General features: G+C 41.0%; 3 protein-coding genes and 1 pseudogene across 12 annotated transcripts; 3 read left to right on the plus strand and 1 right to left on the minus strand.

Moving 5' to 3' along the window:
* Nucleotides 1–26,131: 26,131 nt before the first annotated feature.
* dlg1b (discs large MAGUK scaffold protein 1b) lies at nucleotides 26,132–413,051 on the plus strand. 7 transcript variants are annotated; one of them, XM_041206085.1, is made up of 26 exons: nucleotides 26,132–26,500; nucleotides 26,794–26,925; nucleotides 40,368–40,531; nucleotides 149,128–149,292; nucleotides 237,471–237,569; nucleotides 243,099–243,152; nucleotides 256,952–257,002; nucleotides 262,576–262,700; nucleotides 271,706–271,875; nucleotides 274,306–274,442; nucleotides 276,522–276,666; nucleotides 296,032–296,167; nucleotides 336,953–337,109; nucleotides 338,552–338,654; nucleotides 357,759–357,873; nucleotides 370,523–370,699; nucleotides 382,113–382,179; nucleotides 387,452–387,551; nucleotides 396,595–396,636; nucleotides 398,754–398,789; nucleotides 401,458–401,508; nucleotides 404,273–404,374; nucleotides 405,727–405,899; nucleotides 406,183–406,292; nucleotides 409,340–409,431; nucleotides 411,215–413,051. In XM_041206085.1, the coding sequence occupies exons 1-26, from the start codon at nucleotides 26,482–26,484 to the stop codon at nucleotides 411,319–411,321; spliced, it is 2,829 nt and encodes a 942-aa protein (XP_041062019.1). In that variant the 5' UTR covers nucleotides 26,132–26,481; the 3' UTR covers nucleotides 411,322–413,051. The 7 variants fall into 7 exon arrangements, with proteins under 7 accessions (XP_041062019.1, XP_041061962.1, XP_041061971.1 ...); XM_041206028.1 differs by lacking the exon at nucleotides 398,754–398,789; XM_041206037.1 differs by lacking the exon at nucleotides 398,754–398,789 and having other exon boundaries at nucleotides 387,455–387,551.
* A 12,027-nt stretch (nucleotides 413,052–425,078) lies between these two features.
* Nucleotides 425,079–483,917, minus strand: meltf (melanotransferrin). Its single transcript, XM_041182746.1, has 16 exons — nucleotides 483,673–483,917; nucleotides 478,659–478,813; nucleotides 467,849–467,948; nucleotides 463,045–463,230; nucleotides 460,228–460,384; nucleotides 457,762–457,829; nucleotides 454,954–455,141; nucleotides 452,395–452,569; nucleotides 449,353–449,504; nucleotides 443,267–443,363; nucleotides 440,711–440,905; nucleotides 439,233–439,389; nucleotides 435,835–435,899; nucleotides 432,975–433,162; nucleotides 428,086–428,275; nucleotides 425,079–427,144 (listed from the first exon to the last, which is right to left on the minus strand). Exons 1-16 carry the CDS (start codon nucleotides 483,749–483,751, stop codon nucleotides 427,080–427,082), a joined length of 2,217 nt encoding a protein of 738 aa, XP_041038680.1. The 5' UTR covers nucleotides 483,752–483,917; the 3' UTR covers nucleotides 425,079–427,079.
* Nucleotides 483,918–518,222: 34,305 nt separating this feature from the next.
* Nucleotides 518,223–528,230, plus strand: LOC121275363 (GPI mannosyltransferase 4-like). Of its 4 annotated transcripts, none has more exons than XM_041182883.1 (4): nucleotides 518,223–518,299; nucleotides 522,960–523,016; nucleotides 523,209–523,350; nucleotides 526,015–528,230. In XM_041182883.1, exons 3-4 carry the CDS (start codon nucleotides 523,224–523,226, stop codon nucleotides 527,640–527,642), a joined length of 1,755 nt encoding a protein of 584 aa, XP_041038817.1. In that variant the 5' UTR covers nucleotides 518,223–518,299; nucleotides 522,960–523,016; nucleotides 523,209–523,223; the 3' UTR covers nucleotides 527,643–528,230. The 4 variants fall into 4 exon arrangements, with proteins under 4 accessions (XP_041038817.1, XP_041038820.1, XP_041038818.1 ...); XM_041182884.1 differs by having other exon boundaries at nucleotides 518,290–518,428; XM_041182886.1 differs by lacking the exon at nucleotides 522,960–523,016 and having other exon boundaries at nucleotides 518,242–518,299.
* Nucleotides 528,231–555,527: 27,297 nt separating this feature from the next.
* On the plus strand, nucleotides 555,528–558,844 carry LOC121287179 (annotated as a pseudogene).
* Nucleotides 558,845–564,574: the final 5,730 nt, after the last annotated feature.

Below are 564,574 nucleotides of genomic sequence, written 5' to 3' on the forward strand. Positions count from 1 at the left end.
AGTCATTGCAACTCAAGAGGAACACATGGGAATGTAGAATTTGGGAATGCAGGCAGGAGTGAGGGAGGCACAGCTGTATCATATATGGCATTCCATCAATGAAGGCCTGTCACTTGTTCACCAGATGTGACCCTCCTAATGAGCCAAAGGTCATCTAGTCATTGACCATGAGCAACTGATTGGTCATTAATATGCCACATCAGAGATTGGAGCACAGAGGTGGATTGGGTCACTCATCTCAATTAAATTTTAGCAACGCATGCAGGGCTCAAGATGTTACATATCTGCGATGCCATCTTGGTCACCCCAATGTGTGCGTTAGTGTCTCAGGGACAAGGCGGCATCAGCCACCATGCAAGTAGGGTAGTAAAACTATGGACCTTTACAGTCTCCAAACGTGTCATCTCCTGAGCTTTGCTTTCTTTCCCCTTGAATCATTAATGTCTTCAGTGTTTCCTTGCAGATAGAGGGCAAAAGCAGATATAGATCCAGGGCTCAATGCTGCCTTTGTCAGGGTCCTAATGCAATAGAGGAGGCAAAGGAGGGAGAAGCGACTCTGCACGCAGCTTCAGCAGGAGGGACATGGTCAAGTGGAGCCACAGCATGAACAGGAGGATCAGGAGGAGAGTCCCAAACAACGGGGGCAACTCGCCAGACCTAGGGTTAATTGTCCAAGAGTCTCCTATTTACAAATGAGCTTGTCCCAAGCTCTGGTACATCATATATGCCACATTCTTTGTGAAGGCCTGACACCACATGGAGTTGGAGGGTATGCCCTGCCAGTGACTTTGAAGGTGACCGCTACGCTCAATTTCGTGGCCTTAGGTTCTTTCCAAGGATAAACAGGTGACCTGTGTGGCATCTGTCAGTCCACAACACATCAATGCCTAAAGGAACTCACAGTTGCCCTTTTACAGGAAGACCCATCATTATGTCAGATTTGCTTTGGAGAAGATAGCCAGGCTACAAGATTCACTGGCTTTGCCGCCGTCTCAGCTTCCCAAAAGTGCAGGGTGCAATAGACTGCATTCGTGTGGCTATATGGGCTCCATGACATCAGGGCCTAATGTTTATAAACCGTATGTACAACTGGTGTGTGATCACCGGAAGCACGTACTGCACATTTGTGCATGGTACCCTGGGAGTTGCCATGACTCCTAAATCCTGAGTCTCTCCCAGGTGCCTGAGATTTTCAAGGGGCCATTATGTCTGCAGGGATGGCTGCTTGGGGATAAGGCGTACCCACTGAAACGCTGGCTGATGACACCAGTGCGTCACCCTCAGAGCCGTTCTGAGGGGAGGTACAACGCTGCTCACAGCTCTACACACTCCATATAGAGCAGGTCATAAGGCTTCCGAAGATGCGTTTCAGTTGCTTGGACTGCTCAGGTCCAATACACTTTCGACAGGGTTTCCCACACCATCAGCAGTGTGTTCCACCCTTCACAATCTGGCTATGCAAAGAGGTGACCCCCTGTCAGAGGATGACCTGGAGAAGCATGAGAGCTCATTGGAGGATGAAAATCCAGAGGCTGAAGAACCTCAGCGGGCTGCTGAATGTCAGTATGAGTGCGATCACACCATGGAGGAAGGGAGACTTGGGAGACGTGCCCATGATACGTTAATTTCTGACAGGTTCCAGTAAGATTAAAGTCAAGAGAGGGAATATGGCCACATCTCTCCTAGCCCTCAATGCTATTTTCTTTCAACTCAGAGGATGACCACCCACTTGCAACGAGAATGAATCCCGCATTCACATTTGGCTCATGAATTGCCAGACCATGATCTTTGCTTTGGTCCATAGGGCCCTGTGAGTGAACTCAGCCTGGGAACTGAGAGCCCATTTAGGAACAAGAGCGATGCAAGAGAAGACTTGAAGCCTTTGCCGCCATCTAATGATGCAAACACTGCTGCAACTGAGATGTGGATATGCCTAGGGATCTCCTTCTCCCGGGTTTGTCTTTTCTTCTGCCGCTACCACTGAGGAGTCACAAATGCAGCTCAATTATCAATGCTAATGAGCTTCCCTCGCTCAATGGTGTTCTTTAAGGAAGAATAGTTAGAAACGCTTACATCACACACTTCCAACAAAGATTTACACACATCTCCCTGACATCACAAGAATGTGAATCTCACAGTGGGACATGATCACTGAGTGGGAGGAAGGCTAAGTCTCAAAATAAGAGAATTCCAAAGTACAAAATCACAACGCCTTCAGTTGACAGGAACATTCACAGAACCATCAAATGTATAAACATAAGTGCAATTTAATTACATGTCTAGCACACCCATGACCTAAAAGTCTCATAAATTTTTTTTAACTTTCCTAACTCTAGAGCTATGCTTGGGTGCAGCCCCGACATCTGCAGCAGAGGTGGAGGCAGCCTGCTGACTGCTTCGTCCTGATGTCTGTGATGACCATGGCGGGCCCCAGCCAGATAAGGGTCACCTGCTCAGGGGCAGAAGCATCCATGGCGGCCTGAGAAGCTGGAGGGGATGTGGTCATAGGTAGAGGGGGCTGCACACCGTTGGAGTGCCCTGAGAGGAGGCCCAGGAGTGTCCGGCTGATACTCATCCTCCCTTGGGTGCCCTGCCCTGACTCCTGCAGGAGATGGTGCATCTAGAGGGGGCTCAAGGTGCCTTGTCCCCATGTTGCCTACATCTTGATGGTGCCCATCTAATGTCTGGCCAAGGAGTGCAAGTCCGAGAGCAAATCCGGCAAGGCCTGCTGGACCACGGTCCCCATGAGGGTTGCCAGCCTTCCCGTGGTGACCTCGAGGCGCTCGCAAGGCAGAGCCATGACATCAGACGGAACGTGGAAGGAGTCCTCCGTCAGTCGCTCTAGTCTGCTGAATGACTGCCGAATCTCTGCCTGATGTTCCGCCGCCTGTCATTGCATCTCCAGCATAGATTTGGTGGCCTTTACCAGAGGCTCATCATCTGACTCAGGCTGAGCAGGTGGCTGGTCTCCAGCAGCCCTCCAACTGCCGGAGACCTGGGCTGTCCCTGCCTCTGACTGCTGCAGGGACGTGTCAGTGAGGCGTTCCCCAGAAAGTGAGCCTGAGCCTAATCTACATCTGTGCCCCACTGATGTGTGTGTGTGTCTGTGAGCTGGTGGAGGCTGCATGTGAGTGCCACAGCGGTTCTTCCGGTGCTTCTTCCTTTGATGAAGTCTGGGGGCTCGCATTGGTGATGCTGGACTGGCTTGTGGGCCTCAATCTGCTGGTGCCTAGAAAATGGAAAATAGAGTTTCAGCTAAGGAGCTAGTAAAGACTACACGTGACTGTGAATGTCAGGATTTGATAAAGTGATGGAGCTGTGATCTGTACCGGGTTAGTGGGAGAGGCCGATCTCCCCTACCCTACAGGAGCGATCCCTGTCCTCCCCAGCCAGCTCGGCTGCAGCCGCCTCAAACCCAGTGAGGGTGATGATGTCAGCCGTCCCTCCGCGGTTCTGTGCTCTCTTGCGCCTGTTGTGCACCAGATTGGCCTGTATGAAGAAGAAAAAAAGGTGTGTGATGAGAAGGGATGAAACAGAGGTTGGGTGAAATGCATGTTCCCTGTGTGTGGTGAGCCCTCCTCAGAAGGGCCAGGGGATGGAGTGTAAGCAACATCACAGATGGAATGGTGGTGATGTGAAAGTCTCGGTGAGGGAATGAGAGTTGATATGTGTCCCCCACTAATGGTCACATCAGACCCCTGAAGAGAGTAGCCATTTAAGTGCATGATGCCATGATGAGAGTTTGATATTGGATAGTGTTGATGGATGACTTACCCTGATGGAGCAGATGAGATCATTCACCCTCTTCCTGCGCTGGGTGGCACCTCAAGCGCAGGTGCCAGCTGCACTGACTTGCTCTGTGACGGTTTCCCGGGCTGGAGAGGTGAGGCTGCTGTGCTTCCTGCAGCCGTTCCTGGGACAGAGCACTTGCCTGTGTGCCTGTTTCCCACTGGTCAAGGCCTGAAGGGGCTGGTGTGTGAAGCAGGGTGCTGCTTTCCTGTTCAGGCTTTTGGCCTTCCTCTTCTGCCTGTCAGACATCGCCGGTGGGCTGGAGAGCGTGAGGTTGTGCCTTGGACTTCTGTTTAAATATAGTGCCTGGACTTTGAAACCTCCAGCTGACATTGGGCAGACAAATCAACTCCCGACCTACCAAGTTATTTGGACCAATATTGCATAATTAATGAGGCTCCAAGCACAGAATTGGGTGAGGGCTGCCGCCATTACAGACAGGCTGGGCGCTGCCAAAACTACCCACCACTGCACTTACTTTCATTGCCGGAAAATTCCGCCCACTGACATAGAAAATTATCCTGTATACATTCCATGAGCTCACCTTCCACATTATCACTGAAAATTTCATTTCCCGGTCTACATGAAGATTAATTTCTACCATAATTACTTATTATCCTTGATACATGCATCTCCAATTTCCTGATTTATACTCTGCCTTACACTACAACCACTGTTAGGGGGCCTATAAACTAATCCCACCAGTGTTTTCTGACCTTTGCTGTTTCTTAGCTCCATGCAAACTGATCCCACTTCTTGACTTTCTAAGCTAAGATCCATTTTCTCTACAGACTTTATCTCATGTTTTTATTCTCAGGGCTAACCCTCCTGCTTTCTTCCTTTCCCCTTCTTCTTAAATATCCTGGGATATTTAGTTCCCAATCTTGGCCACTTTGGGTGAAAGTTAATGTGTGACATGTGGGTCCCAATGGTGGAAGTAGGACTGGGCTCCACTTCCATTTGCACATCAGGAGCTAGCCCACACAATTTACAATTAAAATTTAAAGGGTAGGCTGCAGCCATGTGGGACATGTGCAATCATGAGGCATGGGTGGCAGCAAATGCCAAAATCTGCCGTTAGGTGACTACTCTCTAGGTCTGGACAAGCTACGAAAGAGCCTCCACAAGCAGAGCCGGAAGGGAGCAAACCAGCTCAGGGCAAAATATTCAGATAAGGAAATTTTTTTTCAAGCCAAGCTTTCATCCCTCTTTGGAGCTGTCACACTTCTACCCCCATCATTCCCTCCCTTATGCTTTCTCTCCTGGGACCACCCGCACACCCATCACTCACCCACACCTACAGAGCAATCATCAACTGGAGCCCCCATTACTATGCATCCTCCCCACCAACTTAGTAATATATCTGAAGCTAGTCAACTAGTGACCCACAGTTTAGCAATGCCTCCCTGCAGGTTCTCCTCCAGGCCATCTGGGAATGGTGGGAGATGCACTTCCCCACTAATGGCAATGAAAAACCCTCCCACCTGACCAAGCTGCCTTGGACAGAGATTGCAGGATAGGTGATCGGCCATGGGTCCGCCCAAGACCCTACATCTTGTGCCACAAGTGGGTTAATGACCTCCTTCAATCTCCAGGGCTAGTGATACGGTGGTGTTGAATCAATGGGGCTCTCATGAGCACATTAAGAAATGTACATGTGCAAGTGGAGAGAGAGAGGTCAAGCAGGTGAATGCATGGGCAGCCTCAGTACCACATGGCATGTGAGACCAAACCATGTGACTGACTTGCATGAGAAAGCAATTGGGTACAAATTACAAGTGACCGGTCAGTATGTGGCATGGAGATGGAGGCAGACAAGGGGGTTAGTCTCACTTGACAAACCACTCAATCTCGACTTTCTTATTTAGGAAAAGTAGGCCCATAATGTGAGAGTGAGAGGGCCAAGGTTGATGGAGATGTGTCAGATATAAAGATCCTAACTTTTATTTGTTTGTTCAGATAAGTGCAGAGGGGCTACTGAACAGTCGCTGGAGTCAGCTAATGAACTTTTAACAAAAGCTTAAAACCTTTATTAAACAAGAAAAGATGAACTATATTACACTGCTCCTTAACACACAACTATACCTTTTACAGATATATACAGATTTGTAAGGACAACACAAGTTACAAAGCTATCTTATACTCCAATGTTCACAGTAAGTACACAGTCCATGTAAACCTATATCCTGTGGTCAGACACACCACACTCTGAAACCAAGTGACAGATGCCACCTTAGCCAGATGCAATAGATCCCTCCTCAACTCCCCCAAGAAGCTTGTCCCACCATGAGCCAACTTGTCTCACTGGACTGCGTCTTTCACATGAGGGTTTCCAAATTCCATTCTCCAAGACCTCACCTTGGAAGCTTCTCCCAAACCGATGCTTTCTTTCAAACGTCTTCTGCAAGGATTCACCTCCAGGGTTTCAGACTCTCCTTCTGATGTTCCTCTTCTCTGGATCACCACATGCATTCAAGCTGTCTTCCACACACTTTCTCTTACTGTCAATAGTACTATTGCTTCATATGTCCACAGCAAAGAGTTACAGACCTTCAGTTGTTTCTTTGGTCCTTCTTGCCTCTTGCAAGCTGTTCTTGCTTTAAATCTGCTTTCTGCAGCTTTTGTCTCTTTAAATCTGAAGCTTGGAGCCTTTCTCTCTGCCCCTCACTCTTAACTTCATTAATAAGACCTTTTGCAGGTTCCTGTCCTTCCTTTGACTAGAAGGTCTTCTTGGGACTTTTTCATCTTCCACTCCCCTGGATTTCTGGGTCTTTTCCTTGGCTTGGGGCTGGCTATCTGTCCCTTTCTAGCTCCAATCTCTCTCTGGCAGTTACTTTCACCCAACTTTAGCTTGGAGCTGGCTATCTGCCCCTTCTAGGTGGCTTCTATATGGCAGCTGTTTTCCAAGCCAGCTGAACTCCAACAGCTTCCAAAACAAACTGCTGTCTTTCTTCTTGTGTGTGTGTGTGTCTGTGGGAGGGATCTGTCTCTCTGGACTCCTGTTGATAGGCAACAGTCCAATTCTTCTACTACTGTTTGTTTAACTTCTTAAGTCGTAAACTCTCATTAGAAATGCAAGCAACTTTTGAAAGTGAAACTAAAACTCTATTTGACATTTCTTAACACACAGGTACAGAAATACAGATCAAACTTTAATGCTAAACTCATTCCTAACACCTACAAATACCAATATAACTTGCTTAAACTATTCTATTTTCTAACATCTTAGACATGTAGCTTCAGTGACTTATGGCCAAGTGAGCAGCAGTTCTCCTTAGGAAGAGTCAACACTTGTGATTGTGTGTAACAAAGGTCCGTTTCCCTTTCCCTTACAGGTAATAGAGGATACAGGTTTTAAGCTTGCTCGGAAGGGGGGGCTTTGGTGGAGAGCAGCCAGGCAGAGGTGGGCAATCATCCAGAGCAGGTAATGGTTTGCAGGTAATGGGACGCTGGTCAGTTAGATGCTTCACTCCTGTGACAACCGAATTAAAATCAAGTTGTCTCTGGTGACCCTAGCATGTCTCTTCTTGGGCCTCATATCTTGGAAAGGTGCCACAACATTTGTGGCCTCTTTCTCTGAATCCTCACTGTCATGCTCATCCTCATCAGAGCGCAGTTCCTCCATGTTTTCACCTGGTAATTCCTCTCCTCATTGCAATGCCATGTTGTGCATTGCGTAATATACCATGACAATCTGGGATACCCTTTGTGGAATGTATTGTGACACTCTTCTGTACCAGTCAAGGTAGTGGAAGCACATTTTCAACAACCTAATGGTCTCCTCGATATTTGCCCTGGTCAATGTGCGAGCTGCCTTGCACTGCTCCTCCATGGGCCTGTGAGGATGCTGCACTGGTGTCATGAGCCATGTCCTGTGATGATAGCCCTTGTCACCTGGGATCCAACTGTCCACTTGGGCAGGGGCCTCAAAGAGCTCTGTGAGCTGGGAGTGGCCTACATCCATACAGCAGCTGCAGCTGATGCATGGAAATTACTGAGCCTCCCATGAGTCACACCCAATACTCTTCCCAACCCACAATGGGCTCCACCCACTGAACCTGAACTTCTGCCAGCTGAACTTGTATTTGCAGCTATGTTGTCAGATATGCCCAGTTTAACCTGTGGTTATCAGCCATTACCCTGCACACTCCCTATGTCACACTCAAGCTTCCGCCCATCGCCCTTGCCTCTCCAACATCACCCTGTGTCTCCCCTCAATCACCCTTGAACCTTCCACCATCACCCTTGACCCACTGATGGTGACCATAGATCTTCCAGCTCCCACCCTCGACTCTAACGCCCTCACCCTTGACCTGTGATCTTGAGCCTCCCTCCATCATCCTTGTCCTGAACTCAGGAACCCATGACTCAACATCAGACACCATCGATCTGCCCTCCCTCAAGCTGTACCTGCCCTCCATCAGGCTTGAACTCCCCTCTCAGAATGTAGACCTTCCCTTTGTGGTACGGATTCCTCCCTTAGACAACAAGGACCCAACATCAGACAAGATGGAGACCACCCTAAAGGGCAGGCAATTGTTCCATTGGAACTGCTCCCCGCCCCACCACAAATCCCGACAACATGCCAGATGGCATGAGACCCGACACACTATTGAAATGCCACCAACTTAATCTCTTAAACTCAACTCGCCATCAGAAAGCAGAAATTTTGGCTCCCGCCTAATTAGGTCCCCCCCACCCGCCACGTTTGCTGCTCCTGGAGGCTTGACTAAATTCCACCCTTTCAAACCGTGACTCTGGAGCTATTAGAGCAAATCTATTAATTTCTATCTGTGCTCTTAACATCTAATTTGTTATGAATACTTCACACATTCAGATATACTGTCTTTAGCTTTTTCTAATTTTTCCTGACATCACTTTAGTTACTATTACCCTAATTTTGTCACTCTTTCTCTCCTTTCCCACTCCCCCTGCACCCCCACCCCGCCCCCCCCCCCCCCCCCCCCCCACCCCCCACCCCAACCTTTATTAGTTTAAACTTTAGCTAGAAGTATGCATGCTGGTTGAGAATGATATAAGGTTTTCAAGTTGAATTTTTGTGCCTTCCTTCCTCTTCTTTTTTCGCTCCATGCCCCGCTTACAATTACTTAGGAGATGCATGTGTTTTGACACTGGGCTATGCAAATCAGGAGGTTTCCAGGTTTAATCGCTGCTTGGTTTTGTTAGGTGATTTAATCTGGGGTACTGATTAGAGCTTTACAACTGGCCTTTGTCTTTTCAGAGTATAGCTAAAAAGATGTTGCACATTTCCATTCCTGGTTGTTATTTGGCCAAATTTGCTGAAAATGCTTGTGTGAATGGCAAATGACACTCCCTTATTGTAAAATAACCTGCTCACATGGTCTCCAAGACAAAGCAGTACAAAGTACTTACAGTGCAGAAAGTAGCCTTGGCAGTGTTTTTCCTCCACAAGAGACTACACCTACCCCTCTTTATTTACTTCACTCAACAAGGCCATCTCCAGCCATTTTTGTGTCCCTCACCATCTGCATCCAGTTACTCCCTTCCAACTCCACTTCTTTTTGTGTGCATCCTTGGTAAATATTCTCACCCCAGTCACTAACACCTGCACTTTCAAACAGCTAACTAACTCAACATTGGACTTTTATTCACCATGATAATTCTGCAGCCAAGAAAATGCTTGACCATTCCATCAGCTGCATAATTGATGGCCTTAGTTTCAGCAAAATCTTTAATCATTCTCCCTGATATGACCCCCATTTTCAAATCCCTCTAGTCCAAGAGGACTGAGGCTTACCTGGAGCACTGGCTGCTCCAACAAAGGCAAGAGATGCAGGGACTTCCTTGCCACTACGAATGAAATTATTCATTCAGCTACTGCTTCCCCAACCTCTTCCCTGCCTACCCAGGCTGCACCCTGCCTTAGCCCAGAACTCACAACTTCCTCTCTCGTTTCTTTCCCATCTCCTCTCTCAGTTCATCTCATCCATCAGACCTGCCTCCTGCTTCCTTGAATCCGTTCCCACTAAATTGTTAACCATTTAACTTTAACTTTATGACCCCATGCTAACTACATTGTAAATGATACCTGCTCCTTAGGTACTGACCCCTCTATTTTAAAACTACTGTAAATGAACTCCACCCCCTTCAAAAAGACACCTTTGTCCCCTCTATCCATGTGTTCTACCTTCCTATCTGGAATTTCACTTGATTCTACAAATTATTTTCATGGGTTTGCCTTCCAAATCTGAGCCCATTTTTCCAACTGTTTAAAGCCCTCCAATCAGTTTTCTGACCCTAACACAGCACCGAATTGGCCTTAACCAAAGTCACAAAAGATATGCTCTGTGACTGTGACCACGGTGCATTACCTCTCCCAATGCATTGGCCACTTTGATATACCTATTAAACTCAACCGTACACAATCCTCCTCCATTGTGGGGCTGTATTTGCTTGGTTCCATCCTTACCTGACTGATCAAAGCTTGAGATTCCCTGACAATAGCCTCTATCCAACGTCACCTCACCATCATCTGTGGAGTCCCCCCATGATTTATCACAGGTTCCTTTTCCTTCCTCATTTACATGATGTCATTTGGCAACATCATCAGAACACATTGGGTCAGCTTCCATATAGATGCTGAAGACACCCAGTTCAGCCTCTCCACCACCTCTCTTCAACCTTTCATTGACTTTGTTGTCAGGCAGCTTTTCTGATATCCAGTTAAACATTAGGAAGATTAAAGCTCCTTGTCAATGATTCCATCCTGCTCCGGCCCTGAGCACAGTCTGATTTAACAAGGATGTTTGCAACCTGAGTGTCCTATTCAATGCTGATTTGAGCTTCCCTGTCCTGAGCATCACTCCTCGTTCCATTTTGTTAAAATCATGCACCTTTACCTGAATCTTAGTCCTACTGCTGATGAAATCTTTATCCCAGCCTTTGTCACTCCCAACTGCAACTATTCCAATACTTTCCTGGCCAACTTCCATCCTCCACCCTCTAAATTTACATTCATCCAAAATCTCTGCTGCCCATTTCTGGATATCATCCCAATAACCCATCATCCTCATTGGTAATAACTGAATATTGGCTCTCCCCAACATCTCAAATTCAAACTTTTCATTGTTATATTTAAATGTCTTCATGCTTTTGTCTTTCCCTCTCATTGTAACTTCTCTGGCTCTGTAACAGCCTTAAAACTCTGTTGTTCAGAGTTTGCATCCTATTCTGCATCCTTCCCTCTATTTGCTCTGCTACTGTAAGCTATGTTTTCAGCTGACTAGGCCCCATGCTCTAAAATTTCCTTCCTTTGCCTCTCCATTACCCTTTCCTCTTCCAAGACCATTCTTACAATAACAACAACATCCACCTCTTAAATCAGGTTTTGGGTCACCCTACCTAATAATTCTTTCATTGGCACGATCTAATGGTGAATGATCAGTTAAGCATTTCCAAACAGAAAGAAAATAAATAACTTGCATTTATAGAGCACATTTCATGACCTCAGGGTGTTCCAAAGTGCTCAACTGTCAGTCAAGTACTTTTGAATTACTGGTTTAAATTACAATTGAAATGTAGGAAATGCAGCAGCTAATTTGTAAGCATCCACAAACAGATAATGGTCAAATAATCTGTTTTTGTAGTATTCATTGAGGGGTAAGTATTGGCCAGGATACCGGGGTGAACTCTTTTAATCTTCTTCAAGTTAATGTCATGGGGTCTTTTATGTCACATTCAGAGAGCAGATGGGGCCTCTGTCTGTTGTCTCATTTGAAAGATAGCATCTCTAACATTGCAGCACCCCCTCAGTGGTGCTCTGGAGTGTCAACCTAGATTTTGTATTTATACTTGTGAATACGGCAAAAAACATTTTAGACTACATAAACCCTGTTCTACTCAGTTTAAGGGATGTCCAATGGAATGTGCATATTGATTAATGAACACTAATTGAACACATGGCAGAGGTTAGAAGTATGAGTTTCAAATACATATTAGAAATAAATTAATCCAACAATGAAAAATTAATGAACTATGACCTTATAACAAGTTCCCCAAATGTACCAACAGACTCTTTGTTAGGTCCAAGGAAATTGGAATTTAGATTGCAATCACTGCACTGGTATTATCTTATAATGCATGCTGCAGCAGCTATCTCTTCCTTTTAATAGCAAAACAATGTAAATCTTGCCATATCACTCCATACAGTACCATCTAGTATAACAAATACTTTTGAGGCTCTCTCCTTAATAAAGAAACCACACAAAACACCATCTTTACAGCAATAATGATACTATTTGGTATAAACTATTAATGGCTTGCTTGATCTCTCTTTTATCTAACACACAAGCCTTATCAAACACAGTCTCATTAATGCATTATCTTATTTAAAAAACTACATAATGCACATTCATTATAAAAATCCAATATACTAAACATTTGTTATTATTACCTCACTAATATAATGGTGTGTGTGTTATAGAGAGGTTATTTTATAGGATTTATACAGAACATGCTGATATAATTCACATGCTACATGTTTTACTTACCAATGGAGAAACCATAAAAAATATATACTTTGAGAATGGCATTTTACATTTTGGATCTTCTGTGTTTCTCTAACTCAAGACGCTCCAGTTTCTGTACTTTAGATTACTCTTAGAGGTGAATCTTAACTCTCTATGGTCTTGAAAGTATCTTCACAGGTCTTGATGTCTGGGAGAGATTCTTATTATCAAACTCAACATAATGAACACACAACCTTTCAGTGACTTGCTTGCGCTACTGAATCTATTCTGTTCCCACACCAGACCTTTCTCAAATGGTGAAGAATCACAGTATCATAACTCATTTTAAACTTTAACTATCAAGTGGATTTATTAATAAATAAATGAACAGGAAAATAAATTACCATAATATAATATAATACACATTTGCAGTTACAATACATGTTATAATAATCAACTCTATGAAAGGAAATAAATGAATGAAATTTCTATAATAAAGTAATTACTTTACATTCAACTATGTGGAAATTAAATGGTTTGATTTTTCAACCTGCAGATTCCAAGCCAACTCACCAAATTGAATTGGTAAAGCTGCTTAAATGCCCTCAAAAATGCACCAGGGTTTGGTCAATTTAAATACTTATCAGCTCAATTCAGCCTGATGCACATAACTGAACCAATCATCCAACATGTTTATATTAGAAATGTGTAGTTTAGTTTGCCCTTCAGCATATGTGCCCAGAGATAATTGAACAATACTAGTCAACATTTGCACCCAAACATATGCAACATGGTGCACCTAGGCATAAATGTCAAAATGTATCCATGTGAAAGTATCCTTAAATTTCTTCAATAGCATATCCATTGGTCCTAGTAAAGTATATTATTGATATCGCATAAGGAAATGCATGAATTGGAAGCTGGAAAATTCTAATCAGGATATTTATCGTGACAGGCGTAAGCATAATCTCTCCCATTGTGGTGATACACTTGCATCAAAGTTGATGCAGTGCCCCTGGTGAAGAGGTGGGGTGGAAAGAATCAGACTCAATAGGGTTTGCACAGCATGATTCAAAAGTTCTGCACATTGAAGCTGTGATGCGTGTAGATGTTGTTTTAAGATTGTAGCAGTTATAGGATGCATTGTGAAACATGGTGTTACTGGCTCAGAACCAAATGCTGCTCCATTTTGCTTTTGATGGGTTGGTGTACATTTTTTGGCAGTGAAGATACTGCTTTAACAGTTCACTATATAAGTGTTGTTATTCTTGTTTCATTGGCTGCTTTAACAATTGCCTAATAACTCTGACTCATTTTAGAACAGAAAGTTGTCTTGTAAACAAAACAAAAAGGTAGTTATACAAATCCTACTTTTCCTACATTCTTTCTACCTCATGCATTTTGTATGACCTTCAATTTAACTTACCCAGATTTGTGCAATGCTTTCACATGGCAATTTGGTGTCACAACCAGGAGAGTTTCTACATTCCATTAAGTACAGGGTCTCCCATGAATCTATTTATGGTTTTTAAGGTTTTTACAATAGTATTTTATACAGAGCTGCAGCTGCCACACATTATCATCACCAATACTCAAATCAATAAAACAGAACACCATAGAATATTGGTAAATGATGTGTAATCTACAGACTGATACTGCACCTAGCACAACAGCCATGCTTATCCTATCACACACTGGGTTCCACTTGCTCATCCTTCCACAACTCTTTCTCCGGTACATCGATGATTACTTTGGTGCTGCTTCATGCTCTCGTCAGGACTTGGAAAAATTTATTAATTTTGCTTCCAATCTCCACCCCTCCATCATTTTCACGTGGTCCATCTCTGACACTTCCCTTCCCTTCCTTGACCTTTCTGTCTCAATCTCTGGTGATAGACTGTCCACCAATATCCATTACAAACCCACCGACACCCACAGCTATCTCGACTACAGCTCCTCACACCCCACTTCCTGTAAGGACTCCATCCCATTCTCTCAGTTCCTTCGCCTCCGTCGCATCTGTTCCGATGATGCTACATTCAAAAACAGTTCCTCTGACATGTCCTCCTTCTTTCTTAACCGAGGTTTTCCACCCACGGTCGTTGACAGGGCCCTCAACCGTGTCCGGCCCATCTCCCGCGCATCCGCCCTCACTCCTTCTCCTCCCTCCCAGAAACATGATAGGGTCCCCCTTGTCCTCACTTATCACCCCACCAGCCTCCGCATTCAAAGGATCATCCTCCGCCATTTCTGCCAACTCCAGCATGATGCCACTACCAAACACATCTTCCCTTCACCCCCCTTATCGGCATTCCGTAGGGATCGCTCCCTCCGGGACACCCTGGTCCACTCCTCCATCACCCCCTACTCCTCAACCCCCTCCTATGGCACAACCCCTTGCCCACGCAAAAGATGCAACACCTGCCCCTTCACTTCCTCTCTCCTCACCGTCCAAGGACCCAAACACTCCTTTCAAGTGAAGCAGCATTTCACTTGCATTTCCCCCAACTTAGTCTACTGCATTCGTTGCTCCCAATGTGGTCTCCTCTACATTGGAGAGACCAAACGTAAACTGGGCAACCGCTTTGCAGAACACCTGCGGTCTGTCCGCAAGAATGACCCAAACCTCCCTGTCGCTTGCCATTTTAACACTCCACCCTGCTCTCTTGCCCACATGTCTGTCCTTGGCTTGCTGCATTGTTCCAGTGAAGCCCAACGCAAACTGGAGGAACAACACCTCATCTTCCGACTAGGGACTTTACAGCCTTCCGGACTGAATATTGAATTCAACAACTTTAGGTCGTGAGTCCCCTCCCCCATCCCCACCCCCTTTCTGTTTCCCCCTTCTTTTTTTTCCCAATAAATTATAAAGATTTTCCTTTTCCCACCTATTTCCATTATATAAAATAAAAAAAAACCCACTAGAGCTATACCTTGAGTGCCCTACCATCCATTCTTAATTAGCACATTCGTTTAGATAATATCACCAACTTTAACTTTAACACCTATGTGTTCTATTGTACTATTGTTGTTGACATCTTTTGATGATCTGCTTCTATCACTGCTTGTTTGTCGCTACAACCACACCAACCCCCTCCACCTCTCTGTCTCTCTATCTCTCCGCCCCCCACACACACACCTTAAACCAGCTTATATTTCAGCTCTTTCCTGGACTCGAACTCAAGTTCTGTCGAAGGGTCATGAGGACTCGAAACGTCAACTCTTTTCTTCTCCGCCGATGCTGCCAGACCTGCTGAGTTTTTCCAGGTAATTCTGTTTTTGTTTTGGATTTCCAGCATCCGCAGTTTTTTTGTTTTTATCCACTTGCTCATCATCCTGTTGTACTTGCTGACCTAAGCTGGCTCCCTACCTGCACCCACTCACTCTCCATTCCTCCACCCACAAGATCTTCATTCAAAATCCTTACCCTCACCTATAAATCTCTCCATGGTCTTGCCACATCTTATCTTTGCAATCTCCTCCAGCACCATATTGCCTCCTGAATGTTCTTTAATTCTGGCCTATGCATTCCCTGTCCTTTGCCACCATTGTTAGCATAGAATTCAGCTGCCTTAGTCCTTCTCTTTGAAATTCGTTCTCTAAACTTCTCCTTCTCTGCAACAGTCTTCATTCTTAAAAACCTCTAGAAAAGTACTTGTTCATCCAGTCACACACCCTCTCATCATCTCCTTCCTGACTCAGCAACTGTTTTCATTATACGTATCTGTGAAGTACTTTGAGATCATTTTTACATTAAAAAGCCATAGAAATGCAAAGTGTTGTAGCTTTGCATTAAATAGCAAGACTTGTAGATAAAAATCAAATATGAAACAAATTGTGGGCTATCCTTCGATTCGAGGATGATAATTACTCAGGTCTTAAGTTTCAGCTATAGGTTTTCATGTGACTGAACAGGCTGATTCTCGGTGCACATATCAATGGCACATGAGTCAGGATGTCCCATGAGCTAGTGGGATCTGGAATGCAGGATTTGCTTCCTTTTTTTCCTTCTCTGTCGCTGCTCTGCCTCATTATTAAGACTGACTCAAAATGTGACGCAACTTGATAGACAAGCAGTCACCATTCTGAATGATTGTTGGCAAGCTCCTTCCAGTCATTAATGTCAATGCTGCTGGGCTTCCAGGAGAGTTTCAGAGTGTCTTGAAGAATTTCTTTGTCTTCCCCTGGAATGTTGGTCATTTGAGAGTTGAAAAATCAGGACCTGGCCGGGAGATACTTTTCGACCATCCAGACACAGTGTCCAGTCCATCCATGTTGATTGTGCAGGCATTTTGCCTGAATGCTTGTGGAGCTGGCTTTAAGAAGGACACTAGCATTTGTTCGATGGTCGTCCCATTAAAGTTGTCGCAGAGGCATTGCTGACGGAATTTCTCTAGCACTCTTATGTGTTGCTGATACAGAGTCCAAATCTCACTGCAGTGCAGGAAAGTGGTGACGACAACTGCTCTGTACACCAGGACTTTTCTTGACTTGCATAGATCTTTGTTGTCAAACACTTGCTGCAGTAGTTTGTAGCCAATATGGGCTGGTGCAACTGATCTGCTGTTAGATCTCCTTGCCAATGGTAGCCTTCTGAGAGAGGTTGGGCAGGATCATAGAGAGCGGGCAGAGGTGGCCGGGAAGCCGGCCGCTACCCATGATCGGGGCCGGACCACGATTTCACGCTACTGGGCTAATTAAGGCCCGCCCACAGTGAGTTGCACGTGGCTTAGTGATGCCTATGTGGGGGAGCGAAGGAGAGCGAAACCACAAGTTCGCGCATGCAAAGCTCCCTGTGGCACAGAGCTGCCTCAGGGAGGTGAAGAGCTCTGAAAACTAACAATAAAGATTTTTGAAATAATAAAAAACATGTCCCCTGATGTGACTCTGTCACATGAGCAGGGACATGTTAAATATAAGTGTTAAAAGTTTTAAACTTTTTTTTTAAATGACTGGTCAAAACCTCATCCCGCCTGTGAACTTTTTGCCTGCCTACTAACTGTAAGGTTGGAGAAAAATTTAAATCAATTACACTGTTAATGGCCATAATAGGCCTTTTAATTGTCGACGGGTTCGCTGCTGATTCCTGTGCGCGCCCACCAACCAATAATGCGCAATAAAGTTGGGACGCTTACCCTATGTCATCACATGTCATTTTATGCTCAAGTGCTTTGGGCTGGCACGCACCCGCTCAGCAACAAATTCAGCTCCTGCTTACTGACATTCATTTTGGGTTCTGCCAGGGTCACTCAGCTCCTGACCTCATTATATCTTTGGTCCAAACATGGACAAAAGAACTGAACTCCAGAGGTAAGGTGAGAGTGACCGCCCTTGACATCACGGCAGCATATGGCTGAGTGTGGCATCAAGGAGCCCTAGCAAAACTGGAATCAATGGGAATCAGGGGGAAAACTCTCCACTAGTTGAATTCGTACCTAGCACAAAGGAAGATGGTTGTGATGGTTGGAGGTCAATCATTTCAGTTCCGGAACACCACTGCAGGAGATCCTCAGTGTAATGTCCAATGTCCTTGGCCCAACCATCTGCAGATGTTTCATCAATGACCTTGCTTCCATCATAAAGTCAGAAGTGGGGATGTTCACTGATGATTGCACAGTTCCGCATCATTCGCAACTCCTCAGATACTGAAGCAGTCCATGTCCAAATGCAGCAATACCTGGAAATTATCCAGGCTTGGGCTGACAAGAGGCAAGTAACATTCATACCACACAAGTGCCAGGCAATGAACATCTCCAACAAGAGGCAATCTAACCATCACCTCTTGACATTCAATGGCATTATCATTAATGAATTCCCCGCTATCAACATCCTGGGTATTACTACTGACCAGAAACTGACTAGTTTCTGGACTAGTCATATAAATACTTAGGCTACAAGAGCAGGTCAGAGGCTAGGAATCCTGTGGTGAATAACTCACTTCCTGACTCCCCAAAATGTGTCCTCCATCTAAAGGTCACTAGTCAGGAGTTTGATGAAATACTCTCCACATGCCTGGATAAGTGCAGCTCCAACAATACTCTAGAAGCTCACCACCATCCAGGCCAAAGCAGCCTGCTTAATTGACTCCCTTTCTGCAAAAATTAATTCCCTCCACTACCGATGAACAGTGGCAGCAGGGTGTACCATCTACAAGATTCACTGCAGGAACTCACTAAGGCTCCTTAGGCAGCACCTTCCAAACCCACCACCACTACCATCTAGAAGGACAAGGGCAGCTGACAGCTGGGAACACCACCACCTGGAAGTTCTATTCCAAGCCACTCACCATCCTGATTTGGAAATATATCGCCGTTCCTTCACTGTCACTGGCTCAGAATCCTGGAACTCCCTCCCTAACAGCATAGTGCGTGTCCCTATTCCACACGGAATGCAATAGTTTTAGAAAGCAGCTCACCACCACGTTCTCAAGAGCAAACCGGATAATAATAAATGCTGGCCTCACCAGTGATGCCCACACCTGTAAATGAATCAAGAAGAAAGAATATTTGGTTGACCAGATATGGGTTGATATATGAGTTTTGTTTTGACAAAATTCAAGGACAGACTGAATTTCTTGTATGCAGAATTGAAGTGATCAAGAGTGGCTTGCAAATCTGGTGTAGGGTGTGCAACACTGGAGTCGTTCACAAATTGTAGATCATATATGTCTATAGTGATCAGTTTAGTTTTGGCATGGAGGCGACTTAAAGAGTTTACCATCTAGGTGGTATTTGATACTCATGCTAGAGGGCAGCTGATCTTTCTTGAGGCAAATAGCCACTGTCAGGTACATTGTAAATAGAATGGGGGTTATCAAATAGCATTGCTTGAAACTGGTCCAAGTTTTGAAAGCATCCATTTCAGATCTCCCACTCAAGACCATTGCAGCTGTATCACCATGGAGCAATTGTGGGATTCTGATGAAGTTTCTTGGACACCCAAATCTTTGGAGCACAAATTTCAGAGCCTCTCAATTCACTGCGTCAAATGCTTTGGTCAGGTCGATGAATGCAACAAAGAGTTCCTGGTTTTGTTCTTAACAGTTTACTTGGATTTGTCTGGCAATAAAGACCATGTCAGAGATTCTTCTGGAAGGCCTAAAACCATGCTATGTTTCCAGGAGGATTTCCTCAGTCATGGGAAGTAGGCATTTCAGGTGAATGTGTGTCAGGATTTTCCCTGCTGTTGATAAAAGGGAAATAACTCGATAGTTTCCACAGGGTGATTTATCTCCCCCCTTGAAGATAGTTATAATTATGGCATTCCTGAAGTCAAGATTGGGAGGGGGGAGGATTTCTTTCCTCACCCTGCCAAATCCATATGATGAGTGCATAGAGTCTTGATGTGAGCAAATGTTCACCTGCTTTGAAGACCTCAGCTGGAATACCATCAGGGTTGCAGGCTTTGTTCTTTTTCTTCCAGTTGATTGCTTGTTGCAGCTCTCCCACAAATGGTCGTTCTACCATGGGTTTTACCACAGAGTAATGGCGAATAACCTGGAGAGAATCAACCACCACTGTGGATTCACAGTCAAGGAGTTGTTGAAAATGCTCTTTCCAGCATTGACAACAGCATTGTCATTCTTTAGAAGAGAAAGACCATCCTATGAGCAAAGGAGATTTTGTCCATTTGCTCTTGTTCTATATATGGCCCTGGTGGTTTCAAAAGGTTTTGCATGTCGTGATGGCCAGCATTTTGTTGGATCTCTCAAGCTTTCTCTACCCAATACTTGTACTTTATCTTCTGTATTTGTCTTTAGGCATCAGAGGGTCAGTTAGCTCAGTTGGCTAGACAGCTGATTTGTGATGCCAGGCCACCAACATTGTGGATTCAATTCCTGTACCGGCTGAGGTCATCTATGAAAGCCTTGCCCCTTGCCTGAGGTGTGGTGACACTCAGGTTAAACTCGCCACTAGTTGTCTCTCTCTAATGGTCTTCTGGGACTATGGTGATTTTCATTCAGTGAACTGTTGGAATGTTGCCTTCTTAACCTGCAATCCTGCTCATTTTTGTTTCCGGAGCTCATGTTTTCAGCATCATTTTCATTGAAACAGTCCTAGTGATGGTGATGCTCGGACCCAATTGTCTGGACACAGGAGTCTAGTACAGGTGACTCTATTTGATCCCACTATTCTGGAATGAGTTGGATTTTGCAGATTGGTTGTGAGCTGCACTTGGAATTCCTCTAATCAGTTGGGTTGTTTTAGGGCTGAGACATTGGTCTTCTTTCTCTTGGACTTCTGCACCTTGTGATGATTTGGTGCTAAGTGATATTCATCACCGGTGTGAAACAAATAACGTTTAGCAGAAAGTGGAAACACTGATGAGTTGAGTTTTCATCCACCTTTATTTTAATTATTACAACACTTTAAATCTTTTTGGAATACAGTACATTAAACTTGTCACAATGGACATTAGCTTTTCCTGTAACTGTTTGTTTCCGCATCTCTTGAAATATTTAAAGTTTATGCAAATCAATACATAAAATCCAAAGTTTGTTTCAAACTAAACTTCAGAACACTAAAATTATTGCGATAGCACCTTGTGTAACTTTTTGGAATTTGCACAACATGGAAAATTCCTTACAATATAGTATGCAATTATACTTCAAACAATTAGTTAAATTTAAATTGATGTATATTTTTGGATATTATTAGGTGAATAATAAAACAGCATAGTTGAAGGAACCATAAAGAGCACATATCTCATAAATTTGAGCCAATGGGAAAATCACAGCTTGCCAATTGCATGCTCCAGGTTGGATGCAGCCTTTGTACTGCATAAAATTGCTTACAGAGCTAAGTTTTTAAAGATGCTCAGTGTGCTACCAATTTTTCCAGCCATTTTCACAACTCATTTTTTTCATGAATGGAATACATAATTACCAAGTAGGTTTGTAACTGAAAAGTTTGCAGTATCTGTTAAGAGAAGGGTGAGCAATGTCATAATCAGTCATCCTTGACAAAAGCAGAAAATGTTAGAAACTCTCAGCAAATCCAAACTGAACTCTCTAAGTGTTCCGGCATTTTTTGTTTTTGGTTCAGATTTCCAACATTTGCAGGTGTTTTATTTTGCTTTTTATAATCTTCATTAGGTTATAAGGCATTTGTCAATGATAATTTGGTTCTGCTTGCCGTGATTTGGTTGCTATTTGACTTTCAATGGTGAGTTAGTCACTTTATTCAGGGTGGTAGTATAAAGGATTAACAGATTGGATGAGCTAATGTTTGACATAGATGTTGACGTGCTACTGACATCAGTCAGTCATGAGTCAGACTCCAAAGAGAAAGATTGGAGTCATTCCTAGGAGCAACATGCCTACTCTGCACAAAAACAGAATTACCTGGAAAAACTCAGCAGGTCTGGCAGCATCGGCGGAGAAGAAAAGAGTTGACGTTTCGAGTCCTCATGACCCTTCTCCGCCGATGCTGCCAGACCTGCTGAGTTTTTCCAGGTAATTCTGTTTTTGTTTTGGATTTCCAGCATCCGCAGTTTTTTTGTTTTTATGCCTACTCTGCAACCTGTTTAGATGTAGTACTAATAAACAAGTGTTAAGCAGATACCAGGGTACGTCTACAATCTGTCTAAGAACCAAGTCCCATGCCTAGAGCCCAAGATAGAGGGACCCAATCTCTGGACAGTATAATCATCACCGATGTAAGCAATGCCACTTCTGATGAGATCCACCAGATTATTGACAAGAATGAGAATAGTGGTCTAAATATGATTCTATGGGTCCGTTGTTGTGATCAGAACGCAGATGCGTATTTGTCTTGACCCTATTTGTACTTCTGTCTTTTAAAAAAATTGTCAAGAATTTTGTTTGGCAGCACACCAGATGGATCACAAAAGGTGATGAATCTGGACGTTAAAAACAATGGTCCACAGGGCACAGTCAAGCACCTTGACAAACTATAATTTGAAAACAAGCTAATGCTCACTTAGGTACAACCCATCTACAAAAGCAAAATACTGTGAATACTCCGAAATTAAAACAGAAAATGCTGGAAATACTCAGCAGGTCTGGCAACATTTGTGAAGAGAGAAACGGAGTTAACGTTTCAGGTCGATGGCCATTCGTCAGAACAGATTATAGATATATCCATTTATTAGTGAAGGGAACTGTTGTTCCCTTTAAACCTGCTTTAAGTTTTTTTTTAAGCATACCTCCCACAAATCCTCCAACTTACCCTCTTAAAAGGCAAACTCTTGCGTTTTTATAATGTACAATTATCTCAAGAGCTTTTTAGTTTACTGCTATTTCTGTATTGCACATCATAAATGAAAGTTTTGTGTCAACTCCCGAGCTTTCAGCGGCTATAGTTACCCTCCACTCCCTAACAAATATGCTGCTTCCTCGAATATTCAGGACTTTGGCGTTCTAATTTCATTCCATTTTCATTCAGGGACAGGTGTTGAATTTTCGTGTCTGACTCAGATATCGCGAGACTGGCCTCAAAATAGGAAGGATTTGCTTTTTACAGTCAACCTTGTTAGCATTTGAATGTACAAAGGCAACATCCTCCACTTCTATCGCTCTCGGATCAAGACATGTAAAAGTAACAGCTTCAGTCGCCGTCATCTGGCTGTTAGAAATCTGGCTGTCTCGCCTTGTTCCGTCATTTCCAGCTGTCGGGGGATTGATTTTCAATCCTGTCCAGACTGCAGTGGAAAAAAAAGCGTCTGGTTACAATCCAGAGGGACAGAGCCTGTTACTCCCAGGTGGCCACGGATCCAGGTGCTTAATGTACGTGGAGTAGTAGCGCAAGCCCACCGCCTACAGTCACTGTATTAAAAAAAAACATTCGTATTAGTTTGCAATTCGCTAACAAATGAACGCTTTGTAAGCAAAGTCACAAATTTACAAGCACATATTCAGAGTGAGTCAACAATATTTTTTCTACAGTACAATGCACAGTTCTATTTATTTCAGAGCCATTATTCCTTTGAGTTCCAGTGATTTATTGAGAATTTTAGTTGCCTGAAGCGACTTTATAAAATAATAGGTGAAGGAAATATATCTCGAAGCAACATTTTCTGCTTTTATACTTTATATAGCCTCTCCAAAGATTATTTCATGTCCATTTTCTCGTTGTCGTTTTAGGTCTTTAAAATAATCATTGACATTCGTTTTTGATGGACAGACATTAAAAAATGTAATTGAAATGCCATAAATGATATGTTTTACGATTGAGGTGTTGGGGGTGAAACGGCTTCCAGCTTTCTTCTTTCAAAAAATAATTTACAACAAGGGCAGGGCGTGGGGTGGTGGTGATATTATTTATAGTTAATTGGGAAAATAATGTTGAAAAAATGTTTAAGAAGGAAATGGGAACATAGAATCCTTTTCTAATCTGTTGCATAGTGTGTGATAGGTGGGAACTGCCCAGGGGTAGAGAGGTCGTGTTAGTTACAGAGAGATGGAGCAAGTGACTGAATAAGTTAGGGAGGGAAGGAGTTAACGATTGAGTTGAGAGGTAAAGAGCTAGTGAACAACTGAGTTAGAGAGGGAGTGAGTGGGAGGGAAGGATCGAATGATTGAGTTGAAGAGGGGGGATGGTTTAGATAGGGAGGGAAGCAGTGAGGATTGAGCTAGAGAAGAAAGGAGGGTTTATTTATTTTTATTCATTCACAGAATGCGGGAATCACTTGCTAGGCCAGCACTCATTTCCCATCCCTAATTGCCAGTGTGAAGGTGGTGGTGAGCTGCCTTCTTGAACACTTTAGTCCATATGGTGTAGGTACATGCACTGTGCTGTTAGGAAGAGAGACACAGCGGCAGGGAAGGAACAATGATAAGGTCATAGTTCCAAGTCAGGATGAAGTGTAGTTTGGAGAGGAATTTGCAGGTGTTCCCACACTGCCCTTGTCTTTCTAGGAGGTAGAGGTTACGGGTTTGGAAGGTGCTGTCGAAGAAGCCTTAGTGAGATGTTGCAGTGCATCTTGTATGGTATACAATGCTGCCACTGTGCATCGGTGGTGTAGGGAGTGAATGTTTAAGGTGGTGGATGGGTTGCTGATCAAGTGGGCTGTTTTGTCCTCGATGCTGTTGAGGTTCTTGAGTGTTGATGAAGCTGCACTCATCCAGGCAAATGGAGAGTATTCCATCACACTCCTGACTTGTGCCTTGTAGATGGTGGACAGGACTTTAGGGGGTCAGGAGGTGAGTTACTCATTGCAGGATTCCTAGCCTGTGACCTGCTTTTGTAGCCAAAGTATTTATATGGCTAGTCCAGTTCAGTTTTTGGTCATTGATAATCCCCAGGATGTTGATAGTGGGGGATTCAGTGATGGTAAAGCCATTGAATGTCAAAGGGAGATGGTTAGATTCTCTCTTGTTGGAGATGGTCAGTGCTTGGCACGTGTGTGGTGTGAATGTTGCTCGTCACTTATCGGCCTAAGCCTGAATCTTGTCCAGGTCTTGTTGCATATACACACAAACATCTTCAGTAACTGAGGAGTTGCAAATGGTAAGCATTGTGCAATCATCAGTGAACATCCCTACTTCTGACCTTATGATGGAGGGAAGGTGATGAAGTAGCTGAAGGTGGTTGGTCCTAGGACACTACCCAAAGGACCTCCTGCAGTGATGTCCTGGAACCGTGATGATTGGCCTCCACCAACCACAACAATCTTCCTTTTTGTTAGGTATGAGTCCAACCAGCAGAGAGTTATTCGCCTCGCCCCGCCCCACCCGACCCCACCCCGCCCAGATTCCCATTGACTCCAGCTTTGTCAGGGCTCCTAAATGCCACACCCAGTCAAATGTTGCCTTGATGTCAAGGGCAGTCACTCACACCCCACTTTAAGGGGGTGGGAGTTTATTGAGTGAATGAGTTCGGAAGCGAATAAGTTAGAATGTGAATTAGAGAGGGAGTGAGGGATAGAATAATTGAATTAGAGGGAGGGAAGGATAGAGTGATTGAGTTAGAGGCAGGGAGGAATAGAGTGATTTAGAGTCAGGGAGAGAAGGATAGAGTGATTGAGTTAGAGGGATGGAGCAATAGAGTGATTTAGAGTCAGGGAGAGAAGAATAGAGTGATTGAGTTAGAGGGAAGGAGGAATATAGTGATTTAGAGGCAGGAATAGAAGGATTGAGTTAGAGGGAGGGATAGTGATTTAGAAGCAGTGAAAGCCCTTCTTACTGCTGTGCAACATCACCACGTCCTTCCTTTAAACTTCAGTCCCGCCCCTCCCCAGCCAACTCACTCCTGATTGGCAGGTGGTTGGTCACGTGACGGAGATTCCCGGTCCCGGCCGCCATTTTGGTGGAAAGTTTGGAATTTCTCAGTCAGTCACCGGGAGGAGGAGCGGCAGCGAAAGTTTGTTTTAGTGGGAGCGGGAAGGAGCGGGGCCTCGGCCGGTACAAGGCCCCTCTGGGTACCAGCGGCTTGGATTGGAGAAGGCGGTGGAGGAGGACAAGGAAACAATAACTCCCTGCCAGCGGGGAAAGAGAGAGAGAGCCGGAGACTGAACCCGCCGGAGAGTGAGAGTGAGAGGCAGCCCCGCCTCAGGGCTACAGAGAGAGGGAGGCCGGCCGGCCGCCCGCCGCTCCCTGGATACTGAGCAAGAGAGGGGGCAAAGCTTGGGAGCCCCATCCCGGAGGGAGAGCGGGACACCACCACCCCCCAACCCCACAGGATCCAGCGGGTGACACTGGTTGTGAGCAGAGACTGGGACACTCACCCACAAGGTGAGAGAGAGGGGGGGAAACCCCCTCCCTCCAGAACCGAATAGTCTCCGGGAGTCACCTTGAGAAAGTAGGACACGTCGTGAGCGGACCTGATAACAGGAGCAACTGTCTGATAAGATAATTCAGACTGGGGGGGAGGGGAGGGGAGGAGGGGGGGGGAAGGAAAAGAGTCAGGGATGAGGTCCTGAGGCAAAAAGATCTCAAACCGGTCAGCCCACTTTAGGAGGGAAGGACAGACTAATGTTAAAAAGAAACCCAAATCCTTTTTCCCTAAACCGCCCAAGCTTTTCAAGATAAAGAAATTGCCAGTGATTGCAGCAATTACAAAGCCTTGTCCACATCTCCTTGGGGTAAAGTTGGAATCCTGCTTTCTGACAGACTGTCAGGACTTTTTAGAACGCAGAAGGAAACCGCCCTCAGGATTTTTCCGAGGATAATTTGGAACTGGGAATTACCAACTGTGAACCTTTCTGTGGAGAGTTGTCGGTGGAGCAAACCCGAAGCAAGAGGATGCCCGTTCGAAAGCAAGGTGCGTCTCACAATGTTAACTTTCTTGAACTTGACTTAACCTTAACATGATCGTAAATATTTAATAATGATTCATTTTACTTGAAGTGCCGTAACACGTTTTGCATCTAACACCACTTGAAGTAAACTTTAAAACGATCGGATTTTCGCGATGGAAAATATTTGCATTTTTCCGACCAAGTGGTAAACGCTGGATAAAGTTGAGCTACTTTGTGTCTGCAGGAGTTGGTGTGGGAACGGGCCAAAATGATCGTTAAGTGTGTGATCGTCTTTGCTTCTCTCTCTGCTCCTCAGATGCGCAGCGAGCTCTCAAGCTCCTGGAGAATTACCGAGCCAAGCTCGGCAAGACTGAAGACCGTCAGCTCCGTGCTTCCATCGAGAGAGTTATCAACATATTCCGCAGCAATCTCTTTCAAGCATTAATAGGTACGTACGTAAACCGGTCTGCACGAGTCTTCACTTCTGCACTTGCATTAGTTTGGGGATTAACAGCACGACCAGTCCATGTGAGGTGTTGAAACATCAGTAGGCTGTTCTGATCGTAAGGGCTTTTGAACACATTTCTGAATAGGGGAAAAGGGGTTTGACGTCTTAACGACGCGGGCATCCCGTGGCTTCTCTGGTCCAGTAACAATCCCATTCGCTCCCTATGAACTGACAACCTGTTGCCTAACGATTCTGCTTATGAACCATGGAGAGTGGAGAAAAGCGAACAGTGAAACAAGGCAACTGCAAATATTTAAGAGACCTTATCGAGGCAATTTACTGCACTAACATGAACAACACAAATGCAGCATTTCTAATCAGCTCTGCCTAGTGTTGAATGATCATATTGCAGGTTCACGGATGTCAGCGTGCATGATGCTCTGCGGTTGCCTTCAGGAGCGCTTTTGGGGCGGTTTGTGTGCGGTGAACAGGAAGTATTATGGAGTGAGGGGCGTGATTTATGGATGTAAACAGACTTGGTTATGTGTGGCTTCTCTGCAGTTCACGCTTTGAGTTGGACACATGTTGAGATGTTGCTGTCGTACCGGATCGCCACAATATTAAATTTCAAGGATTTTTCTCTCACCATGGCCCAGCTACCGTTTTTAAGTAGAAATACGGATGTTGGAAGTTGCAATACAATTCTGAATGCCGATTTTGAAAATTGATAAGATCCTTTCCTAATTTCAAACCTCGTTGACATTAGAATGTAATCACCAACTCCCACTCAGGATAGAGTACAGTGCAATTCATTAAAATCCTTTCTCATTGTTTTGGTAGCGAGGAAGAGAAAATTTATATTGGAAAGAAAATCTTAATTTCTTTGCGAGTCAGGTTACAACTGAATACATTGGACATTCAATTACATTGAATGAAAATAATCTTGTGTGCAAATTGTAACTTTTTTATTCATTAAGGGAAGGTGAGCATTGCTGGTAAGGCTGGCATTTATTGCCTAAGCTGCAGTCCATGTTGCAGGTACACCCCCTATACTGAATGACTGTTCGTGCCGATTTCATTGATATGAGGTGCATTTCACTATTTAAATATAAACCCAAAATGTAACATAAAAGGCCAGTAGCTTTGGTCAAAAATAAATCTTTGTTCTCCTCCCAGGTAGGAAACTGCTAATATAAATGACTCTGACAAACTAAAATTGCATTATGTTAAATTGTCACTGTCAACTATACAACTTGTGGTGCTCAACAGTTACTGGAAGGCTTCAAGCATACCAGTGGATGCAAGTGATCTCTCCCTCCAAAGCCACCCAAATACAATAGGAGCACAAAGAGGCAAACAGTTGAAGTGGTATTCCAAGAGCATCATGCATAAACTGGCCCCGTGGATGGTAGACTTATCTGGGCCCAGGAGTAGGCCCTTAAGAAATCCTGACCTGCTTGCCACCACCCTTGCAACAAGGTGGGGTGAAGTTTAAGTAGAAATTGAGCAGCCAACCTTTTAGATAATGATTTTTCTACTTCTTAAAGGCAATGAAATAACACATACGAGTTAGGAGTAGGCCACTTGGCCCTCGAGCTTACTCTGTTATTCAATAAGATTATGGCTGATCTGATTCTAACCTCCAGTCTATGTTTCACCCCCATGCTTATCAAGAATCTGTCTTCCTCTGCCTTAAAAATATTCAAAGAATCTGCTTCTACTGCCTTTTGAAGAGAAGCGTTCCAAAGACACTCAACCCGCAGAGAAAAATATTCTCCTCATCTCTGTCTTAAATGAGCAACCCCTTATTTTTAAACAGTGACCCCTGGTTCTAGACTCTCCGACAGGAGGAAACATCTTCTCCACATCCACACTGTCAAGACCCCTCAGGATCTTAAAGATTTCAATCAAGTCACCTCTTAATCTTCTAAACTCCAGTGGAGACAAGCCTAGCCTGTCCAACCTTTCCTCATAAGATAACTTTCCCATTCCAGGTATTAGTCTAGTAAACCACCTCTGAACTGCTACAAATGCATTTACATCCTTCCATAAATAAAGAGACCAGAACTGCACACACCACTCCAGATGTGATCTCACCAGTGCCCTAGACAATTGAAGCATAACCCCCCCTACTTTTGTAATCAATTCCTGTCACAATAAACGTTAACATTTTGTTAGCTTTCCTAATTACTTGCTGCACCTGCGTACTAACCTTTAGTGATTCACGCACCAGGACATCCAGATCCCTCTGAATCTCAGCTCTACAATCTCTCACCATTTAGATAATATGCTGCTTTTTTATTCTTCCAATATGGACAATTTCACATTTTCCCGCATTATACTCCATTTGCCAAGTGTTTGTCCGCATGTACATTGTCACGTTTTTGTACAATATTTTTCTACATTTGTTTTCACTCCCAGCACCTCATTGTGTGGCCATGGGGTGTGTGCAGGTTGTTTCTCAGTCATTGTTTTCTTAGTTTAGCCTCATATAATATTCATGTATGAAAGGTTTCCAGCAAGTGTCATTTGATAGTAGCCAGGAGTGAGAATCCTTATTGGTTTGTGTTATATGCCTGATTCAAGTTTGCTGAGGATAATTGTGGGATTTTACCACTAACCCAACCAAAATCAGCTAACTTAGTGTAGACCTTTACCACAGAGTGTGTGAGAATAGACACCAGCTGATGGTGACATGAGATAGATGTAAATATGGATATAGATCTTAAAGTGTTTGTCTCATTAGGCTTGATATACAATTTTTTTTTGTAAGGGAGAATGGATTGAAAGTTGGTTGGGCAGCAAAAAAGTCAAGGTTAATGAATGTTGCGTGAATTGACAAAGCTTTAGGAATGGTGTATTGTAAGCCATGGGACTCACTTTTCCAGTTATAATTTAGATGATTAGTATTTGGACATAGGGAATATAGCTTTGAATTTGTTGACTGTACAACAGTAGATGGCTTGGCAAATGGCCAAAGGGATTGTAGAGGGCTACAGGAGGACATAGCAAGGTAAACCAAAAGGAACAGATAGGTGGCAGAAGTAAGTTAATGTGCAGATTTGTGATGCATTCTAGTAAAAAACAAAGAATGGGATTACAAACTTAATACAACAACCTGTATATGAATTGGAGATGTTGAAGTTCAGTTGCAGGTGCATAAGCCATAATAAAGGTAAATACAACTCTGTTATAAACAAGGGTGTACATTGGCAGCAGTGTGTACCATCTACAAGATGCACTGCAGGAACTCATCAAGGTTCCTTAAACAGCACCTTCCAAACCCATGGCTGCTACCATCTAGAAGGACAAAGGCAGCAGACACATGGGTACACCACGACCTGTAAGTTCCCCTCCAAGCCACTCACCATCCTGACTTGGAAATATATTGCTGTTCCTTCACTGTCACCCAGTCAAAATCCGAGAATTCCCTTCCCAACAGCCCTGTGGGTGTACCTACACCATATGGACTGCAGCAGTTCAAGAAGGCAGCTCACCACCATCTTATTAAGGGCAATCAGAATAAATGTTGGCCTAGCAAGTGACGCCCACATCCCATGAATGAATAACAATTAAAAAAACTGGAAATGTGGTATGTTTGGAAATGTTTGTAGGCCAGTTTAATCTTTGGATCTTCAACATGTTAATCATCATGGTTGGTTGATGTCACCAATATGAGAATAATAACATACTAGAAGCGTAATGGAAATGACTATTTAAGAAAAGTAAACTAGAAAGAGGAATTTAGTGACAAAGTCAACTGAATAAAGTTGGTGCCTTGTAGGACAATGTGTTATCTAACTTAAAAATGCAATTTGTAAAATGATTGAAATTGGGAATTTTTAAATGAACCACCTGTTGTAATTGAAGATGACAGATGTATTTTGGTAAATTGCACAGCAGTAACCCACAAAGGTTTCAAGTGATGCGTTTTGATTGCAAAGCTTAAGGTCGGTCCACAGGCCCATTGGTTGGACTGTAGCTTTCAATTTACTGAAGGATATCTGTTGTAATGAAGTTGTGATTTATTTTTTTAACATTCATTCTTACTATTGTGGTGTTGCATTTCCATTTCTGTTTGAATATGCTGCATGACTTAGGACCAGAAGGTATGTTGACTTTTGATGCATTATCAGGTTATTATTTATGGTGCATTAGGAATTTTCAATCTAAATCCAAATGGCAGATGGTGGAATGTATGGTGGGGAACTTCGCCAATGTGTTTTCTTTAATAGTTGGCAAACTTATTGGAAAACCCAGAGAGAATTCCAATGTTGAATTTGATCCTTAGAGCTTAACTGTTTCATTTGTTTTGACTTGGTTTAGCTGCTGTTCTTTTGGGAGGGTGGGGGAGTAAACTTATTTCATGACTGGGGTGTGCAATTTTGTTTATAATGGAATGGTTTCTGTGCTGAATGATTACATTTAAATACAGTACATGTTAAAACTGAGCATGTGCTGTACATTGTTTAATTATCCATGCAGCAATACATTTTTGGTTGGGAAGCAAAAAGCACTTTATATGTCATGGAGCTCTCTGCTACAGTTTATTGAGTTTGAATTATTTGACAACTTCCACATTAGTCTAGGATGTCAAATTTTGTAAAGGTTGGCAGTGCACACTATTCATTTTGAATTATGGGACCTCTTGTAGACTTTTTCTATAAGTAGCATCTCCTTTGTTCTTGCCTTTTCATATATCTGTAATGTGAATGTACTGCTTTGTAGTGAAAAGTGTAGCTATCTGACTCGAGTCTTATAATTGAATTAGACACGATTACTAATTAAACATGGAAAATATGTGTAGTCTTGAAGATGCAATTTAGTCCAAGGCTGCTATTTTCTATAATTGTGACTTTTTAAAAGGAGCCACATTTATACTTAAAGGAAAATTTTGAAGGGCTATGTAGAAGTGGGTGAGTAGGACTAATTGGATAGCTCCTCCTGACAGCTCGAGGCTGAAATAGAATGTTTGTGACTATGGTGTCCTATCTGACCTTGAGCTGAACTCCAACCCCAAATCTTCCCATCACCAATACCGCCCACTTCTAACTCTATCACTGCCTGTCTTTGCTCCTGCCTCAGCTCATCTGATCCCTCTAGATGCAACTATTTCAATGTTTGTTGGTCAGTTATCTATCTTGCATCCTCTCAAGCTGAGTTTCTCCAAAACTTTGCTGTCCATATCCTAACTTGTCCCAAGTCCCATTCACCCATCACCTCTGTCCTCGCTGACCTACTGGGAGAGATGGTGGTGCAGTCGTAATGTCACTGGACTAGTAATCCAGAAGCCCAAACTAATGCTCTGGGAACATGGGTTTAAATCCCAAGTGCAAGATGGAGGAATTTTAAATTCAATTAATAACATCTGTATTTGAAAGCTAGTCTCAATAATGATGACCATGAAACCACCATTGATTGTCATTAAAAACCCATCTCGTTCGCTTTAGAGAAGGAAAATCTGCCATCCTTATCTGGTCTGGCCTACCTGTGATTCTAGATCCACAGCATTGTGGTTGACTCTAACTACCCTCTGAAATGGCCAGAGAGCCAGTCAGTTCAAGGGCAATTAAAGGTGGGCCACAAATGCTGGAATTATCAGCGATTTTCCCATCCCATGAAAAATTTATTTTAAAAACCCTCCTGATCCAACAACACCTCTTGCTTTTAAATTATTGTCCTCATGCTCAAATTTCTCCCCCCACCTCTCTATACAATGTTCTGCAACCTTTTGAAATCAGTGTTCCTCCAGTTCTGGCACATTCTGGATTTTTGGGTGCAGTGGATTGTTTGGCCTCCTGTACTGTAAGATTCACTGGTTCTATTACTCTTGTGCTCAGGACAAATGTGCTGAAAAATCCATGTTGATGTCTCTGCAATCAGATGGCGGGGTGGTAACATAGGATTATTTTTGCTAAATGTTACAGGGTATGCTGTTTCCTTGCACTGTAATCGGATATCACACTGCAGTTGAAATTGCGTGTTCTGATCACGAGCCAGTTGGTGTTGATCACGGCACCTGCTGCTGTGTATTTTTTGGGGAAAAAAGCATCTAAAAGGAATCAACTGTCCTTTGAAATCCATCCATTTATTTAATGCCAATTGGAGTTTCAAGGGTTTCAATACTATTGAATAGATCACTGGAACTTCACTCCGTAGCTTGAAATCTGAGCTACCACCTCCCTCCACCACCACCCCCCTCCCCCACCCCACATTCCTGCTGCAGGATATTTTAATGTGCTAAAATGCACTCAATCTAGTGTTCTATAAAGAGTAATGGCTGTTACATTATTTTCATGATTGTGTGGTGCATAAGTAGAAGTTCATATTATTCATATTGCATAATCTTGAATGTACTTGGGTTTTCCTCCTGCTTTTAAGAACATCTATAAACAAATTCCTAGGAGTGAAAGATATTTTTATCCCATAGTGGACTGGAATATATTTCAAGTTAGTGCACTTACTGTTTTAATTAACTGCTTTGAGAAAAGAGCTGGATGATTTTCCGATTAGGAATGATATTGGATTATATAAGGAAAAGGACAGAGTGAAATCAAATACTGTGGAATTTGGTTTCTTAGGCACTCAGTAAATGGATATGACTTGCTAAGACAAATGAGCTTAGGGTGACTGTTGTGGGATGTAAAGTTAGATGGTTAACCTTGAATTGTGTTCATTATCTTTTGGGTGCAGAAAGGAATTTAGAATTTTTTTTAAAGAAGTTGGGATGCAGTGGATACATACCACACCAGCCAGGCCCCCCCTCCCCAGCTGATCCTGAAACATGTATAACGGTTTAATCCAAGAAAACAAGCATTGCGCCATTGAGGTTATCAGGTAGAGAAAGTTAATTTGGCCCAACAAGGCTCCTAAATTGGGCAGGTGCATCAAATTGTTTTATTTGCAGCTCCAAGTTGTGGACATGTTTTTGTTCATTCTATTTGTATTAATATATTGCTCTTTCATGTTTGCTGGTTGATAGTGAAATAAGAAATTCCATGTTTGTGCTGGACTTGTAGTTCTATTGCTTTCAGTTCTACTGTTCTCTTTGAAGGAGCTTTATAAAATGGAAGTGGAATGAAGAGAAACAGCAATCAGTTAAATACTGAGAATTAGAACATTGTTGGGGTGGGTGGCATGTGGGGGGGAATAATGGACATGAGCTGATAGAAGTGAATGCTACATCAGTGATTTTTTTACTTTTTGGAGTGGGAAGGAAACTTGAATTCCTTTGCAGAATAGTTCAGAAGTTGTGTGTGGGATTTCAATCAAACCAAAACTGTCAAGTGTACAAAAATATCATAAGGATTAAGTGAAGGAAAAATGATTTTTACTTTGGATATGACAAGTTTTGCTTGTAAGTTTGTTCCCTTTAAAAGGGTTAACAAAAACAAAACCCTATCCATGAATTGTTAACTAAATGAATAAATGGGCTTTCTTTTCTAAAGAAACAATCCTGCAGTTAAAATCAAACTGACTTACATACAGTCCAATTATGTTTTTATATCATATCCACTAATGGCATGTTTGGTACTGACAGGTAGGTCTCTACTTCAACACTGTACAGTTAATTAATTTCAGTGGCTGTGGGAGCTGGAAAAAACTGTTATCCCTAGGTTGGAGAATTGAGAAGTTGCCTAAATACTTTTCATCAGCCTCAAGTCTCCTCCTTATTCTACCGAATTGGACAACCTAGACTTTGCTACAACGAATTCCGTTCATCATCCATCCACTCATTTCCTGCAACATTAACTACACGGCTCTTCACTCTGCAAGCTTATTTGTCATCGTGTTTCTTGGTGCACATTATTTATTATAGGCTCCACCGGCATGCCCGTCCACTCCTAAATTTGGTATTGCCTGAAAATTGCAATACTACAGCAAAAGATCCAAATGCCTTTTATCAATGCCCACAGAATTCCAGCAAAACACATTAGCAGTGTGATTGTGTTGTGGAAAACAGTGGTAGAATCGGACAAAGTCAGCATGGATTTATGAAAGCAAAATCATGCTTGACAAATCTACTGGAATTTTTCGAGGATGTAACTAGTAGAGTTGATGAGGGGGAGCCAGTGGATGTGGTTTATTTGGACTTTCAGAAGGCTTTCGACAAAGTCCCACATAAGAGATTGGAGTGTAAAATTAAAGCGCGTGGGATTGGGGATAGTGTATTGTAGTATATAGAAAACTGGTTGACAGACAGGAAACAAAAAGTAGGAATAAACGGGTCTTTGGCATAATGGCAGGCAGTGACTAGTGGGGTACCACAGGGATTGCTGCTGAGACCCCAGTTATTCACAATATATATTAATGATTTAGATGAGGGAATTAAATATAATAAATTTGCTGATGACACAAAGCTGAGTGGGAGGGTGACCTGTGAGGAGGATGCAGAGATGCTTCAGTATGATTTGGACAAGCTGAGTGAGTGGGCAAGTGCATGGCAGATGCAGTATAATGTGGATAAATGTGACGTTATCCATTTTGATAACAAAAACAGGAAGGCAGATTATTATCTGAATGGCTATAAATTGAAAGAGGGGAATGTGCAACGAGACCTGGGTGTCCTTGTACACCAGTCGCTGAAGGTAAGCATGCAGGCGGTAAAGAAGGCAAATGGTATGTTGTCCTTCATAGCCAGAGGATTCGAGTACAGGAACAGGGATGTCTTGCTGCAATTGTACAGGGCCTTGGTGAGACCACACCTGGAATATTGTGTGCAGTTTTGGTCTCCTTATCTGAGGAAGGATGTACTTGCTATAGAGGGAGTGCAGCGAAGGTTTACCCAACTGATTCCTGGGATGGGGGGGACTGACATATGAGCAGAGATTGAGTCTATTAGGATTATATTCGCTGGAGTTCAGAAGAATGAAGGGGGATCTCATAGAAACCTATAAAATTCTAACAGGACTAGACAGGGTAGATGCAGGAAGGATGTTCCCGCTGGTGGGGGAGTCCAGAACCAGGGGTCACAGTCTGAGGATATGGGGTAAACCATTTAGGACTGAGATGAGGAGAAATTTCTTCACCCAAAGAGTGGTGAGCCTGTGGAATTCGTTACCACAAAGTAGTTGAGACCAAAACATTGTGTGCTTTCAAGAAGGAGTTAGATGTAGCTCTTGGGGCAAAAGGGATCAAAGGGGAGAAAGCGGGAGCAGGCTATTGAATTGGATAATCAGCCATGATCATAATGAATGGCAGAACAGGCTTGAAGGGCTGAATGGCCTACTCCTGCTTCTAGTTTCTATGTTTCTACTTGGTGAAAAACACAGCAGAACGATCACAAATTTTGGACACCAAGTTGGACCACATCTGGTGCTAGTGAGGGAACATACTTTAAAGTGTTTTCGCATCCCTCATAGTGTTTCAGCAATGCATTTTTTGTTATTTGTTTTGCCAATGAACTGAAGTCGCAAAGCTAACTTTTTTGGAACCAATTTCAAGAGGATCAGAGGCTGACATGGCCTGCTGGTCTAACTGAGAGAGGAACTGGAGTAGGCTTTGAATTGGCAAACCTGTGTATTACTTGTGATTTGCCATACCAAATGTTTGGTGCCATTGGGCATCCAATGATTCCACACCTGTATTTTTAATATAGCTTTCTCTTTGCTATCCTGTATCAAGGGATTAATGTCTTATATGCTCTTTGTGCACGTGCTGCACTGTAATTCCTTCTGTTAAACTCCACTGCAAGTCCAGTGTACCTCTTCACACTTATACTAGATTATGATGTACCAAAGGACTGAACGTTGAAGTATCATGCTGAAATAGAGTATGTACATTGATTCTCATTTTTCCATGCCCCTCTCCCCATCCCCACCATGGATGCTATTGATTTATTCTATTTCCTGATTTGGAATGAACACTAATATTTCATGTTATTCAACTAGATTTTATTAGGGCTTAAAATTAGCTGACTTGAGCTTGATATCAATTAGAAATGAACACAGCTCTGATGGACTTACAAACTGCAACTAGAAAGTTTGAGCTTTGAAATGCACTATCTGAGGCAGCTATTGTTTTTTGTTCAAGTTGGTTCTTTTCACCATTCAAGAGCACTTGAACAGGAAAAACAAAGTAGAACAAGAAACGAGCTTTTTACTAGTCTATTGACTATTTTATTGTAGCCTTTTGTGTTTCTGCAGAATATAATTACATTATTTACAAGCTCGTCTTTACACATGCTTTGTTTGCAGTTCCTTTAAAAGGAAATTCAAAATCTGGACAGGATTTTAAAAAAATGGTGCTGATTTTTTTTAACCCCCCCACACCCCAGTGTGTCTCTGAAGCTCAATAAGATTTTTTTCTGCATTAATAGCACTGTATGGATGCAATATATATATAAAAACAAAAAACTGCGGATGCTGGAAATCCAAAACAAAAACAGAATTACCTGGAAAAATTCAGCAGGTCTGGCAGCATCGGCGGAGAAGAAAAGAGTTGACGTTTCGAGTCCTCATGACCCTTCATGTTCTGTTGAAGGGTCATGAGGACTCGAAACATCAACTCTTCTTCTCCGCCGACGCTGCCAGACCTGTTGCGTTTTTCCAGGTAATTCTGTTTTTGTTCTGTATAGATGCAAGTTGTTTTAAGATAATTTTTGCAAAGGAGTGGTGAAAGGAAGCTTCCCTTTTCGAAACATCAGTGAAAAGAGCAATGTAATTGAGTATGTAAGTTCAATCTTCCTTGTGATGTGCTTGTCACTTCCTGATGAAAACATTTGCAAACTTAAGACAAGTTTTTGATTAAGTTTTGAGATTCATTTTAATGCAAGTGTTCAAGGAAACTAACTAGTCTATGGCTTTATATTGACAATTTGTAATTACTGAATATAAATCGCCAATGCTTTCCAGGCTGTCAGCCATCTTTCATTGTCCTTCCATAAACTTGAGATCACCTGCCTGAATCCCAACTCATGCCAAGCCCTGTTTACCCATTATCCCTGCGTTCACTGACCTATCCACCAATGCTTCAATTTAAAACTCTCATCATCGCGTTCAGTCCTTCTGTAGTCCCACTTCTGTCGAGCTTTGTCACCTCCAGCTCCAAATCCCTCACAGAACTCTGCATTCCAAGAGCTCAGCCTCTTGTGGGTAACTCAATTTTTGTCCCATCCTTGGCGACTGTGGCTCCAACCATCTTGGTCCTAAGCTCTGGATATCCCTCCCTCAATCTCTTTTCCTTTCAGCTACTTCATAAAACCTAACACTTTGACCAAATTTTACTTCCCTGTTGTATCATTCCCTCTTTTGACTTGGTAGCTGATTATGCTTCGTTATGCATCTTGAAATATTTGAGAGTTCAATTTGCTATATAAATGCCAGTTTTTTTCATCAATACTTGGGCTAAATTGATACTTAAACGTGGAATAAAGTAGTTTAGAACTGTTCCTAAACTTTTCTGTGAGGTAAGCATGCCTCCTTACAACCCTCCTATCTGCTTTTATTCAGAAAGTTACGTGGAATTAAGTGTGTTTAAATGGCCTGTTATGTTGGATGAAAAGGAAGGTTTAAGCATGCAACCATAGCAGTGTTCAGTATTGCATTTACAACACTGTCAGCACCATGCCATGTGTGCAGTATGAAAGGGCAGGAAAGGTGATGCAGAACATCTGGAAGTCACTGAGGTGGAGGCAGGCGAAGGATTTCTGTTTAGTTAAGTCCTGACTGTTGCAGATTTTTCATGGGCTTACAGAGTTGGTGTTTTTCAGTGAGTGTTGGCTGAGTGAATAAAGCAGAAGATGGGAAGAGATTAGGGGTAATTCCAGTATCTAAATATCAAACAAAATGGGCTCCTCTAAGTTTTGGATAAATGAGGACTCGAAACGTCAACTCTTTTCTTCTCTGCCGATGATGCCAGACCTGCTGAGTTTTTCCAGGTAATTCTGCTTTTGTTTTGGATAAATACTGTTACTTTTGGAATTATTCATTCAGAAAATCTAGCCTTTTAAATTAAGCTATTTTCCACGTTAGTAAGTCTAGTACAGTTATTACCTGAAAACGTCAATAGGTGGAAAATCTAGTGCGGGGTTACGAGTTAGTGGGACATTTCTTTTATGTTCCAGAACTTCACCAAATCTAGCTTTACACTTCAGCATAGTGTAGTGGCACTTGAATGCAATGAGGCACTGAGGGAGTTGTTTGTCATATTTTTGATTAAGATATTAGTGTCAAGTCCTGTCCATCTGCGATCACAGGCACTATTTGAACAAGTGTAGGGAATATTCTCTGCATGCTAACCAAAAATTATATCTCAACCAACACATTAAAACAGATTAACTTTCTCATCTCTGTGGGATTTTGCGATGTAATTTGGCTACTGTTAGCTGATGTAAAGATGAGTACACTTAAAAAGTAACTTGTTTGCTGTCAAGTGCTTTGGGAGATCCCAAGGACATAAAAAGTACTGTGTGAATGTAACTTACACTTTCATTTCAATATGGTATGGGACTTTTTGGTAAATAAGATTTCTGAAGTTTCAGCAGTTTCTCAGTTTGGAATGACTTTTTAAAGAAAACCTTTTGACATGGTCAGACTCTGCAGAAGCCTGTTTGAAAGGGTGGGATATACGGGGGAAAAAAATCACTTGGCATGCTGACTTATGATACAAATTTTTGTTGGAGCATTTGTAGAAAGTTCTTCACTTAGATGAGAATAATGAGGGAACTTTGACAAGCATTGTGCAAGGTGGGGGCAGGTAGAAGTCTTCGGGAGTTTTTACTGGTGTTGGGCTTCGAGTGCCTTTTGCTTGAAAGCTTTGTCAATTTTATAGTTACCCTTTTGTTGTTACCACTTTGTCACCAAGAGCTTGAGTAGTTTGTTAGCTTAGTCAATGAGTGGCACCGCACGAAGATTAGTACTTAACTGTGATATGGGAGGGTTGTTGGTTTCCATTGAACCCCACCTCAAAGGCAAGTATTGAAAATTAAAATAAAGCAGCATTAAAGGATCACAGTTATAACATTTTATATTTGGCATTGTGATGCTCAAGACAATTTTACACGACAAGTGCAGAGGTATGGATCTGTTGCTGCATTTCTCCATAAAGACATAGCAATATTCAAATCCTAATAGCTTTACAGTGCCATTGTGTGGTTTTATTGTTAGGATAAAGTATTAGGCTAAGTAAATGCAAAGTGCTGGTCTCAATGGATCAGCACAAAGATGTTGCTCCTCCTGAATCCAGGTACAGTGTTGAGCTTGAATATTGAAGTGTCTTAAGATTTGTTTATTTTAATGGTACAAGTGCTTTTAAAAGAAGATGTTGGTTGTGTCTCAACAATTTAGCTGTGGTTCTTAACTCGTGAAGTTTGGATTATTTCATAATTACTGGAACAAAGATAATGAGTCCATTATTTCGGAAGAGATATAAACTTGGAGATTCCAGCAGTATGTGTATCCTAACTTGGTTGTGGACTCTAGATACATGTTCTTCTTTTCCAGATATTCAGGAATTTTATGAGGTGTCATTGCTGGATAATCAACCGGTTCTTGCTCAAAAGACAACTGGGATTGTTCCAGCAGTCCATAACTGGGATATTTCCAACCTTCCAAGCACAGCTGTTACGTCGGAGCCACTCCCCATCAGCCTTAGCCCTAGTACAGAGGTAAGTGTGTGGTAAGGTAGACTGACCTAATGAAAAGATACGTTAACTAATGCAGTGACAGTTAAAAGTGGTGTTTACAGAATAGAATCTGGTAAATTGTCACATTGTAGTAATTAACTAGTGACCAGTTGATGCAGCTGATTGTGGCGTAAAAGGCTATTCCTTGGATCACCACCTGAAACTTTCAACAGCTGATGTTATCTTGAATAATGTAGCAGTGTTTGTGTACCTGTTTAGCTGATCCTTTTTGACTTCTGCAAATATAATTGATGAGACGAAGACCTGGATGTCAAAACTGCACAACTGATATTTCTGCAGAAATGAGAATGATGCTAGGAATTCTCTTGCACAGCTGTTCTTTCCTAGCCTCACATGAAGAGGTTCCATACATCTTTATTAATGCACATTAACATCTGAGCATGTGCAGTAGTCTTCCTTCAAAAGATAATGTATGGCTCTGTTTGGATGTCTCTTCTGGAAAGGTTCTATTCACAGTATTTGGGTACTTTTTTTCACTATTGATGTAATTTTGTTCTGAATTGTTTCCTCATTTCCAAATTTAATAAAATATAGCCTGCCTTAAATTGGGAGTGAAAACTTGTACAACGTAAGCTTAGCTGAGTCTGGTTGCTCATATGTCTGAATTTCATTTGATTGGTTCCACTCTTCACTATTTAGCACCAGAGAATCATCTGCAAAACTTCTATTTCCACTCTTGCTGTCTTGCCTCTGGGGGTCCCCAAGGATATATCTTTGGTCTCTTTCCCTTCTGTTTGCCATTGCTAACCCTTGGTCATATCATCTGAAAATAGATTTGGTTCCACATTTATGCCAATGATACTCAACTCTATCTCTCCACCATCTCCTTGAGCCCTTCAACTGTCTCTGATATGCCACACTTCTTGCTTGCATCCAATATTGGATGGCAGGTAAAATTTCCTCCAACTAAACATTGGGAAGACTGAAGCCATTGCCTTTGGCCTCCACCATAAACTGCCCTTGTTCACTGTTTCTATTGGCTGTGACTCTCTTGAGCCGAGCAAAGACTCTTTACAATCTTAAGATGAGTTTCCCTGGCCCCACACACACACATGCACCAGCATCAAAACTACCTCCTTTCACCTCAGTAACACCGCTCGACCTCCAACTTTGCTCATCTGCTGCTGAAATCCTCAGCTATGCCTTTGTTACTGCAGACTCGACTATTTCAATGCTCTCCTGGCTGGCCGGCCTCCCATCTTTCACCCTCCATAAACTTATGCTCATCCAAAACTCTGCTGGCTGCAACTCAACTAGGTCCAAATCTCGTTCGCCCATCACCCATGTGCTTGCTGACCTTCACTGGCTCCCTCTTCGACACTGCTTCAATGTTAAAATTCTCATCCATGTTTTCAAATCTCTCCAGTACCTGGCCGCTCATCAGTGCAGCCTCCTTGAGCTCTACTAGTCTTTGGGATCTCTGAGCTCCTTCAATTCTAGCCTAGTCTAGTTCCTTGCACGTCCATAATTTTAAACACTCCACCATTGGCTGCTGTGCTTTCAGCTGTCTTGGCCATAAGCTCTATGATTTTCTCCCTAAACCTCGTCACATCTCCTTCCTCTTTTATGCTGCTTCTTAAAACTCACCTCTTTCATCAAACCTTTGGTCATCTATCCTGATTTCTCCTGTGGCTCTGTGTCAAAAATGTTTTTTTGTTATTCCTCTTGTTAAACACCTTTGGACATTTTGCAATGTTAAATGAGCTATTTAAATGCAAGTTGTTGGCTGTTCTGGACAGTTCCCAATTGATTGCGAAATATATCTGTTGCTCATAACCTGGCACAAATGGCTCCTGTCTTTATAGCCAATGATACTTCTTGAGAAATATAGCAACTGGGTTGGATTCGATTATCTGAACTGAAGTTGCTCTTTTTGTGGATACATTCTGGCCAAGAAAGTGTGAATTTCTAACACAGTAGGCTTTTCAAATTCACTAGATCTCATTTTTTGAACTACTTTAAGGTAAATTTTTAATCCATTCATGGATATGTATCTGTTCATCTAATCCTTCTTGCCTTCTGCCAATGTGATTGACAAGGCAAAGAGCTGGATGTCAGCCTAATTGCCCTTTAAGGTAGTGGTTTGCAGGGCCTTGAACTGTTGCGGTTTGTCGTTGCAGTGTTGATGCAACTGAGTGGCTCATTGGGCCATTTCAGAGGGCAGGTAAGAGTCAACAGCATTGCTGTGGGTCTGAGCTCTTGTATCGGCCCGATCAGGTAAGGACAGCTAAAGTTAAAGAACATTATTGAACCATTTGGGTTTTTGTGACAAACTGTTGGTTTCATGGTCATCATTACTGATACGTTTTAATTAAAATCCATATTTATTTAATTAACAACTTATATTCTCCAGCTGCTGTTGTGGGATATGAATTTGTGTTTCCAGGTCATTCATTCATCAAGGCCTCTACCCAGTAACAACCACTAAGCTACTGCACCTGATCCTTGAAAGTACAAATGCTATTGTCAGAGTCAACCTGAAGTTGGTGGAAATTTGGATTAAATCTGCAGACATTTAAATTCTTGTATACTTGCCTTGACAAATGCTAATTAACCAGAATGCTTTAACAAAGCGTTAGAGCATGCTGATTAGTTTTTGTTATTTTCTGTCTGTTGTCCTTCTTGGGAGATGGCAGGAGAAAAATGGAAATGTACCAGCCCCTTGGTGGGCAGGTCATTTTTGCCACTACCCCTCCCCCAACAAGTTCTGGGTCTGTCACTCTGGAGCTGGTCACTAGTGGCTGAATAAAATCAGTCGTGTGACTTTTCATACCCTGACGCCATAGGAAAGCATATGTGGATGTAAACCTGTATTTTAATATTTTGGAATTGTTAGGGCTGCAACTTTCGTTAAGTTATAGTACATTGGCTAAAACAGATATGGCAATGTTTGAGAGGTATAGATAACATCCTAAGCAGGGAATGACATCTGGACATCTTGTAAATTTTAGGTTGAAATTTTGATGACAATACTTAACACTTGCAATCTTGTGATCCTCAAATCAATTTGCGTTTACAGCATGAACTACTGATGTACAGTTTTGTGGTGCTCTTAATTTATCTGTTACCAGCACTAGAAAACAAGAATGTGTACTCCTAAACTAAGATGATGCATTTTTAAAACATGCCCGTGACATAGGAAAGCTATGCTCGAAGTTGCAATGGCATCATACTATTCTCCTAATCTGATATTTTAATATCACACCTTGTGCGGGACTTCAATTTTAGAGTGAAATCTTTATCTAGCACCAGCAAAGAGCTAATTTGCAATGAATTAGAAAGATTTAAACAGTGTTTTAAATTCTTCTAAAAGAGCAGATATAAATGATGAAAATAATGAACCAAGAAACAATGCAAAGTATAAGTGCCCAATGAGCAAATTTCTGTTTAAATGTTGATTAAGATTTGGCCAGCTTGATAGTATTGAGCAATGAATGTGACAATAAGGACTGGTAACTGAGGAGTAATGCAGGTTAGCAAGATGGGAATTATGCTGCCTATGGACTGTCTTAGCATAGTGAGGCAGTTTGAACCCAGTTTAATAGCTAATGTTATATAGGTTGTCAACACTAAAATAAAGGTTAGTTTCCTTTTGATGGCTTTGGTGTAATACCAAGCTATAAAGACCACATCAAAATGCTCTCAGTCCGTTTTCTGTTCTGTACCGAATTAGTTGATCTCTGGGGCAGAATTTGGGTGCTAAAATCTCACTGGCTGATTTCTTTTTTTGGAAGGTATGATTGGTAGGGGTGGTGTGGTTTAGGGCTGACTGCTATCCAGTGAACTTTGTTGAAGAATGTTTGTGTGAATGTGGGATGAGAACTAGGATTCCACTCTATTTTAATGTCTGTGTGCTCAAATATCCAAACTGACATTTGTTCAAGGTTGTGTATGGAGTGACCAATTGGACAAGGTACTGTTGTGCAACCAAAACACTGCACTGATGCATGATTTAGTGTTATAATGTGCGATGGGGTGGGAAGAAAATGGTGATCATGTATTTAGATCTAATTTATTGAAATTGCCCATATGGGGAAAGGTCAGTGCCATTTAAGTTTTGTAGTTAGACTTGAAAAGGAGCTGTCAAAGAATCTTATGCTCGTGACTTGCTTATGTAAGTGACATTTTTGCTGATGCAAATGATTTAATATGAATAAAATCTGGAGGTGTTTCTTTGCAGTGTTAGATCTGCAGGATGGCATGTGTGGGCAGTGAGGTGTTAAGTATAGCTGTTCTGTGATGATCTGTCTGGTGAATGCCACTCTTGTATTATGAGGAAATGCAATTGTATATTTTTGCTAATATACTTATTTTTAGTTTTATTAGTTTTCCAACCGTGGTTAACCTGTTGGCTGAATCATTGTGGACGGCATTTGTATTGAAGGCATTTATTGGAAAAAGCACAAGAACGTGCTGTCTAATGCTTGAGAACCTTTAGTTATTTTGAGGGGTGTGGGGGGTGGTAATGCTTGTACTGTGCTCATTAATGTTGAATTTGTAGCACAATTGGAATGGAAGAGTACTGTAATATGTAATTTGTAATTAATTTGGGTGGGAAGAACCTTTACTGTTGACACAGCAATCACAGCCACACGTCTTTGTGTTCTGATTTTAAATTTCTGCAAAATAACCTCTGAAAGCTTTGTTGCAAACAGCTCCTCTGCTCCCCCCCACTGCTCCCCAAATCTATATCTACTGTCCTCAATCTGGTAAATTTTGGCCTGTTTCTTCAGATTTATTAACCCATTTCCCTTTTCCACTCAAATGCTGCTTTAAATGGTTTTTACTGCATAAGCCTTTTACTGATTGCTTTGTTGTCTGGGACTTTGCTTTTACACTGATTAATTTATTCTCTTGATTAATGTACCATGCTATCTTTACCAACACCCGAGCCATATCATCACGGGCCTGCAATGGCACAAGTGGCAGTTCAGCAAGTTTACTACCGGATGCAGATTGGTTTGCCATTATGCTGCTGGGTTTGGATTGATGCACAGGGAAGGGAATCTTGAATGCAAGGGCCAAGTGATTAAAGATAACTCTTGTGCTGGGTATGTCATGAAATCTGTTTAATTTTTAGTAATTTGATGAAATATCATTAAACCAAAGATCCCATGTAAAAATAATTTATTCATCAATTTTTTTCAATCTCTCAGCTCTGCAATTTTTTTTTAATTCTGGAGATTCCATTGGCCAGAGAAATTATTTATTTAATTTAAAAATAGAACTATCTGATTTTTTTGTTCAACTGTAAAGCAGTGGACAAACACTTCAAGTTTATGAAGTTGCCTCAATCATAGCCCAAACCCTAGTACAAAGCAAACCACATACTGTTTCGACATTGTTTACATTGACATGCCTTAGAGACTCTTAAATGTCCGCATTGCTTACTTATAGTCCAAAACTTTTCATTGCTGACTTTATTTAATGAGGTCTGCAACGGTTTTTACCGTTAAACTCGAGAAAATTTTCAACAATTCTATGAAAATATTGGAACCATGAACTACGTTTGAAAATGTTCCAATCACAGTAACACAACATTGCATGTATTTTGAAATTAACTTAAATGTTTACTTTCATCTTTTGAAACATTGATACTTCTAAATGTTATACACGTGTAATTCAATTCCTCTGGCTGTGATTCTATTTTGTGTATTGCTGTTTGTAGTAGAATTGGCATCACAGATATGTATTGAATAACTACAAATGTCTGAGATGTTAAACTCTTTCCAAGGCTTATTACCATTTCTGTAGCTGCAAATACAATGTAAATCTTACCCAGTTGGATATTGTATTTCAATGCTCCTTCCTAACATCATGTATGTGGAATGGGTGGGTAAAATAGAATTAAATCTATAGCTTTTTTTTTAGAGAACCAACATGAGTGAGAGTTATCTGAAGTTATACAATTATTCATTCTGGACCCTTCAAACAAAATTAAAAATGTGCTATTCTGTTATGTTTAATGAACCCTTCCTTCAATCCAGAAGAAAGGGAATAGATTTTCCTTTGCTGACTGTAAGGTGAGTGTGGAATGATTCAGGCATTTCTTGTTTGTGGATTGATAGTTCAAATGAGGCACGGGTTGGCAGTCTAAGACAATACAAAATAGATGGCATGGCAAATGTGAAAAAAAGGGTAGGGCATTAGGTGTGATGCTTTTTTTTTAGTTGTGATTAAGGCATATTGTTGTAGCAGAAAATTAACTTCATTCTTCAGGCACCAAGATATCCTAAAGTGGAAATGTGTTCTATTCAACAGCAGAGACATCCCTTTCCATGGATAAAATTCAATTGAATTAGTAATGGAGGAAGAATAGTTAGTCCAAATTGGTTTGCAGTCCTATTCAATGCTTGAAACTATTTGCACAATGAATATGCGAGGAGCAAAGCATTTCTGTTATCAAGGCACGCTCGATTTTCCAAAGCTTGTCCCATCTTGGCCGAATTTGCTGCTTGATGGGGGCAGAAACATTGAGAGGGGCTTGGCTCAAAAATTGACTACGTTCATGAGAGCTGGCTGAAAAGAATGAGCAGACTTCACCCTCCACTTTCATTCATTGCTTGTTTTTAAAGTTTAATGTACCTGTTTGAACTGGAATTACTTAAAAATTAAGGAGTTTGAGAGATTTGAGTATTAGATGCTTTTTGTCCTTAATTTATTTCTCTCCAGGCACTGTTGTGCCATAAGCCATGTTTTCTCTTGCTGGTTGAAAGGAGAGGTAGTTAATTTTCTCCTTTAATTGCAGTACTTTTTACATGTCTCACAGTTTGTTCCAAGTCTTTTTTAACCATCAGAATCGCCACAGGCTGTTGTACAGAGTGTCTCCATTTCATTGCCGTCTGTGATTGCAAATGACCTGGTGATGTTGAACACTGGATCTTCGACACTGAGATCTCCCACTTTCTATACATATGGTGGATTTAGATAGCTGAAGGGAAAAGCTATCCTATTTTTGAATCAGTCCTTGCTGAGTTTCACAGTTGATTGACAAATTTTGCTGTAGTCAGAAATAGAGACTTTTTTAAAATTTAAAATCCAGTTCCTCCAGTGATCACTTAACAGACACCATGCTGTGGTGATTAACTGGTGCAGTTTGTGAGGATGCTTGCTGTTAACTTGCAGGCAGTGTTTGGCAGAGCTCCATTGAGGAGTCCTTCAGAAGTGCCCTTCAGCTGGATGCTGCGGGGTACACAGTGGGAGAGGTAATTTGTCTGCAATTTGTCTGCAATTTCACTGCGGTGTGACTGTTCCAAGGTGGTTGTGCATGTGCAATATAACTGCTGAAAGTTATTTCCAGTTTTTTCCTTTTTCCAGCTCAGCATAAGAAACCTTACAGGATTTTCATTCCCTTGTAACACTTGGTAGTGAAATCTGCAGAGAAATTTAATTTCGATGAAATAGATAAATAACCAAATTACTGAGTGATATTTCTATATTTTGTCACAATTTGATAGCCTCAATAAAAGTAGTCCAAAATGTTTGACCTCAAAATGAGATTGTGATGTTTGCTGAAGTACTACTCGTTCAACTTGCTTCCTTCGCTGCATCCTGGTTTTGGACAGTAGTGGTACATTATGGTGAACTGTGCTCTGTTAAGGTTGAACCAGGATTTTCTTGCTTGGGATGGTTACTACAGTCAATACATTATAAAGTGAAAATCCCAAATATTTGTTCATCAGTAGCATCTTCATTGGTGAGGATGACAGTAAAATTACTTTGCTGACATATGTAGGAGGGATAGACATGAGAACATAAGCCAGTAGTATTTAGATCAAGGACTTCCGATGTCACCTCTGTGGCCTGTTGTGAGCCTAAAATTTGTCATTCCAGTGTATATCCTTGTAATATAAATAAGGCAAGCAATTTGTGGCAAGATTTATTTGTACCCAGTTTCAAAATCACACTTCCACTTCCTCCAGCAGTTTTTCTGTTGAATTTTGTATTGTGACCCAGTTGTGCTGCATGCAATTGGTGTAGACATTTGGGAGAGTTGAGAGTGGGTGATGTTATCTGACTTCTAAATCTACAAAGTTTGTTTTTTGCCCAATTAAAGAATGTTGTTGTGATAGCTAATTGGCAAACATGGCCAAGATATTTTTTATTTGATTAATGTATTAAGTGAGCTGATTTTGTGTGCACAAGAGTGCGATTAGGCCTTTTAGCCCATAGATCCTACTCAGCCATTCAGTTTTCTCTCTCCTTAAGACAGCTCAAAACTTACCTCCTTGGTCAAACATTTGGTCACCTGTCCTAATATTCCCTCCTTTTGGTTCAATGTCAACTTTTATCTTGAGTTTTTTTTCCTCCTGTGAAATACCTTGGGACATTTTACTGTGTTAAGGGTACTATATAAATGCAAATCTTTGTCTGATTTCTGCCTCATTATCTGCAGTGATCTGCTTGTCCTTCAACTGAAGAGTTAGCAAGCATAAAAAGTGATCCCATGAGGAATCTGATATCGTCAGTTTTGATGACATCTGCAAAGTCATGTGAAAATGTGTTAAACATGCTTCTGAGGGGGTCCTTGTGTAGGTGCAGGACAATTGTACATTGATCTTGAAGTCCTGTTTGCATTATCTTCACAGCCACATATTTAAATAGCTATCATTGAGCTTGTCATTGAGAGTGGAATACCATAGCCTGTCAAAAGTTCTACAAATACCAAGCATTACGACTGTAACTTAATAGCTGTGAAATCATTGTGTCACTATAACTTTTATAAGAATATTGTTTACTAAGGTTCAGGTAAACTTGCTGGAGTCTGCTGATGCAACTGTATATGACCTTAACACATTAATTATATCCCTGTTACATTAGTCTAGCTGATATGTAGTGTTTTAGTGCCACTGATGGAAACTGTTACTGGATCACTTTTTTTTGAGGGGGTAGTGCATGGATGTGCATTTTTTTTTCTGTCTTATGTTCTATCATTCTGTTATGATTGAAAATAGCTGATTAGAATAATCCATCAGTTCAGTCAGTAGCGAAGGCATCAGGGTTCGAAAATGGCCTGTAATCTTTTGGCATTGTGCTGTAGTTAAACTTTTGGTTAGCCTGAATTAAGATACAATTTATCTCAGTGGCGCTGGTGTGACTGCTGACTTCCAACTTCCTATGACCTGGGGAGGGAAGTGTGCAGTGAAAGTTAATAGGTGTTCCTGATTTGTTGTCCAGTGAACCTAAGTCTCCTTCCACTTCTCTCTTCCACGCTACTCCATTGAAAACTGCTTGTTTGTCTTGGAATTCTCTGCACATCAATATCTCAGGAGGCTGTGCTTCCCCTGGAGGGAGCTGGACAACTATGCCAGTTTCTGGCTGAAAACTTGCAGTCCAACATTGTCTGTTCCACTCAAGGTCATTACTGCTTTTAATTTATTTGCCAGCAGAGCCTTCCAGGCAAAATATGGAGAGCCATTGCCACATAGGCAGCAGTTTATCATTATGCAAAGGTAACTTTTGTGCCCCCTTCAGGCATACTGCACAGTTTATTTCCTCCCAAAGAACCATGCTTCATGTGTGAGCCTTGGTAATGCATTTTGAGTCTGACCCCATTCTGACCTGATGTTTATGTACACTTTCCAGTAGGAGTCTGACTGCATTGTGATTGAGGGCAGGGGCACTGTCCAGAAAGAAAAACAGAAAATGCTGGAAAAACTCGGCGGGTCTGACAGCATCTGTGCAGACTCTGGGTCATTCGGACTCGAAATGTCAACTCTGTTTTTCTCTGCACAGATGCTGTCAGACCCGCCGCGTTTTTCCAGCATTCTGTTTATCTTTCAAATTTCCAGCATCTGCAGTATTTTGCTTTTATCTCTGGGACACTGTCCATTTCTGCTTTTACTACTATTCTGGCTGAGATCAGCTATTGCTGTAAAGTTTATGGTGTCATTTGCTGGTGAATGTCATGGAAAACCTTAGGGACGCTCATACTTGTGTCTGATATGTAGATGCATGTATGCATGCACACAGGCTTAGCAGTTAGTCACTGGAAATTTTATATTGCAATTTGATTGCTGGAAAATGATTCAAAACTGCATTAAAAAAAAACACATTATTTCCCTTGTGACAACTCAGTACTTATAATTTATTCTGATCTGAGATAGAAATAATGAACAACTTGTGTTGGGAATGAGCCCTTGCGAGCTGACCAGCAGTACTAAAAAACTTCTTCAGAATGTCACATTTTCAGGAGATTCACTGGGAGTAAGTAGAGAACTTAGTAAGCAATAAAGCACTTGACATCATGCTGACCCAATACATTACGTGTGACATGCAGCCAGGTGAGGTGAGAAAGCTAACAACTGACTTTTTTTTAAAGAGCTCAGCAATCCTGGAATTTATGTTCTGCAAGGGTGCTAGTCTGATCTTCATCTCTCCCTTCCCTCTCCACCCCCCCCTTCAAAAGATAAAGGAACGTAAACTGAGCGCATAAAATAAGAATTTGTTAGCATAACTATCCTGAAATAATTAAACCCTGTGGCTGTTTAGCATTTATTACAGACATTTCATTTTGACTGTTTCAGCTATCCTTCTCCTTTTCTGTCCACCTAAGACTCTTGAATCTTCTTAAGCTTGTTACTTTGTTGGAAACAAATGCATGTACAGAGTTATAAAAGCTTAAAAAATGCATTTTAATTTGGTAGAGGCCAGTTAATCTCTATGGGCGGGGATGGGGGGGGAGCAGGGGGGGAAGGTGGGATCATTCAAGCCATTTATTTATGGCATCCAAAGGTTGAATTTCCATCGTGTGACATGTTAATAGGTTTTATATATTTTCAGTTGTTGAGGTTTGAATGCCTGATATTTTCTCTTAAATGGAGCATGCATTTAGTTCTTGTGCGCAACCAGTTCCTTGACAACGTTTTAAGAGTTTTTCTTGCCTTTTACATTTACATCAGCCTGGTTCATTTGTTTTGATATTTTGTATGGAAGGATTATTGAAATGGAGAGTTTAACTTGCAGTTGAAATCCATATGATGATCATAACTATAAACTTCATGACTGCTTGTTTTCACTGGTGCCTATAATTTTGATAAACTTCAAGGAATGTTGAACTAAAATTTTTATACAGAAATAACTAATTGTGACCTGGTTTGATTGACGATTAAAATGTGCATAGCTGTTTCAAGTCTGAGATTTCACAAGACTCTTGTTCAATAAATAATACAAAGTGATAACATTTAGATGACTCCTGTTTTTGTTGTAATGCATTTTTGGGACGAAGGAGTAATACATTTTTTGGAAAATTCCTTGAAACATGTGTGAGTTTGTATATGGAGAATTCAGAATTTGTAAGACATTTTCTGGAATGTTGCACTTCTGGATTGACCAGGATGTAATCAAGTAAGTTGAGAGCATTTACCAATTCTTTTTTGTATATTATAATTAAAAATAGAGTTAATCTGATTGACGTACACTGATCCCTTCTTGCAGTGATGACAGTAATAAGTTGAGACTGCAGGCCCCTGCTGACATTTGTGTCAATTCTCTCACTGTCTTTTGCTCCTGAAGGACAACTCTCTGCTGAATGAAATACTTGATGTTCTTCAGACTTCTGTCCCCACTCAGGTTATACATGTAAGTACAATATACATGTAATATTCTCCATCCTACATGTGGCATTTGTTTTTGGAGTTTTTTTTTCACAAGCACGAAATTCATTCATTTTTAAGATAGTCAAAGAAAACGAACTCGAAACCGAATTGGTTAATTCCAACAATTTGTTGGATCTGCTTATGTTCTTGAAGTGACAGGAAGTTGTTTTTTGCTTGCCAGGGGTGATAGGGAATTCCTGCTGTCTGTTCTGCAGTTGAGTGTGCTGATAAATTGCAGAGAAATTGAATATTTGTAGATTTCTTTTTCACTAGGTATGGGTGAGTTAATGTGAAGTTTGGGCAAATAAAGTAAAGAAATGAATGCAGTAATGTTTAAGCATTGCCTGATTGCAGTATATAAAAGTAGCAGGGACTGAGATAGTTGATAGGAAGGACTTACCTCCCTTAGCAGAGAGGTCAATAACCAGGATACATCAATTTAAAGTAGTTGACAGAGTAGAGGAAATGGATGTGGGTTTCTGGAAATAAATTGCATATTCAATAGGACAATAGAAAAATTACTTTGATGTATCCAGCAGAGCTCTGGACCAAGTGCTAGAAAGTGGGATTAGGCTGGATAGATCTTTTTTTGGCCAGCACAGTTACAGTGGGCTGAATGACCGCCAATGTTTTTGTGTTAATGAACTGGTTGCCCCCAGAGTGTAGTGAACAGTGGTTTCTAGATCGGAATGTTGTTAATAATACAACCACTAATGTAATTATCCAAAACTGCATGCAATATGGAATTTATTTATGTACAAGCAAGAGGGGGACCTGATTGAAATTCTGTTGCTACAAAGGTTTGTCACTTTGGGAAAGAATGCAAACACTTGTACACCGACACACATCCTGTGAAAGAATAAAAGCAAACTATGTTACTGTCTAGGCCAGCATATATTGCCCATCCTGAATTGCCCTTGAGAAGGTAGTGGTGAGCTGCTGCCTTGAACCACTCCAGTCCATGTGGTGTAGGTACACCCACAGTGCTGTTGTGAAGGGAGTTCTAGGATGTTGACCCAGTGACAGTGTAGAAACAGTGTTATATTTCCAAGTCAGGATGGTGTCTGGCTTGGAGGGGAATTTTTTAGGTGGTGGTGTTCTGCATCCGATGCCCTTGACATTCTAGGTGGTAGAGGCTGCGGGTTTGGAAAGTGCTGTTGAAGGAGTCCTGGTGAGTTGCTGCACTGCATCTTGTAAATGGTACACACTGTTGCCACTGTGCGTCGGTGGTGGATGTGGTGCCAATCATGCCAGCTGCTTTGTCCTGAATGATGTCGAGCTCCTTGCTGTTGGAACGGCACTCATCTAGGCAAACGAAAAGTATTCCAGCACACTCCTGACTTGTGCCTTGTAGATGGAGAGCTGTTGAGAAGTCAAGAGATGAGATACTCACCACAGATTTCCCATTTTTCGACCTGCTCTTGTAGCCACAGTATTTATATGGCTGATCCAGTCCAGTTTCTGGTGAATGGTAACCCCCAGCTGCAACCAGTACGGCATTTTCAGTAATGCCATTAGCAAATGGATTGCTGACTCCATGAAGCTGATGCAGTTCTGAGCACTATAGCACTGATTTAACAGTCATGTGCATCTTCCAATTGCTTTGGAAGCTGGACAGATGTCAATTCTAAAACAAAAGGTAAGTTTCTAAATTTCAACAAAATCGTATGGAATTTGAATATTTGTGTTGCATAAGAAACTTGGTGTTTTGAAAGTTCCACTTGGGAAGGAATTCTGTTTCTGCTCATTGCAAATAAACATTGAGTTTCCTGTGGCATATTCTGTGTATAATTAAAACTTTTGTAAATAGTTGTAAAGACTGAAACCTTGACAGTCTGTCAATGTTGCCTGTCACTCAAGACTGGGATAATTCAATTCTTTCTGAAAACTCATTTTTTGGGCCCATTATATAAAATTGGCAGCCCTGCCTCACCTTCGAATCATAACTGCACTATAAAGCCAGTAGATGCAGGTTTGATAAGGAATCGGTGACTTCAGCCTAAAATCTATCTTGTGAAATTAAAGTTGAACTGTTCAGCGTGTCGATCAATTATAAAACCATTGAGCATGTCACCTCTGTAAAGGTTTACTTGCTGTAAATGCAGACAGGCAATTCATGTACCTTCAACTGATTTTTAGACTTGTTGTGAAGGCATGTAATCCAGCCTATGCAGAGTTATTTTGCCCAGATGTAGGAAGTGGATTTCTCCATATTTAATGTGCAAATGTAAATTTAGAAACTACATTGCAGTGGTATTTTGCAACCATAATTTTTGAGATTTGAAACGAGTTGAATGGAAACCACCTTAATTCAGTGCTGTATTTATACTGGCTACTTAAAGCATCCCAGTATGTTGTAATTGGACAATGACCAGTTATTGCATTTTTACGAATGTGCTAACATTTTCCTGCCCTGCGTTTTTATATATTATCTCCATCAATCCTACTCCATAAAGTCATGAAGCTTGAAATATCATGATTGAACAACCCCTAACCCACCAATAGCCATATAATATCTTGGGAGAGGCAAGAACACAGATACAATCCCAAAACCAATTTGGGAAATCCACCCTTCCACGCCACCAGTGATAGTAACTGGCCCTGAAAGCTACATTGGCTGTGCTTATATCGCCTGATATTTCATCTACTATTTTGGAAAATGTGTTCTCCGCCCTGGCCCGGAACTGGTCCGACTTGCCTTTGATGTATTCTGAGTGTCTGTGTTTACTGCACAACCTGGCAATTTGTTCTGTGGATGTACTAGCTTCTGGAAGAAGCAGAAATGCCTAAGATCTAACTTGGTTCTACCCGTGCATGGTTTATATGCATATCACTGCATCTTTCCCAATCTCAGTAGGGGTAAAGGTTAGCCCTTTACTTTTATTCATATATTTAAAGCAAATCACCCCAAAGCCTACACATCTAAGCAATGAATGCACCCAGCTTTTTTTAGGCTTATCTGGTTGAGTAAGATTGTTTGAGTTGGGAATCATTCTTGTGCACCTTCATAATTTTTATGATACCTCCAATCATTCATGATGTGAGTGGACCAAAACTAGCAGAAGTATTCTGAATGTGGTTTTACTAATGCCTTTACTTATAGAACAATAAAATCATGCACTTCTATTTTATATTGAAAGGTCAGCTGACTACACCCAAATAGCCTATTTGTTTTGGCTGTGTCTTCTCGGCATTGGTCATATCTCAAGATTTGTGAACCGCAGTGCTAAGGTCCTTTTTTCTTTTAACTGATTTTAGATCTGTTTCATGTAAAACAAAAATGTGCTTGGTGTTGGTCCTGCACTTATCTATGTTTCATAACTTTTGACAAAGATTAGCTTATTTGTTCAGCACATCAAAATCTCCAAACTGGAGAGGAGAGCAATATGTTGACCTGTTGCTTTGCACTCCCAAGAACCCTATTTATTACTCCCCATTAATGGATAAGCTATCTCTACTGCCAATTTTTTCCAAAGTTATTTTTATCCAATTAGGACCTACTAGGTGGGCGTTTTTTTAATAAAATAACGAAGCTGTTAAATCTGCCGTTTGGCCAAGGATTTAAATTTAGAGACTGTTGTACTTAGTGGCATATAAGGCCATCATTTCTTCCACTGTTTTTAACCAGAAAAAGACATTTGATGCTAATAGGTTTTTCTCCACACTGGCCGCATCTTTTGTGGAAGATTATTCTTTGTCCCCTGTGCTGTTTTCACTGCAGTTGGAATCCAGCCAAGGACGTGCTTTGTGATTCTGCCAAGGGATACTTTGTTGACGTGACTGAATCACTATAACGGTCTGCTTATTGAGTTCAGTCAGCTGACCTGTGAGCTCAATATTCTCATTGGTTGCACAATCTCCAGTGCACTCCCAAGGTTCCCCATAAAGCTGGTGAAATGCATTCAAATTCTTAGGGACTGCACCTTGGCATGGTGGAAGACTGTGTTTTCATTTTCAATAGTGCTCATTAAGTGCTGTGATGGCACGAATATAAGTCCTGGTAGAACTACCGAAGCCAGATAACTCTTGAGGTGGAGACAGACTAAAAGTCCACTGGCCCTCATAGTAGGAGGTTGCAAGTCGGGTTGATAGCCTGTCAGGTAAAATGCCTTCTGTTCTGAAAACAGTGTCCCTTTTGTTAATTTTAAACCAAATGTAATGATATAGCATCAGTTGCTTCACATTTAGATATTAGTGATTGAACCCCATTCTTGGCTAAAATTTGTGCTTCTCTAATAAATCTTTGTACCCAAGTCCTGCTTAGAGTCTGAAATGTACATTGAATATTAAAAGGAAACTTTTGAAATGGTATTAAAGTGAAGTCCCTTGGATTGTATTATTTGTTGGCTCCCTCACAGAAAATTTCCTTAAAACCAAATATTTTTGTGATTGAAGGGGAAATCCATTAGGCTGAGGCAAAACAATAAATCTTGGGGCCATGAAACAGTTGAACTGCTCGTATTGCATTGTGGAGGCAACAATTGATAATTTCTTTGTATTTTATGTTCTGCAATTGACTGTAAATTTTAAGCAGCTATAGAATATAATGTAAATGACATCAATTCTAAATTATTCCTTAGGCTGTTGGCTTGTAGAGATCAGAGCTACTAAATAACCACTGAATGAATTTGGTGCCAGGTGATATTTCAGATGTCCATATCTTTCTTTTCATTCTCCATAATTGACATTGCATGATCTATGCTTGCTAAACTTTTGGAATCTTGTATCAGACTGTTTCCTCTAAGGATTTGCCTTTTTGATAATTGAAAAGGTATAACGAGGTAGAAAAATTGTTGTTATACCGCTTTCAGAGCAGCCAGTTTTTTTTAAAGGAGCAGTGGGTTTCCTGAATAATTAAAGATAAACTCTCCTGGAGTTTCCCTTTTGAGGCAATGCATAGATGAAGAACCAAATAAGTTCCATCATTTTATTGATTCACTGGTATGCCTACTTGGAAAATGAATGGAAGAGAGAAAGCTGCTTCAAAGCAGGTGGAATGATGCCCGATCCTAATTCCTTCCATCCGCAAACACCAGAAATTGTGACGATGTAGGAGTAGCTGAAACATTTAAGTACATTTTTGAAGCAAATTAAATGTATTTAGAAATAATTGGTGAAATCACAATCTTAAAATGAAATACTGCTCCTTTAATAAATTGGCAAATAGTAAAACATTCTCAATTGATTAAAATCTATATAAATATAAGTTGGGGTCGTATCCTTTTCAACTTACCCTCTCTTTTCCTTAGAGAAAATTCCTGTGCAGTGCTCCTTCTGTTATGGAATGATTTGTTTTGATCGTTTGGTCTGAAATGTACTACCATTTGATTAGTTGCCTTGATCAGCATGGCCCGGTTTTGTAATCACTGGATGAGAAGTTGTTGTTTAAAGAAAAGTTTCCCTACATGTCCTTCGCATGCTTGAGTAAGCTTGACCAGCTCATATTAAGAGAAGAAGAATGCAAGAAGAGAAAAGAGCATTAGAAAAAGAAAAACCCTACCTCCCAAGACATTTTAATACCTGATGTTGGAAATATCCACCTGCTCTCTTTCTTTCCTGCACTGTATATGTAGAGTCATTACAACGTAGAAGAAAACCATTCAGTCCATTGAGGCCAAGCTGACTCTCGGCTGAGCTGTCAAGACAGTCCCCTTCTTCCTCAGTCCTGTTTCCCCACCTCAATCCCCATAGCCCTGCAGGCTTAATTCTCCCAAATGACCCTCCAGTTTCCTTTTGAAATCATTGATTGTCTCCGTTTCTAATGCGCCAAGTTATTATCACTTACTGCGTAAAAAAAGTTTTTCTTCACATCCCGCTGCTTCCTTTGTCCAGAACTTTAAATCTGTGACACCTGGTCCTTGTGCAGTCAGCTAATGGAAACAGCTTTACTTTGTCTGCCTTACCTAAACTTGTCATTCTTCTACACGTCTATCTGATCTCCAAGGAGAACAGCCCCAGCTTCTGCAACCCAACAGTGTAGCTAAAATCCTTGATCCCTGGAACTATTCTGGTATATCACATCTGCATTCTGTCAAGGGCCCTCACATCCTTAAAGTGTGGTGACCAGAATTGAATGCAATACTCTAGTAGTTGTGGCCTAACCAAAGCTTTATAAAGATTCAGCATAACTTCCCTGCTTTTGTAATCAATACCTCTGCTTGTGAAGGCCAAGATCTCAATATGCCTTTCTAATTACACTCGGAATATGTTATGCCACCTTCAAAGATCCATACACGTGGTATTCGTGTCCCAATGACTGATTAATTTTACATTTACACCCTGATAGTAATTAAAATGAAAGTCAGTTTAGGTGGGAACTCTGGCCCATTGCCCATACTGTCAGTGTTTGGCAACTGGTTGATCTGGTCCTTGTCATGTATTCAATGAGAGCAGCATTGTTTGTTGCTGCTGCCCATATATTGAGTGCAGCAGACCTAAATACTAAAATCATGAGAACACAGGAAGCAGAGTGCAGAATGGCTTTAAGAGGAAATCAGAACCATTGATAAAATAGCCAGGTCTGCCTGCTCTGCAAAACTGCTTAGATAAAGGGTATCCAAATTATGGTGAGTGGCATGCAGCTATCTTGCCTGTAGATGACTGATTGAAATGTCTTGGCATGTAAAAGTTTGTTTTATTATTGATAACCTTTGTAGACAGTGTTTTCCAGGATTTTTTTAATGCTAGAATTGTGAGATTTGTACAAGACCAGCACTCCTTTCTAAGCGAACAGCTACTCCACAACAGCTAAACTGAATAGTGTGACTGTCTCATGGGTCTGAAAACATTCTCTTTCCTTTCTATGTTTTTCTTGGGCAGGTTGCAGCAGAAGATTTCGGTGGTTCTGATATATAATAGTAGAGGAATGAATGTAAAATGCTCTGTTTTGACTTCAGTTCAACTTCCATCCAGAGAAGAAACAAAGTTGAAGTGGACCCCCCCCCCCCCCCCCCCCCCCCACCCTTGGCCAAATTCAGAGTGGAGAGTTTTAGTTTTACACAAAGTTTGAACCATCTAAAGTATCGATGCATTTTATTTGCCTTTTTTTCTCATAAAGGGTATTCCGCATTCTTCAGATAGATGCAATTGTTGTCAATAGTAAAGCTGGGAAGGAAGGAAGAAACCAATATCACTCTTTGGCTGACTGTGTCCCCCTGTCCGTTACAATATTTCATTCCCTGGCGGGATGTGTTTTTGTATAGGCTGAGCTGGAGAGCAACGTGAAACACCAGTGCATTGGTCTGTCTAAACCGGAAGCTCACTACACAGATAACAACTAATAGTTGTATAGTAATGTCTGGGTGAAACTAAATGGAATTGTGCACACTGGGAACACCATTCTACCAATCTAATAACATGGGAATTGTTATCTTATTATTTCATCTTAGTATCTGGATGATTCTGTTTTTACTGAATTTTATTTCTGCTTGGTGTAATTAATGGTTATCTGGAATCCAGTACTGGGTCAGCAGAAATTTCCTCCAATTAAATATTGGAAGACTGAAGCTATTATATTGGTCTCTGCTGCAAACTGCATTCCCTAGCTAGCAATTGCACCCCTTTTCACTGGCCACTGTTGAGACTGAACCTCACTGATTGCAACGTTGGTGTCATATTTGAACCTAAGATGAGGTTTTGACTGCATATTGGCCCATCACTAAGACAACATATTTCCACCTCTGATTTTTTTGCCCCTGCCTCAGCTTTTCTGTTGAAACCTTCATTCATGCCTTTGTTCCCTCTAGATTCAACCATTCCACTGTGCTCCTGGCTGGCTTCCCACATTCTATCTACCTATATACTTCATGTCATCCAAAACTGTCCGTGCCCTAACTTGCACCAAATCCTGTTCGCAGTTCGCCCCTGTGCTCACTAATCTACACTGGCTTCCCGTCAAGCGACATCTTGATTTTAAAGTTCTCAGCCTTGTGTTCACATTTCTCCATGGCTTCACCCCCGCCTATTTTTATCTCCTCCAGCCCCACAACCCTCTTGAGATATCAGTGGTAATCTAATTCTGGCCTCTTGAGCATTCCTGATTTTAATCGCTGCACCATGAGTAACTGACAGTGCTGCCACCAAAGTCCTAAACTCTGCAATTTCTTCCTTACACCTCTCTGTCTCTATATCTTTTCTCTCCTCTCTCTCCTTTAAGACACTTCTTAAAACCTATCTCTTTGACCATGCTTTTAGTCATCTGCCCAATTACCTCCTTATGTGTCTCGGTGTCAGATTTTGTTTAATGCTTCTGTGAAGGATCTTGGGGCATTTTGTTACGTTAAAGGTGCTTCATAAGTATAAGCTGTTGATCTCTTACAAGGAGTGTTTGCTATGTAACCATTAGGAAATTCTTTTTTGGTTTTGGGAGGAGTGGTGGTGGTGGAGCAGGAGAGTGTTGGTTAGCTGGCTGATTTGAGCCTGAGATTGCTGAATTTCCTTTTTGAACTTGAAATTCAAAAAAAACCTTTTCTTTGGGTCACCGGGCCATTTCTTAACTGTTTATATGCTGGTGACCTGAAATTTTTGCAAATGCTGTTCTGTAATTGGTTACTTTTAGGTGTACAATAATGGCCTCAGGTGATTTGCCCTCCAATATCCTTCTCTTCCCCACAAGATTGTATCCAAAGTGTTAAGCAGTTGAAATTAAACATGACAATTGGCTCTTTAATTTTGATACTTCCTCACAATTTGTTCAATCTTAGTTGTAATGATTTGCAGTTAGACAACGTTTTTAATGTTGAAAAATATTACGGCTGAAGGATCTGCCAACAGAAGTGGGAGTGGACTGGAGGTGATTGGTAGGGTGGAGAACGTTGCAGAGATAAGGTGGGAAAAAGGAGTTTGAGGGTGAGGGTGAAGTTTTCAAATTAGATGTCTTGAGACTTAGGGAATAGGTGTAGATCAATGAGATTGGGAGTGATGACCAAGTGAGGCTTAATATGTGAGAGAGCTTTGGACAATTTGAAGTATGACGATTGTAAGGGCAGTAAGGAAGAATTGAGAAACGAACCTAATAATGGCGAAGGCATGGGTTTTAGCAATTGAAATAAGGTATGAAATGAAGGTGGGTAATGTTGTGAAGGTAAGTCCCCTTGGGAAGGATAGATTTATGGGGTTTGAAGCTCAACTTGTGAATAAATTGGACGTCAAGGTTGCATTTTGCTTGAATGAGCAACTAAGAAGGTGGAAAAGAGTGAATGGCAATAGTTTGGAGTTCTTTGCAAGGGCTGAAAATGACACCACCTCCACAGTTTGTCAGGCAATCTGCCAGAAAAAAAACCTGTTAAAGTTGAGGGATGTTGTGGGGTAATAAAACTCGGAGAAGTTCAGAGGGAGTTTCTAATCCTCGTTGCAGTTTTCTGAATCTGATTCTTTACCATTTTGTTGGCATGAATGATAACTGGAAAGGGAGACTGAGCAAGTAAAAATGGATCCAAGATTCTAGTTAATCCCAATGACATTTCCATTTGTTTTGCTTTGTTCTGTGCACAGTTAAACCCTGTGAACATCACAACTGTTTCTGCCTTATATTCTTTAAAGAAACTAATATGACAAGGCAACAAAATGTTATAATCCAAGGATTTGTTTTTTTGTCTAAAAATATCACTGAGACAGTACTGTCGCTTCACTTGGAGAGCCTCATGTAAATTAACCTTTTCCCTGCAAAACAATTAAGAACTTCAGCCCGTGGACTGGATCTTGACAAGTAATTAAATTACATCCTTGCTGATCCAAGCAGGCTAGTGATAACCTACTACAGATGCACCAGCAATCACATGTAGGAAGAGGATTGAGGAATAAGGAAACTGATTCTTGTAAGTTGCAAGTTTTTTCAGTTTCCCTAAAACCGAAGTGATTTTTCCATTGATTTCCAATGCTTCCGTTTTTGCACTTATTTCAAAACCAAATACTTAAAATGTATGTTTTAAAAGGATAAAATTGTGAGAGCTGTCAAATTCAAGCAATAGAATTATAATGTTAAAGTTGCATTTATACAGTGATTTTCTCTTTGTTGTGAAAAGATGTTAGTATGTTGCGTTCATGCCAACAGTTTGTCTATCTAGGCTAGCAACAAAATTCTTTTATTTTCACATAAAATATTTATCTTTGGGTTCAGACTAGAAAGGTGACCTGTTCAGAACATAAGTGCTTAAGATGTCTAAAGCGGGAATGTTTGTAAAATATACTAACTTTGTTAATAAAGAACTATTTGGGCATTCTCTTATAGAACTTAAGATTTGATACTGAAGTACTGTGCGTACCTTCATTTTTGCCTTGTGTTAGTAAACATGGTCTAAAAGCTTGTATGCTATTTGCTTCTAAAATATAACACTTGTTGTTCAAGAGTATATGAATATTTGTAATATGTGATTTATACTATACATGTCATGTGTAATTATGGAATCAAATGGCTGGTCGATTAAATTACAGGCTTGGATATGGTGCTCCTGAATTGATTTGGTAGTTAGTGGATGTATATTCACTGTTTCAGTTATACAAGTACAGAAATCAAAGAAGGGAATTGTTCAGGTGCCAGCATCACATGTCTTGCGCAATATATTGCGGTATTTTGGTCAAATTTTCTTCTCTCAAAAGTGACGTTAAGTTTTCTGACTAGCAGTCTTCAAATTTCATTCACATCTATTATGCAGAATTTCAAATAGCACCTGGTTAATTTTTCACCATTTCCAAGTATTTGAAGTATTTATATTCCTTGATCTTTTATTACTTACTAAAATTATGGCTAAATGGTTGGGTAGATGACCGACTCTTGGGATTCTGGACCATTTGGAAGCAGCTGAGCATTTTGCAGTGAAATTGGCTTTTTTATTCTCCTATCTCTTATACATCAGTACTTAATGAAACCCTTGTGTATATAGGATGTTATTTATTGCTTCTCTTTGGCCTTGTGTGGAAAGTTTTGCCACATTTGATCATGTCAGAGGTGAATTGTAGATATCTGAAGAAATTTACGCAACCCAATATATTAAAAAATAGAATTTTGCATGAGCACATTGTTTATGGTACCTAATTAGTTTGGGGGCACTGTCTGCAAATGCATCTAGAAGTGGGCTTGCACAAACCAAATCAATACTGGATCCCACCATTCAAATACAGGTAAATTTTAACCAGCTGCTACTTTGTGTTGATGTCTCGGTTTAAGTGACCTGCTTTGTTTGCACTCTTCCTCCCCTCTTCATCCTGTCTCCCACACTACCAATTACTTTTTGTATTGACCTGCAAATTAGTGATGGTTTTTTTCAGTCTGCTCTTTGTAATGAGATCGGTTGCACAGTGGTAGAACGAGGAAGAAACCTTACCTAATTTGTACCTTTCATTTTCATTCCTTCCCAGCACGAGCAGTGATATTGCTGACATCAAGAGATGACTTAGTGAGCAATCAAACTAGCTCTTAAGCGTTACAAGATGATGGTCACTACATGTGTGAGGGAATGGCTTGTAAAAAAAAATCAATATTATGCAACATCTCAATAAGGTCTAAAGTTAGAGATTCTCAATGATAAGGCTCTGTATTCGGTAAGCTTCTTATAATGTCTTGTTTTCTCCTCTCGCCTTATATTTTGTGCAAATCTAAATGAAGCATTATGTACCCATAGTGATTGATGCTGATCAGCTTTTATACCAAAAAGAGTTTATGTATTTGACTTACTTGACTGATGTGAGGGAAAAACCTGAATTCTTATGATGTGCAGTTTGTGTATGCTGTATACCTGAATAAAATATTATTTCTCAAAGGTGTGTCCTTCAGATTACATTTGTTAGTCATATCTGGTGCCTACATTTACTACCTCAAATATTGAACAAGTGGATTTAATATACCGACAAGGTAACCAATGGTGGGTAAGGAAACTTGGATTGTGGCCATCTTGTTAAATCTACAGCTTTTGCTGACATAACTGGTCTTCTAGGCAAAGATCTAAAACTTGATCTATCTTGACTAATTCAGATTTCTGTAGTGTGTTAAGGTTGTTGAATGGGATTCCCTGAGAAACTACGTAACCTGTAACATCTCTGAAGTATCCTCAGTGCACCCAGGGTTCTGCCTTTTGCAGCGCTGTTGTCCTAGATTTATTGCCTGTATTTATAGCTATTGCGTGTTACTGTGTTTTACACTTGTGTCTTAATGAAAAGAACTTGAGAGCCTAAAGTTAGCATATTTATTAAACAGCAAGAGAAAAATGCATGAATGCTTTTTTGAGGTCAGTGTATAAAATCTGTTAAAATCTGTGTCAGTAGCCTGAAATAATTTTTGTGATGTTTGGCTGGAGGTCATATGAGTTAACTAAACTTAACTTCACCCGTCCCCCAAATGAAAAGGAGGTTGTTCAGTACCGTCGTTCTTGTTTTAGTTTTAGTGGAGAAGAGCAACATTACATTGCACATCCCACCCTTGGGCACTTAACTAATACAACATTTTGGTATTCCATTGCACAGCACTATGGAGTGGATAGAAAGTGGTTTTCTGTCTGAGTACCAAGAGGGTTTGATCTTATCTGTTGCTTTTGGGGAATGGTACTGAATAGAAATACTCTGTTTTGATTTCCTATCAGTTATCATCAGAAGCGATTGCTTTTCCCAGGAGGTGGATGCCAGTTACTTATGAGTACTCTGTTGTAGGAAGAAGATACTTAGAATTCTATTGTGCTTCAGGGAAAAAAAACTGGTGCAGCTTCTCAACTTGCAGTGACAGTTACTTCCTTCAGCATTGAAAATAAAGGAGTGAACTTGTCTGATAAGTGATGAGTATCCTGAATTATGTATTCCAGGAAAGAATGGTTCTTTTTAATAAGGATAATTCAGTGTTGGCAAAACAGATTGCAGTTCAGCTTCTTGGGTAATGTATTGAAGCAGCTTTTGATACACTGTTGTTTGAGCAGACCATCCATGTTCTGACAGCATTGTCTAATTGGATTTTAAAAGAAAATCTGCTACATGATTTATTATTGCAGTTCAATTCATTTCTCTTTTGACTTACCATTTCTTTGAATTTTTGGTTGTAAATTTGTCAGCAGTAGTTTTCTTTGACCAGTAGTTTTCTTTGACCAGAAGTACCCACTGCACAAGTCACTGCCTAATTGCAACCAGGTCCAGTAATTCAGCAGTAGTATGGCCTGATTATGCATTTGATCAAAAAAAGTTGTTTTCTTTAATTCATTTTTATAGTCATATCATTAGTTTGCAACAATTCCAAGGCAAGACATAATTGAGGGCTGTAGACAGCTACTAAGTAATCTGCACAGAAATCAATTTTTAATTTTTCCTCATGATACTTAATTTTCTTTGATCAAAAATGTTCTACTTTTTCTCCACAATAATGTTTTATGAATAAATTTGTCACTAAATTTCAGCTTTGTTTTCCAACTCTTGTTCCTTTTATGGACATCCTATACAATATGGAGATAGTGGTATGATGGTAATGTCACTGGACTAGTAATCCACAGACCCAGGCAAATGCTCTGGAGGCATGGCTTCAAATCCCACCATGGCTGCTGGTGGAATTTAAATTCAATTAATAACTCTGGAATTGAAAAGCTTGTTTCGGTAGTGGTGACCCTGGTTGATTGTGTTGAACCAGATGGGTTTCTCTCTTTAGGGATCTTGCCTGAAAAGCCAACATCCCACGAAAGAATTTATTAAAAAAAACCTCCAATAACTATCCAGTATGATAATACTGTTATACAACATGTTAAAAGGAGGTGGATAATTGTCCCATCCCTTACTTATTGGCTCCATATGTTCAAAATATTGTTCTGTGCTTCTCTTTCTCTTTAGTAATCCTTGAACCCTTTTTGACTTGATCTGTTTCTGTAAGTCATTCTTCCTACTTTCGCCTTAAAGGATCTTTTAAAAAGAAATCTCTGCCCATGAATTGATGCAGGAGTTGATACATTTCAGATTTGCTTCACCTGGGGCAGTATCAACACCACATATCCATTCTTCAGGTGCTCCTGCTATGCAATATGAATGAATTATATTACTACTTCGCAGTGTAATCGTGGGGCTGATCTGGGACAAGCTGTCCATCCAATACAAAAATGAATAAATCATTGAAAGTGCTTTCAATGGGCCACCAAAAATACCTATGTTCCATTTATATTCGGTCCAAATAAATGTTTAATCTAAGAAATTAGAACAGTGATAATTTAGTGTTTTGATAGGCCAATTCTTCTTGGCCTGTTTATCTGGTGACAGTAATTCTGTTTATGGAGACGCACAACGTATGGTGCGATTTTTTTTTGGCATGTGGACATAATGACCTCGGTTGTGTTACGGTGTCCTCCTATTGTACCAAATGCTGGGGCGGCCAAACGTTTTGTCTTGATATGCTCCCTGGATATGTATCATGGAACCCTCTGTGCTGGATTTAAAAAGTTTGAATTCCATTGTCAGTTTTTAACAAATGTATTGCTACTAATTGATCACCTCTGCTAAATTAAAATATTATTGTATCATTAAATAAATATAGCATCTCCAAGCTAAATTAAACAAATACTAAATTTTATGTTTAATCAAACATTTTTGCTGTTCCCTGTCTCTAACCTCCTTCCCTTCTCTTCACCCCATCACTTTCTCCCCACAAAGTCCCAGTCGTTGATAGCCAAGTTCCATACTGAATTTGGGAAGGACACTTGAATTAACTTTTCATTTATGGTTCTGGTTACTTGGACCACTATGTTTATCTGTTTGAATTCAGTGGGGCCGACCTTGTTTTCAGCAATGCCTCAGTATTAGTACATGTAGGATTTATTCGCTGAAGCAGCTGCATCATATTGGTAGAGATGCCAAATTGATTGCAGTGGGCAATACAGATGCACAAAAACAAAATACTGCAGATGCTGGAAGTGCAAAACAAAAGCAGAAATTGCTGGAAAAACTCAGGTCTAGCAACATCTGTGGAGAGAGAAATGGCTTTCGAGACTCGAAATATTAACTCTGTTTCTCTCTCCACATGTTGTTAGACCTGCTGAGTTTTTCCAGCATTTTCTGTTTTTGAATAGAGATGGACAAATGAGTTAACTGCAGGCACTTGAGTAGTTAGCACCATGTGGCCTTGAGACTGTAGTTTAGATACCATTGCTTTAGAGGCTCTGAGCTGCACAAACAGAATTTTCAGAAATTCAGTGCTATAATTGGTAAAACTTCATCCATTAATTAGCCTTTTGCTTCATATTGTCTGAGTTTTTTGATTTTATGCTAATAGAATTTTTGACCTGCATTGCTTGGATGAGAGAGTATATCTGATGCCTAATCAGGAAGTTGTAACATTTTATGAACCTTTAAAGCACCTATATGTTACATTAACCCTTTGTTCCATCATCATGGCTTACCTCCTACTCTCTCTTGCAAATGAGAGCCATGAGCAGGAAAGTAAAATAGCTTCATACAGCATGCTTTTGTCCTGTTCTATAGATTTTCAAAGTACAAATGGTTTGCTATCAAATAAATCTTTTGCACCAGTTCATCTTCAATTACATTCAAACATGTTGCACTGTACAGAACTAACTTAATTTTTTTCTAATGGATTCCAACCAAAAGTTTTACATTGGTACTTTGTTAAAAATTCTAGTGTAACAAAGTATAGTTTTCAGTTTGGGGTAATTAATTTTTTGCTTTGAACTTGTTCTTTTATTAATTAATGAAGCTAGCTAGCTATCTTATTTGGAGTTGGAACCAGTTAGTGTGCTGCTAATAGGAGATGCAGCATTTTGACATGCAGCAGCTGCCACGTGTAGACTCAGTGAGCCAATCACTGGCTTTCATCTTTTTAAATAGGTCTGATTTAGGTGCCAGATTTGGATTTTCTCTTTCCTACCCAGTCACAATCTCTAGTTTTAAATCTTACCCCTTGCGTCCCCTTTTAAATCCACATAGACTGTTCCATTGAATAGAAGCTAATTATTTTAGTTAATACTTGCATCCATTTATTACTTAATTCACTCTTCCTATATCCTGGGGTGCTAACTGGGATCGAAGTATGAAGCAGATAAAGACTTCCATTGAGCTGGTTGAAAGACACATAAATCTATACAGTGATACTAAGTGGCTGGACTGAGTGGGTTAATGAAGCAGCAGAGGTGGGAGTTGTGGTTGCTAACCATTGCTGATAACTCGTGTCTCCTCCGCATTTCTCGCTGCTGCTGTATAAATTTAACCCTGTAGATTGGGATAACTACAGCATAAAGTGGATGGGTTTTGAAGCCTTTTATATACTGTGCTGCTAAGGAACGAGTGAACAGATATGCATGTTCTAGCTTTCATTGTCAGTCCACAGCAACAGTATCTGCTACAAGTTTGGTTCTTTTAACCTCCACTGGATCTATATTTCTCATCTTTTCCTAAAATCTTCTGGTATTCCTGTGAGGCCACTAAAAGTTGAAAGGAACAATGGATTGTTGAATTTTTAAAAACAGTAGATATGCTCAAAGGATGGACTGCCTTTGTATTGTAACAACAAAGGTAAGCATTTTTCTGAGTTGTGAACTGAATGTATGTTGAAATAGCGAGTGAAAAACTGTTTCTATTGAAATTACTTGTCTCCTGTGTGCTTTCTTGTGAATGTGGTCAGAAACGTGTTGCACTAGATTTTCAGAGGTTATTGTCTTTATTTTGGCCGATGCTATTTGATTTCCATGTGTAGCAGTAACCCCCCCCCCCCCCCGCCTTTTTAGAACTGCTAAGGCTGCCGTCAACACCTGTCGCCAGCTGTAAATCTTTAGTGACTGGATTGGGAAAACTTGAGCAGGAGCAAATTGGTTCAAATTCCTTGACCATTGGTGTGAATCAGTACAATGTGCAGGAAAGCAACACAATTGGACCTCATTGCCAGTAAAAGTGCATGTTGCATATTCTATTTTAGCTTATCCTTGAATTACTTGACAATTTATGCTTTATGAAATATAGATGTAGTTGCATAATGATTGTTGAATAAATAGGATAGTTTATTAAGCTTTGTTTTCCGTTCTTAAAAGAACCTAACTGCTTATGTTTAGTGAACTGAGTTCATTATATCAACAGCTTTAACTAACGTGTAGCATGGCTATGCTTTTAGAGCTAGAATGCTATTGAAATAAGGTGAGAAGTGGCTGCAAATAATCTGCTTGCATGTGAGGCTGATGCATGATCCTGTGCAAATGAGATTTAAAGCATGTCATGAGCAATTCACTATTGTCATGTGGGTGGAACTGTTTCTTGTCCCCCCCAATGCATGTTGAATAAAGCTGCTTTATATTGCACAACCATGGAAACTGCCCAAAAAAGCTGCCTGGTGATGTATGTTTCCTTCCTTCCGAATAACATTATGCTTTTATTGATATTCATCTAATGTAGTATACTGAAGCTGCTTTTAATCTCAAAATGTATTTTTTGGAAAGAAATCCGCCTTAATTACTGAACAAATATTGCACTTTTAATGTTCATGCAGACTTCTTTCAAATGTTGAATTATGAATGTTGCCACTTAAATTCTATTTCTTATATTTTGTTTTCTGCATTTATAATTTGCATGATTTATGCTTTGGAATTTGTAATATCTAAGGTTATTTTGCCCTGCTTGTTTTACTGCTTGATTGTATTATAGCTGTTATACAGTTTTCCTTTGTTTTCAATGCAACTTAAGCTTGAAGCCTTTATACTACTCTTAATTGTTAGGCCATAATTAACCAAATTGAAGTTAAACTGTTTTTAGTTTTTTTGAATTCAATAATATTTTGTTTGGTCGCGGATGCATTTGAATGGATATTTTCAGGATACTGCATCTGTTGACTTTGTCTTTAATAGAAAAGAAATTCTGGAATAAGGAAAGGCCATCTGACCCATCAAGCTTCTGCTTCTAGTGTTTCAGCTCACCAACATTTCAACTGCATTTTGGACTTCCCTAATATCTGAATCCTGACAGATCATTCCAAATATGTATTGTCCTTTTTGATTCAACAAAATGTTTCTTAATACTTGTTATAAAATATACTTATTTAAGATGGTTCACTTGCTGTCCTGCCTTAAATTAATATTTTGGATCAGCATTGTTTGTCATCTAATACTTCAATGAGCTTGCTAATTAACCACCACCTCTGGACCGTAGAGTTTAATTTTTACAGCTCATCTTTATAGTTAGGATCCTCCGTATTGTTCTTGCTCTTTCCAATGCATTTATGGCCTTCTACATAACAGTACTCAATGTGAAAAGAGACGAGAAAGAATGCAAAAGTGCCTTTGGCTATGGCAGGTGCCATGTTCTGAACTGTCCTTGCACCATCCCTTTTTAATGTAGTAAAGCATCATATGGAGTTTCACAGGAGCATTGTCAAAATTTGGCATTTGGCCATATTGAGATAGGACTGTTGACCAAAAGCTTGGTTAGAAGTAGGAACATCTTAAAGGAGGAGAGGGATAGAGAGACGGAAAGGTTTTGTGAGAGAATTAGAGAGCTTAGGGCCTAGGGACAGCTGGAAATCAGGAATGCTCAAAAGGTAGCGATCTGAGTTGTGGAGTTGCAAGAAGTTGACAGAGAGGGCAAGGTTATGGAGGAATTTGGAAATGGGAATGAGAATTTTTAAATTGATGCATTGCTGGACTGGGAGGCAATGTAGGTCTGCAAGCAGGGGTAGTATATGAACGAGACTTGGTGAAAGTACAGGCAGCTGAGTTTTGGATGAATTCAAGTTCATATAGGGCGAAAGATAGTTCTTTACTTTTTGGATGGTCTCCTAAGGCATACAAAGCGGCGAAAACCTGTGGTGGCCAGAAGATTGGGAATTTTTTAGGAACCAGCAGCAGATGGCTAATAAGAGGGAGAAAATTGATTATGAAAGTAAATTGGCAAAAAATATAATAAAAAATGGCAAGAGCTTCTACGGGAATATAAAAAGAGTTTGGGACCCATGAAGGATGCGACTGGAGAATTGATAACGGGGAACAGAGAAATGGCAGATAACTTAAACCAATGTTTTGCATCGGTCTTAACGTCAGAGGACACTATAAGTATCCCAAAGGTATCAGATAAGCAAGGAGCTAATGGGAAGAAAGACCTTGTAACAATCTCTATCACAAGGGGCAAAGTATTTGACAAACTAAAGGCAGACGAGTCGCCAGGACCTGATGGCCTGCATCCAAGGGTTTTAAAGGAAGTGGCTGCAGAGGTAGTGGAGGCATTGGTCGAAACATTCCAGAACTCGCTGGATTCCTGGAGGGTCCCAGTGGATTGGTAAACTGCTAATGTGACACCCCTGTTCAAGAAGGGAGACGGACAAAAAGCAGGAAACTATAGGCCAATCAGCCTAACATCTGTTGTGAAAATAGGACGTTTAGAAAAGATTAACACAATCAAATGGAGTCAGCATGGTTTTGTGAAAGGGAAATCATGTTTGACAAATTTGCTAGAGTTCTTTGAGGATATAACAAGCAGAGTTGATAAAGGGGAACTGGTAGATGTAGTGTATTTAGATTTCCAGAAGGCATTTGATAAGGTGCCACATAAAAGGTTATCGTACAAGATAAGAGCTCACAGTATTGGGGGTAATGTATTAGCATGGATTGAGGATTGGTTAACATACAAAACAGTCAGGTTTAATGGGTCTTTTTCAGGTTGGAAAGATGTAACTAGTGGAGCACCACAAGGATCAGTCCTAGGGCCTCAATTATTTACTATCTTTTTAATGACTTGGAGGAGGGGGCACAGTGTAATGTATCCAAATTTGCTGCTGATACATGAACAGGTGGGAGGGCATATTGTGATGAGGACATGAATCTGCAAGAGGATATAGACAGGTTGTGAGTGGGCAAAAACTTGGCAGATGGAGTTAATGTAGGAAAATGTGAGGTCATGCACTTTGGTAGGAAAAGCCAAAAGGCAGACTATTATCTAAATGGAGAGAGACTCCAAAAAAGTGCAGCACAGAAGGATCTGGGTGCTTTTGTGCATGAAGCACAAAATGGTGCAAGAAGTAATAAGAAGGCAAATGGAATTTTGGCCTGTATTGCTCTGGGGCTGGAGTTTAAAAATAGGGAAGTCTTGTTACAACTGTACAGGGTGTTGGTGAGGTGGCACCTGGAGTATTGTGTATAGTTTTGGTCCCTGCATTTAAGAGAGGATATACTGGCATTGGAGGCAGTTCAAAAGAGATTCACTAGGCTGATTCCTGGGATGAAGGGGCTGACACATGAAGAACGGCTAAACAGGTTAGGCCTTTGTTCATTGGAGTTTAGAAGAATGAGGGATGATCTTATTGAAACGTGCAAGATTTTGAGGGGGCTTGACAGGGTAGACGTTGAGAAGATGTTTCCACTAGTGGGGGAATCTCGAACGAGGGGACATTGTTACAGAATAAGGGGACACTCATTTAAAACTAAGATGTGAAGGAATTTCTTCTCAGAATAGTGAATGTCTGGAATTCTCTACCCCAGAGAGCTGTGGAGGCTCGATCACAGTATTTAAAGAGGAGGTAGATGGATTTTTGAAATATCGAGGAGTTGAGGGCTATGAGGGGCTTGCATGAAAGAGTAGTTGAGGCCTGGGGCAGATCAGCCATGATCTTATTGAATGGTGGGGCAGGCTTGAGGGGCCAGATGTCATACTCCTGCTATTTCTTATGTTCTTGGAGCATTTGAATAGCCGAATTTAGAGGTAGAGAAAGGCATATGAGTGTTTCAGCAGCAGATGAGTTGAGGCAGGAGCAGAGATGAGAATAGATGCTCTTGGCAATGATGCACAAATGTGGTCAGATGCCCGTCTGAGTCAAATATGGCACCAAGGTTCTGAGCAGTCTGGTTCAGCTTTGGTTGCAAAAGAGGGAGATGGAGTTAGTGGTGAGGGAACAGAGTTTGTGGCAGGAACCAAAGACGATGGTTTGATTCTTACCAGTATTCAGCTGGAGGAAATTTTTGCTCATCCACTAAATGTCGAGCAGGCAGTGGACAGGTTGGTCGAGATGGTGGTAAGGTAGAGCTGGATATTGGTTGCTTACATTTGGGGCCTGACTACTACTTTTTGGATGATGTTGCCAAAGGGCAGCACGTCGATGAAAAACCCAAGATCAAGAATAGATCCCTGGCGGGAGCTTGAAAGGCAATGATAGAGTGGGAAGAGAAATAATTATAGTTGATTCTCTGGCTGCAACTGGATAAATCAGAATGGAGCCAGACCAGGGAAGACCCACCCAGCTGGACAGCCTGGAGTGGCATTGGAGAAGGATGATGAGGTCAACTGTGTCAAAGGCTACAGGCATGTCAAGAAAGATTGAGGGATAGTTTTCTGCAGTCACAGCCACATTGGTTGCCATTTGTGACTTTGATCGGGACAATTTCAGTGTTGTGGCAGGAGCTAAAATCTGATTGTAAAGACTTGCTTTTTGTTGCTGTCCAAATATCAAGTCCAAGTTACTATTCTATACTGAAGTTATGCCCAATAATGTTGACTGGGGAGGTGATGTTAAGGGAAAAGTTTTCATTGTGATTTTAGCAGAAATTAAATATTGGCCGAAAGATCCGATTGTGCTTTTCTTTCTGAAGAAAATCCATTGTTAGAAATGTGCGGAAAAGCTGAAGGTAATGTTATTTATGAAGATATGCTGTTACAATTTAACCTTTCAACCATAGCAACCAGAAATGGGGTAATCGTTCATCATGAAAGGCTTGATGAAACTCATCAGCTCTGATTTAGTTTCACAGGGGAACTGAGCGGTTAATGTTGGGCACTTGTTCAGGTTATCAGAAATACGGAGCTTTTAATTATTAAATGAGTTGAGATTAAACTTAATGGGAGTGAGACAGCAATCCTATTTTATTTTGAATTAAGTTTTGAGATTAAACAAACCACTGAGTGGAAAAAGGCTCTGCTATCAGTTTATGGCAAGTCTGTTGCAGCGATCAAAATAACCGCCCATCTGCCTTTCTGGAATAGTAGAAAAATCTGCTGAAAGAATTGCTTCAAAGCCAAGATTTGTCTTCTATTATTTCTTTGGATGCAGACTTCTGCTCAAAGGATGATTTGTTATAGATTTTCCCCTCACACTTTATTGTCAAGATGTTGCATTTTAGTTACTAGTCATATTTTTTAATGCACCCACACAGCCGTTAACTGTCACGGGTAATATCATGTCAGTTTAATCAAAGTGACTTTTGCTTAAAAGGAATTTGATCATTTTGTTTTCGCAGCTTAACTATGATTTCCGGCTCTAGAGGTTACTTTACCACTGCATAATTTCAGGTTTCATAGCTTCCCAATTGGGCAGAATATAGAAGGCAGAGGGAGAAGAGTTGCGTATTCCATTCATTCACAAAGTTCTCTTTTAAATATCGTTGTAAATTTGTCTTGAAATATTCAGTAATTGCGATCCAAGAAGGAATTGAGCACACGTATGCACGTGGTACGGGTCTATATTCTCTAGAGTTTAGAAGAATAAGAGGTGATCTCATTGAAACATAGACAATTCTTACAGGGCTTGACAGAGTAGATGTAGGTAGGATGTCTCCCCTGGCTTTGGGGAAGGAGGGGGCAGTGGTGGATGGGTGATAGCAGTGTGGTGGGTACATAAAGAACCAGTGGGTACGGCCTCAGAATAAGGGCACACCATTTAGGACTGAGATGAGAAGTAACTTTTTCATTGAAGGTGGTGAATCTTTGGAATTCTCTACTCTGGAGGGCTATGGAGGCTCAGTCATTGAGTATACTCAAGATAGAGATCAAAAGATTTCTAGATATTAAACATGTCAAGGGATATAGGGATAGTATGGAAAGATGGTGGAGAGTAGATGGATAGTCAGGATCTAGTTGAAAGGCGGAGTAGGCTCGACAGGCCGAATGGCCTACTCCTGTTCTTATTTCCGATTTTCCTATGTTAAACACTAATTGCATTCTGCCATTTGGATACCATTTTATCTATTTTGTTGCCTCCACATGAAAGCTATGTCACTGAATTGGACATTGCTTAGCAATAGTGATGGACTCTAAGCCGGTTCACTTTGTTCACCCTGAGAATAAGCTGATATGACTGTTCAGCTTTAAAAGAAGATTGTAATCTATGCAGCACATGCTGATTTTTAAGTAGTAGCAAAGCCACTCCACTTGATGCGGCAGAAATATGCACCACCTGGTGTGGCATTGAGCAATATGTATCCGGAAGGTCTTTGCTGAAGTAGTCCGTTCCACTTGTGATGCAACATTTAGTCTTGATGTCTTTGCACATGGATGGAAAAAAATTATCCAGGGCTCCTGATTGCAATCTGATTTGCCAACTAAGTGTAGGATTGCACTCAACTGATGATCAGCATTGTGAAGTCATCTAACGACATAGTACTGTCTAGGCTAAGAAAGGAAGATGAGCCATACTGGAGGGTTGTTGCTATTGGTGTAGCCAGGAGAAAACCTGGGGTAGAGGGATAAACAAGCAAATTTCCATCCGTTTCTACTTTCTGAAATTTTGGCTGATTATTAAAGAATTCAAATGCTATTGTAGATGACTGCTCTTCAGTGGCAGATGTGATGAACTGTTTTCCCTAATCAAAGTATTTCCCTTCTTCCTCCCTTGGCACAGTAGCACCATTCTCCAGGTTCAGAGAATGCTGGTAATGAGTTGGCTACTGGTAGGTGTGAGTGAATCTAACTGGATAATTCTGCCACCATTGCATGCTACTGTTGGCTAAATTTTGTTTCTATTTGAAGATTCACCTCATCGCTTGTCAAGTGTAAATTATGTTGCATCTTAACAATTCGTACAGCAGAATTATTGGTTTAGCAAATGCACACCTTAGTTTTAATTGGGATAAGCAAATGTTTTCTGGTCCTGATGGGATTTTTATTTCCCGCCACCTGGAAATATTTCGGTCCCTGCTGTTTAAAAAATTTCTTGTATAATAATGCTACTATGACAGAATTTAGCTGAGTACAGGATTATCGAGATTTTTTTGCCCATGGAGACAGATTATTTTAATGTTTTATAACCCCTATCTTTTTTAATTTCTATGGCTTGTTAAGTGGTGCATCGTCACTTTGGCTCAGTTGATGGTCACGCAACTGTGGGTTTGAGCTACAGTCCAGCACAAGCTGACACTCATGTGACAACTTGTGCAGTACATGTAAAAAAAAACCCACCTATATGTTTTACAGAGGGGAAGACATAACTGAAGGGATGAACTTCTAATGTTTTAGGAATGAATGCGCAGTAATTGGTCATATAAGGAAGGTCTGGAAGCTGTGTGCACACAAGATTGGATGGCTTTGAAATCTTCCTGAAGCAACCATTTTCCTGGTACCCTACATGGAGGGGTGTAGATGTGCTTCTACTGCTCAGTCAGTTGGCTTCTGCTATTGTTGTGGAAACTGCTAAATATGGTTGTTTTCACAGCAGAGGTGATGGAACTTAGGTTATTAAAACTACTATGTCACACAGATCTATATCATTGGCAGCCATTCATAAAACGCAAGTTCAGACACAGTTGAGTATCTGAAATACCACACTTAAAACGTTCATGTTTAACTGTGTGCATAACTCGCTTACCCTACTTAACTCTTCCTCTGTCATTGTCCTGGATATCTGTCTGTTTATGTCAGCATTTTATATTGGTTCTCCCCATAGGCCTTACAAAGATAATATCCAGTAAATTTTGTCTTTTGGTCACCGGAAATGCTGTGGAACTCCCTTTGGACTGCTGAAGCATGGGTCAAAAGAAACGCAGTAGCCAATTTTCGCACGGCATGATCTCACAAGTGACAATGACCACATTATCTATTTCAGGTGTTGATTGAGGAATAAATGTTGGCTATGGCACAGGGAGAACTCCCCTACTCTTCAAATGGGATATTTTACTATGATCTCTCACATTTAGGAGCCCAAATTTACAGAAATCGTGATGGCATTGTTATTTATAGTGCAACCGTGCATTGCTATAATCGATCAGAATCCCTGGTTTCTTGAATTAGGCACAAGCAGGCTTCGTCAGCTTGTTTTGTACTTGTAAAATATGGGAACTGGCAAATAATGTAACAATTGTTTTGCATGAGCACTTAGCCAATGAAATGGCACTTTCTTAAATGTAGTAATGTTGCTGCTGTTTAAGCTACAGAACTGGGTATGACCTGTCAGAATGTAGACCATTATGGAATAACCAAATTATAATGTTGGCAAATAGAGGCTCTTCATAAAGTAGTAAATACTTGGATTTATCTACCAAAATAAATAGAGGTAAGTCATTTAAAATGTAATTATTAACCATGATGAATAAACAATGAACTTTGGGCTGAATATTATGCAAAATACTATTGAACTTTAGCATAATCAGCATATGTGAATTTACTGCTTGCAGTGTTACTGCTCAGCTAAGTTGTCCTTAATTCCTGTGACCTCTTGCAGTTGATAATTTTTTCTGGAATTTGCTTTTCCAGCTGTGAGCTAATAAGCTTGAGAATATGGGATGGCATAATTAACATGTGAGCACTGTATGACCTAGTTGACCTGGAAGGCCACAAACTGCTCTCAAATAACTGGAGGTATAAAGAATTTAGGTGGGCAGCTCTTGTAAGGAATGATTGTACATCAAAGGAAATAAGTTGCATTATTTTTACTATCAATTGAATTGATTTATTAATTAATTGAATTCAAATTCCACCAGCTGCCATGTGGGATTCAAACCCTGAAAGAGACTCTTTGAGAGGGATGCATCACCAGTGGCTAAATAAGATAAGAATAGTGTCAAATTGAAAGGAACGCTGTAGTTTGATGAAGGTTAGTGGTAGGTCAGAAGACTGGATGGATTTTAAGAACCAGCAAAGAATGACTTTTTATAAAAAAGGGGGAAAAAGTAGAGAATGAGAGAAAACCTATCTAGCAATCTAAAAACAAACAGTAAGAGTTCCTATAAGTATTTAAATAGAAAAGAGTAATTAAAGTGAATGTCTCTCCTCTAGCGAGAGTGTCTGGGGAATTGTCAAGTGTCATAACCTATATTTTTAATTGGTATGTTTTGAATTGCAGCTCTAAATTCAGGAATAAAACCACCAGTTCTTGAGAGGTTTTTATATCAAACTGAATGAGACATATATTAGCTTGCAACAATTAGTTTACAACACAAACACATGGCTACAAATTACTATCATAACTTTTAACAAATTCCCACTAAGGCAACAATAACTAAAAGACTTAACTAGACACCAGGCAAAGCATTTTCACTTTAAAAATTCAAAATGAGGTTTTCAATTTTTGGTTCCTTTGCAGAAAGTTGTATGTTTACAGGCTTTGATCTGACATTCCTCTGCTTTGCACAAACTCCCTTCTCAGGTTATACCCACCAGGCCCTTTGAACTCTACCTCTTCTAACAATAAAACCTCTTTCATAGTACCAATTTTATTAGTAATGTAAACATTGCTTGGTGTCTCCTAGCTAGGTGCAAGATTTCACTCCCCTTCATGAGTGCTCTGTTCAACAAAATGCAAATGTACTCTTTACTTCTCCGTTTATGTCTTAAAACTGCTATACATCAAAATACCCAGACTAACTGGCTTTAATCAAATTAACATACACAGATTAAACTATATTTTTCTAAAAATTCCATTAACATCATATACATTAATAGCTTCATGACAAAAGTCATAATGGGGTCAGGTAGTTTTGCGAAAGGGAAATAGTGTTTGACTAATTGATTAGAGTTCTTTGAGGAAGTAACAAGCAAGGTTGATAAAGGTGCACCTCCTAGATATGGTGTATGTGGATTTCCAAAGGTGCCCCATCAAAGTTTACTACACAAAATAAGAACGCATGGTGCAGGGGTAACCATGCAGGGATTAGCATGGATAAAGGATTGGGGTTAGCTGAGAGGATACCGAGAGTAGGATAAATGGATTTTTTTCAGTTTGTAACTTGTGGAGTGCCACAAGGATCAGTGCTGGGGCCTCAATTATTTACAAACTACATCAAAAATTTGGATGAAGGGACTGAATGTATGGTAGCTAAATTTACCAATGACACCAAGATAGGTAAGTTGTTGAGAAGGGGTAGAGAGCCTGCAAAGGGATATAGGCTAAGTGAGTGGGCAAAAATTTGGCAGATGTGGGAAAAAGTGAACTTGTCCACTTTGGCATGAAGAATAGAAAAGCAGTATGCTATTTAATGGAGAGAGATTGCAGAACTTGGTGGTACAAAGGGATCTGGGTGCCCTGGCACATGAATCACGACAAGTTAGTATGCAGATATAAAAACAAAAAAAACTGCGGATGCTGGAAATCCAAAACAAAAACAGAATTACCTGCAAAAACTCAGCAGGTCTGGCAACATCGGCGGAGAAGAAAAGAGTTGACGTTTCGAGTCCTCGTGACCTGTCGAAGGGTCATGAGGACTCGAAACATCAACTCTTTTCTTCTCCGCCGATGCTGCCAGACCTGCTGAGTTTTTCCAGGTAATTCTGTTTAAGTTAGTATGCAGGTACAGCAAGTGATCAAGGCAAATAGAATGTTGGATATTATTGCAAGGGGAATGGAATATTAAATTAGGGAACTTTTGCTGCAGCTGTACAGAGCCTTGATGAGAAAGCATCCAGAGTACTTTGTACAGTTTTGGTTTGCTTATTTCAAAAAGGATATATTCGCATTAGAAACAGTTCAGCGAAGGTTCACTCGAGTCATTCCTGGGATGAAGGGCTTATCTTATGAAGAAAAGCTGAACAGGTTGTGCCTATACCCAGGGAGTTTAGAAGAATAAGAGGTGATCTCATTGTAACATAAGATTCTGAGGGGACTAGCAATGGTGGAGAGCGGGAGGATGTTTGCTCTTGTGGGGGAAGAGTAGAACTAGAGGACATGGCTTCAAAATAAGAGTCCTCCCTTTTAAGACTTAGATGAGGAGAATATTTTTCTGAGGGTCCATTAGTCTGTGGAATTCTCTTTCTCCAAAAGCAGTGGAGGATGGGTCATTGAATTTATCCAAGGCAGAGTTAGTTAGCCCAGGGTTATTGGGGACAAGACAGGAAAGTGGAGTTGACACCACAACCAGAACAGCCATGATCTTATTGAATGGCACAGCGGGCTCAAAGGGCCGAATGCCTGCCTTTTGCATGTACCTGTGTACCTGTGTCCTCAGGGTATTAGCTAGGTCTCTGGATTACTAACCCGGTCACATTACCATTATGCCACAATTTTCTCACAAGCGGGTGGTGTCCATGATAGTTCCCAGTAACTTATCTGCAACTGATATTATACTGACAGGCCTGTAGTTTTCTGGTTTTTCCCCCTCTCTTTAGTGGAGAGACGTTTGTTTTTTCCTTCCAAAGTGAAAGGCACTATTGTTGCCTCTTGAATTTCAAATTTAATCTGATATTTCCTCACCTGGTGGTTTCTACCCTAGGATATTTTAAAGGTATCAGACACTGGAGATTTATCCATTAAAAGTAACGTTATTTTCACTACCAGTTAATAAATTTACATTAAATCTAATATGTTTCTCCCCATGACTTTTAGGTTCCTCTGTGCTGCTGATATTTTTTCAACTTCACTTTGTATCTGTTTTTACAGTATTTTAACAGTTCTGCTACCCCCTGTTGCTGAATCCTTAATGGACCCACAACTCCAAATACTAAATATTTTATCTTAAACTGATTCTGTGCAATATTAAAAGTTTCTTTCTGCACTCCTCTTTTTCTTTACTCTTACAAGGGTTTTTCTTTCTTATTCATTCATGGGATGTGGACATCACTGGCTAGGTCAACACTTATTGCCCATCCCTCATTGCCCTTGAGCAGGTGGTGGTGAACTGTTTTCTTGAACTGCTGCAGTCCATGTGGTGTAGGTACACCCACAGTGCTATTAAGGAGGGAGTTCCAGGATTTTGACCCAGCGACAGTGGAGGAACAGTGATATATTTCCAAGCCAGGATGGTGAAGTGGATTGGAGAGGAGCTTCCAGGCAGTGGTGTTCCAATCCATCTGTTGCCCTTTTCCATCTCGATGGTAGTGGTTGTGGATCTGGGAGCTGCTGTCTAAGGAGCCTTGGTGAGTCCTTGCAGTATATCTTTTAGAAGGGACACGCTGCTGCTACTGTGCTTCGGTGGTGGAGAGAGTGAATAAATATGGTGCCAATGAAGTGGGCTGATTTGTGCAGGATGGTGTCAAACTTCTTGAGTGTTGTTGAAGCTGCACTCATCCAGGCAAGTGGAGAATATTTCATCACACTCCTGATTTGTGCCTTATAGATGGTGGGAAGGCTTTAGAGAGTCAGGAGGCAAGTTACTCAATGTAGGATTCCTAGCCTCTGACCTGCTCTTGTAGCCACAGTATTTATAAGGCTAGTCCATTTCAGTTTCTGGTTAATGGTACTCCCCAGGATGTTGATTATGGGGGATTCAATGGTGGTAATGCAATTGAACATCAAGGGGCGATGGTTAGATTCTCTCTTGTTGCAGATGGTCATTGCCCGGCACTTGTGTGGCGTGAATGTTACTTGCCACTTGTCAGCCCAAGCCTGGATATTGTCCAGGTCTTGCTGTATTTGGACATGGACTGCTTCAGTATCTGAGTCACCGCGAATGGTGTTGAACATTGTGCAATCATCAGCAAACATCCCCACTTCTGACCTTATAATGGAAGGAAGGTCATTGATGAAGCATCTGAAGATGGTTGGGCTGAGGACACTACCCTGAGGAACTCCTGCAGTGATATCCACGAACTGAAATTATTATCCTCCAACAACCATCTTCCTTTTTGCAAGGTATGACTCAAATCAGCAAAGAATTCTCCCCCGATTCCCATTGACTGCAGTTTTGCTGGTGCTTCTTGCTGTCACACTCGGCTAAATGATGCCTCAACGTCATGGACGGTCACTCTCAACCTCTGGAGTATGGCTCGTTTGTCCATGTTTGAACCAAGGTTGAAATGAGGTCGGGAGCTTAGTATCCCTGGCGGAACCCAAACTAAGAGTCGGTGAGCACGTTATTGTTAAGCAAGTACCACTCAATAGCATTGTTGATGACCCCCTTCCATCACTTTACTGATCATTTGAGAATAGTGATGGGGCAGTAATTGGCCAGGTTTGGTTTGTCCTGCCTTTTTTTGTACAGGACATACCTGGAACAGGTACTGTTGTACTGGAACAGCTTGGCTAGGGGCATGGTAGGTTCTGAAGCACATGTCCTCAGTACTATGGCTGGAATATTGTCATGGCCTATCATCCTTGCAGTATTCAGTGCCTTTAGCCATTTCTTGATATTACATGGAGTGAATCAAATTGGCTGAAGGATGGCATCTGTGATGCTGGGGACCTCCGGAGGAGGCCGAGATGGTTCGGCACTTTGAGCTGAAGATTGTTGCAAATGCTTCAGCCTTGTCTTTTGCACTAATATGCTGGGCTCCCCCATCATTGAGGATGGGTATATTTGTGGAGCTGCCTCCTCCAGTGAGTTGTTCAATTGTCCGTCACCATTCATGACTGGATGTGGCAGTACTCCAGAGCTTAGAACTGATCAATTGATTGTAGAATCACTTAGCTCTGTCTATCGCTTGCTGCTTATGCTGTTTGGCATGCAAGTAGTCCTGTGCTGTAGCTTCAGGTTGATAACTCATTTTGACGTAAGCCTTTCGCTGCTCCAGGCATGCCCTTCTGTACTCTTCTTTAAGCCAGGGTTGATCTCCCTGGCTTGGTGATAATGGTAGGTTGGGGGATATGCCAGACCATGAGGTGACAGATTGTGGTTGAGTACTATGCTGCTGCTGATGGCCCATAGCATAGATGTCCAGTCTTGAGTTGGTGGATCTGTTCGAAACCTATCCAACTTAGCATGGTGTTAGTGTGCCCCACAACGTGTTGGAGGACAGCACTTCATCTCTACAAGGACTGTGTGATGTCACTTCTACTGATGCTGTCATGGACAGATGTATCTGCGGCAGGCAGGTTGGTGAGGATGAAGTCAAGTATGCTTTTCCTGTTGGTTTCCTCCCCACCTGCCCCAGACACAGTCTAGCAGCTATGCCCCTTTAGGACTCAACCAGCTCGGTCTGTGGTGATGCTATCTACCCAGAGTGCATTCTGCGCCCTTGCCACTTGGTGCTTCCTCCAGGTGGTGTTCAACATGGAGGTGCAGTGATTCATCAGCTGAGGAGGTGGCAGTGTGTGGTAATTAGCAGGAGGTTCCCTTGCCTGTGTTTGACCCGATGCCGTGAGACTTCATGGGGCCTGGAGTTGATGTTGAAGACGCCCAGGGCAACTCCATCCTGACTGTATCCCTCCGTGTTGCCACCTCTGCTGGGCATGTCCTGCTGATGGGGCAGGACATACCCAGGGATGGTGATGGTGGTGTTTGGGACATTATCTGTAAGTTATTTTTCCGTGAGTGTGACTAGTCAAGCAACAGCCTTGACTTGTGCCTTGTAGCTGGTGGGCGAACCTTGAGCAGATAGGTGAGTTATTCACCACAAAATTCACTCTGAACTGCTCTTGTATCCACAGCATTTATATGGCTGGTCCAGTTCAGTTTCTGGCCAGTGGTAACCCCCCCACCCCCAGTATGTTAATAGTAGGGAATTGAATATCAAGGGAGATGGTTAGATTTTTTTCTTGTTAGAGATGGTTATTGCCTGGCATTTAAGTGTCAAGTAACATTCGTGCCACAAATCAGCCTAAGCCTGAATGTTGCTGCATATGGACACCAGCTGCTTTAGTATCTAAGGAGTTGTGGATGAAATTGAACATTGTACAATCATCAGAGAACATCTCCACTTATAATCTTGTGGAGGAAAGTTCATGAAGAAGATGAAGATGGCTGGGCCTAGGACACTACTTTGAGGACCTCCTGCTGCAATCTCTTGGGACTGAGATAATTGGCCCCCAACAAACACAACCAACTGTGTGCTAGGTATGACTCTGACTAGTAGAGAATGATCCCCCCACCCAGTTCCCATTGACCTAAATTTTGCTCGGGCTCCCTTAATGTCACATTCAGTCAAAATGCTGCTTTGATGTCAAGGGCAGTCGCTCTCACCTCACCTCTGGAGTTCAGCTCTTTTGCCCATGTTTGGATGGAGGTAATGAGCTCAAGAGCTGAGTGGCCCTGGCAGACCTCAAATTGAACAGCATTGAGCAGGTTGTTGCTGTGCAAGTTGCACTTCATAGAACTTTGGATGACTTTTCCCATCACTTCGCTGCTGATCGATGGTGGATTGGATGGCAAAAGCAGATGCAGATCCGCAGATGCTGCCAGACCTGCTGAGTTTTTCTAGGTATTTTTATTTTTGTTGTGGATTGGGTGGTAATTGGCTGGATTGGATTTGTTCTGCTTTTTGTGACCAAGACATGGGCAACTTTCCTCATTGACAGGTAAACGCCTGTGTTATAGCTTTGCTGGGGGGCGTGGCTAGTTCTAGGATGTTGTCAGGGTCCATAGCCTTTGCAGCTCTTTCTTGCTATCACGTGGAGTGAATTGAATTAACAGAAGACTGGCTGGGGACCTTGGGAAGAGGCTGAGATGGATCATCCACTTGGAACTTCTGGCTGAAGAGGGTTGCAAATTCTACAGCCTTATCTTTTGCATTGGCCTCCATTCTTAATATAGGGAACATCAGAATGGCAGGGATCCCATTACTTTCTACTTACCCCTTTTTTGTTTTTTTTAATATAACGGTCCCAATCTCTAGGATTTTGCTTGCATTTGTGTAAGCCTTTTCTATTAGTTTCTCACACTCTTAACTTGGTTGCTATGCATGGTTGCTTAACTGCACAAGTGAGGCTTTTTGCCTTTTAGGGGAAGTATTGAGAGATGAAAGGGAATCCAGAGGTAATTTGAGTCCTGAATGTACTTGCAGTTATGTTAACATATCGCACAAAGGCAGCTTAATGTATCAAACACTAGTACATTTCTGTCTTCTCAGCCAACTTAGGCTGGGCTACGTTTTTGCATGACCCGTTCTAGATTTCACTGCATGTATAACTTACAAAAACAATGTGTCTGTAATTACTGATATAATGTAGACAGCTGTCAGCAGTGATATATGTAATATATTGTTTCAAAACGTCAGGATTAACATGGCAAAATTAATGGCTGGACTTCGGAGGATGGATAACTCGGCTTACTGAATGCAAGTTGATTTTCATGGGTGAGTGAATGGGATGGCAGGGTAAAGTGACAAGTGTGTTAGTAGTGAGGGTAGGGGATGGTAGAGAGAAGAGTAAGAAAATTGTATCATCCCTTAGCCAATTTCTCCTTTCACCTCTGTCCCCAGTCAAAAAACAAATAGTTGTGATGCCCAGGCTCACTTTATTTTTTGTGGGAAGATTGATTATACCTTAGACCCTGAAACATAAATAGACATAGTGCAAACCCAGTTTTGCCTAGTACTTATGAGGGTCCAACAACAGAATCCCAATTTTTTGGTCGTTTGTTAGATAACATTAGAACTACAACCAAAGGTAATTAATGAGAACGGATGCTTCTTAATCTTTTGCTGGGAACATAGAGAAAGCTTTGAAGAAATTGCATTAGGATAATGGATTTTTTTTAACGTCAAGTGTACACCATTAAACATGTTTCTTTTTGTGCAAAGGATAATGCTACACTGGAATTTCTGCATAAAGGGGCACTGGGGAGTTGCAATGGCAGTGTAGGTGGGGTGCGAAGCTTTTTTTTGCTGATATTCTGTTTACCTTTATGATTTGAAATGGTCCAGCTGCTGCTACTCTTTTCCTTATATTAAGAATGGGGGTCAGATTGAAATGTTGGAAACTCTTTTGTAATGTTGTCCTAGGGTAGCCACTGAGCTCAAGAATACCGGACATGCCCCTGCCAACCCCTTTGCCTGAGAAAATAATGCATTGTTGCCAAGGCAGAGAAAGGAGAGAGAGAGAACGATGATAGATCTTTTGTCTGAGAGTACAATGAGTTCTTTAGTAGATGATTGCATGCTATCATATTTGTGGAGGGAGAGGTGCCAATGCAAAAACAGTCGGCATTTAGAATAAAGAATAGGAGTTGTCATACAGTTGCTCACCGTAATTGGAGAGCACGCTTTCATGCCACCACGCAACTAAAAGCCGACTACCAGTACCAATGCTACCTCACCACTCAGTCACACAAGTGATTGTGAAAGGTTTGTTTTGACACTACAGAAAAGGGCTATATGGATCCTGTCACTATATTGAAATGGTCTTTTTCTCCACCTTAACCCTGCCAGTCCCTGTCTGGGACTTGGTGATTTTTTTTCTGAGAGTTTATTTCTTCCTTCACCTGTCTATTAGATGGCATATAATGTAAATTCATATTTGGTAATTTTCCATTAGCTGTCTGCTGAATCAGGATTTCCTCCTGGTACCTTTTTATTAACTTTTTTTAAAGCGTTTTCTGCTGAGGCTACTAGGGTGAATTCACACAATGCATCTATTAGTCTAAGGTCAGGAGCTACAGTTCAAGCTTCAGCCAGACAAAAGTTTGTTCACACTCCTGTGAAGGGATAAGGTGATAAAGAAGTCCGTGGAGAGCAGCTACGGTAAATGAATTAAAGCAAAATAGCTTCGAAAGTAACTAGAGTTTGCAATTTTATTCAGCTCAAAACCTCTACTTCCCTAGTTAGGCGGCTCGTGAGGTCACCAATTCCAGCACTGTTCGGGTGTAGACCGCCCCAACTGTACAGATCCCACTTTCCCCAGTACTGGTACCAGTGCCCCACAAACTGGAACCCACTTCTCCCACACTAGTCTTTGAGCTACTCATTCATTTCTCTAGTCTTATTTGTCCTATGCTAATTTGCACGTGGCTCAGGTAATAATCCAAAAATTATTACCTTTGATGTTCTTAATTTGATGCCTAGCTCATTATACTGATAGTGCAGAGCCTCCTTCCTTATCCTGCATATGTTGTTGGTACCTATGTGGACCAAGACCACTGGATCTCTCCAGCCCTGAGCAGATGTCCCGAACCCTGGCATCAGGCAGGCAACAAAGCTGTCTGGACTCTCACTCTTTGCTACAGAGAACAGTGTCAATCCCCCTTACTATACTGTCCCCTACTACCACTACATTCCTTTTTGCTCCGCCCACTTGGATGGCTTCCTGTACCATGGTCAGTTTGCTCATCCACCCTGCAGCTCCCACTGTCATCCAAACAAGCCTGTTGGACAATTGCAGAGGCTCACACTCCTGTCCTCTGGGTACCCCTGCCTGCCTCACTCGCAGTCACACCCCCTGTACCTGGCCTCTGACCAAATCAGAAGACCCTATCCTAAGTGGTGTGACTGTCTCCTGGTATAAAGTACCCAAGTAACTCTCATGTTGCAGAACCTGCAATTCAGCCTCCAAATCAATGACTGAGCTGAATATCCTCAGCCACAAACAATTACTGCAGACGTGTTTGTCCTGGATCGCAATGTTATCCATAAGTTCCCACATGCTGCATCCTTGACATTTCACCTGTCCTGCCATCGTTAATGTGTTTAAAAAAATTACTTAATTATATTAATCACTTATTTAATGTTGCTTTCTTATATACTTGATTAAACTTTACCAATAAATTGTGTACTATTTTAAACCTTAGGAATAGAATAGAATAGAACTTACCCACGTACCAGATACTCACCAAACAGCTAGCTCCTTTCCCTGTAGTAGAGCAAGAACCAATTCCTTTGGGGTGAGAAGGATAGAAAGAGGAAACAAACACCTCCTTCCCCCCTCACCAAACTCCAAGTCTTCACTCAGTTAGTTCAGCTGCACTCCGTTTGCTAAGGCTGCACTGAAGAACCCTGAATTTATTGTAAGCTCGAGGCTATTAAGGTCAACTTTTCAAAATATTACATGTTCTTTTAATGCAGATTTTTTTTTTTGTTTTGATACACTTCCCCTGGCAATACTGCATTGGGAGAAAGAAACTGATTTTTTTTTTTAAACTTTGAAAAGCATTTAATTTACAATTGAATATCCCAAGACCAAGTAAGGATTCACAATTCAAGAATTTGAGTCCTCAATTTGTTAACGCTGTACCTCAACGATGCCTCCTTTTTCATTTTTGAAGTCAAGTTGGTATAAAAGGAGAACAAATAGTTATTTTCACAGTTAATCAAGACTACTGATTTAAAAAGTAGATTTGTAAGTGCCACAGACATAAACTGTAATAATGGCCCAGCATTTTGTTATACTGCCCTTTCTTTCAGAGAGTTAATAAAGTTAGTTCAATAATAAAAACAGAATTACCTGGAAAAACTCAGCAGGTCTGGCAGCATCGGCGGAGAAGAAAAAAGTTGCCGTTTCGAGTCCTCATGACCCTTCAACAGAACAGTTCTGTTGAAGGGTCATGAGGACTCGAAACGTCAACTCTTTTCTTCTCCGCCGATGCTGCCAGACCTGCTGAGTTTTTCCAGGTAATTCTGTTTTTGTTTTGGATTTCCAGCATCCGCAGTTTTTTGTTTTTATTTTTTAGTTCAATAATGCCTGCTTATAGTTAAGCATGTTAGCCTTAGTGCAACTTACAATAGAAAAATGGCAACAAGGATAGAATTTTTTTTTACATTTCATTGAGAAGTTAAGGACTGAAGAATATTGTGACGTGCTTTTTTTTTTTTGGAGCTTCTAAAGGTGATTTTGAAGTTTCAGTGATTTGTAAGATTACTCCATGTCTGCATATTATATTCAGGTATACAGTGAGTCAGTATGGTACGCAATTGGAAAAAACGGCACTGAAGATATATTTGTAGACGGTAGGGATTTCAACCCCAAGAGGACAAGTGTAATTACAAATGTAGGTTAAATAAACATTTGGCTGAAAGTTTAATGAAATAGGACATGAGGATGAAGTAAATGTTTTCCTCACCATGATGGGGCCAGTTGCTTTTGAGGCGGTATCTAACGTTGCCTGCGAGACCCCAGTAATGCTATTACCAAGCTGTACTGGAAATTAATGAGGTTCTGACTCGTATTTTGGTGCGATTAAGAATGTGATTGAATTGAGTTGCATTCCATTCAAGGAAGCATTTGCTGAGTGAGACTGTTATAAATTATATTCTCAAGTTTTAAAAAAGAAATCTTTCATCAGTGTGGGTATGATGCAAACTTAGATATCGATATTATAGGCACGTTTCTAGGAGACCTAAAGAACAGTAAAATCCAGGCCAAGCTTTTGAGGAAAGGCAGCAAGATAATGTGGAAGGAGACCTGTGGTGAGGCCACAGCCATAGAAAGGGCAGAAAGAGGGAATTGAGTTACAAGGGAGTTCTTTCCCTGAGCCGGCAGGGGAAGTCCACCAGATTTTGGTGAGATCCAGGCCACAGCAGCCAAGTTTAGTCTCGGTCAGGAATTTAGATGCTGCCGTTGCCACCACTTCAGTCAAAGTGCCGTGCCTCTGTGAAAGCCTGTCATGTTCAGACAGTATGCAAGAGTAGAGGGAACAGTAATGCTCCAGTTTGTGGTAAAGCTCCAGGTTGCGGCCATGCACCAGGTTGAGGTTGTGGTAGATTGAAAGCTCGTTCAGGAGTCTGGGAGTTCTTGAATATGCATATGATGGATGTGGAAACAGAAGTTGATGATATCAAGCAGATCAAGAGTTGCACTTAGAGAGCAAGTAAACCAGCTGGTAGAGGATGAGGGTAAAAGGACTGAAGATATAATTTCTGCACCCACAGTAGAAATGAAAATCTTGAGATTCACAGCATACTTTCATTACTGATACAGCTGCAGTTGTCTTGTTATTTCAGAAGGAGTACAAGAAGAGTCCCTTAGTTGTATTCTCCCATGTAAAACTGGTGTGAAACTAATTAGTTATTCCAGTGTTAGGTCAAGTTAGTGTTAGGTTGTATTATCGTATTCCACCCTTTTTTTGCCTTTGGTAGTAGTAGGAGGGAACAATTGGGAAGGAATTGGCTTAAGAAAATACTTTTACTGATACCTACTAAAAATAAATTTGAGTACACCTGCCATCAAGGAAGAGTTAAGAGAGAACAAGACGGCCTTTGAGCATGGAGGACCAAATTAAATTAACGCAAGGTCGAAATCAAGATAAAGAACAATGTCCAGCTGACGTTCTGCAAGGCTAGGTCAGTGCTTTATGCACAGTTAGAAGTGATAAATAAAGTGCTGGATAAGATTAGAAAGAACAAGGGCAATTAAGGAAGTGGAGAACAGTGCATGTGTGCACCCATTGTGGTAGTTCAGAAAGCAGATGGGTTCATTTGGATTTGTGGAGATTATTAAATGGTAAATAAGCTGATTGAGAATGGGACTTACCCACTTACTACTGGTGAAGATTTGTTTTCTAACCAATAGGAGTGTGCTGCTGCTTAACTGACATCTTAATTAGAAGTAAAGAGCACAATATAAGGTTGAACGGAATTCTGGATCAACTTCAATAGTATGGTATCAACACGAAAAAGCATAAGTTTGCTTCATGGTGTCAAGTGTAACACACTTGGATCGCCAAATAGATGGTGAAAGCATCCACAAGATGGTACAAGTAAAGCAGGGCAAGATTAAGGGGATTTTGAAATTGGAGACTTGAGAGCAAAGAAGAACTTAGAGCATTCGTGGGGATTGTTAATGTATTATTCTAAGTTTATCTCTGATTTAGTTAATATATTTGCTCCAATGTGTCAACTGCTCAAAGATGGGATAGGTTGGAAGTGGCTTGTGGAGTGTCAGAAAGTATTTGAATAAATCAAGGCACCAACTAACGATCCTGTTTGGACCCACTATGATACCAAAAGCAATTGATAGTGTATGATGCCTCGCCACAGGGGTTAGGTGTAGTGCTTTTTTAAAGTATTCATTCGTGAGATGTAGGTGTTGTTGACTAGGCCAGCATTTGTTGCCCAACCCTAATTGCCCTTGAGAAGGTGGTGGTGAGCTGTTGCTTTGAACTGCTGCAGTCCATGTGGTGTACGTATACCCACAGTGCTGTTAGGGAGGGAGTTCCAGGAGTTTCACTCAGCACTGAAGGAATAGTGATATATTTCCAAGTCAGGATAGTGTGTAGCTTGGAGGAGAACTTCCAGTTGAGGGTGTTTCCATGTATCTGGTACCCTTGTCCTCCTAGATGGTAGCGGTCACGGGTTTGGGAGGTGCTGCCAAAGGAGCCTTGGTCAGTTCCTGCAGTGCATCTTGTAGTTAGTACACACTGCTGCCACTGTGTATCAGTGGTGAAGGGAGTGAATGTTTGTGGAAAGGGTGCCAATCAAGTGGGCTGCTTTGTCCTGAATAGCTTTGAGCTTTGAGTCATGTTGGAGCTGCACTCATCTAGACAAGTGGACAGTATTCCCATCACACTCCTGATTTGTGCCTTGTAGATGATGGCCAGGCTTTGGGGAGTCAGGAGGTGAGTTACTCACCACAGGATTCCTAGCCTATGACCTCTCTAGCCATAGTATTTATATGGCTAGTTCAGTTTCTATTCAATGGTAACCCCCAGGATGTAGTTAGTGAGGGATTTGGTGATGGCAATGCTGTTGAACATCTAGGGGTGACGGTTGGATTATCTCTTGTTGGAGATGGTCATTGCCTGGCACTTGTGTAGCATGATTGTTACTTGCCACTTGTCAGCCCAAGCTTGGATATTGTCCAGATCTTGTTGCATTTGAACATGGACTGCTTCAGTAGCTGAGGAGTCGTGAATGGTGCTGAACACTGCAATCGTCAGTGAACATCCCCACTTCTGATCTTATGGAAGGAAGGTCGTCGATGAAACAACTGAAGATGACTGGGCCTAGGTAATGTCATAATAGTAAGCGGTGTGGAGAAGCCTGTAGTGTATACTTTACAAACGTACATTTCAATGAAGTTTGAACAAAATTACTCAAATTGGACAAGAGGCATTAGTGATCATAGACGGTGTTACTAAGTTCCTAAAATATTTATGCAGTAGGAAGTTCACTTTATTAACTGACCTTGCAATAATATTTGGTTCAAAGAAGGGGGTACCATCCCTAGTGGCAGCATGGCTTCAGAGATGGGTGCTGATTTTGATGATCCATCAGAATGATTTTAAATATCGTAAGTCAGCAAATGCAATATTTTTTCAAGTTTTCCTGTGAATACTGATTTATTTCTAGGCACAGAGTTACCTGTGAGCTACTGTGGATACACAAATGACATGTCAGTGTCTGCCAGACAATTTGGTGAAGAAACTCGCAAGGATGTAGTGGTCAGTAAAGTACTCTATTTTGTCATGATTGGTTAGCCTAAAGAATATGATGAGAAATTGCAGGAGTATTTCATACATAGAAATGAACTGTGTAGATGAAAGCTGTCTCCTATGGGGTTTAAGAGTCATTAACTGCACTGTTTACAGAGAGATTAGAGAGAGGAACTTAGATAGAGGGATAGTCCATATGAAAGCAGTAGCAAGAAGCTATTTGGGTATCCAAAGGCAGATCGAGATATTGAAGAGTTGATGAAAAGTTGTGAAGTTTGTGTCAGGATTAGAAATATCCAACTAAGGTTCCTTTCTATGGTCAAAGAAGAAAAACATGGCACGAGTATATATTGATTTACTTGAAATGGAAGGGAACGTGTACCTTGTTTTGGTTAATAGCTATAACAAACAGATAAATGTTGAGTTTAAATGCAACACTACAGGTTTTGAAAAGATAGTTTTTCAGTTTATGCGTTGCCAGACATGTTTGTGTCAATGTCAGATAATAGCCCACAGATTACACCAGAAGAGTTTGAAACATTCCTAAGGAAGAATGGAGTCAGCACACTAATGCCACCCAGTATCGAATGTTGCTGCAGAAAGAAGTATGCAGACTGGTCTATAAAGAGGCCTTTGCAGAAGTACTTGCTCGGGGACAAGCTAGGTAGTAATTTCCATGGGGGGGTGGTGGTTGGGGGGTGTGGTGTGGTTGTAGGGACAAGCAAGCAGTGATAGGAGCAGATAATCAAAAGATATCACAGACAAAGAAGTGTTGAAGGTGGTGATATTATCTAAACGAATGTGCTAATTAAGAATGGATGGCAGGGCTCTCAAGGTACAGCTCTAGTGGGGGTGGGGTGGAAAGACTAGCAGAGCATAAAAGATTTAAAAATAATGGAAATAGGTGGGAAGAGAAAAATCTATATAAATTATTGGAAAAAACAAAAGGAAGGGGGAAGAAACGGAAAGGGGTTGAGTTTGGAGGAGGGAGTTCAAGATCTAAAGTTGTTGAATTCAATATTCAGTCCAGAAGGCTGTAAAGTGCCTAGTCGGAAGATGAGGTGTTGTTCCTCCAGTTTGCGTTGGGCTTCATTGGAACAATGCAGCAAGCCAAGGACAGACATGTTGGCATGGGGGGTGGGGGGTGGTGGTGGTGCTGGTGGTAAAAGGAAGATGTGTTTGGTGGTGGCATCATGCTGGAGTTGGCGGAAATGGCAGCGGATGATCCTTTGAATGCGGAGGCTGGTGGGGTGATAAGTGAGGACAAGGGGGACCCTATCATGTTTCTGGGAGGGAGGAGAAGGTGTGAGGGCAGATGCGCGGGAGATGGGTCGGACACGGTTGAGGGCCCTGTCAACGACTGTTGGTGGAAAACCTCGGTTAAGGAAGAAGGAGGACATGTCAGAGGAACTATTTTTGAAGGTAGCATCATCAGAACAGATGCGACAGAGGTGAAGGAACTGAGAGAATGGGATGGAGTCCTTACAAGAAGCGGGGTGTGAGGAGCTGTAGTCGAAGTAGCTGTGGGAGTCGGTGGGTTTGTAATGGATATTGGTGGACAGTCTATCACCAGAAATTGAGACAGAGAGGTCAAGGAAGGGAAGTGTCAGAGATGGACCATGTGAAAATGATGGAGGGGTGGAGATTGGAAGCAAAACTAATAAATTTTTCCAAGTCCCAACGAGAGCATGAAGCAGCACCGAAGTTTTCATTGACGTACCGGAGAAAGAGTTGTGGGAGGGAGCTGGAGTAGGACTGGAACAAGGAATGTTCCACATACCCCATAAAGAGACAGGCATAGCTGGGGCCCATGCAGGTACCCATAGCCACACCTTTTGTTTGGAGGAAGTGAGAGGAGTTAAAGGAGAAATTGTTCAGTGTGAGAACAAGTTCAGCCAGACGGAGGAGAGTAGTGGTGGATGGAGATTGTTCGGGCCTCTGTTCGAGGAAGAAGCTAAAGGCCCTCAGACAATCCTGGTGGGGGATGGAGGTGTAGAGGGATTGGACGTCCATGGTGAAGAGGAGGCGGTTGGGGCCAGGGAACTGGAAATTGTTGATGTGACGTAAGGTGTCAGAGGAATCACAGATGTAGGTGGGAAGAGACTGGACAAGGGGAGAGAGAAGGGAGTCAAGATAACAAGAAATGAGTTCCGTGGGGCAGGAACAGGCTGACACGATTGGTCTACCGGGGCAGTTCTGTTTGTGGATTTTGGGTGGGAGGTAGAAGTGGGCCGTCCGAAGTTGGGCGACTATCAGGAAGATCTCCAGAGGAGATGAGGTCAGTGACAGTCCTGGAAAGAATGGCTTGATGTTCAGTGGTGAGGTCATGGTCCAGGGAGAGGTAGGAGGAAGTGTCTGCGAGTTGACGCTCAGCCTCAGCGAGATAGGTCAGTGCGCCAGACAACAGCAGCACCACCCATGTCAGCGGGTCTGATGACAATGTTGGGTTTGGACCTCTCAGGACATCTCCCGTGCATCCGCCCTCCCCTCACGCCTTCTCCTCCCTCCCAGAAACATGATAGGGTCCCCCTTGTCCTCACTTATCACCCCACCCGCATTCAAAGGATCATCCTTCACCATTTCCGCCAACTCCAGCATGATGCCACCACCAAACACATCTTCCCTTCACCCCCCCTCGGCATTCCGTAGGGATCGTTCCCTCCGGGACACCCTGGTCCACTCTTCCATCACCCCCTATTCCTCAACCCCCTCCTATGGCACCTCCCCATGCCCACGCAAAAGATGCAACACCTGCCCTTTCACTTCCTCTCTCCTCACCGTCCAAGGGCCCAAACACTCCTTTCAAGTGAAGCAGCATTTCACTTGCATTTCCCCCAACTTAGTCTACTGCATTCGTTGCTCCCATTGTGGTCATCTCTGCATTGGAGAGACCAAACGTAAACTGGGCGACCGCTTTGCAGAACACCTGCAGTCTGTCTACAAGAAAGACCCAAACCTCCCTGTCGCTTGCCATTATAACACTCCACCCTGCTCTCTTGCCCACATGTCTGTCCTTGGCTTGCTGCATTGTTCCAGTGAAGCCCAACGCAAACTGGAGGAACAGCACCTCATCTTCCGACTAGGCACTTTACAGCCTTCTGGACTGAATATTGAATTCAACAACTTTAGATCTTGAACTCCCTCCTCCATCCCCACCCCCTTTCCGTTTCTTCCCCCTTCCTTTTGTTTTTTCCAATAATTTACATAGATTTTTTTCTCTTCCCACCTATTTCCATTATTTTTAAATGTTGTATGCCCTGCTAGTCTTTCCACCCCACCCCCACTAGAGCTGTACCTTGAGTGCCCTGCCATCCATTCTTAATTAGCACATTCATTTAGATAATATCACCACCTTCAACACTTCTTTGTCTTTGACATCTTTTGACTATCTGCTCCTATCACTGCTTGCTTGTCCCTACAACCACACCATCCCCCCCACTTCTTTCTCCCCACCCCACCCCACCTTAAACCAGCTTATATTTCACCCCTCTCCTAATATTCACTCAGTTCTGTTGAAGGATCATGAGGACTCGAAACGTCAACTCTTTTCTTCTCCGCTGATGCTGCCAGACCTGCTGAGTTTTTCCAGGTAATTCTGTTTTTGTTTTATATATTTTTGGAGTTGTTGTAAAGAGACTGGGTTCATTCACATATTGAATGAAGATTGGAGAGAGATTCCATCAGTGTCAGAAAAGATGATTTGGTTGAAAGAGGAAATCTGACAAAGGGAGAACCTCCTGTAATCCAAATTCCCCCTACAGTTCCAAGTGAAATTCAGAAAGAAACTAAAAGTTTGTGAGTATCTCAGAATCCACTGGTAGGCCAAGGTGAGTCTTCCGTCACAGTCCCAATTTTTAACTAGATCTGGTAGTCAAAGTTCAGGTTTGACACAGTCAGATATGTGAGAGAACAGAGTCAAGCTCATGGCAATAGAAGATACCCAGATAACCAAAGAAGCTAGGTAGGTTAATTGACATTACGCAAGAAGGAAGACAAATTAAGTTATTTTATTTACTTCTTGTCAAATGATATGTTTATTAAATACATCCTGGTGTAAAGGGGAAGAATAATTTCACATGTGAATTATTTTGGAACTATTGGTTATATGTTTTAGTTGTGATCACAGCATCAAGTTGGACAACAACTTGTTAAATTTCAGGTATTGATGCTGGTTTAGCCATATTGTATTCTGGGTAATTAAAATGTAAAGTAGTAGATGCACATAATGTCTCAATTTTTTAAGCAGGGGGTGTAGGATCTTGTAATAACTGAGCATTTTGTTATAATCCTTTCCCTACTTTCCTGTCTGAGAGAGGTGTTAATAAAGTTAATTCAATAGTGGCCACCTGCAGTTGAGCATGTTAGTCTTACTCAGTGCAATACAAAACAAGTCTGTTGATTCAACTTTCCAACAGCAACACCATAAAATCGAAGAGCATTAAATAGCCTTAACTGTTTGTCCTGTAGCTGGATCAATGACCTGACCTTTGAGACAGAGGTCTACAGCACAGAAAAAGGCCCTTCAGCCCATCGAGTCTGCGCCAGTCAAACAAATATCTAACTATTCTAATCCCATTTTCCAGCACAAGGCCTATAGCCTTGAATGCCATGGCATCGCAAGTGCACATCCAAATACTTCTTAAATGTTATGAGGGTTTCTGCCTCCACCACCCTTTCAGGCCTCTGGGTGAAAAAATTCTTCCTCATGCACCCTCTAAACCTCCTGGACCTTACCTTAAATCTATTCCCCCGGTTATTGATTCCTCCACCAAGGGGAAAAATTCCTTCCTGTCTACCCTATCTTTGTCCCTCAATTTTATATGCCTCAATCATGTCCCCTCTCAATCTCCTTTGCTCCAAGGAAAATAATCCCAGCCTATCCAGTCTCTCCTCATAACTAAAGTTCTCCAGCCCAGGCAACATCCTAGTAAATCTCTGCACACTCTCTTTCTAATGCAGTCACATCCTTCCTATAATGCGGATTCCAGAACTCCACGCAAAACTCTAGCTATGGCCAAACCAGTGTTTTATATAGTTCCAGCATAGCCTCCCTGTTCTTAGATTGTATACCTCGTCTAGTAAAGGCAAGTATCCCACATTCCTTCTTAATCACGTTATCTACCTGTTCCGCTACTTTAAGGGACCAGTGGACATGCACACCAAGGTACCTTTGATCCTCGGTACTTCCCAGGGTCCTACCATTCATCTAATATTCCCGTGCCTTGTTTGTCCTGCGCAAGTGCATCACCTCACACTTATCTGAATTAAATTCCATTTGCCACTGATCAGCCTATCTGACCAGCCCATTTATATCCTCTTGTAATCTATGGCTATTCTCCTCACCATTTACCACCCCACCAATTTTTGTGCCATCTGCGCACTTACTGATCAACCCTCCTACATTCAAGTCTAAATCTTTTATATGTACCACAAACAGCAAGAGACCCAGTACTGATCCCTGTGGAACCCCACTGGACACTGGCATCCAGTCACAAAAACACCCCTTGACCATCACCCTCTGCTTCCTGCCACTCGGCCAATTCTGGATCCAAATTGCCTTGGATCCCATGGGCGCTTAACTTCAATATCAGTCTGCCATGCGGGACCTTATCAAAAGCCTTGCTGAAGTCCAAGTAGACTACGTCAAATTCATTGCCCTCATCTATACACCTGGTCACCTCTTCGAAAAATTCAATCAAATTGGTCAGACATGACCTCCCCTTAACAAAACCATGCTGACTGTCCTTGATTAATCCCTGCCTCTCCAAGTGTAGATTAATTCTGTCCATCAGAATTGCTTCCAATAGTTTCCTCACCACTGAGGTTAGACTGGCCTGTAGTTCCCTTCTTGAATAACGGTACCACATTGGCTGTCCTCCTGTCCTATGGCACCTCTCCTGTGGCCAGAGAGGTATTGAAAATTATTGCCAGCGCCCCTGCTATCTCCTCCCTTATCTCATTCAACAGCTTGGGATACATTTCATCCGGGCCTGGAGATTTATCTACTTTTAAACCTGCCAGACCACTTAGAACCTCCTCTCTTTCTATGCCAATTTCTTTAATTATATCACAGTCCTTCTGCCTGATTTCCATACCCACATCATCCCACTCCTTTGTGAACACTGACACAAAGTATTCATTTAGAACCCTACCTATGTCTTCTGTCTCCCCACATAAATTACCACTATGATCCTTAATGGGCCCTACTCTTTCCCTAGTTATCCTCTTACTCTTAATGTATTTGTAAAATAACTTTGGCAGGTAAAATAAAGGAAAATCCTATGTTTTTTCATGCCCCCTCTTTGGTCTCCTAATTTCCTTTTTAAGTGTCCCCCCTACACATCCTATATTCCTCTAGGGCTTCTGCTGTTTTGAACCCTCAGTATCTACCGTAACCCTCCCTTTTTCTCTTTATCCAATCCTGTATATCCCTCGACAACCAGGGTTCCCTGGATTTGTTGGTCCCACCCTTTATCTTGACTGGAATATGTTGGCCCTGTACTCTCCCTATTCCTTTTTGAATGAGTCCCACTTCTCTAATGCAGATTTACCTAAAAGTAGCTGCTTCCAGTCCACTCTGGCCAAATCATATCTGATCTTATTAAAATCTCCTGGATGCATTTTAAGAATTCTGCTACCTCTAAACCTATCATACTGTGATTAACCCAGTTAATGTTGGGGAAGTTGAAATCCCCCACTATTACTACCCTATTATTTTTACACTTCTCTACATATCTGCTCTTCTATTTCTCTCTAACTGTTTGGGGGCCTATAGTACACTTGGAGCAATGTGATTGCTCCCTTTTTGTTTTTCAGTTCTACCCATATGGCTTCATTTGAGGAGCCTTCTGAGATGTCCCCCCACCCCCCGCTTACTGCTGTAATTGATTCCTTGATCAATATTGCGATACCCCCTCCTCTTTTACCTCCTTCCCTGCATTGCCCGAGGATCCTATATCCTGGAATATTGAGCTGCCAATTCCGCCCCTCTCTCAACCATGTCTCTGTAACAGCAGTGACATCATACTTCCATGTGTTAATTTGTGTCCTCAACTCATCTGCCTTATTCGTCAGACCCCTTGCATTAAAATCAATACTATCCAACCTTGCCAAACTCCCATGTGCCTTAACTGGCCTATAATTTCTATGCCTTCCAGCCTCACTTGCTCTCTTCTAATTTTGGCTGTGTACCTCCCCCTGCTGAACCTCCTGTCAGGATCCCACCCCCCTGCCAAATTAGTTTAAACCCTCCCCAACAGCACTAGCAAACCTCCTCGCAAAGATGGTCCCGTTCAGGTGCAACCCGTCTGCCTTGTAGAGGCCCCACCGTCCCCAGAAATCTAAAGCCCTCCCTCCTTCACCATCTCTCCAGCCACGCACTCATATGGACTATCCACCTATTTCTATACTCACTAGCCCGTGGCACGAGAAGTAATACAGAGATTACTACCTTTTGAGGTCCTGTTTTTTAATCTGCTTCCTAGCTCCCTAAATTCTGCTTGCGGGATTTCATCCCTCTTACCTATGTCATTGACACCAACATGTACCACGATGTCTGCCTGTTTGCCCACCCCCTTCAGAATGACCTGTAATGTTCAGTGACATCCCTGACCCTGGTACCAGGGAGACAACATGCCATCCTGGAGTCACCTCTACGGCTGCAGGAATGCCTGTCCGTTCCCCTTACTATCGAGTCTCCTAGCACTATTGCTTCCCCCCCACCCCATCTAGGACTTCCCACATGTTGCAGGCGGTACATAACATGGGACTGAGCTGCCTTGCCATCCCTCTAGTTGGGGGGAAAAACCCTTTTACATAAATACAGTTTAAAAAAAAAACATTAAATTATTTATGTACTTGAAATAAAAACTAGAACCCTTACCTTTCCTTAGCTTAAGCTATTTTAAAGTGGAGAAAAACGCTTACCCACTACTCACCAGTCAGCTTTCACCTTTTTGCTGACATCACTTTATGAAGCACTTGCGCTGGTTCTGATCTCTCTGCTGCTATCTTGTGATGTAACTCTTGTTATTTTCAACAAGAACTGACTGCAGGACATTCTTCCCAGACTGCTTCACTGCAATACTGACTGCAGGACACTCTTCTCAGACTGCTTCACTGTGATCCTGACTGCAGGACACACTGCCCTGCATCTTGTTGATGCAGTTAATGTCTCCAAGAACATCTTGTAAGCAAAGGATGAGAAATATTTTATTTTTCTCAACCAGACCAGCCATACTAATTCCTTAAATGTAATTGGGAAGTAAAAGTCAAAGTTACACTATTTGAATAATTATGGATTGGGGGATCTATAATAGTTTAATGTTGGATTTTGTGACCTTGCGCAATTGGTCACATCAGAATATATCTATAGGATTTCTTTTAAGACAAAAAAATTTTACTACGGTTTTGAGGGTAGTAAATGCATTGTACTTGAAAGCAGCAGAATTATGTCATCATGCAACAACATATGGCAACCATGTACGCTTGTACACTAGCCAAAATGTTGTCTCTTATCCACGAATGCATTTGAATAGTGCGTCCTCTCAACACAACCAATTTACAGGAAGGTTGGCTGTACATATTCAGGGTTTTTCTTCAAATATTAAACTGATCCTTTCCCTGTTCACAACTTGGATTTACAGATTTGCACTTAACTTTGAATAGTACCACTTTTGACAAATTGTGAAATGCTAGTTTACAGTTTACTCTGAAATGGAGATGGCCCAGGGGCAAGCTAGTAGTTTGTGATTCATATAATTCCTATGCTTCCCATGTGATTTTAAGAAAAACCTGTTGAAACCAATGATCAGAAACATCCACACCCAGTCTACTACTGGTTCCATTCCAAAATCTGACCTAGTACACTCAGTTCCTCATTACTGTGTTGCCATGCTGCCATTCCTGTCCACAGATGGCAAAATCCTATCAATCTTCTGACTACCTGCATGTCGCTGGAGCCCCTGCATCTGCAAAATCCTTCCTGGCCCCAACCTGCAATCCGTGTTCTCTCTTTGATTCATCAGGATTACTACCAGCTCCTATGGGCCTCCTTACTTGCTCTTCGGTTGCATTTTCTACCTTCTCCCTCCCAGATTCCACTCCCACTTTCTAATCTCCCCCATTCTTATACCTAGGTTGCTTTCATCTCTAGCGTTTTCTCAGCCTTAAAAAAAAATTGAGAGAATGTTCCTGAGTGAACCAGCAAAGAAGCTTATATATTGCTGTCTTTGTGTGGCTTTTATACAAATGAGAGGAAATGGGGGAAGAAAAACTTCAGAGTCAGGAACTGAGGAATACATGCTATCATCTTGAAGAGTATCGCTGGTCAGAAGGGTGAAAACAAACAGAGCACAAAGGAATTAGAGAATGGGGAAGAGGCAGAGACGATTGTCTCTCGGAGAGGGTTATTGTTTTGTCTCCATGGGATTAACTGTTATATGTTATGTGGTATTATGCTCTTGTCGTTATAAGATAGTGTTTTCTGACTCAAATGTCTGCGCTCAAATTGGTACTTAATAAAATTGTTTGGATGCACACTCCCGAATCTGTACAAAGCTTCATTTACAATTGCTGCAAATTGGCTGCAATTTTCATGTATTTCTTTGATTGCATTTGGTGTCTTGGGCCCAGAGTTTTTGAGGTTTGTTACCTGAATGAGCATTGAGAATGAATCCAAAGTAAATATTGACATCATAATGGATTTTCCCAGTAAATTTTTGCATTGTTAACAAGCATCCCTGAACTGTCTTGAAAATTGTAGCCAATGGGTAGGTAGCTACAGCAGGCCATTTTCAACCTTCAAATGAGAAAGAAAGAACATTTGTATAGTGCTTTTTACGTACTCTTGACCATCACAAAGCGATTCTCAGGAAATTAAATACTTTTGAATTATAGACGATGTTGTTGTGCAGACAAAGGTGAAGGTAAGTTTGTACAAGTGTCCACAGACAGTAAATCTAATAAATGGCCAGTGAATCGATTTTGGTGGTGGTGTACGAGGAATGACTATAGGAGAACTCCTTGCTGCTTTTCAAGTAATACCATAGAATCTGTTGCCATCTACCTGAACAGTTACACCAGATGTGGTTTAATGTCTCATCCAAAAGATAGCATCATTGGCAACACAGCACACCGTCTATACTCCACTGAGGTATCAGCTTAGATTGTGCTCAAGTCCTTGTGTTTTACTTGTGTTTGGAACTACCTATTGTGTGCAGGACTGGGTTCTGATTAAAACTGAAGAAAAATCACTCTTGCTTGAGGATCACTACCAGTTTTTTTATTTTTGTTTTCAATAATAACTTATACCAGTTACTTTGCAGCTAGGATTTTACAAACTAACGGTACTTCCATAACTAGATAACTCTATTGGGTGCTGTGTAATTACTTAATCTTAAACATGACAACTCTTGAACAGTGGAGGAATTACAATATTCAATATTTAGTTCTGACTGAACTTCTTCATTTTGTACATTACATATGGTGGGAAACTATAACTCTTATGTAAATGTAATGAGTAGATATAACTTCTCCCTTGTTCTAACCTTTGTGGCTGCATCAGATCCCAATGAGAATGTACTAATTAGATATTTACGTTAATTATACTCAGTCCTAAAATTCTAAATATACACCCCCAAATCTAGCTAATGTATATAATTAATTCAGCTGTCAATTTTTTTTTTGTTTTGCGACATCATACATTTCTGTTATGTCAGGGTGAATCCAAACTTTTCCAGGGTTGTCAAAGTCAACTATGAGCCTTGATGTGAATTGAAAAGATTAGCAGTGACAGTAATTTAGAGCAATATTTGAAAGCTAGTTTCCTTCATTTTTATGGCATAGTGTACATTATTTGGATTTATACTGCCCTCTGCTGCATTGGCAGGAAATTAGCCAACAGTATTTTAAAGATTACTTTGCACAATTAACATTGTTTGAGTCTTAGTACGAGTGCAGCACTGATTTTTAAATCTCATCTATAAAATACTCTTTCAGAGCATCTTTAATGTGCAAGTCACAAATGCCACCTGTCAACTATATAAATGCTGCTTGACTACACTTGCGTAATATCCATATGGACATTGGGTCGCAGTGAAGTGTAGAAAATGATCTCTGGAAAATTAGATGCTCCAATTGCAGAATAATTAAAAGTATTAAAAAAAAGGACTTGCATTTATGTGGCACCTTTCATGACCACTGGGCATTCCAAAGCACTTTACGGCCAACAAAGTACTGCTAGTAGAACAAATGAGAGAGAATGGTAGATTGACAGTTTTTTTTAGGCATTTTTTTTTTCTTCTATCCAAGCCTACCCATAGCTAATGATTTTGTTGCTTCTATGCTTTTGTTTGCTTTTGAATTTTGATGTTGCCTCCTTGGATAAAGAACTGCAGGTGAGCTTCAGAATGAGAACTATATTGTAAGGAGTTGGGTTTAAGACATACTTGACAGTTTCTGACTGGCATTCCAGGTGCTTTCCAACTCTATATCGTATAGATGGTATCGCATTACCATTTGAGTTCAAGGCTGAGGAAGATTGCAGCTAAGACATGTTGGGAGCCTGATCTGCAGTGTTATATTTTAAGCCTGGAATAAAAAGGGAAATTTAAAATTCAATTTTTTTGTGACATCATTGGTACTTATCTAAGAGCCTATTAGGTCTTCGGATGTCAACAGTCATTTAGTAAAACTATTCTGTTAAATGATGGGGGTGTTTTCTTCTGCTGAAGAAGTTTTGCTGTTTTCAGATATTTAAAAATCTAGCCGCCTTCCCTGACAGCACCATCAAAAATACCTTTGGTGGGGCGGGGGTTGGTCACCGTTGACTGGAAGCTTAACTGTACCGCTCATAGTAACACCATGGCACAGGAGTTAGGTATAGACTGGGTACTTTGCAATGAGTAACTTGGCTCCTGATCATCAAAAGTGCTTTCTGCATCTGCAAAGCTTACCAAAAGCAAAGTATCATTCTCCCAGCGAGCTGGATGGTTACAGCTGCAACAACATTAAGTTTGGTAATATCCAGGACAATGACTTGATCAGTACCCTGCACTGGACCATTCACCTCCTTCATTAGAGCTGGACTGTAAGTACAATCAAATAATGCACTGTAGTATCTGCCAGAACAGTCAGTTCCAGGCCTCATGAGAGTCTTAAACCAGGTATGGATACTAAAGCTGATTGGCAGAGGAGAATCAAGTAGCTGCTATTGACAGTGAGGTAACACTTGACTGAGTGTCACCAAGGAGCTTCACCAAAACTGAAGTCAAGTAGGTTCAGGCGAAAATCTCCCATTTGTTGGAGTCATGAATGATTAAAAGGTAGATGCTAATAGCTGTTGGTTAATGAAGGCAGAAATTCCTTGAGCATCTTCTCAACCCACCTATCCTCATCTTCATTAATAACCTTCCCTCTTCATTAGGTTTGGGGGGGCAAATCTTTTGCTGCTGATACAATAGACTTGGGCAATATCCAGCCTATTGCTGATTAGTGGCAGGTAACATTCACATCATGTAAATTCCAGGTTATCACTGTCTCAAATAAGATCAAGCCCAGCCGCCTTCACTTGATTTTCAACAGAACCACCACTACTGAGATGGCTATCATCAATGTCCTGGGGATTGTCACTGCATAGTACAGAAACTTAAGTGATATCAACACTCTGGCTACACAGATCAAGAAAGAAACTACATTCTCTGATGACTGATGACTGACTCAGCCTTGCCACATAAGGCTCAAGTCAGTGGTCTGGAATACTCACCACTTGCCTGGACAGATAGAACAGCACTCAAAGCTTCATATGATTCAGGATGTAGCAGTTCACTTGATGGGTGCCCCTATCATTGTACTCTGTATCCACCTCATTTTCGCTGGAAGCTGTACTGTAGTGACTTGTCAAGGTTATTTTGACAGCGTTTTCCTCCCTGGCACTTGTACTGATGAAAAGGACAAGAGCAGCAAGGTTGTGAGAACACAATTGTCTCCTGTTGATATTTTAGGTAACTATGGATACCATTAGTACTCATTGTCATTAATTTGATTTCAACAACTCTAATTGCCAGCAATTGTCAGTAACTTAATCTACGTTTTGCGCAGCTGAGACTAACCAATTAAGGCAAAACAGGATTCTGGATAGTAAGTTTTAGAAGGTTAATTGAATAAAAGGTACACTTTGTACAATGGTGTTTACAGCTTCAGCCAGTTGCGCAGTCCATTGACGTGTGAGTCACGTTCACCTCCTTGGGTCTCTTGATTTCAAACCCACTTGCAGAGATTAACACGGGGTTCGTACTCAAGCCTCCAAAATTTGACTCGCAATGAAACCTTATGGGACCTCTCTTTAACTCCTGTACGACCATCATACGCCAGAGTTAGGCCAGTGTTAGCTTAATCATTGGCTCTAGCTGTTGCTAGGTAAATTTGGTTAGCTTTCACTTGTACCTTTCCTCCTGAGACCATTTGGCCTCGGTATCAGGAATGCAATGGGGTTATTCTCACTTTTTTCTTGATTTTGAACAACTCTTTATTCATTAGGCTAGACCAAGCAAGGCCATGGTGTACTACCTCATGGATCATATCAGGCTTCTGGAATGAGTTTTCTTCATTCCTTTCAGCTGAAACTGCATTTTTTCATGAAAGAGAGCATGTGAGAAAACTTAAAACTTATACAATGATTATACATTAAAACTTAAATGGAAACCAAATCTATTATGATTATTATTGATTACATTGAGTTATAAATATTAATGAATCAATCAAGGTTCCTTATTTTTACCATCACCTGTTTCATGACTGGCCACTACCGAATACAGTTTGATTTATACATGTGGTTAACACAGGGTACAAAATGGCTCCTTCAGCCACATGTTTGCATTGAAATGTCTTCCTTGACCTTGTTAATTATTGCAAGTGAATATAGCATAAAAATGGTAAAGTGGAGCTAAAATCTAACTACTAAATATCGACTTACACATGAAGTTCGACTGTCGCCCAATTCTAACTTAGATTTTGACCAGCAGTAAATATCTTGGAATTGCCTGCTTAATGCCATGGTGGGAACACCATCTCAAGCAGGATGAGATCCATTTGCAGCCTTCAGGAAACTTGGCAATTGGCAGTAATTATGGGCTTGCTAGCATTGCCCACATCCTGAAAGCTATGGATTTGTTTGCTTTGTCCCATATTCTTTCTTTCTACCTTTATTAACTGACCTAATGGTTTAGATATGACATTCTTAGTTTCTGTCTCCCAGATCTAGTTTACTGGCTCTTGGGCCTTCTGTTAGTTGGAATAGATACTGGTTTTTAGTACCACTACCTGGGAGATTTTTACAAGTGCACAATCCAGGCATGGAGTTCCTCATATTGGGAGTGCATTTTGGGAAGCTGGGCATGGAGTTCAGTTCACCCAAAGCATTTTGCATATGTTAATGTTAATGAAGAGAAAACCCTGTGACACCTACTGATTTTCACAGTTAAATTCTTGACACACAATGAAATATGCCAGAATTTGTATTCTCATAATCACCCCAAATTTTTAGTGACTCTGTGTAGCTTGGCACAGAAATAGAATTTATACTCAGTAAAACGAAAGTGATTAATTCTTATTTTTTGATTTAGTATTTTCTCTCTTTATTCCCTTGCCCTGCATCGAACTCTGCTAGGAAACAAGTCTGGGGTTGTCTTACTGTACCTGGTCTGTTTTTCATAAAGAGTAAGTTATAACCAAGACCCTGTCCTCATTTCAAACGCAATCGTGTGCAGTTCCTAGTAGCAGTGAGCACACTTGGTTAGTCATCAAGGAGGGAACTGATTTTTGTTTGCTCCCAAATCAAGGGGTGCTAAAGTTGATTGTTATGCACAATGCCAATCTAACCAGAGCCGACTTACTCTACAAAGTGCATGAATTGAGCACAGAATTTTCACTATGTGCTGGATTGTACAGTTAAGTACAGTCACTTGACTAATGGCCATCAGGGAACCAAGTTTTTGAATTTTTGTAGCTTAGAGACAATATAACTAATAAAACTAGTCAGTTGAGTGGCTTTATTACTGTAATGTTTTTCTAAATTGGTGAGTGAGCTGAAAACTTAGCAAACCAGTCAGCCTAGGGTAATGTCTTTTTCGTGACTGGCAGCCTGAGGGTTCAGTGTCGAATTTAGCTAGTTAAAGTAGTAATCTGGAGTTTCGTTTACAGTTTTGTTTTGAGGTTGGTTTGATCAGCTCATGATGTCACCTCCTTTCTGAAATGTGCTGTGTAACTTGTGTAATATTATTTTCATGAGTAAATTGTGGTTATTATGAGTCAATGGAAAAAAAACCTTTAGAAAAATATAACACTGTAGGCTTATAAACAGCACTCTTGCCTCTTGAGTTAAAAGGTTGTGGGTTTCAACCCCAGTCCAAGACTTGAGTATATAATTTGGGTTGGCTCTTCCAGTGCAGCAATCAGGGACTATAATGTTAGAGGTATTATCTAACATTGTGATGGAACAGCTGTCTCTCAGACTAGTTCAAGCAACAACCCGACATAGTCACCCTCATGGAATCATATCTTACAGATACTGCCCCAGACACCACTATCACCATCTCTGGGTATGTCCTGTCCCACTGGCAGGACAGACCCAGCAGAGGTGGCAGCACTGTCAGGACGATATAATAATATTCATAATATTACTGGAATTTATTGTAAAATAGAGTAATAGTGGGATGTACCTGTATGTGTGTGTGTGACTTAATTGGATTAAAGGCAGCTGGTCTGAAGGCTTTGATGTGACCATGGTAGCATAAGGGAAGTTGGTAAAAGGACATTTGTATTTTTAAATAAACCAGACTAGATTGTTGTCAGCAAGGGTGAAATGTGTCACCTAGCCAGGTGAAATTTAGAAACAGTGGGCGGGATTTTCCACACCCAACTGCCTCTGGGATCTTCTGGTCCCGCCGCAAGTCAATGGGCTTCAGGCTGGGGCATCACCTTGCCTGTGATGGGGCCAGAAAATCCCAGCCAGTCTGCTTTTATTTTTCCCAACGATAACTGGTAAAACTTACTGCTATGATAAATGTTTATGATCAGGGAGCTAAAGCCCAAAGACATAGTGAAACAATAGGAATTTGCATTCAAAAGGGGAAAATATGTAGAAAGGAGCAAATGCCGTGTAAGATCAAGCATTTTGAGACCTAACAAGTGTGAAAAGCCTTCAGCATCTAGCCCTCAAGCTGCTGTGTTCAAAGGACTGAAGTTAAGAAAACTCATCCTGAACAAGTCAGATTCAAAGTATCGCGTTTCTTTGTCTGAGTCTTTTAAAATCTGTGCATCTCACTGTTGCCTTACGAAAGTGTAACTCTGAGTTAGATTGATTTGGGGATTTAGAAGTTATAGTAATTTGTGGATATATATCATTTCTCTTAATAAATATTTAATCTAGATTTGTAAAACCTGTAAGACTTGGTCTTATTACTACTGAATTCAAGGCATGCATCTCAAAATTCATACAATCTGAAAAACATGCGGCAGTTGTTTCAAGTTTCCCTTTGGGATTTGAATAACTCGGCATTTACCATCAGCTGTGCCATTAACAGGCACAGTGGCATACAGTCAGGAGTCTTCAGCATCAACTCCAGACCCCACGAAGTCTCATGGCATCAGTTCAAACGTGGGCAAGGAAACCTTCTGCTGATTACCACGTACTGCCCTCTCTCGCTGATGAATCAGTGCTCCTCCATTTTGAGCACTATTTGGAGGAAGCACTGAGGGTGGCAAGGGTGCAGAATGTACTCTGGGTGAGGTATTTCAATGTCCATCACCAAAAGTGGTGCGGTGGCACTGCTACTGACCGAGCTTGCCGAGTCGTCAGGGATGTAGCTGCTAGACTCGGTCCGTGGCAGGTGGTGATGGAGTGAACAAGATGGAAAAATTTACTTGACTCTCATCCTCCCAACCTACCTGCTGCAGATGCATCTATCCATGACAGTATCAGTAGCAGTGACCACTGCACAGCTGCTGTGGAGGTGAAGTCTCGCCTTCATGTTGAGGTTACTCTACATTGTGTTGTGTGGCACTATCACCATGCTAAATGAGTAAGATTTCGAACAGATCCAGCAACTCAAGACTGGGCATCCATGAGGCACTGTGGGTCACCAGCAGCAGCAGAATTGCACTCGAACACAATCTGTAACCTCATGGCCTGGTATATCCCCCACTCTACCCTCACCATCAAGCCAGGGGGTCAACCCTGGTTCAATGAAGAGTGCAGGAGGGCATGCCAGGAGCAGCACAAGGCGTACCTAAAAATGAGTTGTCAACATGGTGAAGCTATAACACAGGAGTGCTTGCATGCCAAACAGCATTAGCAGCCACTGATAGACAGAGCTAAGTGACCCCACAACCAGCTGATCAGATCTAAGCTCTGCAGTCCTGCCACATCCAGTTATGAATGGTGGTGGACAATTAAACAACTCACTGGAGGAGGAGGCTCCGCAAATATCCCCTTCCTCAATGATGGAATCCTGCGATGAGTAACTCACCTTCTGACTCCCCAAAGCCTGTCCACCATCTACAAGGCACAAGTCAGGAGTGTGATGGAATACTCCCCACTTGCCTGGATGAGTGCAGCTTCCATAACACTCAAGAAGCTTGACACTCTCCCAGACAAACCAGCCTGCTTGATTGGCACCCCATCCACTCCCTCCATCACCAACGCACAGCAGCAGTGTGTACTATCTATAAGGTGCACTGCAGGAATTCACCAAGGTTCCTTAGACAGCAGCTTCTAAATCCCCTACCATCTAGAAGGAGAAGGGCAGCAGATAGATGGGAGCACCCACCAACTGGAAGCTCCCCTTCAAGTCACTCAGCATGCTGACTTGGAAATATATCGCCGTCCCTTCACTGTTGCTGTGTCAAAATCCTGGAACCCCCTTCCTAACAGCACTGTGGGTATAGCTACACCACATGGACTGCAGTAGCTCAAGGAGGCAGCTCACCACCATCTTCTCAAAGCCAATAACTGCTGGCCCTGCCAGCGAAGCCCACATCCCATGAATGAATGAAAACTGAGCTCTGTTTGTTAATCTCCATAGGAACTACTATAAAACAATGTCTTAGTATTGTTTGTAAAGGGTGGAGCTCTCAGGGTGACCTGATAATTCAACCAGTACGAGCAAAAGCTGGTTACTCATTCATCTCATTGCTGTTTGTACCCTACAGATGTAATCATATGCCAAGTGTTTTGCGATGTTTGAGGGGTGTGGTGAGATAGTAGCATTGTTTCATCAGCAAGCAATATTTTGAGAGAATACAGTACGCAATGACAGTGGTGTAGACCAGTAACATTTTTATTTTTACTTTTTGGAAATCTGAAGAGAAAACAGGTATTTACTGAAACAATGAAGTTGATAGGTTCGCTGTTTAGAAACAAGAATTTTACTACTCAAAAATCGAAGCACCTGAATGCCACCTTAAGTTGTCAGTCATGTTAAAGAAATTAAAATACAGTGAACAAAGCTACTTCAAATCGGACATCTTAACTTGCTATCTACACCCATTGGACTTATATTTTTAATAAATTCAAGTCAGACACTTATCAGAAATTGGAAGATTAACCATTTGGCCTGAGTGCTGTTTCAAAGATTCATAGGAGTGTTGAAATTTCTTGGGCCTTCTCCTTCGTTCCAGTAAGATTGCCCCTTCAAACCTCCCACGGTTGTAGACTCCCTGTTCATCACAGATACCAGAACTCTCCTGGTTCTCATGTTCTTTATCAGTGGACTCTTGTATCTAGGTTGCCTCCCTGTGCCCTGACTTTACCACTTGTGCTCCTGTTTTAAATGACATTGTGGTGGCAAATACTAGGCTTTTAAGTTCAATCGATCAAGCTCAAGACCATTCTGCATCTCGAGAAGCACTTTTTCCTTGGGAGTGAGCATCAGTTGCAAATTTGATATCGACAGCATTCAAAGAAAAAGCATGCTGACCTTTGCAATCTAGATTTTAATGTGCCTCATGAGCAACTATTGAATTATGCAATGCTTAGACTGGACTGACAAATGTAGAAAACCCGTTCCACACCTCCGATGCTATTTTATATTGTGGTATAGATGCTCAGAATTTGCCCATCTATTCCAGGCTGGGTTCTGGGTTATTTATTCAAACCATTTTGCAGATTTATTTTTCTGTAATCCAACACTTCCTACAATATGAGCAGTGACTGCACTTCAAAATGTACTTGGCTGTAAAAGTGCCTTGGGATGTCCTAAGATCATGAATGACACTAATCACAATGAAACAATGGGACTTTGCATTCAAAACTCTTTCAGGTCTCTTTTTTAAATCTTTTTTCATTTAAACATTGTTATAGACTAAATAACATGTTAAAATATATGCAGTGCAAAGTCCTCTTCTCATGCAGTCCAGATGAAATCACAAACTTGCCTATATGGGCAGCCATGAAGGGTTTGAGGGCATTTACAATGTTGTTTTCTTCCTGAGGATCTCATCTTAGAAAAGTGCTTGTTGATCACCAATGTTACAGGTCCCTACTGTCTGTTGACTACACGTGTGAAGTGTTGCAGGTAGCCTTGTCGTGTCTGTACACTGAGGTTATTGGAGATTACACAGCAGTATCTTGTCAATGAGAGCATTGGAAATTAGTGGATTGTGACTGCTGAGGGCACTGGAAAGGAGCAAATATGCAGTATGGGTGGATTATTCTCTCCATCACTACGACTGCTATTCCGCTTCCAGAACATTGCCTGGCACTGCCCCTACATCAGCCATCTTGCACTAAATCAAACATACATTTATCACTACCAGGCTATTCCATTGCTCTTGCTAGCCTACATCCTTGATTCTCTTAAGTTCAGCTGATGCAAAACCTGCTGCCCATACCCAAGCTTACACCCTGCTTGTTATTCTTACCTGCCTTTGCTGACATATTGGCCCCAAGTCTGCCAGTGCCTGAAAATTTAAATTCTCATGTTTGTAATTGAATTCCTTAATACCTTTTTTACACTCTGTAAATTCCTCCAGCTCTATAAACCTGTTGCCATCTCTCCAATTCTCTTACTGACTTGTGCATCATCTACTCTCCATACCTATCTCTTTCCCATGCTCCACAATTTGCTCATCATTACTGTTTACCACCTTCTCATTGAAAACCCTCCTTAAATCTTTTTCTTTGATCAAGTTTTTGATGAATTTATCTTGCATCATCTACCTTGGTTTCACATCCTTTTCTTTGAACTATATTAGGAAGGTGCTTTATAAATGATGTTTTGAGTGATGGTGCATTTGTATAACTGGTAATAAAGCTGTAGGAGTTGCATACTGTCCATGGTTCTGAACTTATTGATGCATAAATATTTTTACTTGCAGTTCTCAATTCCCCTCTCTTTACCCCTTTCCCCAACCTCCTTTTAAATAATGTATTATTTGTCACCAGCTTAGAAATTAAGCAGCTGAGTTGGTCATAAGGTTTTTGCTGCCAACTCTAATGTGCACGCTCTTTCTGCTGCCAGATGTGCCCTACATTATGCCTCTGGGTCATAACAGGCTTTTGGCAAGGTAAAAACAAAAAAACTGCGGATGCTGGAAATCCAAAACAAAAACAGAATTACCTGGAAAAACTCAGCAGGTCTGGCAGCATCGGCGGAGAAGAAAAGAGTTGACGTTTCGAGTCCTCATGACCCTTCGACAGAACTTCAAGTTCTGTCGAAGGGTCATGAGGACTCGAAACGTCAACTCTTTTCTTCTCCGCCGATGCTGCCAGACCTGCTGAGTTTTTCCAGGTAATTCTGTTTTTGTTTTGGCAAGGTCATTTGTTGTATTGGAAACTTGAGTGATATGTTCCTTTCTAAAATACATACATATATTTCTGCTGTATTCCTATCTTATTTATAATCAGCTGCTTTTTAAAATTCTTTAATGGAGTGTGGGTGTCACTGCCTAGGCCAGCACTTATTGTCCATCCCTAATTGCCCTTGTTCTTGTTCAGAGGACATTCAAGAGTCAACCACATTGCTGTGGCTCTGAAGTCAGATGTAGGCCAGACCAGGTAAGGACAGCAGATTTCCTTCCCTAAAGGGCATTAGAGAACCAGATGGTTTTTTGCGACAATTGGTTTCATGGTCATAATCAGACTTTTAATTCCAGATTTTGGTGAGATATGAACCTGGGTCCCCAGAGCATTACCCTGGGTCTCTGGAATACCTGTCCTGTGACAATACCACTATTCCACTGCCTCCCCATGATGTTTGAGAGAGCAGTTTAGGGTGATATGCCCACATTTAAAAATCAAATCAATTTCTCCTCTTTTCTGTGGTGAATGTGCCTGTTCTCTGTTCACTGGTGCTCAATTAAAACCTCAAGGTAAGAGGCACTTCCCTGAGGGAATGTTCTCTGGGTAAATCTAATAATTGCTTAACTGACCCCTATTGAGAAGCTTTGCCCCATCTGCTGTGTGCAGCCCATTGGTGTCCCAGCTTGCTCCATCATCTTATGTCAAAATGTCTTGCACATGACTGGTGTCTTAAGCATAGTGCTACACACAAATTTCTTCAGGCATGGTTTCAGCTGGTGCAGTACTGCTGCAATTTAACTTCATTGATTTGAAACTTGTGAACCTCCTCTCATTAAATTGTACCTGGTTGTGTTAACGTTATCTGCAGCTTGCTGTGAGAACTGTACAGCATTTGGTACCGAGGAGGAAAGAATTATGAATTTCATGTACATTAAGGCTAGTAACTTTAATTAATATTTGAATAGCAAGATTGCTATTTATTAAGTAGTCAACTGTTCTGTTTAAACTTCAATTTCCCTCCAGAGAAAAATGATGATTTATTTTCTCGATATTCTGTCAAAAGTTTGAGAAGTTACAGCTGGCAGCCGTCTGACTATAATTAAATTTTTCACACGCATACACTTTTGTAATGTACTTCTCTTGTAACGCTTGTCATTGCTATTTCTATCGTACCATTCTACTGCACTAAAGTTTGCTAATATCTACCTTTAGCTCATTCTTCCCACATGACTTGGTTCTAAGTTAGGTTGCGCTGTTGTTTACGAGTCAAATTTTGCAAAATGGAAGTTCAGGAATGAAATACAATTTCATATTAGCTTTCCTGCTTTTAAAATGCCACAAAGGCTGACATTTTAGTGCGATACTCAAGTATTCCATTTGTTGCTGGTGCAGCCTTTCATGAGGCCTTAATGAAGAAATTCATGTGTAGCTAATTCTAGTTTTAAGCTGAAACATGCTGCACATGGATATCCTCAATTTGCACTGCCTCCAGGAGGAATCCATCTTCATAAACTCCCTGCTTAATAATGTAGCTCCATCCCAGAATCTCCATCTCGGACACCAGCCTGTATTTCTCCCTGCATTTATGCAAATGATGCAATCACAGATTTTTGCCCAGCAATTTAAGTCCAATGCAATGCAGTCACCTACATGATGGAGCAGTTTTAGCCTGCAAAGATTTTCCAAACTTTGCAGCTTTATTTCTGTGGTTTGATAGTTTTTCTCTTCACCTTCCGCATGTGCAGGAAGCTTAACCAAAATGTTGCCAGTCTTTGAACCCAAGGCTTTGCAGCCCCACAGATGCCAGGTACACCCTTCTGCTCTCCATGTTTTCAGGGAAGATTCAATCACTTGCATTGACCTCCCAAGATGATGCTGAGCAGAAGTGTGCCCATCAGCAGAGGCAGAAAGACCCAAGAATGAAGCAACATGCTCGGAGACTGTGTGTCCCACTGGTTACTTACGCTCCCTCCCTGTCCCAAAAAATCACTGCTTAGTATGAACAGGCATGTATGTTGTATCAAGACCTGTCAAAAGAGCTATGTATCTAGACACTGCCACAAAGGAATCCATTGACCATCAAAGTAGAATTTTTGGGGATAACCCCAAGTCACAGTCTACTTGCAGGCTGCTTTTTAATCTGTCAAGGTGAAGATTACCATCGATCTGGATCTTTGCAGCTGTGGATCCCTCCAGTCAACCCCTGGTAATTTATACAGCATCAGTCAGGGCATTTTATAAGGATCTGTATTTGCCAGGTGACTGCCTTTTTCTGCAGAGCACCATAACTCCATGAGGCCTGTGACATGTTTGGAGTAAAGGGGATGGCCATTTGCTTCTGTGGAATTGCTGGTTTTCCCAAGAAGCAATTGACCAAACCCACTGGTGCTGAAAGCACAAATTCCAAACCCTGTGCCTTGCAATAACAGGAAGGGCTTCCACTTCTTTAATGTGCAGATTGTCTGTGAAGCTTAGCGATATCTCCTGTATGTGGTGCAAGTTCCTGTCAGTCAAGATTTCAGTGTAATGGCTTTGGAATTGGCATCCAGGACATTCCAGGGCTTTTTGTCTCAATCTTGGCTGGATTTTATTTACATATTAGTGAAATTATTCATTGAGTCAGGGACTGCAAGAAAATGTGCTGTTTGGTAGGGAAATGGAAGCAAAAAGTGCAATGGTTTAGACTGAGTGCAATTCAGATGGATCACTTCATTTCACCTAGTTTATCAGTGTGTTTTGAGCCCACCTGTTCGAAGATTTAGTGCACTGGTCTGCAGTGTGACTGGTTTACTGAAGTGCTTAGGCCTTTGTCCTTCATTCTTCTGCCCCTCCTCTCGTTTCCATTTATACTTTATTGTATTAGCAATAAGCACAACATGACTGACCTGAACTGCTTTATTTGTGAAAATGCTTGCAGATCATTTGATTCAGGGTATTGCATGGAGCAAATAGCAGATTTGCTAATAGGCTGCACTTTTAAAAGAATGCATTAAAGTTTAAAAATAACCATGCCAGACTAAATTTAATAACCACCCTCTGCTTGCTTGTCAGGTTATTGCTTGTGTAATCTGTTCAGCCACGGGAAAATTATGTGGGCGACAGGTCACGTGTGGCAGCTTGCGTTGTCCAGCACAAGTCAGTGTGATTCGATTGGCCAGTTCTGGGATGGTAGTGCTGAGACACGTTTGAGGATGACACAAAGATGACTGGAAAAATTACCCAAGGGTTTGATCAGGCTTACACAGTCACAGCAGTGTCCTTATAATAATAGGACCCCTTAGGTTCAAAAGCTGTGCTGTACAATTCCCACTGTTAATCTCATTGCTATACATGGTTTTCTAGTACCATTCTTTAAAGTCAGTTGAATCTAAACAGCTGTTATTTGTGGGGGTGGATAGTGACATTATTAGATGTTATGTTAACAGCATGAATTGATGTTTTTGTTCAAATATTTCAGAATTTTTTAAAGAAAGTAAAGGAGCCAGGCAAAGTCTTATTATAAATGCACTGTGAGCATCTCAATTTAATCAAAGGTGTAGGTTTTTAAAAATGCACTTTGTGCACGGTAAGATCAATAAAATCAGCCTGCTGCCTTGATTCTGATCATCTGTGGTTTCACCAGATTCTTACAGCTCCAGTGATCTTGACATGAAAGTGCCTTGCAGGGATGCTGTCGGGTTCATGACTGTCAGGGCATGTAATGAGTTTCTCGCTGCAACAAGCTACCCCTCCCCCTCCCCTCTCGTGCAATCCAGCATACCATGCCTTTGTGTCTCTGCTGTACTTCTTATCCTATGGAGGAGATGACATTAGTTGCACTGCAGCAGGTGGAGCTGCTGCAGTGTGTTCAGCTCATCTGACTCTGGCATTCAGACCCCTCCGAGACCCTTTGCCTTGGACAAATTAGTCCCTGGCAGAAGTGGCCCCCTTGGAAATGAAGACAACCAAATGATGGCAGGTTTATTGTGAAATCTTCTTTTTGGAGGGTGTGTCTGTGTCGGAAGGTGGACAAGAGTTGTGTGTGTGTGTGTGTTGGGGGGACATGGGGAGGAGAGAGAGAGAATAAAAGTACTGAGAGGAATACAAGTCCACCCAAGGAGCTGTCAGAAGTGAGGATACCAGAGATGGGGAGTAGATGCTGAAAGAGGCTGTAAGTCGCTGCTTACTGAGCCGTTCAGTCCCTCTGTAATCTGTCATTGATCAGCCTGGAATTAACATGTCTCCTAGCATCAAAAACTTGGATTGTTTCTCTCCAATGCTGTGTCACTGTAAAGTGGCGTGTACCAACAGTACTGTATCACTGATGTTTGGATGTAAGGTGGGTGAAAATGGCATTCCTGCATGTGTATTTTATTTTAAAATACAATGAGAATCAGTGGTGCATGTGTAAGCTTTTCACTGTGCACAAACTGATGTCCATATTAGGACCGTAGATAAAAAGCCATCTCTTTTGAATGGTGCTGACACTGTACTGCAGTTCAATCAATGGGAAATCGGTGCATTCGGCTGTTCAGCTCTAGCACCTACAAACTATTGAATGCAAAGTGGGACACACAAAGCTGCTGCTCATCGTTATGCGAATCCTGTTAAAACAGGCTTTTATCTTGCTTGTTGCTGGTAGAATTTGATGGTCTTTTTAATCTAGTGGCGTGAAATTTAGTTGCCTGAGCATTAGTCTTTTTCATGTTCTCTTCAGGATTTTATTTGTGCAACCTTGTCTACCAGTGATGAGGACATGCAATCTTTGACATTTTATTTTTATTTCCTCTGATGTTTGGATGTTGACTTGATTTTAAAAATGTTGCCAAAGGCAGTCTGGCAATCTAAAATGGTTGGGTTCTTGCAATTCATTCACGGGATCTAGAGCAAAATAGTAGCAAACCCTGAAATTATGAATATTTTGCATACAGTTGCTTTTTTGCAGCTCTATTTGATCACCTGAAAATGCAGCATTTGAAGGCTTGTGTTCCGATGTCATCTAATTAAAACAAGAAGGCAAGTTTATTTAAACAAGAAGGCAAGTTTATTTAAACAAGAAGGCAAGTTTATTTAAACAAGAAGGCAAGTTTATTTAAACAAGACAGTGATTAAATTTATTTTCAGCTATAATCTCATAAGTGTAATAATTATGCATGACTGAGTAATGTTGCAAACGTCGTAGGCATCCATTGATTACACATTGCCCGTTCTCAAAATAATTCATGTTAAATTGTAGGCCATTCAAAATGTCTTGGTTCCAGTACACGATGTTCAAGGAAGTAAAATTAAAATGTTGGTGAAGTTCATTGGCGTGAAAAATCCCTTGTGTTCTAAACCTGCCATTGGCTACTTCAGGCAGGTATCCCTATTAAATCTGATTCCCAGAGGGGAAAAAGTTTCTTTCTCGCTACTTTTTTTTTGTAACTGTCTTATGTAAGATCTTGTGTTGTACAGCAATCCCCCAAATGAGAGGACATGTTCAAAAGTTAATGCTGATGAGACTTTTATTTAAAAAAAAGTCTTCCCTTTTACCCCATCCCTTTACACAGTGGTTTGTGACCATGAACTCAATTTATGAACAATTATAGAGGTGGAGAATAACTTTAGTTCAATATGTTAATGCACCACAAAATGCCTGAGATACTTCGGAGCAGGCAGAATCTACAGTTAGATTAAAAGTCAGCTTGTTAATACGGCCAGAGATAGAAGTACACTACTGATTAAAAATAAACTCACAGTAGGGCTGGTATATCATCAATTTCATGTGTTAAGTCATGACCAATTCTGGAGCCAGTCAGGAAGCTGCTGGAATTGACCAGCCCAGCATCTTGGATAGGCCCAGTACTCATTTAATAACCATATATCTACCATATGACCAGTACTCATTTAATAACCATATATCTACCATATGACCAGTACTCATTTAATAACCATATATCTACCATATGACCAGTACTCATTTAATAACCGTATATCTACCATATGACCAGTACTCATTTAATAACCATATATCTACCATATAACTTGTGTGAATCTTCTCTGCTCTTGTATGGTGTGTGTATTAGCATTTAGCTTTTAAAATTGATAGATCCCAGTTTATCTTTAACAAGATATATTGCAGTTAATAAAACTCCAATCTGCATGTGATAAATGCTGGGATCATTTTTCAACTGCCTGTGGTTGAATTGATGTTAAATACAACTCACTAGTACTTTCCTCTTATGGTTGTTGCTGGCATATGTTTCCATGGCTGTTTGTGGTTCTTTAGTAAACCAGCAAAGTCCTTGATGCATAAGCCGAGAGTCAGGAACAATGAGTGATTTGACAGTAAGGGATAGCACAGCAGAGCTCACTTTCTTTCAAAAAAACTTGTAGTTATACAGCATGTTTTATCACTTTCTCAGTTGTTTAGGCACTTTTCAAATTAGTTACTGTTGTAGGGAAATGCAGTAGCTCCTTTGCATGCAGGAAGGCCTGACAAATAGCAACTATTTTTGGCAGTGTTGGTTGAATGTTAGGTGCAGTTGGTACTACACAGAATTGGAAGCATAGTTCCTGTTAAAACCCCAGGAGGATGGCTTGAACTCATGATCTAACAGAGGTGATGCCTACCAAGCTTAATCAGCTCTGTCCATGTGCTTTTCCAGCAGGTCACCAGATAGCAGCCAGGAATATGTTTTCTTCCCAGTTGATAGTTGCTAAGGCTGGTTGGAATGCCTTTCCCACTTTGCAGATCCAGTTGGTGAGGGGTAATGGGACAGAAAAGACATGAACCATGGGGCCATTTTGGTCTTTGCTGCTCATTATTTCACATTGTAATGCAGTTGCCCATTCAGTAAGAGCCACAGAGGTAAGATTTTTTTTGAGGGAAATGAAAATCAAAACCACCAACTTTTCCTGAAAAGGCAACATTATTCATACTTTCTACTTGCTGTCTTAAGTGAAAGTTAGGAGTGAACAAGAGCTGATTAAAAACAAGTGCACTAAGTGTGGACTAACTAATGACAGTGTTTATGTGATCATTTTTGCAGTATTTTGAATTATGTTCACTTTATATATTCACTAAGATCTGCCAATTTTTGATTAGAGCTTTGTGCCAAGGATTAAATTCCAGTTGAAATGAAAGTAAAGCACCATAGTCCACTTGGCAACATCAGACTTGTTTCACAACAAAGAGCATTTTTAGATTGGCGCAGATAAATCTCTGTGACTCAGACGTTTATAGCATAGGAGGAGGCCATTTGGCCCATCGTGTCTGTGTGGTCAACAAAGATCTGACTGTACTAATCCCAGCGCTTGGCCCATAGTTCTGGAGGCTATGGCAAAACGCAAATGAATCTAAATACTTTTAAATGTTACGAGAGCTTCTGACTCAACCACCCTTTCAGACAGTGGGTTCCAGACTCCCACCATCCTCTGGGTGAAAAAAAGTTTTCCTCAACTCCCCTCTTAACCTTCTATCTCTTAACTTAAATCTATGCCCCCTGGTTATTGACCCCTCTACTAATGGAAAAAGCACCTTCCTGTCCACCCCCTATGCCCCTCATAATCTTATACCCTCTATCAGATCCCCCCCCCTCAACCTTCGTTGCTCCAAGGAAAACAACCCCAGCCTATCCAATCTTTCCTCATAGCTCAGACCCTCCAGCCCAGACAGCATTCTGGTAAATCTCCTCTTTACCCTCTCCATTGCAATCACATCCTTCCTGTGATGATGTGACCAGGACTGCATGCAGTACTCTAATTGTGGCCTAACCAGCATTTTATACGATTCCAGCATTGCCTCCTTGCACTTGTGGCCAATGCCTCGGCTAATAAAGGCAAGTAATCCATATGCCACCTTAACCACCTTATCTACCTGCTCTGCTATCTTCAGGGATCTTTGGAAATGCACACCAAGGTCCTCTGATCTTCAGTACTTTTCAGGGTCTACCATTCATAGTGTAATTCCTTGCCTTGTTAGCCCTTCCCAAGTGCATTATCTCTCACTTTTCCAGGCTGAGTTCCATTTGCCACTGCTCTGCCCATCTGACCAGTCCATTGATATCCTCCTGCAGTTTATGGCTATCCTCCTCACTATTTACCACCCTACCAATTTTAGTGTCATCCGCAAACTTCTTGATCATACCCCCCTACACTTAAGTCCAAATCATTCATGTACACTACAAACAGCAAGGACCCCTGCACAACCACACTGGAAACATCCCTCTACCCTCTGGATCCAAAATTGGCTGAGAGGCAGGAAGCAATGTGCCACTTTGCCTTGGATCCCATGGGCTCTTATGTTCTTGACCAGTCTGCCATGAGGGACCTTATCAAAAGCCTTGCTAAAGCCCATGTTGACCACATCAAATGCATTACCCTCATTAACACTTCTCGTTACTTCCTCAAAAAATTTGATCAAGTTTGTCAAACATGACCTTGCCTTAACAAATCCATGCTGACTATCACTGAATAATCCGGGTCTCTTCAAGTGCAAATATACTCCCTCCGAATTTTTTCGCATAAATACTGCACCACCAAGGTTAAACTTACTAGCCTGTAATTTCCTGGTCTTTCCCTTCCTTTTTTAATAATGGGACAATGTTAGCAGTCCTCTGATAGCTCACCTGTGGCCATAGAGGATTTGAAAATTACTGCCAGTGCTCCTAAAATCTCTTCCCTTGCTTCCCTCAGCAGCCTGGGATACATCTCATTTGCGCCTGCAGATTTATCCACTTTTAAGGCTGTTAAACCTGTTAGTACCTCCTCTTTCTCTGTTAATTTCCTCTAATATTTCACAGTCCTCCATCCTGATGTCTATACCTGTGTCGTCCTTTTCCATTCTGAAGACTGAAAAGTATTCATTGAGGTCTGTACCCGTGTCTTCCAGGTCCACACACACATTACCTCTGTTGTCCCCAATTGGCCTTACTCTTTCCCTACTTATTCTCTTGCTCTTTATATATTTAAAAAAGCTCTTTGGGTTTTCCTTTATTCTACCCACCAATGCTTTCTCATGCACTCTCTTAGCTTTCCTAATTTCCTTTTTAAGTTCTCCTCCCCCCGTGTGCTTTTTATAATCCTCTAGGGACTCTGCTGTTTCAAGCCCTCAGTGCCTGCCATAAGCTTCTCTTTTTTTCTTAATCCTAACATTTATGCCCCTTGACATCCAGGGTTCTCCAGACTTGGTCCCCCCACTTTGTTTTTATGGGAACATATTTGCCCTGTACTCTTGCTATCACCTCCTTGAATTCCTCCCATTGCACTGACACAGTTTTACCTGTAAGTAGGTGCTCCCTGTCCACTTGGGCCAAATCATATCTCATCTTAGTAAAATTAGCCTTTCCCCTGTTTAGAACTTGTATTCCTGGCCCAACCTTATCCTTTTCCATAACTATCCTAAATCTAACTGAGTTCTGGTCATTATCTCCAAAACACTCCCCTACTGATACGGCTTCCACCTGCCCGGGCTTGTTTCCGAGTATTAGGTCCAGAACTGCCCCCTCCCTTTTTAGGCTTTCTACATACTAGCTAAAAAAAAATTATCCTGGATACAATTTTAAGAATTTTGCTCCCTCCCTACCTTGCACAATAAAACTGTCCCGGTGTGCTGCCTCTCTGACAATATCTTTTTTTTTACATGGCTTTAAGGTAGTCATAGTGTATTTAGCTTCTGTTATCAAGGGATCCCCTTGCCTAATGAATTGTTCCCTATAAAGTAAGAAGTTCTGCAGGATCAGTTTGTTGTTTTTTCTTTCCCGCTACACCCCCTTCCCAAAATATTTTTAGTATGATGCAACAGTGCCAGCATGGTATTTGATCATGTTAGTCACTTCATGAAAATTACTGCCGTTGTTTAGTATTTAAAATTTATTTTCGCTGAACAGCTGCCAGCAAGGCAAAAAAATGACTCAACAAGCTGGTCTTTTAGTAGCTCCAGGTGCCTGACTAAATTTTATAACATTATAAATAGGAATATTGTCATCAAGGCATGGTTAATTTGAAAATAGGCAAGAGTTTTCCTTTTATAGTTGTTGTGTTTTGACAGACTGGCCTTCAACTGGAAGATTTTTCTTTCATACTCATTACTGTAAAGGCCATTCAAACCCTATCAGCAGAGCATTAGATTTTCAGTAATGGAATAAGTTCACTTATGTTTTTATTGTGTAGTTTCTGAAATTTTCACTAGTGTTTTGTGCATTATGTTCCATGATTTCATCTGTTTATAATTGGGCCCATTAGTTTATGATTGATTTGAAGTTACTTTCATGTAATGAAAATTGAATTTATGGGATCTCCTAAGATTTCCACTGGGAATTGCATTTTGTCATTGCTTCATTGTTCCATTACAATTTGGGAAACAAAATCTGTGGTTTTGGATCTCAATTGCTGCTTTCAAGTTGTCCGGTTACTCTCGACACTGTAAGAAATATAAAAGCAAAATAACTGCTCTTCCAGTAAATGGATTAAATTAACAGTGCGATGGTCATTAAGTTGTTTGTTTAATTCTTGTCATCAGGATGGCCTTTTTAATGTAGGTTAATGCAATTAGAGGAATTTAAGTTGTGTGCATAGTTATGCTGTAGCTACTGATCTCTGGCTGCTATCTGTGAAATGCATTGACAGATCAACAGATTGGGGCTGGCATGCATGAACTTGGTGTATCCTTGGATATGTGTATTCGGTGTCACAGCCCAGCCTGGGAAGTTCTGAAACACAGCTTCGTACTGGGCTGAAGTAATATTGCACTCAAGTTCATGCCTGTGAGAGATTGCCTCAGTGAAAAAAACTAGAAAATCTTTGGAATTTCTAATTGGGAATCTGGTTCCCTGTAAACAGTAATATTTAAACATTAAGGAGCTATTCTGTAACATGTAAAGCTGCAATGATCTGGCTTTGGGGACATTTGGGTTTAGCAGTTAGCTGAGAAGTTTGAGCTTTGTAGCTCATTGTTGGATCCATCTGCATTATAATTGTAGCTCTTCCCCTATTCCCTTCCTCACCCACTCCACCCCATGCTGCTGCTTTGGAGCATAGCATCTGCAAAGCAAGGTGGAGCATCTATATGCAGCCTTGACCTGTGTACCCACAAATACTGTAATAGGTTACTTTCATGACGCTGAAAAGATTCAAAACCCTGCAACTTAAACTAATTTAGACTATCTGGGTACAGTCTCTGAAATATGCAGTGCAAAAATTTCTCATTTCCCCAGGGTAGTTCGGGGACTTGTTAACTCTAGCTATTTGTCCAGCATGAAACTGTACAAGGCTGTCGCCTTCCTCCAAAGAAGCGACCTTCTCCATTGGTATTTTTGTCCAGGGATATGAAAATTAAACCAATTTCTTTAATCTTAATAGAAAGAATAGACAGTAACATTTAATTGGGATAAAAGTAGGAAATCTAACAAGCCTCGTAGAACTTAGTGTCTCAGCATATAGAATTGGCAATAAAGAACATTAATTCATATTTTATAGGATTGTTGTGTTTTGGAATTGTCATTAATTTAAGGTAAATGGAAGGGGGTCATGTGACCTGTTCTGACGTCTGCCTGACAGCAAGTCTGGGTGGTTTGATTGTTTGAGATTCAGGGTGCCCAGATTCTTTTATTGGGATGAAGATGCAAGGTGTTTGCCTATGGAGACAATGGTCTCCATGCAGTCTGTGTACTACAGCGGATAAACCATAAGTCTCCAAAGCCCCAGAAGTGCTGAGAGTACAGTTGTGCTTTAAACTGTCCATTTAGTTCAAAGATGAAAGAGTAGGGCTCTCAAGGATAGCTAATCAGCATCTCTACCTGGTTAAAAGGCCCATGTGATTCACATTGCCATGGGAATGGGCTTTGAGCAGGGAAGGATTTCGAAGATATTCCTGAAAACTCAGGTACATTTAGTTCGCCACGGCTGAGGAGACAGAGCAGCAAGAGGCCGAAAGTCCTTACAGTTCAGCACAGCGGAATGCAGGTGGAAGCTCGCACTCTGATTGAAAAGACCAAGTTCGTGAAGATTTAAAACAAAGCTGGAAGATTTGCTTAGCTTGCATGAGAGGGACAACCTACAGTAATACACTCACCATGAAAGACAGTTTATGGGGTTAGGAGTTACCAGGCTGAAAAACAAAAACAACAGATGTAAACCCTTTGGAGTTGAGAATTTTGGACTGATTCTGGGAGAATTGAATGTCCACGTAAAGGACAGTATAATGTATATCTGGTGGTTTTTTTGGTTGTTAAAAGTTCTGTAAAAGTATAAGTTGCCTACAAAGTGTTTAGTCAATAGTGCTTTTCGTCTGTTACAGTAAACGTCTTAAAATGTGAAATCTTAATCTTGTCACCTGTTCAGCTATTGAGCTATTAACTAAGTTTGAATTTCTTTTGAAAAGTTATCCATCTCTATGGGGTTGTAACAATATTCAAAATTTATTAATGTTCAATACTTATTCAAAATAGATTCATTTAAAAGAATTTGGATTTGTGGGTTCAGGTGATGGTGAAAACTGAAATTGAGTCTATTATAATGTGCATGCAGACTCTTCAGAATGTTGGAGTTGTGCTTGCCTCAATCTGTAAAAGCTGTTCAGCTGCATGCAGTATTTTTGTGGATCTCTTCCTCCAATGGGGTTTGGATTATGGTTACCTTTAGAAGGATGGGATGAAGCCCCCCTTTCTCTTAGGTTTCTGCTTGTTTGGTATGTTCCTTTTTCAGTTGCTGCTGCTGCCTTGAAAGAAACGCATGCATTTAGTTTGTGCTTTTTGTGATTGCCAGACCTCAAAGTGCTTTACAGCCAATAAAATACTTCTGAAGCGTAGTCACTGTTGAAATGTAGGAAACATTATAATTTATTTTGGTGCTTTTGAATTGTTATGGTTTGTTACGTCCAGAATTGTCATTGGCATTTATAGCCTGAAGCCTTGATTGTCCTTGTGTTGCTCAAAACCTATTCTTGTTAGCTATCAGGATTTTGCTTTTTTTTGTCGTGTATGTACAATATATTGTTAAAATTTTTACTCCCCCTGCAACTAGTGTCTTCTATTCTGTCCTCCAATCCTGATCCTAGGCTCCATCATTGGACCACTGGTAATGCAAGATGTCCTGCCTTAAGTCCCAATACTGAATCCACTTTCCAAATGAATAAATGCTTGAATTCTGTGATGTCTTATCATAGCAAAGCAAAAATTGGACTTCACCTCTTAGTGGATTGTGTCCCAAAAAACATGCCCAGAGTCATTAGAGGTGTGTGAAATGTGTTAGAGATTTGATAAAGGCTTAGAAAACATTCTCAGCAAGACAGCAGGAGTAAATGGTATGTAGGGAAAGAAGGGAGTAGCCCATGCTCAGCCGGGCTCCAAGTTTATGTTCCAATTAACTTTGAATCTTGTAGTGCTGCTGTAACACTGGGATTGATTCCTGTTGATCTGATGGGGGTGAAGGGGCAGCACTTTAAAGGGCATCTCTTTGAATTTGCAGCTCAGTGAAATGATAGCCAGAGGCATCAATGTAATTATTAGCAGATGGTTTGTCGGGCTCACAGCTAGTGTAAAATATAAAATTAACCATTTAACAAAATTACTATGGATATGTCAGAAATTATTTAATGGTGGAAGTATGATGTTGTTCCTTTGCACCTGCTGTGCTTGTCCTTCTAAGTGGTGGAGGTTGAGAATGGGTTCATGCTATATACACATTAGCTGTTTTTCCTTGCATAACAATAATAACAATAACTGTAAAAGTAATTAATTGGTTGTGAAGTGTATCTCAGGACATCCTGAGAGTGTTGGGGCATTCTATAAATGTAAGCTCTTTCGCTTAACTTGAGTTTAGTACTTCAAAATGTAGTATATAACCTTGAATCTCAAAAGTTCTGATTGAAAGATACAAGCAATATCTAAAGGTGGGAAGAACTTGCGTTTATGTATTGCCATTCATGTCTGCAGGGCCAAATTCATTTTGAAAACATAGTCACTGTTGCCTTATAGGTGGTTGCAGCAGATAATTGGCACATAGCAAGGTACCATAAGCAGCAGAGATAAATGATCAGTTAAACCTGTTTTAATGACATAGGTTGAGGGATGAATATTACCTAGGATACTGAGAGCATTACTCCTCCCCAAATAGTGTTAAGGGATCTTTTATATCAAGCTTAATAAGAAGATGGGACCTAATCTGAAGGGCAATCTTCAGTAATGCCAACCTATTTTTTGCTGCAATGAAATCATAAGCACACAACCACCTGACTTGGGGATAAGAGTACTCAAAGTTAAACTGATTAAACTGACACAGTTGTTGATTAATTGCAGCATGTCATCCAGATGCCAACTTAAACCTAGGTACAATCCTTTGTTTTTAAGAATGGGGAAAAGGCACTTTGGTTCTTCTCATATTTCTTTAATAACTACAAAGTTTCAAAGCAAGTTAAGGTTGTGCTGTGTAAAATGCGTCCAAGTAGCCTTTCTTCAAGGTTTAGAACTTGGCATGTGTTAGATCCTAGTCACTAGTTTGGTCGGCCTTATGGATCTGGGTTGCACGTTTGTTTCGGTATGGCCGAGCTGTTACCATAGACAGAGTAGATCAGTAGGTCATTCTTCAGCAGAACACATTCTATTTATTTACAAAGAAACTCAACAGCTACACTTATGTGCTAACAACTCAAACCCTGATTCTACAGACTCTAGCTATAGGCTACTGACTACTGAGGTAGCTCATGCTACTGTGCTTTGGATTCTGAGATCATGTGATCTTCCATTATAACATTCTTAAAGGCATATTACAAAGATTACCACATCCCTTCCCCTTTACTCAAATACATTTTACAGTTACAATTACAATTTTTCTTAAAATATCAAATTATTTACACAGAAGTAATTTACAAATTCAGTCTTTCTGGGGGTTTTCTTATGTGTGTAGAACATTTCAGCTCTACAGCTTCAGATGTTTTGCTAGGAATCTCCTTTTCTGGAGTTGTTTGAACATCTGGTTCTTCAGCGGGCACATGCAAATCTGTTTCCTCAACTCTTGCAAGTAAAGCTGACCCTTCAGACACATCTGTACTCAGTTGAGTTCTTTCAACAGGAGACGTTGATGCAGTCATGAACACCGGAGGGATCATTTCTTGGTTCTTCGTTTCTCTCCTCCTGATATGATCCACATGTCTCCGCATGACTCGGTCTTCCACTTTCACGTGGTAAGAAAGAGATCCAGTCACTGCACTTATTTCGCCTGATAACCACTTAGGTTCTTTACATTCTTTACATATACTGTGTCTCCTACAGTAAACTTCCTGTTATGTCTATGCCAGTCATGTCCAATTTTCTAACTTCCCTGACTCCTTTCCACGCACCCCCCACCCCCCCCCCCCCCCCGCCCGAAATTTGGCATTATCAAGCATAATCTCACCCTAAATCGGCATTACATTAACAATTCTGCAGGTGTGACACCTGTTGTCTTGTGAGGGGTGGTCCTATAATGGAAAAAAAACCGTGCTAGTTTGGTCACTATCGAATTGCCAGTTAATTTCTTCATGCCAGCTTTGAATGTTTGAACCGCTTTCTCGGCCAGTCCATTTGAGGAAGAGTGGTACGCTGAAGTTTTTACATGAGTGATACAGTTGAGGCTGATAACCGAAGAAACTCAGCACTCGTAAATGCCGTGCCATTATCTAATACGACCACTTCTGGTAGTCCGTTAATGGCGAAGCTTTGATGTAACTTGTCAGTTGTAGCAGAAGATGTTGGTGACTTCACCTCATATGTCTGTCCATTTTGAGTGAGCATCAACAATAAGTAGAAACAATGTTCCCATAAAAGGCATGAAGCTATTAATGTACATAATATTATTGGAAAATATTTTTCTTTTTAAATAGAGGTTTAGTCAGTGGGTGTGTCTTAATTGGATTAAAGCCTGCTAGCCTGGGTGCTTTGTGTACTAGGTTTGATATATAAGAGGGAACGTGCATTTGCATTTTTTGTATAGAACATTCAAGAATGTTGGGGTGAAATCTGGCACCTAGTGAGCAGAGACCAAGCAATATGTTTATATTGCTAATAAAATTGGTACTATGAAAGGGGTTTTATTATTAAGAGCTGAAGTTCAAAGAGGTTGGTGATAAAATGAGAATTTACATTCATTGAGTTGTGCTAGGTATAAGAAGACAACCGTTTTGTGAGTAGAACAGAGGCAATATGAGACCAAAAGCAGCTGTAAGCCTCCAACTGTATCCACAGGAACCAAAGTAAAAAGAACCTAATTTTGAATTTGTAAGGTGACAATGCTTTGCTTGGTGTTTGATTAAGTCTATGGGTTGCTGTTGCTTTAATGGAGATTAGCTTGGGAATTTGTTAAATATTTTGATAGTAGTACTTTGTAGCTATGTATCTGTGTTTAATGTGTTGTAACTTAAAATGTTTCATCTAGTTTAATATAAAACCTCTTGAACTGGTGGCCTGATTCCTGAACTTAGAGTTGCATCTCAAACATAAGTTAAAATTGTAGGTTATGACAGTTGTTTAAAGTTTTCCTCTGGGATTTTTAAATAACTCAGCTTTACCAACTGCATCGTTCATAATATCCCACATAGTGAATATGTAATCGCACCCATGGCCTTCCTGGCCACTCCCAAGGATGTAACTGAGCTGTTGAAGGTAATTTTTGCACTTGCTGACTCTATATACAACTTCTCACTCTAAGTTCTCTATTTCTCCATCCATTCCAAGCCACCATAGATAGCTGCGTGCTATGGTCTTCATTCGGGAAATACCTGGGTGTGCATTATGTAGTTCAGTTAACAATGGCTTTCGTCCTTTTGGAGGAACAATCACCCGAGCTCCTCACTATAAGATACCATCCTGGTTGGTTATCTCTCATCTTCTGTGAAAATACAGCTTCATTTTGTCTGATTCCTGCTCTTGTGACCAACCATGAAGAACTTGTTCACGTACTTGCTCCTTTTCAATCAGTCCTGTCACCAGAACATCATCTAAATAAACTACAACGTGGGGCAGTCCTTGCAGTAAACTTTCCATTGTTCTCTGGAATGTGGCACAAGCGAGGATACACTGAAAGGCAAACTGGTATATTGGTACAACCCTCTGAACGTGTTAATTGTGACAAGTTTCGAGGAGGCCTTCTCTAACTCTAATTGTTGATAAGCATGACTCATATCAAGCTTAGTGGAGGAAGTTCCACCTGCCAACTTGGCACACAGGTCTTCAATTTTTGGTATAGGGTGTCTGTTCCATTTAGCCACTTTATTAACTGTCAGTTTGTAGTCTCCACAAATTTGAACACTTTGGTCAGGTTTAAGTACGGGGACTATTGGTGCTGTCCATTCTGAGAACTGCACAGGTTGTATCACTCCCAGTTTCTCATTGTCCAGTTCGTCATCTACCTTTTCCCGCACTGCATAAGGTACTGATCTTCCTTTCATGAATCGGGGGGTAGCCTCTGGATACACATGAATTTTTGCTTGCAGCCCCTGGACCTTTCCAAGTTCTTCTTTGAAGACTGAGGAGTATTTTGGTAATAGCTCTGATAGCACACTGGCTCTCAGTTGGAACATTTCAGCCCAATCCAATTTAATTTTTTTCAGCCAGTTTCGTCCAAGGAGGCTTGGTGTCTCCCCTGCCACCACTATCAAGGGTACTTTTCCTGATTGGCTTCCATACTATACAGTAACCCTGCTAATACCTTTGACTTTGATGTCTTCTCCCGTGTAAGTTTTCAATTTGGCATCTGTTCCTTCCAAATTTAATTTACATTCCCCATAATTCAGGAATTTGAAAGTATGTTCACCTATTACCGTAGTGCAAGCTCCTGTGTCCATCTCTATTCCAGTAGGCTTATCATTCACACTCACTGTTACATAGATTGGTTCTGTTCTTCCTACCTTCAAATTATAAAACAAATAAATATCTGAATCTGTTACTTCAGGTCCTTCAAAGTTGTGGATCCATCCTTGCAATGTCTCATGAGGTGTCCGTTTCAATGACAGTAAAAGCTTGCGATTTTTTAAGAACTTACATCCATTACAAAGTTGTCTGCCACCACCTCTGTTACCATTATTCCATGTTTTCGCTGCTAAGTCATATCTTTTTATTTGTCTGGTAGCAGTGGCTGCTTCCCACTTCTCATCAGAGCAGTGCATTTTCATACCCTTTTTGTATAGGGCTCCATACCCAATGTGTTGGACAGCACCACTTTGCGCTCCCTGTATGGCTTCCAGGTCCCTTACTGGGCTTTCCATGGCCAGTGCTATCTGTAGTGCCTTCTGGAAATCAGATTTGTTTCAGACAGCAACCTCTTCTGAATCGTACCTTCATTTATACCGCACACTAGACAACCTCTAAGCATATAAATTATAGACATACCAAACTCGCAATGTCCTGTTAACTGTTTTAGGCTTGCCACATACCAGGCAACTGTCTCCCTCAAGGCTTTACTTCTTGAGTTAAGTTTGAACCGTTGCATCTTTACCAAGGTCTTTGGCTGGTAATGACTTTTTACGAGGTTCACACAATCATCAAAACTTTTTGAATCTTGGGCACTGGGTGCCGTCAAACTCTGAATCAATCCATAGGTCTTACTTTTGCACGTGGATAAGGGAATCTCTTGTTTCTTTTCCTCCCCCGCAATGTCGTTTGCTTGGGAAAAGAACGGACAGAAATTCTACTTACAATTACCTTGCGAGGCACGGCCTGATTTTGTTTCTCTTGATTTCCCTGCATTCGTCCTTGCTTTATCTTTGCTTTTTCACCTTGTTGTCAGTTTGTTGGATCCTAGTCACTAGTTTGGTTGGACTTATGGATCTGGGCTGTACGCTTGTTTTGGGATGGCCAAGTTGGTAGCATAGACAGAGTAGGTCAGCAGACAGTTCTTAGGTAGAATGCATTCTATTTATTTACAAAGGAACTCAGCAGCTACACTTATGTGCTAACAACTCAAACTCTGTTTCTACAGACTCTAACTATAGGCTACTGACTACTGAGGTAGCTCATGCTACTCTATTGGATACTGAGATCATGTGATCTTCCATTATGACATTCTTCTTAAAGATATATTACACATCAGATTACCACAGCATGCAATGGAATGGCCTTTCTTAGCATATGTCTGAGATCCAGAAACAAGTTGTCAGGTGAACTTGTGACATGCAGGGAAAATTAAGTGAAGCAGATGTGACATGTAGGAAAAATTAAGGGAAGTAGATGCTGCCCTATCAACCTGTCAGAGGACCCTGGGGAGGGAGTGAGCCCTCTTGTAGATGCACTTTCGTCAAAGTTGCTTGCAAGATAAATTAGCAATGGACCTGAATGTCTGTCTGTCTGTCTGTAATGTTGAGGTGGCTGGAACATCAGAAGCTGCCTTGTATAGATCTCTTATCACACAGAAGACTGATGTCAGATATACACTGGACAAGGATTCAGACCCCGGATGCTGTCAGTTGTTTGATCTTAATTGGAATAGGAGAACAAACAATTTTATATCCAGGTTAAGCAGCCGCCATGTCTGTGTTGCAGGGAGGAAAACTATGGTGAACTGTGCACGAGTATTTTATGGTGAGTTGTGCTGCAGGAGATATTTCAAGGCACTGCTGATGATTGAGCAGCCAGCCTACCTGAGTCTCTAATGGAACATGGATTTAATTTGTGACAAATGAATTCTTAGAAGTCTGCTCCAGGTGCCTGTGCAAGCCATTGATCTAATTTGTTCAAGGTTCCTGGATAGACAAAGAAATGATTTCACTCTAGCAGTGCTCCTATATGAAATGGCTCAGCCTTGTCTTCTCCAGTGTGCTCTTAAATTCTCTTCATGGTGATAAATGAGTCTGCTTCGAAAGGAGAGGATGCATTCCACATCAGACAAGCAGCTCACCTTATGTGGTGTTTGCAGCTTAATTTGGGGACTGTTAAAACATGTTGCGTGTTTGTGGAGAATGTTAATTATGTTGCTTGCTGGACACTAGGCATTTTTTCCAGTATACGAATTGGTTTTTGTTAAGAGAGGAGCAGAAGTGACTGTATTTTAACCAATTTCTAATACTGTCCTCATTCCCATCCTAAAAATTGTTGCCCATGTTAACCTGTTCACTTTTAACTAAAGGTTTTGCCTTCCAAAAATCTAAACTTAAATGTTATCAATTGTTACTTTACAAAGTTTCTAAAGCATTTGTTTCTGTGGAGCTGGCTGGAGCTTTAGTGAATCTCACATTTACTGCACCTTTAAGACCAAAAACATCCAATATGTAAGTTCCTATAATTAGGTACAGATATATAGGTACAGATATATTTTCCTATATGTGTTCCATAGTGTAAATCTGCTATGGAAGGGAAGACAAAAGAATGCATATCACCCACCATTTAGAAGAAAAGAATTTTTAATAACTGCCCATGTCCAGCAATGGATAAGTGATCATATACGTTTGTATCCACACTGCTTTTTGTATGTGTTGTATTGTTGGTTACCATGAGAATGTCTATTGTGGCAAATAAGACTGAAGATGTAAAATTGCTAGGTTTCATGATGAATGGTTGCTCTCCCTACAGTGCCAAGGTATGGTTAATTTTAGATTCTAATTGCTGGTTGGGAATGCTGCACATACAGCAACTTTTAGTATTTTTGGTTTAAATGGTCTTGTGTATTTTGCCCCATTGCTTGCCATTTAGTTTCACATCCTGTTGCATTATTCTACAGTAAAATATTGTCAATTCAGTATGTAGGGTGATAATTAGGTACGAGCATTTTAAAAAGGCATAACTGCAGAGAGAATTTGGAGAAGATCCTGAACTGAGGCACCAAACTTTTTAGTTTTATCACTCCCTAAACCAGGAATAGGTTTATATCTGAAAATGCCCTGCAGCCTGTGATAATGTGATTGAGTTCACAGTTTTGATAGTTATCCAATCTTCTACATTTTGTTTTGGTTTAGCCAGGCGTCTGTGTCATGGTAGGCAGCAATAGATATTTACTTTTCTGCAATGTGATTTGAGGTCTGTAGTTTTTCTACACCCCGTCCCCCACACCCCATATTCTTTGCGTTTTGCTTGGACTCTTAATTGAAGATGAAAATTGCTAAAACACCTAGATGTGGAGAAAATAAATAGTAGCCAACGGAAATTTTAATGAGAGATTCTTCAAACCTGAGTTGAGGAAGCGACTGATGTGACGAGTGGAGAACTGCAGTGGATATGGACTTTCAGAAAGCCTTTGACAAGGCACCACACTGGAGTCTGCTGAAAGAGGAAAGAATTAACTTGTATTTGTAGAGTGCCTTTTACAATCTCAGGATGCCCCAAAGTGCTTTATAACCAATTAATGGATATTGGTGGACAGTCTATCCATTACAGCTACCTCGACTACAGCTCCTCACACCCCGCTTCCTGTAAGGACTCCATCCCATTCTCTCAGTTCCTTTGCCTTCGTCACATCTGTTCTGATGATGCTACCTTCAAAAACAGTTCCTCTGACATGTCCTCCTTCCTTAACCGAGGTTTTCCACCAACAGTCGTTGACAGGGCCCTCAACCGTGTCCGGCCCATCTCCCGCGCATCCGCCCTCACGCCTTCTCCTCCCTCCCAGAAACATGATAGGGTCCCCCTTGTCCTCACTTATCACCCCACCAGTCTCCGCATTCAAAGGATCATCCTCCGCCATTTCCGCCAACTCCAGCATGATGCCACCACCAAACACATCTTCCCTTCAGCCCCCCTGTCGGCATTCCGTAGGGATCGTTCCCTCCGGGACACCCTGGTCCACTCCTCCATCACCCCCTACTCCTCAACCCCCACCTATGGCACCTCCCCATGCCCACGCAAAAGATGTAACACCTGCCCCTTCACTTCCTCTCTCCTCACCGTCCAAGGGCCCAAACGCTCCTTTCAAGTGAAGCAGCATTTCACTTGCATTTCCCCCAACTTAGTCTACTGTATTCGTTGCTCCCAATGCGGTCTCCTCTACATTGGAGAGACCAAATGTAAATTGGGCGACCGCTTTGCAGAACACCTGCGGTCTGTCCGCAAGAATGACCCAAACTTCCCTGTCGCTTGCCATTTTAACACTCCACCCTGCTCTCTTGCCCACATGTCTGTCCTTGACCTGCTGCATTGTTCCAGTGAAGCCCAACGCAAACTGGAGGAACAGCACCTCATCTTCCGACTAGGCACTTTACAGCCTTCTGGACTGAATATTGAATTCAACAACTTTAGTTCTTGAGCTCCCTCCTCCATCCCCACCCCCTTTCTGTTTCTTCCCCCTTCCTTTTGTTTTTTTCCAATAATTTATATAGATTTTTCTTTTCCCACCTATTTCCAAGTTTTTTAAAATCTTTTATGCCCCCCCCACCCCCACTAGAGCTGTACCTTGAGTGCCCTACCATCCATTCTTAATTAGCACAATTGTTTAGATAATATCACCAACTTCAACAACTCTGTGTTCTTTTGTCTGTGACATCTTTTGATGATCTGCTCCTATCATGGCTTGCTTATCCCTACAACAACAACACCCCCCCCCCCCCCCCCCCCCCCCCCCCCCCCCCGGCCCCGCCCCGCCATCTTAAACCAGCTTATATTTCACCCCTCTCCTTGTAAAGAAAAATCAGTTCTGTTGAAGGGTCATGAGGACTCGAAACGTCAACTCTTTTCTTCTCCGCCGATGCTGCCAGACCTGCTGAGTTTTTCCAGGTAATTCTGTTTTTGTTTTGGATTTCTAGCATCCGCAGTTTTTTGTTTTATGAAAGCAGATGGGGCCTTGGTTTAACTAATATCTCATAAGTAGGACTGCACCTCTGACAGTGCAACACTCTCTCTGTTCTAGATTTCTGCTAGACCTAGGACCCTGTTCTAGATTTAAGTGGGACTTGAACCCATAACTTCTGACACTGAGGTGGGATTGCTACCAACTGAACCATGGGTGACAAGACGGTTGAGAAAATTAAGTGGCATGGAGTTAGCGGAAGAATAGCAAATTTGATTAAAAGCTGATTAGAAGGGGAAAACGCAGTTGCATGTCAAGGCAGCTTCTCAGAATGGATGGAAGTGGTAGCTGTGTCCCAAAGGGTTTTGTTTTGGAACGGATTCGGTTTTGGAAACATTTCTATTCACTGTGTATTGCATTGATTTGGATGTGAGGAACTGATGTTCGCATTTATAATTTATCCTGAAATAGGCACAGTAAATAACTGAGGACCAAAAAGAAGCTGCAAAGGGATATAATGATGGTGAAAGGGACAAAACCTGACACATGGTATTCAATGTCCCGTAATTGGCTAATTTGTCTTTGCTAATTTTTTTCTGTTTACATATCTATAGAAGTTTTTACAGTCCGTTTTTATGTTTCCTGCTGGTCTACTTTCATATTCCATTTTCCCTTTTATCAGTTTCTTGGTCCTCCTTTGCTGAATTCTAAAATGCTCCTAATACTCAGGCTTACTACTTTTCTTGGCAACTTTATAAGTCTCTTCCTTCTGACCTAATAATATCTTTAACTTCTCTTGTTAGCCACGGTTAGGTCACCTTTCCCGTTGGGTTTTTGTGCCTAAAGGAATGTTTATTTGTTGTAAACCACGTATTGATTCTTTAAATGCTAGCCATTACCTGTCTACTGTCATACATTGGTTTCCCAATCTGCCATAGCCAATTTGTCCCTCATATCTTCATAGTTTCCTTTTGTTTAGGTTAAGACCCTTGTTTCGGACTGAACGACATTACTTACAAACTTAATATAAAATTCTTTCACTTTATGGGCACACTTCCCTAAAAGCACCTTTACAACAGGATTATTAATTGGCCCTTTCTCATTGCACAATAGTAGGCCTAAAATATCCCATTCTCTCGTTGGTTCCTCAACATACTGTTCTAGAAAACCACCTCATGTACATTCTAGGAATTCGTCCTCCACAGCACCAGGGAGGTGATGGTATAGTGGCATTGTCGCTGGACTAATAATCCAGAGACTCAGGCAGATGGCGGAATTTGAATTCAATTTTAAAAAATCTGGAAATAAAAGTCTAACGATGACCATGAAACCATTGTCGAATGTTGTAAAAACTGGAAATAATTTGTCCTTACCTGATCTGTCCTACATGTGATTCCAGACCCACAGCAATGTGGTTGACTCTCCTTGCCCTTGTTCAGAGGGCAGTTTAGGGATGGGTAATAAATGCTGGCCTAGCCAGTGACGCCCACATTCCATGAATGAATTTAAAAAAAAGGTTTATCCAGCCTAAATGTAGATTGAAGTCCTCTATTATTACTGTATTGTCCTTGTTATATACACCTCTAATTTCCTGATCTATACAGTACCCTACAATACCACTGCTGTTTGGTGGCCTATAAACAATTTCGCTTGTTATTTCTTGGCTCTGCCCAAACTGATTCTGTTTTAATCAGTACTAATGTACTGACCTCATCTTTTATTAACAACGCTACTTTTCCTTTTTGCCTGCTCTTAATGTTGAATATCCTTCAATATTCAGTCCTCAGCCTTGGTCACCCTGCAGCCACATCTCCGTAATGGCAATTAGATCATATCAGTTTACTTCTATTTGTGACATCAATACATCTACCTGGTTGCAAATGCTGCGTGGATTCAGATAGAGTGCCTTTTAATTTTACCATAGTTTAACCCTATTTGCCTTTGTTTCTGCTGCCTTCCAATTTCATTGACTACTTTTCTTCCTACCATTACCATCTTTGTTTCTCTCCTATTTTATCTGAATTCCCTTTCAGGTTCCCACCCACTTGGCAAGCTGGCTTAAACCCTCCCCAACAGCACTAGCAAATCTCTCTGCGAGGATATTGTTCCCAGTCTTGCTAAGGTATCACTTGCCCTCCTTATAGAGGTTCTACCTGCTCCAGAATCATTCCAATGCCTCAGAAAATCTAAAGCCCTCCTGCAACATTTCTCTAGCTGCACACTAATTTTCTCTCTTCTCCCCCACTGTTTCTCTGTATTCACTAGCCTGTGGCACTGCGAGTAATCCTGCAGTTACTGTCTTTGAAGTCCTGCTTTTTAATCCCTCTCCTAGCTCTTTCAAATCCGCTTTCAGGACTTCATTCCTCTTTCTACATATGTTGTTGGTACCAATGCAGACCACGACCCCTGGCTGCTCACCCTCGCCCATGTGAATGCCCTGCAGTTGCTCAATGACCACCTTGCCCCTGGCACCTAGGAGACAACATACCATCCTGGAGTCAGCCACAGAAATGCTTGTTTGTTTCCCTAACTATTGAACCTCCTACCACTATTGCTCTACCACTTTTTTTTCCTCCCCTCCTGTGCAGCTGAGCTATCTGTGGTGCCACCAACTTGGCTCTGGCTGCCTTCCCTGAGGAACCATCACCTTCCCCAATATTCAAAGCAGAAAACCAGTTGGCGAGTGAGATGGACTCTGGACTCTTGCAGTATCTGTCTGGACCCCCTAGATTGTCTGGCAGTCACCCATTCCCTTTCTGTCTGCACTTTCTTAACCTACAGTGTGACCATCTCCCTAAATGTGCTATATATGTTGTTCTAGGTTTCGCAGGTGTGTCACAGTGACTCCAGCCATCAGTCAAGCTCCGAAATCTGGAGCTCAAGTTTCTGCAGCTGGTAACACTTCCTGCACATGTGGTCATCTATGCGTACTAGAATGGTTTAATAGAATAACTATGCTAATGAGTGATGTAGACTGTGATGTATCAATGACATCAGCAGTCATGTGTTAGAGATTCTGTACCGCAGACTAAGGCAGCACTCAGGGAAGATGTGCCAACTCAGCCCACTTTGTATATATTGTACGTAGTGTAAATAAACCAGTTTGAAGTAACCTACCTGAGTCAGGCTATTATCCCTCTAGATAAGGTACACCATATCGCAAGCTTAAGAAACAGGGGCCACAGGAAACCTGCAACCTTCACTCTGAAGATCAAGGGCAGCAGGCACATGGGAGCAACACCACCTGCAAGTTGCTCTCCAAATCATGTGCCATCCTGACTTGGAAATACACCACTGTTCCTTCTCTGTCACTGGGTCAAAATCGTGCAACTTCCACCCTAATAGCACTGTGGGTGTGCTTACACCACATGGACTGCAGTGGTTCAACGCAGCGGCTCACCACCACTTTCTCAAGGGCAGTTAGCACCACCCGCCTCCCATGAAGGAATAAATAGAGGTATTGCAGTGTTGTCCAATGCAATAACCACTGGATGTGGTAAATTGGGAAGTTGGATTGGTAAATTAAAAATTAGTAATAGGTGGAGTTGGGTATGTGATCTCAACACTGATATTTGTATAACATATGAATGTGTACTGAATTTGAGAGTTTGGTAAAATAGTAAAACAAAAGCACAATGTGTCATATTTTTAAATTTTTACATGGTCTAATTCCTTGGTTAGTGCTTATTGATTATCTGCTAAAGTGCTGTGCAGTAGAAATAAAATGTTGGGCTCTAGCAGCATCATCAGCTTGACAAGTCAAAGTAACTGTCCAAGGCCAGCAGAACGAACCAAGGCCAACTGTGAATGTCAAGGCAAGGGGAAAAAGCATCCACCTGAGGATAGGGAGGAGGGCCTGTTCAGATGTGGCAAACTGTGAGTCAACATTTTCAGTAAATACTCTGCTAAAGTCAAAGTACTCCTGGCACCTGTGAGACAAAGCTGGAAGTTGCAACAATATGTGCTTGACTGACAAATGCTTGCCATAGTTCCAAACTTTGGTGAAGAGGAAGGACTGCACTGTTTCACATTGAATAGTAATAGATAGCCATAGGCATGGCGCTTTTTATGGATATTGTATGGAAGGCTTATTCTAATAAAATTAGTGCATTTGGCTAAAGCAATGTTGCCATGGCTCATCAGTGATTTTTCTCTTCCCTCCCAACAACCAGTATACAACACTGCCTTATGGAACCTGTATCCAGGTAAAACTCTCAATGCAGAAAACTGCATACAATGGTTGGATCAGTTTCATTTAAATGTATTATATTCTGATTTACTTTCTTTTAATGCAGTGTTGAAACATTTTGCAGGATTATTTCATGCATTTTTGTTGCACATTTATGTTTTAATGGATTGGAGACCGGGGCAGTGGTGGCTGGGGGGTATGTGTGGTGAAGAGGCTCCCTGAACTTGGCATCCAAGGCCCTGAAAATTCTTAATCTAGCTCTGTTGGCACAGCAGTTTGAAACCCCATTTTGCTGTGATAGAGAAGTAAAATATGAGATTGCACGATTATTTTGTCATCGTACTGTGAGTCAATGTAATGATTTCCTGACTGGGAGAAAATTAAGATGGTGAGACATTCTTGGCTATCCTGATGCATGTCTGAGCACAGCTGACATTGGTGTGTGCCTAGGAACAAATCATTCTCTGATCTAGGAGTAGGGTGTGCATTGGTCACACTAAAGGGCTTATAGAGAAAGTTATTAAGGTTAAATTTTAGTGAGATTTGAATGTTTTCAAATACCTTAATTAATACTTTATTGCTGTACTTGTCTATTTTTTAAAAACTTGCATACATGTGTTCACACGTTAAAACTACCAGATCTTCCGGTGCAACACTGAACTTAACCTTCCTGCTAGGGAAGGCATAATAACCAAAGATCTCAATTTGGGATAACCTTTTACTTGGCTAAAGAACCTTAGCAGAAGTGTGACCTGTCACGTGATACTTTGATCACAGTTCCAGGGTGTGCTGCTCGGAATGCTTGAGAGAAAATGGGATCAAGTTCTATTAAAATAAAAGCATAAACTAGCATCAGAGAAATTCTAGTATGGGCTTTACAGCAATTGTTAAATGTTGTTTATGAAACGTTAACCACCATAGTTTTAAAATTTTTTTGCCTCTTTCTCTTGACTGCTACATCTCTTGTCCTTTGCGTTGGTTTCTATCATGCTATGCATTTGTTCTTTCATATAGGTATCATTCAGCAATCTCACCGTTCACTAAGAATTTTGTCAACTGAGTGCTTGACACCCTCTTATACCCAGCATGTATAATTACAGATAAAAATTACTCATTGGTGGAATAAGTATCACACCGAGCATAGGTATTTGTGGAAAAGAAAGCCATGGCTGGTTTGCTGATGGTTTTTTTTGTTCTCTACTTGCTAAATTACTGCCTCAATGCTATTGCATATCAGTTGCATGTAACGATGGCTTGTACAATTTTTTTGTAAGCTTCCAATAAAATAGTGACCTGTTGGATTTGTCCTTATGTTAATATTTTATTAATAAAGAAATTATCTGAATTCTAAACCTGTTCCATGCTCCAAATTAGAAAACTTGGGTTTGAACACCAGCCAAAGTTAGTGCCTCATCAGACTTCTCCTGAGGTAGTGTTGAAATCTATAGCCCTGCTGTCAATGCAGATTTTTGACCAGTTTGTCCTGATTATTACTTTATTCTAACTGGTGAGTCACATTTTTTCTGGTTTCACAAAAACATAAACCAGTTGATCTAACTTGTGGGCACACAGTTGAATTTTGACATTGCAAAATGCACTTCATTTTAAGCATGTTGTCAATAGGAGTGGTTAACAGGTATGATGTGGCTTGTACTTGGATGATTTGTTGTGTTGTGACAGATACAGCTTGTCCACTGAACAGGTTACAGCTGTGTCTGCCAACGCTTCAGATTGAAAAGGTGAAATTTACCACCTATATCAATTTCCAAGTTAAACCATTGCAAACATCCTCTTTGAATTTTTAAATCTGAGGGCTGATGTGGGGATTGAGGACAAGATGTGCTCCCCAGTATTGTTTTTGCCGTGTTAGCTGTTATGCCGTCATTAAATGGAGTTTATTCGTTGTCATGATGTTGTGACAACTAACTCCCAGCCATTTTCTGGATGTAATTGCTGCACCGTGGTTAAACAAAACAAAAATAAGAGGATATTCAATAGATTATAATTCCTTCAGCGCATTGGTTTAGGAAGACAGTTCTAATGGCAAGGCCCTTTGAAATAAATTGTGATTTATTGATTGCTTTGTAAGTATGTTTCTTGAAGGTAAATCACTATTTTGGGAGTTGTGATGACATGAGTGCAGTGTTGCATTTCAAGTGATGATACAGTGACCTCGTTTTGTGTGAAGTTTAGTGTTTAACCTCAAGCATATGGCAGGAAGGAAGTGAATATAATTGATGCCAAAGAGCAAAGAATGACAAATTTTGGAAGTGGCGTTCAACATTTTTTGGCTTTAATTATTTGTGAAATATGATATAATTTTTACAGGCTATTCTTGTTTTTAAGTGTAGTGAAATTTTGCCGCTGAATTTTTGATCTGTTTTTCTTGTGCAGTGCCTTTGCACTAACTAAAATTGGAGGAAGTTGATAGGCATTGGAGTCATGCCAGCCTTTGTGCAGGTTAGCATAAATCTACAGCAATCAAACTTAAGTCGGTGAGAAGTAAACTGACTGTTGATGTGTCAAAGATCTATTGTGAAAGCTCAAGGGAAATCTAGCCTTGCGTGTTTTGGAGAGGGGTGGAGAGTGAATAAAGGAAAACAAAAACAGAATTACCTGGAAAAACTCAGCAGGTCTGGCAGCATCGGCGGAGAAGAAAAGAGTTGACGTTTCGAGTCCTCATGACCCTTCGACAGAACTTGAGTTCGAGTCCAAGAAAGAGTTGAAATATAAGCTGGTTTAAGGTGTGTGTGTGTGGGGGGCGGAGAGATAGAGAGGTGGGGGGGCGGGGGGGTGTGGTTGTAGGGACAAACAAGCAGTGATAGAAGCAGATCATCAAAAGATGTCAACGACAATAGTACAATAGAACACATAGGTGTTAAAATTAAAGTTGGTGATATTATCTAAACGAATGTGCTAATTAAGAATGGATGGTAGGGCACTCAAGGTATAGCTCTAGTGGGGGTTTTTTTTAATATAATGGAAATAGGTGGGAAAAGGAAAATCTTTATAATTTATTGGGAAAAAAAGGAAGGGGGAAACAGAAAGGGGGTGGGGATGGGGGAGGGAGCTTACGACCTAAAGTTGTTGAATTCAATATTCAGTCCGGAAGGCTGTAAAGTCCCTAGTCGGAAGATGAGGTGTTGTTCCTCCAGTTTGCGTTGGGCTTCACTGGAACAATGCAGCAAGCCAAGGACAGACATGTGGGCAAGAGAGCAGGGTGGAGTGTTGAAATGGCAAGCGACAGGGAGGTTTGGGTCATTCTTGCGGACAGACCGCAGGTGTTCTGCAAAGCGGTCACCCAGTTTACGTTTGGTCTCTCCAATGTAGAGGAGACCACATTGGGAGCAACGAATGCAGTAGACTAAGTTGGGGGAAATGCAAGTGAAATGCTGCTTCACTTGAAAGGAGTGTTTGGGTCCTTGGACGGTGAGGAGAGAGGAAGTGAAGGGGCAGGTGTTGCATCTTTTGCGTGGGCATGGGGTGGTGCCGTAGGAGGGGGTTGAGGAGTAGGGGGTGATGGAGGAGTGGACCAGGGTGTCCCGGAGGCCCTTCACTTCCTCTCTCCTCACCGTCCAAGGACCCAAACACTCCTTTCAAGTGAAGCAGCATTTCACTTGCATTTCCCCCAACTTAGTCTACTGCATTCGTTGCTCCCAATGTGGTCTCCTCTACATTGGAGAGACCAAACGTAAACTGGGCGACCGCTTTGCAGAACACCTGCGGTCTGTCCACAAGAATGACCCAAACCTCCCTGTCGCTTGCCATTTCAACACTCCACCCTGCTCTCTTGCCCACATGTCTGTCCTTGGCTTGCTGCATTGTTCCAGTGAAGCCCAACGCAAACTGGAGGAACAACACCTCATCTTCCGACTAGGGACTTTACAGCCTTCCGGACTGAATATTGAATTCAACAACTTTAGGTCGTAAGCTCCCTCCCCCATCCCCACCCCCTTTCTGTTTCCCCCTTCCCTTTTTTTTCCAATAAATTATAAAGATTTTCCTTTTCCCACCTATTTCCATTATATTAAAAAAAAAATTAAAAAAAACCCCACTAGAGCTATACCTTGAGTGCCCTACCATCCATTCTTAACTAGCACATTCGTTTAGATAATATCACCAACTTTAATTTTAACACCTATGTGTTCTATTGTACTATTGTCGTTGACATCTTTTGATGATCTGCTTCTATCACTGCTTGTTTGTCCCTACAACCACACCCCCCTGCCCCCCCACCTCTCTGCCTCTCTATCTCTCCGCCCCCCACACACACACCTTAAACCAGCTTATATTTCAACTCTTTCTTGGACTCGAACTCAAGTTCTGTCGAAGGGTCATGAGGACTCGAAACGTCAACTCTTTTCTTCTCCGCCGATGCTGCCAGACCTGCTGAGTTTTTCCAGGTAATTCTGTTTTTGTTTTGGATTTCCAGCATCCGCAGTTTTTTTGTTTTTATCTCTGTGAATAAAGGAAGTTCATCAAGCAAGCCTGTGACTAACATGGTCACAATGTTGAAGTAGACATGTTCATGTCTCTGAAATGCCTTGATGTTTTTACTGCATTAAAAACACTATATAAATGTAAGTTATTGCATGGCTTAACCTCTTACCCTTCTGTGTGGCTGTGAAATAGTGTGCCAGCTGCATAAAGTGCACTAGAAATAAAACAAGTAATGTTCGCAACCGTTTTGTCAGCATGGATAATGAAGGAAAGCTCATTCAGGTTTGTTTTGCTGTGTGTGCAGTTCAGCTCCTACATTATTGATTATTGTACAACCAGTGTTATCACGAAGCTGCGGAATACAACCCTTCCAAGTTAGGTTTGCGTGTCTGAGGTGAGGGATATTAGTGCTGTGTTTGAAATAGTATCCACTCGTTGCACCCAGGGCCAGTATATCTATGACGCAAATTAGTTTCACTTTAGAATTAATTAAATTTACTTTTAATTGCTCCAAAGTGTGCTTTCCCTGTGCTTCAGCAATTCCCCTACCTCATTTTCTACGCTAGCTTTTGAGGCAGACCACCAATGTAATATTTTATGTATAATTATGGAATGCTTTGCATTGTAAATGACCATCCATTCTCAACTGGATTGACACTCCTAGCTCATTTTCTATAACAGGCAGAGAAGCAACACTTTAATCTCAACAGCATGTGCTGGATTTGAGCACAGTACTCTGCATAAAAGATGGCTGTTATAATGCCCTTTCCTGCCCTTACACCACCCAGTTTCCTCCCATAGGTGTTTGTAATTCTCCAATTGGGGCAATTACCTTTTCCTTTGACTTTTATACTAAATCCTTTGTAATAAAAGGGTTAATTTTCTTGTATCATTGTCCTTGAATTATTCTTAGGCTCCCATGTAGTCTCTTATTTACAGTTTAAAATCATGTAGGTATGGTTTTGTAGCACTAATCTTGCAAAGTGATTTACAGTGAATGTAACTATGCAATCAGGGATAGTTATTGTACTTCCAAAATAGTTTTTGTTAGCCCATGTGTCATTAATCAGTCGCCATTTTGATATTCGTACCAGAGCTATATGTACTAACATATATATTGAGCGTCTTGTAAAGGAATTGCTTGTATTGGCTTGAGTAATGTTACCCTCATTTAAGTGTACTTTGTAAAACTATTTTGGTATAAAATGGGCAACCTATTCCCAAGGTGGATACCTTTTCTGTTCCTCTTGCCCACTAGAGTGCTGTGTAGGCCAGAGCAGGGCCTAGCTGCAGTTGGTGGGAGCATGAGGTGCAATTTATTTAACTCGTCTACCTTCAAAATGGTACCTTTGGCAGGGATTACTGCATGTTTTTGTACATTTGGTAAAATAGCAAGATGAAAAGCTGAGTCTAGAATGTTTTGTGTTTTCCTAGTTAGAGTGATGACTGGTGTTAGGAGTTAAGTAAGATACATTTGTGAGGGTACTTTTATATCTATTGTGAGTACATGTTGCATTTTCTACTAAAATGAGTGCATGTGTTGCCATAACTATGCTTGTGGCTTATCAGCAATTTCTATTAGACTGCATTATCCAGAAGTAAATCTCTTCAAACTGCTTTTTAGGATTTTTGCTATTCTATTGAAGAATGTTAAAATGTAGTTAATCTAGATGGTGGATAGGCAATGGCAAACATTCAAAGAGCGCATGGGTGAACTGAAACAATTTGTTTATTCCTGTCTGGCACAAAAGTAAAACAGGAAAGGTGGCCAAACCATGGCTTGCAAGGGAAATTAGAGATAGTATTAGATACAAGGAAGAGGCATACAAATTGGCCAGAAAAAACAATAGACCTGAGGATTGGGAGGAGTTTAGAATTCAGCAAAGGATAACCAAGGGATTGATTAAGAAGGGGAAAAATAGAGTACAAGCGTAAGCTTGCAGGGACCATAAAAACTGACTAAAAGTTTCTACAGGTACGAGAAGAGAAAAAGATTGGTGAAGAGAAATGTAGGTCCCTTACAGTCAGAAACAGGGGAATTTATAATGGGGAACAAAGAAATGGCTGACCAACTAAATACATACTTTGGTTCTGTCTTCACAAAGGAGGACACAAATAACATACCAGAAATGTTGGGGAAGACAGGATTTAGTGAGAGGGAGGAAACGAAAGAGATCAGTATTAGTAGGAGATAGTGTTGGGGAAATTGATGGGATTGAAGGCCGATAAATCCCCGGGGCCTGATAATCTACATCCCAGAGTACTTAAGGAAGTGGCCCTAGAAATAGTGGATACATTGGTGGTCTCTTCCGAGATTCTATAGACTCTGGAACAGTTCCTACAGATTGGAGGGGAGCTAATGTAACCCCACTATTTAAAAAGGGAGGCAGAGAAAAATCAGGGAATTATAGACCAGTCAGCCTGACATCAGTAGTGAGGAAAATTCTAGAGTCTATTAGAAAAAATTTAATAACTGAGCACATGGAAAACAGTGGCAGAATTGGACAGAGTCAGCATGGATTTATGAAAGGGAAATCATGCTTGACAAATCTACTGGAATTTTTCAAGGATGTAACTAGTAGAGTTGATGAGGGGGAGCCAGTGGATGTGGTTTATTTGGACTTTCAGAAGGTTTTCGACAAAGTCCCACATAAGAGATTGGCGTGTAAAGTTAAAGCGCATGGAATTGGGGGTAGTGTATCGAGATGGATAGAAAACTGGTTGGCAGACAGGAAACAAAGAGTGGCAATAAACGGGTCTTTTACCGAATGGCAGGCTGTGACTAGTGGGGTACTGCAGGGATCAGTGCTGGGACCCCAATTACTCACAATATATATTAATGATTTAGATGAGGGAATTAAATGTAATATCTCCAAATTTGCAGATGACACAAAGTTGGGTGGGAGGGTGAGCTATGAGGAGGATGCAGAGATGCTTCAGTGTGATTTGGACAAGCTGAGTGAGTGGGCAAATGCATGGCAGATGCAGTATAACGTGGATAAATGTGAGGTTATCCATTTTGGTAGCAAATACAGGAAGGCAGATTATTATCTGTGTGGCTATAAATTGGGAGAGGGGAATGTGCAACGAGACCTTGGTGTCCTCGTACACCAGTTGCTGGAGGTAAGCATGCAGGTGCAGCAGGCGGTAAAGAAGGCAACTGGTATGTTGGCTTTCATAGCCAGAGGATTCGAGTACAGGAACAGGGTTTTCTTGCTGCAATTGCACAGGACCTTAGTGAGACCACACCTGGAATTTTGTGTGCAGTTTTGGTCTCCTTATCTGAGGAAGGATATACTTGCTATAAAGCGAGTGCAGCGAAAGTTTACCAGACTGATTCCTGGGATGGCGGGACTGACGTGGGGAAAGATTGAGTCGATTAGGACTATATTGGCTGGAGTTCAGAAGAATGAGGGGGGATCTCATAGAAACCTATAAAATTCTAACAGGACTAGACAGGGTGGATGCAGGAAGGATGTTCCCAATGGTGGGGGACTCCAGAACCAGGGGTCACAGTCTGAGGATATGGGGTTGACCATTTAGGACCGAGATGAGGAGAAATTTCTTCACCCAGAGAGTGGCGAGCCTGTGGAATTCGTTACCACAGAAAATTGTTGAGACCAAAACATTGTATGTTTTCAAGAAGGAGTTAGATATAGTTCTTGGGGCGAAAGGGATCAAATAGTATGAGGAGAAAGCGGGAGCAGGCTATTGAGTTGGATGATCCGCCACGATTATAATGAACGGCAGAGCAGGCTCAAAGGTCCGAATGGCCTACTGCTGCTGCTAGTTCCTATGTTTCTAATGGTTGCAATTGAAAATTTGTAAACTCTCATATACATCTATGATCTGTATAATTTTTACACTTTCAACTTTGAATAATCTCAAAAAATTGAGGGCTCATTTTATGGGTGAGTCGTGTCCCCCTGGTGTGAAAGTCATGGGCTGGGGCGAAAGTCCTGAAGGGAAAGCTTGCTGGCTAATCAAATGGCTGACACATTTCTAGTCCCAGCATCATCACCAGGAGTGGTGGCCACTGGTGGGACTGCAGCCAGTCTTGAAGAAGGTGTGCTGTGATGGAGCACAGACTTTAAGGTAAGTCCATGGTCTCACCGGGACCAGGCTGGCAGGCCCCGGCGAAGACGGTAAGGTGGGTAATGGGGGTTGGGCGGCCCTTGACCTGTCACCATCCTTGACCAGTGAAACCTGCTGGGATGAATGCTTACCCTGCTGTGGGTAAAATCTCTTTGTCATTAATTGGCCACTTGAGGGCCTCAATTGGCCTGTAGGCAGGCTTCCCGATGCCTCGTCTGCTGCTGGTAAAATAGTGCCCGGGGGATGGGTTGACACCAGGATGATGCCCAATTTTATGTCACCATTCCCAATGGACTGTAAAATCAAGCCCTAGGTGTCTGGTGTTACAAATTCACAAAACATTCTTCAGTATTTCATGGGAATAACTGAGGACGACTAAAAGTTTAAAATAACATCACCGTGCAATTAAACTTTTTAATTAAAAAAAGTTAATTGAAAGCTGACTAGAAATTTAATTAACCTTTCATTTACCAGCAAAATGGCGCTTGCTCTGTTCACAAAATTGCACTGAATGTTGAATTGGATAGAATTTGATTGCATCAATAAAAATCCTTTAAGAATGGGTGTAGTTTACAAATTGGGAAGGTACATTCATGATCTGATATATTTTGGAAATTTCTGTGTTTAGTTTTGCAGTTGATATGGTTGCATTTATTGAAATTCTTTCATGTGTGTTAATGTCCCATTTTTCTTCTCTTCTGTTATTATAGAAGTATCGTTACCAAGATGACGATGCATCTCCACAAGAACACAGCTCTCCGCAGATTAGCAATGAGGTGAAAGGTCCAGAGCTTGTGCATGTGTCGGAGAAGAACCTGTCTCAGATTGAGAATATACATGGCTTTGTTTCTCAGTCACATATATCCCCGATGAAGGTAAGAGGCTGATTTCTTTAATCCAGCAATTTGGCAATTGTTGATCAAAGCTAATTGACATTTAACACACTCAACTAATCAGTCTAGCATTTTTTGACTTTCCTGCAGTAAAAGGTGTATTTAGTATAGAATCCTATGTTTTTAATGAACCACTGAAGAGCATTTGCCCTAAGTACAGTTGATTATGGTATTAGATCACCATCTAAAAAAAAAAGCTTAAAGTTTTTAAAAATTGATGCATGGCATAACTGAAAATATTGACATTTAGCAGACTTGGAGGGTTCTGTAGTGCTCATCTTGCTATGGGGGCAAAATAGTTATTGCAGAGTTTTCAGAGCAGGTCATTCTGCTTGAGGTAAAATGACAGGCAGCCTCTTTGCAGCAGATGCAAAGTGAGGCATTGCCATGAATCCATACACTGAGCCATATTTTGAACTAGGCAGGAGAGTCAGTTGCTGGTTTGCTATTGCAAAGGCAACTATTTTCCTTTTAAATCAGTATTGCACAAAATTAGAGCATTAAAAAAAAATATCCTGAACACCTTGACCATATTGTGGCAGGAATTTAGTTGGAACATGATATTTTGCAATGTTGTTTGCAATCAAGTAATCTATTTAGATTCTATCAGGTCAATTTGGTAAAAAATTGGAACTCTGGAGAAAGCTATGAAAATAAGTAGCTTTAAAGTTTTATTTGAGGCAGAAGTGGAAGAATTCCATTGAATCTCAGTTTACAATCTGTTGCCTCTGTAATACAAGTTAATCAACAGTTGAGTTTATAAACCTCTGGCTATGAAACTATGTCTTAGTTTGCTGGTTCACAAATCAGTTTGAACCAAGTTAGAATCATCAGCTGAATTGAGGTACAGCCGAGTTCCTTCTCTTGCCCCTTTTTTAAAGAGGTGGCATAGTTACTTCTTTATAAATTCACTTTTCTAACATCTGTTTTGACAGCCTCTTGAGTCTTTAGATATAAATATTACATGAGATGTCTGTTCAAAGCATCACAAATGCCAAGATGTTAGCTTTGAACATTTTAATGGTTTATATGATGAAGCTTTTAGCTGTTTCTGTCTTGGACACCAAAGACTTCAAAACTAGTCAGGCATTATATTCACAATGTATATTTTATTTTCCTCCTACTCCAATGTTCCTGTAACATGCATTATTTTATGCACGAGTATATAGTTACCTTGCTGCCATTGCCAATTTTAGTTTTTAGCTGGTCAGGTTCTGCTTGAGAGCTACCAATGAATGTTGGTCCACCTGTTTCTCCTCTTCAGACCAGAAGTATCCAATATGACTATTGGATATTTAGTTCATGACAATTTACACATAAGGGCCAGATTTTCAGGTTACACACACAACAGTATGTTTACATTGTTGCACCTTCTCCGAAGTCTTATTACAGACACAGATTTGGTTAATCCTTAACTTTGTGACCCAATTTTTTTTTAGGTTTTGTCCATTTTCAATGAACGTAGTCACTGCAAAAGCAGTAGTTCAGGGCTGTGCTTAATTTTCCATTCTCAATTACAGTTATGGTCAAATCTAACAGCCACCATATCAAATTGCAGTTGAGCCACTTTGCTTCTGAAGGAAATGTGGCTAACTTGTTTGTGACGAATGACCTGCCGCACGTGCACAAGACGACAGTCTCGATGATACTTAAATGTTTAACAATTATCATACTTCTGCTTTTGAATATTAAGTATTATTGAAATATCAGCCAGATTTGTATTCTATCTGTAGAAGCTTAAAGATAGTTTAATTACAATTGTAATTTGAGAATTATCTGGTATATGTTTTGCGAATTAAGTCTTATATTCAAAGCAATATTTAATATAAAGACTTTCAATGCAACATGACCACTTGGCCTTGTATATTGAGGCCTTACATGATATTAAGTGGATGCAACAGCCAGTGTTGATTTGTTTAGAATATGGTTCATTACCTCAGTCTTTAATTTATTTTGTATTTTGTTCCCACTGTTGAAGGGGGAAAGAAACTAACTATTCCTATTAAAGAATGGAAGAAATTGCACTTGTATACCCTCAAGAAATATCAAAATGCTTTGCAGTCTATGAATTTGCTTAGGTTGTGCAAACAAATCTCTGTTTCGTAAAAGTGGCATTGGATGCAAATTTGTACAACAATAGGCTGCATGCTTCAGTTACTGTGGTTGTTTGTACATGCGCTTAGGGAATGTAGGAAAGAAACTTTAATCAATAATTAAATTCATAACAATAAATGCTGTTAGGAATTCAGTTAAAAGAAAAGTCGGCTCCAAAAGATTCCTCCACTGAACAAAGTTTATATTTTAAAAGTTATGAATATGAAATGCCTTTACTGGGCTTGACACCCACAAGAACTAAATTTAATTCAGTGGTAGCATTTTTAACTTGAAGATCCACCATAACACCTTTAACGTAATAAGTAGCTTCACAGGAGCGTTGTAAAAGAAAGTATGACGCAAGCCATAAGAAATAGGTCAGATGACCAAAAGCGTGGCAAAAGAGGTAGAATTTAAGGAGAAAAGCAGGATCGAGAGGTATCCGGAGGTTATTCCAGATGTTAGGGCCTAGTTAACCGAAGACATGGCTATCAAAGATGGAATGATTAAAATCAGTGATGCGCAAGAGGCCAGAATTAAAGGAGCACAGGTGTACAAGTATCTTAGAGGGTTGTGGGGCTGGGGAAGATAAAAGAGGTGGGAAAGAGTGAGGCCGTGGAGGGCTTTGGAGATGGGGATGAGAATTTTAAAATAAAGGCATTGCTTGATGGAGCCAATGTAGGTCAGTGAATGTAGAGGTTATTGGAATTTGATGTGAGTTGAGACTGATGGTCAAGTTATGCCTGTAAAGATAATTGGGCAGCGGATTGTACTTTGAGAAAGCAACATGGAATGATGGACACTACCCTCTCAGAATGGATCCCAGAAAGTCGGATGACTTCTATTTGTGGCTTGTGGACAGAGGCAATATGTCTGAGAAGTTACTTAAATGCAAATGGGTTTTCTAGGTGCAAATTGACTCACCCTCACCATTTCAATGGAAGAGATTTGAAAGAGAGTGGCTACCAGATCTGTTGAACCCATGAAGATGGAATGTCAAATAAAACCTTTTAGTGAGCTAAGCATAACTGGTATGGTGGTGGGATCTCAGTCATCCCCTCCACCCCTGCCATTGTGTGTCAATCACATTGGCTCCAACCCATTCTTTGGATAATAGGAAGTGTTGATACTGTCATCACATGACTGAAACTAGTGAAGAGGCAGTCAATATTAATCCTCAAAGGGAGCTAGCAGGTTTGTCTTGGACCAGCAGCATAGAGGGATTACGCCAAGCAAAGACAACAAGAACTCTGCCTTTAAAAGACAGTCATCTGAGGCAGTGGCAGTGAAAGGAGCTAATTAGTTTGTACCTGCAAGATTATATTTCTTCTCTACAGAAGCTTGGTTGTAATTTTATATGAAAAACCCAGAAACTTCCAAGTTCCGTTTCCTTCAAAGAATATAGAGAATCCTTCAGGCCTGCAAAGCGTTTCACCTTAAAGGACTGGTTAAGAACATATGAGTTGTTTCTTGTTACTCTGTTAGTAATCTAAGCGCAAGTTTCATTTCCAGAACTCATCTTTTCATATGTGTGGGTATTTCGTTGCATTTACTTTTTGGATGTTGTGTAAATAAATATTTATTCTTTTTTCTTTTGATTTAAACTTGCCAGAAGCCTATTTGTGTCTATTCTTTAGTCATTATGATCCTCAGGCAGAATATCAGTGGAGAGGTATGGTCTGGGAAAGCAGTTCAGCAGGCGCACAGTATCAGTGACTAGCACACTTAGAATTTCTCCAAAACTTGTGTCCTAGATGCAGTTGGAGGTTAAACCTTTGCAGTTGAAGGGAACTGCAAGATTTCAACATTAAACTGAGGCCCTAACTGCCTGCTCAGGTGAGTGTAAAAGATCTCATGACATTATTTCAAAGAAAAGCAGGGGGGGATCCATTCCTGGTATCCTGGCCAACACTTACCCCAGCGTCAACATGACAAAAAACAGATTTATCTAGTCATCACTTTGTTTGTGGGAGCTTGCTGTGTGTTACAGTAGTGACTACACTTCAAAAGTGCTTAATTGGCTGTAAAACACTTTGCGACTTCTGGTGGTCGTGAAAGGTGCTATATAAGTACAAGACTTCATTTGTGATGAGCTTGCCTTGTATTTCAGTGATCTGGCTTGATATTGATTTATTTCCTGTGCCTATTTTGTCATGTTCAAGGTTGAATCAGTACCGATAGCTGTCACTTACACATCAGGCTATATTGTACCATAACATTGTTAATGCAACTGCTTACAATCTTGCTGCTCTTGGATGACCAGAACAAATGTTTGCACAAACCAGTACAGAATTATTTGTCAAAAATCCCTAGAATAGATTAGCAAAACCAGAATGATCCAAATTAACTTCAGACTCATCAAACACCATGCTTGACATGTGTTGCTTGTTGATAATGAGTTCACCGTTTTGATATTCGTTACTTTTCAACTTGAAGGGGTCAATATTCATATGTGCTATCACAAATTGGAAATTTTTCACTAGTTTATCATATTGATACTTCTAAAAAGGAAAATCAGCCTTCGGTAGATTAGCTTTTACTCAGCTGAAATATCCTTCTTGGATTAGCGTAATTACCTAACTCTGAGCATTGTGAATTGTGCTCAACAGTGTGAAATCTGGTATCCTGTCTGAGCTAACAAATTTTGTGCCTGGAGCATTGTTTATAAAAAAAGCCTTCAAATAGAAAAGTAACTTGCATAATGTTTTTTAAAAATCAGATTTCTGAAATGTCCTTGTCATCTCAACAATTGTCTTAAGAATTGATGTAACCATTCCAACTAATCAGCTAAATAACCATGTAAATTGTTTATGATCTGTAAACTTGTCAAACCTGACTGCCAAGCTTCAAAGCCATTTTTTTTTGCTTGAAAGGAATTTGGAGTTATTAGTAAGTATTTCAGTTTCAGTGCATGGAGTTTCTTAAGCAGGTGCATTACATATTATAAGTAATAGTAATTTCAAGCATTTCCCTGAAGGAGACAGAAAAAGTATTAATCACGCTAATTGCATATATTGTAAATTATTTTATGGCTAATAGATGTCCCTATCTTCACTTCTATAAACTACATAACGGAAGTAAATTCAATCCAAAGTTTATACTTGGATAAAATAGGGCTAGCTTTTGATATTTTCTGTGTTCCAAATTGATGGGAACATGGCTGAGACTGACTCTAAGTGAATTCTAATGTTCCCACATTTTGATTTTGTTGGAGAAGGCAGAAAATACTGGGAATGCGCAACCAGCGTGAAAGGTGATGAGATGGATTTAGTGATGTACACTCTTGGTCTAAGAAGGAAAGAGAACTTGACATGATTGGAGATGTCAGATGTGATTCTTTTTAAAGAGATGGGGATAAACCAGGAAATTATAAGCTAGTTAGTCTTTCTTTAGTTGCTGACAAACTCTTGGAATCTGTAATATGGAACTATATTAATAAGCACTTAAAGAAACATGAGTTAATTGTTGCCGTTCAACACTGTTTACTAAATAGTAGGATTTGGTTGATGCCTTTGAAGAAAGGGAGGATAGAAAAGGCAGTTCACTGAATGTATTTTTTATGGATTTTAAAAAATGATCTGATAAGTTGCCACCTAAGCAACTTTTGCAGAGGGGGGTGGCACATTAAATTATTTATAATGTGGTCAATGAGAGAACAGAAAGCAAAAGGGTAGGGATCAAAGGAAGTTATTTGGAATGGAAGGTGTGGTGATTGCTTTGCAAGGGTCATGTTGAGACAATTCTTATTTCCATACATGAACAATTGGACTTCAGAATTTAAAAAAAAATTAACATTTGCTGGTGGCACCAAATTGTGGCTGTAGCATTGAACTCTTAAGCCACAGTTGGGACGTTGTATGCAGTTCTTGGCACCCCCTTAATGGGAATGATACGAAAGCAATGGAAAAGCTAGTATAGACTCAGTGGGATGTTGCTAGAGATGAAACCACACCCTTGGGTTAGGCAGAACTTGAGTTGGTCAATGGGCAGGAACAGGAGGGCATGTACGAGTAAGGCAGTTATGGGGAACCAGAATGTAGTGATGGTGGACCCTCAGCCCCGAATTTGTCTTAACAGATACAGTGTGGATGAGGAGAAGGATTGCAGAGTGGCTGATCATGGCACCATGCTGCAGGATGCCATTCAAGTTTTGGCGGGGGGAAGGGGCGCAAAAAGGAATGTGGTAGTGATAGGCAATGTAGCCAGTGGGATAGATAATATTCTCTGCAGCCGTGACCAGGAGCTCCAAAGGTTATGTTGTTTGCTGCCTGCCAGGATTAAGGACATCTCTTGGCTGAAGAGGAGCTTAGAGGGGAAGGGTTCCAGTTATTGTGGTCCATGTGGGAACCAACGACTTAGGTAAAAACAGGAATGATGATCATCTGAAAATCTGAGGCGTTAGGGCCCAAATTAAAATGCAGAGCCTCATAGGAAATTACCTCAGGATTGTTACCTGAGCCACATGCCAATTAGTGTTGGGTCAGGCAAAATTAGGGAATTAAACATGTGGCATGAGTGGTGTGGGAAGACAGGGTTTCAATTCCCAAGGTACTGGCATCATTGGAAAAGGGAGCTATTCCACTAGGACTGGCTTCACTTAAACTGGACAGTATCCTGACCAGTTGTATAACTAGGGCTGTGAAAATTTCTTTAAAATAACGGCGGGAGGATTGGGGTGAAGGGAGATTTAGAAATCCAAAGCATCACGGACAGAGTTTTATGTATTTTATTGTTGTCCGTGATCAAGGTGTTTTAATGTGTAAGACTGGTGTGTTTTCCTACCCTGAGAGTGATTTGTCCCAATTTAAATGATCTCCAGCAGCAAGCTTTTGTGAATTACAAAAGGGGTTATTTATTAGCACACACTTGCCCTGGAGGTTTAAATGCAACTTCTCTTGCTCTCTCCACAATACAGATTAAGACAAACGTATGATTACAATTTGGAATGATTTCAGTCTCTTTCATCACAGGCCTGTAGTTTCTTGGATGAATTTATGTTTTAGCTGGAGTGGAGGTCTTTTAAAAGCTGAGGATGCTCAGTAAGATGCAAGGTTTCTTGTCGTTCAATTGCCAGGAGGTCGGCTCTTAGGGGAACTTGAGGTTGGAACATGTTGGGGGTACAGTCCTTCCCCCACTGTCAAGGTTTGGCTGTTATTTTACCTTGACTTCATGGTTGTCTTGCAGCTGGTTTGATGTCTTAGATGGTATCTATCTTATAACAGCTTCTGCTGTTATATTTTAACAAGCAGGTAGCAGATGTGGCTGCCTTATCCTTGTGACCTATAACAAGTCCTTTTCCAAATTAGGTGATGTCTTAAATCAGTAAACATTCTGTTAATGGTGCATCCCGAACAAAGGGATGTGTGAATTTCACAAGTAGCTGTGATCGTACATATGTAATTAATTATTTGCTTGAGTTTCAGGACTGTCTGGAACTGCATATTGCCAAGTCACATGATATGCAACAGCCATCTTAAGCAGCTTTGATGTTCACTTTTGAAACTATAGCTTTAAAATTTGTAATATCTTCATGCCTGTACTGAGCATGACAAAACAGAAAAGGCAAGGGAATGGAACAGTGTAGTGATGTGGGTAAAGGCAAGCAGAATGGGACAGGTAGGGACAAAGTTTAACAATTGTGTATCAGCAAATAAGGTCAATGTAGGAAGTAGTAGTAAAAAATGATATTAAATGTTCTCTATGTTGTGGAAGGTGCCTGAGCGAATGCGTTTGGAAGAAGATTCCAAAGCAAGTTCTTGGACAGGAGATCGGATTCCCTTGTGTGAAAGCCAGAGTTCAATGAGACAGGTTGACTCTCGGTGTGACAAGCATCTGGTGGGTCGGCGGGGCGGGGGGGGGATGAGATCCACAACATCTGTTTGGGATGGCATCTGTCACTTGCTTTCAGAGTGTGGTGTGCCTATTGGCTTACATGGACCTTGTACTTGCGGAGAGTATGAGATAGCCTTTGTAACTTGTGTTATCCTTGCAAATCTGTATATGCCTGTCAAGATATAGTTGTGGGCGTAGGAGTAATATAATATAGTACATCTTTTCTTGTTTAAACGTTTATTCTTTGTTAAAAGTTCATCAGCTGACTCCTGTGACTGCTCAGTAGCCACCCTCCACGTTTCTAAACAAAAAGCAAAAGTTAGGATCTCTGAAGCTAGGTTCCACCCTGGGATCTAGCTTGTTCAGTGTTAACATCTGGGATCATAATGACCTGCATTGGAAATAGTATGCTGAAGACTTGCCAAATTTTTCATAGGGTTGAGGCAGTTATCCTATGATGAGAAGCTGAGTAAATTGGCCATATATTCTCTTGAGTTTAGAAGATTAAAAGATAGTCTCCTTGAAATCTACAAGATTTTGAAGGTGTTGATAGGATGGGCGCTGAAGAGATTGTTTCTGTTGGTCCAGAAATCTCGGATAAGGGGCCAATCATTTAGGGCTGAGATAAGGAGAAATTATTTCGCACAAAGGCTTGTGAATCCTTGGAATTCTCTACCCCTGAGGATTGTGGATGCCCCATCATTGAATACATTTAAGGCTGGAATAGACAGATTTTTGGTTTCCCAGATAATCCAGAGATATGGGGACAGGACAGGAAAGTGGAGTTGAAGCCCAAGATTAGCCAGGATCCTATTGAATGATGGAGCAGGCTTGACAGGAAATATGGTCGCCTACTGCTATTTCTTGTGTTCCTGTGAAGGATTACATTTATGAAAGGAGAGTTAAGAAGTTGGGACTTTATTTTTTGGAGCTGAGCAAGTTAAAATAGCACCTAATAGATGCATTCAAAGTGATGAAAAGTGTGATGAAGTCAGTAGTGAGATTATTTTCTGTGGCCTGAGAGACTGTAATGAAAGGGCACAAATTAGGATAATTAGAAAAAGGATTCAAGTGGGATGTTGATGGGCGTGTGGAAAATCTATACAGAAACGGTTAGAGCAGAGAATTCTTTGAACATTTGTTGCAGCTGCGTCTACAAATTTGGGTATTTATTTGATCGAACAAGGAAGACTGTTAAAGGGAATAAAAAGCAATTCTAAAAGTAGAATTAGACTAAATGTTTTGAGAGAAACACCAGTGCAGGCTGATGGATGGGATGTCCTGTTTCTGTGCTGTAACATTGTAATTCAATTAGGTGTGCATAATAGATTTGACTTTTGTTAAATAATTGCAATCAAAACTCAGCAGCTGATAAAACATCTGGCTTATGGTGTTTTACCTCCTGTTGATTGTTTTGTGGATTGGAGCAGTCAGCCACTACTTACGTTGTGTCTCCAAAACTACACTGTCAGGTGTGGGGTAGTTTCAAGTGAAAAGATAGTTCTGTTTTCAAAGGAGCTTAGTTTTTTTTACGAGCTTTAACCGTTAATGTTCTCCTATTTGATTTTTGAAGTATTTTATTACAAAACCCCGCTTGCTTTAGAGCAGTCTAGAGAAAGAACATCTGAAAAGCAGACAACACCAACAGCCGAAGGCTGTCTGCCTTTTCTCTCTCAACTAAATTGAACCCTGTCTGTTTATTATGGACAGCAGATGGAGAAATTCTAAAGAAGACTTTAAATTCCAAAGCAGTGTTTCACGGTAGCTGGTGGAATTTAAATCCAATTAATGAAATCTGGACTATAAAGCTAGTCTCAGTAATGGTGACCATGAAACTATCATCGATTTTTCTAACAACCCATCTGGTTCTCTAATGCCCTTTTAGGGAGGGAAATCTGCTGCCCTTAACTGGTCTGGCCTACATATGACTCCAGGCCCACAGCAATGAGGTTGACCCTTAATTGCCCTTTGAAATGTCTGAGCAAGGGCAATTAGGGATGGACAGCAAATGCTGTGCATGTCACTGATGCCCACATCCCATGAAAGAGAAAAAATATCAGAATGTAAACAGTTAATTATATACACTGAATTGGCACATTCATCCTTATAAATTTTAAACATCCCTTTTATGATCAACTGTGGAATGGGGGGTGGGAAGGGAGAGTCCTTGCACTTTTCCTCACTTAATTGTAACACAAGGCAGATGGCTTAAATAAACACACAAAATGCTGGAAAAACTCAGCAGGTCTGACGTTGTCTGTAGAATGAGAAACAGAGTTAATGTATGACCCTTCTTCAGAGCTAGATGCTTTTAACTCTGAAGAAGGGCCATACAGACTCAATGTAAACTCTGTTTCTCTCTCCACAGACACTGTCAGACCTGAATTTTTCCAGCATTTTCTGTTTCTATTTCAGATTTCCAGCATCCTCAGCATTTTGCTTTTATCGCAGATGGCTTAAAGCCTGGTCAAAGAGGGAGGTTTTAAAGAGTGCTTTAAGGGAAAAGAGGGAGGAAGAGAGGTTTAGGGATGGAATTCCAGACCTTGGGTCCAGGTAACTGAAAGCATGGCCACCAAAGATGGAACAATTAAAGCTGGGGAGCTTAAGAAGCCAAAATTAAATGAATGCTGGTATCTTGGAGGGCTGTGAAAGTGGAGGAGTTTAGAGATAGGGAGGGATGTGGCATGGAGAGATTTTAAAACTAGCATGAAAATTTTAAGTTCAGCTGTTGTTTAACTGGGAGCCAATATAGGTTAGCAAGCACGAGTGTGTGAGAATGGGACTTGATGCATGTAAGGCCATAAGCAGAGTTTTAGACATCTCAGCTTAGAGTAATCAAAAGTGCATTAAAATGGTCAAATCTTGAGGTAACAAGGCTGAGGGTTTCAGCAGATGAACTGAGGCGAGGCAGAGTTGGCTGATAAGGAAGCAGAAATAAGTGGTCTTAGTGCATCAAGGATATTTGGTAGGAAGCTCATCTCAGTGTCAAGTGTGGCACCAAGTTTGTGAACAGTCTGGTTCAGCCTCAGACAGTTACCAGGGAGAGTGATGGAGTCAGAGGGAATGTAGTTTATGGCAAGGGCCATGGAGAATGGTTTGGGTTTTCCTGATATTTAATTAGAGGGAACCTTCATTCATCCAGTACTCAATGTCAACAAGCGTTCTGCTAATTTAGCATCAATGGAGGAATTGAGAAGTGGCGGTGAGGTAGAGCTATGTGTCAGCATATATGTGGAAACTTAAGCAATATTGTGGGTGATATTGTCAAGGGGCATCATATAGATGAGAAATGGGAGGTTAAGGGTAAACCCTTGAGCGATACCAGAGGTGACTGTGGGAGCAGAAAAAAAAAAGAAGCCTTTGGAAGTGATTCCCTGGCTATGATTAGATGGATAAGAATAGAATCGGGTGAGTACAGTTCAGCCCAGCTGGATGGCGGTGGATTGGTGTTGCAGGAAGTTGGTATGTCCAAACATGTCAAAGGCTGCAGACAGGTCAAGAAGGATGAGGACTTTGTCACAGTCACATTGGATGTCAGTGGTTTTATGTGGGTTAAAAACTGTTACCCAACTGTCCCAAATAAAGAAAACTAAATGCTGTTGAGTTAATATATGTAGTCATTGAATTAATGATTACATATCCTAGAAAGAAAGCCAAGTTTACAATCAAAGCAGCAGATTGATCCCTTGTTGGATTAATAAATTTTGCCAATGGGTAGATAAGAACCAAAGGACAACCAATTCCCATAAGGTAATATTCCAGCCTGGAGTTGGTCCCTATTGGAAGGGCAAATGAAGAAGCAACATCATGAGATGGGGAAAAGGCACTTGAGGCTGCTACAGCATCTCTGTTACAGAGCAGCACAGGTAGTGACCGTGGAACAGATTATTTTCTATTTCTTGCCAGTGAGAAATTGGGGTGAGGAAACCAAATTACCAAAGAGTAGTAAGTGTGCTTTTTTTTCTGCATGAAGCAATTTTACCTGAAATATTGCTGGTGATACAGGAAGAGAATTTAGGTGTGTCAGATCTCTTATGAAATGTAATTATTTAGTTTCTCTGGGCACAATAAAATTCCACAAATGCATGACACTGCAAGGAATGGGTACTTTAGTCCAGGGGCTTATTTCTGGATTCACAACTCAAGGTAGTGAGTTCAAATCCCAGTTGTGAAACTGAAGTTAATAAATATGGCTAACACCAGATAAAACGACACCCATGAAAGCTGCAGGTTTTATGTTAAAACCCAACTGATTCATTAATGTTCTTCAGGGAATGGAACCTGGAACCTCTGCCTGACCAGGCCTCCATATGACTCTAATCCCTTGCTTCTAGTTAACCGGCCATGCAGCAGCCTGAAAGTTCCCATAAAGGCCACACAAATTGGCTGCTTTAAGTCATTGCGTGTGCACAGCTGTGCAAAAGTATTTGGAGGTTGCATGCTTAAATATAAATCACCTGCACACACCAAAATAAAATTGGAGGGAGCGTTACTAATGAAATAGATTTCGACTCTGATAGTGTGAAATGAGTTACAGCAAGTTGGCAGCCTGTTTTGCATCTGCTATTTCTACTGAAGTCAAAAAACTCTTTAACTAGAAATGGAAATTAAATACTGTGTTGCCAATGATGCTCACATCCAAATAATTTTTATTTAAAAATGAGAGATATATTATGGCAGACACCAAGCTGGTATTAGTGCACATTTGTGCAGGTTGTGGATATTTAAGTTGAGTAAGAAAGTGACTTGGAGGCCATTTTACAGTTACCTGTAAAGCAAATATGGCTTTCTTCCAGTTTAGTGGCAGCACTAGAAAATGTACTTGCATAAAATTAAATAGTTCCACTTAGGTTAATCTTTGAGTTACATTCTCTTTCGTGATTGATCTGTTAGGTTGTGAATCACTACATTGCATGCAATTATGGAAATGTTTTTTCCCAATTCTCTTCCTCATGGCAATGACTTGTTTTCGAGATGGCTCCATGGTTCTAGCAGAAAGACTATTTTTGACACGTGTAGACGGCATTAAGCAACTAAAGACTAACTAGTGGTAGAGTCCGTAGCTGAGCTGAGGCTGTTTTTGCTTTCACCCTTTCCAGGCAACTGGTTATTTAGAAATCAAGAGCGCACACCATGATCCTATTTTATATGATCCTTTACTATATGTCTTAGTTCTGATGAAGGGTCATATGGACTCGAAACGTCAACTGTATCCCCCTCTGCAGATGCTGTCAGACCTGCTGAGTTTTTCCAGGTATTTTCTAGATTTCCAGCATCCGCAGTATTTTGCTTTTATCCTATTTTATAAGCTCCCCAATCTGTCCTAGACAGCAGTACTGATGCAGGTTGCGGCACCTCACTTAATTTCCATCACATGCTGTGTACATGTCAAAAATACTTGTCTATCTAACAGAACCATAATGGAATATGGTCTTGTAGATGCTAGTTATCTTCTGGTGCCTCAGCCAAGCTGCTGTTTTTCATGCCAAAGCACATTGACAAGATATCACAGGATATCATCGGCCAGTGCACCTAAGTCCAATTCTGTTGTCACCAGGTCCTTGCATGCATTTTCAACACGAGTTCTTTTGAGTAAGAAACATTGTATTTGCCATATATACTCGGGTAAAAGTCGAGTTTTTGAGACCACATTTTTCGGGAAAAAGGTGATCGACTTATACAAGAGTAATATTTTTGAGAAGTTGAAACCATTCAGTGACATTTTGCTTTAGTGTCATGGATATAACAGGGCCAGTATACACATTTAGTGTTGGGATTTTTGCTCGAGTGTCTTTTCGCACCAAGGCTGACAGAGTGTGTGACCCAATTGTTACAGTTTTGGAGCAACCTCTCCCACTCCCAAGGCACTGTCCTGCTGATTGACTTGCTCCTGCGTGCCACTTCCCCGCCCCTTGTTCCTGTATGCCCACTCATTGCGAGGATTAGGGAGAAGTGGAATTCGGGTGCTAAGTAGAAAGAGTTGGGATGTTTTAGCCAAAAGTCAGGGGTCAACTTGTACAAGAGAGAGACAATTACTCAACCACACACAGGAGGCCTAGATTTTGTGCGTTAATGCCTGATTGTTCATTATGCTTTCAGCTGTCTTTGGGCTTTTGAACGTCAACCAATCAGATTGAAGAATCCTCACTGAGACATGCAGAGTCTAAGCTAGGAAGTTTAAAGTAGAATATTTAATTAATTGTAAAATAATATATTTGCAGCAAACCAGAGGGAAATAAAGATGGGATTAAGAGATATGAGACAGAGAAAAAGTAATTTTTAAAATCTACAATAGTTATTAGAATCTCAAGGAGTGATACTGCATACTTTTAATTTTCAGTCCCATAGAGATTGTTTGGCTATATTAAGGCTTACCATGCCACTGCAAATTCACTTACATTTGAAGGAACAAGCCCTATCTTTTCCTGGTGTATTTAGTGGGTGAGAATCACAACATCACGCTGTGTCTCTAATTCAATATTGAGTTTCTCCATGAGGTACCAGTATAGCACAGCTTGTGGAGGAGCAGGGCAACATGAATGGCAACTTTCTAATTTCTGCACTTCACTGAACATGTGAATACACTGGATGTTGCTGTCTGCTTTGCACCTTAATGGTTAGCAGTGATGCCTCGCCATTATTCCTGCTACAAAACCCAGATATCTGCTTTGAAGTAATACTTCTCTTTATACCACTGGTTTCTGTAAAATAAAATATTTTGAGATTTTCACAGAATTAAAGCATTACTTGAACAAGATTGTAAAAGGAGGAATTATTCTGCTTACGAACAGGCTTTGTTCCTATGTAAAAAATCATGGCCTTTAATGTCTATCAAGGGATAAAAAATTCTCACTTCTGATCCTGGTCATACTAGCAATAGCCTACTTTGCTAGATTATAATTGGATTGCAGATGGTCAAATGTTTCTACAAGGACATCAAGATATGGCAGAGTTGTTTAAAAATACCCAATCAGTATTTTAAAGTTTTCTACAAACTCTTCCCCATTCCAGTGTCAATAGTTTATTTCTGCAGCCCATACTGAGACATAGTACTTTGAATTCTGCAAAATGGCCATTCTTAAACACCCAATAATTACACTGTTAAACCCAGTTCCTTGGCCCTGATAGCAGAATTGTAGACTCTCAAAAAAAATGGGTTTATAATGCAGTCACGCTCATTCCTGCTGCCCCTCCTCTCCAAGCTGAAACAGATAAAGAGCATCAAGCACAAAGTAACACAGAAAAACAAAATTGTTTTTCTTTTTGAGGATTGTCAATAATTCCTCTCTTTATTCCTGTGTATCCTTTCCTTGGTAGCATTGATCCATATCTCGGTCTTCTCTTTAATTTCGCTATTGGCCAGACTTGACTTAGGCGTGAGCTGAACATGAATGAGCCCACTAATTTGGTTTCCTGACGGATCTTCTAAGAACTTAGGCCTTCTAGTTTTAAAACTTCAGGGCTTTAACGCAGCTGCTGCTTCAGCTCTTTCAATTCTTTCCTATTCTTGGTAATAGTTTCCTGGAGAATCTCATATCATTGCCCCTTCTCAGCTAATTTGTTCCTTAACTTGGCCAAAGGCAGGTTTAACTCTTTTTCCTCTTCATATCTTTTCAGTGGCACAAATTGGGAGTGGATTAAATTTTGCAGCACATGAAGTCCTTCAATAGGTTTTCCTTTTCTTTCCCAAATATGCTGATTTCAGCATTAATGGTGTAACACTTCTACGGGCTTCTCCTGTTGCGTCTTTGCACACTCCATTTTTTCTACAGTAACGCTTCTGGTTTCCAGTTGGGAACTTAGCGAGCCCTCAAGGTTTAGCTCTCCCAGCCAGTTCCTTCCGAGGAGACTCAGTCCCATGCCTGACATTACAAATAGACGTAATTTTGTAGACCGTTTCTCATAATGTACCTTGATTTGGCATATTCCTTTCGGTCTTATTTCTTCACCCATGTATGTTCTCAGTTTCGTGTCAGAAACTTCCAGTCTTAAAGGCTGGGTTTCTGATATGTTCTCCAATTACAGACATTGACACTCCAGTATCAACTTCCATCTTAACAGGTTGTCCATTGACACTAAAGACTACTTGGATCGAATCGGTTCTACCCACTTTCAGGTTATATAATGAATGGATGTCTGATTCTATTTCTTCTGGTTCTTCCTTTATCCCTTTGTCTTTAAAATGCGGCCTCAGCCTATTTCTGCAGTGCCGCCTTAAGTGACCATAGCGGTAGCAGAAAAAGCATTTGACTTGTTTGAATTGTCGATTGCCCACTAGATGCCTGGATGCGTTTCTCTCGTTCATTTTGTGGGTTTTCACTGTGGTACTGCTGTTTTTAACTGATCTGTACATCTGTTTCCTGCCTTTCTGTGGGGTCCAATGTTTTTGCAGGCCTATTCTGCCCTACCAAATGAACAACACCATTTTGTGCATCTCTTATAGCTTCCGAATTTCTAACAGCACTCTCCATGGCTGTGGCTAATTCTAATGCCTTATTGAAGTCTAGATTAACTCCGGCTAGCAACTGCCTTTGAATGGTATCATCTCCAATTCCACGTATTAGTTGGCCTCTCAACATATCACTAATGGACATTCCGAATTCTCAATGTTCAGTTAATGCTTTTAAAATGACAGCATAGTCAGCTATTGTCTCCCCTGGAAGCCAATTACTTGAACTGAACCTGAAGTGCTGCATGGTAACTGAGGGCATGGATCTCAGGTGGTTTTGTACAATTTTTATTAACTCGTTGAAAGTTGGGGGTGTTAGGTGATGTGAGGCTGCAGATCAACCCGTATGTTTTGCTCCTGCGTGTGGACAAAAGAATCACCCTCTTTTCCTCCCCCGTTATGTCATTAGCATTAAAAAAAGTGCGAGATGTTCGACATACTGAGACCATTCTTCTGAAATGGGGTCGAATGGATCGGCAAACCTGAACTGCAGCATCGTGAACAACTGCAATAGGACTGCACTTCCAATGGCTTCCCAGTTAATGACTAATTCCGGTGTTTCGCTTTCTTGACTGCTGTTGATCGATTCGTGTTTTGCCTTCTGCAGAGTTGCTCTCTCTCTGGGGTCTCTTATAATTTTCTGTCCATAGCCATTTTTCTTGCATGCACCTCTTTTAAATGTATTGCCGCTTTAAGAGCAGTCACCTTTTTTTTTCAACTCTGTCTCTGCAGCTGTCAGCTTTTTTGTGCTGGGTTTTGTGCTCTTTTCGAGTTTTGGCGGGACCCCCACAATCGCGATTCTGCAGGGTTTTTTTCTCACATTTAAAACTGCAGCACTGCTTCCTGCTCTGATTGCCGTCTATTATAACAAGTACAGATTCTCTTTCTAATGTTTTTGCTCACCCATTTTGTGGATTCTTGCTCGGGGTGCTATTTTTTGCTATTTTCATCCTTGTTGCCAGTTTTGAGTCTAAGTTCACTAGTTGAGTAAGCTCGAATTGCACACCTTCATACGCACTTGCTGGTTGATGCTCACTATCAACAACAGAGACTGCCATAAGAGCAAACTGTGATTTTTTTTTTTACTGCAACAGAATGCAGAGCACTCAATCCTTGCGTGCTCCCACAACCACCTCCAGCTCTAGACTTAGTTAACCAGTAGCCCACGCTGTACATTGATTTGTTAGTACTGTCACATGGTTAGTCCACTTAAAGGTACACGGTACTCCGCTTTACCACTATTATTAATACATTAAGCAATGAGTATGATCCAGCTTAGTCTAAGTGCCTTTGTTTTTGAACATGTCTGTTTTAATTAGTAAATGGCTACTATTAAAACAGCACCAGATTACCCTGGCAGTAAATCTCAGGCCTTAGTGGTTTTGATTTTCAGCACCATATTTGCACCCAAACACAGCAAAGGAGTTTTAGTGAAGGTAGATGGAGATGTCTGACAGATTTAATAGAAAAAACATTGATAGGGATAGAATATTCTATAGGTGCAATGTTGAATTTGGATTCATGGCATTGTAGCAGTAACTACATTGTGTTTTTACATTTAATGTAAAGCACAACAAGGTGCAAAATAAATTGCATTCTATTTCTGAACCTGTAATTCTTCAGTATGAAAGATAGCACTTTTGTTAAAGTGACCAATGACCAATGATGGAGCAGGTTAAAGCTAAACTCTATTTTCCAAGACAAAAACAAAAAATAGCTGGAAAAACTCAGTAGGCCTGACAGCATCTGCGGAGAGGAACACAGTTAATGTTTCGAGTCCATATGACTCTTCATCAGAAGATGTGCTTTGTGACTTATATTGCTTTCAATGATTCAAGTTGCATGGATGAAATGGGGAGAAGTGCAAAGTGCCTGAGTTCAACTGAAATGATGTTTTATTTGTTCCATTATGAACGTTCAATTCAATTTTCTGTTTGTAGCCAGGGTGTACTTCACAAGAGCTGAGACACAAAATGTACTTTGTCCTCCGTTGAGCATTGTCCTCATTGCAAAATAACATTTCAGTAACTAAGATTCTATCTGGTCCAGTCACTGTTGTTTCTACATTTTGTAGATGGGTCAATGACTTGATGAACACAAATCCAAATGTACTTTGAATTGCATGGTTTTTCACTTAACTCTTCAGCAGTTCCAAATTTATGAGCAAATTTCTGTCCAAAAACTTTCTATTGTTATTTACAGGCTACAGTGAGTGGGAAGGATCAAGCTCAAATCCAGATCAGGTTTTCTCTCTATGATTGAGTTAGTAGCATTTTTTAACCATCATGATAAAGCAAATGGTTAACTGGTAGCATTTGACTAGCAACGTTGTAGTTTGTACTCGTGCATTCTTTCTCACGGCTATTTCAAATTCACCACTAATGCTCAGCTTCAAATGCGAAATATTTATTGTGTGTGGATCCATTACAGTTTTGTGTGTCTGCTTTAACGATAAAGGCAGCCTTTTGTTCTGAGATTTCATGGGTTTTTCATTCTGTGGAGTATATGGAACAGCTGGTGGTGGTGGGATGTACAAATCCTTAATAGCAGGTCTTTCTTTCTTTTGCGACATCTCCGTCGTGCTGACATTGTCCTCATTGCAATAAAGCATTTAAGTAACTAAGTTTCTATCTGGTCCAGTCACTGTTGTTTCTACATTTTGTAGCTGGGCCAATGACTTGATGAACACAAATCCAAATGTACTTTGAATTGCATGGTTTTTCACTTAACTCTTGTTCAGCTAGTCCCAAATTTATGAGCACAAAAGCAAAACTCCTGCTGGAATAAACATTTAAGTTATGCATCCTGAATACTTCCAGAACAGCAGCAACTTATAAAATTGTTGGAACTGACAAATTTGCTATCATAAAGTTCAGTATTCCAATGTTGAAATGTCCCTTTCATCGTCGCTGGACATTTAGCAAGGCAAGAGTCTGTTCTGAGAGCTGGCAGTTGGAGTAACATTAAGCTACATTGTGCCAGGTGAACAGTTGTGCAGTGCAGATGGCGATAGAAATAATTCAGCGACATATCTACCCCTGGGACACGCACCAAAACCAATTTGTTTGCCCCAGATAAATGTGCTGATTCTTTGTGTTCTGAACTCTTGCACGTTATTTTTTTTTTCATCTTTTTTATTGAAAAGCAAAGCAAATGTCTGCTTTTTTTCCCCCCTGTTAATCCATCCACTTCTTGAGTTCTGACTCCTGATTCCATGGCTTTTCATGTTGTGGTGCCTTTAGCAGAAAGCCATTGTGTCATCTGTGGTAGGGAACATGTTCAACCTCTTGGGATCCTGTCCTTGGTTCAAACATCCAGCAGGAGTCGTTGGAAGCAGAGCCTTTTCCTCCCACACATATCCCACCCCCCCACCCCCCCCCAATGTCGTGGAGACGAAGGCCAACAGTGCTTTTATTGTCATTCTAGCTGAAATTGGTTAAGAGCCTATAATGGTGGTATTACTTTCTTTCCAGTAGAAATATTGTCCTTGAAACATAATTTTAACCTACAAGTTTGGCTTTATCTGTTTTTCAGGGTCATGAAGCTGCAATTTTAATAGATAATTCAAATACCAGAAGCTTGTAAATATCAACTATGATGTATTAAAACAGTTGCTTGGTAATACAGAACTTGAATATTGCTGGAAAAAAAAAATTTTGTTGAAGCTTTTCATCTTGCACTTATCAGGATAATTCACAAGAAAATACCGATGTCAAGATAAACAACGTAACATTGTATGAGAAGAGAGTGCTGAATGGTTGGCAAGTGGACTCTGGTAGAGGCGTTGCCAAGGAGAATGCTCCAGTTAACTACTGAGCGTTGTTTGAAATTTGAATTTCAACCAGGCAGCTTGACTCTGGTCAAGACATTGCCCAGGGGAATGAACCAGCGAGTGGTTGTCACTTATATTGTTTAGCTGAAGCAGGCACAAAATGTGTTTTTTTTTATTATTCGTTCATGGGGTATGCCCATCTCCTAACTACCCTTGTTTAGAGATTTTAAGAGTCAACCATGTGGGTCTGGAGTCACACGTCGGCCAGACCAGGTAAGGACGGCAGATTTCCTTCCCTAAAGGACGTTAGTGAACCAGATGAGTTTTTACAAAAATTGGCAATGGTTTCATGGTCATCATTAGACTTCTAATTCCAGATTTTTATTGAATTCAAATTCCACCGTCTGCCCATGGTGGGATTCGAACCTCGGGTCCCCAGAGCATTACCCTGGGTCTCTGGAATACTGATCCAGTGACAATACCACTATGCCCTCTCCCCCTCCCCCTCCTCCCTCTCAACGTGTGTACGTGTTCTTTCTGTCTGGAAAGAACAGGATCCTGTGTATTAGAATTACCTGGAAAAACTCAGCAGGTCTGGCAGCATCGGCGGAGAAGAAAAGAGTTGACGTTTCGAGTCCTCATGACCCTTCGACAGAACTTCGAAGGGTCATGAGGACTCGAAACGTCAACTCTTCTCCGCCGATGCTGCCAGACCTGCTGAGTTTTTCCAGGTAATTCTGTTTTTGTTTTGGATTTCCAGCATCCGCAGTTTTTTTGTTTTTATCCTGTGTATTAGTATGTGCAGCATCCAGTACATGTAAATGCACAACACTGAGAGCCTGACCACCAATTTAAGATCATCAGTCAGTGTAATTTTTAGCACACTGAGGATTCTTTAGCAAATGTTGTCCAATCACAGAATCATATCTAATGCTGGACACTGTTTTGTGTTTTGCTAGCACAGGCTGGTTGGGTACGGTCTACCTTGTCTGTTGCGAACAACAGAAGGGACATGGTGTTTGATGCAATCTGCCAATCTTTGGGACATATGGCCTACATACGTAGCATCACACTGGCATGGAAATTCAAACCCACATTACTCATTTGTGTGATTGGCAGAACGTCTTTTGGCCCGATGGCAGCATTCATTAGTGGCGAATACCACTTGTGTTGCTGCTGCACAGTAATAGCATAAAACAGCTAGCTTCACCTGTTGCTCAAATTTTTGAGTTAGGTTACCCTGGAAGGGCAAGGTGAGGCTGACTGGGAACTTTTCAGGGCTGAAGTGATGGCCTTACGCCCGTTCATGAGTTTGCATGATGCACAGCGTGAAATGATCTGATCAGGGAGCTATTATCCTGCAGGGTGTCTTTGATATGCCTTATTTCATCATCAAGCTTGCAATGGTGAGCAAATGGTTCGGGCCATATTTACAAGATTGGCGATAAGGCCAATCTCAGCGTGTGGAACTGTAAGAATCCCAACGCATGTATTGACCAGTGAAGAAGGTAGACTGTGGTAGAGAATCCCTTGGCAGATTTCTCAACTAGTACATCAAGGAAGGGGAGTTCATTTGACTGCTCCATTTCAAAGGTGAATTTGAGCACTGGATGGAGCCCATAAAGGCAAACCAGGAAATTATTACATGCAGCTGCGTACTTAAATTTAGCAAACTTATCATCCCCATATCGGAAACATGCAAGCGGTAGGAGGTTGTGTTATTCCATCGAAGATACGTTTCTCATGGAACCCAACAAAGATGCTCATGAGAGCTGGGCTGAGAGGGGATCCGATGGTAACGTCATCTATTTGGGCATACATGGTGTCATTAAAGCTGAACTCAGCTGCGTGAGTTGCCGAGTTCATAAGCTCAATGAACACTGATTCACACAATGGTGGCGAGTCAAGGTTGCCATGATACAATGCTGCAGCTTAAAAGTCTATGGCTTAAGTGGAACATTGGTGAATAGGCTAGCGATCTCAAATGAGCACATAGACACAGCATCACTATCGATATGCAAGTCCTTTATGGCCTTTGCAATTGTGAAGGAACCCTTTACCGTGTGACTGGAAAATTTGCTCAAAATCAGTTGTAACAATTCAGCCAACAATTTGGCCAATATGTGTGCGGAACTGATCATGGATAAGCTAGGGCATAATGGACATCACTTTTGTGTGTCTTGGGCAGTCCATACATACACGGACGCAGCGAGCGTGAGGACGAACCTTGTCGTATATATCACGTGGCAGCTCATTGCTCGTACACAAGTCCAGCAAGCTTTTTTTTAGCTTACTTTTGAGCAAGGCTGTCCAATCAGATTGAGCGGCAGGTCCAATGGATACAAATTTGGACTCGTCATTACGAATGGTGTGTGTTTTGTTGATAGTCACCCTTAACATGCGTGATTATCCCGTCCCTTTGTCAGATTTACTGATGTGTATGCCCGGGTTACTCTTAAGGCCTCGCAATGCTGTAAGATCAGATAATTTCACATTTTGTATTGTCCAAACTCATGAACGGGCCCAAGGCGATCACATTTGGCACTGAAAAGTGCCCAGCCTACCTCAGATTACCCTGGAAGGCCAAGGTATCACAAAAATTTGAGCAACAGGTGAAGCTAGCTGTTTCATGCTGCTACCATGCAGTAGCAACACAAGTGGTATTCGCCACTAACAGGATGCTGCTGTCAAGCCAAAAAGACATTCTGCCTATCACACAAATGAGCAATGTGGTATATGAATTTCATTCCCAGTGTGCTGTTAAGTATGTAGGCTGTACATCCCAAAGATTGGCAGATTGTATCAAACAGCATGTCCTTTCTGTTGTTCACAACTGGCAAGGTACAGACCCTACCCAACCAGCTTGTGCTTGCAAAACTCAGAAGGGTGTCCAACTTTAGATGTGATTCTGTGATTGGACAACATTTGCTAAATAATCAATTTAAGATTGTGAGCCCAACTGACAGTGTGGTGCATTTACGTTTACTGAATTAATACATGGGGCTCTATTCTTTGCAGACAGACAGAACATGTAAACACTGTGCACCTGTTTCAGCTAAACAAAATAAGTGACAGCCATTCAATGGTTAATTGCCCGGGGCATTGTCCTGATCAATCAGAATCAAACTGCCTGGTTTAAATTTCAAACAATGCTCGGCAGTTAACTGGTAAATTCTCCATGCCAACATCTCTACCAATCAGAGCCCACTTGCCAACCAATCGGCACTCTTCTCATACAGTATAAATGTTGTTACCCCTTACATTGGCATTTTCTTGTGAATTGTCCTGGTGAATGAACGAAAAACTTTGACAGCGATTTTCAAACTTTTTTATGCAAGGAATGTGAAAATATTGATGCGCACTCCTGGGGGAAGCTTGATGGAACTGCAAGCTACCTGAAGGAAACTATGCTGGCATCGCAGTAATTTTCTTAACATAAAGTAACATAGTGATACTAAGTTGGTGAATACAGTATTCTGACGAATTCACATATCCTTTGGGATCACTTCTTGGATCCCTTGGAATTTGGGGCCATCAGTATGAGAATCTATGAATTAATCAAATCTTAACGAGTGGTATTCAGATGTGATAACCAATAGTAAAAGCTTCCAATATGTAGTGGGGGCCTCCGTTAAGCACTATAATGACGTCAGCAATGACCATTTGTCTTTGTTGTACTATTTTTAATGCACCAGCGATGCATCAGCATGTGCTCTCCTCAGACTTTGTTTTACTCTTGTTTAGTGAAGGTGACATCTCGGGCTGAGGTACTGTCCAGTACTTTGCACTAATAACCAATATTCAAGTGTGACCCCCAGGTAGCACAACACAACTTTACCCAGCCAAATGAAAAAAACTGCTCTGACCAAATATGTGTTGAGAGCACTAGAGTAAGTAATCATGTTTAATAATGTTACTGCTGCAAAGCTGGTTGTGCATTTTTTTTTCAAAGCCATAATGAGAAGCAATAAGAAAGTGCCAGGCAATGACCACCTCCAACAAGAAAGAATTGAATCATCTCCCCTTGACATTCACTGGCATTACCATCAGTGAATCCCCCTCTATCAACATCCGGGGGTCACCATTGACCAGAAATTGAACATGACTAACCATATTAAATACTGTGGCTATTAGAGCAAATGAGAGACTAAGAATCCTGTGATGAGTAACTCACCTTCTAAGTCCCCAAAGCCTGTCATCTGTCTATAAGGCACAAGTTAGGAATTTGTTGGAATACTTTGCACTTGTCTGGATGAGTGCAACTCTAACAACTCGCATGGGGCAGAATCCCCCCCCCCCCGGCCCCTGTCCGGGGGAGGGTGGAGTTGAGTGGGTGCGCGCAGGTGCACCTCGAGTCGGTGCCCGCGATTGGGGGCAGGCCAATTCAAGCCTGCCCAGTGTGATGTCCGCACAGAAGCGCTATGTGGTCCCTTTGCGGACGGGGTGGAGGGAGTGGGGAATTCCCTCAGCAGAGAATGCACTCTTTCACGCATGCAAGAGTGCACTCATCAGCCTGAGGCAAAGTACTGCCTCAGGGAGATCGGCTCTACGATAAAAAATATTAAAAATAGAGAAAAAAAAATTCCCTGACATGTCCCCTCATGTGACACTTTAAAAACACTTTAATTAAATTTTTAAAACCTACATGAAATCTCATCCCGCCCGTGGATGAGGTTTCATGCTTTTTCTAATGCCCACCAGGGTCCTTGGCCTGCCTGCCAACCTTGAGGTTGAATGGGCAGGTCCATTAATTACTTAAATGACACTATCAACGGCCTCAATTGGCCATTGACAGGTCAGTGGACACACAGCTGATTTTGCTGAGCCCCTGCCTACCTGAAAATTTAAATGGGGCGTGGTGATGTCGGGAGTTCCGCCTGACGTCACCGCGCGTCATTTTACACGTCTGCTTGCCGACGGGAAAAAATTCCTGGCCATGAAGCTTGACAGCGTCCAGGACACAGCAGCCTGCTTGATCGGCACCCCTTCCATAAACTGAAGCATTGACTCCCACCACCACCACCGATGCACAGTGGCAGCAGGGTATGCTTCATACCAGATGCGATGCAGCAGCTCGTCAAGGCTTCTTCAGCACCTTCCAAACTTGCGACCACTACCACCTAGAAGGACAAGAGCAGCGGACACATGACTACACCGCCATCTGCAGGTTCCCCTCCAAGCCCCACACCTTCCTGACTTGGGACTATATCGCCATTTCCTTCGCTGTGCTGGATCAGAATTATTGTACTCTCTTCCTAACAGCACTGTGAATGTACCTACATCATGTCGACTGCAGCGGTTCAAGAAGGTGGCTCACCACCACCTTCTCAAGCGCAGCTGGGGATGGACAACACACGCTAGCCTTGCCAGAGACGCCCACATCCCATGAATCAATTTTTTTTAAATCGACTTGAAGTGATACTCATCAAGTTCAAACTGCTTGTGGTGGTGTCTTCTGTTGAATGGTTATGACTTGAATTTTTTATTGATCTAAAAACACTAAATTCCTAGGGAAACCCAGGAACTGGACTTGTCTTGCTGCAGCCTGGCTCTTCCATCAGTAGATGGCAGCCTTATTCACACAATGAGGGGAAACTTACTCAGTTCATACGAACAAGCCTTCAATTCCTTGTATTTATGTATTTGTTTACAGAGATATTGCAGTGCAACTGGCCAGAAATATCTGAATCTAGGCAAGTGGGATAAGCTGAGGCAAAGTTGTCAAACTCATAGACTATTACAGTTCCTTTAAATTAGTCCATGCTCCTTACAGACCTAGGTGAAGTAAGGTTAGGGTATAAGCTCGATGGAAAACTTCTAAAGCGACGTGTGATCTTTGTCACAGATTATTCCACTAATTTTTACTTTTAGCAGTATTGTTGAACTCCTCTAGGGTTGTCAACCCTCCAGGATTTAAACATTATTTTCCTGGAATTAATAGAGAAATATTCAGATAAGGCGAGGTAGCATGTGAGGAGAAAGATGAGATGTACAGTAATTGTTTTTAAGCAATTACAGAGGCAGGGAAAGGTGGTGGAGGCAGGGAGAGCATGAAAGGTCTATAATATGATGAAAAGCAAGGCAAAAGAGGGTGTAAAGGACAAGTAAAGAAACAAGATGGGCTAGAGGAGGTATAAATGGTCGGCACAGAATCATCACCAGCATCTACTGTCTAAAAAAAACTGGGATACTGCTTACTCTGAGAAGTAATTCCAGCATTTTCTGTTTATTATTTCAGAATTCCAGCATACGCAGTTTTTTTTTACTTTAAGCAGTATCCAAGAAGCTAATACTAAAGGAACATTGGTTAAAGTTTATCAGGGCATGAAAGAAGTTATTTTCTTTGAACAGTTTCATGTATTGGTTATATATATTTTTTTAAAATTGGAGTTGGTTGGGATGAGGGGAGAAGCTGATCAGATGATTTGTGACCATTAATTGGATAATGAAAAGCTCATTCACTTTCCAGTTGGTGTGGGAAGGTGATGTGCTGTGAGGATGTCTGTATCAGTTGGCTAATGGTGGTAGCTTGACAGAAGGATTAAGTGACTACCTCCAGGAATATGCCCAACAAGAGTTGGCAACCTTGGCACCAGCTGAGGCAGTTTACTACACACAAATATTGCAGGACACATGTTCTGCCTAGAAAAACATGGTGTGCTAGCTCTGGGTGTAAGGCCTGAGTTTTCCTTTAACTTACTGCAAGGGCGTCGAAAATCTTTTGTGAGTTGATGGGTGGGCAGCACAGAGCCTTGTGGCATTCCATGTAAAATTTAAACGCATGTTCCCATCAAAATGTATATCTAAGACTACCAAGGCTGTAAGAACCTGATTTCATAATTTAGGATTTATCCATTAGCCCATTAAAACAGTATTAATAACAAACTTTTTAGGAGCTCTCGAGTGCAAAGTCAAACAGGGCAACCCACATATAAGTACAAATTAGGCTAAGTTGCCTGATCTTAGATTGTCAATGAGACTCTGCATTCGGCCTAAACTTAAATTCCAATTGCAAAAGACAACTAAATTTCATCTCTCAGCTTCTCATGTATCTTCTATTATATTTTCAAATTCAAAACCATTTCTAAAATGGTGCAAGCCTGCCTGGTGTGCTTGATAAACTAGCCTACTGAGGTTGCAGCAATATCCAAGATCAAAGAGTTATCCTGTTCCCTGGTTGCTGCTGGGAGATGCACACAGTTTGCATATTAACTTGTACCTACAAGGAAGCAATCTTTCTTGATGGTGTGGCTGAGCTGGAGAAAATGCCACAGAGGGACTGCCTTGGGAAAACCCTCTCTGCCTTTGTAGCTCAATGTAGAAAGGGCAGCATTTTCCTCCTTGCAGCAAAGAGAATATAATTTTTGGAACATTATTTAAGCAATGTGTTTTTCTACCGTACAATAGTGCTTAAGGTGCAGAATGAATTTTATGCTACACCTTGGTTAGTTTCTTAGATGAATACTTGAATTAATTTTGAATTTAACGCTTTTGTCAAATCTAGCCCTGATTTCAAGAGCAAAGCACCTTTCCTCGCAGCATTATCTTTTGTTTTTAACTTTGCACTACTCCATGTTTAAAGAGGTTAACACAATTTTGAAATATTGTGTGAATGATATGGAGCTTGGGGAGAATTTTTAATAAGGAGCATGAAACACATTCTGAGAAGCAAGCATTGATTCTGGAGTGATTCAAATTAATCAGCACTTTGTCCAAAGAACCTCTGCACTAGAAATGGCCTACACAATTGTCAGTTTTTATCAGCTAACGTTTTACTGCTTTTGATTTTGACTTTCTTTTAAATAAATCAATGATTTCCCTGTCAAATGATAATTTTTCAGTATTACAATGTTCTACAATATGCGTCATTCTATACATATAATTACTGTTCAGAGATCTGTTATATGAAGACTTACCATAAAAAGGCAATGACATTCATACAAAACTTTTTTTATTCTTTCATAGAATATGGGCATTGCTGGTAATGCCAGCATTTATTGTCCATTCCAAATTGCCCTCCTTGAACTGGGGTAGTCCTTCTGGTATAAGTGCACCACAGGGTTGTTAAGTAGGGTGACCCAGGACCTCAATCCAGGATGACGAAGGAATGGTGATACATTTCCAAGTCAGGATGGTGTGACTTGGAGGAAAACACGCAGAGGGTGCTTCCGTGCGCTTGCAGCTCTTGCTCTGCTAGTTGGTAGAAGCTAGGTTTGGAAGATGCTATAGTGACATGTTAGTTTCTGTAGTTATTGATAACATACCACATACTTTTCTCTGGTAATGACTATTATGACGTGGCACATGATGTATGCCAGGCAGATCAAATCCATGAGAGATGCTTGATCACACGGTCACAAAGATTTTGCAATTTGTATTTTATTTCAAGAGGTATGCCCTGAATTCAATAGTACTACGTCCACCAAGATCCTAGAGATTTTTAGAAAATTAAATAAAACAATTATTAACACAAGATCTCAAGCACATACATAAGTCTACAAATTACTACTATAATAACCCCTAAAATCCTTAATTAATCTGGCTTCCAGTTACACCCTCATTAAGGCAAAAGTTTAAAAAAAAAATAGATTTTAAACAGATTGAGGCAAATCACTGCAATATCCTGGACAGTAGAATTCAAAGTGGCTTTTCTCAGCTTTGGTCTCTGTAGACAGAGCTTAATGTATAAATACTGGAGGCTTTTCACACTTCTCGTAGATCTTGCAATGCCTTCCTCTCTGACTCACAGCCTCTTCTCCTTTTATACATGTTTCTCCCTTTTAATGCAAATTCCATTGTTCCCATATGTCTTTGGAACTTTACTTCTCTCATAGTATTAGCACCATGAAAAGATTTATGTTATCAGTGACCTTTGGGAAAAATAAACACACTGTTGGGGCTAGCTTCTCTGGCTTGGTGTAACACCTCACCATCTCTTTGAAATTCAAGCTCTACCTTGATTTATCTAAAAATGCTAATTCTCCTCACTTCACCTTCTAAAACTTCAGACATGTTTAAGTATCTAGCATTTCAAATCTAGCTTCTTTGATGAATCAAGAGCCTCTAGACCAACTATCTCCAATTCCATTAAATCCCGCCTCCACACACTGCACAGAAACTATTCAAACCCCACTATTAACCTACTTTTACAAAAAAAATCACAATTTTGAGAATTATTATACTTTCATGACAATGACATAAAATTAAATATTTTTAAAACCCTGAGTCTCGATTGGCTCTGGCGAGCCATGTGTTCAATGCACGTGTAAAAATTTGGACATAAAACTGAAAAGGGGGAACCACATGCAGTTCACTACTTACAAAGCTCCAAAATCTGCAGAAATTTGTTTATTGCCTACCTCAAAGGTTGTCATACCCCTTATTGCATTGGTACAAATTCTCCAGGATGCTCCAAGCGTAAGCCTTACACCCTTTGCAAATGTATTCTGTTTCTGAATCAGCCAATCTTTTTCTCTTTTTCATGTTTTAATCATGTGAATCTGGGTTCAGTAATGCCTGAATGAGCCTCCGGTGCAAACGAAAAATGGTTCTATCCATCCCAAGATGTTGAAATAAAACTGCATCAAGCGGTGCTCTTGCCAGTTCATCAAACCCCATCTGCTGGCATGGGCCATACAGTATACTGCTGGAATCTACACTGCAACTGCTGGGAAAGACTTTAAATGCTGTACCAAAATGCAGCTGCTCATTCATAACCTCTGACCATGCCATCAGGAATCATCAATAAGCAGATGCCATCTGTACCACCAGGTTTACTGCAAAGATTGACTAACCAAGTGTCCTGTAATTAGAACAAAAAATGCAGAGTAAAGAAAGGGTGATTGGGAATCGATAAAGTCATTGTATTCAGTCCCTCCCATTTGAATGTTGCTGAATACTTACGATTGATGATGCATGTCACGTAAACCAAAGCCCACCCAAGGATCCATTTAGTAGTAATAGTGTTTTTGTTGGAAGAAGATTCTAGCCTCAACCTGATACTACAGGTGCCTTCTGGTTTACACAACCATAAGTATAATGCAAACACAGAATAAAAAATATATTTAAATACCCTTTTGTGGAGAGGGGTGGGCAACCAGATTCATTAGGGAAACAATGATTAGATAAAATCAGCATCCCAGTCCTCTGGGAGCTGGGTAAACCAAAATAAAACTGCGCAGAAATGGTTTCCATTGACATCCTATTCCTTGAAGGCATCACCCCTCCCCTACAGCCCCCTTCCCCAGCAATGTCCAAAAAAAGGCATCTGTAGGTCTTTAGAAGGTGCTTTCAAGGAGATGTTCTATCCAAGATGATAGGCACTAGGTTTATGACCCATTTTGTGCTCGCTCACTATTGGTGTTCTCCCTTCTGGTCGAGCAGAATCCAGGATAATTGACCTCCTCTTTGGAAGGTGACCTGTTCCATAAGAATGGAGAACTGCTCTCCCCAAAGGCTTTAGCTCTCAACAAATCCACTTATATTCCAACAATAAGAGTCGCATGTCCTTTCACAGAACAGGGGAGGGAAGAACCATTACTAGATCCATAGAAATCTACTTTTTGTCTTATGGTGAAACACCTGACCCTTGTCCTAATGGAATTAATGTAGGCTACATCTGTTTGACTGAAAAGGAATTTGATGTAACTTCTTAAAACAAGAACTTCCATTTCCAGAATGCTGCTTCATAAAGTAAAATATCCCAAAATTGTTAGTGGGAAGAAAAAACATACTCAGAACCATGAACAGAATAGGGTTGAGAGAGAGAGCGACAACATGATTGAAGGAAGAAATTTTTAAAGGTTCTTTGTTGGGAAATGGCACTATGTTTTGGTATTCAATGAATGGAAATTAACTAAAGCACAGGGCCCAAAGGAACCTTTGTGGGTTTTTTACTGCACAATTATATTGATGATTTGTTGAAAATAAACCTTCACCAGTCTGGCTAAGAGCCAAGGGAATTTATCCCAAGCAAGCTAACATGTTTGAATGATGAGCAGCTTTGAACATCAATCTTTCTGTCGGCTTGCTCCTTCAGAATCATGTCTTTCCTTGTGAGAAATGTGGTTACGTTAGCAATGTTTTCCCCATTTATCATTTTTGTGTCTTTGGGGTAAGTTTATACCATGGACTGCTGTAGACTGGTATCTACCAAGGTTACTCTCCATGCTGTTCTTGAGTTATCTAAATGTTATCTGCTAACAAAAGTTGAAATCTATATGAATTATTTATGTAATGATCAACCTTCCTCCTTTTTAAAAGTGGTAGGAGGCAAGTGGTGTCGCTTGGAGTCCAAGTTAACTCCAGAGCAGCATGTCTGATGGTGGCAGACTTAGTTATCTGATTCCTAAGACAAACAGCTCTGTAGCACTCCTGGGGCTATTAACCTGCTAGCCTGTTTTCACTAATGGGATGTACGGGCATCTATCTATCTGTCACAGAAGTTAGAGATTGCTCCCACTGTGCTAAAGCCCAGGGTAAAGGTCCCTGGCTGGACAATCAGTGGGAAGTTTACCGGTGCTTTATGCCAATTAAACAGTATGCAATTTTCATTAACTAAACTCCAGTAGTACCGATGTGTGCACATGGCCCTGACTTTGCTGACCTGAGCCTCAGTTCTCAATTCAAGTCAGAGGGATCTGCCTCGATGAGGAGTAACTGTGCCATTCATATTGTGCAAATAATGTGTAGATTTTTCAATCTACCTAAACTTAGTAATGGGGCTCTGACAGCATCAGATATCCTGCTGATAAAAAGAAGTGGCATAAATTTGAGCAAATCACAGTTAGATTGATTGGAGCTAAACTGTCCTGCATCTGCAGTATGTTTTTGTGATGGGCTGCTATCAGCTCAAGTCTAAACAATAATAATCAAAATTGATAATGGTGACTTTGACCACTCTGACTGCTTAACTGCCTTTGTACTATACTATTGGATTGCTTTGACAAGACTGAAGCCATCTTCTTTGGTCTCCATCACCAGCCCTGCCTATTTTCCACCAGGTCCATGCTTCTCCCTGGCCACTGAGGCTCAATTAGATGTTTGCCCCTTGACATTCTAGTTGAGTCTGAGCTTGGTTTCAGATCCCATATCCTTTCCAGTGCAAAGACAGCTTCATACTCAACTCCAAAACCCTCTTGGCATCTAATTTCCACTCTACATAATTCCAGTGCCTGTAACAAAGAAAGGAAGCACTAGATAGTGCCTTTCATGACTCAGGGCAACCCAAAGCTCTTTTGTACAAGACTACAAGAAATAGGTCATATTGACCTTTTGAACCTACGCTGCCATGCCATAAGATAATGGTTGCTCTTCGACCTCAACTCCACTTCCCCAACAGTCATTAATGCATTTTTTGAAGTGTAGCCACTATTATAAAGTAGAGAATGTGGCAGCCAATCTTCACAAAATCAGGCCCCACAAGCAACAATGTCGGTTTCTGTGGTGTCGGTTAAGGGATTAATGTTGACCAAGAAACCAGGAGGACCCTCTTATTCTTCAAATGGTGCCATGGGATCTTGTAAGTCCACTAGAGAGTGTAGATGGATTTAACATTTCATTTGAAAGTCCTCACCTGCAACAGTGCAGCAGTCCTGATACTCTGGAGTGCCATAAATTATGTGCTCAACTGGAGCTTGAACCTAAGGTGTTCTGATTGAGTGAAAGTGCTGCCATTCAGCCAAGGCTATCATGTACTTGCATGTAAATTTGAAGTGAAAATTGAAGGCAAAGGGGTTCCTGAATACAAGAAAATGTAAGAACCCTATGAGAAACAGCAGCATTTAACAGGTTCAAACTGTTTGTTGGGGCTTAATGCAATCTGTCTCAATATCTGAAATCTAGTGAGTTCAAGTTAGACTACTGTCTGTGCTACACTGAAGCTGTGTGAAATTCCTATTTTTATGTTTAAACTCCCTGCCATGAAGAATATTCTTGCTCCTGAATTATACTGCATCAAATCAGCTTGTCGTAAACTAATATTATCCACAAAGCTGTATTGTGGTTTTGGGATTCACCACTGTATGGCAGCATTGTACAGTTCAAACATGCACATGTTTTTAAACAGTAACTGTTGGAAATTGTATGCATTTTTTTTGGTTGGTAACTGTCCTTTCAAGCAGCAGATTTGTAAAATATCCTGATTGCCTTTACAATTTTTTGTACTTTCATGAGATGTGGGTGTTGCTGGCTAGACCAGCCTTTGTTGCCCATCCATAATTGCCCTTGAGAAAGCGGTGATGAGCTGCTGCCTTGAACAACTGCAGTCCAGGTGCACCCACAGTGCTGTAAGGAAGTTCAAGGACTAACCGTGAAGGAACGGCAATTACAGTTGCAAGTCAGGGTGATGTGTGCCTTGGAGAGAAACTTGCAGATTGTGGTGTCCTTATGCATCTGCTGCCCTTGTCCTTCTAGGTAGTAGAGGTCATGGGTTTGGAAACTGCTGTTGAAGGAGGCTAGATGAGTTGCTGCAGTGCTTCTTGCATATTGTGCACCCTGCTGCCACTGTGCATCGGTGGTGGAGGTAGTGAATGCTTGTTGATGGGATGCCCATCAAGTGGGCTGCTTTGTCCTGGATGGTGTTCAGCCTCTTGCATGTTGTGAAGCTGCACACACCCTGGCAAGTGGGGAGTATTCCATCACACTCCTCACTTGTGCCTTGTAGATGATGGACAGACTTTGGGGAGGCAGGGTGAGAGTTACTTACCACAGAATTCCGAGCATCTGACTGGCTTTTGTAGCCATGGTATTTATATATGGCTGGTCCATTAAGTTTCCTAACCCTCAGGATGTTGTTAGTGGAGAATTTAACAATGGTAATGCTATTGAATGTTAAGGTTAGACTCTTGTTGAAGATGGTCATTGCCTGGTACTTATGTGACATGAATGTTACTTTCCAGTTATCAGCCAAGCCTAAATGTTGTCCAGGTCTTGCTGCATTGTGGACATGGACAATTTCAGTTTCTGAGGAGTTGCGAATGGTGCTGAACATTGTGCAATCATCAGCAAACATCCCCACTTCTGACCTTATGATTTGGTGGTGGGTGTGTGTGGGTGTGTGTGGGTGTGTGTGGGTGTGTGTGGGGGTGGTGGTGGTGGAGAGAAGGTCATTGGTGAAATAGCTGAAGATTGTTGGGCCTAGGAACTGCTGCAGTGATGTTCTGGAACTAAGATGATTGACCTCCAACAACCACAACCATCTTCCTTTATTCTAGGTATGACTCCAGCCAGAGGGGAGTTTTCCCCCTGATGCTCCTTGACTTCAGTTTTGCTCCATGATGCCACACTCTGTCAAATGCTGCCTTGATGTCAAGGGCTCTCAACTCATCTTCATTAAGATTGAAAAAGTGAAATTGGTGTAGCTGTCCTCAATACAGTCTAAAGCTGATGTTTAAATACATCCAGCAAAATAATAAGGTATAGAGGCTATGTTGGGGAAAATGAATCTGCTTGGTGGGAATCTTTTGAATACAATACAAAAAGGAGTCTCTTGTCAACAACAGTTGTTGGCTAGTGACCAGGAACTCTGACGACTTCTGTCCCAAGACTCTGTGCTCAAGACTGCTGAGGCCAGTTAGGTTTGAGTGCAGTATGTGTTAATATAGTGCTTTTAACATATGCTTCAGTGAAGAACCTTGAGATGTCTCAGGAAAAGCAGATGTGAAGTCAAGGGAGGAGAGATTAGGAGGGTTGAGCAAGGAGGTGATTTTTGTGGAAACTCAACTCCTCTCTTTCAAAAGGTAAAAGGGGTTTAGATTTAAAATTCCAGGGAGCAGGACCCAGAAGGCTGAAGGTATGTTCATAAATGATGTACCAAAGTGATGTGAGGGATGCATAGAGACCAGTATCAATGGAAATCAGTTTCTTTGCGATATGAACTGGGAAGGAGGTCTTAAAGGCAAGAAGAGATTGCCAGTTTGAAGTGGGCATTGAGGGGAGGGAGCGGGTTGCAGAATGAGGCTCTTTGAAATGGGTATGGTGGGAAGTTTGAGAGGTTGAATTGAAGGAGTGGGGAAACAGGGAGAATGATGTTAGCATGTACTGAAAGGTGAGGGACTGCCTCTGTGAGCTGACTGGGTGGTTGGAGGAGGTGAAGCTTGTATTAGTTGGGATTGGTCATATGTCTGAAGTGAGGCCTGTAGAGGGGAAGTAACTTCATGGGAAAGCTGCTACTTGGCTGTTGAAAACCCAGATATTTCATCTCATGTTTTCTACAACCAAAAACTCTATATCCTCCCCACTGGCTCCAGCCCCTCCCTGCCTGTTGTCTCCAGTTAAACCAGTCATCTTCAACCCCAAGCTAAGCTGCCAATGACACATCACTGTCAGAAACTCTTGATTTCCAGCTCATTAACATCATTTATTCCCGTCCCTGCCTCAATCTGCCGCTGAAACCCTCATTCATGAGGTGACCACCTCCAAGTAAAGCTTTCCTGGTTATTCCACCTCTGCCTTCTCTGCACTCCATAAACTTCAGTTCATCCAAAACTCTACTGTCCATATTTTATCTCATAACAAGTCCTGCTTGTCCTATCCTTGCTGATCTACATTGGCCTCTGGTTCCGCAATAGTTCACGTATAAAGTTATCCTTGTGCTTGAAACCCTTCCTGACCTTGTCTTTCTCTCTATATATTTCATTTTCCCCAGAGTGCAATTACAGGCATCCTGTCAAAAAATTATGGTATCCCTGTCAACTATGCTGTTCTGTGAACTTGACTCATCAAAGCAAATTCTAACATAAAAGTGCATTTAAAAATAATTCATGGAAAAATAGTTTATAAAAAATCTAGAAAAGTGGCTAAAGACTTACTCTGATGTTAAAACCTACTCAATGTTATTGCATACCTTTATCAGTAATTTTATCAGGCCAGTGGTTATGTTTTGTAATATTGTGACATCAAATCCTGGTGTGATAAAGTCACTTTACTGATCGGCAATGTTTTCATGGTCATCATCAGACTTTTAATTCCAGATTTTCACTGGATTCAAATTTTGCCATCTGCCGTGGTGGGATTAGAACTCCGGTCCCCAGAGCATAACGCTGGGTCTCTGGAATACTAGTCCAGTGAGAATACCACAATGTCACTTCCCCCGACCAGGGTGACCATGAAAGTATCAGCAATTGTTGTAAAAACCCACCTGGTTCACTAATGTCCATTAGGGAAGGAAATCTGCTGTCCTTACCTGGTCTGGCTTACATGTGACTCCAGACCCACAGTAATATGGTTGATTCTTAACTCTTCTCTGAAATGACCTTGCATGTCGCTCAGTTCAAGGGCAATTAGGGATGGGCAACAAATGCTGGCCTTACCAAGAATACCCACGTCCCATGAATGAATAAAGAAAAAAAGGAGTTCTTGTTTAAAATGTTTTAAAACAACCTACCTTAGAAGTGCAATATTTAAATGTCAATGTTGTTTTATCACACTAGCAGTGAATAACACCTTTATGTAAGGCTGCATTGTTGACATGTGATTGGCTACCATGTTGGCATTATCATGTTGATATTCCAAAGCAATCTAATGTCCTTTATATGAAAAGATGTAAGTATGTAGCTGATTGTAAGGGCTTCCCAGCTGCAGCTCTGATTGAGGAGGAAAAATGAATTATTTTTCAGCCAATCTGAACCACTTTCCCATTCGCATTAGATTGAGATAATAACAGCTTTTTCATTCAGTGAGTGACACTGAAAGTAGTAAAAGTACCCATGTCTTCTCTTTATTTTGTATATACATTTCTATAGCTTTTAAAAACATTACTTTTTTTTTACACTTTTTTCATTTGCATAGGACCACTGACATTCAACCAACTTCCTGATTTCAATTCTATTGCTGTAGGAGGTTCTGAACCAAGGCTAAGCTTTTCTCCTCAGTATGGAAAAGTTTTTAATGAGCTGATAGTACACTGCTGAGCAGCTTGATTGAGTGACATTGAAGAAGGGCAGGAAGCAGGCATTTTTACTTTATTACTATCCTCAAATAGGGCAATGATCTTCATGTGTCGGTTAGTTTTCAGTTGGGAACAAGAATAAAAACACCTGGAAAAACTCAGCAGGTCTGGCAGCATCTGCAGAGGGGAATACAGTTAACGTTTCGAATCAGTATGACTCTTCAACAGAACTGAAAAAGTTCTGTTGAAGAGTCATACAGACTCGAAACATTAACTGTGTTCCCCTCTGCAGATGCTGCCAGACCTGCTGAGTTTTTCCAGGTATTTTTATTTTTGTTTTGGATTTCCAGCATCCACAGTTTTTTGCTTTTATCTTAGTTTTCAGCTGGGTGTTGGTTTAACTGGGCCATTTATACTTAATATACATATGGCTGTGGGTTCCCCATATTTACTGGAACTGACTTGTGAACAGACTCTCATTTCATGGGTTTGTGGTGCTAGCCATTCCTTAAACAACTGGCTGTCTCTACTTAAGACTATAATTGATGGAGTGGGTTTGGTATATCTTTTGATGTGGTGCAAATAAAAGTGGCTTTTGGGTGCAGGTGGTCTGTTGGCTATGGTGATGAGAAAATGAGGGAAGAGAATTGCAACTTCCAATATTAAACTTATTTAGGAAACACTTAATTTGAGCCTGGAGTATATGGAGCAAGTTGTCATCATGACAAGTATATACTGAATTTGAATTCATACTTTTCTGGCTCAGTTTGTGACCAAGTCAGAGTCTAGTTGGTCTTGGGCTGAGGTGAGACCTGATTGAAACTAAGGTTACAGAGAGCAGGGGTCTAGAGTATGGAGCCAATGCTGAAAGGGAGTGAGGAACTCTATCGCTGATCAAATCCAGACACTGGCTGCGTTCATTATTGGGAGGGTGTGCTGTGTTAGTCGTCTGAGAACTGAGAACCCCAGGTCTGAAAATGGGCTGAAGCTATTTCCTGGATCTATGACTGCGTTCGGTTAATGAGGCCTGAAGGCCTGGCTTGTGTTGGGATTGCAAGTGTAGAGTTGGTTTGCATATTCTTGGAGTGGAGTGAATAATTACTGAACAGTTTTTGTGTTTTGCACTTCTGCAAAGAGCAGATTTGAAAAGATTTAAAATAATATATGGATAGAAAAAGTTGGCAAATAATGACAAGCAAACTTCAAAGGAAGAGACCAATGATTTCAGTTGCATTTTAAGTTTGGCTGGATACCAAGATTTGACTGTAAAGGATCTTGGGCAGTGAGGGAAAAGAGAGACCTCTTGTGATGTCTGGTTCCTGGTAATCGTGTGACTGGTTGCAGCCAAGTGGTTAGAAGGGACCAATCAAATGTGAGAAAATAGACATTGCTACTGGTCAAGTTGGTGAGCTTGCTGTGTTCAACAAAAATGTGAGATTCCTAGTAGTGCTTTCTTTCTCTCTCTCTCGATGATGATGACTTGTATTCTCAGCCAGCAACTTGGGATCTGATTACTGTTCCCAGCCAGCAGTTTTTTTTACTGAGTATAAACCGAGAAATATTTGTCCTGAGGAAACCATTCAGCTCTTATGACTTGTTCTGAATTTAGTTCCTTTGCAAGGGGCTGATTTAATGCTGTCCTGTTTTACTACTTTTTCCTCCTAACTCATGACTATTAAAATACATTTCAATCAACACATCTCTTCCATTCCCCAATCCTGCCCCCAAATCCCATATTATCTTTTAATTCTTGGTGGGCTCAAAATAAAAAGCATCAAAGTGCTATCTTTTTACCTTCTGCATTCCCGGAAGGGTTAATTCTCCAGTCCTCTCATTACTGCTCCATATTGGTTCATGCATGTTATTTGCTGTCACTGCTGAGTAATTCAAAACAAGATATTTCAACTCCAAGGTGTGACCCTGGTGAAATATGCAGTGTAATGCAGTTATTCCTTTATTGAGAACTTAATAAAACACCCGCTCTTAGCACTACATGATATTGCAGAACCCCTTGTGGCATGCTTGTATCTCAAAATTATATGTTTCTCTAAGGGCTGTTCGGTCAAACTTTGTTCAATGCAACATACTTCTTTAATAGGGAAACTGTTTTTTCTCCCCTCCCTCAAATAACAGGTTTTTCATGTAGCTCCTGACATTTTTAAAATCATTGATTTAATGTATTCGGTTCACAATCAGTCTGAGTGAAAGCTGCTCTGGATATTCTATTTTATTCACTAAACTGGTGGTGTTAAAATGCTGCTGACAGCCAATGGCAAAGTGGATTCTGCAGATGCCCGGGTTTTTAGTAATTAACCTATAGTACTTGGTGGTAAATACAAAGCTTAGCAGTGTTTTTACTTTTTGCCAATGGACAAAACATGAATAATAAAGCAACTTTGTCATGGTCCTTTTTTTTGACCTACCTATATTTATGTTCAGTTTTGTGCAACCAGTTATTCTGAATAAATAGCTCAATGAGTTTACCTAATGGATGCAGAAAAGTGACATCAAGCCTTTTGTGGTGTTTGACAGAGGATTATCTAACGGAAAAGATTAACATGTGTGTTCAAACTGCAATCAGGAATTCTGAGTGGACAGAGTAAGACGGTATTTTCATTTGCAGAGCTGATCATGCATCTCATGGTTGCCTGGCATAAGACACCTCTTGTGACTAAGCAGCCTTCGCATTATTTAGTCAGCATTAGTAAGACTTACTTGCTGAATCACGAATGCCTCTAAGAATCTAGCTTTATTCACTGCCAGAGGATTACCAGACTTGTTGCAGCCCACCACCTCCTCGCCTCCTAACTGCTGCCTTTAAATTGGATTCAGTAGAATTGTAAATTAAATCTGTCTGTAATCACATCAGCTCATTTTGCAAGCGAGCTCTCATCAGACTCTGTGCTTCTAAAGGCAGAAAAACATTAGTAATCTAAAGTGGGCATGGGGTTTTGGCATTAGCTGTGTGGGCCACGATTGCCTCGTGGATATGCAATATAACATAGAATCTGATTTATTGCAAGGAATTGGATCCCCCTCCCTCCCACAAAAAAACTAACCTGTGACTGTGACGCAGCGCAATCTACTTTATCTTCCTAAAGTACCAGCTTTGTCAGATGCTTTGCAATAAAGTGAGATCTAATACAGCAGCACTGTTGAAGAGAAGGTAGAATAAAACAGCAATAGGAAAAGGATGTTTGCATCTGTATGGTATGCCAAAAAGATGGGTCGTCGGTTTATCAAGAATGTACGTAAATCCAGACAACAACATCTTCATCTGTCGGTAAGTTAATTGAAACAAGCAGTAAATGCCTGACCACTTATGTATAGACATCCGAATTAAGAAAGGCATCAAATTACTATCATGAAGGCGGTGTCGTCTTACTGGAAATAAAAGTGCTGTCAGTTAATACTAAAATTTAAAAATCAAAGTATTTTCCTTAGAAGCTTCTAGTTTAAATATTTCTGCAGTGGGTTTATTTGTTTTTTTTCTTGGTCCTTTTATGTCAATGATTTAGTGTTTGTTTTTTTCTAGACTTTTAAAAAAATTCCAGTTAGCAATTTGTCATGTACGCCTGAAGTTGTCGACAGTGAGGCAAAAGCTTGCATGGAATTTGGTTATCAAGTTCATTGAAGATGGGATGCTACTTTGAAGATAGCCTTACCTGTAGAAATGATGAGGAAAATATGAATGGTAGATTATTTACCAGAAAATCAGAGGCATGCACTTGTTACGAAGCTAGTTTATGTTGAGATATTTATTTTCTGTTCTTGAGTACAAATAGGTGCAGGCTATGAAGCTGGATGTATTCTATTGCAAAGAATACATTGCATCTAATTTCAAAATTCATCAACCTTTTATGCAAGAAAGATATGTGTATTTCTGGAGAGGAATCGTAACTGCTTGTGTAATGGTGATGTTGAAATTGAGATCCTTAAGTCTTAACCTGCTTAGTTTTAAAAGTTCATTGTTCACCCAAGCCTCCAGGGTAGTTTGCAAGCTGTATATTTCAAAAGGCCTTCTGCATCTGGACCAATTAAATATGCAGTGTTATAAGTTGCAGCAGTATGCACAGCAAACAGCTTCTTAACAGGCCTTTTGACAGACTATCGGAGGGATGAGTGCTGCAATGGGACGTGCACACAGCAAAAGATCAAGAAACTCTTTGGCTTTCTTGAAGTGGGCAATTTAAGTTGGGGCATGAGGCAAAATATTTGATCATTTTTTTGTAGTGTCGAAATTTCATGTTTCCATTACACTAATTATTTGCACTTTCATGTTGGATTTCCGAGTATGCATTCTACTTTCTGCTAAAGGTCAAATTTGCTGAAACTGAATAATCTATTTTAGAGAGAGATTCATTTGATCTTTCATCAGAGCATTTAATTTTTTTTGAATCAAACAAGGAATGTGTAAATACTAGCCGATTTGCTGTAATTTTATTTGGTGCAGAATTCAATCCAACTGTGGTAGGCCTTGGAATCAACTTTCAAACCTCCGGTTAAGAGTTGTATTGCTTTAACAGGCTAATGGGCTTGCTTGAAATTTGAATGGCAGTGCCATAACTGTAAGCCTGCAATTATACTGCTACTTTTGGATTGTGACCTGAAGTGATTTTGGGTGTGCATCAATGAAAAAGTGACAACATATCACGACTTTAAGCTGTAAGGTGCAGAGGCTATTTCACTCAATGTTTTATTCAACACAGCACCATACATATCCATGTTAAATTCTGATTATATTGTTAAAGCTCAGAGTACATTCAGATGCAATGTCAATTTTTAGGTGCCTCGTATTACGCGCAAGCAGTCAAGCTTGAGATAAGGCTGCACGAAGGCTACGCTACTGTTTTGTCAATATGTTGGAAGTTGGTAGAACTTGGAACCGAGGCTAGAGAACTTTCAACAGATCAGGTCTGCAGTTGTTCTGACTATTTGAAGTCATCCATAACTCTGATGCCAGTGTCCTAATACGTATCCAAGTCCCATCACCATCATCCCTGTGCTCGCTGAATACATTGGTCATGCAACGTCTTGATTTTTAAAATTCTCTTCCGTTTTCAGACACCTCCATGTGTCTTGCCTCTCCCTATCTCTGATCATCTTTGCCCCCATTAACCCTCTGATATTTGCGCTCATCTAATTCTGGCCTTTTGAGGATCTCTGATTTTAATTGCTCCACAATGGGTGGCTGTGCCTTCAGCTGCCAGGGTCCTAAGTTCTGGAATTCTCTCCCTAAACTACTTTGGCTTGCAACTTTGCTTACCTCCTTTAAGATGATGCTTAAAGCCTATCTTTTTGACCAAACTTTTCGTCGTCTCCCCTAATCGTATTTGAGTTAAATTCTGCTTACATAGTCCTCCTATGAAGTGCCTTGGGACATTTTATTAAGCTAAGGATGCTACAAAAATACAGGCTGCTGTTGCATTGGTCTCAGAATTGGTTTGCTTCCGAATTTTCTCTTCTCGATTTGTATGTTAACATGCTGAGGTACGATTCCATGGATACTGTCAGCCTCTGGTATTTTATCTATTTAACATCTATTTGACTATTCACCCAAGTCTGGATAGTGAAAGTCAGTGTGCTATTCTTTTCTTGAGGAATGCAAAGGTACTGGATCCTGACAGCCTGACCTTGGCTCAGTTCATAATTGCATCTGATCATAAAGGTTCTGGGTTTGAAGTCTCTTGCACGAGTTTGAGCTCCTATTCTAAGCTAATGCTCTGCTGCATTCTTGAAGGAATGTGCTGCCTTGGTGATGCCATTTTTTAGGTAAGACATCAAACTAAGATTTTGTTTGTTTCTGTGGACCGAACTCACCCACTGAATTAATTTTTAAAAAAGTAACAAGTTCCATTATAAGCAGCATTCCTTCCTAAACCATTCTCAAGTTTATGATTGGTGATGTTTCTGAAAGTTGTGATAATGTGCTATATAAGTGTAGTCTTAGCTGCATTTATATTAAAAGTGACCAGCTTCACTAACTGACACAAAAATAGCAAGTACCATGGCGAATCTGGCAAATTAATAACCATTTCGAACTGAAGATTATAATTAGCTCAGAGATAAGAACAAAAAAACGGATGCTGGAAATCCAAAACAAAAACAGAATTACCTGGAAAAACTCAGCAGGTCTGGCAGCATCGGCGGAGAAGAAAAGAGTTGACGTTTCGAGTCCTCATGACCTTCAACAGAACTGTTCTGTTGAAGGGTCATGAGGACTCGAAACGTCAACTCTTTTCTTCTCCACCGATGCTGCCAGACCTGCTGAGTTTTTCCAGGTAATTCTGTTTTTGATTATAATTAGCTCCCCTTACCATTCAAGGGATTTACCGTTGCCAAGCCCCCATCATCATTTTGGGAATTACCATTGACCAGAAACTGAATTGGATCAGCCACTGGCAGCATAACACCTGCATGTCAAGAATCTGCACAGTTGACTGGTTTTTTTTTATTCATTCGTTGGGTGTGGGTGTTGTTGCTAGGCCAGCATTTATTGCCCACCCCTAGCTGCCCTTGTGAAGGTGGTGGTGAGCTGCCTTTTTGAACTGCTGCAGTCCATGTGGCGTAGGTACATCCACAGTGCTGTTAGGAAGGGAGTCCCAGGATTTTGACTCAGCAACGGTGAAGGAACGGAGATGTATTTCCAAGTCAGGATGATGTGTGATTTGGAGGGGAACCTCCAGGAGGTGGTGTTCCCATCTATCTGCTGTCCCTGTCCTTCTGGATGGTAGTGGTCATGGGTTTGGCAGGTGCTGTCGAAGGAGCCTTGGTGAATTCCTGTAATGCATCTTGTAGATGGTACACACTGCTGCTACTATGTGTCACTAGTGGAGGGAGTGAATGTTTTTGTATGTGGTGCCATTCAAGTGAGCTGCTTTGTCCTGGACGGTGTCAAGCCTCTTGAGTGTTGTAGGAGTTGCACTCATCCAGGCAAGTGGGGAGTATTCCATCACACTCCTGACTTGTGCTCTGTAGATGGTGGGCAGGCTTTGGGGAGTCAGGAGGTGAGTAACTTGTCGCACGATTCCTAGCCTCTGACCTGCTCTTGTAGCCACAGTATTTATATGGCTAGTCCAGTTCAGTTTCTGGTCAATGGTGACCCCCAGGATATTGATAGTGGGGGATTCAGTGATGGTAATGCCATTGAATATAAAGGGGTGATGGTTGGATTCTCTCTTGTTGAAGATGGTTATTGCCTGATACCTGTGTGGCACAAATGTTACTTGCCACTTCTCAGCCCAAGCCTGGATATTGTCCAAGTCTTACTGCATTTGGACATGGACTGCTTCAGTACCTGAGGAGTCGCGAATGGTGCTGAACATCGTGCAATCATCAGCGAACATACCCACTTCAGACCTTTTGATGGAAGGAAGGTCATTGATGGAGCAGCTGAAGATGGTTGGGCTGAGGACACTACCCTGAGGAGCTCCTTCAGTGACATCCTGGAGCTGAGATAACTGATCTCCAATAACCACAACCATCTCCCTTTGTGCTAGGTATGACTCTAACCAGCACAGTTTCCCCCCTGATTCCCATTGACTGCAGTTTTGCTAGGGATCCTTGATGCCACACTCAGTCAAATGTGGCCTTGATGTCAAGGACAGTCACTCTCACCTCACTTCTGGAGTTCAGCTCTTTTGTCCATGTTTGAACTAGGGCTGCAATGAAGTCAGGAGCTGAGTAGCCCTGGCGGAACCCAAACTGGACGCCAGTGAGCAGGTTATTGCTAAGTAAGTGCAGCTTGATAGCACTGTTGATGACCCCTTGCATTACTTTACTGATGATAGAGAGTAGACTGATGGGGCGGTAATTGGCCATGTTGGATTTGGCCTGCTTTTTGTGTACAGGACATAACTGGGCACAATATCGAAGTAGCATTTAATATTTTTATCCAATAGGATAGTAACCAGGAATGGGACCATTAGCAAAGTTTCTTTTCTCCCCTCAGTTTAGATTCTGCTAAAACCACATGACTCCAGACCTCGTACAGCCTTGCTCCGACCATGGCTACGATAGTCGAATTCCAGCTGTTGAGGTGAGAGTGACTGCCCTTGGATTCAAGGCAGCATTTGACTGGGTGTGACACTAAAGACCACTTGAGAGAAGTCAATGTGGGTTTGGGGAAATCTTTCCAATGGTTGCAGTCATATCAGATGCAAAGGAAAATGACCATGGCTGATAAGTGGCAAGTAGCATTCCTGTGAAGTGATGGCCATTTCCAACAAGAGAGTATAATCACCTCCCATGCTAGTCAATGGCATTACCATTGCCAAGGCCCTCATCAACATCTTGGGGATTATGATTGACCAAAACTGAACCCAACTTGTCACATAAATGCCATGGCTACTAGAGAAAGTTAGAGGCTGGATATTTTATGGTGAGTGATTCACCACCTCTCTCTCCAAAGCCTATCAGCTAAAGGACACAATTCAGCAATGCAATGGCATATTTTCCACTTCCCTGGATGGGTGCAGTTTCAACAACATTCAAGATGATTGACACGATCCAGAAAAAAGCAATCCACTAGCTCGAACATCTATTCCCTCCACCTTGGCATTTTGTGGTTGCATTGTGTACTGTCTACAGGATACACTGCAGCAACAACTTCGACAGCACTTCACAAAGCTTTGACCTCCACCACCTAAAGAAACAAAGGCAGTAGGTGCATGGGAAGACAGTGACTTTCAAGTTCCTCTCCAAGTCACCCACCAGCGTTGTGAGTGCCTTCACCATGTTGGCTGTAGTAATTCAAGAAGAAGGTGCATGCACAATCACCTTCTCAAGGATAGCATGGTTCTCAAGAATAACAAATGCTGGCGTTGCAAGAAGTACCCATATTTGACTTTTTTTTTCTAATTAGCCTTGGGGAGATGAGATCAGTTGCTGACCTGATTGACCTTTACAAAAACAAAAATACCTGGAAAAACTCAGCAGGTCTGACAGCATCTGCGGAGAGGAACACAGTTAACATTTCGAGTCCGTATGACTCTTCAACAGAACTAAGGAAAAATAGAAAAGAGGTGAAATATAAGCGGGTTTAAGGGCGGGTGGGACAGGTAGAGCTGAATAGAGGGCCAGTGATAGGTGGAGATAACCAAAAGATGTTGTAGACAAAAGGACAAAGAGGTATTGAAGCTGGTGATATTACCTAAAGAATATGATAATAAAGGTACAGATAGTCCTAGTGGGGTGGGGGGAAGGGATCGAAATAGGCTAAAAGGCAGAGAAAAAACAATGGATGGACAAACATTTAAAATAATGGACATAGGTGGGAAAAGAGAAATCTGTAGAAATTATTGGAAAAGGGAGGGGGATCAGAAAGGGGATGGGGATGGAGGAGAGAGCTGTAAAGTGCCTGGTTGGAAGATGAGGTGCAGTTCCTCCAGTTTGTGTTGAGCTTCACTGGAACAATGCAACAGGCCAAGGACAGACATGTGGGCATGAGAGCAGGGTGGAGTGTTAAAATGGCAAGCGACAGAGAGGTTTGGGTTATGCTTGCGGACAGACCGAAGGTGTTCCGCAAAGAGGTCACCCAGTCTATGTTTGGTCTCTCCTATGTAGAGGAAACCGCATTGGGAGCAGTGAATGCAGTAGACTAAATTGAGGGAAGTACAAGTGAAATGCTGCTTCACTTGAAAGGAGTGTTTGGGCCCTTGGACGGTGAGGAGAGAGGAAGTAAAGGGGCAGTTGTTGCTTCTTCTGCGGTTGCATGGGAAGTGCTGTGGGACGGGGTTGAGGTGTCGGGGGTGATGGAGGAGTGCGCCAGGGTGTCCCGGAGGGAACGATCCTGGCAGAATGCTGCCGGGGGGGTTGAAGGGCAGATGTGTTTGGTGGTGGCATCATGCTGGAGTTGGTGGAAATGGCGGAGGACGATCCTTTGAATGTAGAGGCTGGTGGGGTTATAAGTGAGGGCAAGGGGGACCCTATCACGGTTCTGGGAGGGAGAGGAAGGTGTGAGGGTGGATGCGCAGGAGATGGGCCGGACATGGTGGGGGGCCCTGTCAACCACCGTGGGTGGAAAACCTCGGTTAAGGAAGAAGGAAGACATGTCAGAGGAACTGTTTTTGAAAGTGGCATCATCAGAACAGATGCGACGGAGGCGAAGAAACTGAGAGAATGGGATGCAATCCTTACAGGAAGCGGTGTGTGAGGAGCTGTAGTCAAGGTAGCTGTGGGAGTCGGTAGGCTTGTAATGAATATTGGTGGACAGTCTATCACCAGAAATTGAGACAGAGAAGGCTAGGAAGGGAAGTGTCAGAGATGGACCATGTGAAAATGATGAAGGGGTGGAAATTGGAAGCAAAATTAATAAATTTTTCCAGGTCCCGATGAGAGCATGAAGCAGCACCGAAGCAATCATCGATGTACCGGAGAAAGAGTTGAGGAAGGGGGCCGGAGTAGGACTGGAACAAGGAATGTTCCACATACCCCATAAAGATACCCCATAATTGGGGCCCATGCAGGTACCTATAGCCACACCTTTTATTTGGAGGAAGTGAGAGGAGTTTAAGGAGAAATTGTTCAGTGTGAGAACAAGTTCAGCCACTTGGAGGAGAGTAGTGGTGGATGGGAATTGTTCAGCCCTCTGTTCGAGGGAGAAACAGAGAGCGATCAGACCATCCCAGTCGGGGGGATAGAGGTTTAGAGGGATTGGATGTCCATGGTGAAGAGGAGGCGGTTGGGGCCAGGGAACTGGAAATTGTTGATGTGATGTAGGGTGTCAGAGGAATCATGGATGTAGATGGGAAGGGACTGGACAAGGGGAGAGAGAATGGAGTCAAGATAGCAAGAAATTAGTTCTGTGGGGCAGAAACAGGCTGACACGATCGGTCTGCCGGGACTGTCCTGTTTGTGGATTTTGGGTAGGAGGTAGAAGCGTACCGTCTGAGGTTGGGAGACTGAGGTTGGAAGGTGTGGAAGGAAGATCTCCAGAGGAGATGAGGTCAGTAACAGTCCTGGGAATAATGGCTTGATGTTCAGTGGTGGGGTCATGGTGCAGTGGGAGGTAGGAGGAAGTGTCTGTGAGTTGACGCTCAGCTTCTGCGAGGTAGAGGTCAGTGCGCCAGACAACAACGGCACCACCCTTGTCAGCAGGTTTGATGACAATGTCAAGGTTGGACCTGAGACAACGGAATGCAGCAAGTTCAGAGAGAGATAGGTTAGAATGGTTGAGAGGAGCAGAGAAATTGAGACGACTAATGTCACGCCGACAGTTCTCAATGAAAAGATCAAGAGAAGGTAAGAATCCAGAGGGAGGGGTCCAGGTGGAGAGAGAATATTGGAGGCTGGTAAAAGGATCCGTTGAACGGGGAGAGGACTCCTGCCCAAAGAAGTGAGCACGGAGACGAAGGCGGCGGAAGAAGAGTTCAGCATCGTGCCGGGCCCAAAATTCATTGAGATGAGGGCGCAATGGTATGAAACTAAGTCCTTTGCTGAGCACTGAACGTTCAGCATCAGAGAGGGGAAGGTCAGGGGTTATGGTGAACACACGGCCGGGGCTAGGATTGGAAGACGGGATGGGGACAGAGGGACAGGCTTTAACCTTGGTTAAAGATTGACCTTTAACTTGGCTACAAACTAGGAATTGAACGTGGGATCTGTTTGATTTTTTTTACATTCAATATCTCCTGCTTGATTGGAAGCACAGTACAGTAAACATGTCTTGGACTATTCAGTGATTTCCTCATGTTGCAATGTTCACCGGTTTTCTAGGTGTCACCTGTTCAAGACTCAGTTGATAGAGTTGCATACATAATCCAGACTGAGACTTGAGTGCAGTAATGAGTGTGTGCTGTACTATTGGAGGTGCTGTCTTTCAGATGTAAAACCAAAGACCCGCCTGTTCTATCAGGCGGACATTAAAAAATACCACATTACCCAAAGAGCAGTCAAGTTCATCTGGTGTCATACCAATATTTTTCCCTTTTAATCAGATTAAACTGATTTTCTGATCATTTATGTCATTGTGGGACCAAGCTGTGTGCAAATTAGTTGACACCTTTCCCAGATGACAGCAGTGACTGTACTTCTGAAATACTTCTTTGGCTGTAAAGCACTTTAAGATGTCTCGAGATCTTGCATAGTGCTATGTAAATGCAAGCTTGTTTTTACATATTTCTTTTAGTCTAGTCAGTTATTGGGATTAGTTTTAAGGTTTTAAAATAGAATTATCCAATTTGACCAGCCTGGGACTTTTTAAGTTTCTAATTCAAGTCTTGGATAGTACAATGTAATATACTTTATCTAACCTGGCGTCTGTAATTCCACTTCTTGGGCAAATCTCTTTGTCCATCATAATGGTGCCTTATTTGCATCTACTGTGTGTAGCAGATGCTTCTGGATCTGATGTAATGCAAAATGCTTGCTACATTGGCTTAGATACCAATGCATGGATAAGATGAAGGTTAAAGCTTTTTCTACATTATTCCATTGAGTTCTTGGATGCAGACTCTCGCAAACAAATTAGAAATAGGTGAAAGCTCCTGCAGTCTTCCAAACAATGCACCTTACCTATTACATTACAATATCCCTGAAAGCACGATTTGGAATTTTGTATTTCTTAGTGAGGCTGACAATTGAATGCCAAACATAGAAGCAATTAAATAGAAAATGCTGGGAGCACTTAACAAACAAGGCAACATTTGCAGGCGAATAGAAGATTAGGTTAATGTTTCAGGTCTTCATCAGAACCGGCAGATGTTGTAGACAAACAGATCAAAGAAAAAGAATGATCTGCAAAGCGATTAGGTGGAGAACAGGAAATGATTAAATGTATATGTGGTCATTTTCCCTTGCTGTGTTTTTCCTCGTAAGCTGTTGATTTGTAACAGCATCCTGTTCTGCTGAAGTGTAACTCTTTCTCTCTACACAGATCCTGCCTGACCATCTGAGTGTTTCCAGCATTATTTTTTTTTGGCATATTTCCAGCAATTTTGACCTTTTTGCTCAAATTAGAGGCAGTTTTGTTCACAGCCAATCGGAGGTTGTTTGAACACAAGCCTAACCTTCAAGGCCGCCTTGGTCATCAATAAGGAAACTTCTTGATTTCAACGTATCAACCCATTGCACCACAATGGGGCAAGATGGAAACTCGGAGCCATGCTTTCCAGAGTGAGTTAAAATGTCAGCATTTGAAGATGATGCAACACCTTGGTGGCTCAACATACTGTGTCAGTAGTAAGGTATGAGTTTGCCCTTCAGATTTACCCTATCATCTGCAAATGCAAGTATGGGGGTGGGTGGGGGGGGTTGCGGGGGTGTGGTTGGCTGTAGAAAATAAGGAAAAGGCTTTTTCAAATTGCTTAACTGATGCTGTCTTTCTTTAATATCTGTTAAAATTTTTCTAATAGTTTTCTACCACATGTTTATGCTATAATTTCCAGACAAATTATTTTTAACCCTTTTTTTTATTGACCGTAACTTCATTGTAACAGTTGCCACTTTGAGCTTATGGGTCCTGCCAAGTTGTGCTGGGCTGATGGAAAATGCTCCAATATTTAGAATATAATCAGATTAGTTATGATTCATCAGCTCCGTTGTTGCCACTAAAAGCAATGTACTGCAACATAGTGTAGTGTAAATCCACAGATGGAGGAGGATTTTTTTTCCCCAAAAAGGAAAGCAAGATCTCTTAGGTTTGATGATTTTGACTGTGATTCAGGATAAGCAAGCATTTAAAATCTAATTTTATCTCTGATTCTAAGTTGCATATTCTACCGGCCTAGTGAAAATCAGAATGTCAGAGATTAATTTATGAGCTGATGGTTACAGACTGCATTGGGAAAGCTTGTGATCAAGCAACCTGTCCACCTTTTAATTTGGCAAATGGTGTTAGGCAGGAACACACCTAAAAATAGAACGGCAGCAAAAACACTTAAAAAGTATTGTGTCTGTTTCAAAAGACATATTGCATTTGAGGAAGCTTCTTTTGATTTACTATGTCACTTCTGTGTTTTGAAAGTTTAAAATCTCCGATGAGGGATAGGGACATTAGAGGCTTCTTAGACTTTGTGACTGGTGGGGCTCAATGATTGACTGGGAGAAAGCTTTGGGCCCGTTCTCTGTATTTTCAGATGTTCAACCAGGTGGATTAGACAAAACGTGGTGAAAAATTGCAAATGGGGAAATTTATACAGCATATAATTTCATGGGAGAACTCCAGAGCTAATGCACATAGAAAAAATAATTGTGCTCTGCTCCTCACTGCTTTAAATTATTTACTATCAAAAAAGTAGACTTTTTTTGAACGTAATGAAGGATTTTTACAAAGGCACACTCTCAATTGAACTGAATTGATTTCAACAGCAAAGATAACAAAAGTAATTGATACTGTTTGTGGAATTTGCAGCGCATCATTTTCTCAAGCAATTTATCATTTTGTAACAAGAATTTGTATGTACATACAGCACCTTTAACGTATTTAAATGTTCCAAGGCCCTCCTTGATAACATTGCTAAACAAAATTTGAGACCAAGCTACATGCGATATCAGAACAGGTGACTGACTAAAAGCTTGATCAAAGAGGTAGGTTTTAAAGAGCATTTTAAAGGAGGAGAAGGCAGAGAGCTTTAGGGAGGGAATTCAAACTTAGAATCGAAGCAGCAGAAGGCATAGCCCCCAATGATGGAGAAATTAAAATGAGTGATGCTCAAGTGGCCAAAATTGGAGGAGCGCAGATATTTTGGGGGGCTGTGTTCGTGGAGGGGATTACAGAGATAGGGAGGGGGGAGGCCATGGAGGGAGTTGAAAGCAAGAATCAGGATTTTAAAATGGAGTTATTGTAAAACCAGGAGCCACCGTTGGTCATCAACCATAAGAGCGATGGGTGAGCTGGTCTTAGTGAGAGTTAGGGCATGGGCAGCAGAATTTTGAATAGCCTCATGTTTATGGGGGATAGAACTTGGAAGGCCAGCCAGGAGAGCAATGGAATAGCCCTTTGGGTTAGTAAAGGAATGGATGAATGTTCTGGCAGCAGATCAGCAAAAGCAGAAGTGGAGACGGGTGATATTACAGAGGTGGGAAATAGATTTTTCAAAACAATATTGCCATATTTAAATCATGCAAACAATGTCAGATGTCAAACCCCAGAAAAGGCTGTGAAACAGATTACTAAACTTTTGAGTCAACCACTGATTGACTTGAGATGCCACTTCCTGGCGGCTTGACTTGGTCTCTGGCAAGTGCATCTAGTGTGTCCATGCTTTCTTTGCATCTTCTACACTTTTTCCTATACCTTTGATCAACCCATAATTGTATAGGATTGCAGGACTGATGCTGCTTTTACAGTAGTCTTAGATTTAATAGTGCTCTGTTTAGAAGTAAACAATCAGCCTCAAACTTCACCTCATACTTGCCAAGTGTTCACTGCTTTTTTGCTTTCTGTGGTTGAAGGTTTGTGATTAGAGGAATTCTTGCAAGGCCAATGGAATATTTCTTCAATTTTTGTACCTATTTCAGTTTCAAACAGTCCATATCAAAATTATCACTGTATTTGAGTTGTTTTCCCCCATCCTCCCACCACTTTCTCCAGCCGTGAATTTTCCATTTCCCAAACTTGACATCCTTGTGAAAGTCAAGTTTCTTCTGAAGACGTTAATCCAACTTAGATTCAAAACCAGCTCCCAAAAATAAAAATGCTTTTAACTGTACCAGCTAACATCATTTCGACTCAATTTTTAAAGGAGGGTGTCAGTTTTAAGTGCATAGTAGAAAATGCCTCATTTCAAATTGCAATACAATAAGGATCCAGCAGGAGTGGATGTGGGCATTTTCTAAATGGATCAGAGAGTAGATATAGGGATTGTTCCCTCAAATTTTGATCTTTGTCTGTCTATCTAGTTTGACACTCAGATGACCAGTTAAAAATGGATCTCACAAAGTATTGCTGAACACATTAGACTTTCTTTGCTCCTCCTTGATGTAATACTTATTGGAGATGACTTTGATCCCTCTTGGGACAAATGCCGCTCAAGCAGTGGTTTGGTATATAGTGATCATGTGTTTCACCCAAATCCATTAAAACTTTGCTTTAAGGACAAGTTTTGCTGCATGATGGGTTGTTCCTGTGAAATATTGATTCAGCCTTGTAAGCTTCTGAAATGGGAATGTTGACTGCATTGTTCATTTCTAAGAATTGGATCATTTCATGCTGTTGATATCCCAGCCCAAGTAGTCCTTCAATATGCTTTGTTTCCGGTGGTTATTCCCTGTTGACCTATCAGTGGAAAAGATTGTCAATATCTGGGCACGAGCACTGTACAAAGAACATAGAGGAAGATGTTTCTTGTGGATTCTGTATATTATACACAGATTATAGACAGAAACATTTTAAAACACTTAAATGAGATTTATTCTTTAGTATCGCAGTGAGGTACAATATTGAATTACAGTCTGTGACAAGTTTGCCACAGTGCTTTTGTTTTGTTTTTCTGAAGATTTTTGCTAAAGTATGGAAGGATTGCTGTCAACTGCAGTCCATTCTCCTCTCTTTCACCTCACCCCCACAACCACCCCTCTCGCAAAGATTGGGCAGTTCCAAGTTTAGTCCAATGTCTGTACATTCTTACCTGTTAATTGATCTTGCATTCTGTCTTTCAAAATAGTTATAAGCCAACAGGGAACAACTGGCTTTAATTCTTCTTTAGCTTCTCTGGAAATTATTGATGGAAAGGAGAAAGCAAAGCTAAGTTAATTAGCACCCTCTGATGTGCTGTGATTTTCAAAGAGCTGGTACTGTGCAAAGCTTTTAAACTCCTTGTATATTCTTCAGTCCTAAGGAACTTCCAGACAAGATTTTCAACTGCTGCAGGTAGCCAGGTTCTGTCTCCTGTACTTCAAGTGATGCTGATGTAATTCTATCTGCAGTTGCTTGTACACACTCCACGCGGCAGCTGGTAGTGGTAGACTCTGCCTGGCAACCACCTGCAGTGCTGCAGAGATGAATTACATCTTCGGCAACAACACGTCGCTTTTGTACTCGCGCCCCAACAGAGGCAATGCCGGTGCCGGGCTGAATTCTGCTGGGCTGAAGCTAAAGCAATGTGCAAAGAGGAGTTCAGCTGACGAGCTGAGCTCGCGAGAGAATGAAGCGGAATCTTCTCGCTGGAGGACAGTACTGGCATTTTTTACCCGCAGACACTACTTTATTGACTGTTTTTCCACAGGTGGCGGTTGTATTCAGGTAAAACTCTGCTAACTGCAATACTCAAATCTATATTTCTAGTAAGATAAGTTAAGGTGCAGTAATTTGGAGTGTTACAATGAGGTGAAGTTAATAAATTCTTCAATTCGTGTTGGGATGGTGTGAAGGAACAGAAAGCAACTGTTAAACCTATTTTTCATTTTTGCCGTGTGTTTATGGAACAAATATATTATCTGTCCTAATAACTTGGTCTGATATAATTCAACTCAGTTTACTGCTGTGATGACGCATACACAGGCTCACGGGGGCTTTGCTATGATCAATGTATTTGAGAGGAACAGCGTTGTTATTCCAATTCTTAATAATCTCTTGTGATGAACTCAATTTTGAAATTGATTTGAAATAGCTTGAACTGTTGCTTGCACTATCCTTCCAAAGCAATGTCTGTCATTGCTGGTGAATTGAATTGCACTCTGTGCTAGAGCAAATGCCCCTGTGGCTTCAGATTGGGTTTCAGTTGACAGTACTTGTATTTCAACACAAAAGACAGAGAATGTACAACATTAAACTTGCGGGTGTGCAGCTTAATGCACTGTGTAATTACGTTTTCTATGTTCCTGTAATTTCCATATTTGGTTTCGATGTATTCAGAATGCAAGTGGTCATTAAAGTTGTAGCTAGATTGTAATAATATCTTGCATCATATTGGTAATATTATACAGATACCCTGCTGCTGTTTTTGACTCTTTGTGCTCTCTTCAAAATTTCTGTGCAACAGTAGCATGCACATAATACCCTTTTAGCAATGAGAGCTGGAGATGACAGCTAGTACAATAGCAGCAGCCGCTTGGCTGAAGGCCTTTTTTTCCTTAGCAAAATTAATGATAAATAATTTAAGTTGCAGTGCCTCCTGGGATAGGTTTGAAGTTAAATGCACAGGTGGTGATTATTGCCCAAACTAAAGGTGCAGTTCCACCACAGCTTTTGACCATCGGGTGCAGTTTGGGTTTTAGCCAGACACAGCCCTATTCACACCCCTTAGCTCCTACTTAACTAGAAAGTTAACAGTCCTGCCTAATAGAGGGTTTGCATTTTCCTGAATGCGGCCATGGGCAGATCTATCTCTCTAAATTTGAGATGTAACTGCGTAGAGGGTGAGGAATGGAGAATCTTTACCTTTAAACGTACTTAAAAATTAAATCAGGTGGCTTTACAAAGTGTTCAGTGGGATCCAGCGGATCTCCTACACACTTTGAAAGCTGGGTTTACCACACCCTGTAATATTTACGTTCTTTATGGTATCAAATCAAAATATTTTGAGACTTCTCTGATTTGCTCCAAGGCTAACACTGGGTTTGTCTCTTGACTCTCACTGTGAATTCAGTGTTGGTGCAAAATGGAAACCGCTTCATACCTACACTAAACTGTGATAGCGTTAAATGTTCCCGAATCATTGAGTGTGCCCTTTATACAATGAGCCAGTGAATTTTTCTTGCTAATTGTTGGTCGAATATCAAAATATACTGATACTATTTTAATTATTGGTGATATGAGCACTATAGATTTTTTAATAGGTACACTTGGATTCTGTAATACTAGCAAGTTCCTGCCACTGATTTGTTACTCAACATCTTTGAACGGTTGATCAAGGAAGATGAGTATTTATATTTGAGCGTGATTATATAAATGTGTATAAATACAAGCATTTCAGCTATCAACAATTCTGTATAGATAAAAGAAGAGTTTTAGTGCAATTTGTTTTTAAAAGCTTCCATTCATTGATAAGAGTACGAGTAGGCCAGCTTGTTGAGGTTCACCTCCGCCTCTACACCCCTTGTCATTCAACATTTCTGCTACAATGTAACATAAATGAAGGAAGTTCAGCTGCAATGACCTAAATACAATTGAGATTGGTGTGGCAATGGCAAAGTTCTAATGCAATTTTCTTTGCTTTAAAAGTGACAATTTTTATACTTTCAGTTGAAAGTGTATGGGTGTCTCTTTGAATTTTGACTTATTAAAGTCCTGTGACTTCCTGACATCAAAGATGGTGTTTCAAGGGAAGTTGTTGCTGATTGGTTTTGGAGTCAAGCTGGCATTCCAGTGCAACCTATAATTGACTGAAATGTTGAATGTGTAAGTTTTACGATGAAATTGTGAACAAAAAGAATCCAGATTTTCCTTTCCACTGGAAAGACCTCTACTATTCTACATTTCAATTGACACCCAATTTTCAGTGTGTGCACCTTGTGCCAATGTGCAGTATTTAAAAAAAAATGTTTGTTCTTTAATTTTAGTGCCCAGTTTCTAGCTAGGTGGGGCATGTTTTTTTTACTCATTCAAGAGATGTGGGTGTCACTGGCTAACCATCTATTGCCCATCCCTAATTGCCCTTGAGAAGGTGGTGGTGAGCTGCCTTCTTGAACAGCTGTAGTCCATGTGGTATAGATACACCCATAGTGCTGTCAGGAAGAGAGTTCTAGGATTTTGACCCAGTGACAGTGAAGGAATGGCGATATATTTCCAAGTCAGGATGTTAAGTGGCTTGGAGGGGAATTTCAAGGTGGTGGTGTTCCCATGTATCTGCTGCCCTTGTCCTTCTAGATAGTAGTGGTTGTGGGTTTGGAAGGTGTTTTCTAAGGAGCCTTGGTCAGTTTTTGCAATGCACCTTGTAGATGGTACACACTGTGCCTCGGTGGTAGTGAATGTTTGTGGTTGGCATATCAATCAAGCGGGCTGCTCTGACCTGGATGATGTTAAGCTTCTTGAGAGTTGTTGGAACTGCACTCATCCAGGCAAGTGGAAAGTATTCCATCACACTCCTGACTTTTGTCTTGTAGATGGTGAACAGGCTTTGGGGATTCGCGAGGTGAATTACTTGCTGCAGGATTCTAGCATCTGACCTGCTCTTGTAGCCACAGTATTTATATGGCTAGTCCAGCTTAGTTTCTGGTCAACAGTAAGTCCCAGGATGTTGTTATTGGAGCATTCAGTGATGCTAATGCCATTGAATATCAAGGGACAATGGTTAGATTCTTGCTTGTTGGAAATGGTTGTTGCTTGGCCCTTGTGTGGCACAAATGCTGCTTGCCACTTGTCAGCCCAAACCTGGATGTTGTCCAGGTCTTGCTGCATTTGAACATGGACTGCTTCCGTATCTGAGGAGCCACGAAGGGTGCTGAGCATCGTGCAATCATCAGTGAGCATCCCCACTTCTGACCTTATGATGGAACGAAGGTCATTGATGAAGCAGCTGAAAATGGTTGGGCCTAGAACGCTACCCTGAGGAATTCCTGCAGTGATTTCTGGAACTGAGATGACTGACTTCCAACAACCACAACCATCTTCCTTTTGTGCTAGGTATGACTCCAACCAGTGGAGTGTTTTCCCCTTGATTCCCATTGACTGCGGTTTTGCTAGGGCTCCTTGATGCCACACTCGGCCAGATGTGGCCTTGATGTCAAGAGCAGTCACTCTCAATCATCTGTAGTGTCTTTGTATATTCTTATCTTTGAAACTGTCCTGTGGTACAAAGGGTGTATTCTCAAAAGCCAAGAAGTACCAATTTACAATAGGCACAGATTACAACTACAGTTCCGTAAATGAGAGCCCTGGTAGTCAGAAGTATGTGTGGGATCAGTGTGGCGAATATCAATGTAAATCCTGGGTTATTTTAACACCCTATGGCATTTTTTAAATATGTAACCCATGACTACTCAGGAGCCAGCCAGACGTGGCGGGAAGCTATAGCTAGCAATCTATAGGAATAGCCCCTAGCAGTCAGATAAATGGCTGGAGGAATGGGGGAGGGGTTGGGACAAGGGTGTAAGGTGAATGTGGTCAAGGAGGGAAATTTGAACCACAAGTTTCCCTGTGGAATCCAGAGGGACCTGGTCCTCCTCACTCCCATTTAAAAATAAACCCCCTTTTACTTTTTTTGGTCCTCTGGGCTTTCAGCTCTACTGTACTTGGTGCTGTTGCTGAGGCCAACATCAGATGCCAAATGTGACTGCCCGGAGTTATGGTCAGGGTCTGAATGATGCCATTAGACCTTGCCTTTTAAATTTTGTAATGCTGCAGGGATTTAAACCCTATTCCTGTCGGGCATCAGGAGTGCTGGGAAAAGGTTAAAATGGGCTGTGATTCTATTATGTAATTTATTCTTGTTTACTGAAAGCCATATTTCACTACTTGGCTTCTGTGCATTCAAGAGGTGAAGGTGAAGCATTACAACATGCAAAACAGTGCCACAAGAGCCACAGTTTAGTTTGTTAATCTTGTTAATCTGACTACCACTAGCTGATAAAATAATCAGAATTCTCACCAAAGGCAATCAAGCCAATTTGTGGTACTTACTCTGCATCTCCTCCCCCCCCCCCCCCCCCCCCCCCCACCACGGTGGACTCGTAGGATATTTTCCCCATTTGATGTAGGTATCACACTCTTCCCATTCCTCATCCTGTTTTTCTATATGATAATCGTAGCAAAGTCCCATTCCATTCCTGGTCAGATGAGCGTATAATAACGGTCTTTTCTCTCTCGAGTATTTTGGGCAATAAGTGTGTTTTCCCCTTTGTGATGGGCAGACAGTGTGCTTTGTATGTTATGAGGATATTGTTTCTGAGACCAGTTTAAGTAGTGAACGTTATAAAGGATAGTTACAACAGTGCCTGGAACAACAAAGTCTGCTTTGAATTCAGTGTAATTGGAGTATTCGAGTGCTCAGCAAGTTTTGACCTTTTTAGGGTTTTTGAATTTTAGAACCCTTTCAATATGCTTGTTAACCAAAGGAGGCAATTTATTCCCAGAATTTATAACAAAATTGTGCAGTAGTTGCCTGGAAATCTAGATACTTAGGTTTATGACTCTGCCTCTGGGATATGATAACCAGATTTAACAATGTAAATGCAGCAAAGCTGTTGCATGGATGCCAGCCCCCCATGAGTTGGATAAAACAAGCACTAATAGGTTTTTTAATGAACCTGTCTCCTGCCTCAGTTTATATCCGTAATCACTTCATAGTCAGTAGCTGTAGCAGCAAGTGAGCAGATTCTTCATTCAGAGTATGAACTAATTATTCATTTTAAGTTGTGGAATCATCTTCCACTTGTTAGATGTCCTCCTTTACTGCACTGGCAAATCAGAGGATTAAAATTTTGTGGAAATTGTAATACTGATGTTCAAATGTGAAACTCTTTTTCTGCCTCTCCACCTCTACCTGATTCATGATTTTTTAACAAAAACCTAGATTATGCAGCTTTCCATTTTGTTTCTCTTTTCTCCCCCTCCACACCTTGCCTTGTAATACAAGTTTCATTAAATTTAACGAGTTCAAGTTCATTGATTCAGGATATTGGCATGAAAGGCAAAGGAATTATATATCCACAAGTAAACGTTTTGAAGCCAAGCATGGTTAAGCAGTCATTTAGAGAGGGTGGTGTGTTGAGGCCTGCAGTCTCTCCTGACTAATGTGTCGATTGCACAAGAACAAAAGGTTCTTACTAAAAGATTTGTTTCACTTGATATTTTAAGGGCTGCAAATGCCGAAATGCTTACACACTTAATTTTTCTCTTCTATTTGAAATAGCTAAGAGTTGCAAGTCCTTCAGTATTTAGCTCAGTTTGTGATGGCTTGGTTTGTGATGCAGCGTGACACCAACAGCGCAAGTTCAATCCCTGTACTGAGGTCAACCTTGCCCCCCCCCCCGCCCTCCTGAGGTGGAGGTGACTTTCAGGTTAAATTCACCACCAGTTGCACCTCTCTAATGAAAGAGCAGCCTATCGTCCCCTGGGACTAGGATGACTTTCATTTTTTAAATCATTTTTTAATCATTTTATCATTATTATGGACAAAATACTCAGCACACACCCAAATACATTTGGGAAGGAGATTGTATGGCAGAATTGAGTTCTGTGCGGATGGAACTACTCCTGACCTTGGGTAGTGAAACATAAAATCAATTAGATTTTCATGAGAATACTAAAATATATCAGAGATACTTTCCGTCATTGCTATGGATTTGCCACTACAACTGTCAGCTGGATAAATGGTCTTGTGATGTGAGTTATTTCTCTTTTAAATTTTGTTAACTCAGCAATAACATCAGAGAGAAAAAGACTAATAAGTATTGGCGGGGGGAGAAAAGGCACAGGTACATTTTTGAGAACTCTGTCCCTGGCTAGCATCTTGGGTTGAAACGTACTGTTGGCAACTTTGGTAGCCTATTCCACCTGAGCCCCCAACTGCACACACGGTGCTACAACAAAGACTTATCACTTTCACCTCCATAACATTGTCCATCTCTGCCCCATCTAAGCTCGTCTAATGAAACCCACACGCCTACCTCTGCCATCTCCAGACGCAAATATTTTAATTCCCTTCTACCCGGTCTCCCATCTTCCACAGTGTAAGCTTAAGCTGATCCAAAATTCTGGTGCCTATATCCTGTCCAACACCATGTCCTACTCACCCATCAGTCCTGCCCTTGCTGACCTACATTGGCTTCGAGTCTCCCTAACCCTCCAATGAAAAATTCTCATACTTGCACTTAAATCTCAATATCTCTCCTCTCCCAATATCCCTAACTTTCTTCAGCACTACAATCACCACAGAACTCTGTTCTTTTGACTGTGCCATCCTTTGCATCCCTTCCCCTTTTCAGTCCATCATTATAGCCACACCTTCAGCCGCTTTAGTGCCACATTCTGGAATTCTCTCCCTAAACCCTGCTGTCTCGCATCTCAGCTTTTAAAACCTTGCTTGAAGTCCCAGTTTTCAGTCTCCCCTCCTAATATCTTCTCTAGCTCAGTGTCATTCTTTGTCAGACGACATCTCTCTGAAGTGCCTTGCTATTTTTCTACTTCAAACACTCTATATAAAGGCATTTTATTGTTGCTGTTTGAATTTGTAGTGTTCAACTTGTGCCCAAGCACTTGTGTAAAATGCATTAAAAATATTTTAAATGTATTAGACCGTGATGGTCTGAGTGTTTTATGAGCTGCAAACCCAATGTTTCACATGATAGAATAGTAAAATCAGCTAATGGAGAGTTAGAGGGTAAACATAAAGTTCTTCCACTTCTGAGACCTGAGATGAATTGGCACTGAGCTGGTTATCTCATTCAAATGAGCCACAAGGGTGGCTGGAGTGGAAAATGGAAATGTCACACTGGTGCAATAGGTGCACTCCTCTGAGATAAAAGTGGTATTGAAGCAGAAAGCTTTAGTCTGTATCTAACCCATTTTATACCTACCTTGAGAATTCTTGATGCTGATCATGAGCACCTGAAATGGAAAATTGTGCCATGTGTTGCTTGTATCATCTGTTGCTTGATTGTGGCATTGGAAATTGAAGGGCCTTAGTTCCTGGGAGGGCAAAAAAGCAATGTGATATTTCTGTCACAATGAAGTAATACACGAGCAATGTAATTACATGAATAAAAATGCTGGAAAAACAGCAGACGAGGAGGTAGTATATGACTTGTGGCCATTGACCTGAAACGTTAACTCAGTTTCTCTTTTTTCACAGATGCTGCCTGACCTGCTGAGTATATCCAGCATTTTTTTTTACCTTTTTTAGATTTCCAGCATCCCCACCAGTTTGCTTTTGTATCAACCTAATGTTTTGAACATTTTCCAATGAAGGCAGTATTTGTGCCAACTCCTTCCTGGAACAATGTGAAACAAATCCCACTGTCACTCTTTTCTCTTGTTTTAAAGCCATTTCCTGGAGTAAAATAATTCCATGTTTTGGCACTGTACTGTGTAAATAACTTCTTTCTAACTACTCTCCTAATCATTTCCTAGTGATGATTTCAGTTTAATAACACCTCCCCTCATTGACTAGTGAAGAAGGTTTTTCACTACTCATCCATCAAAATGCTTCACAATTTAAAAAAAAATCACCATTATACCTTTAAATTCTTATGCTAGATTTCTATATTTATTCTGTTTATAGTAATAGTGAGTATCTCAATTCCCTCATAACTATAATTTCCCATTGTTGGTGTCATCTTGATGAATGTATGCTCTACATGTTCTGTGGTTTTAATATTCTTTCTATAATGGGGTGCCTAAAACTGCTCACAATACCCTTGACTGCAGCCTAACCAATGTTTTGTACAAATTCATTGTAAGCTCTTCACTTCTGTATACTCTGCCCCCACACACAAGACTTTAAATGCAATCAACATTTTTCCTGGCCGCATTTACCAGTGGTTGCACTTTCAGGAAATTAAATATTTTAATCCCATTCCTTATTTTTCCTTCCAAAATGCGGTATTTTCCTCTTCCCCATATTAAATTACACTATTTCTTTTAGTCTTTCCTGGGATGTGGGCGTCACTGGCAAGGCCAGCATTTGTTCCCCATCCCTAAGTGCCCTTGAAGGTGGTGGTGGGCAGCTTTCTTGAACTGCTGCATGGGGTGTAGGCACACTCATAATATCATTGGGAAGGGAGTTCCAGAATTTTGAACCAGTGACAGTGAAGGAGCGGCGATATAGTTCCAAGTCAGGATGGTGTGTGGCTTGGAGGGGAACTTACGGGTAGTGGTGTTCCCATGCACCTGCTGCCCTTGTCTTTCAAGGTGGCAGAGGTTGTGGGTTTGGAAGGTCCTGTCAAAAGAGCCTTGGTGAGTAGATACAGTGCACCTTGTAACTGGTGCACACTGTTGCCACTGTGCACTGTTGGAGAGAGTGAATGTTTAAGATGTTGGATGGGGTGCCAATCAAGTGAGCTGCTTTGTCCTGGATGGTATTGAGCTGCTTGAGTGTTAGAGCTACATTCATCCAGGTAAGTGGAGAATATTCCATCACACTCCTGGCTTCTGCCTTATAGATAATGGACAGGCTTTGGAGATTCAGCAAGTGAGTTACTTGCTGCAGAATTCCTGGCCTCTGTCCTGCTTTTGTAACCATTTTATTTACATGGCTGGTCCTATTCAGTTTCTGTTCAATAGTAATGCCAGGATTTTGATGGTAGGGTTGGTAATGCTGTTGAATGTCAAGGGATATGGTTAGATCGCCTGGCACTTATGGCAACTAACATTCACGCCACATTTATTAGCCCAAGCTTGAATGCAGCCAGATCTTGCTGCAGTATTTATGTGACTGGTCCATTAAGTTTTGTAATCCTCAGGATGTTGATAATAGGAGGATTCAGTGAAGATAATGCTGTTGAATGTTATGGGGAGATGGTTAGATCTTGCTTGTTGGAGATGGGCATTGCCTGGCACATGTATGGTGAGAATGCTACTCACCAATTATCAGTCCCAAGCCTGAATGCCCATTCAGGTGCATTATGGATACACACTGCTTCAGTATCTGAAAAGTCAGGAATGGTACTGAACATTCTGCAATCATCAACGAACATCCACACTTCTGAGATTATGCTAGAGGGAAGGTTATTAATGAAGTAGCAGAAAATGGTTGGGCTTAGGACACTACCCTGAGGAACTCCTGCAGTGATGTCCTGGGGCTGAGATGATTGATCTCCAACAACCACAACCATCTTGCTTTGTGCTAGGCATGACTTCCCCCTGATTGCCATTGACTTCAAGGGCCTCTTGATGTCACTTTCAGTCAAATGCTGTCTTGATGTCAAGGGCAGTCACTCTCAACCCACCTGCCACACATCAGCCCATTCTCTAATAACCTATGCCTGTCTGAAGCCTTTTACCAGCCTCTTCAATATTTACTAAACTCCTTATGTTTGTGGTAAATGTAGATTTGAACTCATGCATGAGAAATGCAAGCACCTTTTTATACAGAGATCAAAAGTGGATCTCACACTCACCCCGGAGTATGCAACTTCCAAACCTCTTCCAGTCTGAGCAGCAGCCATTTACTCCAACTCTCCATTTCCTTGCCACAATGCTAATTTGTCTAATACCACGTACCAGAATATTCTAACAAGCCATCTGAAGGCCAGTAGGGAAATTTGAAATGTTAAAGGCACAAGATTGATGATGCATTGTCTCAGGGACTTGTATTCCTCAAAAAATGTGATTTAAATAAAATATATATTCTTGGCTAACCATTTGTACTTGTATACATCACAATCAATAAAGAAGTAACATTTGAATTTCAAAGCAATGATCAAAGCATAATTTCCCTACAAGTTGCTTCCACAATTGCTCTTCCACCTCTGAACCCTTCTGAGTTTGAGGCCACTTGAGTTTTCAGACCCAGTTCATGCAGCTGATGATATCCTGTCCCAGCCCCTCGGTCCCATAGCGAGAGACACTCTGCCAGACCTCTGTTTATTCTGACCCTCTTCTCCTTTGATGTTGGGCACTCTCCTACCACTCTCCCTTAGTTGATGCTGACAGTCTTCCTCCAGTGCAAAACAATGCTCCAGATTATGCCCTGCACTCTTTTCTTTAATGACATACATTTCCCTCTTCACTGCCACCAGTAACCTTTTATATTACCATCTATTGATCCTTCCTGTGTTGTTGCTACTTTATTGTAATGCATTCATTATTTGCCAAGAACAACATCTTTTACCAGTGTTCCCACCGACTGTATGTAGTGGCATTGTATTGCTGCCTTTACCAGCTGGACTCTTGTGAAATTCTGGCACGTAAACCTGATATGAGGCTGAGCAACAGGTTGTCATGTTTCCACACCTTAAGCTCAGAAGTGTGTCCCATGTGGTGGACTTGGATGTTAGCCACCTTGTGATTTTTATTAGCATTATTTTATACTATTTCTGATTTGGGGTAAGTCCATTCATTGCAGGGCATCCTGGGAAAATTCAATAATGAGTTATATTCCTCAATAATGCCTTGATAAAGGAAATAAAATTGAAAATGCATTACAGAAGAAAATTTAGATAATTTTCTACATTTTTAATTTATATCCCCACAGCTTGTACAATTCAGAGGGTAAAATGCCTGTCACACCACCTGTTCCTGTGCGTTTTAGGCCAGCTGGTGATGACTATGACTATATTAGAGTAGGATAGTTCAAGGTGCCCTGTTGACTTCACTTCTCTCTCTCTCTCTCTCTGTTCAAACTCCTTATCTTCACTTAACTGCCTAACCTTAAAATGTTTACGCTTAACTCTTGGGTGACATGATGCTGCTCCTACTTAATGTAATATTTGTTTAGGAGGTATACTGAGCAAGTGAATAGGTAAAAACAAAAAACTGCGGATGCTGGAAATCCAAAACAAAAACAGAATTACCTGGAAAAACTCAGCAGGTCTGGCAACATCGGCGGAGAAGAAAAGAGTTGACGTTTCGAGTCCTCATGACCCTTCAACAGAACTGTTCTGTTGAAGGGTCATGAGGACTCGAAACGTCAACTCTTTTCTTCTCCGCCGATGCTGCCAGACCTGCTGAGTTTTTCCAGGTAATTCTGTTTTTGAAGTGAATAGGTATCTGTATTTGTTGAAATGAGGGATTTTTAAACTTGTCCTGTAGAGGCCAGCGAATTGTACACCACCTCAGCCTGCTCTCTTCCTCTGCAGAAAATTAGCAGAGAGTGAGGCACCTAGCCACACCAGGCAATGCTTAACAGAGTTGACCACCTTGGCCCAAACCATCATCGCAGGAGATGGAAGGCTGCCACAACCAATCCTGTAATACTGTAAATGGAATTTAGCAGTGATAAATAGTCTTAAGTTGTGATGGGGCTGATTAAATGGGTATGGGCACTTGCATTGAGCTTCAGTGATCAGTTTGTGGAATAATGTTTAGATGCTTATTGTTCTAAATAGAAAACTTTACAATCAGTGTACTGAAATATTTTGTTTTTATGTCAGCGTTTAGTCCTAAATCTGATGTCGTAGTGAGTCCAGTCACTACATTTGACTAAATGTGACTAATTTTTCTACCTTTCCTCTTTTTCAACTCCATCTGATGGTACCGAGAGGCCGAAGATAGTAATCCTACACCATCTGCTGTTGCTTTGCCCCCACCCAAAACAAGCCATGCAAGCAGTTATTAGAAAATTCTTTCCTCTATCCAATCTGTTGCCACTTTTTATGCCTTAAATGCCAATAATATCCATAACATTTTCTATGGTAGTGACTCAGATTTTCCACTTTAGATTTCACTTCCCCAAATAAAGTGAAAAGCATAAAGGAACTGATGAGCAAAATAAACCATTTGTCTAATGTATGCTGAAATGTAATTTTACCCATAACATATTTGAAGGAAGACATTTCAAATGTATACCCCTGCCAGTACAAAGGGAAGAGCATTATTCTTTGTGCAGTTGCTAATACTATTTAAAGTGAAGTTCTACAGGCAGCTGATGCTGAAACATAGCCAGCAAGTGAAGGGGGGAAAAAATCATTAAAAGTTTAGAAACAAAAACAGAATTACCTGGAAAAACTCAGCAGGTCTGGCAGCATCGGCGGAGAAGAAAAGAGTTGACGTTTCGAGTCCTCATGACCCTTCGACAGAACTTGCCTAAGGGTCATGAGGACTCGAAACGTCAACTCTTTTCTTCTCCGCCGATGTTGCCAGACCTGCTGAGTTTTTCCAGGTAATTCTGTTTTTGTTTTGGATTTCCAGCATCCGCAGTTTTTTTGTTTTTATCTCTGTGATTAAAAGTTTAGAGTCCCGCTTCATGTAAATTTCAATTTCTGTTGGCAGAACAGTGACTGCTGTTATCCAGTTTTGAATCAGTATATTAACTTTTTGAAACAAACCTAATTCTAATACAGACGGGAAAAAAAACTATATTGCAAAATGCATGGTTTAATTATGTTCCAAAACAGCGTTGTGTGTCTGTGCAAATGATCTCCAACGTTACTTGATGTTGACCTTTTGTGACCTTTTGTGTGCATTAAGTGTGGCTCCGTGGCGGCACACTTAACCTAAGGTGGTGGTTTGTTGGCTCAAACTCCACTGCAGAATTTGAGTAAATAATGTAAGATGACATTTCAGTGCAGTATTGAGGTATCGCTGCAATGTTGGAGGGTTTTTTTTGGATGAAATGTTGCAACCAAAGCCTTGTCTACCTGTTTGGCTGGATATAAAAGATCCCATGGCACTATTCAAAGAACAGGGTATTCTTCCAAATGACCCAGCCAACACTTATCCAGCACCACCAAAACTGATTAACAGATCACTAATCATGTTGCAGTTTGTGGGACCATGCTGTGCCTAAATTGGCTGCCATCCTTGACAACATAATATTGCATACAATTAATTATGCTGAAAAGAATTCTGTAGATGTAATACTTCCTATATTAATGCCAATTTAGTTTTTCTAACCTGAGGAAATAATACCACTCTGGAGTACAATACAGTTGTAATCAAATTAAAAGAAAAACAAAATGCTGGAAATGTACAGTGCGCCTGAGAGCATCTGTGGAGAGAGAAACCATTTAACACTTCAGGTCATTGATCTTTCATCAGAACAGTTTCTCTTTCACAGACTTTCTCAGGCCTGCTGAGTATTTCCAGCAATTTCTGTTTATATTTCAGATTTTCAGTAACAGCCTTTGTATCACAGGATTGCATAGAATATGCAACACAAACAGGCCATTTGGCCCAAATAATCAGTGCCATGTTTGTGCTCCACTCAAGCCTCCTCTTTCTTTCTTAATTTCTCTTTATTCCCTTCAAATGCTCCACATTCTTACCAAAATAGAAGCAAAATACAGTGGATGCTGGAGATCTGGAATAAAAACAAAGTGCTAGAAAAACTCAGCAAGCCTGGCAGCATTTGTGGAGCAAGAAACAATGTTAACACTTCGAGTCCGATTCATGAATCAACTTCGAAGTGGGCTCTGAAGATGTCATACTGGACTTGAAGCATTAACTGTTCCTCTCTCCACAGATGCTGCCAGACCTGCTGAATTTTTCCAGCATTTTGTTTTTATTTCACGTTCTCACCACTTTTTTGCTAAAGAAGTTTCTTCTGAATTCCCTGTTAGATTTGGTGACTATATTATATTTATGGCCTCTAGTTATGCTGCTCCCCACAAGAGAAAATATTCTCCCTGTATTTGCATGTTGCATCATTTTAAATTCCTCCAGGTCACCCCTCAACCTTTGTTTCAAGAAAAAAGTGACCCAGCCTGTCAATCCCTTCTTGATATGAATACCCATTTCCGGATCACCCTTCTAAATCTTCTCTGTAGCCTCTCCAGTGCCTCCATATGCTTTTTATAATATGGCGACCAGATCTGAGTACAATATTCAAGTGTGGTCTAAGAGATTTAATACTTTTCAATTCTGTCCTTCTAAAAATAAAACCTAGTGCTCGTTTTTTTTCTTGGCCTTTTAAGCCAGTTGGCTTAAGCTATGATTGTCGTTTGTACTTTGAAATCCCTTCATTCCTCTACCCCATCCAGACTTGTACTTGCACCTTTCAAGTAATAAGTGACCTCCCTATTCTTCCTACCAAAATGTACAACCTCTCATTTATTTGCATTGAACTTTATTTGCCAACTATTATTCCAGTCTGCAAGTCTATTCACCTCATATTCAGGTATGCCTGCTGCTGCTCCTGGTATGCTCCCCTGCACGTTTTGTTGAACCAGTGTTGATCCCCCAATTTGATGGTAATGGAAGAGTGGGAGATTGTGTTGAATATACAGTTTTGTTGCTGCTGATGGCCCACAATGCCTCATGGATGCCCAGGTTTATCCCATTTAGTACTATGGTAGTGCCATACAACACGATGTGGTCACTCCTACTGATACTGTTGTGGACAGACGCATCTGTGACAGGTAGTTTGGTGAGTGTAGGAGGGTGTATATAATTGCGATAAAGACTTAGGAGAGAGATGTAGAGTAAAGGGTTAACATCAGAAGCACATGATGCCGATGTAGTGATGATATAACACCATATGATTGAGTAGCAGAGATCTGGAGGAAGGAGAAATTCTAACCTTGCCTAGAGTCCCCAATATGAACATGGTAGTTGTAAATGAAGAGTAATGGTTTTAACAAACTATAGACTCAGCAGCTTACTTAGGGAGAATAGACAAGCTCCAAAGAAAAAAATTAAAATACCTGGAAAAACTCAGCAGGTCTGGCAGCATTTGCGGAGAGGAACACAGTTAACGTTTCGAGTCCATATGACTCTTCAACAGAACTGGAGACCCCCGTCTAGACCCCAAACACACAACGAAACAGTGAGGACAAGGTCAAGTAGGTTTTTCCCTCCAGTTGGTTTCCTCACCGCCTGCCACAGACCCATTCTAGCAGCTATGTCCTTGAGGACTCAACCAGCTCGGTCAGTAATGGTGCTACTGAGCCACTCTTGGTGTTGGACATTGAAGTCCCCCCATCCAGCATATATTCTGGCCCTTGCTACCCTCATCAGTGCTTCTTCCAAGTGGTGTCAACACGGATTCATCAGCTGAGGGGGCACAGTAGGTGGTGATCAGCAAGAGGTTTCCCCTCCCACGTTTGACCTGATGCCAAGAGATTTTACAGGGTCATAGTGTTGTGGACCCCTCGGGAAACTCCCTTCTGACTGTATGCCACTATTTCCTCATAACATTTAAGAAGTATTTGGATGTGCACTTGCGATGCCATGGCATACAAAGCTATTGGCCTAGTGCTGGAAAATGGAATTAGGATAGTTACGCACTTGTTTGACCGGCACAGACTCAATGGGCCGAAGGGCCTTTTCTGTGCTGTAGACCTCTGTGACTCTATTAATGTCTCCCATAATTTGTTGCAGTCCTCTCAGTACTCACTACCAACCGCTCCCCCCGCCCCTCAGTTTGGTGTCATCTGCAAATTGTGTTCCTGATTTTCAGAAGTTTGGTATCATGATCAAGCAGTCTAATTTGATATTACATTGCCTGCTCCTGGATGTGAATTAATATGCTAAATTTGTACAATCCATTGGTTACTCAATCTGTCAGTGATGTTTGGAACCTAAATATCAAACAGCTGTCCAGCACGAGCCATTTAATCTCTCCTGTAATAGACAGTCGGGAAATCACTTCTTCCTTGGAAGGTTGGAGGTACAGTTCACTCTTAACAGTATTTCCAGATATCTTTTTCTTTCTTGTATATATGAGAGCATTCCTTTTTAAAATTCATTAGCCAACCACAGTTGGATCATTGATAATTTTGCTGAGTTTTAAATCTCTCGAGTGACATCTCTGACAAATGTGCATTTTTCTCCCTTTTGAAAGAGGCAACAAATGACTCTGAAATCTTACTTATTGTGACTTCCAGAAAGCATAACCACCTCCCACCTAGCAGCTGTGTGCTTTCTGCAGTCCTGAATCAAACATCGTGAAATGACTGCGCAGAATTCAGAATTAAGTGAAGCCTGGAACCTCTGGGAACCCCAAAATGAAATTTACCCTTAAAATGCTGTATTATCTGTCATGGTTTGGATAACTCTTGTCAATTTGAAAGTTTTCAGCATGACATTTTGGGCAGTATGTTGCTTTCATGGAATGTTCTTAACTAAACATCAGGCCTGGAATTTAAGAACAATTTTTCTTTGCCCCTTGACCTTTTGGGTCATGCACAAATGGGCACGGTCGGGATTTACCGGGAGAATCTGAAGAAATACATCTCGGGAATAAAAATAATCTTTGTAGGTCTTAAGAAAAAGATGGTGTGTGAAGACTTGATTGCTTTTTTCAAATCTGTCACAGATCTAAGCAGTTAAATCAATTTCATCATCTTGGGGCAAAGCCTGCTCATGCATATGTGTGTTTTTATATTTTGGTTAATTTTTATTTTATTGGTTGAAATGCACTTTCTGAACTTGAAAAGACTGGCTTGCTTTTATATAGCACCTTTCACAGCCACATGATATCCCAAAGTTCTTTGAAGTGTAGCCATTGTAATGTAGAAAGTGCAGCAGCCAATTTGTGCACAGCAAGCTCCACAAACCATAATGTGATGACATCCAGATAATCTATTATTGTGATGTTGGCTGAAGGACAGATATTGGCCAGGACACTGGAGATAACTCCCCTGTTGCTCTTCAAAATAGTCCCATGTGATCTTTTGTGTTCACCCGAGAGGAGAGTCAGGGCCCCAAGTTAATATATCATCCAAAAGGCAGCACCTCCAAAAGTGCAGCATTCCCTCAGTACTGCACTAGGATGCAGCTTTGGTTTTAGTGTTCAAATCTTGGAGTGAGACTCAAACCCACAGCCTTCTGACTTGGAAGCAAGAGTGCTACTAACTGAGCCACTGCTGGTACTAAATTGAAACGTTTCCACAAAGCAATCACATGACTCACAGAAAATGATTATGAAATATTACATGTGACCTGTCACATTATATATACATTCATAAAGTATCATAATTTCTTTCACATCCTCAGGATGCCCTAGGTTGCTTTTGAATTTACTTTTGAAGTGCAGTTAGATATTAAGTAGGCAAGCACAATGACCAATTTTCCATGCACAGTGAATTTAATGAATAACCAGATTATCCCATGATGATGATGGTTGAGGAAAGAAGTGGCCAGGTCAGACTGTGAACTCCCTGTTCTTTTAATAGGGCCATGGGATTTTTCTGTCCACTTAAACAGGCAATTGGGACTATCAAATGTGCCATCCAAAAGATGGTGCCTACAGCACTACAGCATTGAAATGCCAGCTGAAATTGTGTCCAAGTCCTGGAGTAGTGCTGCAACCCTCAACTTTCAGGATTAGAGCTGGGAGTATTACTAACTTAGCCAAGCTAATGTTTACTTTGCCGTCTTGCCTCTTTAGGAAAGCCTAAAAAGGCGGTGGTTTTTAATTACAATGAAGATCTAAAGGCTATTTGCATCATTTCAAAACTGGATTGGGCTGATTTTTATTTTATTTTGCCTGTTTGCGTTTTTTAGGCAGGCAATTACAACTTTTAATTAATCACGTCTCTTTTGGATGAATAACAGCCACAAGAATTGATATGAATCTTGTTTTGGATGTCAATGAATAGAGAAGTTAAAATTTTGAATTTCTCTGGAAGAGAGTGATTCATTGTATATATTAGTTTGATGCCTGTAGCAGAAACCATACTGTTATGTTGTATGCTGTAAATCTCAGCAGTAAAACCATACCATATGGAGTAATGCAATAGAGCATTTTTATGATTCACAAGATTAATATAGATTTCAGCATCTTTAGGTGCAAGAAATGGCACACTACAGGATAAGTAGCCATCGTCCATTTAATAAATCATTGTCTCCAAGTTTTGAAACACCCATTCACTTACACAGTGTGTTTTTCAACTAAAGTATTCTGTATATCAAATGCTCTGCTAATAACTGAAGATAAAAATAGATACTGTTATTAGCGTCAGCAATCCTCTGACAAATGGAACCTAGTGGGGTTATGGAATTGATGCAGCCTGATAAGTTATGAAATTTATAATTCAATATATGCTGAAATTTGCCCCAAGCAGTATGAATGATGGTGTTGCAAAAACAATACATGTCGTTTTCACTGGACTTGTGGGTACTGCTTAGCTTCTGCAGATGGTGATGCATATACTAAAACTTAAAGGCAACACTAGAGCACTGATGTGAATTGACCACAAAATGGTGGTTGTTGGTTAGCAGCTATGATTTTTTTTTTCTTGCAAACTATTGAGTTTTGGATCGTAGATTCTCTGGGAAATGTGAAGTCAAGGCCAGGTTTTTCCCCACGGACTGAGAAGATCAAAGAGACTGCTCACCCAGCTGCACTGGTGTAACTGCAGCTGGTTCGGCTAGGTATAACTGAAGAACTTGAGGCAGATTACCTTTGTGTTTCCTTCAACTGTGCTTGGCACAAGATGCAAACCAAACGAAGGAATTTGTTTCAATCTTATCAAAGTGAAATACCGCAGAATCTGGAAATCGGAAATAAAAGCAATGAATGCCTGAAATACTCCGGCTGTCTGGTGCGCTCTCTGCGCCCCCCCCCCCACCGTCGCCTCAGCAGACCTGACAGCATCTGTGTAGTTCCTGCATTTTCTGTTTCGTGGTGTTGGTTGAGGGACAGATGTTGGCCTGGACACTGGGAGAACTCTCTCCTCTTCTTTGAGTAATGTTATAAAATTGTTTACTTACACCCAAACAGAAAAGCAGCATTTCTGGCGAAGCATCAGTAGCTGCATATGCGCTCGACCGTTCGCTAGATTTTGTTCTCAACATATGGCAAAAGTATCACCAACTGAGCCAAATTCTCAATTGGTGAAGTCATGTCCTCAAACCACTTCTATCACTTTTTTTAAAGACAGAGACTGCATCAGTGCAAGTACTTTAGTATACACAGTTTTTTAGGCTGGGCATTGCATGCCTAGTTTGATACATGTATAGCCATGTCTGCATATACCAATATATCACCCATTCCACAAGCTGTCCTTTCAACATTCAGCATAGTTAGAGTAAACATTCAACATAGCAAGTGTTATAATGTATAAAAGTTTTCGGTATGAATTATGTATTTTAGACTGCAGTTCTTAAGCAAAGAAGATATTGTATTTGCCGATATATTCTATAGTCAAACTAAATGCTAAAATCTGAAACAAACATATTAGTTGCTGGAAATACTCAGAAGGTCTGTCAGCACCTATCAAGAGAGCAGAGAAACTGAACAGTTCAGCCAAAGAGCATTCACCTGAAATGTTGTCTACTCAGTTCTCTCTTCCAGATGCTACTAACCTGGGTGCTTCCAGCTTTTTCTGATTGTGTTAATGCTGTAGCATCCATTTCTGATTTACACTTTATAGAACAATTGAACCATTAGTTCCCGAACATAAATGAGTCCACTTTTAAAAGTGTGGATTTTGATTTTTTTTGGAATTGTAAATGGGAGGTTCAGCCATGTAATGCAATTGGGCTTGTGCCACTAGAGGTTCCCACTGAGATCCTTAAATATATTCTAGTGGAATAAAATGGCTGCTGTAACTTGTGAATTGAATCAGTGAGATTGAGTTTCAACCTGTAATCATGGGTTGATAGGGAAATTTTTTATTTCATTTTTAATTAGGCATGGGAGGAGGTTCATGTGAAACAGAAACACCAGCATGGATCTTTTGGGCTGAAAGGCCTGTTTTTCTACTAGTAATACTTTGTAATACAGCGTACTAGGATGCTGACACTCGTACCTACTGAGCATTTCCAGGATAGATGTAATATGTAAGAGCATTAAACTGTCTAATTTTGCAATGTGAGTTTATCTTAGAAGAGGATCACAAGTTTCATCAACGTTCACACCAGATGTGCGTGTAGTCTGAGTTAGATTTCTAATTTGTATTGGATTATGATCCGTTGTGTGCTGTGGACACATGCTCATGAGGGACTCAATTGGAGACTCCAAATTTGGTTAGGATCTTTGTCAGTTCTTGTTTGAGGGACTGTGTGGCCTCTTTCTATGCCGTAAATTTCTGTGATTCCATGTTCATTACCTAAAAACATTAACTCATGACGTAATTTCGTACATGATTGAAGCCATTTTGTTAAGTGGAAATTTTCAGTTGAGCCTAGAGAAGTATGGGCATTATTCGGCTGTTTGGTTATGGGAAGTATTAAAATCAGGCTTAGCTCAGTTCTCTCTTATGTGCACTTTTCAGTAGGTCCCACTAGATAGTAAATATTGTGTAACAGTCACTGATCATTTTTGCTGGTCAGGTAGAGATCTTCAATCACACAAATCTGAGAGCTGATAGGCTGCCATCCTGGAATCAAATGTACAACCTTCTAATCTGAATCCTGTAAAACCATCCAACAATATGTGTACTCATTAGGTAGCTTTATCTTGTTTGGTATGTTTGAAACATTTCTCATCTAAGAGCTTTTTAGTTTTATGGAATTGTGTTTGGAGTGATCAAATTTGAAAAACAATGAAATGGTTTGTTGTAGCTCTAACAATAAAACCTTGCATTTATGTAATACTCTTAACCCCGTAAAACAACCTGAGATGTTTCACAGGAGCCTTATCAAACAAAATTTGACACTGAACCACCTAAGCAGGTAATAGGGCAGGTGATCAAAATCTTCATCAGAAAGATGGGTTTTAAGGACTATCTTGAAGGAGAAAATAGAGGTAGCGAGGCAGAGAAGTTATGGGAGGGAATTCTGGACCTTGGGGTCTAGGCATCTGAAGCCATTGGTAGAGTAATGAAAATCAGAAATTGGTGGAGGGCAGAGATCTTGAGGGTTCTAGGGCTGGAAGAGGTTAGAGATGGGAAGGAGCAAGGCCATAGAAGGATTTGAAAACCAGAATGAGAATTTTCAAATTAAATTGTGGCCGGACTGAGAGCAAATATTGGCCAGTGAGCATATAGATTATAATCTTTAGAATGATCGACCTAAATGGAGTTAATGTATTTGGTGACCGCTTTGGTACCTTCGGAGATGGCGTGCTTGGCCAGTTCCACTGGCAGCATGAGGCGGACGGCGCTCTGGATCTCCCTGGCCGAGATGGTGCAGCACTTGTTGTAGTGAATGAGGTTCAAAGCCTTGGAGGTGATGCGCTTGAAAATGTCGACAATGAAGGAATTCATAACATACAGCCTTGGACGAGATCCTGGTGGAAGGGTGCACCTGAGTCAGCACCCTGTACATGTAAGTGCAATAGCTCTGCTTGCAATATTTTCTCCGCTTCTTAGGTGGCTCCTTGGTGACTTCAGTCAGTAACTGTTTCGACGCTTTGCATTCACTCGTCTTAGACCAACTCATGTACAGGACTTGGTGAAAACTGATATGGGCAGCAGAGTTTTAGATGAAAGTTTATGGAGGGTGCAAGTTGGGGAGTAAACTAGGAGAGAATTGGAATAATACCAAAGGCATATTAGGGTTTCAGCAACAGATGACCTGAAGTGGGCGATGTTACAGAGTTGGAAGTAGATGGTTTTGGTAACTGGGTTTAGCTCTGTTAAGAGTGGTAAAATGTGAGCTCCCTATGCAGCTTGCAAGTCCTAAGTGCGTACTCATTCTGAATCAACTGGAGTGCATGAGGGCCAAATATTTTCCCACAGGGAGGAAACATTGACTTGCTGTGGCATTTTTACATCCTCTATTTCTTATTAAATTGTAATTTGCAGGGATTGGTGTTAGTAAAATGAAATGGTTTAGGACTCTGAGCATTGAAAGATATTGTGCTCTGATTCAATTGGAATCAGCTGTGTTTTTTCCTCTCTAATTGAATATTACATTACTGGATACTTTGAAGACTTCCTCTCATTAAATACTGGCTGTGTGCCACACTTAAATGCGCTGGAAAATGCCAAGCACCTGAGTGTGCATGGAGTGGCAATTAAGTTTCTTTCTTGTTTTTAAAAGGTTTGCATTAAAACTTTGTTTTCTATTTTTCTGCAAAACACTATTGACCAGAAAGTGAAGAATCAATGTCATGAAATTAAGCAAATCACTCGTGACCAAGCAGTGTTGGTGTGATTGAGAACACAATAGCATTGCTTAGTTCACATCAATCCAAAAAAAGATGGCATGCAAAACACATTGCTGTGTCAACTGCAATTAAGTATATTGTCTTGTCTAGTAAGTCATAATATCAGTTGGTATAAAAACAAAAAATCCTGGAAAAACTCAACAGGTCTGGCAGCATCTGTGGAGAGAGAAACCGAGTTAACGTTTCAAGTCCGTATGACTCTACAGAGACAAAGAGAAGTAGAATGTGATGGGATATACTGTTTGAGGGGGTGGAGCAAGATAGAAGGTCAGGGATAGGTGGGAGCTAAGGAGAGATTGACAAAGATGTCATGAGCACAAGACAAAGCGAGTGCTAATGGCAGTGGTAAAGACTAAAGAAGGTGCTGATAGTGGCATGAAGGTAACAGCAGAACTTGTTAATAGCAGAACAAGAGTCAGTACTCTGTGGAAGCACAATATAAAAACAAGTGACAGATGTCCCAATTGTGGGGTGGAGGCAGTTGTTGGGGGATAAAGGATTTTTAAAAATACAAATAATAAAAAAATTAAAATGAAGAACAAAAACAATTTGATTAAAAAAGGGGTAAAGAGGGAGGAGAGAGTTAATTGGTCTGAAAGTCTGGAAAGCTGTAAAGTGCCCAATCGGAAGACAAGGTGCTGTTCAAGTTTGTGTTGGGCTTCACTGGAACATTGCAGCAGGCCAAGGATGGACATGTGGGCATGAGAGCAGGATGGTGTGTTGAAATGGCAAACGACCAGAAGGTCTGGGTCATGCTTGCGTACAGAGCGCAGGTGTTCCACAAAGCAGTTACCCAGTCTGTGTTTAGTCTCTCCAGTGTAGAGGAGACCGCATTGGGAGCAGCAAATACAGTGGGCCAAATTGAAGGAGGTGCAAGTGAAGTGCTGCGTCACCTGAAAAGAGTGTTTGGAGCCTTGGACAGTGAGGAGGGAGGAGGTAAAGGGGCAGGTGTTACACCTACTGTGATTGCGTGGGAAGGGGCTGCTGAGGCGTGGACCAGGGTGTCACGGAGGGAATGGTCCCTATGGAATGTGGATGGGGCAGGGCTGGTGAGGGAAAGATGTGTTTGGTGGTGGCATTGTGCTAGAGTTGGCAGAAATGGTGAAGGATGACCCTTTGAATGCAAAGGCTGGTGGGGTGAAAAGTGAGGTCTTTCAGAAAAGTTTAATACAGGTGAGCTCATTATAGAGTTGTCCAATTAATGAGATGCTGTATTGCAATTTTGCCTGACCGGTATGATTAGGTAAGGAGAAAGATGCCCCATTTCAGTAAACTGAAACTCTTAAAACATAAATAATTTAAAACAGTACACAGTTATTCATGTTTATAGAATGTTATAGAAAGCTTCATGTGAACTGGCAGACACCATACCTCTGTGCTCAAGCAACATCTTGGACTTCTGGAGTAATTGATGAATGTGCATTTCAGGTGTGCTGGGAGTTGGGGAACCAATGGCAAGGGCAGGAGTGACAGCTGAACACTGCGGGATAATATATGGGCAGCATTATTCTGCTGAAGTTGGTCTTGTATAGTGTGGAGTAGGATATAATCAAGAAGATTGTTGTAGTTGAGCCTGGAAGTGACAAGTGAAAATTACTGGGGTGGTAAAGAATGAATTGAAGCAGGCATTAGTATAAAGCACTAACAGCCAGTCATGGTGCTACCACCTTCAAATGAAGGGAAAATCTTGCAATAGGATGTTTAATATGGCTTTCCAGTCAATGGCCTCATTAGATGCCAAATGGGGAAAATGAGAAGCCCCCCACAGCAGATTTTAGTGGACAAGTTGAAGTGAACAGAGAGCCTCAATCACAGTTTGGTCATGCTCATCTCCTAGTTGTGGAGCAGCTGACTGCATTGTCCATGTTCTGTGGAAATTCGTTTGAGTGCTATCCCATTGTCTTCAAGGGAAGATGAAGTCGTAGACCTCTGCTGCTGGGTTAGTAATGAGGTGTCAGTTCTTCGTGCTGCCACAATTCTATTCATCTGGATAGGGTTGATATCACCTGTATGAACATTAGCTGTTATTTCCCCGAATGACCGATGTGATTTTAAGCATTTTCATGGTGAATTTTTCAGTCTTCGTGAATGGGAAGGTTGAAAGTGCTTACAGAGCATGTTGGCATTGAGGTGAATAGCACACAGGGCACGAGGGGACTGCACGAGGAGCCACTTAGTTAACTCGTTGGACTTAATCATCCGTGACACTGTCCTTATGATAGCGTTTAGCTGAACATCCACAACATTTACGTGGCAATTGCAGGACCAGGAGGCAGAGCAGTATTGCACAGCAAAGTAGACTGTTGCAACTGTTCTGGCTGTTCTTCCCCAATCATCCAGCGAATTTCCAGCAGTGATAGGGTTGAAGCTGAACTTCAGGGTTGAGCAGGTCACTCAGATTTTGCACCATTGAGTTCATAATGAGCAAATAGTTGGACAGGATCTAATTGTGGCTAAGGTGTGAAGTTTTTGGCAAGGACTTAAAAGGGTTCATTTTGATCTTACCAGATTCGAGATGGAAGAAGCACTGGTTCACATATGACTTAAGATTGCATATCACAGCAACGGTTACAGAGTTAAAGATGGCGGTTGATATCATTCATGCAGTAAATGAATTCACGCGTAAGGTTAGTGTCGCTGTGAGGCAGCATGTAAATACATATACAGAATGGTCGATGGGACATCAGGCCAGCCAAGATGAGCTTTCAGGTACTGCAAGGAAAGCCATTGCAAGAGTCGGGTATTTTTCTTGCACAGACATCGTATCGAAACATTTCAGTGAAATCAGCAAAGCGTCGTGGTAGAGAGAATGAGCAGAGCACAAGCTTCCCTTTCCCTTCCTTAAGTGTATATTAAATACAGTAGCTTCCTCTATGATTGCCAACCCTCCAGGATTGACCTGGAGTTTCCAGCAATTTAAGATTAATCTCCACCTTGCTGCAAAAAACCAGGGAGAAAAATCATCGAGACGTTATAAACAAATTGCAGTTTGTTTTCATTTTCTTTGAACACGTTTGCTTATTAGTTGTGAAAATACTGGAGATGGGGGAAAAGCAGGCTACTTGATGGTGAGTCAAAAATAGTCAATTTGGTGGTAGCAAAGACTATTCATTTCCTAATTGGCATGAGAATGAATGTGTTGGGTGACCAGTGATAAGAGTGTGTGGGCAGGGGTGGTTGCGTAAAGCAGATTGTAGTGAAACCTCCCAGAATATGTCCAATCCAGAGTTGGCAACCCTACTACCTCATGTTCAGATACGGAGTGAATTAGTAAACCCATCTCCTTTAAGATCTTAAAGGGAGAGAAAGAGAATGCAATACATGTACAATTTTTAAGAAGGCAAGTTGAACAACTGCAAGAGTTGCTGCTGTTCCAATTCAAACTCAGTCTTTTCAGGAGCAGAAGTAATGATTTAAATTATTAAAGATATTGTGCTGGTAGCTGCATATTATTTCGCAAGTGTGAAATTGCTAAAATCACACATATGGCAATTATGCAGTTTTCTTCCATGAATTGAAATGAAGTAGCCTGTTTCTATAGATATCTTCAGTTTTACATCAGAGTTGTTTGTGGGGCTGTGGGCAAATATATCAATGGCTTTCAAAGATCATTTTTCAAGCTGCATCATATTGAATGATAGCTCTGTAATGATGGTATGAATCTTTTTTCATTGTAATGATGCAAGATTTCTTGTGTTATTAGTTCAGTAGCCCTGTCAATGAGCAGAATATGTTTCAGTTTTCTATTTTCATTTTCACTGAGAACCTTGAAAGAAACTGTGAAATTACTATTTTAAAAAAAAGGCTATAAATGGGACATCTGATGGTAGGTCAGACAGTGGTGTTGTCTTAATTCGTAGCTATCTGTTTATTATTCTTTGCTTTTCAGAAATAATTCACTTTTCTGCCATTATTATGGGGAAGATGCTCAGCGGCTAGAGAGCATGTGATGACTATGAAAGGACCTGAATATCACTTTGATGGATACTAGTATTAAGCTTTTTGCTTTAAATAACAGATTACTAAGAAATAAACTGAGCCCACGTTACATTGACTGCTTTTTGATTCCAGTGTTCTCCCACAGTAGCACATCTGCTTCCCTTTGCATGTTGCTGTTATCAGTCATAAAATACTGGAAAATTCTGTAAGCTGCTGGCAGAGTCTGGACCACCTCTTTGGCTGTTTATCCTCTCCTCCTCCTGGCTCATACTGCTTTGAATATTGCATTAGAGTGCGGCTTCTGTAGCCTCTGATTACATCTATGTAGCAAGCAAAATGAGCTGTGGCAGCTCCATGGTGATTAGTGAGGATTGCTGTCAGTTTCTATTCATCTCTGAATTGCCATTCCCAGCTGACTGTCCATTATTTGCGCTCCCCAATGTAGCTCCCAGTGCCTGTTTTAGAGCTGTGATTTTGTGTGTTCTGCAGAATTTTAACAAAATACTATCATTGCTTTAGTGTGACTTTCCACTGAGCTATATCTAACTCAATGTGAATAAGGCAAACAAGGTCAAGGTTCTATGCTTCAGTTTTGGCATATTACCCCTACACAGTGAAGAGGAGAATTTAAATTGTGTATTCAGATTATTGATTGAATTGGATTTTATTGAGATATGTACAACTGAAAAGGACTGTAGCCTATTTCAATACTTTTTTTTCCTCTCCTTTGGGCAGTGTCTGAGACAAAATTGAATAGTTTAATAAATCCCAAGGTTTTCTTGGAAATGTGCTGTTTATAATTAGGGAATTTTCATTTTTAAAAGGGAGTAAAGTACAATGCCAGGTTTAAAACCTCAATTCTGTAGTTGCAGCGCCTTCAATCCTAAGATTTTTTTTTGGGGGAAAGAGGTTGATGGTGATAAGCGCAAGCTGCTTGTGGGATAGTTGCATGTTAAAATGTGTTGAGGAATATCTATGTAAGGTGACCTTTGCCACCTACATAACAAATCTGTGCTGTGCATTGATTATTCATGCCTGGAAAAAGAGGGCCGTGATGTGCAGTGCCCATTGGTGCTCATTAATTGGAGAGAGCTACTGGCGAGAATCAGATTCTGCTTCTTTGCTTTTCCTAGCAGTGCCATCCTCCGATCAATGCCCCGTTAGAATATTTTTATTTAATTTCAGCCTGACCTGGCAATACGCAAAGATTTTTTTTTTCTTCCCAGACTATAGTTTATTTTCTCTCCTCGAGCTGCAAAATGACGACTTACTGTTACAAACACGAGTACTCTTGTGTGCCAGAAGGTTGTGAATTGGGGAGATTAGTTCATTTTTCAAGTAACCCTAGGTTGCAAGTGAATCAGAGGCAGCAATATCTGGAGCCTCAGCAGCAGTATTTGACTACACACAAGTATTACACCTCTGCGACTCTGCCTGTGTCCTCAACTAAGCATAGAAGCAAGTTTACAAACCTGCGTGACAGTGTTAAGAAAAGTCCTACTAAAAGTACTGCCAAAGTGAAAGCGACTAGCGGCTGGTGGTCGGACAGCTCGTGGCCGACGCGTTCTTTTGATAAGGTTAGTTTCTGTGGAAATGTTTGCTGTACGTTCAGTGGTGATGTTAGTACAGTTTTTGTATGTACGCCAGAGTGCACGCTGTGGAATAACATTTATGGCAAAATGCTCTGATCAATGGAGTCAATCAATTCTAATTACTGGAATATGCTTCAGTTTGAGATTGGTGTCTGATACCTGGAAAAGATGTTGAAATCTTCACTTATTCACTTTGCAGTATACCCTTTCGTTGTGTAATTTGCATCAAAGTAATATTTTAATGCTTCATTATTTGGAAAAGTTTTTTTGGCAGTCCTTTTTCACTTACTTTGTCTGACGGCCCTATGCCTATAACTGATAGGGCAGGTGCATGCCCCCCCCCCCCCCCTCCCAAACTACTCCATGCTGCTGCCAGTGTCCTTTTTCCAGCTGTCAGGAAGTACCAAAGATTGCCTATGCTTGACTCTGCCTTTTGATTTTCTCTCATTCCTCTGTTTCCCTTCCCCTCCTCCAACTGGCTCACATATTCCTCCTTTACCGCCTCAGATTGTGAATTCAGTAAAGAACCACCTGAACCCATTAATAAATTTTGCAAATTTTGAAGTAGCTGTGCTGATGCTGGTAACATGTTGGTGAGATGCTTCTCAAGTGTTGCTTTGCTTGTTAACATCCTACAAATGTTGGCATTGTCGCAGAGACCCTGTTTTTCTATTTGCCAAATAACATTATTACCTACCCAAAGGATTTTTTTTTGTTTAACATGCAGAAATAAGACTAGTCAGTAAACACACAAATCTGATTGGACAGAGATCTTATGACCTTGGACCTGCGTGGATTCATTTGTTGATTCCCCAGCGTTCAGTAGTCCAGTTTCAAAACCTATACTGTTGGTCACTCATGAACTGAAGTTGCACTGACTCCGTTGTTGCAACTTCTGATTTTGCATACATGCTTAATAAGTTTCAGGTTTGGGATGCTTTTTATTGTGCACTGTTGTCATCTAAAGCTCGTGGGGACCCAGCAGTATTTTGCTTCAAGCAGATTGTTTTTATGCCAAGTTTAAATATTGTAAAGGATTTAGTGACACAAGCACTTGTTTCAAAATTTAGTCCAGTACTTCGTTTTCCCTGGTTATTAAACAAAGCTGCCGAGTCATACAGGAGGAGTAATGGGCCAGCTCTTCCGATTGCCGGATCGTCAGAGACCGGATGTACCTCCCCCCCACGCCAAAATTCGCTACAGGACGACTCCTCGGAAGACCCAAAACACTGACAACACACAGAGAAAATATCCTAGTCTAACTCTTAGGTAACTATACAACTGATTTCCGCCCCAACTTGCCCATCGACTCCCTGACCTGACTAGCCCCTACTATCCGACTCCTCCAGCCTCACCATCCTATCCCCTTATCCACTTAACTCACCCATCCTACACCTTTACCTACCTACCTACCTCCCTCACCCACCCTATTCACTCACCCTACCCCATTACACTCAAACTGAGAAGCTTTGGGACATTTGAATTCTAGCTAGTGCCATAAAAAGGGGCGTGACTTCTGCAGAGATTCTCTTTGCTGCTCCCTCTGAGGTTTCCTGTGCTGTGAGTCCTGCAGGATCCTCCAACGGAAGATTGCCCAGAAAAATTGAAGGAAAGTGACTGGGTGGTGTATTTTTTTGTCAGGAACAGATGTTTTGACCCTGATTAGAAGATTTGGGCATCAAATTCTTTGCTATTGATTTCCCCTTCTCTTCCCCCTTCACACAGGTGGCCAATGGAAACCCCAGGATAAAATGCTGCTCCAATAATAGGAAATGCCTCTGCTGAGCTTGGTAATTCTAAAACAATTAAAAATTCTACCTAGTTATAGTTTAAAAAAAAAGTCTGTCTTGTTTCTCTTTCTCTCCCTTTGTTCCCAAAAGAGTGAATAGGGCACTCTTGAACTAATCCAGAAGATAAACCACTGTCTGGGGTGGGGGGATGGGGTGGTGGTTGGAGAAATGTGACTATAGGATTTTGTTTTTCAATCAGCGAAATTGATTTTTAAAAGATAGTCATTTGGAAGAGAAAATGAGAGCAGCCATGTCTGTATACTTTGCAGTGCTGAGGTAATTTGACATCGATGCGACCCATTGTAACAAGAGTTGAATGTTTGAATAGAAGGCTTATAGGAAGACTGAAGGTTTATGTAGCTGGATATTTATTAGTATTAACTTCGGATGTTTAGATAGTAGATTTGATTAGACTGTGAAAATGGCATGTTCCAGGATTACCAAGCTCAGCAGAGGCATTTCCTATTATTGGAGCAGCATTTGATCCTGGAATTTCCATTGGCCACCTGCTGACATGATTTCGGATGCATTGTTTTGAGCACAAACTATGGTAGAACCAATATTGCAAAAATCTTGAAACTTAATTTTACCCATCTCATCTTGACTGTTTTATTTCTAGTTAACCCCATGCTGACAAGTCTAATGTTGCTCCTTGATTGAATCTTTATTTCAAGGTCAGGGATAATTCCCCTGCCCATGTGGAGGGATGTATGTGCTTTCTGAAATAAAAACAGAAAATGCTGGAAAAACTCAGCAGGTCTGGCAGCATCTGTGGAGAGAGAAAGAGTTAACGTTTCTGTTATAGTGTGGTCTTGTCATCTATTTGTAATAGAGTTGATCTGCAGACAACTTTCTAAGTGGAATCGTTAGTTTTATTTACAATATACAGCCAGCAGCAACTACACGTGTGCTTTCTCCTCCATCTCTATCTCCGTACTGACTGGAGGTAGCCCGTACTGATAATACACTGGTTTACATAGGTCATGTGATCTTACATCACAGGACTATTCTTAAAGGTACAGTCCAATGTTTAACAAGACTATAATTACTACAGTTTCAAGTCCAATATGATTCTTCTTAGAGTCACGTTGGACTTTAGCTTCGTGAGTTCCAAAGAGTCATATTGAACTCAAAGCATTAACTTTGTTTCTCTCTCCACAGATGTTGCCAGACCACCTGAGTTTTTCCTTCATTTTATTTGTTTTATATCTGATTTCCAGCATCCACAATATTTTGTTTTTATTAAGTATGTGTTTTCTGTCTGTTTCTTAGTGTGAGGTGAGAGGGAGTGGAAGTCTTTATTTCTGTTCACAGAAAACTTTCTGTGAAGTTTTATATACTTTGCTGTTTTATCGTGTCTCAATTGCACGGACTCCAATAGTTGGCCTCGCTTTTCTTTCCAGGAACAAAGTAACTCAAGACTATATTGAGCTACAATAATATTTTAACATTGTTTTTATTTACCGAATGAAGCAGTTACTTACTTTGGATTTTGATGTAGGAGAACTATTCTGATTGATAGAAAGATAAGATGTTTTTTTACTTATTAGAACAATGTTGCCTATTGACTTTTATATATTTAGCTCAGTGGAACCAGTCTTTCGTGTTGCCCTTCTCTTAGCAACTCTGTGACCAGGCACTGTGTACTACCTGGGAGGATATATGGTGTCATGTTCTCTAATGGCCCCACAACTCTCCAGAAAACACACACCATAATTTCAAAGAGAAAAACAGCTCCCCATAAGGGACTTGAGTTATTTTAAATTTTACAAACGTGAACATCTATTGTATTGTACTTGTAGATCTTGTAATGCTATCTAACTAATGGAATGTTTTTCATGTACAGTTGTCATGAAAAGCTTACATTAATTGTATGTATGGTAGCTATATGTCAGATGTCTGAATGAAATAACTGACTTCTGCAACATTCCAGAAGTTAAGTTGGTGAAACAGTTTGGTATCACATACAACTTATTTCTATTGTTTGGAAACTTGCATGCCTGAAACTATTCATACTTTAATTGCTTCTTATTAAATGGATTGAGGCAAATGTTAGAGTTTGCTGGTTGAGAGTCTCCAGGTTTTATGCTCACTCCATCCTTATAAACACATGTATAGCAATGTTATATAATACCTCCTGTTAAATGTTTTATTTGCCTAATATATATATTTTGAAAGATCCTAATTAGTCCAGCATGTTGAGAGAGGCTCTTGGTTGATGCTTTTATCCTAAGACAAGTATAGTCCCCTCCAGGTATATTGGCCATCTGCTCATTTTTGCTTTGTATTGTTCTCCGGCTGTCTCTTTGCTGTAAAATATCTCTTGAATTTAATCAACCTAATCAAATCAGATTATAGTAAGGCTGTTTGATAAAACTATAACTGAAGTCCAAGACAGTTACTTTCAGATAAGGGAGCAGAATATTATGTAGAACCAAAGTACCATATAAATGTAAAAAAAAAAAAATGCATTTTTCCCTATAAAGGATGATCTACAGTAACTTGACAGCAATGGAAGATCTCATAGAATATTTCACATTGCTTCACTTTATACCTCATCTTTACCAGGTTGTAGATTCAAGCTCTTTCCAAATTAACGTATGTAATGTGTAATTGGACACCATTGCAGTATTCAGAGGAACATTGGCTCCTGGTCAACATTCTGACCTCACATATCATACCTAGTGCAAAATGGCTGTCATGCTTACCTACATATTAGTTATCTCACTTTGAAGTAGTTCAACGTATGTAAAGTGTTTTGGAATGCTCCTGAAAGACTTGATAATGCAGTATATAAATGCATTGTGCTTGCTTGCTCAAAGCCACATAACTGCTGATTTCATACGAGGAAAAATATCCAAAGTTGATTGCATTGGGTATTTCATTTGGGAGTAAATATTTTAAAATAATTATTCTATGATATTTGTGCAATCCACTGGTGGCAGTCTCCATGTATTGAGACAATTGCAGCCAATATATTCAAATTCTTCACTTGAGTGCTGCTGTGTTCTGAAATGTTTTGGGAGTGCTAGTTGTTGAACCCACCATGTAACAAACTAAATTAGTGATTGAAATCAAATTGCTGTGGTGACGTATGCTGGTCCTAAAGCTCTTATGTGGATTAGACTTTCTGTTTTTAAGAGGTTCAAGTCGATGTATTTTTAAATCAAATGCCTGACTGATTCACAGTCTAATTTCAAGGGCCACTTTCTGTTTCCCCTTCTTCCCATCTTTCCTTGCATTCCCTCCTTGGCTCCACGGTACTTGCATTACTGACCAGAATGTTAAGTTTGAGGACTCGAGAGACAACAAGAAACACCATAAGGAAGATTCACAAATGGGGACATGTTTCCTGGAATCCAAAGCTAATTGAAAAATTACCACCGAGTAAACAGTAGGACCAGATGGAAGAATTTCTGTTGCCTTGCTGTTAAAGGCAATGCTTAATTATAGAAGCACTGGCCGCATCCGGTCTAAAAGCGCCAGTACTGCATGAACAATGCATATTTGTGAATATTAATGCTGAGATTAAGTATCTTGCTCGACTTCACCACTTTCTACACCTACTTTGGAGTTTACATTGATACCCTCTTTAAATTCTTTATATATTCCAGATAGCATAGTTATTTATAAGGAACGTTATATTTTTCAATGATATTATTCTATTGACATTTCAAGTGTTTAAAATGTCGACTTAATCACTAACCTAATTTAAACTAATTATCTAACCTTTGAAATCGAAGATGCACCAGAGAGAAAATTGTTACCACTGCTGACTGTCCAACAACTTTAAGATGGTTTGATTTTAGTTGTATTTGAAATCTGGTTAGAGTTTTTGGTTACTATGTCAAAAATAAACAGTGCTTTATACTTGCCCACCTTGAATGCAATTAGAGAATCAGCCTCATAAAATCTCATTGCTTTGGACCATCATTTCACTTTGGAATATGGATATATATTTCATTGTTTCAGAAATGTTACTGCATTTGTGCAAAATCTTGCGTATGCACACAGTTATGGGGAAACAATTTATTTGGTTGGGAGAAGTTATAATTTTCTTATGGATGGAGGTAGTAGATATTTGAACTGTGAAGGGAGGGACTGACCATTTTACTTCATATGTTCAATTTGATTTTGGTTGGCACTTCATTTTTTATCATACCCCCTACTCAAAAAAAAGCAAGATCTTGCTGGGTGTTTTCTCATTTTGTTGAGTTTGCCATGAAGCAGTAAGATATTGGAAATGCTTATTGTGTTCAGTTAGATTTGCTTAAATGTTTTGCTCTGCCATTGTGTGTCTTGAAATTTGATCCCTTGCTATTGTTTAGCAGATAGAGGCTACTCCTCCCTCTACTCCTGTAATCCCTGTGATCCCTGTTATGCCAGTCCCTGCTGATGCCAGTGTCTACTCGTCTGACAGTCAACAGGTTTTGTTCCTATTTCTTTTTCTTTTGAATGTTTTGATTTTGTTGCTGTATACTCAATTTATTTTGTGCATTGTTTAATCTTGAATAATGTTATTCTGTAGATGACTGAACACCCGTGGTGTGCAAATAGAACCAAAGAGACATGCATAGAACAGAGAAAGAAATAACTGGAAAAAATCAGGTCTGACAGCATCAGCGGAGAAGAGCAAAGTTGATGTTTCGAGTCCTAATGACTCTTCAACAGAACTAAGTAAAATTAGGAAAGGGGTGAAATATAAGCTGGTTTAAGGGGGGGGGGTGTTTTGTTGGGACAAGCAGCCAGTGATAGGTGGAGATAACCAAAAGCTGTCACAGACAAAAGAACAAAGAGGTGTTGAAGGTGGTGATATTATCTAAAGGAATGTGCTAATTAAGTGTATAAGACAGGACAGATAAGGTACATATAGCTCTAGTGGGGGTGGGGGAATACTAAAAGGTATAAATAAACAATGGTGGAAATACATTTAAAAATAATGGAAATAGGTGGGAAAAGAAAAAATCTATATAAATTATTGGAAAAAACAAAAAGGGAGGGGAAGAAACAGGAAGGGGGTGGGGACGGAGGAGAGAGTTCAACCTTCCGGACTGAATATTGAGTTCAACAATTTTAGATCTTGAACTCTCTCCTCCGTCCCCACCCCCTTCCTGTTTCTTCCCCTTCCTTTTTGTTTTTTCCAATAATTTATATAGATTTTTTCTTTTCCCACCTACTTCCATTATTTTTAAATGTATTTCCACCATTGTTTATTTCTACCTTTTAGTATTCCCCCACCCCAACTAGAGCTATCTGTACCTTATCTGTTCTGTCTTATACTCTTAATTAGCACATTCCTTTAGATAATATCACCACCTTCAACACCTCTTTGTTCTTTTGTCTGTGATAGCTTTTGGTTATCTCCACCTATCACTGGCTGCTTGTCCCAACAAAACCACCTTCCACCCCTTAAACCAGCTTATATTTCACCCCTTTCCTAATTTTACTTATTTCTGTTGAAGGGTCATGAGGACTCGAAACGTCAACTGTACTCTTCTCCGCCGATGCTGCCAGACCTGCTGAGTTTTTCCAGGTGTTTCTGTTTTTGTTTTGGGTTTCCAGCATCTGCAGTTTTTTGTTTTTATATATGCATAGAACAGTGTTTGCATTAATCTGGAGTTACATGATTCACTTTTGCTCCAGAGTGTTTAACTTTCGGGTTGTCTGGCCCCTTGTTCCAATGATTAAATTAAATTGAAAATATTCATGATTTCACGAAATGTGCTTGTCACCCTAAACTTATGACAATCTCAGTTGAAAATCATTTTGCTCTTTGGCTCTGGTTGCCATCATCAGAAATATGATGAGAGGCAAAGGTTTTATAGAAAAAATTAATTTGATCACAGCAATAAGCAAAATTTGGCTCTATTGAATTTTTATTTGAAAATCGATTGAACTCAGTTTGCAAACTAAATCTGTGGGGAAGCAGAAATGTTTGCACAAATCAACTGATGTCACTGAATATAGAGAAGATAAAGATGTGAACAAGAATTTGAAATTCTTGAGCAAATTTGTTGGAATCTAACCAAAAAAGTCATATGCCCATGATGCTGAAGTAGTCTTTTAGAAAGTAGGTATATGCAGATATATTCCAGCATTTCCATGGCCTGTCCGCCTTAGACTTGAGGTAGTTCTAATATAAATGATTTAAGTCAGGGGTGACTTAACTGTGTAGACCCAGAATCAGAAGCAACTCCCATGCCCTGGCAATCTGCCCTTTGGAAGCTCAGACAGTTCAGCTTAATAGCACTAGTGTTTTGAGTTTGCTGGTTTCCCTTGTTTGAATTTCATGGGCCTGGAAGTTTGGAATGGGTTGTTTCTCGCCCTGTTGTGGCATTGGTGGATAGAATATATACCCAACAGCTAGATCTGTTAGCACCAGAAACTTGACATAAATGCAAATTAATAGGAAAACTGGACACCCAGGGCCCCGTGTAACAGACCAACGTGGCCCTTGAGCATAAACGCTTGGATATCCATGATTCAGATGAGCGCCAGGATTCAAATTGTAGAGTTATTGGTGGCACTTTGCATCCTAAAGCAAGTGTAGAGCTATTTTAAAAGGGTAGGTTGCTTACTTTTTCTTTAAGCCTGAAACTTTTAAACTTTTAAATCTTTGACATGTTAATTTTTCTTGAGCACCAAAAGATCACCCCTACCAAAAGCACTGAAATGTTTTAACCACTTACCCGCTTTTTCTTGTTTAAAAATGTAATTTCTTTTGGGGAGAGAAGGACATTTATTGTTGAACCTTTTGTCTTATGCTCATCAGAATCATTCGCAAGAAAATGCCAATGTCAGGGGAAACAGCAATTTTATACTCTTGTGTACTGCGTTGTTGGAAAGTGGACTCTGGTAGAGGCATTGCCATGGAGAATGCACCAGTTAACTGCCAAGCATTGTTTGAAATTTAAACCAGACTCTGGTCAAGGCATTACCCTGGGGAATGAACCAGTGAATGGCTGTCGTTTATTTTGTTTAGCCGAAACAGGTGCAATGTGTGTACATATTCTTTCTGTCTGCAAAGAAGTGGGCCCTGTATAATAATATATCTAGCTTCCAGTACATGCAAATGCACCTCACTGCGAGCCCAACTGACGATCTTAAATTTGTTGTCAGCATAATTCTTAGCACAATGAGGATTATTTAGCTAATATTGTCCAATTGCGGGAGCACATCTAATGTTGGACACTCTTTTGAGTTTTGCAAGCACGGGCTGGTTGGGAATGGTCTGTACCTTGCCGTTGTGAACAGCAGAAGGGAGAGAAATTCTCTGTTTCATTCCCCAGGGCAATGTCTTGACGAATCAGAGTTAAGCTGCCTGGTTTAAATTTCAAATATTGCTTGGCAGTTAACTGTCAGTCACCATCCATTCTCCATGGTAATGTCTCTACCAATCATCGTACACTTTCCATCCAATCAGCACACACCTCTCATGCAGTGTAAATTTGTTGTTTCCCCTGACACTGATATTTTCTTGCGAATTGTCCTGATGAGTACAAGATGAAAAGCTTTGACAAAGACTGCCTCTTTTTCAGAAATACTCAAGTTTTGTACTACCGAACAACTATTAATGTAATTTCTCATGTAGGTGATCATGAAATCAAGCTTGGTTGACAAGTTCCATTTTAATCCTGTTGGTGCTTGACTGCTTTCTTGTCCATGCAAGCAGTATCTGTTTCTGAACACATAATGGAACTCAAAAGCCAGTTTAACAAAACTCTCAACAACTGGAGGTTTTACTTCACTAGTTGGATTGACACAATTTCTTCTGAGTTACAGTATTTGGTTATTTATTTTTATCTGTTCGTAAATATTGATTTTAAAACTTTTTTTGCAGAAATTGGTTTCTAAAAATATCACCATCAAATGAACTCTATGCAGATCTGAAACCGTTATTGCAGTAACTTTTTTTGCAGTATTCTAATGAGTAAATGCATTGGTTATAAATATTATAATTATATTTGGCCCAGATTAATGGAACAAAGAAGTTTTAACTGAATTATTAATGCACAAAAATTCCCATTTCTCAATATGAATGAACAGATATATGAAAATACATTCTTTATATCTTCAAAAGGCTCTATGGGTGAATTATTTATATTGAATTTTTCAACAAGTATGTGTCACTCCAAGGAGTTTTTGTGTTTGTACTGAGTCCACCCCCTCTTGCATGTTGCACAATATTCTCAAATTGAGGGAGCAGGCAGATAATTTATTCCCCAGCCTATGCCTTTTATGATCTCTACACAATTGCATACAGTTGTTTGATGTTTGCTTGCCCTCTTCTCACTCCTACACCCGTCCCTCTAAGGAAGTACTTCACATCCTCTCAATGCTCCCCTTGACAGATTCTGCTCGAATCTAGTTCAAAACCAGTTAGATTAACATCAGCTGTAGACATTTTTTTCAGAATCTTGACCTGTGTAGTTTGAAATAAAAATAGGAGCTGGTACAGAACCCAAAAGGAACAGTTGTCCTTGACAAACCTCTTTGAATTTGCTGAGGAGGTAACAGATGTATTAGATGGGGGAAATATAGTAGATGTAGTGTACCTGGGTGTTAGGAAAACCTTTGACAAAATATGTTTGGGAGATTACCGGACACGATTAAGGGGTAAGGAATTGGGAAGAGTTAGCAAACTGGATTTAAAACAAAACACACGTGGGTTAGAAAGACAAGACATTTGGGAAAGGCAGTTTAGCAGAGTGGTTGGAAGTGGATAATGGTATCCCTGAGTTCAGTTTTAGGGCCAGTTCTGTTCACTGTGCTTTTGATGATTTTGGGTGTAGACCTAGAGGGAGTGGTGTCAAGATTTGCAGATGATGCCAAAAGATAAGAATTTTTTTTAGAAAACCAAAGGAAACTGCAAAAGAATATTAAAATGGGTGAAGAGATTAAACGGTGGCAGAATCCAATGTCAGAAACTGAAGTGATGCGTTTTTGTTAGTATAAGAGCATAATTGCTACCTTGTTTTGTGAGAGACTAGGAGACTTGGGAGTACATTCACAGTATTCAACACAGCATCTTGGGATGATGAGGCTGTTTTTTTTTAAAGAAGCAAATAAAATTTTAGATTCTATCCCTTATAAAGGATATAAAAGTTGAGGTAATGATGAGTCTGTAATTAAAAAAAAACCTTGAGTTAAGCTGTATAGCATGGGAGTCCACAATTATCAAAAGGATACTGAGACTTTAGAGAGGGTGCAGTGCAGATTCACAAAGGATTCTGCTTGGTATGAGGAAATACAAAAACGAAGAAAGATTTAAAAAGTTCTTTTTTTGTTGGAAGAATGCAGGTCATGGGGCAATACAGTTGTTTTTAATATTATGAAAGTAGGGGGCAGAGTTGATAGAAGTAAATTGTTTCCAGTTTTTGAAACGTCAAGAATGAGGATCCATAGATTGACAGGACAGGGGATAGGAGAAATATCGTCTCTCTCAGACATATCAGGCTGTCGGATCCGCTACCAAGATGAAGCAGAAACTGTTAATGTTCAAAGTTAGATTGGATAGATGGATGAAGGAGTAGAGGTTGAAGGGATACAGAAACAAAGATTTGCTCACATGTAGAGCGAACACTGACATGGACCAGTTAGACCAAAAGGTCTGTGTTGTAATTACTGTTTTTAAGTCCATATCCTAACAAGGCACAATGCACTAGTACACCATTGTTATGTTAATTTTGAATAGAATATGGAACTGAGTTCTGATTTAAACAGAAAAGGCTAGAGAGTCACATGGAAGTTTTTATAAACTGATGCACTGTTTAAATAATTTTCCCTGCCAGCAATGGCAGGCCTGTTTACGATTCACATTTATTTTGACCACTTTTGAGTAGGAGAGAATAGTTGAAACCGTTACAATATTGAATTTCAGCTGTAATAAATTGTAATGGTAGGTTATTTGCATATATAACATGTTTTAACTGTGCCCTCTTCGTCTTTCTTTAAAGGCTAATCCACCCCCAGTTGTGGTGAATACAGATAGTTTGGAATCTCAGCCTTATGTAAGTTTTCAATTTTTCATCTCGTGTGAGAAAATTAATATTATAAAATTGGAATTGAAAAATCAAGAGGCCTAAAGCAGCAGACAGGCCAGTGGATATTTTCAGATACAGACTTGTTATTTCTGCATTGCTGTTCCACAAGAAAGGAAACTCTTGGGTAAACTATAAAAATCCATCTCTGGTCCACATTTTCAGTTAAAGTTTACAATTTGTGAAACTAGCAGTTTGATTGCAAAACAGCTGGAAGTCTATGGCTTTGATATTTAATTTCAATACATGTTGATTTAAGGTGTAGATGGGGAAAAGCTTCATTTTATTTGTGCTCATGTTGATGAGCTGTATCTGCCTCTCCAGCCACCAGGTCTTTCCACAGGTGAACGATATCCTCTTGCAGATAAAAAGCCATATCTGATTGCTCCAGCTGCATTAAAATCAGTTTGTGTATTACATTAAAAGTTCAGAAATGATATTTTTTTAAGCAAGATTGGTCATCTGTGAATGAGTGTTTGTTTTTTTTTGCACTTTCCAATCGAAGCTGTGACAAATTTCATAAGCATCTCCCCTCTGACTTGAAGACTCCTTGGAGCTTGCAGTTGCAAAGCAAATTACTTCAGGGAAATTCTTCAATTTTAATTCCTTGGACTACCTGACTTACAATCAGAATATATACTGGCTAATATTTCTTTAGTGAACCTTATTTTTAATTTGTCTAGGGATCTACTGCTCTCAACTCATTCTATGAAAGCTTGAAGAAATGTTTTGGATGATTTAGCATAAAAGAATATTTTAGGAGCCTCTTCTAATTTTCTTTCCATTCTACCCTTTTCAACCACTACCATAAGAATATGCTATATGACACAACTAATAATTTCTGTATTCTATATGGAATAATTTTATTCTTGGTAATCTGTCAGTTATTTTGTGCCATGTATCTTTTCATTCTGTTACTGCCATTTTTATTACTTGCTCTTCTGCATTTAATGTCTTCATAGAAATAAAATGTTTGCGTATATTTAAACAGCATATAGAATTTCATTTTTATAGGGTGGTCATCTAAACGTCTCAATTTAAATTACCATTTAATAGTTGGCTCTTGCTCTCAAATGTATTTGAATGTTAATTTGAAATACTAGCAGCAAAGCTATTCTCTCACATACAGTACTATTGCAGTGTCTACAGGTTTCCCATTTTCCAACAATCATGACCGTCAACGTAAGACATCTGTCCTCATTACACTTGTACTCAGTTGCTTCTTGTTGTAGTCATCTTGGGATGTTTTACTATGTTAAAGATGCTATATAAATGCAAGGTGTTTTACCACACATGTTAAAGAAAACTATCAGCTGTTATATCCTGTGTAATGGGCACACATCCAGCTGTGATTCACTAATGTCAGATATCACTTCCAACTTTAAATGCTGTGCTATATCTTCTATATCTGCTTTCTTAGGTAACCCCAATTGTAATTTATCCGCCAATTCCAGTAACTTAACTTTGGCTGATTTACGAAAGGTAACTAAAGTTATAACTTCAACTCCCAAACAAGTCTGAGCAACTGCCAGAGCCAAATTGCAGTCTCACCACTACAAAAAAACCTCACACCAACTGCTGAATTCTAAATGCTTCTTGTACTCGTAACCTTAAGATTCACCAACTCCAAAAAAAATCAAAGAATTTCAAATATATCCCACAAAGAGCCCCCCAGCAATGATATGACACAGCAGACGGTAAATACCGAGCTTTTCAAATCCCAGAGGGAAACTTGAAACAACTGTCACAACTAATTTTCAATTTGTATAAATTTCGAGATGCGGCCTTGAATTCAGTAGTAATAAAGCCACCAAATCTTATAGGTTTTTATAAAACTAGATTGAACAATAAGAGAAATAATTTTAAATACATAGATCTACACATTACTACTGTGATAACTTCTAAATCCCCCTAATCAATTGAACTACCAGTTACACTTTCATTAAGGCAACAGCAAGACACGTAGATTGCCTGAACAAGTAAGTGGCTTTCCAAGTGAGCTTTCTTAACTTCAGTCCTCTGAAGACAGCAACTTGAGGCATAGGTGCTCAAGGCTTTTTCACACACATGTACGATCTTAAAAATGCCTTCCTTTACACACAGCCCTTGCTCCTCTTTTATACATATCTTCCTCTTTGAATGCAAAAACCCATCATTTCACTGCGTCTTTGGATTTTATCTCCCTGATAATAAAACACTCTTCATAGCACTAAGTTTTACCATTAACCTTTGTGAAAAATAAACACACTGTTCTAAACTTCACCTAGCTAGGTGACACATTTCACCCCTCCTTTGAGAACAATCTAGTCTGGTTTATTTCAAAATGCAAATGTTCCCTTGACACCTATGTTCCTAACCTTCCCCATATTTATCTAAATAACATTCTCTCCTTGCATCAAAGCACCCAGACTAGCTGCTTCTAATTCAGTTAAGTCTCTCTCTCTCTGTGTGTCTCTCTCTCTCTGTGTGTCTCTCTCTCTCTGTGTGTCTCTCTCTCTCTGTGTGTCTCTCTCTCTGTGTGTGTCTCTCTCTCTGTGTGTCTCTCTCTCTCTGTGTCTCTCTCTCTGTGTGTCTCTCTCTCTGTGTGTCTCTCTCTCTGTGTGTCTCTCTCTCTCTCTCTCTGTCTCTCTCTTTCTCTCTGTCTGTCTCTCTCTCTCTGTCTCTCTCTCTCTGTCTCTCTCTCTCTCTCTCTCTCACACACACACTCATGGTCACACTCACACATCCCACTATTACTCTATTTTACAACAAATTCCAATAACATTGAGAATTATTATATCTTCTTGACAGGACAAGTGGCCTACTCCTCTTTTCAATTTAACCCTTGTAGACCAGGAATCATTGTAGCAAATCCTCGATGTACTCTCTCCAAAAGAAAGCTATCCTTAGGATACCCAGAGCTGCTCTCAGGTGTAGTCTAAACAGGACTTTGTATAGCTGAAGCATGACTTATAACCCCTTATATTGATCATTGGCATCCTTCCAATAACGAAAGATGATGGATATGCAGTAAATCAAACCGAATGGGTTCATCTGGTGCACTTTTGCTGGTGATTGAAGAGACCAATTCGTGAAAGGCATGTTCTGCTATAAGTGCCAAATATCAGGTGTCATTGTAGATTGTTTTTGGTGTTGGTACCTGTTACCATGGCGCACTCCAGCCCACATGTGATGTCACCAATCCCCTCTGTTGTCAGCTAGTGTTTCCCAGGTGTGAAAGTCTGTTTCTTAGGGCCTCGTGTCACACTCTCAAGTATCCTTGAAGCAAACCTTTGGGCATCCTACTGTTGTTCTGGCTGCAGCTACCTCACCATACAGAAAATCCTTGGCTGTACTTCCATCTTCCACCCTCCAAATATGGCTGAGATAGTGAAGTCACCTCAGCTTGTTGAGTGCCAACATACTTGGGAGATTTTCCTTTGAGAGGATTGCTATATTCATGATTTTATTCTTCTGTGAGATGCCCCTTGTATTTTAATCCTCTAGATTTAAAGGCTAGCATTCCATTAGCCTTTTCAATTATTTTCTTTCTTTGTTCCTCACGTTTTAATCTGTACCCAGATCCAAAATCTCCTTGGACCTCCACTGTTCCTAGCTTTTCACTAGTTAGAAAATACCTTGTTCTATTCTTGTTAGGTCCAAAGTAGATGACCTTGCACTTGTCTACATTAAAAATTCATTTGCCATGGTTTTGCAGAGTCACTTAATCTATCAATATCTCATTGCGATGTTATGCTTCCTTTAACACTACTAACTATGCCACCCATTTTTGTTGTTGGAATATTTAGCTTTCTGTTCCATCCTAAATATGGTGACTAGTTAAGGCCCCAACACAGATTCTTGTGACACATCACCATTCACGTTCTGCCAATTAGAGTATCTGCCTTTTTTAAATATTCTTTCAGGGGATGCAGGTGTTGCTGGCTAGGCCAACAATTATTAGTCCTTGAGGAGGCGATGGTGAATCACTGCCTTGAACCACTGCAGTCTATGTGGGTGCACCTGGTGGTGTTAGGAATGGAGCTTCAGGATTTGGCACAACAGCAGTGAAGGATCAGTGTTATAGTTCCAAGTCAGGATGCTGTGTGGCTTGGAGGGGAACTTACAGATAATGGTATTCCCATGTGGCAGCTGCCTTTGTCCTTCTAGGTGGTAGAGATCATGGGTTTGGAAGGTGCTGTTGAACGAGGCTTGGTTTGGTGCTGTGGTACATTTTTTGTAAATGGTATGACTGCCACTGTGTTGGTGGTGGAGGGAATGAATGTTTAAGGTGGGGATGAGGTGTTGATCAAGCAGGCTGCTTTGTCTTGAATGGCATTGAGCTTCTTGAGTGTTGTTGGAGCTGCATTCATCTAGGCAAGTGAGAATATTCCATCATTATCATGACTTTGAGCTTTGTATATTATGGTAGATAGGGCTTGGGGACTCAGGAGGTAGGTCACTCATTGCAGCATTCCCAACCTTTGACCTGCTCTTATAGCCAAAGTTGGACCAGTTAAGTTTCTGGTTGGGTAACTCCCAGGGTGTTGATAGTGGAGTATTCAGCAATGATAATGCCCTTGAATGTGAAGGGGAGATGGTTAGATTCTCTCTTGTTATAGGTGGCCATTGTCTGGCACTTGTGTGGCGCAAATGCTACTTGCCACTTAACAGCCCAAGCCTGAATGTTGCCCAAGTCTTGCTGCCTATGGACCTGGACTGCCACAGTATCTGAGGAATTGCCAGTGGTACTGGACACTGGGCACTCATTAGTCAACATCCCCACTTCTGACCTTTTGATGAAGGGAAGGTAATTGATGAAGCAACTGGTGATGGTTGGGCCGAGGACACTACCCTGAGGAACTCCTGCGGCAATGTTCTGCGGCTGAGATGATCGGCTTCCTTTGTGCTAGGTATTATTGCTGTTCTGTCTTTGGCCACTTAACCAATTTCCTCAAGAACAACAATTTGCTTTCAATTCTATGAACTTCACCTTAGTTAACAGTCTCTTATAAGGGATTTTATTAAATGCCTTCTGGAAGTCCATATAGGCAACATCTGTAGACATTTCCCTGTTCAGTACTTTAATCACCTCTTCAAAAAATTCCATCAGATTTGTCCAGCATGACTTTCTTGCAAATCCGTGCTGGCTTTCTATGATCGGCTGAAAACATTCAAGGTGTTCAGTCGCCCCATCCTTAATTATAAAATGAAGCAATTTCTCAACAACAGATGCTAGGCTAACAGCTCTATAAATCCTTGGTTTCCCCTTTTCACCTTTGTTAAATAATGAAGTGACATGAATGTTGGCAGCCTAGTAACTTGAGCAATTTTGCAATTGGCTCCCAAACCGAGTGATTTGAATTAAAATCCCAAGTTATTTGGTTAGTTTTCAGCTCATGTACAAAATGGTGTCAAAAAATGAATAGACAGTACACACCCCACAAATTAGGGTAAAGAAGTAAAACATCTCTTCAGTGGAGAAACCCACAGCCCAACTGCCACTTGCCTGTCTCAAACAGGAGAGTTAATCAGATTGTGCTGCCGTTTTAGTTCTAGACAAACAATGGTGAATGATGCAGGCTGTGTATTTTTTCATGGCTTGATGTAGGTTCCTAGAAATGATTGAGTTCCATTATCCTGCTTTGGCAGAAATTGGATGTATAAAGGTTAGTATGCTTCAAAGATGAAAAAAGGGCTTGGTTGATAGAAGCCACCTTGAGATTTGACTTCTGAGATGAGAGCCAAAGTCCCATGCTGGAATCAGTTAACTGGACTGGTGTAAGACTAGTTGGGGCAAAGGAACAAAGAGATTTCTATGTACAAATTTACCAATCAACAAAAGTTGCACCACAGGTTAACAAGGCCATAAAGCAAACCAAGCACTAGGCTTTATTTCTAGAGGGATAGAATTGAAAAGTGGGGAAGTTATGCTAAACCTGTATCAAATCTTGGTAAGTTGGCCCCAGAGAGGTCCAGAGAAAATTTCGAAGAATGATAAATGAAATGGGTAAACATATCAGGAAAAGATTAACGGACTGTCTCTTTTTTTTAAAAAAAAGGGCTGAGGAGAGACCTGATAGAGGTCTTTAAAATTACGAAAGGTTTTGATAGTGAGGATATAGAGAGAATGTTTCCAGTATTGGGGAAAAGCCTAACTAGAGGCTATCAATATAAGATAGTCACTAAGAAATCCAATAGAGAATTCAGAATTAACGTCTTTACCCAGCGAGTGGTGAGAATGTGGAACTCGCTACCACATGGAGTGACTGAAGCAAATGGTATAGATTCATTTAAGGGGAAACCGAACGAGTATATGAGGGGAAATGGAATCGAGTGTTGGAATGATAAATTTCAATGGTGAAAGATTGGAGGAGGCTTGAATGGAGCATAAACACCTGCAATATCCGGGCCAAATGGCCTGTTTCTGTGCTGTATAGCCTGCATAATTCCATGGTGCATGGAGAAATCTGATCCAGTTCATTCTTTAATAAACTTCTTGATCTTGCCATTAAAACTTCTCCCTGTTTGTTTGTGCCTGCTGTTTGTGCACATTTTACAGATGGGAAGGTGGTGGCATAGTGGTATTGTCACTGGACTAGTATTCCAGAGACCCAGGTTCTGGGGACCTGGTTTTGAATCCCATCATGGAGAATGGTGAAATTAGAATTCAATAAAAAATCTGAAATTAAAAGCCTAATTGAAAGATGATGACTGTGAAATCATTACCATAAAAAAAATCATCTGGCTCACTAATGTCCTGTAGGGAAGGAAATCTGCTGTCCTTATCTGGCTCTCTGAATGGATGGGCAATAAATGCTGGCGAAGCTACCCACATTCTAATAATAAAAAAAAATGACTGTCTTGTTCCAGATATAATTTTATTCATTCTCTATTTTTACTGATTTATTTGATTCCTTCTATATCATGGGTCACCTAAAGAAGTGACCTGTCAGGCTAAGCTTTGAAACAGGCTACAAAGAAATGCTCACAGATTTACAAACATGAGTTTCTTGCAGCTACATAATTTCTCAGACTGGTTGCAACATTTGTGGCCATCGTGAGGGGTTCACTCAGCTGCTGTAAGAAATTAACTTTTATTGAAATTGCAACCAGGTGCCCAGATGGTCACCCACATGGCGATTGGATAACATCACCTTCTCAAGGACAATTAAGGATAGGCAACAATTGCTGGCCTTGCCAATAACATTCTAATTCCATGAAAGAATAAAAAAAATTGGTTTAATGTTTAATAATAATCCTATGAATTGCTCTCTAGACTCTCTAACATAATGGACATTGTAAACAAATAGCTCACTCTTTGCTTAACTTGGCTGCTCTTAAAAAGATTAATGAACAAATAGTTAAAATCCCTCAAAACATTACCCTTCTGCTTTTCCTATTGATCACTTTCTTACCTTGCTCAATCTTGTGTCTGGAAGCCCATAATGTGATGACTGTTGACTTTGGGCCAGCTCCCCAAAACCATTTTAACCCCTTTCTGCTTACCACTATTCTTCCCTTATGACACACTTATGCCCTCTTTTACATATAAATCTACACCTCCTACCTTTCCTTGTGACCCTAGCTATTTGCTTCATATCCTTGTATGCTTTCAACTTTCTTTCTGATCCCACCAACATTGAGATGCCTAAAATATCTAAATCCTTTAGTGCATGCATGTAGTTCCAGCATTTTATTTCTAATACATAAGCATTAATTGAGAATGGAATTATGTTCATGCCTTTTATTGATCACCCTGCAGCTGTGGTGGCAGCTACGGTACCTCCTATCTTGGCTAATTTAAATATCTCCCAAAGACACTCTACTTTCTGACACAACCTTACATCTGCAAGCCAATTCAGATGAACAAATTTTAGCTCCACCCACTGCCTCCCCTTCATTTGCCCTTGGTGCTTTTTATTAAAAGCTTAATGGTTTCTTTTTAGTAAAGCAAAAAAAAGGCTATTAATTTTTAAAACCAACCCCCCCCCCCCCCCCCCCCCCCCCCCCCACCCCCACCACCGCAACCATGGGTTTAAGTTGAATATCTAATAAATTTGGTTTTGTTCTAGAATATTTGCACAAGAAGGCCTATTGCTACCTTCTCAGGATACCTACAGATGGGTAATTAATGCCAGCCTCGCCAGAACTTATTGTTAAAAATTAAGGTTTTCACTCCATAGGGAATGGGGAACAATTTAATTCTTTACCAAGCATCATTGTACAGTTTTGTCAACTGCTGTTCCAGTAAAGTGACATTAATCATACATTGCAACATACTGCAGCAATAAATTTTTATAGTATTTTCTTTGGTCACTGCAGTTTGATAAATATCTCCCTTATGTACTGCATTTACAGGTATGAAATTGCTATGAAATTTTGGGAAGGCAGCCTATCACCACAGCAGCTAGCCTTTTTGAAGTTACTTTTCTCAGAATATAAAATCTTTCATGTTAGTATTATGGTCAGACATTTGGGGAAAATCAATGTAATAACCTTGCCTTATTTATCTTGCCAGTTATTAACATTTTCCTTGTCCCTTTTGAAAATCAAACACTTTTCCCACTGATCTAAAAATGCAAAGTTTATTCACACCCTATCTACTAACCTCACCCTAGCTTTACTTCTCTCCATTTCTAATGCCTTCTTTGATAATTTAAGCCCTGCAATCTCATCGTCTCTAGTTTAATTAAATTAGCCCTCCACACGCGCATGCACATTCTCTCTCTCTCTCCCTCTCTCTTTCTCTCTCTCTCTCACACACACACACACAACACATACATATATGCGTGCGCCTGCTTTACAGTATTCTGCAGTAATATTAGGAAAAATGTGGTAGTTCCTTGACAAATCCTTGAACTGCAATCAAGAGAACTTTTCTAGCCAGCACGTAACAAGCCCAATGAGAGGGGGCACAATTCTAGATTTAGTCTTAGAAAATGAAGCTGGGCAAGTGGATGAAGTAGCAGTGGGAGACCATTTTGGAGATAGTGACCATAGTATAGTTAGATTTAGCATAATTATGGAAAAGGACAGGAGTAAAAGTTCTAAATTGGGAGAAGACAAATTTTACAAAGCTGAGAGGTGAGCTGGAGAGGCCAGATTCAGCTGTTAGAAGGAAAAACTGTCAAATCAGTGGGAGGCATTCAAAGGCAAGATTCTACGGGCATGGTGTAGACATGATGCCTCAAAGAAAAAAGATAGTACTGCCAAACCTAGAGCCCCCTGGTTATCCAGAAGCATACAGGCCAAGATAAAGCAGAAAAAGAAAGTTTATGGCAGTTACAAAAGACTTACTCCTGTGGGCTTTCTACAGTATTATAGAAAGTACAGGGGTGAAGTAAAAATGGAAATCAGGAAAGCAAAGAGAGGATACAAAAAATATTGGCAGGTAAAATCAAAGAAAATCCTAAGATGTTTTACCAGTACATTAAGAGCAAGAGAATAACCATGGAAAAGATGAGGCCTATCAGAGATGTACATGATAACTTGTGGGTTGACGCAGAAGATGTGGGCAGGGTTCTCGATGAGTACTTTGTCTCTGTCTTCATTAAGGGATGAAGCAGACATTCTAGTTAAAGAGGGGGAGTGTGAAATATTAGATACAATAAACATAGTGAGAGAAGTAGTACTGGAGAGACTGGAATCATTAAAGGTGGATAAATCATCAGGGCCAAATGGATTGTATCCCAGGCTGTTGAAGGAAGCCAGAGAGGAAATAGCAGATGCTCTGAGGATCATTTTCCAATCCTCACTAGATACAGGTGAGGTCCCAAAGAATTTGAGGTCTGCGAATGTTGTGTCATTATTTGAAAAGGTTGTGAGGGATCGGCCAGAAAATTATATGCCGGTCAGTCTGATTTCGTTGGTAGTCAAATTATTGGAAACAACTCTTGAGACGGGATAAACTGTCATTTAGCCACGATTGACCAGGGATGGGATACAGGGGAAGATGGCAGGTTGGATCCAAAATTGGCTCAGTGACAGGAAATGAAGGGTAATGGTCGATAGATGTTTTTATGAATGGAAACGGTTTCTAGTGGTGTTCCATAGGGCTCAGTGTTGGGGCCATTGCTGTTTGTTGTATATATTAATAATTTAGGCTTAAATGTGGGAGGGCATGATTGGGAAATTTGCAGATGACACAAATTGGCCATGTAGTTGATAGTGAAGAGGATAGCTGCAGACTCCAGAATGACATCTATGGTTAGGTTCAATGGGCGGAGAAATAGCAAATGGAATTCAATCCAGAAAAATGTGAGGTAATGCATTTGGGGAGGCCAACAAAGCAAGGGAATACTCAATAAACAGGAAGTTATTGAAAGGGGTTGAGGAAGTGAGACCTTGGAGTGCAGGTCCTTAAAGATGGCAGGACAGGTGGACAAGGTGGTCAAGGAAGCATTTGGAATGCTTTCCTTTATTGGGCAAAGTATTGAATACAAAAGCAGGGATGTAAGGATGGAACTATATAAAATGCTGGTTAGGCCACAGCTGGAATTTTGTGTACAGTTCTGGTTACCGCAATACAGGAAGGACATAATTGCTCTGGAGAGAGAGAGTGCGGAGGAGATTTATAAGAATGCCGCCAGGACTTGAAAATTGCAACTATGGGAGATTGGATAGTCTGGGGTTGTTTTCCTTAGAACAGAGGAGGCTAAGGGGTGACCTAATTGAGGTGCACAAAATTGAGGGGCCTAGATAGGGTAAACGGTAAAGACTTGTTTCCCCCTAGCTGAAGGGCCAATTACCAGGGGGCATGGATTTAAGATGATTGGTGGGAGGATTAGAGGGGACGGGAGGAAAAATCTTTTTACCCAGAGGGCGGTGGGTGTCTGGAATTTACCACCTAAGTTGGTAGTTGAGGTTGAAGCACTCGAGTCATTTAAAAGGTATCTGGACCTGCATCTGAATTGCCACAACCTGCAAGGCTATGGTCCAGGTGCTGGAAAGTGGAATTAAAATGAACGCTAGTTTCTTTTTACACTCTGGCTGGCACAGAAATGATGGGCTAAATGGCCTCTTTCTGCACTGTAACCTTTCTATGGTTCAAACTATTTTGGCACAGTGCCCTCTACAGGAGTTCTAGGACCTATGTGAACAGGGGAAGCAACTGTGTATCTCCTTAACCAATCCGAATGAAGCAAAAATAGAGTGTAAATGAAAATATTTAACTCAATGCCAAATTACGTATGGAAATCAAAATAGTGAGGGAATGAAAGATGGAATTGAGAAAACTAAGCGATTTAAAAAGTTTAAAACTTGATTTAGAACCTCTAACAACAACTAAAAACTTAAGAAATGAAAGTGCACACTTGTAAAAGTGAGTTTGCAATCTCAAGGAGTTTGTTTGGCTGAAATCAGCACTTACCACAGCATTACTAGACAAGCCCAAAATTTTTCTAGCACATTTATTGGGTTTACCTCCAGCATGTGCTGCAACTTCACACTATTCCTTGTATTTCAATGTCAGGTCTCTTGGCAAGCTACAGATAATAAAGTTTTTGGAGGACCTTGGCAAATCAGGACAACAGCTTCCTCGTTTCCCCCTTTAACTGTGCATATGTGATTGCCAGAGGTTGCTATCCAATTTACACTTTAAGAATGGTTAACATTGTTAGCCTCACCATTATTTCCACAGCAAAACCCAGCACGGTGTGGTTTTTGTTATCTAGGTTTCTCATCTATAAGTGCGTGATTTACAGCAATGTGAATTCTACTGGGAACATCCCTTTATCTATTTCAGTTTATCTGTATTAATTCATTTGCTTCCTATCCTCCATCCGAAGTACCCCATTCTACCGAGAGAACAGACAGATCTGTTTCTGGAATGTCTCATTGCATGGAAAGGGATGTAAAGCTTTATCTTAATCAGTTTATCTTTTCCCTTCAACATCAGTGAAACTTCCATCCTTATCACCCCGCTTCCTGTGTGATGTGTAAATATATATATATTTTATCTTCTGAGGCATTTCGTTTGAGTAAAGTAAAGAAGTTTCATATTTTCAATATGGCATTTGTAAGATGAGAATGATATAAAGATTAAATGGTATCTCATTATGAACATCTCAACTATCAATCAGATGTACTTTTAAAAATACTTTGGATATTGAGATTCTTCGAGGGGACTACTGTCAAGTAGTGCTGAATAAAGCAAGTGTTTTTGATGTGTTTCACTGTGTTCAGTACACCATACAGAAAATATCAAGTTGAACACTGAAGTGAGGTTCTCCCATCATTTCTGAATGCCTTGAGTGTGCACAACACTGGATTTTGGGTCAGTTGCCATTAGCTCAGGCCAAGTTGCTTCTAAATTCTATTGTTAATTTGTTCTGCTGAATAATTCAGATATGAAAGGACTCATTTAAAGTGGCTCTATAATTCTCACTAGAGCCAGTTTAATGAAATGCTAAACACAGCGCATCACTATTGATTCATTAGATAAATGTGGCTCTCAGTGATGCTTTGTATCTTTGTAGCTGTATGCAATTATTCAACGAATCAAAAATTAGGTTTCTTTACAAAGTGATGTCCCAAGGCTTTAAAATGACCAATATCCTGTTTTATGGCCTATTGAGAAACAGATGTACATTCCCATAATTTCATATGGCGATCACATTCAAGAACAGTCAGAGTAGGAATGTTAGATATGACTGGGAGGGAGAATTCCTACACACTTTCCATTAGGTGATCCTAGCAGAAACTGCAAGTGTTCTACAACTAGTAGCTGTCTTCAAAGCCCCTTCAAAGACCAATTTATCATTTTAGCACCAACTGATGAAATTATGAACCTACCCCTAAAAATAGAGTTGGATGAGATGCTGTTTCCACCTGGTAGATGCAAATCTGCAGCATTCCCACCTAGGACTCTGGAAATTTCTCTGTACTAAAGAAGGAATAGTCATTACTTGAAAACAAGTTTGGCTCAATAAGTTTTTGCTGCCTTTCCATTAGAATGACAAGCCTGTTGTTCTAACTTCGGTAACCTCCCAGCCAACCAGTTTCATGAAATTCTTGTGATTGCTATTTCTCCTTCCTTTTTTGATGAATCTTTCCTCACTCCCTTGGATTCTGCACTCTGCATTTTGTTGGTGTGATACCTATAAGACTGGGCTATCCCTTGACCAATTGTGCTGCCTACAAGTATAAGTTTATTTGCTGTGATCTAATTTGCAGCATTGCCAGCATTAATAACTGTTATATTGTAAATATCATAAAAGAGTGGGTTAACATTTTCCAGGTGGTTACTGCGCATTGCTGTAGTAATATACAGAATGTTTTTTTTTTCTCAACTGCTTTTAATTTAAGTGAAAAGTAATTGGGGCACAATGCAATTTGTCACTTGGCTACATTGTTTTCTGGTGCCATAAAATCTAACATATTCACATTGGTATGAAACTTGCTGTTGTGACTTCCACTTGACTGGCATAAATGTTATACTGTTGCATGAGTACTTCATTCAGGCTTGAAGATCATGAAAGCCGAGAGAAAGGAATAATCTATGCTTAGAAACTAATGGTATAACTTGATCAATAGGCTTCACCAAACTATTGTATGCATTATTAAATTAAAGAATCCAAAATCAGTAGTAACAGGGTCAGAGTGCAATCAGTTTGCTAAATTCAATCTGTGTCCTGTAATCATTGCAATTTTATCACATTTAGACCAATCAATTTGAAAACTTTCCTCAAAATAAGGATCGAGATGTGAAGCGTTTTTGTGTTTTGTCCAATATGACTAATTATCTTTTCTAAACTGGCATTTTACTTATGTCTTTGGTTCTTTTACAGGTTAATGGTACAGATGTAGATTATGAATATGAAGAAATCACACTTGAAAGGGTGAGATGGCGGGTTTTGTTTTAATTCTCTCAATCCACCATGTGAAAATTTTCCAGTTACAGATATTCTTGAGAAATTCACCTGAATTTGTACTAAATCAAAATGCATTTCATGCAACTACCAATCATTTCCACCAATTTCACCCCCTGCATTCCCCAACAATTGGTCCTTGCTTGCTGGCAGTAGTTAACCTTCCACCACCTCTGCTAACTGGCCATTCACATGAACCTTTCATGGTGATTATCAGCAGTTATTGAATTACCAAGGTATGCCAGGTTATCCTAATCCTGTCGTCTTCTGGCACTTCTAGTGGGACTGCTGGCTTCCCGCCCCATAATATCATGAGCACTGAAACCAATTGCCATCGTCCCACCCCAACTGAAGTCAGCAAACTCAGTGGAATCCAGAAATTAAATGTTGGAACCTGGGGCCTTTCTGACTTTTATAGTTCAGATGCTGAGCCATATAGAAATTACTTTCTTTTATAATATTGTATATTTATTTTGAATATAAAATTTAATCATCTGAAAATATTTCTATTTTCAAGATTTTAGTATTCTGTTTTAGTTATAGTCACTGGAATGTGGTAACAAATTCTCAACATTACTGTGCCCTTTCGTATTGAGTTTCATCTGTAAAGTGTTATGCATACCTATATAATCACAACTAAAACATTTTTTCCTAGAAAAATACCAAGGGATAAAAAGGGATTTGTGTTGTCATTGAAAGCATTATGTCAATGAGTAAGAAAAAGCCTGGTTTAGGGCTGCAAATCACCAGGTGGCCAGTTCCTGCTTATCAAGGGGGGTGGGAGGGTTGTAGAAAATAGGCTGCATGTCTGACCTCTTAGTTCAGAAGGGGTGCAATGCATGTTAGAGTCGAGGGAGAATTATTCAACCTGTACCAGAGCTGACCACCCACCCATGTGATATACCAGTGAACTAATCTGATCTAACTGCTAATTTACCTGCAGTTTGAATATTATAGGGCAAGCAGCTTCTAAATGTCTGAAAAGGTTGTCACAAAATTATCCTTTTTTTAAAAAAATTATAATGAAATTCAGTTTCTCATTGCTGTGATGTAATATTTAGTGAAAATATTGATCTGGCACTCACATTTGATTCATGGGAGCGGGACTCTGTTTTCTGTTGTAGGCTTGAGTTCACTTTGGTCAATTTTTGTTAATCAGAGTCCAAACAGTATGGTTGCCAAATTTCATTGTGCTCTGTGTCCTTTGTGTGACCTTCACACAAGAGGATTAATAATTGATGTTACTAGAAAAATTGTAAAATTATTCTGCAATTGTTTGTTTGTAAATCTTGTGCCCACTGCATTCTAAACAGCTGTGATAATTGTTTAGTAAAGTCCTGGCCTTTGATCAGCTCTTGTTTTTATCCTCCATGGAATAGTTGCCACATACTAAGGAAATCTGTGTTCATATTTTTCTTTTAAGATGTTGTAATATTCTGATCGTATTTATCTCTTACGTCATGCTAAGCCCGCATGGTTACTCCTTCCCTCTTGTAATACTCGGTCCTTTTTTGAAAGAAGTTGAAGTAGCTAGAATATTTGGAAAATTTAGAAATTATTTATCAAATCTGGCACTTGGGACTTGAACAAAGCCATTGTCTTGGATTCCAACAATGCTGTTGGCTGGTGCATTGTCATTCATTATTAATTGTAAACTCTATTGCCAGATAGGAAATTGATTCACAAATATCATCCTTGCCTGACACCATAAAGTGTCATAGTAATCATGAAACTTACCTCAGCAAGAGTCACTTCAGTGTGTAGTATTTGACCCTGAATCTTTGGGGGAAGGAACCCTGCTTGGAAAATTGCTGAATTGACAAATGATAAAGCCAACATTCCTTTGAACCGAATGCCTGTCTCTACCTAAACGTCTTTTAGGCCAGTTCTAATCAAAAATCAAATTTGATATTCATCAAGCTCTCAAAAACTTTCCATTCCCAAAAAATCAGCATATTTCAGCCAAAAAAAATCTTATTGTTGATGAACTTAATGACAATTCAGAAACTGAAATCTACGCAAATACTATTATTTTCATTTTTTCTATTTGCTGCATGATAATTCAAATGCATACAAAGTCACTATTGTGAGGGAGTATGCTTTGAAGATTAGACTTTTAGATCCTTTCGTGAAGCATTTACAAAACTTAAACCAGCTAATTTTCAGCATGATGAACACCTAGTGACAGATTACATTTTCAACAAAATCAGCTGCCCTCCTTAACTGTTGGGAGCTGCTAGCTGAAAAAAGCCTCAATTTTTTCCTTACTACACAACACAGCATATGTTGAAATCTGTGCATTTTTTCTCCAAAGTGGTGGCCATAAGAGTGACTAAAACTAGAAGCCACAAGGTCTCTTCATCCTTGAAACTTCCTTCATTTTGATGGAATGCTTCTATCTTGGGGCATAAGGCATACATAGAACCGAGGATGGTAACAGTGTCTCAGATCATTCATGTATCATTTACTGTCTGCTGTTGGAAGTTGCATGCTTTTTGGCATTAGGTCAAGTGGTCCACTGTCCACCTGTAGGATCAGTACTGGGTCACAATAAATCTGTTGTATATGGAGGATAAGTCGAAGAAATAAAGGGAATATTATCTGCCTTAAAAGACATATTTCCACCTCTGCAGCATCACCTGACTCCATCCCTACCTCAGCTCATCTGCTGAAACCTTCAATTATGCCTTTGTTACATCTAGCCTTCACTCAACTATTCCAGTGCAGTCCTGGATGGCCTCTCCCATTCTACCTTCCATAAATTTGAGGCTATTCAGAACTCTGCTGCCCACGTCCTTATTTACACCAAGTCCCATTCACCCTTTACCCCTGTGTTGCTGACCTGCATTGGCTCCCTGTTAAGAAACTTGTCAATTTTAAAATCCTCATCCTTGTTTTCAAATCCCTATATAGTGTTGGCCCTCCCTGCTTTGCAGTCACCTCTTGCCCCACAACTCTGTTATTTAATTCTGTCCTTTTTTAAATTGCCCTATCATTGGTGCCTTCTGCTTCCTAGGCCCTAAGTTCTGGAATTTACTTTTTAAACCTCTAAGCTTCTCTTTCTTCCTTTTATGACACTTCTTAAAACCTATCTTTTGGACTAAACTTTTGGCCATTTGCCTCAGTATCGCTTTGTGGCTCAGTGTCAAGTTTTGTTTTATAATGCTTCTGTGGAGCACCTTGGGACAGTAAAGGGACTATATAAATACAAACTGTTATTGGTTTTCCTTGTATAATTCCTTCCCTGATGTATTAGTGAATGTGCTAATGGTCAAAAACAGTGTCAAATGATCCATGTGTTTGAGTGAAGTAACAGAGAGCAGATTTGTGTGTGTGTATTTATAGCACAAGAAAACTATGACCATTTTGTGCTGGTAGCAAACTTAATGCTCATGACATCTGAAATGCTGCCACTTCACTATAAATGACAGGAAAACCCTTTGCTCCTGACTTGGGTTTATTATTGCTTGTGTACAAAATTGAAATGAAATCTTGTTCCTCAACGTCCTTACCCCTTGACAAGTTGATGGAGAAACAATTTATTTCAGCCTTTTCAGGTGTGAGCATGGCAATTAAAATTAAGGAACAACAGAATCTGCTGATGCTAGCCCTTCAAAGAGTCTTCATTTTCTGAATGGATGAGGAGAAATCTTGTAGGATGACTGCATGTGTGCTTAACAACTGAGCGTAGCAACTGAGCCGAATATAAAATAAGCAATATTGAAACTAAATTTAAAAGCAAAATACTGTGGATACTGGAAATCTGAAACAAAAACAAAAATTACTGAAAAAACTTAGCATGTCTGACAGCATCTGTGAAGAGAAGGACAGAGTTAATGTTTCAAGTCCAGATGACACTAAATGAAACTAAATTTGTTATTTTCACTTTGGGGCAATTGAGAACTCTTTCTTACAGCCAAATGTAAGACAAAAAAGCCGATGATTCTAATTAAATATTTTTATTGACACCTCAATAATTCAACAACAGACTTTGCTAAATAGTTAGGTGACGATTTGGGACACCTGTTGACTGCGGCTAAATGTAGCAATACAACTGCAGCAAGGGGCTTGGCCTAAATAGCCAAGTGGTTATGGTACTGGGCTTGTAACCCCAAGATCAAGAGTTCAAATCTCACAATGGCAAACTATGAAACATGTAACTTCATCTGAAACAGATGGAAACAGGTTTGTACTCGAAAGAGTATCAAGAGTTCAAATCTCACAATGGCAAACTATGAAACAATGTAACTTCATCTGAAAAGGAACAGATGGAAACGTGTTTGTACTCGAAAGAGTTACAACTGCAGCAATGACCTGTATTGCTGCATTAACTTTTTTCTACTGTGGGAGAACTTAATTAGCTAGATTTGCTTGTTTTAAAAAAAAAGTCTTAATTTTGTTGCAGTAACTTAAAATACTGTTTTAGCAAATGTGCTGTATAGATTTTTGGACACTGAGAGAATCAAGTGGTTTGGGAATTATTAGGAATGTGGAATTGATGTAGAAGTTCAATCGTGATCTTATTGAATGGAGGAGCAAATCCATTGGGTCGTATGGCCTAATCCAGCTCCAATTTCTTATGTTCTTCACTGGCATGCACACCAGGGGAATTGGTACAGGTGGGCAATTCATACCCAAAGGAGAAATCCACAAATCACTCTACTATTTTGAGTACTGGTGGAACCTGTGGTTTCCATGTCAATGATTGCATACGTTGCACCCAGCAACAAAAATATTTTTCAAATTATTTAATTCAAAAATCTGAAAGAAAAATGGATGTGTGGACCTTTACTGTTATTTTTTGACAGTGCATGATTGTTTTTAAGTAAAGCCTTGCCAACTTGGAAAAGAGCACAAATTCAAACAGCTGTGGTTTTTGTGCAGCATCAGAAAAGCAATTAATATTGGAAAATTGTATTCTAAGTACAAGGTGATACATTTTTTAAAATTAACATTTAAGAAAAATACAATTTTTAATTTTTTGAAGTTCATCCTTCCAAAAAATGTTGTATCTTGGGCACTTGCTGATCTATTACTCAAATTCATTGAACTTCTTTACATGGGTGTTGGGGAGCAGGGGATAGGAATATGAGTGACCTCTTCCCAAATCTGTAACAAAATTATTTTGTCATCAATCCATATATATAGGGCTTTTTCACTTTTCCTTTTAGGAAGCACCTGACCACTTCCCAGCACCTTTGCTAAGGGCCTGGTTAAGATCCGGTTAATGTCAGTGGGGATTGTAAGCCCACACTCTGCTGTCTGCCAAGCAGTGCCTTGGTGAGCCAAAATGTTTCACTATGGCTTCTCGTTTTAGTTGAGTTGGTATTATCCTTTAACACTTTGTTACAAATTCTCAGTTTATCACCATAAAAAGGTATCTGAAAAATATAGTGTACTGCTTTTCTTATTGGAGAAGAACCCACTGACAACAAAAATGAAATCTTCACTGATTCCCACTATATCATTTTCATAATGACTTATTTTCTCTTTTCAATAAATGAGTTTTATGCCTGATTTTCTGTTTATGCACTTACACATAGGGAAATTCTGGCCTGGGCTTCAGCATTGCAGGTGGCACAGACAATCCGCACATTGGTGATGATCCCAGCATATTCATTACAAAAATCATTGCAGGAGGTGCAGCTGCACAGGATGGAAGACTGCGGTAAGTCCAACCGTTAATGCATTGTTGTTGACTTTATAGAAAACAAACATGTAGCAGCCGTGACTGAGTCCATGTTAATGGTCTTGCACCCAGCTTCTCAGAAGCTGCTGTTCAGATGTTCCTCTGGCTTTTTTGGGGGGAAAAAAACTTCAGATTTTAACCATGAATGAAACTGTAAATATAGCCATTAGAATTGGTTCATTATTAAAGAAAAGTTATAATTGAGGTTGTGAATAATTATAATGGTTAGCAAAAGCAGGAAATGCATAATTTAAAAAGGTATGTGCATTTCTTGTTCATCCTCGCTTCAGCATGTTATTAAAACCTTTTTTAAAGGTATATTCCAAATAACTGGCTTCCTTTTTACAAAACTCCTCAATTAATAAAATGCATCTAGGACAAGAGTCTGAATTTCTGCAGCCCATGAGATTGAAAATAGCCTTTCCAATCTTATTTCATCTTCAATGAAGAGTAATTAAACTCTAATTTATCAGGAGCTTTGTTTGTGGCCTCATTAGGACATAAAGTTGCATGATAAAGTTTTCTGCATTGCCTGAATATAGCACTTGTGTCCATATACAACAGCCAGCTGCCTGTGTTAGAATCACACCTCAAGAGCCTGAATTTTTCTTTTACAAAATGGAAGCAAATGGCATGAACTGGATATTCGGATGTGAACCTGGGATTTTTTTTAAAGGAAGGCCGTAAGTTCACCTGGGAACTGTCAGCAAGCAGGCCTCTTCTAAGAAATCACCTGACCTTTATGGTGCTTGAGGAAGATCTGGTTGTTTGGTTTGAACTGTGATCACTTTAATTGATGGAGGCAAAAACTGAAAAAGAAGGTTGGTAGCTCGCTGGAAATCACAGGGGTGAGAGGAAAAAAACTTAAGTTGCAAACCTGCTTGTTTTGGAGGCAGGCTTGTTGGGGAACAAGCTGAGGAAGGAAGCCTAACTTAGCTGGCTCTCTCTCTACCAAAAATTGTGCGTGGCTATTGACCTTTAGCCAGAGAACCCTCATCTGAGTGTAACTAACCTGTATTTTGATGTGAAAAGCTCCAGCTGATGAGAACTTCCAAACATCCACCGGGACCAGCGGCCCACCCTCACACGAGGGAACGCCAGGTCAACAGTGTCAAGACCCTGCAGATTTTATCTTTATTTTATAACACCTACCCTCCAAAGCCCATCCCTGCAGAGAGACACTATCTGTTTGTCCTTTGTGTGCGGGAATTCTTCAGTAAGAGAGGAGAAATAGTTATACATCCTGATTATAATTGTGTTAACCAGCGCTTGAAACTTGTTAAAAGAAGTTTTGTTTTAAAATAAATTAATCAGTGATTTTTTTGAAAGAAGCCTGGTCAGAGTCTCTTTTCTTCTGGGTACTAGAAGTATAGGTACACAATTGGCCATTTCAATGAAGAAATTAAACATCTAAATTAATGGTACAGTCTGCAGAGTAGTGGAGCTTGATAATTCATACACCACTCCTATCTTGGTCATAACATTTGACTTACTATGACTGTGAGCGGTGCCAGAGGGATGAGTGAGTGTGTGCAGCATTGCTAACGGGAAGCCTGAGTAGCTGCTGTTTTTCAAGAGTGGAGGCATTGTAAAATAGTGTCCAACTGTGTGTCATTTTTGAGGCAGGAATATGGAATTGATGTTCATTCTTGAAATGAATACTCGGGGTCAGTGGCAAGTCAGGCTGAACATCAGAACCCAGTTTTGCCTGATTGACAAGTCAGTTATGCTTGGAGACATTGTGGAGCCAGTAGGCTTTTAAAGGGAACTATGATGAAGCATTTTAGATTGTTTCACACTTTTATGGAAGATAGCTGGAAATAGCATTATTTTCAAAATGGTGAGAAAGGAACTTTGGAGGAGCAAGCAGATTTGACTGTCCACGTACACAAATCACTGAAACCAAGTGGGCAATTACAAAAAGCAAGAAGGCTAATGGGAATGTTGATCTTTGTTTCAAGAGGCCTGGAATACAAAGATGGGTGGGGGTGGGTTCTGGCGAAGTTATGCTTAAGCTGTATAGAGCTTGGCTCAAATATCATCTGGAGTGCCATATTCAGTCTTCAGCACCACACCTCAAGAAAGATTTATTAGCTTTGGAAGGAATGCAGCACAGATTCACCATAATCCCATTGTAGCTTAATGAGTTAAATAATGAAGGTGGGCTGTATTCCTTTGAGTATTGGAGATTGAGGGGTGATCTTTTTAAATTCATTTATGGGATGTGGGCATCACTGGCCAGCATTTATTGCCCATCCCTAATTGCCCTCCAGAAGGTGGTGAGCTGCCCTGAACTGCTGCAGTCCATATGGTGTAGATACACCCACAGTGCTGTAGGAAGGGAGTTCCAGGATTTTGACCCAGCGACAGTGAAGGAACGGCAATATATTTCCAAGTCAGGATGGTGAGTGGCTTGGAGGTGAACTTCCAGGTGGTGGTGTTCCCATGTGCCTGCTGCCCTTGTCCTTCTAGATAGTAGTGGTTGCGGGTTTGGAAGGTGCTGTCTAAGGAGGCTTGGTGAGTTCCTAAAGTGCATTTTTGTAGATGGTACACACTGCTGTACTGTGTCGCTGGTGGAGGGAATCACGTTTGTGGATGGGGTGTCAATCAAGTGGTCAGCTTTGCCCTGGATGGTGTCAAGTTGCTTGAATATTGTTGGAGCTGCACTCATCTAGGCAACTTCTATTATGAGTCTCAGGTCCATAAGACCATAAGACATAGGAGCAGAAATCAGGCCATTCAGCCCATCGAGTCTGCTCCACCATTCAATCATGGCTAATAGGTTTTTCAACCCCATTCTCCCGCCTTCTCCCTGTTATCTTTGATCCCCTTACCAATCAAGAACCTATCTATCTCGGTCTTAAATACACTCAAAGACCTGGCCTCCACAGCCTTCTGTGGCAGTGAATTCCATAGATTCACCACTCTCTGGCTAAAGAAGTTTCTCCTCATCTCTGTTCTAAAAGGTCTTCCCTTTATTCTGAGGCTGTGCGCTCGGGTCCTAGTCTCTCCTACTAATGGAAACATCTTCCCCACGTCCACTCTATCCAGGCCTTTCAATATTCTGTAAGTTTCAATCAGATCCCCCTCATCCTTCTAAACTCCATCGAGTATAGACCCAGAATCCTTAAAGATTCCTCATATGTTAAGCCTTTCATTCCTGGCATCACTCTTGTGAACCTCCTCTGGACCCTCTCCAGGGCCAGCACATCCTTCCTGAGATACGGGGCCCAAAATTGCTCACAATATTCTAAATGTGGTCTGAAGAGACTTATAAAGCCTCAGCAGCACATCCCTGCTTTTATATTCTAATCTTCTTGAAATAAATGTCAACATTGCATTTGCCTTCCTAACTATCGACTCAACCTGCAAGTTAACCTTAAGAGAATCCTGGACTAGGACTCCCAGGTCCCTTTGCACACCAGATTTCTGAATTCTCTCCCCATTTAGAAAATAGTCCATGCCTCTATTCTTCCTATCAAAATGCATGACCTCACACTTCCCCACATTGTATTCCATCTGCCACTTCTTTGCCCATTCTTCTAACCTGTCCAAATCCTTCTGCAGCCTCCCCGCCTCCTCAATACTACCTGTCCCTCCACCTATCTTTGTATCATCTGCAAACTTAGCCAGGATGCCCTCAGTTCCTTCATCTAGATCATTAATGTATAAAGTGAAAAGTTGTGGTCCCAACACTGACCCCTGTGGAACTCCACTAGTCACCGGCCGCCATCCTGAGAAGGACCCCCTTTTCCCAACTCTGCCTCCTGCCAGACAGCCAATCTTCTATCCATGCTAGTACCTTGCCTCTAACACGATGGGGTCTTATCTTACTGAGCAGCCTCCTGTGCGGCACCTTGTCAAAGGCCTTCTGGAAGTCCAAGTAGATAACATCCATTGGCTCTCCTTTGTCTAACCTACTCGTTACCTCCTCAAAGAATTCTAACAGATTTGTCAGGCATGACCGCCTCTTGATGAAACCATGCTGACTTTGCCCTATTTTATCATGCACTTCCAAGTATTCTGAAATCTCATCCTTAATAATGGACTCTAAAATCTTATCAAGGTCAGGCTAATCAGCCTGTAATTTCATGTCTTTTGCCTCAATCCCTTCTTAAACGGGGGGTTCATTAGTGATTTTCCAGTCCTCTGGGACCCTCCCTGACTCCAGTGATTCCTGAAAGATCACCACTTACGCCTCCACCATCTCTTCAGCTATCTCCTTCAGAACTCTGGGGTGTAATCCATCTGGCCCAGGCAATTTATCCACCTTCAGACCTTTCAATTTTCCTAGCACCTTCTTCTTGGTAATGGCCACCATACTCACCTCTGCCCCCTGACTTTCTTGAACTTTGGGGATGTTACTCATGTCTTCCACCATGAAGACTGACGCAAAGTACCTATTTAGTTCCTCTGCCATTTCTTTGTTCCCCAATACTACTCCAGTGTCATTTTACAGCGGCCCAATGTCCACATTTGCCTCTCTTACTCTTTATATATCTAAACAAACTCTTGCAATCTTCTTATATTACTGGCTAGTTTACCCTTATATTTAATCTTCTCCCTCCTTATTTCTTTCTTAGTTGTCCTCTGTTGGTCTTTGTAGACTTCCCAATCCCCTGGTTTCCCACTGCTCTTTGCCGTATTGTATGCTTTCTCTTTAGGTTTTTTGCTGTCCCTGACTTCCCTTGTCAGCCATGGTTGCCTCGTCCTCCCTTTAGTATGCTGCTTCTTTCTAGGGATGAATTTTTGCTGTGTCTCCCAAATTACTCCCAGAAACTCCTGCCATTGCTGTTCCACTGTCTTTCCTGCTCGGCTCATCTCCCAGTCAATTCTAGCCAGCTCCTCCTTCATGCCTCTGTAGTTGCCTTTATTCAACTGTAATACCGTTACATCTGATTCCAGCTTTTTCCCCTCAAATTACAGGGTAAATTCTATCATATTATGGTCACTTCCTCCTAAGGGTTCCTTCACCTTAAGCTCCCTTATCAAATCTGCCTCATTACACATCACTAAATCTAGATTTGCCTGTTCCCTAGTGGGCTCCACCACAAGCTGCTCCCAAAAGCCATCTCGTAGACATTCCACAAATTCCTTTCCTTGGGATCCACTACCAACCTGATTTTCCCAGTCTACCTGCATATTGAAATCCCCCATGATCACTGTAACCTTGCCTTTCTTACATGCCTTTTCTATCTCCTGGTGTATCTTGTGCCCCACATCCTGACTACTTTTCGGAGGCCTGTACATAACTCCCATTATGGTTTTTTTACCTTTGCGGTTCCTCAACTCTACCCGCACAGATTCTACATCATCTGACCCTATGTCATTTCTTGCTATCGATTTAATTTCATTTCTTACTCAAGTGGAGCGTATTTCATCATACTCCTGACTTGTGCCTTGTAGATGGTGGACAGGCTTTGGGGAGTCAGGAGGTAAGTTACTCGCTGCAGGATTCCTAGCCTCTGACCTCTGATTGAGGTTTGCATAAAATTCAGTGGATAAACAGTTTGAATATTGTGCATCTGCCTTGACCACATGTTCCTTGCTCACACCACCTTCTACCTCTCTGAGCTCCTGCTCACCTGATTGGATCTAATCTCAAAATCTGGATGTTTTGGGTTGAATATGGGCATTATCCCTTGATTGTGATTTGCTGGTGATTTAAGGCAGCTGAGTGAATTTCAAGCAAGGGTGACCCAAATTTATTTTCTTACATTTTCTCTCCCGCCCTGAGAAAACATTATTATTGTCTCTCTTAGATTTCATGGCTTAGGTTCACAACTCAACATGTGAAAATTTGCAGTTGATGCAATATGTGATCATTCCCATAAAATTTAATAGCTTTCTACTACAAGTTGGTACATTTTTGCATAAAATGTTTATAATGTTTCATCATCTTTCGGAATGATTTCCTACGATTATATCTGGCACATCTTAACCCAGTTGTCCTGCTTCACTCTAAATTAACTCGAATGGCAAATGTCAGTATTAAGCTTTTTTCTGCCATGAACTGCCTGTGGATATGAGTCAGTTTACAAACGAGCAAGAAGAAATGAAATCAGCAGCAATCTGCTTACTTTTACGCACTTGCAAAGTTATTCTGTTTTTATATTTGTCATTAGTGGGGGAATCTATCATTGCCACTGACAGTATAATAATTTTATATAGCATATTTAAAATGGCTTTTCATGTTGGCATTCATGAAAGTTTGACATTTATCAATGGTGTAAGAAAATATATTGATACAAAAATTCTATTTAGAATACCAGTGATGAAGCTTCACACAATCCAAAAAATTCAGTCACTTGAAGCACTACATAAAATCTCACATGCAGAGTTTGAGTACTTGAGGCTGTTGGAATCTCCACATACCCACAGGACTCTGGGTTGAATTGGTTTTCCAACAGTGGTCAATGGAAAAGAAAATTGGACGTGCAGTAAAAACAAGCTGCTATTTTGCTATTAGAACATTTTTCATGACTTGTGAAGACCAGTTTTTCTCCCTGATACTGCAGGGTTTTTTAAATTAACAAGTTAATTTATTCTGTTATAATCTGGTTAGGGACCAGTAACTTTTTGTTTAAAGTAGACAAAGTTTGAAATCCTGGTTACCGCTAAGAAAATAAAGCCACAAGATTCCACCCTTTTAAACAAAATGAACTTTACTATACAAAGTCAGAAAAGCAACACAATTTACAATATCTATTTTATATTCTAACATTCAAAATTAATATAAGGTAAATATGAATTAACAGGCAAATGGTGGCCGAACATATCACACTCATGTTAAATGGCGGGTGTAATCAAGACAGATCCCAAGGAATTCTCAGCAACTGACCCAGACATCAGTGACTACAGAAAGTGTCAAAATCTCATTTCAACTCTTCACTTTTGAAGATCTAGCCTCTGAATTCCCTCAAAAGCCACTCCGACTCGGACCGCCTCAATGATTGCTCACCTCTCAATGGTTTAATCTCTCCCATTGAAACTGCGTTCCATGGGTTTCCCAAAGCTGCGCTCCCGCCTCTAATTACTGGCACACTTCCAGCTCTCTCGCAAATTGCTAGCTTGCTTCACTAAACTGACACTGCCCCTGGGTTTCTCTGAACTCCAGTCTCCTTGCTATACCGAGTTACAAATGGTTCCCAGGACTTCCCTGAGCCCTAACTGCCCTGGAGCTGGCTAACAGCAGCACCTTTTTGGTATGGAGTTTCTTCCCCTGATGCAGAGCACTCAGATAAATTAAAATCAGAGCACCTTCTTAAGCTCCACCCATCTCCATGACCACGTAGCCTTTCAGGGTTCACTGAATGCTTTTAAACTAATTTAGTTCTAACTCCCAAAACAAAACACTCTCTGGACTGCACTTGTTTGCAAGCAGTGTAGGCATAATGTCTCCAATTCTCCAGTTAAGTAAGCCCTCCTACTGTTTTATAGTTCCATCTCTTCTATTCTGATTCTATTAAACAAACATGGGTAACCTTCTGAACTGCCATTTCCTTTCAGGTGTTCTGGCAATATCTAAAGACCAGCAGTTTAGTTAACTTCACCACAACAATTTCCCAGATGTAAACATTCTAAAATATTAACATGAACCATGAACTAGATATTCCTCTCAGTTCCTATTGATTTTATTTACCTCTGAGTCTTCCATACTTGGTCTCCAGTGTAGGTAAGTGTCATAAAAGTCCTGCAGCAGACTTGTGTGAGAAATTATCTGCAGGATGAAAGCAATCATAACTGGCTAAAAGATATCCTGAAAAATGATGACCACTTCCTGTAAATTAATCTAAAGCTTCAACAGCTGCTCCAGTGTCCCTTGGGCACATCAATACATGAAATTCAGATGCTGTGCTGGTTCTTTATGGCTCATTTCTCTTTGTTTCCTCCTTCCTTTCTTATCAACACCTATTTTTTTTCTTCCTTCCTTCTCTCTCTCTCTCCCTCCCCCTCCCTCATGACTTATTATTTTTAGCTCACGTACTTTTCTCTGCTGGACACAGTGCAGAGGGTAGAATGAACAAAGCAAAAGAAACCTGGCATTCACTGACCACTGGGGTTCAATAGAGACTTTACAGTGTGATCCATAAAATATCAAAGTGCTTATGGAGCAGAGTCGGCTTTAGAGTGGGTCACCGCCAAGGGTGTGGTTGTCAAAGCTTTGTTCTTGTCTTGCCACCATGTAGCCACTCCAGACTGCCTGTCACTGCTTAAGACATTGAGCTTTTTTTTGGCTAAAAGCTCCACGTGGAGTGTTATAGCAAGTATTAAGAGCCTATAGCCTCTTGCATCAGTGCGTTGTCACCCAAGGAGACACAGAAAGCTGTCAAACTAGCCTCTGACCATCCTTCAGCCGGTTTCTCAGTGCTCTGCTGTGTCGCTGCTTTACCAGACTTAAGTAAATCAAGTTCTATTTTTAATTACATGGGATTTTCACATGTGTTTTGGGGGTCTGCATTCTGCAATTTTGTCTACTTTTCCTTGAAAAACAAGAAACACTGGCTTTTATGTAGAACAATTTGAGTTTTATTGTTGAAAATCATACCAAGGACAAAATGTACTCTACAGTGGCATGCCTCACTGATATCTAAGTAAATACCCATTATCTTAAAAACATTATTAAATCACACTAAATGCAGCACTTAATATATTATAATTTTGATGGAGGACCCATGATGATTAATCCATTTGAAAAGGGAGCCTCCAACCAAAAAAAGTTGAGAAGCATTGAGACAACTAATACAAGTCTCCAGCACTGATGCATGGGACAAGGAAGAATAAAAATAGCAACGCAAATGGAGGCAGGAATTAAAATCATGAAACTAGGATGCCGATGCAAAAGCAAAACATAGGACATTTTTTTCAGAGAAGCCGGTTTTCATTAAATTCTTCTTTTCATTTTAGCACTTTCTTTTTTTACAAAAACTGCGCCGCTGTCCAGTTTGAATATGGCTTGAATGTCAAAATTTGTTTTATCCTAGGGTTAACGACTGCATCCTTCGGGTAAATGATGTAGATGTAAGGGAAGTAACTCATAGCAAAGCAGTAGAAGCTTTAAAAGAGGCTGGATCGATCGTAAGATTATACGTGCGCAGAAGGAAGCCAGTCACAGAAAAGATCTTGGAAATAAAGCTTGTTAAAGGGCCAAAAGGTAGGTTCTATATCAAGTATAAAAAACTGTTCTTGCTTACTTTTCATAGATTGCAAATGTTAGTTGGGAAAATCGTGATTCTTTATAAAATAGATAAATATGATAGTGTTCTTGTCTTACGTCAGCTTGGCCTTTCTCTTCACCCTCTTTCCCCCTTCCCCCGCCAAAAATCTTCCACATACAGGCATATGGGATGCATAGCTAGAATAATGCAGTACAAAACCTAGAAGATGACAAGTTAGTTCAGGAGATTGTGATGTAGAGAATTGCTGTGTATAATTCCAGTTGCATGCTACAAAAGGACAATCAGACATTGGAGACTGTGCAGGCCAGTCAACCAAACTGATACCTACTTCAAAACCTCTGAATTATGAAGAGAGCCAATGTTTGTTTTCCTGAGCTACAAGGCTTGGGGGATATATTGCTCAAGTATTCAGGATTCTTAAAGTGAAAGGTAAGGTGACAACTAATGAGTTTGAGATTGCCATAAACGCTCAAACTTGTGGATGTGTTCGAGATTAGAATGGAAACATAGGAACAGGAGTAATCCATTCAGTTATTTCATGGGTGATCTGAACCTCAACGACATCTACACACTCTTGTTCCATATCCCTCGATGCCCTTGACCAGTAAAATGTATTGACCTGAATCTTGCATTTCAGTTGACCCAGCATCTGCATCCTCTTGTTCTGGAAGTTTTCCACCCTGAATTAACTTATTAAATTCTTTTATTATTTTAAGTACTTCAATTAGATCACCTCTCAACCTTCTAAATTCAAATGAATGCAACCTAAATAAATGCAGCTTATCCTCATACTTGAACTATTTAAGCCCTGGCATCATTCTGGTGCGTGCTTTGTACTCTATAGTTAATACCTCTTTCCTGGGGTTCAGAGTCCAAAACTGATCACTCCATTCCAGATGGGGTCTGACCCAAAGGCTCTGTACAATGCAACATCACTTCCTCATTTTGTACATGTGCACTAGCTTTTAGTGACTTGTGCACATAAACACCAAAATTCCTTTGCTTCTCTTACCATTTAGAAAATATTTTGATTTCTCTTTTCTCAGATCTAAAGTGGACAGCTCACTTGAATTGCATTGAATTCTATCAGCTGTTATTTTGCCCACTCATTTAGCCTGACCCTTCAACTTCCTCCTCCCATGCAGAGCTTACAATGTCTCCCAACTTACTGCTACTGTGAATTTGGATATATATTTCTCTCTTAGAGCACTTCAAATTTAAATATAAATACTTTATGCAAAAGGTAATAAATATATGAAATAGACAATCCATTGGAGGCAGATGGTGTGCAAATGTTTAAGTATGAATTGGATTTTGAGGAAAGAGGTGAATGAGAGTTAGGTTTGGGAATGGCCACCTGGGTTTCCTGTTTCAGTACTTTGTGTTCTTGTAACACAATCTTGTATATTGGAATGACTCTCTGCCAGTTACACTGGTTCCAGCTGAGCAATTTAACCTCTTAGTGTTAGTTGCAGATTTCCTTGCCATGGCCACTTCTGTTTTATGCATAGCTGGCATCAAAAGTATGCAGATGTGCTTTCTGGTAGTGTTAGTTCATTGAGCAAAGGATTGACTTGTGATCTTCTTTCAATCACTGATGATGTGGCTAAAGGTTTTTCTGCTATTAAGAAATGAATCTGAGCTGAAGTGTGTAATTTAGAATTGCTCAACTTACATGAAACAAATCTAGTTTCATGTACATCAAGAAATAGTGGTCATGATCTTTCTATTTTGATTTACATCCCATGCCCTTTAGCTCTGGGCTCCGGCTTCAGATATCCTGAACTTTAGGCCTGGAGAACTTGGACTAAATTGTTTTTCGGACTAACTTTTTATTTATGACTCTGATTTCCTTCTTTTCATTTGTTTGGCAATGCCAAACCACTTAAAACACAGCACATTCTCTTTTTAGCTCCCTGTACTGTTTTCCAAAAAACCTTTGATTTGACACAATTGCACTTCCATTTTACAGGTTGCTGGAACTGGAATGCTGGAATTTTCATATTGCATTTTGTTGGAATACCAGCATTCCTCAACAGAAAACACTTAGCTCCCTAAGAACATACTGGAGGACACTGTGTATTTAGCAGAAGCACAATGTGGCATTAGTGCCAGTGAGCGTAAAAAAAAGCTGAGGAGCAGATGGTACATATCTGCAAACCCATTGGTTTCTACTCCACTGCAAATGTTACATTGATGGACTACATCATTGAATGAAGATTGCATCGAGAATCGGAGTTCTATGTCATAGTCGATTGACACATGCCCTGTGGCTCTGTGAGGAGATTTCTTCACACCGCCGCCTCTCCACACACTATCTTCCAAGCATTTTAGCTGAACTGAAATATGAATTGGACCTTGTCTTTCTAAATATGTTCTTTTTCCCCCTCCTCCTTCAAAAATAGGTCTTGGGTTCAGTATAGCTGGCGGTGTTGGAAACCAGCACATTCCAGGTGATAACAGCATCTACGTAACCAAAATTATTGAAGGAGGAGCTGCGCATAAAGATGGCCGGCTACAGATAGGAGACAAGATTCTGGCAGTAAGTTCCAAGTGTACTTTTTGATGCTCGTACCAATAAGTTAACAAATCTTTGTTGCAGAATTTGTTGAGATGGACTAAATTTAAACGCTCTATTAATTATACTGTTGCACCTCAGCATTTTGTAAACCACAAACATGGAAGAATGTGGTCGGGATAACTACAATTGCTTTTTAGAGAAGAATTTTAGTTGAACTGTTAAAATTCAGCTGATGTAAGATTTCAGTGAATCACATTGAGCACCTTATTGAGCATTTGGTCATTGCTACCTGGAGATTTATAGCACTGCAGCCTTTTCCAGTGTACTGTAGTGATGGAAAATATGGTGACCAATTATTCCCTCAAGATGCATAGACCTCTAATTTATGAGGATTCTGACCATTCAATTTACTGCTTCAGGTGACCTAAGTTACGCTGTGATGTTGTTTCAGTGAAGTTTTTTTAAAAATCCAATGTGTTATATGAACCTCTTTGTATAATTAGCCCATTTATTTAAGGTTGCCAGCTAAGGACATGCCAAGAGAGACTGGAAGCAATAAGATAGCTGATTTTTATTGGATTGATCTGGTACTTCTGATGATTTCCATTACTGAGATATACTTCACCTTCTTCTTGAAATTTAATCATCACAACTAACCTATTAGAGACAACAGAACTTCCACCTCCTACATTTTGGCACCACGCTTTCCAAGGACATAATTACTTCTGCAATCAGAATTTTTGTTAAACCTCTGAAAGTTCACCAACATGGTAGGAAGTACTTGTGAAGCTAATAGCAACTATGGTTTTAGTAATTTTTTTTTACCCAGATGGAACCATTTTAAAACCTGAAAATTTATTGTGGGATGTCTACTGTCCCATCTAACCTTTTTTAACCTTTCTGGCATATGAATTTAATGCTGAACATTCCCAATATGAATCCAGTATAACAACAAGTGGATTGACTTAGCAACTGGCATTGATAATTGTGGAGAAATTGGATTGCCTGTCCATACAGTTATGGAACGGTCATTAATTTTGGAAACTTGCTCTCTCGTGCTCTGTGTCTGCCCGTCACTCACCCTCTTTTTCTCTCGCGCCCTGTATGCCTTTCTCTCTGCTTCGCACTCTGTCTGCCCGTCTCTCTCTCTCCCTTGCACACGCACTCTGTCTGCCTGTCTCTCTGCATCGTGCTCTATCTGTCTGCCTGTCTCTCTGCATCGTGCTCTATCTGTCTGCCTGTCTCTCTGCATCGTGCTCTATCTGTCTGCCTGTCTCTCTGCATCGTGCTCTATCTGTCTGCCTGTCTCTCTGCATCGTGCTCTATCTGTCTGCCTGTCTCTCTGCATCGCGCTCTCTGCCTGCCTTTCTCTCTGCCTCACGCTGTCTGCCTGTCTCTCGCTCTGTGCTTGCCTCTCTGCCTCGCGCTCTCTCGCTCTGTGCTTGTCTCTCTGCCTTGTGCTTTCTGTTTGTCTGTCTGTCTCATGCTCTTGGCCTACCTGTGTCTCTGCTTCATGCTCTGCCTGCCTGTCTCTGTCTCACACTCCCTCACTCTGTGCCTGTCTCCCTGCCTTGCGCTCTCTCACTGTGCCTGTCTCTCTGCCTCGAGCTCTCTTTCTACCGCTGTACTTGAGTATGTTCAGATCTTTTCAATTCTGTTAATCATCTTCCTTGGAGTTCCAATAAAACAGCAGATTAAGGGTGTTAAATTTATTTCCTGATTTTAATGCTCAGTTGATCGAGTTGGCAAGAACCTGTTCTGCATTAAAAGCAAACATGGCATTAATTACTCATGTTAGCTGACTTCTGTTTAATTGGCATATGTCATTAAACTGGTTTTACTGTCAAGTGTTTAACTACATTTCCTGCATATGAAGGTTTCGATCTCGTGAGTCCCATCAGATATCCACCTCTGGATTTTATTTGTACTCGTTATTTTTGGGCAGGTGTAGCTACACCACAAGGCCTGTAGTGGATCAAGGGGGGCAGCTCACCGCCACCTTCTCGAGGGCACTAAAGAATGGGCGAGAAACACTGGCCTTGGGGTGCTCACATTCCAAGAATAGATAACAAATATTTTTTATTATCTTGTGTATTTCAGGTCAATACAGCCAGTCTAGATGAAGTTAGCCATGAAGATGCAGTGACTGCTTTGAAAAACACAGCAGAAGTTGTATATTTGAAGGTTGCAAAGCCCACCAGCATGTATATGAATGACGGGTATGCACCTCCAGACATCACCAATTGTAAGTCTCTCTCTCTCTCTCTCTTCTCTCTCTCTTCTTCCCCGCCGCCCCCAACTCTTATCTGCTTTACTGAGAGTCTGGAGTGATTACAAGACTGGAAATTAACCCTTGAAGGATGTGTTATTGTTTATAAAATGTGCATTTAATACCACATAGGCACTACTGAGCCAGCATTTTTCATCATTGGTTCCCCTCCTTGTGAAGTAGAACATGTTCACTTGTCGAAAGGGGAAATTGGAGAGATGCATCCCCTTAAATCTTTTCTCAGTTGCAATTGCAACAGCTATATAATCTTCCCTCGTCCCATGCTGCACTAAATCTGGCTCCAGGCTGATACTCAATATTTGTCCCATTAGAAGCAGCGAAGCCCTGCTGTTCCATCAGTAAAAAGAAAATTGGATTTTGAGGTTTGGCTGATTTTTTTTATTGGCCTGTAGTTGCAAAGCTGTCCAATTACACTATTGAAAATGTCCAATGCTGGAGCTTTTTTTTTTAAATTGCAAGGACTAGTATCTTGGATGATGGTTTAGGAAGAAAAAGCATGCATGTTTATTGTTTGCTGACCAGAATTCAAGCCAAATCAACTCTACACTCCAAATTTTTGAAAAAGTATAAAATAAAAATACTTCCAGAAGGATGGTACAGTCATCTGTTGGACTGATTTTTCACAAGCACTGGCTGATGACCTTGTCTCTAGCTATGTAAATATCAACCTCTTGGGTGACCTATGTTACACCTGGGAAGAATGGAGGAATGTTTAAAACTGGGGAAGATTAGTGTCTTTGTCTCGCTGTGACAAATGTCTTAGAAACAATTTAACAATGATGTTTAGCAATTTCTCCATAAAACAATCACAATGAAGCAAGCTGTGCACCAGCATGAATCACTGTTTCAGGAAGGGGAAGAAAATTGTAACTGAAAATCATTTGCTTCATCCAACAAGTTGTTGTCCGTCAAGTCTCCTGAAATGCGTTGTGTCCTATGTACCGAGATCCAACTTGCAATACTGCATTTCTTTTGGGGCTAGAAGATAGCTAACACTGGATAACCCATCAACAACCACACCCCAGCCCCATGCTCACTCTTCCTGTGGTAACAGCCCCTGGCATTCTAAAGGTAAACAGGCAGGTGAATGTTCTTTTAGTTTATTGAATAGCTCTCCCAAGATTTTTCAGGTGCTTGGGATCCTTGAGGGCCCTGGTCTTGGAGTTCTCTGAAGAGTTCAGCGGCTGTGAAACTTCCACTTGTTTTCCAAGAGGAAAGTCCAACCAAGGGTGGGCTTGTACCAGGGGTGTCTCAGACCATGTTAGTTATCCATGACCAAAATCATTCACTTTTGCTGTCCAGCACTGAAGCAGAAATGAGGCCTTGAAAACTGGCCTTTTCTTTAACATCTGTCCATTCTTTAAACAAAAGAATATTTTCTGGCCCCTTACACTGAGCTATAGTTCTTTGTCAAGATAAACGTAGTATAATTATATACTATCATTGAAGGATGTGGATATTTAAAAGGGATTAAGTTTTAATGATGAAACCGTTCCTTTTGCTACATGAATGCTGCCAGGTTAATTGCTTTGAGTGTTTTGATTGTTTCTTATTTTGGTCAAAGAACTATGCACTTGCTTAATTAGATCAGCAAGACATCTTTAGCCTGATGAGAATCAAACATGCCAGTATTTATTTCAGAAACAATTAGCAAATCCTGATAAACCTCAGCAGAACTGACACAGCCCAGTAAAAGCTGACAACTTAAATAATCCCAAACATAAAATCATGTGTGACCCTGAGATCAATGACACCTCATGATGATGGCATTTGGTAGTGTTGATTGTTTTCCTTGACAGATTTATCAATTTCCAAAAAGATGGTCAGCTTTGAAAGCGTGAAATCTATTTTTGAGGTGGAGTTGAGGAGATGTCATCTGCAATGACCTAACAATGTCAAATACTGATTATAGAACCACAAGCACCAGCCTTTATATCAATGTATTATTTTTTCATTTTACATTGCTGTTGTGTAGTTTTATTCCCAGTCTAGAGGGCTGACAATTTCCAAAATTTACCCAAATAACATGTTCTACCTGTAGATAAGATTGATATTTGCTCAATTTCATTTCCTTTTCTTCTCTCTTGACTGCTCCCCCTTCCCCCCCAAAAGTTAGCAGGATGTTTCCCAATGCCAGGTCAGGAACAAAACTGACCCATGTGGGGAAAGGTGGACTTAATCATGCAGGCTGCTATTTTTAATGCTTTAGGAGCAATTTAGGCGTTCATTTAAGTTTTAAAAAAAAATTAAAAATGTCAACTTCTTATCTTCGATTTTGGCCTACTTTAAAGGAAATTATGGGTGAAAATTCAGGTGGTGAATAAGATTTAAGTGACTATATATCGTCATGGACATGAGGGAAGGTTAACTTAAACAGTCCTGATATCTCCTCTCACCACAAATCTGTAAACAGAAAGGTGTTGATTTTGATTTCCCCCTTTATAAGTGGTGGTGTATTTCTCAACCCCTCAGTTTTGGTGTGATACAATTTCTATTAGTAGCCCCACAGCAAACTCGAGATAGGTTAAACTCAGAGGGTTAGTTTATTTGCACGCACAAAACATGGGAGGGGAGTGCCACTGATTAGCCTCCTGGGCATTCATACAATAAAAGAAGGATGGAGAAAGAAAGGGTTACAGGGCAGAGGCTACAGAGCAAAGAATTATTGTTTCACATGAGTCCAGAATCAAAAGTTCAATGATGTATCTTTTCACAGAGGTCAGCTAGTTGAAGACTAATGCTGGATAATTCACTTTTCCAGTCGAGATGACTTCCATAATGTGATGTAGGCACTGGTGCAGAAGTTCCAGTAGAAACAGGGTAGATGGGAGGCCAGGTATTCAAGCCTTGTTAGAGCCCTTTCTCTGAGCTGCTGTTTACTAGATGGAAAATGGCAGATAATTGGCATGACAGCCAGGCCGTATTACAGGTTCCTCCAGCTAGGGGGTCATGTCACATGACTCCCACCTGTTCACTTTGGCTTTGGCAAAGGATGCATACTCCTTTGTCTGGATTCTTGAGATTCTTAATGTTTCAGTCATTAAGAATTTGGAAGGAAAGGTGCAGGGTCCTTTGTCCGAGCAGAATGGTATTCTCCATTGGCCAGGCCTCGTTTAGGAAATGTAGATTGCCTTTGTATAGTTCCCTTTGAATTTGATCTCTGCAGCCACAGGGTCATTGATGTCTCTTCAGAGGTGTAACGAGGTGTCAGCTTCTTGGATATTGCCAGAAAGTTCCTTTCATTCAGGGCTACAGGCAGACATAGCTTCAACCTTGTTAAAGTCTCTTGTCAAGTTTTTTTTCAATTTTAGGAAGTAGCCATGTATATAATATTTCATAAAAATACAATGAGGTTTTAGTTCTGTGACCCTATGGATTCCGCATTATTAAATTGTTATGTTATAATATAGAAAAAGTATGCTTAAAACATGAAATTGTAGTATAAATCAAACATAAAAGCAGGCTGGCATTGTTTGGAAATACAAGGCAACTATTTCTCTGTCGAATCCCATTTCATGAACAGTGGCAAGCTTTTAAACATCTTCATTAGTCACAAATGGATTTTATTGACCTATTGCTGCTTTTGTCAGACAGAGGGCGATTGAGAGGGCACATAGTGAATTTCGAGCCCTATTGATTGTCTGTATGGAGTTTTCTACCAACGACCATTACCAAAGCTCAATGAAAGAATTACAAAGGCTTCATAAGATGCAAGGGAATTTTGAACTTAATACTGCTTTTTGACACAATATTCTAACTTTGGGAAGAATCAAAGCTGTGCAGTGTTTTAGAGCTGGAAGATGTTGGAATTTCAAACTAAAGAGCAATCAAAATACTTAGATTGTGCTTCTGTCTTCAGTTTAGCTTGCTAAATTTAATGAAATTTTAAGAGGATGGGAATTAGTATTATCATAACCCTGTGGGTTCTGACCAGTGATGGCAGTTTTCAAAGGGCACACTTTACTTCTTCTATCTATTAATAAATATAGCTTTGGATTGCGAATGCTGGCTGTTGTACACAAACTGTGGAATCAGGACGTTATTTAAGCTTAACAATTATATGTACGGTCTCTATCGTATCATAGATTATATGATGGTGCTCCTCATAAATGTTGCTGTTCTCAGATATATTAAAATATAGATGTGGACTTAGTTGTAAGATCAAAATATCACTATTAAAATTTACAGACAACAAAAATAAGTAATTAACTTTGAAGAGGGCAATAAGGATATCAGGAGGACTTGAATAGGCTTGTAGTTTAAGCAGATAAATGTCAGATGAAATTAACATGGAGAAATGCAAGATGTTTTTTTGGAGGGAAAAAAAGAGAAAATGTATATCAATTGGTAAAACTTTAAAAGGGATATTGAAGTAAAAACTTGAGAGTTCCATATTCAGATCTTTAGAGATAGAAGTTGTTTGCTTTTGCAAATAGAGTATATGGGGCCATTGGGTTTTGTAAGTAGGGGCATTGAGTACAAAAGCAAGGTGGCAATGCCTGCCCTGAACATGTCATTGTTTCGATCACAGCTAGGATATGGTCTACCATTTTTGGAAATCATAAAGAATTTTTTAAAACAATGGAGGGGGAGATTCGCTAGGATAAGATCAGAGGGTTTTGGACTCTCTCTATTAAAGCAGAAATGGTTTGGAGGAACTCTGATATGGGAGCTCAAAATTATAAGAGTGAATGTGGTAAATAGTTATTTAAAGCACAGAAGGAGGCCACTTGGCCCATTGAGTCCATGGGAAATATAAATTTCTACTGGTCAGAGAGTTGGTAATTAGGGGCCATTAACAATAACCTATGTTTATGTAAGTGCCTTTAACATAATGCAACTTGCAAAGGCGCTTCAAGGGCATTAAATAAAAAAGACACTGAGCCAAATAAGGAGCTAGGAGGTCAGATGACCAAAAGCTAACTCAAAGATTGGTGTTAAGGAGAAAAGTGAGGTACAGAGAAGAAGGGGTTTAGACAGGAAATTCCAGAATTTAGGGCCTAGGCAGTTGAAGACATGATGGAGCAAGTAAAATCCAGGATGCTCAAGAGGCCAGAATTAGAGAAGCACCGATATCTGAGGGTTGTAGAGCTGGAGAAGATTAGAGATGGGAGGGGCCAAGGATTTGAAAACAAGGATGAGAATTTAAAAATTGAAGCACTGTTTAATCAGCAGCCAGCATGGGTTAGCAAGTACAGAGGTGCTGGGTGCATGGCATTTGGTGCGAGTAAGGATGAGGCCATGAGAGTTTTGGATGACTTCAAGTTTACAGACAGTAGAATGTGGGAGGCCAGTCTAGAGTGTGCTAGAATAGTAAAGTCTAGAGATAAGGCAGGCACGCACAAACGCTGCATAAAAACAACTCACCAACCTCCTTCGTCATTCCTTTCACTGACAGCACGCAGCTCCACCTCACCACCACCTTTCTCTACTCCTCCACTGTCTCTAAGCTGTCAGGCTGCTTGTCCGACACCCAGTACTGAATGAGCAGAAACTTCCTTCAATTATTTGAAAGACTGAAGCACTTTTTTTTTCCAGTCCCTGCCACAAACTTCATTCTCTCACCGATTTCATCCCTCGCCCTGGCAACCATTGGTGACTGAAGCAGAGTGTGTTCAAACCTCAATGTCACATCTGACTTCAAGTTGAGCAGGACTTTAGCAGCAGATGAACTGAGCTAGAGGCAGGGGCAGAGACAGGCGATGTTTCAGAGGTGTAAATGGGTGGTCTTGGTTACAATATGGGTGTGTGGTTAACAGCTCCTCTTGAGGTCAGATATGACATTGAGGTTTGAACACTCTGCTTTAGATAAATACTTCAGGAAGAAAAATGTAAACAGTTATAGGATAGGGGGGAATGATACGTGAACATCTCTTTCAGTGACCTGGAACAGGCAGAATAAGATGATTAGCCCCTCTCTGCTGTAAAATTCCAATATTCCTTTGACATGTCTCACATGCATTGTAATAAGATTATACATGGAAAAGTTCATATGTCGTGACACAGATAATACTCGTGAAGAAATAACATGTTAAATAGCCTCAACTATAGCAATATAATTAAATGCCAGGAGGAAATGGAAGAATATTTCAATCAAGCAGCTATAACCCACTGGTGTTTAAATAAGGGGGATGATGTTAGTGGAGGCAGGTTGCACAACCCTGCAAAGCTGTTTCCTTCCCTGCTTTTGGGAGTGAAAAATTCCAGTTTGCATGCTATATTTACAGTAGGAAGGATGACCCCCCCCCCTCAGGCTACTCTTGCAGCCCATTATTACGAGGCTGCACAGATGATCTGTGGCCAGACCGTGCAATATACATAGTTGCAGCAAAAAATACATGCCTCCCTGTACCAGCATACTATGCTGCAGTGAATGCTGTCTCAATTAACATGTGATTCAATAGGGGTATAAAGATTTCAGAGTAGCGAGAGGAAGAAGTTTGTTTTGGAGGCCTTAATTAAGGGGTTTAGCTGATGGGCTGATATTCCTATTCCTCATGGCCTTAATTATCCTGTTGAAAGAACTTTTTCAATCTATATTGTATCATGCCCTATCTTTCAGCAGCTGAAGACAAAGAACTAATGGACAAAAACAGTTTAACTGAAAAGCTGGGCTGGCTGTTTGGTTCATGTGATGTGAATAATGATGAATGTCGCATGTACCTACTGGATGTGAGCATTCATCGCCAGTCAGTCCAGCAATGACTGTGGGAAGTAAGCACCCAAGCCATTAGCAGTGGTTAAGTGCTGAGCCAGGAATCAATTTAATGAACAAAGCATTGATTAGCTTTCCTGACCATCATGCCGACAGTGAGTCATTTGCTATGATTCAACATTGAGAGTAAAAAAATATTGATCCTGAGATCCAGTAAGATGCTTTTTTTTAAAAAGAGAATTTTAGTGGCTGTTCTCCACTCTTCTCTCCCTAACTGAAAAGATTGTATAAAAGTCATAGTGTTACACATACAGTACATGCCCTTTGACATACAGGCACAAGAGAAGACCTAATACACCTAGGAGCACGCTGCTTTGATCCCTATCAATACTGAGTTTACCAGGTCATTGTTGCACATCACAATTGGCATATACATGCCTGGGTTTGAGAAGGGAAGGATTGACAAGTTTTCTTTTCCCGAATATGATCCAGTGACCCCCCCCCCCCCCCCCCCGCCCCGTTTTGCAACCAAATGCGTATTGTATTGAGGGCAAGTTGCAGCACTCCTTCCTTTTCATGCACATTAAAGGACCTGTTTGCACTCTGTCAGGATCTCCCATGAATGTGCATTTGAGGTAGTTGCTGAGCTACTGATGGCCACAGCCCTGTTACTGTATTAGTTATCCTGAGGCTGGACTAATAATCCAGAAAAAATTGGTTCAGGTTCTACTAAGGCAGTTAGAGACTTTGGATTCAGATATATAATAGGGAAGAAAATCTGCCATCCTTACTTTGAACTGGCCTGTGTGTAACTCCAGTCAAACAGCAATCTGGTGAGCTCTGAATTGCTTTCTGAAATGTCCAAGCTAGCTGTTCAGTTGTATCCAACTCATGATGGGTAATAAATGCCAGCCTTGAAGCAATATCCACATCGCTAGAATGCAATAAAAAGTCTGAGGTATCCAATGCAATTCACCATGAAACCTTAAATTTAACATTGATTTTTATGCAACATTTAATTATTTCATGGGCTTCTCCTGATTTTGTTGAAATTCGGTGGCTCCAAGCACATCATGTAGTATGGGACAATTTACAGCCCAAAGCATGACTTCACAAGTTCTTGTGTTGTGAAGAACGATATGGGAATTAGATCCATTTTGAAATAAAAGAATTTGATTCATTGTGCAGCTACTATGTTGTTAATAACCTCAGTCAATTCTCCAAAAAATTGCATTTCAGCTAATTGTTTGTGACTGTCAACGAATGCATTTCCTTGACTTAATTATGAATGCATTTTAACAATGACAATTCAGTAAGATATTGATGCATGAAAGGTGTCCTGTTACCAGTGATTATGTGGAATGCTGCATGCTAGCACTTTTGCTATTATTTATATGTAGGAGCAGGCGGTGGTATAGTGGTAATGTCACTGGACTAGACAGGCTAATGCTCTGGGGACATGGGTTCAAATTCCATCATGGTAGCTGGTGGGATTTAAATTCAATTAATGAATCTGGAATATAAAGCTAGTCTTAGTAATGGTGATCATGAAACCATCATCAATTGCAGTTTTTAAAGAAAAAACATCCAATACTAATAGTCTTCAGGGAAGGAGATCTGTCATCCTTACCTGGCCTGATCTGCATTTGACTCCAGACCCACAGCAAGATGGTTGACTCTTAATTGCTCTCTGAAATGGCCTAGCAAGCCACTCATTTGTATCAAGCCGCTAGAGAAAAGTTTATAAGGAATGAAATCGGACACTCCAACCAGCGTCAACTTAGGCACCGTAAATGACAATAGTGCACCCAGCCCTGCTGACCCTGCAAAGTCCTCCTAGCTAACAACTGGGGGCTTGTGCCAAAATTGGGAGAGCTTTCCCACAGACCAGTCAAGCAACAGTGTGACATACTTGTGGAATCTTACCTGACAGACATTGTCATAAACACCACCATTACCAACCCTAGCTATGTCTCGCCCCACTGGCAGAACAGATCCACCAGTCAGGAGGGAGCTGCCCTGGGGTCCTCAACATTGACTCCAGACCCCGTGAAATCTCATGGCATCAGGTCAGACATGGGCAAGGAAACCTCCTGGTAATTACCACCTATCATCCCCCTCAGCTGATGAATCAGCACTCCTCCATATTGAACACCATGTGGAGGAAGCACTGATGGTGGCAAGGACACAGAATGTCCTCTGGCTTGGGAACTTAAATGTCCATCGCCAAGAGTGGCTCAGTGACACCACTATTGACTGAGCTGGCTGAATCCTAAAGGACATGACTGTTAGACTGGGTCTGCGGCAGCTGGCGAGGGAAGCAACAAGAGGGAAAAATTTACTTGACCTCGTCCTCACCAATCTACCTGTTGCAGATGCATCACATGACAGTGTCAGTAGGTGTGGCCACCTCACAGTCCTTGTGGATGAAGTCCTATCTTCACATAAAAGGTACCCTCCATAGTGTTATATGGTATGAACACCATGCTAAATGGGAGTGATTTTGAACGGATCTAGCAACTCAAAACTGGGCATCCATGAGGCACTGTAGGCAATCAGCAGCAGCAGAATTGTACTCGAACACAATCTCTAACCTCATGGCCCAGCATATCCCGCACTCTACCATTACCATCAAGCAGGGGGATCAACCCTGGTTCAATGAAGAGTGCAAGAGGACATGCCAGGAGCAGCAGGTATACATAAAAATGAGGTGTCAACCTGGTTAAAGTACAGCCTAGGACCACTGGCCAAAAAGTGGACGCAGCATCCAATAGACAGACTAAGCAATCCCATAACCAATGAATCGGATCCAGGCTCTAAGATGTTGCCACATCCAGTCAGAAATGGTAATCGACAGTTAAAAATCAAACTTGAGGAGGCAGCTCCAAAAATATCCACATCCTTAGTGATGGGGGAAGCCTAGCACATCAGTGCAAAAGATGAGGCTGAAGCATTTTCAACCATCTTCAATCTGAAGTGCCCTTGGATGATCTACCTCTATTTCCTTTCGAGGCCCCCAGCATCACAGATGCCAGTCTTCAGCTAACTAGATTCACTCCAGGTTATATGAAGAAACAGCGAAGGTACTGGATATTGTAAAGGCTATGGGCCCTAACAACATTCTGGCAATAGTACTGAAGATTTGTGCTCCAGAGCTAGCCTCACCCCTATCCAAGCTGTACCAGTACAGCGACAGGGAGGTTTGGGTCATTCTTGCGGACAGACCGCAGGTGTTCTGCAAAGCGGTCGCCCAGTTTACGTTTGGTCTCTCCAATGTAGAGGAGACCGCATTGGGAGCAACGAATGCAGTAGACTAAGTTGGGTGAAATGCTGCTTCACTTGAAAGAAGTGTTTGGGCCCTTGGACGGTGAGGAGAGAGGAAGTGAAGGGGCAGATGTTGCATCTTTTGCGTGGGCCATAGGTGAGGAGTAGGGGGTGATGGAGGAGTGCACCAGGGTGTCCCGGAGTGAACGATCCCTACGGAATGCCGCCGGGGGGGTGAGGGGAAGATGTGTTTGGTGGTGGCATCATGCTGGAGTTGGCGGAAATGGCAGAGGATGATCCTTTGAATGCGGAGGCTGGTGGGGTGATAAGTGAGGACAAGGGGGACCCTATCATGTTTCTGGGAGGGAGGAGAAGGCATGAGGGCGGATCTACCTAGCAATGTGGATAATTGCCCAGATAGTTCTCTCCACAAGAAGCAGGACAAAGCCAACCTGGCCCATTACTGCCACATCAGTCTACTCTATCAAACTGCACTTGCTCAGTAATAACCTGCTCACTGATGATAATTTGGATTCTGCCAGGGCCACTCAGCTCCTGATCTCCTTACAGCCTTGGTCCACACATGGTCAAAAAAGCTGAACTCCAGAGGTGAGGTGAGAGTGACTGCCCTTGCCATCAGGGCAGCACTTAATCAAGTGTGGCATCATGGAGCCCTAGCAAAACTGGAGTCAATTGGAATTGGGAGAACTCACCACTGGTTGGACTAATAGATAGCACAAAGGAAGATGGTTGTGGTTGTTGGAGGTCAATCATCTCAGCTCCAGGAGATCACAGCAGGAGTTCCTCAGGATGGTGTCCTAGGCCCAACCATCTTCAACTGCTACATCAATGACCTTCCTTCCATCATAAGGTCAGAAGTAGGGATGATTGCGCAATGTTTAGCACCATTTGGACTTCTCAGATATTGAAGCAGCCCGTGTCCATATGCAGCAAGACCTAGACAACATTCAGGCTTCGGCTGATAAGTGGCAAGTAACATTTGTGCCATACAAGTGTCAGGCAATGACTATCCCGAACAAGAGAGATTCTAACCATTGCCCTTTGACAATCAATCCATTGCTGAATCCCTCTCAATCATCATCTTGGGGGTTATCATGGACCAGGAACTGAACTGGATCAGCCATATAAATACTGTGATGGCAGGAGCAGGTTGGAGGCTGGAAATTCTCCGGTAACTAACACTTGCTGACTCCCCAAAGCCTGTCCACCATCTATAAGGCACAAGTCAGGAGTGTGATGAAATACAGTCCACTTGCCTGGATGAGTGCAGCTCAAACAACACTTGAGAAGCCCAACACCATTCAGGACTTGATTTGGCACCTCATCCACAGCCTTAAACATTCACTCCCTCTGCCACTGCACAGTGGCAGCAGTGTGTATCATCTATAAGATGCACTGCAGCAACTTACCAAGGCTCCTTTGACAGCACCTGCCAAACCGGTGACCTCTACCGCCCCGAAGGACAAGAGCAACAGATGCATAGGAACACCACTATGTGCATGTTCCCCTGCAAACCGCACCCCATCCAGAATTGGTACTATATCACAGTTCCTTCATTGTCACTGGGTCAAAATTCTGGAACTCCCTCCCTAACAGCACTGTGGGTGTACCCGACAGCACATGGACTGCAGCAGTTCAAGAAGGCAGCTCACCATCACCACCTCGAGGGCACTTGCTGTTCTAGCCACTGATGCCCACACTCTGAAAAAATAGAAAAATCCAATATTTACAGTACCAATGGTACTATACTTGTGATCGACTGATTCTTGAAGGTATTTGTCTTTGTTACTCAGCAACCAATTCAATGGATTACAATTACTGAATTCTGCTGTTTTTTGTGGAGGCGCCTTTACTCACTTGGTAAAAGCATAATTTGGTTTTTAATATCAAGAACAACTCTACAGCTGAGTAAACTTTCAATCTAATGATGGTTATAATAAATAATTGAGTGCTGTGCTGGAATAGGTGACCTTTACCTATAAAAACATTAAGTTCCTGGTCCCAATAGCAAGCCCATTTGTTTTTATTTTAATCATATTAATATTTAAAATGTAATTTCACACATTAATTTCTGGAAGTAGAAAATATTCCTTTTTTCCACTTCCTTATCTCCTAGACAGCGGTAATGTGAGTAAATAGTCAAGATATGGTGAGAAATTCAATTCAGATTCCGTGAATGATTGTGAAACTTGTCATAAAAGGATTTAAGTTCTAATGATGTTAAATGACTTTGTATCTTCTCAAAATGTAGGCATTATTAAGCCTTTCAAAAGTATAACACAAAGTTTGTGCAAGTGCATCATTATCTTCAGTTTAGCAGTTAAAGGGGCACATTTGATATATGAACGGCATTTGTTTTATTCAGTGAAGGTTAATAAATTTAAAATTAATTCTCAATAATATAAGCAATATTCAGAGATAACTTTGCAAATGTATTTTTTTTTGCTGTTAAAGCTTGTGAATTAATTAGAACAGGCAGAAAGATGTGCTTTTAGATGCAAAAGTAAATAAAATGAAGCCCAAACTAATGAACATTAAATGTATCGTGAATCAATTCATTAACCTATGTCACCATACAGGTTGCAGAAAATATGCTTACCTCAAACAGGCACCGCATTTCTTGAAGGAAAACAAATGGCTGAATTCTTCAAGGCTTGCTGAAATATTTCTCAAAAAAAAATTAACCTGTTTTGCTTTATTTGTGTGTTATAAAATGTCCTGTACCTGGGTCTTGAATTATAATTATCTCCAATTTGTAGAAGGTTGCTGTTTCAGGTTGACATATTGCCAAACCACCATGTCTGAAAACTGAAAAAGGGCAAAGATAATTCCATAGAATTAAATTTCCATGCGAACTTTTGATTTTAAGGGATTACATTTCAACACTAAATTAATGTGTCCTTATTCTTTACTGGGTTTTGTACATCTCAATATTGAACTGGGCCTTTCAGTCCAGCCAGGCTGACGGCTCCCAATATAATTCCTGACTTTGGAAATTGTTTCAGGCTACTAAATGGCAGCACTATATTTTGCCTTTATTAAAAACTATCAGCAGACTATTGGTGGTGGAATCCATAATTACTAATTGCAAATCAACGAAAAGAAACCCTTCAATTTTTTGTGCCAGGCTTTCTGTTAAATGTATTTAAATATATGCACTTATCAAACATTAAATTGCATAAAAATTCATGTTCTTAATCAGCGACCTTCTTAGTAATCTAGTGAGACTTAACAGCTCCTGTAACAAACCTCAGGTGATCTTTATATATAGACAGCTTTGCAAATTCCAGTTCATTAAGTTTAGCATTGGGGCCAAAGGAGGCTTTCTGTCTTTAAGACAAATTTCACTATAATTTTGACTTTTTTTTTGTGGAAATATTTAGTTTCTTAATGAAGTGGACACTTCATCAAGGCTTTTTGTGCTGCCTCTGTCCATAATTGCCTTATAATCATTTCAAATAATATATGAACTGATTTGGAAATTCACTCTAATACTGAAGGTGTTATAATTCATGATAAATATCACGGTGCTTAGTTATATGCTTGGTCCTATGTTACAGTGCTTTAGCCAGATTCCAGAATGAACAAAAGTGGATAAGAAAATAAAACTGTATACATTGGTCTGGATTTTCATGCTCGAGGCGGGCAAGGGGAGTCAGGAATTTTCCTGGCTTAGCCCGTCCGCCTCAGGAGAAAGTGCCCACAAAGGTGGCAACTTCAGTGCTGGGGGCTGGATTTGGATCAGCTGACCCAGGAAGTAGTGCGGAGTCAGCCACAGGAGCTGCTGGGTGTGGAGACGGGCTGTCTGAAAAGTCCACCTTGGTGCTGTGGGACTCTGTGCCAGTGGAAAGAAATAAAACGCAGGCCCTCCATCCCTCATCCCTTAACCCTCACCCCTCACACTCCCTTCACCCTCAACACTCCTGGTGCCCCATCCATACCACCTCATGACTCCCATCCAACCCCTGTGCCCTCATTCCCCCATGCCAAGCTCTGCTCTTCCACCCATGTCCTCTTTCCCCTCATTTCTCCGCCCCCCACCATGCCAAGCTCTGCCTTCCACCCACCCCCTCAGGCCCCTCATGTTCCCAAGGCCAAGCTCCTCCCAATTCCATTAACCTACTGTACACATTTTAGAACCAATGGACAGTGTATAGTGGGATATGTTGGAGAAAATAACTTTGAAAAAGTGTAATTCATTTCTCCTATGAAAGAAAGGTGAGGCCCTAGCTAATAAGTGTTAATCATCTAGGCCCATGAAGTTTCAGAAACCACAGACCCTCGAAATCACTTAACTGATGCCAACAAAATTGACTGCAGAGATCAAAAAGCCTGAGCTGTCAATCAAACTATTTTTCCTCTGGGGAGCAGATGTTCGCAATACTAGTCAGCCTCCTGTGGAGTGTGTGAGTGGCCATGGGCCACTTTTCTGTTGGTTCCTAACTACTTTATAATGGGGTAGTTTATTAACTTAATGATATACTACTTTACCTGGGACTACTTAAGGTGGGGTATAGCTAGAACTCCACATTCTGTTATTACAAATATCTTTGAATTTAAGTCTCATTGCCAAATCTTCTACACTTCTAATATATAACCTAAGATGTAACCTGTGTATGTATCTGGTTATAGATAATCTGAACACTTTGAATAAAGTAATGAATAACTGGGATTGAGTTGCACACTGTAATATGCAGTTAGTCTATTAATATAAAATAATTTCTAAACCTCTTGGTAATATTAGTCTTGCAATCATCTCCAAGTATAATTTGCCTCTGATATTTATATGTTTAACCTTTCCTTTGCTCACTACAACTAACACTTGCACTTTGGGTGTTAGAATTCTTTGCACAGCATATATTGGGAAAACTCTGAATCATTAAGCTAAATCTACTCCTTTCGGTGATTCAAAAGCATCAAAAATTACAGTTTAATATATTAACAGATGCCAGGTTAAATATTCCTGAATTATAGCAGCTTATATTTATATAACTCAATTAATGAAGAAAAATTCAGACATAATCGGACAATAATGAATAGCAAGCCAAATATGAGGAGGGTTGACTGAAAACAGTGACAGAAATGAGTTATAAGGAAGGTCTTGACGAGAGGGAGATGGAGAGGCACAAGAGTGTAGGGACGGAATTCCAGTGTGTGGGGCCTAGATAACTGAATGCACAGCCAACAGTTGTAGATAAAAAAACAAGACCACACGTAAGGAGCTGGGGAGGAGGCAGGTCTGGAGCAGGTAATATGAACAAGAACGTAAAGGAATTTAAAGAAGAGGATGATAATTTTACATCAGAGGTGTTGGTGGAATGTTTGCCAACGTAGGTCAGAAGGAGATGAGTGAGATTTGATGCTGGACAGGATACTGGGATCAATGTTCTGCATGAACTGAACTTTACAGTGTGCGGGATGTAAATCTGACCTAAACAGCATTGAAGCAGTTGAATTCAGAGGCCATGGACATGAATGGTAGTTTTAGTAGCAGATGGGCTGAGGCAGGCGATATTACCCACTATCACAAAGACTCTGTATGAGGTTCAGAAGCTCAGTTCCTATTGGCTGGGGATGGAGTAATTCAATCTGTGGCAGGGTACAGAAATTGTCATTGCTTTTCAAAGTACAAGTAAAGGAAGTTGCAATTTATCAAAGGTTTGATGTTGAACAAAGATCATAACATCATAAAAACAACCAGGAGTCAGCTATTTGGCCCATTGAGCCTGTTCCGCCATTCAGTAAGATCATGGCTGATCCAATTGTGGCCTTAGCTTCATTTTCCTGCCTGTGGCTCATAACCCTCAATTCTCTGTAGCTCCATCTGCCAAAACTTTGCCCACTCATTTGACCTATCCATAATCCCTTTGCGACTTGCCAACCTGAAAATGATCCATTTATTCCAATTCTGCCTCCTATTAGTTAACCAATCCTCTATCCACGCTAATATATCACCATGAGCATCTTGTGCAGGAACTTTTTACGTGGCGCCATATCAAATGCCCTTACACTATATCTACTGGTATTCTTTAATCCGCCTGCTTGCTACATCCTCAAAGAATTCGAATAAATTTGTGAAATACTATTTACCCTTCACAAGTCATTCTGGCTGCCTGATTGTATTATGATCTTCTAAATGTCCTGCCACTATCTCTTTAATAATGGATTCTAGCATTTTGTTGTAATCCCCATAGAGACCAATAACTTCCAAAAAGAAATTTCACTTCCAGTTAATAGCTGAAAGGATACCTCAACAAGATTACACATTTTAAGATTTTTCCTATAACGGACTAAAAGCACCATTGACTAAACACTACCTTTATTGGCAACTTACACTTTAAACTATAAGACATTCTTCTCCTTTTACTTTTAATACAACTGAAAAACACGCTTCACAGGTATACTTTCCTCCTCCTCCTTAGGCAATCCCTTGGGGTCGAGGATGACTTGTTTCCACAAGTTCTCAGGTGACTGGAGAGTCCAATGTGTGACCTCCAGTCTCTGTCACAGGTAGGGGAATGGTGTGGGGCAGAAAAAGAAGGTGCTACTGAAGACCATATAATTGATCTTGAATAGGTAAAATTGGAACCAAGCAAGAACAGGGAGCTGAACAATCAAGTAAGGACATTGAAGGGACATTGATCTGAACAAGCATGTCAAAAGTTGCATAGTGGACGAGATGGGATAAATGATAGGAGGACATCTGTGACTTTGTATGACTGTTTCAGTGCTCTGGCAGTAGTGGAAAGATGATTGAAGAACTTCAGATGTAGAGTTGCAGGAAAGATGGGCTAAATTTGAGGGATAGAAACACATTCAAAGACCTTGAGGTTGAAAGGAGATTGGGGATCCTTGCAAGGATAGGTTGAGGTTTATTATTTTTTTAATTCATTATTGGGATGTGGCGTCCCTGGCTGGGCCAGCATTTATTGCCCATCCCCAATTGCCCTTGAGAAGATGGTGGTGAACTGCCTTCTCGAACTGCTGCAGTCCATGTGGTCTAAGTACACCCACAGTGCTGTTTGGGAGGGAGTTCCAGATTTTGACCTGGCAGCAGTGAAGGAACGGTGAAATAGTTTCAAGTCTGGATGGTAAGAGGCTTGGAGGGGAACTTCCAGTTAGTGGTATTCCCATGTGTTTCCTGCCTTCTGGTTGGTAGTGTTCTTTGGTATGGGAGCTGCTGTCTAAGGAGGCTTGGTGAGTTCCTGCAGTGCATCTTGCAGATGGTACACACTGCTCCTACTGTGCATCAGTGGTGGAGAGAGTGAATGTTTGTGGATGAGCCGTCAATCATGTGGGCTGCTTTGTCCTGCATGGTGAGAAGCTCTTTGAGTGTTATTGGAGCTCCATTCATCCAGGCAAGTGGGGAGTATTCCATCATACTTCTGACTTGTGCCTTGTAGATGGTGGACAGACTTTGGGGAGTCGGGGGCTGAGTTACAGGATTCCTAACCTATGACCTGCTCTTGTAGCCAGCCACATATTTATATGGCTAGTCCAATTCAGCTTCTGGTCAATGGTAACTCTGCAGGATGTTGATAGTGGGGGTTCAGCAATGGTAATGCCATTGAATGTCAAGGGGCGATGGTTAGATTCTCTCGTTGGAGATGGTCATTGTCACTTGTCAGCCTAAGCCTGGATATTATCTGGATCTTGCTGCATTTGGACATGGACTGCTTCAGTCCCTGAGGAGTTGCGAATGGTGCTGAACATTGTGCAATGATCAGGGAGTATCCCCACTTCTGACCTTACAATGGAAGGAAGGTCATTGATGAAGCAGCTGAAGATGGTTGGGCTTAAGACACTACCCTGAGGAACTCCTGCAGTGATGTTCTGGAACTGAGATGATTGACCTGCAACAACCACCACCACTCTTCCTTTCTGCTATTGTGACTCCAACCAGCAGAGTTTCCCCCCTGATTCCCATTGACTCCAGTTTTGTTGGGGTCCCTGATGTCTCACAGTCAAATGCTGCCTTGATGTCAAGGCAGTTACTCTCACCTCACTTCTGGAGTTCAGCCCTTTTCTCCATGTTTGAACCAAGGCTTTAGTGAGGTCAGGAACCAACTGGGTTGATTTCAAAGGGTTGGGGTGATAAAAGGTGACTTTGAAAGCCAAGTGGGATAGTACATGAAGAGAGAGGAACATTTTACAGTGTTATAGAGAATGGGAGCCACGAATGCAAGCTGTGGTCATTACTTTAATGGAAATGGAGTCACGTGGGTAGGAATTGGATCAGCTTATCTTGGAGCAGATGGGGAGAGATAGGAGATGAGCAGGGTCAAGCCTAGTGCATGGGGGAGTCTGCAGGGAAGTTTGGTTTGCTAGGATAGGGAGTGGGCTGGGAATCAGTAGAGCCAGCTGAACAGAAGGTCTCTGAACGTTTTGCATTTGAAGTTGGAAATTGACCTTGCAGAATAGGGGGAGCTATAGAATTGGCTGATATTGGAGAAAAGGAGTCAGGGCTGGAGTGGGGGTTATTCTTGATTCCAGGCTAATTCCTGATGTCTAGTCAAATCTGATGGCTAAATGGATCAATAGATGGCTAAAACAGTTGAGCACCAGTTGGACTTGAAGAAATGAAGACTAGGACTGTATTGAAGGGAATGACGAGCAAAAGTAAAGGTTTTAATGGGTCCAAAGGTGTCAAAGTGAAGGAGTCTTTGAGCAGATTGACAAGTGCAGCTGTCTCATGCTGAATGGAAAGTCAAAGGCAATAGCTGGAAAGTGATATGGTGAGAGACTTAGGAAGAGTTTCTTCAATTTGCAAACATGGCAGGAAGTGCAGAATTACACATTTCCCTATGTGGTTATATAGCCACTTCTAAAGTCTATAGTAAGTTTTCTCCTCTTCATCTCTGTTGTGTTCTCTTGTCCTCTTTTTCCTCCCATGGTCCTGTGCCATGTATCACTCTGAAGTAAGGTGGATGGTTTGCAGTCATGACATTCACAACTACATTCTTTAACTGACACAAGTTAGGGTGACTTGCTGTCTGTTTGTTGCTTCTGGTGAAAAAGCAACTAACCTCTGTTTGTTGTCTCCTTGTGAAAATGTGATTAAGGTTGAGGATCCAATCCATTAGTAATAGTCTCTAGCCTGGTGCATCAAGATGTGGAATCACCAGCCCATTTACACATTTTGTGGAATAGTGGCAGTGCTTGAGAATGCTCAACACAAGCTACTTTTTAATTCAAACTTGCCAAAGCATTTTGTGTGGGATGAAGAAAAACAGTTTGAATTGAATGTTTACCCAGATTTATTTGCATTCCAGGAACATAGACTGCATTGATTTTCAGTATATTGTAGGAAAACTGTCAAGATGTTTGGATAAATATAATTCTGTTACCAATGCACACTATTTTGCTTTGTGTTCTTCTAGCCTATTCCCAATTGGAAAATCATATCACACCATCAAACTATTTAGGGAGTACAGAATACAAACAGACTCTTCCTCCATCATCACCAGGCAGATACTCGCCAATTACCAAAGTCATGGGTGATGATGAAATGACCAGGTAACGTTTCATTAATTTATAATGCATTTACTATTTGCTAAGTGACTGACATAAAACAGAAAGCCTTCTATTCCTGTTGTTTAATCCAGTAAAAATCTCATTTTAAGAAACAAATGCTTTCCTTCTCAAAAGGGAGCACTTTGTCCTCATTATCGAGTAAGTCTCATTATAAGGGAAATATAGGCTTTGAAGAATAGCTTTGATGCACAAAATGCTCCCAGTAGCTGTTTCTAAGCACGTATTCACTTTTTTTTTAGACATGGAACACAAGTTCCACAGTGAATATCTATTGACAAGCAGAAAACAGTGTCACAGACAGAATGTATCTGCTCTCTTACTGCCCGTAATCTGTATATGTTTTGTATGGAAAGATGTGTGTCTTTTCTTACCCTTGGAGTGTGTATTCCAATTAAATAATTCAGCAGCACCTTTCTTGAGCTTAAAATAAAGATTACTTATTCTCATACACTTGCCCCAAATTACTGCATCATCATACGATTGGCTTTGTGCAGGCAAACGCACATACATGATACAGATAAAGATAGTGCACTTTTACAGATTACTTAATTCAATCTCTAATTTACAATGTCCGGTTCTCCTTTGTGGCAGGCTTGTAGTTCATTGAATGGATTCGAAGAATTAGTTAAAGTGAGGGTCTTGTAAAGAGAAGTTTTCACAGCAGGTTGTGAGGTTTCTTGTAGTCAAATATCCAGGAGGTTGGTTCTCAGGTGAACTTTGAAACTGAAACAGGGATAACTTGCCACTAGTTTGAGTCTGGTTCTCAGATTGGCTGATGACTGATGGTTCTGATGCACCCTGGTATATTAAGGCTGCAGTCTCTGAAAACAGTTTCGATCACATGACTGCTGGGTTAACACTTCTCAAGCCCACCTAGGCTGGTTTGGATGGGGGAAACCATTGTGATACAATGGAAAATTGATAATGGTCATTGAGTTTTTATCTTCCTTTTTGTCCAGTGTGAAGCATGAAGATAGCCAGTCTGGAAACGCTATAGTCTTTAGGTGTTGGCTAGCCTTAAGCATTGAGATGTGTGAATTCTACAGATGGCTGTGAGGTACCCTCACCTATATCCATATTTCATTAGGTATTCATTAGAAACTTGATACTGTCTGTAGTCCAAATCCCAAAAGTCACATGATTTATGGCAGCCATCTTATCACTTGGTGTGCAATTTTTAAAAGTATATACTGAAAGATTATAGTATGACGTGTCTGTACTGGCATGACAACAGCAATTCAGTCTTTTGGAGAAGTTTTGTCAGCAGACAGTGCTTTCAACATACTGCTTGTTGCAAAGAATGAATTGCTAACGCTCCAATTTAAAGTATCCATGATTGTCCCCACTCCTGATTGATGTCTCTGGACCGTGATGGCCAAAGTATTTTTTGCACTTTGTTCAATTGGTAACTAAGTCATGCTGGTGTAGAACAGATGTTCGAAATATGGTTTATTTGGCTACAAGGGAACAACTGATTCCTTTTGCATTCTCAATGGCTTCCTCTCTGCAGTTTAATCATTGTGCCTCAAAGCCATCTGGTGAATAAGAGAGGCCTTTTTCCCCCTTATTTTACACTTATGATCGTAAGTAGTACCCGAAATAGTAAACAAAATCACTTGGAATGTAAATTATCATCTACCTTAAAAATAAAAAAATATCAAACCCTTCCCCCTTGCTCGTATGACTTCTATCTCTGTAGGCCACAGAGCAGATAGAGCCCATCTACCCTAATCATCCAACCCAAATCTTCATTGACCACCTCAAACAATATCTCCTTGTGCACTCTGTAGCCAAATTTTCACAACTCCAGGATCGTCTAGGACAATTTTGAACCCCTCCTCAAGGCAAACTGCTTTCTTTTATTGTTCTACTACTCTCACTTTATGTAAGTGTTATGAGTTTATAATTTTATTTGTCTCAAGTTAAGGCCATCTGCTTTAGCTAGCTAGCATTGGCCCGTTGTGTGTATGGTGTCACTCATTGTACTTTAGGAACTTCCTCAAGCATCACAGTTCTCCTAAACTCCAAGGATTGTTATGTTGTCTTCTATCTCCACAGTCCTTCCCAAAACTTGTCTTTTAAACCATACCTTAAATAACATTTTCTAATCCCACTTAATTTTGGCTTTTCTGTTTTTTTCACCCCATTTTCGTGAATGTTTTTGTGAAGTTCTTTGGAATATATTCCGGTGTTAATGGTGCTTTATAATTGTCACTATTTATGATTTATAAGGCTGCTTTATTCGTTTCAGGCTGCTATGATTATGAAATTTATTATATTCAAAAGCCTTGAATATTATACTAAATGCATTTAATCTATTTTAATCTGTTTTCTCCATGTTTACAACACTTGCTTATGAAACCAATGGAATAGATTTTTTTTGTCTTCACTGTCTGGGCTATAATCTTCTGTAGGGGCTATACCACTGGGATGGTCATCACCTGAACCATGCTGGGACCAGTTTTCCAACAAGTCGCATAACAAGAAGTGGAAAGGCTTTTACAGAAAATAGTGGTGGCAAGGGATCAAATTTGGGAAGATGTGGTAAATCGAGTAGAGACCAGGCAAGAGAGAAAGGTACTAATATAAACAGATGTGACAGGAAGGGATAGAGAGTACAAATCTTAAGAGTAATCAGCAGACAAGGCTAGATGCTACAAAAATAATAAAAGGACGAAACTAAAGGCACTTTCTGAATGCATGTAGCATTCGAAACAAAATAGATGAACTGATAGCGCAAATAGAAATAAGTACGATCTGATAGCCCTTACAGAGGTATGGCTGCAGGATGACATAGATTGGGATTTGAATATTGAAGGGAACTTGACATTTAAGAAGGACAGCAAGCTAAGAAAAAGTGGAGGGGTGGCTCTGTTAATTAGTGATGGTATTAGCACAATGGAGAGAGAAGAACTAAGTTCTGGAAATCAGGATGTAGAAGCAGTTTGGTAGAGATGAGAAATGATAAAGGCAAGAAGACACTTGTGGGAGTGGTGTACAGGCCTTTTAACGGTACCCACATGGTAGGACAGAGTATAAAGGCAGAAATAATGGGAGCTTGTCAGAAAGGCACAGTGATAATCATAGTGGATTTTAACCTATATATAGACTGGGAGAATCAGATGGACAAAGGTAGTCTAGATGAGTTCGTAGAATGTTTTTGGGATAGTTTGTTAGAACAGCACGTTCTGGCACCAACCAGAGAGCAGTCTATGCTAAACCAGGTATTGGGCAAAGAGATGGGATTAATTAATGGCCTAATAGTGAAGGTGCCCCAAGGTAGCAGCGATCATAATATGATTGAATTTTTCATTTAGTTTGAGGGAGAAAAAGGTGGGTCCAAGACTAGAATTTTAAACTTTAATTGGCGCAATTATGAGGGCATGAAAGCTGAGCTAGTGAAAGCGAACTGGCGAATAAGGTCAATAGGGATGCAATGGCAGGCACGTAAAGGGATATTTCAGAATGTACAGAATAGATACGGTCTGACGAGAGAAAAAAATTCCAAGGGGAGCACCCACCAGCTGTGCTTAATTCAAAAAGTTAAACTCAGTATCAAACTGAAAGAAAAAGCATATAATTGCGCAAGGATGGGTGGCAGGTCAGAAGATTGAACAGAATATAAAAAACAGTAGAGAATGACGAAAAAAAAAGGAATAAGAAGGAGTTGAATTAGAGTACGAGAGAAAACTAGCAGGAAATACAAAAGCAGAAAGATATTTAAAAAAGAAAATAGTTAAAGTGAGCATTGGTCCTATAGAAAGCGAGTCTGGGGAATTAATAATGGAAAATAGGGAGGTGGCAGATAACTAAACAGCTATTGTGCATCAGTCTTCATTATAGAGGATATAAGTAACATCCTAGAAAAAGCTGTAAATCAGGAAATGGAAGGGAGGGTGGAACTCAGAAAACTTACAATCATCAGGCAATGTGGTACTGAGAAATTGTTGGGATTGCAGGCTGATAAGTCCTTGTGTCTTGTTGCACTTCATCTTAGGGTCTTAAAAGAAGTGGCTGGTGAGATAGTTGATGCATTGGTTTTAATTTTCCAAAATTCCCTAGGTTTGGGGAAAGTTCCATTGAGATTGGAAAATAGTGAATGTAACTCCTTTATTCAAAAACGGAGGGAGACAGAAAGCAGGAAACTACAGGCCAGTTAGCTTAACATCTGTCATAGGTAAAATGTTAGAAGATTTTATTAAAGAGTTATAGTAGAACACTTAAATAAATTCAAGGTAATCGGGCAGAATCAGCATGTTTTTGTGTAGGACATCAGGCTTAACCAATTTATTGGAGTTTTTTGAAGAAGTAACGTGTTGTGGCTAAAGCTGGTGGATGTACTGTACTTAGATTTCTATAACGCATTTGATAAGGTGCCTCATCAAAGGTTATTTATTTTGTTTTTCATTCACGGGATGTGGGCTTCACTGCCTGGGCCAGCATTTATTGCCCATCCCTCATTGCTCTTGAAAAGGTGATGGCGAGCTGCCGCCTTGAACCACTGTAGTGTGAATACACCCACAGTGCTGTTAGGAAGGGAGTTCCAGGATTTTGATCCAGTGACAGTGAAGGAATGGTGATATATTTCCAAGTCAGGATGGTGAGTGACTTGGAGGGGAACTTCCAAGTGGTGATGTTCCCATATATCTGCTGCCCTTGTACTTCTAGGTGGTAGTGGTCGTGTGTTTGGAAGGTGCTGTTGAAGGAGCCTTGGTAAATTCCTGCAGTACATCTTATAGATGGTACACACTGCTGCTACTGTGCGGTGGTGGTGGTGGAGGGAGTGAAGGTTTGTGAATGTGGTGCCAATCAAGCGAGCTGCTTTGTCCTGAATGTTTGGGAGCTGCACTCATCCAGGCAGGTGGGGAGTATCCCATCACAATTCTGACTTGTGCCTTGTAGATGATGGACAGGCTTTCAAGAATCATGAGGTGAGTTACTCGTCACATGATTCCTAGCCTCTGACTTTCTCTTGTAGCTACAGTATCTATATGGCTAGCCCAGTTCAGTTTCTGGTCAATGGATGTTGTTAGTGGGGGATTCAGTGACGGTAATGCCATTGAACATCAAGAGGAAATGGTTGGATTCTCTCTTGTTGGAGATGGTCTTCTACATTTTGTGGAAAATAAAATCTCATGGTGAGGGGTAACATACTGGCACGTATAGAAGATTGGCTAGCTAACAAGAAACAGAATAGGCATGAATAGGTCATTTTCTGGTTGGCAAGATGTAATGAGTGGTCTGCCACAGGAATAAGTACTGGGGCCTCAACTTTTTACAATTTATATCAATAACCTGGATGATGGGACTGAAGGTATGGTTGCTAAATTTGCTGATGATACAAAGATAGATAGGAAAGTAAGTTGTGAAGAGGACAAGGAGGCTACAAAAGGATATAGATTGGTTAAGTAAGTGGACAAAGATCTAGCAAATAGAATATAATGTGGAAAAATGTGAAATTGTCCATTTTGGCAGGAATAATAAAAAAGCATATTATCTAAATGGTGAGATGGTGCAGAGGGATCTGGGTGTCCTAGTTCATGAATCACAAAAGGCTAGTTTGCAGATACAGCAAGTAATTAGGAAAACTAATAGAATGTTATAATTTATGGGTTTTGAGTACAAAAATGAGAGGTTATGCTTCAGTTATAGAGGCCATTAGTGAGACCACATCTGGAGTGCTGTGTACAGTATTGGTCTCTTTAAGGAAGGATGTAAATGTACTGGATGCTGTTCAAAGAAGGTTTACTAGACCAATACCTGGAATGAGAGGGTTGTCTTAAGAGGAAAGGTTGGACAGGCTAGGCTTGTATCCGCTGGAGTTTAGAAGAGTAAGAGGCGGTTTGATTAAAACCTATGAGATCCTGAGGGGTCTTGACAGCGTGAAAGTGGAAAGGATTTTTCCTGTTGTTGGAGAACTAGTGGTCATTGTTTAAGTATAAAGGGGTCTCCCATTTAAGGCAGATGAGAATTTTTTTCTTTGAGGGCCATGAGTATTTGGAACTCTCTTCCTCAAAAGGCAGTGGAAGCAGAGTCTTTGAATATTTTTAAGGCAGAGCTAGATAGAGTCTTGATAAGCAAGAGGATGAATGGTTATTGGGGTTGGGTGGGAATGTGGATTTGAAGTTGCAATCAGAACAGCCATGATCTTATTTAATGACAGAGCAGGTTCAAAGAGCTGAGGGGCCTACCCCTGCTCCTAATTTGTATATTCGTAAGTTTAATGCCATCATTTAAAATTGGGCAATATAAAATGATTAATGTCCCTCAATAAAGTCAATTGTTTTTTGTGTTCAGTTGAGCCAAAGAAATCTGACTGATGTTTGCCCTGCGTATGCTGAAAGAAAAGCACCCCACTCCGCGCAAACAATTTTCAACCAGCTGCTAACATTGTGATCTAATGTCAAAATGCAGTTCATAATTTTAACACTCTCCCCCTCCCCCCCACCGCAACATTTCATAATTCTTGATGTGCCTCCCCCATCTCCACCTTCAAAGTTCCCCTGAAAACCTTCCACTTTGAATTGCCACCTTGTCACCTCCTTTGATCTTCTGCAGTTCCTGCTCAGTGTCTGAGTTGGCCCTTTGTAAATCACCTTGGGATACCTTGCTATCTTAAGGGAAATGTGTAAGTTATTTATGTCTGTTCTCAAGTAGGTGTCAGAAGCCTTAGTATTCCTGTGAAATGGAACTGAGAATTATTTCTGGAAATATTTGCTTATTGAAATATTGAATTTGCCTTTCATGCCTTGCTCTAAAGACTAAAATTAATCAATTTTAATAAAACTTGTACAGATTTTCTATTGAAAGACCTTTAAAAATATGATTTAATATTTAACTGTGGGAATAAAATGTGATTTCTCATTGTTCTTGTGTCATCCAGTGAGGTAATCTGTGCCCAGTCTCCTTGCAGCATTTCTATATAAAATGATCCAGTAGCGAATGATAAGGCAACATTTCAAACCTCAATGGAGAAGTCCACCTTCTGTGTCTGTTTTATATTGAGCTAATATTTTCAGGTTGAAATGGTATTTTGTTCGGGTTTATGCTTTTTATGAGGGAGGAGGGAAAAGACCATAAACCTTTTCTGCTCTTCCAATCACCATTTAGTTTACTTTTCTCTCAGAATCCTGACTTTCTCTGTCTAAGAGAAAGAAGAACCTCTCTATTTTCCCTTCTTTTGGGGAAGCGCCAACCTTGCATTCAGCAACTTCGATAGTTGACACCAAAAGCTGACTGTGAGGGGAAAGCATGGGTGGGTCCATGTCCCATCCCATCCTTAAATGTTGCAACATTGTTGACTGTAATCAACTTGGGAAACTTTAGAACTATGATCCTGTTTAGCAGCTTGTACCTGTGTTAGCGGATAGTGCCTATTTTTCATTAAGCTATGTAGTGCTACTAAATTACCATCTTGTTTGTGTGAGGTACGCAGAAGGGTAGTTTCCTTTTATTAAAAGGAAACCTTTTCACGCGCCCACAAATTGAACTGACGGATCAGGTCATACAAAGCCAACAACTGACTTTCAGCCCCATTGGCAGGACAGACCCCGCCCTCTTCCCCCCCCCCCCCCCCAGCACCAGATATGGGGGTACTATAATATATATTTAGGAGAGTGTGACCTTAGGAGTCTTCAGCAGTGACTGTGGACCCTATGAAGTTTTCATGGCATCGAGTTAAACAAAGGCAAGGAAACCACCACCTCCTTACCACCAATGTCCTCCTTCAGCTGATGAATCAGTGCTCCTCCATTTTAAACATCACTTGGAAGGAAGCACTAAGGGTAGCAAGGGCACAGGATGTACTCTGGATGATGGACTTCAATTCCCATTACTAAGAGTGGCCTTGTAGCACTACTGTGACTGGGTTGGCCGAATCCTGAAGGACATGGCTACAAGACTGGCCTTGCAGCAGGTGGCAAGAGAACCAACAGAAGGGAAAACCCACTTGATCTCATCCTCACCAAGCTACCTGCTGCAGATGCATCTGTACATGACAGTATTGGTAGGAGTGACTGCCTCACAGCTCTCTCTTTCAGACTGACATCACATCATGTTGCACGGTACTAGCACTGTGCTAAATGGAATAGATTCAGATCAGCTTAAAGTCCTGGGTTTCAAACTTCCACAGAAAATCTAGACAACCCTCAGCAGCCTGAGGATGGGCCTTGAAAGATGTGGCCATTTGCTGCACAAGTGGAACATATGGAAAAACTCAAATTGTAACTGTGGCTATCTAAGTCAGACCATTGATCACACTGAACTTCTACCCTGAGAGAGCCATTCATGGTGACATCACAACCATTCACACTGTGTCAGCTGAAGCAGTTGAATAGATTGTTAACCTCAACATTGAACTATAACTGCTTCCCCTGTCATACGAATGATTTAAAAAAAAATTAACAATTGGCATCACCACAATTCGAGACTGGCTGTGGGGCACTAAAGGGGAAGGAGGAGATGGCTCTATGAACCTCAATATTGGCAGAGCCCAGTGCAGATGACAAGATTGAAGCCTTTGCAACCATCTTCAGTCAGAAGTACCGAGTGGACTATCCATTTTGGCTTCTTCTTGATGTCCCCAGTATCACAGATGCCAATTTTAGCCAATTCCATTCGCTTCTCATGATATCAAGAAATGGCTGAAGGCACTGAATACAGCAAAGGTGTTGGCCCTGACAACATCCCAGCTGTAGCATGGAACTCACCATACCTGTAGCCTACCTATTCCAGTACAGCAGCAACACTGACATCTACAAAAAGCTGGACAAACCCAATCTGGCCAATTAATGTCCCATCAGTCTGCTCTGAATCATCAACAAAGTGATGGAGGGTCTTTTCATCAATGTTATCAAGCAGCACTTCAAAGCAATGACCTGCTCATTGATGCTCAGTTTGGGTTCCACCAGGACTCTGCTCCAGTACTCATTACAACCTTGGTCCAAACATGGTAAAAAGAGTTGAATCCCAGAGGTGAGGTGAGGGTGACTGCCTTTGACATCAAGGACATTTGATCAAGTGTGGCATCAAAGATCCCTAGCAAAACAGAAGTCGATGAGAGTCAGGGAAAATTTTCTGCTCGCATGAGTCATCACAAAAGAAGGTGGTTGTGTTTGCTGGAGGCCAACCATCTCAGCCCCAGGGCACCATTGCTGGGGTAACTCTGGGTAGTGTCGTAGACCCAACTATCTTACAGCTACTACATCAATGACCTTCCCTCTGTCATAAAGTCAGTAGTGAGGATGTTTTCTGATTGCACAGGTTCTATTTGCTACTCTTCAGATAATGCTGCATGCAGGCATGGACTGCTTCAAGACCTGAACAACATTCAGTCTTAGGCTGCTAAGTGGCAAGTATCATTAGCACTTTGCACTGCCTGGCAGTGACCATCTCAAAAGAGAGAAACTAATCATCTCCTTTTGATGTTCGTCAGATCCCAAATCAGAATATTGGGGGTCACCACTGACCAGAAACTGAACTAAACTAGCCAAATAAATTCTGACTGCAACAGCAGGTCAGAGGCAGGATACTCTGGTGAGTAATTCACCACCTTACTCCCCAATACCTTTCCACCATCTACAAGGCCAAAGTCAGGAGTGTAATGGAATACTGTACACTTGCTTGATTCAGTGCTGTGTTCTCAACATTCAAGAAGCTCAACATCATTCAGGACAAAGCAACCTGCTTAATTGGCATGCTACACCGCCTCAAACATGCAGACTCTCCTCCATCAACACTCCTCCATCATGTAACTACATCTGTACTGTTCACTGCAGAAACTTGCGAAGCTGCCTTTTAACAGCACCTTCCAAACCTGTGCCCTCTACTGCATAAACGGAAAAGGGCAACAGGCACATGGGAGCACCACCACCTGTTACTGCATTGGCACTGGATCAAAACCTCGAACTCCTTAGCTAATGGCATTGTGGGACTACAGCTGCAACAGTTCGAGAAGGCAGCCCACCACCATCTTCTCCACAACGCTTTGGAATGGGCAGTAAATCCTAATCCTACCACACCCCATGAACTAGCATTTTTTTTTTAAATAGAGTGCTACATTCATTGCAATAAACCCACTGCCATTCTGTCTTTTCCACCCTTCCAAACTCTTGCCCCTCTACAGAATGGAAGTATGCACTTAATGGAAAGGCAATAATATGTAGGAACAGAGACTGGGGAGCTCAAATTCACAATTACTTGGCACTTGTAATCAATGGAACATTTGATTTTTAATGTGGGTATAGAGCCCAAGAGTAAAGAAGTAATTAATTTATATAAAGCATTGGTTAGGTCACAGTTAAAATATTCTATGCAGTTTTGAGTGCTCCATTTTTAGAAAGGACATTGAAGTTAGAATGTACAGCATAACTTCACCAGGATGATATCTGGGATGGGAGACTAGAGTCACAAAAAGAGATTTGAGATATTACAACCACTGCCATCAGAGGAGAGAAGGCATAATGGAGATTTTTGAAAAATGACGGGTTCTAGCCTTTCCCTAGTTTGGTATTCAATCATGAAAAGTTATCAATTTAAAATGATCACCAAGAAAGTGAAGGGAGAAGCTAAAAGACATTTATTCACATAGAAGGTTGTTGGAATTTGAAATACTTTATGACAGGATAAGGTTAAGGCAGAGTCCTCTGCATCTTTTAAGGATAAGTTAACCAAGGATAAGTTAAATAAATACTTAAAGCAGAGGAAGATGCAACTGTGTGGGGACTGAGGAGGACCATGGCATTTGTTTTACACTGCTCTAGCAGAGAGTTGGCATAATAGATCAAATGGTCTCCTTATGTGCTTGAACCATCTATTATTCTGTGGGGGTTGCAAAACAGCTTGGTTTCAGAATTAACTACAATATCTATTAAATATATCCATCATCCTAACATTTGCTACGTTAATATTCCAACTGCACACCAAATTGCAAAGGAGATTTGCTTGTGTGGGCATATGTTTATTTAATTGGCAACAGAATATTTATTTTTGTATGACATTTTGTTTGGAGTTCACGATGAATATTCTGTAGCAAAGTAGTCTAGATCTAAAGGGGTGAAGGCAAAAGATCATGCATTATACAAGCCATATAAATTCTAAGAGTTATCTGTTTTTAAAGGGTCTGAAGTAGATTTCCCTACTTGCAGTCTGAAAAGCACAATTTCAAAATATATTCATTTATTTCATCCCTGCTAAGGTTCATTCTAAAATGATTGAAATATGGTAACAACTTTTCCATTAAGGAATCGTATATATAGTTCTGGTAAAACACTTAAGGATCCCTCTTGATCTGAATTTGGATTTGGTGTTTAGATAAATGCCTTGTCAGCATGATATTGGTTCCATGCCTGGATCAGTATCATGGTTGAGATAATCTAGAAAGTTAGTTTTGGGATAAGGTGTAACACAAATAAGGTTGTAATGTCTTGGGTCTATTTCATAAATATAAACAGCACTAATTAGACACTTGTGTTTTGCAAGAGCATAGGAACAGGAGAGGGCCATTCAGACCTTCAAGCCTCTTCCACTATTCAGTGAGATCAGTGACCTGCATCTTGATTCCATTTAGCCACCTTTGCTCCATATCCTTTGGCACCTTTATCCAAAAAACATCTATCAATCTCAGTCTTGAACATTTCAATTGATCTAGCATTCATGGTCTTCTGGGGGGAGTGAGTTCCAGATTTGCACTACTCTTTACATGAAATAGTGCTTCCTGACCATAGTGTAGACAGAAAGCATACTCTCCAGCAAAGGACAGTGCCACCAGTCGGTCATACCAAGCTTCAGCTGCTCATTTCTCCATAGCCAGCCTGTGTAGGTATCAAACCCAAACTGAGTGCAGTTTCTCAGTATGAGTGCAGGTAAGGCCATCTAGCAGTTCTTTCCTGAAGTCCTGAAAATTGTCTATGAAGTATAAGACTGACATCTGCCTTTAATGCAGATGGAAGACTTAAAAAGGGCAGTTTTTGGATGGAGTTCTAATTTGGAATACAGCTGGATGAAACACACTTTTTCAAGTCACTGAACACAGTTGTGCAGTGAATGGCCTGGTTGAAAGTGTATTAAGGAACCCTTGACTCAGATAAATTAAGTATTGGAAATGTTCACGTATATGCCAGATTTGATTTTGTTGCCCTTTCTCATGTGTTCTCTACATCTAGGCCCCAGCTGGAAGGTCACTGCTATGGTTCATTAATGTTTTTGGATGCAGATTTTATTTTATTAATGCTGTTAGATTTTTTTTTCTAAATGAAGTAAGTAATCTTAGCTTGTAGAGAGCTTCAGAAATACAATTTTGTGACTTGTGTAGTAATTAGGAGCATGACCACTACAGTCCATCTTATGTAGGACTTTTTATTTTAGTAGTGACCATTGAAAATATGTTAAATGTTATCCATTCATGTGTTTCATATCTATTTAACTATCCTTAATGACAGATTGTACTGAATGTGATGCATCACCGCACTGACTTTTTTTAATTAACCAGAACCAGTAACCACATTTAAATGGTCAATATTTAATTTTTTTGCTTGCCATTCTAATCTACTCACAGGGAGATGCCTGAAGCACCCTGATTGCCATGTAATATATGCAGATGCCTGTTATTTTCAATTTTTTTTTAATGTAGGATACTAGATAGGCAAGTAACCAATATACACAATGTGATAATGGAGGAACGTTCACAAAAGATTATAAAATAGGATATCTCACTCTGCCGATCCATTTTTGAGATCTCAACCCCCATCTACTCATTTTTTTCACCATACTCCTCTGTCCAGAAACACAACCAGTTTTACCTCCTTGAGCCATTCTTTGTAAATTGTTCTAAAGTGCTGTGTTCTTTGCTGTTTGAAACTTGCTGTAGTGAGTAGTTTGCCTTGAACAGTTTTATACTTGGTCAGTTGTAACACACTTGCCTCTTGAGTCAGATGGTTGTGGGCTCAATTTCCACTTCAGGACTTGAGTGCAAAAATCTGGGCTGACACTCCAGTGCAGTACTGAGGGACTGCTGCAATGTTGGAGGTGTCATCAAGGCCAAATCTGTCCCCTCAAAGGTTGAAAAAGTCCCATGGCACAGTTTCGAAGAAGAGCAGAGGAGTTATCCCTGGTGTCCTGCCAATCAATCAACATTGCAAAAAAACAGGTTATCTGGTCCCTATCACATTGCTGTTTGTGGGACCTTGCTATTTGGCAGTTGCATTTCCTACATTACAACAGTGACTATGCTTTAAAAACTTCATTGGCTGTAAAGTGCTTTGGGAAGCCCAGAAGCCATGAAAGCTGCTATATAAACCTTCATCTTTGGAATCCTGAAAGCTTCATTTGGATCATCTGAGCTTTTCCTTTTCTAAAGAACATGAGCCCAACTACCTTTATTTTTCCTTATAATTTAGACTCCTCGATCAAGTAGTAACTTGTCTCTTTACCCTCTCAGGAGCATTATTATTTTTCATTTCCATAACCAGAACGCCATATGTTACATCAAGTGGGATTTTACTGAATACTGTAGTTAATAACACCAACAACTTATATAGCACCTTTAACGTAATGAAACATCCCAAGTTGGTTCACAGCCGCATTATAAGACAAAGTATGACACTGAGTCACAAAGGAGATATTGGATCAGATGACCAAAAGCTTTATCAGAGGTAGGATTTTAGAAATGTCTTAAAGGAGGAAAGTGAGCTGGAGAGGTGTAGGGAGGAAATTCCAGAGCTTGAGGCCTAGGCAGCTGAAGGCATCACCACCAATGGTTGAAGTAATTATGATTGGGAATGCACAAGAGGCCAAAATTAGAGAAGCAAAGATATCTTGGAGGGTTGTGGGGTTGGAGGAGATTACATGGACTGGCAAGGATTTTAAAACCGGGATGAGAATTTTAAAATCAAGATGTTGCTTAATTGAAGCTCAGTGAAATATTAACTTAATAGTTGATTTGCTTTTACTTTTTTGTTCTCCTTTCCCTCCCGCACCCAAAGAAAATCCAGGTTCTTGGCCTTGAGCCATGCTGCACTGAGAGGGCAGTACAGCATAAAAGACCCATTGAGTTGATATCACACCATCATTGTTTGTCAACCGTCTACTCGAGTGTGTAGCCAACTCTGCAAAACAGCACTTGTCCTGAAAAGCAACAGTAGTTGCACTGTGTCATAAATAATTATACAAAATGGGAGGTGAATTATACACCTATTTGAATCTCTCTCATTTTTGGAATTAGTATTCACATCTCATCATGAATGAAATGTATACAAACTTCCCTTTCACTGTCAGCTTTAGTATAACGGCTTCGTTGAAAACCTCTCGGCTACTGTTTAATCTCAGGCAGAGCTACCTTGTCTTAATTGGAGTAATGCACTCCTTTTTTTATATACTGGATAGCATAATGGAAAAATGCAGTTGTCATGTACAGTATGCTGACCTTGGATCTTAACAACACTCTCCTTATTCCCATCGATGCAACATGTGACTCGATTCTTCTCAAGGGGGTTAGGGATAATGAAGCCAAGGGCACTGTTGAGCATAGATTTGACCAGCTGTTATTAGTCTTTGGATCTGTGAATCATGTGAATATGAGCTGCTCTTGTAGTGGCTGCTTTTGGCAGACTGCTGTGTTTTTACTTATATATTTAATCTTCCTGTGGAGAGAGACTTTTTTTGCCTTTTTGATTTTTTTATTTGCTTACAGCTAGGACTGTGAGCATTTGTTGTTGTCAGAAGCAAAATACTGAGGATCCTGGAAGCCTAAAATAAGAACAGAAAATGCTGGGAATACTCAGCAAGTCTGGCAGCATCTGTGGAGAAAGAGCTAATGTTTCAGGTCGGTGAGCTTTCAGTTGAACAGATCTGATGAAAGATCCTTGACCTGAAATATTAACTCCATTTCTCTCTCCACAGATGCTGCTTAATCCATTCATTATTACTTGTTGGGGATGTGGCTTTTAGCATGTTTGGAAGTGTAACCTATTTGGTTTGACTACTGACGCATCCTGTATTTTTTGCCTGGTACATGGGGAGGACAAAAGAGCCAAAAGTTTCTTGAATGGTTCTGTCCAAAGGACTTGCAAATCATATTGCAGCTAGGAGCGATGCCTCTCTTTTTACGCTGTTTCTGTAGCAGAGTACTATGCTGGGAAATTGAGGGTGCTGTGATGTAGGAGTGATTGAACTTACTCACATTGTCATAATACTGAACAGTCAAAGACTGCGGTCAAAACCCAAAACTCTTTTGGGTAAATGTGTAATAACATGGGCTCAAAGTTTCTGGTCAGAGTTATGACCCCTGTGTCTGACTCTGACCAGAAAGAAAAGCATCCACTTGCCTGCATAAGTTGAAAAGGCTCCGACTTCCGATGGAGGATCCTCCATCAGAATTCTCTCAGCTCAGGAATTCTCTCGGGAAGCAGCAAAGAGAATCTGCACGTTTGCCACGCCCACTTTTTAAAGGCACTGGCTGCCTTTTTTTTTGAAGAGACCTGCAAGCTTCTCAATGGTGTGTGTTAGTGGGTGTGTCAGGGGGGTAGTTGGGTCTGGTGGGGTTGTCAGGTCAGGGAGTTGGTTGCTGGGGGCTAGTCTTGTTGAGCGAGGTTTTGGATGGTGGGGGCTAGTCAGGTCAGGTCAGGGGGGCAGTCGGGTTGGGAGGGCTTGTCAGGTCGGGGAGTCGGGTGGTGGGCTAAGTCAGGTTGAGTTGACAGGGGAGTCTGGTGGTTGGGGCTAATCAGGTGAAGGGTGAATCAGGTGCATCAGTTATATAGTTATCCAGGAGTTAAGCTAGGATTTTTCTCTAACATTTCCTGGGAACTATTCAGCCTATGATTCAAACTCAGCATTGGAGACTTTTTCGGGGGGTCTCAAAGCAGGGGAATTGCTCATCTGAAGTTCAAGTTTCCTGGCCAATTCACACAGTCAATGCGTCAGGCTTCCGCAGATCCCAAAGTGCATTTTGGAGGGCACGTTCAGTCAATGATCTGGAGACAGATGCTCTGGGCCATAGTTTCCTTCCATTCTATAGCACATACTGCATCTGAGGGACATGCAAGTAATCTATTTAGAGACATTTTAGGATGAATATGTTAATAATTATTAACAAGTATGTGCTGAAAAGGTGCCCCAGTGTTAATTAATTTCCTCTCCCGAAATGATTTGGGTAAATTGTCCTTCATATTTTTCTTCCCTCTGTTTTCCGTGAGGAAGTGCATAGCTTCTACTTGACCTCTACCATTAACAAGCTTTCTGTGTGGAGAATTGTGAATTAGAATGTTATGGGCTATTTGGACAAGTTTTCATTTTCCACTTATATGAAGTTAAAACTCATCAACTCACTTTGTGCATCAATTTTATTTTGCTGCTTGTGAAATAGTTTTGATTTAAAACAAGTGACAATGAGGATGCTTGGGCTGATGATGTGTAAAATGAATGTGACCAAGAAACGTTCCCTAGGGAAATTAGTGCAAATGCAATGAAGAGCCAAATTCCCTCACCAAATAGTTTGCTTTTTATTTTGTGTATATTGCACCAGGATAAATATATCCACATTTATATTTGCATGGGATAAAACAAGGTATATACTTTCTTCAATTTAATTGGTGTTTTTTGTATTGTCTGTGACATGTTCAGACGGTAAGCCTTTCTTGTGACTAACCAAAGAATATTTTAAAACAATAAGGGTAAAAAATAAGCCCGAGTGTAATGTGTAACTGTTATTAATAAATAGAGGGTGTTGCAGTTTTTGAGCACTCCAGATATTTCTCTCCTACTTAGTTCTACTGATTCCATGCCCCCTCATCCCCAGTCAATGGAAGTGTGACTTTTTATACATAATCCCAAATGCTGTAACATTTGTCCAGGGTCAGGCCAAGCACCCTCATTGTTTCATTTGTTCTCCTGAAATGGTCTGAACCCTCTCATGCCCTCCTAGTCTTTGGATAACAAACAATGGGCAGAATTTAGCCCTCAATGGGTGGGGAGGGATTCCCCAACTGTCAAAGTGCGCTCTTTCACGTATGTGCGAAAGAGCGCACTGCTCCCTGAGGAGATTGGTGACAGTTTAAAAAAACATCAAAAATAGCAAAATAAAAAATTAACATGTCCCCCTCATGTGAAATAAATATTACATAAACTTGAAGATTTTTTTAAACAGACATGAAATCTCATCCCGCTAGTGGATGAGGTTTCATGTTTTTTCTCCTTCCTGCTGGGGCTCCTGGCCTGCCCGCCAGCCTTAAGGTTGGATGGGCAGGGCCTTTAATTAGCTTAATTATCCTGTCAATGGCCTCAATTCGCTGATTTCGCTGTCTGCCCGCCTTCCTGAATATTTAAATGAGGTGGGATGATGTCGGGGGTTCCTCCCAACGTCATCCCGCATCATTTTCCTGTCAGCGAGCAGGCCCTGCCCCCAAGTTGTTGACGGAAAAATTCTGGCCAATGATTATCAGATCATGTGGCACAGGCTATAACTTATGAATTGGGCTTGTTAAACATTGGCAAAGCAGTTTTCACTATATTTAAACATGTAACTTTTAAAAACTCCTTAGTTCGCTAAGACACTGCTAATTCTAATAATGAACTTAGCCCAGCATTCTTGATATAGCAGTTGGATGTTAGGTTGAGTCGACCCCAAGGGCTTGATCAGTTGAATACAAGCTGCACTATAGTAGAAACGCTGAACAGGCCCTAAATGACAATATATTTTAAAAGCAAAAAACTGCGGATGCTGGAAATCCAAAACAAAGACAAAAATACCTGGAAAAACTCAGCAGGTCTGGCAGCATCTGTGGAGAGGAACACAGTTAACATTTCGAGTCCAAATGACCCTTCAACAGAACTAAGTAAAAATAGAAGAGAGGTGAAGTATAAGCTGGTTTAAGGGGGGGGTGGGACAAGTAGAGCTGGATAGAAGGCCGGTGATAGGTGGAGATTACCAAAAGATGTCACAGACAAAAGGACAAAGAGGTGTTGATGGTGGTGATATTATCTGAGGAATGTGCTAATTAAGGGTAGAGAGCAGGACAAGCAAGGTACAGATTGCCCTAGTGGGGGTGGGGTGGAGTGGAGGAATCAAAAAAGGCTAAAAGGTAGAGATAAAACAATGGATGGAAATACATTTAAAAATAATGGAAGTAGATGGGAAAAGAAAAATCTATATAAATTATTGGAAAAAGTCGGGGGGGGGGGGGGAGAATTGGAAAGAGGGTGGGGATGGAGGAGAGAGTTCATGATCTAAAATTGTTGAACTCAATATTCAGTCCAGAAGGCTGTAAAGTCCCTAGTCGGAAGATGAGGTGCTGTTCCTCCAGTTTGCGTTGAGCTTCACTGGAACAATGCAGCAAGCCAAGGACGGACATGTGGGCATGAGAGTAGGGTGGGGTGTTGAAATGGCAAGCGACAGGGAGATCTGGGTAATGCTTGCAGACAGACCGAAGGTGTTCTGCAAAGCGGTCACCCAGTCTGCGTTTGATCTCTCCAATGTAGAGGAAACCGCATTGGGAGCAACAAATGCAGTAGCCTAAATTGGGGGAAGTGCAAGTGAAATGCTGCTTCACTTGAAAGGAGTGTTTGGGTCCTTGGATGGTGAGGAGAGGGGAAGTAAAGGGGCAGGTCTTGCACCTTCTGCAGTTGCATGGGAAGGTGCCGTGGGAGGGGGTTGAGGTGTGGGGGGTGATGGAGGAGTGGACCAGGGTGTCCCAAAGGGAACAATCCCTGCGGAATGCCCCCGGGGAGGTGAAGGGAAGATATATTTCACCCCTTCCTTGGATTCACCTAGTTGAAGGGTCATGAGGACTCGAAACGTCAACTCTTTTCTTCTCCGCCGATGCTGCCAGACCTGCTGAGTTTTTCCAGGTAATTCTGTTTTTGTTGAAGGGAAGATGTGTTTGGTAGTGGCATCATGCTGGAGTAGGCAGAATATATTTTGTTTGTATTGAGTTATCAGATTTCCTCCTACGATCCACTGCCATGAAAGCTAGACTTGTATCAGTTCACCTTCCATCGGGCAAACGTTGTAATGGCAAATAGTGAAATTACAGAACAGGTCTGACAGCATAATGGAAAGGTAGAATAGTTGACATTGCAAGCAGGATGCATTCTAAAGATGGTCCTGCTACAGATGTTGACTTGTCATTTCCATACACATTTGTTGACTATGCTAGTGTTTCTGGCATTTTCAGCATGAGTTTTAGATTTCCAATGCTTTCTGCTTTTTAAAAGATACAATGATACCTGATTGTATATTTTGAAGAACAGAACCTGCTTTGAAAACCCAACCATAAAGAGTGACTTTGTGTTTTGCTGGCATCCAGATTTATTAGCATCCTGCCAAGGGCTGAAGTGGTTGAATTGTCGTTCAAAACAGTTAAGCTAATGGCATATCGGCACCAACCCCAACCCTACCTGTGATGACATTTCCAGACCCATTTTAATGTAAATTCCCTTCAGCTAAGTCTGCAGTGATTAATTTGATGTGGTACCTTCACAAATCATAATAAAGAGATATTTTCTATGACATCAAATTTCTGAGTTGTTGCAGGAAATGGCCGAATACAAACATACAAAATAGGAGCAGAAGTAGACCATTTGGTCCCTCGAGCCTGCTCTGCTATTCAATAAGATTATTGCTGATCTGTTTGTGTTTCGAATTCCCACCTTTCCATCTACCCCCAAAAGCCTTAGATTCTTGTTAGGCAAGGGAATCAATCTATCTCTGTCTTAAAAATAAGTGACCCCGCTTCCAATGCCTTCTGAGGCAGTGTGTTCCAAAGTCGCACAACCCTCAGAAAAAATTTCACCTCATTCCTGTCCTATAAAGGTGACCCTAATTTTAAAACAGTGCCCCCTAGTTCAGGACTCACCCACAAGTGGAAACCTTCTTTTCATATCTACCTTGTCAAGACCATTAAGGAGCTTGTGTACTTCAATCAAGTCACCCCTCATTCTTCTAAACCCCTGTGGAAACCAAACCAGCCTGATCAACCTATCCTCAAAAGACAAATCGCTCATTCCAAGTATCAAATCTAGTAGACCTCCTCTGAACCGCCTCCAATACATTTACATCCTTCCTTAAGTAATGAGACCAAAACTGTACACAGTATTTGAGATGCAGTCTTACCAATGCCCTGCATAACTGAAGCATAACATCCTTCCTTTTATGTTCAATTCCCTGTCGTAATAAAGGATAGCATTCCATTAGCCTTGTTGATTACACGCTGTAACTGCATGCTAACTTGTTGTGACTCCTGCATTAGAACACCTAGATCCTTCTGCACCTCAGAATTCTGCAGTCGTTCTCCATTTAAGTAAAAATGTCAAAAATAATCACACATCAAGAAGAATTATAAATAATCTGAGCAAACATTCATTAGTGTCCACTTATCACAAATCCATTTGTTAGTATGAACAACACATTTAAATTATTCAACAAGAAACACACAAATATATTTAAGATTTTTATTCTTCCTGCCGAAGTGAACAACTTCATTTTCCCACATTATACACCATCTGCCAGATTTTTGCCCATTCATCTACATCCATCTGCAAACTCCTTATGTCTTCTTCACAACATACTTTCCTATCTAAGTGTCATCTGCAAATTTAGCTACCATGCTTTTGATCCCCTCATCTATGTCATTGGTATGAATTGCAAAAAGTTGACGCTCCAGCACATACCCCTGCAGGACTCCACTAGTCACATCCTGCCAATCAGACAAAGTTTCACTTATGCATACTCTTGTTTTCTGCCAGCCAGCCAATCCTCTGTCCAGGCTAGTATGTTGCTCCCTACACCATGAGCTTTTATTTTCCGCAACAATCTTTGATGTGGTGCCTTATCAAATGCCTTCTGGAAATCAAGTACTCTACATTTACAGGCTCCCCTTTATTTACAGCTCATGTTACTCCAAAGAACTCTAATAAATTGGTTAAACATGATTTCCCTTTCACAAAACCGTGCTGACTTTTCCCAATTACCTTTTGTTTTTCTCAGTGCCCGGCTATAATCTCTTCAATAACACCTTTCCCATGACAGATGTTAACTTATAATTTCCTGTTTTCCGCCTCCCTCGCTTCTTGAATAGAGGGGTTATATTTGCTACTTTCCAGTCTGATGGAACCCTTCCAGAATCTAGGGAATTTTGGAAAATTAATATCATTAGCCACCACTTTTAAGACCTTAGGGTGACGTCCATCTGGACCTGGAGACTTGTCAGCCTGAAACTCCATCAGTTTGCTCAGTACCACTTCCCTAGTGATTGTAATTTCACCAAGTTCCCCTCTCCCTTTCACCTCCTGATTTACAACTATTACTGGAATGTTTTTTGTATCCCCTGTAGCGAAGTCAAGCAAAATATTTGTTCATTTAATATGCCATTTCCTTATTATCTACTATTAACTCCCCATTCTCACTCCCTAGAAGACCAACACTCATTTATCTACTCTCTTCCTGTTTAAATATCTGTATAAATTCTTGCTATCCATTTTTTACATTTCTAGCTAGCTTCCTCTCATACTCTAATTTCTTTCTCCTGATTAATCTTTTAGTCATTCTCTGCCTTTCTTTACATTCTAACCGATCATCTGACCTGCCACTCATCTTTGTGCAGCTATATGCTTTTTCCATAAGTTTGATGCTTTCCCTATGTGAGAAATGGATGTTTAAAAAAAATATTTTTGGGGAATATTGTGTTATTCTGTGGAAAAGGCTGTGTGTTCTGTTACGTGATTTAATTAAGCTAGGCAGAGATTAATAGGAGACAGATTGTCTGGGGGGTTTAAAATATGAAAAGGATATAGGTGTTATGTTTGAGGCACAAGTAAAAATAGATTAGATCTAACATTTGCATTTTTAGTTAAGTTGAGAGTTTGCATGAATATCAAAGGGGAATCAGATGTCTCAAAACATGTTTGCATCTTGCAGGAGCTCCATAGGTAAATTGAAGGGGGGAGATTATATTTTATTGACTTGAAAGCAAAGACACGAGAGATTTAATATTTGGAAGGATTTGAGTTTCAAAGAACAATGGAACTTGAGATGAAAGGAGTAAAAAGTATTTGAGTTACTACAGAGAGCTTAGGATAGATATAGGTGTTTGAGCTGTTGAGGTAGCAGCTGGAACTGTTTGAGCTATTGAGCTGGTGACTGTTAGCTCTGGGCTGGGATGGACTGCAGTTTGAACCATCCTTCCAGTCAAGCCAGAAAAGTCTTGGGCAACAAAAAACAGTTTTATTCTGAAGTTTGGTTTTCCACAGCAGAGTGGAAGTGAGTTATAGGTCATATTGCATGCCTTTATTAAAGTTACAACAATTTGCCTTGGATAATATTACTGGATTTTATTGTTAAACATCTATAAGGGAGTGTTGCCTCGAAGGTGTTTACTTGGGGGTCTGACCAAGTGGAGAGTCCTTTTTTGGGGGGAATGTTTTGTAAGACTAACCTTAATTGTGTAATTGTAATCTTTTGTGTTTAAGTTTTCCTTTATTTTTGTTAAAACTTTTACTTTTAATTTTTAAAATCCCAAATGTGTTACTGGACCTCTTACTGCTGAGACTGGTACATCGTCTTCTCGTTTTTTGAGAAAAAAATTGTATGGCCCGTAAGCCAAGCTTCCCTCTGGTATTTGTTTTGCGCAGCAACTATGATTGGCTGTGCTCATAACACCCTAAATACTTCAGTTAATCATGGATGATGGGTCCTCTCCTTAGAATCTTTCTTTATAGTAGGAATATACTCACTCTTAAAAAAATATCCACTTAAACGTCTGCCACTGCTTCTCTATTGATCTATTCCCTAACCTAGTATCCTAATTAACTTTAACTAGCTCAGCTTTCATGCCCACATAGTTGCTCTTATTTAAGTTTAAAAAATTAGTCTTAGACCCACTCTTCTCCCTTTTTTACTGGATGTAAAGTTCAGTCATATAATGGTTACTGTTACCTAGAGGAGGCCTTTACCCTGTGGTCATTAATTAACCCTGTCACATTGCACAATACCAAGTCTAATATAACCTGCCCTCTGGTTGATTGCAGAATGTGCTGCTCTAAGAAACTATCTCGAAAGCATTCTATTAACACCTCATCCAGGCTAGTACAGTCAATCTGATTTTTCTAGTTTATATGTAGATTGAAGTCACCCATGACTATTTTCATCTCTTTATCACAAGCACCCAATATTTCTTCTTGAATACTTTGTCCTACATTGTGGTTACTGTTATGGGGCCTGTAGACCACTCTCACTAGTGACTTCTTTTCCCTACTATTCCTCATCGCCACCCAACTTGATTCTACATCCTGATCTCCTGAACCAAGCTCATCTCTAACTATTTCACAAATTCAATCCTTGACTGACAGTGTTACCCTTCCACCTTTACCTAGCTTCCTATTCTTCTAGAATGTCATATACCCCTCAATATTCCAGACCCAATCCTTATCATCCTGCAGTCATGCCTCTGCAATGGCTAACAGATCATATTTATTTACTTCATTGTGTGCTATCAATTCGTTTACTTGTATGAATGCTGTGTGCATTCAGATACAGAGCCTTTAGTTTTTTTTGTTATCTTTGTAACATCTAGTCTTGATTCTTGGTGCATTCTTAGGTTTTATCTCTCAGTCCCTTCCTGGCATTTCCCATATTATTTTCCTCTCTTACCTTGTCTCTACTCTTTGATATAGCACTTGTTTCCACATTTGATCCCTTGCCCACACTATTTAGTTTAAAACTCCATCTACTTCCCTGGTTACGTGGTTCACAAGAACAATGGTCCCAACACAGTTCAGATGTAGACGTTACGACGGTATATACCCCACTTTCCCCAGTTATGGTCCCAGTGCCCCACAAACCGGAACTCATTTCTCCCACACCAGTCTTTGAGCCATGTGTTCATCCCTCTAATTTTTTTATGTACCCTATATCTATTTGTACGCTGCTTAAGTAATAACCCAGACATTATAACCTTTTGAGGTTCTGCTTTTTAATTTCTTGCCTAGCTTCTCATATTGTCTATGCAGAACCCCTTTCCTAGTTATATCAATGTCGTTGGTACCCACAGGGACCTTGAAAATCAGATCCTCCCCCTCTCACTGCAAGTTCCTCGTCCTGAGCAGATGTCCCAAACCCTGGCACCGAGCAGACAACACAGCCATCTGGATTTTCACTCTTTGCTGTAGAGTACAGTGTCAAATCCCCCTTACTATATTGTCCCTTACTACCACTACATTCCTTTTTGGTCCCCACCACTTGAATGGCTTCCTGTACCACGGTGCCATGGGCAGTTTTCTCATCCACCCTGCAGCTCCTGCTCTCATCCAAACAAGCTGAGAGAACCTTAAACCTATTGGATGATTGCAGTGCCTCACACTCCTGCATTCCTGCCCTCTGTGTCCCCTTTCTTGCCTCACTCAGTCACACCCTCCTGTCCCTGATCAGATCAGAAGACCTTAACCCTAAGTGGTATGACTGCCTCCTGGTACAAAGCATCCAGTTAACTTTCCCCCTCCCTGACATGTCGCAGATTCTGCAGCCCAGCCTCCAGCTCAATGACTCTGAGCCGAAGTTCCTTGAGCCGCAAACACTAACTGCAGCCGTGTTTGCCCTGGTTCAGGATGATATCCAGGAGCTCCTACATGCTGCAGCCTTGACACATCACTTGTCCTGCCTCCCTTAATGTGTTTTAATTGATTACTTAATTATATAATTCACTTATTTCTGTTGCTTTTTTAAATACATTTTATTAACTTTACCAATTTGTATATGATTTTAAACCTTAGAAATAGAATAGATCTTAACCATTCACCAAGCAGCTAGCTCCTTTCCCTGTAGTGGAGCAAGAACCAATTCCTACAGGGTCAGAAAAATTAAAAAAAGGAAACGAACACCTCCTTCCCTCTCTTAACTCCCCCACTCACCAAACTCCAAGTCTGCGCTCAGTTTCCTCAGCTGCAGCCTGTTTTCCTTAACTGCACTAAAGGGGCCTGTATTTATAGCCAACTGAACTGGGGCTAGAATAACAAGATTCAACCAGTTAGTTAATTAATTACTCAGCCCTCAAAGCAGACAATTTACCCTGTCAAAGCTGCAAGAAAAAAGAACTTGGCCTACTTACACAGTACTTTCCAGTTACTGCTAATTACAGACTAGATTAGATTTTAAGAGCAAAATTTGGGAACAAAATGAACACTTTAAATTCCCCCATTCACCAAACTCCAAGGCTGCGCTCAGTTTTCTCAGTTGCACTCCATAATACTTCAATGGGTGAAGCCATTCTAAAACTAACAATGTGTGGGGAGTTGAGTGGCACTTTGCATGTGAAACTCGGCCTTTCTTGGCCTCTATCTGTGATACTGTTAAGAGAAATGCTGAAAACTCTTCTGTTTTGTAAATTCATAAAACTCCAGACCAATCTTTCAAATTTGTTTGGTTGCAAAACAGCTCTTGGCTTCATTGGATATAACCTACTTGGTTTGACCACAGATTAAATTTATAGCTTTTGACTAGTAGACAGGAAGGGCAGCATTTAACTCCTCGAAGAATTCTTCTGGACAGTGTTGGATATTCATATTGTGCCAGCATAAAGCCTCACCTACCAGGGGTGCATATCAGGAAAACATGAGCACGCTCACCAGAACGCATGCAGCTTGTCCTTGTGTGCCAAAAATCAGTGAAGCTCTCTGCCAGAAGCAGGCATCTGGAAAATCAGCCCTGTAGTTTGTTACCTATCGCTCATCAGCAGGTTGTATATATCTTCATAAATGGTACTTCAATAAAGTACAGTATTCAACTATCCTATGTATAAATCAGATCCACAGAATCAGTGGGTCATTACTGCAATGAAAATGCTGAATGATCTAATTTATTGTGCAGTGTAACTTACAGTGACCTTAGTGGCCAGGATTATAAATTGTTTATTTGCAATCTTGTGTATTTAATATGGACGGTAATACTAAAAAGCTTTTACAATAAGAAAAATGCATTGCCTGTAATACAAATTCTACAATCTATTGAATGAAAATATAAAAGATTATTAGACTGTGTGTAACTGAAAGATGAAGCCATCATAAATATGCTTAGAATCAATCTAAAATATTGGATGCAATAAATCCAGATTCTGTATCAGTTAAGTGGAGTATGGTGAAATTGATTTTGCTCCTCAGTCCAAGTACCTAAAACTGCTTCAGCTTTTTTGAAATTAAATGCTGCAGCTCCCCTAGTGGTTTGGCTGGCTTCCGTGAATAACTGAGCTGTACAGGTCAGCAGAGCTCCAATCACTACTGTGTTGCTCATTCCCAGCTGGAGAGTGGTAGGGATCATATATTGGGACCTCTGCTTCTCTCATGTCAAAGAGAAAAAGCAGAAAATGCTGAAAATACTCAACAGGCCAGGTGGCATCCTCGGAGACAAATGGAATTAATGTTTCAGATCAGTGACCTTTCATTAGATCTGGGAAAAGTTAGACATGTAATAGGTTTTAAGCAAGTGAAAGAGAGGGTGGTAGGACGGTGGTCTTTCTGCCATTCACACCTCCCCAAGATGGATCTTTTGTTTCTTATCCCATTACCATCAACCTTTTTGTCATTTAATTCCTCCTGTCTTCTACCCTATCACATTCCTTCCGTTTTGCTCTTTTTCCAACCCTCCCCCCCTTCATTTGCTTTAAAACCTATTACCTTTCTAACTTTTTCCAGGTCTGATGAAAAGCCATTGACCTGAAAAGTTAACTTTGTTACTCTCTCCACAGATGCTGCCAGACCTGCTGAGTATTTCCACCATCCAGAGTATTTTGCTACTAAAACAAATCATCTGTCATTCTAGCTGTCTGTGAAACATTGCTGTAAATTGCCAATCCCATGGCAGTTGATACTTGTGTTATTTGACCTGGGCCTGAATCTTCTGGTTGGCATGCGGGGGGGCGGGCCCCACTCGCCGATGCATAAAATGAAGTGCAGTGACGCCGGGCGTACGCCTGACACCATCGCGCATCATTCCAATCTTCAGTTCGGCGGGCACACACCGGAGTTGGCTGCACACCCACCGAACTGTCAAAGGCCTATTAGGGCCATTTCAATACCGACTGAAATAATTAACAGGGCTGCCCGTCCAACCTTAAGGTGGCTGGGCAGGCGAAGAGCCCAGGTGGGCTTCGCATTTTTCATGGAATCTCATCAGCAGATGGGATGAGGTTTCATGAAGGTTTATTAATATAATAAATTTTAGTAAAATTCATTGACATGTCTCAGCTCATGTGACACTGTCAAATGAGGGGACATGTCTGAATAAATTTTTTAATTCTCTTTTTTCAAGTTTACCAAATCAATTTAATCTCCCTGAGGCAGCTCCGTGCCTCGGAGATTTCTGCACACTTTTGTGCGCGTGCAGGCCCCAACTCTCCTTCCTCCCCACCCCCCTGCCCGCACAGGGAGCGCTGAGTGCTTTTGGGTGCGCGTCATGCTGGATGTGCCTTAATTGGCCCGCCCACGCAAAATGGCGGCATGCAGCCAATCGCGATCGGCTATGTGCCTGCCCACTCCCGAATCGCCCACTTGATGGGGAGAAAATTCTCCCCCTGGAGGCTAAGGACCTCCCTGTTGATGCCGTAGCTTACATTATCTGGATACTTGTGCTCTGACAATCACCAGGGCTGATTTCATAAGACGTGTATCCTTGTTAACAGTGGCCTTCATCTATGCACAGGGATGTGAAAAATGTACATAAAATTCATGTGTAGGAAAAGCAAAGCATTAAACTGTTCCCCTCAAATGTAGCAACAATTGCACATAAATGTTAATTCATGCCTTCTTTCCTGCTCCTCAATAAATATTGTGCAGGGGCAGAGTGCCACTGTTAATTGCTACATGGACTTTAACATGGTTCACATCAAGTCAAGTGCAGAGTTTGCCAATGATGTCTGGCAGTCTGCCAGTTTCCAATGAAGCACAGGTGTGCAGAGTGTATTCGGTTCAGGTTGGCAAGTTTACAGATTTATTGCTGTTTCACTGCCTAAAGTAACTGGGTGTGAGTAAACAGTATGAGACAGAAAATACAAATGGATTATTTCATTGAACCCAGACAGTTCTGCTTTTCAGAAAATATCTGTCAAAATGTAAAAAAAGTGTATTAAAGATGTTTGTTAGATTAGAAGACGCGGTCTCTTTAGAAAAGGCTAAGCTTGGAGATGGGCCTACAGGCGTGCTGTTTAGCCACTGTTCCAACCCATCCACTGATTCAAAGCAAAGCTTCCACTTTATGTATTTAGAGGGGAAACAGTCAATTTGGCAAGTTTGTTTTGACTTGTTTGCCTGCCAGGAAGCTACAAAGTCCCTTTGTATCTCCTTTCAAGTGTTTTCAAAATTAATGTTAACTTACCTGGTTCTCTTCAAGTGGAATTCATGTAAGTCAGTTGAAAGTGTGCTCGATTCATCCTAAGTGCACACTGTTGAGCTTTTGAACACAGCATCATCTGGTGCCTTGGGCAACTGTAATTCAGATGCAGTATCACCACATTAGGATATTTCTAATGGGCAAAGCTCCTGCAACGTCCTTTTTTAGAAACCGTGCAGATGCTCCATCTGTTGCAGAATGGACTTGAATTGCATGATTTTATATTTTTAAAGTTAATTTAATGTGCGAAAACTATCTGCAGTATAGCCTGTGCTGTTGCATTTTCAATATATGAACATGGTGAAACACTGAGGTGAAAAAATACATGTTGGTATCACCTGTGAATAAAACTCATTGGGCAGAATGCTGCCCTTGATGGGTGGGCCGGCCCAACCGACTCAGCGGCGGGCAGGCAGCCAGTCACCCCTGCCGCCATTTTAAGTGGGCGGGCCAATTAAGGCCCGCCCAGCATCTCACCTGAAGTTTTATGCGATTCCTGTGCGGGCGGGGGGGGATTCCCCAGCTGCCAGAATGCACTCTTTCGCGTGCATAGCACACATGTTCCTGAGGCAAAGTGCTGCCTCTGAGAGATCGCTGAAACTCTGTGAAACTCTAAAAATAGAACACTTAAAAAAAAATCATTAACATGTCCCTCTTATGTGACAATGTCACATGAGATGGGACATGTTAGTGAAGAGCACAAACACTTTATTAAAAGTTTTTAAACCTGATATCAAACATCATTCCGCCACTAGATGCGGTTTGTAAAAAAAAAACTCTTACCCGCCTGCCCATTGGGCCCGTGCGCCAACCTGAAGTTCGCACAGGCCCCTCAAAATCCTGGTCGATTAGAGAGTTAAGGCCTTAATAAGGCCTTTAATTAATGGCGGGCACGCGTCCTGCATAGTGTGCTCGCCGACCAAAATATTGCGATGCTGCGCGCTGACGTTGGGACGCTCACACGACATTCTAAGCGCTGGCATGCGGACTCCACCACTCGCACACTAGCCAGAAGATTCTGCCCATTATCTTCTACAGTAAGCATGTCTGCTACATGATGTATTTATACTTGTAATACGGTTTGAATGGAGAGCAGTTTGGGGAGAGGGCATGTTGGCATCCAAGTATGTTAGTGTCACATGCTCAGTGCCTTCCTGGTCACCTTTTTTCAAATCATGTATCCTTTCTTTCCCACAATCTAGGCCTCAATCGATTAAATCTGACTAAATGTCAGATTTAAATACGTAATGAAACATGTTCAAAATAAAGAACTGCAATTGGGATGAAAGTAAATCTTCAAAGTCGAGTGTATTTTCACTTATATTTTTTAAAAATGATATTTTTATTTTAATTTATTTTGGAAATATGTTGTATTTCTTATTTTGAGTGTTTCTTCGCATGTTACATTGCTATAGATCTGCCCAAGCCAAGCAGCAGATAACTTGTGGAGAAAACAGGCCAACAAGCTTCCTAAAATGCATCGACAGTTTCTCCCCGTTTGGAAGCACCGAGGCCCACAATTCCAAGGTCACGAAGAGCTGAACAAGAAAGCAAGTTGGCTGGAATTTGGGATATTACTCAAAGATGGGGTGACTTTCCCCTGCCAAAACCCCACCAATTCCACTTTTCCTATGATTAATTTGCAAAAGGTGCCTCCACCAAAGTGACAGTGGGAGCTTAATGCCATTCTCAGAATGGAAATCTCACTTGCTATTAGAAAAGTCACTACTGATAAATTGCTGCCACTTATTGGGAACACAGATCCCAGATTCAAGATTTGTCCATCCTGTGAGATTGCATGGATGCATCAAAAACGTTTCCAGACTCTCTCACAAACCCAAACAAACTTTTATTATTATCGAACTTGAGCCTTTGAACTGTATCTTCATTTTGCAGAGCTGGTAACAAGTAGGAATGTTATAACACGTGGGGAAAGCCTGTGTCCCTACTGTGCTTAGAAGAAGACGTGAAACATGCGGTTTCTCCTCAAGTGTTTAGAGCTATGGTTTATGCTGAGCCCATTTTAGATATTGAATCACTTATACCTTCCACCCTATCATAAATTGTCAACCTGAAATGTTAATTCTGTTTCTCCCCTGGGTCCGTTTAGGACCAAAATGAGGAGAAACTTCACTCAGAGGGTGGTGAACCTGTGGAATTCTCTACCGCAGAGGGCTGTGGAGGCCAAGTCATTGAGTATATTTAAGAAGGAAATAGATTTCTGGACTCGAAAGGCGTCAAGGGGTATGAGGAGAGCGCAGGAGTATGGTGTTGAGATAGAGGATCAGCCATGATCATATTGAATGTTGGAGCAGGCTTGAAGGGCCGAATGACCTACTCCTACTCCTATTTTCTATGTTTCTATGTGTTTATTTCAGATTTCCCACGCTTGCTATATTTTGCTTTTGTTTATGCTGCGTAAGTTGACCTCAGTTGAGACAGCGATAGAGGCACTACAATTGGTAAGGAGGCAATGGCTTCAGAAAGCCAGGGGAGAAAGCTTTTTATTTAAAAATAGTAATCCAAGAGCTTTGGAGCCTCAGACAAAGTTGTGCTTTTATATTGTTCTCATGTAATGAAACGTTTCAGTGTGGCTGCAGTGAGACTCAGGACTGTGGAGGAAGAGAGAGTGAAATGAGAAGCGTGCTTAAGTAAGTCAGTTTTCGGAGGCTTTTGAAGGTGGGGCAAATGGTAACAAGACAAAGGAGTCGAGGAAGAAAATTCCAGACTGTAAAGGTTGAGAGGGCCGAAGGCTCTGCTATCATTTTAAAAAGAAAATGGAGCCTTTTATAAGAGGCTATTAAGTTGATGGATGGCAGGCTCTTTCTGGATATAACTACATTCAGAAGTGCTGAGCAATGGAAACAGCTGTGAGTAGGGAATTGTTTATGCTTGTCAGGATCACACATTGAAGTGTTCTGCCTTGATCAGTGATTGGATGGATATACTGAAGGTGATTAAATACATTGCATTATTTGGATCAGATAATATGATTCTCTGGAGTCAGCTGTACTAGACATTAGATATTGCTGTGTATATAAGACAATTCATCCACCATGTGAGAGTGGTCAAGCTGTCTTATACCCCTTAAATCATTTAAATTCTAATTGCAAGTCCTGAGTTTTTGGGAACAGCGGAGGGGAAGAAAGCAGGCCAGTGATGATCAAAATTTGATTAGCTCGTGGATTGTTGTGATTTAAAGTTCCGAGGGCAAAAAGAAATGTAGATGGTGCTATGAGAAATGCCTGTAGAGAAAGTAAGTGGTTTCCATAACCATGAAACATTACAAAGGTTTTTCTGTAGTTGCCAGTTGATTCTCATTATATGCTTCTGAAGGGAGTTTATATTGCTGTTTCTATGAGACTTTTGCACATTGCAATGCTGTATCACACCACTTCATTGAGATGTTAATGTTGGCAGAGGTGTGACTTTTGTATTAGATTTGATTATAGTACTGAAAGAGTGGGTTCTGGTAGCGGTGGTGGGATCCCTATTCCCAAGCCACTGATTCCATGAACCAGGGTGTTTAGCAGCAGTGTGAGACTAAGCCAGCCTGTTCACAACCTTGGTGTCACATTTGATCCTGAGATGAGCTTCCAACCTCATATTCGTGCTAACTCTTAAGGCCGTCTATTTCCACCTGCATGATATAGACTTTGCCCCTGGCTCAGATCAGCTGCTGTTGAAATCCTCACTCAAGCTTTCGTTGCCTCTAGACTCAACTATTCCAATACACACCTCGCAGGTGTCTCATATTCCACCCTCCGCAAAATTCAGCCCTTCTTAACTTGCAGCAAGTCCCGTTCTGCTATCACCCCTGTGATCACTGACTTACATTGGCTCCTGGTCAAGCAACGTTATAGTCATAGAGGTCTGCAGCACAGGAAAAGGCCCTTTGGCCCATCAAGTCTGCACCGGTCAAACAAGTACCTAACTATTGTAATCCCATTTTCCAGCACTAGGCCTATAGCCTTGTATGCCATGGCAATGCAAGTGCACATCCAAATACTTCTTAAATATTATGAGGGTTTCTGCCTCTACCACCCTTTCAGGCAGTGAGTTCCAGATTCCCACCACCCTCTGGGTGAAAAAAATCTTCCTCACATTCCCTTTAAACCTCCTGCCCCTTAGCTTAAATCTATGCCCCCTGGTTATTGATCCCTTCAACAAGGGGAAAAGTTCCTTCCTGTCAACCCTATCTAGGCCCCTCATAATTTTATACACCTCAATCATGTTCCCCCTCAATTTCCTCTGCTCCAAGGGAAATAACCCCAGTCTATCCAACCTCTCCTCATAACTAAAACTCTCCAGCCCAGGCAACATCCTGGTAAATCTCCTTTGCACTCTCTCTCGTGCAATCACATCCTTCCTGTAATGCAGATTCCTGAACTGCACGCAATACTCCAGCTGTGGCCTAACCAGTGTTTTATACAGTTCCAGCATAACCTCCCTGCTCTTATATTCTATGCCTCAGCTAATAAAGGCAAGTATCCCATATGCCTTCTTAACCACTTTATCTACCTGTCCCGCCACCTTAAGGGATCGGTGCACATGAACACCAAGGTCCCTCTGATCTTTGGTACTTCCCAGGATCCTATCATTCATCATGTATTCCAGTGCCTTGTTTGTCCCGCCCAAGTGCATCACCTCACACTTATCAGGATTAAATTCCATTTGCCATTGATCAGCCCACCTGTAATCTAAGGCTATCCATCTCACTACTTACCACCCCACCAATTTTCATATCATCCGCGAGCTTACTGACCAACCCTCCTACATTCAAGTCTAAATCATTTATATATACCACAAACAGCAAGGGACCCAACATCGATCCCTGTGGAACTCCACTGGACACGGGCATCCAGTCACAAAAACACCCCTCAACCATCACCCTCTGCTTCCTGCTACTCAGCCAATTCTGGATCCAATTTGCCAAATTGCCTTGGATCCCATGGGCGCTTAACTTCAATATCGGTCTGCCATGCGGGACCTTATCAAAAGCCTTGCTGAAGTCCAAATAGACTACGTCAAATGCATTGCCCTCATCTATACACCTGGTCACCTCTTCGAAAAATTCAATCAAATTGGTCAGACATGACCTCCCCTTAACAAAACCATGCTGACTGTCCTTGATTAATCCCTGCCTCTCCAAGTAATTCTGTCCCTCAGAATTGCTTCCAATAGTTTCCCCACCACTGAAGTTAGACTGACTGGCCTGTAGTTCCCTGGTTTATCCCTTCTGAACAACAGTACCACATTGGCTGTCCTCCAGTCCTCTGGCACCTCTCCTGTGGCCAGAGAGGTATTGAAAATTATTGCCAGTGCCCTTGCTATCTCCTCTCTTGCCTCACTCAACAGCTTGGGATACATTTCATCCGGGCCTGGAGATTTATCTCCTTTTAAGCCTGCCAGACCACCTAGAACCTCCTCCCTTTCTATGCTAATTTCTTTAATTATATCACAGTCCTTCTGCCTGATTTCCATACCCAGGTCGTCCCTCTCACTTGTGAACACTGACACAAAGTATTCATTTAGAACCCTACGTACTTCTTCCAGCTCCACACACACACATTACCACTATGGTCCTTAATGGGCCCTACTCTTTCCCTAGCTATCCACTGATACCTCTACCACTTGCCCAGCTTCATTCCCTAAAATTAAGTTCAGGACCACCCCCTCTCTTGTAGGACCTTCTATGTACTGGCTTAAAAAGCTCTCCTGGATGCATTTTAAGAATTCTGCTCCCTCTAAACCTATCACACTATGACTAACCCAGTTAATGTTGGGGAAGTTGAAATCCCCCACTATTAATACTTATTATATTTACACTTCTCTACCTATCTGCTCTTTTTCTTTCTGACTGTTTGGGGGCCTATAGTACACTTGGAGCAATGTGATTGCTCCTTTTTTTGTTTTTCAGTTCTACCCATATAGCTTCATTTGAGGAGCCTTCTGAGATGTCATCCCTCCTTACTGCTGTAATTGATTCCTTGATCAATATTGCGATACCCCCCTCTTTTACCACCTTCCCTGTCTCACCTGAAAACCCTATATCCTGGAATATTGAGCTGCCAATCCTGCCCCTCAACCAAGTCTCTGTGACAGCAATGATGACATACTTCCATGTGTTAATTTATGCCATCAACTCATTTGCCTTATTCATCAGACTCCTTGCATTAAAATAAATACCATCCAATCTTGCCAAACTCCCTTGTGCCTTAACTGGCCTATAATGTCTATGCCTTCCAGCCTCACTTGCTCTCTCTTCTCATTTTGGCTGTGCACCTCCCCCTCCTCAGGATCCCATCCCCCTGCCAATTTAGTTTAAACACTTGATTTTAAAATTCTCATCATGTTTTCATGTCCCTCCATGGACTTGTCCTTCCCTATCTCAGTAATTTCTTCCAACCCCAACCCCTCTTGGATATTTTGCACTCCTCTAATTCTGCCTTCTTGAGCACCCCTGATTTTAAGTGTTCCACTATTGGTCGGTATGCCTTAAGTCGCCTAGGCTCCAAGCTCTGGACATCCCTTCCCCTCCACCTTGCTACCTCACTTTCCTCCTTTAAGGCACTTCTTAAAACCTAACTGCTTGAGCAAGCTTTTGGTCATCTGATCTAATATCTCCTCTGTAGCTCGGTATCATACTTGGTTTTAGAATGCTCCTATGAAGCTCCTTGGGGCGTTTCATCATGTTAAAGGTGCTATATAAATTTAAGCTGTTGGTGTTAGTTGTTAATGTCCTACCTGAACTTGCCCTGAGCTTCTGACCCCATTTTATCTCGATCTCCAAGACTGCCTAACTTCACGTCCTATGATAATGTCCGGTTCTACCCTGCTTCAGCACACCTGCTGCTGAATCGCTCATCCATACTTTTGGTACCTTCACACTCGACTATTTTGATGCTCTCCCAGTCAGCATCTCATCTTCAACCCTCCGTAAACTAAAACTCTTCCAAAACTCTGTCCCCCATTTCTTAACTCATAATAAGTTTCATTCTCCCGTTGCCTCAGTGCTTGATGACTTATATTGGCTCCTTGCCCCCCCAACTGTTAATGGTTGGTTGATTGTGTTGTTAAAGATACACAGACAATGGGCATTGTTTGATTGAGGACTGAGAACACATAGAGTTAGCTGGAACACTGCTAGTCGTTGAGAGGCAGGGATCTATAATGCTGTATCCAGTGGGTAAACCTACTAACTAGGAAAAATATCTTTGTTCAGTTTCATACTTCACCACCTGGCTTGGATCCATTTAACACCTCTATCTTAAAATTCTCATCCCCATGTTTATATCAGCACTCTCTGTCTCTTTTCAAGAGCTCTGCATTCCTCTAACTCTGATCTTTTGTCTATCCCACCATTGGCAGCCCTCAACTGTCTCTTAAATTTCCTCTCCAATTCTCTCTCCTATCTTAAAACCCTCCTTACAACTACCTCTCCGACCAAATTATCTGTCCTAATGTCTCCTGCTTTGGCCCGCTGCAATTTTTTGTTTGATGATACTCCTGTGAAGCATCTTTACTAGACCCAAAGTACTATATAAGTGCAAATTATTTTTGTTGGGTTATGATGTCCATGCATTTGATGGCTTGTGAACTTTGAATTGTCATCCAAAGCCTCATAGTCTGGGAATGGGATTCAGCTTCTTCTGAAAATGTTCTCTGCCTTGCAGCTGTGAAACACATCTGCTGGCTAGGTTTGATTTTCATTTTTATCTGATGGGTCTGAATTATTTGAATCAACATAGCTACAGAATGCAAGCCAACTTCTTGGCAGAATGGCATGGAAGAGACTTGAGTTTGCTTTCAGCTGCAGGGAGGCTTGATCTCTGGACATAATTGCCTCTTGCTAAGGAATAAACTAAACAAATCCAATGCTGAGAGAATTTTGAGATTTGCTTGCAATTTGCTGATGAGTAAAAGTTGGTAAGCGATACAATGGCTGGCTCCAATTAAAGTTGTTTGTTCACTTTATATCTAGATGTGAATTTAAAAAAATAAGTGTACATATGCATCTAGATGGTCACTGGACATAATACATTATTCAGTAATGGGAGTTGAAATACTGTTAAACAAACACCATAGTGGAGAAGGAATATAATTTAGATTGAACAAAAATTGATGCAGCTTGTCCAAGTTGCTTGTTGTTTTGTTGAGTTATGATGTATTTATATCTGAAGGATGTTCATGCAGTTTTGGTGTCATGTATAACTTCAGTACAGGATTGGGGTTCAGCTTTTGCTTTTTTAAATGTAGCCTAGCCAGTGTTTTTCAGGAAAATTATTGTAGGTGATCAAACTCATTATTACAAATAGCATCAACTCAGCACTAGTTTATTCCCCAAACTTAGGCAGTTAAAATACAGAATTAAGTTCTTATGATGGGACTTCATCTCATTGAGGTTGAGAGTCCGGTTTCTGACATGGTCTTTCTCTTACTGGGATGGGAAGGGCTGTGTGATACTTGTAAACTATTCTAGTACACATCTGAATTGAGAGTGTAAAAAGCATGAGTAATGTCGTGAACTTCAGGTGTAGTAACTTGCAAGCTCCTGCTTCAATGGACGAACCATTGTGACCCACCTTATGACCAAAACTTACCTGACATGTTATAGTTTGCTGAAACAAATTTGGTTTATAATCTTCCATGTAGTTTCAATTCATGTAGTTAGATAAATTGTTTAAGATTCTGTGTTTTGTGTGTGATGCAAGAAAGAATGTAATGCAAGCCACAGCTCAGTGGGGTGAGCACTCTTGCATCTGATCAAAAGGTTGCAGATTCAAGTTTCGTGCCAGAGACTTGAGCACAAAATTGAGGCTGACACATTCCCACCGCAGTAAAGAGGAGATGGCATTTTTTAGATGAAACATTAAACTGAGATTTGGTATGTTATTGAGTGCACATCTGCCCTCTTGGGTGGGTGTGAAAGCCCCCATACCACTTTTTCGAAGAAGTGCAGGAAAGGTCCCCCCCTGTGTCCTGGCCAGTGGTTATCCCTCAGCCAACATGACTAAAACAAATTATATGATCAGTATCATATTGCTGTTGGGACCTTGCTGTGCACAAATTAGCTGCTGCATTTCCTACATGACAGTAGTGACTACATTTCAAAGACAAATCATTGGCTGTAAAGCACTTTGGGACAGCCTGAGGTCATGAAAGATGCGATAGAAATCTAAGATTGATCGGCCTACATTTATTTTTCTTTGAAGAACTGCAGTTGAATTGCCATTAACTTTTATAAAATAGTGCTTGATCAATAATGCAGAAATTTGCTGCCCTCTGATGTTGATCATCCTAAACAGCAGCTTTAAGGAAAAATACAAGTGTTTTTTGCTCTAAGCGCTCTTCTTTTTCTTTGACCATCTTCAATATGTACTCCCCAAAAGTTTGGCATATTTTATCAATCACGGAGACCACCACCAGCCATGCCCCCCACCCCCATTTTGGATTCCATCTCTCAATCCAAACTGCTGTTGTGAAACTGTGGGGTCAAACAACAGGTATCACAGACAATCCAGTCAGCATGGAGGTGATTCAGCAAAGGCCAACCATAAGCACCTTGGATGTCACCCCCTGCCCAAAATACATATCCTGAACCAGCCACACAAATCAAGAAGCAGAATATTGCGGATGCTGGAAATCTGAAATAAAAACAGAAAATGCTAGAAATCCCAGGTCAGGCAGCACCTGTGGAGAGAGAAACACCAGCGTGAACATTTCAGGTCGATGACCTTTTGTCAGAACTGGGAGAAGTTAGAGATGTAATAGGTTTTGATCAAAGAGTGGGTGGCACAAGGACAAAGGAAATCTGTAGGGTGGAAGACAGGAGAGATTGAATGACAGAAGCCTTACAGGGCCAAAGGAAATGATGATGGGGCAAGAAAAGAAACACAGAAACAGATGATGTGCCTAGTCCTTGAGCATGACCCTGAGCTTCCAGTGGCCTGTCATTTTAATTCTTCACCTTGGTGTCATGCTGACATCTCTGACCTTGGACTTCTGCACTGTTCCAGTGAAACTCAATGTAAGCTTAAGCAACACCACCTCATCTTTCGACTGGGCACTTTACAGGCTTCCAAAAGCAACAATTTCAGACCGGAAACTCCTCCTCCTCCTCCTCCCAAAACAAATTGTTCCCGTTTCTTTGCATGTTTTGGATTTTCTCTTATTTTTGCTTTGAGAGGAGCCCACATGCTCTAGGCACATCATTTGTTTCTGTGATTCTTTTCTTGCCCCATCACCATTCTTTTTGGCCCTGGAAGACTAACTCTTCTGTCATTCAATCCCTCCTGTTGTTCACCTAATCACAGACTTTTCCTTTGTCTTTGTCCCACCTACCCCTATTACATCTCTAATTTTTCTCAATTCTGATGAGAGGTCATCGACCTGAAACGTTAACTCTGTTTCTCTCCCACAGATGCTGCCCGACGTGCTGGATATTTCCAGCATTTTCTGTTTTCATTCCAGCTGCATAAATACTGTGGCTACAAGAGCAGCTCTAGAGGCTGGAAATTCTGTGCCAAGTTACTCACCACCTGACTCTCCAAAGCCTGTTCACTATTTACCAGGCAGCAATCCCCTCCAAGTAACACACTATCCTTTCTTGGAACTATACCTCATTCATTCACTGACACTGGGGCAAAATCCTGGAACTTCTTAAGATATCTACATCACATGGACTGCAGAAGTTCAAGAAGGCCTCCTCATCACCACTTCATGGGCAATTAGGGGTGGGCAATAAAAGTTGACCCTGTTAGTAATGCCTACATACTATAAACAAGTATTTAAAAAAGTAGAAAACTAGCGCCCTTGAGCTTAAATATTTATAACATCATTCTAATTGGTGGGCCTTCAATTTCAAAAGTAGTAGTACCTAAACCGATGCCTTCAAATCAATATCAGCAAAAGCTAAGTTTCAGCTTTGTTATCTTAACCTACAAATTGCGATGCTCAATCATATTTGTTTTGAGCTGTAATATTATAGTCATGGGATGCTTAAGTGGATTGCTTCTCTCTTTTAAACCAATGTGAAGTTATTGATGCATTCCCATTAAAAGCACAGTGCAATATTTATCTAAGATCAAGTTATGTTTGAGTTTTGGAAAGCCATGAGTTCCAAGCATCATAGAGGATTAAGAGTCCCAGTATATGTGAGGCAGGAATCTGGAGAATTTCTCATTGTTCATATAGGGAGAATTTCTTTTTTGTTTTGTTCATTCAGGATGTGGGCCTTGCCAGCATTTATTGCCCATCCCTAATTGCCCTTGAGAAGATGGTAGTGAACTGCTGCAGTCAGTATGGTGTAAGTACTGTCACAGTTCTTTTAGAGAGGGAGTTCAAGGATTTTCACCCAGCAACAACGAAGGAACAGTGATATATTTCCAAGTCAGGATGATTCATAACTTGGAGGTAGTGGACAGGCAGGTAGTGCATGCTCATTGCCTGCGCTTGTGTAGCACAAATGTTAATTGCCACCTATCAGCCCAGGTCTGAATGTTGTCCAGGCCTTGCAGCATGTGGACACAAGCTGCTTAATTATCTGACAAGTTGCAAATAGATCCCAACACTAATCTTCAGCAAACGACTGCACTTCTGACCTTAAGTGCAAGTACATACAATTCCACGATCTTTTGCTTCTTTTAGACTGGCTTTCTTCCTCCTCTTTCCCTTTGCCAAATTGATAGCAACATGTTGCACACTATGGTTGTTCCACACACTCTGCACATCATACAAACAATCCCTACAACAGCTTAGAGAGAATCCAGATCTAAGGTGTGGGGTTAAAGCATATATGGTTCTTTGATTCATATTGCCTCTCTGGATTCCTTCGAGCATTGCAGGAAATCTTGTTTTCTGCTGGAATTTTCACCCTCCATCTAACAGCACATATTTAGAGCACTTGGTGCCCAAGCAACCACTATTTAGTTGCATCTTGACAGTGAATGTCTACAAACCATTTGGCAGCATCTCAGCTGAGCCTGATTCTGACTTTGCCTCTCCAGTAGGTCTCAGGAGCAGGAACCCTGGCTTGGTTTCCCTGTTGCTGTCCTGACTGGGACTAGGTAAAAACTTTGAAGCCCTTCCACAAGTTTTTGTTTATAATTTAAAAATGTCATCTTGAAGAGAAAAATATATTTTCCACTGAGCCATGTAGCTTCCTGTTTTCTACCTCCCCTTCATTCCTTCTGCACCCAAAAGCAGGAAAGGTATGGATGGAAGCAAGCCCAGTGAACCAGTTTGTTGAAGTTTGCTTTGCAATATATGGTGCTCTTTGTCTATTTCTGCAAGGGCTTTAAGAATCTCTCTAGTCATTAACTGTCTTGACCTGAGAACATACTCTATGAAATTAATTATCAGGAGTGTTTGGTTAGCTGCTGCTTTGACTACTTTTGTTTTTCCAGGGAACCCAGAAAGGTGGTGCTACATCGAGGATCAACAGGCCTCGGTTTTAACATTGTCGGTGGTGAAGATGGGGAAGGGATTTTTATTTCCTTCATATTGGCAGGAGGCCCAGCTGACCTAAGCGGTGAACTAAGAAAAGGGGACAGGATTATTTCGGTACTGTCTCATATTTTGATTTGTCCTTTCTGACCTTTAGAAGTTTGATTTTTGTTATTCCCTGATTACTATGGTAATCTTGGTTTAAAACCTCTGGTGTATCTAATGGAGTTATCAACCCCCTTGAGCTTATTTTCTGAACCTGCCTGACGGTTTTAACTTTTTCCCAAATGCATCAATGCACACATTAATTTTTTATACATCTATTAGAATCTCAATGATGTCTGTATACAGAGAGGTTTGTATGGAATTTCCTGCTGTTGGTGTATTAAATAGAAAAATCCCATCACAAAATTTGTTCTGCACATGCATTGTGTATGAACCAGCGGTGAATAATACTAGATTATGAGGAAAAAATAACAGATCTAAATAGCAGCACCGTTAGTTTCCAGTCTGTAATTAAAAAAAGATTTCAAATTAACACATTAAATTCAAGACTGAAAAAGTAAAAACTAAGCAACTTTAGTGTGTTTTTTGTGTTCGTTATGGCAGTGCATATCTCATGCCAATCATGTCTAGAGGAATTTTTTAAAAAACATTTAACTACAACAGACAATTCTTCTCAATTCAGTATAAAGTTAGGACAGGGAGCTCATTAAAATGTGGATTTTGCTGATGGTTATGCTTGAAATAGAATACCTGATGCAGAAGGAAGTACTGTCACTGTTGAACACGCAGCCACTTCTCCCATCCTATCACCACAATCCAAGTTTAGAAATAATTTCTTGGCTCTCTTGAAGGTGATGCACATGGCTTTAATCCTGTGCCTTTTGGATATTTCGGGTTTCTCCTTTTTGCAAAGCACCATTCAACTGAAATACTTTATGGAATTGTTGAAGTGGGTAGTTCCTCAGATCAGCAATCTATATGGTTTTGGATGTCAATTGAAAGGCATCCAAATCAAACAAAAAATCAATACAGGCTGCATGCACACAACATCCCCTTCACACTAATATCTACTCTCACTTTGTTTCCTCTCACTTCGTTTCCTCTCCAGCAGACTTCAGATCGTGCCAGGAGTGTGGTGCAGCAAGGCTAGGCACATTCCCATATCTAGCTCATGTTTTAAATCTCAACACTGAATGTCAACAGGTTCCTTAAGTGCAGCAGAGCATGATCGTATCCTCATCCAACATTTAACACAATCGTGAGACTGACTGAACCTTTTAAGAAAAAAGCTGCTTCCCCTTTGCACTCCAGTGATGGGAGACAGTGAGCTAAAACAGTGTTTCGGGATATTAATCTGCTATATGTAAAAGCTAAATAATTTTTTTTCCTTATTAAACTGGTTTTTAAATCCTATAATTATAATGTAATTAATACATGCTACATTTTTTAAAAATATTTGAAAGAAAAGATACTTCCTGAATCATGAAAGAGTCAAAGGGATACAGGAAAACTTCTGAGTGTTCACTTCAAAATGTAGACTGTCTTTGATGCAGGTGAACGGTATTGACCTGCGGAGTGCCACCCATGAGCAAGCTGCAGCAGCACTAAAAAATGCCGGGCAAGCAGTCACTATTGTAGCACAATACAGGCCAGAAGGTGAGTATATTGGATCAGTTATTCTGCATTCAAAGAACAAATCAATATTTTGCTTTTAGTTTTCTAAATGTCAGCATGCTACAGCTGTTTATTGCGAACGTCTTGAGCAAAATGTTAAAACACTAAATTTGGAATTTAGCTGATTTTGTTTGTCAAATGTCTGGCTGTCTCCTGATGTGTATCTGTAGAATGTCCAATGATGACAATGTATGTTTTCTAATAGTTACTAACAAACATGGTTGGGGTTTCAGTCTATCCCTACATTGGAGGTGTCCTTTCCAATGTATTAATTCCATACCTATAAATTGTTTAGTGAATCATCCCTCAACAATCACATTTGAAATTTAATGTTTTGCAGCTGTGTGGAGTTTTAGTTGGTTGCTTTATGTACTGAGATTGTAAATTAATCTACATGTGGTAAAAGTTTTTTTTAAACATTTAAGCTTCATGTAAGTAATCACACATTGTGAGCTGTCAAGAAGGAAAGCTGGAGACTAAAATTACTGAAAAGTGGAGATAAAATATAACCACACAGTTTCTTCTGCAACCATTAAACACCTGAATAATAGTACAGTATTAATGCAGGGGAAAACAACTGTCTGTAAGAATTAAGGGAGTAGAAAATAAAGGGAGAGCCTCTAGAAGAGGTGTAGGAACAGAGGGGCCTTGCTGTATATGTGCATAGGTCATTGAAAATGGCAGGGCATGTTGAGACAGCAGTTAATAAAGCATATTAAATCTTAGGCTTTATTAATAGGGGCATTGAGTACAAGAGTAAGGACGTCATGTTGAACTTGTATAAGACACAAGTTAGGCCTCATCTGGAGTACTGTGTCCAGTTTTGGGCACCATACTTGAGGAAAGGATGTGAAGGCATTGGAGAGATTACAGAGGAGATTCACAGGAATGATGCCCGGGATGAAGAACTGTAGCTGTGTGGATAGATTGGAGAGGCTGGGACTCTTTTCCTTGGAGAAAAGAAAGCTGAGAGGAGACTTGATAGAGGCATTCAAGATCCTGAGGGGTATGGGCAGGGTAAATAGTGAGAAACTGTTCCCACTCAAGTGAACATCAAGAACTAGAGGGCACAGATTCAAAATAATTAGCAAAAGGAGATAATGTGATGTGAGGAAAGTTTTTTTTTCACCTAGAGAGTGGTTGGGATCTGGAACAAACTCCCTGAAAGGGTGGTAGAGGCAAGTTTGATCGAGGTATTCAAAAGGGAATTGGATTGCTACCTGAAAAGAGGAAATGTGCAAGGTTAGGATAAGGCAGGGGAATGGGACTAGGTGGAATGCTCTTTCAGAGGGCCAGTGCAGACTCGATGGCCTTAATGACCTCCTGCACTGTAAAGATACTGTAATACTGTGAAGTTGATGCAAAATGTTTTTGATCAACCTCTCATTAAATTCCATATTATTACCTTATTTTCTCTAATGCTACCTTGGACATTGGTAGATGTTTTAAATATACTGGATACAATGAGAAGGCCCAACCTCTGCTCACTGAACAGAGGTATAATTTTACTTTAAAGGCTGATGATTGTTTGCCACTTAGGCTTCAGAATTGAGGAAGATCATAAGCTGAAATTTGATATAGCCAATCCATTTTGTGGGTTACAGCAGAAACTGCAAGTAGATGTGGAAATTTATTTCAAGATCATTCAAGATATACAGGTTGCTGCCTGTGATTGCAGTAATCTAGCCAATAGTTTGTAGGTTATGATGAATGTCTGATCTGTTGTGCATACTGTAACGTCTTGCATTTGCTGCTAATTAGCAGGTTACCTAAATCATTTGAGAAATGTTTTGCTTTACTCTATATCTTTTACCTTTTCTCTTTGGAGACACTTTTCCTCCTTTATCAAATAATTCTGTTGAAAAAGCCTCAAGAATCAGCACCTGTGAGTGTCTATGTACTTTCCTAAGGAGCTAAAGGGAAAAGGCATTTAGTGGGAAAAATCCACTATTCATGTATAAACCAAGGATGAAACCCCCAAACTCATTTTTGGAATGGGGCTGGTCATAATTGATACATCTGTACTTTTAATAGTTATTTTAACTTCTCTCTAGTGAGTTCAATTGGCACAAACACCTCAAGAAAAAATATTTTAAAATAACTTCCTAACTCAAATTATGAGAAGTATTTTTCAGTTTGCAATTAGCTGAGCTCTTTGAGGATGTAACAAGCAGGGTGGATAAAGGGGAACCTGTAGATGTAGGGTACTTAGATTTCCAAAAAGCATCCAATAATGTGCTGCATAAAAATTTACTACACAAGATAGGAGCTCATCGTGTTGGGGATGATATATTCACTTAGATAAACGATTGTCAGGTTGGCAAACTGTAACTAGTGGAATGCCACATGGATCAGTGCTGTGTCCTTAACTATTTACGATCTGTATTTAATGACTTGGATGAAGGGACTGACTGTATTTTAGCTAATTTGCTGATGATACAAAGATAGGTAGGAAAACAAGTTGTGAGGAAGATACAGAGTCTATAAAGGGATATAGATAGGTTAGGTGAATGGGCAAAAATTTGGCAGATGGGGTATAATGTAAGAAAATGTGACGTTGTCCACTTTGGTGGGAAGAATAGAAAAGCAGCATATTATTTAAAGAGGGAAAGCCTGCTGAATGTTGTGATATATAGGAATCTGGGTGTCCCGCTTGTTTACGAATCACAAAAAAATAGCATGCAGACATAGCAAGTAATTAGGGAGACAAATGGAATATTGGCCTTTATTGCAAGAGGTTGGAGTATAAAAATAGGAAAGTCTTGCTAGAGATGTTCAATGTATTGAGGAGACCACACCTGGAGTGCTTTGTACAGCTTTGGTCTCCTCACTTAGGGAGGGATATATATAGCATTGGAATCTGTTCAGAGAAGGTTCACTAGGCTGATCCCTGGGATGAAGGGGTTGTCATATGAGGAAAGGTTGAATGGGTTGGGCCTATGCTCATTGGAATTTCGAAGAATGAGAGGTGATCTTATTGGACCAGATAAGCTTCTGAGGGGGCTTGACAGGGTAAGTGTTGAGAGTATGTATCCCAATCTAGAAGTAGGAGCAGAGTTTTAAAAATAAGTGGTCTCCCACTTAAGACAGAGATGAGCAATTTCTTTTCTGACAGTTGTTAGTCTTTGGAATTCTCCTCCCCAGAGAGCAGTGGAGTCTGGATCGTTGAATATATTGAAGGCTGAGTTAGGCAGATTTTTGATCTACAAGGGAATTGAGGGTTGTGTGGGGAGGGTGGTCAGACAGGAAAATGGAGTTAAAACTACAACAAGATCAGCGATGATCTCCTTGAATGGTGATGGAGGCACAAGGGGATTGAATGGCCCACTCCTCCTATTCCTTATGACTGTCCATCTGTTAGCCTGACTCGTTATCCTTCTTTCAGCTCTGTCTATGATTAGTCATTAGTCAAATGCCAGCTGCTCTGGATATTTACACTGCATAGCTGATTCTAGTAATCATTATTGAGAATTACTGCCACCTTAACTTGATAGTTTGTCGCTGTGTACGTTTTCTCTCTTCTCCAATGCTGTCCATAAACCAGTCCCAATTTAGGCCCTGTCACAGCAATGTCTACTGGAGCAAATGTTCTTTTAAGTCGTGAAATACCTTGGCATCACTGTCTGATGCAGCATTCTACCTCAGTTTAGTGCCATGTGTCAGTGACAAATTTGCAAAGAACCTCTGACCTAATCCTTGCCGCTGCAGCTGTTTGTTTAGTAGGCTTCCACAGATACACAACATGCTGCATGGGGTGAGGGAACATTTTGTACTGGAGTTAGTTCAGTTGCCATCTTTCCTGTAACACATTCAGTTCCTTGAGCTAAACACTGTCACAAGGTCTAGCAAAATTGATTTTTTGTGTTGATGTGAAAACTGAAGGAGGGAGTGAGCAGTATTTGCAGCTGCTCCCCAAGTAGTGCACATCAGATAATTTATTTAAGAATATGCTTGACAATTCCAAGGTTAGCAACAGACGTAAAATACCATACTGAACTTGAAGGTTCATGTTTTGTTAGGACCATTGACTTGTCATCTTTGGGATGCAGTGATAAAACATGAGTTGTTAGCTCTAAGTATGAACACCTGGAGTTTGACTCGATTATTGTTCGGGAGTGGAGAAGCATCTTGAAGGTTTCACCTTTGAAAAGACCACATAAAGGCAAATAGCGTCTGGTCTGAGAAATTTGAAACTTTTTGCACTAAATGGCCTTTTTCTCATTCCATGCTTTATATTCGAACAATTAGAAATTTAGAGTGCCTCCCAAAGCTGTGGTTCACGGTCTTTCCTTCCATTCTCAAAAAGACTTCCCCTGGCTCCATGCCAACACAAGACATCTCATTTTCTCAAGGCATTGTAACAAAGCTGCTGATACATTTTGCCCCAGGGAAAGTTTATTCATTTTAATATTACATTATCTTCAGCTGAGCAATATTGGTTTGAGGAGGAGGGGGTGTTGAGGAAAGGAAATGATTTATTAAACTTGCCCAGCATGCTATCAAGGTCCATATGTGAAGAACACTGAGTGACATGCCAGGGAAAAATAAATATTAACTTGCACAGTTGGTTAAATTGTTTTTGTTTAATTAGAAATGGCATTTTGGTTTGTACTGTAGTTAAGACAGCTGTCTACTCATACAAAAGGCACAGTGCAGCAACTCAGGGCCATCTGTTAAACATAGTTCTTGATCCTCAAAGCATTTACTTCAGGTTCAGCTATGGACTGAGCAAATTCAGTGTTAGACCGCTGTACGGTTGTACAAAACAAATATTTATAAGGGGGACATTTCCTTAACATTTCCAGAACTGACTGTATTAACTGGCCACTAGTGTTACAACACGGTGGTTAGAATAGTCATAAACACAGTTTGCAATGACAATAAGCATGCATTGAATACCCTGAACCTGCTGTTTGAAGCATATGTCTAAAATTGTAATGTTGTGGCTAGGAGTTGCGTTGTGTTGACCAAAGATTACATGCCGTCTGTTCGAGGTCTTCTGTCTGATTTCTGTGTAATTCTGTACCAGCCCCAACTTTCAAAGTGCTGTCATAATTGCACTAAATGTGTTGAAAGCGCCTTGTACCAACTGCTGAGGAATCTTGTCTAGGATTGGAGTGCTGTGGTTCAGACCCACTCAGCTTACCAGTTGTATTTTTGTCAGTCAGACACTGAGTGAGCCCCACCCGTAATGTAGCAACCTCTGATTGCACAGCAGTACAAATGCTTTAATGATACAATACTTGTATTGCAGGCTGAAAATCATCTTGAGGGCCAAGCCTTTGATTCCAACTCACCTTTGATTATCATGGTCAGAACAAGGTTAATCAATCAGTCTCCTTGTGTAGCATTATGCTTCCATTCATACCTGGAGTTAGTAGATGGGCAACCTGTTTAAGATGCTATTTAATGGTGTCATTCAAATGCAATTTGATGATGCTCCCACTCCAGTATGTTAGTTTTGAATTGTGTTATTTAAGTGGAGGAGTTGGGGTGGACCAATCTGGAAATTTAGCATGATAATATCACTTGTTAGTCAGAGACGTTCACTTTTAATAAGAAGACTCAGACAAAATACTCTGTTTTGGATTGCTAGCATGCCAGTTTCTACCCGAGTTCTTGACATCCACTTGGTCATTCATCTGCCACCTAGTGTAATCATTACCATTGACAGAATATATGTTTTCTCCGAATAATTTGCAGTTAATTACAGGGAAATTGTATTTCTGGTGTATATAATAAAAACAGTGTTAAGGTGTGCAGTTTTAAACAGTTGGTGGGTAGAACTATAGTGAGATGTTTCCTTAACTTCAACATATTAAATTTATGCTAGGGAGCAAGAATGCTCTAGTTTTTGCTCACTCCCTGCCCTCTGTTAAAGCTAGGGACCAACTGAAGCAAGTATTATACAGCCTCCTTTGAATTCAAAGTTTTCACTTCACAGTACTAAAAAAGATGGAATTATCAGAGAAATTCCTACTTTGCTGTGTTATTTATGTTGCTTATTTAAAATTTATAGAATGATACAACAAAGAAAGAGGCCATTTGGCCCATTCTGCTTGTGTCAGTTCTTTGAAAGAACAATCCCAGTTAAGTACTTTTTTTGCTTATAAGTGACTGAATTATCAGAAGTAGAATATAGATATATAAATGGCCCATTATTTAGTGTGCAAGGAAAATCTGCTTCTGGAGGACAGGGTTTAAAATGAAGTTCTAAATTTTAAAAAGAAGCATTCCTTGGAGTGAATGCTAAAGCTTTAAACAAAAGTTGCTCTGGGCTAAAATTCTGTTGTGTTAAAAGCGTAGCCATTTCATTAATGGCGCCATTCTAATGGTATCAAAGCAATTGCTGCTCCTGTGGACTGAGTTGAAGAAAATCTTCAAGCTTCATAAAGTAAGTCATGTGTCAGAATAGGCTGGTGACTTATTTCAGTCTGGGCCACAATGCTTATATTTACTGTCTTTATAGCAACTGGCAGCAGTAAATTTGTTGGTGAACTATTGGGATATTTTGCTGATTGCCATTCAATGTTAGAGCATTATCTTGTAATGTTTTAGAATAATACTTTGTGAAACTGGAATCCCTGTGCAACTTAACTGTTGGTTATCTTTCCATATTAGTAAAATCTTAATGTTACTTTCTCCTCTCCACCCTCAAAAAAGAATTGTTTCAGTATCTTCAATATTGTGTTATCCAGGATCTTGAGAGTCTAATTTGACTCTGGTCAATTCCAAGCTGTGGCCTGTTATTTTCCATGGAGTTGTGCAAAGTTACACATGGACATTCTCTGCTAGTGAAGGGAACCTAGGTCCAGGGCCTTTGCGTGTTAATAAAATATACTGTTTCACAGAAAATCAACTTGTATTCATACATGTTTAAAAAGAACAGAACATAAAGTAAAAGCTATGGACATTGATAACAGCATAGCAGTAGTACTGAAGACTTGTGCTCCAGATCTGTGCACCAGCCAAACTGTTTTAGCTACAACACTGGTATCTAGCCAAGAATGTAGAAAATTGCCGAAGTATGTCCTGTCCACAAAAACCATGACACATCGAAACTGGCCTGTTTCTGCCCCATCAGTCTACTTCTAACATCAGTAAAATGATCAGCCATGATCGTATTGAATGGCAGAGCAGCTCGACAGGCTGAATGGCCTACTTCTGCTCCTATGATCCTCATATTAGAACAAGGACAAAGCACTAAAGGAGTATGGAATGTGACTAGATGAGATTCCAAGAGTGCTGTACCACTATGCAGTGTGTAACAAGTGTGACACAAGAGATTGCTGACAGTGATTTGATCAGTATTGGCTTTCTCATTCAAGATTATTGATGAGCAGTGTCTTGCTCATGAGAGAATGGACATTTGCAGAATGATGCAGAAATGCTTGGTCCATCATCCTCTGTGCCATCTTTGTCAAAATCCTTTCCCTCTTACCCTCATAGCTTTTTGATCAATAATTCAGTAAAATAATGGAAGGTGTCATCAACAGTGCTATCAGGCGGCACTTACAGAGGAATGACCTTGCTTGGGTTCCACCAGGACCATCACCTTGAGGGCAATTAGTGAGGGTAACAATGCTGGCTTTGCCAGCGAGGCCCACATTCTGTGAAAGAATAAAAAATGCAATATGTACTCCTTAATCTCTTCCCCTTTTGTATTTTATATGTTTATTCTTTATAAAAACATGCAAGCAATCTTTGGTCAGGAATAGCTTGCATTTGCTTATGTCAAAGAATATCTCCAATAATTTTCTAAGGTAGAAAAGTAGATAGAAATTATGGATCAAGTGACAAGACATAAGACAAGATTTGTCCTGAGGTGGTGTAGAATATTCAGCAGTGGGATATTGGAAGTTGAGGTTGGTACTTCAACCTCAACTCAATCTAAGTGAGCTGCCAACAGTAATCTCTGGGAAGTTTTGAACATCCAAGGCTTGATTTCGTGTAGGCAGTTGGTATAGAAATAACCTTGAAATCAGTGGTAGTAGGAGGCCACAATGCTGTCCATGTGGAAACCACCCCTGTAATTGCACTTGCTGCTGTCACCATAGAGCAATATATGGATGATAGATGAGAACCACTGATGGGAGCATTGGACTACCCCAAAAATGGTCTTGCAGACAACATAGGAATTGAATCATGAAGAGCTCTAACTATAGAAATTGATGTTGGAGGGAAGTGAAGGCTGTGAGCACTTTTGGAAGGCTGAGTGAGGGAGAAGATTTTGACAAAGGGTGACCAATTGCTGACCTTGATGAAGGGCAGGGTAAAGAAATATTACCCTGCCCTTCGTCAAGATAATGGAATGGTTGGGGGAGTTTTAATAATCTGATGTGTACTATACCTTTTAAAACAAATTTTGTTATGTAAAATCACATGATCTTGTCATCCAATAGCACAGTAGCGCAGGCAACCTCTGTAGAGTTGAGTTAGAGTCTGAAGAGTAAAGTCCAGTTTTGAGTTGTAAGCACACAAGTGTAGCTGCTGAGTTCATTTTGTAAATAAACAGAATGTGTTTCTTCTAAGACCTTCTCTAAATTCTACTGACCTTCTCTGCCTTGGTACCAACTCGGTCACCCCAAAACAATCGTGCAACCCAGATCCTTTAGCCCCAACAAACCAAGGGCACTGGATTCAACAGGAGTCTAGAACCAGGGCACACAATTTCAAAATAAGAGGAGAGATACTTGGGGCTGACATGAGGAGACATTCTTTTATTCAGAGTTGTGAATCTTTGGAATTCTCTATACCCCAGAGGGCTGTGGAAGCTCAGTCATTGAGTAAGTTTGAAGCAGAGATTGACAGGTTTCTAAATACCAATGACATAAAGGGATATGGGGATAGTGTGGGGAAAAGAGCATTGAAGTGAATAATTTACCATTCCATTTTCCTCTACCATCTATTTCCATGGTACAGTTTCTCCACTCCTAGCAGTCAAACCAGTTCTTCCACCTTGTCCGCAGACTCAGAGTGGCTTTCTCGGGACATATAGAAAGTACGTGAGCGGAGTGGAGGTGGTATAGGGCACTGACGCAAGTGCAGAATTTAACACGGGTTGCAACTTTGTGATGGAATTGTAGTTTTAAAGCTTGTATTTTTTTGGGACAAAGCCTAATGAAAAAGGGAAGTGAAAGGGGGAAACTGAGAAAGGAAACCAAGACAAAAACTGAGATTGGAAACTAAAACTATTTGTTGAAACTATATAAAAGGAGACAGAGCCATCAGAACTCAGAAGTAGATGATCAGTCCAGTGGTGTAGTACAGACGAGCTGAAGAAGACAGAGGCTAGATTCAGAAGTTGGGCATAAGCAAAGATATGGTTGCTGCAGCTATTTCTTTTACTTGAAGATGACGTTGGTGGATCTATGCCATCCAGATTGTTGTAAGCAGAGTTGAGGAGGGTCCGCAGACATGTGCTCTTTTTGGTGATGACTGTGCCTGTGGTTGGTTGTGCACTGCTGTAGGCTGGGAATAAGGTTAAATCCATGAAGAAGATCTGAAATTCTTTGTGAGAAAGATAAAACTCTGAAAGATTTTGTGACTCAGATTGGTGACATATTCCAAGCCAACTCGTAAGATCTGTCCTAATTGTATCCACCGCTTAATGTGTAATTTATCGTCTATAATTGACCTTAGTTTGCCTTTTAGTTCATGTTTGACTTCTGTTGATTCTGGGCTTTAGAGTATAGGGCGGGTTAGCTAACAGTATTTACTGTTCCTTTTGTTTAACTCTCGTATGCTAAAAATGATTTTGTTTAAGCTGTGGAACGGATTAATTCTTTCAGTTATAACTGGGATTTCAGATTCTTCTAAAAACAAAGTTGCTGGTCTCGACCAAGATCATCACAACACAGATTGGTGATGAGCTCAGATTTTATGGCTGCAAAGGGATACCAGCATGGTTAGCCATTGGTTGTGCCAGAGAATCCACAAATTGGAGCTAAAAGGAATATTGTACCTTCCCAGGATACCCAAGAGCCTGGGACAACTGCATGTTAAGAGTTGAGCAGGTTACTGGCAATAGCTAGAGTTGGAAGTCAACAAGGGCAGGCTGCAGTGAATTGAGAAGAGGGAATGAGAGGAGACCTAGAGAGCAGTGGGCATCCTCTAATACAGAGTAGCAGCTATTAATCGTATCTGAATGGTCAAGAATATATAGTACCTACAACATAAAACTAAACATCAAATCTGAGCTGTTTATAAAATATATTAGATGAAACAGTGCAGGTACAGGAATGGACGATGCACAGACATGCCAAGCTCGTGCACATGTGACAACGCATTGAGATCAAACGTCTAATCAGCGCAAACCTGTTGCAATCTCCATTACTAAATCGATACCGCAAAGAAATAACCTTAGAATGTTTTCCTGTCTGCCAATAAAGCAAATCCAAATCTCTCGTTTCACATCACAATGATTCACTAGGGCATTACCATTGATTGTTGTCAACTCCACTGCCAATATGCGGACACTGAATCGAAAATTGAGACTATTGCCTGCAGCCAAAGCTATTGTACATTTTGAGCTGCGATGAATAACGGTTTCAGTTTTGTGAGCAGATTTTTTTTTTGTTGTCTTTCATTTAATGTGTTGCTGCCTTGTAAGTTGTAGAATGAAAATTTATGCTTTAAACACCAAATGCATGTTAACTGTGTGATGCTAATTCGGTGAACTTAACTACAGTTTTGTATTTATCTAGAACTTGCTTGTGTGAATTGTGTTAAAGGGTTAGAACACCGTGAAAGTGGTGTATGCAAAGAGATTTGAAAAACTGAGGCTATGTCGAAAGGAAGACAGGAAATTTGTCTGTTGTGATTCTGTTTATATTTGATTACAAGATTAATCGAGTGACATTTGCTTATCAGTGCAGCTTATAGTGTGATCTTGATTAGACTTATTTACACCCCAGACAAAGGAACTTTAGCACAGTTCTATCCAAAAACCTTTTAAATAGTGTTGGCATTTTAGTACTTGATGTGAGCAAATCTCAGGTGCAAAATCACTACTTCTCTCTGGTTAAAGTTAGAACACCGAGTGTATCTTATTTTTTTAAATTGTATTTTCTGTTAGGATGGCAGTGTCTGAGATACAGCCTAGGGCCTGAATTTGGCCTGCAGATCCATTCGTTTTCAGCGCTTTCCCTTATTCTCATAAAGAATGAGATAAATAACAATTGGTTAGCATGAAGCCTTTCAAACTGAACTTGACGATAAACTTACAAGTTAAGAAAGGCTGCTTCTTTATAGCCTCAGTAATGAAGCAGTTCTCTGGTGGAGTGAATTGCACAGGTGTTCGTACTTAGCTACTATTTCTAATCTACATTAAATGAGCTGCATTTCAAAACCTTGTCAAATTTGTTGAGGACAACAAAATCAGAAGTGCAGGACAGATGGAAGATGCTCCAAAATATTTACAAAAGGATGTAAGTTGGCCACTTAATTGAGCATTACAAATGGACAATTAAATTTAACATTAATAAGTGTAACCTATTACACAATGGTCAAATATTCACACCATAAGTACACAGTAATTGGTCTGTCCAAGAGGAGGAAGGCATTATAAAGGACTTGGGAATGACAGTTTGTGTCTGACTATGTAAATGAAGGGCTTGAAAAGGATACTGGGATATATATAATCAGAAGTAGATTATGCATCTCCAGAGGTTGTGCAAAGAACAAAAAGACTGGCAAATGTTTTAGACCATGGGCTATAACAAAATATTACAACAGTTCAGGCTTCACACCCTAGAAAAGGAGTTTGAGGGGGATGGTTGAACCCTCTGAGGTATCTACAATATTAAATGGTATAATTAAAAAAAAACACATAATCAAAATTGAGCCAATAACTAAAGCTAGGGCACACAAGTTTGAAACAGCTACTGGGAAAAATTCCTTTATTTAGAGATTTCACTATTTTAGATTAATGCTTATGATACAGGACTAGCTTTTGGAGGTCTGGACAAATAATCCAAGACAGGAATTCAAACCCCTCCACAGCAGCTGGAGAATTTAAATTCAGTTAAATGAACCAATCTGTAGTAAAAAGATAGTATCAGTAATAGTGACCATGAAACTGCCTGGTTGTTGTAAAAACCCATTTGGTTCCATTAGGGAAGGAAATCTGCTAACCTTACCCAGTCTGAGCTTTGTGCAAGTCCAGGTCCACAGCAACGTGGTTGACTCTTAGCTGCGCTCTGAAATGTGCTCAAGTCACTGGGATGTATCTCACTGCAATCAAAATGTCTAATAAGAATAAAAACGCACAGATCACCCAGTATTGGTCCAGGTACTAGACACCACAAAGGCACACTCAACCCAGTCAACCTTGCTAAGTCCTCCACACGATCATCAGGAGACTTATGCCAGAATTGGGAGAGCTCTCACATAGATTGTCAAGAAACGGCCTAAAATAATCATATTCAGTGAATCAGACCTTGCAAGCCGTGCCCCACACTCGACCATCATCATCTGTGGGTATGTCTTTTTCCACCAGAGGTGGCAGCACAGTGGAATGTAGTCATGGGAGAGTGGTCTTGGAAGTACTCAACAATGAATCCAGACCACACGAAGTCTGATGTCATCAGATCAAACATGGGCAAGAAAACCTACTGTCCTCCCTCAACTGAAGTATTAGTACTCCTCCACATTGAACATCAATTGGAAGAAGCACTGAGGTAGCAAGGGCACAGAATGTACTTTGTTTTGGGACTTCAGTGGCTCAGTAACACTGCAATTGGTTGAGCTGCCAGAGTCCTGAAGGACATGACTGCAATGCTGCCATGACAGATGGTGAGAGAACCAACAGGAGAAGGAAAATACCCACTGGAATGCATCTTTAACCTGTTGCAGTTGCAGGACAGTATTGGTAGAAGTGACTACTGCACAGTCTTTATGGAGACCAAGCCCCCACATCTGCACACTGAGGCTGTCCTCCATGTTATGTGGCACTACCACTGTGCTAAAAGGGATAGATTCAGAACTTATCAAGTAGCTCAAAACTGGGCTTTCATGAAGTAATATGTGCCATCACTAGCAGCAGTATTGTATTTAACCACAATCTGTAACCTCATGATCCAATATATCAGCCATCCAAGACAAGGGGTCAACCTTGATTCAATGGGAAGTGTAGGAGAACATGTCAGGAGCAGCACCAGGAAGCCCTTAAATAAGGATCCAAACTGGTGAAGCCAGAACATAGGACAATACACTTATTAAATATTGGAAGCAGCATGTTCTAACCGGAGCTAAGCAATGCCACAACGAACGGGTCAAATCAAAGCTCCGCAGTCCTGCCACATGAGTCATGAATGGCAGTGGACAATTGAACAATTAGCAGAAGGCAAAGGTGCCTTGAACATCCCCATCCTCCATGATGGCAGAGCTTAGCAGGTGAGTGCAAAAGACTAGGCTCAAACAGTTACAACATCTTAGCAAAAAGTGCTGAGTGGCTGATACATCTTGGCCTCCTGAGGTGCCCAGCATCACAGATCAGCCAATTTGATTCATGATATCAAGAAAGAGCTGAGTATGTTGCATATAGCTATGGGCCTTGACAACATCATGGCTGTAATTTTGAAGGCTTGTGCTCCAGAACTAGCTGCACCTCTAGCCAATCTATACCAATACAGCTGCAACATTGGCATCTGCTTGACAAAATGAAAGATTGCCTGGGTTTGTCCTGTCCACTAAAAGCAGGATAAATCCAATCCAGCCAAATACTGCCCATCAGTCTATTCTCATTCATCAGCAAAGTGATAGAAGGTGTTGTCGACAGCGATCTTGATGGATTGCCACCGTGCATTTTAAAAGAATCTATAAATGAGATGATAGATGCACTATTACATATACTAAATAATTCAGCTAAAAATATAGTACCAGAGGATTAGAAGATAGCTAACATCATACCTATATCTAAGAAGCGATATAGAACCTGTCCAGGGAAAAATAAACCAGTCAGCTTAACATTATTGGTGGGAAAAATAATGGAATCCCTACTACAGGAGAAAATCGAAAAAAAGTAAAAACCAAAGATACGGTGATGAATATTCAGCATGAATTTCTGAAGGGAAAGTTTTGCTTGACCAACCTCGTTGAGCTCTTCAAAGTTGTAACTGAGGGTAAAAAGTAATGGAGTAAATATAACTTACCTAGATTTCTAAATTCCAATTTCCCAAAGGCTTTCAATAAGGTGTCTAATTATTGGATGAATTGCAAGTGCAGCTGAAAGCTATGGAATTCTTAGCAAACAGACCTATTTCTGAAGTAAGGAAAGTCATTAATGAAGGAGCTGAAGATATTCAGACCAAGGACACTTCTTTGAGGAACCCTTACACTGATGTCTTTGGGCTATGATTACTGATTTCTGACAACTATAGCCAAAGTCATCTGTTACATCAGGAGTGACTCAGGCCACTGGAGCTTTTTCTCTTTCATCCCCACTGGTTTCAGTTTTCCAGTAACTCCTTAAAGGCACCTTTTAGGTTAACCATTTAGTTAATGTAAAGGTTAATAGTGAAAGAACTAATGAATAAGATCAAAGCATATGGCATCATGGACATTTAGCTGGCTACAAGAGAGAAAGCAGCGACAGAGATAAAGGGTAGCAATTTGGAAGGTGGAAAGCTAGGATCTCAGAATGATAAATCCTGGGACCACTTCACTATTTATGTTAATGATTTAAACTTTGGAATCGAAACATAATTTCTACATTTGCACACGAGGCCAAATTGGGGGTAATGGTCAATACTGAGAAGGACTACCACAAATTACAAGACACCATGAATAAGCTTGCAGAATGGGCATATAATTGACAAATGAATTTCAATCGAGATAAATGTGAGGTAGTTCACTTTAGTAAGAAAAATAAGGTAGCATGTTAATTGGAAAAATGAATCTAACTGGGGCAGAGGAGCAAAATGTTCTGGGAGTACAAATTGCAAAGTAGTAATGCAATTTAATAAAGCCTTGAAAAGCAGCAAATCAAGGACTAGAATTTACTTCTAGAGGGGCAGAATTGAAAAGTAGAGGATTTTTTATTCATTTGCTGGGTGTGGGCATCGCTGGCTAGCATTTATTACCCATTTCTAATTGCCCTTGAGAAGCTATGTTAAACTTGTATCAGACTTTGATCAATCTACACTTGCAGCACTATATACAGTTCTAGTAGCCATATAAGAAGGATATAAGATACTGACAACAATGCAAAAAAGGTTTACATGTGTCATACCAGAACTGCAAGGTTTTATCTATAAGCTAAGTGTGAACAGGCTGGGGCCTTTAAAATTGCAAAATGCTTTGACACAGTAGACAGTGTTTCCACTTGGGGAAGGACGAAAACTGGGGCCGCTTTTCTTTCATTATCAACATTTACGTTAGCTAATTGGTTAACCTAAAGGTGCCTTTAAGAAGCCATTGGAAAACTGAAGTCAGTGGGGATGAAGGAGAAAAAGCTCCAGTGGCTTGAGTTACATCTGATGTAACAGAAGATGACTTTGGCTATAGTTGTCAGTAATCATAGCCCAAGGACATCAGTGCAGGAGTTCCTCAGAGAAGTGCCCTTGGCCCAAATATCTTCAGTTCCTTCATTAATGACTTTTCTTATTCATAAAGTCAGAAATAGGTTTGTTTGAATTCCACAGCTTTCAGCTACACTAGCAATTCATCCAGTAATTAGGCACCCCTTGCCAATCTTTAGCAGGACCTAGGTAACACCTAGGGTTGGTCTAGCAAGTGGCAGGGAACATTCATGCTACCCAAATGCCAGTGCTAATCACCCCAAGCAAGGGAATTCCCAGCCACTTCCATGACGTTCAAAGGCACCATCATCACCAAGCTTCGCACCATCAACATTTTGAGGGTGGGGTTGGAACATCATTGCCAAGCAACTGAACAGGACCAGCTATATCAACACATTGACTACAAGAGTAAGACAGAAGCTGGGTACTCTCACCTCCTGATGCCTGAAATACTTTCTGCCATCTACAAAGGTTCAAGTCAGGAATGTGATGGAATGCTCACAGCTGAATGGGTGCAGCCACAACAATACTATAAAAGCTCAACACCATCCAGAGGTGAAGGAGTTTGCATGACCGGTGTTCCAGCCACTGGACTCAGAATCTACCCTCTCCATCACCATGCTATGGCTGTGTAGTATCTATGGAATATACAGTAGTGGTTTACCAAAATTAATTAGAGAGCATTTCCCTCCTCTGTCACTGTTATTGGTGAGAGGGACAAGAGCAGCAGTGTTGTGGGAATAATATCACATCCTCCAAGTCGCACATCATCCTGATTTGGGTTGTTCATCACCGCTCTAATGCCCTGTAATTTACCAATCTATTAATATTGTGTGAGTACACTCGCCACAATGACTACAGTGGTCTGAGAAGAATGCCCACCAGTACCTTCTCAGGATAATGGGTAACAAGGTTGAGCAGTAAATAAGGCCAGTGTCACCCGCATCCCAAGAGTAAATGATTAAAACTTTTACTAAATCTGTGTGTGCATGAACTGTGGCCAGTTTATTTTAATTACATCAGTCACCTTGGATAGCATGGAAGGAGTACATAAGATGGTTCTCAGCAGTTTCAAGTTTTGAAATAGGAAAAACAAGAGGAGGAGGGGGAAATCACATTAGTTCTTGGGAACATCGTCACCTCATGTTTCTGTCTAAGCCACAACCATTCTAACTTGGACATATTGTTGTTCCTTCATTATACTGGGTCAAAATCCTGGAACTCGCTACACATCACTGTGGGGAGGACCTTCACCACATGGGAGCATCTCCACTGCCTCAAGAGCAACTGTCGATGGATAAAAATTCCTGGCTTTGCCAGTGATGCCCACACCCTGAGAATTAAAAAAATAAATAAACTAGGCTGGTTTGATGTACTTCATTAAGAGACTCACTAGAGTGACAAATGTCTTGGGAGAAATGTTGCCTGCCTCCACCCTCCATGTAGGAGAATGATGCATACCACAATGGGAACCTAAGGAGGAGTGGGTAATGGCTAGCTAAAATGGTTGAGGGATGGGAAAGAATCACTTCTTATGACAATAGAAACAGGATTTCACTTTCTTCCTTTAACAATTCCTGGTGTATGTAACAATTGCACAAAGAGAACACAAAATATCTCATGTATATTCGAGTTATTCATGTTTCTTCAAATGAAAATCAAAACATGTTTTGTTCCAGCGTAAGCTTGCTCTAGCTTTATATATGAGTTTTGATTACTTAAATTGAAACTTGCATGAGTCTTATCTGCAAATTAATTAGCAGCTTAGCATATTAATATTGCATTTTTCTGGACATTTATTCTACATGATTGGATGATAACTGATAACCCTGCTGTAAACGGATCAATGCGTCTCTGTAGAGTCCAGAGTCTGGCTTCATCTGTTACGATGTTTTAGTTTACAGTCTGTGACCTCCATTGTAGCATAGAGAATCACTGCTTATCAGAAAGCTGGTTGTAACTGTACATACGGTGATCAGATGTTCCAATTGAATGCCAGTGGGGGAAAGGGTGGAATTTCAGGAGTGATCCTGAAAATGATGATCCATTTTGAGGCAGTTTCTAGTGCTGGTGGATAATGAATTAGGTTTGACAGAAAGCAAGTGAAGTTGCCTATGAAAAATTTCTTTTGAAGGAACTGTTGTGAGTATCATACTGCAAAACCTTCATCCAGAATGGGTGTACTTGAGATTAGCAAACTGTTGAGAATTGCACAATTTACCCTATAGAAATGTGCTTCATGGTGTTTGTTGTCATACTTTTTTGAGACAACTCAAAAACATGATATTAAATAAGCCAGTGATTTCAAAAGCCTAATACAAGTAGCAGGTTCCAGGCACAATAATACATAAAATGCTGAGTGGCATTGGCAAGTATTTAAAATATTCCTTGTACCTCATTCAATTTTTTTTTCAGAAGTGCTTTAAACTTAATGAGTCTGGGATTGTTTCCATGTTCTGTATTAATCTCTCGTGCTGTGAATGAAAGTCAAAGCTGGAAGATTTGTAGCATTACATTGTAGAGCAACTTCAGAAATGCTGGCAGCTGGTCTGTTCTGTTTCATTCTCTTGCTTTGAAATGCTTAGATTATTTTCAGTTAGTAATGCAGAGTTGTAAGGTGTGATTGTTTGCGGTACCTACAGTGCCACCTTTTAATTACAGAGCAGTGAAATAATTCAGTGCAGCAGCTTGTTTCTTTTCCTTCTATCCTGTTAATATTTATAGTATTAGTGTCTGTAACTGTTGGCGTTCAGAATTTTCCTTTAATTATTTTTGTCTGTTTTCCGTGGTTCAGTCATTGAACAACAGCTGTTAGCACTATATAAAACACCTGGTGTTAAAAGATATGGCAAATATATTAATTGTTAAATGGAAGCGAATTTCAGGCAGTAGTTTAACTGAGAAGCTCATGTGAGCCATGCTAAAATGGATTATAAAGATGTTTAGAGCCCCAAGATTTTACTATCCTTGGACAGTATTTCGGTTTACATGTGGCCTTACTTTCTTTGTTATTTTGTTAATAATGGCAGTTATTTCAGATGACATCAATGTATCCATAATGCACCAGGACTTTCATGCAAGAGGATTAATCTTCTTCATTCTTTGAGAAGTAATTCCAAGTTTGCTATCCAATCAATTTTATTTCCAATGTACTTTGCAATGCCTGCATGCAAATTAGTGTCTGGATTCAGCAGCTATCTATCTAGACTGATGTATGTTGATAGTTATGAGTAATTTCTGCACAACGATGGAGCAGAAATTAACCAATTTCCAAAGATGGTTTAACTTTGCTCTCACTATAATTGATAGATGATACTGTTCTCATTGTGTCTGAACTTCTTTACCTGAAATAGAGCCAATACTTAACAGCTTACATAAGTGTGAAAGCATGAAAATACCTTGATTGGCTAGTAACCTATGTAATAGTCAGTCTTTTGTCAAGCAGTGACAAAGCAAAATAAAGACTGTTGCTTTTATTAGAGGAGCTGTAATGTGTTTATTCATTGCTTAGCTAATAGGTGTGCAAGAGAAATACATATTGATTTTAGAAGTTTTTCTTTTCTAGAGTACAGCAGATTTGAAGCCAAAATCCATGATCTACGGGAGCAGATGATGAGCAGCAGCATTAGCTCAGGATCAGGGTCTCTGCGCACGAGCCAGAAGCGTTCCCTTTATGTCAGGTAAAAAAAACAAAGGCAAACTGGTGCTCCACTATTGAAAAGATAGCCCATTGCGTGCTGTGCTCTTTAAACTACAAATTGCTTTGTGCTGCTGTAAGGTTCCCAAATGTTCTTAATTCTCACTCAGCTTGAAATCTTATGACTATGCTGTTTCCATTCTCTGTGCATTGAATATTTGAAGTTATGTCTGTGGGTATCAGATGCTTGACATCAAAGGAGGAAATGTTGTCTCTGAAGTAGATTTGCATACATAAATATGTAAGATCTGTTTGTAGTTTTCCAACTTCTTTAATGTTGCCATGTTGATTATGAAGTTTGCATCTTAAATTATTTTCCATCCTGTTGAGTGAATGATCTTTCACTGTGCGTTCTGTAACTATTTTCCAGAAATGGCTTTGCCACAATTAATTATCTACTATTTGAATAGATTATCACCACTTGATTTGGATGTCGTTTAATTAATTATTTAAAAGTTCATTGGATCATCTTCTGATTCAGTAACAAGTAGAAATTTGTGATAAATAGTACAGCTGCTGCAGTGGCTTTTATGTCGCTCCGATATTTCTTCATTTTGCACTTCATGAGTAATGCCCCTCTGGGCAATTCTCTTTCATAAACCTTACCATCTCAATGTCTGGTATTCACCTGTTAACATGCTTAAGATTTTTTTCCAACACCACTTTTCATTTATTAAAGATTTTTCATTGGCTGTTATTGAATATGATACTGGTTGCTATGTCCAACCTCTTTGATTATTGCTTTAATTTGCTAATTACAGAGAATCTGTTCTGTTTATAATGTTGGGCATTTGTGAATGCTGTTCATAGAAAAGAAACATTGTCAACAGAACCATTACTTTTACATTAATCCAGCACCGTGCCATAGGTCTGTTGTACAGCACAGATCAATTATTTTTTTTTAAAAAAAAGCTATACTCACCATAAAATGTAAGTTTGTTGTTTTTCAGTCAAGATTTTTTCATCAAAAACATTTTAAATTAACTGAAGGCTATTTCAGATTGAGCAAAAAAGGAAAGTTAAATTAGTTAATGGGGTGAAATGAAGGAAAGCAAATGTTGCTTGTGTAAATATTGGCCAAAACCCAAAGGAGAATTCTCCTCCTTCAATTATTGTCATAGGATCTTGTACATCCACCTAAAAAGGCAGGCAGACTAGCAGAAGTTCTGAATAGAAGTAGAGAAAGTGTACTTGCCCGTTTCACTTATAAACATGCAAATTGGAGCAGGAGTAGGCCACTCGGTTGCTCAAGCCTGCTCCACCATTCAATGAAATCACGACTGATCTGATTGTAACCTCAACCTACCCTCGATAACCTTTCATCCCCTTGCTTATCAAGAATCTATCTACTTCTGCCTTAAAAATATTCAAAGAATCTGCTTCCACTTTTGAGGAAGAGTTTTCTGAAGCCTTAGCACCCTCAGAGAGAAAATTTCTACTCATCTGTCTTAAAACTGCCTTATCGTTCTAAGTTTTGCTGAGGAGCATTTCCTGGCTGAGCAAGTGAATTGCTTCCAATATTACTCCACCTTCAATTTCTTCCACATCTCCCACCTACACACACTATTTTCAGGAAGGTGCTTTGTGAAAGTTCAACTCAGACAGCGGTAGTGAATAATTAGAAACCTAACACGATGAGGCTAATGTGCCTGTGTCCCCACATGTTGATGTCTCAATGTACAGTTCTACAAGTTGCATTTAACCTAAAGTCATTGAATTGAATTATATATAATGCTGCCAATTGAATTAAATAAGTAAATGTGACTTTTGCTTTCTGCCTAATTAAATGATCATTATTCATGCCTAAGCCTCAATAATAAGTAGTGGTAGTCTATTTGAATACAAGGGTATCACAACCTAACCTAATCATGCCTCTCCACAAGTCTACCCTCCTGCATCTAATCAGCAGTAGGAAACATAGGCATGGTTTTCATTCCTTTGGAATCTGTGATCACTGAGGCCACTTACAGCACCATTGTGCCACACATAGATCAAATGATTTCATCGTAGATGGTGCAACAGACCTAAAACCTTCCTGGTTTAAAACACTCAGCTGATAGGCGAATAAATTAGTTGAGCCATAAAAATGGAGATTTGTTTTCTTTTCCAAAGTGAGCCAGGCACATTAGAAGCCATGACATCAAAGGTATTAGAAAGACTAAGCTACATTCCTTGGAAAAGGTCCAGGATTTGTATAATCTGAAGATAATTTGTGTAGATGTTCTTGGGTTGTGCAGAGCAGAGATAAAACCGTTTCAGTGTGGGCACAAAACTAAGATACATTTCACGCATCGGGCATATTCCGGAGCAACTGTGAAACATAACTTTAAATTTATGTTATAATCTTTAAAAACTTAAATTACCTTTTTATCAGAATAAATACATTACCTTTCCTGTCTAAATCCTGTTGTTGATGGTACATGTTTACATAATACGCACACAAATCAGAAAACATGCAATTTGTTACAAAAATAAAAATTCCTGGTCTGTCATCAATGTTTCTATAAACAACTACAGTAAACCTTGTGCTATCTGATACTCTTAGCATTCTCATGTAACCGCAATTTCTGACCGATCACTTTTTAAGAAGCCTATCACTTTGTGTTCAGATAATGCATTCTTTAAAAAAACTAATAATAATAGATTGTAAATCTGCAGAAGTTGTTTTTAGGCTTTACATTGAAATTATTAAATTTTTGCGTCAGTTTTGGTTATTGTGCCTGAATAAACACATACTGCACCTTGTCTTGTGTCCTGAGTAATGTAACTCCCTGTTAACAGGCATTTATGTTTAACAGGCATCACCCATTTCCCAAGTATGCCGGATACTAAAGATTTTACTGTATATTGATCTTACTAAATTATCAGGAAGGTCATGCCAGGAGTTGTTTATGTCAGGATTGTGTGAATGTCTGGACATTCAGAACTTTAAATGAGCACTGACGTACTAGACCACAGAGGGATTGATCTACCAAAGAGCACACAATGAGGCTATTAAAAAGCCTAAAGGTACTTGTGTTTTGCTTTTGTTCTGAACTGGTTTTGGATATTTGCAAAACCTGTGGTGGCTGGTGAGGGAGAGGAAGCTAAAATAAATGTTGTCATCTGCACCATGAATATATGGGCCCTCATTTTAGGTAATCTACTGTCAGAAGTAGTATCAAAGTAACCAAGTCTATTGAAGCAAATAGAAATTGTTCCACATAGTTCATGTACGAGATTGGCTGACGAATTGATAAACCAAACTTACAACTGATAACTTGGTTTTAGCAACATTTCCTCAGCAAAAGTCAGCCTCTGCCGTGAAAGAAACAAAGTCGTTCCAAGTTAGAGAAAATAGTTTCTCACCTAATAAATGATGAATTTCATGATTCTTCAGGCAATGATGGAAGGATAAAGGATGGAAATAACAACAAATTTATAATCTATTACAAAGTTAGAAATGCACCTCTCAGCAATGGCACAAAGGACATTTGAGTGAAATAGAATTGAATGCTGATTTAGAAAGTATATTGGTTAATTTTTTCAGTGTGCTAATGGTGTGTAAAATGCCTCCTGCCAGCAGAATGTTGGCTAACAGGTGCAGATTTATGTGCAAATGTTATACTGCTTGAATTAAAACATGGTGGCACCATTCCAAACATTATTACAATATATCCGGAATATACTGATTCTAGCTAGTGAACAAGGAGATATATTTTCTGAGGTTGTAGTAGTGGCATGAGCCCTCACAGGGCAGGAATGTCAGGAAATTGAGCCTGTGGCCCCGCTTGCCCAATCTTTTGGCTGTTCATTTTGTCTGCGTGATTTGAATATTCAAATTTGGCCCCTCACCCAAATGGTGGACTAGGGACTAACTGTTGTTTGTGAGTTGAAGTGAGCACAACAGTGTTCCTGGGGCCTGTCCATTCAAGCTGGCTTCCTGAAAATAGGCATGTGCTGTACTTTATCTCTGTCAGCACTTATACGGAACAGTACAGTTTTTGAACATGCTGGAAACTTCGGGTAAGGTTGAGGAAGTAACAAAGGGTGAACAAATGAAGATTTAATGATGCTTCAGGCATTGCGTGCACCCCTATCATGAAGATGCTATTCCAATCGTAGGTTTTTATGCAAATTGCCTGCCTTGATTCAGCATTATTAATCACATCCCTTGCAAGCCACCACTGGACTAAGTTTCTTCCAATTCCACCAATCCTGACTTCGAAGTAGAGCTAATTGGATACATGACAGCAGTTTATTTTAAAAAGAAAGAATAAGCCCAATGCTCGGGATCTTAGAATCTGGCCCTGCATTCCTTGTTCTGCAGCTCCTTGTCCTGATGCTCAGGGCAATATCTCCCCATCCTCCAGTGCTGTTTTCTGCGTCAAGACCATCTTCAGTTTGATAACATTTCTACAGCAGGCTGTTCTTGCCTTGTTAACTGCACTCCAGATCTTAATGAAGTGTACTCTGCCAGAAACTTGTCAGCACTGTCCCCCTAATGTTCTTTACAACGATCAGCTTAAAATCATCTCTATGTTGCGTGCCTGAACTGGGACTTGGACCGGTTACAAGTATCAATCACGGAGAAGGAGAGGTGAAACAAAGTAGTGATGCATATTTGGATCCTCCTCTGCTCCCCTATTTCCCCACTCTTTTCATCTCCCTCCCTGCCTGCCTGCCCACTGTTCCATCCTTTCTATCTATTCTTTTCTCTTCCTACCTATACCGTACCTCCCCTTTCAGAGAATGTAATTACAGAATGACAAATTTACGTATGCAGTTTCCATTTATAATTGTGGGTGCAGGAATTTATAACAGAAACAAAATAGGGAAAGGGGCAGAAAGACTTGCGTTTATATAATGCCAACCACGTCACCAAACACCTTGTATCCAATGAAATAATTTTGAAGTATTTTAGGAAATTGTCGAAACATGGCAAGAAATTTGTGCATAGAAAACTCTCAAACAATGATGTGATAATGATCCATCTGTGGCTTACTAAAAGAATTTAAGGACAGTACTACATTAAAAGAATAGTAGTAAGTCTGGGGATGTTTTACAAACCAGCAAAGGACCACCAGAAAGTTAATAAAAAAGGAAAAAATAGAATATGAGTAAACTAGCCAGGAATAAAAGCAGAGTGTAAGAGCTTCTGCAAGTATATTAAAAGGATAATAGCAGCTAGATTAATCTTTGGCCCCTTAGAAGCAGAGACAGGAGAATTTATAACAGGGAATGAGGAAATGAAAGAGACATTGAACAAATATTTTGTGTCTGTCTTCATAATAGAAAACACAAGTTACATATCAGAAATAGAGGGTAATCTAGTGTTAAGGACTGGAGGGAGATTAATTTAAGCTGCTCTGATTTTTTTCCTCTCACTACCCATCCGTAAACAAGTGATTTCCCCCTTTATAAGTGGTGGCATGTTTTCCCCAATCCTTCCTTCAGTTTGGAGTGATCCAATCCTCTATTAATAACCCCACAGCAAACTCGAGATCAGATAAAATAAGAGGGCTGATTTATTTTACACACATACAAAATACAGAAAGGGGTTTCACAATGTCCACCCCGTTTTGCACTCATACAATAAAAGAGGGATAAGGGAAAGAAAGGGGTGCAGGGCAAGACCATGATAAAAAATAAGAGTCATGGTTTCATGTGAGCCCAGAATCAAAAGGCCAGTGGTGTATCCCTTCAGAAATTAGCAGGCTGAAACTGTTGCAGGGTGATCCAACTTTCCAGCAGCAAGGCCTTCTGTGATGGAAGAAAGCAGAGATGAATTTGTCGTTAAGGCACAGATATAGAAGTTCCATTGTTCCAGTAGTACACAGTATAGATGAGGGCCTGGACAGAGCTCTTTCTGCTGCTACCTGTTAGATGACAAAATGGTAGATTGCCTGAGTTCAGTTCCAGATGGCAATTTTACAGGTTCTAGCAGCTTGGGGAAAGTCATGTGACATACCTCCCACTTCTCCTGGGTGTTACACAAAAGATAACTCTTCCCAGGTCTGGAATCTTGAGGTGTTTAATGGAGGAGTCAGGGTCCCTTTTGTCCTTTGTAGACATACTGTCACCGTTGGCCAGAATTATGCCTCAGATGTAAAAGGTGTTTGTGCATTTTTTTGGAATTTGATTGTCAGCAGTCAGAGAGGGCATTAGAACCTCTTTAGAGATAACGAGGTCCCTGCTATTTCTGAAGGTTAGAAATTCCTCTGGTATAAGTCATGGCTAGTCAGGGTAAAGTTTTGTCCATTTTTAGAATAAAAACAATTTTATAAAGTAGACAGGTTGACATAGATATATTCCTGTCTCCTGGCCAGGGCACTAGGGACTAAAAAGAGAGAGGAAATTAAGGTAATCAATATCAGCACAGATGAAGTACTGGAGAAAGTTAAGAGTCTAAAATCTGACAAATCCCCAGACCTGATGGCCTGCATCTTACAGTTCCAAAAGAGATAGCTGCAGAGATAGTGGATTCCAAAATTCTCTAGATTCTAGAAAAGTCCCAGCGGATTGAAATTAGCAAATCTAACAAAAAAAGGTGGGCAGGAGAAAACTAGAAACTACAGGGCAGTTAGCTTGACATCAGTCATCAGGAAAATGCTGAAATCTATTATTAAGGAAGACCTAACAATGCCCTTAGAAAATCATAGTTTGTCAGACAAAGTCAGCAGCTTTTATGAAAGAGAAATCTTGTTTGACAAATTTGAGTGTTTTGAGGATGTAATTAGTAGGGAAGATAAGGGAAAACCAGTAGATGTAATACACTTGTAAAAGCATTCAGTGAGATGCCACATAAAATATTAATATGCAAGATAATGTGGTTGACCCTAAAAGAACAATGGCAGCAGATACATGAGAACTCCATCATCTGCAAGTTCCCCTCCAAGTCACGCACCATCCTGACTTAGAACTATATTGCCGTTCCTTCACTGTCAATTGGAATATAATGTGAATAAGTGTGAAGTTACTCACTTTGGATTAAAAAACAGAAAAACAGAATATTTCTTAAAAGGTGAAGTGCAGGTGTCCAAAGTGATCTGGGTATCCTTGTTCATGAGTCACCGTTCATGGGCCCCAACAATATTCTGGCAATGGTACTGAAGACTTGTACTCCAGAACTTGCCACTCCCCTAGCCAAGCTGTTCCAATACAGTTACAACACTGGTATCTACCCAGCAAGTTGGAACATTTCCCAGGTACGTCTTGTACACAAAAAGAAGGACAAACCCAACCCGGCCAATTACTATCCCATCAGTCTATTCTCAATCATCAGTAAAGTGATGGAAGGGGTCATCAACAGTGCTAACAAGCAGCACTTAGCATCAATGAGCAGATTATTGCTCAGTTTGGGGTCTGTCAGGGTCACTTCCTCCTGACTTCATTTCAGGCTTGGTACAACATGGACAGAAGAGCTGAACTCCAAAGTGAGGTGAAAGTGACTGCCCTTGACATCAAGGCAGCGTTTAACCAAGTGTGGCATCAAGGAGCCCTAGCAAAACTGAAGTCAATGGGAATCGGGGGAAACTCTCCGCTGGCTGGAGTCATACCTAGCACAAAGGAAGTTGGTTGTTGGTCAGTCATCTGAGCTCCAGGATATCACTGCAGGAGTTCCTCAGGACCTAACTGTCTTCATCTGCTTCATCAATGACCTTCCTTCCATCATAATGTCAGAAGTGGGTTCAGCACCATTCACGACTCCTCAGATACTGAAGCAGTCCATGTCCAAATGCAGCAAGACCCAGACAATATCCAGGTTCGGGCTGACAAGTGGCAAGTAACATTCATGCGATGCAAGTGCCAGGCAATGACCATCTCCGACAACAGAGAATCCAACCATTGTCCCTTGATATTCAATGGCTTTACCATTGCTGAATTCCCCTCTATCAATATCTTGGGGGTTATCATTGACCAGAAACTGAACTGGACCAACCATATAAATAATGTGGTGCCAAGAGTAGGTCAGAGGTGAGTTCTGTGGCAGCTAACTCCCCAAAGCCTGTCCACCATCTACAAGGCACAAGTCAGGAGTGTGATGGAATATTTTCCATTTGCCTGGGTGAGTGCAGCCCCAACAACACGCAAGAAGCTTGACACCATCCAGGACAAAGCCTGCTTGATTGGTACCCCATCCACAAACATTCACTTCCTCCACCACTGACGCACAGTGGCAGTAGTGTATACCATCCACAAGATCCATTGCAGGAACTCACCAAGCCTCCTTAAACAGCACTTTCCAAACCCACGACCACTATTGTCTAGAAGAACAAGGGCAGCAGTCACATAGGAACACCACCACCTGGGAGTTCCCCTCCAAACCACTCACCATCCTGACTTGGAAATGTATCGCCTTTTCTTCACTGTCACTGGGTCAAAATCCTGGAGCTCCCTCCCTAACAGCACTTTGGGTGTACCTACACCATGGACTGCAGCGGTTCAAGAAGGCAGCTCACCACCACTTATTCAAGGGTAATTAGGGATGGTCAAAATTGCTGGCCGAGCCACATTCCATATAAAAAAAATAATAAAATTAGCATGCAAGTGCAGCAAATAATTAGGAAGATGAATGGTATGTTGGCCTTCTTTCCAAGGGGATTTGAGTACAGGAGTAAAGATTTACTGCCGCAGTTGTATAGAGCTTTGGTGAGAGCACACCAGGAGTATTGTGTACAGTTTTGGTCCCTTTAACTAAGGAGCGATATACTTACCATAGACAGTGTGCAATTGAGGTTCACCAAATTAATCCCTGGGATGGCTGGATTGTTTTATGAGGGGAGATTGGAGAGACTTGGTCTGTATTCCCTAGAGTTTAAAAGAATGAGGGATGGCCTCATTGAAACTTACGAAATTCTGATAGGGCTGACAGGCTGGATGTAGATGAGATGTTTCCCCTGGCTGGTGAGTCTAAAACCAGGGGATATAATCTCAAGGTAAGGGGCAGGCCATTTCAGACTGAGATGAGGAGGAACTTCTTCACTGAGGGTGGTAAATCTTTGGAAATCACTACTCTAGAGGGCTGTGGAAGCTCAATCATTGAACGTGTTCAAAACAAAAATTGATGGATTTCTGGAGACTAATGACTTCAAAGGATATGGAGATAGCACAGGAAAGTGGTGTTGAGGTAGATGATCAGCAATGATCTAATTGAATGGTGGAACAGGCTGGATGGCTGAGTGGTCTACTTACTGTTCCTGTGTACCTAAAGGGGCTACAAAGAGATTCTGTGAGTGGGCAACAAGGTGACAAATGGGAGTATGGTGTGGGCAAGTGTGAGGTTATTCACTTTGTAAGAGTGAAAAAGCAGAATATTTTTCAAAAGGTGTGCAACTTCTAAATGTTGATGTTCAAAGGGACTTGTGTGTGGCTTGTACAAGGAACAGAGTTAACTTTCGTGTAAAGCAAGTGATTAGGAGAACAAACTGCATGTTGGCCTTTATTGCAACAGGATCAGAGTATAAGAATATGGAAGTCTTGTTCCAATTGTACAGGGCTTTGGTGAGACCACATCTGGAATACTTTATGCAGTTTTGGTTTCCATATTTAAGGGAGGATATACTTGCGTTGGAGGTGGTACAGCAAAGGTTCATTAGATTAGTCCCTGGATGAAGAGGTTGTCCTATGATGACAGGCTGAGTAAATTTGGCCTATATTCTCTGAAGTTTAGAAGAATGGGATGTGATCTCATACAAGATTCTGAAGGGACTTGACAAGGTAAACACTGAGAGGTTGTTTCCCCTGGCTGGGGAAGCTAGAACTTAGGGCACAGTCTTAGGATAAGGGGCTGATAATTTGGAATGAGAAGAGGAGAAATTTCTTCATTCAAAAGGTTGTGAATATTTGGAATCCTCTATTGTTTGGATGCTACATCGTTGAATATATCTAAGGTTGAGATGGATGGATTTTTGGTGTCTCGGGGAATTACGGAATACAAGGGGTGAGTGGAAAAGTGGAGTTGAAACCGAAGGTCAGCCATGATCATATTGAATGGTGGAACAGACTTGACTGGCCATATAGTCTATTTCTGCTCTTGTTTCTTATGTCCTTATGACCAGATAATTGGTTTTTGTGATGTTGATTGACAGTTTAATATTAGCCAGGGCAACAGGAATGACTCCCCTCCTTCATTTCAAAATAGAGCCATCGATCTTTTACATCCAACCGAGAGGGAAGACAGCACCTCCAGCAGTGCAGCACTCCCTCAGTGTCATCCTTGATTCTTTCTTTGTGCTCAAGTCCTGGAGTGGGTCTTGAACCCAGAACCGACTTTGATGCAAGAATGCTACTCACTGAGCCACTTCTGACACAAGGAAGAATGTTTGAAGTGATGATTGAATTGCATGCCCTTGTACACTCATTTGCTATCATCTAATCCCACCATGCCTGAAGATGACATTAAGACACCCCATGTGCAAAGCTTTGGAAGATCAACTAGCATTTACAATAGTGAACAACTTTACTGTTGTTCTCAATGTCAAACCAGCAAAGGCTGTTCTTCATTAACCTGAAATATGAAATTAATTCTTGTAGCACCATTTCTAGTTTACTTACTGTGAGCTGCTGCTACAAAACCTCCTATATAACTCAGAACCCTGTTGGTCCCGGCCTGACTGTTGCCTGGACTTTTCTCAACCACATTCACTCAGTAACCATTAATCCTTTCAGCAATGTGTTTATCCCAGCTGTTCTGAGTGATCACTGCAGGAAAAACACCTGGCAAGCATTCAGCAGGTATCAGTTTATTAAAGACCCTTTTCATGATCAGAAACAAACCACAGGCACATTCATTTCTTTGGCTTCCAGATAGATGTCATTTGTTGTAGCTTGAAAAAATGTTAGCAGCAACTGACTTTAAACTTGTATGTTTACCAGAGAGAAACAATCCAAATAAGTAATTTACCATACTTAATTTTTTGTGATACCTGGCATCCATGTTGACGGCCCTCTCCATGCGTACCTGAGCTATCTCATCAGTGTCACATGATCACAGGTGAAGCTAGAAATTGTGCAAGTGCTTCCCACTTAACCAATTGTCCAAGGGTGCAGCTAAGATGAAATTTTAGATTTTGGTGTGCTGCCTGCATTTGAGGGAGGAAATTCATGACAGACCCCTTGCTCAAAGTGATGCACTGTTTCCCACTATCTGGTATTTTCTAATTAGGACGTCACTCGAGGCACTTGTGAGCCTTGTTTAGCAGACTGAAAACATGCAAGTGAGTGGAGTTCTTCATTCCCCTTCTGCTTGCCCCAACTCCCGAAGCAGCTTTAATTTTCTGAGTTTTTTGACCATTGTCACCCAAGGTATATTTACAAGCTCCCTTTCTGATGTTTCTCAAAGAAACCACCAGGCTTGGGAAATTAACTAGTGGCTCAGTGTACCAGATTTGTGTTCTAAAGCCTGAAGTTTGTCGGAGGACGGACAAACTGAAAGAGGCAGCTTTTTGAGATGCAGGGAAAGAATGAGTTAAAATGGGAGGTGGTACAATCAGCACAGATTTCAGTCTATTAAATTAGTGCCTATACTTCACATGAATTGAGATAAATGAGTTCTTTTTACCAGCTTCCAAGTCACTTTTATTTTAAAATTAAGTATCCAGAGAAAAATGATTTTATAATGTTAACACCCAAGATAAAGTGAAGCTAATTTATAACGAATGGCTTTCAATTTTGGAGGATGGGAAGAAATAGCATAATTGATGGGTTCGTCTGCACATGGTGACAACTCCAAGTTGCCTTGACTTTAATTGGAAAGGATAGCTTTATATAATCTTGAACAGTGACAGAGTGAACGTTAACATCAACCTCCTTGGATCGGCAAGCTATCGTTGGAAAATTTTTTTAAAATCATAATTTATTTTGAGTGTCTATTTGGGGGAGATTGGCTAGAAGTAAAAACTGAAAATGGCAGTTGAGCAGTCATTTGCAGATCGAAGAACAAGATTGCTAAAGCACGCAGGGTTAATGACTATAATCTTTACTAATGTTAAATTGTCTCCCTTGGTACCATTGTGTATTTTAACTGAATTGAGGTACATAAAGCTCAAGAAAATAAAGGAAATATGAAAATTCAATGCTGAAATAAAAATAAAATATGCAGGAGATAGGACTGAAGACCAACAAAGATTTTTGTAAGGTTGCAATAGGAGAGTGGGAGGGAAAAAAAATCAACTGATACATCAATCAGAGAGGCATTTGATGAGCTAAATGTTACCAGTCTTGTCAGTCTGCTTATTCATGCCCTCCCCTATGTAAACATTTTTTTGCAAACTTATTAAACGGCCTGTTTATCTTTTGTCTATAGGTCTGAAGTTGCACACATCAATAGTAAACTGTTTTCTCTTTGCAGGTGCTGACACTTTTGTATTTCCAGCATTTAGTGTTTTTAATGCAATATCCTGTATGTCTAACAGGTGAAACATTTTATAAAAGCAAAATATTGCGGATGCTGGCAATCTGAAAGGAAAACAGAAAATGCTGGAAAAACTCAACAGGTCATACGGACTCGAAATGTTAACCCTGCTTCTCTCTCCACAGGTGCTGCTAGACCTGCTGAGTTTTTCCAGCATTTTCTGTTTTTGTTTTGAAACATCTTATGATGAATTGTCATTACTTACTTATTGTGTTCTCCTCCATTGTGTCACTTTTAGAGCCTTGTTCGATTATGACAAGACCAAAGACAGTGGTCTCCCAAGCCAAGGCCTTAATTTCAGTTTTGGCGATATCCTGCACGTGATCAATGCATCAGATGATGAGTGGTGGCAGGCTCGACAGGTAACGCCAGACGGTGAGAGTGAAGAAATTGGAGTTATCCCAAGTAAAAGAAGGTGATTATCTTTTCTCAAGTTGGAATTTTGACGTTGAGGTAGTATTATTTTTTAAATGCAGTGTGCTTCTTAACTGCAAGGGCTGCAATAGCATTTCACCATTAAAATCCCACTTCTCTAAAGAGATGTTTTGTGAATGATATGAGAAAGGAAGGAGAAGCTGATATTTTGAAACCTAAAAGAGTACCTGCAGGCTACAAAGTGGCAAATTTATATTGTAGGAGGGTGCATTGGTGGTCTAACCTGTTAGTGCTAATGTGCAATGCAGAGGAGGATTTAAATGGGCTCTATTGCCCTCAATCTTCCTCGTATTTTTTCCCCTTAAATAAGTGTTGATCCTAGTTTTGCACCAATTTTAATATTGTCAGTGTCAATACTTTTCACAATGTGATTATATACCTCCTAGCATCCAATCAGAAATAGTGAAAGAAATCAAAAAGGAAATTAGAATTGGAAAAACCCAGATTTTATTTATCAGTTTAAGATAGACTATTTGTGTGGGTTAAGGCAAATTAGATGCAGCTTGAGAGTATGTGTTACAGATGGGGGAAGAGAGATAAGCTGAAGCCCTGAATTGCTTTCTGCCTATAATCAGTGTGGTTTATTTTTGAACAGGTAGATGTGTGTTCAATTTAGTGTATGGTCAATTTAAAGATTCCAGTAGCAGACTTTCATGGGTTTAAACAAAGAGGATTATTTATTCACACGCTCATTTTGAAAGATCTAAATGCTACACCAGTCACACACCGCACATTCCAGAAAGATGCAATTAAAGAAGATTGCATTTCTACAAGTATTAAATCAAAGCGATAGTTAACATTTCACATTTCTTTGAGAATACAGTGAGATGGAAAGCTTTTACCCACTCTTAAATTATAGTTCCAATTATTTCAGGTAGTTAGGGTCAGATATCAGGATTACTGCTGGATTCCTTCAATGAGAAGGCTGTTCAACAGGTAATGATGTCAGGCACTTGTGGCATTTGTATTAGGAAGTCCAATTTCTTTACAGGTGAACCCGGAACTCAGGAATTAGGCTGGGAGGCTTTTAAGTCTCTCCCTTTTTAAAAAGGGAAGGTAGCACAGCCTTCACCCGCAGCTGTTCTTTTGTTGGTGTTATTCTAAACCCTGCCCCCAGGACTCCTCTGAGTTTTTGGATAAAAGAATTTCAGAATCGGAGAATCAGTTTGTCACATGTTCAACAGCCATTGATATGCAAGAGAAGGTTTTACACACGTGTGGCTTACTGGTCTTGCCAGCTTTCTTTTGTTACATGACAAACCTGGAAACAGAGTCAACGGACTCTTGAGACTGTATTTTGGAGTAAGCTTTGAACAATGGCAAGTGTGAATTCCACAAAGGAGTGCTGTCTAGGTATATCCTTTCAGTGGTTGACCCCTGCCCATTATGATTCAATTTGGAACTTTCCTGAAGCTTGATAGTCTGTGTTGAAGTTGCAGAATCACCTGACCCCCTTGGCAGCCATCTTAACAGTTTGCAGTGTCAATTTTAAAATAAAGGCAATTCCAGACGAGCACAGTCCATGTTTAAAGTTATGAATATGACATGCCTTTAACTGGGCATGAAATTGAATTATGTGATGGAAAGAGAAACTGTACAGCTTGCAGAGGTTGATATTTCTAGATGTTAAAGGAGTAAGTTGCCTTATGTTTTATCACTTCAACAGAGAGCGAGGTTATCCCCCTCTATATCCTCTTGTGGTTCACATGTGCCCCTACAACAGTATCCTGGGGGTTACTATTGACCAAAAACTGAACTGGACTAACCATATAAATACTGTGGCTATAGGAGCAGATCAGAGGCTGGCAGTTCTGCAGAGAGTAACTCATCTCGTGACTCCACAGAGCCTGTCCACCATCTACAAGGCACAAGTTAGGATTGTGATGGAATACTCTCCACTTGTTTGGATGAGCGTAGCTGCAACTAAACTCAAGCTCGGCACCATCCAGGACAAAGCAGCCCGCTTGATTGGCACCCCATCCACCACCTTAAACATTGACTCCCTCCACCACTGACCCACAGTGACAGCGGTGTGTACCATCTACAAGATGCACTGCAGCAATTCATCAAAGCTCCTTTGACAGCACCTTCCAAACCCGTGACCTCTACCACCTGGAAGGACAAGGACAGTAGATGCATGGGAACACCACCGCCTGCAAGTGCCCCTCCAAGTCACACACCTTTCTGACTTGGAACTATATTGACGTTCCTTCACTGTCGCTGGGTCAAAATCCTGGAGCTCCCTCCCTAACAGCACTGTGGTTGTACCTTACACCACATGGACAGCAGCGGTTCAGGAAGGCAGCTCATCACCACCTTCTCGAGGACCATTAGGGATGGACTGTAAACGCTGCCCTAACCAGCGACGCCGACATCCCATGAACGAATAAAAAGGTTACTGGAAAGCACAAGATTTATGTCAGATCATAATTGTTATCCTGTTTTTAATTAGTGTAACTTAAGTCAATGAAATCAGCATTTTGTAGTGGAATCAGCAGATTTTATTTGCATTTGTAAAGTATTGTAGAACATAGATCACAAACTAGTAATTTGATTGGTTGTCGTTCTTAGAATTACTCGTTTGCTCTTTCTTGATACGTATTTGTGAGACAAGGTAAAAACCTGCCTTGTGCTGATGGTGCTTGTGGATATAGGCTCATTTTGAATTCTGTTAATCCAGTTAGAACACAGTTACAAGAGTTGTTTTATAAGTTAAAGCTTAGAGGAGTTTGTTGGCATGGCCCATTGTAAGAGATATATTTCTAGCTTTGTGTTTGAATCCATCGGGTAGAGTCTGTTGAACAGTTCTGACGTCTTAACAGTAAATTTATTGGCATGTGGAGACTTTCCAATAGTTCCAATATAAAGTATTTTTTAATCTTTAACCAAGTTTGTAATGTAGCATTCAAGTCCTGTGATCACTTTGTAATTGGGCTGAGTGGGAGCAATCTATTTGTCAGTAGATCCTAGTGCTGATGTCCTCAAAATTTGCTCACCACATATTCCTAACCAGATCTACTAACTCTCTATGTTCCTATACCAGCACACAGACTTAATATTTTAACAACTATAATGTCTAAGCATTGCACAAAATGTAAAACTAATAATACAATTCAAGCAATACCTTAATCATACCATTACTGTAACAGATATGCTCATTTGTTCGAACATAAGTACATAGTGCTTGGAGTGATAGTTTGAGTCATAAGTGGCTTTCTACACAAGGGTGCTGATGATACTTTGGGGAACAATTTGGGGAACTGCTCACATTTGGACCCAAAATTCAGCCAACTGAAAGTTTGTGTGGACCCAGCTGTTTGCATTTCAATGGGTACAGAACTGACCTCTCCCACTTTTCAAATCTAAAACCTAGGATAAAAGACCTGCCTGTTCAAACTAAATCTACCATTAATAATTAAGGCTAATTTTGACCTTTCCTTCCTATTTGACATTTCCCAGAAAGATTCAGTTACTGCAAAATTCAACAATATGGAGCAATATTTTTTTCCCCAGAAGCAAACTTACCAATGTCAATTTTAGTAAGTTTCCAACACTGGATGTTATTTGGTTTTGTAACCGCTGTATCTACAAAATGTCCACTTTTTAAGTGAACTTTTCGCTTCCTCCAGGTGCATTGCTTTTAATGCATCATATTGTACTTTTAAAGATAACATTGCTTGTAAAGCTGCTTTGAATATGTTGTTTCCTCTAAGTATGTAAAGCTTAGGTTAAAGCATTTCACATTTTAATGGTTGTTTCTTAGTCAAGTTATGAGTTTCGGATTTAAATTGAGATTGGTGCATTCTTAATAAAAAACATCAATTTTATGAAGAGATCAGATCTGTCAACCTGTGAAGTTGTTGAAAATAAGGCTAGATTTTCTCAATAAAATGGCTGTTTTAAAAAGTTTAAACTCCTCCCACAGAACAAGTGTAAAAGTCAAAACTATCACATTGGAAGATAGGGGAAAGGGCACTTACAAAGGAAATTTAAAGGGCTATTTCAGAACACACAATGTATACATTCCAATGAGGGAGAAAATTTCAAGGGGAGGGCCCACCATCAGTTAATTTAAAAAATTAGACAGTAGCAAACGTAAAGAAAAAGCATATAATTATGCAAAGACAGGTGGCAGGTCAGAAGGTTGGAAAGAATGTAAAGAACAGCAAAGAATGACAAAGAGATTAATAAGAAGGGAATAATGAGAGAAAGCTACCTAGCAATATAAAGACAGTGAGAGTTTCTATAGATATTTAAACAAGAAAAGAGTTAACAAAGTGAGCGTTGGTTCTATAGAAAGTGCGTCTGGGGAATCGGTAATGGAAATAGGGAGATGGTGGATGAATTACAACAGGAATTTTGCTTCAGTCTTCACTTTAGAGGACAGGAGTAACATCCCAGAAATAGCTGTAAATAAAGAAATGGAAGGGAGGGAGGAACTCGGGGGAAAATTACAATCACAAATGAAGTGGTATTGAGCAAATTGTTAGGGTTGCGGGCTGACAAATCCCCAGGTCCAGATGGACTTCACCCTAAGGTCTTAAAAGAAGTGGCTAGTGAGAGAGTTCATGCACTGGTTTTAATTTTCCAAAACTCCCTAGATTCTGGGAATGTTCCATTAGATTGGAAAATAGCAAATATAACTCATTTATTCAAAAAGGTTGGGAGGCAGAAAGCAGGAAACAGTAGGCCAGTTAGCCTAACACCTGTCATAGGGAAATTGTTGGTTGCTATTATTTAAGATGTTATAGCAGGGCACTTAGAAAAATTCAAGGTAATCAGGCAGAGTCAACATGGTTTTGTAAAAGGGCAATCATGTTTAACCAATTCCTTGGAGTTCTTTGAAGGAATCACATGTGCTGTGGATGAACTTAGATTTCCAGAAAGCATTTGATAAAGTGCCACATCAAAGGTTATTGCAGAAAATAAAAGCTCATGGTGCAGCGGGTAACATCTTGTCATGAATAGAAGATTGGCTAGCTAACAGGAAGCAGAGAGTTGGCATAAATGGGCCTTTTTCTGGTTGGCAGGATGTGACAAGTGGTGTGCCACAGGCATAAGTGCTGGGGCCTCAGCCTTTCACAATTTATATAAATGACTTGGACGAAGGGACCAAAGGAATGAAGACTAAATTTGCTGACGACACAAAGATAGGTAGGAAAGTAAATTGTAAGGAGGCTACAAGGGGCTGAGTGACCTACTCCTCTTCTTAATTCATATGTTCATATGTAAAACAAAATCTTTTAACGATAATAATATTCTTTTGTTTAAAAAGCTAAACATACTAACCCAATGAATATTCCAGTACACTTGCAACCTACCTCTACTATTTGCTGTAATACCTGGTCATTTGTGACCTTGGTGTTATTCTTATAGTTGTTTGGTAGTACAAAACCTGAGTATTGCTGCAAAAAGAGACATCTCCAAGTTTTTCGCCTTGCAGTTATCAGGGTGCTTCTCAAGAATACCAATATATGGGGAAAACAACAATTTATACTATGTGAAGAGAGTGCTGATTGGTTGACAAGTGGGAAGGTAGAGGCATTGCCATGGAGAATGCACCAGTGATGGTGACTGACAGTTAGCTGTGAAGTTTCATTTGAGATTTAGACCAGGCAGCTTGACTCTGGTCAAGGCATTGTCCTGAGAAATGAGTCAGCGAATGGCAGTCACTTATTTTGTTTATCTGAAACAGGCGCAATGTGTGTACATGTTCTTTAGGTCCTCAAAGAAAAGGGCCCTGTGTATTAATATATGTAGCTTCCTGTACATGCAAATGCACCACACTGCGAGCTTAACTGACAATCTTAAATTGGTTGTCAGCATAATTCATAAGACGGGTTGGTTGGGTACGGTCCGTACCTTGCCTGTTGTGAACAGCAGCTGGGACATGTCGTTTGATACGATCCGCTAGTCTTTGGGATGTACGGCCTACATACCTAGCATCACACTGGCACTGAAATTCATTACTCATTTGAGTAATAGGCAGAACATCTTTTTGACTTGACGGCCACATTCTGTTAGTGGCGAAAACCACATGTTGCTACTGCACAGTAGCAGCATGAAGCAGCTAGCTTCACCTGTTGCTCAAATTTTTGAGAGACCTTGCCCGTCTAGAGTAATCTGAGGTAGACTGGGCATTTTTCGGGGCCAAAAATGGCTGCCTTGGGCTGTGTTTGATATATGGTTTGTGTGGTATACAGTGTGAAATGATCTGATCAGGGTGGCCATTATCCTGCAGGATGCCTTTGATGTGCCCTATTTCAGCATCAAGCTTGCATGTTGGGCAAATGGCTCGGTCCCTGTTTACAAGGTTGCCTAAAAACCAATCTTATAGCATGTGGAACTATTAAGAATCCAACGTGTGTATTGACCAGTGAAGACAGGCTTGCCATAGACTGTGGTAGAGGATCCACTGGCAGATTTCTCAATTAGTACGCTTTGTTGGACCTTCTGATGCTTTTGTCAACTTTCATGGGTTTAAATGTGATGAAGATGAATGCATATTAAATTTTAGCAACAGAATAAAACTAGGCAAAATAAAACTGTCAATTAAAACATTAGCGGGTACTCCCTTAGGAGGTTTTGCAACTATTTTACCCATTTTCTTGGTGTGAATTTTGGGATTGCTTTGTCAAGATGTTGGGTACCTTAAAAGCTGGATTTGAATGTTCAACATACTCTAGCTGAGTGCTGTGGGATGAGATTTTGATGTGGGTGCAAGTGGGACAACGGAATTATGATGCATTATACCATTTGTTTCATTTATCCTTTGCCATCTGCCAGTGACCTGTTATTTTTAGTCCAAACTAATGCATCAGATAAAATGAGTGGAATATGTAACACCTTCTGAGAATAACCTTGAACAAGGTTCTAATTTCTCAGGATTAATTTTGAATCAATGTCAGAACCCAATGAAGACAAACAACCTTCTCACTAATGTATAAGAGAATATGAAAAACAGCTACTGCCATTTATAATTTGTTTTACTATGACAGACAATTATTTGGATTACAATAGTCATACTTAACATCAATTTTTGATTTCACATAACAATGTTGTTTGTAATCAGACAATTAGAGATTAAAACTGTGAAGTTGTGTATCTGGCGCCTGGAGATTTACAGCATTTCCCTTAGTGTCTTACTAGGGGTGTCATTGTTTAAAAATAAGGGGTCACCCATTTAAAACTGAGATGAGGTGAATTTTTTTCTCTTGAGGGTCGTGAGTCTTTGGAACACTCTTCCCGAAAAGGCGATGGAAGCAGAGTCTTTAAATGTTTTTAAGAAAGAGGTGGAAAGATTTCTTGGTAAGCAAGCGAGCGTAGGTTATTGGAGGTAGGCGGGGGTGCACATTTGAGTTTACTATCAAATCAATCATGATTTTATTAAATGGCGCAGCAGGCTCGAGGGGCTGAATGGCCTACTCCTCCTTGTTCATTTATCTCCAATTAGCTCAATTTAGAAATCTATTACTTTCCCCATTCTATCAGTGTTGTTTAAATGGTTACAAATATAACAAGCAAACTTCTTTTTAAGATGGAATGCTCTTCTTGGTGTTAGCTTTGGCTCAGTGGTAGTGCTGTTGCCTTGGAGACATGTGCATGGGTCCATACTCCACAACAGGCCAAGGGCATAATCTTGACTGACACCAGTGCAGTTCTGAGGGAGGGCTGCATTATCACAGATGCTGCATTTTGGAGGAGGTATAGAAAGGCTGGCAGTGTTTGAAGTTGGTACCTCACCAGCACTGCATCAGATGTACCAGATGACCCTGAGAGAAATTTCAGATGAGACAAAGCTTGGAAATATTGTGAACAGTGAGGAAGATAGGGACAGACTTCAAGAAGATGTTGGCAGGCTGGTGAAATGGGTGGACAGGTGGCAAATGAAATTTATTGCAGAGAAGTATGAATTGATTTGTTTTGATAGGAAGATGAGAAAAAGCAATACAAAATAAAGGGTGAAATTCTGAATTGGATGCTGGAACAGGGTCCTGGGTGTATATGTGCACAAGTCATTGAAGGTGGCAGGGTAGTTAAGAAAACATTAATCGGATATAAAGGAATTTAAGCTTTATAAATGGAGGCATAGACTAAAAAAGCAAAGAAGTTACAGTGAATATACTTACAATATTAAAATAATCGTTCACCCTCCACTAGAGCATTGCGTCCAATTCTAGGCACTGTACTTTTGTAAGGATGTGACGGCATTAGAAGCGATACAGAAAGGATTTACAAGAATGGTTCCAGGGATGAGGACTTCAGTTTTTGTGAATAGATTGGAAAAGCTGGGGTTTTTATCCTTGGGGAAGAGAAAATTCAGTACAGGTGTTCAAAATCATGGGCATGGACAGAGCAAAACTGTTCCCATTTGCAGAAGAGTCAAGAACCAGTTACCAGTGAATTAAGGTGATTGGCAAAAGAACCAAAGGTAATTTGAGGAAAAACATTCTTCTTTTAAACACAGAGTTGGATCTGGAATGTACGACCTTAGAACATGTGGAGGAAGATTCAGTTGGGAATCTTTCAGAAGGGAATTGGATAATTATCTGAATGAAAAAATTGCAGAGCTACAGGGGAGAAAGGGACAGGAGTGGGACTAGCCAAGTTGTTCTTGCAGAGAACCAGCATAAACATGATGGGCTGAATGGCTACCTTCTGTGTTGTAACCATTCTATGATTCCCTGGGTCATTCTGCCTTCTCAGGTGGACGTAAAAGGTCCGATGATATTAACTGAAGTACAGCAGGGTATTTTTCATTGTGTACCGTCCAATATTTATCCCTCACCAATGCCAACACACTTGAATATCCCAATGCTCGCCAGGCTGTGGCCTCCTACCGTTTTTCACTGTCCATAAAGTGAGCTCAACAAAATTGTGCAGCCTGTTTCCTCACCTGCACCAATCCCTACTCCCTGCCATTCCCCCCCCCCACACTCCCCACTGCCAGTCACCACCATGCTCGCCGACCCACAGTAGCTCCCAGTCCACAGTGCCTCGATTTATAAAATTCCCATCCTTTTATTCAAATCTTTGGTCCTCCTCCAGTCCTATAACCCTTCTAGGATTCTACATTTCCAATGCTAACTCTTTTGGAAGCTCCACTCGGTGCCCTGCCAATAACAGTCAGGCTTTCAGCCGCCTAGGCCTAATTTCTGGCTTTCCCTCCCACCTCTTTGGTAATCACTAACAAGTCAGATCATTCATCTTTAAACTTTTTTAAAAAATGTTCTGTTCTCTGAATCCTGCTTGAAGTGAAGTGTGTTACTGCAGGTTTGAAGTATAAATTATTCCCCTCCCTTCCAAAGAGCAAATAATTAAAGGGTCTTAAATTTATTTGGAATTTAGACCTGCTCAGACATTTTTGGCTGTGTATTCACTTGAAAATTTGACTCAATTTCACTCTGGATTGTTTTCATATTTTTAATTTTAATTATTCAGCTTGACTTGCTGTTTTGTTAAAACCTTGCTGATAGCCCCAGAAGAGGTTGTAAATACCACGAGAACTTCTGATAAACTTGGATTTATTTATACCTGTTATGGTAGCAATTATCTAAATTGCATGTACCTTTGTTCATTCTAAAATGGAGTTGCACTGCTCTGACAGTGTGCTGCAGGGTTTCTGTGTTTTTGTTAATTAGCCATATAGCTGTAATGTCCTTCAACTTAGTTCAACATCATCACTTGCCATTTTTACCCACCTTGTGAAACAGATTCTTCCTTACTTGGCTTTAACAAAGTTCAGCTCAAAGCAATATGTACTGAACAGTGGATTAACCTTTGCCTATAGAAGTTCATAATTTGAATATTCTAGGGTAAGGTTCTTTAGTGGCTGCACATCTTTTTAACTCCCAATGATCTGCTTTTTGAAAGTAACCAAAGTAGCTATTATCCCATGGATTGATATTCCTAGTCAGGTTGAATAATGTCTTTAGGGAAAGAAAATCTGGGAGCTTCATCCTAAACTCATCGAGGCAGTCAAATCTTGTCCAGGAGGCTACCCAAACCATAACTTCTCTGCTATGCCTACCCTTTTATAAGGGGTGAGCTCCACTCTAGCCAGAAACAGGCCCAATTCTCGCTTCAAGAAATTCAGTGAATCGACTTCCACCACCTGAGTTGGCAGCCTGTTTCTGATCACCTCTATTCTCTGGGAAAAGAATCATTACCCAACATCTAATCTTAATCTGACCTTGCACAATTTAGAATGAATTATAAATGACTAAGTGAGCTAAAATGGTTCTTGGGGTGGGAAGAGATACAATCCAAGATTGTAAGTTCAGAACCAAATTGATGGATAGATAGATGGTGGGGCCCTTAGTGAGAAAGGGAAATGAGGAGACAATATTAAAAATTAAGAAAGCTTTGGACTAAATGCTATTTATGATTTAACTGTTTCACCATTTACAATTCTAATGTAGAGTATTGACTATTATGAAAATAAGTAGGATTTAGTACATTGAGTTATTGATTTAGTTGAGGTTTTCAGAAAAAATATAAGTGTGATGCAACTTAGTTCAAAGTCCAAAGGATGATGAATGCAAGTGCTGTGTATAGTCTAAACAGCAGAGTGAAATGGGATGGATTGAATGCTCCATTTTTTACTACTGACTACCATTTTTAGATTTGAAATTGCAGCTATATTGTAACGTTTCAGCTTCTAAGTAGTATCAAACAACATGAAGGAAATTGATTGATGTTCTGAACTATCCATTTGAACTAGGTGTAAGAAAATCAGAACACTACCTTTGAATGGTATCTATTCATTTTTTTATACATTAATTTTACTTTCCCATATTTTTGCACATGCTTCCCACTAATCTGCACCTATTCAGGTCAGTAAAAAGAACCAGAGACCTTGTTGCATCCTTCACTAATTGCTGCATGGAGATGGGAAAGGGCAGCCCTAACATGACTCTCCTTTTTGGTGGTTTTTTGTACAACATTCCTTGTTACCCAGTTGATGCCACTTGTGGCAGCAAGGTTTGGGTTGGGAATTCGATGTGAATGTGAGGAATTGATTTGCAGAGCTCATGCCTTCCCACAGCCTGGTTTCAAGAAAAATATGTATGTAAATAGCACCTAGTTGTTCCCAACATGTTTCAGATATGTTTAACTAAATTGTTAAGTGAATCAGATTTTGCTGCCAATGCTATTTTGTACTTATTGTTTCTAGGCTGTACAGTCTTGAGTCTGTTCAGCTGTAAGTAGGTTAATTTTTAATGTGCCTTTCTTGATAGTATTGGTAGTGGAAATACTGCTGCATTCATATGCTTCTGTGTGCTTGGTAATGAAAACATAGGCTTCAGTTTTAAAATACATAGCTTTATGAGTACTTGATCATACGCTGTTCCATTCTTAATTTTTGTTCTTGTTATTTTGTTCTCAATAAGAGTTGAGAAGAAAGAACGAGCCAGGTTAAAGACAGTGAAATTTAATTCAAAATCAAGAGATAAAGGGGTAAGTGTAATGGGAGAAGATTTTTTTTTTACATATTGTGCTCCTCTGCATGTAAAAGTGCTTACGCTCATTACGAGGATTTGAAAGTCTATCTATTTGATTAAAATTGCCTGAATTTTTGGAACTTTTTTTAACAAAAGGTCTCAAGAGCATTGAGTTGTTTCACTGTATGTAGTATGCACTCCTGAACAGAGAAGACAAGCTGGGAAAATTATCCAGTAAAGTATTATTCCTTCAAATTTATTGGTGTATTTATGGATGCATTTTATTTGAGCCAATTTCCACACAATGCAATTAGTCTGTGGTATAAAGTGTGATTGGAGGGTGAGCATCTTGGGTATTTTTTTCTGTTTTAAAGGTGCTAGATAAATGCAAGTTGGTATTGAGTTCCAGCAAAAATCTAAGCATATTCCATATAATTCTGCAGCACTTAAGTGACGGTGTGCTTCACTGATCATTTCTGTGCTTTTGGCTGAGTCCTCCCATGGGTGGGGTAGTTAAACACCTGGCTATTTATCTGCAAAGTTAATTAGTGTTAGTGTTCTATTAGAATAGGTGACCAAGTCTAGTAGTCAGTGTCCTCTTGATTGAACATTAAAGGATAATAGTTGAATTGCTGACCACCTCACCACTTGGGTAAAAGCACTGTTTCTGCAAGCAACTTATTTTCTTAGCATTCAAAACAATTGCAGATATGGTGAAACATGTTTACATTTTTTTGAGAAACTTTATAGCAGTGCCACATCGAACTAAAGGTAAAATACAACGCTACAAACAGGTTTCAACTTTTAATCTTGAATATCCCCTGTTAAATTTTAAACATTGAATTTTTAAAAAACCTTGCCCAAGATTCCACAGGCCAATGTAAGTTGTGTGTTTTTTTTCAATTAAAAAGTGCTCCCAGTCAGATCTTCCACTGCTGTCTCTCTGTTGGAATTTCCATTGTCACTATTCCATTCAGATCGGGTTGGGGTGGGGAAGGAAAGAGAAAGAGGCTCAGCCAAAAAAAACACTAAATAATTGCTATCTTCTGCCACTCCAAGGACCTCATCTAGAATCATAGGAAAGTTACAGTGCAGAAAGAAGCCATTCAGCCCATCATGTCTGTGCTGGCCAGTAAAAGAAACTAGCCACTCATTTTAATACCACTTTCCAGCACCTGGTCTGTAGCCTTGCAGATTACAGCACTTCAGATGCAGATCCAAGTACGTTTTAAATGAGTTGAGTTTAAGCCTCAACCACTGATTTAGGCAGTGAATTCCAAAAGTTTTTCCTCATGTCTCCCTTAATCCTTCTACCAATCACCTTAAATCTATGGCCCCTGGTAATTGACCCCTCAGCTAGGGGAATCAAGTCTTTCCTGTCTACCCTATCTAAGCCCCTCATAATTTTGTACACCTCAGTTTGGTCACCCCTCAGCCTCCTCTGTTCTAAGGAAAACAACTCCAGCCTATGCAATCTTTCCTCATAGCTACAATTTCCAAACCATGTCTGTATCCTTTTAAATCTTCTCTGCACTTTCTGCAGAGCAATTATGTCCTTCCTGTAACGTGGTGACCAGAAATGTGTACACAATTTCAGCTGTGGCCTTACCAGCATTTTATAAAGTTCCATCACTACATCCCTGCTCTAACCTGAGAGGGATTGGAGTTGGAGTCGGGTGAAATTTGCTCTTAACTAAGTTTCGTAATTATGGTCAACACTAGAAACCTCTCCCAAGGTAACAGCACCTTTGTTGTTCCCACACTCATCTCTACACCTGCTCACGCCTAATGTCACCTCCCACCTTTAGCAGTCACAACTATAAGAGGAAAAAGAGTCTCTGCAATCCCTTAGCTATACTGTCAGTTCTGTCTCCAAGGATAATGCAAGCATAGGCTGAGTCTTGAGCCATCCTATTATTACCTCCTTCCCCAGCTATGGTGTGGTATCCTCCACTGTCTCCCCCACCCCCCCCCCCAAAAAAAAAACTGCACAAAGCACACAAGATAACACCACAATAAAGGCAAAATCTCAATTCCTTTATATGTTGCAAATCTCAAAAAAGGGGAAAACAGACTTGCATTTATATAGCATCTTTCATGACCACTGGACGTCCCAAAGTGCTTTACAGCCAATGAAGTACTTTTGAATTGGATTCTCTGACAATATGCAGCTAATTTGCACATGGCAAGATTCCACAAACAACAAAGTGATAGCGACAAAATAATTTATTTGTGCTGTTGATTGAGAAGTAAATACTGGCCTGGACACTGGGGATAACTCCCAAGCTCCTTTTCCAAATCGTGCCTTGGGACCTTTTATGGTCACTTGAGAGGACAGACTCTCCTCAAAAAGATGGCACCTCTGACTGTGCAACACTCCCTCGATACTGCATTGGAGTTTCAGCCTATATTGTTGTGCTCAAGTTCTGGAGTAAAACTCAAGTCTGCAGTCTTCTGACTTTGAGGTGAGTGCTGCCAACTGAGCCATGGCTGACGCTCTAGGTTAAATGTTTCTTGATTCAGTTTCTTAAAGTTCCATGACCATTGAATTGGAAAATAAAAATTTTAAAGGATGGACTGTTCCTATTATGTGCGTCAGCAAATATGTCATGACCATGTACCGTTTGTTTAAAATCAGGCATTAATGAATAGTGATGGTGCATTTATCTTGGGTTTTGAGCACACTGGAGACACATTTTAGTGGCGAGGAGAATTTGGAGATCAAAACTAATTCCAGTGTCCTAAAACCAAGATAAATGCACATCCATAAATGTGAATTATTATCATTAGATTATGGGTATGGCATTTTCTGTTTTTTAAAATATGTTTTTGAATAACTGGTGGTTGGAGCTCTGAATTAGTGTGTTATAGGGAAAGACCATTACCTTAAATAATGCACATTTATGATGAGTAATCATCTAATGTTCTATGTATTTTTGTACTGGTTTATAGAAACAGTTTTCAATGAAAAAGGTTAGAATCCACAGCTACAGCTGTCAGGGATACCTTCTTAAAACAAGTTAACTTTGGCACTTATGCGTTTAAGTGCTTTTCATTCCTGAAGAGTTCTAACTTGCATTCCTCCTCCTCAGTATCCGTGATCTCTCTTGGTCACAGCAACTCTTGGTGAGAATTCATGCTGAAAAACCAGAAAATTCTTTCTGCATCAGCTGGGTACACTCCAGGATAGAATGCTGAGTAGCAGTTTATGTTTAAGTTTTTTAAGCTCACCACCAGAGGTTAAAAACACAACTCTTCAAGTATTTGGTGATGTGACCACAATCTTTTTTGCTACTTGTTAACTTTGGGGATGGGATAAAGAGTAGGGTGGAGCTGCCTTAATTAAATATCACCTTTTGCAATGTAATCCTTCCCCAATCAGAAATCTTTTACTTACTCATAATCTGAAAATTACAAAGTTAATGCATTTAAAATTATACTTTTGATATATAATGTTGGAATGTCAGATGTTTTTATAGGCATCCCTGAAGAAATCTGAACCACTGCTCTTCAAAAACATTTAGCCAGGAGTGAACAAAAGAGTTTAACAGCATGCTGCACTGTTCTTCCAATTGCTGTAGATTTATAGAAAATGCCTTATAATGGTATTCCCTGCTAGAATGAAAAACAATTCTGTGTGCATATGTGGTTGGAACAGTTGTGTACTAACATGCGCAGAAAATGCATGTAATATGTACCAAAAGGAATGAGGAAAAAAAAACTACGCTTGCCATTGATGAAGATCTGCATCCCACAGGGCTGTCTCATTTAGCCACATTCAAACACTGGCATGGCTTCACAGATGCCAGGCTTTAGCACGCTATGCATGCTCTCTACTTTTTTTAAACAAAATAACTTTTACAGCTCAAAATCCAATTTCTCTTTCGCTTTGGGTGTTTGCTTTAGTCAGACACCTGATGTTATTTTTAGATTTAAACTGATGGGCATTATTTTTCCCTCAACTGGTATTACTAGATGTAAAGTGGATGGATTTCAAATTTGTTACCTAGCATTCAAATGAAGATTTCTTTTAATTCACACATTTTTGTTATTTTCCAAATCTTAAATTCGGAAGGGAAATGATTTGTGTTTCAAGCAATGCAGCCAGGGTAACAAACATTGAACAATCAGCATCACAACCACTGGATCCTACTTACTTTCTTCTTGAGTTTTGTCACTTAAATATTAATGCTATATACATTAATAAAACGTATTCTCTGTCTAAAGCCCTGGTGCACATCTTCATTTATTTCTTTCCCTCTATTTAGAGCTATCTGTGTAGGTAGCTGTCTCGTACAATAATTTTCCAATGCTCTAATTTCCTCTAACTCTCTCTCTTGTGCATTCTCACGCTTACTATTACTTTCTCTTTTCTGTCCCTCTCTCTCCTCTTCCACTTAGCTCTTTCACAATTCTGCTAAGCTTACTCTAAAGTCTCTCCTTTCCTTCCATCTAGACAAATGTCTCATAAAGTTGGGCAAAATTATTTTGGAATAAGATTTGGTTTTAATCATCTTTATGTGAATTACTTGTTATCCATTGATATCAATATTCTAATATGGAGTGAATAAACCAAGCTTTTGAATTCACCTGAAATTCTCAGAAATTGGATTTTTATTATTTTGGTGCACTTTGATCACTAGCTATCATTGTACTACATTGGCTGTGGATTCAATTAACGAACTTCCTGCTAAGAGTTGGCAACAATCTGTATTAAAGATTAATAATCAAGAATTTAGTTTTAAGACAGCATGCAGTCAACCACATCTCTCACCCTGTCTCATTTCACAATCTTCAAAATTAAGCTCTGTTCATTTCAGTCCATCTGAGTTTGTCTTGTTTCTAGAAGATTTTTCTTTGTCTCTTGCAAAAAGACATTTTTTTAAATCCCTACTGTTGCCAACTTTTTTAAAATATCCATCTTGACCATTTTCTTTTTTATTTTGATTGTCTCAGATGCAGAACTTGACCGATCTTACTCTTGTGGAAGTGACTCTAAGGCCAGAGTATTTTTGTCTCACCTTAAAGATTTGACTATTTCAAATTGACTAAATCTCCTGGATTTTACAGATTTTCTGTCACAGTCTGAAGGATATTTGCTATAGGTGCAGGATACATATTGTGCACCCTCATTTTCTTGGCAAAGTTAGCATTAAAACAAAATTTATTTAAAAAAAAACATTTGCAAGGATGGTGGCCCGAGTCAGTTTTCATGTGTTTCTAGGGTCGGGCATTGATCACGTGGACATTAGACACCCCTTTTTTTTGCCACTCCTTCTCTTCCTCAGCAGTCATTCAATGACAAGCGTAAAAAGAACATCTTTTCCCGAAAATTTCCCTTCTACAAGAACAAGGAGCAGAGTGAGCAGGAAACCAGTGATCTTGAACGTAAGTAGCTACAACCAGATACACCTGCAGAGAAGGTCAATCTCCAAGTAGGGACCTTTACTGTGTTACCATGGCAACATGTTTTTGCTGAATACAACTGGTCCTCTCTTCATTTTTAACAAATTGGTATGGCTATTCCAACTTTTAATATATCTATGTGCTGAGACTTTATGGTTAAATCCTGGGTTAAGAAACAGCAAACCAGTTACGTTCACACAAAACTGTCTGTCATGGTAGTAGTCTTGTTATGTGCCACTGACAGTTTTTTTTTCTGTGACTGTTTTTTTTTCTTATTGCTTGCTGTCTGGGGACTACTCTACAGGAGATCCCCGGGTTAGGCGACGACGTTATGGGAACAAAAGGCCTGAGTAAGTGCCGGAAAATCCTCTCCATTCACGTTTGTCTCCATCTGTTTTCTAAGCTAGTTTTTGTTGCTTTCTCTAATGGTTCGTAGGTTTCTGCTGGCATGGGGGAGGTTCATGGTTATTGGTTTTCCATCTTTATTTTTACTTTTTAAATCATTACCATGCAAAAGCAGGTTTTAAAATCTCTGGCAATATTTCCTATGTAAACCCTTTGGATCAATTTTAGAAATTTGATAAGCAGGAGAACATAAATGTGGCCTTGTGTAAAATTGTATATAAACATTAGATGGAGGCTGAAGTTTCTTACAAGTGTTTGTAACTGGGTCATTTCTCTAACATGCATTTGTAAGTAAACATGCCAGCTTATGTTCTGAAATGAAAATATCAGTACAGTATTTAACTAGAGCTGAAAGATCAGATATTAAATGTTAACATAGGAAATAGCTGGAGACCATTGCAAATGATTCCTTTTTTTACATAATGACATCAGTGCAATTGCTGTACTGTGAACTGGAGGAAAGATTATATTAAATAAATTTAAGTTTGAGTTTTCTTAAACTAGTAAGTCACACTGAGGTCAGACTTCTATATTCTTATCACCAAAAATAAAGTCAATTTCAGCTGAACCAAAACAGTTATGTGTCAGGAATTGCATCTTGCTATCATGAAAGAGAATGAACACGGACATTCGAAGGCCTGGAAATCAAAACCAATTTGTATTTCAGTTAACTACATTAGGTGGTTCTCTTGTTAGGTGCAAGATATCCCCCATTGTCCCACGTTTCCAAGGTAAGCAGGCTGATATCAGTGTTGTTGTTGACTAGCTGACAGAGGTTTGATGGAGACTCTCTTCCTCCTTCCCCAAAAAATCACCTGGCCTCAACTCTGCATCTTTGTGCAGGATGAGACTGAAATCTTAGCCGGGGGACTGACTCTGTGTCCTTCCTCTCTACAGGGGTATTTCTGTGTCAATGCCACTCTGATTATCTTATGCTTTATTGATCAGTTTCTTGAAGTGTACCAATAAAAAAAGATACTGGAATGGAAAAATATTTATAAAGCTGAAAAAGAGGGTGAAAAGAAATCAACATTTAGATAGTGGGAAGTTCTATCCGTGGATATCATTGTATTTCCTATAGCTGAGTGTTTTGGTAACAGATGTGTGCAAAAAATGACTTGTTAATGAAAAATGACTTGAGGATTACTCTGCTTTTGTAAGCATTTTATTAGGAGCGGACAAAGTTAGATTTTTACTATGTGGGTTTATATTTTTATTCAAGTTCAATATGTTTCTATTTCTGCCAGGTAAGTTTTGTTTTACTTGTTAACTGATTTTAAGATCATAAGTTCAGTTTTTGCTTACGGGATTGAATAGCATTAGTCTTTACCTCCTTTACATTTCTCACTGACTGGGGCTCTTAGTCTGGCTAACTCTGAGGTAAGGCTGTGAAGAATTGTGTACTCTTGTATTGCATGTTTATTTTTCATAAAAGGGATCTTGGGCACTTTTGTGTTAAAGCATTTCAATTGCAAGCATACTTAATTATTTTAGTTATGTGCTAAGCCTTTGGGGAGTTGGTGGTGGGTAGTGGAATATTGCCTCAGGTGACAGACCAAAAAGTGTTCTGTTATTTTTGAAAGAGTTGGGTACTGGCATTGTACCTTTCTCAGTCAAACAAATGTAATACTTCAGAGCAAGTTTTTGTGCTAGAAATAGCACTTCTGCACCCCATTCCAAAGCTTTATCAGCTGTGGCAGCCTAATCTGTATATTATTAGATTAAAGAGTAATTATCAGATCCTGTTATCCATTGCCAACTCTATATTTGGTGTTCTCTCTAAGAATTATCCAACTGTGTCAATCTCAATATTCACTGCCCCAAGATGGACTTTAATATATTTTATTTGGTGTCAGAGACCAACATAATTCTTTAAAAGAAAACCTCTTGAAATACAGAACACAAAGACGGCATTTTCTATGTTGAATCCTTAGATAAATACACCACCTTGTGTGTTACTGAACCTCATAGATCAGGAAGGTCTGTTTGTTGATGTCAGTTTGAGAGATGATTTGCTATAACTGGCCTTAGTATCTGGGCTCGGAATGGGGAAAATGTCTGCCTGATCTTGCTATCTAATGACCCTTGCTGGAAAATTTCCAAACATGGATGTCACTGGAGGACAAGACACTGTTTGATTGTAAATTCCCCGTCCTGTTGATGTAGCTGGCTTAACTTGTAAATGAAGAATTGTCATGAAGGCAAAATACTGGAGTCAAAATTCTAGCATTCAAAGTCATGGCTGGTTTAAATTGGTGCCTTGAGGAGAGAAGGTAACAAATTATTGGGGGAAATTATACCAATGTTGAAAATGTCCCTTCTTTCACTACAGTTCAGGTTGTTTGTCCTAAAAACACTACATGTTTCAAGTTTCCTTTTTTTCTGCATCTCATTGCATTAATTAAATGGAAAATAGTAACAACAGAGTGGAACCTTTCAACCTGTTTTCATTTTGTTCAGAATTGTCTCCAGTGTTCCTTTTGCTGCCAGTTGGAACTCTGGTGATGTATGGTCCACTGTATAGCCTAATTATTCTACAGTCATAACTTGGTGAGGTCTTAAAATGTGTTATAAATAAATTAAAACATCCAAAACAATGTTTAAACAGTTATCTTGGACCAATCCTGTGGAACTGGCTCCAACTCCCATTAATTCCATTTCATCTCTTGTTATTGTAAAATGTCTTGCTCAAATTTATACAGAGCACTTATTGTAAATAGGATGTGTTTTGTCACAAATATTGCAACTGGGATCAGAGGAGTGCGCAGATTATCTAGCCCCAGTACTCCTCCGATCATACCATTAGTTTGAAAGTTTAAGTTACTAACAAAAATGGCCAATTGTTTATGTTCACTACTAGTACCCAGAGTAAAAGAGACTTTAACCAGGCTTCTTTCAATAAACTCAATGATTGATTTATTATAAAACAAATCTTTTTAACAAGTTGCAAGAACTAGTTAGAACCCAATTGTGATATGGAAGTATAACTATCGCTTAAAACTTCTTCAACGCATGCGCACAGACCAAGGACGCCCAAGTAGTTTCTGCAAAGATGGGCAGTTAGAAAAAGAGTCTACAAGAAAAGGATAAAGTTCACAGGGTTCAGCACAGTCAATCTGGATGTCCCCTGTGTGAAGACGGGCTGCTGGCCTCATTAGATATCTGGAGGTTCTCACCAAAAGAGCTTTGGCTTAGAGGAATATATAGAGCTGGATCGGTTCTTTGTGTCCTAGCTTTGCAGGTTTCTAAATGCAGACAAGTTACACTCAGATTTGTGTTCTCGAGCTACAGGTTGATAACCCCACATGGAATTTCAAGCAAGGCGTGGGAGAGTCAGTTAGGGTAGCCTTCCTTCTCCGCTTATTCCTCAAAAAAACTGAGTTGAAAAACAACAGGTTCAAAAGCTTATATTTCAACTCTTTCTTGGACTCGAACTCAAGTTCTGTCGAAGGGTCTTGAGGACTCGAAACGTCAACTCTTTTCTTCTCCGCCGATGCTGCCAGACCTGCTGAGTTTTTCCAGGTAATTCTGTTTTTGTTTTTGTTTTGGATTTCCAGCATCCATAGTTTTTTTGTTTTTATCAAAAGCTTAAAGCTTGCTTCTGTCATGTGATTGCCAGTAAGTCACTAGCCTTTGCCTTTTTTCAGTTTTTTACCCCATCAATTGAAGTGATCGCAGTTAAAAGCAAACAAACAGCTCTTCCCTCTCAAGTACCCTGCTGGTCAGGTGTTTTAATTTGAAAAGGCACTGTTGCTCCCAGTCCAAAGGCGAATTTATGACAAAATAATGTAATGTCCTTCCAAGTTTTAAAAGAAAAATACAGTTTGTGAAGATATGGTTTTCCCAACACAAAATATTATGTTAAACATTAAGCACCAATGAACCTATAATGTTGAAAGAAGAAAATGTTTTCAGTGAGTGCTTTTAAAACAAAAGTGGGTGTTGTGTGAACCACTCCAAGGATACTTTAATTCTTTGTGGACAAGACGAGGGATTTTGGAATGTTTCGTTCTCAAGTAATGGAATTGTTTGATGTAAATACTTCCCCTAATATCTGAGATTTGCAAATGCCTGAAGTATCCTTTAACAAAAATGATCTAAATTATGAAAGAGAAGTTAAAATGGGAATGAATCAGTTACAGTATGACCATTTCACCTGCTGGATTATGTGTATTCATTAGAATTCTGAATATCTGCTAACAAATCAAGGTTTGTGTTACTCTCAGTTATTCTCAGTTTTAAATGCAGCTGGAAAATGTGCATTTTAGTGGAATGCAAAGGGAAGACTTAAATACTTTATACAGAATAGGGAGAGATAACTAATGTGTTTTCTAGTGAGTCCCTTGGATTAGTGAATGATCCAAAATCTCAAACCAAGCATTCTTTTTTAAATTGATGGTATTAGCAAGCATTACTTATATTTATAAAGTGCCTTTAACATAATGAAATGTCCCAAGGTGCTTCACAGAAGCATTACAAAATGAAGTGTGACACCAAGCCACGTAAGGAGACATTAGTTCACAGATCTAAAACTTGATCAAAGAGGAAAGTTGTAAGAAGTACCTTAAAGATGGACAGTGAGGTAGAGACATGGTGAAGTGTAGGAAGGGGATTCCAGATTTTGGGGCCTAGGCAACTGAAGGCATCCATGATGGAGCATTTTTTTTTTCTTTTTTCTTTCATGGGATGTGCACATCACTGGCAATGCCAGTATTTGTTGCTCATCCCTAATTGCCCTTGAACTGATAGCTTGCTAGGCCATTTCTATGGGCGGTTAAGAGTCAACCACATTGCTGTGGATCTGGACTCACAAGTGGACTAGACCAGGTAAAGATGGCAGATTTCCTTCCCCAGAGGGTACTGGTGATCCAGCTGGGTTTTTATGTCAATCAGTGAAAGTTTCATGGTCACCATCATTGAGACTAGCTTTCAATTCCAGATTTATTAATTGATTTTAAATTCCACCACCTGCCATGGTGGGATTTGAACCCACAATCCCAGAGGACTGGGCCTCAGGATTGCTAGTCCACTCCACTACTCCACCATCTCCCCATCAATTATAATTGGGAATGCACAAGAGATCAGAATTGGAGGAGCGCAGATATTTCAGAGGGTTATGGGGCTGAAGGAGATTAGAGATAGAGAGGGGCAAGGCCATGGAGGAATTTAAAACAAGGATGAGAATGTTAAAATCGATATTGCTTGCCAGGAGCTAATGCAGGTCAGCGAGCACAGGGGTGATAGGGGGATGGGATTTGTTGTGAGTTAAGACACCAGCAGCAGAGTTTTCGATGACCTTGAGCTTACAGAGGGTGGAACATTTCAAGACCAGCCAGGAGTCCATTGGAATAGTAGAGGAATTTGAGGGCTTCAGCAGTTGAGATGGGTGAATTCAAATGATGTTATGGAGACAGGCAGTTGTAGAAATGGCACAAACAAGATTGGAAATGAATATTGGGATCAAGTGTGCCACCAAGGTTGCAAACAAACTGGCTTAATCTCAGACTGTTGGTGGAGGAGAGCTGAAGTCAGTTAGGGAATGGCGTTTGGAGCGAGGACCAAAAACTTAATTATCTGTTCAACTTCTTTAACAGTGTCAACGTGTGTTAAGCAACTCTTGAAAACTGCATTTGATTATTTTTCGCCCTCGCACCTTCTCCTCCCTCCCAGAAACATGATAGGATCCCCCTTGTCCTCACTTATCACCCCATCAGCCTCCGCATTCAAAGGATCATCCTCCGCCATTTCCGCCAACTCCAGCATGATGCCACCACCAAACACATCTTCCCTTCACCCCCATTCCACAGGGATCGTTCCCTCCAGGACACCCTGGTCCACTCCTCCATCCCCCGTACACCTCAACCCCCTCCCACCGCACCTTCCCATGCAACTGCAGAAGGTGCAACACCTGCCCCTTTACTGCCCCTCTCCTCACCGTCCAAGGACCCAAACACTCCTTTCAAGTGAAGCAGCATTTCATTTGCACTTCCCTCAATTTAGTCTACTGCATTCGCTGCTCCCAATGAGGTTTCCTCTACATTGGAGAGACCAAACGCAGACTGGGTGACCACTTTGCAGAACACCTTTGCAGAGTCTGTCCGCAAGCATTACCCAGACCTCCCTGTCGCTTGCCATTTCAACACTGCACCCTGCTCTCATGCCCACATGTTCGTCCTTGGCTTGCTACATTGTTCCAGTGAAGCTCAACGCAAACTGGAGGAACAGCACCTCATCTTCCGACTAGGCACTTTACAGCCTTCTGGACTGAATATTGAGTTCAATAATTTTAGATCATGAATTCTCTCCTCCATCCCCACCCTCTTTCCGATTTTCCCCCTCTTTGTTTTTTCCAATAATTTATATAGATTTTTCTTTGCCCACCTACTTCCATTAATTTTAAGTGTATTTCCATCCATTGTTTTATCTCTACCTTTTAGCCTATTTCGATCCCTTCCCCCCACCCCACCCCCACTAGGGCTATCTGTACCTTGCTTGTCCTGCTTTCTGCCCTTAATTAACACATTCCTCAGATAATATCACCACCTTCAACACCTCTTTGTCCTTTTGTCTGTGACATCTTTTGGTTATCTCCACCTATCACTGGCCCTCTATTCAGCTCTACTTGTCTCCCCACCCCCCCCAAACCAGCTTATATTTCACATCTTCTATTTTTACTTAGTTCTGTTGAAGGGTCATTCGGACTCGAAACGTTAACTGTGTTCCACTCCACAGATGCTGCCAGACCCGCTGAGTTTTTCCAGGTATTTTTGTTTTTGTTTTGATTATTTTTCTTTCAGTTCCACCCTTCCACTCACCAAAAGCTGGAATTCCCTAACTGAAAGGCAGACATGTTGACCTTCTAACCTCTGCCAATGTCAGTCAGCTGCCAAAATGTATCAGTTTTGTTCATAATAAATCGGCCTTAATATTTTCCTGCACACACACACACACACACACACACACACACACACACACACCCCCTCCTCCCCACCACACACACGTCTTCCTCCACTGAAGGGAGAATCTAGTCCCATTCTGTGCCTCCCTGATATTTTGAGCGCTTACTGTAGGGAATACAGTCACAGTCCAGTCTAATATCTAGTCACAATCAGAAGTGTGTTGTGGCCTCGTACACTCTAATAGTTGTCACAGCTTTGTACAGAACATGTTCACATTTTTCAGGTCTTTCCCAATAGAGGGTTAAAGCTGTAAACCTATATTGCTGAATGCTTTTCCCATATAAGGTATGTCTTGGTTATATGTATAACTTAATTAGTCCTCTGCAATGCCTGCACTTTACACTGAATCCAAGCACCTGTCACTACACAGCGTGGTGTTTGTTTCCCGGTTGAACCATATTTGTGGCTTCTTTGAAATTACAATCTCTGTAATTTGTGCTGTTATTTGAGACTCAAGTCATAGATAAATATTTTTTCTTGACAGTCAGGTTAACAGCATTATCATTTTGAGGTCTCCAACAGATTTTTTTTTAAATGTTCAAAAATGCCTGAAAGCTAACCTGTGTACTATGGGGCAGTTAACTGTGTGGACCGGGGGTCCTGAATCTCATGGGATATTGACTTTAAATAAAGCAATATTTACAATGAAATACTCTCTTAAACAAAAGTCCTGCTTCCCCCCTCCTACAAAGGCTGCATTTCAATTTTGATGAATAGCTGCAAGATGCAAAGTTTAAAAAAAAGCAAACTGAGTGAGAATTGAATTGTTCTTCTGTTGCACAGTTGAGTTACCTCTACTAATATCTCCAGTCATCGAGGCTTTAATTGCCTATGTCTCTTATTGCATCTGACCCTAAGTATGAAGAGCAACAGTAAGTTAGTTAATCTGTTATCGACTTGTAGGAACCCTTCAAAATAAATAAAATTTTCAATAAGTAATAAATGGTTTGACATTTATGGTCTAAAATGTGCTTGGGATTGTTGAAGTTGAGGTACTGGTTTATTTATCAGGAATATATATAAGAACCTGAAATGCTGAAGTTCAAAATTGAGTTATTACCATTATTTAAACACAGACGTGCAAATGAGTATTGACATTTTAAAGGATTTATTGTGGGGAATTTTTTTAGACAATGCGCTTGCTATCAATTAATAATTTCCCACCTGACTGCGGACACCTCTACCCATGCCATTCTTATATGACCACTGGGTAGTGTAAGAATAAAAATGGCGTGTTACACCATGTGATGGTGCTGTGCTCTGGATTGGATTGAGTGGCACCATTGTATTAAGCAGTCAGATGGTATTTGGTAAGGCTATATTGACAGCTTATGTTGGGAACAATGTTGCTGCATGCATGGCATTGTATACATATTACTTGCTATGTTAATTTTGTTATGGTGCTGGTTGTGGTTATCAGTCTGCTTTTGGGTAATTTAAAAGTATTGGGACTATTGTATTGAGTGCGGGGAACACTTCAGAACTGCGAGGTCAAGTTTTCCAGTTCACAGTAATCACATCATCTAAACAATTGTTATGCATTTCATCAGTTCCATGATTTGCTTTGCGTATTTTTGAAATGCATAATTTTATCAACCAGCATTTGTATTGAAGTTTTGCATTTGATTATGTTGCTTATATTTCTTTTATTATGATTTCAGAGCATGTAACCTCTAATGCCAGTGATAGTGAAAGTAGTTACCGTAAGTTGTTTCTTGTTCCCTGTTTGCTTTTTGAGTTCAGCCCAGACCCCCTGTGAACCTTGCAGAACTTTCAGTGCTGCTGCCCACTGATTTATCCATGTCGTTGGTACTCTCCAAACAAAGAAGGGAAGCTATTCATATATGGCTGTTGTATATTACCATGCAGTTGTTGACTTGCTGAATAAACATGTATTGGGCCCATCCTATGGGTTCACCCTGCCTCAGTATTTACACTGAAATTTAAACTCTGTTTATGTGTGGAAATTTCAGATTGGTTTATTTGAGGGTGGAGTAACTAAACTTCCTGTCTCTTGTGAGGTTGTTTTGTACTTTTTGGGTATCCCCATGACATGTACCATTTCCTTATTGAGTGAACTGATGACATGTTCTCAAATATCTCTTAGTATCTTAATATTTGCCAGACAGAAAATATGCGATCTATTTCAGCAGGCTAAAGTCCTCTGGAACCCTATGATCTAACCCCACTCCATGTTTGAGGTTCTTCAAGATTTTTCAATTCCCATCAGTTATTTTCAAGTTAGGGTAATAATCAGGCTAAGAACACTATACTTTATGAAAAAGTGTAAATAGCTGAATTTTGAGGGAGGCACAATTGTTGAATTTGGGAAATCTTAGAGGTTGGCAAGTCTGTCATTAAATAGTTTGTGGGAATAATTTGAAAATCTATCTATCAAAATTAGTTAACATTACATTACATTTCCCAGTTTACAGCAATCACAAATTAATTTTACCTGTAATCATCTTGTCAATTTTATATTATAAATTCTTATATCCTTATTTACAATACCTATGTATATTTGCAGCACTGTATATACCCTCCTGCCAGTGGAGGTGCTGTGGTGCCACTACTGGCAGAAGTTACAGTTTGATAAGTTAAATCGGAAATTTTCTTTGTAAAGGTGAATTTTGAAATTCTAATATAGAAAATTAAGAATAAGGACAGATTGTATGGCTTTAAACTGTGGCTGAATTATGTCTGCATGCCTTGATCTAATTGTCATCTCTTCCCACCAAGTTTCATCTGAAGACTAGGCTAGCCTTAACTTTCAGGAGACTGATATGATGCATGAAAGCTCTGCTCAAAGATAATTTTTATCATCGTTCCATGAGGAAAGGTTCTCATTTTCTGATCTAGAACAGATAAATTTCAATTTGTGGAGGTTCAGTTTTCTTGCCTTGGCCAAGAAAGTTTTGTTACTGGCCGCTCTTTACTGAACGTTTGTTTTACATTAAAAGTTCTCCATTTGGGAAAGGTTATTTGAGGGGGACGTAAAAGATCCAAAGGGATAGGAAGTTCCACAGTTTTGAGGTTCTGGGGTCTGGGAAAGAATGTACTATGTGGATGTAAGAAGGAAGAAGATATATGGGGCAACCATTTCAAGAACTTAGGGAAAAAAAATCTGAAAATTCATCAGATCAGCACTAGCAACACTACTATTGATAAAACAGGCATCATTGAAAAAGATTACAACGAGACAGGTGCTGCTATCTCATAGAAAATGCAGCTGACTTATAAATTTAGCATCATTAGAACCTTGCTGGCTAAGAATGCAAGTCAAGAGAATAAATCCATTTTTAATTAATTTTAAATTGTACCAACCCTAACATACATGATGTAAGACCACTGCTTTTGTATATGGAATATATGGGTCATTTTTATAGGAAGCGTATGTCCACTAGGCAAAGAAGCAACAGTTTGTGCACAGACGACTAAAACAGTTTGTTCCACTTTAGAAATCTGGCACCGGCACCAACTAGCACAGCTTGTTCCAACCACTGTATTCAGCATAAACTCCTTTACTGAAGTGTATATGTAATGTACAAGCACAAGCTGGTAGCAGCTGTAAGGTACTAGCCATATATGAATTTCTACCTTTTAACTTGGTGTGCAGTGTGGTTGATATTGAACTTGAAGAGCCACAGACATGAAAGGGCAGCCAGCACTGAAGTGACTATCACTGATCTAGTTTTGTGTGATGTGCCGCACAGCAAGATCAATGGATAAAAGGACTAAATCTCATAGTACTTTTAAACTGTACTGTTTTGCAAATTTTACTTCTTCCCTTTCTCCTTCTGCCTTCCTTCCTTCATAACAGAAATCATGATTACAGATGAGTATGGTGAAACAAGAGGTTAATTTCAGCCAGTTCTGTTTATGTATCTCTCCTCAATGTACATTGTTTCTCATCAGCCCTGCTTTTGCATGAGTTGCTTGTGCTCTCAATTTTGTCTTGTGCAATTTGTTCATTTCCTGATCAACTTTTAACAAACAAAAAGGTTCTCTTCTGCTTAGAAACAGTTAAAGTTGTACATTCACCTGCTTAATTACATATGAAACTAAAATGTGTTTTGTAACACCAGGACCTGTAGTTCACAACAAAAAGTATCGCCTCCCACCAACCACCCCTCCCACCCCGTAAGTAATCTTCCTGTTTTCTTTGTACCCAGCCCCCGCACCACCCCACCTCTGCCTCAACATTAAACACTGTTTGACTTAGATTGGAGATTGAACTATCAGCAGCAGTGTTCCCCTAATGTCTAGCACAATACATTGTACCAGACAACATATATCTAGAGAGGTATTGCGTGAGTGCTGAAGTGTTTATGAAATAATTTATGGTGGAAAAATTGACAGATGTCATACCTTGTCAGTGTTGTGTAGCAGCGACATGGAATCATTCTTGCCTTGTTCACTCTAATGTAGCTGAGCTAACAAATTCTCAACTCTCTGCCAGCCGTAATGGGAAAAGTAGCATTAAGCCAGCAAAGATTTTTGAGTGCAGAAGTCAGCAGGAAGTATTCATTTCAGTTACAAAGCTGCATTATTATAAAGTAACTTTATTTTTTAGATTAAATTTTTTATGTCAGCCTGTGAATGTACTACTTTAACTGTAGAGATAACTGCAAAAGCCCTTCACCTGCCATTCTATGCTGGTCGGTTGAATTCTGAAATGTCATATGAACAATGGTTGACAGGAGAAGACCCTCTGGTCTATCCAACCTATCCCACATAAATCATGATATCTTGCGCATCACACTATATACACTGTATACCCATCTCAAAACCATGTGATCTATTGGGCTAGATGAAAAGAAACATTTTTCAAAAAAATCGACCATTTTTGGGCGGGGTGGTGGGGGTGGTCGCTGGAGGGGGAATCTGAGAGTGCCTACATTTTGTCAGAGTTAATCATCACTCACCCAGAAATGGCTCTCATTGGAAAGAATTCAGCAAATCAGCATCCACCCCACAAGCCTATTCCACAGGACTCTGTTCTCTGGGGAGAAAAGAGGCACCTCCTCACCTCTAACCTAGGTCGGGCTTTGCCTAACCTATTTAATTGGAGCAAACTGTCAACTAAAGCACCATATTCCTATATAAAGTTTGATCAAAACAGGTAATGTAGATAATGGAGTGCAAAAGTAATAAATCCCATGTCAGCTGCAATCTGTAATATCACTACTTGTATTAAAAATGTAGGGATTATCCCTGTTTTATATATCTTTAATAATTGTAGACAGGTAAAGAGCCACACAGCTGAGTTAAGTGTCTCTTCAGTGGCAGGTGAAGTGTTCATCTGAATTGCAATGAGCATCTATACCAAATAAGGACATGCTGACCACTGATGCATTGGTCTTGTTTGTTGCTGATGTGCAACTGTTCAGTGCTGTGGAGTAAATAGTTTGTCCTTTGGCTTTAAATCATACTTCGTGGTGTATATGCCTTTCAGTGTTAAAATGGCATTGAAAACCTGAAATAATACAGCATAGAAACAGGCCATGTAAATAAGCAGGCCTGTGCCAGTGTTTTTCTCTACTTGAACTGCCAAGCTTAATCCCATTATCTTTACTTCCCATGCCTTTTAATATTCCTGATTCTTAATGACTTATCTTGTAAAATATTTAAGTGGAATAACCTTTGATTTTGTGTACATCCAATTTGACATTCCAAGTGCACACTATAGCAAGGATCCAAGTTCTCCAAATTGGACAAGCTCTTACCATCTAATAAAGGACAGGGAAGAATTGATACTGTCACGAAGCAGACTTAGTCATTGCAATATTACACCCTATGTACAGGGCATTATTAACACCTGTACTTGAGAAAATCAGAATCAAGAAAGCTAGACCTTACAGTCTGACTCAGGATCCTAGATTTTTTGGGATTGATTTTATCCAACTTGCCTTTTATACATTAGATGCAGAGCTGATTGGCACTGCATGTCTTGAGACCTGGACCCTTGTATAAGCTAGAACTCAAATAACAGTCTCAACTGACAATCATTCATAGATGGTGCCTCTCCCTTAGTGTGCACAATTTCTTTTTATTAAAATCTGCTATTAACAATCTGACTTAAATGTTGCACTAAAATTTAATACAAATGCACATACAAATCCTCCTTCAATTTAATCTGGAGGGCAGGAAAGGAAGCACAGTTTAAGTACTCTCCTTCATAAAACTGATGTGATGTCAAAACTTGTTTCAATATCAATGTTTTAATTAAACAGCAAAGTACTAATCATGAACTAAAGCTTGCATTTACATTTAATTGTAACGATTGATTATGTAAAAGAATTTCTGCAATATAACTGATTTGGAAAAGCTTGATTTTTGGACTAGGATTACAAAATCAGGTTTTTGTTATAGTACCATGCATTATCTTAGTGAATGAGAATTCAGTATCAATCCTCCCTTTCCTGTGCCCACCACATAAACAATATTTTAACACCATGCTTTTGCTATCTTTATCTTAAAAGTTGTGAAGTTGATTTTAATACTGTTTTTATTTTTTGGGATAGGTGGTCAGGAAGATTATGTTCTCTCCTATGAACCTGTTGGCCAACAGGAGGGTAAGTGGAAACTAACAAAAGGGTGCAACAGTAAAAGAAAGTTAGGCAATTTTTGTCACTTCCCCTTCTAACCAATCTATATAGTTTTTTGAAAAGCATTTTTTTTCTTTACCCCTAATGTCTCCACTTTCCACACACCAGGCCACTTCTCAATGAAGAGGATGTGGAGGCAGAGACTCTCACCAGAGCCTCTGCAAATGCTACCCTATGATGAACTGTGAGAAGGAAAACGTTAGTCCATACAGTTTTCTCTCTTTCAATGAAGACTTGCCAGCTGATCTATGCTCCTTGATAGTTGTATGAAAAATCACAACACAAATTTTTTATGTCTTACTATATTGCCAAATAATGCAGTTGTTGCATTTTTTGAAGTACCAATCTTTGCGTTGATAGCAATCTCTTCAAGCTGAAGCTACAGTTTTCTTCCTCCTCAACTTTTAGCCTCTCTCACATCCATTTTCATGCCGTACAAGAGCAGATCAGGCAATTGTTCATGTCGGGTGTTATCTTTGGACCAGCTAGATTAAGGAAGTGCTTCATGTCCTCTTCCTTTATTTAAAAAAAGGCAAGAAATTGTTCAATGTTCAAATCCCTTCAGTTTGAATTCCATCCCAGCGTTGAGGCCATCTAGTTGAATTCACCAATAATATCCTGTGTAGGCTTCCAGCTACACAATCTTAGCCCTTCTCTGTGGCCTTCAATACTATCCCATTCTCCTTCGCACCTTCTATCCCTGTAGTCCACTTCTGCCATAGTGCATTTACATGATTCCCATCCTAATGCTGTCGGCATAGCCAGCAATCTGCTGTAATAACTTCTCCATTGCACAAGGTCTCCTCTCTCACGCCCAAAGATTTGATCCTCAGGCCCCTAATAGACTTCATCTGCCTTGAGTTATCATTTGTAAGCACTAGGTCAGTTTCCACATGTAGCACCCATCTTCAATTCTCTGCTAACACCCTTAACTGCACAACTGGTGTTCATCCAACACCAAGTTATGGAGGACCAAGAACTTCCTCAACCTTAACATTGGAAAGATCAAAGCAATTCTATTTTGTTCTCACTAGGCACTTCTCACCCTAGTCCCTGATCTCACCTAATTCCCCAGCTGCTGACTCAGAGTAAACCTGGTGCATTTTCTTGGTACGCTGCTTGATCCTGAACTGAGCTCCAAACATTACGGTCTAGTCAGTTACTGAGACTACCTAGTTCTGTCTCTGCATTACAGCCTTCCTCATCTTCATCATCACTATCAGAAACCTTTGTTGCCTCGAAGCTCAGTTTTTCCAATGCTCCTCACCAGCTACCCAATTCTAATCTACAAATTTCAAGCCACCAAAATTCTTAAGCCTGCATCTATCCTGTACAATGTCTCAAGTATTTACCTAGCCTCCACTCATTTCCCCAATCTACAATATGTTATCTTTCAGCTCGTTCTTATCCATACATTCCCCATATGACGTCATTCCACCCAATTATTGCAATCTTCTCCAGCACTCCATCCGAGCTGAGAGCTCCTATTCTTTGGTGTACGGAGTACTTCGCCATCTACATTTTCCTCCACTCCAGATATTCCCATCTTTGTGCTCCACCATCAGAGGCAGAATCTTCAACCATTTTAAACCTGTGCTCTGGAATTATCTCCATCACAGGGTCAATATGGCACGGAAGGAGGTCATTCAGCCCATTGAATCTATGTCAGCTTTCTGTAGGGCAACCCAGTTAGTTGCATTCCCTCACTCTTACCCTGTAGTCCTGCAAGTTTAATTCCCTCAAGTGTTCATCCAAGTTGCTTTTGAAATTATTGATCATCTCCACTTCCACCATCTCATAGGCAGTGATTTCCAGGTCATTACCACGCACTGTGTAAAAGGATTCTTTCTTACACCTCCTCTATATATTTTGCCCAAAACCTTAAATCTGTGTCCTCTCGTCATTGTACGATTAGCTAATGGAAGCGGCTTTCTTTGTCTGCCTTATCCAAAGTGGGCATAATTTTGTGCATATCTCCCATCAGTCTCTCTTGCTGCAAGCCAACTTCTCCAACCTAACCTTGCAGCTAACATTCCTTATCCCTGGAACTATTCTGGTAAATCTCCTCTCCATCCTTTCAAGGACACTCAGAAAGGCACCTGAAAACATGATATGGCCCTGTGGCTGCTAGAGTTAGGTAACTGGAACATAACGCCAGCTACATATTTTGTTCATTACACAATTGGAAATAACCCTGTTCTACACAATGATTTAGGTTGCTTCATCTCTCTCATTTTCAAAAGCTATCCTCATCACACTCATCTTTGGCCACCTTCTCTATCTCTTCTCCCAATTTCTGTTTGGCAATTATTTTTTCCTCTCCTCCTGGGGTGCTTTGAAGCACTTTGCTACCTTAAAAGTGTCCAAAAATTAATATTGTTAGTTGGAGGCAAGTCTGCTAGAATAGAAAGAAGTTTAATGGCCAACCTTCTGGAGAGTTGGTATTCTGGAAAAGAATTGAGGCTTAACTTTTGTCCTAGAGTTGGCCAGATAATTTTAATAGGAGTGTAGCTTAACACAAAGCCTAATGGTGCATGGAAGATGTTCAAATATTTGTTGAAAACACAAACCATCTTAATGACTACTACAAGAGAAAGGAATGTCTGTAACTGCAACCAAAATATACAGCTTGAGGCTGATCTGGTAAGCTAGCTTTAACTGCTGTAGGAATGTTGTAAATATTACAACATGTCTACTTCATCTAACTTGAGTTTCTGTTTTTGTCACATAGTCCATTACTCTCGTCCTGTTATAATTCTGGGACCCATGAAGGATCGAATTAATGATGATCTGATCTCTGAGTTTCCAGACAAGTTTGGATCTTGTGTTCCACGTACGTACATTATTATTGTCAACGAATGGAATATATTCTACTGAATTGGCAATTGTAAGGGAAGATATATCAACTCTTACAAGTGCGTCTCAGTTAAATTGCCATCTATTTACTGTCACATGCAAGACATCACCAGGACAAGCCAAAGCTGTATTCAAGCATCAGCTCCCAGACTGAGTATATTCAGCAGTTAGATCGAATGGAACCTTGTGACACAGAATGATTGAGGCACCAATGACAATTTAGAAATCTATTATAAATTTTAGGATAATAGGGAAACTAAGTGAAATGTTTTTTTTTATTTTAACCTGTCCTCTCAATCATTGTTAGCCTATGAAAACTTTTTATCAACGTAATTTTGTAAAACTTATGTACTTAATTATTAGAAGCCAAGTTGCAGTCAGACAACAATCTCATCTCCCACTTTTTAGTGATCACTGCACCACACTCCAGCAGTCTGGCTGGTAAATGGCCACTAATTTTCTCAGACTGCTATGACCTTGAAACGTTAACATCTGCATTAGAATACAGCAGGTGAAGTAACTGAATGCATTTGTTTTTATAATGGAATAAAGGGCTTAAACCTGGAAAAATGCTCCAATGCCTTATACCTCAACTTGTCCTCCATGTCCCAGCATTACTTTTGCATTCAGAAATTATACCAGTTTCCAGGTTCTGTTAAATTCAGTTTGAAATCCACTTTTTAAAGAAACGCTGTTTCTGTTTCTTTTAAATTAATCCTGGTACTGGCAAGTCCAATATTTATTGCTCATCACTGGCTTCTCCGAGAAAGTGGTAGTGGCGGGTCACCTTTTTAAATTGCTGCAGGTTTGATACAACTGATACAATTGGTGTTGGCTTACAACTTTGAATGAATAGTCCATACTTATAACGTATTAATTGTTCAGCAGAAGGGAGCTGGTTAATGCAGTGATTCAGTTTGTTGCCATTTCGCCTAAGATTTGAAACCAGGCCAGACTGATTGAAAAATTTCCTCATCGCTAAAATTTAAGTTCATGAGTGAAATATGTTTGGACTATCTCAACTCGACCCCAAATACGTGCAAATCAGTTTATATATTTGGCACTAAATCTCAAGTGTGAATGGTGTGAAAAATGGAAACTGTCACCGAGGCCATTTTTAAGATTGGGGTTTAGGTGGAGTGGGGCAATGGGCAGGGAGCTTTATCTTGCATGTAACTCCTGCTATACCTGACCTGTGAAGAGATGATCCTGACACTAGGTATTAAATTCTCAATACAAGATCTTGAACTTTGATTGTGAATCACCACAGAAATGCAAGGAAAAAGAAAAGGAATAAATGGTTTGATGGAAGTATTTCACTTTCTCCAGATACAACTAGACCAAAGCGTGATTATGAAGTTGATGGACGAGACTATCATTTTGTTACATCTAGAGAGCAAATGGAAAAGGACATTCAAGATCACAAATTTATTGAAGCTGGACAATACAATAACCACCTGTATGGCACCAGTGTGCAGTCCGTAAGAGAGGTAGCAGAAAAGGTAATCCTTAAGCATGTTATTAAAATAAACTAGTTTAACATTGGCCGTCTAAATCAAGAAGATTATCATTTTCATTTTGTATTGCATATTAAAATATACTTTTATTACCAAGGAAAGTGTTACCTTTAATAATGCATTTCTGTTAATTAAAAGAGCTAAATTGATCAAAGTGCTGTATATATCAAACGTTACATTTGCAAACAGATACCTTTGAACAATCTAGAAAATATTTTCTGTAATTTTGGTACCCATACTTCAACATTTCCCTTTGTTTATACTTTAGGGTAAGCACTGTATACTGGATGTGTCAGGAAATGCTATTAAGAGACTTCAAATAGCCCAGCTGCACCCAATTGCAATCTTCGTCAAACCAAAATCAATTGAAAACATCATGTGAGTATAGGCTTCAGCCCCTATAAAAGGGTTTTCAGGATTCATTTTTGGGGCTTTTTTCTTACAGCTTAGCTCTACTTACAAAAGCACCAGCAAAGCTGGCAAGGAATCTAGCCCTGGGATGAGGGTCAACTGACCTTATCTTCAAGTCTTTTGAGTTACATCTGACCCTTGGCTCGAAACTTGGATTCCACTTGTGCTGTATTGGGTGATGCGAGATGCACGCAATCTCTTCACTTCTTGGATATGAGTTCATGTCTAACCCAAACTGTTAACGCAAATCATTTTTCCTCATTTCTGAGCGGCCTGAATCCAGTTTCAGCAGCAGAAGCCAGAAGCGCTGCCTATAATAGAGCTCAAATTGTGACTAAACTTGAGCAAAATTTAAACTGATGCCATTGAGAATCCTCTCTGTATTTGCAACAGAGCAGACTGGGGGACAGTTTGTTATTACATCCATTTACCTCACCTGAAAATTGTTGACGTAAAATACCCCAGCATTAAATTCTTAAATAAGCAAAAATCACGATGGGGTGGGGGTTGGGCTAAGAGTGAGATGGGTCTTGTGTTGTGATTGGCTTCTGAATTGGGACTGCCATCTTCAGACTCCCTGCCCAGTATGTCTAAGCACACAAGTGTCACTGTTTGCAGTCCCATATCCTAAAACAGCAGAAAGACAGCTGGTGACCCCAATAGGCCCAGGTACTGTTTCAGAATTTTTAGAGCTAACATGATGGTATTTTTGTATACAATGCAAAGGATCTTGCTTTTTCTGGAGCAATTGTACTAAAACTTTAGTGGCTCATTACTTTGAAGAGGAGGGTGGAATTGATGGTGTGAGCTAAGCAGAAAACAGAAGCCTAAACACTATCACGCAGCTATTTTGCTTATTAAGCAAATTTTCTTTTAACATTTGTCAGATCAGCATCCCCATTTTACATTTCTTCATTTCTGCGGTTACCTTCAGGAGCTGGGCCTGCAGTAGCAATTATTTCTTTTTTTGTGGGATGTGGATGTCAATGGCTAAGCCAGCATTTGTTGCCCATCCCAAATTGCCCTTGGGAAGATGATGGTGTTACGACCAGTTGAGGAGGAGTGAGCTGGCTTCCCTTTATTTCAGCCCCCTCAGTTGGTCACAACAAAGGTTTTTAAAATTTATTTTCCATGTGAATGCCTTTTCCAGTCCAAATGTATTTATTTGTTAATAAAGAGCCAATCAAACCGGGTTAATTTGAGTCAAAGAAAGAGTAAATTTATTAGTTACTTAAAGCCAAGAAAAAAAATAATTAAGACACAATGACACGCACACACAGATATCAGAAGTAAGAAAGTTAAAGTATAAAAGAATACACAGTTTTAAGTCCTTTTGCTTGCACGTGAGGTGTAGTTCACTGAACGTTGCAGCCGTTTGAGGTGAGTTGGTTTCCTTTAAAATCCTGGAGTCGATTTGAAATCCAGATACTGCACTTTGCTGGAAACACTCATGGCTTTAGAGAGAGAGATTCCTTACTGCTTATTTCAACAGTTCTTGTCCAGATGACTTTGATGATTTCTCTCTGTTTTGGCTTTGTAAAATGAGTTCCTACACCTCCTGTTTATATATTCCCAAGGAGATATTTGATTAACCTGACTCTCAGTCATTGTTGTAGGGTAAATAGTCACAGTTTTTGATCTTTCATCTCAAAAATTTTTTGACATATTTTGAGATAGTAGAAACCAACAGGATATGGGGTTATTTTGTCCTGCACAAGAGGTTTTGTGTGTCTGGTGGGATGTAACTCGCTGGGTAGCAATTCCCATAGTCCTGACAGAATTACAGTGGATTAAGAGCCCAGCACTTTTTGCATTTTTAATGCCTTCCTTTCAAGACTCCCTGTTTGGCATGGACCTCGGCAGCAGCCCCCGCACCCCCACCGGCCCCAGCCAGGTGTAAAATTCCATGCAATATCTCAGAGCAGGTCTGCAGTGCAATCCATAAGGGAGCTTTCCAGAAAAGTAGCCACATACAATACCAGACAACAGATGACTGCTGGTATCCATCTTTGGTCAGTGTCTTTTCTTGTATTTTTGTTTTTAAAAAGTCCCCTTTAAATAATTCAATAAGTCTTTGGTTAGCTAGCAAGGTTGTAGGTAGATCTCACTCAGTCATCACTTACCTTCGTCACGAAAATGGTGAACCACTGTCTTGAACTGCTGCAGTCCATGTGATACAGATGCACCTACACTATTTTTGGGGAGGAAGTTCCAGGTTTTTAACCCATTTTTGTTTTTACTTAGCTAGTGGATCTTTAGAACCTTCTCCATATCAGAGAGGCCTGAAGCTGGACTTAATTTTCTCCCTGCAGCCCCCTGCCCCCCCCCCTCCACCAAACCCGTTTCTACCATTGCTCAGCCATGCCAGAACCAATCTGCATCCAGGATGCCTGCAGGTTGCTTTAACAGTCATGGAAAAAAAACCCTTGACAGTCCAATGCCTGGGGGTACAGCACACTTCAGGTATGCTGCTCCTATTCAGCGCCAGTGCAGGGTCTAGGATAATTGGCTCAGAAATCTGTTGTGCAGACTGTTGCAATGTTACTGTTTTCCTGTTGGTGGTGCCAAACAGCTGCAAGTTCCTTGTGCTACTATCAAGACCCAAGTCTGAATTCCGTTATATTTGCCCATTTGTTTTGTATGGCACTGATTTTGGTGGTGATTTCGCAAATTATGTGAAATTGGGCTTTGCTGAATCTGCTAACTATAGTTCTGGATAAACCAACTTTAAGCAGGCTGTGCTTGAGGTTTTAACTAGTCTGCAGAAGGGGACAGGATATTTTTTGTGGACAAAAAAACAGTTAAATGGAAGAAAGGGAGAGAGGTTATTACTGGTATTTGGCATTTCTTAACATTGGGAACCACTAGATTGACCACTGCAGTCCTTTATAACACTGTACATTTTCATACTGCTTATCTGTCTTGTGTTAGATAGACTTCACTTTTTTTCTCATCAGAGTATAGCAGTTTCATAGACTGGGAATAAAGACCTCTTCTGCTCTCTTCCTTTCCAGGGAAATGAATAAGCGATTAACAGAAGATCAAGCAAGAAAAACTTTTGAGAGAGCCATAAAACTTGAACTGGAATTTACAGAACACTTCACATGTTAGTATCATACTGCCTCCTGTGACAACTATCTGTACAATTAAATTTGAGTTTGTGTTAGTTCATTTCCCCTAGATAAGAGTCTGAGAGTGCTTCATAAATAAACTGATGAGAAAGCTTGATTAAAGTCAACCAAGAATTGCCTGCTCCATACATGTGCACCCTTGTTAATAAGGCTCTCAGTTGCAACATAATAGCTTGTCTCACATTCTCCTGTCTTGATCACTTCTCGTATGAAGTTTTTCTTGACACCTGTCTTGAATTTCCCTTTCACCCGCTTTAATCTACATCCCTTTGTTCTAGCCCTGATAATGTTTCAGATTAATCTCCACCTAAGTTCACATGGCACCTTACGGCAAAGTAGCGATGGCTTTTCATTGCTTCAGTTTAAATTCAATGTACTCATAGACGTTTACAGCACAGAAGGGGGCCATTCAGCCCATCGTTTCCACACCGGACAACAAAGACCTGACTACACTAATCCCATTTTCCAGCATTTGGTCCATAGCCCTGGAAGCTATGGCAGCACAAGTGAATATCGAAACGCTTCTTAAATGTTACGAGAGTTTCTGACTCAACCACCCTTTCAGGCACCCACCATCCTCTGGGTGAAGAAATTTCTCCTCAACTCCCCTCTTCACCTTCTACCTCTTAGTCTTCAACCTCTTACCTTAAATCCATGCCCCCTGGTTATTGACCTCTCTACTAATGGAAAAAATGCTTTCCTATCGACCCTATCTTTGCCCCTCATAATCTTATACACCTCCATCATGTCCCCTCTCCACCTTCGCTACTCCAAGGAAAACAACCCCAGCCTATCTAATCTTTCCTCATAGCTCAGACCCTCCAGCACAGGTAGCATCCTGGTAAATCTCCTCTGCATCCTCTCCAGTGCAATCACATCCTTTCTATAATGTGGTGACCAGAACTGCACACAGTACTCCAGTTGTGGCCTAATCAGTGTTTTATACGGTTCCAGCATAACCCCCCTGCTCTTGTATTTTATGCCTCGGCTAATAAAGACAATTGTCCCACATGCCTTCTTAACCATCTTATCCACCTGCCCTGCTACCTTCAGGGATCTGTGAATGTGCACACCAAGGTCCCTCTGATCTTAAGTACTTTCCAGGGCCCTACCGTTCATAGTGTGGTCCTTTGCCTTATTAACCCTCCCCAAGTGCATTACCTCACACTTTTATGGGATGAATTCCATTTGCCACTGCTCTGCCCACCTGCCCAGTCCATTGATATCCTCCTGCAGTTTATGGCTATTCTCCTCACTATTTAACCCCCTACCAATTTTCGTGTCATCCACGAACTTCTTGATCATACCTTCCTACACTTAAGTCCAAATCATTCATGTACACTACAAACAGCAAGGGCCCCAGCACCGAGCCCTGCAGAACCCCATTGGAAACAGACTTCCAGTCACGGAAACATCCCTCTATCATCACCCTCTGCTCCCTGCCTCTCAGCCAATTTTGGATCCAACGTGCTCTCCTAGTTCCTTTTGCTGTTATGAAATAAAACCAGGAAACACTGAAAATGCAAAACTGGTCAGTAAAGATTAGAGACTTTTGAGTGGGGTCTCGTCATCAGAATTCAGTTTCAACCTTTCCCTCGTTTATGGATAGCAGTTGGTATGTGTATTTCCAGCATTTTCCGTTATTTCAAATTTCCAGCATGTATTATTTTTCTTTTGCTATCCTTTGGTTGTAAAGATAAAGAATGTCAAAAATCCAGACTTCCAAATATTAACTCTTGTTTCTGCTTTGATGATCAGGTATTGTACAGGGAGATTTACTGGAGGAGATTTACAACCAGGTGAAGCAGATTATTGAAGAGCAGTCGGGGCCTTACATCTGGGTTCCAACCAAGGAGAAACTGTGAAGTCTTCATAATAATCATCATCCATTGCTCGCAATGAGTCTGGACCCCCTTCTACAGGACTCATTCTGACTCCTGTTGATCACAGATCTCTCTCTCTTTGTGTGTCATGCAAAGTGATTTGTCTTTCACCTGGGGGCGTTCACATCTCCTGTTTGTGAAAAATGCTTATACATGATACCTGATAAAATTACCACCATAGCTTTTTTTTAAATGAAGGGGAAAGGCCTGACTAACTGTTGAAGGGAGATTCTATGGTACAGTTCCTTAATGTTTAAGGGCAACAATTCTTCAGCAATTTTCAGAAAAGCTTTATATATTTTCTTTTAATAATAAACTGAAAGAAAGGAAAAGTAATCTTCATGTTTAACATTGGGTTTGGAAACTAAATAATTCTAAGCAGCTTTTTGCACGATGAACTCTGGAAGCATGGTTTGGCAGCGGAAATCCTGATGGTTTTATTGTTTGTTGTTTCCTTCTGCATTACATATGCAGGTCATTATTTGAGCTGTCTCTAATTTTTCATTTGTGCTCCTTCAGTAATTTCCGCTTTTGAACGAGTTATAAAACATCAGCCTTTAAAATGCAAAGGAATTTTTATTCACTTTACAAAGGTTCTATACAGACCGTACTTTTTTTTTCCTTTTGCCAATTAAAGTGCACGATAAATTAAAAAAAATGTTTATATTGAATGCCGATTAGAATGTGTTCAAGTGACATTGAAAATAATTACTTTCACTCTTGTAGAGAATCTACTTTTATGAATTTGATTATTGAATGGGGAGAGGGGAAGCAAAGAGAAACCAGTAAATATAATGACTATTTTAAATGATAACTGACATGATTTTCAATAGGAATTTTCAAATAAGAATGATCTGGGAGATGGGGGTGAGTATAAATAAGGAAGGGGATTTGGCTGAGGGACAGAGCTGAAACCTAATCATGACAATTTGTAATGGGTGTCAGACTTGAGATTTTAAGATATATGAATAATTAACCCTCAGTAACAATGTATTTTGATATAAATGATCAACTATATTAAGCATACTTTTAACAAAATACACTATATAACTTACCTGGAATGTGTGTCTTTAAAATAGCTGCACATATATTTTCTTTCCTTCTAATCATCTCTCCATAAATGTTTTTTTTTATTCCAAGTAGACATGAATTAGTGTTTATCATTTTAACCATAAGGATCATGTGGGAAATGTGATGGGAGTAAAACAGTATTTTGAGAATAACTGCAAGAAATAAAACACAAAACACAAAAGAAACCAGTTCTCCTCTTTACCACACCCCCCCCCCTCCAACCCCCACCCCTGTGAATTCTGTGTGAGGTTATTCAAAGTGATGTGCATGTTTTCAAGATGTTAAAAGCAATTTTAAACAAAATAATTTTTACATTTTATGTACATTTGCAAGTGCGAATTGCAAAGATGTCATATCTTCCATTGTAGCTCTCAATCAGAGGCTTCTGAATTGAGAAGACATATATTTTAGCAGTTATAGGGTATGTTCTCAAATGATACTTTAACACTACATTTAGATTAACTGCCTGGTACCCAAACTTTGCTAGTAATTTGGAGATGACTTGTTTTATATAGGAATAATGTGCTTACAAGCAGTTCAGTACACCTGACCCTTCTGGTGCTGCAGTTTGTATAGACTCTCATCTATATCCATTCCATTGTCAAGAGGGGAACAGCTAATAAACTTTAATGTACAATTTACTTTGTGATGTGGCTTTTTTTAAACTGTTCCAATTCAAAATCGTCAATATGAAAATAGAAAGCAAGGAAATGGTCGGGTAACACATGGTGTTGTTCCAAATGGTAGGTCAAAGATTAAGATCCCTGATCCTCTCTCAGATCGTCATAGTAAGGTTATGTCCTAGAGGTAGGAAAAATAAAAGGGTGAATTGGCTCCGATGTTAATACTGGACTAGGAACCTTACAGAGATCAGAGAAAGCCTACTTCTCATTCTGGTCATGGATAAATATATGATGTGGTAGAATGTAAATAAGGGAGAAAGAGAACAAAAATGTTGCTAAGAAAAGACTTGGGTGCCACCAGAATAAATCATCTGCTTGGCTAATGTAAACTAAGAAAGTTCCAGGTTCTATCCTGGTCCGTGTCAGGTCTGCTGTATCTCTGTGTTTAATTGACTGCCACTGCTCTTCAAGAAATGCCTTCCTTGAAGAAGTTTTGTTCGTCTCTGCGACAAGATTTCCGTATCTCTCTTTTGCCTTGCTCACCTTCATTGCTTTCCATTTCCCTCCTGGTGTTTGACAAGGTGTTTACTAAAACCCGCTTTCACAGCCATATCTCCTTTCTCAGTGACTGTCTCCGTCTCCGACTTACCCCACGTGGATTTCAATTGAAATTCCACCCCTCATGTTTCGAACCCACCCAGGTTAACAGGTATCTCCGGGACATAAAACGTTTCTCAGACTGCTGTTCCCATCACATTCTGAGATCCACACTCAGTGCCATGCGCCGTCATATGAACACGCTCGACCTCTCCCTCCAGCAGCACCGCCATACCCTTTTTCAAAGCTGCGCGTGCCCCCAGTTTCATTTTATTCTTCGTCTCATCCGACGCCTCAACAAGAAACTTTTTCTCTTTCTCTCAAGTGCTAAGGAATGCAAGCTCCGACAACTCATCGACACCAACACCTATCTAGCATCCTCCATCCCTGCCAGTCCCTCCGTCCCCACCCCATCTTCCAATCCCAGCCCCAGCCGTGTATTCACTATACCCCCTGACCTTCCCCTCTCTGATGCTGAACGTTCAGTGCTCAGCAAAGGACTTAGTTTCATACCTTACGCCCTCACCTCAATGAATTTCGGACTCGGCATGATGCTGAACTCTTCTTCTGCCATCTTCGTCTCCGGGCTCACTTCTTTGGGTAGGAGTCATCTTCCCGTTCAACAGATCCTTTCACCCACCTCCAATATTCTCCCTCCACCTAGACCCCTCCCTCTGGATTCTTACCTTCTCTTGATCTTTTCATTGAGAACTGTCGGCGCGACATTAGTCCTCTCAATTTCTCTGCACCTCTCACCCATTCTAATCTCTCTCTCTCTCTCTGAACTTACTGCACTCCATTCTCTCAGGTCCAACTCTGACATTGTCATCAAACCCGCTGACAAGGGTGGTGCTGTTGTCGTCTGGCACACTGACCTCTACCTCGTGGAGGCTGAGCGTCAACTCGCAGACACTTCCTCCTACCTCTCCCTGAACCATGACCCCACCACTGAACATCAAGCCATTGTTTCCAGGACTGTCTCTGACCTCATCTCCTCTGGGGATCTTCCTCCCACAGCTTCCAACCTGATAGTCGCCCAACCTCGCTTCTACCTCCTACCCAAAATCCACAAGCAGAACTGTCCCGGTAGACCGATCGTGTCAGCCTGCTCCTGCCCCACAGAACTCATTTCTTATTATCTTGACTCCCTTCTCTCTCCCCTTGTCCAGTCCCTTCCCACCTACATCCGTGATTCCTCTGACACCTTACGTCACATCAACAATTTCCAGTTCCCTGGCCCTAACTGCTTCCTCTTCACCATGGACATCCAATCCCTCTACACCTCCATCCCCCACCAGGATGGTCTGAGGGCCCTTAGCTTCTTCCTTGAACAGAGGCCCGAACAATCCCCATCCACCACTACTCTCCTCCGTCTGGCTGAACTTGTTCTCACACTGAACAATTTCTCCTTCAACTCCTCTCACTTCCTCCAAATAAAAGGTGTGGCTATGGGTACCCGCATGGGCCCCAGCTATGCCTGTCTCTTTATGGAGTATGTGGAACATTCCTTATTCCAGTCCTCCTCCGGCCCCCTTCCACAACTCTTTCTCCGGTACATCAATGATTACTTCGGTGCTGCTTCATGCTCTCGTTGGGACTTGGAAAATTTATTAATTTTGCTTCCAATCTCCACCCCTCCATCATTTTCACGTGGTCCATCTCTGACACTTCCCTTCCTTTCCTTGACCTCTCTGTCTCAATCTCTGGTGATAGACTGTCCACCAATATCCATTACAAACCTACCGATTCCCACAGCTACCGACTACAGCTCCTCACGCCCCGCTTCCTGTAAGGACCCCATCCCATTCTCTCAGTTCCTTTGCCTCCGTCGCATCTGTTACGATGATGCTACCTTCAAAAACAGTTCCTCTGACATGTCCTTCTTCCTTAAACGAGGTTTTCCACCCACGGTCGTTGACAGGGCCCTCAACCGTGTCTGGCCCATCTCCCGCGCATCCGCCCTCACGCCTTCTCCTCCCTCCCAGAAGCATGATAGGGTCTCCCTTGTCCTCACTTATCACCCCACCAGCCTCCGCATTCAAAGGATCATCCTCCGCCATTTCCGCCAACTCCAGCATGATGCCACCACCAAACACATCTTCCCTTCACCACCCCCCCATCGGCATTCCGTAGGGATTGTTCCCTCCGGGACACCCTGGTTCACTCCTCCATCACCCCCTACTCCTCAACACCCTCCTATGGCACCGCCCCATGCCCACGCAAAAGATGTAACCCCTGCCCCTTCACTTCCTCTCTCCTCACCAAGGGCCCAAACACTTCTTTCAAGTGAAGCAGCATTTCACTTGCATTTCCCCCAACTTAGTCTACTGCATTCGTTGCTCCCAATGTGGTCTCCTCTACATTTGGGAGACCAAACGTAAACTGGGCGACTGCTTCGCAGAACACCTGCGGTCTGTCCGCAAGAATGACCCAAACCTCCCTGTCGTTTGCCATTTTAACACTCCACCCTGCTCTCTTGCCCACATGTCTGTCCTTGGCTTACTGCATTGTTCCAGTGAAGCCCAACACAAGCTGGAGGAACAACACCTCATCTTCCAACTAGGCACTTTACAGCCTTCCGGACTGAACATTGAATTCAACAACTTTACGTCTTGAGCTCCCTCCTCCATCCCCACCCCCTTTCTGTTTCTTCCCCCTTCCTTTTGTTTTTTCCAATAAATTATATAGATTTTTCTTTTCCCACCTATTTCCATTATTTTAAAATATTTTTAAATCTTTTATGCTCCCCCCCACCCCCACTAGAGCTATTCCTTGAGTGCCCTACCATCCATTCTTAATTAGCACATTCGTTTAGATAATATCACCTACTTTAACACCTATGTGTTCTTTTGTTCTGTTGTATGTGACATCTTTTGATGATCTGCTTCTATCACTGCTTGTTTGTCCCTACAACCACACCACCCCCCTCTACTTCTCTCCCCCTACTCAAACACCGACCCCCCCCCTCCCCGCCCCCCCCCCCACCCCCACCCCCCCCCCCACACACACACACACACACACACACATTAAACCATCTTATATTTCACCCCTTCCTTGGATTCACCTAGATCTGTTGAATGGTCATGAGGGCTTGAAACATCAACTCTTTTCTTGTCCGCCGATGCTGCCAGACCTGCTGAGTTTTTCCAGGTAATTCTGTTTTTGTTCTGCTGGTGTCAGCTGGATAAGGATAACAATCTACAATTGGTTTTGCTCCTCAGCTACAGTTGAAGAGTCAGGCAAGCTCACTCTTCCTGATTGGTGCCCAGCAATATTTGTTGTAAAGGGATGATTGGGTTTTGTGCCCCTGTAGGCAAATTGTCTTTCAAAATTCATTTAGCTTGTACCGTTTGAAACTCTACTCCAGCATTTGTGTGCATGGCATAAGGGTGAATTAAATGAATCTAACAATTCCTTACATTAATAAGTTTGATATAGATAGGAGCATCAGTATCTGTTATTGTAACCTCCTGAAGGCTGCTTGATTGGTTGGGGGGTGGGGGGGGGAGGTGGGGGTAGCTTTGGTTAGAGAGGAATTTTCCAGAGGAGCATTCCTGTATTGCTCTAGGGTTTTCCTTTTTTTTGCCTGTCTAGGGAGTTTGTTTGACTGCAGGGGAAGAGGATCACGATATAGGTAAACTTGCATGCCTGATGGAACAAGCCAGATGAACTAGTTGGTCTTTTTTTCGTGGTTTGTAAACCTGCTGTTGACCCAGACGAGATTGGTTTTAACTAAAATTATGCATGCATGCCTAAAATATGTGCCAGTATTTTATATTTATAAATAAACTAGACAAGTACATGAAAGGAAGAGTGGAAAGATATATGCTGAAAAGCTGAGATACGATAGATAGAATGGGAGGAGAAGACTCGTGGAGTATAAACTAGCACAGACTAGTTAGGCCTGTTTCTGTGCTGTACCTTGTGTGTAATTCTATACAGTTAATGCAACACTAATCGAGTGTTGAACTTGGAACTTCATTGGAAGCCAGTGAGGGTCTTTCCTCATTTCATCAATTTTATTCTCTCATTCTCTGGTTCAACAGTCTATTGACAAGTGTATTATCTCTTTATAGAATTTTAAAGATCAGGACCTTGTTCTTGATTAGACCTTCTTCAATGGGAAGCAGATATTGGTGTTCTATCTTCATTTATCATTTGAGTCACGGAATCATTCTTGTTCTTTCCTGTACCTGTTTCAGTATCCTTTTTGCAAATATGATTCAAAATTGCATGACATACTACAAATGTGCTATACTAATGAGTTATTAATGGTTAAACATTAAAATGTAGAATTTGTGCAGGGGTTCTCCTCTCGTGTTGTGGCTTTAGTAGAAACCACGCACACAGTGTAAACGGTTTTTCACCAAAGTTGCAGCTGCGATTGCAAAGACTCCTGCCCAGAAATTACTGATTTAAAAAAAAATTAATTCATGGGATGTGGGCTTCGCTGGCTGGGCCAGCATTTATTGCCTCTCCCTAGTTGCCCTTGAGAAGGTAGTGGTGAGCTGCTGCCTTGAACCGCTGCAGTCTATGTGGTGATCTTAACAGAGTACGCTTTTTGCCGCAAGTCAGGTGATTGAGAACTCAAACCTCAGTCTGGACATCGTTTAGGTTAACAATGCATTGCAGAGTTGGTTGCAAGATTGCCCCAAATTTTGAGCTCTGGGTCTGTCAATGAAAACCGGTATGCTTTTATCAATTTGTTGCATTATGAATAACTTGGCTGTCCTATTCTCTAGGAGATTAAGCAGCATATCAGTGATAAATAAATCAAAGACAAAGACTAAGATGTTGAGTGAAAAACTGTGAAACCAGTGGAGAAGGCACAGTACAAAATCAAGGAACTCTAATTAAGCACACGCCATTGGATCATCAGATGTGGATGCAAATGGATATTGATACTGGAGATAGTTGAACTGGGGGAAACACATTAAGCTTATGTAGGAATGATAGCCTTTGGCAGGATTCCTAAGCAGCACCTGTGTAGTTTCAACTAAGGGTCTCTTAATGAGGATACTGAAAGAGGAACTGAAGGATATTGATACAGTATAAAGTTACTGAGCAATGAGAGAGCTGCCAACCTTGAAAAGGATCGTTTGGAATAGAAATTGCTTGAGGATATGGCCTATTTCAAAGTTCTCAACCGCAAGCAATCATTCAAATTAATGTGGAAGTCACAGTGAGCAGAACCTGTTCGATTTGTTTAACCAAGTAAACAGTCTACTTTAGAGACTGTTTCCTCTGGCTGGGGAATCTAGAACATGCAGTCACAGTTTCAGCCACTTGGAATGAGTAATTTCTTCATTCAAAGGGTTATGAATCTTTGGTATTTTCTGCCATAGAGGGCTGTGGATGTTCAGTCTTGAATATATTTCTTATGTTTATTATGACCAGGTAGGTAGCGGTGAACTGTTTCCCCTGTATTCAACCTCCTCAGTTGGGCACAACAAAAATTGAAATTTTTTTTATGAGGATATGCCTTTTCCAAATCAGAATGCATTTTAATAAGCTGCTGTGAGCAATAAGAAACCAATCAGACAAAGTTTTCTTGAGTCAAAGAGCAAATTTATTAACCACTAAACCCAAGGAAAAAATAATGAAAACGCAACATCAAGCATTTAGCCCTCATGCAGTCATTAGGGTCCTCATGCACATATCAGAAATAAGGGGAGTTAGAGTCTAATTTTTAAAAAGTAAAATAATATACCATTAAATGTCTATTAATTGTCCTTGAGGCACAGATTTTAAAGTTTGTGACCAATTTAAGTTAGCTGGTTTCTTGGATATCGTCAGGTGTAGAAGATGTTGCAATTATTATATGACCTCAGTTCACTGGTAGAGTTAACTTCTCTAATTGGGCGACATGGTTATCCCAAAGGGGAGAGAAGAGAGCAAGCAGCCCTCGGCTTGTTTCCTCTGCTGAAGACTTTCTTGACACTGTGTCACTTGCAATCTCTCTCTAGTGGCTGGCAACCTTGCCTTGAAATTCTTCACCCATTTTGCAATTCCAAAAGGTTTTGGGTGTGTCTTGTCTGTGGCAGCTATTGTTTTAATATCCAGCACTTTGCATTTTAAAGTCGTTGCCTTAGACAGTTACAGGTTTCGATGGGTGTCTGGGTTATAGGAAATGCCTCTCCCGTCACACTCCCCTGAGGGTGACTTGTTGGTTTCTCACTTCACCTTGGAATGCGGCCTTGCATTTTAAGCAGTTTGCTCTGTCTCAGTTCAAATTGCAAAATTTCCAGTCAGTTGAAAATTGAAATATCATATTTTTAAAAATAAAGGTGTATGGTCTTGTAAAATATTCTTCTACAAGAAATGTGTTGGTATAATTGAAATAAACAGTAAATACTTAGAACAAGTTCCAGGTCCTTTCTGGTTTTAAAAAACGTCTTTAAAAAAGTTGCTATTCATAGTATTTCCCTCCAATTTTAGGTCTCTGATTTCAGCTGCAGAATGTACTAGCTAGAATAATACAAGCTGAGGGGTTTCCAGTGATGTATTTTCCATTGCTGTCAATGTAAACATTTCTGTTTACATTCTTGACATTGGCTTTACCATCGCTGAATCCCCCATTATCAACATCCTGAAGGTTACCACTGACCAGAAACTGAACTGGGCTAGCCACATAAATACTGTGGCTACAAGAGCAGGTCAGGGGCTAGGAATCCTGCGGCAAGTAACTCACCACCTGACTGCCACCTGTCCACTATCTAAAGGCACAAGTCAGGAGTATAATGGAATACTCTCCACTTGTCTGGATGTGTGCAGCTCCAACAACACTCAAGAAGCTTGACACCATCCAGGGCAAAGCAGCCTGTTTGATTGGCATGATTTCCACAAACATTCACTCCCTCACCACTGACGCACAGTGTGTGCCATCTACAAAATACACTGCAGAAACTCACCAACACTTATTAGCACCTTCCAAACCCACAACCACTACCATCTAGAAGGACAAGGGCAGCAGATACATTAGAACACCACCATCTGGAAGTTCCCCACCAAGCCACTCACCATCCTGACTTGGAAATATATCACTGTTCCTTCACTGTCGCAGGGTCAAAATCCTGGAACTCTATCCCTAACTGCACTGTGGGTGTACCTACACTCCATGGACTGCAGCAGTTCAGGAAGGCAGCTCACCAACACCACCTCAAGGGCAATTAGAAATGAGCAATAAATGCTGGCCTGGCCAAAAACGCCCACATCCCATAAATGAATAAAAAAGATGTTTAATGGAGATTAAAGGAAAAAAGCCCATCAATCTCAGATCAATGATAATAAAACAGTGACGTAATTTTCTTTGACTATTAATCGGTTTCTCTCTCAAGTGTATACTGCACTCACAGGTAGCGTGAGTCATTGCATGGAGTGTCTAGTCAAGCTCATTTCACTTCTCGGGACAAAGCAGGGATATGCATCATTCAGATAGTAAATTCTCTCTGTGGCTTCAATGTTCTCGTTTATATCTAGGTGGAGATCTGACTATAAATTTAAAGTATGTGATGCATATCAATGAATCAAAACATTCCAGTCAATTCATTTGATTACCTCAGCTATAGTTAGAGAGAGGATTAGGAAAGATTTTTTGAGCATTACTGAAAAATGCTGATTTTTGTGCTGTAGATTGCAGTGTATATGTCGACCCAGCATATGAGACGACCCCATTGATTTAGCCCCAACAATCGTATTTTTGCATATATTCAGTGTAAAAGTCAACCCCCCTTTTCAGTCTTAACATGCTAAACTTGCATTAATAGTCAGCTTCAATTTTTCACGCCATAAGTGCATGTTTTGCTTCCCAGTACCTTATAACAGGGCGCAAGGGATCAAGCAGGCGATATGAGCTGTGTTGCAAAGATGTGCAGGAGTTTAAGATGCCCACAAAGACTGGACCCCGTGTGACGAACAATGAAGAAAAATAAGTCTTCCAACAAAACGAATGAAGTATTAAGTTGGTTTCAAGTTAAAAGTCACAACATTTGCTAACTCATCAAATAACTGCACTGCAGCAAGGGAATTTGGCATTAGTGAAAAACTGATGCGAGAACAGAAAAGGAAACCATCCAGAAGTTGCCCAAGACCAAATGCGCCATGAGAACAGGGACCAGCCAATGATGTGAACTTGAGAAGCATGTATCAGAATGGATCCTCAAATTGTCGAAATGGTTACATCGTAACCAGAAATGCAATGTGTATATATGCACTTAAGTGGCCCAAATCAAACTCAGTTGAGCAAAGATTTCAAAGCATCAGTTAGTTAGTGTAGCCACTTTCTGGAACAAAAAAGCCTTATTGTTGGGATCAAGATTGCTCAAGCTACTAAGACATCTGCCAGAATGATCAGTTTCCAGCAATTCTTCATCAGAGATTTACAAAAACACAAGTATATATAATGTCACATCAGCAGAGGTGATTGTGGAGGGATGATTCTGAAACCAAAAACGCAAAATCTGATCCAGAGATCATTACAATGATGTAATAGCCAGTGACTCAATGAATTTGATGATCTCTGCATTAGATGCCAAAGTCAATGAATTTGATGGGTTTTAAATTGCATTGATTGTGGTTAAAAGTATCTTTGTACAGTTAATTTATTCAATAAGCTGTCACAATTTAATATGAATTACAAGTATTATGTTCTTTTTCAACCACACCCATGCCAATGGTTCATTTTACCCGGCGTATAAGATGATCCCCGTTTTTGAAGGGATTATTTGAGGCTTCAAAGGACAACTCATACGCCAACATTCATGGTAGTTGGACATACACCCTGGTTAATTAACATTTATCTGATATAATTGGGAGACAATTATCCATTGTATCAATAAATGTTCAAATGATATTGAATAATATATCTTGCTGTGAAAATGATTTCATAATTCATGTTTTCAGAAATAACTTTTAGTTTAGGAATTTACTTTAAATGTAGATAAATTGAAACACTTGGTTGGACAATGAGTAGCAATCCTGAAGTACTTGCAATTCAAACAGACCTGGGGTAATTTCAGTTAAAAAAGGTAACCTGTGTTTATTTAGTAAGTTCAGCATTAGAAATTAGAGAATTAAAGAATGGATGAGCCATCTGAGTTTTTAGTAGAGTGAGGAGGTCCACAGTTCTTTCAATAAGGGATTTAATTTATTCATGTAGTTCCCAGATCAAAGAAGCTAAAGGCACATTTGTAAGCAAAAGGGTTTCTTGGTGGAAGCAGCAAGTCTGGAAAGAAGGCCGTTAACTCCATTGAAAATATATATTATTCATGAGGGTCCCAGAATCAAAGGGTTCTTTTAAAGGTAAAAAATAACTGACTTACTTTTCTGTTTGGGAGCATCCCGTATGTGCCACAGTGCCATGGAGATGGGCTGTGGGGGTTAAGGAAGTTCCTTTGTTTTAATTTGTGTGTTTGCTCACCGAAGCAGACAGTCAGCAGTCGACTTGGTTAGAGCAGAGAGGCAGTGAGAGAAATCCTCCAGGAACGGTGAAGCAGCTGTTGAACCATGAACAGAACAGGAGCTGTAGCGGGCATACCGGAAGGACATAGTCTGGGTTTGTCCGAAGTCAGGACAAGGAGCATGGGTAAAAGTAATTAGGAACCAGAGGTGTTCCTGATTTTTAAATCTCTAAGCATGAATGTAATAAGGCCCATTCTTGAACTGAGAAGTTCACCATTGTGAGGTTTTGAAGGAAAGTTGGAAAGCCGCTTAGCCAAAAGCCAATGGAAGAATCCCCATGAAATTTCATACCTCAGCGAATAGCTGGAACACTGAGGAGAAATCCAAGTGAATTCTGGAGAACTGTGGCACACTTGGTTGGATTCAATAAGGAGAATTGAATGAACCCTCAATATCTCATAATATATAAAGGAACTCGTGGGTGGAATTAGGAAGTAAAAGGGGAGCTGAATATATACTCTAAGGTTAAGTTAGTGCTTGCTTTGCTTAAATGTTAACAGTCTTTATAGAGATCGTAACAATCCGTATCTGTCTTTATGCTAATTTGCAGTCTGTCTAAAGCTAGCAGGAAAACTGTTACATCGGTGGTTCCAGAGTGAACTTTTGGCATTTAAGAACTCAGTAGCCAAACTTAGGTTGAGATTTTTTGTTGCTTTGACATTCCAAGGAAGATCGTAAACTTTGTTAGTTGCTGTAAGTGTACCATTTGTCTTGAATTTACCTATTAAATGTTTAATAATGTCTGTTGGTTTACAGCTTAAGCCTCGGTCTGATAGTGTGTGTAATCAATGTGAAGATGAAGGAGATACGACGTGATGGCAAGTAATGTTTTCCAGTAAGCCAGAATACAGTGAGGAGAGTTCCCTGTTCAATCCCAGGTCTCGCTACAGTTACCTTGATTTTTTTTATTAATTTACGGCATGTGGGCTTCGCTGACTGGGCCAGCATTTATTGCCCATCCCTAGTTGCCCTTGAGAAGGTGGTGGTGAGCTGCCTTCTTGAACTGCTGCAGTCCATATGGGGTAGATACACCCACAGTGCTGTTAGGAAGGAGGTTCCAGAATTTTGATCCAGCGACAGTGAAGAAACAGCGATATATTTCCAAGTCCAGGATGGTGAGTGACTTGGAGGGGAACTTCCAGGTGGTGGTGTTCACATCTATCTGCTGCCCTTGTCCTTCTAGGTGGTAGTGGTCGTGATTTTGAGAGGTGCTGTCTAAGGAGCCATGTTGAATTCCTGCAGTGCACCTTGTAGATGGTACCACACTGCTGCTACTGTACATCGGTGGTGGAGGGAGTGAATGTTTGTGGATGTGGTGCCAATTAAGCGGGCTGCTTTGTCCTGGACAGTCTCCAGCTTCTTCAGTGTTGTAGGAGCTGCAATCATCCAGGCAAGTGGGTAGTATTCCATCGCATTCCTAACTTGTGCCTTGTAGATGGTGGACAGACATTGAGGAGTCACGAGGCGAGTTACTTTTCACATGATTTCTAGTCTCTGACCTGCCCTTGTAGCCACAGTATTTATATGGCTAGTCCAGTTCGGTTTATGGTCAATGGTAACCCCCCAGGATGTTGATCGTGGGGGATTCAGTGATGGTAATGCCGTTGAACATCAAGGGGCGATGGTTAGATTCCCTCTTGTCGGAGATGGTCATTGCCTGACACTTGTGTAGTGCGAATGTTACTTGCCACTTGTCAGCCCAAGCCTGGATATTGTCCAGGTCTGGCTGCATTTGGACATGGACTGCTTCAGATATTGGGTAAAGGAACTGAGGTCCGCTTAACAGGAGTGGCCAATAACTCTGAAGTAAAGTTGTAAGTCTAGCATGATACTCTTAAAAACATATCAGAGGACATATTCCAGACGGATCCTGTGTCATCCCACCATGTCTACTCCATTAGTTGATGCATTTTAATATATACAAGGATCAGTGAAAATGGGAAAAAATAGTAAAATTAATTGTTGTAAAAAAAATTATATATCTTTGAATATTTTAAAGTATTTATTAAAAGTGCTTCTACAGGCCAGGGCTGCCATTGTTGCCTTTTTTGCAATATGTTCTTGTGAAAATGACATCACTGGGTTCCCTATCAGTACTGTAAAATTTACCACAGAATATTAACTTGCAAACAAAAGGGGATATTAAGTTATTGTTTATAAACCAACATTCTCTGGAAAGTTTGTTGTACTTTGGCATGGCCATAGTACATGCTGGCCAAAGTGTTAACCTTGTAGGTGGTAAATGATCTACTCTCCCTGGTCACCTGAAGAGCACACTGGTGGGAAATAAATATCTTACATTATTACAACCACAAAAATGTTAGTGCTAATGTTAGGAATATTATTTTTGTTAGTTTTACTAAAAGGATCAATCGAACTCAGTCACAGAGGATACACTGTGGCTGATAGCAAAGCATCCAAGTTGTACATTATGTGGCATACACATTAAAATAACTGGTACCTGCATCAAACTAACCGGGCAGTACAGATTAAAGAGCAGAACTCCCTTTACGTTGTTCCAGCAATAAGCCTTCGTCCAACCTCTGCAGAGAAGCCCTTGGTACATGGTCACTTCCTATCCCAGGCATTCTTGGGAATATTCTGAGCAAGCTGCCAACTTCAATCCAATTTATGCGCAGTTCTGTGCTGTGGAGTCCTGACCCTATTTAGTTTATCCAAGCTCATTTTATTAGGATCTTACATTCAGAAGAGACTGGATTGAAAACCAAGTATCAGAACTAAATGACAGGATTCTGTATTTTTTAGTCGAAAGCCATCAAAATGCCACTGAGGAAAGAAGGAGATGGTTACTTTTCACAAGTGAATGCCAAAATTTGTTCATCTACTTATGGAAAGAGTGAATCAAAGATGACCTTTGGAAAACAACAGCTTTAAACAGAACAGCTAAAAGTTGTGCATCATTGGATCTTACAGTACCAAAGAAAACCATTCAGCCTGTAGCTTTTCACTTAATCCTGTTGCCTTGCCCTTTCTTCAATTCCTTCCAAATTTATTTTTTCATTTTTCAGAGCTGCAACAAGCCATGCCTATCTCCTTCGTTACCCAGGTCCTGATTGTACACCATTCTGACACCATTTCTATGTCAGCTACAATTTGCTCCTCCCAAAAAAAAAGAATGAATAGTATCTGGGGAGTATTTACCAAAGTTTCTGTGAAGATAAAACAAGTTTGCAGGAATTTTGCATTTAACTAATAAATATTAGTGATAGAAGCTGACTACAGTTGACTAAAGCAACTATGACTGCTGGGGAGAGCAATTCTACTCGAAAGAGAAGATATGATACTGTTGTGTGACAAGCAATTGCAAAGACAATTATATAGCTATTGCCTTTAGAGATGGTATGCACAGGGTAAGTAACAGGTAAAGTTTATGCTCTGATACATTTACCTAAACAGAAGTGCTTCAGACAGATTCTACTGAAAATGCTGTCTAGGCCATATCTAAATTGTAATGCATCCTACATAAATCACTTTTGTATAAGTTGTTCCATTAAATGTAAACAGTTTTTATACCAGTAAATAATATGCAATGTACACACACTGATGTAGCATCTGTTTTTACAGAAACACTGCTGATAAGTAATAAAAACTGAATGCAACTAATAAATTACTACATACAATAACCTCCTCTTTAAACAGTCATAATCAACCCCAAATCATTGTTCTACCACTTGCACAAATAACATGTTTAAATCTACAAATTACTCTTCTTTAATCAACTCCTCTGTGACATCTCTGAGCTGTTGTGACATTACCAAGCTCAGGAAAACTAACCAACCTTTATTGTTTTAAATGTTTGTATCGTTGCTACTTGGTATCAGTTTAAATTGTGGACTCCATTTTGTCTGATGCAGAGTTTTTTTGTTTCTGTTTCAGTTCCTCTCCTCGAGTAGTTCGGTTCAACAAGGATGAATTGCCTGCACATCTCTGATTTGAAACGGGTCATGTGGCAGATCTTGGACTTGGTGATTATAAGAAGAAACTATGTAACATTAAAATGAGCAGACACAATGATGACCTTGTGGATGGAATCACTGGAAGAAAGATAGGTAATTTGAGAGAAAGCTTTAGAAAAAATAAGTCAGTAATTTGTCAATATAAAAATGAAAACTTCATTATCCCATTTCATAGCTTTGTCAAAATGTCACAAAGCTCTTCACATAATGAATTATATTTTGGTATTGTGAGTATTATTTCAAAAAATAAGGGAGAAGCAGGGTGACAGCTGTGGAATTGAAAATACCAACAGCTTTAATCCCCTCAGTATTATTTAGCATTCAATATAGTACAGAAGGCACTTTCTATAACTCATGCCTTAACATATTTAGTTTATTTTTACAAAGGCTATAAATATGACAAAGTGAAATTAAAATGCATTTTTGAAATTGTAAATATTTTAACAGTTGGTCACTGTAATGACATGCTATCCAGAAAGCACTGCACTTTGTAAACAGGCAAACTGGGCTTCCCCCAGTGGCAGAGAATGTAGCTGAGACACAGGGGTAGGACATCCTAGGTTTCGTTCTTGGTTTATGTCAACCAACTTAAACTGTCGGGGCTATAATTGCATTCTGCCTTCCCAGGCCAGAGAGGGGAACAAAAGATAGCCAGAGTTCCTATTCCTAACGGCCAACCAACACTCAGCTAGAAGTATGCATATGTGGACATTAGCTAGGACAGAAATAACTGTGATGGCTCCCCATTGTCCGATAGCCTGATAATATTCATGGACTACATTCTCATATCAGAAAAATTTACGTAAGTGATGTGTGCAAGAGTGTGGAACTACCACAAGCAGGAAGTACTGCAACACCGGTGGAGCTGTAATCCAATATGAATCTATGCTTTCAGGAGAGAAGATAAGGGGAGAAAACTGACAGACAAAAAAGATAAGTAGAGCAGTGAAATACAGAATCAAACTATAGGATACCTTTAAGGTATGATAATCACAGAAACTGATGGATGTATAACTCACTTGCACCAGAACATTCAATTCTTTTAATTGCCTCCAGGTATCTTTTTCCAAGCCAATCTTCATAAGTAGTTTTCTCCCCAACTGGAATGATTCTCACAGTAGAATCTTTAAAGAGCAGATCATTTCCACCATAGGCTGATGAATTAAACATCTTAAAGCCATTGGGATTAGTGTCGTTCCCAAATAATTCCTAGATGTAAAGAAGACAATTATATTTATGTAGCATCTCAAAGTGTCATACAGGCAAGTAATGGCACCCATTCAACAGAGCAGACCAGATACCACCAGAAGTTACCAGTCTGTTTTGATTATGGTATTTGAGGAAAGAATGTTGGCCAGAACACCAAGGGTGCTCCCTATTTTTCTTTGAAGAAGTCCACCTAAGTTATAGAAATACTGACTGTGTTTATTGTCCAACCTGAATGGCAGTACTTCTGACATTGCAGCACTCTCTCAGTACTTCATTAGAAGGTTAGTTCAGAGAATGCATTTAAATCTCGAATTCTGAATCAATGGTTAACCAAGTGGGCAGAAAAGAGATCAATAATGGAAGAGCTAACATCCCATAATAAACTTTAATTAAAGTAATTATGCCTTGTCCTTTAACTGTACTGAACTTGAGTTTCAACCATATGAAATGTGCTGGTATGAAATGTGCTTTAAACACTAGAGTTGATTTACAATATTGTGCTTCCAAAGGAGAGAGCCGCTTGAAAGATGCAAGATCAAAGATAGCCCTTCAACACTATAACTCTGATCCTCTGACCTGTTTTTATTGAGCACGTTTCCCAACAGAGTGTGTAGAATCAATCTGTCAATCTCAACAGATTCGATTTTTATCAGAGTTTTCATATTTACTAAAGTGACTACTGCCCTCTGTTCTTCACTCCAGTATTTACATTTTTTTGCTTTCCATACACCTTACATTACTTTTAAATCATTCTGAACAACAGCTTCCCTCTCCCTGATAATAATGTGGATGAGCTCCAATAATTTTTATTCTGTGTTTTTCAGCAAGGTACGTGTTACATTAGAGTCTCAAAATGATAACATTGCAAAGCATAAGATATAAATATTCTGAAGAACATCAGCTCTAATTGTATTTAGCAATGACAAATAAGCACCAGGCATAACAGAAATTCTGACAAGTAGTACAAATTCTGGGATATTCATGCTGCTAAAACTGGTTATTCAGCACAATGATACAGATTGTATATATCCCAATGTACTGAGCAAAAAGATTATAGGTTGCAGGTTATCCTGGCAGCAGGAGTTTTTATTCTTTCATGGGATGTGGGCATAGCTGGCATTTGTTACCCATTCCTAATTGCTGAGGGCATTTAAGAGTCAACCACATTGCTCTGGGTCTGGAGTCACATGTAGGCCAGACCAGGTAACGATGGCATAATTTCTTCCCTGAAGGACATTACTGAACCAGATGGGTTTTTACAACAATACATGATAGTTGGAATGGTCACCATTGCTCAGACTAGCTTTTCAATTCCAGATTTATTAATTGAATTTAAATTCTGCTAGTTGCCATGGTGAGATTTGAACCCATGTCATTAACTTGGGCCTGACCTCTGGATTACTAGTCCAGTGATCTTACCACTATATCACCATCTCCCCTTAATTAATTAAAAAGGCCAAAACGTCTGGCATGCTTTTCTGGTGGTTATCACATCGGGAGTTTTATTATGCCACTTCTTCAATCTCAAGATTCATATCTTGGGTCTGATCCTGTTCCAAGTGCAGTCTAAATCTCATTCACACCACAGCCCCACTGCCAGTGAGTGGTCACAGATTTACAGAATATTGGTGTTTATCATGCATAGTCCAACTCACTGGAAGGCCACCAAGAACAAATTGGTGATTTTTATCTTGATTTACCTACCTTTGAAAAATGATTTAAATATAAAGCGTTGTTTAATTAATGTTTCTGAGGTTGCTGCCCATGCTACCAAGCTTCTGCTTTCCAAGACTACCTGAAAACAGTTAAGAATGGCACAAATCCAGCAAACAGCCTCAACGTGTGGCTGTAAACCCGCTAAACAGAACATCGCCAATGGCTGAGACAGCACTCTGCTGTGGAAGGTTTTTGATCTCGCAGGACCATGCATAAAATGTGACCTAGGCAACAGGTGGGGAAACCTGTTCCTGCGCTAACAATTCTGCTGTTTTATAGCCGTCACAAGATGTGCATGAAAAGTTTGGAATGACAATAGCCTTTACTGTGTTAAAAACTTTCAAACCTCACTCTGTGCCATTGGTAGGCAATTCCCACACAATGGAGTTTAATTTTGTTGAGTGACTGTTTTAATAAATTTGTGTTAAATCCTCTTTGTGCTCTACTTTAGAACAGCCAGTATCCTTTTAAACTGAACAAAGTTAACTTATATGAATTTGTAACCTTAATATAAAGCTATTGGAGGGTGAGCAGATTGCTGTGAACAAGGGCTGATTGCTTCCCATTGAGAAAGAAGGAAAATTAGAAGGCAAAATAATCCTCTTCTCTTCACCCTCCCCCCTCCTTCCATCCCCTGCCAAAACAAATGAGTCTCTTTCACATCTGCCCTTGTGAGTGGCTTTGAGGCACTGTAATCAAGGAAGAGGTTGTCTGCCTCACCACCAACCAGACCCCCCTAACTCCACTCCAACCCACCTAGGATCTGTGGAGTACTTAATAGAATGAACAGAGGAGAAAGAAAAACATAGGGTTGGTGCACGAAAATACTAAGAATATTTTTCAGGAATTTCTGTTAATCTCATTGGAAACTGCTAGCCTATCTGACAACAACTGATGCAACAACAGCTTGTATTCACATAGCACTTTTAATGTCAAGGGGCATCTCAAGGCCCTTCACAAATAAATGTAAAAAAATTAACATTTGACTCAGGTAGGGCAAGATTAGGAGGAATGACCGAGTTTCAGTAATGAAATGGGTCTAGGCAAGAAGTTTTAACAGGTGGGACCAAGGCATTTGAAGGCTCTCCCACAAGGGAAGGAGGGAATGCAGTAAAGCTCAAGATAGAAGAATAAAGCAGTCAGGTGAGGGAAAGTGCTGGAGGAGGCAGGGTGGAAACCAGTGAGGCACAATAATTTACAATGTAATGTTTTAAGGGGCTGAGACCCAAGATAAGACTGATAATGAGCATAATGAATAAGTGACTTGGGAAGAAACTAAATATGTGTGGCAGAGTTGTGGCTAAATTTGGAGTTTGTGGAGGACATGCGACCAGCAAGAAAAGCATTGGAGTAATTGAAATAAAAACAGAAAAGACTGTAAAACTCAGCAGGTCTGTGGAGAGAGAAACAGAGTCAACCTTCAAGTCCATATGACTCCTTCAGAGCTTGAATGCACAAGAGGCTGAAATTAGAGTGCAAATATTTTGGAGGGTTGTGGAGCTGGGGGTGATTACAGAGAGAGGGTAGGGTGAGGGATGCTGCTTGACCAGGAGTCAATGTAGGTCAGCGAGCACATGGGTGATAGGGCAATGGGACTTGCTGCAAATTAAGATATGGTCAGCTAAGTTTTGAACGGCCTCAAGTTTTTTTTACAGAAGACCAGCCAGTGTGTTGGGATAGTCGAGTTTAGAGGTAATAAGGGCATGAATGAGGGCTTTGGCAGCAGGTAAGCTGAGACAGAGCAAAGTCAGACGATGTTCTGGAGGTGGTAATAGACCATCCTAATGATGGCACAAATATGATGTTGAAAGCTCATCTTAGGATCAATAAACCATTGAAGGAGATGCTTTCATACTTGGATAGGCAGAATTGGAACCATGGAGGGGTAGCACCATGGAGCTGGATGATTGCAGATTCACTGGAGGAGGATGATGTGGTCAACGTCTCTCTTCCTAACAGCACTGTGCATGTGCCTACACCGCATGGTCAGTAGTGGTTCAAGAAGGCGATTCTTCATGAGCAATTAGGGATGGGAAATAAACACTGACCTAGCCAGCAACACCCACATCCCATGAAAGAATTTAAAACAATGCTGTAGAAAAATCAAAGCTGATGAGGAAGGATAATGTACCATGGTTGCAGCTGCATAGGAAATTGTTTGTGCTTTGGCTATTCAAGTGGTGGATGAAGGCCAGAAACCAGACCACAGTTATTCAAATTGGCAGTTTCAGGAGGATCAGGCATGGAGCTGGACATGTTCAAGGATCAAGAGAGGAAAGGCAGGATGTGATAGGGTAGCAGTTGTAGGCAGTGGATGTATAGATTATGGCATTTTGACAAAGAGATGACGATGGCAGTTTTGAAAGATAATAATTGTTAAAGTCTGCTAAGACAGGCCAGGATGGAGAATTAAGTGCTCAGCAATTAAGTAGGAAAAGGAACAAGGGATGAGGAGGAACAAGTGATTGGCTTAATGGATAAAAATGAGCTGGGAGAGGGTGAATCTCCTGTAAGAAAGATTCAGGACTGGTGTGGGTGGGGCAATATTGGGACCAGTGGGAGAGCAAAGGTGAGAGTGCTGTACAGGTTACATCAAACTTGGAGACAACAAAATACAAACTCCTCAAAATTGGTGTTTAAGAATAGAGAGAATTAGGATGATGGATTTGAAGAGTTGACTAATCTACAGTTGTTGAGATAGTACCAAGACAGATTGTTCAAACTTCCACATTTAGTGAAATGTTTACTTCCATAAAGATAAAAACAAAAAAACTGCGGATGCTGGAAATCCAAAACAAAAATAGAATTACCTGGAAAAACTCCAGGTCATGAGGACTCGAAACGTCAACTCTTTTCTTCTCCGCCGATGCTGCCAGACCTGCTGAGTTTTTCCAGGTAATTCTATTTTTGTTTTGTTTACTTTCATAGTTGTTCGTTTATTACTTGGAAACGCAACTCAAGTACAGGGGCAGTGCCTACTTACCTGTCCTCTATCAAGCAAATCAAATACAGCAGTAATGGACGTGGAAGGATGGACCATTACTGCATGAGATGGAACCACAGCCAAATTACAGTCCTTCCACTGATTCACTTCTGCCCGTGCACCGTTCAAGCACAGTAGTTGGTAATCACTGGATTTTAGATTCACAGCCCATGGTTCCTGATTATTCCCTAATGAAAAAAAATCACATTCATAAACCTATGAAGTTTTAACATCTGGTACAGCTCAACAAATACAATTTAAAACAATAAAAATGTTCTCCCATATTAGAGTGCATAGGTAAAAGGAATGCATGGACTTTCAGATGTCTAATTAGTCATAAAAATTAAGTCACTTGGTAGTGGAAGGAAAGTTGCTGCCTGAGTTAGGGAGCTGTTAAGGAATTGAAAGCAAAGAATGAGACCAAATATTTTTGGCTTGGCAGGATGTGGGTATTGGTATGCCCCAGGGAAATGGCAAACTGCGAGGAAAAATGTAAAACATTGGAGGTTGGTGGAGTGGAAAGTTAGGTGGCAGATTACTTTCAATGCAGAGAAATGTGAAGTAGCAGATTTTAAGAAAAAGAGCAGTGAGAAGTCAAAAAATGATGGGAATGGTAGAAATACATTACTTTATTTATGTGAGAGTTTTAGAACATATATTACCCTGGCAGAAACAGGATCCATAATAGCTTTTGAAAGATAAATATTTGAAAAAGTAAGATTTAAAAAGGGATTGGAGAAAGAGTCAGGGAATGCGACATTTACTAAGCAGAGAGCCAGCATTGGCTATTGGGCCAAATGCTGTAAAAAATCTAATTCTAAGAAAATATGTTGCAGTAGTTTGTGTAGATGGGGAAAGAGTTATCTTATCACAAGCAGCACAGAAAGAAAATTGAAAATGATATAGCAAAGTGCTAACAGTCTGATACCTGATATGAGACATGAGTTACAAGACGAGACTACAAAAGCAGAGCTCGTTTACAGTAGAGAAAACGGAGAGATAATCTTATTGAGGTAATGAATTTGTGTTAAAAGTAACGGTGACATTTTCACTGCTTGCCATTATTATGGAATAAATTGGAAAGCAACTCTGGAGAGCAGTTCGATGTAAAAATCGAACAGTGGCTGTCCAATTTTCCCTGCTCCTCCACAAATTTTGCTGCACCAGTACCTCGGCGAGGTACCCATATAACAGCATGAAGTTGCTGTACCTCCCCAATAGTTACCCATTAAACATGTCGGAAAAAGTTAAGGCTAGTGCATTCAAGGTGTGAGTGAATTTTTAAGTGTGTTTAAGTTTTAATTGCTGCCAAACAACTGCTCTGGCATTGAATATTTAATTTTACAAGTGTGGAGACTTATTCCTTCAGATTTTAACTTTTAAAAATATTTTTAATTTTTTTGCCTCTTATCTCTCTCTTAATCCCATCTTTTTTTTTCTCTCTCTCTCTCACTTTCTGCCCGTAGTATTACAATTAAATTTGTTAATTTAAACTTCCTGATTTAGACTCTGTGCTTGGGAAAGGATTCTTCAGTCCAAATGGTTGAAGCGTCATGCTGTTGCTTGTCCTGTACACATTCCTTATAAAGGGAGCCACCCTTTAAATGATCTCTATTAATTGTAAGTTAGTAGAGTCCATGAAACTAAATGAGACTAAATATTTTTGGCTTGGCAGGATGTGGGTGTTGGTCTACCCCAGGAAAATGGCAAACTGCGAGGAAGAATGTAAAGCTTTGGAGGCTGGTAGTGTGGGCGGTTCGGTGGCAGATTAATTCGAATGCAGAGAAATTTCAAAAGCCCATGAAAAGTCTGTGGTCAACCGTCAGTGTGATGAAACATCGAAAAATGTTCTTTTGCAACTGACCACAAAATTCAGACAATTAAGCATTGCTAAGAGTATTGCCAAGGTGACTCTTGAGAAACTGTTTATCATAATCCTCGATAATAACAGTGAAGGGACGTAGGATGAAGCTTAGAGGAGGAAACTGATATAACATCAGTAATTTTAAAATGAATTTGACAGGCATCTGTGATGAGATTAATTGAAGGATTATAGGTGGTGAACCTGTGTATTCTGCTGTTGAACTTTAGAGCTTGCTAGACAGATCAATAATGGTATTTCCTGATCTACATATTCCAATGTTACTTTGACCAGGATAGAGAAAGGAGTGTCAAACACATGGAATAGGAGCAGAAATAGGCCATTTGGCCCCCCAAGCCTGCTTCGCCATTTGATAAGATCATGGCTGATCTGTTTGTGTTTTGAATTCCACATTCCCATCTACCCCTGATAACCTTTAATTCCCTTGCCTAACAACAATCTATATACCTCTGCCTTAAATATATTCAATGACCCCTGCTTCCAGTGCCTTTTGAGGCAGAGTTCTAAAGTCGCACGACCCTCTGAGAGAAAAAAATTCTCCTCAACTCTGTCCTAAAAGGGCGACCCCTAATTCTAAAGCAGTTGCCCTCTAGTTCTGGACACACCCACAAAAGGAAACATCCTTTCCATGTCCACCTTGTCAAGGCCATTCAAGATCTTATATACTTCAATTAAGTCACTCCCTCACTCTTCTAAACTCCAGTGGAAATAAGCCCAGTCTGTCTAACCTTTTGTCATAAAACAGTGAGAGGAAAAGCGAGGAGAGAAAAAAAAATTGAAAGAAAGATGGGCAGGAAAATCATGGTGGAAAGAATAGAATGGAAGATGATAAGACATAAAGAGAAGGAGAAATATGTAGGGTAACTATGGGATAAAAGTGGACAGGATTGTAATTGAAAGAAAATTAGGGATTGAAAATAGAGGATTCGGGATATCATTGAAGTTGGAGAAGCAACCAGAAGAGCCAACTAAACTTACCATCAGTGTTAGCGAAAACAGTTGTGTGTTTAACAAATGCTACATCTCCTACTTCTTCAAGACACCTATTGATTTTAAGGAAAATAAGTTACTTTCATGTCACTCCTACTACACACAAAAGTTAAGCCAGTACAGTGGTTCTATATGCTGATGTGATAACGTGCTGGATTACACAATTTCTAAACATCAATTCTCCCTTGCAATCCTATAGGCAATGAGTTCCCAATTCTTGAGTTCGATGCTTAAAAATTCAATTGAGAAAAATGTAGTTGTTTTATTCTCCTTCTCATTTTGTGCCTTTACCACCTTCACCAATTACATATTTATTAGCAGTGTAAAGTTATTATTTGGGTGGCACACTGTACAATTAGATTTTGTGATCAGTGGTAAAGCAATGCCATTCGCTGCTAACCTTGAAGAAAGCTGCCCACAAAGATCCAGCAATTTTTTGGCATTGACATCCTGTTTCCTGATGGCAGTTTAAATTTTGAGTCAAGTTACAGGGATGTCCAGAGGTGCAACAGCACTGACATCAGAAAGCAGGATAAGCAGCCAATCACACTGAAGTAGTCTCATAGACAGCAAACCAAGAAGTTAAAAGCATTGAATCTCTTCACAACTAATGTAAAATCTCAGTGAAATCATTGGATTAAGATGAAAACTAAAATAGTATAAAAATACTTCAAATAAATATTTTAAAATATGGAATTTATCATAATGGACAAATTTGACATTCCATTAATACAAAATTCGTTTTTCAGGTCCTGTGAGGGTGCTTAGCAGTAATTCTGAATTTAGTATCTTGTTAAAAATCAGTTTATTTTATAATTCTCCTGTGAAGTGCTTTGAGATATTTATTACTTTAAATGTGCTATATAAATATAAGTTGTTCCTGATGTTATACCTCTTTCAGCAAGGTGTAACTTTTTCAAGGGTTTTTACAGTGAGGCTATGTGTAAAAGTGAAAGGTTTTGTCAATTCGCTGCTTAGGGATTATAGCCTGGCAAACCTCAACACAGCGTAGGATCACTGAGATCAATTTCTGATGTTCTAGGGGTACAAGTGGACAAATCATTAAAAGTATTATCGCAGGTCAGCAAAGCACTGGCATTTATTCATATGGATACAGAATTCAAAAGTAGTGAAGTTATGTTAAACTTGTTTGGGGCTCTGATAAGGCTACAGTTAGAGTATAAAGGACAGTTCTTCTCTCCATGTTATAAAGAGGGCATAGAAACATTAGCAAAAGTACAAAAGAAAATTACAAGGATAGCACCAGAGATATTACAGCAATCGGGAAAGATTGCACAAGTTAGGGCTTCTTCCTTTAGAAAGGAGAAGACTTAGAAGAAACCCGATAGAGGTCTATAAAATTATGAATTTCTCGGATGGGGTAGATGTGGCAAAATGTTTCCACTTGTGACAGAATCCAAAAGTAGGGGCAGTAAGTACGAGATAGTTTCTAATAAAGCCGATCTTAAAATGAGGAGAAATTTCTTTGTTCAGTGAGTGGTTAGAATAAGGAGCTCGCTACGACTAACAGTGATTGATTTAAGCAATTTACACATTAGCTATGGGATGAGTACACAAGAGGAAAGGGATATGCTGCAAGGCTGAGATGAGGTAGCTGGAATAGGAAGAGGCACATGTGGATTATAAACACCAGCAGAGCCTAATTGGGCTGCATGGCTTGTCCCTGTGCTGTTTTTGTATGTATGTAATTCTGGATTTCAGCATTATTCTGTGCTTGTGCAAACACCCAAAGTTGCTGTAAGTTTCAGTGGAATTATGAAGGTGAATGCTGATAGTTTCACCATCATTACCACCCAAAACCCAGATCAAGATGTCATTTACTAGAATCTATGCTTTAGCTGTAAATTAATGCAGTAATTACTGCATAATTCTAAGTACCTTAACATGACCCCTTCCAATTATTTTCCTATAAATTATAACAACGTTTCTGCTTTCCCCCAGCCCAGTCAATCATTAAGCCATGCTTTACAGCATGCATACCTTTAGTTAAACTCTGTGACTGCTAAGATTTTATTGGTTAAACAAACAGTATTTTATAGCCAAGGGTGCTGACTGAGTTTTGTCTTATCATGCAAATTAGTTGTCTTGTACAGCCATAATTTTCTTTGCTATCACCCTTAGTACTGACTTGTGATCAAATTTGCCTTTACTAGCTGCAGATAAATTTCCACCTCACTTTTTTGCACATCAGTACTGCCAACATTAAGCTGTCTCAATTCACTATCTGGATAAAATCACTAAACATCATCCAGTGAGATAAGCAAAATATTTAACTAAATTTCACAAAAAACAAATATAATTTGCAGGAGCATGCTCTTTGATTTCTGTAGTTGCTCCTGAGGGATAGAGGTCACAGAAGAAATACTTCACAAAAAAAAAATTCCCACATTCCCCCTCTTCCAATATACACTGCTTAGATGCCATGGTTGATGAATCAGAATGTGAATGACATAATTATTAAATGGATATTTTATATTTAATTCTGTTCATTCTCCCCACCAAAAATGGGAAAAATAAATTGCTTTAAATCAATGATGCTAGATTGCTAATTTTGTCCCCTCAGTAGTCTTTTTTGAACAATTCTCCTGCAACAAACTTTGCCCTGGTCTAAAGCTTCATTGAAGTCAGGTGTAGAAATCTCAGTGAGATAACAATGATAATAGCAAGATTATTGGTCCTGTGTTTGTAAAACCAAGGTTCAAATGTAGCAATGCTTTCAACAAAAGTTAACTAGGAAGGTGCTCAGAAATTTTAATCCTTTAGATTGCTTTCAGACACTGAAAAACTATTCTGTGCCCTTAGTTTGTAATTCTCATCCTTATTTTTGTAATGATATTCCCCATATCTTTGGTTAAAAAGGCAGGTTGAAGATCGCCTAGAAGGGCCTTGCCAGAGACACACCACACTCTTGTGTGCTGCATGAGAGGTTACACAGGTTGCCATAACATTACTTTCTAATTTTCCACTATCAGTTAGATAAAAGATCTGGGGTTGAATTTCCAGATGCCCCCTGGGTGTAAAACTGTAGTTGCAGTTGTTGGTGTAGAAATGACCCAATTTTCATTTTCATTGATTTCAATGGAACGAACCTCAGGTGGTTTCAAAAGCAGGTAACTGATCCAGAAAACTAGTTTTTCACCTGGGCGTCAAGTTGAAAATCCACTCCCTCAATCCTGAGAAGCTGTACGTGGAATAGATACATATCCTACCACCCTGCAGCTCTCAGAATTGATATGCCAATAGGCCCTACCAGGTGACTTTTGTTCCTTCGGTTTACATTGCCACCATAAACAGCTGATTTTGATAGATCTTGTAAAGGACTCAGACGCAGCTATTATTCAATATACTTTATTCTGTCAGATTACCTGAACGCTCCTGTATAGCCACTGTATCGTTCATCTGCACCGAAGACGCACTTTGACTTCCCTTTGGCATTTCCAATGCACAATTGACAAAGACTTGATGGGTAATCTGGCTGATTGGCACCTGGCACACAGCTCGCAGAAAAAAACTCACTGACTGCTGTACAGGGGAGACAATGAAATTGTCAGCCGTCTCCATATTTGTTACAGTAACTCATGTTATTGTGCATATTAACTTAAAGATCTCTTCTCCAACTGCATGGGCTAGAATGCATGTTGGGACGATTGTTGTTTCGCTTATTTCTATAGTGCTTGCATGCAAATTAGTGGGGGGGTGGTCAAGACAGAATTGGGTGTCATCAGCATACATGTGGAAACTGATGCCATGTTTTTGGATGATGTCACCGAAGGGCCAAGGATAGCTCTTTAGAGACACAAGTGGTAATGATGTGGAAATGGACAGAGGCCATTTCAGGTGAGCCTTTGGCTAGAGTTAGATAGACACAAATGGAACCAGACAAGAGCAGTCCTACTCAGAAAGGTGATGGTGGAGAGGCGTTGGAGGGGGAAGGTTTGGTCAACTGTGTCAAAGGTTGCAGACAGGTCGAGAAGGATGAGGAGGGATAGTCATAGTCACATAGAATATGATTTTTGACCCTGGTAAGACTGTGTTGAGGCAGAAACCCTGCTACAGGGATGCAAACATGGAGTTCTGGGAATGATGGGGAGAGTTGGGAGGCAGCAACACATTATTTGACTTTGGAGAGAAAAGGTAGGTTGGAAATGGGGCAGTAATTTGCAAGGACAAAGAGTTCAAGCTTCTAGTGCTTGAAAATCTATTCTTACAGTACAATGACCAGTATCAGATTCACCATTTCAGATGCAGCCTTACCAATGCCTTGTTCACCTGGAACTTATGCTCTATGCTTGAAAGGGAAAAAATTGCAGGGCTTGAAAGATGGGCAGGTGAACAGGACTAGTTAGATAGTTCTTTCAAAGAGCCAACACTGACACAATGGGCCAAATGGGCTCCTGTGGTTGTATCATTTTATGATTCTATGATCCCCACTGACTATGCTGGTTAGCTTTCAATACTGTTGCTGCATTATTGGATTATTACATTATTGGTTTCAGTAAGGTATTCGCTAATAGCCCCAGATTGTGTTATGTAATGTAACCATAGCCATATTGTTTATATTCCTACTGTTTACTTCCATCAATCTCATCATCCTGCATTAATATACTTTAAATGACATGTGCTATTGATCAGGCTCCTTTCAACCTATCCAGATCCTTTTACACTAGATTTGCTTGTTCCTTCTTACTGTAGCACCCTGCCTCAAAATCTAGAGTCATCTATGAAATTAGACAGCCCTGCTTCTGTCCCCAACTCCAAATTATTTCTATACCCTGTAAGCAGTACTTTTCCCTGTTATCTTTGTTGAGGGGCTGAAAAGCAATTACCTTTATTGCTTCCTCACCTTTACCAATATTACATTTGTTGAACTTGATGTCCCCTCTCTCAATTAGGGTACCAATGGGGATGTTCCAGCCAGCTGTCCTGGACAACCCAGTGTGACAGGACTTCTTTCCTTTCAGCTGATCGATGGTAAAGGCATTATGACTTGACTTTTTTACTACTGCCACAGCATAATATGATGCTCCATCATTATCATCTAGCACAGAAAATAAAAATAAAAATATTAATATTGGACAAGATGGAATTGGGAATGAAATTCAATTTTGCAGCAGAAACAAAACAAATGGTAGCAAATAAAGCAACTGGCACTTCAACCCTGGCAGGAAAGTCAATGGAGAGGGAAATCAACAGGATGCACAAAAGGCAGTCAATCCACTACCACCTGTTTTGCCTAGTCTTTAAAGTTTAATTTAACCCTCATTGTAACTGGTAAGATATGGAAGTGAGTTTGTTGAATGAGACACATGTTCTGGTCAGGGATAGATATTGTCCCCACCAGGACCTTTTGAAGGTCCACTAACTGGCAGACCTTCAAAACCAAATCCACTATCACCTGACACTCTCTTTACCTTTATTCAATACTTTTTTCTTTGTAAAAGGTCAATAAGTAAAACATGATCAGAGAACCAACATTTCACTATTAGTTGCCTGGTCCAGCATCACTAACCTCCCATCCCATGGCCCAATTGTCAATCCTACTATGAATTGCCATGTACATCAAATCATGGCATTCATCAAAAGCCCATATTTGTCAGGGGACCCTCAAATAACTGTTTCTTAAAATCAGAACTTCCAGTCAATTGTTAAGAAAGGAGATGGGGTGAGCACTAAAGGAAGCATTTACACTCAAATTAATGAGCTTGGGTAATTAACACATTAAAAATTACTTGAAAAAAAATTAAAATCGCAAAATAACTAAAGGAAATCCTACTGCTGAAGAGCCAACTGGTGGTCAGGATCTAGAAATGCACTGAGAGTTAAATGCCTAGTTTACAGTCAGATTTTGCTTTTCCAAACTAGTGTTATGTGACATACCTTTAACATTGTACAGTTCTAGCATAGCATCACTTAAATACAACAGGCATTGCAGTTAAATGTGGACACTTTTAGAATGGGAATAGTTCCACAGGAGAGCCTCAGTTATGGGTTTTCCACGTATTTTGAAATGGATGGTTGCAATCCATGCAGAAATGTTAATATATACTTAAGACATTTGATAAAATGACTGTTTTTGGCAAACAAGTCTGTCCACCTGATATCCAAACTGGAATTTTTAACCTGCATGGAAATACCTATTTTTCTGAATAAAATATATATTTTTAAACTACATTCAGCTGACTACCATGCCTGATTGAGAAAGAGGCACACTTGTGTCCTAGAAGGTAACAATAGAACTGCCAAGCACAATGCTAAGTACTTACGTGGATGTCCAAATGGTTATCTTCATAGTGGAAATTCCATCTTCCCTTCTACTACACCTTTCTTTCCCAGGTGACACCAGTTCCACTTCCCAAGCTAGAAGAACTAGCCCTCACCTGATGCCCTGCCAGCATCTCCTAGTCTCAAAGGCAGTTTGTTGTTGAATCAATACTCTATGAAGACTTCCACACTCGCTAATGTCATGCTGTAACCTTGATCTGGGCCATCTTAATACTGGCTAAAATATTAAACCAAGCAGCTCACAATTTATGGCTCTTTGCCAATATAACAGCAATATGTCCTAGTGTTTGAACAAATTACTCTAAGTAAGAGTACAATCAATTTGGTAATTGGGTTTTATCTGCACAACAATTTAGCCAGTCAATAATTGCTCTTCCCTTGAGATAAAAGCTGGCCTGTGGACTGCTAACCTTTTTTAAAATCAGTATCTTTATGTGGAATGCACTCACTAAACCTTGAAGTGAATCCCTCCATAGAGGACAAAGTGATAATTTCATGAGAACAAGGAACTAAACGTGGGCTATTATTGGCCTAAGTTAATATGAATAATCTTTTTACTTTGCTTCTTTAAGTATATTTTTACTTAATACTTTTATGGAGGCGTAAACTTCCCAGTTTAATATTTCATCTGAAATACTGCCTTTTGAATTATTCTGTGCTGCTGAACCAATCTATTTATTCTCACTGGATAGATTTCCAGTTGAACTAAACTGTTTCCTATGCGTTACTGCTTATGCAAAGAAAATACTGTTTTTTGACCAGGGAGATACATTGAAATTCTAATCACTCTTGTATAAAATGTTTTCTCAGTGTGTTGTCTGAATTGAATTATTGAAGGAATGACTGAAGAGAAATCTATTAATTCTCTCCATTAATCTAGATCTAGCAAAGGGTCTCTCATTATGTGTTTGTCAAAACTAGTCTATCTTAAATGTATCTGATAGAGGTACAGTGCTTTAGCTTTACAGGGGTCTCAATGCCTTCTGGCTATTATTGCTTCAAGGTTGCAAAGCAGTCCAGAAGTATAAGAGCTAGTCTGAATATTCTGACCCAAAAACTTTAAGTGCAGCTCCTCACTGGAAGCACGAGTTCAGAATTACTCTATTTTATTTCTTACTGGTATAACTTTCAGCTGCAGCAGGCACCAGTCCATACAGCTTTCCAGCTGTGTATATTTGCCCGGCATCCAATGTAACTGCATCAATGTCTTTACTCTGTAAAGAAGCAAATAAACTAATCAACACTGTGATTAATTAAAGCTTTATCAAGAAGGTTAACATAAGTTATATAATTAAATGGAATTTAAGGAGAAAATATTATAAGGGAAGGTAGTTCCAAACTGATGACCGGCCCACATAGTTGGGAGTGCCAGGAAGGAGAAAGATGCAGGTGTGTTCTGCTATATATCATAAAAAAAACCTTTTGTGTGAGTTGTTCCATTACGAGCAGCCTTATCTAGGTCTGGATTTGAGTAATCTGTCACTCAATTGATGGATTCATCCGTGAATGAAGCTCATAATGTACAGTTGTGTTCTTGGTCTAAGGTACTGTTCTCTTGCCTGACAGTTCTTTTTTTACACTTATTTTACACTTATGAAGTTCCTCATTGGCATCAAGGACTAAGGATCCAAGCTGCACTGATGAATTTCATTTAGCAATTGACCTATTGCTTTTGAATCAAGCAGCTCTTTAAAGTACTAATATGCTGGGACCCACCATAAGACCTGCAGCCTACATTTTAAATTGCACTGGCAAAATTTTGATCTGTTCTCCCTTTTTCCACTTGCCTACTACAGGCACTGACTTAATATGAAGTCTGGTTTTGAGGGTGTTTACATCCATGCAGTGGGCGGAATTTTCCCAGAATTGCACTAAGTGCGGTAGCAGGCGGGTAAAATGGAGTCCTAGCCGCCCATGAAAATGGTGGGTTTTCATGCCGTATCTTCCCGCCTCATTATATATTCACTCCGCCGAAACAAGGCATTTCCATTCACCCGCTCACCATCATCCCACTGTTGCATCACGCCGTTCGCCATCTTTAAAAGGCAACCGCCAGTGAAACACTCATCGCCATCAGCTCACCACCGCTGCCTGGGAGAAAAGGCCAGCAAAGACAAAAAGACTGCAGCCCCTTGTTTCAACGACGGGTCCCTCGAGTGACTGCTGGATACCGTGGAAGCCTGCCAGGATATGCTCTATCCCCGCTCTGGCCACAAGATGGGTAACCATGTCACCAACACGGCTTGGGAGGTGGTGGCAGCAGTGATCAGCATGAATGCCCTGCAGAGGAGGACAGCCACCCGATGCTGCAAAAAGATGAATGATGATCTCCGCTACGCCAAGGTAAGTCATTCTTCTCATCACTCCCAACTCACGCACTCACAAACCCAATACACATCCACAGGGCCCTCACTCACTGCCAGTGCAAGGGACGTCACCATTCACTATTTCACACACATCATCATTGTCCTCTTCTCATCCATGGGACCACTTATCACCCACACAGGCCAGGCATACTTACCATCTGGCCCGGCAGGCACCCTGATACACCCACTGCCACACAAAGGACTCTGGAAGCAGGTCAGGGCCCTCCAGGTCTTGGCCCTCCAGAGGACACCCACCAAAGTAATTACAAACAAGGCGTCACATGCACCAGGCTGCCTCCACCTCTGATGTAGATGTCTGGGGAGCACCAAGACTTAGCGGCAGGGTTAGGAAAGTTAAGCAAAAGTAGTTGCACAGCCTGGCCACGGATGTTGATCACTGGTGCATCTGCTCACTATTGTCAATAAACTCCTAAGAATGTCACCCTGCCTGTGGCTGCTTGTTCTGAGGAGCAGTGTTCTTGTCATTCAGATGTGAAACATTGCACAAGATAAAAGATAGGTGTCTCAGTCCAGGGTCCCTTCAGACTACAGTGATTGTCCAGTGCCTCATTCTCTGGAAACATTACTGATGCCTGCATCTCGGCAGTGCTGGTCATTGCTGCCAGAATATCGTGGGCAGGCTCCACAGAGCTCTCTCATCCTCTCTGTGAGCTCTCAGCACCTTTAAGGTGGGGCTGGCCCCCATCACACCAGCATCTGCAACCAGTGATGCTGTGCACCAGCTCCTGAAGGGCTGAGGTACTGAAGGCAGACACAGCATCAGATGCATCTAAAGTTTCATGGCTGCATCTCTGAGATGGCCCTGATCACAGAGCACAAGCACATTGCCCTCAGCAGACAGGAGTCAGGCATTCTCAGAGGTTAGGTGAAAATCTATGGAGTTTCCTCACTGCATGTTGTCATCGTCCTCCTGCGATCGAGGACTATTAGGGCCTCCACTGCATCTCCATGACAGGAGATTCTCACAGTCAGATGTTCACAACTGCAATGTGAGGATCTACGGGGACAGCTCAGTGCATGTCGTCGTCCTCCTCCTCCACAAATCTGGCATCTATGAGGGCCTCCCGATTGTGCCTGCCTTGTCTAACCAGTGTGAGAGAGCCTCATCCCCGTCATCGTCACCACCGAGAACCCCCTCACCCTCATCCCCCTCAGCGTCCTTCTCGTTGGAGGAGACGTGCAGCTCCTCCATCTCCTCCTCAACCAGCTCCTCACCCCATTGCAGCGCCGGTTTGTAAAGGGCACAATAGATGATGATGATGCATGACACCCTCTGCAGACTGTATTGTAGGGCTCCACCAGACCGCTCCAGGCACCAGAATTGCATCTTCAGCATCCCAATGGTCTGCTCCACTAAGTTGAGAGCTGCTGCATGAGCCTCATTATAGCGCCACTCTGCTGCAGTCTGAGGCCGCCTCTGTGGGTAGCCCTTGTCTCCAAGGAGCCAATCCTGCAGCCTCTGTGGACCCTGGAAGACTGCAGGGTTCTGCGAGCGAATCATGATGTAGGCGTTGTGTACACTCCCTGGAAACCATACCCATACCTGTGTTTCTGGTGGTCGCATATCAGCTGCATGTTCAGTGAGTGGAAGCCCTTGCATTTGATGAAGTCCACTGAGTCTAGCCATGGAGTCCTGAACGCCATATAAGCACAGTCAATCGCACCCTGCACCTGTGGGAATCCCGAGATCAGGGCGAATCCAATGGCCTTTGCATCCTGGCTGTCCCGGTCCCTGGCGAAATGCACAAAGTTGTGTGCCATGGAGAAGATGGTATTCGTGACCTCATGGATGGATTTGTGGGTGGCAAATTGTGAAATCCCACAAATCTGTGGAGCCCTGGCATAGAAATTGAGTGCTGCGGCCACTTTCACAGCCACTGGCAGTGGATGCCCTCCATGTCCCTTTGGTGCCAAGTCCTGTAGTAAGTGGTAGATGTGAGCCACCAGGTCCCTAGACATGCACAGTCGTCGGCGACACTGGTTCTCAGTCATCTGTAGGAATGGCAAGCGGCGTCTATAGATCCTGAGTGTCGCTAGGCGCTGACCAGCCACGGCTCACTGTCACTCCTGGGCAGCGTGTACAGGAGCCCCGGCTGCCCCTTCTACATGAGGTTACAGCTCCTGCCTTTGCGCAGCCAGGAGCCTCAGTCACTCACTTCTTCATCTTCTACGGTCTCTGTAGACCATCAGGCATACAGCTAGGTCACCTGGATCCATGATCCTGACATGGAGCATGAAAGAAAGAGAGACGTGGTTATCGTGACTGTACTTAGCACCTTTCCTGGCCCTGTGTGACCGCCCCCTAATGCTTTCAGGAGAATGCTGGTCACCCCTCGGATGACCAGAGATGAGTGTGCTGCATGGCTGCCCTGTCAACAAGGGGGACACTGGTCCAAAGCAGAGCGCTGAGATTGCAAGGGGCTGTGAGTGCCTCCAGCAGTGATTGCTATATGGCCAGTGTTGGTGAGGAGATTGTACAATGTGTGCAGTCCAACTGCTCCGCGGGCCAATAAAGTGGTGATGGACTCGAAGTCTGTGTGCGGGGGGAGGGTAAGGTATGGAGCACTTGGTGGCCCTTTGGTGCCTCCATAATGCTTGCATGGGCGGGCAGGCTAGGAGCCTGAACCCAATCATATCACTGTGGCTGTGTCTGATCTGTCTTAGTTGCAGAGGTATGGTCACTTTATGCAGGTGTCCCTAAGGCGTGGCCACTTCCCTCGATTACCCTGTCCCCCATTTTGATTGCCTGTGTGTGGGATGCTGCGCCAGGGCAGCACCTGACCACCCCCCCCCCCCACACCACATCCCTCAGACTTGCCTGCAGGGCCAGGCATCTTTCCCCACCCCCTGGTGCCCCTGAGGCCTGTAAACAACAGGCAAGCTGTGGAGAGCGCTGCTGCTCACTCACCTCAGTTCCCCCAAAGTGAAGGCGGCCAAGCACACATCACCTGCGTACTGTTGTGAAACACATCGGCATGCTTTCCCGCCAAGGTGGATGGACGATACGGCAGGGTTTCAAGAGCCTGGCAGGATGGCCTTTTAATTCTATGCTAATGTATTACAATTAGCTCCCCAGAACCTGGATTATTTGGGTTTGCCTAGCTGGGGTCAGTTGGCCAGGCTGCAGCAAGTTGGAGCAGGTGGATCAGTTTGAAGGGTGGGAGCAGAGGTGCCCCATGCTGCCAGTGGGTTCTCTGTTAGGTAAAAAGCAGGCAAGCAGGAGGACCCACCCAACCCCCAGACATTGCCGGCAGCTTTTGCCAGACAGCTTGCCCAGGTGTGTAGTCACGGCACTCATCGCCGCACCCCCCCCCCCCCCCCCCCATCTCCCCTGACCCCAGCGCTGGTACACTAGGTGGCGGAAAGAGGTCCTTATGTGGCCATTAATTTGCCATTCAAAGCTTTCAAATGGCCTAAGGTTGGGAAGGCCAACCTTAACCTACCCCATCCCGGACATAGTTGGTGGGGAGGGGAAAGGAGGAGGAGGGTGTGTGAAGATTCAATTGGCAACAGGGGATGAGGGACATTAAATTTTCCCCACTAAGTCTGTTTCTCTAGAGAGATGCAGCCAGACCTGCTGAATATTTCCAGCATTTTCTGTTTTTATTTCAGATTTCCAACATCTGCAGTACTTTGCCTACACTATCTTGGTAACATAGATTGTCTGTTGACAGGATACTTTCTCAATAAGGTTGGGTCCTCTCCACACCCAATGTCCAGCGTGGATCAATGGATAACGTCAGAAGCGGAAACTCTGACTGATTTTCCCCTTCATACTCCACAGGAATTAAAGGTCAACTCAAGTGCTCCTCATTGATATCTGCTAACAGTTTAATCAAACTAAACATCCTGACACATATGTCTTAATATTACACCTCCTTTAATCACTAGGCCTAGGGTAAAAGTGTAAAGCAAGCATTACTTTACCATTTGATTTACCATATTGAAAATGTGTTGATTATGCCACAAAATTGCAGGATGCCTGTAGCTTGTTGCCTGTTGACAAACCCTCTGTCTCCCAATCACAATCACACTTCCATGACGCAGAACTGTTGAGTAGAAGCCAGGCAGTTCCTGAGGTAATCAGAACAGCACATACTTCGAGCTGCTCTTGTATGGGAATCATTAATCAACACTGGCATAGGATTTAGATCAGGTCAGCTACCTGCCCTCTGCTGAGAAATGGTATTTGCCATCGGAAAATCCGAACACACAGTAAAGTAACACAAAACAAGAATCTAAAAATAGCAGATTTCCCAATTACTTTCTTGCATAATTAATCAATAGGTACTGAGATGGTAATCTGCTTATTTCATCATATTTGTATAGATAAGCTGCTGTAATTAGGTAATATTTAACTCTTCTGAGATGCCTGTTCACTGTTTGATCTCCTGACCTAATCAGATTCAATCATATTCCATTCTAACTGGGCAGGGAGAACAATAAAATACACCAATCTGAGAGTTGAAATCTACCAGAAATGCAAAATAATTTTAACTAAGAATTAAAGAGCTTCATTGCTTCAATGCTTTGTGCTTTTTTTTTTTGCATTCTTTTGAAACAACCCAAATACACTTAGGCAAATGTTTCTATTAGGGGTTGAGATCTGTGACTGACCATTCACTCTAGTATCATGTCTCAACTGAAAAATCCAATAAATTGCAAAAAAAAAAGTCTTGAATTGTTCTGACAAGTAACAAAATCCAGGTTTTGCTTGTTTTGGTGTTTCTTCAAACTCCTACAGGAACTCTATCTGTGTGTATTCACTCATCTTGAATTTTTATTGGTAGTGGCATTGTGCAGATATGAATCCTACCTTGATCTTTGTCATGCAGTCATTGGGACTGTCACCTGATACACATTGAATTGGCGGTGACAGGTTTTTGTTATTGAAAGCTTCAGCCATATCGCTACATTTCAGCAATTCGCCTCTGGACTGTGTGCACCAACGCAGAACGTTGGGCATACCTGTGTTAAGAAAAGCAGCACAAACTTGCTATTTCTCTATACTAGAACAATGTCAATACCACATCCTTTTTACATAATAAATGTAACATATTTCCATTTTATATCACAGAAGAGCATTGGAAATAGCTTCAATTCAAGCATAGAGCCTAATGAGCCAAGTGCCCTATCTCTGCACTATAAATTTCCATGATTCTAACAAGTGGCCTCATATTCACAGTTTCCCCACACAAATAGTTCCAGATTTTTGCTCGAGCTGATCAAGAAAAAGTGCCGAGGAAGGACTTATAAACTGCTTCACAAAGAAGAAGGGAAAACCATAGGGTGAATCATATAGAGGTATTTGGCATCGCCATGGTAAGTCCCAGGAAACTGGCACTCAAATTGACATCCATGGCATGCCTGTGTGTGCCACTTTCTCCTGCTTACCTAAAGCATCACTACAGTTAAGCATTATTACAGTTAAACCCCACTTGCAGCCAGAGACTTTCAATTCCCATGCGCAAAAAGAGGAAAAGTAGCTCTATGGTTTTAAACTTAAATTGAGACCTACTGGAAATCCACAAGACCTATGAAAATGTGGTTCTTTCATGTTGCCTGTTCTGCAGAATTCCTTTGTATCAACTGAGGGAGTACTTTATGTCTGCAATTTATAGCACTCAGCTGATATACTGATTATTAAAACAAACTCAAAAAGATTATACCAATGTAACACAGCCAACACATCTAAGACAACCAGACCATTCAACACTTTTTAAAAAAATGTACTGGACACAGACCCACAAGCTCATGTTTTGTTGTGACCACACTGGGGTGGGGAAGAGAGGATTGGGGTAAATAGTGGACAAATTTCAGAGAAGGAAAGCTGATGTCAGACACCTAGAACTCAATACAATAGAAAGCAAAGACAACTACAGAAGGTGGAGGGGTGAAACCAAAAAGGAAATTAGGAAATCAAATAGAGGGCATGAAAGAGTATTGGTAAGCAAAATCAAGGAGAACCCAAAGATGCTTTACCAATACATCGAGTGAAAGGATGACTAAGGAAAGAGTAAGGCCCATAAAAGACTAAAAATGGTAACCTATGTGTGAAGGCAGAACACGTGGGTATGGTTCTTAATGAATACTTTGTGTCTATCTTCACAAAAAAAAGGGGACATTGCAGACATTGTTGTTAAGGAGGAGAAATATAACTTTTTGGCTGTGATAAACAAAGGGAGAAAGTTGATAAATTACCAGAGTCGGACGAAATGTACTCCAGGCTGTTAAAAGAAGCTAGGGAGGAAATAGTGGAGGGCCTGACCATCATTTTCCAATCCTCATTCAAGATAGATGTGGGGCCAGAAGATTGGAGGTCTGCCAAAATTGTACCTTTGTTTAAAAAGGGAGCGAGGGATAGACCAAATAACGATGGGCTAGTCAGTCTAACATCAGTGGTGGGCAAATTATTCAAGTCAATTCTGAGGGACAGGATAAACTGTCACTTAAAAAGGCACAGTTTAATTAAGGATTTATTAAGGGAAGGTCATGTCTGACTAATTTGATTGAATTTTTTGAGGAAGTAACAAGGAGGATTGATGAGGGTAGTGTCGCTAATGTGGTCTAAATGGATTTTAGCAAGGCTTATGACAAAGTCTCACATGGCAGACTGGCTAAAAAAAAAGCCCATGGGATCCATGGGAATGTCACAAGCTGGATACAAAGTTGGCTTAGTGGCAAGAAACAAAAGTAATTGCTGGGTGTTTTTTGCAACTGGAAGGCTGTTTCCAGTGGGGTTCTGCAGGGCTCAATACTAGGCCCCCTGCTTTTTGTGGTAGATATTAGCGATTTGGGTGTAAATGTAGGGGGCATGATCAAGAATTCTGCAGGCAGCACCAAAATTGGCCGCCTGGTTGATAGCGAGGAGGATAGCTGTTGACTGCAGAAGATATCAATGGACTGGTCAAGTGGGCAGAAAGGTGGCAAATGGAATTCAACCCAGACCATTGTGAGGTGATGCATTTCAGGACGTCAAACAAAGCAACGGAATACACAATAGATGGGAGGATACTGAGAGGTGTAAAGGATGTGAGGGTCCTTGGAGGGAATGTCCATATTCCTGTCCATGTCCTTGAAAACAGCAGAACAGGTCAATAAAATGGTTAAGAAGGCTTATGGAATTGTTTAATTTATTAGCCAAGATATAGAATATAAGAGTAGGGAGGTTATGATGGAACAATATAAAACATTAGTTAGGCCACAACTTGAGTACAGTGTGCGGTTCTGGTCACCTCATTACAGAAAGAATGTAATTGCACCAGAGAGGGTACAGAGGAGATATATGAGGATGTTGTCAGGCCTGGAAAATTGTAACCATGATGAAAGATTGAATAGGCTGGGCTTATTCTCCTTGGAACAAAGGGGGCTGAGAGGAGATTTGATTGAGATGCCCAAAATTGTGAGGGGCCTGGGTAGATTGGAAGTGAAGGGCCTATTTACTTTAGCAGAGAGGTCAGTAACCAGGAGACAAGGATTTAAAGTGATTGGTAGAAGCATTAGAGGGGAGATGAGGAAAAATGTTTTCATCCAGAGGATGATAGAGGTCTGGAACTCACTGACTGAAAGGGTGGTAGAGGCAGAAACCCTCAACTCCTTTATAAGGTATCTGGATATGCACCTCAAGTGCCGTAACCTGCAGGGCTACGGAGCCAATACTGGAAAGTGGGATTAGGTTGGATGGCTCATTTTTTGGCCAGCACAGACACAGTGGGCCAACTGACCTCCTTCTGTGCTGTAGACTTCCTACAATTCTCTGAAATTTCCATCATGATAAACCTGTTGCCACTCAGTAACAAGAAGATTCAGTTCAGTGTGAATGATTCTGAGCTGTCTACAACTGAATGATATCACTTACTGTAGCATTCAAGTCCACTCAAGGATTGTAGAAATTCTGAGCCCAGCCAGGCCTGATAAGTTTGATTCTTGATCAGCACGAATTCTTTGGTGGAGTCCTTGAACAGCAAATCTTTGCCATCGTATAAAGCAGAATCAAACACCTTAAAGCCAGCGGAAGTAATGCCAAACTTTTTCTGTAAGTAAAAGATTTTTTTCATATGAATGGTTTGATGCAATTGCCTTTCTTCAGAATTATATAATTCACTACCATTACTGAAAGAGGGTGGGCTTGTCTACATGTTGGCTCAGGGTCTATGGCCAAAATTTTTAGCTTGGCAGGCGCGCGCCTGAGCAAAAAATGGTACATGTTGACGTCTGGCGAGTGTCCCAATGTCAACACGCAATTGCATGATATTTCATTAGGTAGGCGAGTGCCAGAGTCAGTAGTGCACCCGCCGACAATTAAAAGGCCAGCTAAGGTAATTAAATTATCAATTAAGTTGAATTTTTCATTGCCCTTATGGTTGGCAGGCAGGCTAAAAGGCCAAGCGGCCTTTGCACTTATTAAGAAACCTCATTCACAGGCAGGATGAGGTTTGCTAAAATAAAAAAAATAAATAATTTTAAAACTTAATACCATGTCCCTGTTCATGTGACAGAGTCACATGAGGGGACATGTTTCATTACATTTTTATTTTCTTTATTTTTTTATATAACTCTTCATCTCCGAGGCAGCTCTGCATGCATGTGCAAAATTCATGCTCCCCCTGCCCCAGCCCACACAGGCAGCACTCAGCACTGCCTCTCATGTTTCACACTGGGCGGGCCTTAATTGGCCTAACCCTGTATCTAGTGCTCCATACACCTGGAGGGGCTTCTCCCAGTTCTTTCACAAACCACCTCATCTATCAAATAACCCAACTCTTTGACTTGAACTCTATTCTCTAGATTAATAAAGATTCGAAACTTGGCGTAATGCCTCAAATGCTTAAGAAAAAGCAGATAATCCCTGAGGGAAGCAACAATGAAGCAATGAGGTTGAATCTGCACTTCCATGAAGCTATATTTTCATCCCACTCTACAATGGGTCCTGATTCTTTGTTTCAACCTTTCCTCTCAGGTACCAATTTTATTGATTTAATTAATCTTGCCATTGCATTCTGAAAAATGCATGAATCTGGTGATATGAATCAGAACTGGAATGCTATCATGAGAAAGTTTCAGTATTAGGTTATCAATATTTCCAAATACACTTTCTAGCAGCTCTCTAAGCTTTCTGGAGTCTTTTTGCTCCACATTCACCTCTCAGTCCTTTTCTTTGTCAATCTCCACAAGTCCTGGGGAAAGATATGACTATCCAATCAACGAGAAGCTATAGGAAAGTACGTGTCCTGACTCAGTTTCATGAACTTTACCAGAAACTCAATCATTCTTTTGTGTAATCCTGAGAGGGATTTAAATCCATGGTTTGAGTGACAATTCATCTCACATTTCTTAAATGGTTTTTGGTCTTAAACTTGTTCGCTGGCAATCTGGTACATTCCAGCCCCAGAGCACCAGGAACTGTCAATGCATTCTGCATAATCTAATTCCTCTGCAGTCCAGTCAAAAAGAAATGCGTACAGTTTCCAGGCTAGTTATTGAATTCTTTCAGGCTAGGTCTTTCTTCCTGTAATATTATGCACAGTAATTGACAAGAGACCCTTAACAGTAGATATAAATTCTTAGAAAATCTGCAATGAATCAATGAGATGTTTCAGCAAACAGTATCTTTATCTCAGTTTACTATAGGTGATGATTACTTGAACCATATTTCACTTCCAGGCATAGCATCCCAGGAATCCCCATTACTCCTCTCACTAACACATGGAAACTATTACTGAACAGTACAAATATCTGATACTTTATTAAATAAGGTACTGGAGAAATCTATTGGCATTAACAACATAAATGGGTTTAAGCAATAATTAGGTGAGTTTCTGGAGTGCAAAGGGATTTAATTTAAGGAAAGAACCAGAGGCTTCAAAATGTAGAACTTTTTTATGCAACAAGTGGTTAGGATTTGGAATCTACTGCCTGGCAGAGTGGCGGAAATAGATGGAATAGTAGTTTTCAAAAGGGAATTGGACAAGTACTTTAAGGATAAAAATTGCAAGGATGTGGGGAAAGAGTGAGACTAACTGAACCACTTTGGAAAAGCTGGTGCAAGCTTGACAGGCTAAATGGCTTCCTTCTGTGTTGTACTATTCCATGATTATATAAGATGGCCAATAGGTAGAGCTAATTTATGATAAAGGCACAGCTTTATTGGGCCAAATTGCTTTTATCTAAACAAAAATTCTTAATACATATGCTCTAATCTAAGAATCCTTTTACAAATGAAGGTTTACAGTCTTAATACAATAATAAATTCTTCAACTTCAGAAGTACCGTATTCTGTACTTTTCATATTCTTTATTCAAAAGGTGCTTCAGCTAAGTGAATAGCCTAATTTTCTCTTGTTCATAAACACTCTTTAAACATCTTTTTAAATGTTAGGATTTTAAAAATTGGCTGAGTCGGCAGAAAGCCTCCATACCTGTGCAGCATCCAGCGTGCTGAAGACAGCTGTGCCATCAGTATCCAATCTCACTACAACTGCATGGGCAGGCACTCTGGCAAGGTGGCACGCCTTCCAATCTGTTACTTCAGCACGGCTTCCATCACGACACAGAAGCTGATAGTCGCTCGAATTAAGGTCCTTTGCCCATGTCATGGGATTATTTCCTGTAAAATAGTTTATTGCTGCCTTTGGCGAAATCATACTACTATGATGCTGCACTTAATTCACATTTCACAAGTACTGATGCAGTTATAATTTATAGCAGCCAACAAAAAATTGTGGCTGAGATTTTGCTACATTTATTGACTCGTAATACAAAGAGCAACAGTTTATCAGTGCTGCCTAAATCTGCATTTCTTTCATCATACTTTGGTGCAATGCCTAGCATTTCTTGACACCAAATGCCTAACATTAGCTCAACTGAGAACTGGCAAATTTATCCTAATCTGGAACAAGCAAATGTGATTGACTTGTGCTCAAGTGCTCTACCACTTGAGTTGAGAGATTACATCAATCCCAATCTGTTGTTAAAAAATAAAATCAAGCATTTCACTGGTTTAGGAAACAAAACAAAGGTCAGGAGTGGGGGGTGGGGGGAAGGAAGGGGAAGAACAAGTAATCCTTGAACAACGCACAGCTGTCATAGTGACACAATTACAAACAGTCATTTTCCAGTACCACAGTGTGCCATGCCTCTCAGCCAGGCACAGCTCCAGGGCTCTTGTGTATGATACTAAAGGGCTTATATCATCTATGCCATATATCAGATCTGCAGACTGTGTTAATGTAGATTCTGAATGAGTTGGCTAAGTGCTTTTCTTTCAAGAACTCTGGAAGCAGGTGCAACCAGACAGTCCTTCACTGACAGTAACAAGCGTTAGAATTCATGAAATAAAATTGCAGATAAGGACCCTACACATCAAGAGTACAATCAAAATGGGGCTACCATAATGCTTTTAATGCAAATTTATGAAGCAAAGTACTCCAACGGTAACTGCATCAGGGCATGAATGTCCCATGATTGTTCCTACCCTAGAAGACTGCATTTGCTTAGGCAATCTTTAATCATACCTTTGCTGTCATCCAACCACTGAACACAGAAATTGCTCTTTGCTCTTTAGATGTGAATTTTAGCCTAGGTAGACTGATAGTTTCTTTCTCTCTATCTCTCCTTTTATATGAGATACAGGCCATTGAGTGACGTGGTTAGGTGATGAATGGAACACTGGGAGAGAAACAGAACAGTCAGTTGAGGAATGAAAATAAAGCTAGACAGTAGGCCAGTCAAGCAAAGATGGAAGCCAAAGCTGATATAGTCATGGAACAGCTTAATCTCTTCTTATCTGATATCTTTGCCCAGCAAAATGAGATGCTTGAAGAGAATGAAGTCATTCCTGCAGCTGAGACTAGGAGCAGCTAAATTCCTGGGATTAAAGTTGGATAGAGGTTGGTGTGTAGGGTTGCAAACCCCAATTGCCATTAGTCAGTCAACACATCCATCCTTGTGATGTACTGCCTTCCTATGCCAATTGGAAAGCAAAAAGATTTATTATCCAACTGGATGATGCTTGACTGTCAGCCAAACAGCCTTTCTTCCCATTTATAAAATGTTTATATCTGGTAATGAGAAACATTTAATGAAAATGAAAAGAAAAATCTTTTTTAATGTTCTTATGATACTTCTCCAGGGTTGCACACAGCGGTGTCCTGGAGATTGATCTTCAGTTCCTGGAGACTTCAGGGCTATCCTGGAGGGTTGACAACCTGAGGTGAGAGCAGCAAAGTAGGTTCTGTTCAACTTATAAGGGAAGGTTGCCAACTCGGTTTGGGTAGTATTCCTGGAGGGGGTGAGGGTGGTGTGATCACATGACAGTTTGACCATGTGATGCCTGCAACTGTTATTTAATTTACTTTATGATAGACTGGGTCCCTGCGGTTGAGTTTTGTTTGTGGGTTTGCACCAACAGCAACTGTGTGTGATGTCACAAGAACCAGAAGGCCATTGGTAAGCAGGCAAAGAAGAAGTGAAACCTAGGACAGGGAAGAGGGGGAACTGAAGGTGGAAGGAGCCATTTGCAAAGGGAAAATCAGAGATGAGAGGAACTTTGGATCCACCAGTAACAAATAATAGTTCACTGAATTGCACCAAAAGGCACTAGTAAGACTGAAAACACTCAAATTCCCCTTGAAAGAAGCAATAATGGAACAGATCACTAAAAATCCATATATTATTATTAGTAATAGGTATAACACCCCATCTATATCTGATAGTAACTCTATAATCAACTGATATTTGCCAGATCTCCCTACACTGCACAAAGTGCAATCGGCCTCCCTAGTGGAGAACACTTAACAGATCTGATCTCTCTCACTATCTTTTTAGACTCTGGTTTGGATTAATTTTCTGTGTAAAAGTGGTAACTCTAAAGTGGAAGCCTCAGTTAGAGATGATCTGTACATAGATATCATTCCCCAAAACGGTGCCAGTACAAACTAATCTGCAAATTCACCAAAGTGAGATCATACAAGGAGCTGTGAGCTTGATGTTTGGGACAGCACTCACAGGGCACATTGTCCTAACTCACACTCCAGGTGCAAGACAATCAGTGAGAAAAGCCACAGAAGATCTACAGGTATTTTTTTTAAATTCAAATTAGCAGAGGGAACATAAGTAAACTAGAGGTATATTATCAATTCTGTTTGCATTTCATAATATCATACAATTCCTTTAACAGACCAAACACAAGTGGAACAGAATATAGAAAGTTACTCTGTGTCACTCACCATCTGTATTCTCCGGCACAGTAGAATGTTTAACAAAGGCAATATCACCTGTTTGTTCAGCTAGGCACCTGAAGAGAAAGAGGGGTACATTTAAATAGCCAGGTATAGGTAAAATATATCTTGATGGTAAAATGTCAAGACTGTGTCAAATGATACAGCTGTATGTTGTTATTCCTCCAGCTACCCCACCCTCCTATCTCCAACCCTAATGCAAAAACAGCAGCTACAAACACTGTCAAGCCACCCATGAATGTAACAATTAGCATCCAGAACAAAGCATTTATTTTTCTAGATCAATGTCAAAGAGCTTGTGAGCTGTGTGTTTACATTACAGAACTTTTTTCCATCAGTGCCATTTGCTGCTAATTACACAACTGTAACCTAGGGAGTAAGGAGCGGAGTTCTGCATGTACACAATATTGATTCCAAAAGGAGGGGATGAGGGGACTTCAAAAACTTATGTACTCATGGTTGCACTGCACACTGCAACATGGTGTACCAAAGCAGAAAGCTTCAATCTCCATCTCTTTGTTGAGTTCCTGATCTCAATCTCATTACAATGAGGAAGAAAATTAGGTCACAGAATCCCTATCAGGCCACCTAGAAGCCCATTGCAGAGAGGTACAGGCAAAGGGCTGGCACCAGTTCATCCATCTGTTCTTTAACCATGCCTTGTATGACCCCAAGGAGGAAAAAAAAAGACAAATAAAACAAGTTAGCCAACTTTTATCCAAGCTAAGTTTCCCAATGATGTACTTGGGGCTGGTAAGTCACTTCGAAATAGGAGGCAAGGCGTAAATATTTTTGAGAGTCAACTATGATCGATTAAATATGTGATTGGCCATTGCCTGGCTAATCAGAATACTCAATATTACTCAAACCACTAAAGTAACTCTCAGGTCAGCAGCATGGTATTCCATACAAAGGAACGTAAGTATATGTAGAACAGGAAAATATAATGCATGCTAAAGATCCTCTGAGGCAGCCAAATTGGAGTCTTCAGCCAAAAGCTGGTTCAACTTGCTGCTTTGGTAAAGGAGTTGAAGCTCACACTTGGGACAACTGCCCGGAGGCTCACTTAAACGCTGATTTACATTTTAAATGCCCGCTACTCTCAATAAGGAGGCTGCATGCTACTTTGATCACAAGTGCTTGTCTGACTGCCCTCTCCAAACAGCAACAAGCTGTTTGGGAATTAACATGACACTGATGTGGATTTCAAGCACTATTTAAAGGGACACTCACCATTTCATATTTACTCGCTGCTGATGCTGTGGAGGACCTCAGGACCATTTCTGGGACACTTTGAAGATTTCACCTGCACTCTAACAACATTCTGCTAATTCCTTAGGACTTTCTAAAAATAGTGAGTGTTGTCCTACTCCATTTTATCACCAGAGGAAAGGGAGTGCTTTGTCACTGGCATCTTGCAAGGGGTCCCCCTTGGTCTGCAGGAGGGATAGAAGGAGGATATGACGTCAGGCAGAGCAGCATGAGCTGCTACAGCAGAGAGGAACGGAATACCGAGGAGGATGAGATGGCATACCTCTCTCCACCGAGACAGGATGTCCCTCCTTCTCAGGATGGACTCAACCACCAGTGCCACATCCAATAACCTGTTGGCACTGTCTGTTTAAACCATCCTGCAGTCTGCCAATGTGTGCCAGCCAGCACTCTCTGTATCTTTAGTGGAAGTACGTGTGAGGAGCTCATGTATACAGCTTCATGAAAATTGCCGCTAATTAACATTTGAATGCTAAACCTTCAGGTTTTTGGTTCAGCACCTGCAGACAAATTCAAATTACATCAACAGTTAGGACTAAAATTAGGTGCTAAAACCATTTTCAAAAGCCTTGATTTATTAGCAGAGCACTCATTTAGTGCCTGTTTTCACCCTTTGGCCAAAACAACCCCAAGTTGGTCTGGTCAGTTCTTGGATCCGTCATATCCCACAATTTAAAACATGTTGTAGTTCCACATTAGTGCATCTCTTGATGAGAGAATGAGAATTTTTAATGCAAATTCCTTATTGTATCAACCCTCCAATAAACCAAAGGTGTCCATATATCAAGACTTTAGATCAATAGGACTATTTTTTGACATCATCATTCCATAACAGTTTTGTGGTGCACTAAATCTCAGGATAAATGAATATATTCCCTTTGAGTGAAACATGCAATAAGATAAACCTTTTTATTAATACTAAAGGTAACCAATCAGTAGTGTTTACAAATTAGTAATATTATCAGTGTCTCAACTCTGCCCACCCATGAGAAGGCTAACTAGACAAAGAGAAGGGATTGAACCTGAGAACTTGCAATCTCTAAGAATTAGCACTACACCCATTAGGCCAGTAAAAAGGATCATTCTTTTGATCTTTATATTACATTCCATCAAGTGCTTTAAATGGTTGTGAAACTATTTGTTACAGTTTACAATAAAAGAACAGATGTTGAAATGCTATACCTGAATGCCCCATTGTCGTTAAAATATCTCTCACTAGCATTGTCCGCACATTTGTTTTCATTTTGTTCATCGCCGATACACAACTGGCAAAGGTTTGATGGAAAATTTACATGTTGTGCTCCAGGGATGCAACTTTGAGTGAAAAACTCACTCACAGCTGGAAAGAAGCAAATTAAATAATTCATCAGTAGTGATCAGACATGTAAAGGTATATTATTGATAGTCCACCTTGAAACAGAAGCTTCTATCAGTAATTAATATTGGATTAGAAATAAGAATTTTGTTGCACAAACTTCAGTCAGATTTTTTTTCAGATTACCGAATAAAATTGCGAGACAAAGATTTAAAGAAAGTTACGTGTAATCTTAAATTTTAATCACAAGGTGGGAGATAAGCAATAATAAAATAGCTTTCCAATTTATACCCTGCATGATGGTCTTTTTTATCCTTGCTGCCTAATTCAGAGGATCAATGTCAAGTTCCTAGATGCATTAGAAATAGGAATGATTTTCATCTGATAGATATAAAGTGGGTGTAACTGATTGACTAAATGGGAGATAATCTGTTATATCGGGTTTCCACCCATTTAGCTTCCCATCCAATTTACAAATGCATTCTGTTTTAGCACCAGAAGTGCCCACCAGTTTGCCATTTGTTATATTAACCTCAGGTCCCGATTACAGCAGACAGATATTCACACAATTGCCCAGCATTTACATTCAAACAGCTTTTGATCATCTACTGTCGATTTAAAATGGGTGTCCTTAAAAGATCTGTTGCATCTGGTTCTCCACTTCTATGTTCATTAGTCTGTAATGAACCCACTTAAATGAACAGCTACAGTAGCACAGTAGTTATATTACTGGAGCAGTGCCCTAAACTAATAACCTAGGGATCATGAGTTTAAATCCAGTGTGGCAGTTTGAGAATTAGATTTTGGTTTTTAAAATAGTTGCTACCTGTAAAATTCACTGAAGCTGTCAAATTTTTGTAAAAACCTAACTGCTTCATTGATATATATATAAAAACTTGCCCCAGCCTAAGTGTGACTCCAGTCCCACATGAATGTGGAATTGAACTCCCTTCTGTGGTTGCCCAGCAAGCCACTAAGTTGCATCCCTAGGATGGGAAATAAATACCATCCTTAACAACAGTGCTCATGTCCTGAGAGTGAATTTTGAAAAATGAATCAGGCTGGCAAGTGTCAAAATAGAAAACCCTGGATAGTGTTTGATTTGTAAACTGTACAATCCTTAACTTCTTCCAGTTCTGATGTAAGATTATTGACCTGAAACGTTAACTCTGAACATTTCAGTATTTTCTATTTTTAAGATTTGCAGCAGTATGTTGAGAGAATGTTTGAAGATTTTCTCTTGTTATTTTTGTTTTGTTTCTTCCATCTTTTTGGTCAAGGGCTTTGTGTTCAGTGTTCTGGGACTATCATATTTTTGGTATTTTCACTAGAATGGGATAGTGACTTTTCCATTGGGAATTCCCACCTTTCCTTGTGTTTTTCAAAGGAAGAAGAAGAAAGATGCCAAGCCCATCAGCTTGCTTCAGAGGTGGGCTGTGCTGACCCACTGCTAGCCTCACACCCAACATAGGGCCCGGTGACCTGACAGTGAATGTGCAGAACTGGTTCCACAGGTCCTAGATAAGCATAAGGTCAAATGAAGAGCTGTATCATCTGTACAAGCAAGGACTCTTACGGTTAACATGCATTTTAAAGCTAATACTGACTGCAGCTGTGCTCGCAGCTGCATCTTCTGTTCTCCTATCATATCTAATGCATGTTTAAATGCTTTCTTATGGTGAAAGTGCCTTTGAGTGACAGAGAGGTACCCCTTGTCTCTACTACATCATTGTCAGCCATCAGATAGAAATTTCATGTGCTTTACCACACCATCGTTTGGGAAGAGACCCTTTCCTGCCTGCACATTTGTCTTAACAGCTACTGGATATTTTGCTATACAGTTGAAACATTCATGAAAAATATTAGCAGCCATTCCAAAACCTACTAACATTTTTGCTCCACGTGTGGCCATATACCTTTAAGGATATCTTCAAATCTGGCCACCAGCTCTTGTAAGTAGTCTTTAAGGACTGTTTACATGCAATGTCCTAATTTACTTTATGATAATTTCCTAATGCAAAGCTCAATATGGGCCATTATATAGCTGAAATTGAACCCGCAAAATTAGACAATGTCAGCATGCTCGCATCCCAATTAGTGACCACAGGCCTAATCATCTACCTGGTTGCTGGTCAGTCACTAACAAAGATATCAAAAACGATAGAGAAATTCTCCTTTGCACCAATGATGTAAAGGCAACTGAAGCTAAGTCCTAAGTCTTTTATGAATAGTTTTTCATACATTAAAATAAATCTTTATGTTATATAAGAGGATTTAGGAGCAGGGGTTATTCAAAAGCAAATAGTGCAATGGGTAAAAGACGGTGCCTAAAGAGGAAAGTGTGAGAAAATGTAACTGTAGGAAATTAGATAAAAAAGGAATAGATGAAGACAGAGATACAGAAATATGGATACAGATGCAGAGAAAGAGTGGACAATAGAGAGGCAGACAAAGGACATAAAAGATTGACAAAGATAAACAGATGAGACAGGCAGCAAGGTACAAATAGAATAATGGAAACAAATTGATGGAGACAGAAAGTGACGGATGAGAGACAAAAATAGAAACAAATGGTTATAGAGTAATTGATTACGGAGAGGTAGACACAGAATAAGAAAGGCAGGAACAGTCAGAAAATGCAATCCACAGACACTCTCATTAAGAATCAATTACTTCAGCTTTACCTTGTGGAATGTTACAACCTTTCACAGGCATTTTCCCGGTGTTAATCAGATAGCCAATAGGAACGTTCCATCCTGCTGTTCTATCATATCCAGTGTGGCAGGATTTTAACATTTTCAGATTGTTGATAGTGATTGAAGTGTTTGATTTTCTGACAACAGCCACTACATAATAAAGAGTTCCAACTTCTAAAGGAGCAAGAAAGAAATAGAAAATGTATTAGCACCAAAAAATTCAAAAGAAATCAAGCAAGCCATTTGAATGTATAGGAATTTCAACAATACAACTCAATGGCACACCAAACATTGTTTCTACCTACAGAACTATTGGGAGAATATTTATGATCTCAGACACTCTCCACTGCTCCTTGTACAATTTACTTTGTAAACTAACCCAATTCTCTTAGCAGATTCTCCTACAGTGTTCCCAAGATTTTTTTTCACAAAAAGCAAACTTGAAAAAGATGGAGGAGCATGCTTGCTTCTGATCCTTAAGGTCTCACCAAACTACCAGCCATGGAACCGTCCACTTCCACTTTTAGCATAGGAGGATGGGGATGGGCAACCAAGCCACTGCCAGGAGGCAGGCTGCTCATTCAAATATTTGAATTTATCCCAGACATCGGGAAATCCAGCAGCTAAAGGGGAGGGAAGACTGCTTGTGAGCTAGCAGGAGATGATGTGTTTGTTAGACTAAAGAGGGAAGATAGGGAATCAACATTGTTGGTGGGGGTTGGAGACACAAATAGGACAGTCTGGGTAAGGCCAGCTGGTTTCTTTACCTAAGGGGCATTAGGGAACCAACTGTAATTTTTATTGCAATCCTACAGATTCACAATCACTGTTACTGATACCAGACTTTCATTTCCAGATTTACTGCCATGATGGGGTTTGAACTCAGGTTAGTTGGATTATAAATCCACATCCTTAGGTTGTTAATGCTGTAACATTGCTCTGGGTGGACAGGGCCACTCAGCTCCTAACCTCATTACAACCTTAGTCCAAACACGGACAAAGGAGATGAACTCAAGAGGTGAGGTGAGAGTGACTGCACTTGACATCAAGGCAGCATTTGGCATCAAAGAGCCCTAGCAAAACTGAACCCAACAGGAATCAGGCTGAAAACTCTCCACTGGCTGGAGTCACACCTACACAAAGGAAGATGGTTGTCGTTGTTGGAGGTCAATAATCCCAGGCCCAGGACATCACTGCAGAAGTTACTCAGGGCAGTGTCCAGGCCCAGCCATCTTCAGCTACAGGATGACATAGATTTGGACATGAATATTGAAGGGTGTGTGACATTTAGGAAGGACAGGAAGTTAGGGAAAGGTAGAAGGGTGGCTCTGTTAATTAATGATGGTAATAGCATGTTAGAAAGCGATGACCTAAGTTCAGGAAACCTGTAGAAGCGGTTTGGGTTGAGATGCGAAATGACAAAGGCAAGAAATCACTTGGGGTGGTGCATAGGCGCCTTAATTGTACCTACACCATAGGACAGAGTGTAAAAGAAGAGATATTAGGAGCTTCCCCTTAAGGTACTGCAATAATCATAAACTGGAAAAATCAGGTGGGCAAAGATAGGGTAGATGAGTTCATTGAATGTTTTCGGGATAGTTTCTCAGAACAACACGTTCTGGAGCCGGCCAGAGAGCAGGCTATATTAGACCTGATGTTGAGCAATGAGATAGGATTAATTGATAGTGATCATAATATGATTGAATTTGACATTCATTTTGAGGGAGAAACAAGTGCGTCCAAGACTAGTATTCCAAACTTAAAAAAAGGCAAATATGAGGGCATGAAAGCAGACCTAGCTAAACTGGCAAATGAGTTTAAGGGATAGATCAATAGAGGTTCAGTGACAGACACTTAAAGGGATATTTCACATTACACAGGATACATACATTCCAATGAGAAAGAAAAATTCCAAGGGAACCATCTGTGGTTGACTAAAAAAAAGTTGAAGCCAGCATCAAACTTAAAGAAAAAGCACATAATTACGCAAAGACAGGTGGCAGGTCAGAGGATTGGAAAGAATATAAAGAACAGCAAAGAATGACAAAGAAATTAATAAGGAAGGAACAATTAGAGTGTGAGAGAAAGCTAGAAAGTAATATAAAAATGGGTAGTAAGAGTTTCTATAGATATTTAAATAAGAAAAGAGTTAACAAAGTGAGCATTGATTCTATAGAAAGTGCATCTGGGGAATCGATAGTGGAAAGTAGGGAGATGGTGGATGAATGGATGAATTAAACAGGTATTTTGCTTCAGTTTTCACTGTAGAGGACATGAGTAACATCCTAGAGCTAGCTGTAAATCAAGAAATGGAAGGGAGGGAGGAACTTTGGAAAATTACAATCATCAGGGAAGTGGTTTTGTTGGAGCTGCGGGTTGACAAATCCTCAGGTCCAGATGGACTTCATCCTAAGGTCTTGAAAGAAGTGGCTAGTGAGATAGTGCAGGCATTCGTTTTAATTTTCCAAAATTCCCTAGATTCTGGGAAGGCTCCATTAGGTTGGAAAATAGCAAATGTAACTCCTTTATTCAAAAAGGGAGTGGGGCAGAAAGTAGGTAATTACTAGCCAGTTAACTTAACATCTGTCATAGGGAAATTGTTAGTTGCTATTATTTAAGATGCTATAGCACGGCACTTAGAAAAATTCAAGGCAATCAGGCAGAGTCAACATGGTTCTGTGAAAGGGTAATCATGTTTAACCAATTTATTGAAGTTTTTTGAAGGAGTCACGTGCTGTGAATAAAGGGGAGCGGGTAGATGTATTGTACTTGGATTTTCAGAAGACATTTGATAAAGTGCCTCATCATTGGTTATTGTGGAAAATAAAAGCTCATGGTGTAGGGGGTAACATATTGGCATGGGTAGAAGATTGGCTAGCTACCAGGAAGCAGAGAGTTGGTATAAATATGTCTTTTGCTAGTTGGCAGGATGTGACGAATGGTGTGCCACAGGGATCCTTGCTGGGGCCTCAAATTTTTAACAAAAACAGAATTACCTGGAAAAACTCAGCAGGTCTGGCAGCATCGGCAGAGAAGAAAAGAGTTGACGTTTCGAGTCCTCATGACCCTTCGACAGAACTGTTCTGTCCCCTTTCTTGGATTCACTCAGTTCTGTCGAAGGGTCATGAGGACTCGAAACGTCAACTCTTTTCTTCTCTGCCGATGCTGCCAGACCTGCTGAGTTTTTCCAGGTAATTCTGTTTTTGTTTTGGATTTCCAGCATCCGCAGTTTTTTGTTTTTACCTCAAATTTTTACGTTTATATAAATGACTTGGATAAAGGGACCTAAGGAATGGTTACTAAACTTGCTGATGACACAAAGATAGATAGGAAAGTAAATTATGAAGAGGACATGAGGCTACAAAGGGACATAGTTAGGTTAAGTGAGTGGGCAAAGAAATGGCAAATGGAGTATAATGTAGGCAAATGTGAAATTATTCATTTTGGCAGGAAGAATAAAAAAGAAGCTTATTATCTAAATGGTGAGAGATTGCAGAGTTCTGAGATTCAGAGGGATCTGGGTGTCCAAATGCTTGAATTAAAAAAGGCTAGTATACAGATATAGCAAGTAATTAGGAAAGCTAATAGAATGTTATTGTTTATTGCGAGGGGAATTGAATACAAAGTTAGGGAGGTTATGCTTCAGTTATACAGGGCACTGGTGAGACCACATCTGGAGTATTGTGTACAGTACTGGTCTCCTTATTTAAGGAAATATGTAAATGCATTAGAAGCAGTTCAGAGAAAGTTTATGAGACTAACGCCAGGAATAGGTGGCTCGTCTTATGAGGAAAGGTTGAACAGGTTAAGATTGTTTAGGAGAGTAAGAGGTGACTTGATTGAAATCTTTAAGATCCTGAGGTGTCTTGACAGTGTGGATGTGGAGAGGATGTTTCCTCTTGTGGGAGAATATAGAAGTAGGGGTCACTGTTTAAACAATAAGGGGTTGCTTATTCAAGACAGAGATGAGAAATATTTTCTCTCAGAGGATCATGAGTCTTTGGACCCCTTCCTCAAAAGGCAGTGGAAGCAGTCTTTGAATATTTTTAAGGCAGAGCTAGATAGATTCTTGATTAACAAGGGGATGAAAGGTTATTGGGGGTAGGCAGAAATGTGGGGTTGAGGTTACAATCAGATCAACCATGATCTTATTGAATGGCAGAGCAGGCTCAAGGTGCCGAGTGGCCTACTCCTGCCCCTAATTCGTCTGTTCCTATATATGTTAGTATGTAAGTCACGAGTGTGATGGAATACTCTCCACTTGCCTGGATGAGTGCAGCTCCAACAACGCTCAAGAAGCTCGACACCGTCCAGGACAAAGCAGCCTGTTTGATTGGCATCCCATCTCCCACCTTCTACATCCACTTCCTCCACTCCTGACGCACAGTGGCAGCAGTGTGTTCCATCTATGAGATGCACTGCAGCAACTCATCAAGGCTCCTTGGATTGCACGTTCCAAAGCCATGACCACCGAGAAAGATAAGGGCAGCAGATGCGTGGGAACACCACCACCTGCAAATTCCCCTCCAAGCCATTCACCATCCTGACTTGGAATTATATCACTGTTCCTTCGCTGTCACTCAGTCAAAATCCTGGAACTCCCTCCCTAACAGCACTGTAGGTGTACCTCCACCATATGGACTGCAGAAATTCAAAAAGGCAGCTCACCACCACCTTCTCAAGAGCAATTAGGGATGAGCAATAAGTGCTGGCCTAGATAACAACTCCCACATCCTGTAAAAGAATTTTTTAAAACGACACTACCATAGTCGCTGGTCTCTATGTGACGTACCTTGATCATATTTCTCACCAACAACAGGCTTTAGCTTATGCTGCTCTGCAGCTTGATAGAAAGTCTCACCATCCAATGACACTGCATCTGCTTCTTTGTTCTAATAAATGATCGAAGAAAGTTACCAGTTGAGTAAATAATTGATTTTGAAAACATTTTTAATATTTTCAATAGCGGCATCATACTGTACAACTAAAAATGAGCTTGTATTTATAAAGCAGCTTTTATAACCTCCGAACATCCCAAAGCATTCCTGAATTGTATTCACTGTTGTAATGTAGAAAGCGCAACAGCCAATTTATGCATAGCAAGGTCCCACAATTAGCATATATTTATTTTCAGGTTATGGCTGACGGATAAATATTGGCCAGGATCTTCTTCAAACTAGTGCTGTGAGATATTCTTGCATCTATTCTAGAGGATAGACAGGCCTCATTTTAGCATTTTAATTGTGCATTGTAATCCCCTCACCTGAATTCAGCAGCCATCAATTTAGCCTCTAATTATACTAGGAGACAAGGGAACAAAGTCCTTCAACTTTTAGTGTTTTGGTTCAAATCGAGCCCAGATTAAAGAAAAAAAAAGTCTTTTTTGGTTAGGTGTCGGGGCCCTATGTGAATAACATATGGCCAATTTTAACATAATCCCTTAAGGTTACAAAACTGAATATGGTTTTACACCTTATCGGCATTCCGTAGGGATCGCTCCCTCCGGGACACCCTGGTCCACTCCTCCATCACCCCCTACTCCTCAACCCCCTCCTATGGCACCACCCCAAGCCCACGCAAAAGATGCAACACCTGCCCCTTCACTTCCTCTCTCCTCACCGTCCAAGGACCCAAACACTCCTTTCAAGTGAAGCAGCATTTCACTTGCATTTCCCCCAACTTAGTCTACTGCAATCGTTGCTCCCAATGTGGTCTCCTCTACATTGGAGAGACCAAACGTAAACTGGGCGACCGCTTTGCAGAACACCTGCGGTCTGTCCGCAAGAATGACCCAAACCTCCCTGTCGCTTGCCATTTTAACACTCCACCCTGCTCTCTTGCCCACCTGTCTGTCCTTGGCTTGCTGCATTGTTCCAGTGAAGCCCAACGCAAACTGGAGGAACAACACCTCATCTTCCGACTAGGGACTTTACAGCCTTCCGGACTGAATATTGAATTCAACAACTTTAGGTCGTGAGCTCCCTCCCCCATCCCCACCCCCTTTCTGTTTCCCCCTTCCTTTTTTTTCCAATAAATTATAAAGATTTTCCTTTTCCCACCTATTTCCATTATATATAAAAAAAAACCCCACTAAAGCTATACCTTGAGTGCCCTACCATCCATTCTTAATTAGCACATTCGTTTAGATAATATCACCAACTTTAACTTTAACACCTATGTGTTCTATTGCACTATTGTCGTTGACATCTTTTGATGATCTGCTTCTATCACTGCTTGTTTGTCCCTACAACCACACTGCGCCCCCCCCCACCCCCCACCTCTCTCTCTCTCTCTATCTCTCCGCCCCCCACACACACACCTTAAACCAGCTTATATTTCAACTCTTTCTTGGACTCGAACTCAAGTTCTGTCGAAGGGTCATGAGGACTCGAAACGTCAACTCTTTTCTTCTCCGCCGATGCTGCCAGACCTGCTGAGTTTTTCCAGGTAATTCTGTTTTTGTTATGATTTTACACTGAGTGGTTCTAAACTAGCAGTCTTATTCGGAGGATGGAACCGTCCCAGATTTGCACTAAGTGTGGTTATGGTTGGGAGAAAGGACATTTTACCTCCTGGCCACAGGAGGTTGTGCCATAACGCCCCATTCCCACCTCATTGATTATGCAGCCACAGTAAACACAACATCTTGCTGGCGGATGGCCTCCAATTTGCCCGCCACACTGTTACCTCGCTGCTTCCGCACTCAGGGCACCATACTTAAACTGCAGCTGTACACATACTTCTCAATGCTCGCAGCCCAGGAGGGCACCAGTGAAGGCATGGCCCCAAAAGCCAAAGAGAGTGGAGTCCCCCAATTCAGTGATGCATCCCTGGGACGCTTTCTGGACACCGTGGCACTCGCCGCGATATCCTCTAACCCCACTCTAGCCGCAGGAGGCCCGTCAGTCTCACCACTCCAGCTTGGGAAGCTGTGACAGAGGTGGTCAATGCCAATGCTGCACACAACAGGTTGGCCGTCCAGTGGAGAAAATGGATGAACAATCTCATCTGTGCCATGAGGGTAAGGCAACCATCTCATCATTCTAAACTCACACTCACAAGGCCATCACATATTCACTGGCATCTCACTCCCAGCTCAAAGGACATCACCACTTACTCTCATACAAACCCTCACATCAATATCTGGCCTCATCATCTCTGGAGACTGCTTCCTCAGCCATCACCACCTGGAGACCACTTGCACAGATCAACATGTGCCTCCACACACACCCTGGGATATCCCTCTTCCCCAAGCAAGCCCTGCAGCCATTGAAAAGCCACTCCTGCCTTACAGCTGGTCTGGTAGGTAGAGACCTGCCTATAGGTGATGTGGTGCTGCCCACGAAGCCTGGCGCTAATGACCACGAATGCTGCCCGAAGAAAGGTAAGCAAATCAACCTCAAAGTCCCAAATGAAATGCAGCTTGCCAGGTGCATTTCATTTAAGTACAGTTGTGAAACACGTCGGCTTGACAGGATGATTCAGTGTGGTGGGATGATTCTGGTGAGCAGGGCTCATAGTTAGATGCAAATGTATTAAAATGATGTTCCCGACGTCCAGCGGCAGGAAACGCGGCTCAACACCGACGGGTGGAGCAGGTGATTGCAAACTGGTTTCACGACAGTGTAAAACTGATTTTTGGCCTTCTCGCCATATTGTCTGCTCATGCTCACCACGACACCCAACATCAATGGAGGTGGAAAATTCCAGCCAGAGTGCCCAAAAAATAGCAAGTGTAAGAAATTGAAACAAATATTGCAGTACATTTCATTGAGATTGCAGTTAAGGGATATATATAAGGGCCAGCAGATCATCTTTAGGAAGATGGTGGCATAATGACAACATCACTGGGCTAGTAATCCAATCTGGGGATGTGGGTTGAAATCCCACCACAGCAGTTGGTAGAATTTAGATTCAATTAATAAAAAATCTAGAATTGAGAGTTAATCTCAGTAATGGTGACAATTAAGTTATTATCATTTTTTGTAAAAACCCAACTGGTTCACTAATGTCCTTTAGGGAAGAAAATATGCCATCCATACCTGGTTTGACCAACATGTGATTCCAGATCACAGCAGTGTGGTTGACTCTTAACTGCCCTATGAAATGGCCTAGCAAGCTTACTCCATTCAAGGGCAATTATGGATAGGTAACAAATGTTGGCCTTGCCAGTGATGTCCACATTCCAGGAAAGATTAAATTTTTTAAAAATAGAGAAAGCTTTGTTCTGTACCTAGCCATACTGTACCTGATCCGACCATGACACTGATGAATGGAAAAAGTGTTTCAACCAAATTATTGATGTTCCTTATTTGAGAAAGCAACGATAAAAAAATTTCATTTATGATCTCAATGACCAATCTTGCCACCTGATTTGAATCACTGAATGGCTGCAGTACAGAAGAAGACCATTCGTCCCATTGTGTCCATGCCAGCTGTCTGCAGGAGCAATTGCGATAGATCCATTCCCCCATCCTTTCCTCGTAATCCTTCAATTTTTTTATTTTCAGGTGCATATTGATATACCTTTTGAAAGCCACAATTGGATCTGCCACCACCACACTCCCCAACAGTGCATTCCGGATTCAACCATTTGCATAAAAAGGTTTTGCCACGTTTCTTTTGCTTCTTTTGCCAATCGTCTTAAATCTGCGTCTTCTGGTTCTCAACCCCTCTACCAAAGGGAACAGTTTCTCTCTATCTACTCTGTCTACATCTTTCATGATTTTTAACACTTTTATCAAATCTCCTCTCAACCTTCTCTTCTTTAAGGAAACTCTGTGCCTCTATTTATTAAGCCCAGGAATCCATGTCTTTTTAACCACTTTCTCAACCTGCCCTGCCACCTTCAATGATTTGTGCACATATACATGTCCCCAGGTCTCTCTGTTCCTGCGCCCTCTTTAGAATTGTACCCTTTTCTTCCTACCAAAATGTATCGCTTCAATCTTCTCTACATTGAAGTCAATCTGCCACATGTCCGCCCATTCCACTAGTCTATTTATGTCCTCTTGAAGTCTATCCCTATTCTACTCACATTTACAATGCATCCAAGTTTAGTGTCATCTGCAAATTTTGAAATTGTGCTCTGCACATCCAAGTCTACGGCATTGATAAAAATCAAGAAAAGCAGTGGTCCTAGTATTGACCCCTGGAATTCCCATTATATATCTTCCTCCAGTCCAAGAAACAACCATTCACCAGTATTCTCTATTTCCTACCACTCAGCCAACTTCATATTCATGCTGTCACTGTGCCTTTTTATTCCCTGGGTTTCAACTTTGCTGACAAGCCTATTGTGTGGCACTTTATCAAATGCCTTTTGGAAGTCCATCTGCACCACATCACTGCATTAACCATCTCAATCCTCTTTTTTATTCATTTACAGGATGTGGGCTTCGCTGGCTGGGCCAGCACTTATTGCCCATCCCTAGTTGCCCTTGAGAAGGTTGTGGTGAACTGCCTTCTTAAACCGCTGCAGTCCATGCGGTGTAGGTACACCCACAGTGCTGTTAGGAAGGGAGTTCCAGGATTTTGACCCAGCAGCAGTGAAGGAACGGCAATATATTTCCAAGTCAGGGTGGTGAGTGGCTTGGAGGGGAACTTGCAGGGTGGTGGTGTTCCCTTCTATCTGCTGCCCTTGTCCTTCTAGATGATAGTGGTCGCAGGTTTGGAAGGCGCTGTTGAAGGAGCCTTGGTGAATCCCTGCAGTGCATCTTGTAGATGGTACATACTGCTGCTACTGTACATCGGTGGTGGGAGAGAGTGAATGTGTGTAGATGTGGTGCCAATCAAGCGGGGTGCTCTGTCCTGGACGGTGTCAAGCTTCTTGAGTGTTGTGGGAGCTGCACTCATCCAGAAAAGTGTGGAGTATTCCATCGCACTCCTGACTTGTGCCTTATAGATGGTGGACAGGCTTTGGAGAGTCAGGAGATGAGTTACTTGTCACACGATTCCTAACCTCTGACCTGCTCTTGTAGCCAAAGTATTTATATGGCTAAAACAAAAACAGAATTACCTGGAAAAACTCAGCAGGTCTGGCAGCATCGGCGGAGAAGAAAAGAGTTGACGTTTCGAGTCCTCATGACCCTTCGACAGAACTGAGTGAATCCAAGAAAGGGGTGAAATATAAGCTGATTTAAGGTGTGTGTGTGGGTGTGGGGGGGGGGGGGGGGGGGGGGGGGGGGGGGGGGGTTTGGGTGGGGGGAGAGAAATGGAGGGGGTTGGTGTGCTTGTAGGGACAAACAAGCAGTGATAGAAGCAGATCATCAAAAGATGTCACAGACAACAGAACAAAAGAACACATAGGTGTTACAGTTGGTGATATTATCTAAATGAATGTGCTAATTAAGAATGGATGGTAGGGCACTCAAGGTATAGCTCTAGTGGGGCTGGGGGGAGCATAAGAGATTTAAAAATATTTAAAAATAATGGAAATAGGTGGGAAAAGAAAAATCTAAATATTTTTAAATCTTTTATGCTCCCCCCACCCCCACTAGAGCTATACCTTGAGTGCCCTACCATCCATTCTTAATTAGCACATTCGTTTAGACAATATCACCAATTTTAACACCTATGTGTTCTTTTGTTCTGTTGTCTGTGACATCTTTTGATGATCTGCTTCTATCACTGCTTGTTTGTTCCTACAACCACACCAACCCCCTCCACTTCTCCCCCCCAACCCAAACCTCCGCCCCCCCCCCCCCCCCCCCCCCCCCACACACACCTTAAACCAGCTTATATTTCACCCCTTTCTTGGATTCACTCAGTTCTGTCGAAGGGTCATGAGGACTCAAAACGTCAACTCTTTTCTTCTCCGCCGATGCTGCCAGACCTGCTGAGTTTTTCCAGGTAATTCTGTTTTTGTTTTGGATTTCTAGCATCCGCAATTTTTTTGTTTTTATCTATATATTTATATGGCTAGTCCAGTTCAGTTTCTGGCCAATGGTAACCCCCAGGACGTTGTTAGTGGGGGATTCAGTGGTGGTAATGCCATTGAACATCAAGGGGCGATGGCTGGATTCTTTCCTGTTGTCATTGCCTGGCACTTGTCCACCCAAGCCTGGATATTGTCCAGGTCTTGTTGCATTTGGACATGGGCTGCTTTAGTGTCTGAGGAGTCGTGAATAGCGCTGAACATTGTGTGATCATCAGTGAACAGCCCCACTTCTGACCTTATGATGGAAGGTCATTGATGAGGCAATTGAAGATGGTTGGGCCAAGGACACTACCCTGAGGAACTCCTGCAGTGATGTCCTGAAGCTGAGATGACTGACCTCCAACACACAATCATCTTCCTTTTTGCTCAGTATGACTCCAACCAATGGAGAGATTTCCCCCTGATTCCTATTGACTCCAGTTTTGCTAGGGCTCCTTGATGTCACATTCAGTCAAATGAGACCTCGGGAGTTCAGCTCTTTTGTCCATGTTTGAATTAAGGCTGTAACGAAGTCAGGAGCTGAGTGGCCCTGGCAGAACCCAAACTGAGCATCATTGAGCAGGTTATTGCTAAGCAAGTGCCGCTTGATAGTGCTGCTCATCAAAAAAACTTAATCAAGTTAAATAATCACAGCTTGCCTCTAACAATTCCATGCTGGCTCTCTTTAATTAATCCACACTCTAAGGCCAGGATTTTTAGACCCTGGGCGTGGGAGATGAGGCAGGCCAACCAAAAGTCCATTGACTTTCGGCGGGACTGGTCAATCCCGCTGACGAGCAGACCCGGAAAATCCCAATCTAAGTTAAGTCAACTGATTACAATTACATAAAACTGATTTTAGGATGCCTAACTAAAGCAGACATTTTTGAGTAGTGCTAATGAATTGAACAGTTGGGCTAAACTGGTACCTTCCTGTGTGTGACTCGAGTGTACACTGTTTAGTTGGGTTGAGGGTTGTCTGAGTAACACAGAAATTATTAGCTCAGGACAAGCTGTTTACTACAGCAAGTAACCTTTTCATTTTTTTTCTCTGGTTCGTGGTTTCTGCTGACTTGTCTGTTGTACTGTGAAAGTCTTTGTGGTTTAGCAATTTGAATAATGTGGTTAGCTGGAGAATCCCAGTCATCCTGTTTTTTTCCACCAGGTGCCCGTGAAAGGAATGAACAGTAAGCTGTATTTTTTTGGTGCAGATTTTGTAACAACAAATGGGGCTTCAACTCTGGTTATTTTTGTTTCTTTTCTGTTGGAGAGAGCTGGGGACATCTATGGCAGAAAAATAAGAAGCTATATACAGCCATACATATCTAGAAGAGAATTGTAACTCCCAATAACAAGTGGGCTTGGGTGAGGTAGGATGTAAAAATTTCAAACCCAAACCAACCTGTTCACTTCCAGTTTTTTTATGGAACTGGGATGGGAGGATGGGAGGGAGGAAGCAAGCAGCCAACCTGCTCTGAGGAGGTGTGTTGCACAGTTAAACATTTCAGTAAGGCTGGATGCCTCAGATTTTATTTCTCTTCCAGTTCTAAACCTAACTAGCTAGGCTCCTGAGCCTCACGAATCCCGGCAGCTAAAGGGAGGTGAGTGTTCTGTGGAAGAGATAAGTGTCTTTGAAACCCTGTATGTGAGCCAGGAGGAGCAGGAGTGCTTTCCCCCTAGCTCTTCAGGCTACCCTGCTTCCCATCACATGATCACAACACCCCTCTGTGCAATTGACTCCCTGGCAGGCCCAAGCCCTCCTCACGATCACAAACCCCACCCTCCAATCTCTGCCCAATTAGTTTCCGAGCACCCGCAATCACCCCAAACCTACAGGCTATACTGTAGCAATAGAGTAGGCCATTTAGTCGCTCAAGTTTGTTCTGCCATTCAATGGGACCATGCTGATCCACAACTTAAATCTATATACATATCTTTGCTCCACATTCCTTACTATCTTTAGTTAACATACATCTCTCAATTCTGGATTTAAGATTGATCCATCATCAATTGCTGTTTGCAAAAGAGAATTCCAAATTTCTACTAGCCTTACTATCCTTTTCGCACTCCTGCAAGATTCAACTCTAATTTTTAGACTATGCCCAGCTAGTATGAGAGGAAATAGGATGGTTGGAGGGAAACTATCTATTCCTCTTAATATCTTGAAAACTGGTGTTTCAAAATGGATTAGGCCTCAGGCTTTATTGTCTTCTGTTCTTGTGAATAGGCTCCTTCTATAGTTTTATTTTAATACTCTTTATTTGTAGGGCTGAACTTTCTCAGTACTGTGATAGCAGGCATGGAGGCAGGGGAGGTGGTAAAATAGGGGCATACCATGTTGGGATGGCTCCTTGGTGTATTCCTGCCACCGGGGGGGGGGGGGGGGCCTTCCCTGGGCAGGCTGCGAATTGAATTGGCTGCCCTTGCCAAGGCTGGGGTGCTGGGTAGGGGGGGGTTGGGTGGGGCAGCTAATTGCACTTGTTAAGGCTCCAGAAAGGGACGATTTTGCGGCTGGCAGAGCAGCTCTTGTCATGTGTGGAGGCTGTCAGCTAATGGAATAGGCCTTCCTGTGGCAGAGCTGGAGACTCCGTGTTGCACTGAGGGGGGACAGTAAGCACGAAAGGCCACAAACATGACTGAACCCAATCCAGTGCAGGGGTTTCCCCTCCATCCCTATATAACTGCTGGCCTAGGTTTTGTTTATTTCTTTACTGCTGTGCAGCTGAACCTCCAGGTTGAAGCACCCTCACAGTCTCCAAACTGCCTCAGCGACACCCATCTCTCCCAGCGTTGCTGCTAAGACTCCAGAGCTGCCAACCCTCTGATTGGGCCTGCAGCATAGAAAGCCCGGCTGCTCTCCTTAATAGGATGGCAAACTCAGTGGCGGCAAATTCGGAGGCCGCCTCTCGTTAGATAACTTGAGCCAGTTTCGCTACAGGAAAATGCAGGTTTGGGAACCCCACATGATCCCAATGTCAGGGTCTTGAAGCCCGCAGCAAAATCCTACCCATAGATTCTAAATATCCAGACACATTTTTAATCATATTTTAATTCATATGTATTGAAATGCCCTGCAATCTTACAAGATAAAAAGTGTGCATCTTTCAAATACTGGGATTGATTTGAGGTTTGGGTGACCAACCAATATCCCAGGGCCTCCCAAACAGCGGGATCACGGAGCGAGATTTTTGGGGTCGCGAGGTCCAAGGCGGCAATGGCTGCTGTAGAGCTCGGATTGATTTCTGCTAGCTAGAAGGCCTCTTTAAATCCTCACTATTTTTCTATTGGTGGGAGCGGCCTAATGAGCTGCTCTCTGAGGCTTGATTGTTGCTGCAAAAAAAGCCTGTGAAAATGTCATCTTCTTTTGTAGAAACCCTAACTTTTCATCAACTCCCCCAACTCATTAGTCAACGCCAAACAAATACAAACCATATCTTGGGTATTTGGATGCAACAAGCTTACTACCTCTCTTGTCATTGCAACAGCCAAAGCTTGTGCAAATATGTCAAAATTTGAGAGGTATACGTGAGCAATTTTAAAAAGTATATACTCACGCTTACTAAAAGTTTTATGAGTCATAATACTCATTATGGAAGGAATTTATTATTGTATTATCACACTGATATCTTCTGTTGTGTATAACTAAAACCCTATTGTGGTGATTGTCATAAAATCTGATTGTGTGTAATTGCAGTCATGTATATCAAATTTCCTGTACATGCAGAAATGGAATTTCAAGATTTTACGTAAATAAGAATTATAGAGAGTTAGAAAGATAAAGGGTTAATTATGCATGAGTCCAACTTACAATGTAGATTTTATAATATATCAAATTTTAGTTGAGGTTATTGCAAGTATTTAGCTGCTTCAAGTGCTCTGCACAATAATGATAGCGCAAACTGTCTGTCTGAAGCCCCCTGCCCAGTGCACCATGGATCAGTGGACTCATTAATGTCAAGCCAACAAGTTGTGTGGTGCCAAACGAGTGTCCTAATGCAGCTCACCAGATTGATGCCTGCTGCAGCCGGCAGTGTGGGGTTGGATCATGGAGGTGGAGGGAGCCAAGGGCACGAGTGATCCAGATTATTTCTGTGGAATTTGGAGGAGCACTCTGTATCTACTGGCCCCACAAAAATAATATTTAAATTATCTCTATTGCCCATGGAAATGACAGGAGCATATACAATGTGTACTCTGGCCACATTTAACTTAAAGTGATAAATGAAACCCTAATTTCCATATTGAATTGAGCCTACCATCAAAAGCAGACAGTTCTTTAAATATCCAATGGTGTGTTTTAAAGTGGTGCTGGTTGCATGTCAGAATTAAATGGGCTGTAAGGATACCGATCAGATTTTGAGGTGATTGACACCAGGCGATACAAGTTAAAATCAACCCTGCTGCATGCATTGTTAACCAGCAAAACAGGTAGATTGGCAAGAGCCTCCACCAATAATGAAATGTTATCAATTTCTAGAGCTTGTATTTCAAAAAAAGAAAATAATATGAGAAAGTCATGGAAAATCAGAAAGGCAATGTCGTTGCTTTAGTAAAACATCTATGTGGACAAAGCAGTGAAGGCCTAATAAATATTAGAGTAAACATGTCTGAAAGAAGCCAATGAGGCAAATCAGATCCAATTTTTTTAGCAAAAGTAGAAATGGGGAAAATGACCAAAACATACCGCTATCTTTTTCACACAGTCCAATGCTGAGGCTGCTATAACACAGGATATTGAAGGATGTATTTTAGCAGATTCAAAAGCTTCCTTCATATGGTTGCACTTGTTCATCTCAAGATTGGAAGTACTGCACCATCGAATCTCCTTTAATGCACATGCTGCAGGAAAGATGGAAGAGATGACAATTGGTCAACTCATATGAATTCTAGGCTGTTCTTCACCATGTGTGTTTCACTGCTAGTGAAAAGTCATTCTTGTACTGCCAATGTGTAACTGGAAGGTCTGGTTTGCAGAGAGAACCACCATTTATTAGGAGGCACTTAAATTATTTTGATTTTTTTTCCTAATGCATAAGCCTCTGGTTGTGAAAGGCAGACAATCTTTTTCAAGCCACTTCAATAGAAGAAGCTTGAATCAGCCATTAGAAGTCGACTTACCCTCTAATATTTCCTTTGTCTCCTTATCCTACTGCATAATCCTCTGGTTGTGAAAGGCAGACAACCTTTTTCAAGCCACTTCAATAGAAGAAGCCTGAATCAGCCATTAGAAGTCGAATTACCCTCTAATATTTCCTTTGTCTCTTGACCTATAATGTGGCAGCCTAAGCTGACAGGTTAGTGAATTATGATTTTAAAGTATTATGTTTTTTTCACATTCCACAAATAAATCCAGCATGTCACCACTTACAGGACAATACCTTCATCAAAAGGAATGTGGGAGTGAGCAAGGACTCAAATATCAAATTTGGGTCACACTCAAATTCAGACAGAATGAGTGCACAGGTTTGACAAACATTGTAATTAATGCTTTCAGTTGTATAGCTTCCATTCTTTCCAAACAGATTAACCTTGCATTATATTATTAGCCACTGTTTCTTGCAATTTATGCACCCCCCCCCAACACCCAACTCTGCAAAAATGATTAAAGTTGTCTTCAACAGGTCCTGTTTACAAGAATAAACGAATGTCAACTAAGCTGGGGACTCTGATGATTTTTGATTGTTTTTACAAATCTATTTTCATCTGTTACCTAACTTTTTATTTACTCCCATGGTGACAAATTCCTTTCCTGATAAACTATTGACTAATATTGGAATCTCCAGTGCATAAGTGACGAAGCCATAAAGTTACTCCAGCTCTTGAACCAGATAACATTGGCCCTGGACACCATAAATTACACTAATAAGTAACTAAAAAATTCAAGTCTCTTGTAATTTACTGCTGCTCAGGGATTTCAATACTTAAGAAATTTTAATGATGGGTCTGGCCTGCATCTTTTTTATTCATTCACAGGATCTGTGTGCCACTGGCAAGGCCAAAAATAACATTCATCCTGATTGCTCTTGAGAAGCAAGTGGTGACAACTGAGTGACTCACTAGGCCACTTCAGAGGGCACTTAAGAGTCAATCACATTGCTGTAGGTCTGGAATCAAAACTTCCTTCTGGAAATGACATAAGTGAACGAATTGGGGCTTTATAACTATCAAGTAGTATCACTATTACTGATCCTAGCTTTTTCTAGATTTATTTAATTAATTGAATTAAAATTCACAAGCTACGTTAAGAGCTAAACACACCTCTGGATTACTAGTAGAGTAGCATAACCACTATGCTACGTACCCTGACAAAGACCCTGAAAGTATACAGTTGGCGGCTGGATGATAATTATGGCCCAGAGTTCACTACGTTCTATATTCTTGGCAGCCTTGCAGTGCCTTAAACACTGGGCCTTAAATTCTATCAGCCTAATTGATATGCTTTTAATTCTCTGGTTCACTAGTGCTGGGTATGAGTCTGAATCCCTTACAGCAATAGTTCTCAACCTTCTGTGGTCATCTACCCCTATTCAGACTTACCAACTTTTTGCATACCCCTACAGGAAGTTTCTATTTGATGCCATGATATATGATCATTGGATACAAACAGTGCACATACTTTTTATATACATTCACTGTATTCTCATTGGTGCATTTGAAAATCACTTAATTACTCCAGCTACATTTTTAACAATATGATGAAGAAGCTAATTACAAAATTTTGATCAGCATGTTGAAAAGATATTTGCTAACTTACAACTATATCAATTAACACCCCTCTTACCTCAGAATCACTCAGTCAGCTGCCCCTCTTCCCAACCCCACTCCATTTAGTCACTCAGAAACCCTTCTTCCCAACTCCCTCACTCACTCAGTAACCTCTCTACCCAACTCCCTCACTCACTCAGCAACCCGTTTTCCCAATGCCCTCACTCAGCAGCCCCTCTTCCCAACTCCAGTCCACCCACTCACTCATTTAGCAGCCCCTCTTCCCAACCCCACTCCATACACTCACTCACTCAGCAGCTCTGTTTCCCAACCCCACTTCACCCACTCACTCACACAGCAGTCCCTCTTCCCAACCCCCTCCTTGCAACTCACTCACTCAGCAGCCCCTTTTCCCAAACACCCTCACTCACTTGGCAGCCCCCTACCCCTATTCACCCCTTTGTGTCTTTGTGAGGTGGCTCCACCATGGTGACAACTTTGGCCAGGTAGGCCATGTCTGCCCAGCAGTCCGCTGACCTATGGGTCAAGCAGCCACCTTTCCCACTCGGAGTGTTTCAGCCATCAGCTGCTGCTCTAGCATCACCGCCACATCAATGCTTAGGCTCATGCGTCACCACTCTCCTTCTCACTAGAGTGCTATTAGCAGCAAGCACGGGAAAGAAACAACCTGTGATTGGAGGAGCAGCAGGAAGGTGAGTGATGGCACATGAGTTTGAGCAACAGAGACACTTGCTTTTGGGAACTCCTGGACTACAAAGAGGGGGAAGCGGAGATTGGGGAAAAATGTTATCCTTGAAAATCCACAATTACACAATTAAAAGAAACATACTGTCTAGAGACATCTGACATACTCCCACTTTGGGAACCACTGTCTTATAGTATAATGGTGAGTATCTATCTTATTCTCAGGCAAAATACTGCTGGGGATTTGAAGCTTAACAATCTAGTTCTGCATCAGATTCAATATATGCAAACTTCACAATTATCTCACCTATCAAATCTCTGTTCTTCAAAGAATTCTGTCACAACCATGAAGAACAAGCCAATTCTTCATGTGATGCTCTCCACATAAATATTACATGGAAGAAAGAGAACAGCAAAGCTGGTCTGAAGTCAAATATATGACCGCTGATCTCAATGTTATGTTTGGATGACTTAACTCGTTTACACAGAAATAGCGATTTTTTGTTGATCAGTCTACCTTCCAATTCTGCATGGATCTATGTTGAATATTTCTTTTGCATTATTTCTAAATGTAATAGCTTCTTTATGTAAATAAGGTCATACAAACAATCAATTTTGTGAAATTATCAAGGCACATATCCCTGGCAAACATTACAAAAAATATTATCTGTTCATGCTGTTTCCTTTTTGAAATTAATCTAATTAAATTGCATTGTGCAATATTAGCATGTGAGCAGTTAATACATTAGTATGAAACTTCTTTGTCCACTCTCTCAGCAGAGGTATTAATTTATTTATTTTGAAGAGCTTTTTTAAAAACACACAAATAATTTTGTGTGAATGTGTTACATATTCATATGCTAACATTACACCACATGATTCACATTACAAACACGTTCTTCCCCTGCCCATCATGGCTTCACTGTATCTTGAAATATTAGGTTGTTGGTTCCTCCATTGATTCTTCACAAAGTGAGCTCAAGGTCCATCCAGAAAAGCTGCACAGTGGATGCAAGATAGGGGGAATAAAACAGGTGCTGAATTACTGTAGTGCATTGATGTGAATCTCCAATCAGCCAGCTAGCAGAGACATGGACAGGGTCCTCTGAACCAGCCTCTCATCAGGTTGTCAAAAATAGTCTACATTTCAACTTGCTGCCTGGTCATGAAACTGGCACTGTGGAACAATCGCCTGTTATAGAGACTGGTCTGATTTTCACTTTCATTGAAATCTCCCTTGAAATCAACGTTGAAATGTCATCTAATTTAATCAATTGGGTTTGGGTGTACATGGAATCAATCGGCAACAAACAATAGCAGGCATCAATGTGTATCAGCAGCATCATGTGGAATTCTGAACGTTCACATTCAAGAAGTTTTTTTTGCGTCTGATTCTTCAGTACCACACTTTAATTTTTAGCTTCCTGTCTGGAGTACCTTAAAAGCTAGTAGCTGGGAATTTAGTGGTGGATAGGGTCCAAGTCTTAAGCAGTTTAGTGACAGTGATAGCCTGGATTGTCAAGAAATAGGATTTGGACTAACAACCTATCAGTTTACTGATGGCTATCTGTCCAAGTTCCTTGTGTGCTATTCACTATGTTCTGATGAAGAGTCATTCGGACTCGAAACGTTAACTGTATCCCTCTCCGCAAATGCAGTCAGACCTGCTGAGTTTTTCCAGGTATTTTTGTTCTTGTTCACGATGTAATGTGACTCCTGCTAATTGAGCAGTGGGTTTGTGTGGGACTTCTTGACTGTCTAGATGGAGTATGAGTCAATGTCTGCCAATCTAATGGTAGGCGCGAGTCTGTATGTCGGAGGACCGGGCAATCTCATAGAGGCTCGCCCTATTTAATTGTATTATTTTTCTGTTTCGACTGCATATTCACAGAATTTGGATTTAACACCGTGAATCCAAATATGAATATGCTATCTTGAATATGCAATACTGCATAGATTAAAGAGCTAAAATCTAAGATTAGATTAGAAAGAGCCATGTGGTACAAAAGGGCAGAAAGTTTAGCAATACAAATTCTTCACAATAAACACAAAATTCAAATAATGGGTGTTCACTAATACTTCTGTTTGTCATTTCTAACATTTAAAACACACACAAGATGCGTTAAATATTGTGCGCTAATTATTTTGAAACTGTCCACTTGAATTCGTCCATACACGCCTTCTCCAAACAGACTGAATATTATCGACTTTCTTAGCAGTCTTATGCCTTTAGCCTCAGATTACATTCCTCCAGTTTGCCTCGAACTGAAAGACTTTTTTGTACTTGCCCAAATTGAAGATGCCGACTAAAATGCACACAGCCCATAGAGCGGAACCCTGCATGGTGCGTTCCACGTTAAAAACCATCGAAGACGTTCTCTCCACCTTGATTTCTTCAGCTCTCTTTGTACCTCGCGGCGGTGCCCGACTTCCTCTTGTCAAGTTAATGATTGTAAGAAGACGCAAACGCTGGGGTTAAGAATCGGACTTTTCCCGAGTCATATTGCAAGTTGCACAATGTCCTTCAGAGTTTTTTATTTATCGCTCCTGGAAAAATTATGCAATTTTTTTTCTCCGTAATTCTTCCAACCTAAAGATATCGCCCAAAGCGCTATTTCAAAACCAAACAGCGTGTAAAATGAGGACGCTCAACTAAGCATATCTATGTACCGTGGTCATAACGGGTCTTTCAGATCCTGATACACTGTAGACTTTGTGTTTCACAGATTTTTTTAAAGGGGTATGACCTAGTTCGTCGTAATTTTTGCTGTGTACAGTATATAATATCAAGAAAAATTATTAGAAAAACAACATCCTTGCCGGATAAACCAAAGTTGTATTATAAATAATTCATAAACTGTACATTGGTGAAAAATGTTTAACAGTATTGTAGAAAGAGGCATTGTTTAATGAAGAATATTTTCAAACTTATACTTAAATATCAAATGCTTGCTTTAGGAAATTAAAGACATTATGCTTCATAAAACAATGTTCGCAAAACATCATTGCTTCACATTTTTTAAGGTTATCGCAATGGAAGTACAAGGCTGACTTTTTCTGGGTTTCTGTCCTTTCCCAAACAATAAATGGTTATCCTAATACTTACTCATGAAGACAAAAGAGTTTATTTTTTTCAGGAGGGGCCGAAATCGTCTTGTTGCGAATAACTTATGCTCCTTATGGACCGCCTGCAAATATGATCCACTTCCAGGAACCATCAGCAAATACACTCCCAGGAACTCTCGTTCAAGCTTCAGAAATAGTGGCAACCCTCTAAGGAAAAATTGTGTTGCCTTCAGAGAAAAGGTGTTTTTAATTAGTGTATGGTAACAAAAATAATGCATCAACAGACTCAGCAAATACAGAAAGTCATAGGAACCTGTTAACCTTACAGATCACCCGACTTCCCTTCATCAGCACTTTGGGATTGAATAAGTTTGAAGACCTATAATGAAGACAATCCTCCCTTTAGTCAATGATAACATTCCATTTGTCAGGAAACCACTTCTTGTATTTGCTGTTGGCATCAAGGAACATAGGAAATAGGAGCAGGAGTAAGCCATTCGGCCACTCAAGCCTAATCCGCCATTCAGCTAGCTCATGACTACTCTTCTGCTTCAATGCCATTTTCCCATACCATCCCCACATCCCTTGATGTCTTTAATATCTAAAAATCTGTCAATCCCTGTCTTGAACATATTCAATGACAGAACCTCCACAACACTCTGGGGTAGAGAATTACAAAGATTCACCACTCTTTGCGTGAAACAATTCCTCCTCATCTCAGTCCTAAATAGCCTACCCCTACTCTGAGACCATGTCCCCTTGTTCTAGACACCCAACCCCCCCCCACCCCCCATCCCACCCCAGCCAGGGGAAACATCCTGTCTGCATCTACCCTGTTGAAACCTGTAAGAATTTTGTATGTTTCAATGAGATCTTCTCTTATCCTTCTAAACTCTAGAGAATATAGGCCCAGTCTCCTCAATTGCTTCTCATAGGACAATCCTGCCAACCCAGGAATCAATCTGGTGAACCTTCGTTGCATTTCCTCTATGGCAAGCATATCCTTCCTTAGGTAAGGAGACCAAAATTGTACACAATACTCCAGGTGTGGTCTCACCAAGGCTCTATACAATTGCAGCAAGACCTCTTTATTCCTGTATTCAAATCCTCTTACAACAAAGGCCAACACACCATTTGCCTTCCTAATTGCTTGCATGTTAGCTTTCATGAACAATGACGTCCAGGTCCCTTTGGACATTAACATTAGCGAATCTCTCACCATTTAAGAAATATACTGCATTTTTGTTTTTCCTTCCAAACTGGATAACTTCACATTTTTCCACATTGTAATCCATCTGCGATGTTTTTTGCTCCTCTCACTTAGCCTGTCCAAACCCCCTTGAAACCTCTTTGCATCCTCCTCACAACTCACATACCCACCTAGTTTTGCATCAGCTGCAGACTTGGAAATATTATGATCGATTCTCACATCCAAATGATTGATAACAATTGTGAATAGCTAGGGCCCAAGCATATGTAGTACCCCACTAATCACAGCCTGCCAACCTGAGAACTACCTGTTTATTCCTAATATCTCCATTTTCAGATGAGCTACCTTTATAAATCCCAATCCCAGGAGAACATCCACTTCAGTAAATTCCCCAGCTTGCTTCACATATAGTCCTAACTTAGTATAATTCAAGTTTAAACTTCTCGCTATAATTCTCAAATCTATTCCATTAACAACAACTTGCATTTATATAATACTATGGGAAAACATCCCAAGGCACTTCATTGGAGCATTATCAAACAAAATTTGACACCGAGGCACACATGGAGATATTAGGACAATTAGGACAAAAACTTAATAATAAATAAAAACAAAAAAACTGCGGATGCTGGAAATCCAAAACAAAAACAGAATTACCTGGAAAAACTCAGCAGGTCTGGCAGCATCGGCGGAGAAGAAAAGAGTTGACGTTTCGAGTCCTCATGACCCTTCAACAGAACTAGGTGAATCCAAGGAGGGTGGTGTGGTTGTAGGGACAAGCAAGCAGTGATGGGAGCAGATAATCAAAAGATGTCACAGACAAAAGAACAAAAGAACACAGAGGTGTTGAAGTTGGTGATATTATCTAAACAAATGTGCTAATTAAGAATGGATGGTAGGGCACTCAAGGTACAGCTCTAGTGGGGGTGGGGGGGGCATAAAAGATTTAAAAATAGGAAATAGGTGGGAAAAGAAAAATCTATATAAATTATTGGAAAAAACAAAAGGTAGAGGGAAGAAACAGAAAGGGGGTGGGGATGGAGGAGGGAGTTCAAGATCGAAAGTTGTTGAATTCAATATTCGGTCCCGAAGGCTGTAAAGTGCCTAGTCGGAAGATGAGGTGCTGTTCCTCCAAAACCTGATCAGAGGAAGGTTTTAAGGAGTGTCTTAAAGATGAAGAAAGAGGAAGAAATGTGGAGAAGCTTAGGGAAGGGGATTTTAGAACTTAGGATTCAGGCAGTTGAAGACATGGTTGGTAGCCAGGTGATTTTTCTTTTTTATTTACACAGCTTTTGTGGGCCAGGAGGAGCTGGAGTGTTCCGCCAGGCCCCGGAAAGAAACCATGAGCCTCCTTTGTCCTGGGCATCCCCTTGCACAAATTGGATTTCCTTCTGGTGACCGTTCCTACCTTTGACTCATTGCAACATTTTTGCTAATATTAGCACGGTGAAACTAACCTTTTGACACTAAACTCATATCAAAATCCAGTAATCGCAGATAAGGTAAAAGCCTGCCCTGTTGGACAGCTGCAAGAATTCTTGCCGAAACAACAAGCAATCTCAATTTAGTTCAATCATAAAACTGTCTACGGTTCAATCTTCCTTGGGAAAACAAATGTAGAAGGCATAACGGAGCTTAATCTTCCAAAGGGGCCTAAAACTAAATGTTGGAGCTGAGTAGGATAAGTGCTAATTGCATCTAACCCAAAATCAACCTGAATTGACAATGTTTGCAAAAGTGAGAAAATGTTTGTTTTTCTACATTGACACCCGTCAAGCAAGGCTCAATATGAACAAAAATAAATCAACAACTGTAACATGTCTGCACTGTCACACAAAGTTTAAAACAATTGATTTTACCTAAAGTATTTTTAGAACTGCCAAAATCTCACTGAAGACTGTTGAATCATGAACATCTTGCAGTAAATTCATTGCATCTCCAGCCACAACCCTGAAAACACATTATTAATAACCTCTTCTCTAAAGAAAAAAGAAAGTTTGCATTTATATAGAACCTCCGCACATCCTAAGGTGCTTTAAAGTCCATGAATTTTTTTGAAATGTAGTCACTGTTGTAAAGTAGGAAATAATCAGCTTCAGCAATTCCAACTATCATGTGCAAAATTACAGCAATTATTGATTGAGACATTTTCACATCCAACAATTATAATACAAACCTCTTTGGATCTTATATTTTCTTACTGAAAAACACTCATATGTAATTTATATTCTAATTGTCCTGAGTTCTGCACATACTGTTCACATTGTGCTATGTCAGACAACTTCTTTACCCAATGCTGAGAAATATTCTAAGACTTGCCTTAAATATGTCAAAATAATGGAGTCAGTAGTCAAACTGAGTACTGGGAAAGGACTTATGATAATTAAAGCACAAAGTTTTGTATACACATTCCTTACCAAGAACAGAAGAGGCCACAGGCCTAAGACTGCTTCATTAATGGAGGCATAAGTATGTCCTTCCTTATCCAGACATCTAAGAGATCTCTCATGAGTAAAAAAACTAGTAAGTTATGAAGCAAGCAAGTGGCCAGACAGGTCTAGGTGCTCCATTGTTTTGGAGGTCATTAGGGCTACCAACATGGCTGTGGAATGTGATTGACACTAAAAATGCTGAACCCTTCCAACACATAATTAGTCAATAGAATTGAAACAACTCCTTTGTGAATTACAGATATATAAAATGGTGTTTTTCACAGTGAAGCATCTCAAACTTCAGTCATCAATCCATGATTAGTTTAGTCACAATTCCTTTGCCAGTTTTAGTAGCAATCATTGTAACAGAAGATATAGTCCATTGTCTATTATACGTTGAAGGCGATCTCTATAAAATCAGAAAGTGTATCTCAAAAGAGAGGAGGAAAACAGTTACCATAGTTAAGATTACTGGTATATACCTACACCAGCTAGTATGATGCTTAGATTTACAAGTTTGCTTGAGATCAAGGGGTGAAATTTAAGGCAGCAGGCCCAGATACAGCCATTGGCATGGAAGGTGAATTTGTGCAGCAGTAGAAGATCTATGAGGAGCCTGCACAGATGGAGGTTCATCATTATGATATATTAATTCAGACACTATTCTCAATTGCAATTTTATAATAGCAAGCAGTTAAAGCTAAATCACTGTGATATAACTGAACTAGGTTTGTAGCCTCTGTTATTTACTTTTTCAATTGATTTTATCCAGTAATCATTTGAAAACTCATTGTTTTAAGTTGAAATTCTGTTTACAATGATTCTAAGTTTAATAAACAATTGTAAAAATTACCCCAGCTTTTCTTTAATACAAACTATCTTCATACACCTTTTCCCCTGCCAACTCCACCCACACTTCCAATAATAAGTGTGAGGAGCTCATGACATCTTTGTCCTTAAGATTGAGACCATTCATTCAGCTGCCTCTGCTGATTCCCTCCATCCTATTAGTCTACCAAGCCAAACTTTCCCCTAGGTTTTTCCGAACCCAGCCTTTTCTCTATTTTTTCCGCTTTCTTACCTCATGTTCTCTCCTAGCTCATCTTGTCCATGTAACCAACCTTCTGCTCCCTCAACCCTGTCCTCACCAAAGCCAACTTCCCTTCCTAGCCTCCATGTTAGCTTATATTAATGATTCCCCCTCCTCAGGTCCTGCCCACCCAACTTCCTTGAAAAATCAACCCTTGACACCCCTCCAACCTTGCAATCACTTCCAACCTTCCTTTACTCTCCAACGTCCTTGAACGTGTTCTCACTTCGCCAATTCTTTTTTCATTTTTCCTACAACACATTGGATCCCTCCATTTAGGTTTCTGCTGCTGCCACATTATGGAAATTGTCCTTCTCAAAGTCACAAGTGGCTTCCTATGTGACTGTGATTATGGTAACTTATCCTTCCTCATCCTTCTTCACCTACCTGCAGGTTTTGATGCTATTAACCATACCATCCTCATCCAACACCTCTCCTACAACATCCAGCTGGGTGAGACAACCTTCGCCTGATTCCATGTTTATCTATCCAGTCATAGCTAGGGAATCATTTGGATTCTCTTCCCACTCCTGCACCATTGCCTCTTGAGCCCCCAAAGAATCTATCCTTAGCCCCCTACTATTTCTCATCTACATGTAGTACCTTAATGACATCTTGCAAAATCTTGCTAAATCTCACATATATGTTGTCAAAACCCAGCTCTACTTCACACCACCTTTCCCTCCAGTACCTCTTTTTTAAAACAGTGCAGAATTGAATCAGCAGAAATCTCCTTCAATTAAACATCAAGAAGACTGAAGTCATTGTCTTTGGTTCCCACTACAAATTTTGTTTCCTAACCACCAACTCCAACCCTCTCCCTGGCTACAGTCTGAGGATGAATCGGACTGTTTGTAACCTTGGTGTCCTATTGGGCTTGAGTTGAGCTGCCAAGCCCATCTCCCCTACATCACCAACACCACCAACCTCCACCTTCAGGAGATTACCCACCTTCGTCCCTGCCTCAGCTCTCATTTGCTGTTGCACCCTTCATCCATACATTTGTTACCTCTAGACTTGAAAATTACAATGCACTCCTGGCAATTTACCACCTGTACCCCTGTAAATATGAACTCCTCCAAAACTCTGCTATCCAGATCCTAACTTGCACCAAGTCCCATTCACCGATTATCCCTGTGCTCCCTGATCCTACAATATCTTCTAGCCTAGCTAGCCCTCAATTTAAAAATTCTCATCTTTATTTCCAAATGCCTCCATGACCTTGGCCCTCCAAATCTCTGCAAACACCTTCAGTCCAATAACCCGCTGAGATCTCTGTATTCCTCCAATTCTAGCCTCTTGCTAATTTCCTTAGCTCCATCACTGACAGTCATGCCTTTATCTGCCTAGGCCCTAAGCTCTGAAATTTCCTCCTTCTCCATTCCAACAACCCTCTAAGATCTTGGTGCCCCTCCAATTCTTCACCCCACAATTGGCAGTCATACCTTCAATTCTGAAATTCGCTCCCTAAATCTTTTTGCCCCTCTACCTCTCTCTCCTTTCTTACGGTACTCCGTAAAACCTACATCATTGACCAAGCTTTTGGCTACCTATCCCAATACCTCCTTATGTTTGAGTGCCTTGGGATATTTTACTACATTAATGGAGCTATATAAATACAAGTTATTGAAAACTGATGAGAAAATGTTAATTAATTCACTTAATATTTTGTGAGGATCCTGATGGGGAGTTGGTAGTGTTAATGATAATATACTCGACTGGTTGATCTAAGATGGTTCAGTGAGTCAAATTGAAACATTATTAGTCCAAGGTTTAGACTGGGCAATAAACCCCAGATGGTTCCTTGATAAGGTGTTGATAAGGGATTAAGGGTTCATCAATCCCAGTGTTTTTATATTAATTTCTCACACTATAATAACCTGCTCATTTAAATGTCATCAACATAAGATTTTGTGGTGCAGGCATTCATCATAATCCAAGTATAAGTATGAAGAATATAGCTTAAAATTTATCACATTGTACTGTCACTTATTAAAATATGTTAGATTTATCTATATCTATTGGAACACAGCTTTCTTTACGCTGACTGCTCTTAACTCAATAAGAAATGTTTAAATGGTATTGTATTGTGCTGATTAGAAATGTACAGTATACAAATCTAAGTTCACAGGCTGGTAATTACAACACCAGAGCAATGGCGACTCAGCTACTGCATCCAGAAATCAGTGTTTGAATTTCAGTCTTAGCTACTCGCAATTTGGTCATCGGGGGCAATTCATTGCACAATGGTTGAATGTAACATCTGACAGTTTGACCAAGGAACAGTGCTGATGTCATGTAGGTGCTGGACAGTTAGCTTCCTTTGATTGAGAATGAAACTTGGGAGGGATTGAGAGGAGGAAATACAGTAGAAATTGTTCAAAAAAATTAAGCAGTTAAGTTTAGTTTCAATCCAGCTTTTTTTAAAAAAAATTATCTGGCACGTTTTTCATGTTTGCTTTAGAATTGCACTTTTGCTTGTTTAGGAATATATTAATCAAGACATTCAAGGGTAGTTTTTCCAATGTTTCAATAGCTTTAACTACAGAAAGAAGAAGCTCTTTGTCTTTCTGGGTGCAGGCTGCATGGTAGAGTAATTAAAGTGAGAATGACAAGATGACATACTGAACAGAACAAGCTATTGTATCAATGCTCCATATATCAATTTAATAATAATGTTCATTAAAGATAAAGGCTCTCAAAGTTAAAATGTGTTGAACACACTGGAGGTTACTTTGATTCCGATTATATTAGACTGGGGATAGGTTTGAAGTTTCACATTAAACCTCATTAAAACCTTTTTGTTATTTTCACCAATGGTTTGTGTTATTTTTGTATTAATTATTCATTTGAAAATAATGACAACAGCTCATAAAAATTATAGACAAAACTTTGAACTTAATAATTACATCTATTCTAATGCAAATATGCAAATAAGTGATTTGGCTTTGCACCGCTCCATTATTAAGTATTAAATTATCATTCACTTTCACTTCATAGAAACATAGAAACTAGGAGCAGGAGGAGGCCATTCGGCCCTTCGAGTCTGCTCCGCCATTCATTATGATCATGGCTGATCATCCAACTCAATAGCCTGCTCCTGCTTTCTCCCCATATCCTTTGATCCCTTTCACCCCAAGAGCTATTTCTAACTCCTTCCTGAAAGCATACAATGTTTTGGTCTCAACTACTTTCTATGGTAATGAATTCCACATGCTCACCACTCTCTCGGTGAAGAAATTTCTCCTCATCTCAGTCCTAAATGGTATACCCCATATCCTCAGACTGTAACTCCTGGTTCTGGACTCCCCCACCTTCGGGAACATCCTTCCTGCATCTGCCCTGTCTAGTCCTGTTAGAATTTTATAGGTTTCTATGAGATCCCCCCCCTCATTCTTCTGAACTCCAGCGAATATAATCCTAATCGAATCAATCTCTCCTCATATGTCAGTCCTGCCATCCCAGGAATCAGCCAGGTAAACCTTTGCTGCACTCCCTCTATGGCAGGTACATCCTTCCTCAGATAAGGAGACCAAAACTGCACACAATATTCCAGATGTGGTCTCACCAAGGCCCTGTAAAATTGTAGCAAGACATCCCTGCTCCTGTATTCGAATCCTCTGGCTATGAAGGCCAACATACCATTTGCCTTCTTTACAGCCTGCTGCACCTGCATGCTTCAGTCCACTAGCACTACGCAAGTTAGAGTCTGAATACATTTTCTTCCAGTGTTGCAATGTGGGGAACACTATTATTAAACAGTAGTATTGTGCGTAGATGGGAGGGACCTAGGTTTAAATTCCTGCTCTGTGGTGTTCCTGATATCAGTCACATTCTGTGTGGTAGTGCTTGTTTGGACACTAGGGGCCGGATTTTTGCAGAGTCAGGAATACTCTGAGTACCTTTAAAAATGGCGACTGGGACCCAGATGCAGAAGTTCCAACCACATTTCTGACAGATCCAATTTTTGCCACTAGGGATAAGGGGTAGGGCATGATTCACACAGGGTGGAAAACCAAATTCAGCAGGGCCATTTGAACTCAGTGCTGAGTTTAAACAGACCCTGGGTGGAATTTTCCCAAATTTGCACTAAGTGCAGTAGTGGGCAGGTTTTCATGCCGTATTGTCCTGATCCACCTCATTATTTATGCACTCCCAGGAAACATGCCGTTTCCATGGTGTGCAGGGTCTCATTCACCCTGCCGCTGCATCATGCCGGGTGCCATGTTTAAAGTCCGGCTGCAAGCAAACATCTCAGTATTTCCACCTGGCTCTGAAACTGAAGAAGACAACAGCCCCAGGGTCAGCGACACATCTCTCGAGCGACTTTTGGATGCTGTGGAGGATCACTAGGATGTCCTCTAACCCTGCTCTGGCTACAGGATGGGCAGCAACAGCACTAACCCAGCTTGGGAGGTAATGGCAGTGGTGGTCAGAGCCAACGCTCTGCAAAAGAGGACAGCCACTCAGTGTCGCAAGAGGATGAATGATCTCCTCCGTTCCTCTAGGGTAGGTCACTCATCTCATCACTCAACTCACACACTCACAAACCCATCACACAGGGCCCACACTCTTTGACAGGGTCTCCAATCAAGCCCCAAAGAAACCTCTGCTGAGGAATCTGGAGGCACCCTCCCTTAAGTCCCGTCACTCAAGGGACATCACCATTCACTCTCTCACACTCACCATCATTGTCCTCATCCCATCCATGGGACCACTCAACACCCACACAGGCTAGACATACTTATCATCTGGCCTGGCAGGTGTCCTGCGTACACTTTCTTCATCTCTATCCATGCAGGACAAGCTGGCACACAACAAGAGAGAGAGGTCGCAGTCCAGTGGCAGAATGCCTGAAATCAAGGTCCTCACAGACTTTGAAAACAGAGCCATCCAGTTGGCAGTCGAGGATCTGGACCGGCTCTGTGCTGTTGGTGATGTTGGTGCTGCTCTACCAAGTGAGGATCCAGCAGTGCAACATGCATTTGACAACAATGCCACGAGTCTTGTGTCCTCTTTCACAGGCCACTGCCATGCACTAGTTATCTCTCCCAGATTTCACAGGCACATATGCCAAACAGCTGACAGAGTCCAGGACCCAGGGTCTCCAATCAAGCCCCAAAGAAACCTCTGCTGAGGAATCTGGAGGCACCCTCCCTTAAGTCCCGTCGCAGCGTTCACCTACACCCTCCACCAGCGCAGAGACACACACCTCGGTGAGACCTAGCTTTAGAGTAGCTCCGGGATCACAATCTGATGAGCACATCACACTGTCTGATCCGCTGCAGGTGGTGGCAGGGACTTACCAGGTGTCTGACACTCAGAGGACTGCTGGAGACCAGAACATTGCTGAGTCCAAGTCAGATGACGAACCTCTTGACTCAGTCATGTCACTGTTGCTGCAGCTGTAAAGGCAATCTTGGGAATATCAGGAAGGGATGCCCACTGCACTCTCCAGATTGCAAGGCACGATGGAGGAGTCCGTCCGCCTTCAGTCTGAGGTGTTGGGTTGGCATGCCAATGCACAGATGTCAGTGCTGGTAGGATGGTGGCCGCCATGGAGACCTTGGTCCAGGACTTCGCTCCTGCACTGCTGCACGGGCTCAACTCCATCGCTCATGCCAGAGTTGGCCTCCAACAGTGTACATGAGAGGGGTGCCGGACAGCTCGATCTCATTCCAGCTCCCCCTACTCCTCAAGGGCACCCACAGGGAGGAGGATCCGCAGGTGCACATTCCGGGCCCATCCAACCAGGTGACTTCAGGATGTCCAACCCATCTAATTCCCCTCTTCCCAGGACCTCAGCAGCTCTAACTTCACAGGCCAAGGAGGGTGCCACTGCCACACAGCAGGAGCCTGAAAGAAGGCTGGGACCCTCCAGGTCTTGGCCTTGCAGAGGATGCCCACCAAAGGCATCACAGAAAGCGTGTCGCAGTCTAGAGGCTGCCTCCACCTCTGCTATGGTGTCCAGGGAGCACTAAGACATTGCGGCAGGGTTAGGACAGTTAAGGAGAATTTGTTACACAGCCTGGACATGGGTGTTAATCACTTGTACTTACTGTTCACTATTATCAATAAACTCCCAAGAATGTCTCCCTGCTTATAGATCCTTGTTCTAATTCTCTCAGTGTGCTCTCAGCACTTTGTGGAGGGGCTGGACCCCATCTCTTCAGCATCCATGACCACTGATGCTGTGCTGCAGCTCCTGAAGGGTTCAGATGCTGAAGCGACAAACCTTTCATGGCTGGGTCTCTATGATATGACCCTAATCATGGAGCGCAAGCGAGCTGCCCTTGGCCAGACAGGAGTCAGACATTCTTAAAGGCTGTGTGAAGAGTTACAAAGTGTCCTCAATGTATGTCGTCATCATACTCCTGCAATCGAGCAACTATTAGGGCCTCTACTGCATCTCCATGACAGGAGAATTCTCACCGAGGGTATTCGCACTGCCATAAGCTAGACTGGAGTCAAATGTTCACAACTGCGATGTGAGGAACTATGGGGTCACCTCACTGCATGTCGTCATCATCCTCCACAAATCTAGCAGCTATGAGGGCTCCTGAATGCGCCTGCCTTGTCTAGCCAGTGCGAGGGACTCATCCCCATCATTGTCACACCCAAGACCCCCTAAGCCTCATCCCCGTTGGCATCCTCCTCATCAGAAGAGACATGAAGCTCCTCCATCTCCTCCTCAGCCAGCTTGGCTCCCCAGTGGAGCACCAGGTTGTAATGGGCACAGCAGACGATGACGATGCATGACACCCTCTGTGGACTGTATTGCAGGGCTCCACCAGACCAGTCCAGGCACCGGAACATCATCTTCAGCATTCCATTGATCTGCTCCACCAAATTGCCATTTGAGCCTCTTTATACTGTCACTCTGCTGCAGTCTGAGGCCGCCGCACAGGTATCATCAGCCACAATCTCTGCGGGTAGCCCTTGTCCTCGAGGAGCCATCCCTGCAGCCACTGTGGACCCTGGAAGACTCCAGGGATCTGTGACTGACTGAGGATGTAGGTGTCGTGCACAGTCCCTGGAAACTGTGCGCACACTTGCAGGATGCATTTCTGGCGGTTGCACACCAGCTTCACATTCAGCGAATAAAGGCCCTTACGGTTGATGTAGTCCACTGTGTGTTGTGATGGAGGTCTGAACGTCACATGAGTGCAGTCAATCGCACCCTGCACCTGTGAGAAACCGGAGATCTAGGCAAATCCAATTGCTCTTGCATCTTGGTTGTCCTGGTCCCAGGCAAAATGCACAAAGTTGTGTGCCCTTGTGAAGATGGCATCCGTGACCTTATGAATGCATTTGTGTGTGGAGGCTTGAGAGATCCCACAGAGGTCACCTGTGGAGCCCTGAAAGGAGCCACTGGCTTGTAAATTGAGCGTTGTGGTCACTTTCAAAGCCACTGGCAGTGGGTGCCCTCCATGTCTCCGCAGTGCCAAATCCTGCTGTAAATGGCAGATGTGAGTAACCAGTCCCCTCGACATGCACAGTCTTCGGTGACACGGTTTCTCGGTCATCTCCAGGAATGAAAGGCGGCGTCTATAGACTCTGGGTGTCAATAGGCGCCGACAGTAATGGCTCACCGTGGCTCTTGGGTGACATATGCGGGAGCCCCTGCTGTCCCTTCGTCCTGAGGTTGCTTCTCCTGCCTTTGTGCAGCCAGGAGCCTCAGTCGCTCTCTCCTCCATCTTCGTTGCACTCTGTGGGCCATCAGGCATAAAGCTAGTTCACCAGGCTCCATGATCCTGATGTACTCCTTCTGCCGGATGAAAGAGAGAAACACGTAGTTACCATGGGTGTACTAAGAACCCGTCCTGGTTAAGTGTGACGGCCCCTTACCATTTCCTGGAGCGTGCTGGCTACCACTTGGATGGCCAGAGATCAGTGCGCTGCATAGCTGCTCTGTTAGCTTGAACCATGGGGGAGACTGGTCCAAACCGAGATGCTGACATTGCAAGAGGCTGTGAGCACCTCCAGCAGTGACTGCTACATGGCCAGCTTTAGTGAGGAGATTGTACAACATGTGTAGTCCACTAAAGTGCTCATGAATTTGCAGTCTGTGCCGGGGTCGGGGGAGGGTGAGCTCTGCAGAACTTGGTGGCATTTTGATGCCTCTGATTTGCTTGATTGGGCAGATAAGCTAGGAGCCCAACCCAATCATATTAATCTGGCTGCACCTGAACAGTTTGAGTACCAGAGGAATGGTCACTTTCTACAGGTTTCCCGAATGTTTGGCCATTTCTCTCACTCACCCTACCCCCGCCTTGTGCGCTATATTCAATGGCAGGGCTGCCCTTGCCCACCAACCACCCCCCCATCAACCTGCCACCAGTCATCTCAATGGCAAGGCTACACTTGTCCCCTGTCTCACAAATCGCCTCAGTGGCAAGGCTGCACCTGCCCCCCTCTCACAAGATGCCTCAATGGCAAGGCTGCACTTGTCCACCCCTCACAAGTTGCCTTAATGGCAAGGCTACACTTGCCACCTGCACCCCTTTGCCCTCAAAAGTTGCCTCAGAGACACTTGCCCCCAATCCCCGCCTCCCTCCCTCTCCCACCGCCACCAGTCGGGCAGGGCAGCACTTAACTCCAACCCCCCAACGCCCCTGAAGCCTGCAAAGCAAAAGAAGACACTGGCGATGCTGTGCACTCATCTCCAGTTCGCCCAAAATGCAGGCTGCAAAGTGCACGTCACTTCTGTGTTGTTGTGAAACATGTTGGCATTCTTTCCCGTCAACGTGGATGAACGATCCAGCGGGAGCACAAGTGCCCGGAGGGATGACCTGATAATGATATGCTGATGTATTATATTGAGGTTCCCGACGATCGATGGCGGGAAACGTGGCCTGACCTTGGCGGGCTGAGCAGACAATTGTGACCTGCCTTCCTGCCGTGAAACCAATCCTGCCATTTTGACCGCTCATGCCACCTATTATGCCTGCCGCCAGCAGGTACCGAAAATTCCACCCCCAATTTTTACTGTTCCAAAGGCTTTAGCCCGCAGTGTGGGAGTCATAAATTGATGGAGTAGACATAAGCACGCTTGAAGGGCAATTAAGATCTGTAAGTCTGTCAGTTTTTAAAATGCCTTGCTCTTTGAATTTTTTTTAAAAAGCTGGAAGTTTAAATTTAAAAACCTTTGTTGGACTGCTTTGATTGACAGACATAAGTTAGGAAAAAAATAGCACCTGGTCATGCAGTTTCAATATTCCTTTTTGCTGACATTTCCCCAAGGGCTATCATTATTAATGAGTTTCACAATTATCTCAGCAGGGAGTTCTGAATTCCCAATTTGATTAACAGCTTAAACGGGTTATATAAAGATTACCTGTCTTTGACGTGGGGTCTGAATAGAGGTTTGTTTGTTTTTATAAGAGATTAACTACTTGAGGCGATTCAAAACTTTGAATGGATTTTATGATTTGAAGTTTTTCACCACCAAATCTGTAGGAGTAACAGCTGTATTAGATCATTAGAAGATTATTTTTTTTACCATCTCCATATAGATCCTGAGGTCTGCCCTTGGTGTTAGTGGTTATGGAGGTGGCATAGATATGAGAGGCCATGGGGGGAGAACGGGTATGTGAAGGGTGAGGGCTAGAGCCCTAACAACTTCTAAAACAATTGGGACAAAGTACAAAAGAACAGAGGCGGGCTTGCTAACCAGACCACTTTGACACTCGCCCACCCCTGTGGCTGTCTAGGTTCTGCTTCTGGGGTTGGCAGGCCCAACTCTATCCCACAGTCCTCACCCCAGAGCAAAAATCATGCATTTTGGGGTACTCTTTACCGAGGTGGTTCCAGTGAGTCAGGAAATTTCCCAACTACCCATCTTGGTAGCCAAAATCCAGCCCTTGGTAACTTTCCACAAGAAGGGTAGAAAAATAAATGCAGAATTCAGCTACACTACACTTTCTTGCAGCTGGTTAACAACCACATCAATAGTAGAACAGTACGTGCTGGAAACACACAGCAGGTTAATCAGCAACGTGGAGACTACAGACAAAATTATATTTCAGGTGCTGACCTTTTTCAGAATTGAAAATTAAGAGGCAAACAAGCATATTAATACAGTCGGACATAAGGCAGAATATATTTTTGAAAGGAATCATGAATGGTATGAAGTGACAGATCATCTTAGACAAGTGACAGGCAGAAGAATTATAAAGAAACAGAGGGCATGTTAGTAGTTAAGGAAGTGAGAAGAGGTGGAGAATTAGAAGAAAATAAAAAACGGAAAACTTGGCAGGATTTGGGGGGTTTGGTCATGGGCATCAGGTATGAAATTAAAACAGGTTGGAATGTATGGAAAGCACTAAAGTTTGAAGTTACCTAAGTTCTCTCTACATAGAGGAAACCAAAAGTAGATTAGGTGACCAGAATTCAGAATGCAGGATTCCGAGGTGCAGAGGGATCTAGGTATTCTAGTGCATGAGTCACATAAAGTTAGTATGCAGGTGAGGCAAGTAATAAAGAAGGCCAATGGAATGCTATCCTTTATTACGAAAGGAATTGAACATCAAAGTAAGAATGTTATGCTTCAGTAACACAGGACATTGATGAGACCACATTTCGAATACTGTGTGCAGTTTTGGTCTCTTTATTTAAGGAAAGATGTGAATGTGTTGGAGGCGATTCAGGGGAGGTTTACTAGATTGAGACCTGGAATGAGCAGGTTGTCTTTTGAGGAATGGTTAGACAGACTGGGCTTGTTTCCATTGGAGTTTAGAAGAGAGAAGGATGACTTGTTTGAAGTATATAAGATCCTGAACGGTATTGACAAGTTGGATGTGGAAATGTTTCCTCCTGTGGGTGAGTCCAGAACTAGGAGTCACTATTTTAAAATTAGGAGTTGTCATTTTAGGACAGAGATGAGGAGGATTTTTTTTTCTCAGAGGGTTTTGCGACTTTGGAATTCCCTGCCTCAGAAGGCAGTGGAAACAGGGCCATTGAATATTTTTAAGGGGGAGGCAGGTAGCTTCTTGTTAGGCAAGGGAATCAAAGGTTATTGGGGGTAGATGGGAATTGCAAATTAAAACTCAGAAGATCAGCCATGAACTTATTGAATGGTGGATCAGATTCGAGGAGCTGAATGGCCTACTTCTGCTCCTATTATGTATGTTCAGGTGTTCGTATGACCACTTTGCCCAACATCTCCATTTTGTCTTCAAGTCCGACCACAAGCTGCCTGTGGTTTATCACCAACATTTCCATTAGGCTTCACTGGTGCATGGCTGTGCGGCAGCTTGGTGAATGATATACAGGCCATGCTCCATGATAAATAATGCATGAGGGCAGCAGCTGCACAAAATAATTTAAGGGGACTGTACATTGAGAAAATGGGCCATGCATAGTAATAACTAAGTTTTAAAGACAACATTGCTAACAACCCCATAATTCCCCTTCCCATTCCTACTTGAATTGGGTTTTGATTCTAGGGGCTCTGGCATCAGTACTGTGGAATGAGGGAACTGTACCTTTGGACACCTTTACCTGAACTGCTCTGGGACCAGTGTACTGGCAAATTGCAAACTAAGGCTGTAGAGAGGGCTTTAAACTAAATAGTGGGAGATTTTAATTTTCATATAGATTGGACATATCAAATTGCCAAAAGTAGTCTGGAGCTCGAGTTCATAAAGTATATTCAGGACAGTTTCTTAGAACATTATGTTCTGGAACCAACCAGGGAACAGGGTGATTTAGACCTGGCAATGTGTAATGATACAGGAGTAATTAACGATCTCATAGTCAAAGATCCCCTGGTAAGAGAGATCATAACATGATAGAATTTTATATACAATTTGAGGGTTAGAAATTTTGTACTGAAACTAGTACCTTAAGTTTAAATAAATATTACAAGGGTATGAAGACAAAGCTGGCTAAAGTGAAATAGGAAAATAGGTTAAAAGGTAAGACAGTAAAGAAGCAATTGCAGACATTTATGAAAATATTTCATAATTCTCAATAAAGATATATTCTATTGAGAAAGAAATACGCAGTGAGAAGGTGCACCATCCAGGGCTAACTAAGTAAGTTAAGGATGGTATTAAATTGAAAGAAAAATACACAATGCTGGAAAGATTAATGGTAACACAGAAGCTTGGGGAAGTATTAGAAATCAGTAAAGGATGACTAAAAAAGAGGGAAAAAATGGAGTATGAGAGAAAACTATATAAAAACACACAGCAAAAGCTTCTACATGTACATAAAAAGGAAAAGAGTAGCTAAAGTAGGTGTTGGTACCTTATAGGGTGAGACTGGGCAATTAATAATGGAAAGCAAGGAAATGGCAAAGACCTTGAAAAGTATTTTGTATCTTGTCTTCACAGTAGAAAACACAGAAAGCATCCCAAGAATAGTAGAAAAACAAAAAGCAAAAGGGAGGGAGGAATTAAAACAACTATGATCACTAGAGAAAAAGTGCTAGGAAAACTAATGGGACTAAAGGTTGACAAGTCCCCTGGACCTGATGGCCTTCATCCTAGGGTCTTAAAGGAAGTAGCTGCAGAGATAGTGGATGCATTGGTTGGAATCTTCCAAAATACCCTAGATTCTCGAACTGTCCTACAGATTGCAAAACTGCAAATGGATCATCACTATTAAAGAAAGGAGGGAAACAGAAAGCAGGAAACTATAGGCCAGTTAGTTTAACATCTGTCACCGGGAAAATGCTAGAATCCATTATTGAGGTAGTAGCAGGACATTTACAAAATCATAACAGAATCAGGTAGAATCAATATGGTTTTGTGAAAGGAAAATCGTGTTTGATAAATTCGTTAAAGTTCTTTGAGGATGAAACAAACAGGGTGCATAAAGGGAAAACAGTAGATGTAGTGTATTTAGATTTCCAAAAGGCATTCGATAAGGTGCCACATCAGAAGTTACTGTATAAGGTAAGAGCTCATGGTGTTGGGGATGATGTAATAGCATGGATAGAGGATTGGCCGACTAAAAGGAAACAGAGTTGGGAAAAAAAGATAATTTGCAGGATGGAAAACTGTGAAGAGTGGAGTGCCAAAAGGATCAGTGCTGGGTCCTCAGCTATTTACAATCTATATCAATGACTTGGATGAAGAAACCGATAGTACATTTCCCCTTATGAGAGAGACTAGAACAAGAGGACACAGTTTAAAAATAAGAGATCTCCTAGTTAAGACAGAGATGAGGAGGAATTGCTTCTCTCAGAGGGTCATTAGTCTTTGGAATTCTCTTCCAAAGAGAGCAGCGGAGGCTGGGTCATTGAATATATTCAAGGCTGAGTTAGACATTGAAGTTAATGGTTATGGGTAGCAGACAGGAAAGTGGAGTTAAACCCATAGTCATATCAACCTTGATCTTATCAAATGGCCAAGCAGGCTAGATGGGCTGAATGACTTACTTTTATTCCTATTTCTCATGATCTTATGACCCTGGTGTGAATTTAGGATAATTACTAACTCTTTCTCTAAAATTCTTTCTCTAAAAAGGGCTGGAAAAAGTTAGGACTAGGCTACTGAAAAGTAAGTGAGCTTTTAGTGGCATAATAAGTGACAATTACCGCTGAACAACCTCTCATGTGCTGAAAAATTAAGGTGAACTCTCATTCATTTAGAAGAAAATTAATGTTGCAGATTTTCAAAAAATAATTTAAAAATATTTTTATTATAGTTTTTGTGTTTTGCTCTTTTCTATCTTAATCTAATATGTATGTCACAATCTTTACATTGTTTTCTGTACAATGAATTAAATGTAATCAGCCAACCAAATTCTAGGCTCTGCCTGTGCCAAGAGGAATTCATCAAGCCTGCCATATAATTTTGTACTTTTGATGGTGGCTGATTCTGACGCTCTGCTAAGCTAACACCTGAAATTCGTCACGTAATGAACCACTAAGAGTCTTTAAAGTATCATTGTCACAAACTGCTAAATAGATTAGTAAACAGGATGGTGGCGCCTCTCAGAGGACTATAGTGGTATGTTGCCTTTTTATGCTCAAGCAAGTGAGGTAATCTGCTTTCATTGAATGCCTATCGAGGGAAGCTGATGATCAGCATCCCACTGACTGAGGAAAATACTGGTATTCATCTTTTTGATTCAGCTTTTAGTTAAACTATAAATACATTTTATTGGCATCCATCTTTAAGTTCCTCAATGGTGCTCCTATTTAACTAATAGCTAAAATAACTCATGATTAAATGTAACATATTAATCTATTTTTGTTTATTTCATGTTTTGAACATTATCAGAAGAATTGACTAGGAGTTAAGTATTGACCTCAATAAAGAAGGTAACTAAACTATCAGCAATAGAGCTGTGTTTGTTTGTTTGGACAGGAAGCTATTTGAAGTAAAGGAAATATCAGGTAGATATTAGAGAAATGATAATGTTCTGAATGGAGCATCCCAAGTATTGGCAGGAGGAATTCTACTGAAGCACAAACAACAGGCTTTTAGAAACTCAATGCTCATGTTCGCAGACGATATCAAATTGAGAGATGAAAATGTCAAAAACAAGAAGTTATATTTGTATAACTCATTTAATGAAATAAAACACCCCAAGGTGCTTCATAGGAGCCTTGCAAAGCAAAAGTAGACACAAGCCACATAAGGAAATATTAGGGCAGGTAGATAAAACTTGGTAAAAGGGTAGATTTTATGGAGCGCCTTAAAGGAAAAAAGAAAGGTAGAGTGTCAGAAAGGTTTAAGGAAGGAATTCCAGAGCTTAGTGTCTAAGCAGCTGAAGGCATGGTCAGCAATGGTGGAACAATTAAAATTAGGGATGCTCAGGTGCCTAGAACGAGGTGTGCGCATATATCTTGGAGGGTTGTGGGGCTGAAGGAGATTACAGCGATAAGGTGGGGCAAAGCTATGGAGGAATTTGAAAACAAGGATGAGAATTTTGAAATCAAGATATTGCTTGCCTAGGGGCCAACATAGATGAGGAAGCACAGGAGTGGTATTTGTTGCAAGTAAAGAAACGGGCAGGAGAGTTTTGGATAACCTCATCTTCATGGAAGGTAGAATGTGGTAGACTAGCCAGTAGTGTGTTGAAATAGTCAAGTCTAGAGGTAAGAAAGGCATGAATGAAGATTTCAGTAGCAGATAAACTGAGGAAGGGGCAAAGTCAGGGCCATGTTAAGGAAGTGGAAATAGGCAATTTTAATAATGGCATACATATACGGTCAGAAACTCATCTCTGGATCAAATATGACACCAAGGTTGCAAACAATTTGGTTTATTTTCAGACAGTTGCCAGGGAGAGTGGTGGAATCAGTAGCTAGTGAACAGTTCTTGATTGATGGAGTCAGTAGCTGGCGGCAGGGACAGTGGCTTCAATGTCCTCGATATTTAACTGGAGGAGATTTCTGCTTATCTTGTGCTGGATTTGGGACAAGCAGTCTGATAATTTAAAGACAGTGGAGGAATTGAGAGAGAGGTGGTGGTTCAAAGAAAGCAATCAAAGGACTGTGAAAGGTGAGTGTAAAATATAACATAGCAGTAGAAAGAATGGGCAACCCACAAACTCTATCAATGTTGCAGAAATAGCTAAAGATGAAGTTGAAAGTGATCTAGGGGCTTTATTAGACTCATAGTGAACCTGCCCACACACTATAACACAGCAATCAATAAGCCAAGTAAAAAAAAAAAGAAATCATGTTATGACATGGCAAATGGTGTGTGTTAGGCGGACCAAATCCATGAGGGAAGCTTGGTCACGCTATCACAATGGTTTTGCAATTTGTATTTATTATGAGATGTGTACACTGAATTCAAAAGTAATAAGTCCACCAAGACCTTTAGAGATTTTAAAAATTAAATTAAAATATTTATTAACAAAATAAAACATTTCAAGCACATAAATAAGGCTACAATTACTTAGTATTATAATAACTCCTAATTAATCTGACTTCCAGTTACACCCCCTTTAAGGCAACAGTCCAAAATAGATTTTAGATTTAAAACAGAACCAACAAGTTAACACAATATCCACTTAACAGTGTAATTCCAAATGGCCTTTCCCCAACTTTAATTTCGTTATATAGCAGATTTATGCACAAATAACTCGAGGCTTCATTAAGGCTATTTCACACACTCCTTTTAGATCTTATATATGTTTTTCTCTTTTTAATATGTAAATTATATTGTTCCATATATCTTTGAAACCGTATCTTTCTCATAATTTAAAAACTTTCATGTTGCCAAAATTGTCAGTAGCCTTTGGCAAAAATAAACACTCCTCAGCCTTGCTTATCTGGCTAGTTGTAAACAGACAAAGATCCCTTTGAAATCAAACAATCCCTTCACATCTTACATGTTAAGCCAGCATCCATGTTTACTCATTAGCATGTCAAGGACCTAGCTTCTTTTGATGATTTCAAGCTTGCAGTCTACATGACTCCAAATGTAATTAAAGCACACAGACAGACCCAACTATACTTACTCCCATAAGCCTACTTCATTATAATCCAGAAAAATATTATAAAAATTATTAAACTTTCATCACAGTCAAAACTTGCATATAAGTATATAGTGCCATTAATGTAAAAAGATGTCTAAATGCACAATTTGGAGGAGATTACGGTGCACCCTTGCATTCTGACAGCAAGGAAATGGTCAAGGAATTAAAAGACTTGGTAGAAAGGTGGAATTGGATGTCATAAACAAACACATGACCTCTTATTATGTAATCAGAGTAGCATGTAGATGAGGGTGGGGATGCTTTGGATGTTCCCATAATGCTGTTTAAAATGTATGAGGATAAACTATTCATAAGACAATAACATATTTAAGTTCAAAGTTCACTCCTGTCAACAGCCAAAGCATACAGATCCCACAACCTTCTCCCATGTCAGAAGAGATCTGTTTGGGTAGGAGGAGTAACAGAAGAGGAAGAAATTAACCTTCAGCAAGTTGAAGAGGTGCAAGAAAGCAAATGCTTCCTAGGGGTGACCAAATACTTGGTAAAAGGGATGGATTTTAAGGATGATCTTAAAGGAGGTTTAGGAAAGAAATTCCAGAGAGCAGGACCTAGATAGCTAAAAGCACAGATGCCAATGATGAAGCAAGGAGAAGGATGAAGCATAAGAGGCCAGGATGGAGAGTATGAAGGTAGGGAAAGGGTTGTGGGGCTGGCAGATGGTACAGAGATAGGGAGGGGCAATGCTGCTTCGCAATTTAAACACATGGACAAGAAATTTCATAGAGAACAAGTTATGCAACCTGCTGAAAGTTAATCACAGAAAAGGATTTGAGCAGCTCTGCCTTTTATTGTGAAGGCATCAACACTGTTAAACTGTTATACCACAGAAACTTTCAAGCTCATTGTAGGAGCAATATGCCAGATAAACCATTCTGCAGTTTATTTTTGGGTTAAGTAAGTGACTGGGGCATGCTTGCCAGTGAAAACACTTTTACCATGTTGCCAATGGAAAAGAGACATAAACTAGAAAGGGCTCAGAACTTTCACATCTGCAAGTTTTTTAAAAAAGCAGGGCATTACAGACAGAACCTGCCATGTGTTGTCAAGAGGGCCACACACATCAAGCCTAAAACATGCATCAACAGACCCTTGCCACCACCTGAGTTTCTGTGGAGTATACAATAGGAATGCTGAACAACAATTATTTTTTTAAATATAAAAGCAAAATACTGCGGATGCTGGAAATCTGAAACAAAAACAGAAAATGCTGGAAAAACTCAGCAAGTCTAACAGCTTCTGTGGAGAGAAAAACAGAGCTAATGTTTTGAGCCCATATGACTCTTCTTCAGAGCATTTTTTTTGGTTGATTTGTTGCATAAGAACATAAGACCATAAGAACTAGGAGCAGGAGAAGACCATATGGACCGTTGAGCCTGCTCTGCTATTCAATATCATAGCTGATTTTGGGCTTCAGCTCCATTTTTCCCACTTGCTCCCCATAACCTTTGATTCCCTGAGAGAACAAAAATATGTGTATTTCAGCATTAAATATATTCAGTGATGGCACAGTCACAACACACTGGAATAGAGAATTCTAAAGATTCACAACACTTTGAGTGAAGAAACTTCTCCTCGTCTCAGTCCTTTATCCTGAAACTGTGCCCCCTCATTCTAGATTTCCCAGCCAGTAACAACATCTCAGTACTGTTCAGCCAAAGTCTCGAGGATCATTGTGCATGTTCCACAATTTTGCTATTTGAAGAGGTGTACCACAGGAAGGTATTGAGATGGGAGGAGGGTGACATGGGTGGAAATGATGAGGAGATTGAACTGGAATTCTGTCGTTGCCAACTGTGCCCTCGTAGAAACACCTGCCACTTGTCAATTTTAGTTTCCTTATAAACATCCACACACTATTGTCTGTACTCAAGCTTCCCTCCAAACAGTTAACCCCTTCTTAGCTTATTCCATTACTACAGCACAGATCAAATAAACATTAATATACATAAAGGATGAAAAAGTAATACCCTTACACATAGGGTGTAATTTGCAATGCATATGTGGCACCCTATGATGAGCTTGTCCTCTTGAATCTATGACTGCTGTTAGGAACTAGGGGCAGAATTTTCCCGTTGGCATGTGGGGGCGAGCCGTGCATGTCCGCGCATAAAATGACGTGCAGTGACATCGGGCAAGCATCCCGATGTCACCGCGCACCATCGTGATATTTCATTGGGCGGGCACGATGATATCCGATGCGTGCCCGCCATTAATTAATGGGCCACTTAAGGCCCTTGACTCAGCAATCGATGCTGATTTTCAGGCGCCCATGCAATCTTTAGGTCAGTGCACGGGCGCAATGGGCACAAAGGGCAGGTGGGTAGGACACATTTGTATGAACCTTATCCACAGGCGGGATAAGAGGGCTCACTGGGGTCGCGAGCGTGCTCTCTCAAGTATTGATTTTTCAAAGTTATTGAAACTTGCCTGTGTGATCTCCAATACTTCAAAACATACACCAGCTGCTTTGTCTGAACTCTTAACCTTCAGGTCAGCATCCTGCAGTGAGGAATCTTTTTTGGGCCTGCAGGTTTCTGGAAGCCTTCCCTTAGCCTGGGAATGGGAGCTCAACTGTCTACTGGAGGCACCTCCTCTGAGGAGGAAGGGAGGTCTAGAAGGGGGAGGAGGCCAGGAGTGCATATTCAGCCTCCAGGGGAGCCACCTTTGGGAGGACAGGCACAGGCACAAGGGGTGCAGTTCCAAGAGGCAGACCAAGGCAGAAGGGGCTGCAGAAGATGCCACTATCCTGCTGCCAGGTTATACAGGCAGCGAAGCAGTTACCTCAATATGTCTGAGGTGCAATGCCGAAGGAGGCTCCATCTCTCAAGGGAGACAGTTAACTATATCTGTCAGATGATTGGGCCTGAGATCTCCGCTAACTGTGTGGGTGGACACCCCATGCCAGTGGCTCTGAAGGTCACAGCTGCCCTCAACTTCTATGGCTCCTTCCAGGGGTCAGTGGGTGATCTTTGCGGTGTTGCCCAATTAGCTGTCCACACTTGTGTCAAGCAGGTTACAGACGCTCTGTTTATGTGTGCATTGACCTTCATCCACTTCCATTGGGACCAGGCAAGCCAGACACAACAAGCCAGAGGCTTTGCGGTGATTGCTGGCTTCCCCCATGTCCAGGGTGCAATAGACTGTACACATGTGGCCATCAAGGCGCCAGCAGGTGAGCCTGGTGCCTTCATCATCAGGAAGGGTTTCCACTCCATGAACATGCAGATAGTGTGTGATCACAGGATGCTGATTTCACAAGTCATGCAAGGTACCCAGGCAGCTCCCACGATGCCTACATCCTCAGCCACTCCCAGGTGCTGGGGCTCTTCAGTGCTCCAGCCCAGATGGATTGATGGCTGCTGGGTGACAGAAGGTGGCTCATGATGCCTCTCCCCCATTCAAGAACAGAAGCTGAGCGGCGGTACAATAGGAACCACGTCTCCACAAGGGCTGTGGTGGAGAGAACCATCGGTCTTCCGATGCCTGGACCGCTCAGGGGGCGCACTCCAGTACCCACCAGATCATGTCTCAGTGATAGTGGTTGCATGCTGAGCTCTCCACAATCTTGTGCTGGAAAGGGGGGATGCAGTGGACGATGAAGATGTTGACGCAGTAGCTGCGGCTGCACATGATGAGTCCAGCAGTGAGTCCAAGGATAAGCATGCACAGGGAAATGCTGAGGGGGTAGACGCTGACCTGGGCATACTCCAGGGAGGCAGGGACACCCAGGAGGATTTAATCCATCGAACATTCAGCCAGCACACCACAGATGGCCCTCCAGGACAAGACTGGGCTGCAGGCTCCATACTCGACACCTAAATGTAAAATCTGCCAGGTTAGGAACAGTAACTAAGGGCCTTGTTAATAAAGCTGAATGTCCCACAAAGCACTCATAACATTTTTGGAAACCATACACATGCATAAGAAAAGAGACAACCTCAGCCATAGTCACATGTCTGAATTTAATATCACAAACAAAGAAACTTAAACTAAAAAAATGACAATGATGTTACAATTCAAAGCAATTCATAAAGACCTCATCTCGGGCCAACACAAAAGCACCAGTGTGCCTAAGGTGCCTTATGTTTACGTTTCCGGGAGATACGTCTTGGTGCTACCCCATCACTGGGAGTGGCATCTGAGATAGCCTGCTGACTCTGCTGTCCTGTTGACCTTGATGACCTTGGCGGTTGTCCTCTGGCCTGTGGAACCTGTGCTGGCCCCGCCTGGAAGGGATCTTCCAGTTCCACAGCTGGCATCTCCCCAGTCGTCACAGCCTCACTGGATGCTACGGTCACTGGAAGAGGGGCAGAGGAGCTGCCACCCTCATCCAGAACGCTCTGAGAGGTGCCCGCAAAGTTGACAGGCAGCTGCTGTGCTGACGTGAGGTTGATTCAGACCTCCCTGCTCACTGTGAATGGATGGGCACCGAGCTGGGAAACTTGGTGCCCAGACCATCTCCCACACTGGCACTGACCAGTTGAGGTCAATGCAGATGTGAGGACTTGCTGGTCAGAGCATATCTCCAGGAGGCCCTGATGGGTCTCCTGGAGGAGCCTCTCCACGAGAGCCACCACTCTCTCCTTGGAGGATGCATGGCGCTCGGACATGTGGCTCATTGCTTTGGCGATCATCCGCGTAGACTCCTCCACCATGGAGGCCAAGCTAAGCATAGCCTCATGTATCTCCTCCAGATGCTCCTGCACACCCGGCCGCATTTCCTGATGTTTGCCGCGTCACAGATGACTCAGAGGCACATCATCAGGCACCAACTGAGCATGTGCCTGGTCCCCTGCAGTCCTCCTAGCGCCATGGGAACTCTCTGTCTCTGCCAGCTCCTCCAGCGACTGTGAAATGCCCTCACTGCTGTGCCCCAGAACACTAGCCTATGTTCTAACTCCCACCGAGGTGCTAGTATCTGTGCTGGTGTCTGACTGGCAGAGATGGTGTGACGCTGGTGAGACTTCAGGGCCCTCAGATGTGAGGGGGCCTCTGCTGTTCCTCCTCCCGGCCCTGCTCCGCTGATGCTGAAAGGAAGAACAAGGACATTGGATCAGTTAACGTGGAGACAATGACAAAGTGCATCCCTGTCCCCTGGGTCATTATGCGTTCATCCTTCCATAAGCAATGGTCAAGACATGTTGCAAAATTAAATCACTTAACATTCAGCATTGTTGTGGCAGCAGGGGAGAAAGCCAACCAATGCCAACATTGTCCTCACCCTTCTAGAGCACAAGTCGTTGAAGCGCTTGTGATGCTGGATCTAGGTGCACCGCACCACGTCACAGGAACTTACCACCTCTGCCAGCTCCTCCCAGGCACATTTGGTCATGTGGGGGGGCCTCCTCCTCCTGTCCTGGGGAACCAGCACCTCCCGCCGTGCTGCCACCTCCTCAAGGACGGCAGCAAGGCAGTCATTGGAAAAACACTGGCCCCCCGCCGTAACCCTCCGGCCTGGCCTACACCAATGGACTACCCTCTGGACTTGCATCACCTCCATTGTTTTTGCCCAACCATTGTGAGTTGCTTTTTCGTAGAAGGCTGCCAGGGTCACCTTTGGACCTGGAGGGCTGAGCACGCCTGCCCACTGCCGCTATGCACAGGATTCATGAAGTACGCTGGGCAAGCCTTAATTGGCCCAACCAGGTAAAATGGCGGCACAGACCCAATCGCGAGCGGTGATCGGGTCCATCCCAGCCTGCACCTACTACCGCTCTACCCCCATGCCCGCCAGCCAGAAAATTCTGCCCTGGAGAAAGTTTTAACTAAGTTACATGAATTTGTGTGTGTGTTAGGAATAAGCTATAGCTTTAAGTTTAACTTATATGTTAATTTATATGTTCTACGTATGTGTTAAGGAAGGGGAAATCTGGATTTTGGTCACTTTAGAATGCTGCCTGCAAGTCTGTGTGTTTGCATACCTGCATTTTAATAAGGTTTTATGACCCTTGAAGTGGAGAGCTATGTTTCAAGGAGAGAGTTAGTGGTTTAAGGGAGTTAAAACAAAGGAGGAAAAACTGTGCTCTTGCCTAGCAATAGGGGGTCCACAGAGACAGGGAAAAACAGAAAATCAGTTTGATCTCAATTAGTAGCAGCATTCCACAGAAATTGCCAGAGCAAACAGGAAGGGAGCTGCTTGGAGCAGGTTCCAAAGGAAAGAAGAAATCCCAAAAACCGGGGAGTTGGGTAGAAGATGGTCCCAGAAAGACAGTGAAGTCAAGGGAAAAGAACTGGAATCTGAACCAGTCTGTTCAATGGAATTAAAAGTAAGGAGCAGAGGAAAAGGCTCCAAGTTAAAATACAAAATTGTGGGGAGCAGAAAAAAGGGAAAGTGGACTTGCGAGAAGCCAGGAGATCCAAGGAGACAGCCAAAGGTTGGTGACTCCTTACTATGGGCCTGTGAAGCAGTGGGGTTCTGTTGGCATGACTGCATATCTGAGAGAGTGCTTGGAAGGCAAAGCTTGAATGCACATGACAATCCAGTGGAGGGAACATCAGAGGGACAGGTTAAAACCCTGGAGGTGGATCCTTAGTGAAGACATCCAAGTGAAAGCGTAGCTTAGGAGAAAATACCAAGGCATGTTCTTTGAAAGTGGAGATTGGAAACCTTTGTGTGAAAGACGGAGTTCAGTGAGACCAGTTGGCTCATGGTGTGACAAGTGTCTGGCGGGGACATTGGTGAGAAATCATAGCATCTGCTTTGGGTGGCATTTGTCACTTGGTTTCAGAGTGTGGTGTGTCCAACCACAGGTTATCTATTGGTTTACATGAATTGTGTATTTACTGTGAACATTAGAGTATAAGATAGATTTTATAATTTGTGTTATCTTTACAAACCTGTATATATCTGTAAAGGTACTGTTTTGGGGAAGGAGTAGTGTAGTATAGTTTATTTTTTCTTGTTTAATAACTGTTTTATTCTTTTGTTAAAAGTTCATCAGCAGACTCCGTGACTCTGTTCAGTAGCCACTCTCCATATTTTTAAACAAAATCATAACTTAGGATCTATCAAGTCAGGTTCCATCCTGGGATCTGACTTGTCCAGTAGTGACATCAGCTGGGATGATAACACTGCATCAAAGTAATCACTAAATGAGAGGAGAAGACTTCTGTTGGCTGCAGTAGACTTGTTGGAATAGTCAATTGACTTGAATATCTGGATTTGGGGTAATTTGATGCCTATGCTAGAGTTGAGGCCGCATCTGATGATGCATTCACTGGCCACTCACTGACATGTCTTCAATGTTTTCAGGAGAATGGCTGACTTTGGGATGGTGTAGTGAAAACATCAGGTCATCTCCTGACTGTCAGAAAGCTGCATCAGCAAGACCTGTTTAACTGCTTGTCCCAATCCTCTCCTGATGGCTATGAGCAGCCTTGAGAGAAGTTAGCTGCGTCTCAGTGGTAGCACGCTCTCCTGTGAGTCAGACTTGAGTACAAAATCTAGGCTGACACTCCAGTGCAGCACTGAGGGAATACTGCACTGTGTGGAGCTGCAGATGCTAAACCGAGGTCCAATCCATTCTCTCTATTCAGCTCCATTCAAAGAAGATATGGGGCTGGGGGTAGTGGTTGGGGGCATTCTTTTGATGTACTGACCAACAATTATCCATCAGCCAATGCCACTAAAAATATATTATCTTATCATTTATATAATTGCTGTTTGTGAGACATTGAAATGTGCAAACTGGTTGCAGGCATTTCCCTACAATAGTATCTACACTTCAAAAATATTCAATACTCTCTCTCTTTCTTTTAATTCCAATATACAGTTTGGTGGAAGTTAGTACTTTGCAATTCAATCCTAAATGACACTAAATTAACAATTTAAAGGACCATGAAGATACCAACAGAAGTTATCGCTCCATTTTCCAGCAGTGATAATTCTTACCTTGACAGATACAAAAATGTAGAAAATATGAATTTACAAGAAAAAGCACAAAAAACTCTGCTTTTAATTGAATTTTCCTCAGTTGTCTCTCACAGGAATGTGGCAGCTAATAATTGTGAGACCAATTTTACTCTATGGACAAATCCATCCATTGTGTAGGCTTATTGACCTGAATGAACTATCCTCCCCATTTTGAATGAAGGCAGTACTTTAATTCTTATGGAACTTCAGCCAGTAAATTTGACTCCCAGATTTAAAAAGGCTCCATAGGACTAAAAACACTGCTTCCTAATGCAATGGAGTGTGTAACCTGCAACACAGGGCTACTTGTGTTCGAAAATAAAAAGAGAAAATGCTAGAAATAATCAGCACAGCAGGCAGCATCTGTGGAAAGAAACAGAGTTAACGTTTCAGGTCAATGACATGTTTCACTCCACAGATGCTGCCTGATCTGCTGAGTAGTTCCAGCATTTTCAATTTTTATTTCAGATTTCCAGCATCTGCAGTATTTTGTTTGTGTACATAAAATGATTTATTAGTTATCGTACCAGTTGTGGCTCACTGATAGCACTTTTGTCTCTGAATCATAAGGTTGTGCATTCAAGTCTACCTCCAGAGATGAACTCTAGGCTGATACTCCAGTACAGTACTAAGGGAATGCTGTAGGTGCTGTCCTTCAGGTGAGATGTTAAACTGAGGCCTTGTCTGCTTTCTCAGGTGAATGTAAAGACTCCATGACACAATTTTGAAAAAGAACTGGTGAGTTCTCCCTGGTGTCCTGATCAATATTTATGCTCAATCAACATTACTAAAAACAGATTATCTGGTCATTGTCGCATTGTTGTTTGTGGGAGCTTGCTGTTTGAAAACTGGCAAATTTCCTACATTGCAGCAGTGAATACACTTCATTGGCTGTAGACTACATTGGGACCTCCTGAGTTCATGAAAGGCACTTCATAAATTTTATTGTTTTACTTTTGCATTTATGAAATCCCATTCTCAAATCATCCTTGGGCCCACTGATGTTGGCTCCAGGTTGAACAACACCTGATTTTCAAATTTCATCCTTGTTTTCAACTGCATCGAAGGCTTTTTTAAAGTTCTTTCACAGGATTTGGGTGTTAGGCCAGCATTTATTGCCCATCCCTAATTGCCCTTGAGAAGGTGCTGGTGAGCTGCCTTCTTGAATTGCTGCAGTCCCAGTGGTGTAGGTACACCCACAGTGCTTTTAGGGAGGTAGCTCTAGGAATTTGATGCAGCAACAGAGCCTCCCTATTTCTATAATTTTCTCTAGCCCTACTACCCTCTGAGATATTTTTCCTCCTCTAATTCTGGCCTCTTGAGTCTCCCCAGTTTTAAACAATTCATCATTTCCGGTTGTGCCTTCAGGTGCCAAGGCCCAAAACTCTGGAAAGTAGAATTCTTTGAGGTGGCAAAAAACAGGATAGATAAAGGGGAACCAGTAGATGTAATATATTTGTATTTCCAAAAGGCATTCGATTAGGTACCACACATAAGGCTACTTAACAAAGAGCCCATGATGTTGGGGGAGGAATATTAGCATGGATGGAGGATTGGCTAACTAATAGAAGATAGGGAGTTGGGATAAAGGGGGCATTTTCAGAATGGCAACCTGTGGAGTGTCACAGGGATCAGTGTTGGGACCACAACTATTTACAATACTTGGATGAGGGAAGTGAATATACTATTGCCAAGTTTGCAGATGACACAAAAATAAGTGGGAAGGCAAGTGGTGAGGGTGACACAAAGAGTCTACAGACGGGTATAGACAGGTTAAGTGAATGGGCAAAAACTTGGCAGATGGAATATTATGTGGGAAAATGTGAGGTTATGCACTTTGGGAGGAAGAATAGAGGAGCTGAATATTATTTAAATGGAGAAAGACTGCAGAAAGCCGCTGCACAGAGGCATTTGGGTGTCCTCATGCATGAATCCCAAAAAGCTAACATACAAGTTCAGCAGGTAATAGGAAAGGCAAATGGAATGTTGGCCTTTATTTCAAAGGGAATGGAGTTTAAAAATAGGGAAGTTATGCTAAAACTATACAAGGCACTAGTTAGACCACACCTAGAATAACGTGAACAGTTTTGGTCCCTTTATCTAAGGAAAGATATACTGGCATTGGAGGCAATCCAGAGAAGGTTCACTAGGTTCATCCCAAGTATGGAGGGATTTTCTTATGAGGAGAGGTTGAGTAGCTTGGGCCTGTACTCGTTGGAGTTTAGAAGAATGAAACATTATTGAAACATTTTAAGATTCTAAGGGGGCTTGACAGGGTAGAGGCTGAGAGGTTGTTTCCCCTTGTCGGACAGTCTAGGACCAGAAGGCATAATCTCAGAGTAAGGGGTCACCCGTTTAAGACAGAGATGAGGAGGAATTTCTTCTCTTAGACAGTAGTGAATCTGTGGAAATCTTTACTGCAGAGGGTTGTAGAGGCTGGGTCGTTAAGTATATTCAAGGCTGAGATAGACAGGTTTTTAGTCAGTAAGGGAATCAAGGGTTATGGGAAAAGGAAGGAAAGTGGAGTTTAGGATTATCCGATCAGCCATGATCTTATTGAATGGTGGAGCAGACTCGATTGGCTGGATGGCCTACTTCTGCTCCTACATCTTATGGTAAGGAGTTGGAGCTATCCAGCCTCTACAGAGTGACAAGGTTGTACTTGCCATGCCAGTAAATTGTACTGATCAAAAATAATTTTCAGAATTTTAACTTCACTGCATTACAAGTGACTGTAAAGGTTATACCACAGGATATTTAAGCACCCTCAGGCGATATCACGAAGACACCCATGCCATGCACTGCAACTACATATGCATATGCTGCAGCAAACTTCAGCACAGTGATTACTAATAATAATAGTTCCTTATCTCACACATACTAAATGAAACATACACATTGCTAAATCTACAAAACCTTCCTGCCATGTATACTCATATACCTTAGTTAAACATTCCAAGGAGACATTTGGTTGGATGAGGCCAGCTTTAAATTGTTCAATTATTTTATTTATCAGACAACAAGTGAACATACAAGTTAAGCAAATCTGTACTATTTGTGTAATAATAAACAAGAATGAGTGAGTTATGCTTCCCCACATCTTGCATTTTAACCTCCTGTCCAGCAGATTTCTATTTAAAAACGTCAGCACGTGTCTACTCCGGCTTTTATCTCCATATCCACAACTGAGGGGAGAAACTTATCCCAGACAATCCCCATCCATTATCTGAGACCAAGACAATTGATTTGAAGTTTTTATGGATCAGTGGGCAGCGCCCATGCTGACCTGCCACCACCCATCTGCTTGGAGCTCAGAGTCTTTCTTTTTATTCTTTCATGGGATGCGGATGTCACTGGCTAGGCCAGTATTTATTGCCCATCTTGAATTGCCCTTGAGAAGGTGGTGGTGAGCTGCGTTCTTGAACCATTGTAGTCCACATGGTGTAGGTACATCCACAGTGCTATTAGGAAGGGAGTTCCAGGATTTTGACCCAGCAGCAGTGAAGGTATGACAATATAGTTCCAGCTCAGAATGGTGTGTGGCTTGGAGGGGAACTTGTGAATGGTGGAGTTTCCGCTGCCCTTGTCCTTCTAGGTGGTAGAGGTTGCAAATTTGGTGTCAAAAGAGCCTTGGTAAGTTGCAGTGCATCTTGTAAATCGTACACACTGCTGCCACTGTGCATAACTGACCGACTACTCAGCAAGTGGCTGTCAATTGATGCTAAAATCAACACGTGCATCACAAAAGTTGCAGATGTTATGTCCAAGCTGGGTAAGATAGTATGGAACAACAATAATCTGATTTAAAACACCAAAGTGTGAGTCTACCATGCCTGTGTTAGCATGCTCCTCTACAGTGGTGCGATGTGGACAACATATGCTATGCAGGAGAGAAGACTGAAGAGTTTCCACTTTGCTGTCTCAGACGTATCCTTAGCATATCTTGGCAGGATAAGGTCACCAACTCAGAGGTCCTGGAGCATGCTAATTCAATCAGCATACACTCATTTCTAAACCAGCGACTTTTACTCTGGCTTGGCCATGTTCATTGGAGGGATGACGGCCTTCTGTATGATGAATTGGCCACTGGGTCATAACCTCCTGGGCATCCATACCTCTGCTACAAGGATACCTACAAGTCAGATTTGAAGATGGCGGACATTGACATTGACAATTGGGTAACAGTCACTGACGACCATGACCTCTGAAGACTGACTGTTTGGAAGGGCCTTGCAAGATGTGGGCAGTTATGAAAAGCTCAGCTGGGCAAGAAGAGGGCCCAGAGAAGATGGAGGCCAGTGAATCATGTGCCTTCTAAGTCCACTGTCAGTTTGTCCTGATCAAATACCTAGTATTTGCGACTGGATTGGTCCTTTTATTATAAACACTGTTAATAAATCTGGTTAACTGTAATATTCTTTACCAGAGGACCTCGCCACTTTAGTTTCTGTTGCTGTCTTAAAAGAGTGAATCAAACTCTGGCTGTTGAGCGGATTGTAAATAAGCAACAGATAATCAATCCGGGGAAAACTGCAGCCACCAAATATTTGTTGTTGAACGCACGCGACCGCGCGCCTTTAAAACAAAAAAATACCGTTGGCGGTCACCCTGACAACGACGCTGGTCATACGCCATGACGCGGATAAACAGCCAATCGAAGCCGTCTTATTTGAATATATTAGTGCGCGCAATTTCCGGCTGTGATGGCGGTGCTGTGGCTAAGGTGGCCTTATCTAAGGTAACAGCCGGGGAAAGGCGATAGGCGTTCGCTCACCCCCTCCCCGCGGACCCTGACTGGATCTCCTCCCTTAGTGTTGGTGTTGTAACATGGGCAGTGAGCGAGATGTCCGTCCTGGAACCTTCTCTGGTGAGAGAGTTACACCTGACGTGGAGAATTCCTACACCAATGTCACTATCCAGTGAGGTGCATCGGGTGCATCGAGCACTTAACACCAATGTCGTTGTCCAGTGAGGTGCATTGAGCACTTAACGCCAATTTCACTGTCCGGTGAGGTGCATCGAGCACCTAACACCAATGTCACTGTCCAGTGAGGTGCTTTGGGCGCCTAACACCAATTTCGCTGTCCAGTGAGGTGCATTGAGCACCTAATGCCAATTTCACTGTCCAGTGAGGTGCATTGGGCACCTGGCACCAATTTCGCTGTCCAGTAAGTTGCTTTGAGCACTGACACCAATTTTGCTGTCCAGTGAGTTGCATTGAGCACCTGCACTAATTTAGCTGTCCACTGAAGTGCATTGAGCACCTATGCCAATTTTTGTTGAGTACTGCTTCGTTCACATTTTCTGCTATTTGTGAATTTTTTTTGCATATAATACCTAATTTCCACTGTTGCCCCACAAGGTTTATCAATGGTGATCTGGTTGAAGCACTTCATAATAAATGTACTCTTGGATTTTATTGATGCATATTCAAGTTGTGAAGAATTGTAGAGCGGAGTCTACTTAACTTTACATGGTTTCATTTCAAGTACAGTCCTTGCTAACCATGGACTTTAAGTTGTGTTTGCTGAATCACTAAGGGCTATGATCATACTAGGCAGCAGATTTCATTTTATTATGGTGCTTTTTTTTACGTGTGTGTATTATTCTGGTGGGACTGATCTTGCCTGTGTGCACAAAAAATGTGCTTCTGCTGAGAACCATAACTTGATTAGCTAATCAAACAAGTCTAGCGTGAACATGATAATTCATGTGTCAATCTACAACATGCATCTGTCTCTCTTATCTTTCTACCTTCTGTCACTCTCCCTGCCTCTGCCTACAGATTTCATGGTTCCGCCCCCCAAATCCTCATCCTAATGAGAATAATTTTGCAGTGCCAAGCAGAAAGAGCAAGGGAGTAAGACTAGCTGAGTTGCTGTTGTAGAGAACTGGCACGAACATAAGCTGAATGGCCTCCCTCTGTGCTGTAACCATTCCATGATTCCATTTATAGAGCACCTTTAATGTAGTAAAATCTTCCAAGGCACTTCACAGGAGCATTATTGTGCAAAATTTGACACTGAGCCACAGAAGGAAGGATTATAGCAATGGTGCAGGTGCTCAATGCACCTCACTGGACAGGTGACCAAAAACTTGGTCAAAGGTTTTAAGAAGTTCCTTAAAGGAGGAGAGAAAGCTGTAGAGGTTCAGGGAGGAAATTCCAGAGTTTAGGTCCTAGGCAGCTGAAGGCATGACGACCAATGGGTGGAGCAATTAATAACAGTGATGTGCAAGAGGCCAGATTTGGAGGAGTGTGGTTATCTCAGAGGATTGTGAAACTGGAGGAGGTTACTGAGATAGGAAGGAGCTATGCCATGGAGTGATTTGAAAACAGGCAATTAGCCATAGTCCACAAGGGACGAGAGACATCTCTCTCTGTTAGAGAGGAGTGGTTTTATAGCTTGAGTGGCACAATTCCATATCAAGCATGGGGCAAAGTGAGGAGGTAGGCCTCCATGAATGACCACAGTCAGTCTGGAGATTGAACCCGTGCTGTTGGCGAGATTCTGCACTATGTTCTAGGCAACTGATGCGTTCTAACCGACCCTCACATTTGAAAAGAAGGATGAGAATATTTAAATTGAGATGTTGCAGTACTGGAAGCAACTGTATGTCAGCAAGCTCAGGGCTAATGGATGAATAGGTCTTGATATCAGTTAAGATGAGGGCAATAGACTTTTGGATGAGTTCAAGTTTATGGAGAGTGGAATATTGGGGGCCAGCCAGGAGAGGGTTAGAATAGTCAAGTTTAGAAGTAACAAAGACCTGGACGAGGATATCAGTGGCAGATAAGCTGAGGCAGGGGTGGAGTAAGTAATGTTACAGAGGTGGATGTAGATGGTTCTTGTTGAGGTGGCATGGTGTAGAAAAGAGAGAACCTGGCAACAGGCCCATATTCTCCCCATTCCAGGAGAGTGCCTACAGTTTGTGAGCAGCATTTTGTGGGTAAGGGACTGATGCTGCTGAAATCAGGCAAAATAACTAGGTGTGGACATTTTTCAGTGTTCATCAAGATTGCTGACCTCCAAGACTTACAAGAAAATTGGTTGCCACTAAATTTAACTCATACTTAAAATCCTAATATCCTGGCCAATATTTATCCTTCAAGCATCATCACTAAAACGTATTATCTTGTCCTTATCTCATGGCTGTTTGTGGGATCCTATTGTCTACAAATCTGTTGCCATGTTTCTTACATTAGAGAAGTGACTTCAAGAAGTGCTCCTGCCCCACGGAACTCATTTCTCGTTATCTTGACTCCCTTCTCTCTCCCCTTGTCCAGTCCCTTCCCACCTACATCCGTGATTCCTCTGACACCTTACGTCACATCAACAATTTCCAGTTCCCTGGCCCTAACTGCTTCCTCTTCACCATGGACATCCAATCCCTCTACACCTCCATCCCCCACCAGGATGGTCTGAGGGCCCTTAGCTTCTTCCTCGAACAGAGGTCCAAACAATCCCCATCCACCACTACTCTCCTCCATCTGGCTGAACTTGTTCTCACACTGAACAATTTCTCCTTCAACTCCTCTCACTTCCTCCAAATAAAAGGTGTGGCTATGGGTACCCACATGGGCCCCAGCTATGCCTGTCTCTTTATGGGGTATGTGGAACATTCCTTGTTCCAGTCCTATTCCGGCCCCCTTCCTCAACTCTTTCTCCGGTACATCGATGATTACTTCGGTGCTGCTTCATGCTCTCGTCGGGACTTGGAAAATTTATTAATTTTGCTTCCAATCTCCACCCCTCCATCATTTTCACGTGGTCCATCTCTGACACTTCCCTTCCCTTCCTTAACCTCTCTGTCTCAATCTCTGGTGATAGACTGTCCACCAATATCCATTACAAGCCTACCGACTCCCACAGCTACCTTGACAACAGCTCCTCACATCCCGCTTCCTGTAAGGACTCCATCCCATTCTCTCAGTTCCTTCGCCTCCGTCGCATCTGTTCTGATGATGCTACCTTCAAAAATAGTTCCTCTGACATGACCTCCTTCTTCCTTTACCGAGGTTTTCCACCCACGGTCGTTGACAGGGCCCTCAACCGTGTCCGGCCCATCTCCCGCGCATCCACCCTCACGCCTTCTCCTCCCTCCCAGAAACATGATAGGGTCCCCCTTGTCCTCACTTATCACCCCACCAGCCTCCGCATTCAAAGGATCATCCTCTGCCATTTCCGCCAACTCCAGCATGATGCCACCACCTAACACATTTTCCCTTCACCCCCCTGGCAGCATTCCGTAGGGATCGTTCCCTCCGGGACACCCTGGTCCACTCCTCCATCACCCCCTACTCCTTAACCCCCACCTATGGCACCTCCCCATGCCCACGCAAAAGATGTAACACCTACCCCTTCACTTCCTCTCTCCTCACCGTCCAAGGGCCCAAACACTCCTTTCAAGTGAAGCAGCATTTCACTTGCATTTCCCCCAACTTAGTCTACTGTATTCGTTGTTCCCAATGCGGTCTCCTCTACATTGCAGAGACCAAACGTAAACTGGGCGACCGCTTTGCAGAACACCTGCGGTCTGTCCGCAAGAATGACCCAAACCTCCCCGTTGCTTGCCATTTTAACACTCCACCCTGCTCTCTTGCCCACATGTCTGTCCTTGGCTTGCTGCATTGTTCCAGTGAAGCCCAGTGCAAACTGGAGGAACAGCACCTCATCTTCCGACTAGGCACTTTATAGCCTTCTGGACTGAATATTGAATTCCACAACTTTACGTCTTGAACTCCCTCCTCCATCCCCAGCCCCTTTCTGTTTCTTCCCCCTTCCTTTTGTTTTTTGCAATAATTTATATAGATTTTTCTTTTCCCAACTATTTCCATTATTTTTAAATCTTTTATGCCCCCCCCCCCAACTAGAGCTATACCTTGAGTGCCCTCCCATCCATTCTTAATTAGCACATTTGTTTAGATAATATCACCAACTTCAACACCTGTGTTCTTTTGTCTGTGACATCTTTTGATTATCTGCACCTATCACTGCTTGCTTGTCTCTACAACCACACCCCCCCTCCACTTCTCTCCCCCCCATCCAACCCCCCCTCCCCCCAGCTTAAGCCAGCTTATATTTCACCCCTCTCCTTGGATTCACCTAGTTCTGTTGAAGGGTCATGAGGACTCGAAACGTCAACTCTTTTCTTCTCCACCGATGCTGCCAGACCTGCTGAGTTTTTCCAGGTAATTCTGTTTTTGTTTCAAAAAGTACTTCATTTGCTGTAAAACGCTTTGAGATGGCCTGAGGCTATGAAAGGCACTACATAAATGCAAATTCTTTTTTCGTGTAATATGCTATTATTTAGAGATGATTCAGTTACTTTGATGTTAAGACCTACCTATTTTCACAGCTATATTGTAAAGATAGTTCTATATGTTTAAAATAAAACAGAAAACACTGCAAGTATACAAGTCCACCAGAATCTGAAAAACAGACTAATGCTTCAAGGTAAAGACCCTTGGTTACATATTATTTTTCTCTTTAAAGATCATGAATTACCTGTTACATTGGTCTTAACAATATTTATTCTTGTACAATTGTTAAAATATTTTTATGTAACTTTTAATTATTTTTACAAAATTGATTCATCTGCTATTACTTTGTTATAAAAAATCTAATTATAAATATTTTTTTAAACAGTTGTGTGAAGTTTTGATGCTCATGATGGCACTCAAGTTAATGTGGTTGATACTTGGAGGAATAAGGGTGCTATGGTGCCTAGCGCCACAAACAGGCTACATACATCCTGATGAATTTTTTCAGTCTCCAGAGGTTATGGCAGGTAAAATATCTAATAACTTATTTAAAATTTGTTTTTTTAAACTCTTTCTACAAATAATTTCCTTTGTTTGCTTTTAAATTAAACTCCTTCATCCCATGCCCAAGAATTTTTTTTAGATATAAGGAGCTAATTTAGAGGGTGCCATGACTCAGTCCAACCTGTTGACATCTGCATAAATTTGGAAGTGTCTAAACCTAATGCTTTAGTGCTTTAGCTTTAGTGCTACTTGACTGCAATCCATCGAGCCTCACTGGCTACCTTAAAGAACAAATGAGACATCGATTGCCAGAGGTTCATGGATGAGCATACAACCAAGATAAGCCAAAGACTTCAAAAACAAACACAATAAATGAACTTTTTTAAAAAATGGTTATCAATGATATTTATTTATAGAATTCCATTTCAATTAAAATAACTCTTGACTGAATAATAATCTTGTAGCAAAATACTGTTCCACAACAAAAACAAAATGATAACTTGCATTTATATAGTGGCGTTAACACAAAATGTTCCAAATGAGTGGTATCAAACAAAATTTGACATTGAGCCACATAAGAATGTATCAGGAAAGGTGATCAAAAGCTTGGCTAAAAAGCTAGGTTTTAAGGAGCATCTTAAAGGAGCAAAGAAAGGCAGAGAGGTTTAAGGATGGAATTCCAGAGCTTAGGGCTCAGGCAGCTGAAGGCATGGTCACCAATGATGGGAATTTACAATCAGGGCTGTACAAAAGGCCAGAATTTGAGGAGCGCAAAGATCTCTGAGGGCTGTAGGGCTCATGGAGATTACTGCGATAGAGAGGGATTTGAAAACAAGGATGAGAATGTTAAAATTGAGGGACCAGGTGCGAATGTAGATCAATGAATACAGGTGATAGGTGAATAAAACTTTGTGGGAAATAGGATAAGGACAGCTGAGTTTTATGAGTTTAAGTTTATGTAGGTAGCACAACCAGGAGAGCATTAGAATAGTCAAATCTAGAGATGGTAAAAGCATAGATGAGGGCTTCATCAGCAGATCAACTGAGGCAGATCAGAAATGAACAGTGTTCCAGTGGTGGAAGTAGATGGTCTTGTTAATCAATGGGTGATGGGATTGGAGGCTCATCTCTAGGTTAAATAGGATGCTAAGGTTGTGAATGATCTGGTTCAGCCTCTGACATTAACCCTGGAGAGGGGTGGCTAGGGAATGGAGTTTGTGGGGTGAACTGAAGCCAAAAGCTTCCTGATGTTTTGTTGGACATTTTTGCTTATCTAGGACTGAAGGTCAGCCAAGCAATATGGCAATTCAGATGATGGAGTGGTCAAGAGAGGTGGTAGTGAGGTAGAGCTGGGTGTCATTAGCATATATGTGGTACCTGACATAATATTAAATGATATAGCTGAGGGGCAGCACATAAATGATAAATATTCAAAAGCATTTGTATATTTTAATGATAGGTGCCATTTCTCATTTAGTCAAGGTAGATATTCACAGGGAACAATGGAGTTCAGCTTCTATGTGTCTGGAAGCAACCTGTCTCCTAACCTGGAGCCAAGTACCTGTTCATGAAGGGAATCACTGTGACACCCTATAGAAGATAGAAACATTCCATGATGCAGCCTGGCATTTATCAGCAAAGCACATGTAATCTCACTAAAATATTGGCATGGCATTTGTACATAATCAATCTTCATGGCCAGGAGCTGCTTAAAAAACACGTTGCAGGAGCCAGGGGAGGTAGGTAGGTAATTATATTGAATTCGTATTTTGTGAATGCTCTCCTCTTACAATGCAAGCTTTCATAAAGCCAACCTACAGCAAAGTACCATTTTTTTCTTCAGCCTGTTTCACATCCACCTCTGTTAGCTCTGTTTATGTTCCATCTTCATGGTGAGACAAGGGGAAATGATGGAATAAAAAGGTATATGTCAATTTCTATGAATTGTTTGATCCAGTAACTCTTGCTTTCTTGCTTAAAATGTTTCAGATGTTTGTTGCTTTCATTCCCTGATGTTTTTAAAGAAGCTGGAATATGGTTTTTCTTTGTTAGGATGAAACCTCAGTGAAGGATTCTATCACAACCAAAAACAATAGAACAGAAGAGGAGATAAATCATGAAGTAATGATTAGGTGATCCCAAGTATGTGTTTCAAAAGCTTAGAGATTGTAGGAGCAGTTGAAGACTGAAAGGGCACAAATTTCTACAGATTGAGTTCTGGAAAAGAATGATTTCGAGCACAAGTTGGAGCAGTAAGTCTTGATCTCAGCACACTGAGAACTCAAGGAAGACAGTATAATTGTCACTTGAGAGGAAAAGAGTAATGACTATATTTAGTTTTTGATTATATTGACAAATGTTGCACGTGAGGGAGCTTGAAGTCCAGAGGTGAGAGAAGGATCATCAATCAAATAGCATTTTCATGTTTCTCATCAAAGAGTGAAAGAAAGGAAAAGAAGTGTTTACCACAGGAAAAAAAAAATCTTGTTTCGTTGAGCCAGCTTTAGCAATAGAGATGCAGTTCGTTTAGACATCAGAGGAAATAGTGATATCAAGAACAGGAGGAGACTAAGATGAAATCAACAAAGGTAAGAGGTGCTAATTTGATGGTTGGATTTTATAGAGTATATAAAACTTTAAAATAGTTTCCTTTCCTCATTTCAGATGCATCTTTGTTTTCTTTACAGGTGACATTTTGAATCTCAAAACTTTCCGTACTTGGGAATTCAATACTAGCTACCCTAGCAGATCAGTTCTGTTCCCATTGGTTACAACTGGATTTTCATTCACAATACTTAAAGTTTTACAAAATTCTGGCATTTTTGGCAATATTCTAAACAGCTACAGTTTGTTGGTTTTCCCCAGACTATGCCTGACATGCCTGAGCTTTATACTGGATTATTCAGTGTACCATTTAGCTTGTCTCTGGGGAGCAGATCCATGGAATGCATTAACACTGTTGAGTGGGTCACATGTGATGTTGGTTTTTTACACCAGGACATTTTCAAATGGTATAGAAGCAGATCTTTTTGCATTACTGCTGCTGTTAGTGGCAATGGACATAAGGCAAGCAAGTGTGGTGCCGCATCCTGGGAAAAAGGAAAGAAAGAACAATAAACATCTTATTGGGATTGTTTTAGTTTCCGGATTTTTTAACAGACCAACATTTATTAGTTACGCTTTAGTACCGATGCTCCTGTGGCTTTCTCATGATCAGAAAGGCACATTTCAATTCAGTTTAAGACGAATCGTGAAGAGTTTCTTTGGTCTTTTGTCTTCTGTAATTGCAACCACCTGTCTTTTCGTACTGACAGATGCATTGTATTTTGGTTCATTGTTGTCTGAAAGGCTTTTGAAAGATGGGAGTACCATGTATACACTATTTGTTAACATAAGCCAATGTCTAGTTTTAACCCCTGTCAATCTCATTTTGTATAACTTGGACCAAAAAAGCCTTATTGCACATGGTAGTCATCCTTGGTTTACACATCTGACTGTGAATGGTTTTCTGTTGTTTGGTGGTCTTCACCTCTCTGCTGTTGTAACTGGTGTCAAAACGATGGTCAGTAAATTTGCCTGCAAAGCCAGCTGTCATATGTTCCATGAAGACAGTTTGGAAAAGAAATTGCCAGCACAACTTCCTGCTACTACTCAAATTACTGAGTATTTATTGTTGGTTTATTTTATCCCTATTATCATTCTATCAGTGTTTAGTCATCAGGAACCACGGTATATTAGCCCACTCATTGTGCCACTAGTTATTCTCAGTGCTCCAAAATGTGAGATGCTGAGGTGGAAAGTTGTAATTGTCCTGTTTAATGTCTTGGGGTCAGTGCTTTTTGGCTGTCTGCACCAGGGTGGATTAATTCCTTGTCTGTCCTATTTAGAAACAACTCTTCACTCAAAGAATCCTCTGGCTAACCAGTCTGAACATAGTTTGGTATTTTACCACACCTACATGCCTCCTAGGTATCTCCTGAATGTAAAATCAGACCAAGATTTTACTCGAATAATTGATCTGGGAGGGTCTGGCGTGTCTGTGCTCAATAATACAGTGAATGGGCTACTTGACAATTTCTCTTCTGAACGCATTGGGACTAATCAGGAAATGAATATCTACATTATTGCCCCTGGCACTGTTCAAGGTGATATTAATAACTGTGGTTTTCAGTGGAAAACTGTTGCATCATTCTTCCCTCATTTAACTATGGAAGATCCTCCTGACATTCCTTCTCTTCTTTCTGAAGATGGATTGAACCAACTGAGTCTTTATATTTTCAAAGTGCACATAAGGCCAAAGAAATCAGAAACTTAATAGGATTCAGTTTGATTTTGGTGTCTTCCTGTTGTCTATTTCTGTAGTATGTCTGTGTGTATGTTGGCCCAGGGTTTAACTGTTGAAGCATCAAGGTCCTTTTCACTTCTAACATTTTTTGCTGCAGCTGAAGCCTGAACACAATGGAATGAGGCATATTAAATGTTTATGGTTTTAGCAAATAATCATGGGGTTTTAATCAAAGAAATGCACAGAAATAATGTACTTAAATATTTTGGTTTAATATCTCTATCTACAGAACCATTATCATGTCACTAAATTCTTCAGAAAACAGGAGTAAAATTACAAGTATTAGATGGTGACCCTGGATAGTATATTGTAATGGACTTATGTCTATAGTTTCCCTTCTGTGAGCTGCTAATTTTGATGGTGTTAGGCAGATTCCCATTGCTGACACCAATCATGTATTAATTTGTGACATTGGTGAAATAGATTAAAGAAACTTTATATTTTGCTGTGTAATGATGTGGGGCAGATGGTGGAGGAATCCTAAAGAAAGAAAGGAAACTTGACATTTATGAGAACAAATGTATTGTATTTGGAGAAATAAAATGTTACATTACAAAGCCTCTTTGTAATACTGAGTGCATCATAATTATCGTAGTTCTTGTGATCAAATTTTGATAATTGTAATATAGAGAAAATGGACATATCAATTGCACAGTCTTATTTCCCCTCCAACCTTATGTTTTTTGTTGCTGATACTAAATGAAGTATCTAAAGATGTGCACACCGTGTAAAATCATTTTTCAGTTTTTTCATATGATGGATGTGATCCATTACCCTTCTTGGCTAATAGCTTATTCGTTAGCATTTTGGAACACTTTATTTGACCTAAATGTGATGATAGAACCTTTATATTCATTTTGCAGTACTTGTGCTAGACTGAAGAGAAGGGATCAAACAAAACGCAAGGTGCATGTCACTTTTTCAGGTCAGGTTATGCTCTAATATTATGGATCAAGACAAGTATGCAATTTGAGAGAGGTTATCTTTACTTCCATGCTTAAGAGTATACTTATCTAAAGTAGATAATGATCACCAGAAGTATAATCTTAAACGGTGAAGGGAAACGCTGCCCTTCCTACTTGTCTAATAATGGCAGTTATTTCATCATACTTGATGAGATGAATTTACATCAATGATGTTATTCCCACAAAGAAAGAACCAATTATTTTCCTTGTCAGGAAAGTGGCTGATTTTTACAAAAAATATGTTTGTGCATTGGAATTGATCGAGTTATTAATGTAAAATGTAATGAAATGGAAAACTAAAATGAAATGACTCAGAGGAGGAGAGCAAATGACACTGTTGTGATGAACAACTGACAAGATTGAAAGAGGAATTAAATTAATTGACTGTTTTAGTAGTCGTGAATGACACATGATAGTAAATGTTAAACTTCATTTAGGGAAATCTGTAGTACAGAATAGTCATAAAGGCCAAATATTAATAATTGTTCTGGAGCCTGAGATTTTCAAAATTTCAAACAATTTCAAGATAGATAACATCCTATTAGAACATTCTCATTCAATAAGGAGGTCTTATACAGAAGTAGTTATGAGGGCTGAATGTAGTTTTATATGATTACATTTGAGGGGAAAATTGCCATTAGTAACTCCCATGCTGGAAAGGGATGGAGATGATACTTTACAAATTTTAGAAATGTTTTGGTAATTAATTCCTTTGACTACAAGAAATGATGCATATGCACAATTCAAGTAATAACAGATGGGACAGTAAATGCTGCTGTTGCCAGCAATGCTCACGTCCCATGAAGAAATCAAAATAGATTGCTAGCAGAGTACCAGTGCATGTGAGGTTTTCAGGAAAACATTAGAGGCTAAAGCTGGGGAAAAAATTGAATAAATAGTGTTATGACCACAACTGGTGTTAATCGCTGTGCAAACCAGATCCGAGAGGTAAACTTGGCTTACGAGCCACAACCTTTTTTCCTGTATTCTGATAGTGAGAAGATGACGTAACCATCTCAGCAGTAAGAGGTTCAATAACACTTTTGGATTTTTTAAATTAAAAGTAAAAGTTTCATTAGTAAAAAGTAAAAGAAAATTTAAGCACACAAGACCACAGTTACACAAGTAAGGTTAGTCCCATTGTTCTCACACACCTCTTTGAAGCTCAACCCGTTCCAAATATAAGACCTTTCACGTTTCTATCTTGTCTTTGCTTTTGGGTCAATAAAATACTATATTCCCACTACTTGTTTACCTATGAACTCCTTTCTACCTCTGACTCGCCTTTGATATTCAAACAACCTCCCAACTTATCTAAAAATTCAAATGTTAGTTCTAACCTATTGTACTTCAAACTTAACACCTTTATCCTTTTCATGTTTCCAAACCCCCTGACAACCTGACTGCTATGAAACTCCTGCCCAGCTTATTTAAACCACACACACACAAATATCCAGCCTTTACAGAATACTACAGTATTCCCAAAATATTTTTAAAAATCCATTCCCACAATAGTGAAAAGTACACCAGTAAGGTATGTTCTAGATAGAAAAAGTAGCCTGTGATTTCACATTAAAGGATATTTGCTAAAAAAGTGAGAAAATTTCCCAATTGGTACACAGTTTGTAAGGAATAATCTTATTGGCATTAGAGTTTGCATTCAAGTACTGGTAAACTGAGCGGGAGCAGGTTACAAACTGAAATTGTTTGACAAGCTGAGTACTGTAACAACTGCATTTACAGTCATGGAATACTCCACTCTGTTTCCTAGCACTTTACTTCATACTTTAATTTGTAATATCACTTTTTTTATTCTTTCACGGGATTTGGGCTTTGCTGGCTAGGCCAGCATTTATTGCCCATCCCTAATTGCCCTTGAGAAGGTGGTGGTGAACTACCTTCTTGAACCGCTGCAGTTCCTCTGGTTTAAGTGCACCCACAGTGCTGTTAGGAAGGGAGTTCCAGGATTTTGACCCAGTGACAGTGAAGGAACCGTGATATATTTCCAAGTCTGGATGGGAAGTGATTTGGAGGAGAACTTCCAGGTGGTGGTGTTCCTATCTATCTCGTGCCCTTGTACTTCTACATGGTATTGGTCGTGGATTTAGACGGTGCTGTCTAAGGAGCCATGGTGAATTCTTGCAGTGCATCTTGTAGATGATGCACACTGCTGACTTGTGCCTTTCAGATGGTGGATAGGCTCTGGAGGTGAGTTACATCGCACGATTCCTAGCCTCTGACCTGCTCTTGTAGCCACAGTATTTATATGGCTAGTCCAGTTCAATTTCTGGTAAATGGTAACCACCAGGATGTTGATTGTGTGGTAATGCCATTGAACGTCAAGGGGCGATGGTTGGATTCTTTCTTGTTGGAGAGGGTCATTGCCTGGCACTTGTGTGGCATGAATATTACTTGCCACTTGTCAGCCTAAGCCTGGATATTTTCCAGGCCTTGCTGCATTTGGACATGGACTGCTTCAGTATCTGAGAAGTCGCGAATGGTGCTGAACATTGTGCAATCATCAGTGAACATCCCCACTTCTGACCTAATGATGGAAGGATATTGATGAAGCAGCTGAAGACTGTTGGGCCGACTAGAAATTTAAAAACAAGAAGTCGTCAAGGATAAGATAAGGCCATGTCAACCACCAAGCTCTTCACTTTAGTATTACTACCCACCCGGCTTAGCATTCAACTCCACCTTAAACTTCCCTAGCTACTTTGAATGCACATCTTAACTGGTGGATTATTCTTTGTGCTTCACATTTTTTGAGTAAAAGCTCCTTTTTCTAAAACATTCAAAATTTACATTATCCAATCCTATGCAGATTAAGAGACATCGAACACTTTAAAACATTTCAGTAAATGGTTGCATTTTTTACAGGAAAGGAGAGGTGGGTTTGGGTGAACGTGGGAGTTAAATTCCCTAAAAGTGATATTGGGTCATGATTCCAGTATCACCCTGCTGTCTTCCAGCTTTCACCTGGGCAGGTTTGAAGGGAAATGGGGAACCACTGTTACAGTTAACAAGTAATGCATTTAACTATTAGCAATAATACCGAAGACTTATGCTCCAGAACCTGCCGCGCGCCCAAGCCAAGCTGTTCCAGTATAGCTACAACACTGGCATCTGCCCAGCAATGTGAAAAATTGCCCAGGTATCCCCTGTACACAAACAGCAGGACAAATGTATCCTGGCCAATTACCGCCCCATCAGTCTACTCTTGATCATCAGTAAAGTGATGGAAGAGGTCATCAGCAGTGCTGTCAATCAGCACTTGCTTAGCAATAACCAGCTCACTGACATTCAGAATGGGTTCCGGCAGGGCCACTCAGCTCTTGTTTCATTACAGCCTTGGTTCAAACATGGACAAAAGAGCTGAACTCCTAAGGTGAGATGAGAGTGACTGCCTTTGACATCAAGGTCACATTTGACCAAGTGTGGCATCAAGGAGCCTTAGCAAAACTGGAGTCGATGGGAATCAGAAGGAAAACTCTCTGCTAGTTGGAGTCACACCTAGCACAAAGGAAGATGGTTGTGGTTGTTGGAGGTCAATCATCTCAGCTGCAGGACATCACTGCAGGAGTTCCTCAGGGTAGTGTCCTAGGCCTGACCATCTTCAGCTGATTTATCAACGACCTTCCTTCCATCATAAGGTCAGAAGTGGGGATGTTTGATGATGATTGCCTTTATGTCTCCTCAGATACTGAAGCAGTCCATGTCCAAATGCAGCAGGACCTGGACAACATCCAGACTTGGGCTGACATGTGGCAAGTAACATTTACGCCACCCAAGTGCCAGACATTGACCATCTCCAACAGAGAGAATCTAACAATCGCCCCTTGACATCCAATGGTACTACCATTGCTAAATCCCCCACTATCAACATCCTGGGGTTAGCATTGACCAGAAACTGAACTGGACTAGCCAAATAAATACTGTGACTACAAGAGCAAGTCAGAGGCTAGGAATCCTATGGCGAGCAACTCACCTCCTGACTTCCCAAAGCCTGTTCACCATCTACAAAACACAAGTTAGGAGTGTGATGGAAAGCTCTCTACTTGCCTGGATGAGTGTAGCTCCTGCAACAGTCAAAAAGCTTGACACCATCCAGGACAAATCAGCCCACTTGACTGGCAACCCCTCCACAAACATTCACTCCCTCCACCACCAACGCAGCAATATGTACCATTTACAAGATGCACTGCAGAAACTCACCAAGGCTCCTTAGATAGCACCTTCCAAACCCATGACTACTACCATCTAGAGATACAAGGGCAGCAGAGACATGGGAACACCACCACCTGAAGTTCCCCTCTAAGCCAATCACAATCCTGACTTGGAAATATATTGCTGTTCCTTCACTGTCATTGGGTCAAAATCCCGGAACTCCCTCCCTCACAGCACTGTGGGTGTAGCTATACCACGTGGACTGCAGCAGTTCAACGAGGCAGCTCACCACCACCTTCTCAAAGGCAAATAGGGATGGGCATAAATGCTGGCCTAGCCATATATATGTGTGCGTGTGGAACTCGCCAGGGTCACTGAGGTGAATGCACAGCAGGGAGTGCTACTTCAGTGAAACTGACTGGCTGGGAAACCTTTGATCAGTGAAATTGAAGAGCACCAGCCATAACCAGGCAAGAAGCTGCTGCTCACTGCACTTCTTCCCAGAGAGTACTTTAAGTGCTCGACAGGCAGTTGCTAATTTTCTTCAAAATTACTCCATCTGTCTTGCATTTCACTCACCTTCACCGCCAGCCTTCACCAGAGCATGGAACAATATATGCAGCTCCACCTTACACATCAGATCAAGAGCAAGAGCAATAGCAGCAGGAGCAACACCAGCAATTACACCACCTCAATCACATGCTGCTGCACAGAGATCCAGCTCCAAGGAGGTGAAACTCCCAACACAGGCAGAGGATTAGCTCTCAACATGTGTAAGTACCAGTTCCTCAGGAGGATCAGGATTTCATGGCAAGCTGTTGCTGACAACTGCAGCCTCCTCAAGAGCAAGAACTCCTCAAGAACTCTCTGGTTACTAGTGAGCCCAGCGACATAGGTGTCTCCTGTGGAAAAGTATTACCTAACTGACAAACATGGCCAATCAAGGATCAGCTTACGGATTTAGTAGGGACCAGTGGACCAGTTGGGCAAAAATTACCAGTGGCCATCAAGGTGCCTGTCACTGGAATACCACTGCTCTGGGTCTTGGTCTCTTCTCAAAGCTGTGTACTCTTTTCTACAAGGAGAGAAAGCAGAGAATTATGAGAATTATCAATGGCTTGTGTGGATAGCAGGAAAGGCAACATTTTTTGGAGGCCTTCACATGCCTTCCTGAAGTGTAATGCCCAGAACTGGACACAATACTCCAGTTGCGGCTGAACCAGTGTTTTATACAGAATTTATCAGCTCTGAAGAAGGGTCATACGGACTCGAAACATCAACTTCTCCCTCCGCAGATGCTGTCAAACCTGCTGAGTTTTTCCAGCATTTTCCGTTTTTGTTTATCATAGCTTCCTTGCTTATGAACTCTATGCCCCTATTAAAGCGCAGGATGCCATATGCTTTATTAACCACTTTCTCAATGTGCTTTGCCATCATTAATGATTTATGCACATATATTTTGCGCCCCGACCCCACCCTGGTCTCTCTGCTCCTGCACACCCTTTAGAATTGTACCCTTTATTTTATTTTGCCTCTCCTCATTTGGCTTACCAAAATGAATCACTTCTCACTTAAATTTCATCTGCCATTTGTCTGCCCATTCCACCAAGTTCTATGTCCTTTTGAGGTTAACATAACCCTCCACACAGTTCACAATACTTTCAAGTTTTGTGTCATTCACAGATGTTGAAATTGTGCTAAATACACACAAGTCTAGGTCTTCCCAAGATACTTCACAAATGGGCATGAGGCAAAGTATGCACCACATTGGGAAGGGAGTGTTCAGGAGAGGTAACCAAAAGTCTGTTCAGAGATGAGTTTAAGGTTAAGAGATGGAGAGATTGAGAGAGTAAATTTCCATGGGTAGGATGTGATTGTGAGGCAAAAATGTGGTGGTTGGGGTGATGGTGGATAGGTGATCTACAAAACGCCATTAAGGGATGGGCTATTCAAGGGATATATAATGCTAGAGGAGATTGCAAAGATAGGATGCAGCAGGTTTATGGAGAGATTTTAAATTGAATGCTTCAGGGCATGGAAAAATTGTGAATGAGCCAGGACAGGGGTGATGGGAAAGTGAAATTTAGTGTGGGACTGGGTGTATGCCACAAAGGTTTAGATGAGTTGGAATTTATTGGGAGTGGTTGAGAAAGCAGTAAGGAGCGCTGGAGCATACAAGTTTGGATATGGACACAGCATTTATAGTCACTTCAGCGTCTGAGATAGGGGCCCTGACATTGCCTTTTTCTAGTTTGTGCCTATGCTCTTTTGTCCTGCAGTGTTGTCTAATTTTCAGTCATGCTAAGAAGTAGTCCTTTATGCTTTACTTTGTATCTTGTGTACATTGAGAAGCTTCCCTCAAATTCTCCTTTTTTAAGGATTGAAAAGTTCAATTTTCTAACCTTTCCTCAGAATTCAGTGAACTGACACTTGGGATTAGCTTTGTGACCCTTTTTGTCAATGTTTCTATGAATTGGATGAGTGATCAACACAGCTTGAGTGGATTCTTGTGCTAGTACATATTAATCCTTCTGATGTCCGCAGGGAAAATATCCTCCTCAAAGAACATCATGGGTTTACAGCTAAAACGAAGCACTTTGACGGAGAACTTTACAAATATTCCATACACTCATCTGAAATCTCCAAGTCCCTACTGGAACACACCACACACTGCAAACTGATGACAGCCCCACCTCTTGATGGCACACCTCCTGAGTGACTGCAAATATCACCAAACACAATCTGGTAACTGACCTGAGTGGTGAAGTCCCAGGTTTCAACCTTCCATGGAAAATCTGGGCTACCCTCAATCACTTGAGGATGAGTCAGGGAAGATGTAGCCGCTTGCTCCACATGAGGAACAGCTCAAATTGTGACTGTAGCCATACAAGTCAGACCATCACCCATGTATTGAACTTCTGCCCTGAAAGATCCATTTCTGGTAGCATAACAACCATCCCGGACCAGTTCTGGGGAAGGTGGGACCAGTACAAATCAGACGGGCTGCACCCAGGCAGAGCTGCAACCAGTGTCCTTGTGGGGGCTTTTGCTAGTTCTGTTGGGGAGTATTTAAACTAGTGTGGCAGGGGGATGGGATCCCAGGAGTAGGATCAGATAGGTCAGATTCAGATCAGAAAAATAGAGGTAGAACATTAGCTAGGGACGTTGTGATAGATATGGAGTTACAGGAGAAGCAAAGTTTAAAAAGTGTCCAGCAAGGGAAATTGACGGGGTTAAACTGTTTATACTTCAATGCAAGGAGTATTAGAAACAAGGTAGATGAGTTAAGGGCACAGGTAGACACATGGCAGCAGGATGTCATTGTTATAATGGAGACCTGGCTAAAGGAGGGACAAAACTGACCGCTAAATATCCCTGGTTATAGAGTCTTCAGACACGATAGAGTAGGAGATAAAAAAGGAGGGAGGTAGCATTAATGGTTAAAGAATCAATTCCAGTTGTGAGAAGGGATGATATACTAAATGGGTCAACAAACGAGGCTTTATAGATTGAGCTTAGAAACCCAGGAAAATTTTTTCAACCAATTAGTGACAAACCCAACGAGAGGAGATGCAATTCTAGACCTCGTCTTGGGGAATGAAGAAAGGCAAATGGGTGAAGTGACAGTTGGCGACCATATTGGGGACAATGATCACAATTCAATTAGATTTAGTATTGCCATGGAAAAGGACAGAGATAAGGCAGGAGTAAAAATCTTGAATTGCGGGAAGGCAAATTTTCCAGAAATGAGAAGGGACTTGGCTGAGGTGGACTGATCAGCACTGCTGGAGGATAAAACAGTGGAAAACCAGTGGGAAGCACTAAAAAGTGAGATCCTAATTGTACAAAGTAGACATGTCCCCTACAAAAATAAGAATGGAACTGACAAATCTAGACCTTCCTGGTTGTCTAGAGGAATACAGGGGACGATCAAACAGAAAAAGAAAGCGTACGATAGGCACAAAGGACTAAGCACTGCAGATAGCCTAGACGAATATAGGAAGTGCAAGGACGAAGTAAAAAAGGAAATAAGGAAATCAAAGAGAGGGCATGAAAAAAGATTAGCAAATAAAGTTAAAGATAACCCAAAGATGTTTTACCAATACTTTAATGCTAAAAGGTTAGTTAAGGAAAAAGTGGGACCTATCAGATGGAAACTTGTGTGTAGATGCGGAGGCTGTGGGAAGGGTTTTGAATGAATATTTTGTCTCCGTGTTTACAAAGGAAAGGGAGGATGTAGATATAATAGTCCAGGAGGAACACTGCGAGATATTGGACGAGATAGTCATAAAGAGACGGTTGAAATCCTTGAAAGTTGATAAGTCACCAGGGCCAGATGGATTGTTTCCGAGGCTGCTGAAGAAGTCAGGGAGGAGATAGCAGATGCTCTGAGGATGATTTTCCAATCTTCACTAGATACAGGGGAGGTACCGGAGGACTGGAGAAATGCAAACATAGTTCCATTATTTAAAAAGGTATCAAAGAAAATGCCAAACAATTATAGGCCAGTTAGTCTTACATCAGTGGTGAACAAATTAGTAGAATCAATCCTGAGAGATAGGATTAACTGTCATGTGGAAAGGCATGGACTAGTCAGGGATGGTCAGCATGGATTTGTTAAAGGAAGGTCTTGTCTCACAAATTTGATTGAATTCTTTGAGGAAGTGACAAGAAGGGTTGATGAAGCTAGTGTAGTGGATGTTGTGTACATGGATTTTAGCAAGGCATTTGACAAGGTCCCACATGGCAGATTGGTCAAGAAAGTAAAAGCCCATGGGATTCAGGGTAAGGCAAACTGGATAAAAGATTGACTTTGTAACAGAAAACAAAGGGTAATGGTCGATGAATGCCCTTGCGAATGGAAAGTTGTCTCAAGTGGTGTTCCACAGGGTTCGGTCTTGGGACCCTTGCTGTTTGTGTTATATATTAACGATTTGGATGTGAACATGGCGGGGCATGATTGGGAAATTTGCAGATGACACAAAGATTGCCCGAGTGGTGGATAGTGTAGAGGATAGCCATAATCTCCAAAACGATATAGATGGGTTTGTGGAGTGGGTGGTAAAGTGGCAGATGGATTTTAACATAGAAAAGTTGAGTTCATACATTTAGGGAGGTCAAAAAGTTACAAAGATTACAAAATAAATGGGAATATACTAAGAAGGGTAGATGAAATGAGAGATCTTGGCGTACAAGTACACAGGTCCCTGAAGGCAGCAGTTCAAGTAGACAAGGTTGTAAAGAAGGCATATGGAATGCTCTCCTTCTTTGGCAGAGGTATAGAATATAAAAATAAGGATATAATGTTGGAATTGTATAAAACACTGGTGAGGCCACAACTGGAGTATTGTGTGCAGTTCTGGTCACCACATTACAGGAAGGATGTAATAGCTTTGGAGAGAGTGCAGAGGAGGTTTACAAGAATGTTGCCAAGGTTAGAAAAGTGTAGCTACAAGGAGAGATTGGATAAGTTGGGGTTATTTTCCTCAGAACAAAGAAGGCTGAAAGGTGACTTGATTGAGGTGTACAAAATTATGAGGGGAATAGATAGAGTGGACAGGATAAAATTGTTTGGCTTGATGGAGAATTCTAGAACCAGGGGACATAAATTCAGGATAAGTGGCAAAAGGTGTAGGGGGAACATAAGGAAGAACTTTTTTACGCAGAGGGTAGTGGGTGTCTGGAATTTGCTGCCCAAGTTGGTGGTAGAGGCAGAAACTTTAAACTCTTTTAAAAACCACCTGGATCTGCACCTAAAGTGCTGTAATCTGCAGGTCTATGGGCTGGGTGCAGGAAGGTGGGATTAGAAAGGGCACCTGGGTGTCCTCGGGCTGGCATGGACAAGATGGGTTGAATAGCCTCCTTCTGTGCTGTAACTTTTCTGTGGTTCTATCCCCACTGTGTCAGCCGAGGCTATTGAACTGTTAACCTCGACATCGACTGCTTCTCCAGCCGTATGAATTTTTTAAAACTCCAATGGACAAAATCTGTGTGTCAGGATAGTTTTCCTTATTAATAACAAATGTGTTTATATAGTGCCTTACACAACTTCAGGGCCTTCCAATAATGTGCTTTTAAAGCGTAGTCACTGTTGTACTATAGGGAACGTAGCTGTCAACAGCAAGGCCTCGAAAAACAGCATTCAGATAATCTCGCTTAGCGTTGTTGATTGATAGGTAAATGTTTTCTTTGAAAGAGGGGGAAGCTCCACTTCTCTTTTTCAGAATAGTACCACGGGATCTTTTGCGTTGAGAAGGCAAATGGAGACTTGGGTTAATGACTCATCTGAAAGAAATAATCTGACATTGCTGCATTCCCTCACGACTGCACTGAAGTGTTAACCTAGATTTGTGCCCTAGTCTCTGGAGTGGGAGTTGAAGCTACAACCTTCTAATTCATAAGTGTGAGCGAGGGAAGCCTGGTACCTTAATAGTCAGATGTAATGCCCTTATGAGTGATAAGAATCCTTAAACTTTAAGACAGAATTGAGATGTGAGTTTGGCAAATTTAAATCTTCAATCTAGATTTTTTGCTATAATAAAAATAGAAAATGCTGAAGGTAGTCAGCAAGACTGGCAGCAACTGTGAAGAGAGAAAGAGTTAATGTTTCAGGTCAATGATTCATCAGAACTCATTTTCCAGCACTCATAATATGTTGCTTTTATACAAGATTTCTTGCTATTTGTCATGTTTTTTGTTTCAATGATGCACACAGGCCGTCAACATTGTCGCTGAGCTAACTTCATTGATAACAGATTTTCCTTTTTTTAGAAAAACTTTTATATAACTCAAGTACACACAGTCCCTTATTTATTCTTTGTCACTTTGTTTTGATCAGTCTGTTTTGTCTTTTACTCACCTCTATCTGTTTATTTCACGTTTTTTCCACTGGATGTTCTGAATGGTGACGGAGGTAATTTTGAAGGACAAAGGGCCTTTTCCAGCTCTGTGTCACTGTCACCCCTTGGATAGTTTTTAGCACTCAGGCTTTGTCTGGTTATCTGTTGCTTTACTGGTGCATTCTGGTTTTTGATCTTCAGTTACACTTTCTGGTGCGGAGCAGGGTTGCGTTTCATTTGTTTTCTGTAAGAATTTCCGATTTCTCCTGTACTGTTGTCTGTTTGGAGTCTGCAATATGTAAAACCTTGGTTCTCCTGTGATTCCTCTGTCAACAGCAGGATTCCAGATCCCTTCAAGCTGAATCCTCACTGTCTCTTCTGTGTTCAGGTCTGGCAGAGGTCAGATGCCTCGATCAAAGTACTGTTTTTGTTTCTGCTGTCTCAGTTTGAGCAGGTCCTGCACGCTGTAGCTCACTGGCTGTGGAAATAACAGTTGGGGCACAGTTGGAAGCTTAGTTCTTAGTCTTCTCCCCATCAGGATCTGTGCTCGAGATGACCCAATGCCCTCTAATGGAGTATTCCTGAAATCCAGCAGAGCCAGGTAGGGGTCTCTTCCGTCCACCTTTGCCTTCTTCAACAGGTGTTTTTAAGGTCTGCACAGTACGTTCTGTTGGATTGTCGGTAGTTGGGACTTGAAGTAGTGTGACAAAACTCTCAGTACTGTGCAAATTAGCAAAACTTGGTGCTTGAGAATTGTGGACCATTATCCGAGATGAGTGCTTCTTCATGTTTGCTGTGGCGAGGAAAAATTGATTTTAAATGATTTATTACCCTTCTGCTATTACTATCATTTCTCAGCAGCATGGACTCAAAAAACTTTGAGTAATAATCTACTGCTGGTAGGTACTCACAGTTATCAAATGTGAAAAAGTCCAGTCCAATTTTCTGCCAGGGCCTCTCTGGAACATTGTGTGGTTCTTTTTGTTGCGATTTACTGTACTTTTGGTACACTGCACACGCATTCACCATTTCCCCAATTTGTGCTCCCATTCCAGGTCAATACTTCTTGAGCTCTTCTGCTGCATGTTTCTATGCCGAGGCGACTTTCATATGTGTGCTGCAGCATTTCTTTCTCAGTGTTGCAGAACTCTGACCTGGTACTGCTGCAGACACATTAGTAATCTTTGGATTCTTGGTGGTGCACAGTTCAGGGACTTTTTAACTCTAGCTTTCAAAGGCTTATGATCAGACTCTACCTCCACGTCTTTGCCATAGACATACTGGTGAAAGCATACCAGGCCAAATACAATTTCTAGCATTCTTTCTCTATTTAGGCATACTGCTGCTGTGTTTCAGTCATTGCCTTTTGAAGCATATGCCTCTGGTGCCTCATCTTGCAAGAGGATGGCCAGAGGACAGCTCCCAGGCCAGTCTTTGAAATGTCCACTGAGATCTTGACTGGCCGACTGATATCGTAATACTTTAACACTGGTGCCTTGGTCAGTGTTCTCTTCAAACTGTTCAAAGTTTCCAGGTGACTTTGTTCCCAGTGCCATTCCACATCATTTTGTAGAAGTTCTCTGAGAGATGCTGTCAGGTCTGACATGTTCGGAATGAATTTCCCAAGGTAGGTCACCATTCCCAAAAACCTCTCCAAGTCTTTCATACATTCTGGGGGTGGTCTGCTTTAATTTTACTCTGGTCTGGCTTCAGTCCCTCGCTTGTTAGCACATGTCCCAAGTACTTGATTTCATAAAGACTATTTTGTACTTTTCCTTCTACAAATTGAGTTTCCTTTCTCTAGCTCTGGCCAGGACCTGCCTCGGTCTGTGGTCATGTTCTTCTCGTGAGGCTCCCCAGACCAGCACATCATCGATACAGGTTTTCATGCCCTCTAACCCTTCAAACAATCGCTTCAATGTTTCGTGGAACACCTCCAGAGCTGAATTAATACCAAAAGGTATGCGTAAAAACCTGTATTGCCTATATGGGGTGTTGAAGGTACAGAGATCAGAGCTGAATTCATCCAGCTTGATCTACCAGAAGCCTGAACTCGCATCCAAGACCAAATAGTATTTAGCATCAGCTAGCTTACATATGATCTCTTCTACTGTGGGCAATTGGTAATGCCCTGTTTGTACTGCCTGGTTTAGGTCTCTGACAGACTTGCAGATTCCCATCTGATTTTTCTACAATTACAATTGGATTAACCTGCTTTGTCGGTTCTTTAATTTTCTTGATGATGTGAAGTTTCTCCATTCTGTCCAACTCTGCTTTCAGTCGGTCTCTCAGTATTACTGGTATTTTCCTGGGCGGGTGTATTTTGCATGTCACAGTTTCATCAATCTTGATGTGTGTTCTCCTTTTAGGCAGCCAGTCCCCTGGAACACATCTTTATACTTGCTCAGGATGTCATTAGTGGTGACAGTCATTATTCACTTGATTAGCTTCAGGTTTTCACAAGCTTTGATTCGAAGAATGGGTTTTGCATCAGTTTTCACCACTATGAATGTAAGTGATGGATACTGTTTTTTGTAGTTCACTTTAAGTGTGTACTTGCCTTCTACTGCAATTTTTTCACCTGTATAGGTAGACAGCTTCATTTTTGTTTTAGCTAGCTGTTTTTCTTTGCTTGTCTTACGATACGGGTGTATGGGAATGACATTTGCTTGTGCACCTGTGTCAAACTTGAAATTCACCATCATGTTGGCAATTTTTGAAATCTATCTTTCATTCATTTCCTTTGGAATTTGTCACTGCACCAACAAAAAGTTCAATTTCAGTGTCTGTGTCATTATCTGCATTCATGTGTACTTTCTTCGATTTACACATCTTAGCAAATTGATTTAGTTTATCACAGTTCTTATACTGCTTTCCATAGCCTGAACAACTACATGGTAAATGCTGTGTCCTGCATTGGCTGCATTTAATAGTTTTAATAGCAGTTTTGTTCTTTTTACTTTCAGGCTGTTTATTTATTCTTTCCTGGGGCTGTTTCTGTTTAACTGCCTCTAACTGCTTGACTGTGTGCAGCTTATCTTCTGCCATCTGTTTAATCTGGCATTTCGTTGTCTCTGCCGCTCTGCAGATATTTATTGCTTTCTCCAGGGTGAGATCGACTTCTCTCAAAAGCCGTTCTCTCAAGAGTGTCATTTGCGATTCTATAAATTATGCTATCTCGGATGAGTGATTCTTCAAGTTCTCCAAATTCATATGATTTAGCTCATTTTCTCAACTCAATTACGTACTGAGTAGTGTTGTCACTGCCTAGCATGCATGTAAAAAAGATCAGTATCTTTCATACGTGATGTTTTTCTTAGGGCTGCAGTAGGCTTCGAATTTTTTCATTATTTCTTTAAAGTCATTTCGTTTCTCATCATTTTGTTTCTCATCATTTTCAAATGTGAATGTTATAGACATCAAGGGCAGGATTTTCAGCTCAGCATGTGGGCATGTATCCAACACGCACGAGCGTGAAATAGCACACGATGATGTCAGGCGAGGGTACCGATGTCATCATGCACTTGCGCAATATTTCGTTCAGCGAGCGCACCCGCTGACAGTTAAGAGGGCATTTTTCACATATCTGTCACATGAGAGTCACCAGTGGGGACATGTTTTCCTTATTTTTCGAATCTTCAGTTTTCATTTTAAAAATCTTCAGCTCCCTGAGGCAGCTCTGTGCCTTCAGGGAGCTTTCCCTGAGCGCACCCCTGCGCATGCGCACACTTCAGCGCTCGTGCTCCTCCCACCCCCATCCCAGCAGAACTGAGGTTCTCAGCGCGCGTTTCATGCTGCCTGGCCTTTAAATGGCCAGACAGCGTGAATGACGGTTGGGGCCCGATTGCAGCAGCGGTTGGTTTTGCAGCTGCTCCCAGGTCCGCCCACTGTGCCCGCCCAATGAGGGGAAAATCCTGCCCCAAGGGCTTCTTCCCCTGCTATGTGTCCATGCCAATTACCAAACCGCTATCTACTCTAATCCTATTTTCCAGCATTTGGCCCGTAGCCTTTTATGCTATGGCGTTTCAAGTGTTCATCTAAATACTTCATAAATGTTGTGACCGTTCCCGCCTCTACCATCCTTTCAGGCAGTGAGTTCCAGATACCCCTCCACCTTCTGGGTGAAAAACATTTTCTTCAAACCCCCTCTTAAACCTCCTGACCCTTACCTTAAATCTACGTCCCCTGGTTGTTGAAGAGTTTCTTCTTATCTATCCTATCTATGCCCCTTAATTTTATACACCTGAATCAGGTCCTCCCTCAGCTTTCTCTGCTCTAAGGAAAACAATCCCAGCCTATCTAGTCTCTCTTCAAGGCTGAAACACTCAAGCCTAGGCAACATCTTGGTGAATCTCCTCTGTACCCTCTTTAGTGCAGTCACATCCTTCCTGCAGTGTGGCCCACCAGAACTGCACATATTACTCCAGATGTGGCCTAACCATCATTTTATACAGCTCCATCTTAACCTCCCTATTCTTGTATTCAGTGCCTTGACTAATAAAGGCAAGCATCCCATATGCCTTCTTAAACACATTATCTACCTGTCCTGCTGCCTTCAAGGATCTATGGACATGCACACCAAAATCCCTCAGATCCTCTGTACTTCCTAGGGTCCTACCATTCATCGTGTACTCCCTTGCCTTGTTAGTTCTCCCAAAATGCATCGCCTCACACTTTTCAGGATTAAATTCCATTTGCCACTGTTCTGCCCATCTGACCAGCCCATCTATATTGTCCTGTAGCCTAAGGCTCTCCTCCTCGCTATTTACCACACCACCAATTTTCATGCCACCTGTAAGCTTACTGATCATACCTCCAACATTCATATCTAGATCATTAATGTACACTAAAAACAGCAAGGGACCCAGCACCAAACCCTGTGGTACACCACTGGACACAGACTTTCAGTCAAAAAAACAACCTTCGACCATCACCCTCTGCCTCCTGCCACGAAGCCAATTTTGGATCCAATTTGCCAAATTGCCCTGGATCCCATGGGCTCTTACCTTCTTGACCAGTGTTCCATGTGAGACCTTGTCAAAAGCCTTACTGAAGTCCATGTAGACTTAGTCAAGTGCACTACCCTCATCTACACACCTAGTCACCTCCTCGAAAAATTCAATCAAATTTATTAGACATGATCTCCCCTTGCCAAAGCCATGCTGACCTCCCGTGATTAACCATTGCCTCTCCAAGTGGAGATTAAGTCTGTCCCTCAGAATTTTTTCCAAAATTTTCCCTACCACTGATGTTGGACTCATTGGCCTATAGCTCCCTGGTTTATCCCTACCACCTTCTTGAATAATGGTACCACATTAGCTGTCCTCCAGTCCCCTGGCACCTCTTCTGTGGCCAGAGAGGATTTGAAAATTAATGTCAGGGCCCCTGCAATCTCCCTTGCCTCCTACAGCAGCCTGCGATACATCTCATTTGGGCCTGGGGTTTTATCCACTTTTAAGCCTGCTAATTCCACTAATATCTCCTCCCTCTCAATGCTAATTTGTTCATGTATATCACAGTCCCCCTCCCTGATGTCTAAATCTACATCGTCCTTATCTATAGTGATATAAAGTACTCATTAAAATCTCACCTACATCTTCTGGCTCCTCACACAGAATGCCACTTTGCCACTTTGTCCCTAATAGGCCCTACTCTTTCCCTGGTTATCCTCATGTCCCTAATATAGTTTTAAAATGCCTTTGGATTTTCCTTTATTTTACCCGCCAGTGTTTTTTCTTGCCCCCTCCTTGCTCTCCTAATTTCTATACTCCTCTAGGGCTTCTGTTGTTTTGAGCCTCCGGTATCTACCATAAGCTTCCCTTTTTTTCTCTATCCAATCCTGTACATTCCTCGACATCCAAGGTTCTCTGGACCTGTTGTTCCCACCCTTTACGGGAACATTTTTGCTCTGCACTCTCACTATTTCCCTTTTGAATGACTCCCACTGCTCTGATGTAGATTTTCCTACAAGTAGCTGTTCCGTGCCAACTTGGGCCAGATCCTGTCTTATCATATTAAAATCGGCCTTCCCCCAATTCAGAACCTTTATTTCTGGCCCACCTTTGTTCTTTTCCATAACTACCTTAAATATTACTGAGTTATGGTCACTATCACTGAAATGCTTTCCCCACTGACTACCACTTGCCTGGTTTCATTCCCTAAAATTTGGACCAGCACCTCTCTTGTAGGACTTTCTACATGCTGGCTTAAAAAGCTCTCCTGGATACATTTTAAAAATTCTGCCCTCTTACATTTCATACTTTGTCTATCCCAGTTAATATTGGGGAAGTTGAAATCCCCTATTAATTTTACATTTCTGAGATTTGCCTACATATCTGTCCTTCTAAACCTCCCTGACTGTTTGTTTGGGGGTCTATAGTACACTCCCAGCAATGTGATTGCCCCCTTTTTATTTTTAAGTTCTACCCATTTGGTCTCATTTGAGGAACCTCCTAAAGTATCATCCCTCCTTATTGCAGTAATTGACTCCTCGACCAATATTACGACCCCCTACCTCCTCTTTTGCAGCCCCCCGCCTCAAAACCCCATCTTGCCTGAAGATTCTATACCCCAGAGTATTGAGCTGTCATTCCTGCCCCTCCTTCAACCATGTCTCCGTGATAGCAATGATATATCTCCATGCATTAACACCCTCAACTCATCTGCATTACTTGCAAGACTCCTTGCATTAAAATAAATGCCATCCAGTCTTGCATGCACCCTTGTGCCTTAACTTGACTATATACGCTCTGCCTTCCAGGCTTACTTAGTTTTTCTTCTTTACTTGCCTATGCATCACCCCCTACTATACCTCCATTCCGTATCCCACCCGCCTGCCAAATTAGTTTAAACCCCCACTAAGTCCCTGTGGTGCCTGAAATAATAAAAGGACGGGGCTTGGACTACAATTCTCAGAGGGCACGGCGGCCTCAGACCGCCTATATTTCCACTGGGATTGGTGGTCATTGGATTTAAGGTAAACTTGCATCCTGATTGCCAACCTGCCATGATTGACCCTGGAGTCTCTAGGAATGGGAGATTAATCTCCAGGATGCTGCTGCTTGCAGCCCAGGGTAAAAATCATTGGGTCATTAAAGAAAAAGCGTACTTGTGAAAAATTTCCTTTTAACATTTTCATTTATTAGTTGTAAAAATATTGGGCATGGTGGAAAAGCAGTCGGAATTAATTTAGTTGGGCAAAAATAGTCTTTTGGCTTCTAATTGTTATGGGTGGGCAGTACGCTTTGAGGATGGACTAATGGTGGGAGTGAGAGTGTGGGATAGTTCAAGTAGGGTGAGCAACTTTCCCATGTTTTAAGGGATTGTCCCTTATTTTAACTGCTTATGCTATGTCCCTTAAGGAATGCCTTTTGTCCCATATTTCTAGGACAGCCTGTGGGAGACTGAGTCCAGGATCTCAGTTGAGTGATTTGAGCGGGACTGCAATATGTAAGTTGGCCAGCAGAGAGATGGTAATGTTGTGACTCCACAAAATAGGTTTTCGTTGCTTTAAATGTCCTTTCCCTCACTTCTTCGGTCACTAGAGCCCCTCCTCCACTTCCTCGCTCACCAGCAACCCCCACCCACTCTTATAGTTACCAGCAACGGCAACCCCTGCCCCCATCCCACAGCCAAAGTGTCCCTTATTTTACTTCATGGGAGTTGGTCACCCTAGGTTCAAAGAAGGGAGATCATGTGATGAAAAGTCCAAGAATTTATCCAATCAGAATTGGCAACCCTATTTAGGGTTTTGTGCTAAAATCTGAGTTGTTATCACAGACATGGTTGGAATCATACCTAATGTAATGGCAGATGGTTGTGGTTGTTGGAGGTCAATCATCTTCAGCTGTGTCATCAATGAACTTGCCCCATTGTAAGGTCAGAAGTGGGGGTGTTCGCAGATGATTGTGTCGTGTTCAGTATCAATCACAACTCCCCAGATACTGAAACAGTCTGTGCCTGAAAGGCAGCATGTCCTGGATAACATTCAGGCTTGGGCTGATGAGTGGCAAGTAACATTTGTGCCACAAAAATGCCAGGCAATATCTCCAATAAGAAAGAACCTAACCATCTCTCCTTCACATTCAGTGGAATTGCCACCATTGAATTCCCTCACTATCAATATCTAGGGGGTTTTGATTGACCAGAAACTTACCTGGACTAGCCACATAAATATTGTGGCTACAAGAGCAGGATATAGGCTGGGAGTTCTGCAACAAGTAACTCACCTCGTGACACCCCAAAGCTTGTCCAACGTTTACAAGGCACAAGTCAGGAGTGTGATGGAATACTCTTCACTTGCCTGGATGAGTGCAGTTCCAATAATACACAAGATGCTCAAATTATCCAGGACAAAGCAACCGCTAGATCGGCACCCCATTCACCACCAGCACACAGTCCCAGCAATGTATGCTATCTACTCGATGCACTGCAGCAACTTGCCAAGGCTCCTTCAATTACACCTTCTAAACCTGCAACCTCTACCATCTAGAAGAATATGGGCAGTAGATGCATAGGAACTCAGCCACCTGCAAATTCTCCTCCAAGTTGCACACCATTGTGACTTGGAAATGTATCACTGTTCCTTCACTGTTGCTGGGGTAAAATCCAGGAACTCCCTCTCTAACGGCACTATGAGTGTACCTAGACTCTATGGACTGCAGCAGTTACAGAAGGTGGCTTGCCACCATTTTCTCAAGGGCAATTAGGGATGCGCTAGTGACACCCACTTCACAAGAACAAATAAAAAGAAAGTAAAAAAAAATATATCCGCACATACATTTGCAATTGCAAGATAATTGGCTGCATTCTTGTGTACTGTGCCAGCTTGCTTTCGTTGTAGCCTTATCACCTGCAATCATAGAATATTACAACACAGCAGGGGGCCATTCAGCCCATTGTGCCTCTGCTGGGAACAATGACTTCAATAACTGTGATGGGAGTTACATCACTGCCAAGTACCACACAGTTGGTAATACATGATGATTGCAAAGATCCTCCTCAAGTGCCTCCTTGAGAGCTCCTTCCAGAATCGCAGTGTGGATTTTGCCTATCGAGACGCAGCACAAACAGTCTTCACTGTGTGGCAAATCCAAGAAAAATGCAAGGAACATCCAGCACTAACCGCTGCTTGTGGCCTTCTTCAATCTCATAAAAACCTTTGACTCTGTCAAATGTGAAGACTTTTGGAGTATCCTCCCCAAATTTTGTTACCTCAGAAATTTGTCACCATCCTCCACCTACCCCACTCTGACATGCAATCCTCACCAACAGGACAACCACAGTCCCTATCTCAATGAAGACTGGGGTCAAACCAGGCTGTGACATTGCACTGATCCTCTTCTCCATCTTCCTCACCACAATACTGCACCTCACCTCCAGCAAACTACCCACATGGGAGGAGATAATTTGCAGAACAGACGTGAAACTGTTCACCCTATGCCATCTTCAATGAAAAACTAAAATCACTCCAACTTCAATCATTGAGCCCTTGAATGCAGATGACATTAGTGTGTGTGTTAACTCTGAAACTCAGCTCCATGTTATTGTCAAGTCTCTCTCTGAAGCATATGCGACAATGGTTCTTTCGCTAAACACCCAGAAAACTAAGGTCCTCTTCCAATCAACTCTGACAGTGCAAGATAATACCTATCCCCATCGATTAAGATAAACAGTGAGATCATGGAAAATATGGACCATTTCTCATATCTTGGGATCTTCTTCTGGATGAAGGAAGACATAGACAACAAATTTCATCATCCCAGTGTGCCAGCTCAGCCTTCGGCTGACTGAAGAAAAGAGTTTTTGAGTATCTCAAACCCAAAACTAAAGTCATGGTTTACTGGGCAGTGATCCTCACTCTCATTGCTTCAGAGACTTGGACAACCTACAGTCAGCATCTCAAAGTACTGGAGAAGTAACACCAGCGGTGCCTTCGCAAGATCCTCTAAATCAGATCGCCGGAAAGGCAGTCTAACATCAGCTTCCGCTCCCAAGCCAACATGCCCAGCATCGAGGCACTAATCACTCAAAATCAGATCTGCAAGATGAGTTGTTCATTTGCCTGACACCAGAATCCCGTAGCAACTCAGAACTAGGTCATGTCAGGAGATTTCCAAGAGGACAGCAGAAATGCTTTCGGGATGTCCTCAGAGCATCTCTGAAGAGATCAAACATCCCCACAGACTCATGGGAGTCCCTGGCTTATGACCAACCAAAATGAAGAAGGTTTATTTGGAAGGCACCGATCACATTGAGAGACTTCGCTGGGAAAACACAAAGTCGAAGTTGAGGTGACAAAGAGAGTGCACAAACCTTCAAACAACTCATCTACCTGACCCTTCAAGCACCATCTGCCCCACATGTGGCAAAGTCTGCAGATCACTGGACTTAAAAGTTTTCTCAGAAACTATTGAACTGGAAGCAAGTCATCCTCGAGGAACAGCCTAAGACATGAGGATTTCCAAACCTTCCTTGCTGTCATGAATAAACTGTTTTAACTGATATGAATCATGTGAAGTGAACACACAACTATGTTGAAGAGTAGCAGTTATAGGCCAATAATGTAGCCCTTTGCAACTATCTGAGGCACAGTCATGTAATATATTCTACTGATCTTATCACAGACCTTAAAATAACTCTAATCTGCTGCAAAGGCTGTGCAAGCTGACAACTTCTATAACACGTGAACAATATTTACCACCTGGATCGGCATGATGTTCAGCCATAGCTAGGAGATCTATGTTTGTTATGGTTATTTGGATCATTTTTGACTCAAGCAATTGCCTAACTGACTATGGTTCACATAGTTAGACAAACACTTTTACACTTCCTATCCCTAGAGATCTTAGAAAAATATGAAGAAATTGTTGGAATTAACAGGACCCAGCCCAATGTACAGTAACACGTGTATTTAGTCTTTAACAGAATGTCTCAAAGTGAAATACATACCACAATGGAGGAGACATCAGTGCATGTGACCAAAAGCTTGGTGAAAGACATAGGGTTTAAAGAGCAAATCAGGAGGAGAGAGAGGTTTAGCGAGGAAATTCCAGAGTTTATGGCTTAAGATGGCTTACCTATGGTGAGGTGAAGGAAGTGATTGATATACAAGAAGCTAGGGTTAGGAGAATGGAGTTTCTTGGAGGGTTCTAAGACTGGAGGAAATTACAGAGATAGGCATGGGAGAGGCCATGGAGGGATTTGAACACTAGGATGAGATTTTGTGAATAGAGGCTTTGGTGGACTGGGATTCGATGTCAACCATTAAGCACAGGGGTGATGGTGATCATGTCTTAGTACAAATTAGGATGCAGGCAGCAGTGTTTTGGGATTTCAAGTTCATGTAGGATGGAAGATGGATGACTGCTGAGGAGAATACTGGAGGTAACAAAAGCATGGATGATTGATTCAACAGCAGATAGGCTTAGACAGGGATGGAGACAGGGAGAAAGTAGGGAGTCTTTGTGATGCAGAATCTTTGGGACCAGAAGCTCAGCTCAAAGAGGATGTCGATGTTGTAAACTATCTGGTTCAGCCTGATATAGTAGCCAAGGAGGGACTGGAACTGGTGGCTAGGAGAAGCGGTTTGTGACAAGGGCTGGACAGTGGCTTCCGTCTTTATGTTTAATTGGAGGACATTTCAGCTCATGTAGGACAGGATGTTGGTCAAAAAGGCAAAAGCATAATGAGTGACCACTAATGGGATAGGAGAAGAAAAGGAAATAAAGTCATGCATAACGATGCAAAAATATAAAGGGCACCATAGAATCCTTCACATCACACTGAGTGTTAAAAGTATCATGTGTTAATCTTTTAGCCCAAACGCTAAGTGATTAGTTCCTGGGCTGGCAACTTGTAGCCCACGAGCTACATGCTCATCAAAATGACATCACTTGTATTATGTTAATGACTTGTGTATCACCTGCTACATGATCGTGCAAATCGCTCACAGACATTGATGGTAACTAAAGGCTTGTTCTTTAAAAAAACTTTTATTATCATTGTACTTGTGAGAAAATAGCATTCAGTTAATGACATCTTTGTAAAAAGCTCTAAAATGTTGTTGATAATCAAATGCCTATTTTCATTAATATTAATACATCTTAATACTGATCCATCAGTGTCCTCTTGAAAAGTGCTCTTCAGATTTAACCATACTCCCTATTTTTGTGTCACTTGCAAATTTTTAATATCCCCAAGCCCATTTATATATATTAAGAACAGTAGTCCAAACACTACCTGCTGTGGCGTAGTGCTGTTTACATCATTCCAGCCCCAAAAAACTAACCATTACTCTCATTTTGCCGCCCTTTAGCCAAACACATTTCTGCTGCCATATTCACATTTGTATCTTCTACCTTTACCAGACTTGCGCAACACTAATTTTTTACGGCACGTGGGTGTCGCTGGCTAGGCCAGCATTTATTGCCTATCCCTAATTGCCCTTGAGAAGGTGGTGGTGAAGTGCCTTCTTGAACCCCTGCAGTCCCTGTGGTGTAGGTACACCCACAGTGCAGTTAGGGAGGGAGTTCCAGGATTTTGTTCCAGTGACCGTGAAGGAATGGAGGTATATTTCCAAGTCAGGATGGTGATTGGCTTGGAGGGGAACTTCCAAGTGGTGGTGTTCCCATGTGTCTGCTGCCCTTGTCCTTTCAGATGGTAATAGTTGTGGGCAAATTTAACAAAATCAACATGAATAATTTCATTCAATCTTCAAAACTCTATGGAAAGCAGATACATAGGCACTGTTTCTAAATGTGAGAAGATATCGAGACTTTATATTATGAATTACTGATTAACACTGAATAAATATTAACTGTTTTATTTTCCATAATCAATTGTTGATTACAATATTAACTTGCACTGTGTCAAATTGTTAATGCTTCTAAGGGGACACAATCACAAATCACTGTTACAGTTGACACTAATTAATGGATTCCACCCAGATATGTGAGTAAAATAACTGACACAGATGTTAGAGCATGTATCAAATTTCTTTGCTATGAAATATTCTAATTTAATGTTTCAAATTTTCTTTTGCTGCACATCAAGTTACAACGAGAAGGAAAAGAGAGGCTTTTAGCAGGTACAAGGGGAGCAAATCAGCAGAGGCATTAGTCGAGTACAGAAAGTGCAGCTTAAGAAAGCAATTAGGAGAGCAAAGAAGGGATATGAGAAATCTCTGGCTGGTAAAAGTAAGGAAAATCCCAAGATATTCTATAAGTTTATCAATGGGAAGAGGATAACCAGGGAAAGAGTAAGGCTCATAAGGGACCAAGGGGGCAATCTATAGGTGGAGCCAGAGGACATCGGTAGACTGTTGAACGAATATTTCACATCCGTCTTCACCCAAGAGAATGAGGATGAAGGTATGGAACTTGGGGAGAGGGACTGCAAGGTTCTTGAGCAAATTAAAATAGGGAGTGACAAGGTATTGGATGCGTTGGCAGGCTTAAAAGTGGACAAATCTCCAGGCCTGGATGATTTGTGTCCCAGACTGCTGTGGGAGGCAAGGGAGGAGATTGCAGGGGCTCTGACCCAAATTTTTAATTCCTCTCTGGCCACGGAGGAGGCGCCACAGGACTGGAGAACAGCTAATGTGGTTCCGCTATTTAAGAAGGGTCGTAGAGATAAGCCAGGGAACTACAGACCAGTAAGTCTCACGTCAGTGGTAGGGAAACTATTGGAGAAAATTCTGAAGGAGAGAATCTATCTCCACTTGGAGAGGCAAGGTTTGATCAGGGATAGTCAGCATGGCTTTGTCAGAGGGAAGTCATACCTAACAAATTTGATTGAATTTTTTGAGGAGGTGAACAGGTGTGTAGATGAGGATAGTGAATTTGATGCAGTTTATATGGATTTCAGCAAAGCCTTTGACAAGGTCCCACATGAGAGACTTATAAAAAAGGCAAATACACATGGGATTCAGGGTAATTTGATAAGGTGGATTCAAAATTGGCTTAGTTGTAGGAGGCAGAGGGTGATGACAGAAGGATGCTTTAGTGACTGGAAGCCAGTGTCCAGTGGCATTCCACAGGGATCTGCGCTTGGTCCCTTATTGTTGTCATTTATATAAACGACTAGTTTGCAGATGACACAAAGATTGGCCAGGTGGTTAACAGTAAGGTTGAGTGTCTTGGGAAGATATAGACGGGATAGTCAAATGGGCAGATAAGTGGCAGTTGGAATTTAGCCCTGAGAAGTGTGAGGTGATACACTTTGGACGGAATAATTTGACAAGGAAGTATTCAATGAACGGCATGACACTAGGAAGTTATGAGGTACAAAGGGTCCTTGGCGTGTGTGTCCATAGATCTTTGAAGGCAGAGGGGCATGTTAGAGGGATGGTGAAAAAGGCATATGGGACACTTGCCTTTATCAATCGAGGCATAGATTACAAAAGTAGGAAGGTCATGTTGGAGTTGTATAGAACCTTGGTGAGGCTACAGCTGGAGTGTGCAGTTCTGGTTGCCACATTATAGGAAGGATGTGATTGCACTGGAGGGGGTGCAGAGGAGATTCATCAGGATGTTGCCTGGGATGAAACATTTAAGTTATGAAGAGAGGTTGGATAGACTTGGGTTGTTTTCGTTGGAGCAGAGAAGACTGAGGGGTGATCTGATTGAGGTGTACAAGATTTTGAGGAGCATGGACAGGATGGATAAGGAGCAGCTGTTCCCCTTAGTTGAAGGGTCAGTCACGAGGGGCCACAAGTTCAAGGTGAGGGGCAGGAGGTTTAGGGGGGATGTGAGGAAAAACCTTTTTACCCAGAGGGTGGTGACGGTCTGGAATGCACTGCCTGGGAGGGTGGTGGAGGTAGGTTGCCTCACATCCTTTAAAAAGTACCTGGATGAGCACTTGGCACTTCATAACATTCAAGGCTATGGGCCAAGTGCTGGTAAATGGGACTATGTAGGTAGGTCAGGTGTTTTTCATGTGTCGGTGCAGCTTCGATGGGCCGAAGGGCCTCTTCTGCACTGTGTGATTCTGTGATCTATTCTATCTACATCATGAGAACGATCACTAAAATATAATTTTATTGTTGCTGTAGTGAGTGTTCTCAGTGGTGCTCAGGATGGTATGGTTGGCACTTGGGTTGTTCAGGTTTGTGTCTGGGACCACAAACAGGCTAATACATCCTGATGAATTTTTTCAGTCTCCACAGGTTATGGCAGGTAAAAAAAAATTCTGATAACTTCTTTAAAATCTATTTTCTACAAATATTTTTTGGCGTGATTCCAAACAGTTCGCCTTTTGTATCACAGAGGTTCAGAAGACATAGCTTAACATGCTTGGTCTATTTGATAGGTGTACCTGTGACAAATGGGACCCTGCCTGACCTCCACCCTAAGCAAATGAAATTGAAAAAATCACCACTACTCTTTGGAGAAACCCAGTTACAAATCTCAGCTGAGGGTGGAATTCAAAATCAGTTGTACAGATAAAATGTCTGTTTTGGGCTTCTTCCCAAAATTTTTATTCATGTTCAGTACAAATGTCAGCCTCTGTAGGTTTAACCAAAGATAGCCTAATGCATAAAGTATATTGTATATTTATGTTGCAGGGCAAACAATTTACCTTTTTAACATTATGTTATGCATCTGGAAAAGATGTTAATAGATATGCTTGATCTCTTGGCAAGGACAGAAAAAAGCAACAATAATAGACCATATTGCTCAAGCTAAAATTACTGATTTAAGTTTATAACCAGATGTATTTTTTTACAGAAGCAATGATAAATCAGCAGGTTAAAAATATCAACATTCTTTAATGACTTCAGCAGATTAACATTATTTTGAGATTCTTAGGGTGGAATTGTCCCAGATTTGCACTAAGTACGGTAGTGGACAGGAAAAAGAACGTTTTACCCACTGGCCGCAATGGTGGCCACTCATGCCTATCATCCCAATCCAGCCTCGTTAATCATGTTTTCCTGGGAAACGTGCCGTATTGATGGTGGGTGGGCTCCGATTTGGCCGCCACACCGTCACCTCGCTGCTTCATCATACCGGGCACCACATTTAAAATGCAGCCACTTGCACACTTCTCAGTGCTTCTGGCCCAGGACTGCTCCAAAGAAGACATGGCCCCAAAAAGCAAGAAGACTGCAGCCTCCAGGTTTAGTGACACATCCCTTGAGCCATGGAGGCCCACCAAGGTGTCCTCCAGCTCTACTCTGGCCGTAGGAAGGGCAGCAACAGTACCACTCCGACTTGGTAGGCGATGGCAGTGGTGGTCAGGGCCAATGCTGCACTGAAGAGGTTGGCTATTCAATGCAAATAGAGGATGAATGATCTCATCCATGCCGCCAGGGTAAGGCAACATCTTATCACTCTAAACTCACACACTCAAGCCAATCACACATTCACTGGCATTTCACTCACTGCCAGCTCAAGGGACATCACCACTCAATCTCACATGCACACCCTCACACCTCCATCTGGCCTCATCTCCTCTGGACACTGCCTCCTCAGCACTTAACATCTGTGCCACTTGCACAGATCAACTTGTGCCCCCACACACATCCTGGGATACCCCCCTTCACCAGTACAGTCCTCGACCTGCAGCCTCTCCCCTTGCCTGAGGCCACTTCTCCCCCTACCCAAGCAAGATCTAGCCCTGCAACCATTGAAAAGTCACCCGTAACTTATGGCTGGTCTGGTAGGTAGAGACCTGCCTGTGAACCCCCCTAAAGGTGATGTGATGCTGTCAGTGAGGCCTGGCACTGATGACTGTGAGTGCTCCCGAAGCAAGATAGGAAAACAAACCTCCAAGTCCTGAGTGAAGTGCAGCTCGCCAAGTGCACATTGCTTATGGACAGTTGGCCAATGTGCTCTGATGATCCAGTGTGGGGGGATGATTCCGGTGAGCTGAGCTTATAGTCATATGCAGTTGTATTATAATGAAGTTCCCGACATTCGACAGTGGGAAACGCAGCCTGCCATTGATGGGCAGAGTGGACGATTGTAAACTGGTTTCATGTTGTCGTGAAACTGATTTTTGGCCTTCTCGCCATATTGTCCGCTCACACTGCCGAACACGCTGGACACCGCCAGGCATGGAAAATTCCGCCCTTAGTATCCTTGAATAATTTCATCTACACCTCAGCCTCTATTGAGTTGTGCCATGTCAAAGTGATTTAGGTATACGACTTGACCCAGTGAATTAGGCAAATTAAAGCAATTGCCATGAGCAGCCACAGAGTTCCTAATCAGGCTAGGTTTTAAAGACACAAGCTGTATCATACCTGATAAACAAACCTGCTGAAATAGCCATGCTTCTTGCCAGTGATTTATTGGTGAGGTAGCATTAGATAATGATTTAGTCTTGTTATCACAGTAGCAAATTGCAACATAATTGAAGGAAAAGTAAGCCAATTTTTAATTCAGTGAGTAACTGTTTACAAACAGGTGTTCTATACAACATTAGATTACACATCAAAACAAAGTGCTTTCATTCTTTGTGTATTCACATTTTAAGTTGGCCATCGTTGTTTGATCATGTCCTTTTTGGTTTCAGGGAAGGAGAGAACAGGTTATCACGTTAGCATTTACATAAGAACAATGGTCCAGAATGTCAAGTGCTTCTGGTATTGGTTGCTGCTGTTTTCACTTTCTGCAGTTTGCCAACAGCCTAGCTCAAGTCTTTAAATTGCACAAACCATCTTTTTATTTGTATTGAAAATGCATGTCTTTCCTTTCTTTACAGGTGACATTTTGAGCTTGAAGATCTTTCGTAGTTGGGAATTCAATACCAGCTATCCCACCTGATCGGTCCTGTTCCCACTGGTCACAGCTGGCTTTTCCTTCATAGTCCTGAAAAATTTACACAATTCTGGCCTTTTTGGTAGTATTCTAAACAGTTACAATTTGTTGGTTTTCCCTAGAATTTACCTGACATGCCTGTCCTTTACACTGGACTATTCTATATACCATTTAGCTTGTCTCTGGGGAGCAGATCCATGGCATGCTTTAGTACTGCTGAATGGGTCACACGTGATGCTGGATTTTTACACCAGGACATTTTCAAATGTTATAGAAGGAGCTCTGCATTATTGCTGGTGTTGGTGGCAGTAGACACAACACAAGCACGAGTAGCACCACATCCTAGAAAAAAGGAAAGGAGGAACAAAAAACATCTTATTGGGATTATTTCAGTTTCCAGCTTTTTTAACAGACCTACATTCATTGGTTATGCTTTAGTGCCAATGCTCCTGTGGCTTTCTCGTGATCAGAAAGGCACATTTCAATTCAGTTTAAGAACAATATTAAAGAGATCCTTTGGCTTTTTTTCACCTGTAATTGTAGCCACTTGCATTTTCATTATTATAGATACGCTATATTTTGCTTTATTGTTTTCTGAAATTGACCGGTTTTTGAAAGATGGAAATATCATACATAAACACATTGTTTATCTAAGCAAGCATCTAGTTTTAACTCCACTCAATTTTATTCAGTATAACTTGGATCCAGAAAACCTTTCTGCACATGGGAGGCATCCCTGGTTTACACACCTGTCTGTTAATGGGCTTGTGATGTTCGGTGCTCTTCACTTGTCAGCTGTTGTATCTGCTATCAGAATTATAACCCACAAATTTGTCTGCACAGATCGATGTCATGTCCCAAGGAAACAGCAGTTTGAAAATAGATTATTAATGGAGTTTCCTGCCACTCCTTCAATTATTGAGTATTTAATTTTGGTTTATTTTGTTCCTCTGATCATCCTGTCCTTCTTTAGTCATCAGGAAGCACAGTTTCTTAGTCCACTCATTATACCAGTTGTTATACACAATGTTTTAAGTTATGACATGTTGAGGGGGAAAGCTGCAATTGTTGTGTTTAACATTTAATGTTCAGTACTTTTTGGCTGTCTGCACCAGGGTGGATTAATTCCTTGTCTGTCTTATTTAGAAAAAGCTTTGCATTCAAAGGATCCTGTGGCTAACCAGCCTGAGCACAGTTTGATATTTTACCACACCTATATGCCTCCTAGGTATCTCCTGAACATCAGATCAGACCAAGAGTCTACCAGAATCATTGACTTGGGAGGATCTGATGTTTCTGTCCTTAATAACACAGTGAATGAGCTACTTGGCAATTTATCTTCCAAACACATTAAGAGTAACCAAATAAATATCTATATCATTGCACTGGTGCTGTTGAATACATCATTAAATACTGTGATTTTCAATGGGTAACTGTGACATCCTTCTTCCCTCATTTATCTATGGAAGATCCTCCTGAAATTCCTCTTCTTTTTTCTAAAGATGGATTGAACCAACTGAGTCTTTTTATTTTCAAGGTGTACAAGGTACACAAGAAGTCAAAGAATTCAGTATCTTAATGGACCTCTATTTACATATTAGCATAAGAAATAGGAGCTGAAGTCGGCCATATGGCCCTTCAAGTTTGCTCTGCTATTTTCTTAGATTATGGCTAATCTTTGACCTCAATTCTATTTTTTCACCACAAGCCCATATCATTTCACTCCCCTACAGTCCAAATATCTATCTATCTCAGCCTTTAATATACTGAGCATCCACAACCCAATGGGTTAGAGAATTTTAAAATTTTACCATTTTGAGTAAAGAACTTCTTCCTCATCTCAGTCTTGAGTGATTGACCCCTTATCCTGAGACAATGGCCCAAATTTTCATAGGGACGGAAGGGGTCTCTGGCTTAGCCAAAATGGCACCGGAGTCCCAATTCCAGAAGTCGTGCCCCCGAACCTGGTACCCACCATTTTTGCCAGGGTCTTAGTAGGATGTGCAAAACACAGCACTTGGGCTTTAGCTATCTGAGCAAAATATCTAAGGCTGCCGGACTCATTTGAAGAGATAGTTCAGGGACCCCTTTGGGAGAGATCAAGTGCCCTTTGGGAGAGGTAAAGTGCCCTATGGGGTTGTTAAAATTAGACATGAATGTGCATAAAAACTGGATAAACTCATTGGAACTGTCACGCTGTCATGACATAGATATACACTTTAATTTTTTCAAAGAAAAACAGTCTGCTATGACTGCTTACAATTTCACTACTCTCTTGACGTAAGCCTGAGGGTTGTCATTATAGGAATAGTGCTGCATGACTGATTCCGCAATGATTCATTATCACAGTGTGTTGGGGCAAGGGGGAAACGGGCTATAAGTTCATAGTTTGATTGATGGCTCCAAGTGATTGTATAGTTTTTAAAAATTCATTTAGGGGATGTGGGCATCGCTGAGTAGGCCAGCATTTATTGTCTATCCCAATTGCTCTTGCTCCTTGAACTGCTGCAGTCCCTATGGTGTAGGTACACCCACAGTACTGTTAGGGAGTTCCAGGATTTTGACCCAGCAACAGTGAAGGAACGATGATATATTTCCAAGTCAGGATTGTGAGTGACTTGAAGGGGAACTTCCATGTGGTGGTGTACTGATGTAACAGCTGCCCTTGTCCTTCCAGATGGCAGCAATCAAGTGAGCTGCTTTGACCTGGATGGTGTCAAGCTTCTTGAGTGTTATTGCAGCTGTACTAATCCAGGCAAGTGGGGAGTAGTCCATCACACTCCTAACTTGTGCCTTGTAGATAGTGGCCAGGCTTTGGGGAAAGTCAGTTACTTGCTGCAGGATTTCTAGCTTCCGCCCTGTTCTTGTAGCCACAATATCTATATGGCTAGTCCAGTTCAGTTTCTGGTAATTGGTAACCCCCAGGATGTTGATAGTGGGGGATTCAGTGATGGTAATGCCATTGAATGTCAAGGGATGATGGTTAAATTCTCTCTTGTTGGAGATGGTCATTGACTGTCACTTGTATGGCACGAACGTTACTTGCCACTTGTCAGCCCAAGCCTGGATATTGTCTAGGTCTTGCTGCATTTGGACATGGACTGCTTCAGTATCTGAGGAATTGCAAATGGATGCTGAACATTGTGCAATCCTCAGCGAACATCTCCACTTCTGACCTTTATGATGTAAGGAAGGTCATTGATGAAGCAACTGAAGATGGTTGGGCCTAGGACACTACCCTGAGGAACTCCTGCAGTGATGTCCTAGAGCTGAGATGATTGACCTCCAACAACCTCAACCATCTTCTTTTGTGCTAACCACTGGAGAGTTTTACCTCTGATTCCCATTGACTCCAGTTTTGCTAGGGCTTCTTGATGCCACGCTCGGTCAAATGTGGCCTTGATGTCAAGGGCAGTCACTCTCATCTCACCTCGGGAGTTCTGCTCTTTTGTCCATGTTTGAACCAAGGCTATAATGAGGCCAGAAGCTGAGTGGCCCTGGCAGAACCCAAAGTGAGCATCAGTGAGCAGGTTATTGCTGAGCAAGTACCGCTTGATAGCACTGTTGATGACCCGTTCCATCGCTTTATTGATGATGGAGAGTAGACTGATAGGGCAGTAATTGGCTAGTTTGGATTGGACCTGCTTTTTGTGTACAGGGCATACCTGGGCAATTTTCCACGTTGCCTGGTAAATGCCAGTGTTGCAGCTATACTGGAACAGCTTGGCTAGGGGCACGGCAAGTTCTGGAGCACAAGTCTTCAGTACTATTGCTGCAATATTGTCAGGGCCCATTGCCTTTGTAGTATCCAGTGCCTTCACCCATTTCTTGATATCATGTGGCATGGATTGAAGTGGCTAAAGACTGACACCTTTGATGATGGGGAACTCTGGAGGGGTCCAAGAGGGATCATCCACTTGCCACTTCTGGCTGAAGATTGTTGCAAATACTTCAGCCTTATCTTTTGGATGTGGCAGGACTGTAGAGCTTAGATCTGATCCGTTGGTTGTGGAATCACTTAGCTTTGTCTATCACTTGCTGCTTATGCCATTTGGCATGCAAGTAGCCCTGTGTTGTAGCTTCACCAGGTTGACAACTCATTTTTAGGTATGTCTAGTGCTGCTCCTGGCATGCCCTCCTGCACTCTTCATTGAACCAGAGTTGATCCTCTGGCTTGGTGGTAATGGTAGAGTGGGGGATTGCTGGACCATGAGGTTACAAACAGATTGTGGTTGAGTACAATCCTGTTGCTGTTGCTGATGGCCCACAGCGCCTCATGGTTGCCTAGTCTTGAATTGCTAGATCTGTTCAAAATTATCCCATTTGGCACAGTAGTAATGCCGCAGAACACAATGGAGGGTATCCTCAATATGAAGACAAGACTTGGTCTCCAAAGGACTGTGTGGTGAACACTCCTACCGATGCTGTCATGGACAGATGCACCTGTGGCCGGCAGGTTGGTGAGGATGGGGTCAAGTATGTTTTCCCCTCTTGTTGGTTCCCTCACCACCTGCCACAGACCTAGTCTATCAACTTTGCCCTTTAGGACTCGGCCAGCTTTGTCTGTGTTAGTCCTACTGAGCCACTCTTAGTGGTGAACATTGAAGTCCCTCACCCAGAGTACATTCTGCGCACTTGCCACACTCAGTGCTTCCTCCAAGTGGTGCTCAACATGGAGGAGCACTGATACACCATCTGGGGGGAGGGCGTGCAGGGGGCAGCAGTATGTGGTAATCAGCAGGTTTCCTTGCCCATGTTTGACTTGATGTCATGAGACTTCATGGGGTCCGGATTCAATGTAGAGGACTCCCGGGGCATCTCCCTGTATACCACTGTGCTGCCACCTCTGCTGGATCTATTCTGGTGGTAGGCTGGTGATGGTGGTGTCTGGGACATTACCTGTAAGGTATGATTCCGTGAATATGACTACGTCAGGCTGTTGAGACAGCATTCCAAATTTTGGCACAAGCCCCCAGATGTTAGTAAGGAGGACTTTGCAGGGTTGGGTTTTCCGTTGTTGTTTACCGTGCCTCGGTCGATGCCGGGTGGTCTGTCCAGTTTCATTCCTTTTTATTGACCTTGTAGCAGTTTGATGCAACTGAGCCATCTTAGAGGGCATTTTAAAGTCAACCACATTACTGCAGATCTGGTGTCATGCAGGCCAGACCAGGTGAGGTCCAGATTTCCTAAAGGGCATTAGTTGGGTCTCTATGATTTATATTAAATTCAGATTTCACCATCTGCCATAGTGGGATTCAAACCCAGGTCCCCAGAACATTACCCTGGGTCTCTGGATTACCAGTCCAGTGACAACGCCACTACGCCTCCACCTCCCCAGATGGAGTTATAAATACAATGGGGATTGTGTGCGTGAAGGGATTTAAATATATTGAATGGGTTTCTATCAATGAGAGTGTGTTTTTAATTGTGAAGGCATCAATCGACACTTAGTACTCAATTTTATTTCATCTCGGCATGGCTCCTGAGGCCTGCCCTTGCGGATAGTGGGTGAGTTGGCATGGTGGGTTAAGAGCAGTGGGTGAGGGGTCATAGGTTAGCATGAATTGGCACTAAGTTGGCATAGGTGCTATTAAGTGCTATGGGGATGAGTGGGGCGGGGGTCATCAGGTTGGCACTAAGTTAGAGAGTTGGTAGAGGGTCATAGATGACATGAAGGGTATGAGGGACCATGGGTATGTAGAAGGGCATAGGAGGAATGGGGGTCATGGAAGGTGGATAGAGGGGAATAGGTTGGCATGGAGGGTATGAGGAGCATGGTTGGGCATGAGTTGGCATAAATAAGGTATGGGGAGTGTGTGGTGGGTGAAGGCTGTTTTTTGATTTATTGTACTTTTGTCCCAGCAGTAAAAGTTCTAGAGTACCGAAGCGGGCACTTTAACCAGCCTGCCTCGGCACCCAGCAGGCCCTGCGGCTGCCTCCAAACTCTTTCTGGGAGCAGCGGACCCAACTCAACTCATGCTATTACTGCACCCCCCCCCCCCCCCCCCCCCCCCCCCCCCCCCCACCATGCCCCATCAGAACGAAAATTAACACATCTGGTGCATTTTCTGCCGATTTGGTCAGCAACATCAGAAATTTGGGAACGCAGAAACTTGGCCCTATGTCTTTCGTTCTAGATTTTTTGACAAGGAGAAACAACCTCCTAGCATCTACCCTGTCAAGCCTCCTCAGAATTTCGTAAGTTTCAACAGAAATGGTGCATTTAACATAGCAAAATTTCCCAATGTACTTAGCAAGAGTGATATGAATATCACTCTTGAGATGTCAGGCCAGAATTGAGAGAGTACAGAGATCTCAAAGGCTTGTAGGGCTGGAAGAGACCACAAAGCCATCTAATACAATCTAATTTGATGGAGCTTTTCTAAATTTAAAACAATTGGCCCACCTCTAAGCTCAGCTGTAAACTCTGATCACAGCTGCATCAGCTCCAAATAGCCTTTACATTACTTAACTATGGAACCGATTCAAATAGTAGATCACGATTAGCGGTTAAAAGTTGAAATTGTAGTTTATCAATTTACTTCACTGGCCCTTGTTAATTTAAGTAGATTCTGAGAAGTGAGGCCTAAACCAGTAGAGGTTTCTACACTTAATTTATTGATTCACACCATATTCTCATTAAGAATTTTGAAATATGACTGTTTTTGCAGAGAAGGCCTCTAGTAGAAATATACATTTGAAATAGAATGCATTTTGTAATAAGACACCTAGTGACAGAGTTGTCCTTTATCCTTATGCATTTACCTAACAACGTGTGTTCTACCTTATACCTGTTAATCTGAGTGGAACAAACTACTAAATCTGTTTAAATAACCAGGCACTGCTGCTCTTTACATTGTATCCGTATTGTAGCTAAGACACCTTTTCGTTGTTATGTAATCTTGATACAACTTGTGTCACAGTTTTTGTCGGACTGCCACACTAACTTGCTTGTCAGTTTGAAATTTTGATTAAATCATAAGGATAACAGTAACCAAACTATATTGTCTGCATTCGATACAACGAATCATCTACATTAGTAGACACCTATCAGTAATGATAACACCTGGAACTCAAACATAATTCTCAAGTATTCTCAGGAACTGGCCTATTTTTGATAGACTATTGATGGTGACACTGGGTTGCAACTAATATAATAATTG

The sequence above is a fragment of the Carcharodon carcharias genome, chromosome 2, assembly GCF_017639515.1.
Source record: "Carcharodon carcharias isolate sCarCar2 chromosome 2, sCarCar2.pri, whole genome shotgun sequence".
In the NCBI taxonomy this organism is placed as follows: Eukaryota; Metazoa; Chordata; class Chondrichthyes; order Lamniformes; family Lamnidae; genus Carcharodon; species Carcharodon carcharias.

What these genes read in the sequence shown, in the direction of transcription:
- dlg1b (XM_041206085.1), top strand. An exon ending in GCACAGGATGGAAGACTGCG is followed by an intron (nt 262,701 to 271,705) that starts GTAAGTCCAACC and finishes GTTTTATCCTAG; the next exon opens with GGTTAACGACTGCATCCTTC. An exon ending in GTTATCCCAAGTAAAAGAAG is followed by an intron (nt 370,700 to 382,112) that starts GTGATTATCTTT and finishes GTTCTCAATAAG; the next exon opens with AGTTGAGAAGAAAGAACGAG.
- meltf (XM_041182746.1), bottom strand. Translation starts at nt 483,751, where the DNA reads ATGGTTTTTAACGTGGAACGCACCATGCAGGGTTCCGCTCTATGGGCT. An exon ending in AGGTTGTAACATTCCACAAG is followed by an intron (nt 460,385 to 463,044) that starts GTAAAGCTGAAG and finishes GCTTCTTTCCAG; the next exon opens with CTGTGAGTGAGTTTTTCACT. An exon ending in GAGTGGACTTGAATGCTACA is followed by an intron (nt 449,505 to 452,394) that starts GTAAGTGATATC and finishes TTCTTAACACAG; the next exon opens with GTATGCCCAACGTTCTGCGT.
- LOC121275363 (XM_041182882.1), top strand. Translation starts at nt 518,405, where the DNA reads ATGTCCGTCCTGGAACCTTCTCTG. An exon ending in CCGTCCTGGAACCTTCTCTG is followed by an intron (nt 518,429 to 523,208) that starts GTGAGAGAGTTA and finishes TTTTTTAAACAG; the next exon opens with TTGTGTGAAGTTTTGATGCT. An exon ending in GTCTCCAGAGGTTATGGCAG is followed by an intron (nt 523,351 to 526,014) that starts GTAAAATATCTA and finishes TTTTCTTTACAG; the next exon opens with GTGACATTTTGAATCTCAAA.